At 44.8% G+C, this 576,716-nt stretch overlaps 2 protein-coding genes across 2 annotated transcripts; one reads left to right on the top strand and one right to left on the bottom strand.

The window, feature by feature from the left end:
* Nucleotides 1–111,771: 111,771 nt before the first annotated feature.
* On the top strand, nucleotides 111,772–404,193 carry LOC119456277 (atrial natriuretic peptide receptor 1). The gene is made up of 21 exons (XM_037717955.2): nucleotides 111,772–112,675; nucleotides 239,841–239,952; nucleotides 281,167–281,362; nucleotides 288,790–288,925; nucleotides 289,671–289,762; nucleotides 295,531–295,666; nucleotides 301,853–301,937; nucleotides 302,482–302,605; nucleotides 303,424–303,495; nucleotides 305,264–305,341; nucleotides 333,743–333,847; nucleotides 347,685–347,922; nucleotides 349,945–350,100; nucleotides 355,009–355,177; nucleotides 380,823–380,972; nucleotides 383,911–384,034; nucleotides 388,399–388,467; nucleotides 389,219–389,393; nucleotides 391,807–391,905; nucleotides 396,408–396,499; nucleotides 400,024–404,193. Exons 1-21 carry the CDS (start codon nucleotides 111,895–111,897, stop codon nucleotides 400,141–400,143), a joined length of 3,309 nt encoding a protein of 1,102 aa, XP_037573883.1. The 5' UTR covers nucleotides 111,772–111,894; the 3' UTR covers nucleotides 400,144–404,193.
* A 6,552-nt stretch (nucleotides 404,194–410,745) lies between these two features.
* LOC119456276 (atrial natriuretic peptide receptor 1-like) lies at nucleotides 410,746–574,678 on the bottom strand. Its single transcript, XM_049669661.1, has 23 exons — nucleotides 574,585–574,678; nucleotides 500,989–501,103; nucleotides 497,824–498,016; nucleotides 488,264–488,399; nucleotides 483,923–484,014; nucleotides 481,751–481,889; nucleotides 480,420–480,501; nucleotides 450,527–450,656; nucleotides 448,802–448,873; nucleotides 448,642–448,719; nucleotides 447,162–447,266; nucleotides 446,701–446,772; nucleotides 443,121–443,286; nucleotides 436,262–436,272; nucleotides 433,871–434,012; nucleotides 432,260–432,428; nucleotides 427,945–428,094; nucleotides 427,105–427,228; nucleotides 425,094–425,162; nucleotides 422,886–423,060; nucleotides 419,165–419,263; nucleotides 417,238–417,329; nucleotides 410,746–411,313 (listed from the first exon to the last, which is right to left on the bottom strand). The coding sequence occupies exons 1-23, from the start codon at nucleotides 574,613–574,615 to the stop codon at nucleotides 411,197–411,199; spliced, it is 2,559 nt and encodes an 852-aa protein (XP_049525618.1). The 5' UTR covers nucleotides 574,616–574,678; the 3' UTR covers nucleotides 410,746–411,196.
* Between the last annotated feature and the right edge of the window lie 2,038 nt (nucleotides 574,679–576,716).

Here is a 576,716-nt window from a genome sequence, read left to right as displayed (position 1 = left end):
CTTTTTAGTCAATGTGAAATTGAATTGAATTTTATTTATTACTGCTGAAAAGACTAAAAAACGTTGTGAAGCAACAAGTACATTTATTAAATAGTACAATGTAAGGCGTGCGTTTTTGTAGGAAGAAATTGCGTCAAATTTCTGAGCTTCCTAGTTCCATTTCACGAACACTGGAAAACAATAAAGCACTTTCTGCGAGACCTTTGGTTTAAGCATGGCGGCATTGCCATAAAAAGCACATTTCTCAATATCGTGCAGTACTTTAGGTCTTATTGCTTTTGATTGTTAACGTTGAAACTAAACATTCCCTTCATTATTTACTGCAGCCTTCACTTTATTTCAAATTGAACTCTTAAGTGGATTTACGATTCCCATTTGCCGCCTTTGCTTGATGCGAATAACTTTATTCAAATCTTAGACGACGGCAAACATTCTAGTCAGACAGGGTCGCTCAGACGTACTCCTACTTACTTTTATATGGTGTGGAAGGCGGGAAAGTAAAGAAGTTCGCGCCAATCACATTAGCATATGGAAAGTGAACGGCGCCTAATCTAATATTCACAGAGAAAGTTACCATTTTATGGACTTGTCGCACTGCGTACGGGTGGATGATGTATGAAAGCAAATAATAATAATATATATTACGATTCTACAGAAGGTTATTTTGCTGTATTTAGCGTAGATTTTCTGGCCTCAGCAATTTAGAAAGAGCGGCTACATTTGTCACGCAGAGAAGCTTAGGGCGCGCTTTGATGAGCAAGAACTGCCATAATGTTCAATAGTCATCACCTAAACAAAAATAAGTCGTTATAAGTATGTCTGTCTGGTACCTGCTGAGGCTTTAGCGCTTATGAGAAGCCATGTCTGGCTCAAAATGACAAAAACAAATTGGCTGTGGTACAGACTCCCGGCTGCGCTTAGGCTTCGCTTGTAGTTAGACATGTTGTTATTAAACTTAGTGGTTTCCCATTAGACTAAGAAAGGAGAGACGTTGTGGTCAAGCAACGGGTAAAACCAAAGGCAGGAGCGGTGGCTGCGCGGCGACCGCAACGAGCCGAGTCGCCGGAGAATCGAGGCATGTGGTGTGACTTCACACAGAGGGCGCGGCGAGCGCCCAATGGCAGGAGCGGTGGCCGCATGGCGACCGCGACGAGCCGAGTTGCTGGAGAATCGAGGGCCATGGTGTGACGTCACAGTGCGGCCACGGCTCAAAGTGCGGGGATGGCGAAAAGGCGAAAACCTGGCGTAATGTAGCTGTCGCTAGAAAATTGAACAAGAGCGTAATTAAGTACATATGCTTAGCTGGAGCAGGTGAACACGACAATTAAGACAGAGATGATTGGGTGAATTAAAGACACGCCACTAACTAAAAGAGCACATTTAATGTGGATACGCGAGTACCAATTGTAGACACAGATCGCACAGTGAGAAAGAAGGAGTAAGGAAAATAATCTTAAACATTGAGACACATCCAAAATAGCAAGAAATGGGCCTTAAATACAACCGCCGTAACAACAAATACACGTCACAGCTTACTGATATAAGTAACGAAATATTAGCTTCAGAAACGTGAACCTTGACTCCTCACACATGCCGGCAAGATCTATTGTAAAGGAACTTCTCAATCGTTGAGAAGGACTTACAAATATGAAATAATTTTTAAAAGCTTTAATATGCAATTACCCTGTAGGACTTACCGCGAAAATTGGACCATGATTCAAAAGCACAGATATATGAAAAACTACATTGTCCCCTGAAATACGTTCTATAGTGGAACCTGCAATGTCGAATGGCTTTGAAATAGCCAGTCGCGGTTGCCGCTTAGCCAAGCGCTTGCACTGAGATGGTTTGATGTCACTGACACTTTTTTTCAAGACGTCGACGTTTGAACATATGCATGTACCGGTCCAGGATGTGCTAAAGAAACAACCAGAACGGATTGTTACAAATGAGAGCAAGACAGTGCGCAAATTTGTCGCAATGCCCAACTACTCCGTGCAAAGCTTTTCGGTGTTGCAGTATCGAACTGTTCGTTTTGTGTATTCCATGCATAAAAACTCCAGAGGGCCTAATTAGGTTCATAATGAGGACCGTGAGTACGGCGCCCTGGTCACAGCACAATGAAGACACCAGGCTTCCGTTTGCGCTAAGCTGATGTGACGCCTAGCATTGCAACGTACGCTGATATTGCTGCAAGCCTTGCGCGTGTAGCGATGATCCCAGCTTCCGTGATGCGGTAGCAATGCGACAAATGAAAGTGGCGGTAGTGTTGACAGACAGAAGACGTATAACAACACGCATGGCTAAGAATATAACATTCTGACTGCGAGTTCACGGAAGTATACTTGCTACTACAACTGCGACTTTCGCATATCTTTAGTTTTGGTGGACTTCAAACCTGCTCAGCCTTCCGATGTTTCCATAGTGCAGGCTACCGTAGCGATGGTTAAGGCAAGTTTTTGTTACTTTTTTTCTGTGCACTGAATAACAGCACGTTCGCAAGCCAATAGAGAGGTGACACAATGAGAAAGCTGCAATTCAAAATCACGCCAACCATAGCAAACTCCTCCTGCCCCCCCCCCCCCCACCCCCGTCGCCCCTTCCCTCTCCCACACATTTTTTTTCAATGATTCAATAGCTAAGTTTCAAGGTCATCACGGTAAACTTTTGGGTGTTGTACGTAAAGGGTAGTGATCAGCATGAGTGCTGTCTAGCACTCTGGAAACACTGAGAGCATATGAAAACTTTGAGAGGCACTGAAGCTCGCCTTAGAAAAAAAAAAGAAAAAAGATGAGCTGCTTGAACTTTTTTCGATGTTTTTCCTGTCTTGATATTGCACTTTAGTTTATGGAACGATTACATCCGTTGCTTGCACAGTTTCATTGCAATAGTTATGACCAGTGTTGACCAACAAACTTTCCAGCATGTCATTCGTTAAACGTTTTGAGTATATGTTTCTTTGTACCTACAGGCAAAAAAAATGAAAAAAATAACCACCCAAGTACTTCGTACAGAAGTATACCAGCGAAGCTGAAACGTGCGGCCCCGATGTTTATGACTGGGTTAATCCCGTCGGTTCATTAAAGTATTTCTCAATTATTGGTTACGTCTTTGTGTTTCTTAATGAGGTTGCACACACGTTCGGCTGCGACAGAGAGAACGAGGTCACTGACGTTATGCCTGCAGTCCGCCGTTGTCGCTGGCGTTCGATGTCTCGAGTTTTCTCGGCGGCGTGGTTAGCAGCATTCGCCCCCATTGCCGTTTGCGATTCTGCGAAATTAAATTGTTGAAAATTATATCTGTCTGTTACGTAAGACAATGAATGGCTCATACCCCCTTACGCAATGGCTCATACCCCCGTAGACGCGGCCTTCCCATTACGACCACAAAAGAGAAGTGAAATTCTACGCTGGAATGATGAGCGGCAACGAAGCCAGTGTGGTAGAAGACGACGACGAACGCTGAAGCAGTGACGCGAGCGCGTGCCGAGCACGAGCGCAACCCGAGGGGCGCCAATGAGCCAGTTGTGGAAGAAGACGACGACGCTCGAGCCAATACTGATAGTTTTCTGTACACAGGCGACGGGCAGACGCTTTTTCGTTTCGCCTAGCCATGCAAAGCTTCGCTTTAAAAAGAGACGCGGGCTTCTGGTACATGGAATCCGGAGCCGCTAAGTTAAGGCATACATCAAGCTTACTAGGCACTAGTGATATCAGATTTGCGTATCGCCATGTATCCAGAATGCTCACGCGTTAAGTACGATATAGAGTTCGGCTTAAAGCAGGGTATGGATTATGCTAGTGAAGGTCAGAGGAAGTCATGCAACCTAACTTTCTGACCTATAGACTTTCAGTGGTAGACTACTTCTTTCATTCTCAAATGCCAAATGGCGCGTAGCTTACTGTCGGCACTTGTCACTGTGAATTTTAGGTACATTTTCTTTTTTTTTCAGCAATGTGAACTCAATGTGAAAAGTAAGACACAAGATATGTGGTGCGATCGTAGGAGGTTTCTACAAGAACCTCGTCCATAAAGGAGAGTGAGGTCCAGACGAAAAAAACTTCTAAGGAACGTCATTCTTCGAATATCCCATTCATCTGTCGCTGAATGACAATCGTTATCTCGTAACTTATTTTGATGCAATTAGTCATGAAAACAACCTACTTTGACCAATATACTCAAGGACACAAACAAATGTTTTGGCACGATGCATTTCACGGTGCATTACACTAACAGGCTTCGAAGTGTTGTTTCCAGAAACTATTGTCACTTTCACTTCCTTCCGCGGTATCGACCCCAGCAGTCGCACACTCTTTCCCCACTGCTCTTGCATTTGGGAGTGGAACCAGAAAGCTTTTGCTTTCTCCCTTTCCACTCTACTGCGTGCCTCCTGCTCCTGTCAATGGCTAGGCGTATTTATTTTCCGTTCCACGTTCTGATTCATCTGTGAAGTTCCTTGCACTCTTCGCTGGATTATTTCTATATAATTTTATCATCTTACTATTCTATATTGGTACTCTGTCCCGTAGAATGAATGCACCATTTTCTTGTTTCTTCTTTCGCCCGCATACTCGCAAGCAAGCTTTCTTATCAATCAGAGATTCTCGCGGGAGTGACCCTGTTGCTAGTGGCTTCTTCACCTTTCCCTCTTTTCTCCGCATGCTCAAAACATGCTCTGCGAACTCCATTACAGTACCCTCGTCTAGACTGCCTTGCTTTCTTTTTGTTTGTGGTTTCACTCTAAATTCTTATCCACTTTCTTGGGCAAAAGAAAAGTGAATGAACATACATCACGTCGTTACTCCGTTCGATTTAGCGCTGTGTAGGCGAGTGCATTTTTCATTCCCTGGATCTGAAGCAACGCGTAAAGCAAAGCTTGGTGGATATTTTAAAGTTGGAGAATACAAGAATGATGTAGTTATTACTGAAAGCTGTGCGATTAGGTTACTGTAATGGTGATAGACTCATTTAACGGGGTTCAATGAAGCGCACAAGAAAAACGATATACTTGTCCCGCCCTTCATACGTCGTCAACTCAAGTTCAGTTTCAATTCAATTCAATTTCATTTATTACGTACGGTATATTACAAGTACTTTTAGGTATAAAACATATATAGAAGGAGCTCTCCAAGTCAAAGAGCGTATGAGCGGGATCTATTGTTACTATTCACAAAACGTTTTTTTTTTTTTTGCATTGGAGGGCAAAGTGTTACATTTATTATAAAAATCTGAGCGTAAGATACGCCAGTAAAGAATAAAACATTAATACGGATATATAAAAACTGCAGAAGAATATTACAAACGAATAATAACCGAATCAAGCTTCAACATCTAGAAAGAAGGCATGAAACTCGAATATATATGAACCAATTCCCGAATATTCCTTAACGTTTGAGGGTAAGCTAGGAACTGCATATTCAAATTGTAGCGAAATTGGAAGTAAATGTTTCATGATTAGTTCGTGCTTTAGGCAATCAAAAGTTATTCTGTCAAGCTGGTCTTGTGGAAGCGACGTGTGGGAACTGATTGGCTTTAATCACGGCTATTGGGAGCTTTCTATTAAAGGATTTGCGAAATAACATACCTGAAGAAGTGTTCGTTTTTTGTTATGAAGTGGTAGCATGCTGCGAGCACTGAGCAACAAGTAGTAGCTGTAGGACTGTTCACATATTATTGATTCATATGACCTGATTCTGATTGTGCTGCAGTGAAAAAAATGCACGACATTGTGCACTGTGCTAAGAAGAGATAAATTAAAATTGCATCAATGAATGTATAATTAGGTGATAAAAGTAGCTTAAAATTGAAATACTACTTATCTTTTAAAACATCAAAGCCCTTTCTTAAAGAACGATGGTTGAACGCGAAGCTTTCGCCAAAGCTAACTCAATCTAAGTTCAAAGCCAACCACCACGCAACGACCGCAAGAAATGCTGAGCGACCGGATGCGATGCAAATGTGATTTGATTGCTTGTTTAGGATTGTATTTTAACGTAGACGTTGAATGAATACTTCGTTAAGTGGCATAGCCTCTATTTTAGATCATGTATCCGTTGATTACACGCACACACTCACACCTTCACGGACTGCATGCCATTGCCGATACACGGGATCGGCCTTACGGGCATGATCGCACTCGCGCTTTCGTTAACGTAGCGCAGCCTCTTCTGCTGGGCGCTGCATCCGCGGCCTACCCATGGTGACGGCCGGGAATGCATTGCTTGACGCGTGTAATGCAATGCAGATATACTATACAGTTCATCTAAGTAGCGTGGCGCTGCAGTTCCCATTGTTATCAGTACAACTGCGAATGTAAACCGCAGTGTTCTACGATTGTGTGCGCAGATGCGTATATTGTTCTAATGTGTGCGCAAATGCGCTGATAGTTCCATTGTCTAAGTTGGCTTTCCTGCAGTGCGTTTTTTGCGCTCACGGACGAATGAGTGGCACATAGAAAGCTTCGCTTTAAATATCTAAATGCTACCTTTCGATTTCTTCACTATGGAAGCTATAGGCGCCGTAAGGTTTAGATGCGTCTGTAGTTTTATCCACCAAAATGGTGCATTGTAAGAAGCAAATAATGAGTCATTACTAATATGCGCCGATGTGGTGCCCGGAATGCGCCTATTGTGGGAAGACAAAGTAAATACATTTGACTTTATAGTGTTACACTCTGTACAATACTCCAGCACCAGCTCATTACAATGGCAACATGGCTTTGTTAATTTATATGACAGTTAGTATACATGTACTTACTGTCGCGCTCATTGGCATTACTAAGTTTTTGCCATACAAGTAAGAAAATTGCACATAAGATGTCATTATGACAATTTTTGTTCATTCTCATCTGCATTTCGAGCTGTCAAGACGTTCCACTACAAAGAAACTGCCACTAAATGAATTTTTGACCGTACAAACTCAAAATGCCATAGATGTGATAGTGTTCTTCGCACCCCTAAGAAACTTCAAAATCCTGCACACTACTATGCAACCTGTCGTGGTGGCGTAGTGGATTTGCTGTAGCGCTGCTAATTAAGCCCGAGATTGCGGGATCGAATCCCGGCCGTGGCGGCCACACTTCGATGGGGCGAAATGCAAAAACATCCGTGCACTATGCATTGGGTGCTCGTTAAAGAGCCCCATCATCAATTCGGTGTCTTAGCTCGTAAAACCCCAGAATTTTTTTTTTCACGGCTATGCAGCGTCAAATTGATTGCTGCGCCGATTATGACAGGCAGTCGTGCCAATAGCAATCATCCTGCTGCAGAATATTTCCTAATGTTGAAATAAAAAAATATCGAGATTCTAAGCTTTATATATCTGTATATCTCAGACTAGGCATGTCTTTTTCGTTTGCTTTAAATATTGTTCGCACATGAATCAGCTCAGCCAACCAATGCTTTCTTATTTGAAAACGCTGTTATATTATTAATGAATGCACACACTTCTTTTATTTTTACAAGCAGGAACTTTGCCAATTTTATAGCTATTTTATTCTAATACTTTGCTCAAGGTATTGGTGGAAAACTCAATTTAAACTCTAAGAGTGTAAAGAAAATACTACTTTTACTCTAAAGTCAAGACTGCATACATAAACGCCGAGATTGGTTGCCTATAGCTATTATTCGTGTATGAAGTTACCTTTAGCTCTTGGTTGTAATAGATACCTACAGAAAAATATGAGGGCAAGATTGTCGTGAACGCACTGTTTTTACGAGTGGCCGGCCGTGAGACGACAGAGCGCCGTACACCGAAAACGTTTCCATCTAATTTTGCGACCTCTACAATACCTTCTTAAGCTGCCAAATACCTTAAGAAAGCCGAAAATAGTCTTCGCGCAATTGACGCTCACTTTTTGACCTGGAGGGCGAAAACTCTCCGATTGACTTATCTTCCAAGTTTGACGTATTCTTAATGAAGGGTTCAAACTACAGGGATAAGAGTTAACCAGAATTCGGGCACCTCAGACTTTAAACTCATCTCAAAAACGTTCCAATATTATGTGGCTCGGTGGCTTAGAAGTGGAGCACGAGAACTCGCGAACGAAATAAAGCACAATTTGTTTGGTGGGACGTTCGTTTTTGGTTAAGTCAATAGTTAGCGATAGGCATATTGGTTGGGGTATAGAGCGAGCGTAAAAAGCAAACAAATTGACTGCATATAATATTTGCTCAGAAAATGAACCGGAAATACTGTTTTTTTTTCGTTATGTGAAGAGCAAGAGCAATAATATTCGTGATAGTTGACCTTTCCTGAAAAGGTATTGATCCTTCTTATGATAATTAGGGCGTGGAACAGCACTTCGCAAGATAGAACAGCAATGAAATAACCGAGATTTCATGCTTGCAGAGATCGCTCCGTTCCCTTCTTTCTCTTGAAGTCTGGGTGTCGAGAAATGTTCCTGAGATCGGGCGTTTGCGTAATGTTTAAAAGACAAGACGCATTTAGATGTGAACTGATCTTTTGTAGAACATAGTTATGGTTCGAAATTAACCTGATGCCTTTAATTACCTTAGGCAAGCCTGCGTAATTTTTTTTCATGTCTCGAAGAATAATGGTATAGTTCGCGTTTAATGATAATTTCAGTCTTGAAAATGGTTTATCTTACCGTGCAAGCCTGTCACCCAAAATGAGCTAAATTGATTTTAATGGAAAGCCATGAATAATGGTTTCAGAAAGGCTTAAGGAACAGGAACAGTTTCCAGAGTAAAACAAAAAGAGCGCGCAAATAATAATTACCGAACTTATGAACACGATCGGAACATATTTAATGTAGGGTGGCAATATTATTGGAAAGTAATGTTTAAGAAACAAACCCATGACCTTGAACTTCTGGCTTTCTAAAAGTAGTGTTCAGTCCACGTCCAAACAAACAAACAAAGAAACAGTTTGCAAAAAGCGATCATTCTTAGGAGAATGGTGAATTGGGCCAGTTGGTATTGGCTCATAATTACTACAGCCTATGGTCCTGTCATTTCGTACCTCCCTCTTGTATTCGTTGTTTGCGCTGTAGTAATTACGACCATTCTTCAGCCCTTTTTTTGTTCCTGCTCAGAAATTTGCATGCTCTTTGGAGAAACTTCCTGTGTACTGAAGTGGCTTCTCACCAAGTATCTGTGCCATCGCGGCTGCAACCTGGGCAGAAATTCGCAATTTATTTCTTTGTTCCTCATCCAGATTCACTTCTCCGTGACCCAATTTTCAGACCACCACACGGGAATGTTGCGCTTCGTTTTACTTTTTGGAACTGCGAGCTTTTGTTCGCCACCGCGATGCTATGAATTAAATGCTGGGTTAAGAAGGCTCCTGCAATGTCTTGTAATCCCAAACAGACACGGATGCTTTACAATGTACTAGACTTCTGACGCACGCTTATCTTAGTGCATAACCAGATTTCGTACTTTCGCTAATCCTCTTGACTGTATACTGGAGCAGGAAGAGTACGTTAGAAAGAGAATATGCATATGGTGGCAGCAGTCTTTCGCTGACAGCATTTCATGGTTCGAACAAGGGGCCGACGCAGTCGGCCAAAAGTGCTTCATGGGAACAGACAAACAACGGTTTTCCTGGCTCGTGCTACGAATCTCTCGACGTTAATCTCATTAGGACCTGCCTGCTCCTAAGGTTCTGCTATTCGCTGCTGGTTTCGCGGGCCGTATCTGTGCCTGTATATAACTGTACCTTATGGTGACCCAATTAGATGGGTCGCATGGAAAGCATGAAACCCAATGGGATTGGGCGGAAACGAGGTTCTCTCTTTTCGTAATGAACCTCCAGAGAGAGAGAAAGAGAGAGAGCGCATCTGAAGAAAAAATTCACACGTGTGTAGTAGTGCAATTAGGGCGCCAACAGTTATAAGTGTTGTTTGGACACCTATATTATAGTTCAGCTGTTGAAAGAACACTCGTCCGAATAGAATTGTCGACAAGGAGAGGAAAGGCCAGAAAAATGGCGGGCGTAGTTTTTTCCACAGTTTTTATTTCCCCGTGAACCTAGCTATAAGATATGAACATTTAACACTCATTTTTGGGGTCGAGCTACCTCTTTCTTTTCTGCAGTGAATAGATGGTTAGCTAATGCTTCATGCTAATAATTGATATACAATCAATGTTGTGCCATGCTTTAACTCTTCAGCCACATCAAATACACAGCCTTTTATAGAAGCATGCGGAGCATGCAACAAAGTAATCGTCTACATCCGCACGGATCTTACGCATGTCGCTCACGCGGTAGAGCCACATGACGACAACCAATATGTCTGCCTGCATGTAAAAAAGAAGACTGTCTCATTTACACTTATTGGAGCCTACATATCCCCAGCGGGTCACTTTGATGGCAAAAGGCTCAAGAAAATATTGCAAATGACCAATGGCCCCTGGGTTATCACAGGTGTATTTAATGCGCATCACCAGCTATGGGGAAGCACTAAAATTGATTCCAGAGGCAGGAGTCTTGCCTCCTTTGCTGCCGACCATGATATGTGCTGTGTGAATGGTGGCAGCCCTACATTTCTCTGAGGCACGACCTATAGTAGCTGCTTAGACTTGACTTTGGTGTCACGACGCTTCGCCTCGAGCGTCCAATGGTTTACTGACATAGAGACACATGGAAGCGACCATATTCCAACATACATCAAGATTAGTGGAGTTGGGCAATGCTCCTCTACAGTCTTGCGTACAGTTGAGTGGTCAAGGTTTAAAGAGCATATGGATGACGCATGTCGGGAAGGCCTTTCACACAATATAGAAGACGAAATCGCGGGCTCAATGAAAGCATTCATGTGCTCGCTCACAAGGTCAGCAAGGCGAACACACTTCGACACAGAACTGGAGAGGCTGCGTGCGGAACGCCGACAGGCGGAAAGAAGGTATCGGCGCACGAAATACGTTCTAGACCTGAGGGCTTCACGACGCATACAAACGAAAGTTCAGCGTCGTAGGGATAAATTAGAAGACAAGCGATGGAAATCTTTCTGTCAGACGCTTGATCCCCGAAGATCGCTCTCACACATATGGAGAATGGTTAGGGGTCTTCGCTCATGCCCGCATCAAAGGAAGCCCTTTGCTGCTCTGGCCCTCTACCAACACCGCTCGCAGTTTGAAGTGGCTAAAGAGTTCTGTGTGTGGGTTGCTGGATCCGTGATCATCCCTACTGACGTGGCACTGAATGGCGTCCATGAGGCACGTGTACCAGAAATGAACGTGCCATTTTCACCTGAAGAGCTCGACGCTGCGTTAGCGACCTGCAGGCGTTCTTCGTCACCAGGACCAGATGGCATCACGTACGCTGCCCTATGCCACCTCGGACATGACGCACGTAGTGAGTTGCTCAACTACTACAATGAGTCTTGGCGAAACGGTGTTGTTCATAAACAATGGAAATCGAGCCGCTTGATCCCCATTCTGAAACCTGGAAAGCCCCCGCTTGATTTATCATCATATCGTCCGATTGCACATTCGAGCTGCGTCGGCAAAGTGATGGAAAGAATAATTCTTGCTCGCTTGGAATGGTACCTCGAGCAATTCAACATCTATCCGGATGCCATGGCTGGCTTTCGTCGAGGTCGCTCGTCCATCGAAAATATTATTGACCTCGTTACCTGGGTCCAAGGACAGAAACTCTTCAAGCGCCTACCACTTGCACTTTTTCTCGATGTCAAAGGAGGATACGACAACGTCGCCCATGAGGCCATACTGAACTCACTTGAGGCTGTGGGAGTTGGTGGCCGGATGTATCAATGGATTCGGGACTATTTGACCGAGAGGTGCTTTTTCTTACAGACTGAAGACGGCCCAACTTCGGAACATTACATCTGCCGTGGTGTGCTGCAGGGTGGAGTGCTGAGCCCTATACTATTGAACCTCGTCTTGCTAGGACTTGTGGAGTATTTACCGCGACAGTTTATGTCTCTATATACGCCGAAGACGTTTGCATCTGGGACTCTGCAGTGACTCGGCCTCAGGTGCGGGCCAGGCTTCAGCAGGCGGCAACCATGACGGCGTCTTATCTACGAGAACAAGGCCTCAGTGTGTCTACAGAAAAGTGCGCATTGGTTGGCTTTAGACGCAAAAAATGTCACTGTATCCAGTTTTAATCAGCGGTCAAGCTGTGTCCTATGTTAAGACGCATCGCTTTCTGGGTGTCATCATCGGCCGTAACCTCTCGTGGACCCCTCACTGCGTCTACCTGAAGAAGTTATTTGCTATTGCTCAGGTATTTAAATTTCTCAGCGGGAAAAACTGGGGTGCGCCTGTCTATTCTATGCTGCAGCTGTACAGGGTACTGTTCCTGGGACTCCTTCGTTACAGTCTGCCAGTTTTGTCAAATACATGCAAGACGAACATTCGCGCTCTTGAGAGCATACAAGGTCAAGCCCTACGCGCGTGTTTAGGGCTGCCTCGGTGCACCTCAACAACAGCAACAATAGCCATTGCGAGAGATCATACGATCCAGACACACGTAGCTGCTAACTCCCTCAGAGCACACATTCGTCATCTGTCAAGGATCCCCGACCATCACTTAGCTTCCCTACCAGCGGAGAGACCTCAAGCGACCTTTTCAAAAGTGATTAGCGCCTATCAAGAGTGTATACCGTCATCTTTTACACCGGCGTCGAAGCCTATATCTCCTCTGTGGTGCCTGCGACAGCCTCAAGTGAATTTTTCTATTCCCGGAATCACCAAGAAGGCCAATCATCCATCGCTGGCGCAGAAGCAACTGACGCTCCTATTAATGCACCAGACATATCCTGACTACATACATATATATACCGACGGCTCGACCTCACCTACCAGCTCAACTGCCGAATTCGTCGTTCCAGCCAAGCAAGTTGCAGTTAAATTCAAATTGTATCATGACTACGTCTACGTCGGCAGAACTTGCAGCCCTCCATGCAGCTGTGACCTACGTCACCGAAGAGCCGGCACAGAAATGGGTCATATTCTGTGACTCTAAGGCAGCCCTTCACAGTATCAAGTCAGCCTTACATCACAGAACTTACGAGCAGATGGTATCCGACATCAGGAAAGTACATCACCATGCTCTGGAAACAGGGCACAGCATAGTCTTCCAGTGGATTCCTGCTCACTGTGGCATCATCGGCAACGACATTGCTGACACGGCTGCCCGATCTGCCCCCGAAGACACCCAGATGCGTACAATACCTTTGACGAGGACGGACACTGCCAGGGAACTTCGTCTGCTTGCACGCAAAACGTCACAAGCTTTATGGAGTTCAAGTGCCTTCAATTGCCGATTGTATAAGTTGGACCCCTTGGTACGGCTACAACTGCCATCTAGCCTTTCTCGTGGTGAAGCAACCTTGCTGTGCCGCTTGTGGCTGGGAGTGGCGTTCACGAACGCTTACTCACATCGTATGGGAATGGCCGAGAGCTCGATGTGCGACTCCTGTATGTGCGAGGAAACCATCGAGCACCTATTGTGTACCTGTCCTCGCTTCGACGCACAACGCCTCTCTCTCAGGACAACTTTAAACCGGCTAGACTCGAGACCCTTCTCTGAGTCAAAGATACTCGGACCGTGGCTACACCCGTCATTGCCACAAAAAGCGTTGCGTGCATTAGTACAGTATTTGAAGTGCACCGTTTTAAGAGAACCGCCTATAGAGTCCTTGTACATCGTCCCACGTGTACTCAATGCTCATTCTCTCTCTATCCCTATTTTTCTCTTTCTATTTCCCCTTTCCCTTAGCCCTAGTGCAGGGTAGCAAACCGGATGCTCTTCTGGTTGACCTCCCTGCCTTTCCTCTCCTTGCTTTCTCTCTCTCTATAGAAGGAACATAGAGACTGACACAAAGTCATAGGGAACTGTGAGGGCCTAGGAATGAAGAGTAAATGCGCTTGCATTCGAACAAATATAGAATGATAATTTTCCCGTAAGATATTAGGGCACAGAGCGGCGACGGATCAATACAGAAAGACATATTGAGTGCACAAACGCGTGTAGGTCTTCGAAGTGACATTGAAGTGAACTAGAAGTGAAGTGATGTTATGCCATTCCGGGTCATTACTCATTCATTTTGGTGTAATGCACGCACGTGCACTATTTCTAGTTCTTTTCACCCATGAATGTGCGCTATTGTTTGTTTAGACTACTCAGTACGCTAAAGAACGTATGCTAAATATTGAGATGAAACTTGGAAGCCGAAGAGGTGAAGACATGTTGAAACTAACGTTGGCCAGGTCGTGATCGAGAAAAAGGAGTTGGATAAATTTTGAAGTATTTTTACGTGGTTTACTCGAAAAACTTCGACACTGATATTCACCACTAATATTTGCCTCAAGTCAATGGATTTCCTCATACTCAAAATGCTTTGACACATTTTAGAGTGCACATTTCGGTCGGTTAGCTATGACTAGTTATTTAACCCGCTTTTGGGACAATCGGTGGTCGGAATTTCTCCACCGATACAAAGATGCCGATACAAATAGCACGTACGCTCATGCATTCGAGATACGGGACACGTTCGTTAAAGAACCCCTACTATTAAAACTATTTTGAGACACACATGCTGCTGCGCGATAGATTTGGCCGTCTTTAGGTTTCGGTGCTGCGTTGGAGCGCTCTGGAAAGACAGCCCTCCTCAATCTGCAGCCACGCTCTTACTTTGGGGTGGCTGTGGGAGACGGCTGGATTTGATTCATCATATACGATGTCTGCAGCGGCGCGAGCACCGACGTGAAATACGACTGCCATCATAATCTCCCGCCACAAAAGCAAGCCCTTTCTCTATGTGGCGCTGTCGTCTGCAGCAGATCCATCACGCAGAGTTGTACAACTGCCCAATAGTCGCAAATCCTACACCACATTCGACGGCGCTCCTCAGTAAGAACACGCGGGCAGTGGAAGACGCGCTTTTGTTCAAGTTCTTCCTGCAATGCCTGCCGCAAAGCTCCGCCAATGTTATGACCCAGACCGCTGACATGCCGCTAGGCAAGCTAGTGGATGCGGTAAGCATGGCACATCCCGAACTGCACATCCCGATACCACAGTGCCTATAACGTCTTGCGCATACATAAAACGGTCACAAAATACCGTTTACTGGTACAGCGAGAAGAGCTTGAGAGAAATACCCAACAAAGGTGGAAAGACGGGAATACAGCAGAGCAAGTCCCAGATTGCGAAACCAAGACGCGCTATTTGAGCTTCGCCCAGACCGATGCCGAAACCTCGAAGATCTCAATCTTTCGGTGGCTGCAGATGAGAAGGCAGGGCACGGTTCCCCCGATTGAATAGGACATCATGCGGCTGTGCCCCACTCTGTATGGAGATCGACATAGCGCCGGTGGAATGAAATCGATGCGGGAAGCATGACTTCGAACCTGCTTTTGCGAAGGATGAACGGAGTGAGGAGATGGCACCGTGATCGTGGATGACAATGCGCAGAGGGTGCATGCACAAAACGACGGGGCTGCCGAAAAGTAAATTAAGTGCGTGTCATTTCAGAGAGCTTCTGTATGACACCGCCATACGCACAAATTACTCGCCTATCTACCTCATGGGAGACGCGTCTTACATAGAGGCACGTGAACAGTGATTGCCCCGATTTGGTAAGGCGCATTCACATAGTTTTGTTTCCGCTGTTATAGCATTCCATTTAAGGCAGTTGACTTTTCTTCTCTCTTATTTTTTCCTTTTGTCTTTGCCAATTCCGCACTACAAAACATGAAAGACTTAGAAATTTGATATAGAGGTCGGTGATACCATGACTTTCGGTTCTGATCATGGCCTGTTCAGCCTTAGTACTTGTTTCTCCCCGTTTCTCACAATGTGGCAGGAGGAGAAGTATCTGCTTCTGGAATAAAGAAAGGTCATGATTTAACATTGCTTTTGCTAAGGATAATTGTAATCTGGACAAATTTGTCGCACTTTTTAACGAATGCCGATACAAAAAAAAAAAAGGGGGGGGGGGGATAGCATCGAGTATGGTACAGTGATGACAGCCATACATGACAAAAGAAAGCTGAAATTCTAGCGTGAGATCCAAAGGCTGCGATTGCAAACCCTGCATGAAATGCCGCCGGTTTCTTTCTTTTGTGCCCCCCTTCCGACAAGAAAGTATTGATCAAGTGGTTCAGAGGTCACCATGAATTTCATACTAAACAGTTAAAAAGAACAATGCCCTTGCTTACCTGCGCGTATGACCTGAACCACACGCTTCTCGATGTCATTATCCATGAACGTGATTGCGAGTGCTTCGCACCTGCCTGTATTCTTCTACGGCACTCGACAAATATGCTAATATCATTTCTCACGATATTGCTCTGATAGTGCCTGTGCTGTTTCATACACACAGCACAGCGCTTTAGTTAATGCCAAATTGTATTTCGGAAAGTAAGGATGTAGTAAAACATTTTTTACGCGTTGCCTAAATTTCTGTGTCCACGTGCGTACCCAATGAGCAAGCTTTTAGAAACAAACTTTCTGCACACCATGTTGTCATGCCTCCACGCGATGGCTAGACAGTAGTCTTCTCCGTTGCGCTGCAGGCCGGGTAATTCGGATCGAAGTGCAAGCAGCCATAGACTTTTTTCATAGCAACATGGCCGACTCTACTGCCAGGTTGTATCCCGCCCAGCGAATCAACACAGATACGCGGTAGTCATTGCATCAGAAACCCTCGGTCAATTGCCCTCTTCGAGGCTCTCAGGTTTCCTCCTGCTGTTGTTCCTGCGTTTACTTAGGGTAAAAGAGTTCCGCACTGCCTTATTTGGGAGCGCCTTCCGATGCTTGCTATTGCGCGCCCAGGAAAATAGAGGGGCGAGAGGCACACTGATGGAGAATGCGTAGATGGACCTGGTTGGGCATACGACCCTGCTTGCAGTGTTCGGGTGAGTAGGGAATGCGCGGGTTCCTTGCAACAAACTTGATTGCCTTTGCCCATCGCCTCTGTTCCATTTCCTCTGGTAAGAGGAGAGTGCGAACATTCCTCGGACGTATTCGTCGCCATCAGAGAGAATTACGAGGGCGCTGTGGCGGCAGTAGATTTACCTTCAGTGTTGTCAACTTCAATGTGCACTAGATCAATCAGTACTATAGAAGAAACAAAAAACAGGATATAGGAGGAACATTTTATGGCCTACGGATATATTTGATTCCACTCCGGACACCGAATGACTCAGAGTTATGGTATCCTGACTAAGAAATAATATTGAGAAAGGTGTCACGCATGTTCCATTTACCCTGTCATAAGTTCGTAGCCAATTTTCTCTAAACGACCATCCCTTTGTTCGCTGGAATACTGTTTCAAGGTTAACAGAACTTGCCAATTTTGCCTTTCTCTCTTTTTTTTGTTGGTGCTCTCACAAAGTCATTCAACAAGGAGCCCCAAGAACTTTTGTTCTACGATGGCTCCGTCACATTTGGTACAAGAACTTTGTGGCAAGCAATGTTGGAAGGGGTAATAAAAGGAGAAACAAATGACCGGGGTTATGCACTATAGGGACTATCGCACGGGCAATAAGATAAAAAGGAATTCTCCGCCTCAGGCCAAGAAATTGTGACAGGACATACTAGGAAGCTTTGTTTGCCTTACTCATGATTCCGAATACATGATTGTTCTTTATTGCCGGATGAGGTACTATATCTCACAAACACGTTAGACATGGGAACACTACATATACAGCAAAGGATGACATTGTCTTACATACCCGATCACTATATTTCAATACCCCCCATTCGAAGAAACTTTTTTACGAAGCCCGGGCAAATTATTGCCGTCGCGGGTTGTGGTTGAAGGGGTAGACTATGCATTCGTTTTACAGACTGGTTTAAATTTCTTCTGGCACCTATAACAGGCCTAACATACCAGACTTGCTGCTCTTGCTGGGAACATTCGGTTCACTTTTTGTTATTCAACATAGTCATTGTGAGAGCCTATCACCTTATCTGGAAAGATATATTCAAGTACCCTAACTGGAAATCCTTCATTACAGCGAGCTACAATAGCTACTTTGTCAAGAAAGGCATATTATATTATAGAAACCAAATCGCAAGCAAACAATGCATTTCTGGAAAATTTGAGGACACCAGCAGCAAAAAAATTGCGCACGAAAGGGGCGAAAGGATCTCGAAGTTTCTGCACGAAATTGTGCGCGAAAGTAGGTTCCGTAGTGAGAGCTTTCGAAAGAGGCCAGTAAGGGCAGAGTACGGGGAAATGTAAAAGGCATACATCTGTGGTAAAATTTGGAAGCAGCCAACTGAAATAAAAGGGATGTGGACCAAGTTAAGCTTAACGGCAGGGACCTTAACTTCCTAAGTGTTCCGCTAGCCTCGCCATCAAAGAGAACTGCGCTTTATTGTGTTATTTTGGAACCCAACTAGAATGAGCAGTGCTGGTCACGAAGGTTCCGGCCATAAACAAACAACTGAGTCTTTCTTTTTTTTCCTTCTTTCTGTGTTTCCGTCCTGTCCGCAGACAAAAGAACACGACCGCAGCGAGTCAAAGGAAGACCCACAGAAGCAGCCAACAGGAAGTCATTTTACCGTTCTGTTTGACGAAGGACGGAGGGAGTTTTGGTGAGTGCAATCTTATCCGGCTTCTTGGAAGTCTGAGATTACGAATTAGAACAAGCGTCTGTCAGCGAAGTGCTCTCGTTGAGTGCACATGGTTAAATGCAAAAAAATAAGAAACAGGAGCAAATTCGGTTTTTCCTACACCTTGATTGTGTGCCTGAATTGAACACTTTATTTGAACACTTCATGCTCAAACGGGTCTTCAAAGGCAACATAAGCTCTTTAATTCAAACTGCCTCGGACTTGTTGCATTGCCTTTTGGGCGGCGGCAGGGATAGAAAAGCAATAAGCACATACATGTATATTCTCGACACCTAGGGTTTTCTTCACATGTATTGTCTACCACATCATTTTACGGGCGAAGGGATTTTCGGAAAAGCCTTGTATCTCTGCAGCCTGACAAGGCAGCCTAGTATTCGCATTTCCAGCCTATACTAGTATATGCGAACAACATTATGATGTACGGTTTTACTTGATTACTCTACAGGCTGCTCGGAAATTTAACGCTTTTTTGAGATCCATTGTACGTAAACTTTTGTGGTTGATTGTTCAATTATTTGGCAAATATCACTTAACGACGTGTAAAGAAAGACTTAATTTAGAGACCTGGGGGCAACCTTTAATATACTTCTATGCAGCACTGCAAAATATGTGTAAATGGTTTCCGTAGAAATCATTACTAGGCCTTGGTGCTTTTTGTAGCGTTAAAGGCCTCTGTACAAACAAAAAGTCGCAAAGAAAGCTTGCTAACCAATCTCGACAACAGAAGCTAGCACTTGTGGTTGCAATGAAATGATGAGAATTGCCCCTGAAGAGTGCACTGAAAGCACTTAAATACTTTATTTTTACGCACTTTAGTTACATATGAAAGTAAATTATGGGGTTTTACGTGCCAAAACCACTATCTGATTATGAGGCACTCCGTATAGTGGGGAGACTCCAGCATAATTTGGGCCACTTGGGTCTCTCTAACGTGCACCTAAATCTTAGTACACGGCTGTTTTCTCATTTCTGCCCCATCGACACACACACACACACACGCACGCACGCACGCACGCACACACGCACGCACACACGCACGCACGCACGCACACACGCACACACGCACACACGCACGCACACACACACACACACACACACACACACACACACACACACACACACACGCACACGCACACGCACACGCACACGCACACCACACACACACACACACACACACACACGAAAAGACCCATCTTCAGTTCTGCCTAAGCAGTCACAAAGGCTGGCGCACCTAAGGAGGATCACAGCAGCACATTTGAGTCGTTGTTTATCGCAGACGCCCGGGGCCACGGTCCATGAATGTTTCCTCTTCCGTAAAAGATCTGCACAGAAAAAAAAAGCTTGAGTGAAGGTTGGCCCTCACGAATAATTTCGTCGAAGTTCTTCTTTCTGGGGTTTTACGTGCTAAAGCCAGTTCTCATTATGAGATGCGCCGTAGTAGGGGGCTCCGGATTAATTTTTATCACCTGGGGTTCTTTAACGTGCACTACAACGCATGAAAGAAGCCAGCGAATACTCGCAAAGTGCCTAGAGCGGCCAGTCTGGCGGCAATTGTGCGTCTGTTCGCGGGCTTCTTTTACACTCGGAAAAACACATTTATGTAGCACGTATTGAGCAACAGAAAGCTGTATCGGGAGTTTTTCATGTTGCTCTACAATTTTTATATTGACACTTTGATAATTAGGACAGTACTTCTCGAGTTAGATAAGTAATTACAATTACCTAATTAAATCTCAGTTACGAAAAAATTACTGGCGGCTACTCCCCTGTACTGGAAACAGTACGCACTAGGTTTGCTTTGCGTAACGCCGTTCCTCTTTTTTTAAGTCGTGCTGCGTGATAGCTGGGACACCCTGTATATGCTGTATACAGGGTGTTTCAGCGAACACTTTCAAAATTTATTTAAGGTTGCCTGTGGCAGATAGCCGAATTCTAGTTAATGAGCTGGTCTACTCGAAGAGGCGGACATTACTTGCACAAAAAATTGAGATGCATATTCGAATAATTAACACAAATTTACTAATTAAGTTTTTAACTAATTACCTGATGACCCATATTGCAATTTACAAATTGCAAATTACAATTTACAAACTTACCAAAGGACATAATTGTGCAATCATAGCAAAGCTGTCCACGCGGTTTTGTTAAACGCCATGGCACCTGGATATAAAAATCACATAGAAAACCGCAAGTACAGATATGGCAGGAAGATTATGCAACAAATTTCTGTTTTATTGCGATAGCAATTATATGGACACTCAAAAGCAGATTTCTGCCGTCGGCGTCGCCGTCGTCGTCGCTGTCGCCGTCGTCGTCGCTGTCGCCGTCGCCGTCGCCGTGAGGTTCCGTATGACGTCAATGGAGATGAAATTGTCGCCGCACGCCGAACGCTGTATGTGCGAGAGAAAGGGCGCGAGGGGCGCGCGCTTTCACGGGGAGTGAACACACGGCGGAGAACAAACGCGCGTTCTGCGCCGTGCTCCCTTAAGGGCTGCAGAAGTAGGCGTCTCTTTCCTCCTTTACAATCACCATATATGTAGAGCAAACGCGCCTCTTCCTACGCGCGAAAGGCCATGGGGGAGGGGGGGGGGGGGAGGGAGGCGACGTTTAGCGGCGGCACCAAGTGCCTATTTATATCAGAGGCTCCGGCAACAGTCACCAACGCTGCACGCATTTTGAGCGAACGCGGGCATAACGCCGACGGCGTCAACAACAGTTCTGCGTGTTGCCAGTGCTGCTGCATGTCCAAGTTTATACAGCTGATAAAGCTACTATCATTACTCCGTATAGCTCTCTACAAATTTGCTATCGCAATTGATGCTTCGCCTTTCAGGTGAAACTGCGACAACTTTTTTTTTCTCCCAGTGAAACAATGACGTGAAATTAACCCGACGAGATTTGTAGGGTCGCAATGCAATGCAATGCTGAAACGAGAAAAATTATGTTGGACGAAGAGGGATTGGAAGAAAATTGGAGACAACTGAAAGTAAGCAAGAAAAGTAAATGAACTTCTACTTCTACGTCATTGCGTCGTACATCTAAGGAAATGTCTGTTAAACTATGATTATGACAAAACCTTACTTACTTGCAAGATCGTATACCGTTGTTTTCTTATCTTACTAGGCTGCAATATATTTAACAGCGAAGCTGTTTAAGCCAGCCGTAATGTGTGGTTCGTATCAAGAAACTGCCGCGCCGTACCCATGGCCACCAGGAGGGCGGCGACACCCAGGAAGGCTGCGCGGCGCATGCGCACGCGGCCTCTTCCTCGCCAGCTTCCTCCTTTCCCGACCCCTGCCTCTCTTCTCTCCGCGGCGCGCTGAGCCAGGAGAGAGAGACAGAAAAAATTACTCCATCTCCCGCTAAAGGGAACCATGTGTGGATGCGAAGCAGCGGGGAGATGGTTAGCTTGAGCGGGAGATGGTTTCGCGGCAGCGGTCCGAGCGCTCATCGCGGCGCTGCACAGGAGAGAGAATGAGGCGCGTGCGCTCCGTCATTTTTATACCACGGAACTACCGTGGCGCCCCCAGCGGAGTATGCAGCTTGAGCGGGAGATGGTTTCGCGGCCGCGGCCCGAGCGCTCATCGCGGCGCTGCACAGGAGAGAAAATGAGGCGCGCGCGCTCCGTTATTTTCATACCGCGGAACTACCGTGGCACCCCCAGCGGAGCGTGCAGCTGTCGCACCACCTGTAGAGCGCGCCGCTCCGGATTCCTGGAGGAGAGAAAGGGGGGAGCGTAGGAGAGGAGAGGGAGAACCCACGCGCATGCGCTGTGGGGGTGTGGCACGCAGGCGCCGCTCCGTAGAGTATTCCTAGAGGAGAGAAAGGGGGGAGCGTAGGAGAGGAGAGAGAGGGCGAGGGGACGCGCATGCGCTGTGGGGGTGTGGGACGCGGGCGCCGCTGCGTACAGGATTCCTAGAGGAGAGAAAGGGGGAGCGTAGAAGAGGACAGAGAGAGGGAGAAGACGGGCTGCGCTGTGGGGGTGTGGGACGCGGGACAACAGAGAGAGCCGCCGGCAAGAAATGCTTCGCAGTTAAAAAGGCGAAAGCTTGCACTAGGCCGCGCAAAGCTCAAGACATAGCGAAGCTGGCCGATTGATATCGAGTGGCTAGCCTCCAACGCGTTCGGCGTCGGCAAGCAACAGCATTCTTGGCACTGTGCCAACCTTGGTTATCCTGCCTGCGTTTGTGGCATGCCAGGAACGCTGTCGACGCGTCCAGTGCTAGTCACGCGAAATGTCGCGAAAGGGAAGGTACCTCCGAAAATGATCGCTCGAGAATACCTTCCGTACATGCGTAGTTAAGTTAAACCAAGTTAAGACCTAGCAGCAACCAAGTTAATACCTAGCAGTAGCAGTCAGTAAGTCTCGAGGATCCACAGATTCGCTGTGCCTAAGCTTTGTACGACCGAGTAGAAACTTGCCGTTTTTTAGCATATACCGGCCCTTTAAGTGAACCCTTAAAGGGAATGATTACATGCCCTTCGCACTATTCCTTTGCTTAATTTTGCCACCATAACCCCGCCGTCCGGAGTTGCTTGGAGGTTCTCGCTAGCAACTGCACAGAAAGCAGGATGGCCATCTGCACATGTCGTATCTCATCGCTCAGTCTGAACGGACGCATCCGCGAGCAGAGGCGGAATGCGCTTGGCGACTCGCTTTCACGGTTGGTTGGCTCTCTTGATTGTATGTCACACGCCACTGCCCAATTCTATTGAGATGGAAAAATGTCCGCATAAAAATATTTCCCTTACCATGTTTTGTTAAGAGTTTGTCCATATATGGGGAAGGGTAAGATTATAGAGATAAGTACTTACGTTAGGGCGTATACGTATGCATGCCTGGAAAACAAGCGAAAATTGTTACTCCACATGTAGCAATATACATTGGTGATCATATCAAGGGTTGCCCTTTATCGAAACTGCAAAGAAAGGGTGAATTGAGCTTGACAAAATAAAAGAAATTGCCGTTTCATATTAGCAAGCTATGGCTGTGAACCAACCAAATGTATTTATGGTATTATTTCGAGAACAACATTCGGTATCGCCGTCTTTGTTAACACCATTCAATTCTATGTCGTCCAACCATTAATTTACATGACAAGCCACTATTTTGAGACGGAAATGATGAATAGCATGTTATTGATTTTTGATTGACAGAAATACTCATATGCGGACTAGATTTACGGAAAGGTAGTTCATTATTTTTCTACATAAGTTTGATAATTGTAGAATTTGCATAATACAAAATATATAATGGATTACACGAACTGGCAAATTTCGGCGTGCCTGCATGTATCGGAAATTTCTCGTCATGTATAAAAGCCGATGCGCTTGACCTGCTGGTCAGATTTTCGACAATCGTCGACTTTGCTCGCCACTAATTGTTGTGCTCGAGTGTTACTTGTTTTGCTGGGCACAATTTCGCCCAATAAAGAGTTAAATTTGCAACTAATAGTTTTGACACTGTGTCGTTCTTCTTCCTCATTACAACGTGACAATAGTAAAACAAAAAAAAGAGTGCTTCGTGAATTTTCTTGTTATGCAGCTCCTGTCGTCCACTGCCTTTATATCCGCTCCCTCCATTCATTATGAAATAAACCCAGGTAGCTCAAGCTTAGGCGTAATGACCACCCCTTCGGAGTGGTTCTTCCATGACAGGGCCCCACAAGTCTTGTTGCTCGCACGTGTCCGTGGAAGTTAATTGCTCTTGCCGCTCGCTATAATCAGTGCAGCACAAGATAATTCGAAAGCAGTCATCATGCAAGCCAAGTTACCGCAAAGTAGAATGCCTTTAAGAACTTGTACGATAAATATTTTTTATTAATTGCTTGTCCCACTTCTCACTGCTGATAATAGGCACGTACCGGTTCCACGAAAGTCAAGATTATGTTTTCGATAAACTTAAAGACTCTCTGGGGATTTCATCGAACATTTATCCTTCTTTTTTTCAGTTTTGAGTAGAAGGGACCACGTTCGGTTTTGAAAGCTCACACACCCGAAGAGTAATTAAGATGAATTCTGGGATATAAGACATGGGCACGCAGGACGTAAGTGCTATGATGAGAATGCATGACATGAAAAAAAGCGCAGTCCCTCAGCGAATTTTTGCGAACAATAGTAAGAAACAAAAAGGAAATTACTTTGCCTCCGAGCTGCATCACTGCGTTAGCGATGAACCGCGGTTTTTCAGGGCATCAATCTTCCGTAAATGTCTGCAGCTTCACCGTATGTGTGAGAGAATGACAGTGATAGACTGAGCAAGACCAGAGACTCGTCACTGTAAACCTCACTGCTTCGCCTACGCAACCCACCCATAAATTTCAAGTATAGGTACCTAATTTTTAGGAACTTCAGTGGTGTGTTGCTTTTTTTTTTTTTCTTTTTGCCAGGAAGGGGGGAGCGGCCTTGTCTTAGATGTTGAGAATCGGCTACGCTGGCACTTCTGTGCTGAGACCTAACGGAGGATTAGTAGAACTGAGGGGCTGGATTTTTGGTATCAACAATAAGAAGCACGCGATGTATTGAGCCACTAGAGTCTGGGCCTTCCCTTGTGGACACCGAGGGACTTAAAAATAATTAACTGATGTATAGTAATAATAAACGAGCTCCAGAAAAGGCACGCACAAGACTGAACAACACAAGTGTCCGTGTCCTTTTTCGCGCTTTTTAAATTTTGCAATATATCAAGAACTAACTAGCCCTGCAGCAAGCCTTGTTGGTGACCTGTTAATATGGCATAACATTATTAAAGCCACCAACATGGCGAATGACGCACTTATTTGATTCGCGATCAAATAAGTGCGTGAGAGAGGAAGACGAAGTGATAGGAGAACGCCGCTTTGCCTTCTGTGCTCCTGCAAATCAGTATTAGCCAGCCGTGTCAACTTCTTACTGCTTCGAGGACAACATCAGCTGCGATCACTGATACCGGTGAGCGGCGCGACGACACCAAGCGCTAACGTTCGACTGCCACCGTGGCGGAGGGCAGCAACGGAGATGTGCAAGCGTGGCAAGGGCCGCCATTACCGCAGCATGGCTTCGGAGCCGACGAGCCTGTGAGCCAGCCTGGAGCCGCCAGGGTCTCCTACATTCGACCCCCGACACTCGTCTTGGATGCGACGAGGAAAGCTGAGAGCATGTCGGACGAAGCAAGCAGTGCGAAAAAGGTGAGAGTCGAAGATCAGAACGAGTACATGAATGAGAAAACATCGACGTACTCCCTTCGCGACGAAGAAGAAGAAGATATTGAGATTGAATGTGATGAGGAGGCAGATCCCTTCACTCTTGTGACATATAAGAAGAGAAGGTTCGAGGGTATTCCTGTAGTATTTCAACCAATCGAAGAAACGAAAACGTTCTGGAGAGTAAACCCAAATGTTGTCGCCTCAGAAATCGTTACGCTAGCAAAGGAGAAAGTAAGCTCTTTCCGAGTGAACCAAGACGGAAGCTTCTCAGTGACTGTGAGTTCTCTCGCCTCAGCCAAGAGTTTGTTATCATGTGTGCAAGTAGCTGGCTTACTAGTGAAGCCATTTATTCCGGAGTCATACATACGAAATGTTGGCAAAATCAGACATGTCCCGCTACAATACACAGAAGAACAATTAACAGAATATTTAAGAGAGGCAGGAGTGACATCAGCTAGACGCCAGACCCGTTATATACGCCAAGAAGATGGCACTGTGGAATCGCGCCCAGTGAGAAGTGTGATTCTGCAATTCCGCAATGACCGACCAATTCCAGAGCGAGTGTATCTTGGCTTCACTAGTCATCCAGTCGAGGAATATCTGGGGCCAGCCAGGCGCTGCTATAACTGCCAGAGATTTGGTCACTTAGCGAAAAACTGCCGAGGAACAAGGCGCTGCAAAATATGTGCAGAAGACCACGATCACAAAGACTGCAAATCCATAAGACAGCCTAAGTGTGCGAACTGCAACGGACCCCACACTGCATCATTTTCGGGATGCCCGCAGAATAAAGCAGCAGCTCTTCAACATCAACACGACATCATCTATGGTCGCACCCAACAGCGTGGTGCACCGGAACCAAACAAGAATACAATGAAGCCAGCGCAACCACCTCGGCCACAAGTGCCTAAGCATCAGGACGCCTCTATGACATACGCGAAAGTCGCAAGGGGACCACAAAACCGAGGACAAAGTTTTGGGACATCACCAAGCCAACAGCAAGTTCGGCAAGAACCTCAGGAAGGACCTCGTCAAAAGAACAATCCCGTGACTAACATACGACAGAATACCAGCACACCGCAACCAGTAAGTGTAACGAAACAGGGAACCCCCTCAGCGTCTATTGCTGAACTTGTCATTCCAATGTTGTTTTCTGCTTTAAAAGCCATACTTGTCGCAATTCCACAGGCAAATAACCTACCGGAGGTTAAGGCCGTACTGTCGATGGAACAAGTGATATTACAAAACGCTACGTCAGCCACTGCGCAGACGAGGCATGAATAATTGTTATCAAAATGTCGCCATATTTCAGTGGAATGCGAATAGTCTTCGCTCTAAGTGTGCGGATTTTAGAAAACTGGTGGCTCAGTTCTCCTTTCCAGTGTTATGTATTACAGAGGCCGGTGTAGACAACGCTTTTCGGCTAGCTAACTACGTTGTTTATACATCCTCTCGATCTTCAGGATTGAGCAGAGCGATGATCTGTGTTCGAAGAGACCTGCCGTCAGCGCTATTAAGTGCTACAGCGTCAGACATCCCAGAATACGTAGCATGCGAAGTTCGGTTTGGCCGAGTAAATATCACTATTGTCAGCGTTTATCTACAGCCTTCTACAAATATTTCATTTTCCACATTGACGGGCCTCTTTCAGAAATACACAAAAAATGTAATATTTTGCGGAGATTTCAATGCACACCATGTCATGTGGGGAAGCGCCTACTGCGACCGTCGTGGAAATGAGCTAGAAAAGGCAATTCAGAAGAGTGGTCTGTGTTTGTTGAATGACGGCTCAGTGACCTTCCTACGGGGTTTTAATTACTCCAGCTGCCTCGATCTCACGCTCTGCTCAAACGATATTGCATGTGGAGCAACATGGAGAACAGACATTGAAACAAGGGGCAGTGATCACTTTCCTATCCTAATACAGCATCCTAGACTACGATTTTTGACTTATCGGCGCTCTGCAAAAATAACAAATTGGCAGGCATTTCGATATCACATTACAAGTCAAGCTGATGCTGTCAGTGATACAGACAGTCTATTATCGCTTATAACAGACAAATTAAATCTTTGTTCAAAATTTGTTAAGATTCCTGATGGTTACGCTGGTGTAGACTCTGAATACGAGAGGCTCAGAGCTATACGACGCAGAGCTGAGAGAAAATATCGACGCACAGGCCTTCTTGAAGATTACCGAGAATGCCAAAAGGTGTATGATCGTATGGGTCGGCAGCTGGAGCGACTAGGTACAAAGCGCTGGCAGGAATTCTGCACTTCACTCACTCCCTTTACACCTGAATCAAAATTATGGAATGTTCTGCGCTCTTTAAGTGGACCAGTAACGCACCAACAGCCATTCAGAGCACTAGCTTTAGTCCAGAAAGTACCGGAAACAACTATAGCAAATGAGTTTTGTCAGCTTATTACTCGCCCAAGTGCAGCAGTAAACACATCTGAATACAGTAATTCTGTCGAAGAAGTCAAAGCATCGATCAATTTTTCTATTAGAAGCGATCATCATGACCTAGATCAACCGTTTTCACTAGAAGAATTAAAGAACGCACTTGTATCGTGTCGCCAGAGGACAGCAGCTGGACCTGACGGGGTCACATATGCTGCCCTGAAAAACTTGGGTCCTGTAGCCACAAATACTTTATTAAAATTACTGAATGATGCGTGGATATCGGAATGTCTTCCTCCTTCTTGGAAAATTGCGCGAGTAGTTCCGATACTAAAACCGGGTAAAACTCCTTTATCGTTAGATTCTTTCCGCCCTGTAAGCCTGACAAGTTGCGTTTGTAAACTTATGGAAAAGATGATTGATGCTAGGCTTCAATGGTGGACAGAATGCACCAACGCACTGCCCGAAAATATGGCGGGCTTCCGCAGGCGCCGGTGTACGATGGATGCAATTTTAGATCTTGTTACATACGTAGATCACGAGAGGAGCTGTGGAAGAATCACCATTGCAGTGTTTCTAGACATAAAGCGTGCATTTGACACAGCCAGCCACACTCACGTACTGCATGGGTTAATTCAGTTGGGCATAGTTGGCCGAACACTGAGATGGATTGCGGAATTCTTAAGAGACAGGAAAATCTATATTGAAACTGCTGATGGCAAAAGCACAGAGCATAAAGTGAATCAAGGCGTTCCACAAGGTAGTGTACTCAGTCCATTTTTATTTAACTGTGTTATGGCTGAATTACCCCATATCTTGCCTGCTACCTTGAATTATTCACTATATGCAGACGACTTGTGCATATGGACTTCTGACACGAGTACTCAAGCCGTTCAGCAAACGTTACAAGCTGGCCTAACAGTGATTAATGATTTTTTGAAAAGTAGAGGTATGATTATTTCACTTGAGAAAACTGCTGTACTTCCTTTTACAAGGAAATGCCTCAAGAGATTCCAACTTGTGCTAGACTCTCAGCGTTTGCAACTTGTGCGACAACACAAGTTCTTAGGTATTATTATAGACAGACGGTTATCATGGGCTCCCCAAATAAAAGCATTAGAGGAGAAAGTCAACTCCCTAATCAACATTCTTCGTCGATTTGTTGGAGTGAGATGGGGTAGTTCAACCTCTTCTTTATTACGCATTCACTCGGCGATCATTAGACAAAGAATAGCATACTCTGCTCCTGTACTACATGGAATATCCCGTAATCTAGAGGAAACCATTCAAAGATTAATGGCCAGAGGCCTTCGCATATGTCTTGGTGTTCCCCGTGCATCTGCCAGTGCTTTGGTAATTGCTGAGTCCCGCCAACCAACTTTTCATGCACTAAGATTTACGGAAACTTGTCGTCACTTTTTTCGTTTAGCAACACAACACGCTAATCATCCATTATGCCAAAACCTTCAAGGTAGAACCGCTGCACGCATACATGATGAAATACGGCGGTGCAAAAACTTACTACCTGCTTACGAATACTGGCCTGCATGCGCAACTCATCCCCCATGGCGACTTACAATTCCAGAAATAGTCACTTCAATTCCTGGAGTAGGTCGTAAATGTGATATGCCCGTAGTTGCGATAAAGCAATTAACTTTATCACATCTTTACACTAACTACGTAGATCGCATTCACGTATATACCGATGGATCATGCTGGAAACAAAGCTCTACATCAGCGTTTTATATACCTACATACCAAGAGAAAAGATCTTATAAGCTTTGCCAATTTACAACGTCCACAACGGCAGAACTTTACGCAATACTTTCTGCTTTACGTTACATATGTCAGCATTCAGGACCTCTTCGCTGGGTAATTCTGAGTGATTCGCAACCCTCATTGCTGAGCCTAAATGAAATCAGCTTAAGAAAAAGAAACAGCACATTGGCATATGAAATACAGAAGACATATGCCATAGCGAAAGATCTGCAACATGACATAGCTTTCCAGTGGATTCCAAGTCACTGTGAAATTATAGGAAATGTAACGGCTGATCAAATGGCACGTGAGGCTCATCAAAAGAATGAATTATCACTAGTTCCTCTAACAATGAGTGACGCGCGTTGTTTATTGAACAAACTATGCGGTAAATTGTCCAAGGAAACTTGGTTCATAAATGATGCGCAGAACTCTCGATTATATAATATTGATCCTGGAATAGAATTCAATATTCCGTTTAAAATTAACCGATCGGTTGAAACAACAGTACATAGGCTTCGGCTAGGCACTGCCTATACTAAAAGCTTCCTGTATAGGATAAGAAAAACTAATAGTGCTACATGCTCATGTGGAGAGGCTGAAGAAGACATAGAACACCTTCTTATACACTGTAAAAAACATGACGCTTCCCGTAAGAAGCTTTCAGAAAAACTACGTGGCTTGGACAGACGACCACTATCCATAGGAAAAATTTTGGGTCCATGGCCTACAGAAAAACAACAAAACATCGCTGCGCGCGCCTTGGTACAATTTTTGCAGGAATCAAAAATATCACAAGAATACTGAGTCAGATATTAGTTATTGCTGGTATTGTTATTATTAGCAGGCACTCTTGATTACATGTTTACTGTGTCTTCGTGTTCATGTGGCATTTGTGTCTGCGCACAAGACTGTTGTATTTAGAGCACGGCATTCAAGAGGGACCTAATTCGCAAGTGCCCAACATCATCTTTGTGAACTTGGTTTTGAGAACATTTATGCTTTGTGAACTCATGTGTTGTGTGTGAACACTTCAGTTTTGTGAATATTTATGTTATGTGAACTCTTTTGTAGTGCGAACATTTATTTATATTTCAGTTAGGATTTTCTACGTGAACGTTCGTACATGTGGTTATTAGTCCAGTTTTGTGAGTTTTGACAACATTCTGAGGACAACTATCATGCAAGAGAAGAGGAGTAGCCCGCGCCACATATAGGCACCAACCTCTCCTTAAATACATTTAATTAAAAAAAAATAAGTGCGTCATTCGAGAGCCTAAACCTTCGAAAGAAAACTGCTGGTGAACACAATTTTACGTATAAGTTATTCAATTCTTTAGAGAACGGGAACGGGTTTAACAGGTGATATTTTCCCAAGGGTCACGATAAGAGCAGGAGAATAAGTCAGGCAGTCATGGGTGGGATGATGCGAATGCACGTACTCCAGCGCCGTGTACGCTTCTATACGCCAGAGCCTCGTCACAGCCTGAACTGTACAAGAGCGCGCGATGTAGCTCAGATTACTGTGAAAGCATGATCTCGCTGTCGCCGACACAACCTTTCTTGAACATCTACATTGTTCAGTGAAATATTTTCTGACACATTTACACAATGCCACAATAAATGAGTTCTTCGGGAATCCGTTACGCCGGTGTACACATATTAAAATGCACGGAAACACAATCGCCACAAACCGAGACGAAAAAGCGCATCGTCTTGTAGGTTGTGATGCATTTTTATCGGTGTTGAGCTATATTAAGCCGAAATAAGCAATTGTACTTTACAGACGGTTGCTCAATATTTCTATGGTGAGAAGGACGAAGATCAGCTTTCGTTCTTTGCGCTGTAGAAATAATTAATGAATACTAACTCGCCCATTTTACCGTTCTTCTGAATATGGTTGTATTAAACTGGTAGGGACACTAGTCTTGAAGATGGTTATTCAAAATAAAAAAAAAAGATTCCGTAAAACGCAGCACAGTCACAGCGTAAGCTGGTTGAGCGGCGCAAGACTAGCTCCAATTTCGGCACCACGCACAAGGTCTTCGCGGCAAACTGTCTTGGCCTCCATTTTGACGAGAACGATCTGAACTGTCCGCCCGGCATTGGCGCCGACGGCGAGCTGCGGCTTCTAATGCTCTCTGCACAGCAGTCTGCTGAGGCCGATGATGCCTGGTTGTAGCCGCGCACGTAGTTCTACGATTCGCTTCTTCAGCAGCGGTTCGTACCTTGCGAGGAGACGCCATAACATGTACCGAAGAGGTATCCAGAATACGTGGCGCACATCTAACATCGGGATAGCGTTGATTGCGCGCCTCGTCTAAATCGCATCGCGTCTGAATCGCATCTCGTCGCACGCGGCGGTTGCAGGCACGTTAACTAGACGGCGCCACCATACTGGCGGAGGCTCGGGTTGTCTGCACCTGCGCGCCGGCCTATAGGACGCGTATAAAGGGAATTTTTCTTCTCCCTGATAGCAAGCGCTTGCGTGGCTCAGTGGTAAAGTATCCGACTCTCACGCAGCGGGCCTGGGCTCGATCCCGGTGGAGAGCGGGTACTTCTTTTCGCATTTCCGGCGATAGTGGTTACGGGGAGGCGGCGGCATCATCGCGACCAGAAACGGCTATTGGAATGAGCCCATAACATCTTACGCTGTAGAAAAACAATAAAAGTACCCAACCAAGAAGATCTTCACTGAAGATTATAAGCTATCGGTAAAACGTCTGCCGATAGGGAGCAATAAGCTTTCGGCAGCACTTCAGCTAAGGTCACGAGTTCAACTCATAAGTGAGAAGCACTTTGTACGCACTCCATTCATTCAGCTAAAGTTATGCAACGATTTAATGTCTTCATTTCGAGCTAATGGGACTCGTCAGACCGCCTTAGGAGAACGTTACAGAAATCTGCAGCTTTTTTTCAATGACTTGCGCTTTTTCACACATAAATCCCCATCGTGTGAGCCTTCGCTTCTTGCTATAATTGCAAATTTGGAAAATTCGATAGAGCACCCTGGGTAAAAAAGCGCTCTGTTCATAATACGTAGTCTAGGCTTAAGAAATTGGTGTCAGTTACTAGCTGCGAGAGGGGAGTTCATTGTAACCTCGCATGCTTAATCCAAGCAAGGAAGTCACGTGAGTGGTGCGTGTGGCGAAATCACTTTGGCCAGGATTGCGAAAGCGTGCACTTTCTCAACGTCATACTGTCAATAAGTGGCTATTCGTCAGCCTCAATGCTTGAAGGCAATGAATCTGCTTTTTTCTTCCCGAGACTAATCGTAAGTTCCCCCCACCAATTACCTATGACAAAAGTACAAACGATAACCCTCAAGAGGAAAGGTACAGCCGCTGTTACTAGAACAAACAAGTAGCTCTTTTGTAATCATGTGAATTTGAAGTTTGGGGGGCTTACGTGGCGCCGACTGCTTCTGATCACGAAGAAGACAAAGAACGAAAGCCGAGAATGCACTAAATAACGCTAACTAGTCTATGAGCACAGACTTAACTGCGAGGTTCTGCATGAGAGCAATAGGGTGAATAATAATAAAAAGCGAGAGATATAAGAAACGCAGAGAGGCTAACAGGAAGACAAACATCTGGTTTGCTACCCCGTACTGTACAAGTGTTAAGAGGAGACAGAAAGAGGGAAAGGAAAGCGAAGAAGTGAAAGGCGCGTTCAGATACGAAAAAAAAAACAAAGGAAAGAAAATAAAGCAAGCGTACACAATAGCATAGGGAAGAATGGGGGTACACATTATATCGTCAATGAATTTTTTGTGAACAACAGATTTTGGTCCATAATTACAGAATTCATTAACGAGCCACAATATAGGCAGCTGGCTTTACAGTTCCAGTTACGACAGTCGAAAATTTTATACAAAACAGGCTCTGCAATAAAAGAGGTTTCGACAGAATTATTGAAAATTTCAGCTAGGGAGTATCGCGCAACTTTGATGGCATGGCCGGGGAAGAAAAGTTTATAATATATGTCGAGTTCCAAGTTCTCAAAAAGCGAAGGAAGAGAAACCTTAATAGCTTGGAGCAAAATATGAAGTATAATTCAATTACAAGAACAAGAGAATCACAAACAAGCGGCTAACTTCGTGTAATATATCCACAGCAACAGACGTGGTGCTAGCCTTTTTTTTCATTGCCTTTTATTTGGGCAAGAAAATACAAGGTCTGCTCGCAAGATAAGGCAAAAGGAAGGCGTAAACCTCCTTACTAAGGCCTCCCGAATGGTTCTCCCAACCTTACCGACCAAGAGCGTGTCAGGGCACTGAAGCACTTGAAACAGGTTTTGCCTGGTGGGTTTCAAGAGGACATTTTCCCAGGAAGAACCACATTTCTTCGTGCAAGGACTAACAAAGACTACAGTGCAAAAGTGAACCTTCTGCAACTGTCACCTTTGCAAAACGCTACCATTCCTATCACGCTAATAACCACTCAGGGCTCAGTTGCAAGACAGAGAATAAGTACCCACTGTCCTATTCTGACCATCGCAACTGTCACGTACTTCGAATCGAGAGAAGGCACAAGCCACTCAATTGGGCAGCTTGTGCGTTTCTTGCTTTAAATGTCTAGCAGTGTCTTCCTGTCTGAACATACTTGCTGACCTGGCTGAGAAGGTAGGTAGTCTGAAAGGCTCCTTGCGTTTACTTGCACCAACAAGTGATGAGCATGTTCCACGTGTTTGTTCAAACGTGTTCGCAACTATATCTTTGATCACAATGGGTACCTAAAATTGATAACAGGTACAGGATGCACATAGTGCAGAGGGAGATAAGATATGAGACAGAAAAGAAAGCAGAATAGATAAAAAAATCTGACCCACCCTACGAGGCCCATTTTGCACTATTTTTGCCTCATGATTCGCAATGGGAATGCGCTTGTGTTCTCAATACAGAAGGACTGAAGCAAAGAGCATCGAGGAAGTGAACAACAAAGACGCACGGAGTGGGATGGCGGGAATAGTAAAGAGCAACAAAAGTCGTTTACGAAGCAAAAGAAAAGTACCTTTAAAAAACAAGGATGGACACGCCATATCATGCCCACCAAAGCCCTTCTTTGGACGGTTCTCGAAGTTTTGTTCTTGGAAGTGCGCATTTGCTCCGAGATACCACACCGAAGTGTGCAAGCTCACTCTCTTCCGCAAAAAAAGAAATGGGCAGCGCGTTACGGACACTGCAGCTTGACCTAACGACTGCGCTGTACTAATGGCGCTCTAAATCAAGCTGTGCCAACTCTATATGTGGCTGCTGATGGGACAGCACCTACAGCAACGGCTCAACGACGCCGTCTAGCGATTGTGGACAGGAGACATCGAAAGTGAAAGTGTTTGTTCTGAGCGTGCCGAACTTTTTTCTGATTTACTGGAGGGGCAGATTTCACAGGCCCGTTACATGGCTTTTTATATGTCCCCTAACGGCTCCGTTATCCCAGGCACTCTAACTCTAGAAAGCCGTGCCAATTCTTTCCTTTTCTTTTTTACAGTTCTTGCTTTCTTTTGTTCATGTATTCTTCTACGTAGGGAAACTGCACTCTGTAAAGCAGAGAACAGAGTGCTGGAAATAAGAGCGCATCAGCCTATCACGCAGCACTTTCGTAATAAGAACAATCAATTTGCGATAAAGGTATATGACATAGAAGCCGGAAATATGTTAACTGGAGACAAGTCAAAGTAAAATTCACTGTATGAAACTTTCGACCGTAGCACAGGGGTAAATAGAGACGTACCCGCTGCTGTTCAATGTTGCCAACAGAAAGTAATCCAACGCGAGACTTTACCGCATAATGCAATGCTCAGCTTGTTTGCATTGCTATAGGGGTTGGCTACAGAGTATGAGTGTTTAGAAACAGTGTTATTGTGTTCGGTGAACACAGTGTACCAAAACCCGATACATAATTTAGAGTTGCTGCAAACTACGCCACGTGACATCGCCATCGTCGTTCATCTCTAGTGGTTCAGACTACGAGCCTCCGTTGACACGTTCGCGTCAAGGGCTCTACGCATCAACAGCAGTTATGTTCACCCTTCCCAAACAAACGGCCACAATGCGCCCTGTGGTTGACGCGTGTCAAAGTGAGAACTGCGATTGTTGGCGCTGAACTGCCTAATGGGAAGTAAGAGGTGGAGTTCTCTATACGCGCGTTATGTGAAAGTTATGAATACCGATAACGCAGCAGGCGTGGTAGTTTCTATCCAGTACGTTCGCTTTTGCCCCGTCGAGAACGTTAATAAAACAAAACTCTTCTGTGCCTAAAATAGTGTTCAGTTGCCTGATGCTTGACTTTTGATCCCTGGCTCTTCGGGAATCAGGTATATCCCTAAACTTGGCCTCGAATTTCTTCTAACCTAACTCCAAAATATGCCCCACAAGTTGCGGAATCAGTGCAGTATAGATTCGCAGCTGTTGGCATATCACAAAACCATTTGATGGCAGTATGCGCACTGTCGCCAGCTGAAATTTCATATTTATGGACGACTTACATGAGTCGCGTATGTATAGCTCCTTATAAGCCACACACTCAAAAAGGAGGCGTCCTCTGGAAGCATACGAGCACGCGCTTGCACCTCGTCGTTTCAGTATTCGCAAGATATTCTGCTCCGCGCATAGAACTGCCATGAGTCGTTAACATATATTTATCTACATTTATTTGTAATGTACCCGGAGCCATTTAAGTATGTGGAAGAATGAGCACATCGACAGAGGCAAGGTTAATTTACGATAGAAAGAAAAACGCCGAAGTTGGGGCATACATTTTTACTAGAGGTGCTCGCTAAATTGCTGCATCCGAACAAATTTGTGACACTCGACAGCTATAGGGGATGCTGAGCCGGATTCCAAAATATTGTTTATATGTCAGTGCATATCCGTAAATTGTAAGGGGCCTTTTGCATTGTCTCCCATTTTCGGAGCGTAGATAAAACGGTGTGCGTTGAAAGCAACGTCTGGTACTTGAATTACGATGCGCTTCTGTGCTTACAAGTGGCTTCCTTCTATAGATACTCTATACGCCTCAAATCGTCTTCTGTTTACTTATACTGGGATGCGTTACGGTGCAACGCACTTCCTGGCAGCAAAAAAAAAAAAAAGAAATAACAGCATTTAATGTGGGAATCTGAACAGCCTCCCGGGCTCTATTCCCGCAGATGGGGGAACGGCATTGCCAAACGGCATTTCTTGTACGCGATTTGCTTGCTGTATAGTGCGCTAAAATACACTTTTATTAAAGAGCTGCCATCGCAGGCGATATACTTTCATTTCAAGCATACATTGGGATATATATAGTTTGAAGCACCATACTTTATGTTGTGCTTCCGCAATATGTATTCAATAATGTGAGTACGTTACGCGAACGTCAATAAATAGCCGCCATGACGCGTGAACCGCGTTTTGAGCCTTGTGGGCCTGTGCTCAACTTACAGACCCTGAAGCGCAGGGAAACGTCTCTGCTAGAAGAGAAGCCTCCATGTTCGGCATCGAAAATAAGTTCGTTACTGCCGAGTAGCTACTCTACAAAGGCACGAACACGCATAAATTCACTGGCACGACCGGAAACGCTTAAGACGAGCATACACGCTATAGTAACTTCATTAGGGAATATAACATAGTATTCGTAAAAGAAAGAATATCACTGTATCATCAATACTTTGTCTCTTAGAGTGATGACTTACGAGTTACGTTTGAGAATTTACGGAACGGCCACTACGGCCTGTTCAAAAGCAGTGAATGATTATCTACGTGCCAAAGATAAATTTTCCTTCCAAGTAAATATGCATTTGTACAATAAGCTGGATAGTTTTCTTACCCCCGACAGGACTACCACAACCACTGTTCTTAGCATGACATACCACAAGGAATGCTGTGACGTAACAATTACAACAAAACTCATGGGAGACTGGATATTTTTATGTCAAACTTTATTGAAGATACTCTAAACACGTGGCAAAAGCGCCACCACTGAAAGGTGGTAGCGCGCAGCTGAAAACACGTAAGTGCAAACACGATATTCTTTTCATTTAGAAAAGCTGTTTTTTTTTGCGATGATATTCAAGAGCAGAGGGACAGGGAGAAAATGAAAGTAACATACTTCCGTCTTCTATTGCCCGAGAGACCAACGCCGACGCCTTGACATGTCGACGCGATCCGCCGCTATATCGACCGATTCTCCCTCTATCACCGCTACCTTCGATGATGGGCAGCGCAGCCTGTGGGATGACGCGGAATCGCATTAATCTCCCACGTGTCTGTTCCAGGCTGCTCCCTTCCCACCCCTTGGGAGCTATCACGCAGTCGTCGCCTTTGTCGGCCACACCGACAAAGGTGCTGTCTTTCATTAGGTGCGGAAGATACTGCGTGGCCGTCGCTTAATGCAAAAGTGGGGTGTCGATAGATTGAATAGGAAAACGGAAGTGGGCACTTGCGGACTCCCACACATTAAAACACCGAAAAGTGTTTACTCCACAGTTATTATTTATTTCTGCACTGCTTCAATTGAAGGACAACGAAGAGATGTTTCTTCTTGCGGTCTATGGACTCGCCCTGGCCAGAATGTGATGCAGAGTTTGATCTTATCCTTGAAGGGCTTGGTGGATGTTTGCTGCGGATAACTTATTCAATAGTATACGAGCGCCTAACAACTCTAGACTTCGTGATAAAATAGGAAAAACCAGGATGAAATGTCTCAAAGAGGCTAGCCAGCGTTTTGGTAGGTGGACCTATCTTCCTAAAAGTCGATGTCGCCATCCTTGGCGTGTTAAGTGGTTTAGTCGAGGGGCGTTATTTGGGGGGGGGGGGGGGGGGGGAGTCAATAACAGCCGGTGGCTATCTGCAGTGAATTAAACCAGCATGAGTACTAGTAGACATACTGCTATGCCGACCTTATTGCCCCTTCAATCTCACTCTCTTCCCCTCCTCCTTCTTTGTAATTAATCATCTTAACCCCCCTCACAACAACTATGCCTAGAAACGCAATATGACAGCGCTGATGATCTTTTCAGATTATTTGTTTTCAGATGGCTGCTGCCCCCAAAGACCCCACGTGACGTCACTACACTAACCACTTAAAGCATTCGAAGGATGGCATGGCCATTCTATCGAAACGCCCGCCAGCCTGTTGAATGCAATTCCCTTTGGTTCATCCTATCTTTATCATACTTTGTGTTCCCATCTCTGAGCCTTCATCTTCACCTTGAAAACCAATGACTTTAAGAAGAGCTGGCAGATATTTCTGCTGTTTAAGCCTCATCTTCTATAACTTAGGGAATTCAAGCAAGAAAAAGATATTGTGGCCTTAAGGATAATTATTTGCTTTCACGGACACGAGCAGGGCTTTGTCATTATCATTTAAGTTATTCAGAAAGCCCATCTCGTCGAGCAAAAACATGCTCCTTAACCAGCTACGCAAAAAGCCTGTACATGATAACGTGCAATGGCCCCTAAGTTAACCACGGAAAGGTCACGCGCCAATCCCTCTTCTGGAAAAGTTGTGAACTTACGTACGGTGCGATATAACGCTTTTCCTCATACCAAATTCAATAATACACGTGAATTCCGTTTGCGCAAGAGAGGCCCTCATGAGGACCGCGAATGATCGCTTAGCAATGCAAATGTACCAGGGCTGCTAAAATAGACCAAGACCCGATAATACAATTTGGAGATGGGTGGAATGAAAAAGCGAGCTATCTCTTTCTCAGTATAGGCGTTTGGCAGAAGGCGTTCGTCCGCCGACAAAGCTGATCACACAGGCGAGAAGACGTAGCTTCTTTCGTTCATTCGTAAAAGGTTTGTTAATAACTTTACTAACGCTTACTTGAAAAACGAAAAACGGCAGAGTTTGCGCGTAATCCTGGAGACGTGCATGAACCACACAAAACTGAGCTCTTCTGCCTGTGGCAAAGATATCTTCCACTCCTTTCTTCGTCGAAAATCCACCTCATACGTGCATGTTCCATAGAATTTGAATTTAGCTTGAAGCTTCCTCTATTCCCCATGGCGACATTAATCATTTTTATCGCACTTCTTTAAGCTCATGCCTTTCTCCGTCCCCTATTTTCTCACTTTTGAAGTTAACACTAAGGCAAATGTGAGTAAAATCGTAAGCAATTGCTCTTCTTCCATAAACGAAAGCTTCTGAGTCACATAACTCGGTTGTCAGTGTATGGTGTTGATAGATGAATAAATACGTATTAAGGAAGCCAAAGAGAGAGACAGAGGTAAAGAAAGGGATAAGTGGGGAAGTTAACCAAGGTCATGCCCAATTTGTGATCCAACACGTGGGAAAAGAAAAAAGAGGGAGAGAAAGAAAGAATGAAAATGGAGAAAACTAAAGGACAGCTAGCAAGCTCAATGGCACAATTCGTTTAAAACATTTCTCATAAGTGTAGCTCAAACGGCTCCAATCCATACCATCACGGAACGCTAAGCCAGAGACACTAGCAGCATTCTGACTCTTTATTGGGTGAAATAGAGCCCCGAAAGCAAAGCAACTCTGAAATAACGATGCAGTGAGCACCGGTCAGCGGGCGTTGATCGGGACGAAAATGCTCATTTCCGTGCGCTATTTATAGATGCGTAATCTTACTATCCAGCGCAGTCTGCGGTGCTCGCGTTGATTTGGATACCTACTACATTATTCGTGTCACGAGTATAATGAAATCAGCTAGACAAGTCAGTCTCGCTGTCTAATTGGCGACAACGTTCGCAAAGCTTCAGACACAACAAGCGCGTCCTTCGTGCATGAGGGGCACTCCATCCACGCGAACTCCTCTCTTAGGAGAGTCATGATTCTCAAAAACGTTTTGCTTTGGCGCAATAAATTAAATTATGAGGTTGTAGGTGCCAAAACCATGATCTGATTATGAGGCACGCCATATAGTGGGAGACTCCGGAATAATTTCGACCACCTGGGGTTATTTAACGTGCACCTAAATCTAACTACACGGGTGTTTTCGAATTTCGCCCCCATCGAAATGCGCCCGCCATGGCCTGGATTCAATCCCGCGACCTCGTGCTTAGCATCCCAACACCATAGCTACTAAGCAACCACGGCGGGTTTTGTTTTGGTGCAGCGCTTTAGCGAAGCAATACATGCTCATTGAAAGATTCCTAGCTTTTTCACTTGTAGAGCATACATCGTTGGAGGGAGGTGGAAAAGTAGACGAAGCACTGCCTTGTTAGAATCCGCTTTCTTGGCTGCTATACCTCAATAAATGAAGCTGTGATGCGCTTTTATAATAATGCTAAGCGCAGCTAGGCTAGGTATTGAATCATCTGATTGGGCGCGCTTATACAATTTGCTATTTTTCGTTCCGTTGATCAAGCAACAGTCTTTTTTTTTTTCTGGTAATGAGATCACCGGAAGGAATTGAGTGAAAACACGTGGACAATGTGCTAAGTGACTGGTCCACTTTGTCAGAAAACGCAGACTTTTTTGCAAACCCCCATTAGAACGCGTAGTTTCTTTGAGCGGAATAAGAGCAGGAAGAAATGATGTGGACAGGACAGATGCTTGAGCGTCTGTCCAGTCCACATCGTTTATTCCCGCCCCTTTTCCGCTCAACGACACTACATGATGCATCAACTGGCCCAACAGTCAACGCTTCTCTATTAGAACTCGGGTATTTATGTGCTTAGTCTTTCGAAACATCTGAAACTTGTTCTCGAGTTTCTTTGTCAACCTCCAAGTTTGTGCCCCATATGCTAGTAACGGTAGAATTCAATGGTTGTACACTTTTCTCTTCAGCGACAATGTTCAGCTCCTAGTCAGGATTTGACAATCCCAGCCGTATGCACTCCAACCCAATTTTATTCTCTGTAAATTTCCTTCTCAGCATCAAGGTCACCTGCGAGTAATTGACCAAGATAAATGTACTTCTTTATATACTGTAGAGGCTGACGGGCGATCCTGAATTCTTGTTTCCTTGCCAGGCTTCCCTTGCCGAAGTTTTCTGAGATGTTCGCCGTTGATCCTCACTCCTAAGCATTCCCAGTCTAAGAGCTTCAGTACTTCTAAGCATGCAATGAATATCATTGGAAAGTCCTCTTGCTTGACCCTTTTCTTGATAGGTAATTTTCTGCTTTTCTTGTGGAGAACCAATGTAGCTGTAAAATCTTTGTACATATTTCCCGAGGTATTCACCTTTCCGGGTTAAGAGTACTTAATGCCTTATGTTTAATGTCGACGTTCGTTTCCCACCAAATAGACAAGGTAGGATGATCTTTTTTTCTTTGTTCTTTATTCAAAAGTATGCCTTGCGGCACATAAGGTTTACTGGATCCAAGATATATATATATATATATAAACCATCGGACATACGTGCTTATGTCCGATGAAATCTAACAACGATATATGGTGCGTACCATCGATCCACAGGTGGTATTCAGGTGGGCGGCATTGACAGGCAGTATCGCCTTAATGAGTCCAGTCAGGGGAAATTCCACAAGCGGTGTGGTAGATCTGCGAGGGCAGCTGGACTATGACAGAAGGTACAGGTCGCGCCGAAGGCTGCCCTAAAGCAACACCTACACTTGTCCTTCTTAACACAACCTCCTCGTGGCGGGAGGTAATGGGCCGGAGGTCTGGTTCACACGGAGTTATCAAGGCCCGTGTTGAGCGTCGAAGGACTTCCTTGTTTTGATAACCACGTGCTGCAGGAAGAGCGGGAGTATATATATCACTGGAGGTTGGTGACTGGCTGCGTTTCCCTGAGTGTGTGCTGGTGAAGATGAAGGGAGAGAGCTATTGCTTCAAAAAGGCTAGCGATTATTGACCACTTGAGAACGTATGAGGCAGTATATATTCTCATAATCAACAGTCACTCACTCCTATACGGTTTAAGTAGGGTTGCAGACTGTGAACTTAAAAATATAGACGCAAACAAACTAACAATTAAACCAACAAAAACGCTAGATCTTCGCAACAAGGAACATACCAACAGTTGTCATGTATTCAGCAAGCATGCACAATAAACGAGCACTTGCAATCCTTTTGTTAAGAAATATATAACTGTAAAAAAAAGCTTAATAGATACCTACATGGCGAAAAAGTGGCTTACCAATTTTTAGGAAGTGTCGAATCGCATTATATCCTATGTACGCTCGTAATAGAAAAAGAAAGATAGTGTCTATGGTGGACAAGCAGAACATTTTTCAATGAATGCGCAATGAAGAGCTTGCAATGATTGTCGTTTACAAACTTATTCCAATATCAAGAATTCTTGTTTTTCTAATGCACCGTAGCTCACAATAAAATTCGCGATTGTTACCACATGTACATTTTACACCAGATTGTAATTGCAACGTCAAGATAGCGCAGCATCTACTTTGTAATTTTGTTGCGTATAGGGCCTTAATTTTTAATATTAGAGGTTGTCACTGGTAAATATCATAAACAAAATGTTAAAGGCTAATCAAATCTGCTGTGTTTGCCGAGCAAGACAACGATTTCGTACTGTTTACGTGAGAAACTCGGCAAGTATCTGTTAGTTCACTTGATGATATTGCTTTGCGGACGAGGAACAAAGTAGGCTGGGATGTTGCAAATGGGCCCGCACAAGAGCGTGCAAAGAATGCTTCACTTGTTTGTACTCTCGCAATTTTTTCAACTTTCGCGTTGCTTTTTGTGATTACAAAAACGTATAAGATGCATTCAAGATCGTTGTATGCGCTCGTGTAACGTTCACATAAAAAAAAATATTGCCTGCAACTATGTTTTTTTTTCCATAATAGCCTACGAGAATGAATGAATGAATTCTGGGGTTTTACGTGCCAAAACACAATTTGATTATGAAGCACCCTAGCCTACGAGAGTATTTACCGTTAGGACATTTGAGTGCGCGGGTAATGGTGCAAAGAATAGATTTATTGTGTCCTCTTAAGTGAGAGTAGTACTGCGTGAAATATGCGAGGCGGCTTCTATTAGCAAAAAATTACTTATTTGAAGGAAATGCTATAGGAGGGGAGGCCAAATGATTTCTTTTGAGGCTTGAGGCGACCGCCAACTGGACCAGTTCAGGAACGTTTCTGTTTGAAAATAAACCACCCCATTGATAGAAAAATTTATCACTGGATGAGAACACAGAAATCAATAGGCATAGTCCCTTTCTTGCTTTTGCGAAGTTAGATATAGTAAAGCACGCAGAAAGAAAATATATTCCGTAAAGAAGAGGGTTTGGATCCTGTTCTCCCTACAAGCGTGTTGTTTGTGTGTAGGAGATGTTCTCCTACCGTGGAAGGAGGTTCATTTGCGAAAATAGAATAAATTCCGAAGATGTAAGGGTTACCCCCTTACATCTTCGAAAAGTGCGCTCTACTTCAGGACAGAGGCAAGCCTCGTTACGCGGTCGCTGGTACTCCTATCGTTGCACAGATGTAACCAACCACAGCTGGCAATTTTAGCGTCATCTAGGCTGGTGGAAGTGCAACGCTTTGCGAAACACTCGAGATGCAAAGCCGAGCTCAAATTTTGTTTTATCTATGTTCCTGTACTCTCTGTTGTTGCGCATTTCGAAGCCCAGATTCAAGCCGCACAGTTTATCGACCCGGTCCATTTGGAGATCTGCCTGCTCGAGGATGTAAGACATCGACTCTTGCCAGCTCGTCAGCTTCGAACGAGATATGAGATCCGTGCTTTTGACCTGCAGTTTTAACTTTAGCTTTAAAATTTCGAAACTACAACTTAAAATGAAGCCAAGGCAAGTGTAATAAAAATTAAAAGTTTGTTTTTGAAGGGGAAAATGATAAATATGCTCCAATTTAAGATAACTTTCATATTGCATTTCAATTCAGCAAACTAAAGGGGACACGTAAGTAGAAATAAATATAAAATTTGCCGATAGTGGCAAATACGCCCTATGTACGGGGACGGTCGGCCCTCCCCGTCCACTTTCTAAGTCTTTACGTACACACATATATATCCTGGCCATGAAGGTAATAACCAGCACGACCACCATGGTTTTGTGACATCATGGCGATTTCACCAATGAGAATGGCTTTTTTATGTGATGTTAACCATGAAAATTCTGATAGTAATATCTCCACAAATGGCGGCCATATTGTGTTGATTCGTAGACGTAGGATTCCTTCTGCCGCAATTACGGGGAGATAGATATAGAAGCTTCCATTTGCTGTAGAAAATTGAATGCCTCATTGTAAAACTTAAACTTTTGTGATTGGTGGGTGCTAGTTTTGATTTTTCCGTTAAGCAAAGGTTTATAGTAGGTCCTTAGCGCACAGTTTCGACAGACAGCTGCGAAAAGAGAGTGATAAGTATACCTAAGTATGCGAAAGTTCTCGAATGAATTTTTTCGCAGTCTCGTTCGCAGCGCATGAAACGAGTTATAATGACCCAGGCCAACTACTAGAGCGACTAGCTTGGCATCATTAAAGTGCGCTCTACTTCAGGACAGAGGCAAGCCTCGTTACGCGGTCGCTGGTACTCCTATCGTTGCACAGATGTAACCACAGCAGCTGGCAATTTTAGCGTCATCTAGGCTGGTGGAAGTGCAACGCTTTGCGAAACACTCGAGAGGCAGAGCGAAGGGTCGTTAAGCCTATGAAAAAGAAAAAAAAAAGGCACGCGATGATTCCCCATTTCCCAGCTAGCACGCTGATCTAGAAGTTGGCATCGAGCAGCCACACTCGACACTCTTTAAACCACGTAGATCATACTCATAAAACATTGGGCACTCGTTATGCGATGATGTAAGGGCGCCGTGAGAGTTTTTCTATGCGCCGCTGAAATCATACCATAGAGGGCGTGTAGTGGTTAGAATTCTTTTGTCAATTGTTTTCTTCATCATTTTTATTTTACTTTTTTTGTCTTTTTAGGCGATAATTCGTATGGGGTCACTTTCCCAGTCGGTTTGAGGTCCGCCGCTGGCGAAGCGGTTCCCCGCAGGAATCCCAATGTGCTTTGCGAGAAAGTTTATTAAAAAAGCCAACAAAGAACTAAACAAAATAAGTGAGCAGTGCAACAAGTAGGTTTGTTCTTCGGCCCCACAATTAGGGCGTCGAAGGTTTTATTTCTCAGTCACTCCGTCAATGCTCAGAAATGAGGGAGAGAGAAAGACATTTGCTGAATTTCGGCCCCCTCTCATAGGCTATACTGGGTGTTGGGGTGACGATGAGAAGGGACGGACAGGCTCCTTGGACACAACCGACATCAATGTGGTTAAGCCATGGCCCTTGAGCATCCCTGTTTAGTGCGGTCGCATCGCTTGCTGCTATGACTGACTGACACCATTCTGTGCAGCTTGCTTACAGGCCAGCGCCGAGATGAAAAAATATTTAAGAAATTAGCGTAGCTTGCACTGGAGGCGCAATGCTAAGGAGACAGCGGAGCTGATGGGCACCTAGCTAGTCCTGACTTTTGGGCTTGGCTAAGCACTACCAAGTAATCCCCAGCATTTCCCGCAAATTATTTAATATTGATCAATTATCGATTAGCTATTGATTGGCTATCGATTGGCTATCGCAAGGTATTGGCCACATATTTGGGCTAGGATTAGTACTACCAAGTCTTCCCCAACATTTTCCGGAGTTTACTGATTATTGATCGATTATCGATTAGCTATTGATTGCCTATCAATTGCCTATCGATGACTGACTAAGCTTAAGTAGTCCCAACCATACTTAGCTAGAGAGAAAGAGAATAAACTTTATGCAAAAAAAAGCCAGGCGAGGTGTAGGTAGCTCCTCCGCTCTGCAGTGAGTGGTCCCCTCAGTCCAGGAGTCCAGCGGCCTTAGCTGCCCTTCTCGCTCGGTTGACGAGGTTGAGCTGGTCCGTCTAGTCGGAGCTGGACAGCGCTGCCTTCCTTTGCCGTGTGGTGGGGTGTGTGTGGGTGCGATTAGAATTACTGTATAGGCTACCTTTAGGGAGCCAGAGTTGCGCCAAGGTAAGCCATCTTGGGTTCCAAAGTTGTGCAGTAAAGCCACTCTTCGTACGCATTTCTGTACCCTGGTGCCCATATACCTTCAGCAGCACGCACAAGGCGTTTCACGAACCCCGCTGCGGCTGCGTTTCAGATACAGCCTATCCATTTTTTTTTTTGCGGCAACGTACTCAAGTCCCTGCCATCTCACATCATTTCTCTATCGCGTTAAAGAACCCCAGGTGGTCGAAATTAATGCGGAGTCCCCCACTACAGCGTGCCTCATAATCATATCGTGGTTTTGGCACGTAAAACCCCAGAAATAAATTTTCCCCGACCTATAATCGTCTTTAACCACCAGCAACAGTTGGTCATTCCCTACCTGAATAAATGAATTCATACATTCATTCATGCGCTGAAATATTTCTTCATTCAAACCTACGTTGTTGTGGGACTGCGTTCAATGTGGTGTTCATGAGGAGGAGGAGGGGAGGATAGGGAGGGGTGGGTGACGTAGCAGCTTCTTTATTGATAGCATAATAAAAAATATGTACAGTAATGGTAAGGATTGAGGGAAAGAAAGACTGCAGTGTAGGATAATTTTGTGGTTGCTGTGCAATACTTCTAACATCTAACATGTCTTTGTCTTGAGCAGACTGTCTAGGCAGAGCCTCCTAGTGGGGCAGAGGCTGAAGTTTGAAAATACCCTGAGTAATCCCTCCGACCCTTTACGCCATCCAGATCCGGTGGCTTCTCGTTGGTGAGATCTTCGATGCGGCTTTAACATTTTTCTCAAATCCGTAGGTAGGACAAATCTATCGACATTGCAGGTTGTCGTATCCGTTGTTACTTGTGGCTTCCGTTGCAGTGACGTTGAAGCGCTCATCTCGCGCACAGCGACAGACTATGAAGAAGAAGATCGAACAAAGCTTATCTCACTTGGCTTGTATTCGAGCGCAAAATTGAATAATTAACTTTAACTGCAAACGTCTCCACGTGGTTCTGTTGCAAACGCGTTCATCGACCATTACTAACACTCTTAATTCTTCTGTCATATTAGCAGAAAATGCCGGTCGTAAGACAGAAGGGGGCAGCTCAAAGTTCTTTCTTTCTTTCTTTCTTTCTTTCTTCTTTCTTTCTTTCTTTCTTTCTTCTTTCTTTCTATCTTTCTTTCTTTTAGCCCCCTCCCCCCGAGACATCCTGTCGCTATTCAGGAAACGAGCACTTCCAGGTGCATTTCATACAGGCGCGCTTGCTGTCAGCACTTGTTTCTCCGGCTAATTTGTGTCCGGGGGCCCGAACTGCCTTGAGAGCCGGGCCACTGAACCATGCAAGTTAAGACGGTGTGACGCACTCTAAGCAGGTAGCGTCCTCCACTCAGAGGGAACAAGGTCCACGGTGCTCTGCACATGTGGTAGACGCCTGCTTGTTGACACGATGGCGAACCACTTTTTCCTGAGACAAACCTCTTGTCGACGCTCATTTGGGAGCACGTGCGGTACTTGCAACTGCGGGAACAGCGAAACAGGGAAGAGTACTTAGTGCTTGTCTTTGTTTCGAGCGAGATGCAGGAGGTAAAAATAAAATAAAGGTGGTTCATTACAGATAGCGCACGAACGACAGCGCCCTTCACTTTCTAGCTTTAATAACGCCTTGCCCGCAACTAAGGCGGCCTTTGCGGGACGATGTTATTAGATTATTTTAGCTTGTCAGGAATCATCTCACCATGTGGGGTTTATTGGGTTACCAGAGAGATATACGGCAGTAACAACGCTGGTAGGGACATCATATGACGCGTCGTCTAACTAATGCCATACAAACACGTTTTCATCGAAAAAAAAAATTCGAAGGGCAACGCCGCTCCCGTAAATTTACCCTATAGAAGTGAAGTAGAATAGACTTCGTCAGTGAAATGATAGCTGCAGGTTTGTCCGGTTGGGCTTTGTGCCACCAGGTTGTCCCACCAATGGTGCTCGAGCCAACCGAGCACCAACCAGCCACTCACGTGTACACCTCGGTAACCCGGTAATCCGCAAATGGCAAGACGTTTGCGGAGAAATAAAAAAAATTCTATTGTTAGCAAAAAGGGGCGCAGGGAACGTTTTTCCCCTTTCAGTATTTTCGGTATATGAATGGCACAAATTGCTACCGAGTGTGCATCAATTGCAGAACAAATGCGTGAGTCTTAGGAGAGGAAATATGCGCAGTTATTTGAATTTTCTTGATGCAAAAGCATCAAATGGCCCATTGAGCGGAAACGCTGGCGTGTGAAGCAGGGAAGCGACACCTAAATTTCCATTGGCTGCGACGCCACGTCACGATCGAGCTCGCCTCGATGGTGCACAGCGGCCGAAACGGCACGCCTGCTGTAGCGATAACGCGCCAGGTGTTGTGTGAGGGGAGTGGGTATCGCCTCGACGTGCCTCTCTCTCACCCCACTGGGTTTAGCTGTTGCGCGTGCCGGCCGGCATTGGCGGCCGCTGCTGCTTCCTCTGGCTCTCGTCGCGAAGAACGTCGGTGGCATGCGGCGTTGGCACCGCAGGCTACTGCTGCTTGCTGGTTTGGGCAGCACGTACCGCTATGGGGTCTGCAGCATCTACATTGTCGGCGGCCACAACCTCGGCACCGCTAAACGTGGCCATCCACGCCAGTACACGACAGACGAAGTAAAGAAGCGGAATAACGCAGTAAAACGAGCGAAGAAGCAGAGCGACGTCGAGGGCGATGCTCTCTCCCCTCACCAAACACCTGGCGTACTAAAGAAGCAGCAATTGCTCCGTTTTGCCCACTCTGCTCCGTGGAGGCTTGCACGTGCAGGCCGAGTTGTTCTTCAGGCACCGCACTCAGCCATAGCAGAATGTGTGCATGCGCACTGCCTCTGTGTTGGAATTGGATGCGTTTAAAGTATTCGACCAGGTAGTACGGTGCTAACGTAGAAACTGTAAAAAAAAAAGTTACCTGCACCAATTTAATCGCAAAAGTCGAAAACATAGCACTCAGCAAAGCTTGAAAGCATTACTCGCAGCGCAATACTCGAAGGAGCGTTTATTTGGACATAAATGATTTCGCATTCACAACTCATAAGACGTGCTTAGGTGTCCTCGATTTTTTTTTCAATTTCTCGGATTTTTATCAAGAAAGAATAGAAAAAAACGAAAAGCCGCGATTCCCTTATCGCGCTCTGCCGTTACGCAATCGAAGTTCATTGCTTGCTTGCTTGCTTGCTTACTTGCTCCTTGCATGCATGCAAGGAGCAAGTAAGTTTAAAAAAGCTGGCACTTTAGTAATAGTAGGCTCGCATGCAGGACTACTAAATGCTATACATTATAAATGCTTGAATTTTGTATTTATTGATAAACTGGCAGAGTTAGTAGTGATAGAGTTTCCCAATGTATACAAATCCGGCGCAATGACTCGCTTCAGGAATCACGCTTGAGACACCGCCTATAAGAAGAAAGGACAGCCGATCCTGGGAGCCAATAGACAAGAACAATTTTATGCCGTCTGTCTAAGCTGTTTAAGGTCACAAGAACAACAGCAACAACGACAGCGATCATCACTTGTCCTCTTTTGCCAAATAAACGCCTCTCATACATAGCAACACGAAGCAGAAATCAATAAATATATTCAACGCAAACTACAAGGTCTAGCTTTTTTTAAGTCACGAGTATGGCTAAAGAAACAGCACCCTACCGACGTCCATAGCGGCTTAACGCCATTCGTAATCCCTTTTAGTCGCCATGTCTGTTATAGAGAGAGAAGAGAGCGAAATAGGCAGGAGGGGAGGGGGGGGGGCGGTTTATTGAATCTGAGGAACGTTCGCGAACCGCTCTTTGTAAGACGTATTATATCCAGCTTTTTGTACACATGCAATCAAGTGTGTCCCAAGGACGCCGGGTTTAGCGTAGTCCCCCCATAATTAAACGCTTGGTGGGGTAGAAAACCAGGGTTAGCGGTGTCTCCTCTTTTTCTAGAAAACTAACTTTTCAGCTAGTTGTTCTGACACTGGAAACGCAGTGCTTAAGCGACGTAGACACAGAAAGGCAGGTATACATGGATGGTGTGCAACGTCGGCGTATGTTTTTTTCTATCGGTGTCCGCGTCGCTTCACCACCGTGTTTCCATCATCTTTTCCAGTTGCTTCTCTGTCTGTCTGCTGGGCCACACACAAAAAAAGCACAAAAAAGTTGAAAAATGACGAATCAACGGAGGATAAGTCTCTTTGTCTAAATTCACCTTAGAATTAGAAGGCGGACGGCTCCTTGTCACTCAAAGAATAATTTGAGAAATCATGCTTCTTCAATTGTGTTAGTTATCTGTACTTACTCTTAATTCATCATGATTTGCAGCAGTAAGAACGCTTACGGAAGTAGTCAAACCAGCAGGAATGATGCTGGGAGTAATGATGTGGTACTCGGTCAACCAGCTACACACGTTTTTATTTTAAGTGTACGCACTTACTTTACTCAATATAGCCGGACACCACCACATTATCAGGCATGTTACTCTGAACTGAGTCGTAGGTCCCCGCGCTTCATACCACACCACTTCTAAAAGAACTTCAATGGAAGTGCGCGCAGTAATTCATAGTTGAGTTATGACGCAATATGTTCAAAGGAGTGGCGTACCTGGCGTCAATGCTACTGAAGCTGCCTGAATAGAAATAGGGGGCATGACACCTCATATGAGTATAAAATAAACTTTCGAGTTTGCGCATACACCTGTATCACGGAAACCCAATCCGAAATCCAAAGAGCTTGGCTATCGCTTTTGCTAAAGTTGTTATCACTAAGGACAGCATCTTACTCTGTCTACGTTTTCCAGAAAATAACGCTTTAGATTATGATACATTGTTACAATGCTAAGGAAGACGGAACATTGACACAAAACGCACAAGATGGACACTGAAAAAAAATTACGTTCAAATTTTTAAGTTACCGTTTACCTCCACTCTTTCCTTTACTTTAACTCTTATATTTAAATTCTTCATATTTATGATTTATATATACAGGGTGTTTCACTTTAGCCAAACATTAAAAATATGCAAATGCTACGTAGCTGGACAGAACCAAAGTAAGGCCATTGCGCCATAAATACTGAACAATAATCATATATTTATTCTTTTTTATGCTCGACGTACTAGTCAATTACGCATTATTAATGTGATAGCATTATATGCCTCATTATGCGAAAATCTGTTGGCGTTGGCTTGACCGAAAGATGGTACTAAAGATGGCTGACGCCGCAAAGAGTAAAAACACGTCAGAAATGCTCGGATTGACGTCAGATATCTCAGAATGTTTCCTGTAAACAAAGTAAATAATGGCTTTCAAAAGAAAACTTGGTACATTTAGGTCTGGGCGGGAATCGAACCCGGGGCTCCTCCGGAGTGCAAGACGTATACGCTTCCCCGACGCCACGGCGGTGGCATGGTTCTGGCTGACTAAAGGTGTGGCCTAGTGGGTGCGTCATTACGCATGTGACGGCGCAGGCAATGTGGATAACGTGGCGCCACGTCATGAGTGTATAAAATGAGCGCATTCATGACGCTCCGACGTCTACAAACGGTATAATGCTTCCGCATTCCCACACCTAAGCAGTCTTAAGTCTCTCTGCCGAACTATTTTTTTAAGTTATGGCCAGTTTCTTTGGCATTTTCATTTATTTTTCTTAATAATAATACCGCACATTTCTTGTCCCCAATGTAAGTGTGAGCCATTGTTGCCGGAATCAGCATCATCATCATTGTCATCGTCGTCGTCATCGTCGTCGTCATCGTCATCACCAGTGAATTTCGTGTTAGTGGTCTGCTTGTCTTAACTGCGATACCAAGTCCCTTAATGGCATTAACCAACCCACCAGGTTTCATAAACAGTAACCCATTTGTTTAAATTCACCGCTGCGTTTGTAATTCCAATTTTATCTGGTTGTCTAACCTTCGTCGTTGCGCCGACTAGCCAAGTGATGAAGTCTAGAAATTTTCGGAGTATTTTACAATCTCAAAGCACCCTTCTTTGCACAAGTAACAAATCCAACCTCAAATGTTTCCTCAAACTTTAGATTATGTAACGTATATATAATTTGTGTTTGTGCTTGAGGATGTTCTTTGGGAGTATGACTACGTAATTGTTGCTCTGAGTGATGCCCAGCCATGGTTTCAAAAGTAGGTACTGAGTACGGTGAGTTCTGTCAGTTTTGCGCACGAAAGTACGTCTCCTGTGTATTTTAATACTGATATGGTGATTTGGGAAATGCTTTTGTGACTCTCGAAATATAGTGTGAAAAAGTATTAAACTTTCCATGAATGACCGTGAAAAGGATCACAATAACCTTTCATCCGCTTCTGATGAGTTAAGTTTGCAGTATGGAGGAGGAGGAGGAGGAAAAAGAAGAAAGGAAAGGCAGGGAGGGTAACCAGACGCACGTCCGGTTTGCTACCCTACACGGGGGAAGGGGTTTAAAGGGATAAAAAGAAAGGAGAGAGAGGGAAGAAATTACTCGCAATAGGAACACGTGCGGTTGTCCAAAACTTCACAATCGGTCACTGAGGCCAGTCGACTTCATGAACTGTAACAATGCCCGCGTCGCTTTGTACGCCTGAGACGCATGGGGCCACGGTCCAAGAATCCTTGTCTCTGAAAACGGTCTCCTGTCTAATCGGTTTAACACACTCCGGAGAATGTCGCGTTCGGTCTCATAAAGATGCCAAAAACACATCACGTGTTCCACCGTCTCCTCACAGTTGCACGAGTCACAGATTGGTGTGTCGGACATGCCCAGAAGGAATTCGTACGCTTTCGTAAAAGCCACCCCTAACCAGAGGCGGCAAAGTAAAGTTGCATCACGGCGGGGGAAGTTCGATGGAATTTGTAGCCTCAGTGTAGGATCCAGCCGGTGGAGATGACAGTTCCTAAAAATCAAGCTGCTCCATGACGTTTATGTCTCATTTTGACCGAGTAAAAAATACCCCTTGCAGCCTCTGTCCTTGATAATGGTATAGGAAGAGTCAGGGTTTCTTTATGGGCTGACCGGGCGGCATCATCAGCAAGGTCATTACCGACGATGCCACAGTGCCCCGGCAGCCATTGAAATATGATGTCATGTCCATTCATGAGGGTTTGGTGGAGAACCTCTCTGGTCTCAAACACCAGTTGTTCATGTGTCTTGCGTCGTAATGCTGACTGCAGACTCTGAAGGGCTGCCTTGGAGTCACAAAAAATGATCCACTTTCGAGGTGGTGTTTCTACGATGTAGTTAACAGCAGCACGTAGGGCGGCATGTTCTGTTGCCGTAGAGGTTGTTATGTGGGACACTTTGAACTTCCTTGTGACTTGTAAGGCCGGGATGATAAAAGCGCCTGTGGAGCTGGTGACTGAGACAGATTCATCGATGTAAACCTGCGTTCTTAGTTCATATGCATCGTTGAGCAATGACAATGTCAACTGTCGTAGAGCTACCGTGGAATGACGAAGCTTCTTCGTAATTCCCGGAATCGTGAGGTGTAACGTGAGTCAATAAAACGAATAGCATCTAAAATCCCTACTTTTACAATTCTCTTAGTGCTATTGGAGTGTTCAATCATAGCATTACGGCTATAAATTGTACTGCTTGTGATAATCATTCTGTCTGTTTTAATACTAAATTGCACAGTAATTGTAGTTTTTAGAAACAGTATCTAAAAGTTCAGGTGCCCAATTCTTGGCCAGTACCACATATTGGGTAAGTGCCATGTTTCAAGGACATCATAATCATCATCATCATCATCATCATCATCACGATCATTATTATCGGCCAACATTATTTTGCTTCAGAGTGAGGCTGAGGCGTCACAAAGGAGTACCGATGAGCAGCGCAAATCTAACTGCGAAGATATCGCGTAACAAGAACCGAAACACTTTTATTGTGCTTCGCACGCATAATGTAGACGATAAATTGTCTTACAAGTACGCGAACAGGCAGTGAAGAAGTGATCGCCTATAAGCAACCGGAAAGCAAATGGTGAGGGTGGGAAGGAAACGTGCATACGCAGTATTAATGGTAGCAATAAGGTGACATGTGACATTGAAGGACTCTTGTTTACGTATTGGTACGAGAGAGAATTTTCTCGACTATACAGATAAGAAAAATCAAAGCGATGCAATTCTGGGTTCTTTATAAGTGAAACCAAACGAGATACAAAGTAATAATGGATCGAGCAGTAGAAGTACAGTTCGCCGACATGACGAGATAATGATACGATGAAAAGGGGGGCGAGAAGGCGGCGCGAACGACGATGACAATGACGCGCGCGAGAGAAATCAAAATGCTTCTGGTGCGGCTACAAAACGCGAAAAAAAAAAAGGGAAGCGTGGTGGGAAAGGAGGATGAGGCGTGTGGATTCTGCGATCGATACCAAGAACAGAGCTGAAAAGAAGTGGCAAAATAGAGAAGGGGATGTAGCAGCTCATCACTGGTATGCGGTGTGAAATGAGACAAATAGTTCGCGCTCTTTCACTCCTTGATGAGATTAAAGGTCAGATGGTGCGTCCATGGAAACTAGTTCGCGAAGCGAAGACAAAGCGATGAACATGTCTGGTCGATGGTATCATGCACGGATAAAACTGAATAAAAACTTTGGCAATACACATACGTCCACGTTTTTATTTTCTCTTATGTTCTTTCATCTGCAAATGCTGCGTTGTGCTGTGCTGTGCTGGTTTTTTTTTTTTTTTGCTTTCTGTGTGAGCCATCTAAATATATAAATGCGCCAGTGATGTGCATGCACTCCATATCCACGCGCTTAAAATTTCTGTACAAACGACATTTTGTTGAAACTACATAACGCGAATTGTAACCCTACTACAGGCCTTGTATTCTAAGTGTAAAACTAGTTTCAACGGCAATGGCTCCTCTATGCACCTGATATAGCCCCCCCCCCCCCCCCCCCCCCAAAAAAAAAAAAAAAAAAAAAAAAAACGCTTAACCTTGCACTACGCCGCGCAACGCTTGAAACCACGAAGCTGGGTGATCATAGCCCAGCATTTTCAGGAAATGCGCGCGAACCTTTCATCTTCTTATTCATGATGATGATCATTTCTTCTCGCGCGTCTCGGACTTACGGCCGTCACTGCGCGTTGCATAGCGCACTCTGCAACACCGACACCATGTTCTACCGCGTTCCACAGTGTTGCAATGCTGACAACGCGTTCCAGCAGACCCACTCCGTGAATGCGTTTCTCTCTCTCTTTCTCTCTCTCGGACTTACGGCCGTCACTGCGCGTTGCATAGCGCAGCTTGCAACACCGAAACCGCGTTCCACCGCGTTGTAATCTCGACAACGCGCTCCAGCAGACCCGCTCCGTGAATGCGTCTCTCTCTCTTTTGTCCGTCCGTCCGTCCGTCCGTCCGTCCATCCATCCATCCATCCATCCATCCATCCATCCATCCATCCATCCATCCATCCATCCATCCATCCATCCATCCGTCCATCCATCTTACGATTTGATGGGGGCGAAATGCAAAAATGACCGTGTCTCGTGCATTGGAGCCACGTTAAAGATCCCCACGTGGTCAAAATTAGGCCGGAGTACCGCCATTACGGCGTGCCTCATAAACAGATCGTGGTTTTGGCACGTAAAACCCCAGAATTTAATTTAGTTCGCACGAAGAAGGAGATTGCTGTTTATACAAGACATTGCTTACGAGTCATTGCTTACGTAACATTGCTCTTTATTTAGGCTCATTAATAAATGTATAAAGCATTATACCTTTAAAAAAAATTCGGTGTGTTGCACGGCTGTTAATTCGTTGTTTTACATTATTTTTGCTTTTCGTTGTCTTTCTGTTCGGTTTTTTTTTTCCATTCACAGCTTGTCGCGGCGCTTCCCGCGCACGCTCGAGCTGGGCTCACGCTGGGCTTGAGCGAACATGTGCGATCTCAAAACTTGACTTCGCGACGCGCTAAGTTGCACATTTTGATTACCGAGCTTCTTGGGTAGTTTCCACAGCATTACACGCTAAGTATGAAACAGATTCTAACGACTCACCAAGAATCACATCTACCCGTGCTCACTCGCACACAAACACGCCATAAGCAGACAGACTCCGCCTGACTCTCTCGGACTCACGGGATCATGGACTCACACTCACTCGGGCTCACCTAAACTCACGGATTTACTTAGACTCGCAAAATCATGGGCGTAGACACACCCAAACTGTCGGAATCGTGCATTCAGACTCGCACGTGTGTAAGGTACCTGAACTCAGAATACGCAGCTTACTCAAAGAATATGCGGAGTCAACTTAGATCTCTATTCAGAGCCATATGTACTGCAGAGTGCAGAATGTAAAAAAAAAAAGAAAAAAAACTGGGTGGGTGTGTGGTAAGTAGGTGTAGATGGCGCATTCCGTTAAGTATAACAACAGACATATATTGCTTTGGTAATGCTTTTTAGTTGGATGCAGTCAACGGTCGCTTTTCTGCAATGAAGTGGTGGGCTAGGCGTTCCGAGCCCCACTTACGTAAAGGCTAGTTCTGGTTAATTCGTCTGTCATATTGGATGTTTGATGAGTGCAAAAATGACAAGCATAGACATTAAATACGGCAGCAGACGGTGTTATGTGTCTTCGTTTCATATGTATGTCCTTGTGATTTTAGTGCTGCTCACATTTCCAGTTAGTGTTTGTCTACTGGACTCGCATTTACGCTGGGGAAATAAATGGCGCTCACCTAATAGAAGCAATACGTTGTTTTCCATAAGCGTTTATAACCCTTAGGCATTCATTAATAGGTGTACGAATAGAGCGCGTGACTGAAGACTGGTTACCTGCAAAAGTGTTCGAAATTTTTCATCTCCTGTATGCATTGCATTTAGACAGCCTTACTTCTTTCTGTTCCCGTGACGTCCGGACAGACTTCACAATTTGCAGACTTTCAGCACCTGCTTTCTTCTGGGTCACTGTTGCTCATTTTATTGTTGTAACACACAGCCAAACGTTGATAGTCCTCTTACAAGACTTTATTTCGTCTACAAGTACCCCGCTAAACGTATTTTGAAACGATCACTATAATTATGCTCACCTTCCACAGGAGCACCCAGTACTTTCGATAATTTAGTCTTTCTATGGTAATTCGTGTCAGATCACCTTTACGAGGAATAACCGTCTCCGTCGAGTACTAATGTAAATAAAGGGAGGCGCTACAGTCTAAAATCCCTTGCCTTCCTTTTTTCGCTCCTTTGGCCCCTACATTTTTTCCTATCGCTCAAGGCTTAAGCCGCTAATGGTGCAAACATTAGGATTGTGTTTCTTGCTGAAATAAAACAAAATTAAAAATACAATAAAATTGCAATATCACAGCGCCGAACGAAAATGTAAAAAAAAAAAATCCATGGGAATCACCGTCATGAAAGTCTTCGTATGGATGTAAAAACCCTGTTTTGAGCATCGTGTATATTGTAACGACACTGCCTTGAAGGATTCGGGCAAGACGCCAGCTAGCCAAACAAAGCGATATCGACCAAAATCCTGCGTAGGCAACGCGAAAGGATCGAATGCTGTTACCGTCTTGGGCCGAGGGCGCCATAATCCATCAGGGCCTTTTTGCAGCCTCAGATCCTGGATCTCCTGAACGTTGAATAGAATCGTACCACCGCATTTTATACGGTGTACGACAAGGCAAGAGTAGGCCGGCTTCTGCGGGAGACGACCAAAAAAATAAAGAAAAAACTTCCTGTAGTGTTTGAGCCCATAGCATCCGCCTTACTTTAATACACAGTTTTCGACGGGACTAAGCGGGCAGAGATTATCGAGTAGCTGATGTTACAGAGTACGACCTCTAGTGTGTTTATTCAAAAAATGGGATACACATTTCAAAGTTGGACGCGGGATACAACATGCACGACAGCGAAGATCACAGAATATTTCCCACAGTATTTTCAATTCCTTAACGTTCACTGACATTGACATACGTGTTGTTTATCACCATTGGTTTTTCTTTCTCCTCTCAAGAAAGTATTCTTGCGATGAAAAAAAAAATCGCCGCAGGTTCAACACAGGTTGCTAGAATCTACTTTCAGCGAAGCTTTCTTTAAATTCGTAAAGAGTGCTGCAACCCGTGTTTCGCTGTCATTGCAATGTCAGTGTAAGGTGATACCGAAGGCCCTCGCCCAAACCGCATCTTCCACGTTACAAGCTGTCCAAGCGCAGCCCTTTCGCAATTGCTCGGCTGCGCGCGCATGTGCTCCTGCGCCCCCGTGCTACGCAATGTGACACACGGGGCGATTATATCCAAGTGCTAGTTAGCGTTGGCACAATAAATATATGCCTGCGAGTGTTGCAAATGGTTGGAGCATAGGGCAGCTTTACCGGGCGAGCGACGATTGATCTCACCGTCTGGGACGTAATTAAATAATTTGTTTTTCATTATGAGCTATTCGGCAACACCGGCACCCACCAGCCATGGTCAAAAAAGTTCGGAAGAGTTCGCAAAGAAAGGTTCGCTTTAATCCGCGAAAACATGCGGTAGAAACGACCAGACAGGAAAGGGTGTCAACTTGAGCTGGTTGATACATGATGGTGTTAAATCGAATTACAACTCAAGACACAGGACAAACCGAAGGAAACGGACAAAACCATGTTTCAGCACTTCGTCGGTTTCCTCCTGTCTGCCTCTCTTTTCCGCTGTTATTCGTCTTTACTCGCCACATGACAGGTTTTCTTTCCCTTACATGTTCTCGCTTCTTTTTGACCACAAGAAGTATGAAACAACTCGTTTAGCAACAAAAAGTCAAGAAAGGGCCTTTGTGTAAGTCGTTGACTGCAGCAAGTAACCTTCAAGATTCGTAACGGCATGGCAGCCGAGGCTCCCCGCAACGACACACTTTTTTTTTATACATCCATACTGCAAAAAGACCGCGCCCATAATTTTTCATTCACAAAACGGTAAGCTATTCGCGTCGCAGAGTACCTACATGTAAAAGCTTATTCCTGGTATAGTTGTGATGCTAGTGTGATCGGGGGGGGGGGGGGGGGGGGGGTTGAAATAGTGATGTCGAAGCAGCTGTCGCATTTACTACAATTTGACGCCTTCCCTCACTTCTCGTCACTGCAAGCGTGCTGGTTGCTCCAGGTATGGGCTCAGGGCTTCTCAGGAAAAGCTCACGTTTCTCAGCAAGCAATTATAACATTTTCTTTATTTTCTGTAAATATGACAATACAATAGCAGCACATAGCTTTCTTTTCCATCAGAGAGAATTCTGCAAAGTTTGCGGAATCGTTTACGGATACAAGCGAAAAAAAAGACGAAAAGAAAAGACGCATGCTACCCGTTTGTTCGCTTTCCGACGTACAGCACGATATCGCGCCGAAGTGCACCATACCATTGTGGGTAGTAAGTGTAACGAGGAAGGCCAAGGTAGAGTACAACATACAAGAGCTGATGAGCAAATTCACATAGAATGGTGTTGACACAAGCGTCTATTGGTTGAGCATAGAGACAAACCGCGTTTATCTCTCTCTGCGTACGGAAGAAAAGGGCTGCAAGAAAAGGCCGGCATCGTCGCTCTGGTTACTTTGCCTCGCCTGAGTGGACTGCGGGAAGCTATCGACCGGTTCGGGGCCTGATGCATCGTCCATTGACGAGCGGCGCAACCCGGAGGAATGACAAGCAGTATCGCATAAAATGTCGACACGAGGCCTCTACGAGACGCTGCCCGCACGCCTCGCCGGTGCCGCACATATGGCGCTGTCGTCTGTGCCGCCTCTAACTTTATTAGTGCTCGCCCATCTAGGTCGCAGTTTGCGAGCTCGAACCCCACTACAGATACACTCAGGCTACCACGACATAGTTTGTGGTATTGGCTAGTGTCCTGGTGGGCTTGTAAACGTAATAGCCGGCTCTGTATACTGCGCCATGTTATAAGGCGTCGAGACAAGCTGCTGCGATTGACACAGAGCCAGGTGTTCGTGACACTTGTCGTGTTCGGTCCCAATGCCAAGTGCGTCGTGTGCTGCCGCTGTCACAATACACAGGGTGAGATGGGTTTTCTATTAATGGCGATCATCGGTAAAGCTGCGAGGATGGCCGCACGAGAGTGAAGCAAAAAAAAAAAAAAAGCAGAAGTCAATATGAGCAACAACAACAACAACAACAACAACAACAAAAAGGCAACGTTACATGAAGAATATAATAATAATAGGATAAATTTGTTAGTGTCTTTATACCATAAGGTCAAAAGGGCTTCATTAGGAAGTCCGCGTGGCTACGGTGGTTAGACGTAGCAATGCTATCAGATTGTATGGCATAGCGAACATGGCTTCAACGCCGGGGATTTTAAAGATATGCACCCTGGTCTACCTCAGCGCGTTTTGTGTGTCGGACATCGCGCATTTTCTGCTCCCGTGCCGGATACAACTACAACGAGTTCCTAACCACTTCCTTTATAAAGCAAGTATTCGCTTGTGGAAGATTACCGTGCTTTAAAAATATGTGATTGCTTTTTTTTTTCTTTTCCTTTTCAGCGCTGCAGCTTTCTTTCGTGGATTACCTTGTCGTTTGTCTGGCAACTTAATTCGTTTTTACTTTATTTAGGCTTCACGCGTTTTTAACGCAGATAAGTTATCCATGATATCCCACAACGAACCTGTGTAGAGCAAGATAATTCATTTCAAGGGAGGCAGAGAGGTCCACCTGAGCTAGCATGCTCTAGCCTGCTACTCTGCATAGGACGACGGTTGGAACAGGGACGTAAAGGTATAGGAAAAGAGGTGATGAAGTCATCGAAGAAGGATGCATAACGATGAAGGCCACAGTTCAGCAGTGTATTGACTATCAACAAAGTCCAAAAAGTAATTCGCAAGTGTTATCCTAGAAGACACCAGGTTCAATATCTTGGCTGGGGGGTCACTATAGTTCAATTGTAATTTCACAAAAACATGCAAAGAGGCTAATGGGCGGAATTCTCGTACGTAAGCAGTGCAGGCGGGAAGATAAGACTTTACAGTATGTAAAGAGCTGCGATAACCAGCTATAGATACAGCAAGCACCGGCACGGCGCTTCAAGAGACTGAAGTCTGGAGACCGCAGGGAATCGATCGCATTGATTCTGGGAGTAGCTTCAGCATTCTTTCATCGCTTTCGTTTTATTTCGATAGCAATTATATGGTCAGCTTAAGCGGATTTTTGCCGTCGTTGTCGCCGTCGCCATGAACTTCCGTATAAAGTCCAAGGGCGATAAAATTGTGGCCGCGCCCCATATGTGCGAGCGAAAGGGCGCGGGGGACGCACGCTTTCACTGAGAGCGAAAGCACGGCGGAGAGCAAACGCGATTTCTTCCGTCGCGGGAAAGACCACGGGGGCACGGGAGGGAGCGGGGGGGGGGGGGGGGGGGGCGACGCTGTGCTGCGCCACCAAATGCGTATCTTGCAACCGGGCGCAGGGGAACTGGCGACTCAATCTCTCACGCTAAATGAGGAAAGCGGGAAGGCAGCGTGAGAGAGAGGCAGGGCGGCTTCTACTCTGACATCTGCGAACATTTGTGCCGGTGTGGGCTGTCGCGCTCACCATATCTTGAAAGCCATCTCCACACGGTTCTGACTTTTGTATGCGCTGTGCTTTCGCCGCTCAGTTTCCGTTGAAGCGATAGACCGCACGAACCTTCGCACGCTGCGGCGGCCGCACTTGCTCACGCCAGCGTTTTGACAGTGGTTGTCTGCGGTCATTGAGCGTGATCTATACATGTTTGCTTGTGCGCGCTGACACCACGCTTGTTAATTCAGTTAGTAAGCGAATGTGTCCAAGTTTACGCAGCCGATAAAACTACTATGCCTACACCGTATAGCTCTCTACTAATTTGCTATCGAAATTGATGCTTCGCCTTTCGGGCGAAACTGCGACATTTTTTTCATTTACATCTCCTTCCTTGCCTATAGTGTCGCCGGTTTCACTGGCCCTACCACTCGCTTCTGCACGTAAAGAATCATTATCGCATGGTGTCGTTCCTGTGGGCCTATATAGAGGGCAGCAAAGGTCATTCCGTGTCTATCAGCTGGGGGCGACGAATGTTCCCCTGTGCGCTCGCAGACTGAAGTTATGGCAGGTGTGGTTACTGTCCTCGATTCATGCACAGAGGTACTCGTGTCGCCCGTCCCCCGCTATTCAATTCCGAAGCGGCTGGGTGACGCTATATAATCGTACTTTCACGAGCATTGTTTATTTTAGCCGACAGGTTGAGCAGTCTCTCTACGGGAAGACTTATCTCTTGCAATATTTCGAAGAATACGAAGTTCCTGTGCATATTCGGGCAATCCTTCGGCGTCGCGTCGTGAGAGCCGGGACAGTTGGGACATTTGAAAGAACACACATCACAGCTGGCGGTGTCATGTTTTCCATCGCAAAGCTGGCAGGTCTCTTCATTTCCTCACACAGCACTTACGGGGCTTTTCTTGTAAGTGTGAAAGCAAATATCCATCGCAGCTGGCTTTAATATTATTCGTGATAATGTTGGCGTACTAGGCATGTTTGTATGAGCACTCTTTTGTTTACACGCTAGAACTGCCATGACACGTCCTGAATGTGCTCAACAAGATTACTGATTCTGCGCTCGACTATTTCGGATATAATAAAACATTTATGGTTCGTTTCATTTTAATTAATATCAGGATTCTTAGCCCCCGAGGTTTATAATGAAAAGCGAATGTTATTTGCCGATCTTGCTTCTCTGTACTTTGGTGATAATGCAAGGAACGCCGTTAAACTAATGTGTTTAGACACGCAAACAGTTCCTGCGTGTGTGCAAATTATTTCACTTTTATTTACAGTAATTTAACTGATATACACTTTTCTATTCCTGGCCAAACTTACTAAAACCTTGCGCAATGTCAGGGTAAACAAGGCCACCAAGTTTAAATAGACACGAATGTGTCATTAAAACATAATTTGCGCAAGCCTCCTCCACAATTGAGTAAAAAGCTGTGCAGGGGAAATTATCTCATGAATAAAATATATACACAAAAATTAGCGTACATGTTCTGTTTCGATGTATGGCACTGTGAAACTGAAAGGCATCGCGGAGTAACACTGAATGCAATCAATTATTCAATTATATTTATTTCCACATCGCATACGCAAATGATAGCAAAAAAGCACCCAGTGAAAGCTGTCTCTCGATAGCTTGACAAAGTCGTGGACACTTAAAACAAATGAAACGCTTCGGCGGCATCAGGCAAAATATAAGGTACAATAACATTTGCTTAGAGTATAGCAACAGTAACAATGTAAAGTTCAACATACCATTGGCGAAATACATCAGTTTGAAAAACAAATGCAATAGGTAGGACCGTCAATTGTTTTCAGAATAAAGAAAAGCATTCAAGATGTGATGAAAATATACAAGACCAGCATTATTTATTGAAAAAGCAGTACCCACATCTGTCGTTTTAACACTTGGTACGAGGGCAATCCTAAACATTTAGCTAATAATGCTAAACATCTTCGGAAACAAAACATTCAATAATTTCTTTATAGTTAGCATTTTAAGAATGTTGTTATTCGAAAACAGATTCTTCAAAAGCAGTATTCAATTATTTTCTTGTAACTGCCAGCCATATTGCATCTTATATATTCAAAGAGACAGTTTATCGTTTTGTCGGGTTTCATAGACTTGTTCTAGTTGGGTAGATTGAAAGGTTGTCGGAAAATTAATGTGTTTTTGCTTGTTTCGCATTTCAAGGTAATAGATAGAGGGTAATCATACATTTTTATAACACTAAGTACTTTGTATTTTAGCAATAATGCTTTATAGTGGGGTACACTTTACGGACTTTTGCTACAGTAATCTTTACTTTGTTGCAAAATAAATGTACTTTAGTATCTGGTACTCGTACCAGGCACTAAAACGTACCAGATACTGAAACGCAATTCTTAGCAATAATCTATTCAAAGTGGCCTTAAACGTATGTGTTGGCCTTGAAATTGATTATTTTTAATCCAAAGCTATAAATAGGAAGCTCTTGGCATGGTCACGAAAGATCCTTTGCAATTTTTCAATTGACCTTAAAAATCAGTTTCCCTCTTACAAACCCGGCAAAATATTGCTCCAGTCGCAAGCTACACGTAATAATTTCCATAATATCCAAACGTCGTAATCAATCCAATCAACGCAATCATATAATTAAGTTTAAAATTGAATAAAAAATCCCAATCTTGATTTTGGGAGAAGTGTGAAGTGGTACTCAAGCTTAGGCTCTTGAACATAGCCAATCTGTATTATCTATGTAGCAAGAGTTAAATTACGGTGCGTCACGTGACCAAACGATAATCTCTGTCCCCTTGAGATGCTAGAGTCGCAGCTACCGCGCAGCTACCGCGCAACTGGTGCACACTTGACGCGGATGCGTGCGCTCATGGGTGCAATGATTGCACAACAGGACAGGAGGAAAATAGCAGAGAGCTATACTATACCCGGGCGCTGCTCCACACTGTCCACAGCTGCTCCTGCTCTCGGACTTCAAACATGGCTCTACCAAAAGAAGAGGATTATATGGTTGACACCTCGTACTTGACCCTTCCATAAAAAGGTTCGTCATTTAAGAAAGGAGCCACTATGTAATACTTCGCCGCAGGGTAATTTTCTTTAAAGGGATCCAGAACCACCCCTTGGGCCTGATGAACGAACGCAGTACGCTGATAGCATATATATACGCCGCTGTGAACATCTCAGCCAAATTTGGCAGTCGTGCTCGGCGCGTGGAGCTCGCAAGCGGAGTGCGAAGTCACCTTTTTATTGCGATAGCAATTATATGGATACTCCAAGCGGATTTCGGCCGTCGGCGTTGTCGTCGCCATCGCCGTCGCCGTGAGGTTCCGTCCGAAGTCCAACGGCGATGAAATGGTCGCCGCGCGCCGTATGCTGTATGTGCGAGTGAAAGCGCGCGAGGGACGCGCGCTTTTTTTCAACCACTCTCTTTTCGACAGAAACCTTCTCCTCCTTCTTTTCCCGCTGCTATATTTCGTTGTGTAGCGGCTGCTATTAGCCGATAGCTGATATCAATCAAGAAAAGTGCTTGGATCAGTGTGCGTCTTCTTACGTTTACGGTGTATGTTTATTGACGCAGTTCAGTAAACAGGCTGAAGTGAGCGAAAATATTCTTTCGAATTTCGATAAGAATTACGTACTTCCGGAAGAAGCTGACTATCATCTGCTCACGCTCGGCCGCGGCAACCCGCATCGGAATTAAACTTTGGCCACCCTCCCTACCGGTGTTGCGGCCATCGGGTCTCGCTAATTTTGACTAGTTTTGAACAATCAGCTAGTGTCGAATGACGCGAAACTTAAAGTAAGACCACACAGACGCTCACTCCAGGCTGCTCCTGGCTAGACACCTTGGCAGACTTCGCCTCGTATTGAGCTATTGCGAAACATGAACAAGTTGGATGGGGATACTATTCACCGGTTGAGCTGGTGCAGGATATATAGCTTATGCAAAAGTTGACAGTCACTTTAGCATACGTTAAGGAGGATAAACACGAAAGCCGGCGTGCTCACGAGACATTAATTGAATTACCTTGATATTCTCATTCGAATGCGTTGTTACTTCCTATTACTTATTTTCTCTTTGCTTGTTCTCTTTTTCTCTCGCCTAGACATCACCGCTGGTTCTGCGTGGTTAAAGGCATGTTAGAGTGGTCGTGGCAAGTCTATGAAGACCATGAAGACACATACGCAGGTTCACTGAATGATTTTTTTTTATTTTAACGCTTTCATCGCCGAGGGTAGCTACATGGACTTGTATATATGGTGCCTTCTACTTTCTTGTAGCGCAGAATGAGAGGCACACGGTTAGAAAATTGAGGCAAACAAACAGCGGTAACCTTTAACAGATTATTTCCAATTCTCGCAGACGTACTTATACTCCTCAAAACGTCATAAGACACGTGTATATTGTTCGGCAAACATGAACAAAACCGGGAAGAACACACGCCGACACTTTTGTAGCCGCACTGATTATTTAGAATGGTGCCCGTTCAACGCAAAATGAGATAATCACGCTCTCTTATTCATTAAAATATTGATGGTTTATTGGCGCACGCATGCGCCTAAATTTTGGTACTGAAACGCCGGATGGCCAATTTTACGACCCATGAGTCATCTAAGGCTTTCGCAGTAGTAACAGAAACCTTGTCAATGGATCACGACGACAGAATGCCATGATGGTGGGAGACAATGTGTCGTGGTCGTGAGGTTATAAAGTGCGTACAGCGCATTAGCCTTACGTTTTTTGGAAATTCAGATCCCAATGGGCCGCCCAACAGCAGAGGAGTATCAAGAAAGCTTCTAAAAACTGCTCAGGAGGTTCCTACCCACACACATGTACAAAAAAAGAAGAAAAAAGCATTGCGACATGGCAGCCAGAAATATTAAACGGGCGCACGTTCTTTTTATTCGACAACTTTTTCCCTAATATTTAAGATGCCACATAAAAAAAGTTTTGTGTGTCTCAGAAGCCGCGTTATTTCTGCGTATAACAAAAGGAGATTAAGTGTCCATGCCTGGCACGAACGTTTCTGTTTTATCCAGGCACGTATAGCATGACAATTCAAACGCTCCGTGGATTTGGATGCATCGTTTCTGGTCTTGCCAAACACAGCCACGAAAGTTTTACGCGTTGCTCCTGTTCCTTTGTTCAGGCTTAGGCTATACGGGATGTACCACTCAAAATGCTTCTAGCCTTTAAGCGGTAAAAGTGTGATTGCCACTATACACTCTCGCACTTTGTCGAAAGCTCTTAGAGATTTGGAGAACACAGGCGCTTTTATTTTTGTAAAGATTCTAACTTTTCCCGCGCAAGCTTATGTGTTTTTCGTCGGCGCCGTCTTCGAATGCCGTCATCATTCGACGCTGTTTTGTCATTGTGTATTCTCGTCATGCTCGTGAACGAGTAAGCAGAAGCCATTCATTGCGGATACCCTTTTGTTGTATTCTCAATCTTGAAATGAACATTTGAATTTAAATTTATTTCTGGGGTCTTATGTGTGTATGACCTCGTGCTTAGCAGCTCAATGCCTTAGCCACTAAGTTCACACTTGCCTGCACGGCGGGTGTGAACATTTATTTCATTTGGTCTCGTTGATGTTTGGCCAAAGAAAGGCTTTGTTAAATAACTTGCCGAGAACAGGTTTTCCACATGCCTGTGTGTAAGAAAAAGTAGTTATCGATGGATCGAAGCTCATCTGACGTGGTAAAGCTTTTCTCAATAACTGAAATCGCACTCAGGCGGAAAAATTGCCGCGCAAGGCTGCTAGGCATAATGCCGTCTTTAACATACTATTTAACCAACCTTGACTTTTATTGTGCTAGAAGTCTTAATCTTTTGTACAAAAAATCTTAAGCATATAGGCGCTATTTTTATCGTTTGTGTAGTATGAAGGACTCCATTCTTCGTTGTCAGCTTCTTGACGCGCGCTATGTTGTCATTATTAACAAAAAAAAATGAAAATAGGTAAGTGCCGCATTTTCCATGGAATGGTTGTTCCCAGGAAGCTCTCAAATGCAAAGTCCCTTGGGAAGTTTTGAAGCTGACGGACCTCCGTGTATCACCTCGTTGCGCAGAGTCAACTTATTTGGTCACAAGCATCACGTTGCTCGCAGCAATGAAGCAATGTGTATTGCGACTCGATGTTATCACGAAGTTTCAGTAAAGCCTGTGGAGTTACTGGTGCCAGGTGAGGAAGAACGGAGTAAGTAAGAGAAAATTTATTAGCAATAAACATGTTCTCGCTTTGTTGCTTTGTTGTCGCGTTCCTTGCTTCCCAACTGCGCGTGTCTATACGTTTATGTATTGGATTTTATTCCATGAAGATGAGCCCTTACTAATATCCCATTGGGGTAAATAAAAAAAAGCAACAACGACGAAGAGAAACGTTCGTGTTCAAGAAAGAGAGGCGCGTGAATACCGTTTGCAGAATTAAGTAAAATATGCAGGACCACAAACTATCAATCACGGACAAAATGTGAGAATCATGAGTTGTTTTAGGGTTAAATACCAGATGACATTTCTTTTTTCATACCGCGAATAGTTGCTGCCGCACAACCACAGTATTAGGTACGAATACAGGGGAAAAATGTTCAGTACACTGTAAACCAATTTACACCCTTACGGGTGTAACGGCGAGAGTTTGCACTCTTACGGTGTGATTTGTACCCTTAAAGGCCCTTGAGGGTGCAAATGGTTCACAGTATATGGTTCTCTAATACTGCTTACTCGTCATAGATTAAATGCTGAGATGACGCGATTACAGTTGGCTGACGATTCCGATCCCTGAACGAGGTGAAGTTAAAACCAAGGGTTGGCGACGAGAGAAAACTTTCCAAGCATTTTAGTCAGCCACCGTTCTGATCGTACGTGTTAAGCGTCAAATGAAAGACTGATATACGGCGAAAACAGAGCTAGGCTATAGCCCTAGGTTTGGCGCAAGGTCTATAAATCGCCTTCTGCGCAAAGAAACGCCAAAAACTGGAAATACACGCTCACGAAGAGAGCTCTCGGGTAAAGACGTTGTGCAAGCAAATATCCGGAAAAAGAAATGGAAAAAGAAAAGACCACTTCATTTTGTGATCCATCAAACTGAAGAAAACTCCGCGGGCTTGAAATCCATCACTGTCGAAGCTCGCATAGAACTTAATCAAGAAAGTTGGGCAGTTGAAAAGTACGGAATGACTGAGAATAAGTGCGAAGGGTGCAATCATCAAGAGGGTGTGAGTGTTCATCGTGCCTTACCGCGATTCGTCATTCAGTTCTTTGAGCATGCAGGCATGGAGCGCTCGCATTAAATGGCTGCATCGCAGAGGCCATGACTGTATAGCGAGGTGCCTTTATGATTTGTGTTACTGATAGAATGCAAAAGAGAGGTCAGACATGGCTGCTAGAGAACATAATTTGTTTGCAGTAAGCTGTCATGAATTGCTTTTAGATAGGTCTTATTCCAGTACAAGCCTTGGAGCAACCTTTCATAATGACTGCGCAGAGCTCTGGCGGTGATGGTGGGATGGTTGTTGTTAACCTATGCGGTTGCATTGTGTTATTTTTTGTCATTGCTTAATTCATCTCTTTCTGATACTCCCTGGTATCTAATGTTCAATAATTTTTATACTTTTCAGCAAGTATTTATGATGGCTTAGCACAACTCTTTTCTAGTTGTTTATTTTCTGCCACAGTATGGGAAGTCAGACTGTGAAAGCACACAAAATACCAGTCACATAAGAAAGTCATCGTGACACCCCATTGCGATAAAAATTATATCACACAAATTATTCGCGAAGAACTGATGTTCGCGCACTGGGCTTTCACAGCTACTTTTTATTTATATGGACAAAAACAGGGGCCCTAGCAATTTATTTGCCGATAAGGGACGCCTATTTCTCTGGTGCTCTAGGATGAATCCTCGTTCACCTATGGTTCAGAGACGAAACGGTCAATATTAACAGCGAAGCTGTTCAAGGCAGGCGCAATGTCTGGTTCGTGGTTCGTATCAAGAAACTGCCGCGCCGCAGCGATGTCAACCAGGAGGGCTGCGACACCCAGGAGGGCGGCGCGGCGCTTGCGCACGCGGTCTCCTCCTCGCCAGCTCCCTCCCTTCCCGACCCCCGCCTCTCTTCTCTCCGCGGCGCGCTGATCCAGGAGAAAAAAAAAAGGCGAAAGCTTGCACTAGGCCTCGCAAAGCTCAAGACACAGCGAAGCTGGCCGATTGATACCTAGCGGGTAGCCTACAACGCATTCGGCGTCGGCAAGCACCAGCGTTCTTGGCACTGTGCCAACCTTGGTTAGCCTGCCTACGTTTATGGCATGCCAGGAAGGCTGTCGCTCGTAGGCGCCGACGCGTCCAGCGCTAGCCACGCGAAATGTCGCCAATGCGTTCCGCGTCGGCAAGCAACAGCGTTCCTGGCATGCCACAAACGCATGCAGGCTAACCAAGGTTGGCCCAGTGCCGAGAGTGCTGTTGCTTGCTGACGCCGAACGCATTGAATGCTAGCCGCTCGATATCAATCGGCCAGCTTCGCTGTGTCTTGAGCTTTGCGTGGCCTAGTGAAATTTTTTCCAACCGTGAAAGCTTGGGTTTCTTTTTTCTCCTTCCCTGTTCCACCTTTATTTTGTCTTCACTAACTTCATGCTTAATTAAGCGCTATCACAGGTTGCCTAACGTGGTAGCATTTTTGTCTTCTACAAAGTCGAGTTTGACCTACTAGTTCAGCGGAAACCCGCTAGGTGGAGAGAAGTAATTAAATGAAAAGTTTGACCTTCACAAAATCGTAGCAATTGCTACAAAGGAATCCAATGCGGGTCCCTCGATATAAAAGCCTTGCAGTTGAAGAAAAATACGTCCTGGTCCGGGACTCGAACCCGGGACCACCGCCTTGCCGGGACAGCCGCTCCATCATCTGAGCTAACCAGGCGGCTAGCAGATGGCAGGGCGAAGTCGAATTTATCAACAACTCGAAGCAAAGGCAAGTTTTTGGCGCAATATAATAATGCATTGTGCTGTGATTGCTTAAGTTAAAATTTCATGCTTCCTCGGTTTGCATTGTTTGTTCATTGCTTAGAGCCGTAAATCAATAAAATCAAGGTTGTCAATACCCGTCACTCTTCTCCCTCATTGAAGAGCAAAGGTCTCGACTTTGGCAGCCTTGGTGTCATGAGGGCTGATGCTTATTCTGTGAGGACCATGAGAGATTATTGACTAGCTGCCGGGCTCCTGAGTTCACGTACCACAGAAAGGCTGTGGTCTCAATGATGTCCCACTTCCACTGTCAAGAGCATAGGCGGCGCTTGCTAACACTCCCAGAACTAATCTAGTGCACAAATACGAATGCTCAAGAAAGAAGACGATTGGCGGCTCTTGAGGCAGCCTATTGGCAAAGCACTGCCGATGATGTGGGTTCGGCTCCCACTTGCGGCAAGTTGTTTGTCGTCCACTTTCATTTCCATTTTCATTATTATTTCTTAATTTTATTATAATTATCCTTCATACGCTTCCAAAAGAAACAGCTTTGAGTTCAGCGCTGTGCTTCTTGTTCCCTCTTCTCTGTGCTGCGTCCATGTTTAGAGCTACCGTTCAAATATGCACTTCAACCAACTGGTTAGCTGAAGTATCAATATTATCACAGTTAATTTTCCCAATGCTACTGCCCTGACTTTGTTGTCTGTTTGGTACATACGTAATTCATATAAAACTCACAATGAATTGGACAACTGTAGTGAAATGTACCGTGAATCGCTATGCTAAGCCTCTAAGAAACATTGCCGATCATTGCGCAATGCGCGTAACTAGGTTTTCACATGTTGTGTCAAAACAACTTTACAATTTTATTACCATGTGTGGTTTAAAAAAAAAAAACAGCCAGCAGTTTCTTTGTTCTGTGGGCGCTTTTTCTAAAAGAAATAGACGTAATGCAGCTCAAGGAGCATTATATGCGTCACATGCGTCGTTATACGACAACTACTTTTTTTTTTCAATATAATATTAGAATACACTTTAGAATACACCGTAGTCAACTTTCAAATAATTGCAATTTAGTCTATTGCTGTTACAAAAAGGGGAATAGAGATGTGCCTACTGACAAACTTTTAATGGATCATTGTTGAAGGATACGTGCTGCGAAGATACGCTGTCTGTATCAATGGCATGGCTACAATTCGTGAACGTGGTGTTAATGGAGCACCCATTCTCGCAATAACAACTCTAAAGAAAGGCGCAGGCAGAAGTCAGCTGCGAAAGCAGCAGTACGACAACTGCTTTTTTTTTTTCAAGGTATTATTAGAATAGAGTTTCCCCAGCCAGAAATGAAATAACGAGATTGATGAGTTAACTTCCACTTAAGATCCTGATAAGTTCGCGGAACACCCACGAACCACGTCTGACTTTTTTCTAAATACCAGCAGTAGATTCTGTAATGTAGCTTCTATTGGTCAGCTGTGCCAGTCTTGAAAAAATATTACGAGAACGATGACGCTAGCAGTGTGCCCAAATATCTCGTAAAACATGCATCATGTGATCTGACCATGGCGTGTCAGTGAGACATGCAGTTTTCAGGTGCGCAATTCGGAGACTTCCCCGAGTCAATAGTGCTGCATTCGTCGCTTGGCCCATAATAAAAAGATTAGCGTAGCTTGCACTGGAGGTGCAATACTAAAGAGGCAGTGGAGATGATGGGCACCTAGCAAGTCCTGGTTTTTGGGCTAGGCTAAGCACTACCAAGTCATCCCCAGCATATTTCGGAATTCATTAGTTATTGATCGATTATCGATTAGCTGTTCATTATCTATCAATTGGCTATCGCAAGGTATTGGCCACGTATTCGGGCTTCGCTATTCACTGCCAAGTCATCCCCAGTATTTTCCAGAATTTATTAATTATTGATTGATTATCGATTACATATTGATTGGCTATCGATTGGCTATCGCAAGGTATTGGCCACGTATTTGGGCTAGACTATGCACTACCAAGTCATCCTCTGCATTTTTCGGAATGTATTGATTATTGATTGCTTATCAATTACCTATTCATTTGCTATATATTGCTTATCGATGACTGAATAAGCTTAAGCAATACCAACCATGCTTAGCTAGACTTAGCCAGGCTCAGCTTCGCTAGTTCACAGGGGTACGTGTCAGTGCGCTTGGACCCTTTCTGCGCTGCCGCCATGCAGGATCGGCCCACATTTTTCCCGACGCAACTCGGGCGCCCAGCAGGCCCGCGAATTGGCGGGCCTGCTGACACCTCGACGCCCCCACGTGGGAGACCTAAGGCCTCGTCTGCAAAAGCTCTGCAGGACTATCAATAAAGTTGTTACCGACCAATCACGGATTTACGGCCGGCTTCAACAGATCCGCTGTTAAAAGTTGCAAAACATATTGCAAAACAGTGCCACGATAGCTGCCGCGATATTATGCGCCGTAAAACGTGCACTGTTTCTTACGCTACCTGTAGGAATGAACATTCGCAAGTACGCGAGAGCAATCTCGTTTTGTAGAAGAAAAGTTGTGCATATCCAACAGACTGTGAGATACAATCTTTGAGAAGCATTTGGCACGTAGTTGGCTATTCAGCATCGTTTGGGGTCCCGTGAAGCGTTAGCAGGGCGACCAACATATTTGTGTAAGACGAATAGCTGTGTGTCTGACACGAGTATGTGTGTGACGACAACAATGAGACGACGACGACGACGTTGTTACATCATCGTGACTGTTGGTTTATTCATATAAAGTATAGGTTCTGTACGGGCCCAAGCGAGAGAAACGCATTGTCAAGAAATCAATGACTAAATATTGTACAATAGTACGAACTTACGTCTTTGTCATGTGGTCTAAGGTAAAATGACACAGGCGTTTGTACTCCGCCAAAGAAACGCGAAATCCTGCTCGACCTGAGCCGATCATAAAGGCGGTATAGTGCGTACAGCTGTTACGTGTCATTAGTTGCTGTGCAAGGAGTGGACTGGGGGCCGATCCCGAAGACGGGTGCTTTCTAACACAGCGTCTCAAAGCGCTAGATGTCACGAGGGGAAAATGAGAGAAAATTGGACGTAACGCGCGTCCCAAACACATGGAAAAGCTTGTCAGTTTTGATGCGAGAGGAGTATACATTCGATCATGGCCTAGAGGTTAGAGGTTAGAGCATCTAGCTGTTGTGCTCAAAAACAGAGGTTGCGCCCCAGGACTGGTCACGTGTTTCTTTTAACTAAAGACGACTGAAACGAGGCGAGGCAGGAAGCTATCTGCCTATTGACAAGTGCTTGAAATGATCCAAAGAATGTTTCGCATTCAAAAAAGAAGAAAAAAAAAGTTCGGTCAGTGATGCTATCATTCCGAAGGGGACTTCGCGCATGTAGGTGGTGCTTCCCCTAGTGGTGGAGAAGCGTATAGAGAAGCGACTATCTCTTGTTCCTCTTTCGTATGCTAATTTTCGCTTCTTGCCACTGGCTTCGTTTATGTTCTTTCATCTCGGCACTGGTATGTGGATAGGCTGCAGAGCAGGGCGTCAGCCCGTCACTGTAATGAGCGCAGTCACCGACCAAGCACAGTATTCTTTTCTGCAGCCGCAGCGGAATGTGGCTGAGAGTGCAGTTTGTCGAAAACACAGGTGGCCCATCTATGGCCCACATATTTAAACGCGCACTCAATTCAAGCGACCTTTATAGCAAACGGGCCGTATGTGAGCGTAGTGTACTGCTCAATCACTGAACCGCCTGAGTGGGTCATTTTGACGATTTAGTTAAATTGAAAACATTTTTCTTCCTTACCTTAAGTCTGTAAACGGCTGAGGACATACTAATGCTGAGGATGTTTGTATACTATACCTTCTGTTTTCGTGAAGGACAACGAGGCAATAAAAGATTACGCGTAGTGGCTGAGCGGTAGAATCATTGACTCGCTATTTCGGGATTCGGAGTGCGAAGCCTCGCAGGTAACTGCGAATTCTTATTCTATGTAAAGCTCTGGTAAACACTCTAGGAGTGCAGCGACAGACACTGCTGGATGACACCAGCGGGTATAAAAATAATTAGGGGAGGGAAGCCTAATTATTTATTTATTTATTTATTTATTTATTTATTTTGTAATGAACAAAATGAGCGCACGTGCAGGATCAGCCAAATTGATGATTTGATGCCTGCAGGGCAGCCACTGAGCCAGCCGGATCGCAAGTGCTCGGCATCACTTGAGCGACGCTACCTGTTGAACTGTTACAATTACAATGGGTATTTATTTATTTATACATTTATCCATTTGCATAATTAATTACCTTGAAGGCCTGTATAAAAGGCATTACAGAGGGGAGTGGGTGCAATGTTAATAAATATACTACAACAGCAGCAACAAGACAAACAATACAATATATTCGACAACCACAACAGGAATGATGCAACGGTTATGTATTTATTTACAAACTTGGTTCGTAGCAGCCTTTCTAAAAGCGATAATGTCTGTAATGGTGGCAACACTGTAAAACAGCTAGCTGTGTAATAGAAATTTGTATTTTCAAGAAATGATGAGCACCACTGGAAATTCTCATTATATATATGTAATGGTGAATGCTGTGCGGCCAAGGCACGGCCTGGCTAGAATTTGTGCCATCCGCTAAATGATGTATTTTGACTTCCATTGTAGCCTTGTTGGAAAAGGTGAGACACGAAAAAAAAGCAGTTTCTTTAGAGCATCTTTCTTATATGCGGGCAGCTGCGTTGCATTTGATTATACAATAATTATGTACCACTATTCGCTCTTACAAGCTCATTTTCCTTTTATCCATCAACGGTTCTCCAGCATAAATGGTTTTGTCAGTGTAGGGATGATTGGTTTTACTAACTGGTGCTCGGCCCGTAAGACGAAACAACGTCGTTAGTTTTACACAAGCAGTGACAAAGGAAGAGGGGTTTAAGGTTAAGCGTGCAGGCAGAAACTTCCATACGAATCGTAATGACCCTAACCGACAGATAGAAGCCAGGAGCCCTTATACTACCGTGACGTTCGGTGGCCATTGGTCGTAAAGCCAGACCATTATCTTGGAATGGTCATCCGGATGAGGGCAGTAAAACAGTGAGAGTGAGGAGTCATTCGTTGGGCACGGGCCAGGAGCAAAGACCCTTAGTACCGTATACTACGCCGGTCCTGATCGGCTGTGTTGTTGTTGATTACTCGGGTAATATAGGTAATAATTAATAAAAATATTTACAAGCTGTGGCGCTGACAGAGAATCTAATGATTTCATAAGCTGCTGCGTTACTTATAGGAAAGTTGATATTATTGAACTAAGTGAAAAAGCTGTGGCTGTTTTATTCAGTCGAAGAATGCTGCGCACTTGTCAGGAACAAGTGCTTGGCACGGATATTTGGTACGATATCGTAAATTATGGCGTTTGACCGATGATGGTTAAGTGCAGGGATAACGATACCGCCTCATCTCTAATGATCAAGCACGAGACATTCGAAATCTTTCTTTAATGCACGTAGCTTAAGTCGCTTTTAGGAAAGCTAACTTACTGCTGTGATGACATTGTACAAACTACAAAATTTTCACAATATCAAGAGATGTTGGCACCTGTATATATAGTGAGCAAGGTACTTTTTTTCACGTAATATGAGTTACGTAACAATGATGCGAGATTACTGTTCCTCTGCTATGTTTCAGCGATCGAGTTTCAAAGCTGAATTCAAAGTGTATTGAAAGCTGAGAGGAATGATAGCATTTACAACCTCTCAAACTTTGTTATTCCTTACATTTCAATGTATTCAGGCCAGCAGTTGGGCGAACAAAGAGTTATTACGGTTTACCAAGTTACATATAAAGGTAAACAACGTGACCTAACATATCCCGTAATTACAGGTGCCTGGTGACGTACGCTGGTTAAGCCGTGCAACACAGTACATATATAAATTTTGCGCCATTGCAAATAACAACATTGATAGCCTGAATTTTAATCAGCTTATTATCCATAAGTGTGATAAAAGATGAAGCGGGCCTCCATTGATTGCATCCCTCCATTGATTGTGCCCCAAGCGTAAGTGAAGGCATAGCCCGCGACCTCCGCCTATGCAGATCACTCATGCGCCAAGCCAAAAGCTTCAGCATGAGCTCATGATGGTGAAGGATAAACTACAGAAAGTAAAATTTCTTGGTGTGGAGTATGTCATTCTATGCGCTAATTCTTAGAAAGTAAGTAACTTCGAGAGGTGGTTCAAGCAGCACGAAAATGACGTCAAGAAGCAACAAGTGTTATCCAGCGCACTTGCGGAACATTATGTTTCGTCAGGCCAATATATATAAGAAATATAAGAAATGTAGGCACACTCCTCCATGTAGAGTCGTTTTGCATCCAAAGTATGGCCGAAGCTTTGAAGCGAAAAGATGGTAACTGGCCACATGTATCCGTTATAGGTGTCTCAGCCACGTCATACGATGTTCTTAAGCGATTCTTTTGTCACTTTTCAGCCACATTGTAAACGAATGTCTCATGTGAGAACCGAAACAATAAAAAATGTCACAGTTTAGCCCTAAGGGACGAAGCAATGAATGCGATAGCAACACAGCAATGTCATACGAAGTAAGGTGAGCGGCTTTGGTAGCAATATGAATTGTAGTAAACATGAGCTGATTAAGTAAGCAGGTGTGCTGCGGCGTAAGTAGACCGACATGAAGAGAGACTCGATGACCACGAGAAGGCGCGTGTGAAACGGTAGTGTTGATGAGAAGCGCTTCCCGTGGGCAGCGCGTGCGAAGGGACACACCTGTAGCGCTGCACTGCCGATCCGGGCAGCATTGCATGTGTAGCATGCGTTGGAAAATGTGGCCCGACTATTGCTAACTGAATGAACAAGCGTGGTGTGAGCGCGCACAAACAAACATGAATAGATCACACTGAATGACTGCAGACAACGACTGTCAAAACGCTGGCAGCAAGCGCATACGCCGCAGCGGGCGAAGGTACGTGCGGTCTATCGCTTCAACGGAAACTGAGCGGCGAATGCACAGCGCATAAAGGTCAGAGCCGTGTGGAGATAAGAGACGGTGCGGCGAGCGACGAGCGCGGTTGTTGGCAGAGTAGAAGTGCGCCCCCCCCCCCCCCCTCCGGCGCTGGCTTCCCGCTTCGTTGCGTGCGCGTGGGAGATTGAGTGCGTTCGCTCTCCGTGATAGCGCGCGTCCCTGCACGCTTCCGCTCGGGCATACGGCGCGTGGCGAAGATTTTATCTATACGGAACCTCACGGCGACGGCGACGACGACGGCGACGGCGACAGCAGAAATCCGGTTGAAGTGTCCATATAATTGCTATCGCAATAAAACTAATATAATACTGTCGCCTGCTTTTTCGTATTTCATCCGGTTCCGTCCCGGCCCAGTGCGATTCGTTATAATCGGGATCTCCCTCTAATGCAGAAGTTTCATTTTAAACGCAAGCTGGAGCCGCATTTGGGGCCATCGCCACATGTGCCGCCGGTGTCGGCGTCGTCATGATGTGCTGCTATTGACGACGCATGCACAGCCCATGCGCAGCTCATTAACCTCAAGATTCATATTTCCATTTTTATTGCAATAGCAATTATATGGACACTCATAGAGGATTTCTGCCGTCGCCGTGAGGTTCCGTATGACGTCAACGAAGATGAAATCGTCGCCGCGCGCCGGACGCCGTATGTGCGAGTGAAAGGGCGCGAGGGACGCGCGCTTTCAAGGGGAGCGAACACATACGCGCGTTCTGCGCCATGCTCCCTGAAGGGCTGCAGAATTAAGCGGGTACGGGAGGGAGGGAGGGAGGGAGGGGAGGCGACGTTTAGCTGTGGCACCAAATGCGTATTTATATAAACCTCTGAGCAGCCCCCTGAGGCCCTGGCAACAGTCACCAACGCAGCACTCGTTCGGTGCGAACGCGGGCAAACGCCGACGGCGTCGAAAACAGTTCTGCGCGTTGCTGGTGCTGCTGCATGTCCAAGTTTATACAGCTGACAAAACTACTATCCTTACTCCGCATAGCTCTCTACTAGGTTGCTATCACAATTGATGCTTCGCCTTTCGGGTGAAACTGCCTTTAGGCGCTGACAAACACGGATGGCTTCTTTCAGTCTAGCCTTGTGCACCATTCTGGTGTGACGCCTGCAATGCCACTGGAGACGCTATTTATCACGCCAGCGTTCGGAGACTTCTTCAGCGCAGTGCTATACCTTGCTTTCGCTTTCAATGCGTTGCCTTCGGGTAAAACTGCCAATTTTTTTGCATTGACAAACTAATTCTGAGCCGAATTAAAATGACGTTGCATTTGCTGACTGTCAGCTACCAGGTTCCGCTTGGATGACTGCTTGGATAAATAATTATGAGCTCCGACAAAAAAATGTGGTTGATCCCTCTTATATAGGAATCGGTATAGAACACGAAAGTGAAACGTGTCTTCACAGAAGTAGTGTAATGTTTATTGCACATTGATATATAATGTCTATTGGTGTTTTGTGGCTAAAGCGCCCTTAGGCGTTGATGCACCCACGCTGACGCCTGGTGGCACGTCTCCTCCATCACGACTACCAACGTCGATGACCATGAGCAACCGTCGTGCATATGGAAGCTGCACTACGCTGCACACGCTAGCACAACGCGAAAGACGAAGCACGTAACTGACACACTAATACAACGCGCAAGACAAAGCACGTAACTGAATCGTCACCGAGTCAAATCAGCGCGTACAGCGCGTCGTAATTGCAGCCTCCGCGATAAACTTCAGAAACATTTTCAGAGCTAATTGCGGAGGCCACGCTGCGCTGTGCTGAGTACGGTGAACGCCACTACCAACGCCACCTAGGTGGCGTTGGTAGTGCTTCTTGATGCCAGCGTCCCTTCGAATGCTGGCATCGAGGCGTCGTAGTGCTGAGACCACCGAAGCGTTCACTGTCGGTGCGCGTTAGTGTCATAATGCAGTACTTCTCTTTTCTGCTCGTAGGCGGCGGCACCGCCCCGAGCAAGAGCGCGGGTACACGGAGGAGTGTTAGATATATAAGGCGCGTCTGTGTAGCTCTCTGCAAATGCGTTTGTGGCGCAATGGGTTAAACGCTCAGCGATCTATCGTCGCGGACCGAGAGGTCGTGGGTTCGATTTCGAAATTTTGCGTGTTTGTGGAACTTTTTCTTCTGGTTTCTTTCTTTGTATTATGTTCTATGACGTATTTCCGTGACGGAAATACGTCAGTGAAGTCTTGGTGGACCCCGGCATAAAACACCTTCGTGTTAAAAAAAATTATTGTTTAGAGTATCTGAATTTACTTGTACTGGGGTCAACCTGATTTTCTTGTTTTTTTGCATGGCTTGTTAAGTCAATTTAAAGCCTTATTTCGCTTATTCACGTGCTGTGAGATGACGTCACGTATATTGAAGGCAGCGCTCTGTTTAGGTCGAGCCCAAACTTTTGTAATATTTTTTTTTTGCTTTCATTGTCTCCCAGTATAACGACTTCGTTGTCCTCGCTGCAGCAACTTTTCTAGCAGATCAGTATAAACCACACTTGTAGACTTGCTTTTACCACAGCCGTACCGTTTATATAGTTTAACGATCAATCTTTCGGCCCCCAATAAAAATTGCAGTTTCGCCCGAAAGGCGAAGTATCGATTGCGATAACAAATTAGCAGAGAGCCATACGAATTAAGGATAGTACATTTATCGGCCCTATCCACTCGTAAACGTTCGCTTGCGAACTAAATTACCAAGCACGGTGTTAGCGCGCACAGCAAACATGAACACTTCACACTCGAAGACCGCCGACACTCGCTGTCAAAACGCTGGACTGAGGGAACGTGGCCGCAGTAGCAAGCGACGTGACCTTCGTGCGGTCCATCGCTTCAAGCAAACTGAGCGCCGAGAACGCACAGCACGCAAAAAGCTACGAGCCGTCGACGCACCTTGACTGTGTTCTCAACGCAGATCGCTCTCAAGATACGGCCGCGCGACCGCGCGCAGCCGCCACATACGCAGTTGCAGCCGGAGAAAAACGCCGCCCCCTCCCTACCCTCCCCCTGGTGCCTCGCAACTTTGGGTGCCTCGCACGCAATGGAAAACGGCGCACTACCTGCCCGTTTTCCTCCCTTTTATGTGGGCGAGATGGAGCCGCGATCACCTGCTCACCCTCACAGGCTTTGACTCGCACATACAACATACAGCACGCGACGACGATTTTATCGCCCTTGGACTTTATACGGAACCTCACGGCGACGGTGACGCCGACGACAGAAATGTGTCCATATCGCAATAATACTGCTGTAGTGAAGAAGAGAGACGCTAGAGGATTCAGCGCTGCTGGCTCTAAACGCTAGTGGGTCGAGCGCTCTCGCTCAGCAACGGCTCTCGTGCTGGGAAGCTGTGACTGCCCTGCCCGTCGACGTTGCGCTGCTCCGAGCTCTTCCAAATAAACACCTTTAGAATTGGTGGAGTATGCTGGGTACCCTCAGACAATCATCCTGGAACTCCGGTCCCGCACCCTACCATCTACCATGCCGCAAGACGCCTCCCAGCAAACGCCACCTCCGGCACCCATTGCGTGTCGCGGGGTGCCTCGTCATCGCGACCCTCCTATCTACACTGGAGCGGACGACACTGACGTGGACGAATGGCTCACGGCGTACGACAGGGTAAGCGCCCATAATAAGTGGGACGAAGCGGCCAAACTCAGCCATGTTCTGTTCTACCTCGCTGGACTGGCCAGCCTGTGGTATAACAACCATGAAGGAGAGTTCCAGGTTCACGGCGTACGACAGGGTAAGCGCCCGTAATAAGTGGAACGAAGCGGCCAAACTCAGCCATGTTCGGTTCTACCTCGCTGGACTGGCCAGCCTGTGATATAACAACCATGAAGGAGAGTTCCAGACATGGTCCGAATTTCAGACTTACCTCGCCGATGTATTTGGTCGCCCTGCTATTCGCAAGCTGCGTGCCGAGCAGCGTTTGCGAGAACGAGCTCAACAGCCTAGGAGAAACATTCACCAGTTATATTGAAGATGTCCTGGACCTATGCAGGAAAATCGATTCGACCATGGCGGAGTCTGATTGAATTCGCAACATCCTGAAGGGCATAGAAGACGACGCCTCTAACATGTTGCTGGCCAAAAGTCCTCGCTCTGTGGCCGAAATTATCACACTGTGCCAGAGCTATGAAGAACTCTGCAGGCAGCGATCACTGACCCGTCGATCTTTACCGCGTGACGAACACCTCGCTGGTTTGGCTGCCATGTCCGACCAGACAGCTTTGCTCGCAGAAATGAAGGCGTTCGTCCGCGAGGAACTTGCCCGGCAACTCTCATCCATTGATTTTGCATTAGCCGCAGCCAGTACAGGCGCCAACGCGGAGTTTTGCGCCTCCGCTTCGCCGCGTCATAGCGCAAGAACTGCACGAGGTTTTGCCTGAGTGGTTTTACTCAGTGGCGTACGGCGGACAATCAACCGATATGTTTTGCGTGCGGCTACGCAGGCCACGTCGCACGCCACTGTAGTCGCGTGCAGTCGCCTAGCGCTACACCATATGCGCCAAGTCTTATGGTGGGTTCTCCGCGCCCATATTACGACGACGAACCTCGGGCTGCGTCACCACCATTCCGCCGGTCTGCCAAGATCCGCCGCTCACCTTCTCCACGCCGACGCTCCCCATCACCGATGCGGCCTCGTCCCGGAGCTCGGGATGAGGAAAACTAATCGTCGCAGTCCATGTGGCAAGGGCTGCGACGCAGTCGAAGCGCCAAAGTCCTCCACGTAGCCCAACCAATGTGATAGACGTGTTAGTTGATGGTGTGCGCACATATGCCCTCGTGGATACCGGAGCCGCTGTATCAGTTATGGACGCAAAGCTTTGTCGCTTCCTTCGAAAGGTCACGACGCCCCTTGCCGGGTTCTCCCTCCGCACAGCAGGCGCACAGCGTATTCATCCGCTAGCGGCGTTCACCGCTCGTGTTCTCATCGAGGACGTTGTATACGCCATCGAATTTATCGTGTTTTCTTCCTGTACCCATGAAATTATCCTGGGGTGGGACTTTCTCGCCCACCACAATGCTGTTATTCATTGCGCACGGGCCGAACAAGTACTGTTGCCGATCTCAGATATGACGCCAGCGGATAATGCTTCTTTTGCGAACAAACTGTTTGTCAGGCACGACCCCAGCGTTCTTCCTAACTCGTCAGTGATTGTCTCAATGCATTGCAGCAGCCTCTCTGACGCCGTCACACTACTTTCTCCGTCTGGCCGCTTTTATACTCGAAAAGGTCTGCTGCTACCTTTTGCGACTGTGAACGTCAAACAGGGCTCCACAGCTATTTTCATCTGTAACCCCTACTCATACCCCGTGGTGCTGCTTCAAGGCGAATGTCTTGGCCATGTGGAAGTGATCGACGACGTACAAAATACGGATGTTCCCGAAGCCACGTCCTGCGCCAATTACAACACGCTCGGTTCTCTCTCTCCGTCCGACCCTTTGCCCACAGGTGTGTTCGATTCATCTCTTGCCGATAGCCTCACCCCAGCCCAGCGTTCTCAGCTTCTGCGCATCTTAGAAGAATTGCGTTCTTCTTTAGATGTCGGGCAACCTTCCCTGGGCCGGACGTCTGCTGTCACGCACCATATTGACACTGGCTCCAAACCGCCATTGCGGCAACGCCAATATCGCGTCTCTGCCACAGAACGGCGTGTGATTAATGATCAAGTGGGCGATATGCTTCGCCGCGAAGTAATCCGACCCTCGAACAGTCCATGGGCATCTCCTGTCGTCCTTGTTACGAAAAAGGACGGCTCGGTACGGTTCTGTGTAGACTTTTGGCGCCTGCGAATCGATGACGCTATCGATAGCCTACAAGGAGCAGAATTCTTTTCATCTCTAGATTTACGCTCTGGATATTCGCAAGTACCCATGGCTGACGTCGATAGGCCGAAGACAGCCTTTGTCACACCCGACGGCTTATACGAATTTAACGTCATGTAATGTAACTTTGTAATGCGCCAGCAACCTTTGAACGCATGATGGACACAGTTCTGCGTGGTTTGAAGTGGCACACATGCTTATGTTATCTCAACGACGTTGTTCTTTTTGCCTCTGACTTCACCACGCACCTTCAACGCCTACGGCGTGTTTTGACGCGCGTGGCAAACGCTGGCCTCCAACTGAACCTAAAGAAGTGCCGATTTGCAGCGCGGCAGCTCACTATACTAGGTTACGTCGTCTCGAAGGATGGAATCCTCCCCGATCCAGCCAAACTTTGTGCCGTCACCGAATTCCCTAAACCGACGTCCGTCAAAGAACTGCGCAGTTTCGTAGGCTTGTGTTCCTACTTCAGGCGCTTCATTCGCAATTTTTCCGCCGTCATATTGCCCTTGACGAAGCTCCTTGGAAGCAACGGACCCCTCCATTCGTGGTCGTCTTAGTCCGACGAGGCGTTCATAAGCTCCGTCGTTTGCTGACGTCTCCTCCCATTTTGCGCCACTACGACCCAACGGCACTTATTGAGGTAGACACAGATGCCAGCGGTGCTGGCCTCAGCGCTGTCCTAGCGCAGCACAAAGAAGGGTTTCCTGAACATTTTGTGGCATATGCAAGCCGTATGCTTACTAAAGCTGAGACCAATTACACCGTCACGGAAAAATAATGTCTGACAATCATCTGGGCGCTTACTAAGTTCCGGCCCTATTTGTATGGTCGCCAATTTGATGTCGTAACGGACCACCATGCACTATGCTGGCTGCCGTCATTGAAGGATCCCGCAGGCCGTCTCGCCCGCTGGGCGCTTCGGTTACAGGATTACGATATCCGCGTACTGTACCGCAATGGACGCCAGCATGCCGACGCTGACGCCCTCTCACGTTCTCCCTTGCCTGACGACAATGCCTACTGCTCACTATCCCACCTTGACGTTTCTTCCGTCGACATTGGGACCATCGCTTCCGAGCAGCGCAAGGACCCCTGGATTGCCTCCATCATAGACTTCCTTGCTGACCCGTCATCGCCGCCAACCACACGTGCGTTGCGCTGTCAAGCTCGCCATTTCGCCACTAGCGACGACCTGCTTCACCGACGCAATTACACCTCTGACGGCCGCCAGTGGTTATTAGTAGTACCTCGAAGCCTGCGTTCTGAAATCTGCGCATCGTTCCACTCTGATCCACAGTGTGCACACTCGGGACTTTTCAAAACTTACCAGCCCCTCCGACAACGCTACTACTGGCGAGGAATGTACAACTAGAGAGAGAGAGAATAAACTTTAATCCAAAGAGCACGCGAGCGTAGGTAGCTCCTGCGCTCTGCAGTGGGTGGTCCCCTCAGTCCAGGAGTCCAGCGGCCGTAGCTGCCCTTCTCGCTCGATTGACCAGGTTGAGCTGGTCCGTCGAGTCGGAGCTGGACAGCGCTGCCTCCCATTGCCGTGTGGTGGGGTGTGTTATGGGTGTGAGCTGTGGTGTGTTTGCGCAAGCCCATACCATGTGTTAAAGTGTTGCACATTGATCACAGTGTAGACATTTATAGGAATACAGCGCAGGGGAATGTACAACTACGTTCAAAAGTTCGTTCGCTCATGCCCCGACTATCAGCGCTGGAAATCTTCACCCCAGCTCTCGCCAGCTGGTCTGCAGCCTCTACCCTGCCCTACCCGGGCATTCGGGCGCGTTGGCATCGATTTGTATGGGCCAGTTTCCTTGACGTCGGCTGGCAACCGTTGGGCCATTGTGGCAGTAGATCACCTTACACGATACGCCGAATCTGCCACTCTCCCAGCAGCTACAGCGCACGATGTTGCCTCATTCCTACTTCGCCGATTCATCCTGCGGCATGGTCCACCTCAAGAACTGCTCAGCGATCGCGTCTTCCTGTCGGAAGTAGTGAAGCGATTCTCAAGGAGTACCACGTTGTTCATCGTACGACTACGGCGTACCACCCTCAAACGAATGGCCTCGCGTAACGCGTCAACCGTACACTCGGCGACATGCTTTCAATGTACGTCACCTCCGACCACACGAACTGGGACGCCATTCTGCCCTTCGTGACCTACGCGTGTAATACCGCTACGCAGAGCACCCCTGGATTTTCACCCTAGCTGTTTCTTACTATATGGTCGACACCCTTCGCATACCATCGACACCATTATACCGTACCGGCCGGATGCATCCGTGTGTGTGCCTATTTCTGCCACGGTCAGGCATGCAGAAGAGTGCCGCGACCTAGCACGGGCCTTTACTTCCGATGATCAAGAGCGCCAGAAGAGCACTCACGGTGACGCCACGTCCACGGTCACCTTGGATCCGGCAGCGCTCGTGTGGCTCTCAGTCCCTTTCACTGCCCCTGGCCTCTCATCAAAACTGGTCCCGAAGTATGAAGGCCCATATCGTTTTCCCGAACGCGCATCTCCTGTGAACTACGTAATAGAACCAGTTGAGCCATCTTCAGACATGCGCCGCCGTGGACGAGACATTGTCCATGTCGACCGTCTAAAGCGTTACTTCGACCCGCTCATCTCGACGAGCTGTTAGGTCGCCGCACGGCTCCCTTATCGCTCCCGGGGGTGATTGTAGTGAAGAAGAGAGACGCTAGTAGATTCAGCGCTACTGGCTCTAAACGCTGGTGGGTCGAGCGCTCTCGCTCAGCAAAGGCTCTCGTGCTGGGAAGCTGTGACTGCTCTGCCCGTCGACGTTGCGCTTCTCCGAGCTCTTCCAAATAAACACCTTTAGACTGCATATTTCGGCTACATCACTGACCACTTAATCTTGCATCATAGAACGCAGTAAAGGCGACGAACCTGTCAACGACGTGTTGATTTTCTTTATATTCTGGTAATTTATGGAGTGTCCAAAAGCATTTGCAATTGAAAAGCACCACATTTGCAATTGAGAAGGACCAGTTGGCCACAACTCAGCTTACTTATGATATCTTTCACGCAACAAATTGGCTCATGTGCGTCTTCCAGGAATTTGCTCATGTGGCTCGCAAATTAAATTAGCAGTGGGTGAGCGCAAAGTAATTGTTTGGCGAAGAGGAACTACGTACGCAACAAATCAAAATTTCCCTGCAGCCAGTGCACAATCTTGCATTTTTGGATCGTGAAATAGCATGTCTGCGACGCAATATAGCCTTCAGCGCTGTCAGTAAGTCAAATTATGTGCAGTGCGAAGAGGCAGATCATTTATTATTCCCAAAGCACTGAAGCTCTTCTGAAGTTCCTGTTACTGCACGTGCAATGGATAACGAGGAGCCGGGAATGTAACATCGCGTGCATGTAAGTTCTGCTCGGAAGTTTTCAATTAACAAACCGGCGAATGACATCTTTCATCAACAATGAGGCAACGCGTAGGAGAAGGATGCATACTAATGCTTAAATGGCGCATCATAGCCTTAGTTGCTTTTGTGCCACAAAACCTTACATAACTAACTATCTAACTAACTAACCTAATGCTTAAATGGCAGAGAGCAACTGAAAGGCAAGATATGGCCAGCTACTGTGCCTTAACACTGCAAAATATTGATAGTAGGATTATCAATGTTCAACGTTATCACACTGATTTCTTCAAACAAACTGGCACTCAAATGGCCCTTACTCTTGGTGGTCTATTTGTCACGAAGAAATCGATACCTGAAATGCAAATGCCAGCGTAAATAGCTGGCGACAAACGAGGACGCGTTTACTGCCACTTTATTTTCATGACCACGTAGGTCGCAAGGTCATTCACATGTTCGTCTGCCTTCAATGGGGCAATAACGTCCGCAACTACGTTCTGTCCGGTGAAAGGTTCGTTTTTGTCATGCTGCACTAATAAAACTGCGGAGCAGTTTGTGTAGGTTTGATTTACTGCAGAGCAATTTATTTTTACAATCTGTATAGTCTTGCCACTTGGTTGTTTAGCAAATAAATATCACCATTGTATTCAACATTTAACAAAAAAAATATTACCATGCAGCTTGAAGTCACTGCGCATGTTTTCAGGACTATCGATCCCTGTTTTAGTACTTCCTAGCTGTTTTCGTAGTATTATTGCCAAAATTTATACCAGGTGTTTCTGCGAACACATTCAAAAAATTTTTAAAGGTTGCTTGTGGCAGATATCACAATTCTAGTTCATGAGATTTACTACTCAAAGAGGCGGACATTACTTCCACAAAAAATGTAATGCATAATATACTAATACCAAAAATCACTTATTAATTTTTTACTAATTACCTTATGGGCCGGCCCATATTGCAATTTACAAATTATAGCCGTGGAGTTCGCAAGGCGGATTCATTTGGAACGAACTCTAAGGATAACATCAATTTCGAGATATTGATCCCCGAACTTTGCGGAGAAATGCATTGGCATTCCAGTTAATTTTGTGCTTCAATGCATAAAACGACGTTTTGTTAAGAAAGTAACTGGAAAACCAATGTATTTTTCTGCAAAGTTCGGGAACTAATATCTCGAAATCAGTGTCATCCTGAGAGCTCGTTCCAAGTGGGTCGGCCTTGGGAATTCCGCGGCTAGAATTTGTAAATTGCAATATATGCCATAAGGTAATTAGTTAAAAACTTATTTGGTATTTTTTGTTAATTTGTTGATTATGCATTTAAATTTTTGCGCAAGTAATGTCCACCTCTTCGAGCAGTAAAGCTCGTGACCTAGAATTGTGCTATCTGCCACAGGCAACCTTTAAAAAATTTTTGAAAGTAATCGCTGAAACACGCTGTATATTATCAGCTGTTATTGATACGGTATATTTTCCACTGTCATTGAAAATAAAAGTGTACAATTATTGCATTCTACCGGTGCTAACATATGTGGCAGAAACTTAGATGCTAACAAAGAAGCTCCAGAACAAGTTAAGGACCGCTACAAATAGCAATGGAACAAAAACTGTTAGGCCTATAGCATTAAGAGACAGGAATAAAGCGGTGTACATCAGAGATCAAACGGGGATAGCCGATATTCTAATTGACATTCAGAGAAAAAATGGATGCATGCGTAGGATGCATAACCAGTCGGCCATTAGAGTTACAGAATGAATACCAAGAGAAGGGAAGCGCTGTCGCAGACGGCAGAAACCTAGCTGGGGTGATGAAGTTAGTAAATTGGCAGACGCAAGTTGGAATCAGCTATGCGTCAGACAGGGGTAATTGGAGATCACAGCGAGAGGCCTTCGTCCTGCTGTGGACATAAATATAGACTGATGATGATGGTGATGATGATGATGATGATGATGTTGATATTTTCCTTTCGAGACTGGTGTTTTTATAGATCAGCCCATTCTTACTATCAAGCAATCAGTCAGTCGGAAAACATTATTTTCGTATTGTTACACAGCCATAAAAGGTGATAAAATTTGTCGCAGTTTCACCCGAAAGGCGAAGCACCAATTGCGATAGCAAATTAATAGAGAGCTATACGGAGTAAGGATAGTAGTTTTATCAGCTGTATAAACTTGGACATGCAGCAGCACCAGCAACACGCAGAACTGCTGTTGATGCCGTCGGCTTTTTGCCCGCGTTCGCACCGAACGCGCGCGGCGTTTTTATATAAATACGCATTTGGTGCCGCAGCTAAACGTCGCCTCCCCTCCTTCCTTCCCGCCCCCTCACAGCCTTTCGCGCGACGGAAAAAGTTGCGTTTACTCTCTATATATGGAAAGGAGGAAAGAGACGCTTAATTCTGCAGCCCTTCAGGGAGCACGGCGCGGAACCCGCGTTTGCTCTCCGACGTGCGTTCGCTCCCCGTGAAAGCGCCCGTCCCTCGCGCCCTTTCACTCGCACATACAGCGTCCGGAGCGCGGCGACGATTTCATCGCCGTTGACGTCATACGGAACCTCACGGCGACGGCGACGACGACGGCGACGCCGACGGCAGAAATCTGCTTTGGAGTGTCCATATAATTGCTATCGCAATAAAAAAGGTTTGGCAGATGTTACACACTTGTAACACACGAAGGCGAAATATTGCTGCATATTTAGTAATACATGAAGTTATACAATCAGGGCTAGACTTCTTGCAAGACATAACGAGCCGCAATGGGAAGTACACTTGGGGCACTAAGGCTACCACCCGAATGCCACATATGAACGCTTAACGTAGTACCTAAAGCACAGCATGTTAGTGCACGCAATAGGCATACCTTTAGTCAGCCAGAACCGTGGACCAGATGTCCTGCAAAGGACCTTAAAGAAGGATTTCCCTTTGGGTGCACAGGGAATAAGGTACCTAATGGTTGATAACGAGGATGGTTTTCCATATGATATTACTATGTTAATGGCTCTGCATAGTATTTGGACGTCACGTTTCAAAGCCACTAATTTACTTTGTTTACGGGAACATCCCTGAGAAATGTGACGTGAATCGGAGCATTTCTCGCAGCGTCGGCTACTTTTCGTCACGGCGCAGTTTCGCCAAGGACACGCAAAGGGCACCGCCAAGATAGACACCTGAGGCATTTCGCCTAAAAAACAAGAGCTGCTTTATTGCAGCTTGACCGAACACCAGGCAGTGAGCTCTAGCTTGGCAAAGAGCTTTGATTAAGAATGTAAAGCCGCCCTTGGGCAAAACTTCTTGCTCGAGACGCCTGCTGAACCCACGTGCCGAACGAACCCACCTAAAACCGATACATGCTCTCAATTTGTTGGTTAGATTAGAAACCTTTTAGAAATTAGCATTGCGAAAGATTTCTCGTACATCTTATCTCATGGCTGAGCGCTTGTCTTGTGCGAACCTCTGACCAACCTCTAAACGAATGAGCGGGTGACCCTTCAGTCTACGGCATCCGGCACCGCCAAGCACAACCGGCTTCTGTCGTTCATTAGCCGCTATCCTTGTTATTGTTTTCGAAAGCGTGAGGCACTTCCCGAATAGCATCTTGGCCAGTTCTGTCCAGGTGCCGGAGCTTCTTGAAATAGAATATTATTTTGAAGAAGAAATGTTTGAAAGCAAACAGGCATCGTATAGCCTTTTTGCTGATCGTATAGTGTACAAGTGATATACAGTATGCTCCTCTTGGCCTCATATAGCTGCGATTGACAAGAAATTGAGCCTCTTGGATCTTCTTCTTCTCGTACATTGCATATCGAGGGTCTCAATTCGGGCAGCATTGACGCCTTGTGGTGGCATCAAGGATTAAATGACCCATTGCCACTTTAACGTACTACATGGCGCCTACAGTTAAAATGATGTGCCGCATCCACCACCCCGGATGTAAGTGGCGTTGGACAACAGTCGCAGCACAAGGACAGTGCACAAACACAAATACACAAGAAAGCTTAAACTGGACAATATATCCTCTACCCTAGCTCAGTTGGTAGAGCATCACATGCGTAACTCGCCAACGACGGCAAGTTATGAGGCCAGAACGGCTGCAATGTTATCATGGATCACATAACTATGTAGTCATCGAAATCCTACCTATTTGCCGGACATTTTCTCCCTCTCTTTTTCTCTGGACACACACACACACAAAACACACAAACACACACATATACATATATACTATATATGAACAGCCTACGTAACCCTTTTTACAATTTGGTTTAACCAAAAGCAAACGGAATGAGCCTTTTTTCCGATGAGAAATGATACCGCTCGCTAACCACACCGTTGCTTAAAGCGACTATACCCCCCCCCCCCCCCCCAATCTTGTGTTTTGCTTGTAAGAATAAATCTCCTTTCTCAGCGCTTCAGCACCTGTTCAGCTACAAATGCGCGAGCGCATACCCAGATAATAAGGTAAAAATAATGCCGAACATATGATTAAATGTGAAACTAAATGTGCGAATTAATTAGAAGAGAGCATAGCTGTACAATGAATCCAGTTCAGACAAAGGTTTCTTCATTTTTAACGTTAAGGTACGCATAAAATGATACTAAGAAGCATTATTTCTTCCTATATGGGCATCAATTGTTCAACCAGAGAACTACGCTATCGATCATTCGGTCTTTTGAGATGATAATTTTTTTCTTCATGGAGGTATTTCTCACCATTAAACAAAAAGCCCTAACCAGCCATTCAATGGCACTTCAGTGCTCCATTTCTTATTTTGATCTTACGCACCAATTTACCCCTTGTTTTTTTTTTTGCAGACAGATAAAGAGTAGCAGTTTCCTCTTTGAAACCACCAAGCTGTCGTTATTCATTATGGTCTTGCCACATCACATTAATTATGAACGTACTGTGGCAAGAGCATTATCTTCCTAGGGTCCACACAGCGGAGCTCAGACGGGTATTGTGGAGAAGTCCGTTTCTTGAAAACAAATAGTGCAGTAAAGTAGCACAGTTGTTACATTACTTCACAAAGGCCCTTTTACCACTTACTTCTGCGTTGCAATTTTTAGCCTGAGAAGCTTGGAGAACTAAAACGTGGCCGCTTTCTAGGTGCACGTGAACTCAAGCATGAATGTAGTATTATCAAATCCAAAAAAAAGTATATTTCCTTCTGTTCCTAGTACTTGAGGAACTTATAAGGGTTCAAATGTTGTGGAAGTCACAAATGCTTTGCTCCGAGTTAGTTTTCGATTTTGTTTGTCACTACTTCTAGTTCGCTCAAAGTATGTTGCTCTCATGAATGATGTTCGCTTTTCTTTTTTTAATGAATAAGCACAGACGTCGTGCTCGTGTACCTACAGAATTTGCGGCTAATAAATGCCAATTCACGTTTGGGCACGTTAGTGTATGTTTTTATTACTACCGTGCTTCCTAGTTAAATGAGCGCATTTAACTCCACTGTGGAATGCCAAATGTTTGGAACTGCATTGAGCCTTTCAGCCACAGCACGCGCGTGGGTCTGGCTTTATGTACCGCGTAGGTTATTGCCATAGAAGCAATTAGGCTGCCGTGGGCGTGGTAGTGTGGCTTGGAGAGGCTAGGCCTAGCCTCACCGACACGTCGCAGTCAAGCCATGCCGAGGTCGCTGAGTGGACGCAATGACTGAGGGTTACCGGCCTGGATTGGAATATGTACTGGCGGGCTGACGCTTACGACCTTTTGGTAGAAATATTACTTCGGAGCATAATAATGTAGAGTGTCTCCTGTGAGAGGTCTGCGTGTTCAGCTGAAATGGTGCCCGGTGGCGAAAAACAACAGTGGCAAGCAAGAAAAAAAAGGCACTTTATTCTGTAGCCTGATTATGTCGGCGTACAAGAGGTGAAACAACAAAGGATTGGCGGCGTAGGCTCATCTGTCGCTGAATAATTCCAGGCCTGCACCATGTACGGAGAGTGTGTGTTCAGCACAGTGATAAAGGCTTCCTTTTTTTAGGTTTATTGTAGTTTTTCATGTTTCTAGCCGAATGAGGCATTTACCTTACTTGATTCACCTATCTTGTGCAACAAAGGGCCCTATTTGTTATCAGTCAATGATTTTTCCAGTGCAAGAAAAAAATTATTTTACCTAAGTGCAAGACAGCCTAAAACGCTCGTTTTCATATAGGTATTCACAATTAATAAGTTCACTCGTTCAATTTTTGACGTTTCTTTTCTTCCGCAGTTTATGAGGATCCTGGATGCCAAAGCTACTAAGAAATACTGGTAGGCCTCGCAGCGCACTTAAAGAAAAGTCACAGTTTCGGCCGAAAGGCGCAGCATCGATTGCGATAGCAAATTTTTAGAGAGCTATACGAAGCAAGGACAGTAGTTTGTACAAACCCCTCATATGTGCCGGTTGTCGGCGGTGTGCTCTATGGAATTACACAGTGAAAGAACAAATGGCACCTAAATTTCCTTAATGCAGCAAATATACGTCTTCAAGCGCATAATTCCGATATTAAAGCGGATCGTTCTTGGTCTTACTTGCCGGGGCTGGGCGCGTCGTTTTCGTAAGGTGGACTGGACCTGTAGCAGATTGTTCAAGCGTACCAGAAGAAATAGTGCAAGGCTTACTGCGCATATTATTTCGCCAGCTATTGCGTCTCTGCTTCGCAATATGCGCCCCTAAACAATAAGTTTTCGGTAAAGTGACGTCGTGCACATACTGGTTACCTGTCGCACAGGATGCACTAATTGAATTAAGGTTTCCTTCTTGTACTGTACGTTTTTTTTTTCATTCTCGCAAAATGGTTTTCTTTCATAAGATCAAAGGCGTGACTTCCACCGCATATGCAATTACTTTTTCATATTTTCGTAAATTCTTAACGTTTCTCGCGTGTAATGTATGCGGCCATGAATGGACAGTTGCATTCACTTGCTAACTCGAGTGTTTAGTGCATGAAATTTACGTACGCCACTAAACGAAGCTGCGAGTGCTCATCGAGCGATGCAGCAGAGCAGAATGCAGCATGGTCATGTGAATAAAAGATTTCATCTTATTTCCATACTTCCTGCAAGAACACCGACATTGGTCGTTTCATGGAGCGAAAACTAAAGTATAGACTCAGTCACTGCTCTCGGAGAATTCAAGAATTTAGGACAGACCTTCAAATGACTTCAAGTGTCGATGTATATTTTCACTAACGTGTATTTTACATTGTGCTCCTGCAAGCAACATAGATAATTCCCTCGAGAAAACTTCTTCCGAAAGACGTAATGAGAATGTAGTTAGCTTCTTCTTCATTTTCTTCGAAGAAAATCTTCTTTAGACAACATGGCATTCAGAGGGAGCGCAAATGATGGAATATTAGGAAAGAGCAAACATGTAACGATTACGTAAAAAGGCATTAATTCAAGTACGGCAGCGAATGATAGTCTTTTATATATGCGGCGAGGCGTCAGAATAAAATCATCGCTCTGAGTGTCTATAAAAGCTAAGGTTATTCTTCTTGACCAACGAAATGCTATTTAGTGAAACGTTTCTGAGGCTCTATATATATATTGTGCGGAAGTCTATTGTAACAGACGTAAGAAATGACGTTTACTGAACAATAAAGAAAAAAAAAACAAGTTTAATCTCGCCAGCGCTGATGCGCTAATGCAGGCGCCATGGCGGAATTATTCTTGCGGAGATGATGTATAACAGGTCGCATGAAACGTCAAGCTATTGCGAGCATCGCCAATGAACTGTTTTAGTTTAAGCACACTAGTTACAGCTTTACCGAGCCTGACAGCAACTGCACGATTGTTTTTCTCGATAAGTGCACATTATAAGCAAGCGTGCAACCTGTTCCAAGTGTTTAATCGCGTGCAATATGAGCGTACTTTTAACTGGCAGCCGTATAACTCGAATACGACTCTTAACTTATTCCACATGTGGACGAAACGTCACAGTTCATGCAGAACCTTAATGATAACGCGAGAAATAAATGTGGAATAATATGTTCATTGGCTCAGTGTAATAACAAATAAAGGGGAGCTTCAGACGATTACGTAAACTGTGATCACCTATCACGAACCTAAGCCGGTACCGACATGCGATGCGCGCGCCTTCGCAAGCATTCACATCAACCAACGTTTCAAGTTATGCAGTGCTTAATCTTTTCTGTGTCATTTTGAGGCCTCCAAGACTACACCATCACCAGAATTGCCTGATCTTCACTCATCATTCGAGAAACTGAAACGTAAAAAATGAAATCTTAAAGCGCTGAATAAAACATCAATAATAAATAAAAAGCGCAGGATCAATCTACTGCAGTAAATTTCATACGTTCCTACGTCACACATTTGAGATGACTGCATTCGCGGCTCGCAAGCGGCCACGTCACGTGTTTTCTTGTTCATTCGTATTTTGAGGTACTTCTTTAGGTCGCAGAAAAAAAAAAGGATTACGTACCTAACAAGTACCGTCAGAAGCTGCTGACCTAAACGTTTCCTAGAACAATCTGCAACCTTTTCATTGGAAGTTCTGCCCCAAAGTGTTAATACTTGCGAAGTTGATTTATTGATCTTGACTAATTATGCAATTAAGCGGAATACAAAAAATAGTCGGACGTACTCCATGCAAGAGCCAACAACATGTTTTTGTTGGCGTCCTCCTGGAGTCCTTTGGCATATTTTAACGCTTTACTAAAATTTAGCTGGAACACCCTGTATCAAAAGTCGCTTGTTGCTGTTCAAAGAAACTGCAAATCTATTTACGGAAGTGTTGGGCGACTCTCATGTTTGTGCGAAATAAACCGACGACGAGACTTTATATAAGCGACGTGAATTGAATGCGTTCGCACTCACGAAGTGGTCTTACTCGTATACAGAAAGCGATCGTTGTACAGTTTCGTCAACACGATTTTCTTTCCGGGGAGCAATGTTTGCCATACCTGCTCTTTTACTTCATTTCTTTTCAGAAATACTTGGTTATGTTCCTCTCAAGTGAAACTCCTAAGACTCCGCACGTATGCTGTCTTCTATAGTCACAAATATTGACTTTGCTGGAGTGTACTCACTCTCTAAAAAAAGAAAACATGCGCCAATTTGCACGTATAAACTCCGGAAACTCCTAGTGAAATGGAAATGCCTCTCATCGCACGAATTTTGATGCTGGTTTATATGCAGGATCAACAGAATAGGCCCCGCCTGATTCCAGATTACCGGAAAAGTGTTTCGTACTTGGGATGTGCCCTGATGTGTTCTACGGACGTTTTTTTTTATTTTTTTGCCGAGTGGACCTTTCGTAGCCAGTTTCCCGATGATCGATAACTGGCGGGTCTGTAGAAAGAAGGGTTGCTCTTAAAGTTCAGAGTACCTGGAACACTGAACAAAATTCTATGTTCTGAATATTGTCGAGCAGCGACAGATAGTATCCTCCAACATAAGTACTCTTTTTTGCCTTTCTCATTATGAGGGTTATATTAAAATGGCTTGCAAATGCAAAAAATGCCTAATTTTAGTGTAAACGCAATATTACTGAAGAAAGACGACAAAAGGGGTGCACATTCCTGCACGTCATTTGATTATCACAAAGAACTTTCCCACAATGCTCAGCGGTCCTAACGAGACCATTTTGATTGACGTTACATGTTCAACATTTTTTTTTAAAGTCCACCCATTTTTGGCGATCGCTGGCTGACACCTTATGATTTTTATCAAGCTCGGAAAAGAAAACTTGCACACGAAGTTTGTCTGCTTAGCAAAGGGGAGTTCCACGCACTGACTAAACGGGGCTATGTGCGGCTGACCGCTCATGCAAACAGCCAATTTCATGAACTTCTGCTAAATTACCACTGGAAACACATATCGACACTTGCTGCATATGCAACATGAACTTGGCGGATTACAACAGATAAGTTGACTGTACAACACAGTTAAAAAGTATAGTAGCCGCTACGCGCATGAGGCAGAAGTTGATAACGCGTACACGTGTCTAACTAGAGTCGCACGTCTGTTATTGCACAATGAAGAAGGAAATTGAAAACAAGCAGTATATGCAGTTGTAGAAGCTATAGAGAGAGAGAGAGGGGGGGGGCAGAAGAAAGCAAAGGCAGGTCACTGAAGCGATAGGTTCCTTGGTATTATAGAAAGTGATTCTTTCAGGACCGCAGTAGATCTATCTATCTACCTACCTATTGGTGCTCTCTAAAGCTGAACTTGTAATCCATGTAATGCTTTTAATTTTGCATTTTTGATCTCGGCTATGAAGTGACACAAATTGCTATTTCCTTGGCAACATTCGCTACCCAAATTTGTGCTGACTCTAGCTTACCATAACCAACAGACGTCCATGCACGATTTGTCAAAAGAACTACGATTTATTGCATCGGTAATTAAATCGAGACATATACGCCAGCAATCTGTCAAGATTCGTTCTTTCAAAGGGAAGAAGAGAAGCATCAAACACAGTTAGCCTAAACATCAAAGTACTATGTGTGGGGAAGACGGGAAGGAGGTACCTGTCATCGAAGCGTACGAGAAACGTAGTTATAAAGCGTACACTAAGCAGTTCTTGCAAACATAACAATGAATCAGCTGTGGCAGTATATGTAGATAGTTAAATTAGAGGGTTTTACGTGCCAAAACCATAATCTAATTATGAGGCACGCCGTAGTGGGGGACTCCAGAAATTTGGACCACCTGGGGTTCTTTAACGTGCACCTAAATCTAAGTACACGGGTGCTTTCGCATTTCGCCCCCATCGAAGTTCAGCCGCCGTGGCCGGGATTCGATCACGCGACCTCGTGGTCAGCAGCCCAACACCATAGCCACTAAGCAACCACGGCGGGTATATGTAGATATGAACCGTTAGATTGTACAAGAGGACCAAATGTGGGAAATTTTCTACATACGTTGATAAACTTAAATATAATATCCTGCATTCCAGAAATAAAAGCTTCAAAAGGCAAGGACGATCTTGAATCACATCCATATCAGTTGACAATAGTGTGTGGACTACTGCAATACGCTAACCTCCCATACGCGCATTCGCACGCATCACGAAAACAAACCAGAGAGACGGAAGCAGCTTTAGAAACTACAACAGAAAGACTCAATACAATGTACTATGCGTAAGACATCAAAAACGTCAAATGCCGGCCGCGATGACCGTAAACGACATTACGTTTCTGGATAAACGTTGCGAGAGTCGTACCGACACTACGCACTGAGCTACACGTATTCTGCCACAGAGTAACTGCTGTAGCAACAGAAGAATGTGGTGGAAACAAGCACTCGCGTTGCCGGCATGAGGCAGGAAACTGTGAGAGTGAGGGGCAGAGCGGTTACGAAAGGGGAAGATGCACTCAAAGAGAAAAGCAAAGAAGCTGCTTCATCCGGGCTCTTGCGCTTCTATAAATATTGTGGGCGTCGATGCCCATCGCCTAACTGTGCGGACGGAGGAAACAAATGACCAGGTGGTACGACAGCCGCCTCGTCAATACCACAATGGTTCATTACGCTTGAAGTTGTCCAAGTGCACAGGCTTCACTCAACTTTTATACTTTTCTTCTGTAGTTTCCTTATCATCTGCCTCTCGCAGTCAATGCTGTAGGCACCACACTGACCGCACAATCTCATTCAAGGACAAGACACATTGAAAAACGCGGAAACATTGGCGAGGTACTGCGATCAGCGTGCTTGCTGAAACCTTTTGCATACTTTACTGAAGCGAATAGCGAAGGAGCTTGGAAAACTGGCAAAGTTAGAACCTATTAAGCAGTTAGAACACAAGATGCCGTTTCTCTGCAGCTAATGTAAACAAGAAAATAACCTGTGTCTGAATTAAAAATGTTACCCATTCACCTCATTACCCAGAGATATAAGAAGCATCCCTTTAGTTATCTGACCCTCTTCCATGCCTCATTAAGCCTTGCTACCAAAGACTAAAGAATAAAACGCAGAATAAAAATCGATCGTTTTAAAAATTGACCCACTGAACAAAGTAAGGGTTCGATTAGATGGTTTACCTCAAAAAAGCTTGAATCGAGGAGGCGAAAATGCTGGAAACTACGCAAATAGACTTTGCGAATGAATAGACTTGCACACACTACTCACCGCCGTCATATCAATGACTGCTCAGACATGTTTTGTGCTGGAATCATTATTTATTCAAAGGCTGGTTAAAACAACAAATATTTTCTGAAGTTAAATTATCGATGCCGTCATATCCTTGAACACTAAGAGATCTAGCGTGATGAGGAAAGATCGAAAATGCACTGTATTTTCGAGTTGCTAAATAGGGTCCTGCACAATGTTGATACACTAAACGTCGAGCATGTATGACACCAAATATTCTAAATGCACGAAGTGTCAATTGAAAAAAAAACGAGAATTTATAAAAGGTATTTGTATTGAGTTTTGGCTCCTATAGCAGATCGCGTCCTGTAGTTGCAATAATACTGGGACACTAATGCAAGTAAAATTTCATTCTTTAAGTGTGTGCTGCTTCATTATCTGTACGCTTCATATGGCTGTAATTAAGAAAAATCGGGCAACTTGGTTTCTCCTATGATCATCAGTGCAAAAAGAATGGTAAAGACACTAAGTGCTCTTTAATGTCCTTGTCGATGCAACGATTAATAACAAGGAAAGCTCGCTCACCATCTGTCAAAAAAAAAGAAAACCATCCAACTATTCAGAAATGTCCACAGATATGAAAAAATAATAACTAGATGTGACTTGAGTTTCGCAAAACGTCGCCTGAGTTACTTGAGTTCCTGCAACAGTAAGTATTTCACGTGCATTACGCAGGAAATACCATGTCGCATCAGTGGAATTGTATAGCACGAACATCGGTATACGAATTGAATCACCGATTTCATTCGAAGTACGAATTTTTCATCTTCCAGTCCCACCTGGGTTGCCGTAAGAAAGTGCATTGGGCCTTTTAGTGTTCCTGTTGTTTGTTAATCATATTTTAACGTTGTCAACCTAAATGTTCAAATAACAAATACGACTATTGCACATGATTGCACTTTTTTTAATGAGATCACCTGTACTAGTGAACAAAATGACCTCAATAACAGTCTGAAGAAAATTCTGCATTGGATTAACAATAGGGAATGACGCTAAATCTCCCATATCTCGAAATAAAACATCGCTCTCCTATACATACATGTTAGGTCTCTTCTTCCCTTTAAGAAGTTAACTACAAATATTTAGTTGTCACCCTGTCTGGCAACCCATCCTAGAACTTTCGCGTGAATAATTTATGTGCCTCAGCTTTTCGTAAACTGTGTTTCCTAAAATACAAACTTAAAAAAGGTGCACTAGCAGTTAAACTCTCAGCTTTTATTGCTTAATTCGACCCAAGCTCGAGTACACCTGCACTGCCTGGGACCCCTGCACTCAGTGCCAAATAGTCTTGAACGCATCCACAGCTAAGATGTCCGGTTTGTGTAGAACAAATACCCGACCTTCAACTCTCCAACTCAACTAATTAGATCTAATGACATTATGTCACTAGCGTAGTGTAGTATCTTAATAGCACAGAGAAGAAATACTGCTTGAATTTTATTCCTAACAACTCAATAACAACCTCGAACTCGATCCCTCCGAGTATATACCCGCTAATGCAGAGACCCAAGTCGCCACAATCTTCCAATGATTTAACCCGTATGGTGCCCGAGCTAACATATTTAAATACTTTTCTTTCCGCACTGCATTATTGACTGACATCACTTGGCTTTGTAACAAGTGTATTCACACATTTGTACTTTGTGTTCACATGTTTTGTTCATTGATTTCTTTTGTTTACTTTTGCCCTCTTTGCACATCCATCGGGTCCGCAGTATGTATTGATAAATAATAAATTAATAAGAATCATCAGTAGTATTTCAGTGATAACAAACTCGGTTCCTCATAAAGAACTATATGGTTCCTCAATGTCCATCCGCATAAAGCACTATGAAAAATACTCCTTTTTACACAGAGTAGAGCTGTGAGCAGTAAATGTAGTTTGTGAGCTCTATCCACTTAGGTAAATAATTCGTAGTGAGAGCCCGTGTCAAGTTTAGGTAAACAGTACGAAAACTTCTTGCCTTCGTGCAACTAGTTCAAAATGCTATCGGTCGAGTTGAATGTATCACTGAATTATAGAGTGTACTGGCCACTAGGGAACAGCGCAATTGGACGTTGAGTGGCACAGTGGAGACGCTTACCGACCAAGTTCCAGTTCAGTAGCCACGAACAGGGGCAAGCTTGGGTCACGCCTCGTTCAATAATGCATACAGTGATACGGGCTCTCGCCTGCAACATCCACGTTGCTCTCATTACTAAGTCAGCAATAGGAACTGGTAAAGACACGATTTTCGATGAGTGTGCATCAAGTTCGGGATGACGTTTCGCGTTTTTAGTTTTGTCAATTGCCTCGTTAACGGCTTATTTGCAGTGAGTTGGGAAAAAAAGAAGGTAGCAAAGCAGGCTTCAGGTAAATCCCGCGAATACTAGAGGAGGGGAGCCGCCAGGCTGGCAAGAACATCAACGAAGGCCAGAAGCTCAAACACAGTTCATATTGCTTGGCAGAGGCAAAATTACCCGGCAGTGCTCGTCGTCTTACTTCTTGGAATCCTTGAGTATGCCTTTTCTCCCGTCATTGGAAGCATGCTTCTTTCGCCCTGGTAAACAAAGTGCATGGTCTACGGCTAAGCCTGCCTTTCCTGCTTTGTACTGGTAATAAATGATTCGCTCGGTAGCTGCTCCTTGTTTTAGGAACACTTCTCAGTAATACTTTTCATTCTCAAAGACGTACTTGCCTAAACCCCGATACATATGTGATATATACGATACTCATGGGTATCACAGCCAGCGATGAACATTTTGAATGACTTCTTCGTGCGTCCTGAAGCTCGGCCTGTTGAAAAACCTTCGTTCCCCGAAAATTGGTTTCAGGCGATATGCAGATGACTCTCTCAGCAGTAAATAGTAGTATGACACTGCTCGCGTCTTTGGAAGCTGTTCGAGCTCTGTCTTTTTTTTTTCTCTGCCTTTTTAAGCGTCCTTTCATAGCAGCGAATCCAGATTTCATTGTGGAAGTGCGAATAAAGTTTGTCGTGTGTCGCCGAACTCATCTGCTGCTGCCTTGCGCACGCGCGATGATTGCTCGGGAGGATCAACGAGTTGCAGTGGGTTTCGTTCTTATGCGAAGCTAGCGCAAGGACGTATTTACTACTGTGACGATTGTCGGATCTGGGAATCGTGGTATGCTGGGCTGGCCTGTTTTTCTAAATCTCTCCCTTACGAAAAAGGCTCATATCATCTCTTCGCAAAAAGAGTTGCTGTTACACTAGCACCAGTCTTCCACATATAGGTTTTGTTCAAAGAAAATAAAAACTAAAAATAAAAATTATGCAGCCCTTTCGAGTCAATGGAAGCGACCAGCAAGTTTTACAGAAATCAGCTCAGTACAAGCCATTCCGATTGAGATTACTCTCCTGCAACCTCAACGAATGTTCGTAAGTGTGTCTCTGCGTTCTTTCAGCAAACAGTGTAAAATAGTATAACTACAAGAATAGAGCACACTACCGTGAAGCTCCGGCGTCACAATAGCTTTCACAAAGCCTTGAAGCGTGAACTGGTAGCTGGGCAAAAAGAATTTTTAACGAATAATAGTAGCGAGTTCTTTGTATTCGAAACATAAATTGGTGCGAAGGAATATCGACTCTGTGTTTTTCTTTTTTGTTCGGAAGCCTGTCTTTAAGGCAGCGACGCTTGTTAGCGTGGACTTTTTCGACATAGTAATACGCATAGAAAAATGCGGAAATTGCTATCTAATATAAAGAATGCGGTATTAAACAAAGCATATGGTGTGCTTAATAACAGCCGACCTATACACGTACAGTAATCGTCAGCATACAGCTCCACTACCAAAGTATCACCGCAAACGGTTTTTCTTACTGAAACCTTCAACTGTTGGAACGCTTACCTTTAACTATGAGAGAGAAATATTTAAGGCGCTTACTTCTGATAGACAGTAATGTTTTTCTTTTTCAGCACAAAGACACCCTTGCTTGCACAAAAATTGAGGGAAGGAGGGGGGGGGATGCTGTTCATGGTAAAGAAACACCGAATTCAGCACATTGCAGGTACTGCATACGGTGAACTATTTAAGGTACAGCGACGAACTTCACTAGTAGGAATGATTCAAGGGCTCGCTTATAATAATATAAACTATGGTCTTTTCATTTGCATCCAAATTTTATGACACGCGCTGAGCGGTTGTAAGTTTTTTGAAACGAAAAAAATATACAACTTCCACTCGAACATTCGCCTTGCTTCTGGATAAAATATAGATTGACTTATGGGAAACTCTGTAAGCCTACCTTTTTTTCCCTCACAGAAAGAACTGCAGTGCAGTTTGGTCAAAGAACTGAAACACAAACAAGGGTGCACCTGGAGTGCCGCTCGGCAACGGTATTTCCGATAAATTGTCATGTTCACTCAGACGTACGCGTCAGAGCCAATCGTTCTAGTCTGAAAGGTTGGGATTACGTGCATCCTATTTTCCAGTGGCATCATTAACGCAGTGAATTTTTCTCGATGCGAAATTCTTCTGAATTTTCTGCAATACTTTCTGTTATATGTTCAACCTTGTTTATTTTCTATTATTCCAAAAAGTTCAGCACTTATGTACCCACAGCAACGGTGAGGAACTCTGCGTAGACTGCAGCCTTTACCAAGGCAAGAAAAGCCGTCTATGATTACTCACCCGCTTATTCGAGTGGCAGTCGGTTTGCCATGGCGCCCCCGTGGTAGTCATAAAGAATCAGCCAAAAACTATGCAATGCGATGTAAGCTGCCGTGAGCTCCGTTAGAGTGTGCTTCTCTCTTTTTCTGATGCAGTGGAGTGTCAAATGAAACTTCGGTGACACGTCGAGTCACTGTGCGTTTAAATGACGTGTTGTATGTTGCTCGCATGCCTAAGTTTAACATCGGACGCCTGTCGCTGTCGAAAAACAATGATGGCCTCATTAGGTGGATGAATGATCAAACGAAGGAGGCTGCCCTTGAATCATTCCTACCTAGTGAAGTTCGTCGCTGTACCTTAAGTATTCACCGTATGCAGTACCAGCAATGTGCTGAATTCGGTGTTTCTTTACCATGAACAGCCTCCCCTCCCCCCCCTCCCCACCTCCTTCCCTCAACTTTTGTGCAAGCAAGGGCGGCTTTATGCTGAAAAAGAAACAAAACATTACTGTCTATCAGAAGTAAGCACCTTCAATATTTCTCGCTCGTGGTTAAAGGTAAGCGTTCCAACAGTCACCTTTATATGTGAACAAAATTAGAAAGTGCAGTTTTGTGCAGAACTTGTGACTATTCGGGAAGTGATTCGCCACATATGCGGCGAAAGACTTCAAAAATCTCGGGAAAGAATAAGTGCAAAGTGCGTGGGGTAAGAAAAGTGCGAGATTGTAGTTGGCGCCACAGGATTTCTCTCTGGCGCGTGCTCGACACAGAGAGAGGTGGATACGTTAGGCGTTGGTGTTTGTAATGTGTGCGAATTTCATGGAATGTGATGAGTGTGTCTTTATTGGTGTGTTGGGAGTCATTGGGTTCTAGAGTAAAGCCCACATTTCTGTCCACTCGGTCCGTGAATCCTCGAGCAGGGGCATGAGCCATTTCGTTGCCTTGCAGTCCTTGATGTGCTGGAGTCCAGATAAGAGCGATGTAGTCTATCGGCGGGTGAGCGACAAGTAGAGAGTGCGCGAGGTTGGTAATGTAGCCGCTACTGAAGTTCCGGATAGCAGTCGTCGAGTCACTGATGATGACATCGCAATCAGGTAGCCCCGATGCGAGTGCAATGGCGGCCTCTTCTGCGTCGCGCGCTGAGGTGGTCTTGACTGATGCTGAACGAACAGTGTTGTCCTGCTTATCTACGACCGCTAGAGCATAACGATGTTTAGTGTTATGGGCTGCGGCGTCCACGTAGTAGAATCCTTCCGCCTGTCCATAGCTGCGTTGTAGCGCCTTAGCTCGAAGTTTCCGGCGTTCGACGTGAAATTGGGGGTGCATGTTTCTGAGTAGGGGTTGGATGTGGTATTGGCCGTGTATGTTCGGAGGAAGTTGATGTCGCTTGTTCTTGTTCAAAACAACTAACACGTGAAATAACAGAAGCGTTCCATATCAAAAAGTGTGCTGAAAAATGCATGTCAACCATCGGTTGCAATTACTGACAAAGAATTTGCTTTTTTGAATACTGGTTGAACCTTTTTATCTGTTTTTAATCGGTTTCTGTTTACACTGACGACTCTTGTTGCACGTGCTCAGTGCAGATAGTTGGGGTATTTATGTTCTGTATCTTTCCGAAAATAAACAGTTGTGAGTAAGCGCTCGTGTGTCCCCCTTCACTCTGTCCGTGTCGATTGTGCGCGCTAAATATTTCACTATGAATTCGTACCAACTCGCCCAACTATCAGTTCTGTCGCTTGTTCTCGTTGTGTGGTGGAGCGTAGTGAAGTTGTCTCAGGATCTCACGCCCAGCTTCAGTGGTGGAGAGTCTGTGATATTGCGATGAGAGATGTGCTTCGGTTAATTCTTCAAGGGTAATAATTGTGGCTGTGGCGATCACCATTTCTGTGCATGCTCTAATCGGAACACCAAGAGCGACGTTGTGTATAATGCGGATCAAGCAAGTTACAGTATCCGCTTCCTGCCTAGAGAGTGAGAGATATGGTAGTGCGAAAGTGATTTTGCTTAGGACAAAAGCTTGGATGAGCTGAATTAGCTCCTTCTCTCGAAGCCCTCCGTGTTTATTGGAGATCCTTCCTATGAGGCGTAGCGTGTTATCTACTGCTGTTTGTAGTGCTTGCAAGGTACGCTGATTTGCTCGGTTGCCTTGAAGGTGAAGTCCTAGCAGCCTTATCCTGTCTACCTGGGGTATGGAGTGCCCTTCAACGGTTAGTTGGATATTCGGGGGCGATACCCTGAAGCGTCTCGTGCGGGGCAGAAGGAGAAGCTCTGATTAGGTGGGGGAGCACCTAAAATTCAAGTCGTGACCTACTTGTTTGATCAGGTCAATGGCTGCTTGGAGGGTGTCTTGGATGTGCCCGTCCGAACCTCCGGTCATCCACAGCGTAATATCGTCCACGTACAGCGTGAATCGGAGGTCGGGAATCTTCTTGAGAGTGAACGCTAAAGGTCGAATAGCCAAATTGAAGAGGAGGGGGGAGGGTTTTGCCCCTTGGGGCGTACCAGTACTTCCGAAACGTATTTGACCTGATTGTTCGCTGCCTAATTGGAGCGTTGCAGTGCGCTTCGTGAGGACGCTGCGTATATAGCGGTAGATACGCTCTCCATAGTTTATACTGCATGTAAAGTTCGCATAGAATGGCCAAGTGGGACACATTATTGAAGGCTCCCTTGAGGTTGAGGCGGAGCAACGCTTTTGTGTCACGTGCGACGCTCGGTTCGATTATGTCTTGTTTGAGCCTTAGCGTGACATCCTGGCAAGAAAGTGACTTGCGAAAGCCAGTCATTTCCGAGGGGAACAAGTGATTATCTTCGATGTATTTGGAGAGGCGTAGGTGGATTACGTGCTCCATGATCTTCCTTATGCATGAGGTGAGAGAGATGGGACGTAAGTTATCAATGTGAATTAGCTTATTAGACTTAGGAATGAAGATCACCTTGGCTGCTTTCCATTGTTGGAGTATCTCGCCCTCTTCGAGACAGTGGTTGTAATACTCGGTGAGTTTGCGTAGGGATTGCTCAGCGAGGTTGCGAAGTGTCTTATTTGTCACAGAGTCTGCACTTGGTGCCGTGGTGGTTCGCACTTGGTTGAGGGCATGTCGAACCTCCGCTTCTGTGATGGGGCTGCAAAGTTCCCCATTGGGTTCACCAGTATAGTCGGGCGTGGGGATTCGCGTAGGAGGGGGCATAGGTTTGGAAGCCAGGTTACTGAACATTGTCGGCAGGTCCGCTGCATGTTCATGTAGCAGTTTATTGATCTGGTGGTTATTATGCGTCCTAGACGTGGTGGGGTCGAGCAGGTCTCGAAGCAATTGCTAGGTCTTTTTTGTGCTAAGATGACCATGCGCTCCTTCGCAAACCTGAGTCCATTGCTGTGCTGCCAATTTGATAGCGTATTGTTCAATCTTAGAGTCCAATTTGGCGATTCTGATTCGTAGTTTGTGATTGTAACGGGCTGTTAGCCATTTCCTGAGTAAGGCTTGCTTCGCTTCCCACATGTGTAGGAGCTTCGAATCATTTGTTGCCAAGTGTGTATCTAACGGGAGAGTGGTGGCATAGGCCTCTACATCTGCGTGTAAAGCGTTCGCCCATTGCTCTATGTCGGTAATGTCTTCTTCGTTGTGTTGGAGCGAGATTTTCTGAATTCCGTCCAATTGGTAAGCCTAAGTGGTTTCGTGGCCAGTGGTCTGTGCTTGAAATTTACGCGGTGTTCGAGGATGTAATGGTCGCTTCCTAAGTTGTTTTGGAGGTTTTGCCACGTCGCCTGAGTGATGCGGTGAGTTAGTGTGAGGTCCGGGGATGTATTCCTACTGACGCTATTTCCTAGCCGGGTTGAAAGAGTAAAGTCATTGTGGATGGTGAAACCTTGATTCTGTATGTGCTGCCACAGAGTTCTTCCCTTAGAGGTGGATGCAGAGTACAGTCCTGCTGTGCGCTGGGCTACTGTCACGGCCTCTGAATAACGTGTACGCGACGTTGTAAGCATCTTGAAACATGTCGCTGGCAATGCATCTGCGGGGTGCCGTACTCGGGCCGAACACACGAGCCACAATCACATGGCGCGTCAAGCCTGAAACACTTACAAAAGTTAAATGGCTACCGAAAGCCGGAAGTACTGCGATGGCGCTGGTACTGCTGATCTTCTGAGCCTTCTAGCACGGACGACTGATGATTATGATAGCCATGTGGTGATATGATGATGATAACTAAGACATGCGCATACAGGTCGCCCTAGTTCAAATTAAATAAATTCTGAGGTTTGCATGTCAAAAAGTCACAGGCCTGCGCTGCACAGTCACCTGCACAGTCACCGCGTAGGCTGGTGGAGCGGCTCAAGAGTAGCTCCAATTTGGGCACCACGCACAACAGGGTCTTTGCAGCAGTCTACGCCTCGTTTTGACGAGAACGATCTAACTGCACCCTCCTGACAAAAATCGCTTCAATGACTAGCGTATGGGCCGTCGGACCTTCCCTCAAACGCGGGGCAGACCTTTATGTCCCCTTCACCATGGCGCACACTACTGGCAAGCCTACACTTACATAAAAAAATAGGCGGTTGAGGCCGCTCAAACAGATTATTTTCTTGAATAGCATATGGCCGGCTTACACTAACATACATAATAACATTACTATGATATACCATATATATAGGAGGTCATCGTTTGCCTTGATATCTATATATTATAAGCCTAACATGTGTTGCAGGCGTCCACTATATAGAGGCGCATTCTGCGCTCCTTCAAAGCGGGCACGCGAGGCTCCTTGCGGTGCGTGTTGCCAGTCCAGCTATTCTTGGAATCTCTAGTCTGAAGTAATTTTGAGCTATCGATTGGATCGGTTGTGACCCTCGCCAAAAAACAAAGAGATAGAAATGGGGATGCTGAGGGAGTTCGTGTGAACTCTTTGTACTACGTGCAGCCTCATGTTCCCGAGAGTTGATGTAATCTCCCGATCGCTACTTTGTTGGCATCTTTGTTGGCGGCCTTTGTTTGAAAAGTTGAAAATTATGAAAATTATGAAAATTACTCAGATGTATCCATATCGCCTGTGTTTAACATATATAAACGATGTAAAAGAAAACATAAACTTTCTCTTAGCTTTAGCTTCTTTGTCAAAGAAAAACATTTTATATGATACACGTAGCAGGGAAATTTGGAACGTAGAGACGTGTGAAAATGATGAAAAGAAAACTGCCAGAATTATTGAATCTTTGTCACAGATATGCTATGCAGCTAGAAAGTACATCAAAACAGCATTTAAAATTGTTTTTTTCTTCCTTAGGAGTATTTCCCTGAACATTGTCTATCGTTTGTGTAAATTGGGATGCATATCAGAGATTTCTGTTTGTCTTTCACGTGTTTGAACTTTTTTTAATGAAATTTAGTGATGAATGTTCGCGACAAACCCTTAAGTATATGTTAGTGAGCCGTTGTTGTGTGTGTGGGTGTTTACATATGTCTTCCAGTAGTGACATGTATATATAAAGCAACTATTACAGTTGCATGTTCACTCGTTTGGGAATGTGCATGTTCATATGCCACAAAGATGCTTGTAGTGATAGGTATTATTTTTTTGTACAATCACAAATGTGTTATCACTTCTAGTCGATAGCTGAACTGTCTGCCTTTATGGAATGTAGGTAGGTAGGTAGGAAACTTTATTGATGTCCTGAAGTAGTCACCCCTCGTTTTCATGGAGGGAGGACCGCGGGCTTTATGGAATGTATTTATTTTTCTTTGGGGGGGGGGGGGGGCGGGAACTAGTCAAGCTGTCTGTTTCAGCTTTTTTTCCTTTACCTCCCCCATCACGTTGATGGAAAAAAATACAGGTTATTATTATTATTATCTTTATTATTATTATTATTATTATTATTATTATTATTATTATTATTATTATTATTATTATTATTATTATTATTATTATTATTATTATTATCTCCATAAGTTAACGTGTCACACGGTGTCGTGTTATGGTATCCCGGGTACATGCATCGTTTCAGCGACTGTGACATGAGAATGATGGCCGTTCTCAGTTCCGTGCGTTGCATTTGGCCAATCCTGCAGTTACATCCAGATTCGTTACGTATAATTGGGACCGCATAAGGATCGGCACCTCTAAATCCATATTCTCAAGAAGATCCTGTGCGCCTTTCTTTATATAGTAAATTAAGGAAATGTAGTGTTGCCGCTTCCATAACCGACAAATGACGATAGCTAAACACTATTTTCGATTAATGCTTGGACAGACGCGGATACTCTTCTCGAGGAATATAACCTGATGATTAAATGTTTCCATCCTTCGAGGACACTGATGTTTAGGGAAAATATAGACACTGTGCCTCCATTGCGTCATAGTAGTCGACGTTTGCCAACTGCTGTTCTGGTGAATTATAACCGCCTTGTAGAGGCTGGCAGCGCCTTGTACGTTTAGGCTAGGTTAGCAAGGCTATGTACCGCTAGCAAGGAATGTTAACGGGCAAGGCTAGAGCCGAAGCTTGTATTTGAATTCTATTCTCCCGAAGCAGCCGCACTCGTTAGCTCACTTACATTTTTACCCTCACATTGCATGTGAGTTTCTTAGGGACAATTTGCCGCCCCCTCCTCACTTGCAGGGTAGCAAACTGGACAAAGTCTGGTTAACCTCCCTGCCTTTCCTTCCTCTCTTCACTCCTTATTAAGGAGAAGGGAGCAAGGCGCCACGTAGTCCAGATTGAGATGCTTGTCATGCTAGTAGCGCGCACATCTACACAAAAGCTTAATCATTTAAAATTTTAAATGCTGTATTTTCGCCACCATAAGAGCGCTCAGAAACTTTCTTTTCCATATCTTACAGGGCGAGCCGAAGGTCAGTTTCATATCTCCTATATCTCACTCTTTTTATCAGTTTGCTCATTTTGTCGTCACCAACTTTAAATGCATGGTTGGTCTCGCATACGAACCGTCTTGGACACGTTATGAAGTAAAATTATAATTTGCATTTGAGTTGGCGAAGAACCAAAAGGTCCCTACGAATAAGGAAATCATTTGAAGTAACAGTATGCTGTAATAAAGGAAAGCTGCTAATTACAAGACATTGTCGTTTACATCAAACAAATAAAAGTAACAGATTAAAAGCCGGGAAAAGAAACGATCACCCCTTTTACGTAGGCGAAACCACAGCCTCCTCATGTCGTTTAGCTTTGAGCAGCTTGAGGAATGGCATACCGCCACTATATTTGCGGTGAGAGTGACGATGGTCATCCATTGCTTAACAACAACAACAAAAAAAAAAAGGAAGAAGGCGGAAGGGACTTGTTAGGTTGGGAGCGTTTATTAGAAATTCAAATTATAAAGAAAGAAACAGCGGGGGGAAAAAAGAGTGGCAACACAGCGAGCGCCTTCGAACTTGGGTCAAGCAGAAATCGTGCGAGCCTGGCGCCGGGCCCACGGCGTGGCGCCACTTTCCATACTGCCGCGGCGAGTCCCAAAGCCGGCGCGCGGCTCGATGTTCGAAGCGAGGACTCTGAGGGCCACAACCACGGCTGACAGCAGCCCCGGTGCCGCTGAGCAGTCGCGTCCCGCGCGGCGCTCTTCCGAAGTGCGAAGCATGCCACTCCGCATGGAAATACTTCCGCAGCAGCCGCTTTGCACCTGTGGCTAACGACTGCCTCAAAGGATCATGACGTCGACACCCGGAGCGTCCGTCCGTAGGACGGGGAGCAATGCTCGCGCGCTTCTGCTTCTTGTTATCTCAATCACTTGCCCCAGTGCTTTGTGTCAGGTGCTTCAGCACAGCAAAATTTCTTTGCCCGGAGCTGCGTTAGAAACGAGAGAGGAGGCACTCAAGCTGAAAGGGCCGCACCGTCCGCCCGAGATCTTGGTGCTCGCGCCGGATGACGACATGTTTCCTTACTCGTTGCACAAGGTCGTTCCCGCGGTGATGGTAGCCGTCGACTACCTACAGCACAGCAGAAACCTCACACTCGTGGTAAACTACAACAACACCAACTGTTCGTCATCGCACGGGCCGCTGCTGGCGTTCGACCACTACATCGCCGGTAAGGTGGACGTTTTCCTGGGGCCGACGTGCTCGTACGTGCTCGCGCCGGTGGCCCGCTACAGCGCCGAGTGGGACCTGCCCGTGCTCACGTCGTCCGGCCAGAACGACAACTTCGACATGAAGCACCCGAACTACCGCCTGCTGACTCGCATGAACGGCTCCTTCACCCAAGTGGGGCAGCTTTTCATAGAGACGCTGCGCCGATTCGGCTGGCAGGTGGTCGCGTTCCTCTTCCACGAGTTCCGTGAGCGCACGAAGGGCCACTCGGACTGCTTCTTCAACCTGGCTGCTGTTTTCAACGCTCTAGGAGGTGGGCACATGTTTCATCAGAAGTTTGACGAAGAAGATCCGAGCCTGGATCTCGAAACGCTGATGCAACAGGTGGCACGTAACGCGAGAAGTAAGTTCAAGTTTTTCGTTGTTTTGCTGCTGACTTATACTTTCTTTCTGTGCATGCTGAAGCACTACATAAGGTCGACAATGCGCATAATATTACTGATCGAATCTCACAGGTTTCTAGCATGGTACAGACAGAATAATTCTTTCTGATTATAACGCCCATCAGATTATTGCCATGGGTGGCAGAGGTGCCTTGAATTTGGAAAAGAAGGCTTGCAGAGCCCATTTTCCCTCACTTTCACAGTGCACTAGTGGCTTTAGTGCCTACACCCTTTCCTGGAAGTTTTGGAGTTACCTTTCTTATTCACTGCCTTCTCAGTTTTCGATACATCCTAGCACCACAAATATATGTATACATAAAAAAACTGTGTCACTGACAAAATTACACGGAGAAATGCCGCTTCATACGTTGCATAGTTTGCATGACGACGGCTCCCAACATCAAATGACGTTTATAGTTTCATTTTAAACCGTATTTCTGTTCTTTCATCTGAACGGGCAGGTCTCAAGCGTATTGTTTTGATAACAGCGCAAGGACACCAGAGCGGAAGGAGAGAACAAATGTTCCAACATAATTTTTTACAGAAGTTTGAAAAGGAGATAAGTTACGTCGAGTTATCACAACGTTGACTATTTCTGTATGGTTTTATTTAATTGCGTTCCGCACATGGCTGTTGTGCTTATGTGTGATTATAGTATACTTAGCCCTGCTTTCTGAAAACAAAATAATCTGTTTGAAGTTCAGCGCTCTGTTCGCTCTTGTTTCGCCTCTGGTATCCTTGTGCTGTTGATCAGAACTTTGAGCCATGCTTTACTAACAAGCCCAATCTTACACCATCGTTCAACTTTAAACATTACTGAACTTCTTGCACCCAAGAAACCCGCGATATAGTTAAAAAGAACCGTAGTGACTTTGTATTCTGGAAAATAACTGTTTATTGTTGAAAACATTTTCTACTTTGATTGCTCATTGACTCTTGGGTCTCGTCGACAAAATTCACAGTCATGCTCGTGATGGCTGTGCATTCGGGCTCAGATCTTTTTATTTATCTAGATTTTTCTGAGAGTTTATCAATTATTATTTTTTTCACGTATGACATAGTTTAGTTCCGGCGACCAGGCCGAATAACGCCTTGCTGATTTTTCAATCGTGCCCCTGTATGCAGACTGGTAAAAAACATCTAGGATTAGTGTTCTGCTGGTCTTGCAAGGAAATAAAAATAACCGAAAAACAATAAAAAGATATTTAAACTTTACATGCATGCTTTGTTAAGGAATATTTCAAATCTAGTCACTTGGCGTACGCCGCTTTCTGTGTTTGTTTCTAACATTTATTGGAGACGTGTGAGAGTAAGTCGGCTATCGATACTCAACATGCTGTAAAACTGAACTTGATTAACCAGAACAATATTTAACTTGAAGATATTTATGCCAAACTAGATTTTACTAAACTTATTCAGAAGTAAATGTAAAGGTGTTTTCGTCACCGGCAAGCATTTTTCTTGTTTTAGCGGGTGTCATATGGCGCAAAAGGTGGTGATGTTTAGTATTAGTTAATTTTGTCTTTTCCTTCCATAAAAAATGGTTTTATTGTGCTAGTCATAGACGAAGTCTCTTATTTATTTTGTCAAAGTAGGTAACTAACACTTTTTCATAAACTACCACGATAAAAGAGTGGTGCATAACTTGTCACATTACAAAAGCCAACCCGCTAGAAGTTAAGCCTAAAATGTCAGGGATATTCTCTTAGCTTTTCTGCATTATCGCGAGAACACCAATCAAAGAAAACATCGAGTGTGTTCCGAAAAATTATAAATTTTCTTTCCAGTATGCACGGCATACTTATCCACGAGAAAAAGAAAACAATGCGCTGGACGGCGTACGTATACTGATGGGCATTTGCTAGAATATTACTTATATTTTACAACAGTTTTTGTTTATTGTACCTGATTTTGCAAGATATCCTTTTCGCTTATATTTACCTGTAAGGGATGCTGCTTCTACGCCTTCAATCGCATTTCACCCTATAAATTCTTGTAAAACACGTATCGTCTGAACTAAAAAAAGAAAAGTACTACAAAGTATTTATTACCGTACTTAATCGACCATGTTACATCGACTTGTTTCGCTTAAACGCGACATGCAATAATGGAAAGAGGACGACACAAGGCTCACTACGCTTTCGCGTTATATTCGGGACGAACACGTGTCCCATAAGCGGACTTCGCAGCATGGACCTTCTTGAGCCTAATTTCAGAGAGAAGGTCTCCCACCGCGCGCCGGGCAATTTCGCCTTAGAAACGGGGGGTACGGGTCTTTTATTCTTCACTACCCGTTGAAACTGCGCAGCCTCCGCTCGCAGGGCAGTCTGTACGCCGGGGATTAAGAGCGCCACGACCATATACCGGGCGTTCATGATCATCTACTAAAGCGCTGTAAGGGAACAACAGACATGACTGATGGTATCATGTGGGTATTGAATAAAGTCCTTCTTCTTTTATTGTCACATCTTTGGGCTGCCCTGCTTCGTCGCTGGGGCTGCGGCACACGCTCGGATATTTCGGAACGCGAGCATTAAAGTATAAGTATGCGCTGGATTAACTCGTCCCTGCAAAAGAGCTTCGAGAACGGTTTCCATATAAGCGTAGGCGGGCTTTCGCATATACTACGCCTGCACTTCTCAGCCATTAGGCCAGCTCCGCTCTCCAGGCATACCCGGCTTGGCCGGACCTGTTGGCCAGAGCATGCGAGCGCGTTTCTGGCCCCTACACCGGCGCCGACGGGGAGCTTAATTGCTTTTACGGTAATAATCGGAACAGAACAAAGGACCGTGAACTCTCGAGCCAAGTGGGCTGCAAGGCTGAGAACTTTGGGCTTGGCGATTCTGCTGTGCAGCAGTCAAGCCTTTCTGTTGTGATACTCTTGGCTGCGCGGCTTCCTTTAAATAATAAGCGTGATCGTGTTCAACGAATATGGGGTGTGACTCCGTTGTCCGGCCTATTAACATTGACAAAAAGAAAAGACAGACTTGTGAGTATCAAGTGCAAATCGCGCTTTTTTTTTTTCATTCTGAGACTTACACATAGGAGAAGCTGCTAGCAAGAAGCGTCGTTGACTGTACGAGAACAAACCTTTTTCAAGTGCAAGTGTGTTTCGGCCCCAAAATACCATATTGAATGCAGACTGACGTCCGTCGTATGCGGTGTATTTATCCTACTTTTAAGATGTCGCTGACGCGAGCCTTCGCCTCACGCATTTTGGACTTCTTCGTCATCTTCAGTTTTCATCATCATTTGTAAAAAATTCCAATTGATCGTAAATACTTTATTAATGTGCCTTTGTAAGTATGACACGCACATGGCAGTTTAACACGTACTAAATTTAACTTACAACTCTGAAGCTTTTCAGTTCCAGTGTAGTATTAATCAACCTTTCTTTGCTAATACATCACTAACTGTGGTAACAAGGCCCATGTAAGTGGATAAATTCCGCATAAAATTCTGCTTGGTGCAGTCGGCGATGAAAATAATGGAATGAGCGTGAAGGTCTTATATGAATAAATATTAAATGTTAGCAACTATTTTCCCATAGGCGTCTTTGCAAACAATATATTGTTCGATTGAATTGAATTGAAATAATTATGGGGTTTTACCTGCCAAAACCAGTTTTGATTACGAGGCACGCCGTAGTGGTGGGTTCCTGATTAACTTTTACCACCTGGGGTTCTTTAACGTGCCCTAAAGCGCAAGCACACGGGCATTTTTGGATTTCGCTTCCATCGAAATGCTGCCACCGCGGCCGGGATCTATTGTTGGATAGTCATAGGATGATCACATGAGGTGATATGGAAAACGTTCCGGTAATAAAGTCTTGGCATGGTACTTTGAAAGAGTTCCTTTCAGCTGATTCCAGTCTTTCATATAATTAGCTCAGACGAGTGGAAGATGCAGGTGATGGTTTGGACGCGGCCAGTGGAGAAGGGCAAGAAGACTAGAAAATGAAAAGAACTGTCTCAAAACACAGCTCCTAGACTGATCATGAAGGTAGAGATGACCACACGCCATGGCTCATGATTAGACGATAGTAAAAACTTGAGCAAACGTTATCGTTCGGTTTTCATGTGCTTGAAATCAAGCACCAGAGGAAAGAATAATTTTAAAGTTGATTTTCTGTCCTGCCAGTTACGTAGTGAATCCTCAAAAAACAAGAGTGTTTTGAGAAATATTCGCTTGGTGGAGATATTTAAGTACTTTAAACATTGGGAAAATGTTGGCGCCTTCAAGAAAATCACTTCTATAAACCACAAAATTAAGCAGATACCGATTAAACATTGTTTTGCCATCTAGCTGATGAAATATTTTGACGAGAATCTTGTCTCATGAAAGTGCTAGGCATGGTTTAAAGCCTCGAAAATTATGATACGAGCTTGGCGCCTGTTCATTCTGTATGGTACAGGGTGTTTTGATAATTACTTAAAATACAATAAGATATTACTTAGACCTACCAATGGTCAAGCGAAAAAATAAAAAGAAAGAAATAGTAATGGCCTAATTGTGGTAGCCGGGAGAGTAACGATCGTGAAGGCAAGCTATAATTCAATGCCGCAGACGTAGCTAATGTCAGCAGATTTTTTTTCCATGTTGTAGAGCTATACATCTGGAGAGAAAGCTTTTCTTTCGTAAGTGCTTTCGACATTGCCCGCCCACTTTTTATATTGATATGTCCATTATCTAAATTTGTTGGCATTGGCTCTTAAGAAAAATTCCAACGTAAGAACTTTTTGTCGCATATAGTATACCAGCTTAGTACACAACACACCCCACTTCACACAACATATGCATTCAACTTTCGTGTCTTTCTATCAGGTCCACTTGGCAATGAATCGGCTGTGCATGGTACGCGCCAGTCAAAAATACCATGGCGCCTTTCTTTCGCTTCCGAACGCAATTTGCGAGAGAGGCCAGCAGTATATGTTGGGCTGCTTGCCGTATGTCATGTGTATACTGTGCCCGTCTCCGAGCAGAGGTCTTCCAGGCCGGCAGCTTGTATCAACAAAGGACTATTTCGGGGTGCGCTGAGAATTCCTGAAGAATAACAAGCGCCGCTGCCACAGAACAGCCAAGCCCGGTTGTGCGTGTACGGCTCCACACTGTGCCGCAAAATCAGCAGTGCCTTAATTAGAAGTTCTGATGCTCATCAGAGGCACCACTGACGAACGTAGCTATTGTGTTGTACGTCTATAAGCTAAAGGGTGCGTCAGTACATGAAGATAAGGTTGAAGAATCAACCAAGTTCGAATAATTTGACACAAGCGTAAGCACTATGCGAACCACGGAGTTATCCAGAAACGACAGCAGCGAAAACGAGCAAGAAACAAAAAAGCACCCTAAATACTCCAGTGCATGTACATTTTACCTATGGAAATGGTAGGGTAGCATTTATTTCGCTAAACAAGTAATTGCGTCATTACAGTGGAAATTTTGGGCTAGTTCCTTATTCATTATCATCTATAATAACATCCCGAGAAAGGAGGGCCTATCATAGAGAAACATACTTAGCGGTGACTTCCAACTGGTCTTTGCCAGAGGATGCACACTTATCATCGACGCAGCGCATGAAAAAACGTTTTCACCTTGCACAGAAGTACCTTTTTTCTTGTCGAGAAGAAAGATGGAAATGGTGTTCACACATGTTTTCTTTCTTCTTGACGAGGAAAATGCGCTTCTGGGTTTTAGGTGCCAGAACCGCGATCTGATTACGAGGCATGCCGTAGTGGGGGGGGGGGGGGGGGGGGGCTGCGGAATAATTTAGTTTTCTTTAACATGCAACAAATGCACGGTACAAGAGCGTTTTTTTTTCTATATTCGGACCCCACCAGAAGGCGGTCCCCATGACCGGAATCGAACCCGTCGACCTCGGGCTCAGCAGCTCGACGCCATTACCACTGGGCTACCGCAGTGGGTTATGCGCAAGGTGCAAACTCTTTTCTGTGGGTTACGTCGACACCAAATGGGCTTTCTATGACAAATAAAGACCAGTTGGAAGTTAATTTAGCGCTCTTTGTGTCTTTTCTGCATTCATTCCTCGTTTTCCGTTGGTCATTAGATGATCATTAGTGAGTGCCTGATCAGACAATGGGTGTACTAATATAGTTTATAAAGATAAGGGCATTGTAAGATAACGATTATTTTCCCTTGGTTATTTTCCTTTCTTATCACCCTCCACTCGTAACCAGCTGATCATAGTGATAGCGCAAGTGGACCGGCTGCGAAAATGAAAATACAGTTAAAATAGAATCGTCCCTTAATGCGAGCCTAAGTGCAAAGTTTCTTTTTACTTAATTCTTGCCCTGCGCACCTATTGTAGTCGTTCTTGTTGCGAAAGTAAATTACAGGCTTCAATGATATTTTGTGACAAGTAAATAAGAAAGTTGTTTTATTGCGATAGCAATTATACGAACACTCTAAAGCGGATTTCTGCCGTCGGCGTCGTCGTCGCCGTCGCCGTGAGGTTCCATATGACGTCAACGGCGATGAAATCGTCACTGCGCTCCGGACGCTGTATGTGCGAGTGAAAGGGCGCGAGGGACGCGCGCTTTCACGGGGAGCTAACGCACGTCGGAGAGCAAACGCGCGTTCTGCGCCATGCTCCCTGAAGGGCTGCAGAATTCAGCGTCTCTTTCCTCCTTTACAATCACCATATACAGAGAGCGAACGCGACTTTTTCCGTCGCGCGAAAGGCCGTGGGAGGATGGGATGGAGAGAGGGGAGGTGACGTTTAGTTGCGGCACCAAATGCGTATTTGTATAAAAACATTGCGAGGCGAGAAGGTGGGTAAGATTTTCGACGCAGCACGACGAGTGTCCCATTCTGATCTCGTCGAAAACCTCCGTGCCGCCCCCAGAGGCACCGGCAACAGTCACCAACACAGCGCTCGTTTGGTGCGAACACGGGCAAAATGCCGACAGCGTCGACAACAGTTCTGCGCGTTGCTGGGGCTGCTGCATGTCCAAGTTTCTACAGCTGATAAAACTACTATCCTTACTCCGTATAGCTCTCTACTAATTTGCTATCGCAATTGATGCTTCGCCTTTCGGGTCAAACAGCTACAATTTTTTGTGGTTCCCGTCAGCAAAACATTTCGTTACGCGAAGGTTGCTGCATGCTTCATTGAGCCGGACGTCCGGTTTTGGGTACTTGACTGAGCAAAGCGCACGTAATAATGAAGAATGTCAGTACTTATGCTGTAAACGTGAATCGAACACATGTGTACCCGTGTTAATAAAAAAATTGCCCGCCAATCCACCCTGTGAAGGTGGTTGGAAAGCGAAGCTTTTTACGCCACCCTCACGGTGACTGCGGCGCACTTGATATTTCACACACTACAACTTAACTTTAACCACGGCCTTTATTATTATTTACTTCACAACAATGTTCACTACTGCTTTATGATCGGTGTGATATACACTACTAGACTACCCCATAGTGGGGTAGTCTAGAAAATGAACCGAAGCAGTTACTAGGCTGGAAGGGTTTCGAATCACGTCAACCCTCTTTGAAGCAGCTGCATAAGCTTTGCAACAGCTGCAATCTAATTTTACGGACCGCTCCAAGCCTGTTTCCGTTGTTTGCCCGCACCCCTTATCATCCATCATGTTGGCTCATCACATTGAAGCTTGTTTTTGTGGTTTTTCTTGCGAAAACGAGTGCTTAGTTGTACGCTGAATGCCTGAATTCAAGTAAGCTATACTGCTATACCTGCAATTGTTAGCGGTTCGTCGGGATCGTTTTTTGCTTACAACGACGGACACGACAGAACCCTTGGCTGGTAGAGGTACAAAGCTTCGCTTTAAAAAATATACTGTAGCTTCAATAAATATTTTTTACTCTGCCATGGTCGACAGGAACGACGAGGAATTCGTTCAATATCAACTGCACTTACTCGCCGTAGCGACACTGTCTGCACTCAGAAATATGTAAATGACGTAGCCATACACTTACTGTTTTTGGCAATAAACCTTCGTATATGTCACACGAGCAAAGTGACGTGCACAGAAAAATGCAATGTACATGCAACCGTAATAATTTGTTGCACACTGCAAGGGTATAATGAGAGGCAAAATGCGTGAGTTTTGTTCTTTAGCCCATTTACTAATGACGTTACAGTGCCGGGGTGTAATTTTTGTTGTCCTGGAGCTTTAACCAAATAAACAGCCACACACGTGAATTCAAAAAAAGGTTAAATGTGAAACTTATAGGGCTATAACGACCAATACTTGCTCTACTTGACGCTCTCTTGTGGAGGAGCGCCCCTCTTATTAACAGTTTACGTCACCATTAGGAATTTATTTTGAAAACATCGCCGTTTAATTCAAAAGAAAATCCTCGTCTAGTACGCCAGTTTAAGGAGGGTTTCCAAAGCAGTAAAGTCAGCAACGTATAGTATGCACCACTATATCTGTCATTATAATTACATGAGAAGCGGCTAGAATGTTCTACTTCGGCTGAATTGCTATAGTAATAGATTACCTGCGCCATGTCTGTTAGAGGTAAATAGTGTCGAACGTAATGGCAAATTCGGTGTCCCTTCGACGAAAACGTGCCAGGTAAGGATATTTGTGGTATTGAAGATTGCTCTTCTTAAACTTTGATGCAGATCACTAGCAGAAAGAAAAAAAATGGGAGCATTTCTTCCGAGAAAATGCTAAACTTTCCTTAAAGGCAGGCTGACCACGATAGGGTGGAATTCTCAGCAGAGATATCCCCCGCTCCTGTAGCCGGAGGCGCTTTTCAGCGTTTAAAGAACGAGGTCCTGGAGGCGCGCGCCTTTCAACCGCAGCTGGACATGTCGGTGAATTCCAAATGAGCTCCGAGCTCCTGTGTGCCCGATGGGGAACGAGGCACTCCAGTTTCGCGAGTGTGAGGCACATTTTAAGGATACGGGGGACTAGAACCTGGTTTTCTACATGTAAATTTATGCGAGCATTTAGAGCTGTTCGGCACCTGTATACTTGATCCCGCTGTGCCGCCCACACATGCAGTTTACAAGAATTCGCCTTCCCCCATTCTCATCGCGCGCGTGCGTAAATATAGCCGCTCCTAACAAGCGTCTCCAGTAGTGGTATTTTTTTTTTACGATACGGTGGTAACGGTGGCTTCTCAAAACCTTTGCACTGTAGTACATGCGCTGTAGTTAAATGGTCCGTACTTAGAAGTGCACGCCGCACATCTGAACGGTGATGGACACAGGCGTAGGCAGTGCATGCTTGATAAACCTTCCTCTCAGAACACCTCCGCATTATGACTTCACCGACAAGCTTCTCTGCCTTCCTTAAAGCAATTGAAATGCTGTTGAGAGCGACTTCGACGCATTTCTTAAAAGAACCGTTCCACATATGAATGCGAGGAGGCGCAAAGGCGCCGTGTTTTAACTTGACGCAGTCAGGACCAGAAGGGAGAGAATAACGTCAAAGAGACCGAGTTCATTTGTAAGAGGGCCCATGAGCTCAGTGCCACCAACAGGTTATGAACTTAATTCTTCACGCAGTCAGTGCTCCGTATTTCTTGCGGTAAAGCGTATTTGAAGCAGTACTGCAAGCGCGTCAATGATCGCCTGAGAAAGCGTCAATCATCGTTACAAATAAAAGGGTGCTCTCATCCTAAAGGACGCCGCAGAACATTTTGTTGTTACGTTTGTTCACGGCAACTCAGATTATTCTCATAAACTAGTAGCAACTAACTTCCGAGAGGTCGAATCATATATAGGTAGGACAAAAATGTTTTAAGCGTGGATCTGCCAAACTCAGTCAAACCAAGTTACGTTATATGATAATTGCCTTGTTTGCCGCAATAGAGGGTATACGTTCTTGCCATACATGTAGATTTTTTGTTGTTTGGTCTTTCTCGAAAAACCTTTGAGCTCATTAAAGTCGAGACACGAAGAAGTTGACGCACAACGCAAGCGCCCAAAGCGCAAGCGTTTTCCTGTGTGTCACATTCTTCATATCTGGTCTTTCCTGCGTTCAATGTTTTTTCGGGAGATTGCAATATCAACTAGCCCCTCATTACGTTCTACTATAACGGTCTTTCACACGCATGTGGGTATTTCTCGATGTTTATTTGTATCCCCGGCTTCGGATGTGCGTTCACGGTCGCTTTTTTTTTTCTTCTTTTCTGTGTATGGTTCTGTAGTGCACCAAAAATTCGGTTCACAGTACAAAAAAAAGTTATATTCGAATTCTCGTTGTCTTCGTTTTCTTTTTGTAGCGTTAGCTACACTGGCCTAGCCAAGCCCGTTTCGCGCAAAAGAAAGTTATATTCGAATTTTCGTTGTCTTCGTTTTCTTTTTTTTCTTTTTTTGTAGTACGCCAGCAGTGGAAATGCCCAAATTATTTGTTAATGATGGATGGTAAGAACTTTATTGTTTGTTAATGAGCACACAAAAATTCCTAAACGTCATGATGAACCATAGTCGCACACGGAATGTCGATGGAGCCAGTGTTTCGACAAGTCCCTCGTCAAAGCTTTGGCTCCCGTGGCATTCCTCGTTCGATTGCTGTTCATCACTTCAAACTTCCATCTTCATGTGAGCTTCTCTGAAGGTTGAATCGTAAATGCTTGATGTCACGATCTTTTCTTTTTCTGATGCTGGCGGGCGATCAACATACTTTTTTCTCCAGTGGTATCCGCAGGAAATCTGTAATAAACATCATATGTTTTAACGCCAAAGTGCAAAGTCGATGTCTTGAAGGTGCTGACCATTCACATGTGGCGGTATCAGGGAGAAACATTCTGTCCGATACTAGTTGAAGAAAACCGATCCTTGCTTGCTGGTACAAGAACCATATTTTCTTCAACATTGCCGACACGGACTACTTGCACGAACTCATGTTTTATGCCTCCAGATACGCTTTGTGGCCCCCTCAGGGGCTAACAAGATCTATTCTAAATTTATCTGGGAGCACCTTTGAGCTGCACCGCGTAGTTTGACCTTAGAACAGCGCTGGCAATGCTCTAGGCTAAACGAAGGCTCTAGGAGGAGGAGGAGGAGGAGGAGGAAAAGAACAAAGGGAAGGCAGTGAGGTCAACCAGACGCACGTCCAGTTTGTTACCCTGCACAGGGGAAGGCGTTTAAAAGAATGAAAAGCCTTCCTCGAACACAGGCACTCTAATTACATGTTATTATGTGCGTTTGTTAATGTTGTGAATGAATGAATTCTGGATTGTATGTGCCAAAAGCGTCATTTCATTATGAGGCACGCCGTAGTGGGAGACTCCACATTAATTTTGACCACCAGGGGGTCTTTAATGTGCCCCAAATGCACGGGACACGGGCGTTTTTTTCATTTCGTCTCCATCGAAATGCGGCCGCCGCAGCCGGGATTTGATCCCGCGACGTCGGGCTTAGCAGCGCAACACCATAGCCGCTAAGCCACGTTTGTGAATGTTGTGTACGTCTGTACTATGTATGAACGCGTAATTTATCCTCGTCAACTGGAGTAGCAAGCTACTCAGGCAGACAACTCCGGCATCCAATGAATAATGCTCCCCTTAAAGTGGAGAAAAGCGTTCATATTTTACATTATCAATGAATATACAGCTTCCATCTCTTTCTGTAGATCATTCTTGTGGGTTCACTCACTGCTCTCTTCGCCTCGACTGTTTTTTCTAGTTCTAATTTAATGCAGACGGGTAGACCTTTAATGACTCCCTATAGCACTTATGAGCTCATGAGGTTCGAGCAGCTGACATTCTCTCTTAGCCCACAGAGCCTCAGTTTGAAGGTATCACTATTGTTATACAGTTGCTGTAACGGTGAAATTTGCTTCTTTCTTTGGGCTTTTCAGGTCATGGCTCAGTTGGAAAATTTTTTTATATGGACAAGTCACTGTGCACTATTCAGCACTTCATCATTTTATAATTTTCATTTTATAACTATCATTTGTTTCTTTGATACAGGCACATATAAGGAGCACACAGGTGTAACACTCTTGTTGTTCAATAGCTCACAGAAAAATTAGCTTCCTTTGGCAGTGTTCATTATACCTTAATTTATTTTTCTAGTTTCCTCAAAAAAAAATGTACTACGCATCGCTGCTCAGCCCGCTTACGGGATACTGTAATGCTTTTTTTTTTTTGTTTACTTGTTTAAGTTCTCCGAGGTTCAACAAGTTCGGCTAGAACGGTCAGCTCTCCCTCCTTCCATTTCTGCATACGAGCCATTTGGCAGTTTCGTGCCCAATATGTGCGCATAGATCCACAACCCCGGCCAAAAAGCGAATAGAGCTGCGATGTGATTCGCAAGAAGCCGCAGAAAAATGGGAAATATGAAAATAATATGATAACGGTCGTTTTGTCTGACTCGCTGCAGCCGTCAGATTGCGGCGATGCACGCGGATATTCGAAAACAAAAAAGAAAAAAAAAGGGAAGGCTAAGCAAACTGAACTAAGGGTCGTTCTTCTCGTTTATTAATGCCTTCTCGCGTGCTTCTTTGCTATTCCATTTTTCCTTCTGTTCTCGTGCTGATGGCGTGTACCAAGCCATTTTCGGAAGAGTGCAGAGATAGACAAAAAAGAAAAAAAAATGTACATGTGTGGCTTTGCCTTCTTCGGGGGGCCTCGGCAGGCGAACGGGAGGAAATATCAGAACGACGGTTAACGCGGAAGGGAGCAGCCGTCGCACACGTTTCGCTCGATGTCGGTGTTGTACCGTGCCGACGGTTTCGTCTGTGATGGAAATGACCATTTTATTCCACTGGCTTCCGTCATACCTTACTTTCTTTTTAAGGATTTTCAATCCCTTCTGTCAGCTCTTCATAGAAATGTGGACGTCACAATTTTGCCTTCTGCCTTTCTCCTCTTTGAAATAATTAAATCCTCACTCGTAATCGGGGTGTGCAGCGCGGATTTCTCCAGGCGCTTGAGCTCTCTTGAAGAAGCGGAAACATTCGCTAATGCACTTTGCATATTTAAATTAGTTAAGGAAGAATCTGGGCAATTACTATCGCAAAGACCTATCGTATGAATAACGGAATGCCTGAGTATTTCACCCTTTTTATCCCAGAAGATATATAATTAGATCCGTGTTCGGTCTTTGCACAGGATATAAAGTAACCGAGATTTTTTCTTGTGGATTTTAAAGCTTGCCAGCTACTGCGTGGCCATCATCATGTGCGAAAAGGCAGTTCAGTAATCGGCCAAGATGCTTTCCTAGTCATAGTTTCACTCCACGCTTTGCTGAAATCTCAGTAATTGAAGTTTGCTTATGCTTATAAGTCTTCGCATGCTATTTTGTTGTGGTACTGCCATGTTTACTATGGTGTTACACATACGTTGTTTTGGTAGAAACTGAGGTAGACGGTACTTCTGCAGCTCATTTCAGTGTTTAGCAGCAATAAACAAAGAAATAATTACTACTACTACTACTAACAACAACTTCCACTAATACTAACATTCAGAATAATAAAAAGAAGAAAATAAAAGAAGTTTAAGAAATAGAATAATTAGGATAATCATTATTAGATAACGATAGCACAATGAAGTTCGCTCAGGAGGTAATTTACGTTAACAGAGCTATTACGCATATTTGTCATACTGATAATTTTGTAGGCCCTGTGTCCTTTATAGTTTGCGAGAAGTACTTTCATTTGAAATGTATTTATAAATCGTCTTGAGGCACATTTTAGTGTTTTTTTTTTTTTGAGCAACGCAAATGTCCTACTCTTTTATTTTTCGGTTTCACAATCATGATTGGGACCTGCTGACGCACTCAATAAAACAGTAGTTGAGGAATAGGCGTACGCCAACATAATATTGCGAACTTTCACGTTTACTCTTTTTGAAATGCAATCGTAATGCAGAAAAAGTTTATAAGACGAAGGTCATTGCGTTGCATTAGGAACTTGAACGTTATCGATTCGTTTTGACTTGGGATCAATAAGCGCATTTTCTTCGATTCGACCAGAGTTCCTGCAAAAAAAAAAGCACGTGACTTGCAAGCGTGCAGCCACTGCCGTATTCGCTGAAAAGCTTCTTCAAGTCATGTTCCAAGCTTAGCGCTTATGGGCCACGAAGCTGCCTATACTCTTCCATGTCGAAAGCTGCTTCATCGATTTGAAGTTTTGCCGAAAGTCTAATGCACTACATGCCCTTTTATGCGTAGAGCCTCCGGTGGTGATGTTCTCTTTTCGCTCTCTTTAATAAACGTGAGAACGAATAGAGTCGAAGTTTCCGAAAGATCATTCCATATCTATGACAGACGTAACAGCAATTACATAAACTCTGAACAGGAGTTTTGCAAGCGCACAAGTGCGGAACCTTGAGCAGTGATTCAACTGCATTGCTGTTTCTGTCACTTAGATCCAAGAGAAGCGGTATAATAATTTAACTGTGGTCATGAAATGCAAAGTTCACTTTCACCCGAGAGTATCGTGAATCTGCTAAGTCAGCATTCTCTAACCGTGACGGATGTTCCTCAAACCGTCAAGCTTCTTTTCCTAGAAAACCCATCGGGTTTCCTTCGAAGCTTCCTGCTACATCTGAAGTCAATGACAATTTCTTATTTCTGAGACTTCCTTCACCTTGTCGACTTCTGCAGACCAGATTTATCAACTATGGCCAATTTTCGCGTGGTGCAGACGATTGCTTACAAATATCTGCAACGCTTGTTAATACAAATTTCTGAGCGAGATGACAACAAGAACTTTACTGCTTTTATTCCGAGTGGTTTACGTTTATTGGGGCTTCAACAGGACGAGAAAATAATTTGAGCGCCCCCCCCCCTCCCCTACCCCTCCCCCGACTTCTTCTACAAGATAAAAGGTATAGTTTATGAGTCGAGTGAGGTGGAAAACTGGGTATGACTCAGTTTTATTTGGCGCCAATTTCCTTACCTGTGTGAGTGACATGACTCATTGTCATGGAATACCCTGGCAGTGGCATGAAGCGCAGGACAGCTTCAGTAATCAATCAATCAATCAATCAATCAATCAATCAGTTCTTATTGTATCTGATGCATTAAGGACACGTTATTTTTATACAGGCCGGACACCAGAACTCTTTCAAGGGTTGTGGCAGGGCATCCGTTTTTTTAACATATGTGATTACAAGTGAACTACGAGGCAAAGAATACAAATATTACACTAGCGTTGTTAAAGATGCATGCAATACTTTTTGTTAACATCGTTAATACTGTAGGTTTAGATGATTGCGAACAAATTGCTTATATAGATAAAATGATGAGGATCATGTGTGTGATGCTATGCGGTAAAGTGTTCCACAGTTTCGCAGAAATGTAAGAAAATGAATATAATCTATAGTTAGTCCTTATGTAGGATATGCATAATGGCACAGTTGAGGTAGAACGTTGTGAATATGTGGGTTTTTGATATGTTAACGTTATTGACGGGCATAGAACAGCGTTATGTAAAAGTTTGTAAGCAAGCAGTAAAACACGATAATTAATACAAACTGCCATGGGTTGTGTGTTTAGTCATCTGTAAGCATGCGAAACTGTCTTTTTTTTTTAAAGCGGATCACGTAGTGCTGTGTTCTGTGCTACTTTACGGGGTTTTAGCATCGTCTGCTAGGTTAATACGTAGTTTGGTTTAGCATATGCAATGTGTGAATATATGAAATAATAATATAATGTTACCATAGTAATATCTTCAACGGGAAAGTGTAACGTAACCTGTACAGTATAGGTATTTTCCTATAAATCTTAAGTGTTGTTTCGTGAACATGTATGTACCATGGAAGCTGTGCGTCCAAGTGGACACCGAGAAATGTTGTATTACTGACTCTTTCTAATGGTGTGTCATTCATTACAAGCGAGTTATCAGACGTGAATTGAGTGTAACTAATGACTTTCGATTTCATATAAACTTCTTTTCGCGAATTATTAAGGGTTCGTCCGAATAACGGTAAGCAAGAACTTTTTTTAGAAGCTCAACTATTGACAGTGGCATAAGACTCATTTTTGGTTTTTATTTTTTTTTTGTTATCGGCAACAAATAGAATCACTTCACAGCAATCTATTCGTAACAGAACATAGCAAAAGTATACGTCATGACACGCGGTATACAAGAGAAAAATTCGACTCTACGGAGTGGCAAATAATGGTGGGGATGCGAGCGGGGTGGTTTGTCTTCGTTGATCAATTGATTCGCGCGGGGAGAGCCACTAATTTGATCAGTGCTGCTCGCTGGCAGCGCCCCTGAGAGATGCATACACGTCGAGTTGCGCTGCGACAGCTGTCGTGAGTAAGCTGATTTGCGACCTGACAAGAACGAATGCTGACTCGTTCTAATTTGCGGCTGGCTTGCGGACACGCCGGACCATGCACACTACAGCGACTTTATGCTGGAATTGGTACACAGTGCACGGCTATCAGAGGACGAAACAACGTGAGAGAGAGGTAGAGAAAGAGAGAAAGAGAAAGTGACACGGTGACGTCAAGGTTTGCTGCTATTGCTTTCTTCCTAAACGGCGCGGCCTCACGTCCGTTCATATTGTGCAAGATGAAATCCTATTTAACGTATCGTCGAGAAAGACCACGGATGTTTTAATAAGACACTTATTGATAAATTTCATTTCGACAATCCTTAGATGGTTGCATGTGTAAAAAATGCGGCCCGCTTGACAGTAGCGGTGCCAAGTCTGAAAAAACAGCGGAGCTGGGTGACGTTCCTGAGCAACTAGTTGATGTTGGCTTAACGTGGCTTAACTTGGCTTTTTCTAGGCAAGTTTGGGCTATCAGGGCAAGGCTAGGCTATCATGGCAAGGCTGGGCATTGACGCTGGGCATGATTCTCGCGTTCTCGGTATTCCGGATCGGCTCAGCGGCGTCGCATATCGGCGGCTTTGTTGGTGAGGTAGGCTGCATCGGCACGAAGAAGGCGATCCCTTTCCCGCGTGGCTTGAAGTTGCTTCTCTCGTCGGGCAGCCTCTTCTTCCGGCTTCAAGGTGCGCTTAGTTTGGCGCCGCCGCGCGCGCGCTTTCATTACCGTGGTCACATGTCTCTGCTGAACACATGCCATATCTCGGTAGAGCGGAGAAATCCCCGGGCGCTGGCGCGCGCACGCTTTCATTAGCGCGGTCACATGACTCTGCTGAACTCGTGCTCAGCGCAGCTATGACGTCAATATCTAGGCTAAAACGCTAAAACTATTTGAGCGAGGAGGAGCCACGTTTCTTACGAGCAGAGCGCCCGGCGCGTGCAATCTCGCGAGAGAGGAGGGACGAGGCGCCACGCGCTCCTCCTCGCTCAACCAGTTTTAGCGTTGCACACTACAATTTTGCCAAGCTTAAACAGCTCCGCTGTTAAAAGGCTTTTGTGTGTCACCGTCGTCAGTCCGTGTCCGTTTAACGCGCTTAACAAAGTTAGCCAAAGTGTTAAACGGAGACTTGCACGTTTCATAGAGCACGTCATGAAGAGTAGAAAGCGAATCCAACTATAAACGTGGCCGGCCATCGTGGCACCGGTGACGACATGCAATACAAATATCTGCTAAAGAAACATATCGTGTCTCTACAGCACGCGGTGTCCGCCAAAGATCGGCAGCACGGTTTTCTCGTCGCCATAGTGCTAAATGTCAATCTCTCTGCAATGAACTCTTGCTGTCGACCAGGTTGGCCACAGTTCCGGCCCATCGGGGTGAGCAAAGTTCTCCACAATACTCGCTGTCGACAAGTGACCCAGTTTTTTTCTGATCGTTGGCGACGCGCCATCCCGTCGATGTCATTGACGCTGTGGTGGGTGTATTGTACGTATTGTACGTATTGTACAGCCGTGGCCTAGTGGTAGAGCGCCCGCCTCGGCTGCGGGAGGTTGTGGATTCGATTCCCACCGCCGCCGGGCACCCACTGGTTCGAATGGGTACAAGCGTACCCCGGCCTGGCATTCGGCTTACTTCAGGGGTGATACGCTTGGGAAAGGAGCCTGCGCCCTGAATTCCCGTCGAAACCAACGTGAGCAAGGAAAAAAGGTGATGTCTGGGCCACTCCCATGGCGGTCATTTCCCATGTGGCGCCCCAAGCACATATTGGGTGGGGACGGTGGGGACGCCTTCCGGTAGAGGTCAAACACCCCTTTCAAGCGTTGAGGTCCCATAATGGCCGAGCACCAGGCCGGGAGCACGCTTGTACCTATTTTACCTGTAGGTACCCGGCGGTGTGTTTGCCGATTTGTACATTTAGCAAATGTATACCCACCCTGCTAAAACCCTAAGTTAGGGTGGCAGTATTCATAAATAAAATAAATAAATAAATAAAAATGACGCCGAAACACTGGGTATCCGTTCTAGAGGAAGCCAATCAAGAACGAAAACAGGCCAAATGCACTTGTTTTCGAGGATCTAGTCTGTTGCCCGAGACGAGAACAGTTTCCGTTCCATGGAACCCGGTTTGACGGGAAAGTGAAGGCAAGATGCAGAGCAGGCTGTAAAATCTATAATTGCACCTGTATGCGAATAGCATTTCAGTCGCTGAAAAGGCCATGGTCGCTGTAGCTGTTCCTTGTCACTATCACCAGTGATTCGGCTAATCAAATCCTGTGATACTTGCGTCAAACATTTCAACAGAGTTGATATTACATTTCTTTACCACCATAATAAAACAAACTTGATGTAGTCACGTTTCGTGACGATTAATAGCTGGAAGAACAGAAATAACGAAAACCGACCATATTCAAGGTTCGCCTTGTGCCCCACGTCCGGGGAAATCTCCCGCGAATAGCAATACAGAGAGAAGTTAATAAACATGCATCTGAATAAAATTTTAAACGGTGCTATACGTAATGCGATCCGCAGTGAGAAATTACGTTAGATCAATTTCTGCCTCTCACTGAAATTTACTCAGTACTGAAAACTCAATGTTGGGCGTGAGCGCTACCACTGGAAGCACTGGCGCTGCTGTCGTTTTTTGTGTTTAAAGTTGTACCAAGTGACATCGATTTGACTCGATAGCGCTCGCACGGCTTGTAGTGAGCGGTTGTTTCGCGGAGTTTACGAGACACGCTTTTGTAATTGTTTTTCCGCGAACATTGTCTCTTGTCGTAGACAATGGCTGACTATGGTATCGGCAACAAAAAGCTTGCATTAGAACCATGGCAACGCTACATTCTATATTGTCGAGGGGCTCATCCCCGAGCTCATGGAGTATTCGATCCCCAGTCGCGCGCTTATTTTGATCGGTGCTTCTGTACTTGGTGTAAAAAGACACTGTGCGGCACTGCCTATGTTTGTTCGCTGTCCTGGGCGTGCTAAGCTACAGATTTGTAGTCGCAGTATAGTATGCTAAGTTTTTGTGAGAGACCTGCGTTCAGGATGCGTGAACTGTAATGTTCTTGATGATGGTCGCTATTGCAAAAAAAAAATAAGAACAGCCTTTGGCATGCCTTGTTTTTTTAATGGCTAATCGAATAATAAATAATTCATGCTACGGTGTGGTACCAACACCGTATAATATTATAAGTTTCTTCTATGGCCATTACGCACAGATATAATCAGTGCGCACCCACCACGCACCCATCACATTTGCGAAATATTTACTTCTTTTTTTGATGTTCGGTTTACTTAAAGCAGAAAACTACATTGACATCAACATTGGCATCAACAAGAAACATCAAATGCACTCGATTTCTCGCCGCTGTCTGCTATCTTTGCGCAAGGAATGAATAAGATACTCATGCGGAAAGCTAAAAGAACTTCTCGCAAGGCAAATTTGACCAAAGATTTTTTTTAAATACACATGCAATATTTACAATATTGCCCATTACAATAATTTCGAACTAATCACATTGCGGCTAAGTGATAATTAGACTCTAGATGCTTACATGATATAATTGTGCGGATGTGAAACAGTGTGTAACAGTAAATGATCAAATACGATGACCTAACTGGAGCAAGGTGTAAGAGATGTGTGCTCATGTGGTTAGCAAAAAAAAAAAAAAAATGGGGTACCAGTAAATAGCGTGACTATTTCCCATATAGGTAGAAAACTTGGCTAGTTGGAATTGATTCATATATAAAGTCTTCGAGGAAAACGACTAGAAATAAAAAGAAGGACACTCAAAAAGGGTTATGTTCTTAACACAGCGCTCATTGTGCAGTGTGTCCTTCTTTTCGTGCGACCGTCGATTGCCCCGCGGATTTCAGGTATGAATTCATTTCCGAATCCAGCTACATCACTATTAAGGGCCAAGTCCCGTGGCCGAGGAAGCCACTATGCATTTGAACGAGTGCTAACTTTCAGGAGAAGCTAGAGCATTCGTAAATTTCCGCTGCATGTAGTTGCAGTGTGGGCACTATATAAGGCAATGTTTGATAAAATAACATGGGCAATCATGGGATTTTCTAATGCAGCGTAGAAAACAGAATAAAAAATTGCCCGCCATAGCTGCACTAAAGTAAACACAAAGTCCGGTCACGTAATTATACTAAAATCACGGCACATAAGATAGCATGGATTCGATTTAAAGGAAACTACATGAACCCAGGTACGAATTGACCATAGAGTGAGTTTATCACATGTAAACACTCTTTTCAATAGTTTCCGAGAATATTGCTCGCTTCTAGAAATCTTTGGAGGGCCATTAACGCTCGTCTTTGCAACGAATGTGTTGGCCAAGGACCTAATATCTTCCTGAGGCTGAAGGGCCTGCGGTCTAATGTCTCTAAATAACGTGCTAAACGTTGTCTGTGTGTATCGTGTCGCGGACATTCTAACAGAAGATGCTGCACATCCTCATCCGCGTGGCCACAAGTACATTCCGGACTATCAGCTCTCGAAATTTTTTGGAGAAAATGTTTTGTGTACGCGGTACCGAGCCGCAGACGGTGAATGAGTGTTTCGAAGGCTCTGGTTGTATTTAATGTGGACGGGATTTTGAATTGAAGTGCAGGGTCAATGTGAAATAAATGTGAAGATTTCGAGTTCTGATCAAACCATGTCGCTTTGCAACCACGGACTGAGATCTGTCTTAGTATGTGCCGCAATTCTCCTTGCGTTAGAGGGAGACCGTGTGTGTCGGTATTAATATGCGCTTGTCTAGCAGCCATGTCTGCTGCAACATTCCCTGGGATATTGCAGTGCCCTGGTATCCATTGGAACAGTATTGTGCGGGATTTTTCACTTGCCTTTGTGAGCTCCTTTAGTGTCTCATAAACTAACGTCATGTTTTGGGAATTGCTGATGCCACCATGAAGTGACGACAAAGCTGCTTGTGAGTCACAAAGGATGACCCATTGGTTCCCTTTTTGCGTTGAATTTATGTATCGTAACACAGATAATATAGCAAAAAGCTCTGCTGTAGTTGATGATGTCGTGTGAGAAAGTTTAAACGTCTGTATTCGATTCCATTCTGGAATGACAAAGGCAGCTGTAGAAGAATTTGGTTGACAAGAACCGTCTGTATACGCTTGAATATATCCAGGGTAGCGAAAGTATATCTGGTACAGCGCCAGTTGTTGGGCTGCTAGCATAAACATGTCTCGTTTGCGAATAATTCCGTCAACCGAAAGTTCAATTTTTGGGGCAACAAGTCGCCATGGAGGGTAGGAAATATCTGAGATCCAAAATTCGTTGTGTGGTAGTAGATGTTTTTGCACCTGAATCACAGTATTGATGTTCGCCCTGTCTCTCTCAATAAGTGTAATTGCTAGTGGGTGCCTTTTGTGCTGCACTGAAACACGAAAGTAGTGTCGACAGGTTTCAACCGTCCTCATAATTGGGAATGGAGGATGACGTGCCTCTGCAATTACTAAGGAACTTGAGGTTGCTCGGGGAACACCTAAGCATACTCTAAGGCTCCTAGCTATTAACCGTTGAAGTCGCTCTTCAGATGAACGGGAGATTCCATGCAGAACAGGTGAAGAATAAGCAATTTTTGCTTTATAAGTGCATTATGCACTTTCAGTAGAGAAGAAACCGACCCTCCCCATGTCGTGCCTGCTACGCGGCGAAGAACATTTATTGTTGAGTTTATTTGTTCTTCGAGTGTTTTAATGTGAGCATTCCAAGAAAGTTGTCTGTCTAGTATAACCCCCAGAAATTTGTGTTGTTTTACTATGTCTAAACGTTGCCCCTTAAGGCACAGCTGAAAGTCTTTTAGGCATCCTCTGGTAAATGGTAGCACAGCCGTCTTACTGTAAGACAGCTCCATTCCTCTTTCCATTAAGAATTTGTCCACAATGTTTAGGCCTTCCTGCAAAGTTGATTGAACAAGGCTAGCGCATGAACCAGAGGCCCAAATACAAACATCATCCGCATATATAGAATAATGTAGTGCAGGTGGAAGTCTCCGTGGTAAATCCGCCATTACACAATTAAAGAGAAACGGGCTTAAGACACTGCCTTGTGGGACTCCTTGAATAAGATTATGAGAGGAACTTTTTCCTTCGCTTGTGAAGGTGGTTGGAAAGCGAAGCTTTTTACGCCACCCTCACGGTGACTGCGGCGTACTTTATATTTCACACACTACAACGTAACTTTAACCACGGCCTTTATTATTATTTACTTCACAACAATGTTCCCTACTGCTTTATGATCGGTGTGATATACACTACTAGACTACCCCATAGTGGGGTAGTCTAGAAAATGAACCGAAGCAGTTACTAGGCTGGAAGGGTTTCGAATGACGTCAACCCTCTTTCAAGCAGCTGCATAAGCTTTGCAACAGCTGCAATCTAATCTTACGGACCGCGCCGAGCCTGTTTTCGTTGTTTACCCGCAGCCCTTATCATCCATCATGTTGGCTCATCACTTTGAAGCTTGTTTTTGTGGTTTTTCTTGCGAAAACGAGTGCTTAGTTGTACGCTGACTGCCTGAATTAAAGTAAGCTATACTGCTATACCTGCAATTGTTAGCGGTTCGTCGGGATCGTTTTTTGCCTACAACGACGGACACGACAGAACCCTTGGCTGGTAGAGGTACAAAGCTTCCCTTTAAAATAAATGCCCTTTCGCGTAAGAGTAATCGCTAGAATCGGCCGGTATTGCATGGCCGTGTGATGCAAACGTAGCAGCCGGCGCGCTGACGCAGCTTGAAGCAGCCACTTCGCACGTGATCTAACGTTCCTCGTCACTCGGGCGCTGACGGCAGATGACGCCTCGGTACGTCCCCGAGCCAAATATGCTGTAACGTTCTTTTTTTTTTAAAGCCAACCTTTCTTTGCAAACCCTCCCGGACATTCCTGACCATGGCTACTAGATGATGCTGCAGTTTTTTCGAATAGCTCATACCTAAAAAATAAAAGAAAAATGCGTTATGTGCCTGACGGGGGAATCGAAGCTAGGGCCCCCAGTTCAGCCGCCCGATGTTCTACCCATTAGACAACAATCTTTTTTTTATTCGTTATTCCGAAGTGAACAACCAAGCACAGCAAAAGGTACACTTGGAGCACCAGCCTCTAGAAACTAGCTTTCCATGATCCCGTTGCTTGTTTAACTATACTTCAATTCTTGAGAGCCATTCGGGCTCTGGGTTTGAAACTGGTACACAGCTACACAATTCTACCGATGCTTTTACTTGAGATATAGCCTTATCGGCTTCACGTATACATCAGTGCTCCGAACTGCAATACCTAGATCACCAAATTCTGCGAAGACCCTGGAGCACAGTGAGTGCAAATGGAAGACCATGCTCATTCTCAGCCTGCAAAAATTTTAAGCCAAGAGCGTTCACAAGTAGGTCTTTTTTAAGAGTACGTTGTAAGATATCTCAAAAGAAACGGCCATTCGGCCGCTATCACACGCATGTTTCTATCGTGCCAACGCCAATTAGCTCTTTAGGATGATCTCCACGCATGTGACATTTCGTGGCACTGCTGGTGCTATAGCACGTGTGTGTGAGCCTATTTACTTTAGGCCAAATACACACGAATGGAATGAGCAAATTTATTGCATTTAATTATTCGCTTAACATAGATTTAAAAATTTGCGTTGGATCGGCGTAATTTATTCTTCTTCTTTCATGAGAACGCAGATAATTAAGTGAGGTATCCAAGCCACTGCCTCGCACCACACAAATGAGTGACACATACGCGCAGCCGCAAGGACTGGGAACGTGACACGAATACAGAGTATAGCCACACCAACGGGGCGATTCTGAGCAATTTAGGGAATTAGTTATTAAGTCAATACGATAAAGAAATAATTATTGCAGCCCACAAGAAGGCGCGAACGTGTAAGCAATAAGCAACCCCATCATGCATTTGTTCTTGTGGGGCATGGTAACATCGTAAAACAGGGCAAGACATTGTAAGGCAATGAATGTCAGGCGCGCAAATGTGCCTCTTTCGGGTCTTTACGACGAATATAATTTTTTTTTCGCTTTTGTTGAACCATTTGACTTTGCTAAATCGGGATTATAACCGCACTGATATAACGTAGTATTCTCACGTAAATAAGGTTTTCTGGTTTCTAATGTCATCATTACGAAACACGTTCGCGTTTTAGAGAGATATGCGATATGCAGACTTCTTGTGCTATGGAGACGCCAAAAACTTTTAGGTATAAAAATTCTCATGTCTTGGCATTCCGTATTTGGGCAGGCTGAGCTCGCATCGCTTAACGCAATTTTGAAGCTTCGCGTTTTTTGTCCCAGTTTTTCCGGCAAGGCGTGTTAGTTTCTGCGCAGCTCTGCTACGGTCGCCTATTTGTCTTCATCGTGTATAGGTAACACAAAAATCAGCAGCAGGAGTCACAAAGGTATACTGCAGTTCCTATCCACTCGGCTTTTTGAACACGCTTTTGTGACCCATTAGAATATCTGAAAACACATTTTGTTGTAATCCGAGCGAAAAAAAAAAAGCGAGAAGCAATACAATACATACGCAAGGCGCTCATTATGTCAGTATTTGACCAGATGAATAACATCATTAACAATACCAACAGAAAGAAGAATAAATCCAGTGTTAACATATTTTTAATCTTTATCTTATATAAAGAATTATAGTGACGCAAATAAAATAAGCGAAAGGTATAACTATTAAGGTTGTGGTTCTATTTGAGTGTGTGCACAAAAGCATCATTTGACATGTTCGACATATCGACATGTTTGGCAGGACAATATGCAGCTTGCAAACGACACTGGTTCTTTATAACTACTGGACAACGGCCAGACATACGAATTCCAAATCTCTTGCTGGGTGATATTAACCAGAATATGCGACGTCAATGCAATATATCTCGTTATAATATTTTTTCTTGCTAGACACGATTCATAAGCAAATAATTACACAATTAATTGTATGTTATGCACATCGCGTTGAAAAATAACATTTGCAACAACACTTCTCAGCACCCCGCTGGGTCTCTTCGGTAAACATCGCGTCATATTACCGGGGCGCGCTTAAGTAATGAGCCTTATCTAGAAAACTTACCTAGGAAGCTGTAACTGCCACATTATTCTACATATTCTCCCAGCAAGTCAGTGCACTTTCGATATATGTCCTGCGGCTTCTGAAATCCCTGCAAATAAAATTCTTCCGTCTGCTTGTGTAACTACTTGTTTGCAGCAGATAACAGAATATTATCAATTTGTTCACTCTTAAGCCAGGTCAGGCGACCAAGGTGGATGGGGCGTGAAAGCCTGAGGAGGTCAATTTCGACGTTGTTTGAACTACAGCGTGGGACAAGCATTGTCATGCAACAAGATGACGCCTCTGGAGAGCTTTCCTTGGCGTTTTTCTAACTGTTTTGCCTCAGCTTTGTCAAAAAATCACTGTAATATTCTGAGTTAATGGTTGAACCCTGTTGGAGGTGGTACACCAGCATAAATGTTTTTAAATCCCCCAAAACTCTTGCCATTTGCTTCTGCAGTGAGCTTTGTACTCGTAACTTTTGGGCATGGCGAACCACTGTGTCTTCATTCTTTATACTGTTAATTTGTCTCGGAATCATAACAGCAGGTGCATGTTTCAAAACATCAGACCAGTCTGTCCAGGAAATATGACTCATTTTTTGCAAAATGTTCTAAAACGCCCACCGATGTTTCCACACGTTTCCTGTTTTTTTCTCAAAAATCAAACGTTTTGGGATAAATTATGCTGCAAGCTTTCTCATTTCCAAGTAGCCGTGGATAATGACGCCAACTCTCTCACGGTTGCCCGCTGTAGAACGCGGAAATTCAAGATGATCGACTGGGACGTTTTCCGCAAGATCAGAGCGGAGCGTGCACCGACGGCCGTGACAGATTTAGAAACTTGGTGCAAAAGGATCAGGGATGATGCCGCAGCGGCGGCCAAGGAGGTCGTCACTGACCTCGACGTTGACAAGATGGATAACAGGTTGGCCCACCTGCTGGAAGCCAAGCAAGCTCTCCTTACGAGATGGAAGGACAGAAGCATAACAGGAGGTTTCCGAGGTCAACAGGGAGATCGAAGAGCACTGCAAGAATCTGTGTAAACAACAATGGGAGGAGCTCTGCGAATCTGTCGAGGGGCAGCTCAGATCCGGCAAGAGCTGGGGTCTGCTCAAACACCTTTTCGATGAGGGCAGCACCAGGTCCAGCCAGAGACGATCCCTTGCTCAAGCCATCCACCTCGTTTCAGACTCTACCCCGGACGAGTTGATTGTCGACAGGCTCATAAAGAAGCATCTACCAGTCGCCGATAGCTCTGCCTCCACCCAGTTCCCAGGCTACACGGGGTGTGATGTGCCGGAGTTGGACCAGGATTTCACTGCGGTTGAGATCCGACAGGTCCTCTTCTCACTGAACAGCAAATCCGGCCCTGGCCCAGATGGCGTCACTAATAAGATGCTCAAGAATCTCGAATTCATTAATCCTTTCGGTGAGGAAGTCGATCGACTGATCGACTTCCTCACCGAAAGGATTAATGAAGTCTGGCGCAGTGGACATGTCCCCACACAGTGGAAGACGGCTTGCACGGTCCTCATCCCCAACCCGGTAAAGCACCGGGAAGCGACAATCTGAGACCAATTTCCTTGACGTTCTGTGTAGGTAAAGTCGCAGAGCATGCCCTGCTCAGCCGGCTCACGGTGCACCTCGATACTAATGACACATACACCCACAATATGATTGGTTTCAAAACCGGCCTCTCGACACAGAACGCCATGAAGCTGATAAAGCATTAGATCATCGACCGGAGCACGAGAGATACCAGATCAATCCTTGGAATAGACCTGGAGAAGGCTTTCGACAATACCTCACACGAATTCATTCTCCAGACTATTACCGGCCTCGGGCTTGTAAAGAGGGTCTACGACTTCGTCCGATCATTCCTTAGCCAAGCTCAAGATCGAAGGATACCTCTCGCAAGAAATCACCCTCGGTTCACGCGGCACACCTCAGGGCTCAGTCATCTCGCCAACATTATTCAACATCGCAATGATCGGGCTTTCCGAGGAGCTCGCCAAGATTCAAGCAATCAACCATACCACCTACGCAGATGACATCACCATCTGGTGCGCTGGCGGGAGTGACGGCCAAGTTGAGGACGCCATGCAGAGCGCCATCGATGCGACCGAGCGCTTCCTACGCCCCACTGGGCTCAGATATTCTCCATCCAAGTCTGAGCTACTTCTCTACAAGAAAAGACCCAGAGGTGGTGGCAATCGTGATTGGAAACCGGCGTCCGAAAGCGAAATACGGCTTTTCACTGGTGACGGGTCCCCGGTTCCCAGAGTGGACTCGCTCTGGGAACCGGGGAGTTGTTTGTTGAGCTTGCTCTGAAAGAAAAGTGGTCTTACCATTCCTCTTTCCTGTTACTGTCCCACTCCTCCCCCTTCTTCACTAGCAAAACTATATGAAGTACGCTATACTTGTGTTGGGCTAGTTGGTTTATGACGAACAGTAATGGACGTTTGCGCCAAAAACACGCGCCAGCTAGAAGATCACAAAAAGGTAAGGAAATAAAGACCTGAAGCGCTCACTCTTTCTTTCCGTACCTTTCTGCGATCGTGTTTTGGCGCTACATTCATTACTGTTAGAATATAGATGAAGGCTACGTCAATACTTTTCTCCGCATGTGCACCCACAACAGCAGTCTGCACTGACGCACATGCTTGCGTTATGGCGAAGACCGGCAACACTGCCGCCTACTTCGAGGGCTAAAACCTCACAGAAAAAGTTACTGAAACTGGACGACAATATCAAAAGCGCATTGTCCTCTCCCGCTTTCGCGTGGATATTCTATGTTTTCATACCACCAGGCCCTGCTGCGCGCCGTTTTGAAAGAAATTCCCACCTGACATTTCTTCACCGTATATTGAAAGATATTTTTTGTACATAAGAACTTGTCAAGCAAATTCTGATCCGCCCTTCGGGACTTGACACTGTTTCCGCAACCCAGAAATATAGAGCAAAGGTAATTCGGTCTCGAAAACTGGATTTGAAACAAACTACGGCACCTCTGCAAATGGAAAGCTGTCGAAAAAACCGATAAAGCCATTTCCTGTAACGTGAAATAGAAACGGAATCCGCAACTTACGTACAGGTTTGTAGCAAACTTTGAGGAAAAATGGTCGTGAGCGGTTGGGGGAGGCAGGCCGATGGAGCAATAGCTTCGGCAGCAGCCTCCATAAAGCGCAGGCTCTGGCTTGGCGTGAACGCGGGGATTTGGCGAGCGCCTGACCGGTGCTTTGATTCCCAGCCACCCAGTTTTCTCTTCCTACCTGGACGGAACAAATACGATAACGCGGCCGCCGAACAAGAATTCGATGGCGCTCGGACGTGCGCTCCTGCTTGTTACAGGGGCCATTTTCCTCTTTGGTCGCATCGACATTTCTGTCCACCCCACGGCTTTTCTAGCGGCTACTGTAATATCTTTGAGTTTGTGGCGCACTTGCGACGTTGCGACGGCATTTCGATGTTATGACATGTCTCGACGGCGTAGCGTTGTTTTCAATTGCATAACCCCGTGAAAAGAAAGTATGACAGTCAGCAACTTCTCTATTGAGGTTTTTGTCGTATATAGATGGAATTGGAAGGAGGACGCACTGCATATGCGGATGACTGTTTCTCAAGAAACCCTGGAATTTTATCCAATCATCTAACAAATCTGGGAGAGGTCCGCTCTGTATCTGTCCAGTGTAAATAGGTGGCTACATTGCTTTGCAGTTGCGTGCGTGGCGATCTGTGAGGGCCTGAGTGTACGTAACTTTGTGTTACGTACATGGCGATCGGGGATTGCGTGCTTACGTGCTTTTTGCTTGTTTGTGGCCGAATTTACGTTATTTTTATTTAGATTGTTTGTGGCTTTTGGTACAGACGTAACGCTTATCATGCGGCGACATGTATTGATACACGGCAGCATGTGTAAAAGTATATAAATAGGCGTGCACGGACGCTTAGGAGGAAGTACCGAGCCCGGTTATTTTCTCAATGAGGGGTGTTAGTAACATAAAACATCCTACACCATAAGCTGCCTCTTTCGCAGTTTAGATCGGGGATGCTCTCCTGAGATACATGTTTCGGTGATCCCTCTGCAAACATTTTATCATTTTATAGACTGTAAGTGCGCGCGTGTTTGTTTCTGAGTGCCTGTTGCGTGTGGGGTACATATGTGTTTTGTGTGTGCGCGTGTCCCTTTGCATTAGGTTTATTTACCTCGAAATAAAGCTTTATTGCACCTATGCTCTAAGGCGGCTTTTTTGTTTATATAGACGCGCCGCTTATAACAAAACCTTATGCATTTCTTGTGATTCACTCGAACACACTCAAACAACTCAAACTCACATAATCAATAACGGCGGTAGATATTTCCTTTCCACATACATAGCCACATGTATTATGTTATTTATTCGGTGAGATCTTCCTACCCATTCACTGCCTCTTACGTCAATGTCGAAGCGACCGCTTTTCTATGTCAAAGGCTATAAATCAGTGTAAAATGCTATTTTTATATTTGCAGGATTTTTCATTTGCTTTACTTTTATTTCAGCATAATTTCGCATTTCTCACAATTACATAGTAACTACTATATTCAACCTTTCTTGCATTAACGACGAAAGCTCAACTTTCCATTTTATTCTAAGGTGTTACTCTGCGCTGCACCGAGTAAGATATGTCAAGACCTTCGTCTTGGATAATGCACTATAGTAGACATGCACTGAAATCTTTTGCTTTTGAACAACCATTGTTGTTATACTGACATTCTAGCTGCATTCATGGCGTCGCCGTGCATGTCATCATTGTCGTGGTGTGATGACAAGGAAAGAATAACAAACATATAAAATTTCAAGAAATGAAGGCACGCGACAGCGCTTAAAGCACCCTGAAACATTCCGCTTTGAACGTACACATCCGTCGCACGTTTTCTTGAACTGGTGCTGAGCGTAAAACCGCGAGTCATAAAGTTTTTCCATTCGATTCCATTCCATAACATAAAAAAAGAAACATTGAGCTAATTACAGATGTCTCCGATTCGCAGCTTGGACGTAACTGCAACATTTTTCAACGCACACCGCTTGCGCAATACGTGAATATCGCAGTGGCTGAATTGCCCGCCTCGTTGGTGAGCACGTGCGTCAGAGAATGCCTTCCTTTGCTCATCTTTCTCAGCAGCTTGTCTCCGTTTAGTTAAGCCAGACAAGAACAATTCTGGCGGCATCGCCTTTGCTGCTTCCCATCGCCCCTCCCACGCCCACGTTTCCCTACATCCCTGACGTGCCTCCAGACGTACAGAAAGCCTAACGTGGCGTGCTTCCGTGCCTCGTGGGTCGTGCCTCTGGCGCTTTCTTCTCTTCCGTGCGCCAAGTCCACGGCGAAAGCCCTCTGCTTCAGCTGCCCGCCCCACACACGCTTATACCCCCTCTCTCGTCTCGTCGCATATGGCGCCCCTTTCTACGCTGTTCCTTTTATCCCTCTCAGGCTGCCGCGGACCCAATATCCCTTATTGATTCGGCCAACTTCCGTGGCCGCCCCACTGCTGATGCTGCTGGCCGCCGCCTGACGCGTGTCTGGGGAAGACCTTGGCGCGCATATCGCATTCCGGGTCACAGCCACGCTTTCCGCTCGTGATGACCGGCCCGTTCGACGCGATCCGGCCTAGCGCCGTCGTCGCCTCTGAATATTAGCAGTGTGCGAGTCATATTTTTCTCGCAGGCGCCTTAAGAAACTTTGGCATGCCTTTGTGACTGCGGCCAAGCCACGGTGACAGCGAGCTCAATTAAGTGATGCCTGCGGGTTAAGTGTGTGTGTGTGAGAGAGAGAGAGAGAGGGTGGGTGTGTGTGCGTGTGTCGGGGTGAGGAAGGAGGTGAGAAATGGGTGATGGAAGGGGAGCTTGTCAGCGTACGGATCAGTACTCGCAAGGATATACTAGCTGACCCTTTGGCTGAGAGTTAATTTACAACTTTCTCTATAGTGTCCACTTCTACGGGGTATCATTTATGACGGTTTAGTGTGTTTTCGTTGCTCCAACAACGTCTTTTTGAATCTTACAATGAAGAGCTACAACGACGAATTGAATTAATATTGACTCGATGTACGTAGCTGCTTCAGAATCACTTCTCGTAATTTCTGCTGTAGTAAAGAGCTGTCTTATCACGACTATGTATTAAAAGTATCGGTTGTTTCAACAGTTATGAACTGACGAAGGTGTCGCTTGAAATAACGGCTAAGAATATCTCTAAATTTGACTACAAATATTTTCAAAGTCTGGCATATTATGCTAGCTGCGAAGAAGCGAGCCTATGGCCCACGCTAAGACGACATGATATCAACAGAATTACCTGCACTAAAGGGATTAAACCTATCTGGTCGCGACTAGGGGATATCTGCTCTGTATTAGTTTGACAAAAATTCTGCAGCGGAGGCAGTGCTGCTTCTAAGTAACAAGCATTTCGGTTATTATAGGAAAAATAATTTTTTTCACGTTGCCTTCCTTGAATGTGTTTGAATTAATTATGGTTTGTGGAGATTTCATCATGATTATTTTCTTTTGAAATTTTATCGCCTTTATTCTCTGGTTTAAAACCAACGCGCTTTCGTTACCTTCAGCATCGGGCGCTATTTGTCCTCATTGCAACTCTAATGTTGCAATGAGGGCTTGTTCGTATTTCGTCTTGAAATACTGTAGTGCAGCACGTACAGACGAGACAATTAAAAGCACATGAAGAGCGCCGTGTCAGTGTGCCTTCTCTTTTTCTCCTCTGTATGCTCCACACTAGTATTCTAAAGTCTCTTATGTCGTTGATTATAAATTTAAAACAAAAAATAATTATTGCTACACAGTCCCAGTTAATTACAGTATATTTGCAGCTTGTAATAAAAAAAATTTAACACCCTTCTCCTACCGGGAACACGCACGCGAAGCCTGTCGTACCCTCCAAATTGGGCGTCGCGTTCGCTGGCCTCGGGGTTCGCTTCCCTTCGTTGATGCTGGGATTCGTTAAGACGGCCTTATAACGTGGGATCCGCTGCCTGCCGCTGTAACCGAGCCTGGGCTTGGGCTGTCTTGAACGCAGGAGCCGCACGGCGAGCGCGAGCCTGCTCCCGGCGACGTTGACGGCGTTTCTCGTCGAAAGCGGCCTGTTCCGCCGCCGACCGAACAACGCGCAAAGCCTTCCCATGCACTGAAAAGGAGACCCGACGCAACGCGCCTGAGGCCCATTCCTTCTCTTTCCCTTCTCCCGGCGCGCGCCCGCTCCTGACTGGGTGCTTCCGTCACGTGTTACCGTCTCGCCCATCACGGTGTTCACCAGCGCGAGACGGCTTTTTTACGGTCAACCTACAACGGCACCGACACTTGTGAGGCAATACAAGCTTCGCTTGAAAAATCTAACATATAGACCAAAATGGCATTTAGTTAGCTTGCTTTTATATTCTAACATCAAGCCCTGTCAGGGTCTGAGTGACTATAGAATCAGCGGTAATTTTACTCATGCTACGATCCATGTGGCCGGAATGTAAATAGATAGGCTGAAGTGGCTTCGATTCTTAATATAGGGAACGTGGTAACGGTGACCTGCAGGGCTGGTTTCCGTAAAAGGGAATTAAGCGTGATCGATGGCTCGATTTGCTCTCCGCAGTACATATAGTTTGCCGAAAACTTACGGTGTATTATTAAACATATCTTATGATTATTTATAGAAGCATCTATGAAAGTGAAGCTTCACATAAATTACCTTTGTCACTTAATGGACAGCTTATATAGCTCTCAACGTTGACTGACAGACCATAGTGCCGGTCAGCGCGCGTGTGTTCTGCGTAATGAGACAATACATGTCAACATTGAACTCGTACATATAATGTAGACTAATGGGTATTTATAAAGCACACACACCACTTTATGGAATAGTGCATCATATTCAGTGGCTTCTTTGACTTACTTATACTGCTTATATTGAGTCTACCCCATTCTTGAGCGACTTGGTATATGCCACTAAGTATACTTGCCCATTCTTGGCCAATCCCCGGGAATGGGTATCTGCTACTGTGGAACAATGGGTACAATATCCTTAAATGCATTTAAATATGTGTGTCATTGCTCTGTGCATAGTTCCCTGATGTGGCGTCCTTACATTTGGAACATGTGTACCAAAAGTAAGCTAAATTTTGGTTCGAGATTTGTTCGAGCACAGCCTCGGTGGTAGGATCTGAACGAATGACAGCGGACACATCTTATTTGGAAGTATCTCAATGTTTCCTTTCAAAATCCTGCTCTCAACCATGATTTTGTTTCTTCGTGCACAAATATGCGGTGAATTTTGGTGCTTAAGAAGTAACGAAAGACCAATAAAAATAATTAGCAGACGCTCCAGACATGAAAAACTGCAACAGAAGTTACCGTACATATTGTGCCGTAATTCGCTGCTATAAACACAGGTATGAAATCAGTACGATTGTTCGTTTTCCCAGATGCATATCTGTTGTGATATAACTTTTATTTAGCTTAGGTGATGGAGTCCCTAAACCTAAAATTGACGAACAAATAAACATTATCGGGCCAGTTTATTGCTCATAACTGCGGTTCGCAGTAAAAGAGAGAGAGAGAGAAAATGATTTAATGAAAGGCAGGGAGGTTAGTTCGCAGTAAAAGAACGTTTGTCTGAACCAAGGAGGTACTGTCGCTCAAAATGCTGCTGTATATACACTAACTGAAAACGCGCGCTTCAACGACAATGATGTCTTCGCGAAACGAGAGTTCAAAAGGAAAGTCAAATCTCAGAGTGTGGCCGGAAACCATTTCGACGCGCTGCGTAATGAATGCCGCCATTTCAAACTGTCCGTGAACGAAGATGCCGTAGACACATTGTCAAAAATTCCAAGCCTGTGCATTTCTTTATAAAGTAAAGCAGGAAACAAAATGGCCTAGAGGTCTGCAAGTGACGATGTACTGCATCCATGTAAAATAAAGAAAACAAGTTTTGAGCCCGTAGACTGAGAACGAAGACGCCTTTTTGTCACACTTCTTTTAAGGAAATTTTTACATAAAAAAAACATTCTGTGGCGAAAGTGTGAATTCTCCAATTCAGCGCATTTGGGGAGCGCTTCTCTCAAGATATCCTCCATCCCACACTGGTTAGACAAACAAATGACTGCTTCTTCCAATCTGATTTTCCTCCAAAATTTCAAAGAACCAGTTTTCTTTTGCTGTTTCTTATTTTAGTGTGTAATTCCTATTTTTAAATAAAATCTGTACATGGATCAAGATGACGTTGGTTACTACATCTGAATTATTACCCAACCTTTCGCAAGGCGTTTTTGTCTTATGTGTAAATATGGAAGGCACTTCTCCAGCACGATACTCATCAACAAACAATTATAGTTCACGTTAGTCGCTGTTTCTAAGCCCGTCACAAATGGTTCATATGAACTAGGTCCTCTTAAGAACATTATTATAATTTAGACAATCATGCGTATGCGACAGTATTTGCCGGATTGTGGATGATAGGCTGTTCTTTTCCGATGACTCGTGCAGCTAAGTCTGAAAATGTCCTCCATCATGCGTGCTGTAAAGGACGTGCCCCTGTCCGTGATCACGCATGACGGGGCGCCATGCCGCAGGACGATGTGGTGTACGAAAAACTTTGGGACTTCGGAAGCCGTGCTTGACACATAGGCTTGCGAGAGACTTTCGAGTACTTGGTTGTTGTAGTTTCTCGGGCTAATTAGTGAATCAAGAGCCGTAGGCATTTCTCGTGTTCCATTGTCTTTACCCTACGTGAAGGTGCTTGTGTCGTATGGCTTCCCCGCAATCAGTGACCGGCAAAAAGAATCAACGTCGTTCAAGACGCAACGCACAGAAACTGAGAGACAAAGCGGAACGTTTGAATTCACTTGATGTTTTTTGCATCTCGCTTCCAATGCAGATTCCGCCAAGTTTGAGGCAGATTCCGCCAAGTTCACCTGTATCGATGTCGGGGCAGGAAAAGAAACGAGAACAACGTTGAACGTACTGCATATTTTACAACGAAGCTGTTAGCTTCTAGCTGGTCGGGTTTTTTGGTGGACTCCTTCTGGGCTCACCCAAAAATAGTACGACCACCTAGCGGCCATGGAAGACAGACCTCAAGCGGCAGCTATAGAAAAGAGCTCTGTCTTTGAGTTTCCGCGTAGCAGAATTATGTTTTCTCATATATTCTAATTACAATCCGAAGCTATCATGTCTGCAGCTTGTGTACGAGTCGTACTTTAGGATTTGTGTGTCGCAGTTCACTTTGAAAAATTCAATCATAACAATAAAGTACTTGCGCTTGGCGGAGGGCCTAGCAGAATGAGAGAGAGAGAGAGAGAAACTTGGTGGGAAAGGCAGGGAGGTTAACCGGAAAAGATTCTGGTTTGCTACCCTGCACTGGGGGAAGAGGAAGGGGAAATGAAAGGCGGAAAGAATAAGGAAGAGAAAAAGCAGTCACGAAAAAAAAAGTCAAGGAATAATAAAAAAAAAGAGGAGGTTGGAAACATCTGTGAGAACTATAGTCTGTCAGATAGTTCACTCGATCGCAAAAACTTCAAGAGTGCCTTGACTGACTTGTTGAATAAGGATTATAAACAGGGATAAGGTGCCTCAGAAAGGTTGGCCAACGTTTCGATAGGAGGACCTATCTTCGCCTTTGACGAAGATAGGTCCTCCTATCGAAACGTTGGCCAGCCTTTCTGAGGCACCTTATCCCTGTTTATAATCCTTATTCCTCGTGTGCTACTCCATTAGTCAGCCATCTTTTTTGATTTTGACTGACTTGTTGTGGGATGACTGTATAGGTCGGCGTTCCAGGACTGTCTGCTCCGAAAGCGGCCGGTCGTCAAGACGTGCCAGCGCGGTCGCGAGTGACTGCCTATGTGCGCTGTATTGGGGACAGTGACAAAGTACGTGCTCGATTGTTTCCTCGTCGCCGCAGTGGTCACACGCAGCAATATCCTCCTATCCGATGCGGAAAGCAAACGACTTTGTAAATGCCACACCAAGCCACAATCGGCAAAAGTACCGTTGTTTCGGGCCGGGATAGTCCAGGTGGAGGTCGAAGTCGAAGACTAGGGTCCAGTCGATGCAGACGTGTGTGTTGCAAACCAGGTGTGTTCCACAACGATTGTGTGGCATCGTTTGCAAGCACTCGAAGTTTCGCTGCTGCATCTGTTCTTGACCACGGGATTGGTTCCTGTGCGCCGTCTTCATGAGCAGATCGAGCAGCTTCATCGGCATATTCGTTGCCCATTACGCCACAGTGGCTAGGGCGCCATTGAAAGGTGAAGTCGTGTCCTTGCTCGACGAGGCAATGAAGGAGCTCTCGGATTTCGAGGACTAGTTGTTCGTAGGGTCCTCGGTGTAAGGCGGAAAGCAAGCAATGTAGCGCTGCCTTAGAGTCACTGAAAACACTCCATTTGCTAGGTGGTTCCTCACGAATTATGCGAAGTGCGCTACGAAGAGCAGCAAGCTCCGCGGCTGTCGATGTCGTCTGGTGTGATGTCTTGAATTTCAAGGTGGAGACTTTCGCAGGAAAAAACACTGATTCTGCAGAACCATCCATGGTGGTTGAACCATCAGTGTATAGATGGGTATGATCACTGTAGTTTTCGTAGAGCATGATCAGCGAAAGTTGCTTGAGAGCTGGTGATGAGAGTTCGGCTTTCGTTCGAATTCCAGGCACTGTCAGTCGAACTTGTGGCTGAGCCAAGCACCAAGGAGGAAACTCTCGTTGCAGCTGTGTAACCTGATGGAAGGTATATACGATAAGGCAGTATCGTCTGACAAAAAGAGGCACGTGGTCGGTCTTCTGGCAGTGAGGCTAGATAGTGGGAAAGGGCGCGAGCAAGGTGCCTGACGTGTGCTCTGAGCGCTTCCATAATAATGTGAATCTTGGCTTGGTAGTCATGTGCAATTGCAATGGTTTCTGATGTTGATGTACATCGTGGCAACCCTAGACAGACCCTAAGTGCCTCTGCCTGAGCACTTTCGATTGTACGGATGTTAGTTCTACAGGTATTGGTCAGCACTGCCAAGCTGTACCTCAGATACCCGAGAAACAGCGTCCTGTAGAGTTGCATCATCGCGTGTACTGAAGTACCCCAGGATTTTCCTCCAAGAAGAAACTTGAAGAGATGAGAGATGGCTGTGAGGCGCTTCTTTAGGTTGGTGACATGGGAACTCCAACAAAGGTCACGATCGATGATTACCCCTAAGAACCTGTGTGTTCTGACGTAAGGGATATTTAGCAGAATGAGGATGTATGTTGCACTTGCGGCAACGAGGCAAGGCCTCGAAGTCCCCACATGGGAGACCTGAGCCCGGGTAGTTAAACTTCGCCGGATTTCAATAAAGTTGTTTCCATCCATCCACTTGCGCACATGTGCGCATGACGTAGGTCGCTTGTGGTGGTGGTGCTTGTCTAACGTGGTCTAACGTCGGCTGTGCTTGTCTAAGGTCGGCAACAGCTTCGATGTGCATCCACATTCACAGGATGGAATGGAGGCGGATTTTTTATTTATTAATATGGAACTGCGTGTTTTCCAGAAAGCGATGACTTTTCAGAGCTAAAATATAAGACAGAATAAATAAACGAAAAACATGTTATCAAGATATTGCCACTGCAACATTGTTGGTTTCGAAGTTCTTCTATGTTGAGAATACAAGGCTAAAATAGGGTATGAGAGCGGCCGCACCAGTGAGAACAAGAGTAATTTCAGTCGCCTATTCCTGAACAAGGATCAAGTAGTCAGACCGGGGACGTTTCGCTCTACAGCTTCGTGAAAATGTAGCTGACATAGCCAGAAATAGAACAGACATATCTCTTGCTGAGCGTCAAAATGCCATCGACATAGGCGTATCCACCGTGGGGGGGGGGGGGGGGGGGGGGGCAGGGGGGGCACTTGCCCCTCCCTGTCAAAAGTGGGGGGGGGGGGGCAAAGTATGCCATGTGACCCCCCCCCCCCCTATTTTTGAAAGCCGACACTTTCTAACAAAACAAGCTGAAGCAAAATTGAATTTCTTCTTTTCGGTGACGGAAGCCGATTCCCAATCTATACTCTATTTTTTCGTGATGCTCCGCCAGTGCGCTTGACACCGTGTGCCCTTTGGCTACATCATTGCGGTGCTGTTGTAGGCTTGTTTCTAAGTTCCCAGTTCAGCCTTATAGCAAGCCTGGCAGTCTTGGCACGAATTTTTGTAGAACGATGCCAGGGTAATTTCTTTTTTTGAGGTGGCCTTTGACTCTGACGAATTGCTGCGTTATTTGCTTGTAGAGATGTGGCAGATTCGCACTTCGTAACCTTGAAAATCTTGGAAAATCCTTGAAATGACTCGTTCACCTCTCGTGCCTAAGGAAGTGAGGCACGCTTCCTTGTTGTCCTTGCTCTGACAGGAGGGTTAGCAGCAGGCCTTTTTTCCGTCGTTATAGGCTGGTCGGGATAGCCATTGTCGAGGAAGTCTTCAGCTCAAGTTTTCGTGCGACAGCAGTGGAGTATAAAAGCGGAATGCGAAATATAAAGGCGAAACTGGGAACTTAAAAGGAAAACTACAACAGCGCCGCAATGATGTAACCAAGTGGCACACTGTGTCAAACGCACTTCCAGAGCATCACGAAAAAACAGGACAGGGTATTGATTGGAAATCGACTTTCGTCATCGAAAAGGAGAAGAAATTATCCTTCCGCATGTTCCTTGAATCATTTTGCATATAATCTACGGCACACGATTGACCGCACACGGGGACTCCCCCTGAGCTATACGCAAACGCATTACGTAATTCGGCATGTATATAATAAAGACCGTCAGGGTACCTCGTTCATTGTGAACAAGGCACCCGCATTGGGTGCAAGAACGCCAAAAACATTATCGTTTTTCTTTTTGTTTTTCGGTTGGCGAGTGCTCGTTTTCTTCAACCATCTCGCAATTTTTATGCGTTATACACAGCATTTAGGTGTTTTTTCCCGGTATCCTCGGCAAACTATGCGAGGAACGTTGCTTATATTTCTTCGAAGTATGAAGCAATGTTCTGAGTGAAAAGCGATCAATGTTTATTCTGTCTAGGTTCATTACAGAGTTTGTAGAAAGTTACTCATTCAAGCATTCCAGGGTGCCATACTGCCACAAATGTAAATGTTTTCCAGACTCATAAAACAACTGCACGTTATAAGAACCTGAAATTTTGTCATAATATGTAGAATTTTGAGTGAGATGCGTTGCTGAACATTCATGTTCCTGCTTTAAATGGAATTACTGGAGATAATTACTAAACCCTTATTTTTCCATGTGCTTCTCTTGCATCATATGAGATTCGTAATGTGTTTCACCGGTAGCCTCGGTGAGCTAAACAAGGCATCTTGTTTATATCTGGGGAAATCTAGGGGCATGGTATGGGTAATGTGTAGGGGATGTTTCAAATGAGTAGGTTAAATGCACATTTTCCAGTAAATTACGTATGCAAGTGGTCCATAGCGTTATTAGTGTGTTTTACGAGCGGTGTTAAACTTATACTGCTGCACTGGCATAATTGCAACTAAGGTCTAATTTTGCGAACATAAGGGGAGCAACACGCCAAATTTATGTACGATAGTAAATGTGTGTTGATCAAACACAGTTTTGAAACATCGCAAGCAAGCCTTAGAAAATATCACAGTACTGTTATTGGAGCGATAGCTCTACTACTCCAGGTACAAACCCAGAAAACGCCCGGTTCCGCAAATGTGACCTTCAAGCTCAGCAAAGGTCAAACTGGGACTACCGGCGGCGGCTGCATACTCCGCGCCCATATCTTGAAAGCGATGTGGACAAAGTACGCCGAGTGCTGGTAGCTTCGTATGCGCTGCGCTTTCGACGCTTAGTTCGCGTTGAAGCGAGACGCAGCATGAAGGTAAATTCGCTCGCTGCTGCTGCCGCGCAGAGCAGCGTCTGTGTGTTGTATCGTGGTGAAATTGCAGATGCGGTAGTTGCTGACCGCGCTGAGCAGTGTGGTTTAACTTGGTTTAACCGCGTTGAACCACGGAAAATCTTTACCCAGGTTTCCCAATGTCCCAAGAGAACTCTGCGTTTCAGAAATTTTATACTTTGAAGGAATAAGCAGCATTTTAAATGCAATGTGTCGCGAAGTTCTAACGTTAGTGGCTTATTTATAAGCGTCACGAATAATTCTTGAGCTCTCTTCTTTTTCTTGCGTGATATATTAGGCTCGCCTGGTGTCTTCACTGAACTAATAAAGGCAGCTTCTATATGTTTGGTAACTGTAAGTATCAGGTAATGGGTGATGTGTAGGTAAAGCTTAAAATAGATAGGTAATCAATAAATTTCCTATGCAAGTGCTCTAAAGCGTTATGAGCGTGTCTAAGGAGCGGGGCAGAATTGAGACCGCTACCCTGGCACACTATGGTAAATGTTCTGGCGAAGTACCATGTGTGTTGATGAATTAATGGCCTTTTAAAAATTTACCCCAACACTAAGAGCTCCAAAACATTGCACGTGGGCATGATTTCAAACAGAACAGTCATATATGGGCAACGTTTTCAAGCATGCGATATAACTACAGGAAACTGAAACTTTTATTGCAACTTCTCGAAAGAAACAGCTTCGCTGGAAATGGGTAATAATTCTCCAAGGTCGCACACATCTGCTGTCTTTTTCTCTTGTGAATATTGCAAGTAATTTATGTGCATTCTATTTTGTTGCGTATGACCTCAACAATACTATTACGTTAACTAGCGATACATTCGTGCTGTAGACTTCAACAGCAAGTAGAATTCTTTGTCTAGTTAATGAAATTGTTTGTAGGAAATGTGCTTTTTTATTATTGCGCACCGTACTGCTGCTACAGTGCTGGTTCAGAGACCTCTGTGAGGCACTCATTGCCTTAGTACCTGCATCATCTTGATATTTAGTATAGTTCCGAGAAATAAATGCAAACTAAAATAATTGCTCGGGCCCTCATGGTTCACCATGTGTGATTGAAAAATACGCCATATAAAAATACCTAACAGACGCCTTTTCCGGGCTCTATCAGATTATAAAATAGTAATTCGCAATTATATTATAAATATACATATATATATACATATATATATATATATATAGAGAGAGAGAGAGAGAGAGAGAGAGAGAGCGAGAGAGAGAGAGGGAGAGAGAGGAGCATATGGTTTGCGGTTTGCCCCCCCCACTCGAGAAATAGTTGGTACGCCACTGGCCATCGACCGACCAGACAACCATTAGACTCTTACCGCTAGGGCATGTTCGGATCATTTCATTTCGACTCCCTTTTTTTTTTGCCGAGATAATTCTTATGACAGAAAAAAAAAAAGATTTAGCTTCGCTATCATTCGCTGGTCCTCACCACCTCTCAGACATTCGCTTTCTTGAGATCCGCCTGCTGCCGTCCGCCGGCTCTCCATCGGCCTCTTTTTGAGCGGGCGAACGAAATGAACAGCAAAGAAACGTATCAATGGCAACTGTCCGAGAAAAAATTGAGAAAACGACAGGAGAAACTTGAAATGACTACCCGTCGTGGCTTTCTTGACTTATCTGGTGGGTCGCAAACGAAATAATAGCTTACTCTAAAGTTTTGCTACGGTAAAGCTGCGAAACCAATGTTATAACAGCCTCGCAATCGCATGTCTTCGGGGACGCCCGGTACATTGGACAAGCCGATCTGAAGTCTATCTGTAGTTAAGTGGCAAGATTCTTCGTGCGTGGCTTTGCTTGCTCGAACCATAGTTGTTGCTAGTTTTCGCACTTGACATCGCTCTCTGTAATCTTAGGCAGTGATGGATATCCTCCTAGGCGAAGCTTTCATCGGTTTTGATGGATCATGAGACCGGAACCCATATATTTTTCATCTGCTCATTTGCTTCTGTGCGTAGATGTGTGGGGGTGCGCTTCTTATGCTGCGACTTCACATACTGGCTCTCTGTAACTTCCGAAAAGGACAACTGCTATTGATGCTACGCATATTGTCAGCCGACGCTTTTTGTTGATATTTTTGTTCTGTTTCTTCTGGAATACTTAGTCTTTTGATCAGTCCTACGTGATGGATGATTGAAACGTCTGCTTTGTGCTGTGCTTCTAGACGTTTGTCACACCGTTGAAGCACACAAAGCCGACAAGGTTTTGAGCCGATGCATTTGTCCTTTCATAGATGTAGAGCAGAAAAGTGACACTACGGCACTACAACGGAAATGTTGCATTACACAAACCCCTAAAGAGCTTTTTTAGCGTGTATATATATATACGAATGTAGGCGAATATTTTAGCTGTGGCGTTGTGCAATAAGCAATGACATTTCGGTTAAGCACTTTTATTTACTAGACCATAATATTTCACAGTATCTTCTACGTAAGTTGGCATGAATTACTAGAAAATTTGCCACGAACATCTCGTAAGTGTATTTTATGAGCTGTACGAGATTTCTTATTTTAAACTGGGGCACCCTATTGACACCTTCACCTACCACCCAACAATTTCCTTGCTTTAGTTCAGCAATAAACTCAAGAGATAGAAAATACAAAAGATGAAAGACACAAAGGGTAGCCAAAATAACTGTCTGGTTGGTCCAGGTAAGTGCCCCTAGTAGCACTACACTCAAACAAAGCAATACTGCACGGCTAGAACAAAGAGGCGAGGGCTGCTTTATGTACACAAACAAAAAAGAACGCATCCATAGCGTTCGATGCGCTTGATTTCTTCGAGGACTTCGTTGTTTTCTTTAAATTATCCTTCTTCTCTTGGCTTGGGTAAACGCTGAGAAAGAAACTGTCGGCTCGCATTCCACAGCGTCTACTCGCTGAGTCCCATCGAGAGAAGACCTGATGGCAAATGCAGCCAGGCACCCACGACGGGACGAAAGACGAACGGCCTCTGAGGTCACAAACCCTTACGAGCAATGGCGTCTTTAAGAGCTTCTTGCCGCATCCATCGCCGCCTCGAGCGTTTCCGCATTTATTTATCGCGAGCACTTCGTCTGGCACCCTCTGGGAAGTCAATAACGTCGAAATAGGCTCACCCCGAAAACAGCAGTGATAAAAAGCGCGCCTCAGGTTCCTCCAACTCGTGGCCGAAAGCACGCGAAAACAACGGGGATAAATTGAAGATCGGAAAGGCTGAGAGCAGGCATCCGTGACGAACGGCGTGTGCCATCTCAGACGCGTCAGGAGAATCTGTCAGGACGACGCGTCCCGGTGTAGCGCTGAATTTTTCTTTCTTTTCTGGAGGCGAAAAAGAGGAAATGTACGTTCCCGTGCAACATTCCAAGGATATATATAACGCAGCAATTACACACAAATCTGAATAGATCTTACAATGGCATATTAACAAAATATAAAAAAATCGCGAAAGCTTTGCTTTGCTGCAGAAATTCTTCAATGGTTAAAGTTTGATGCGTGTGTCGAAAAAAAAAAAGCAATCGGAGAGAGGGTTGTGGAGGGAAGACCAAAACTTTCGAGCATCAGTTGCCTCCGACAAAAGCAATGCTTGCCTCATATGTGAAAATCCTCAGCTTGTTTGTGTCTTTGGTGTCTGCGCGTCTGGCTTCACGCCTCGGAAACTTTCTTCGCTGCTGTCCGAACTATGTAATTTTTCTTCTTTTCCGTCACTGGCGATCACTCGGCTTCTGAATATTATGAGACATCTGGAAAAAGGATAAGATAACAAAAAGTAAAATATTACAAAGAGACCTAATGTCAACAAACGCGCATTTCAGAAGTGGAGTTAACCAAAAATTTTGGGAGGGAACTTCGTATCGCTTTACCTAAAACGGAGTTTCTGGGGAACGGAATCAGAAAGTAGAATACTTGAGAATCAATATTTGAGGTGCAGTTTTTTTGTTTTCTTCTTTCAGCCACGCAGTATGGTTCAGTTTATGAAGAAAAAAGAACAGCAATAGATTCTGCTTTGAGTCTCTTACATATTACTTCTCCTTATGTACAGCTCACTACACCTATTCATGTCTGCTAGTCGAACGTACGTCTTGCTAATGCATATACCCTAGTGTGAATTTATGTATTTTTAAGCGTATAATAAGCTCCTAATATGTGAATGTCGAGGGTGACGCGACTCCTTGTGCGCTGTACAATGAAAGAATACCGTATATCCATGAAGTGAATGATGATGAGTGGGTGAAGCACCGGGGGATCATTCGGGCAAAACGCCGGAAGCGTTCTCCGGGAGCCGGAAGCCGGCTTCCGAAACCGGAAGCGGAACCGGAAGTGGAGCCGGAACCAAAAGCCGGAGCTTGGCGTACATATACTATATATATATATATATATATATATATATATATATATATATATATATATATGCATATATATGTGTATACTTATATATACTGTACATGTGTACAGTATATACAGCGCTTATATAGCCCTTGTGCACCGCAGCGCCCCTAGCGGTCTCGATGCAAACCAGAGCTACGGACAACGGACAACGATGGACAAGGCTCGGCCCTAAGGTGCTTCGCCCCTAAAATGTAGCGTCTCCCTCATTTTCAGTCCACCATCTTGTGTACCAAAAATTGCTCTTTTTACACGGCTGCCTGTGAGTTTGTTTCGGTACGCATGTGATTCTCTTTAGTGTGAGTAGCTTTGGTACAATTACTGTGGCCGTTTCCGTACTGGGTAGAAACAGGTGTGTTATGAAAGATATTTATTTACCTACATGTTGATTTATCTTGCGTAATCCAGCATACCAAGCAACGAGAGGATTAGCAAATGCTCCGACCACAAGTTTGAAAAATCTTTATAACCTGCATCACCAGTGACAATCCCATGGAGTTGTTTGAGGTTAGAGGTAAATGCCGAGAACAGCCGCGACAGTAAAAAAATATACGCACGCTCAGTGCGAGCTGCAATATTTTTTAGACGTTACAGCGTTGCCGAATTATAAAATTCAAGTTTCAGACAAAATGGCTTTCTGTATGAGTGACAAAGCTCACCCGTAGCATTCATTCCTCGTTTAAGCTGAGCTCATACTTCTTTTAATTGGTAAGGCAATCCTAGTTTTCCGCTAAGCTCACTAGCCTTCATGCGCGCCAATTGCCCCTCCGTTTTTATCTCTTTCAATTCGCTTGGATCCCCCGGTAATGGAACTCCCATTACACCAGCAGTCTCGACGAGAGCCCGACAGGACGCCCTCATTGCTTGCCCGCTACCGGTCAAGTGTCAGGCGCACCTGGCTACGCGTCCATCGCACTAGTTTCGCTTCCCGCGTCTCCCTGACCGCAGCTATAAAAAGACGCGCACGAAGGGACGGCTTCTGATCCCTTTCCGGGAGAGCGGGAGACGTGATAATCAGACGGAGTGAATCTCTTGCACCTTATGGCTTACACCGAGTGCAGAAAACCACAACCGAGACGGACCAGCGCAATGACGGTGGAACCACCAGCGACGACACTGGCGGCGTGGCAGTGGCCAGGCGTCCAGCGTAGAAAAAAAAAAAGAAAAAAGGGGGGGGGGGGGGCGAGAATTCCGAAGGGGCCTCGTGGCGCACTTATGCGATACAGCTCACCGTTCGCTTCGCCTGGGACGCGCTGCCCATCAAAGGGCGGCCGCCGCATCAGGGAAGCCGGTCGATAGTCTCCCACCGTATACACCGCATGGTTCTCGGCACAGCTGCAGGTCCCACGAGGAATCAAAAGCGGATGGCTGTCTCGCCGGTCCTTTCTTGCAGCGCCCACTTTTTCTACTCCCAGCGTGGGAGTAGGCAGTTTGTCTCGATGCGGAGCCCAGAGATGCGCGCCGACACGTCCCTTGCGTGTTTGCTCATCTGCTCTGGCTGTTGGTTGTCGCCTCTTTGCCTGCTTCGCGAGGCCTTCCTTTGTGTTCGTGCGTTCGTGCGCTTCGGGCCAAGCGAATACAGGGGAGGGCACGACGTAGCCTGAGGGTATTGTCTCCTTGCCCAACCCTTACTTCGCCTGGAGCATGAGTAGCTCTGCTTTCTTTTAACGGCAGCGCTATACGATAGCCTGCCGGAGGAGAAATGCCTGAACATTGCTTCGGTATAGGCCTCAACTCATTCCCTTTAGGGCAATCGAAGCGGCTGGTGTACGCTGATCATATAAATTTTTTTGCTGGCGGTAGGTTGGCCTAAAATTTTACCAAGAAAATTTGACAACCTAACTCATGTAGAGGCACGAATGTTGACTGGGAAACATTGAGTAGCAAACGAAACTAGCCCTACGGTCAGTTCTTCTGGATACAAACATGAGCGCACTGTCGCCGTTTGTTTTGGAGCGCTAGGATGGATGGCGTTGTGCAAGGAGGAGCGGCTGATCAGAATATTTCTTGGAAAAAGTGCGAAACGCCGGTGTCTAAAGGCAACCTATCGAAAATTCATACTTCAGCGAGAAAACTCTGCGAGCTGCGTCTTCGGAAAATGAAGACGGATTCGGTAAAAGTTGGTCGTTGTGCCGAGCATATCGGTGCCTCCCCTCCCATGGCGTCATATGTGCCTGCCCGCGCCGATAGCCCTTGGGGCTGTAGTTTATGACATTCCGTAAGACCTGGGAAACCTTATTACATTATTTTCAACTTTCATGAGCCTGCCCTGAACTTTTCGGATTGCTGATGAGCACAGAAAGAGGTTGATATGGAGAGAGAGAGAGAGAAATACGTTTATTCAGTCATAAAAAAAATAGAAAATTGTACTTGTATGAAAAGGCAACCCCAGTGGTTTTTCCGGTGAGGTGCCTAGATTAAGTTAATGGTTTCGCTTCTTATAAGGTAGGTGAGCAAGCTGTCATATATAGCTTTGCGGTGTTGAGGGGTCCCTCTAGGAAGGATCCAGTCATTGAGAGTGGCGACTGAGCTCTGCAGCCCAGCAAGGCAGATTCTTCGCAGTGATGACAGGCCAGGACATGTCCATAGCAAGTGGTGGGCTGTGGCTGGCGCACCCGTGGTGCAAGTTCCGCAGGTGGGGTCAAGCGACTTGTCGATGTATTGGGCTTTGAACGCAGGCGTGACTGCCGTGCCGGTGCGTAGACGGCGGAGTGCCACGCGTTCCCGGCGTGGAAGCCCAGGAGGGAGAGGGTCATGGCCTTCGGGCAGAAGCGCTTGTAGAGCAAGCTTTCTATGCTGTCGGAGCTGCAGGTGAGCATCGACAGCGTCGACATCTTCTGCCGATCGAGCTGTGACGGAAACGGGGCAAGGAGAATAGGGGGTGGGTAAATATGCTCCCCGCGCGAGCGCGTCCGCTCGCTCATTCCCTCCTGCGCCCATATGACTCGGTGTCCAATAAATGTGCAGCTCAGTTCCCTTGTGCCGCAGAAGTGTTGCTTCTTCGTGGATGGCGGTTGCCAGTGGGTGTGCGTCAATCTTGTTAAGTTCACGTATGGCGTCTTGCGAATCCGTGTAAATGTGTAGAGGGCGGTGATGCTTGAGGCGGCCATAGAAGAAGAAGAGGTTGATATGGAATTGTACAGAATATCTGTCAGTGTATAAGCAAACGCCATGTGAAGCGAGATCTCGGCTGTTTGTCTTTCTCGCTTTTTTTTTCAGAGAGGGTTTCTTCGGCGGATATATATAATATATCTGACTTCTGCTAAGATGGATTACGTAGAAGAGCAATCACAAGACGATGGAACTGGGATCGCCGTTATTACGCCAGCACTTGAGCTCACAAGTACTTAAGTAATTAGAAGCACAAGCGATTAATAAGAAGATAAACAAGAAGCACAAGCGATTAATGATGCGATGAAAAATTTTGAGGTCGCTGAAGTGATCAGGCTAGAAAAGAATTTAGAATACGGACGTTTCTTCTCGTGCAAAAGTGTACTGCGGAAACGGCGAAGAGCTCTACGTCACTGGAATGATAGGAAACCCTGGTATCCTGCTTTCTGTTCTATTTATTGCCTAGAGTACTACTCAACTGAGAGATAGATGTTCTTCAGGAATAAAGATAAATATAGGAAACTTTCGCTACATGAACACCTGAAAAACTAGATATGTACCAGTAGTTGGTCTCCATTAATGTAATATGTTTGAGTCCTACACGAGCGACACAAGAACGTAACCGGACCCTTCGTGCTTTGAGGCAATTTGGAACATTTGAACACATGGCATTTTATCACGTTTTAAACAGAACCTTTTGGATAGTCATGGCAGAACTTGAAATGATCTACAGTGCTTAACGCGCCCAGTTGGTACACTACAGAAAACGTAAATATTTGTCACCAATGATCGATCGCCGTTTACCTAAACATGAATATTTTCCTCTAGTGCGGCTGTCAGGTAGATATGAATAAACTATGATCGGGAAAAGCAGCTATATTGGACAGTCAGGTAGAGTATCTCTGCAAATTGGGACAGAATAAAAAAATTTAGTAGCAATTTTCGGTATATGCGAGAGAATTGCTTTAGCAATACGTCGCTCCTTTTTGATGTTCACATCCATGATGTACACTGTGTTCCCCACATTGCAAACGTTGCACTGAACGTTGTTCAGGTGCTCACTCATTATATATATAGATATATGAACGAAAGAGGAAGAGAAACCGAGGGGCTCGATTTCGTTAATTATGACCATATGACGCCAACAGACAATGAAGCCAAGGAAAGCAACGGGGAAATAATCTCTTTGAAATTGAAATGAAGAAAATAATTAAGAAAAGGGAAATGAAAGTGGACGTAAAGATTACTTGTCGCCGGTGGGAGTTTGTGGGTTTGGCTCCCATTTCATTTTCTTCTTCTTAATTATTTTCTACATTTCAATTTCAAACTGAGATTATTTCCCCGATACTTTCCTCTGCTTCATTGTCTGTTGCCTTTACATGGTCATGATATATATTTACACCTACCTACCTCTACCTTGGGACCGGCCTCCCACACGTTACATACACTTTTTTTCCACTTTGACATAATGCTAACACAATAGAATAATCTACAATACTTCCCTCCAACTTTTTCTTTTATTCTGCCGCTCATTTCAACGTGAGCGATGACTGCCAGACTGTGGAAGTCTACGTGAAGGAAACTCCCGCACATAATATCTGAAACCTTCCTTATATATCCGTCTCAGATGAGCAAGGAACATGGCCCTGGAAAATAAATGTCAGAAGGCACGCCATGACTTTTTAAGCACTTCCTCGAAAGCAATCCATTCATGGTCGGTCGAATGTACTTACTTTTCTAAGGTTAAATGCGAGAGCTGGGAAGCATAGATGTAAGGACGACGTTTCAGATGATGATGTGTAGTCGCCAGTATTCATGTATTCCGACCAGTACGTGCATGTGCCAAGTATGGAGATGATTTTTTGCGTCCCTCTATAGAATATGCCATTTCAATGCCACTCGGGGGGATAAGCACGCGTGCTTTTGTCTTTGCTTTATTTCAGATTACGTTTGTCAGTGTAGCTTAAGAAAGAAAAGAAACAGCGCTTAACGCTTGTTAGGGACATGCAAAGGTCTACCGTTGAATGTACTGTTCAAAGTTTGTGAACGTATAAATCCAATTAAAAAGGCTGCAAGAAAGTTGCACGCTGAAAACAATAAGACTTGATAGTCTTGGTTATAATCTACGACTTTCTTTGGAAAAGAAGTTGAGGCAGTGAAACATGAAAATTTAACCAATAAATTAGGCATTGAGGCAATTTGTAATAAGCTGACCCTCTATATTGCATCAATTTTCATGCGACACTGCGCACTGTGTTACGTTGAAAGTCTCTAATGTGACACTGAGACTATGTGCGACTACGTGACGCCTTGACATAATGCATGACGATGCCAACATTGATACTTTTCTATTGTTACGTAAAAGGACACAAGGCGGGACTATTTACACTGTATTTACAGTATGGGGGAGACACAGTAGCCAAGATGGTGGACAGCCACCAGTACCAGAGAGAACCGTCTTCTTCGTCGTCTGCCCCAGGCTGAATGTCTCTCTCCTAGCATTACCCCCGGCGGTGGAAGCGCCGTCTCGGCGCACTTCACACATTGTCGTTAGGAGGAGGGCGGTAGGCTTTCAGCCTGCTGACGTGAACTATGTCACTGGGAGCGATCGCAGGCGGTAAAGTCGGAGAGACGGGAACAATCTCGTAGGTGACGCCCGTGAACTGGCGGACGATTCGGTAAGGACCCGTGTATTGAGATAACTTTTCGGATAAGCCAACACAACGGAATGGACACCACAGGAGAACTAAGGCACCGGATGAGAAGCGAACGTCGTGATGCCGGCTGTCATAGAGGCGCTTCTGGGTCGCTTGCGAGGCCAACAGCTTAGAGCGGGTGATCTGACGCGCGTGATCGGCACGAGCGATGGTATCACGTGCATATTCGCTAGGCGGCGCGGCAGCAGCCGGTAGTAGGGTGTCCATTGGTAACGTCGGTTCACGGCGAAAGAGCATATAAAAGGGTGAATAACCGGTGGTATCGTGACGCGATGAATTGTACGCGAAGGTCACTTAAGGTAACGCCAGGTCCCAGTCACGGTGGTCAGATGAAACATACATTGAGAGCATGTCCGTGAGGGTGCGATTTAGTCGCTCGTTGAGGCCATTTGTTTGGGGATGGTAGGCAGTGGTCAACTTGTGCTGCGTTGAGGAGGAGCGCAAGAGATCGTCGATTACTCGTGATAAAAATGCGCGGCCTCGTTCTGTGAGCAATTGGCTAGGGGCGCCGTGGTGCAGAATAACATCGTGGAGCAAGAAATCGGCAACGTCAGTAGCAGTGCTGGTGGGGAGCGCTCGAGTGATTGCATACCTGGTCGCATAATCGATAGCAACGGCGACCCACTTGTTGCCGGATCGTGACTCAGGGAAAGGACCGAGAAGGTCCAAACCAACACAGAAGAATTTTTCGGTCGGGATGGAGAGCGGCTGAAGCAGTCCAGCAGAGGGTGCGGCAGGACGTTTCCGACGTTGGCATTTGTCGCAGGAGGTCACGCAATGTCGAACAGACCGGGCGAGACCGCGCCAAAAGAAGCGGCGCCGGACACGGTCGTACGTGCGGTACACAACAAGGTGACCAGCAGTTGGTTCGTCGTGAAGCTCACGCAGTACCGTTGAACGCAGCTGTTTAGGCACAACGAGAAGCAGCTCAGGGCCATCTGATTGGACGTTACGACGGTAAAGTGTGCCATTCACGAGGACGAACATGCGCAGTGAGGCGTCGTTAAGTGCGGATTCAAGCCGATTACTGAGCGATCGCAAAGAAGCATCATGGCGTTGTTCGTCACCAATCTGGAGAAACTGAGACATAGACAAAACGCAGGGGTTAGGTTCGATGTCCGGTCCCTCTGGTTGGTCAACAGGATAGCGGGACAAGCAGTCCGCGTCCAGATGGAGGCGGCACATCTTGTAGGTAACTGAGCAAGAGTACTCCTGAAGGCTCAGCGCCCAACGACCAAGTCGTCCAGTAGGGTCCTTCAGTGAAGAAAGCCAACAGAGAGCGTGATGATCGGTGACAACACGGAAAGGGTGGCCATACAAGTAAGGACGGAATTCCGAAACCGCCCAGACAAGGGCAAGACATTCCCGTTCCGTAATAGAGTAATTGCGGTCAGATTTCGATAGGAGACGACTTGCGTACGCAATAACACGGTCAACGCCTCGTTGGTTTTGGGCTAAAACTGCATCGATGCCATGCCCACTAGCATCTGTGCGCACTTCCGTGGGAGCAGCTGGGTTAAAATGGGCAAGAATTGGTGGAGTCGTTAGGGTGGTGATGAGCTCAGAGAAGGCGTCAGCTTGTAGAGGACCCCAACAAAACGGGACGTCTTGTTTGAGAAGGTCAGTGAGTGGACGTGCGAGCGCCGCAAAGTTTTTCACAAAACGGCGAAAATAGGAACAAAGCCCCACGAAACTAGGAACGTCATGGACAGACCGTGGAACGGGGAAGTTCGTGACAGCGCGTACCTTCGCTGGGTCTGGTCGGACACCAGAAGCGTCAACGAGGTGGCCCACGACAGTAATTTGACGAAGAGCGAAGTGGCACTTCGTGGAATTTAGCTGGAGGCCAGCTCGTCGGAAGATTGCTAGAATGGTCGAAAGCCGCTCAAGGTGTGTTGCGAAAGTGGGGGAGAAAATTATCACGTCGTCCAGGTAACATAAACACGTGGACCATATAAATCCTTGAAGCAGTGTGTCCATAATTCTCTCAAACGTGGCTGGTGCGTTGCAGAGACCGAAAGGCATGACCTTGAATTGGTAAAGGCCGTCAGGGGTCACGAAGGCGGTCTTCTCGCGATCCAGGTCGTCTACAGCGATTTGCCAGTAGCCAGATCGAAGGTCCAGGGATGAAAAGAAGGTGGCACCATGGAGGCAGTCGAGGGCGTCGTCAATACGTGGAAGAGGGTACACGTCCTTCTTGGTGATCTTGTTGAGGTGCCGATAATCAATGCAGAAACGCCAGGAACCGTCTTTCTTCTTTACTAATACGACGGGAGAGGCCCAAGGACTAGATGATGGTTCGATGATGTCCTTCGCAAGCATTTTAGCCACTTCTTTTTGAATCACTTCGCGCTCTGATGCGGACGCACGGTAAGGTCGACGGCGAATGGGCAAAGAGTCGCCAGTGTTGATTCGGTGGGCGACAATCTTAGAGTCGCCAGTGTTGATTCGGTGGGCGACAATCTTAGTCTGGCCCAGGGGTCGATCACGAATGTCGAAAATGTCGCTGTATGAGGCCAAAACCCGGCAAAGAGCGTCGGCCTGGTCAGGCGAAAGGTCTAATCCAATCATGTTGCGAAAAATGCTGTCGTCGGAACTTGGTGATGGGGAAACTGCAGCTTCCTCAGGTGCAGTTATGGCGACAACCTCGACGTCATGGTCTGTTATAGCGGTGAGGTGGGCAAGCGACATCTTGTGGGGCAACACTTGGGGGGTCAGATCAAAGTTTAGTAACGGGAGGAACACACAGTTATCAGCTAATGTGGCAATGGTATGTGGCACAGTAACATTGCGCGTCAGGCGGACGTCTGTAATCGGAGAGACGATATAGTCGCCGTCAGGAACGGGAGGGGTCGATGACAAACACACGTACGTGACGGCTCGCGGCGGTAGGCGAACAAAATCGGTGGGGCTTAAGCGGCTGACGGGCGTTTCGCAGGCATCTGATACAAGAGGAAGATCGAGGCAGAGCGTTTCAGAAGAACAATCAATTAAGGCCGAGTGTGCCGAAAGAAAGTCAAGGCCAAGGATAAGGTCGTGGGGGCAGTGAGCAAGGATGGCAAAAAGGACAACAGTGTGACGACCTGGCAATGCTGACACGGGATGTACACTTGAACACATGTACACTTGAACGGATGTACACTTGAACAGCACCACCATCGGCAACACGTATTGTCTGTGTCGTAGACGGCGTCATAATCTTCTGCAGGCGGCGGCGTAAAGGGGCGCTCATAATAGACAAGTGTGCGCCAGTGTCGATGAGGGCGGTCACAGGAACATTGTCGACTTTGACTTCTAGGAGGCTATGGTGAGTGGGGAGCGTCAGTAGAGGATTTGCAGGGGACGATGGCATTGCAGCTTCACCTCCATAAGCTGGACTATCTAGTTTTCCTGCGGCGATCGTCCAGAGAAGGACGGCGAGGAAAAGCGGCGAGGCTGTGGAGAGCGCGATTGGCGGCGTTGCGGCGACGGGAAGCGGGAGAAGCGACGAACAGGAGCAGTGGCGTCAGAGGGAAGAGGCTCGTGGGAGGACGACGAGTGGTAAGTAGGGGAACCAGCGGCTGGACGTCTGGAAGGAGTAGGGTACATGGAGGTCTGGCGAGATGCGTAGGTCCAACGGCGACGGCAATAACGAGCAATGGGCCCGGCCTGATGACAGGAAAAGCAGATGGGCTGATCGTCGGGCGTTCTCCATTCCGCAGGATTGCGGAAGGAGACGGGAGAGGTGTAGGCGCGTCGAGCGGGTCCAGAGGAATAAGGCCGAGCGTCAGGACGAGTCAGTGGGCACGCTGATGGTAGGCCAAGATTGGCAAACTCCTGCCTGACGACAGCTTGAATGAGGGACACCGATGGCTGCGATGGGTCACTGGCTTGGGTTGTAAACACTGGGGGTTGAATAGGTGCAGGACAGGCGGCTTCAATCTCGCGACGAACAATGCGAGTAACGTGGTCACAGGTGGGCGGCAGGCGAACGGCATCACACGATGAAGTTGCAGCCGTATTGGGCAGCCGGGTGAATCTCTGGGTAATACGGCAGGTCTTCGCGTGTTCAAACCGCCTGCACTCTTTGATGATCGTGTCGACGGTATCAACGTTGGCATAGACGAGCAGGTTAAAAGCATCGTCGGCGATACCTTTGAGCACATGAGAAACCCTCTCGGACTCGGGCATGTGCTCGTCAACCTGGCGGCAAAGAGCGATAACGTCCTGAATGTACGAGACGTATGACTCGGAGGATGTCTGTGCACGAGTCGCAAGTTCATTCCGCGCAGCAAGCTGCCGACCAGTGCTGTCACTGAAAAGGTCGCGGATCTTCTCTTTGAAAGAGTCCCAGCTGGTAATGTCCGCCTCGTGCGTCTCGAACCACACCCTCGGTGGGCCATCGAGGTAAAAAAGCACGTTGGCGAGCATAAGGGTCGGGTCTCACCTGTAGCCAGCGCTGATCCGTTCGTAAAGGTTGAGCCATTTGTCGACGTCAACCCCATCCTGGCCGGAAAATACGCCAGGATCACGAGCAGGAGGCAGAACGATGTAGGTCGGAGCCACGGGAGGGGCAGGGGGTGAAGACGATGTGCCTGCACCGACTGACATGTTCGCAAGCGTGATGAGGCGGCCGTTGCGGAGCTCCGTGATCGAAACAGGGAACTACCCAGCACTTCCACCAAAAAGATGTTACGTAAAAGGACACAAGGCGGGACTATTTACACTCTATTTACAGTATGGGGGAGACACAGTAGCCAAGATGGTGAACAGCCACCAGTACCAGAGAGAACCGTCCTCCTCGTCGTCTGCCCCAGGCTGAATGTCTCTCTCGTAGGCTGAATGTCTCTCTCATTACCTTTCTTAGTGCATTTTTCCTTTGTTGTTTATGATCCGTGTTCCTCCAACACTGTTTAAGGTGACCAAAGGTATATTCTGGCTAACCCGCTTGCCATTATCTCACTTTTTTCTATGTCTTGCATGACTTTTATTGGGCTCACTTTTCAAATTACTGTTTCTTTTTTTCTCTCAGCGTTTACACGTATACTTATTAAAAAAAGCTACTGTCGCAATGCGTACTTCTACTCTCTCTTTACTGGAATGTCCGACACACCCATCTGTGACTAGTACAACTGTGAGGAGACGATCGAGCACGTGTTGTGCTTTTGTAATCTCTGACATCGAAAGCGACACTCTTCGGAGTGTGCTAAACTGATTAGACAGCACACCATTTTCAGAGACACAGATTCTGAGACCATGGCCCCACGCGTCGCAGGCTCAGAAAGCGACGCGGGCATTGCTACAATTCATGAAATTGACTGGCTTCAGTGACCGGTTGTGAAGTGAGGGACACCCGCTCGTGTTCACACGGGATTTTCTTCCCTCTATCTCCTTTCTTTCTTTCATTCCTTTAACTCCTTTCCCCCGTGTAGGGTAGTCAACCGGACGTGCGTTTGGTTGACCTCCCTGCCTTTTCTTTCTTCTTTTCCTCCTCCTCCTATTCCTCCTCTACAACAGATGCACCCAAAAAGGCGTGTCCTGTGTTAAAAAGAAGGTTGGTTCCATTCCGTGCATCTTTTAAAGCAGTTCCCTATACTAATAACTCGTACTAACTTCTATCGTTCTTCAAAGGTTCTAAAAACAATTCGAAATATTAGAAATGTCACCCACAATTTCATTCATACACTAAGCGCCTTTTCTATTTTTGCATGTAAGCGTTAGACCTAAATCACAGATAATGCACTCCTTCCTTTAAAAAATATTGCTAAATACTACGTAAAACACGCGTAGCTGCCTCTCTATAGAGTTTAATAAATAGCAACGCCTTGGTTTCGATACTGAGCAGCATGCACGTTAGTCATTCCTTATCTTTGACATCTGTTGCTTCTCTCTCCCCATCTACGTGTGCTTTTATTTTTTATCTTTCTGGCGCCCCTTTCCCCTTCTCTAATGCAGGGATAGAAACTGCCCGCCGTGGTTGCTTAGTGGCTATGGTGTTGGGCTGCTAAGCACGAGGTTGCGGGATCAAATCCCGGCCGTGGCGGCCGCATTTCGATGGGGGCAAAATGCGAAAACACTCGTGTACTTAGATTTAGGTGCACGTTAAAGAAACCCAGGTGGTCCAAATTATTCCGTAGTCTCCCCCACTACGGCGTGCCTCATAATCAAATCGTGGTTTTGGCACGTCAAACCCCGTAATTTAATGGATAGGAACTGGATATTTATCTTCCGGCTAGCCTTCCCATGTCTCGTATCTGATTTATATCTTTCCCCTTTTAAATTAAACGGCTCTTAAACATTAGGACCCAATCGCTCCGGCCATTTTCTACATCCCCCAGTGCAGGATAGCAAACTGGTTAACCTCCTTGCTTTTTAAGTGAATAGCTTTGTTTGGCGCTTCCGGCCATTTTCATGGTTGGTCGGTGGTAGGTCCGTGGTCAGTGGTACATGACTTGATAACAGAGCTTTACCTCTGTCGTTGGTTCGTTCGTTTGTTCAGGCTGTTTGCTTACACTATATAACGACCATCGTCGATGGTTTCTACACATTTTCCACTTTATTACTTTCTTTTTCTCTTTTGACCTCAACTGCATGGACAAATTTCTATAATTTCTTGCGATCGCTTCTGTTAGGCCGCTTCCTTACTTGTGGCGTAGGCAACGATAGGTGCCCGCAGTTATTTTTTAAGCGGTCTTTTTCGGTACCAGAAGTGGCCTCCTAGCAACAACACGCTGGCTTCGATCTCACCCGTCGTTCTCACTGTGTGATGCAGGAAATTGTTTCACACAAGCAAAAAGTAAAGAAGCACGCATTTCCCTTGAGTCTGACCAACGCATTCGAACAACCGTTTTACGCGCATTCTTAGTGCGTCATCAAAATAAAGTTTTGTCTCTCTCTCTCTCTCTCTCGAGACATTTCAATATACGCGTCAAAAAAAAAAAAACCTCTTGCGAAGAAATACGGCGTTCAAAAGCCCCTAAGCGACTAAAGCTCAATGCCGATGCCATATGGCTTCGCCTGAATACCAGCTGACTGAGCCATCGCACTTCGATTTACCTCTAAGAGCCTCCCGTTGTTGCTGCTCGAACGAGGTCAGCCTATCAGCACGGCGGGCGTCAGCTTGGCGACTGTCAGTGAGATGCAAAAGAAAAAAAAAATAGTACAAAAGGTAAGAATACCAAACCAAGTACTCGATACGATAAACGCAAAGCTTGTTTTCTCGACAAACTTTAGCAGATGCACATCGACCAATGCCAGTTTCTTTTATATCACTTCATCTAAGCGCTCGCCAGAACAAAATCGCACATACAACGAAATCCAATGCACGTATACTAGAAATTCTTTTTGTTCTTCTTGTTTGCGATAGCGCAATTTTTGTTTGCACAAGAGATTTCTTTTGTATTCAACGCGGCTGTGTTTTCCTATTGAAATATTATGTCACGTATACTAGGGTATATAACCAGCCCTTCCCCTGTCGAGAAAATGGAGGTAAACGAAGCTTGTCGTGTGTGTACCTCACCTACTACTTTTCTTTTCCTTTCGTAGTATTTGTCCTTCCCTTTCCATCTACTTTTCCTTCCCATGCGTACAACTTTTCTTCCGTTCCGTTGTACGATTCTGAGCTCGTCGCTGTTGTCGCTTGCGTTCCATGTCTCGAGTTTGCTCGGCGGTGTGGTCAGCAGCATTCGTCTACCATCGCCGCTTTCGAATCTTTGGAAATTAAATTGCTTCAAAATTAGATCTGTCCGTTACGTAAGACAATGAATGGGTCATACCTCCGTAAATGCGGCCTCCCCATTACGACGACAGAAGAGAAGTGAATTTCTACGCTGGATTGACGACCGGCAACGGCGCCAGATGTGGAAGAAGACGATGACGGCGAACGTAGGAGCAGTGGCACAAGCATGAGCGCAACCCGAGGGGCGCCAACGATCCAGCTGCGGAAGAAGACGACGACGCTTCAGCCAATGCCGATGATGATGCCGCATACACCACGTACACCGACCCCGACACAAGTGAGCCTACAAAGCTTCGCTTAATATCACGTCACGTCTATTAGGGTATAGCACTATTCGACTAGTGTTTGACCGAGGGCTCTACAGTAAAAAGAAAAAAAAGAACGCAAAACAAATAAAGCAAGAAATAAAAATAAAACTGAATAAAATAACTTGTTCACTATCTTAACCACGGCGTTGTCCAACCTGCGGTTTTGACGAGCACTTGGATCGCATAATTTGCATTTGTAGTGGCTTTTCAACCTCAAGGGCTGTTTTGGGGAATGTTTTTAACGTGCGACCCGGCACGCGACGTTAGCTGCGGAACTCTCTTGAACCGTGACAAGGTCCGGAATCTCAACTGCGCCACACTAAAATGCTTATAACTCTCCTGAGCGATACAGGCTTTATAGATACTGTAATCTATTTTTGTGTTAGTACATTTAGCGGTGCACCGTATACCGCTATCATGCGGGAAAACATGCTTCGGCGAGAGCGGAAGATTTGTCAATGTCAGACTTAGAGAACAGCAGCTTTCGTTATCAGAGACGAGACCCTTTTTCCTGGGCGCACAATGCCGTGAATGAGGCTGTGCAGATATCTTTGAGGGCACAATGGTGCTTTCACATAACAAACAGCAGCTTTCAAGGGAAGTAATCTAGGCTTACCATATCAGACGGAGAGAAGGTGGCTGTATTAGCCTGCACTCCGTCGCCCTGAGTGACGTTGAGCTTAGGTACCTCATTAGCACGTGTAAATGATGATAACGGAGATACGGCAGTCATGCATTCATGCATGTTTCGGCTGTCACATCTTTTATGTTCTTCAGCTAATGCTGTATGTGTGTATATATGCGAATGTTTTTTAATAAAAAAGATAGTTGTGACTCAGCGCATCTTCAGTGCACTTCTCTTTGTCCCCGCCTTTGTGAGCGCTGCAAAAACCGAAAGATGAGTGCGTACAAACTTGCTCAGTTTACAATTTTAAACCATTATTTTTGCAGCTTTGCGTAATTGAACAGGAACTGTGTTCTGCAGAAGGATTCATAATGCAATGGTGGTAAAGCTTAAGTAAGCACGGGAGCTTAATAGAGACTAAAGCTTAAGAAAACAGTTTAAGGAATGCGCTTCTCATTCATTACCGAGAACCCCGTTTATCATATGCCTATTTTTTCTAAAGCACTAGGCAAGCTCCTCACTTTCCCACAGAGAAAAAAAGTACAGCACTTCTAATAATATTAAACAATGATAGTCTTTTTAGATTAAGCCTCCTTAATCAATAATTAATTTTACAGTTCCGTTATCAACAAAAGTATGTGGAACGTGATGTATTCTGTCGAGAAAAAAAATGTTTGCACCATCCATCGCCTTTAAAAGACAATTTAGCGATCTGTTAATTAATGTTCCAGACACCTTTTTGTTGTCTATTTAATGGCAGGCACCGTCAACGTCAAACTTGCCAGTTGACCCAACGAATGACAACTTAGCTCATTTAGTGTGCGCTCCTCATTTGCCAAATGAAGCGGGAAAAACAATGTTTACGCATGCATCCTTTGCACGCACAGTGCACAAACGATGCATCCATACGCACTTACCCAAACTACGTGCCCGGCACCCACAAATCCGAACGACGAATTCCGGCGGACACAACATGAGAGTCAATAAGCTCAACTCACTCGAAGTGTGTACACAAGGACTCTCGCCACGGAAATCGTGACAGATTTTTCCAATGACGCACAACTAAACAGTGACTTCCGCTTGGCTTTATATATGGCAACCTCCCCCACTTCCGTTTTCTCAGATGAAGGTGTTCACCACGACTCCAAACTCGACGACCGGACAAATATTGACGATGTCTTTCTTTGCGCCTACGTTACTTTTCGGTCACTGTCCACTGAATATACACTTCGAAAATTGCAGACAAAAAATGGTTCTATGGGGCAGAGTTGCTCATAGGCGTTTCGGCATTCCTCTAGCAAGAGAATAAAATCAAATTTTTGTTTCGTTTCGCTTTATGCAGCGCGCTCAATGCATAGGTCGGCGAGGCTAAAGTTGGCGCTGGTTAGCGAGCTTGTTAGCGAGCTGGTTAGCGACATGCCAAGATTAGGCACACTGCAAGTTCTTGGACAGGAGTGCTAACAACATTAGGCACTAGAGCTGGTAGGTAGATGGGTGAACTGACATGTTAATTATTTTTTTCTGTACAAGTAGACATGTGTACATGCACATAAAGTAATCAATGAACGGACGAAAACAAGTTATTACGTTTAGGTCCAACAATTCTCGTTATATCAAGGGAGTCTTTCTACTCACAACCTTCTCTGTTTGATATGTTTTTATGTGTTTGAATATGATATAGTTGCAGGTAAAGGCCAGCTTGTGTTTTCTCCTAAGGCACTATGCATTTCGTGAAATCAGTAGGAAAGCATTGTTATAAAATTATACCTGATTCTCAATGAAAGAGTGCGTATTCAACGCCACCAAAGGAAGCCAAACACTTATAACTTGTTATAACTTACACTGGGATGCAAAATATGTGGCAATGTAGGCAATTTGAAAGTGTACTAGAGTAATAATGCAATACAATACTTTATTTTTCGCCTAATGTATGTACAGTATATAAGAAAACCATGGGAAATGCTATGGCACTTGACCGGCCCCGGCTGTCAACAGCCCCACCATTAGTGAATCTACAATGTCTATATATATATATATATATATTGCTACGATACGGGAGGACGATTGAAAGTGAAGGAAGACGACGTGAGTTCGGACTGTGACATCATCGGTCCCTAGGCCTCTCGCATCCATCATTTCATTAATAAACGCATCTCTCCGTAACAGTATTGGTCGAGGTGCTGGGTAACGAAGAGAAGTCCAGGACGAACGACCACGGAAGCGCAACATCTGAAAATACGCCGAAGCCGCCGCCTGGCCGGACTACCACCGCTTCCAATGGACACGGTTCCTAACGGTGACAACGCGCTGACTTCGTCTGGCGCAACGTGGCAACATCACATGGCGCCACGGACCTTCGCCGGAAAGGTCGGAGAAGACGTTGAAGAGTGGCTGAACCACTACAGTCGGGTGAGTCGATACAACCGTTGGAATTCGGACACCCGGCTGACCAACGTGCCATTGTTTCTAGAAGGCACGGCGCTCGTGTGGTTTGAAAACCACGAAGAAACTCTAGCCACATGGGAAGACTTCGTGGATGAAGTAAAGAGCTGCTTTGGGGACCCATCTTTGAAGAAGAAGCGCTCTGAGCAGACTTTGATGCAGCGTGCTCAAGTGCCAGGCGAGACTTGCACAATTTACATTGAAGAAATCTTGAAATTGTGCAAGTCTGTAGACCCTCGCATGAAAGAAGAAGACAAGGTCGGACATCTTCTGAAAGGGATTGCCGAGGACGTCTACAACTTCCTCATAGGAAAGGACACCTTGGAGTCTGTCGCCGACGTAATCAAACATTGTCGCACGTTTGAGACTCTCAAGGCTAAGCGCATTACACCTAAGTTTGGTAGACTCGCCAACGTCACCACCGTTGCGAGTGTTGACGTCGGTCCTATACCACCCTGCGATCTCGCGTCAACGATACGACAAATCGTACGCGAAGAACTTGATCGACGTGAAGCTGTCGCCGCGACAAGACCACGCGTCAGCGATGCCTATTTGCCTTACGACGCAACGTGTGCGTCCGTTCATGCCACGGGGCATGACGATGCGCCTCGATCACGAGCACCGGAACGACCAACCTACGACTTACATCGTCGTGATGGCCCGCAGCACGCCTTCAACCAACCACGTACCATGGCGTCATCGTGGGACGATCATCACGAATACACAGAGCCTAGTGGAAGGTTTCGTGATTTGCGTGAGGCACCTGTGTGCTTCCAGTGCGGTGTCCGTGGACACGTGGCTCGATTCTGCCCTGAGCGCCGTCGCGGACAACCACGGTTTTACGAGAATCCGCCGGCGTCTCCTCGACGGAACAATCGGCCCGGTAGTGCTCGCTGGACAAGGGACACGTACTTCGGAAATAGTTTCCAGCAGAACTCCCGTGGTGACACGTTCATGGGCAACAACTACCGACAGAACACCCGCAGCGACTCGCCCGCCTCCGTACGAAGCTTGACGCCCCCAACTGCACGCCGGCGCCGTTCTCCATCGCCTGGTCGCCGTGTCACTTCCCCACCGCCGGGAAACTAGGTGGTGCGGCCGATGGAGGTGAGGTCGCCGAACATTTGTCACAACACACACGCATGCCTCCACCAGTTTCGATGATGCAGAACAAGGTTCACGTCCTCGTAGACGGACTTCCGACGATGGCTTTGATAGACACTGGAGCAGCTGTTTCGGTTATGAGTTTAAATTTTAAATCACGGCTAGGACCCAAAGTGATGTTTTGCTGGGACAACTGTGCCACATTCCGTGCAGTGAGTGGGGAGTCGCTGTACCCTGTCGGGATGTGTGTTGCGAGTGTAACTTTAGGCCACAGAGTGTTCAAGGTGGAATTTGCTGTTCTGGCTAGCTCCACGCACGACGTAATCTTGGGGATCGACTTTCTACGAGAGTGCGGCGCCACTGTGGATTGCGGCGCTGGTGAAATTTTGTTATCCGCTTTTACTGAGGGGTCTCCGCGCTGTCATGGTACCCTCGCCGTCACTGACGATATTTGCTTGCCGCCCCAGTCGATCAAGAGAGTGCCCGTTGATACCCCTGCTGTAGACGCTGGGACGTTTGATGTCCTTGTGGAGCCGGTCCCCCTCAACTGCGTCAAGAAAAATGTGCTCGTGCCTCGTTGCGCAATTTCTATTACCGATGGGCGATCCTCATTATGGGTGCTGAATTGTTCTAGTGAGCCTGTCGTGCTACCCAGTAGAATGCGGCTTGCCCTCTTCGAACAAAATGCGAGCAGTCGTTGTATCGCAGCTTTAAGCAACGAAACAGTAGACCACGTGGCTGTCACTCACCCTACAGAGGACAAGTTTCTGGCTATGGTCAACAAGTCGTTGCCGTCAGAGAAGCGCCGAGCCTTGGTCCACGTCCTGGCCAAGCATGCCGCAGTCTTTGATTTTGCGCAGAGCGAGGAACAATTTAATGTGCCAGAGTCACGTACTCGTCACGTGATTGACACGGGATCTGCTCATCCTATCCGGCAGAAACCGTACCGTGTCTCACCTGCAGAGCGCAAAATCATTGCTCAACAGGTGGAAGAAATGCTCAAGAAGAAGGTCATTCAGGAGTCATGCAGCCCTTGGGCTGCACCTGTGATCCTTGTAAGGAAGAAAGACGGTTCTTGGAGATTCTGTGTGGATTACCGACGTCTCAACTCTATCACCAAAAAGGATGTATACCCGCTTCCCAGGATTGATGACGTAATTGACTGCTTGCATTCTGCCTCGTACTTCTCCTCCGTGGATCTAAGGTCCGGTTATTGGCAAATTCCCATGCATTCGGATGACAAGGAGAAAACGGCCTTTGTAACCCCAGATGGTCTGTTTGAATTCAATGTAATGCCGTTTGGCTTGTGTAACGCCCCAGCCACGTTTGAGCGCTTCATGGATACTATTCTGCGTGGACTGAAGTGGGAAATTTGTCTATGTTATCTTGATGACGTTGTAATTTTTGGCCGTACATTTGAGGAGCACAATCGCCGTCTTGACATCGTTCTTACATCTCTTGAGAGAGCTTCACTCACCTTGAATTCTAAGAAGTGTCACTTCGGAAACCGTGAGACTCTGGTTCTTGGTCATCTTGTCGACAAGCACGGCGTTCGGCCTGACCCTCAAAAGGTCGCTGCAGTTAGCAGCTTCAAACAACCGCAGTCACTACGAGAGTTGCGAAGTTTCTTGGGCTTGTGCTCGTACTTCCGTCGCTTCGTGCCTAAATTTGCCGACCTGGCTTACCCCCTGACATGTCTACTCAACAAGGACGTGCCTTTTCAGTGGTCAGCAGAATGCGAGTCATCATTTAAGCAGCTCAAGTTCGTACTGACCTCAGGGCCCTTACTTCGCCACTATGACCCATCTGCTGCAACCGAACTTCACACCGACGCCAGTGGTATAGGCCTCGGGGCCGTCTTGGTTCAACGGCATGACACCATAGAACATGTGGTTGCCTATGCCAGTCGTTGTTTAAGTAAACCTGAGCGCAACTATACGGTGACGGAGCAAGAATGTCTCGCGGTCGTCTTCGCTGTCCACAAGTTTCGCCCGTATATCTACGGACGCCGATTCTCAATTGTCACCGACCATCACTCGTTATGTTGGCTCACCGGACTACGCGACCCATCCGGCCGTCTTGCTCGTTGGGCCATAAGATTACAAGAATATGACTTTGAAGTGTGTTACAAGAGCGGTCGTCGTCACGCTGACGCTGATTGTTTATCAAGGCTTCCCCTTTCGACGACCGAGTGTGACGCAGACAATTTCGATGAATACCTAGCAGTTGTTGACCCTCTATTTCCTGACCTTACCACCTTTCGCACGGAGCAACGCAGCGACACCAGTCTGGCTCCTCTATTTATCTCCGAAGCGAACGGTCAACGCCGTTACGTTGTAAAGGATGGCATTCTTTACAAGCAAAATTATTCTGGCAAGGGTGCCCGTTTGCTTCTAGTCGTGCCGACAAGCTTGCGACGTGATGTGCTACAAGTAATGCACGATGACCCTACATCTGGACATATGGGATTTTCCAGGACGTTTCAGCGCACACAAGAACGTTTCTTCTGGCCAAAGATGCGCCAAAGTGTAGCAGCGTACGTTGCGAGCTGTGAACTGTGTCAACGCTACAAGCGCCCAACTAGCGGCCCTCCCGGACTTCTGCATCCCATCACGCCCCCTGCTTCACCGTTTGAGGTAGTTGGTGTTGACCTGCTCGGCCCTCTGCCGCGATCAACGACAGGCAACCGATGGATTATAGTATGCGTCGATCACCTGACACGCTATGCAGAAAGTGCGGCGATTCGTGTAGCAACGGCCGCTGAAGTTTCACACTTCATGCTCTCATTCGTCATTTTACGCCATGGATCCCCTCGTGTTATTATCAGTGATCGTGGCCGGCAATTTGTTGCCGATGTGGTTGAAGAGCTTCTCCGGCTTTCTACGTCTCATTTTCGTCACGCCACGCCGTACCACCCACAGACTAACGGCTTAACTGAACGGACCAACAGAACTCTCATCAACATGCTTGCGATGTATGTTGATTCCGCTCACAAATCTTGGGACACTGTGTTGCCTTTCATAACTTTCGCCTACAATACCGCAAAACACGAAACCACCGGATACAGCCCATTCTATCTCCTATACGTCCGCCAACCGCGTACAGCTCTCGATTCTATCCTTCCGTTCTCCGAAACCGCCGAAACTTCTCTGGCCGAAACACTTTGCCGCGCAGAAGAGGCCCGGCGCATCGCCCGCCTTCGTACTTTTGCCTCCCAAGAACGCTCTAAAACCCGTTATGACGAGCGCCATCAGCACGTATCGTACGAGAAAGGTGATTTGGTGTGGCTATGGACGCCACTTCGGAAGCGCGGCCTATACCAAAAGTTCTTGGCCCGTTACACCGGCCCCTTTGTCGTTATGGCACGTCTCAGTGATGTCACGTACGTGATTTGTCGACTCTTGTCTACTGGCCGCCGCTCAAGCAAGACCAACGTCGTCCATGTCGCCCGTCTTAAACGTTTTCACCACCGGAACTCCAACTGACTCGGCCGGTGGGCATCGTCTGCAAAGGGGGGAATTGCTACGATACGGGAGGACGATTGAAAGTGAAGGAAGACGACGTGAGTTCGGACTGTGACATCATCGGTCCCTAGGCCTCTCGCATCCATCATTTCATTAATAAACGCATCTCTCCGTAACAATATATATATATATATATATATATACAGGATGTCCCAACAAAGTGCCTCGAGTGGCCAGTCGCGCGCTCCTTTTTTGCCTGTATTCGCGTGCTTCTTTCATGCTCGGAAAAACACTTTTATGCAGCACGTATTGAGCACCAGAAAGTTGTATGGGTAGTTTCTCATGTTGCTCTACAATTGTGTCATTGACACTTTTCATTTAATTATAATATTTTAGAAGTAATTAATTACGCTTTATTATGTAATTAGGCGGAATGCAAAAAATACTATCAGTATCTCCAAGCCACGGCAAACAGAATTACCTTGGTGCTGTCCAGCTACGTGTCATTTGCTTATTTTTAAATCTTGCTGCATGATAGTTGGGACACCCCGTATATCCGACCGTACATCACACAACTGACAATACAATGAGATACAGTCATGTCATAAGAATTGAGTACTCATGTTGTGGAGAATTTATGTTAATAAGACCACATAAAAAGAAATAGGTTAACCGTTCTATACCGTTATTACTACAATATTCTAAAAACAGGGTAATGTAGTTATTATTTCCGACGTTATGAACACTGAGAAGACCGGAGAATGCGAACCTTGACAAACATTTCAGGAACTACAATGCCAAACACGTTCAACTAATGTTGCGTTATTGCGTCTGCAAAGGCGCATGAGGCTGGTTTCATTGTTGCCGTAAAAACGCGTTTCTAAAAACAGTTGTAGGCATCGTGCAGGTTAAATTTCGCTTCCGATCTATACAGCACTGCATGTACTGTCAACATAACGGTGCTAGATACAGGTGAATCTAGCTTTAAAAAATGGATCCGGCAGCTACTTTGGCCGAGCGTCACGTTTTAACCTGTAGGAGATAATTATTCCACAATGTTACATGCGGCGTAAGCATGTGCCTTATCTGTGACACTGTTAAAAGGCATGAACAAAGTGACGAGGACAGCGAAGGTAGGATTTCACCACCATTATGCGATTGTTGCCTAATATCGAGTTCTACTACACGTCACCGCTCGATGGACCAATCAGTCGCTATGATTTTCCTTCGCCTGGTTTGGGGCTGGTTAGGTACATAATGCTCTCTGATAGGTGTGTATCAATAACTTGGTTGGTTGTTTGCATTTAGCTTTATGTACTACTGGCACTTGCAAACTGCGCTTTGTGTGTGCGGTCAGACGAACACATACAAAGAAGGAATGCTAACGATAAAGTAAACGAGAACAGCAGCGTAAATGATTACCAACGTACATGAAATAGACCCGCCTTTGTAACTTTCACTGCATGACACTATGCTGACGTTGCCAGAATTAGACGATGCTGACAGCTTATTATCAATGTAAATAACGAAACCGAGCAATTTAATGTACAGGGTGTTTCAGCGGACACTTTGAAAAATTGTTAAAGGTTGCCTTATTAAGGCCGCTGTGGCCATATTGCAATTTACCTTATGCAATTTACCTTAAATTATCTTATTGCCCCTGCTGCAATTTACATATGTCAGCCGCGGAGTTCGCAAGGCGGATGCCATAGAACGAATTCTTAGAATGGCACCAGCCTCGAGATAATAATTCCCTAACTTTGAGGAGAAACGAATAGGCGTTCCAGTTACTTTCTTAACAAAACGTCGTTTTATGCATTGAAGCACAAAAGTAACACGAACACCAACCAATGCATTTCTCCGCAAAGTTTCAGGAATTAATATCCCGAAACTGGTGTCATCCTGAGAATTCGTTCGAGGTGGATCTGCCTTGCGAACTCCACGGCTAGAATTTGTAAATTGTAATGTGGGCTGTAAGATAACTAGTCAAAAACATAATTAGTGAAGTTTGGTTAATTAGTCGATCATGCATTTCATTTTTTGTGCAAGTAATGTCCGCCTCTTCGAGTAGACCAGCTCATGAACTAGAATTGCGCAATCTGCCACAGGCAACCTTTAAACATTATTCAAAGTGTTAGCTGAAACACCCGCTATGTTCCTGCTTCCGGGTACTTTGCAAGGCTGCCAGATATGCTTCGCTCTTGTCGCAAGTGATGCCTTAAATGAAATGATGCTGAAACTTTCTGATGGCAAACTTACCTTGCGTTTTCCTTTTCAAATCGTCGGCCCTTTTGTCAACACTTAAACTCTTGGAAACACGGTATTACGGTCATTTCGTTTCTTGCTACGGCTTTCAGCCTCATGAAGTCCCTTATCGACAAATTGATTGTATTATCGACTAAGTGCAATTATCCGTCTCACCAAGTATGCAGAAAAATTACTACAGAAATCTATCAGAGTCGAGTATAAGAACATAAGTTTGTTATGGCACAGTCTACATAACGTGATATTTATTATGCTTTTGATCAATAGTGACACGTATACATGTTCATCTTTCACCGGTGGCCGCTTTCCACCGGCTAACAAATGTTAAACGTTATCGCTCGGCGCAGGACGCGCCTGTATCGGAAGTTTCTAGAACGTTATCGATGCTTCTTTCCATTGCCTGTTTTCACCGACGCTTATGTTATCTGATTCCATGACTGACGCGAATTGTCTAGAACTTTCTGGAACACACGCGGGCATCAGGGATTAATCTAGAATCTTCGATAACTCAGGTATAAAAGCCGACGCGTTTCACCGCTGATCAGATTTTCGACGATCGCCGACTGTGTTCGCCGCTATCGTTGTGCTTTGAGTGTACCTTCCTTTTGTGGGCACAGGTTCGCCCAATAAACAACCAGTTTCGTCGTACACAGTTTTACGACTGTTTTCTTCAGCGTCACTACTACGTGACATCTGGTGGAGGTGCTAGTGCGTTCATGCAGCGAACGCCCCCGCAAAGCCGCGATCCAAGCCCGAAACCGGAGGACAACGCCAACGTCACCAAGGACCAGCGAGCTAGCCGTAGGCAGCAAGGACTTCTGCCGGAGTACGGACTTCTTCCCGAGAAGACCACAGCGATCAAGGCCAAGTCAACGACCTCAATGGCAGCCCCAGCGTCCTCCATCCTGCTGCAACAACCTCGGGAGCCCCCGACCTTCCGTGGATCATCGGCTGAAGACTCTGAAACCTGGCTGGAGACATACGAGCGGACCGCGACGTTCAACAAATGGAGCGACGACGACAAGCTACGCCATGTCTATTTTTCGTTGGATGACGCTGCTCGGACCTGGTTTGAGAACAGAGAGACCACCCTGGTTACGTGGGACCTTTTTCGTGAAAACTTCATGAGGACCTTCACGAGTGTCGTACGAAAGGAGAGGGCAGAGGTTCTCTTAGAAACCAGAGTGCAATTGCCGAACGAGAACATCGCGATCTTCACGGAGGAGATGACTCGCCTCTTCCGCCACGCCGACCCCGAGATGTCTGAAGAGAAGAAAGTTCGGTTCTTGATGCGGGGTGTCAAAGAGCAAATATTCGCCGGATTGATGCGCAACCCGCCCAAGAGTGTCGCCGAATTTCTTTCCGAGGCCACAACGATCGAGAAGACGCTTGAAATGCGCGCCAGGCAATATAACCGCCGTGCCCTGACCAACTACGCCGACGCTCAAGCGCTAGGCGCCGACGACCTGCGCGAGACCATCAGAGCAGTCGTTCGCGAGGAGCTGCATAAGCTCTTTCCCAGGTCACAGCCTCACGTGGCATCTATCGTCGACGTTGTCAAAGATGAAGTTCAGCGCTCACTTGGAGTTCCCGATGTGCCGCCACAATCGCCACAACCCCAGCCGGAAGCGCTGACCTACGCCGCCGTGGCCCGTCGTCAAGGCCCCCCTCCGCGCTCGCGCCAGGGCCCCGTAACGCCGCAGTTCCGTCGTCCACCGCCGCCGCCGCCAGCACGCCCGCCCGTCGCCCAGCGCAGCTACCAGAGGAAGACGGACATTTGGCGCGCCCCCGACCACCGTCCGCTCTGCTATCACTGCGGGGAAGCCGGCCATGTCTACCGCCGATGCCCATACCGCGAGATGGGCCTACGAGGGTTCCCCGTCAACGCGCCGCGTCCCGATCGAGGTGAACGACCGCGCGACATCGCCGACTACCTCGCCGGAGCCCAGTGGCAACCACGACGATCCTCACGCTCGCCGTCACCAGGCCGCTACATCTCGCCGCATCGCCGTCAGTACAACGGTCCCACCCGGGGCCGATCTCCCAGCCCTTACCCGGGAAACTAAAAGCAGCAACCGATGGAGGTGCGGTTGCTGTACGACGCAATGCCGAAGATCCTCCGCCGCCGACGACGACGACGACGATTCGCGAATCATCACGACGAGATATCAGCACGCCGCCTAGCAACAGCCTTGACAACACATCGCCGCCGAACGAAGACCTTCCGACGCGACGTAGCAGCAGCAGAGCAAGCCGACGCAGCCGTGATCCGACGCCACGAATTAACCGCAACGCCAGACACCGGTCTACCGATCTAGACGTGCTCATCGATGGCCATAACGTCACCACTCTCGTCGACACTGGAGCCGACTATTCCGTCTTCAGTGGCCCGTTCGCCGCCAAGTTGAAGAAGGTGAAAACAGCCTGGCAAGGACCCGATATCCGGACAGCGGGAGGCCACCTAATAACGCCGACTGGAATCTGCACAGCGCGAGTCACGGTAAACAACCGCACTTACCCGGCGAGCTTCGTAATCCTGCAGCACTGCTCCAGGGATGTCATCCTAGGCATGGACTTTCTAAATCAACACGGTGCAGTCATCGACTTAAGGTCCAAGTCGATAACGCTTTCAACGCACAACGCGATACCACCGGATACAAGCATAAGTTACCATGCCTTGAATGTGCTTGAAGAACAAGTCACCGTTCCGCCTCGCTCCAGCGTAATGATTTCCGTCGGTACCGAAGTGCCTGCAGACATGGAGGGCGTCATCGAGGGAGATCATCACTTACTGCTCGACCGCGAAATTTGCGTCGCTAGAGGCATAGCTGAGCTGCATGCAGGAAAAGCAAGGGTGATGCTCACGAACTTCAGCCCCGAATACAAGCACATTAACAAAGGCACCACGGTCGCCTACATCGACGAAATAGTACAAGCCAGCAGTGCGTTCGCCTTCACGGATTCCAGTGCACCTGCAACGACGGCTATAGTACCTGAACCAACTTTCGACGTCAATCAGAACCTTCCCAGGCACAAGAAAGAACAACTAAAGGCTCTGCTCCTGCAATACGAGGACTGCTACTCGTCGTCGTCCAAAGTTCGACAAACCCCTGTCGCCAAGCACCGCATCATAACCGACGAAAATGTCCGGCCACTCCGTCAGAGCCCGTACCGAGTTTCGGCGCGCGAACGCGAGGCCATAAGGCAGCAAGTCGACGAAATGCTACGCGACGACATCATCCAGCCGTCTAAGAGTCCGTGGGCGTCCCCCGTGGTGTTAGTGAAGAAGAAGGATGGAACCCTACGTTTCTGCGTCGATTATCGTCGCCTCAACAAAATCACGAAGAAGGACGTATACCCCCTCCCACGGATTGACGACGCCTTGGATCGACTCTACAACGCAAAGTATTTTTCGTCGATGGACCTCAAAACCGGCGACTGGCAAATCGAAGTCGACGAAAGGGACCGGGAGAAGACTGCGTTTATAACACCAGACGGACTGTTCGAGTTCAAGGTCATGCCGTTTGGTCTTTGCTCGGCGCCTGCCACTTTCCAACGTGTCATGGATACAGTACTGGCAGGCTTGAAGTGGCAGACTTGCCTCGTCTATTTGGACGACGTCGTTGTGTTTGCCTCAAGCTTCGAGGAACACCTCCGGCGCCTTGAAACAGTTCTTCAAGCAATCAAGACCTCCGGACTCACGCTGAAGCCAGAAAAGTGCCGCTTCGCATATGAGGAGCTCTTGTTTTTGGGCCACGTCATCAACAAGTCTGGAGTGCACCCCGACCCTCAGAAAACTGCGGCCATCTCCAACTTTCCTCCGCCCGCTGACAAGAAGGCAGTGCGTAGATTTCTCGGACTGTGCGCCTATTACAGGCGCTTCGTCAAGAATTTTTCACGGATCGCTGAGCCACTGACGTATCTCACGAAGGCCGACGTCGAGTTCAAGCGGGAGACGCCGCAAGTCGAAGCATTTGAAGAACTGAAGCGACGCCTGCAATCGCCGCCAATACTTGCGCATTTCGACGAAAATGCCGATACCGAAGTCCACACCGACGCAAGCAGCGTAGGACTCGGCGCCGTGCTTGTGCAGAGGACTGGCGGACTAGAAAGGGTTGTAAGTTACGCTAGCCGGTCGCTATCGAAGGCGGAAGCAAATTATTCCACAACAGAAAAGGAGTGCCTCGCCGTCATCTGGGCTACATCAAAGTTTCGCCCCTACCTCTATGGCAGGCCCTTTAAAGTTGTAAGCGACCACCACGCCTTGTGTTGGCTAGCTAACTTGAAGGATCCTTCAGGTCGCCTCGCACGATGGAGCCTGAGACTTCAAGCATTCGACATCACCGTCGTTTACAAATCCGGGCGAAAGCACGCTGACGCCGATTGTTTGTCTCGCGCCCCCGTCGAACCGCCGCCACAAGACGACCAGGATGACGACACTTTCTTGGGACCCATCAGTGCCGACGAATTCGCCGAACAACAGCGAGCTGACCCGGAACTAAGGAGCCTTGTAGAATACTTGGAAGGCAAGACCGTCATTGTGCCGAAGGCGTTCAGGCGAGGATTGGCGTCGTTCTTCTTGCAAAACGATATTCTCCTAAAGAAGAACTTTTCGCCTCTCCGAGCCAACTACCTCCTCGTGGTACCCTCAGCATTGCGTCCAGAGGTTCTGCAAGCTCTCCATGACGACCCAACGGCTGGACATCTCGGTTTTTCCCGCACTCTCGCGAGGATACAAGAAAAATACTACTGGCCTCGCCTCTCTGCTGACGTCGCCCATTACGTAAAGACATGCCGAGACTGTCAGCGACGCAAAACACCGCCGACAAGGCCAGCCGGGCTTCTACAGCCGATCGAGCCACCTCGCCGACCGTTCCAGCAGATCGGGATGGACTTACTGGGGCCTTTTCCGACGTCGACGTCCGGCAATAAATGGATCATCGTAGCTACGGACTACCTCACCCGCTACGCCGAAACAAAAGCCTTGCCCAAAGGCAGTGCCGCCGAGGTAGCCCGATTCTTCGTTGAGAACATCCTCCTGCGTCACGGTGCCCCGGAAGTCCTCATCACCGACAGAGGTACGGCCTTCACGGCAGAGCTAACTCAAGCCATCCTGAGGTACAGCCAGACAAGCCATCGCCGCACCACCGCCTACCACCCGCAGACGAATGGCCTCACCGAGCGCCTAAATAAGACCATCGCCGACATGCTGGCAATTTACGTCGACGTCGAACACAAGACGTGGGATGCCATCCTTCCGTACGTGACCTTCGCATACAACACGGCCGTGCAAGAAACGACGCACATGGCGCCGTTCAACCAGGTCTATGGAAGGAACCCGGCAACGACGCTTGACGCCATGCTATCAGACGTCGCTGACGAAGAAAATCTCGACGTTGCCACCTATTTGCAGCGTGCCGAAGAAGGTCGACAGCTCACCCGCCTGCGCATCAAGAACCAGCAGAGAACCGACAGCCGACACTACAATCTTCGACGACGCTACGTCGAGTACCAGCCCGGAGACCGTGTTTGGGTGTGGACTCCGATACGCCGACGAGGACTTAGCGAGAAACTCTTACGTCGCTATTTCGGACCATATAAGATCATCCGACGTATTGGCGCACTAGACTATGAGGTCGTGCCAGACGGCATTTCGCAATCACAGCGGCGCCGCGCACGACCCGAAGTCATCCATGTGGTGCGTCTTAAGCCTTTCTACGCCCGCTGACGAACTTAGGTACTTTGTTACTTTATTTTTTTTTTCTTTATTACGCGTGGTTTCGTTTTCGCTTTCACATTTGTTTGTAGCATCGGGACGATGCTTTTTAAGGGGAGGGTATTGACACGTATACATGTTCATCTTTCACCGGTGGCCGCTTTCCACCGGCTAACAAATGTTAAACGTTATCGCTCGGCGCAGGACGCGCCTGTATCGGAAGTTTCTAGAACGTTATCGATGCTTCTTTCCATTGCCTGTTTTCACCGACGCTTATGTTATCTGATTCCATGACTGACGCGAATTGTCTAGAACTTTCTGGAACACACGCGGGCATCAGGGATTAATCTAGAATCTTCGATGACTCAGGTATAAAAGCCGACGCGTTTCGCCGCTGATCAGATTTTCGACGATCGCCGACTGTGTTCGCCGCTATCGTTGTGCTTTGAGTGTACCTTCCTTTTGTGGGCACAGGTTCGCCCAATAAACAACCAGTTTCGTCGTACACAGTTTTACGACTGTTTTCTTCAGCGTCACTACTACGTGACAATAGTTTGGAAAACACAGTATCCCATTACAAGCACTTGTAGCCGGGAATTCAAGGCACGTGAAAGTAATTATCACTGCAGAAGCTTCACCTTGCAGACCGTTTGGAGCTGTGTGCCGTGATTTATTAAGAACCAGTGAACACATAGTTGTATCCACTAGCAGCCGTGAAATTCAGGCACTCTGGCTTCCCAGCGAACACACTTTGTTTCGGATCGATGAATATGGCAGCAGAAAAACGGGCCGCAATATTAAAAATGGCTCAAACAAGCCTTCAGACCATGCTCTGATAACCTGGCTTTGTTGTGTGTGACATTTTTGGAGCCCGCCCTCATTTTTTGATGTCGGGCGGACTACAGTTATATTGTGTGTAGATTGTGGCTTTTGTATTCCCGATATGAGCAAGGCTTAATATCGACATAGGTAAAAAAATGAAAATAAAGCCTTGTATCGAGCCGGGTAATCGCGGCGTAATTCCATAAGATCCATGGCGGTAGAGTCGGGCCCATATTCTTCAGCTACTCCAGGATTAACCCGCAAGGCTCTGAGTAATACATCACGAACCGCAATTTCATACGCACCACTGACGGCTGCGGTATTATATATATAAGGTATATACACTTCTTCTTTCGGCCTGTGCTCCTTTATTTTGGCGTTGTGGTGACGAGGAACCACTAAAAGAAGTGGAACCATGCCAGACTGCTGAATCATGACTTTTTTTTTCTTTTCTTTATGCTACAACAGGGGAGCTTTGCGTTCGCTTATGTCTGGGCCCGGCCGGGAGCAATGAACGGATCAGATGAAATCACATGCTCAAGGGAAATCTCATTGTGGAGATTTATGTTCTATGTTGACGAAATGGAAAGACTGCGTCGAGGTTTATTCTGTACTTTATTTGTGATCATGACAGTGGAGAAACGCGTACAAAAATATTATTAAGATAATGCGTGATACTCCGTGAATAAGCTGCACAATGAGTCATAGTAATTAAATGTTTGATCGCACAAAGATCGCTGGTTGTTAATATTTTTTTTTGCTGACCGAACCATTTCCTACCGATTAATCAAAAGAAGTGCCGAACATTATTCTTTAGGTATTGGATTATACTAACTACATATAACTATTATCACGCAGTACGCTGCGATAAACCTTGTTTTCTATTGCTGCTAAGTTTTGTTTTTTCTTGGGAGAGAACTTTCTTCAAAACTTCTTCAGGTTAACGGTTCTATATCCTCCTAAAGTTATAAAAGGGTTAAACCGGTGCCGTGGTTTAGATCTCCGACATAACTGAGATTACTTGGCCCTTATTGCCACTTACAAAAATAACGGCCCTGCAAACTTTAAAAATGTGCCTCTATTGCAATATGTAGTCGTGGACCCTGTAAGTATCGGAAAGTTTTCATTTGTATTTTCTCTACAATACCAGTTGTGAGCATCAGTGCTACTGTTTGTAAACTTTTTCCTGTTTGTGTGCCTCTTCGAGACCTCTTTAGCTGAAATGCAGTCAAGACTCGACTTGATTCTGCTCACACTAGAAAGCAGTCTAAAACGTCGAAGTAACTTCTTTTTTTCAGCGAACAAAGCCTACGCAATCTTCATGTCAGAAATTATCTACCACGTAAAATTAAATATCGGAAACACCGAAAATGGGATATATTTACACTGAGATATTTCAATCGCCATTCTCTCATTCCTACACGCATTGTAAAACGAATACCACGGCGGGTTACACCATTCATTGGAATTCGACACTGCAAAGTACTTTATCCTTTACCAGCTCTGTTTCTAAAAGAAGAAGAGCCTAAGACAAGGATTGCCTTGACAAGGTTACTTATATAGCCCAGTCCCTGTGGTCATTTCTCGAAACTCTATTCAATGTAGCAGGAGAAAGAAAAGGAAGAAATACAGCAGGTCGGGGTGTCACCTGTAAAAGCGACTGGTTGGCTACCCTACGCTGGGGAAGGGGAATAGCGAATATAAAACAGAGAAGGGAGAGAGGGAGGGCGCCAGGAAAGAGGCGGTGAATACGCGCACGCAAGAGGGCACCTCTATGAAATAAAACGCGCTCGCACAGGCCTGTCGTCCTCAAAAGCAGAAAATTGATTTACTATACTTTGTTGGGGCGACGTTTGGCGGGAATTGTGTTCCGGTAATTTCTGTAGCGTCTGTAGGGCAGTGGATGACATATGTCTTACAATATTACCTACACGATCGTGTACTTAGATCTAGGTGTACGTCAAGGAACCCCAGATGGTCAAAATATTTAGGAGTCCGCCACAACGGCGTGCCTAATAACAAGATTATAGTGTTGGTACCTAAAACACTAGAATTGGAATAATTGTAATTTTTACCATATTACCTAGACTAGAGCACTGCACGGGCCGATTTTTTTCAGGCCGGGCCCGGCCCGGGCCCGTGTTTACTTTGGGCAGCCCGCCCGAGCCCGACAAAAAGTTGGTTGTCCATATTAGCTTCGTTTCCACAGACAGGCCATTGCTAACCACAATGTTTCTAAGCGCAATGTTTCAAAGGGGTCAAGTATTGAATTCTATAGAGACACAGATAGCGTATATACTTTGCAAGACAAAAAAAAATATCACCAATAGATTTGAGGCGCGCCTGATCCTCAAGAACGCTTTCTGTAACCTCAGGAAACCGCTCCATATTGCGACATTTTTACTCTTGCGTTCAATAGTTTAACCACTTATAAAACCGCGGGGATTTTTACGCATACATTTCATGCTCTCATGGGCACTATTCTGCCGTGATGCGAGCAGTAGCCCATGCAACCACTGTCTCTTCAAAGATGATTTGCATAAGCCGCTTAGACTGCCTTCCTCTCGGGTCTTCTTCACATACCAAAACCCAAAGAACCTCCTTTATTTCCTTCGTTTGCGTAAAATGCTCACAAAAGGTACAAGAAAACGGCTCATAACTTTCCTGCTCAAATAACTTCCCTTGCGAGCATTCACTGCCGTTGCGTAAAAATATGGCCCAGTGGAGAAAACAGTGAAGATATATTGCATATTCATCCTAAAGAATATAAAAAAAGACGAAGGCGCAGAATACAGCAATTGCGTTTATTTGATTCACTCTGCGCGCAGAAGTGAATAAATGCCGCGACTGTGGTCGGTTATCATTCCAAAATAGAAATTTCGTCCTCTCACCAGTTATTGTAATCGTAGTAGCTAGCCCAGCAAATAAAGCCAACCGTAGTAGAATAGCAAAATAGAAACATGGAATGAAGAAAAGCTGACGTAGATCCCCTACTGCGGCTAAATCAGCCTTGACCTCTTGCGATATAAATTCTTGTATGGAGACATCGTGTCACACTCCTTTCTCAACCTCACGTAGCCAAGGGAGTTGCAAAACTATTCACCTTATTTTTAGTTACCCACCGCGGTAGCAGCGTGGCTATGCCTTTTGGGCTGCCGAGCACGAGGCCGCAGGTCAATATAACTCCTATTTGCTGACCAACAAAGTAGAGCCAGTAAGTGCGCCTGCATTCTGCGTAATAAAAAATAAATTCTTAGAAAATAACGTGACAATATGAAGCCGCCTCATGCGTATCTCTAAAGGACTACCCACCCCTTTATATAATGGTGCAGTCACATCCAACGGATTCGTTGATTGACGTGATTTTCTTTGCTTTAGCCGTTTGGTGACGCACTTTTTGGTGACGCACTTTTTGGTGACGCACGTTTTGTGACTCACGTTTAGCCACTGTGACACAAGAGGGGCGGCAACTTCAAACATAGCTAGATATGTCTTGCGCGTCTCTATGCATGCACCTGTCATTGCCATTACTTCTTCGACCGGGATCCTGCATCGCCTTCTTCCTCGTGAGCATAGACGCCTGACACAGTGCACCCGTTTGATTTGGTGCTTGCATTACGGCATTGCTTGACGGCGGTGTAGTGCACAGACATAAGAATTGCATGACAATAGTGTTGTGAACTTTTTGGTGGATACATATGAACATCGCGCGAGATTTCACGTTGAGTCTGATCGAAGAAAACAAAATTGTATGCATCGTTGTTGGTTGTACAACATTTTTTTAAGAGGAAGCTTTAGCTCGGGCCCGACTCCGATGCCCCCTATTCAGTTACATGTAAAACGCAGAAACGCTTTTCTGAGAAGACCACTGGGCCGGTTTTAATGAAATTAGCTGCATTTGAAGAGAGAAAGTTAAGTTCTAGTGACTGCTGGAAGGGCAATTCTGAGCTTTGGAGTGCAGTTTTTTCATGAAACTTTAAAAAAATTGGCAAGCTTGAAAAAAAATTCAGGCACGAAGTTTACAAATTCGTAGCTGTGCACCCGAAACAGATATCGCAGTTCTGTGAACTGCATCAATTAGGGCATCTAAAACAGACAAATTTGATATGCCAATTTGTATCTTCCGTGAATGTCTTACATTGTTTACAAATTTTGCAAAAGTTGCACTAACACATTGGTGCTCTATTTGAGAGATATGAATTATATATAAATTTTGTCCGCTTTAGATATACTATTAGGTGCAATTTACAAAATTGTGACATCAATTTTATTCTTGAGTTACAGATTTGTAAAATTGATAGTATCGTTTTCTGAACATTGCGATCTTTGTGAATCTTTATTAAAAAGCTTGGCCACCTAAATAAAAAAAATTGCAATCACCGGTCACTAGATTTTAAGCTATACTTTTAAATTCAACAAACTTCATCAAATGTGGTGCAGTGGTTGTCGAGGAAAACGATCTCTCCTTTCGCATGCATTTACCCCGAGCTAAAGCGTCCTCTTAACCACTTCAATAGTGGTTCGCTTCACATAGACTGCGACATGTGCAATTGGATCTGAATATTTATTTTGTGTAGTTTACTAGGTCGATAATGAATAACAACCCTGTAAAATAAATCAGGAGTAGGTATGTTTGTCTACCTGCTTCCAGCTTTAGTCAGCAGTGCGAATCTCGCTCCGCCTTAGAATTATTTATTTTTATTTTTATTTAGTACATACTGCAGACCACATTGTGGTCCTTGCAGGACGGGCAGACATTGAATACAAGACATATACAGTATAATATATACACACACACTCATTATATATATATACACATATATATATATATACATATATATAGACTTTACAATTATATATTGCTCACAGAAACATTTCGTGAAAAGATCAAAAACGCAATACCTTAATCAATCTATGGTGCAATTAACCGAACGATGTAAAAAGAAAAAAAAAAGGCTGGGGTATTGCGCACCAAAGGCAAGGGAGTTTCACAGTCAACGACTTGCCTTGCTCATTCAACAGCAAGGAGAACACATTCTATGCAAAAACAAAACCAAAACAAACAATAAAACAATATAAAAGAACTTACATACAACGCATTCACATGTTGTAAGGGGCGGGCTCTCAAATATTTCTCAATATATCTCTCAAATATTTCAGTTCACATGTTTGTGAACTGAAATAAACGTAATGTTATGTCATTGTCCCAGGTTTGGCCTCAGGAGAGATGCACAGGATAATTTTGTTTTGTCCTTCTAGTGGTCCTCTCGCCTTCTTATTCCTCCAGTATTTGTATGATTTGTTCCAGTCTCTTCCAGCGTGCGTGTTCGGGAGCTCGCGAGAATTTGAAACTAGCGGACGCTCAAATAACACCAAATTTCTGGTTAAGCAAGCCCCTCCGCTGTCTTATATGCGTTTTTATTATTTTGGTGTTTTGCACTTGTCATTTTATTTCGAATTTCCAAAGAAGCCGCTGCTGATATTGGTCAAAAAATATACCTTGCACTCTTTTAACCCGCATCGCACTTCAAACATCCCCAAAAAACGTTCGGTGAAAAAACGTAAGGTGCTTGCTGCCTCAAGAGAAAGAGCCAGGAAAAAAGACCCCAAGAAACTTGCATTTACGTTCAAGAGAAAATTCTAAGGTATCAGAATCGATTAACAATCCTGAACAAAGAACCCCACAGCTTGTCTAGGTGTAGTTGGGGGGAATTTCATACAGTTCATGCTTTTTAACTTACAATTTCATTATGAGCAAGATTGTGATTCACATTGTAAATGTTTTAATTGCGAGGTCTAAAAGGGATGCAGTGTTAGTATAGGAAATATGTGTTAGTAAAGTAGTGTTAGTAAAGTACAATATGTTTTCTCCTGGGAAAGCCACTGCTGACGCAACTAAAGCACGCACCACTCCAATTGATCACGCGTTTTTCTCTCCTTTCTTTTTTCTTTCAGTACACAGCGAATAGTAACACGCTTCCAAGTTTCTGAAATCTTCACCGCTTATGCGTCTTAGCTGAGGTATATATGTTCCGATCAAAATACACCGTGCCAAAAGTACTTTCTTGTTTCTTTGATCTGAAATGCATACAGATTGCTTGCAATTTTTCAAAAAATTAAGAGCTCTATCTTGAACCTATGGGAACTTAAAAACATTAATGCTGCTAGTTAAAGAGAAGCTGCGGAAGTACTAGTATAAGTTCTTCTCTGAACGCCACAGTATGCGTGAAGTACGTAATGTTTTGCCAGCTCTTCGTTTTATTTTTAACGTTCGCAAAACCATTTCCTAGTCCAGTCACCACAGACGCATTGAGTGCTAAACTACTCTGTCGTCCTCGACTTCCTTCCTTTGTTGGAGGAAGTGTGGTTAGAGCCACTTCGGCATTATAGAGAAGATCTCCGAAAGGACAGGATGCAGCTCTTCTGGTTTCGAATGTGCCGCAAGGTTTGTCAAGGGCATTAGGAAGGGTTGTAAAACACTTCTTGTACATTGCGCTGTCAAAATGACTTCTTGCACTTCTCTCGATATCGTAATAGTGCCATTCAGGTGGCCTGTAATTCTGAAGTATTCAATGGCACGGTGGCAGCATTTGCTTACGACCTTCTTTTTTTAATTGAAAGGGGAGGAAAGGCAGTTTTGTTAAAACCAACAGGTGCGTGGCAGTATAAACATTTTTGAAAATACGTAGAATACGTTGGAGTGTGCTCAGAGGCTCAGAGGCTTAGTATTTACGGGCACTTTTGAAGTTAATGATCTAGTAGGTGCATTTTCTGGCGCAATATCTTGAAAATGCTGAAGCTGTACCCTTCCTTGAGCGTTGTGGATTGCTTCGATTTTGTTTTTCTTTTGCACGCCCGGATTCCACATGACATATTAGACTTAAACACATACGTCTAGTTCTTATTCCAAAAGTATGTATGTGGCCTGTGGAGCTTACTGTTTATATTTACCACTCGCTAGCCTGTGGGCTAGTCTGACCGTATCCCTGCACCTCTAACCAGCTTTTTACGTGTGGCATTTGTCCTTGGACAGAACACGTGGCCAGCATCCGCTGTAGACCCAGAGGCACTTTTCACTTCCAGGCTTCCATTTCATTCCACTTTTGGCACTTCCCAGGTTCTTCAGGTGCTACGCCCGAGGCTACGACGTCAGAGATGGTTTAACGCTAGTTTCGACCTGCTGTCCTTCGACAGCGCCACAGTAGGGCATATAAAGTTTCGAAGTCTTGGAAATAACCTTTGGCCTCTCGATTATGAGTCGAGCATCCTTAAAGGCTAAGAACTGAGACGCTAAATTCGCTAGTAAGAGCTAGCTAATGCTTCCTGCAGAACGCGAAGCAAACGTCTCAAGGATGAAAAAAAGAAAAGAAAAAAACTTTTAATATGCAGGACCTAAATAAAGTTTTTCCAGTCCAATAGGCAGTGGTTGAGCAGACAGTGTAATGACAACCTAACCGAAGTACGAATCAGAATACGTAACTAACAAAGATGCATATTTAACCGACAACTAGTATGAACACTAACTACTACATGGTGAGGTGAAAGCATTAGAAAAACAATTCACTAAACGTAGTAATGAAGCAAAGTAAATACTCCACTCGGAATTCGCAAACCCGGCAACTACATCTTTTGGAAAGTTTAGTATGACATGTTTTAGCGAAGATTGTTGAGGTAAAGTTGGCAAGCCGATTAGTGCAGTCGTAAGCAACGAAATCTTTCCTGCTTGCTTCGATTCGAAAGCAGCGTAAATCGCGCACAACCTCAGCAGTTTCTCTCAATTTCTCATCCTGCCGTGACAAATCGGAGATGTGGTTTCCAGGAAAATCACATGCGAGATACAGCTGCTGTATTGCTAACAGCAACTACTTCGAAATGCGAGATACGCGATTCATTTGCTTGTTTCCTTGATTATAATTTTTACTCCATGTCATCGTCTTATTGTTGATCCTGCAAAGGGAATGCATGACTATACCGACAAAGACATTATTAGATTCGGTAAGTTGAACTGCTTGTTTTTCGAACGTCACTTGGATCCAATAATATGTAAATTGAACGACGACCACTGACTCCTTGGGTTCAAGTTTGGTTAGTAAGTTTGCTTAGTAAGCTGCGTTTATTACTCATTTACTACTCCTTTTTTCAATATTGTAATAGAGGCAAGAGAAACAATTCCGAGGATTGCAATATTCCCTAATGCGGAAATTTGAGCGCAGCTGTATACACGTATTTTCATTTCGCGATATATTGAAGCAAATAAATTGAGACCGAAATCACCGCACGGACTGAAAGTGGGCTAGGGCCGTCAGCGCCTGTAGTGTGAGAATTCTGGCATGATGAGCGGCATCGGAGCCAGCTGTGGAAGGAGACGACGAAGAACACGCGAGCACTTTCACAAGCACGTTCGCGCGGTTACGCCGAGGGACGACGACGCTCAACCCAGGAACGGGTGCCTAAGAGCTGAGCTCTAAAAATCTTAGGACACCTAAGCATTTCTTACGAGTTGTGAATGCGAAAGCATTAATGTCCTATTGAACGCCGCTGAGCAGTCGTTCGAGTTGACTCCTCGCGGGCAAGCGAGCGCGTTCAGACGCTTTGCCAACACCTCCTAGATAGCACAAGGCCGGTGCACTTCGATCCGTGATGTCATGCTGCCTTGCGCGACTGCCATAGAATCAAATGGGGACACGGCTGACATCAATCAAATTGATGTCAGCCGGGAGACGCGGGGTCTCCCCTGCGTCTTCTCTGGACCTCAAGAAAGTTATTTGACTCACTCACTCACCGCTTTTGTCACGCCAGGATTGGCAATGAAAAATTTCGGTCCAAATAGCACGTTGTCATAAAGCAAAGTGCACATGCTCTCTGACTAGGAGGCGCTGGTTTAGCTCAGTGGATAATACACTCGGTTTCTGAGCGTGGGGTCGTAGGTTGGAAGTTCGCTACCGCCAACGTTCCTCCTTTCTAATTTTATTCTGTTCTTATACATTAATTTTTTTCATAGCGATTACCGAGGCGAAGTTATAGAACACAGGTGAGATCTTGCGCCGACAACTAACGCGCGGATAACACAGGCTTCCGAAAGCGAGGGTGACGTGGCGTCGCTGCAAAGGCCTCTGCCGCCACGCAACAACTGGCGCGCCAGTGTGGCAGTAGGTGCGCCCTTTCGCCCACTCTGCTCCGTCGAGGCGCACGTACGTGACTTGGCGTCGCAGCCAGTGGGAATTTAGGTGTCGTTTCGCTGCTCCAGACGACAGACGCCGGCTTTTTCGCTCAATGGGCCATTTGATGCTAAATTCCAAGATGCCGCAAAACTGATCAGATACGCAAAAAAAGAGATCAAAGCTGCAATTCCCGTCTGACGGGAAATAATACATTTTGTCATCGTTAGTTCCATGTGCTTAGTTGTCCGACGCACACATTTTTTTTTTCGCTATAGAAAGACACCCTTTCAATGCTTCCCGTGGAAATGCAACTAAATCGTCGTCTGTGGGGTATTTCTTTCTATGTTCCATGTATTGTGTAATACTCATTAATAACAATTTGGGTTATTTTAAAGAGCCATCAGGAATTGTTTTCTTTTATTCTTATTAGCTAATTAAACATATTCTGGCGCTGAAAAAAAATGGTGTTTAGAAAATTCAGTGCACAAAAATTTTCGCTTTAACGGTAATTTACCACGGCTTGGTTCAGCATAAATAACGCGAACAGGTTGAGCTGCAACCACGCTCAAGGAGTGGAAGCTGCGTAGCTTCGATGTTTACTTGTTTTTGGTGACTCTTTCCTTAGGTACTGATCAGCAAAAAAAAAACAAGAAAAAAAACAAGAAAAATCTCTTGCGCGATTGAATAGCCACTGCTGTCCTCGCAAAGTGCGACAACAGAGCTTCGGTAGCAAACTGAACACTTGGGCGAGTTGCTGTTTTCGTCCTGTGAGCGAGCGCCTTTTTTCAAATATGAACCCTGCCTCGTCACGCATACGACTGAGAGAATTTACCCTCACGAACACGAGTCACGTCGAAACGTGGGAGATGGCTTATTGTCAAGCACAGGAGGAGGAGGCAGAGGAGGAGGAGGAGGAGGAGGAGGAGGAGGAGGAGGAGGAGGGGGGGTGGGGTTAGCTACGGGCTGTCAAGCGGAGAACCGCTTCACCAGCGGGCGTTCATTCCTAGCTCTGACAGCGTGATTTTTTTTCCCTACCTACTTTTTATATAGAAGCTCAACTGACCGCAAGAAAAAGGGTTGGTCCCTTTGTTGGTGCTTTTCGACAGCGCGCTTGTAACAGGGTTAGGTAAATGTGAATTGAGTAACGAAGTGGAGCTTCCGGAGCTTGTGGCGCATCGCAATGCGGGACACATACATAGCAGGTTCACACGAAGGGTTAGCCTAAAAGACTCGCGAGTTTCCCGAACTGCATACGTATAGGCAGAAGAGCTCGGCGCTTCGTCAGTGATAGAATGTGCGGCCAGCGGGGGCTTGGGCTGCAATGAGAGTTCAGGACCTTGCAGATTTGGTGTAGCGTCGTTTCAACGCAGTGTGCTGCATCTACAACACGTTGAAAGGGTTAAAGAGAGAAATAGAGAGAGGATGCAGCCACTATCGCAACCTAAATCGATTTTTGTGGTTGTGACACAGGATGAAGCGTGCGTGCCCCACGTGATTGAGTTTGGAGGCCAACAAGGCACAAACTCAAGGTAAATGTGAATTCAACGTATGTTATGAAGGCTGAAGAATCTGTCATGCAAGGATTTGTGATTTCTGCGCAGTCATGTTGGCGCCACGAAGTATACTTGTTAGTTCCTTTTAGCAGGTCAAGCTTTTCCGTTTTCCCACCCACCCAAAAAGTGGATGGGAAAACTGCGCCGCGGCAGTTCAATTGGTAAGAGCATAGCACGCGTAATGCGAAGACGTGGGTTCGTATCTCATCTAATTTAGGGGCGTATCTCATCTAATTTAGGGGAATTTTAGGGGCGAAGCTCCTTATAGCGGCACCCGTTCGTCCCCGTCGTCGTCGTCGTAGTAGTAGTGTGTAACCAGTCTGAGAAAAATGAGAAAAAAAATTCCGAAGTTGTGTCCGTAGCGCGGAATCGAACCAGGGTCCCCTCGCTTCCGAGCGCGCGGCGTTAGCCCACTACGCCACGAAGCGGACATGGACACACGCACCACGATGGCAATAAATACCCAACATTAACGAAAGGCCGCGTTTCTAACGCGTTTGTGCTAGCGCGTTACGGCCCGTGTAAGAAGCGGGTGTAAGACGCTGTGGCCTCTCCGCCTTACCTTCAACGCGTTTCGAACGCGCTGCCCAAAGCGGTGGCAAGTCAAGTTCAAGTCGAGGAGCGTTTATGAATACGGGGGGTATACTCTCTCGGCAGTCATGTGATGGCGTCGGCAAACGCGGTGCACGTTCCGGCATGTGTAAATGGCTGCGTAAGACGCTGTGGCCGCTCCCCCTTACTAGAGAGTACTGCACGTTTCTAACGCGTTTGTGCTAGCGTCCCTTAAGCGGGAGATCCGATGATTCCCTCCGGAGCTTCGCCCAATCATCATCATTCACCCCGTGGATGTGCTGTGAATTTTTTTTTTCATAAAAGTAGACGTGGCTACCTACTACTACGACGACGACTACTACTATTACTACATACTACAGAGGAGGGACAGACCCACACCCTAAGGAGCTTCGCCCCTAAAACGCAATTGTACTTGTTACTTCACCTTCACCGTGGGCTTTGCTGTGCGCTGTTTCACCAAGAATAGTTTCACCAAGGCCGACATTGTGGCAATTTATCTGGATAAAGCAGAACCGATCCGGAAGGCACCGTAGTTATCAAGTCCCTCTCTTCGACGAGGGGCCCATATTTCCTCGTGAATGCGATCAGCAGCTGTCGAATGCCACGGCACTGGACGCAACCTCAGACGAATGCCATTAAGTGGGATGCTATACAAGCGCCACCTTGAGGAGGAAACCTACGTCCCCTCTCACGGCAAACTGCGCAAAGTTTGCAGGCCGCACACAAAACCCACGTCCGAACTAATTTGGCCAGCTGCGCGCTAATGAGCCCCGAGGAACAAGCGCATCACCTGATCCTCCCCGCTTTCTCTTCGGTGGAAAACTTTTAGGCCGCGTTCGCTTGAACATGAGCGCTGCCTTCACTGGCGTCCGACCAAGCGTAAAGCGAGAACTTATGCAAAACATTGTCGCCTAACTCTTTATGCTGTGCTTGATTTGTCAAGTATGCATTTCTTTCTGGTCATTCTAATTTAGCGAGTTTAAAAACATTTACCTTGTTATCAAAGCGTGTACAGTTCACAAACAAAAAAGAAAGAAAAAAAAAGGACCGCGTTTGAGGGCGCCTTGCTTCCCCTTGTAGTTTCAGAAATGAGTTCGCTGTAGCGTAGGCCAAAAAGAGAACTGATGTTTTTATTTTAAACCTGTAACGTACGACTCATTCCATTTATTTTTTATTTGCAGCGTCAGAGGTTGGAAAGTGCCTGCTTGCCTCTGCTATCTCTGCAATTTGCGTTTTGACGCACCAAATAATAACCGTTCACCGCAGCAGAGTTTGTCGTGTTGATAACCTTCCAGCCCGTGATGTGACTATATAGTGCGCGTACAAGCCATATTATTTATATTATGAGCCAGAAAGAAAAAAATAATGAGAACACCTAATACTCGTGGTTCCATCATGTTGCGATGTCGCAGCACTGCGTAGGCCCTCGGTAAAGAAGCTTAGAAACCCTCAACTACAGTAGAATTTTGCATGGCGTTGAAAGAAAAGCAATTGTCGTATTAAAATAGCTACGTAGAAGGCTCAGTGCACTACTTTGCGTTTTAAATGCGAAAGATCGCGTATGAAACAATTTGACGAAATTCGAGTCTTCCGTAGCGAAGCTGGAAAAAGCGCTGTGAGAACAGTTCGCCGGAAGGGGCGTAGAACCAGGACGGTCCATGACCCGAACTGATGAGTTTGCTGGATTCTTCTCAGGCGTATAGCGTACGCTGCGCGCGGCTGCATTTCCAAAGCGTTCTCGGGTATTTTAAGGGCAAAAAAACTACTGGGACAGCTTTCAGCGCACCTAGTGCGATTCTAGTATTGGCGCCATGTCCAGCATATCACGTATACCGATCAGCACACCACTGAGGTGCACTTTTGTGTTCGAAAGGGGCGTTCCTTGGGTAGGTGTTTACATTATGGCGATACCCGAACTGTTTTGATAATATCTACCATATCTGATACAGTGTTGGAAGGAAATAATAATGAGACGGTCTGTTTAGTCCGCAATTTTAATGAACTTCTTCTTCCTCTGTGCCCCCAGCCCCAGTCTCGGTCGTATTCTTCCTTATCTTCAGGGAGGTTCCGCTTCAGGCTCTCCACAAGTGTATTATCGCGGAAACTTTTTTAGATGGACACAGGAAAGGACACACACAAGCGCTAACTTTCAACAGCTGTTGTAAGTTTGCAATTGTGTGCCCTTCCTGTATCCGTGTGAAAATAGGTGCCGCGCTAAAGCACTGTATATCAAAGATGTCGCACCACCAAGGCCAAAAATCAATGCTTGCTAAATCTACCATACGTTTTGAGCGAAATGAGTTAAAATTAATTTTAATTGATGTTGGCCTTTGATCTCTAACGTTCCTTTTAAGCATGAACGCACCTCTTCGGCGCACGTTATTAGCCATGCTCACGATTAGCGGTGATCTCGGTCATTTACGTTTCTTTATTTGTATGTACAGATTAAATAGCTAGCGTGCCGAACCGTCAAACTTCACAGACGGTTCGGATTGAGAAGACTATAATCACTATGCTAGGGTTTTTCGTTTTAAATTAAAGTTAATACTAATCCAAGCCAGTAATTTATTGTAGAGAACAACGCTGCGAATTAAACACTCCTCATAAGCTATTTGTAGGCTCACTGCCGCTGCTAACTTCATGAAAGATTCCTTTCGCATCACCGTCGTCCAAAGTTCATGCCCAAAGTTCATGTCCTTGATATTTTTAGTTCATCTACGAACCTCTCGCACTATATGTATCCAGTTATCTACACAAAAATACCAAGACAATGAAGTAACATGTAAATTTAAATCACTATACGCTTAGAAAAAAGTGAAATGGAGCGAACAAATTGAAAAATCTTACCTGTATTTTATTAAGCCTTGCTACGAGTTCCAAGCGACGATTCAGTTGGAGCCTGTTTTTTTTTAAATGACTCAACTATAATTAGAATAATTCAGTAGCATTAGTATAATTTAATTTGTCGAAATAAAATTACAGGTAGTTTCATTGAGGTAATCATCAGAGCAATACTCTCTATCTTCTTTCATCATTGTTTCCTTCTTCGCTGCATGACATAGGTTTCACTATGTTTGCACGTACTCGCAAGTCAGTCACACAAAACAACATTTGAAAGTACTATTGCTGTGGTGACAGTGACATACATAACATAGGAAGGAGATGGAACTGACAATATTTTGCGCACTACAAAAGGGATAATGAAATGCGCTACTGAACACAACAAGCTGCCCAAATAGACTCAGAAGGGGAAGGTGTGCCTTGTTTACTTTCGTAAAGTAAATACAAAGTGTTGAATACGTTAAAATACAGGGACGCCTGAAGAAGAAAGAAAGAAAGACGACGAAAGAAAATGAGGCTACAAACAATTCCCCGTGCCGTACATAGGGAGTGCGATCCACCGTTTTCGGCAGGTCGCTGTGTACGCGCGAACGCTTCCGTGCGACGTGCATGTGTCTGCGCTGCTGGAAATGTAGGGAGCGCACCGAGGAAAAGAAGGGCATGGGCGCAGAAGGAAAACCGCAACTACCCCTCTCACAAGCAACAAAAACCAGTGAAAAGACGCCGAGTTCCTCGCACTGCCTGCTAGATATATATATGCGAATAAAGAATAAGAGGTGGAGCTCGTAATGGACCCGTTGACGCAAAATAAAACCGACAGAACAGGACGAGAATATGAGAATTCCGCGCCGAACATTCTACGCTTGAGCTGCGCGCGTTCACAGCAACAGTGACTTGGCATCGCTTGCGTGTAAACAACGCAAGTCTCTATTATCCTGCCGTGGTTTCAATACGGGAAATACAGTTTTCTACGCAGCGATGCGACCTTCCGAATGAAGTCGGATTGGATTGTCCGTTCGCTGGAAAATTGCTTAAGAAATGCTTGCAACCCAGGAAGCAATTTCTTGCGAGCGATCGTATCTTTTGTTTGCAGCCACAGGCCATGCTAATACCCGTGCGGCCTGTCTAAATCTAGTCAAAGGGTCGCTGGTTCGTTTAGATACAATGCACCCACTTCAATTCCGCGCAGAGGGTGTACAAGGTAAATTGAAACGCTCGTTGTCGTTTATTGATTTTTGTTCTCGGAGTACGTAAAAATTGCGTTATACGAGAGAGCACAATTTCGATACTTTCTCGTGCCTCAGAAACCCCAAATACAACTGCTACCTCTACGTTTCAGGTTTAGAAGAGTGACAAAATACAACGTTTAACCTCTAATATAAGCAATAACTTTATTACTTTACATATGCTGCGACTGTTATACCCGCCATCGTGTCGAGTTCTAAGAAAGCCTTTGCAGATCTAATTTAACAACACGCATCTAGAGCTATGTGAAGTAAAGCTTTAGTGAAGCGGATAATTACATGTCCTACAAGTAAATGGGAATATGGCAAATTAGTTCTACGGAAGCCCGCAGGGTGGGGGAAAGTTCACGTCGGATGGATGAGAATTTTTCGCTTCCGTCAATTTTGCTCCAGCTTACGGGTCTCCGCAGGACTGATTTGGCATATTTAGCGTTCCAGGGCTTCGCGTTGTCGAATAATTTGTCATCGCTCTGCGATCTGCTAGTTTTCTTGTTAGCTCAGATGGTAGAGAGACCGCCCCGGTAAGGCGGCCCCGGTAAGGGGTAAGGTCCCTGGTTCGAATGCCCGACCAGGATGAATTTTTATTCAACTGCAAAGGCCTTCTTTCTGAGAAACCCGCATGGCCTTTCTTTGCAGTTTCGCGCTACAGTCGGATGAATGGAAATTTTGCCTCCTTTCATGAGCTAAATCCGAAGCGTATAATTGTACTTATGTTAATCCCATGTTACCTGTAAGCTGATGCAACGTTTATGCGCATGCACCACACCACAACTTTATTGTAATAGAATGTTTATGTTTATGCTCTACACCGTTCGCAGGCTATGCTGAAATGCGTATTCCAAATATCGCGGATGCATTGTGTGAGACGCCTACACAGCGCGATGTCGCGGTGACAGGGATGATGCATGATGCTTGTCGAAGGAAGAATGGCGAATGCAGGCGCAAGCAGAGAGAGAGATAGAGTGACTCTTAATTGAAAACTGGAAATATTTGCAGACAAAAAAAGGAGTATCGCTGTAAAGATTCTGGAATCAAAGGGAACTTAGTGCAGGACGCTCACGCGTGTATAGTGGCGCGAGCAGCTACGATGGCGGCTCAACAGTCACGAGTGATTTTCTTCAAATAAACGGGACAATGTCGGACAGTAATTTACATGATGGGTCATGGTTAACCTTTTTTCACGCTATAGCGTTAAGGGCCCCGTGTCGCAGAAAATCTGGCGTCGGCAACGGGCGTGTGATGTCGGCGGGGGGCGGAGAAAATCATCCCCAACCATGCAGGCCCTCCGAATATATTTAGGTATATGCATATGCCACGCCTTCACATATGACGTGCGGTATATGCGGGTTATATTGCCACACCATTCTATCACTAATGTTGCTGATACCTTGTCTCACATTCTTGATAAAGCTATTCCTCGGAATCTTGAGAATGACAATCCACAAACAAATGTCAAGAAACAAAACACCCACAGCGCATGCCTTTTATTTATGTTAAATCTTTTCAGACTGAAATATTAAAAGTGCGAAATAAACACGGGAACCCGAAAAAAATGATGTATTTTTTTTGGCGCGGTTGTGCACTATCTCCGGGATAGGCCCACGCAAGAGGCTGCGTTTCTACCAGAAAGCTCGCCTATGTGCATAGCATTCTCCGCCAGTGTTTGCCTGTAACCATTATGGTTGCATAAGCTGCAGTCGTCGGGAACCGTGAGAAGCAGTCGGGAATCTTTTAATGCTATCGCATTCCACTTTTAAAAGCGAAGCTTAAGCGTCCTTACACTTTTATTTTCGCTTGCTACTGTCTAAGACGTCAACGATGAAGTGGAGCGTACTAAAACAAATACTATTTCTTGTAATACCAAGGAGAGACTCGGGCGTGTTTAGCTGAAAACATGTTGTGACAAGCATAAAGAATTGTTGCCACGAAGAGCATTTTTCCAGCGGGATTTTCAGCACGCAATGACACTATAGTCATTTAGGGCCCGTACCCGGGTTATGAAAATGAATAGCACTTCTTGTGATTTCCATAAAAAATGAACTAAACTTTTAGAATGATGCAGATTCACCTTTTTTGTGGAGACATTTATTTTAATAATCCTTTTGTTCCGAAGGGCTTCGTGGAATCATAGGATGAGATTAATGTAAGGAGGTGGTTTTTTGACGTCATATGAATTGCGTCGGGACTGATATCTCAAGGCAGGTAAAATTGGCAGTCAAGAGTAAAGATGGTAGAGAAGACGTCAGGTTGTTGTTGCCTTGGCAAGTAACAAAATATAGAAATATTTGTGGAGATGTGCTCAATTTTCTGTGTCCTCATATCCCAGGCAGCGGAACACCGCCACAACCCCTCGACTTCTATTATATCCTGCATAGTTTCCAAGGGCCTTATACATCATGTCGCAGCGGAGCGACGAGCAAGGGCTGTACTTTACGTTTTTATCTATCTTAAGTCAAAAAGGCTGGGGTGGCCTGTCAGGGTAGGCTGAATGGTTTTGGTGCAGGTGAAGAAAGCGGCCAGGATTGGTGGCGAATGCAAAATGAAAGCTAGCTGTTCACCATGAAGCTATGCCGCAGCTTGAAATATAAATAAGGATGATTTTTCCTGAACAGACAGATACTTACGCCGTCATTGACGTCCATGTGAAAACAGTGTCCATAGCTTTAGTCATGAAGTTAAGCTTACGCTCTCATCGTTACCGCTTTCCTCCAGTGTACAGGGAGCAATCAGCATTGGAACTGGAGCTTTGTTGCCGTCAGCGTTCTTCGCTCTCCGCCGTTTTTTTTTTTTTTGCAGTGATGATATGTGAGATTTTCTGGCCAGAGCCAGAAATGACCACCAAAGAGTGCCTTTTGTCCAGGTGTTAAGTATGTTGGGCAAGGAGTCGCTCCTTCGCATCGGGTACTGCTCTTTATTTTGGTCGTTTACATTTGCCTTGCCTCGGCGCTATAGTTATTTCTGGGATCCGAGTGGTCCCTTCAGCTTATGTACAGTATTGCAATCACTTAAAAACGCGCGTAAAGGCTCGCTACAAAAATATCGGGTAAAAGTATCTTGATAGGATTCGTTTTGTGATAATTGGTTCGGTGCAATGCATGGTTATCTCGTAAAGTCTTTCCAGAATAGTCTGTGTGGTCACATTAGATACATAATGACATTCGGTGACATCGACGTGATTACGTTTAAGTCACATTTGGAAGCTTGCAGTATTCTCGCATGGCCTGATTAAGAGTCGGCACAGGAAATTATTAGGCCGTTCTTGGATCTCCGAGCGAGACGAATAGTCTTTCGCATTCAACAAGAGCCAGCCCTTATGGTAAAAATAAAGTATAAGGTTTTATGTGCCAAAACCACGATCTGATTAGGAGGCACGCCATAGTGGGACACTGCGGATTAATTTAGACTACCTGAGATTTTTTAATGTGCACCTAAATCTAGGTACATGGGTGTTTCAGCATTTTGCCCCCAACGGAATGCGGCCCCCGTGGCCGCGATTTGATCCCGCGACCTCGTGCTTAGCAGCCCGGCACCATAGCCACTCAGCAACCACGGCGTGCACTGTCTAATTAAAACCTCAGGCGAGTGACGTAGGACATAATTTGGGTTCTTGATACACATTAAAAACTGGTTGCCACGAGGAGAATAATACAGGCGTTTTGAATTGTCATCTGCAAGAAACATTATGCAATAAACCTACGCTTAAGTGTAGATATGTGACTGGACTTCGTGTTTCGGTGTTCTATTAACATTTTTATGCGACATAGTTTTGACGTTTGACTTATATATTTGACTTGTCTTTAAGGTTAAGTGTATGTGCAAGTGGTTGCGTGTGCCAAAGTGGCTTTTTCATATGACTATTTCCTGTTACTTTATTAATTTTAAGGCAATTTTATTTGTCGCATATAAGTAAAATGGAGTAACCGGAGACGTACTGCTTGCAACCTGAAACACTCGATCGAGACGCAAACCCCTCCAGCTCCATAGACTAAGTTGTTTCAATAGTCACCACACCGACGATGACTGTCCGCTGTTCTCCATGGTAATGTTTTTTGGCCCAGCTCCCGGGATGGTTTACGTGCTTTAGGGTACTCACGCGAAGCGCACATTGAAAATCAAAAGACAACCATCCATTTTACACCTTGCATACTTAAAAAACTGCCACACCGTCGAGGGGTGGTGCCTTTCACGCAATAGATACAGTAGCCAACTTCTCGGTCTATCCTTTCCCCTTAACGAAAGTCAAGCACTTAGTTTTATAGCAATCGCAGCGTCCCTATGTCCACCTCTAGAATGTGCGAGACGTGCGAGAAGGAAGCACGCCTGAAGCCTAACAGATATCATGTTCAATGTTATTTGCACACTACTTGAAACGGGGACTAGGAAACGACCGACACGAGCATTTCCTAGTCCCCTTTCAAGTAGTGCGTAAATAACATCTAACATGAATTGTTACCAACTAGCCCAAACCAGAACCCTAACCAAGAGCCAGCTGCGCCTTACCGATGCCAGTCTTGAAACATTGGAGATAGCTCTCGGGACATCAGTGTCGACGGGTGAAGTAGGCAATACTTTTCGCTAGCGCGTCGATTTTCTTTATGCTTGCCAATGGGAGAGGGTTCGAGCTTTCGCTATATACCTTCACGAATGTTGAAGTAAGATCGCGCTGACTTGCAAAGAGAAACAGCCAACACTGTGAAATTGGATTAAACCTTAGGAACGAGCCATCTTTTTCACGTAAGTCAGCCGCTAAGGAAGAATTGCGACACCTGTTGATCCGTATGTATAGAAAAAAAGGAAAATAACTTTTGGGTTTAATGCAACCAGGATTAGCAGTGCCTTAGAGAGGGCAGAGCCCACTGTGTGTAACCAGTGTCTATACGTGCAAATGAATGTGTAGGCGACAGAATAATGGGCTGTCGTTGCCGCCACAGCCCAGGGCGTGCTTTAAGTCACGGAATTTGATGGACCCGCAAATTGCTTTTTTTTCTTTAGATATATGGAGATTCTACCCCACACACAGTATACTACCTTGTCCAAAATTAGGTTTTAAAGAATGAACTTAACCTTGTATACGAATGGAACCCTTAAAACTGTTTCTCAATATTGTTATCAATACAGCTTTCAGTACAAACGTTTTTGTCTATGAAAGCAAGCCTACTTTATCCTCTCGTCTAAAACGCAGCAAAATGCAGAGATCAACGAAAGGGTAGTTCTAGTAATGCTTTCTGAATCGAGGACCAGAGGCGACGCGCGCAGGGCAGACTCAATCCGACGAACCGAACATCTGCAAGTCTTGAGTGATCGAAACGGAGGCGATGGGGTACTTTGCTTGCTCAGTGACCGAAGCGCTCGGATAAGGTAAGAGGAAATGGCCGGGTCTGGGCGTCCAGCCCTATACGAGCCACCCCGTGTCAGGGCTTCTCGCGTGCTCACGCAGGATTAAACGTCGGGCGTAAATGAAGGGCGTGCGGCCGGAAGACCCGAGCTGTTTAGCGCGCTGCTTCGCGTGGCTCGAGCGGTGTCGTCTTCGGCAACCCTTCTGCGTCCCTGCGAGCAGACCGGAAGGAACTGACGACAGCCGCCATTACCGCTGCCGCCGCCGCCGACGCCCTTGCAGGATGAAGCCGCGCCCGAAGATTAGAAGGTCGGGGCATGTACCCTAAGCACTCAACGGCTTGCGCGAGAGCCAAGTAATACAAACGAAAAAAAAAGTCGGGAAGAACGTGAAGCGAACAGGACGTGTCTAGCTTCGTAGCGTGAGGAGCAGAGGCGGCCAGAATCTGCCCCACGCTAAGCTGCGTGTAAGCCGCGACGTGACGGGCGGTAGCGTACGCCGGCACAAGCCAGACAGTATTTATCAAAAGGCCGTATTTCACGCGAGCTTTTATATTCGTTTATTTTCGTTAACCCCGTGGGTCAGCGACGAACTAGGCTTCTTGTATGGTGTGGGGTATCTGGTCAGAAGGCGTCTGGTCAGTAGGCGTGAGTTTACTATAACATGGAGAAGAGGTGCGCCAACCATCTGCAGAAAGACCGTAGAAAGATAGTGAATTTTAGCCATCACTTGCAATGACTCGGACTATACTTACTAGTTTACAGAACAAACCTGCGGCGAGACTTGCGGGAATAAAAATACCAGGCAGCCCCACAATACTAGAATTTAAACAAAACTAAACTTTCCGAACACTGCTTGTTTGACTCTATCCATGGCGCAGTCCCAGTCCATCCGAAAACGTTAGAACAAACCGCTAAACTCCCTTCGTTTGCAGTTCACTCCCTCCCTTTCTCCGTCGTTGCTCTTTTAAACTAAAAAGTTTTGGAGAAATATAGGGCCATTACTAAACAGATGATCGCCCCGGTCGCTGCAATCCCGTCAACTTCGTCTTTTCATAGTAACAATTTTTTTGTACAGTTCACTTGAAGCGGTCTTGTCAAAGCCGTTATCCTACACGACCTCTGAAATTTTGTCTCGCTCTCCAGGCCCGCCAGATGGCTCTCCTCAAAGATGAAAACAGCCAGACAGTGAAGAAATGGAGGGTGATGGGGATAATGGTGCCGTCCGTTTTTTTTCTCAAAGTGTTTTAGGACGAGCGGGCCATTACTGGGCATTTGACAAAGCGTGTTTAACCTCAGCAGTGGTTTCCAGGGCACTCAAGGGGCGTATGAAGCAATGGATTCATATGGGCGACCGTGCGTCGGGTCGCCGATAACGCTGGTGTACTTTCTACAGGTTTAGAAAAAGGAGCTCACTAAAGTGGTTTGCTATTCTTCAACCAGCGTTGATTTAAGTGTTATACCTTAGCAGTAAGAACAAAATATAGTGATAAAAATAGCGGAACAACCAGACCGACTGTTCGAAATGTAGCAGTTCTTTCGCATATGTGTGAGCCTCCAGCTCTTGTGAGTCGCCATGAATAAGGCTTAAACAGAGGGTGTCGTGGTAAAACTCCACAATAACATTAAAATTGAAATGAACTTTGACTTACCATGGTTTATTCAACCTTAAATCAAAATTCCCCACGATATGCAATCGCTTTTCTCTACTTCCACCATGTTTTTCTTTGCATTATATTTCAACAAGGCACAATTAGCTAATTTTAATGCACGTTGAACACAGTAAATTCACGAGCACATTAACTAAAACGATAAAGAAAAAAGGTGCTGCTCAAGCACCTGTGATTATGAGAGCGCAAAGGAGGTTGCAAATCTTGGTCAGGTCCACTTCAGTGTAATACTTCGTTTGAAATATCGACAAAAGATGGAGAGATACGTGGAGTTAATGAAGATGTTCCTTTGAAATTTCAATAACCACACACGGATGTTGAGGCAAGGCTTTGAGACATCCGAATTACAGCTCTAGTGAAGGTCCGCGGCAAAAAAAAAATGTAGCTCCAATCTTGCTCAAATTCTGCGCTTGTGTAGTTCAAATCCAGCGCCAATGCAGCTCCACTAACGTGAAACCTGGGGAAGTGCGAAGCAGTGATGCGCTGGTGTTTCCCTTATTATGTTATTCTTGTGCTATTCTTGCACAAGTGAGGAGGAATCGAGTGCTTTTGGGGTGTAGACGCCCTCTCTTGCACTGTGCTGGTACCAGACTGCCATTTCGGAAGCAATTTTCACGAGTTTCTGCTAATTAATGCGCCTCATGCTTGATTTTTCCTGTCTTTTAAATTATTCTGAATCATGTTAGTTTATTTTGAAACGGTTTTGATCAATTCTTCACTTGTTTTGATCCTGTTCTTGATATCTTGCTTTTGCGCGTGATCACGACGACATCACATTAGAAGCCGACAGCCCGGGCCCCTAAAGTGCTTTGTACTTAAAACAGCATGCTGTGGCACTAGTTTTCGTGTGGTCAATACATTTCTAACCACTGGACACTAAGTAGCTCTTAGCCAAGAGTAATACATTTCAGTGTTATTTTTCTCTCCATCTTACGTTAACTTGTTCACATGTTGTCCCTCGTCGACAATTCTCGAGAGCCAGGTAATTGAAAGATCCAGACATGGCTCTTTTAACGTAATCATCGCTTGAGCTTCGCCTTTTCTTGCAAAGAGAAACCCGCGTTCTCTGTACACTTACCCTGCGTTATACTTCTGCCCCTTAAAACTGTTCATATATACCTTGATATTGACTCACTCGACATCATACTTTGATCTTAGCCGAAAGGAACGGAAGCAGGTAGTTTGTTTTGTGTATGCCGCGTTTCTATGACATGCACTGCGCGTATCATTTCATTTCTTATCTTTTTCACCGGGAGTAGCAGGCTAAACGTGCCACCAGACGTACCTCTCCTGGATTAATTAAACAGCCCTCATTTCTCTTTTCCACTGGGAAGCCTACAATATCTCATAGGCAGCACTTGCCAAAACACTGAGGTGTTTTCCCGTCTGCATTTTGGACACTTTTTAACAGCGGAGCTGTTTAAGCCGGGCGTAATGTGTAAACCGCGAACAGAAAATGTGGGCCGATCCTGGCGGTTGTGCAGAAAGGGTCCAAGCGTAATGGCACATACCCATGTGAACTAGCGAAGCTGAGCCTGGCAGGCTAAGTCTACCTAAGCTTGGTTGGGACTACTTGAGCTTAGTCTGTCATCGATAGACAATCGATAGCCAATCAATAGCTAATCGATAATCGATCAATAATCATTAAATTCCGGAAAATGCTGGGGATGACTTGGCAGTGCTTAGCCTAGCCCAAATACGTGGCCAATACAGCAGCCGTGGCCTAGTGGTAGAGCGCCCACCTCGGCTGCGGGAGGTTGTGGGTTCGATTATAAGCGCCGCCGGGCACCCGCTGGTTCAAATGGGCACAAGCGTACCCCGGCCTGCCGTTCGGCTTCCCTCAGCGGTGATACGCTTGGGAAAGGAGCCTGCGCCCTGAATTCCCGTCGACAGCCTAGTGAGCACACAAAGTGATGTTTGGGCCGCTCCCATCTGAAAGCCTGTACACTACTAATAAGCCTCTACATAGCTATACATAGTTGTACATAGTAAAACATTTGAGCGACGATAACACTTGCCTTCCTTTGTGAAAACTAGTCTTAGCATTTGCCGGACTTTTGTGAAAACTGGGGCTTAACCCTCGCAAAGGTGGCCAAGGGGCTTTGCAGTTGCGTTGCAGAGTGGAAGCTTACTTTAGCTTGTGGGTTGGCATAACATAACTTGGCATAACCTAGTAAAGCTTAGCATAACCTAGCGAAAATTGCAAGAATCCAGGTGATCCCTACCTCCGCTGTGTCTTAAGCCTTGCATGACTTAGTGCAAGCTTCTTCAATTTATTATTATTGGTACTTGATTCAAATGTCAGTGTTGTTCAATCAAGTTAGACGCCCCGTAGTGTTTCCTTCGAAAGTGTGTACTGCATAACATTTTACCAGTGCATGTTCGCAGTTCAATGTTTCGATGGTACCGAAGATGCCCGAAGCAATTCCCGGAGCAGTGCATTACGTAGCACTACAGGTATTGCAACCAATACTGCAGACAGGGGACGCACTACCCACACTCTCCAATGCCTACCACCTCAACAAGAAGTGTTTCGCCAGACTCACAAAGCGTTCGCGTAGAATTTGCTTTATAGTATGCTCACGCTAGTACTTCTCTCCTAAGGACAACTAGTTTTTCACACTGTTACTAAAGTTAAGCACACTGCTTTTTGAGATATTTGAAAAAAGGAAATGCGCTCCTCGTTTCTAGCTTTTTTGCTTTCCAGAAGAAAAAATATGAAAATTCCTCTAATAAGCCGTTGCTCTCCATCGGGTGCGTATAGAAGCATTATAGTCACGTAAATATATACAAACACCTCAAAGAGAGAAAGCGAAGTGCGCTAGCACAGAAAGGATAAAAGTGATAAGAAATAATGCGAAGACACGGTAGCGCATAGCTTCTCCGTCTTAAGCTGATGGGGAATAATGGACAATGAACAATAAACTACGGTCACATGTTGGAAAGTAGTTGCGCTACATAAAAAAAACTATAGTCCAGAACGTGAGCTCTGACATATGTCATATTAAAATTCACAGGCTTCCTACACACAAATGTAGACGCTGCAAATGTTCGCCGGCAAACTATCTAACGTTGAGAAAACATAATATAAGGAAGTAACTTTTAGACTTGGAATATATCTCGCTTTTTTATACCCTAGCCAAAGGCGCAAATATTCCAAATGTATGAAGTGGCTAGCCACTTCCAGTATTATAGACTGAGTAGAGGGCACTTTTAAATTCGCGCATAGGGACATATGGCGTACGGTAAATGTAACACGTGTGTTCGTATAATCGCGCTAGATTAGGGCTACTTGTGGATTCAACTCCGGAGAAATTTTAAGGTAAAACCTGTATTCAGGTGAGTGAGTGAACAATCAAAACAAAGAAGTGAAAATGTCCACCACAAAATATATTTCTTTCCAACTACGCTTTCAACGTGTATCCCAATGATGGGCCTTCATGCGCATAAGGCGACTGGCGCTTACTGTTTTCTTAGAGGAGAAACAGTAAATTAGGGAAGTAATAAAGCGATGCAACTAAAACGCGTAGACAAAAGTCGAAATGAAAGAAAGATAAAAGAACAACAAAGGATAATAAGGAAGACACAATCACATGAAGAATACTGAAAAGGTGAGAAAACGTAAGAACAACGCTGTTGGAGATTAATAGACTCATTCCTCGGCTGTTTAAAGGGTAACAGCCACTTTTCTTTCCTTCATATCTTGACCGCACGCATACGCTTACATATACATACACACATGAAAACTAGGCAGGCAGGAAGGCAGGAAGGCACGGGCGTACAAAAACATACTGTAGAAAAGAAAAGAAGAAAGAAAAGCTTGGAAAGTGTCTGTGATTTTCACTTTTTTTTTCGTCTGCATTTCAATGACTCCAAAACCATTCAGGCCGCCCGCGATTCACACGCTTGCCCGTGACATCAATGGAGCTCTATTTTCGGCGCCGCCGCCAACTCGAGTGGAACCAGCTCGTCGAGAGTCTGAGAACGCTAACGGATTGCGGCGGTTTGCCGGGAACGGCATCTGCATAACGTCGCAGGCGGTTTCGTAGGCGCTTCTCTCGTCGAGCAACGCTTTGAAGGCGCGCCGTATCTGAAAGGCGACGGGATGGAATCGGTCACCAACAAGAAGTAGCGTTCGGCGAAGAACAGCTCATTTAAGATTGAGACCGCGTCTGAAGTTTGGGCGTCGAGCGCGCAGTTTCGCAGCACAGTTCTCTCGCCGCTTCGAGAGAGACCGTGGAGGCAGCAGCTCGAAACTGTCGGACTGGGATGCAAAGCGGCCCCGCTCTTCCGTCTATTGCGGCTCTTCCGTGGCTCTGTCTGTGCCGATGGTATTATCGTCATTTATTTGTTTCTTATAGTTCCTGCGTGAAATACGGCCCCTGTGAAATGGCTCCATTGTCTTGTTTTCTTGCCACTTCTGTGCCCTGTTTTTCATACAGACCACTGAGAACGAAAAAAAAAAAAATATGTCGCAGCCAAAACAAGTATAGGCGTGAAAGACGAGCGCCCTAAATGCGGTAGCCTTCAACTTAAAATGAAGTGTCTCACATTGGGTGAGATGTATTTGCTGTGCCTCGGCCCATTGTTTTACGACCCCCCCCCCCCCCCAAAAAAAAAGACAAATATATATATATTGAGAGCTTGTCGTTTTTGTAAACTTCTCGTACTTTATTTATTGTCCTTAGCGGTTTCGAATACTGAAAGAAATTGGCCAACTGGTCAACACTCAAAATATAGTATACATCGCCTGCGTTTCATGTATGTTGTGTTCTACTGATGACGGTCTTTGTTCACTTAATACGCTACGTTCTAGAACGTAGCAGTTACTTGAAGGGGTGCGTCAAGGACGGAGAGGTTAAGAAAAAAAAAATACTTTACAAACCACGTGCAATGGGAATGAAACTCATGTCACTGCGGCGATACTGAGACGGACCTAGGACGCAATAACAATTATATTTTAAGATATCAACGATACTTTTAAGATATATATATATGCCACCATAAAGGTATTTAGATATTTTTGTGATCACAATTGCGTGCACAACAGCACACGCCGTTCTCAACTGCCGAACGAATAATCAAAACAAAAGCACACACTTTGCAGTTCGTACGTGATTTCGTGAGCACGTGAGGTAGCATCTGGGTATGGTGGCTCATATATGGTGTCTGAGGCAAAAGGGTGTTAGGGTCATATGTCCAAGATACTAGCTGTATTGAAGGTTAACTTCCAAACGCGTCAGTTTGATTATCGTGATATTCTATCCTGGTTTAGTGGAGTACGCCACGCAACTGCTTTTGTGAAGCCACCCATCTCACGTCGGCAATCTTCAAAATGGTGTGGAAGCGGTGTGTGACATACCCCCTCTGTCAGTTTTGTCACGTGTGCAGTAAATTTTCAGCACATCGAAAATAATAAATTCCATAATTTTAGACTTGGCATAAAAGTCAGGTGCTCACCGTGTGTCCAAGATGCTTGCTCTGCTAACAGATATAACATTTTGTACATAGAGCGTTTTGAGCCTTTTTATAAGTCATAAATCGAATTCAGCGTACGTTTTAAGAGACATTGACATTCTCATCTGTTCGCTCTGAAAGATAGTGCTGCATTCTCTGGTAGAGGTGACAGCCTGTGAGGCGCCTAGCAACAAGAATTTCAATCCGTAATGATGATTCGCGGGGAAAAAAGAAAATAATGAGAACCAGTCCACCGTAGATTAAGATTTCATGTCGGTAGGAATCTCAACTTAGCAAGAGCTGAATATATTGAAAAAAAAAAACTACAAACTTTGGCAGCGCAACGTAACATCTAGGGGACGTCATTTAGTCGGCTGGTTTGGGTGAATTGCTGTTGCATTTTGTTTTACTACCTTTGCACCAGAGTGAAAACATTTCTGGCCTCGATTTCACAATGTCCGTGGCATCTTTCCGCAGAAGACAAACTAGGAGATAAATTAAAGAAGAAAAGAGCAAAGCACTATTTCAAAGGAGTTCATCTTTCAGTGATCTAGTTCTTGGAGCAACTTCACTGTGATGAATACCTCGTCGCTGCTCAGTACTTCTCTTCGTCTTATACATATATTTATATTCGTGGTATTTTTTTATTTCTGCGTTATAACCTCGGTCGAGACAGAGTGATTTCCGAGTGGAAGAAAAGTGTTCAGGAACTTTCGCGGTATCTGGTTCAAATTCTCTTCGGACGCTTTCCCGCATTCTGCACATAATCATTCACTCGTAAGTCTCTTGCAGAACTCTTCTTCCGTCATCGCTTTTACTTCAGCAAGATTTTGCAATCGACGTGGAGTTTACTTCAATCCTAGACTCAACTGCAACGAAAAATGGGGCATCATTCTCACAAAGCGTGTTTCCACAGTTATATTGCGCAAAAGCAGGAGCTTTGCTGTAAAACATTGTTTAAGTGGTACACCATTAGCGAGAACGCTATTACTAGGAACTCAGTGTGCCGCCATCTTGATATGTTAGCGTGGAACCTTTCTATGGGCGCTTTGAGCGGAGAACGCTTTTGCCCTGCGCAATATCTAAATGAGACACTCCAATTTATGCGTACCTGAGGGCAAGGAGCCAGACAACTCTAGGAACTTGCGCGCCTAGTCGATCTCGGGCATGGTGACACAGAACCAGCCAAAGATCCCGTGTGCAAGTTTACCTGCACGTACTTAACAAATACTTTGACACAGTTTACATTTAGTCATATGCGCTATTTAACACTAGGGAGTGCCATTTTGGCGCCTGAAGGGTGAAGGGTGTACGTGGTGTAAGCCTACAGTTGAAGATGCACTGATCCCCGAATGAAAAAACGTAAAATATATAGCGTCGTAGCTGCTAATATTTGTTGACAGAGGTGACTTTGAGCTCTTATCAACGGTTTTAGTTTTGAAGAAAACGATTTCGAAGTCTTTAATTAGGAGGAATCGATGCACATTCTACTGTATTATCTATTCTGTCAAGTTTCGACTGTGTGTCAAGAGAAACGCTTTTATTTATTTATCTTTCATAAAAGATTACGACAAGCGCTTCGTGGATTATTCCCCACCATTAAAGCAATCTTTTTTCGAAAAGTGTCCAAGCTGGACATATTGCACCCCGGCATGAAGATGTTTATAGAGCAGTAGCCGCAGTGGCATAGCCACGTATTCCGCCTCAATTCATTATCGAGAAAGCTGAAGTGAATGTTTACGACCACACTCATTTCGAAAGCTGCTGTGACGCAATCTTCTGAGTAGAAAATGAGTAATGAAAAAAATACTGTCTGGATTGCTACTGTCGGTTCGCGCTTCAACGGTAGAACGATCATATAAAGTGTCAAACGGACGATAGATTATGGCTTCCGTTTGCCCCTCTTCTCTATTGCAACAAATAAATGCAGCGTTAGTTTATATTCGAGAAGCAAGTTTCTGATGTGAGCAGAGTATTGAGCCTCCAGCAGGCTTATGTGTTACCCTGGCTTTGGCAAGATCCGCTTTTTTTTAGGATGCTTACCATGTCTCGCTATTTAATAGCGCGAGAAATTCCACTTGGCTTTACAACGTCATATACGTGGTCGTATACCATGAAAAACGCGTTCAAGCCATGCTGCATTAAATATGTGTGTGATAAAAAGACACGAATACGCACAACAACCGCATTTGTCAGACATCTTCCCTCACTCTTCGTATATAACCGTATCGTTGGGGGTGCTAGCATTGCAACACTGAAGTCCTCTTTTTATAGTGCGTTCTGCGTTGGAGTTCCTACAAATTTATTTTGTTTTCGTTCTATTATGCCTTGTTTGAGAATATATTGCAAAAGCACAGTGTACAATCGGCGACATAATGGTGCGCATTTCGGGCATTTCTCGCGACGAAGTAGTTATTGTGACTACATGTGATGGAGAAACTCTGCTCTAAAATGTCTGCATTGATGTCAAAAATATTTATTCATGAAATTCTTGAAAACAGATAATAAAATTTCGAAGCAATATTGGGCTTGTCGAAAACAATGTGCGCGTGAAGTTAGATTGTGCGGAGTAATTAATTAGCGCGTTGTGAGAAATTATCAAAATTGCAATTGCGTTTTGGTGCTTTATGCATGAGGTTATTCAGCAGTGCGTAGTTGCAGAAATTTTTGGCAAATCACAATGAAAAACGATAAAGACAAACTGTGTTGCATAATAAACGCTGTAATGAAAGTGCAAGCCACCGGTATAATGCAGGTGACTTGCAAAATTTCGAAAATGCTGTCTGAGTCTTTAAGCGCTCCTTCAATTAGTGATATATATATATATATATATATATAATAAAATTTTGGCTGGGAACAACACAAGAAAGTAATTCACAGAAGATGGATATGAATGCTTGAAATGGTTAACAATAGTTTGCCTGACAAAGACATGTCCCCTTGTCAAACCTGGCTCCACCAACGTTCCTCGTACGACCACTGTCAATCGCTGTTATAAGCAAGCCGCTCAAAATTTACGCTTTAAAATTTGGCACACGCATGATGAGCTAGCTCTATATGCTTCGAAACAAAAACTGAAATTAATTTTTTCCAAACTCAGTGATAATTAGTAAGCGTTTATTGTGCGTAGTCCGTTCAATGTCGCCAGCGCAGGCACTAGAGCTGTTGCTTGTGGTGACGAGCGCGCAAAGCAGCTGTGGATGAGTACCACAGAAACCGGAATCCCCGGTTGGCTAGGGAAACGCTAGCGCCAGGCCTCGTGGTTTCTTTGTTTCCAACTCTACATCCCTGGTATTTGGGTTGTTGATTGATTGAAGGAACGTCTTATTGCCACTTTTATGCACGTATGTTGGAGCGGTGGTTGTAAAGACTGGGGAAGAGAAAAGGGGGTAAAGGGAAGAACTGTTGTCTTTCTCCACTAACGACAACCCTTCGGTGGTGCCACTGCGAGAGGCGTTGGTGGTGTCACCGGACTTGGACTTTCATTCATTACCCTTACGCCAAGCACCAACAGTGGGAGCTGTTGTGTCATTGAGGAACTCGATGAGTGACCGCCCCAGCTCCCTGGCAGACGCTGGAATAGTGAAGCGCATTAGACAGGTCCACTCACGACATGAAGAAAGCCTGCTGCCTTGCTCAAGTCAGGGAAAAGCTTCAGAATATAATGGGTAGCCCCACAGCACGTGCTGCTTTACGTGGCGCTGCCTACATGTGCCTGTAATTGGGGCCTGTATTACACATATTGAAAGTTAACATTTGTTGAATTGGAGCTTCCATTTACATCTTTAACGTTTGTCGTATTCCTCGCAGGGATACGGCAAGATTGGCCAAATAGGCTGAGAGAGAGGATAGGCAGGGAGGTTAACCAGAGCCGAGTTTCCAGTTTGCTACTCTGCAGTGGGTTGGGGGATATAGGGGTTGAACAGAGCGCAAAGAGCGCGAAAAAAAAAAGAAAAGTGAAGAACAGTCACAGAAAAGGCGTTCCAATCACAGGCATTCACTTAGGCCGGTCGATCTCAAGAAGTGCTTCCACAGCCTTCTGATGTGATGGTAAGTCACGTCGATGTTGCAAAATTATTTATTCCGACAGATGCTGGTCATCCAACTGGTTCAGCATGACGAAAAGCGATTGTCTCTGCCCACCGTACGAGCTTCTTTCTTCATGGCCTAGCGTGTTATTTCTTCTTTGTAGAAGTAAGCTAGCTATCCCCTCTACTTGGTCAACTGAGGGAAAATTGAATTTATTTTTAAATGAGATAGCTGTCTAACCAGGTCTATTATTGAGAAGGTCCGTTGAGCGTGACCACATAGCTCTTCCATAAGATGCAGCGTGGGGCGCTACAAACGTGCGTGGATATGGCGATAATAGGCTAGGATATGATATAATTTCCCATTCATAAAATAGAAACAAAACATTGAAGTTGGAAGTTTATTTGAATGGAATGGAATGAAAAAACTTTATTGAGGTCCAAGTTTATTTGAAGTTTGAAGTTTATTTCTCTCAGCTTATTTGGGCATTCTTCACCATTGCTTCCCTGCCACCACTGGAGATCGAGCTCGTCTCGTTGCAGAAATCTGTCAGTGGTAGTCGCACACTAAGCCATGAGCAGTCGCACAGGTTCCGGCCCCCTTGGCTCACGAGAATTTGTTAGCGTGCGTGTTGCAGACTCGTAGGTTGCTGGCGTCATTGCACGGATTTTGGTGGCAACAGTAGGCACTGCCCTCACGTAGCATGGTTACTGCTCGGGGCCAGCAGTCGTCCGCAACGTCGAAGCTTTGAATGGAACTGTCATTCTCGGCGTTTACTTTCTTCCACTGGAAACAATACCACTGGATATTTGACACCACGGTGGCCGACCACAGTCTCCATAGCCACATTTCTATTGCAGTCAGGGCAACCTCACTGGCTGTGAGCACGCCGTTTTGTTACGAAGACCTGCCTGACCACTTCAGAGATGTTGCTGAGGTCGAACAGGAGATGTATAACAAGAGCGTGAATGGTTCGTTGCAGGTCGCACTCTTTCAAAGAATCGTCATGATCATAATCATGATCATCATGCCCACTGTAGGACGAATGCCTCTCCCAGCGATGCCCAAATCCTTTCCTCTTTGCTCTCTCTCTCCCTTTCTTTCCCTAAATTTCTCTATCGCTCGTTGCGTGGTGATTAACTACTCCCCAAGCTTATTTGTTAACCTACAAGTTTCTACCCCATATGTAGGTACCGGTTTTGAAGAATTTCAGCAATGCAAGAAGGGAAGTGGTGCTTGTGTCCGGACAAGGTGTTCATACACCCAAACACTGAATTTAACTATCGCTTCTCGAAAGGAAACTACAAGCACCCGTGTAATGTTTTCGACTGTCTGTCGTTTTCATCAGGACGTGATCAAGGCGCCTACAAAACACATTTAAAATTACGTTTGCTCGGCTGCTGCCAGTCCATTTATTTACAAGTAGGGCGGAGAAATATCAGACCCTCTTTTCTTTGTTTTTCGGACGATGCACCAAGAGAACCATTACAAAGTTTTCTTGCACCTACAATGTAACTCATACGTGTACGAAGTATTCCTAGAAGTAATGTATGCTTCTTATGAGTGCACAGACCTCATTCATTTCTGTGGGAATTGGAATTTCGTTTATAGAGAACCCTAACTCGAACACAAAAGGAATTTTGATCATAAATATATATAACCGCATAAGCAATATTACACGGCAAATGCGAAGGAGAAAGCCATGGGTATGACGCCAAGTCTTGTGAATTCGTTAACCGCGATGCCGTTGATGCCCTGCGTGATTTCTCTCTAGTTCTTTATGATTTTAAAATCAGTGGTAGCCATGCCGCTTCACAAATTTTCAACTTACCAAAGTGAAATAAAATTCTTCATGGCGCTAGAAATTATGTAGGAGATTAGTTTTTGCCTCTAGAGTATGGGCGTCGCTGGATATCATTTGCCCAGAAAATTATATTACATAAAATATGGAGTCAGAGAGATAGATTGCTCTCTGACTCCATATTGTATCCACTTCATATCCTTCATATCCACTCTGACTACATATGATTTCCACTTCCATGAATGACATGAATGACATGGACGTGGAAAGCTTTCGGTCCACGCCGTAACTGTCCTCTCGAACCACCAGGCTATCCAATTACCACAGCAGCGCACTCTTGCGTACATTCTGTGCATAGTAACACTTGTAGGCGGTACCACACAAAAGATTTCACCTTTACAAGATACAGGAAATACGCTCACCAATGATGTCATGCTATTACCCAAAGAAGAACACATCGGATTGGTACCACCACCAAGCTAAACGATATTATGATGTTATCAACACGGCTGTGAAGACCACGGGCCTAGAAATAATAAGGCTTCGCATTGCCAAAGTTACGCGAGCCCTAAGTATTTAGCACTTTTTCTGAATGATATACGCCTTAACAGTACATCACTAACCAGCTCGGATCGATTCTGCGGCACGTGAATTCGCTTTAGAAAAAAGCAGGCTTCTTCTCCCAAGGGGTCATCTTGAGGCAGAGCACGCTTTACAGGTAAACTAGTTCACACGAAAAGTTGCTGAAAAAAGAAAAGACGGTACGGACTTTAAATGACTCCAGGCATACTGCTGCCGTAAATTTCCATTTAGATGTAGTTTAGTTGAGAAAGAACGCCGACAACAAAATGCAGTTGACCACCAGAATATGTTGCATACGTTAGACGCCCTCCGATTTTAGAGGCGTATCCACAAGTTTTTCTCCCGTACAATTCTACGGTACTGCAGGACAGTTTTGCTCATATAGACGCGACAACAAAAGTATAGTATTAGTACCTTTGTCGCTAAGATCACGTATCGCATGAGAACGTGATCTGGTAGTTCCAAACGTGAACAGGGTGCGTAATAATTAAATCAATGTAAACGAATAACCGTCGTGAAAGCGAAATCTCATTCTGTAGCTTATATTTTCACATGGTTAACGCTGTTCTTAACCAAGCATTTGGGTCACAATACATACCATTGGAAACTTCGGGAAGGGGCGGACACTTCCGAGGAGATGTATGACAGCCTCAACTGCCCTTTTCCGGGGAAAATGACGCATCGCTTAGCCTTGAGCAGAAACTTCAAGCAACAATTCTAAAGGAAGTCTTTCCCTAACTATATTTTCTCTTTAGATTTCAAGCATCAAGCATGCGTTTTCTCTCGCATGCCTCAGGGGAGCCTCAGGCGTAAACCGCGAAGAAACGCACGGCCACGTCAAGCGCCCACACAAACAAGCACAAACGCAAACACACGCGCGCACAATCATGTACTGCTGCGTAGCGTCGAAAATATTTTCGTGGGCGAACATTCCCTTCATTTATGATTTGCTTACATCGCAAGCGCTTGTATCTGAGAGAAAACGGAAGTGCTCCGGTGCGCTTGCTTTCGTTGCGAACTAGGGTTTCCTGACAACCGCAAGCATGACAAGTCAACGAGCGTACACCATTAGAGTACGTCATCTGCAGCAGCTCCTTTACGCACGTGTTCTAATTTCTTGCTGCTGCACCATATTTCCTGCATGCCGTCACTTCCACTACGTCGCTTACAGGTAACAAACTTGTCGAGTGTGTTCTGTAGTGGCAACCAAACCACAGAAGCTGCAGTGACTGCTCCATTAACGAAATGGAGAGTACTTTAGATCGCTAGCGGGCCTTCATCTCACGCACTACTTCGGCGCTGTCTGCTCATTTATCAGGGTGCTGCATTCTTTGTTAAGTGGATTATCAAAAAGTTTATATTGTCTAATTGTCATTGTTTCTGTTCACCTAGTGGCAAGAAACTTATTTTTTCCAGCTTCTTTCGCCGGGAAGAGATAGCGAGAACGAAGAAGGAAGGGAGGTTAACTAAACTTTGTACAATTTCATATCGTACACGTGGAGAGGGGGATGGAAAAGTGAATAGAGAGAAGACAGAAGCTCAGGTCATTCGCACGCACTAGACACGGCGCAAATATATGTAGAAACAGGCGCCGCGGAGGTGACATATTTCACAAAACACTTGCTCGACATTCAGTTAAGAGACACGGAACCTGTTCCCAAGTATGCCCCACTTTTTTTTTTTTTTGTAGACAATTTAAACATCCGATATCACCTAATTTTGCGCAAATGCACCGAACGTGCCGTGCTGCCACTTCCTTTGCCATGTCAACTGTGCCACGGCTCCGAAACTTAGCATATCATGGGAACTCCAACCCTGGGCGCGCAGGCCACCTATCCGCTTGGACGCGTGGACAGATAGGGCTTGATACCATGACATCCAAGGCTGGGCGCACGGGTCGAGCGAGATCGGTGAGTTAAGCCGCGCGGGCGACACGTGAGCAGTCGCACATTTCTAGCACGATGGCGCCAACGGCAAAGGCGAAAACGCGCCTTCAGCGTCCCCATTATTGCAATCGCAATAAAAGGCATCCACACAAAGCGCTACGAGTCAACCAACATGGTTGCCGACCTTGCAAGGTATTATCTTCGCATGCGCATTGCGTTGTGGCTGGCGCCGCTCAGCCCACACTTGCATGGTGCGGTAACAGTAACGCTGGAGAAGTAATCCTTTGATAAAACGATCTAATATATATACCATAATGATATCTTGACTTAACTACTTCTGACAGGCTTGATTTCGCTCTTCCGACATTTTTTTTTCTTATTAAGTAGACGCTATCGACTAAAAATGACGCTTCCTTGTCAGTAGATGGACCAATTTTATCGGTAATATGTTGACATGCTTCAAATTTAGGTGTTAAAATAACACGGCATGAGTCAAGTATTATACTAATTATAATGAACGTTGTTGCTTTGATCTTTCGCCGAATATGGAAGAATGAGAGTCACGCTTAGGTTTTGGAGATAACGCTTATTAATACGCATATAAAATACGATGTACGATGTAGATTAATATGCACACGAGCCAACGACATAAGGTGATTAGGAAAATGCTATCACGCATAGAAGTGCGTTCTGTAATTAGGCACGCCTCACTGTGTATTATCAATTTCGTACGCCGGCACTTTAACAAGGCCGCGATTGCCCCAATTCCTTTCGCTAGCCGCAAATCCCAGAGGGCTTCCAAGAAAATGGTTTCGTCCCAGCGCACTGTTCCGGCAATTTTTCTCCGTTCATTTAAGCTCTCACTTTCGAAGCATAAATGCCCGGTCTCCTTAACACACTTATCACACGTCGCTCCGCTCCTCTGGGAGCTTTGGGGCAATTACCCGTCAGGATTATTTGCTCAGTGCGGATTTTGTTCGCCGCTCATTATAATGACGGCTGCGCTGAGCCAGTGCAGCCGCTGGTTCACACGGGACTGCTCAGCCCCGAGTGGAGCGTGTGCAACGTTTCAGAAACGCGGCCGAGCGCAAAGCAGTTTTTCGCGCACCGGCACAGAGGGTGCGAGCGAGGGTCAGTGCAATAGGCTATTAGCGGACGCGGTCGGCCGTTAAGCGCATGTCGTCCGGCTTGTCAGGTTGCGCCGCTCACCCAAATGCCGGCGTTGTCTGTGAGCTCGCTTTATTCTTGTTTTACATTTTGTCATACCTAGCGGTATACCCCAACATGCAGTTATCGTTTTTGACATCCTTAAGCGATGCTGCCTTCATAAACAAATAGGCGAGCTTTAGAGAACGAGGCCAAGCAAGGCAGCTGAAGAGCCGTGGTCAACAACTGCTCGTCAGAAATGTGTGCTGGCTTCTCTCAACAAGTTTTTGGGTGTCAATGATGTTATGGTTATATACTATAATAAGAACTACATGTGCATTATGGCCTGGGGAAGATGAAATTGTATGTGGATGACAATACACAGAAACCGCATGCGCACTTTTAAATGTCAACTTGTGTATATGTATTGTACATTTAGTACTTGCGTCATTCACAGTCTTTCACTTTATACTGCATTTTTCTCTCTTGCGATATTTATTGTCATTGGAAATTTTATTTTTTATCTTGTGGGATGCATTTTGATCTTACTCAGGTGAAACGGAGTAGCCGGCACCATATGTAGCTTTCAACGTCTCCTTATATCTTTATGTCAAGAATAAAAAAAAAGAGGGGGGGGGGGGGGGCGTTAAGCCTGACATAGTTAAGGAGATTCCGTAGTACTGGGGGCAGCCACGTGAACGTTTTCTGGAGAAAGTGCGTTCAAAGAGACACGCTGGTAAGCAGGCTGTTCACGTTCGGGTTACTTCCCCTCCGTGTTATTTGGAGGTGAAACGCCTGTTCATAATTGTGAAGCTTTCTACTGCCATACGGTATAGTATCGCTTACGTTGAGAGCTGTTGGATGAAAATTCTGTGAAAACGACGATAATTGCATGCCTCCAGCTTACGTGAGAGGTATAGGTACGGAATTCGTTTGGTAAGCTTCCACGACGCCTTGGCAAAAAGATCGCGTCAACAAAGACACCGCGTCCGGCGAGAGGTAGTGCGTACCTGTATGGACGTGCGAGTGACTGTGATGTCATTTATAGCTTTGAGAACTCAAGTAGCACTGAGGTTGGAAGATAGTCGAGCGATTGCCCCAAGAAAGGCGCGATAGGGCCGAGTTCTCGATCTACGTGCTTTCGAAGCGCACATTGAAGTGCTTTCCGCCGAAAGACTGTACCGCAGAGTGGTGCACGACAATCGAGTCTCCTGTGGAGTGAGCCCAGTTTCGACACTTGTCCAGTATCTTGGCGTCAGGTGTCGGTGACGTGTAGTTCGCTCTGTATACTTACTGGAAACTGGGAGTACGCTTACCGAAATCCGCTTTCGAGTCCTTTCAGCAGACTTCATTAGCCGCTGCGACCTAAGGCAGCTTTTGGAGCTAGACTCATGTCAAGGGCGCCGCAACTGTATAGCGCTTAACAAAACCGCTCTACGTGGCGCACACCGAGCCTCTTAGCATGTATGAGAGGTTGAAAGCTTTCAAAAGCTTTGGTGGATGTAATGCCAATGAAGCCTTTTTCAGCTCTCCCGCGACGTCTGAATAACGCGTTGAAGAAGATGTCTCTTAGCAAGCTTCAAGGAAGAATATAATCCGTGATGGCCATGACCGGGAAGTTTGAACGCATATACTTTCAGTCGTATTGGCTCTGTCAGGGGCGAACTTTGCAAGGCATGTCACATGTGTACTTCGAAATTGTGGGCGAAGTCCATCGATTGCTTTAGTTAGAGCTTCTCTCGTGTTGTCTTTCTCTTCTCGTCCGTGTTTAATTGTGCGCTGGAATGCTGTTTCATAATGCTTTTCTTGAAATCCGGTAAAAGCATTAGATGTCCTGTCCTATAATCAGCTGCAATAATTCTGCGTTTCCGTAGATAATTCATCCACCGCTTCAGGAAGTCTGCCCTGTAGCTAGTTTTCGCCAGGGAGCTTGAAGAATGCAGCAGTATTCACTTCAGTAAAATAAGGTATTCTGCAGTTAAATGCAGTGAAATTTGCAAGAATCACTGCATGCCATTCTTGCGAAAATTTCCTAAAACACTTGCCAACCTCTTTTCACTCACAAAATAATGCGATGAGCACAATTCGGGAACTTCACCCACTTTACGGTATGTATGTATGTATGTATGTATGTATGTATGTATGTATGCATGTATGTATGTATGTATGTATGTATGTATGTATGTATGTATGTATGTATGTATGTGTGTATGTATGTATGTATGTATGTATGTATGTATGTATGTATGTATGTATGTATGTATGTATGTATGTATGTATGTATGCATGTATGCATGTATGTATGTATGTATGTATGTATGTATGTATGTATGCAAAAAAAATAAGCTTTTTACAACTACTGCAATAGACTGGAAGAGGCGACCCACTATTCCATGTTAACCTTGCGAACCAAGCGCTGTCAGCCCGCCGAAATTCCTATGCCGGCTTACATGCGTCTACGTCGCTGCCAATTTCCGACTCTACGCACAAAAACAACCACGACAGGCGCACGCATGTAGAGCGTCGAGATCGAGCGACAGGCTGATGATCGTGCGGCGCCGGCGCGTGTAGGAGCGTAGGCCTAAGCAGGCAGGTACTGCCGTGGCTCGGTTGAAGAGACGCGTGTCTAGGTGTGCTTATAGGCCCGCGTTTTCTGCAGTATATATGGTGAGACCACCTCGTTTGTGGTGAGGTCCCGCCTTTTACGCACATATTAAGTTACTCCAGCAGCTGCGCCAAATTGTATACATCACCGCGCCTTTCTTTTCTTGGCATCTTCTTTATTTAGTAGCAGACGATAGTAATAGGGTTGCGCCGAGCGCATGATTATTCGCTCAAAAAATTGAGCGAGCAACGCGCTCCGGTGCCCGTGCAGCTGTTCCAACGCTGATAGCTTGCTGCAAGCGGCAAGTTCTCGCGTCCCCTCTACCCGCTACCGTCAAAAAAAAAAAAAAAAAAAAAACAAGCAAATAAACAAAGAAAAGGTCAAACTAAACAAAATAAACACGAAAACAGGTTGAATTGATTAGTGTGCATGGCGCCTCAAATGTGTGGCGTGGTGAGTGTAACTCATTAAGATAACTGCTCATGCGATTGTGTTCATAAGATTACAAAGGTAATTCTGCTGAAATGTCAAAACGAATGAGTCCTTTACTGCTATATTTCAACTCAAAACGGCAGGGTTAGCGCATGTCTAAGCGAAATCATAACCGTGCCAGTGAAAACACCGACACATTAATATCCTGCTGGCGATACGTCAGATATATCTTCCAGAAATAATTAGTCAAGATATAACATTTCGATAACAGTTCACTTATGCAAAAACTGCTGATAATGAACCAGATCACTACGTAGTAAGTGCGACTCTGGACAATATTTATGAAATACAGGGCCAGGAAAGACGTCCCCCCCCCCCCCCCCCATCCCCACCCTCACCCTTCTTTTTCTTTTTTTCCTTATAGCGCGAAGCTGTTAATGCAACTAGAAGTACCCGTACACGTTATACGCTTGTTCTCATGCTTTACTAAAGAAAATACCTTACGAAGTTTATATTTTTAGGAAATGTGGGAAATGTTAAGGGAAATACGCAGGCAAATTTTGTAGATTAGGTGTTAATCAGGGGTTAAATTATAAATGCTATATCGTAAAAGTACTGAAAGTTGGGCGACATGGGACAACTGTCTGTTACCTTTGCTTTGTGTCCTCGTTTCTTGTGTGCGTGCTGCAGTTTCAAGTTAAATGTTATACCGTCGTTAGTAGGGAACAATGTGTTCAAATGAATATAAACAGGGTGCGCGATCCGACAAAAAATGAAAGAAGTCAACCTTTGAGAAATTTTACGCAATAATACACTTATAACTTACTCATATAATGATTGCAAAGTTCGAATGTTTTCTACCGGAAAAGAAAAACTCTTGCAGCGTACGTCATCGTATCAAGGAGTCTCGACACAGTTTATTTATTGTTGCTGTTGTTGTATAAGCAATACTGAAGATAAACACTAATAAATATAATTTCGCAACGATGACTCATGCCGTGGTAGTGCGAGTCTAAAACATGTGACTGCGCTGAACATTAAGGGCGCTCAATTGTAGTCGGCAGTTAATCATGAAATCAATAGGAAGCTCAGAATTATTAAAAACAAGGTCTAAAAAGTAACAGTGAACCTTCAAACCGCAGGTGTATATAAAGATACATTTTGCCCCACGAAGTGGCTTTTATTTTAATTTCGCGGGACAGGAAACAATTTAGGAGCCCAACGGTAGAAAAAAGTCATTTGCCATCGTAGTACCGGAATGAATGTTGTTTTTTTTATCGGATAAGGCACTGGTCGACATTGAGAGAACGTGACTTTGGCGAATGCTGGGTAACACTTGCAAAAAAAAAAAAGCGACTCATTTTGGAAGACGTAGGCGTGCTTCGATGTATCGAAGCGTAGAGATGTAGCACCGAAGATGAAAACGAAGCGAGAGCACGGTATAATTTGTGTTTAACGAAGGCTAGCGCAGAACCAAGTAAAGTGAAGTGATCCCGGACCTCTGTTTTCCGACATGTGCTAAAATAAAAATAAAATCAAAAACGAAATGAGGTTGTTTTACAATATTGCGCAAATGACAAAAATGGCAAGAGCATGAGCAAATTTATAGCTCTGGGCGGCCGTTTTCCGGAGAAGCATTAAAGCTTAATTGAAACAATGGCTACCGAGCGTGATCCAGTCGACGCAATGGCACGGCGTTCTCGCTTTCTTTTTTTCTTTTACTAATGCTTTAAATAGTTCAACTTCTCGTCAGTACGTGCTTTTGGTGGAGTGAGATTGCTTAGGGTTCTGGTTGTTACTGCCTGGAAAGAAAACCATACAAGAGGGTGCGGCTCACAGCAAGGCTCCATTTCATAAAATTGGTCGGAAGGTCGTTCGCAAAGCGTACTTAATTCAATTTAAGGTCTGCCGCACTCTGAACAGCTTCGTACGTTTCCCTGCAGTCGCAATAAGTTCAAATTTGGGCTTTCATGTTGTTCGAACCAAAAGCCGATTTCAAAGCACATTCTTGCCAACGAATCATACTTTATCCAATAATGGGATGCAGAATAATTTGTGTGTGTGTGTGTGGTTTTTCTGATTTCCACATGGAGAAGATGAGGAACTTATCATTAGACTTTTGAGAGGCAACGTAACTTGGATGATGCCAGTGTGGTTGTAAATTGTGGCGGTAGCGCTACTCGAAATATGGGCCACCTCTTGGTTAGGCAGCCATGCATTGCACGCTGTTTGCTGTCAGTATGCTGCAATGCAGGAGTGTTTGTAATATTTTTATTTATCATTCTCAAATTATATATATATATATATATATATATATATATATATATATATATAACAAGAGATCATTGGTGCCTTTAAGCGATATAAACAATTTCGAGCTTTATTAGTACCCCCAGCAACGAGCATTTGTAGTGGGGGGGGGGGGGGGGGGCAAGTAGTTATAAGCTATGGTGAGATTCGGCTTGTCAATTTCCTGATGTAGTCTTGCAACCAATTTGTCATATAAGAACTAGTGATATAAACGTTTTCAATTTTTGAGCAGCTCGTTCCATAAATTAACACGATGTGAGAAAATACTGGCACACCCTCTTCATGCACTTTTTTAGGGCAGCTGCTTACAGCTGGATGTTTATGAAATACTTGATTAAACACTGAAAAACCATTGAGCAGCCATTCGTGTCCACTGTTGCGCCTATCAGAAAGAACGGAGCTGTGTTGCACTTCACTTCAAAGAGTCATACAAATCACACTTCTCTGCTTACAAGAACTGCCCTCATTCCCAGTCAGGCGAATCAGAGCGCAATGGTATGAAGAAAGAGGGAGATGTCAAGGAAGTCATCTGAGATTCATGCAACGAACGACCATTCCTATACGGACGACTCTCTCTCGTCCATGCTATGCTTATCGCAGAAGTGCTTCTGCTCTTGAAACTTCGAGCCAAACGTGTGCAACCCCGACTGAAGAAGCTTAGATATCGAAATTGGCAAAAAGCCATTCTGACGGAGCTCAGTGATGCGTCTTCGCGAGGGACGTAATACGTGTGCTATGATTAATCAACGGCCATATCGTTCGTAGGCAGCAGTGAACGACAGCGAACGTTGGATGTATATTCGGACGAAAGTGCAGACTCTTAACGCGAATGCGAGCTCCCACGCTTAACGAAGTACCTCAGGCGTGTATCCGAATAAATGGAGCCCACGGGAGGGCAGTGAATGAGGATGTTTCATACTGCTGCTCCTTTTCCGCAATAGTTGCCGCGCTAGGACCAAGGTGAGCGCAAAGGCTACTTTCACGTCAGTACCGCAGTTTTTGCTGTTTAAGAGGCGGCCACATTACAACGAGTTACACCTAGCGGGCGCGCTGTAAAGCTAACAGAGAGAGAAAGCAAGAACTACAATAAAATGTCAGCTGTGAATATTCTGTACGCTCCCGACTTCTCAGGTACGCGCACACACAGAAGCTCACTATAGTCAGTGATATTTTTTGTTGTGTACAAAATAAGTTATTTTGTATACTTTGTTCAGCTTTGAATTGGCAAGACGAGTGCTATACTCACGCGTTAAAAGTATTTATTTTTCACGTTTTTTTATGTATCGACGTTGTTAGTAGAAATATGTAGTTTGATGTAACTAGTATGTAGAATATAACGGTACCCATGCTACTTTTGGATTTCGCAGAAGGGCAAACAGTTAAACGAGGAGTACTGTCCATACGATAACGCTCGTGAATAGCAGCTATAGCTTTAAACGCATGTTCAACAGCTAGGATGGAATCAAAACCTGACTGAGAAGACTACCTTGCTATTTAGTCATATCTGCGTTGGTTTAATGAAAATCAGATTCCACTCTTCCGAAATGCATTTTATAAAGTTAGGCCCAGTATTTTGAGTGATGTTATACCATCACAATATCCGTGAGCGTCTTTTTTTTATATATTAATGCTCACTTGTCTCCCCCGATCAGGATGACACATAGGGTCCTTAAACAGGTATAAGGCATACAACTTGCTCAGTGGTTTCTAAGCATCCGCAAAAAAAAGAAAAAAAAAAGAAAATAAATTTTGTGTGGTAAAATGTGTCCTTCCCATAACAAACAAAGCATGAGCAAAGTTAGAAGTGTATCCCAGCTCCTTCCTGGGGACTTCATCTAACATCAACGTACTTTTAATCACATCGTCTTCATTGCTGAGCAATAAATCATGCACATTCATACTGTATTGAACTCCTCTGATGTCTTTCCCATTCCATTTATCTCTCTCTCTCTCTCACTTTCTAAGGTTGACTTTGAAATAAATTAATTCATTTTACTTTCTGTCTTGCCCATGAAACTTGCAACAAAAAGACGGGGAACTTGGCGAATGTAAGAGTGGAAGAGATGACTTAGTTGTTCAAGTCTAAATCAAGCATGTTTTTTCTACAGCAGCAGAAGAGAATGTGGAGGGACTGACAGCAGAGGAGGTAATCCATATATTTTTTCTATTTACCTTCTCGAACGCGTATCTCTGAACTCAAAACCTCGAATCTAGCTCACATTCTAAATCTCGTACTCATGGCTTGCCGCGCAAAGAGAGTGAAAACACGGCACTCTCGCTTCCAGAGACCGGAAAGCTTTAACGCAGGGCCGTGCCGGCGGGCCGTGCTTGCGTATATACATATGTCTGCTGCGTTGGCCCGCCTCGGGGTCTTGGAAACGCCATTTTTCTCCGGAATGGCGGAAAGGATTGTGTGGGGCACAATCCATCGTCTCCTATTCGGCCGTGCCTTCTTAGCTGACCTTATTACTCGTCTGCATCGCTCCTCCCTTTGCCCTCCATCCTTAAGACCATGTTCTGCGCGCATAGCACGCCCTCCACGGCCGTTGTGCAAGCCGGGATCGGCGTGCTGACCCTTTCGGCCTGCGTACTGGCAAGGCCACCCCAACACTGCGCTCTCCATCCTCTCGCAGCCTGTTTCCCGAATCCTCCACAGCGCAGCTGGCGGACATGCCTCGAGAATGAACGCGACGCCGTCGCCTCACTCAGCCTGTGCCGGTCTCCCTCCCCTCCGCCCCCTTTTGCCGGGCATCATAGTGATGCCCAGGGGTAAGGTTATACAGCAGAACCTGCCTCACGTAAGCTGCACGTTCGAGACCGTTCGATAACCGCTCGCAAACCTTGTTTTCGCATGACGCCACCAGATCGACGTCATAACGTCGGGTGCCTCCAAGATTTGTGGGCCTCGGGGCGCTGCTCTGCATAATAAGCCTCCCCGCTATCCTTGAGGCCAACGGATAGAGTAGCGGAGAACGAGTCAGGTTGGAGGGCGAGTTAGAAAAAGGGTCTAAGGGGAAGTATGACAAGTGTGGCGGAGTAGGGTATGCAGAAAAGATTTGTGAAAGAAATGAAGGTATAAGACGACAATGTAAAATACAGTTCTCGCCGTGAGCTGCTTGCCATTCGAACAAAGAAAGCGGCAGGGTGTTCTTTTTTTTTTGTTAATGCAGCGTATGCTGGAAAGATACTTTATAACCAATGAACTAGAACTACGCCTTGTCACTATTGGTAAGGCACCTAACGCAAGATGGTTACAGGCTAAGCCTTCTTTCTGGAAGTTTTCTTTTGAAGACGATAGTCTTTCTTGGGCTAACTACATGCGGAAAACTTGGTCTGTCTGTTTGTCTGTCTCTCACTCGATTCAACCACCCGGCCGAAACCAAGCGAGCTACTGGCACTGGTGGCACGGGGTCATACACGTCAACATTACACAGCGCAAAGGAAACCTCAGGCCTATTTGAGGCAAAATACATGTACATAACCATGATCCGCAGCGTTCATTTAATCAAGAATGGACATTGAACCGGTTTTCACGTTAGTAAATGAAAAATGAACGCGTCAGAAATGGTGTCGAAGAGGCGCTATGCGTGAAAAACAGGCCGACTGAAGCCATGGCTGTGTAGCCGGCTTTAAGTCAACAGTAATAAAAGGTTCCAACAGACGGCGCGAGAGCACGGCGAACGCGGGAAATTTGAATTGAATTCAGCAAAACCTCCATTGCATCCATCATGGGAGGAGCGAGAGGGGAGGGGAATAGCGTGAGGAGTGGGAGGGAGGAGAAGAGAGGGTGTTACGTATCAGGGCCGGCAGAAGACTGTCGTCATTCGACGTAATTTGCAGCGTAGCAAGCAGATAAGCAGCCAATTTTTAATATGTATTTCACCTACAGCGCATACTATATGTCAAGACGCAGTATATCACTTGCAATTACAAGCTGTGATCTCCTCTCATCGCAGTGTTGTAATGTGTCAAAACTAAAGTTTGCTTAAGCTGCATATGTTTACAAACAGCTTGCACCAAAGATATTGTGGCCAGATTACCCGTTATCTGCTATACTCGCACGTTTCGCTGCGCAATTATCTTTCAGGGTAGCATTAGCTGTAAAATTGTGGCTTAGTAACAGACCGAATCTCCGAGTTGGAGCGCGCGGTTGCCTGAACGATTACAGCCAATCGACTAGCGCCGGAGATCGACGCGATCCAATTAAAATTGCTTGCGGTCACATCTTCTCATTCAGCTTTTTTAGCCGGCTGGCAAACGTGCAACGAACGAACTAATAACGCACCAAGTCAATAACCTGTTCCGACGTATGCTCTTCGAAACCTTCATGCAAGTGATCTCCTTAGGCTGTGCTTCATTGATTCGCGCTGATGCCACAAATTTTTCGATATACGTGTCCGTCAGGTTATTCACTCAGTATTCGCGTGACAGGACCTCATTGGCAATTTAGCGCGCGGACTGAGATAAACCTAGACTTGGGTAATTTAACTGTTCTATTCCTATTTCTTCTCATTTTGGTGCTTCTGCCAGTTGTCTCAACAGCACTCGGCGCACATTATCAGAAAGAACGGCTGGTTACGTGAATGGTGGGCTATAATACAGCAGTAGAATCGAGTGAAAGAAATTAGTTTATATGCGCTAACGGTGCGCTTATTAGGGGATATCCCATCTCATCTACCACATCATAGAAGCGCTTTGAGACTTTCTGTCGGAGATATTGCAGCCCTTCAGTTTGCTTCGCCTCTGCGCCTTGGAGAGGGCCACGTGTTTACAGGTGAAAGTAATCATTCCGTGTCATTTACAAAAAAAAAATTATCTGGGATAAAGAGCGCGAAAACAAATGCTCTGAAACATGGAAAGTAACCATGTGTTTTCTTTTCGCACATAAAAGTCTATCGGCAGCGTTTTACGCTGCCATCAGCACTTTTACCTTGTCAAGTATGCAAACCAAACCACACACACGCACACGCACACACACACACACACACACACACACACACACACACACACACACACACACACACACACACACGCACACACACACGCACACGCACACGCACACGCACGCGCACACGCACGCGCGCGTGCCCACATCAATAAGGCTACCGTTTAATTCCAAAAGAAACACCGTTTTGCTCAATCTGAAATATTTGTTTAAGCATCTTGCCAAACTCAGCACAGCTGTCCCTTGCTCATGGTAGGCATGCAGTTAGCACAGTTACTCAGAGCGTAGACTTCAATTTAGTCCCCTTACGGAAAACAAAATTTTTGGACCGTGGTTATCAGCTCGAGTTGCTCTGAAAGCTTGAGTGTATATTTTTTTTGAAAGCATAGGGACTGATTACAAAACTATAGACGTTGTCAGTTGCCTTCGTTGTGTTTGTGCGAATAGATTTTCTTGATATCGTTTCTTCTTCTCATCTGTTCTGCCCTTATCCTATCAACCAGGGCAGAGTTGCCAAACGCACAGTTAATCTCGTTAACATTTCTGTCTTTCGCCATTCTTTCGCTTCTCTCCCTTCTATTAGTTACTTTTTGTAGAAGAGCTAGATTAAATTTCATGGCTTGCATATTTACCTTGCACGTCATGAAAACAAACGCATGAGAAGCAGTCCACCTCCTATGTTCCCACTTCTGCTTGTAGTCACATCTGGTCACTGTGCCTCCTATGTTGAACAAAGGAAAAATGAAGTAATCTTTCGAGACCCAGTTGCTATTTAATTCGACGAAATTATCTAGCTATACAAATTACAGGTGCAGTTTTCTTTTTCCTTTGTTCTTGATACTGCAGTTTACTTGGTAATTGTGTAACAAGGACTCAATGTATCCATCTGTAAAATATTTGCTCTTTCTGCGGGATAAAAACTCCCTACAGTTTCCTTGCCTTCTTGCCTTAGGTCTGTGGGCGATTCAATCAATAAAATGGCATTTGTCCCGAAAGAAAGGGTTTCAAAGTTTCACCCGAGCAATGCCAAAGTAATCCTTCTCGTGCTTTCAACTGAATCTATATAAAATGTGGCAATCAGGAGAGACAATATGTGCGCCACATGGTGTTGCCATTTCGAAAGAAACTGTGAGTAAGTCGAAAGACCTGTACATACAAAAAGGGAACACCAGAAAACAAGCGCAGCAACCGAGAAAGCGCAGCAAGAAAAAAAAAAGGTGCGGTTCCATATCCGGGGCTTCGTACTTGGTGCCGAAATGTCACGTTCGACAGTAATGCAGGACGGCTCGTATGCTCCGCCAGTAGAGAAGATGAAAGCTATGTATCAAAGAGTCAGTAGGCGTCAGTAGATTAAACGGAAGTGAACAAAAAAGACCTTCTTTGGGGCCAACTAAATTACGAAATAGTGACTGTCATTTGTAAGCCGATGGGCCGCATCTACAGAGCTTAATGCCGCAGCGCAGTATAACCGCTAAAACCTCTATACACAGTTGGTTGCTACTGGCACGGTTACTGCAAGGGTTTGTGAAATCGACTGGCCTCAGTGACCGATTGTAGGCATGATGTGATGAACAACCGCACGTGTTCACATTGATAGTACGTCCCTCCCTCCCTCTGGTTTCTTTATTTACATCCCTGAACCCCCCTCCTTCTGTTTAGGGTAGCAAACCGGACGCACGTCTGATTGAGCTTCAATTTTCTTTCCTTCTTTTTTCTGCTATTCCTCATCCTCCTCTAGTTAAACGAACGCGTCCGCCTGTTGTCCAAAGTTTGTGCTGAAAGTAGTCTCTATGATCAACGGAATATTGCCAGCACAATATTGATAACATAGAAAGGGACGGTAGCGCTTTGTTTTATACTTTTCTGTAAGACACTTGCATGTATTTTATTACGTTTTTGTATTGTCTCTTTTTTTGTAAGTTGAACATTAAGATACGCAGAATTTCTATAAAATGAAAGGCTGTACTTCTTTCATCTGAGTGCGGCCATCATTGTAACAACCTCTTCTCTAAAGTGCAATAATTATAGTTGGGTGTTTTGTCTGGAGCGCAAAGTGATCTATGGAAAGTTCAGGCGTCGGCACTTCTCGACAGCGACACACTGATGGTTTCACGAAACTGCAACTAAGAGAACAGACGTAGCTCTCCAGCTTTCTAATTGGAATTGAATGACATGCCATTTCAGTCCGAGCTTTTCGCTGAAGTAAAGTGAACACAGGGTTAAAGTCACTGCCGCAGTCCTCCTGAATTCAACCAGACCCATTCAACATCTTTTTTTTTTAATTTTTGCTCGTTGTGTAACTCCCTTCAACGTTTAGCTTGGGGACGAAAACTGTCGCTAGGGGCGCAATTACTGATCGAAAGGTGATGGCTGTGCAACCGGGCCTACGAAGGCCATGGGAGGTTTGGTTGAAACCTGGTGTGTCTCTAACAGCATAGTGAACTGCGTATTCGAGTACTCTGGTACAGTAATTCCTTATCTTGAAAAAAAAAAGAAGTGTAAAGAGTTCATTGAAACATTTTTTTTATATGTCGTGAACTTCACTCCGTAATTTCAAGCAACTTCTTCTGCCTCGGGGATGAGAAAAATACAGTGCTATCCACTCTTAAAGAAGCGCCTAATTGCTATCAGAGCATCAATTGCAGTTGAGATGAAGGCCTGCAGATTATTTTTTGTTTAAGGATGGACTAAACGATCTGTCTTCTCATTAGCCGAGCGAAATAGCGTAGTAATAGCAGCGTAACACTGCTCGAAATAGCGTAGTAAGATTCTACATTGGAATTCATTAACAGGGTGCTCTGCCTGTGCTGTTTGAATAGAGTGCTCAAATCTTCAGCTTTTGTATAAGCGCAATCATAGTTTCTTTCTTCACATGTCAGTGCTTGTTATTGTGCGAAATTTTGAATGTGCACTTATGGCATTGAGATGACACCTTACGATATACTATTACAAGTTTTACGAAATAACTGGTGGTTATTCGAGAAATAACGTGGTTGTGGTACCGGTGCTTCAAAGGTAGTCGACTTCTACTCTCGCGCTGCATCACTTCCGTCAATACAAAGGCGTGTTTAATCTTCATTTCAAGACATCACAGAGCGTCGACCGCCACCGGTATCACTCTCTGCACAGGGGTACTTGCTCGTGGATGTGTGTAAATAATTTTTTTTAAAAACTTCGCCTTCAGAGGACGGAATATTTTCTTCATGTGCTTCAGGGCCATAGTGCTGTCACTGTCATCCGCAGGTTCCCCGCTCTTTCATTAATGCCCGTGATGCAGTACTGGCAATGGGCACTCAGGAAGTTGTATGCCACTTAATCAAGTTGTGTTTACCTTTCCGATAAAATATTCCTCTTGCTGATGCCGCTTCATTTTTCTCTCGGCTTGCATGCATAAAGTGTTTCTTGTGGAGTTTTTGTCTCCACTAATCAGGCGAGCCTTCTGCGTCCTTGCTTAATATTCTTGCCGCATTCATGCGCATGCCATAACTTTGCAAACTGTGTCAGCGCAGAGCTAAATTGGGGGTACTTGGTGATTCTGAAAGCTTGGAAAGTATGACCAGTGTGCGTGCTACTTTTTCTCTCCGCTATACGCTTTCTTTCATTTGTTTCTTACCATTACATTGTATGATCGCAATACTTCGAACTCGTATTGATGCTTTAAGTGCCCTATTTTATTACAGTAAGAGCTCATGTCTTTTTTTTGTCATTGGTATAACCATGTCCTTTCTTCTTGCCATGTACTTCGTGAGATTACAGTTTTGAGGCCCAAAATATCATCAGAAGCTACACTATACGCCCGGCGGTGGTTACCTTCAATACGTTTACTGTGATAGTGACGGGAATGTTGCTGGTACGAGAAGTATTGAATCCTTAAAAGAAGTATTCTTGAGCTTGTCGTAGAAAGCTAGCACAGTAGACAGCTTTGGAGACTGCTAACCGGGCCCACACTACTAGACATTGATCTCGTTAAGAATAATTTGTGCAAGAAATGTATCTAGCCTTTGTTACTTGAACAATAATTTGCTGAATATTGTTCTAATCCAAGTACCTCAATTGTTATTTCACTAGTGACGGTAACCAAAAATATTTTTGACAATATGTTATAAAGAAGCCCTGCACAGAGAGCACCAGCTGCAGCACACTTCAGTCTTACTGACATCATGGAAGGTTTTGTTACATTTCCTTAAGACGAACTTGTTCTTCAGTTGGTGCCTGATTTTCATGCTTAGGTTACCTGTTCCCAAGCACTTTTTTTTCTTTACTGAAAAATAGTTCCCAGCATACGGTTTAAGTACGTGCATGGGAAACGTAATAATAAAAATTATGTTTTCTTGCATGATGTAAACAATCGAGCGCTTGGCATAATGTATATTTCCGCCTCTGAATTGTATTTAATCGCGAAAGAAGTGTCAAATTGTGTGCAAGACTGTCAGTATCTAGTCGTTAATATTCTCACTGTCTTTTGAAGTTAACAGTTTGTAGCTTAATTCGCGTGCCGTGTTGTTGTTGAAAGTTCGGTTTACGTAATGACGGAAACATTAGTTGTATAGGACGAATTTGGAAGTTCTGACGCTCAAAGAAGTTATTTAGGGCACTTTTAAGAGAAATGCATTGAATTCTCAGGTTTGACATCTTATCTGTCGTTTCTTCTTTTTCTTTTTGCAGTCGTCGTCATATGCGCTTCGCCCGACACGGTGCGGGAGATTATGCTCACAGCAGACGACCTTGGCATGGACAACGGTGACTTCGTCTTTTTCTCCGTGGAATTATTCACCACGTAAGTCGTCATCCATCATTTATTAGTTTCTTTCAAAAATTCCGGCCTTGAAAGTTTTATATCAGCGGCCAACAAACGATTTCTTTTTTTTTTCTACTCACGTTTGAAATACTAATTTTTCTTCTTTTTAATTCTTTTTTATTTTGTGTGTGTATGGTGTCGGACTATCTCCGATGAGCCAAGACGCGGTTACTTCCACTGCTTGAATGCATATGTATATTAAGCTCATGTGTGAAGGTTTCTGAAATTAGTTTCTTTTTTCAAGCTTCATTTATTTGTTTATTCGATGCATTTCTGTGGTTTCCGTATATACTTTAGTGTAATAAAAGAGGGCCGAATTTGCAAAGCATATTGTTGACCACAAGCCAGCCATTAACCAATCGGGATAGCGAACATAAAACACGTAGGGAAGGTGGCGGACCAATGAGAAATCTTTTTTGGGACCAACAAAGCTTCGTGAATTCGGCCCCTGCATCTTCAAAGAGTGAGCGAGGTTTCATGCTGTCGCAATATCTCTTAGACATTGTGGTCTCTTTTTCTGCAAAATTTTAACGTAGCTTTGATCTTCAACTCACCTTTAATGACGGTAATGTATACCAGATGGGAGCCATATTTCCGCGATGATTAACGAGCAGTGTCGGTGCCCGTATTTTCCCGTTCATGTAGCACTTACGACGCCGCATTTGAAGTAGCTTTGCCGTATAATAAACATTGTTCTCTTTGGACGACTGGCTGTGTACGTTTCTCCGTCTACCGGAATATTTTACGTCTGCAAGGCCCATGGGAATGCGCAGTAGACTTTTGGAAACTTGCAACTTTCCTAGATGAAGACTACGAAACGTCCTTCTTCCTTCTTTGCTGGCTTCTACCAGCACTTTCTTCGTTTGCTTGTCCTGTGATCTAGTCTCCCATATAGAACGTTCCACGTGTTAGTAAGTGCACTAGGGGGAAATGGTTACGACGGTAGTAGCAACATTTAAGGTTAGCAAAACACGGTGAGAGGTTTCCAGTTGACCGGCGAGTCTTGACTCTATAGCGACTCGTATGTGCAATCGACGTTTGATGCAGGTGCGCACTGCACGGTGCTGCTGCAGGTATCGAAAGCCAAGGATTCGATTTTCCTAACCTTGGCTTGCATGAATTCAGAGCAATGACAGCGCAAAATTTGCAGTAAATTGTAGGTTAGCCGTGCTCTGGGCAGAGTACAACGAGAAGAGGCTTGCGGCAACTGTTTTATCCTTTCTTATTCACATTGTTGGAGAAGAATATTGCCTGCTACGAGCGTTCTTTGGGACCCAGCGTAACAGAATGAAATTGCGCATGCCCTCAAAGAATTTTGTACATGAAAGGTGCATAATAGAGCAACCTAAGGAAATATCGGAATGATAAATAAAGGTTGACTGTTATAAACAGCGCACGGCGCGAATCTATAACAGGCGTCGTTCGAAACGTATCAATTCGGGAGGGCTACGCAAAACCTAAGCATTTCTTTTACTCACGATGAAAGGGCGAGGCTGGCGCACAGCTGCAACACCGGCGACTCCTTGTATCACGAAGATGTAACTTTTTTGTTTTATTTTCGCATGTGGTGCGGTACACTGTGATACGCTTGTATATGTAACATATACATATAATGTACTGTACCTATATAACGTGCATATGAAATGAATATATAATCACTGTTTTGGATAGCAGCATAAACAGCACCAACATTACTGAGAAACTCTCAATACAACACTGCGAACAAAACAGCCCTACCGCTTAACGTGTAAAACTCAGAAGGAGAGTAAAATAACATTCTCATATGAACAAGACATTTATCATAAAAGGACCATATGTGTTTATACGTGTATATGCGCTAATAGCGCCGCACTATTCTAAAAAAAATATTTTTATAGCTGTTTGACAGCACTTTTGCTTCGAATTTTTTGGCCAACGCCCAGGTATTTGTTTTTAAAGCTGTATGGTCTCCAATCTAGTACCACTACTGATAAGTCTATGCTTTGGCGTCTCATCAGCATTAGACCGAAGGAGTATTTAGATGTCGGAGTTTCATGAGCAACACTGCTGAGAGAAGCATGGTCGTCTAGACCTGAATATTGGATATGATACTTCTACAACGCTGTCATGCACTTCCCAAAAGAGCTGAGACACCCGAGTAAGAGAGCTGACACGAGAGCTCAGTCACATGTTTTCGTAGCGCGGGATATTAGCGAACGTCGACTTTGCCGTGCACTTAAGGCGCCGCGCCTCCATTGCAGCAGCACCTACTGAGTCTTTCGATCTCATTAATTTTTGACATTCATACGTAGCTGTATAAAACCTCCTGATTTCGAAAAAGAGTGGATTGTTAGCAATCAGCATTCAATGTCTGATTTTGCACAATGTAGTAAGCCACCGAAAATTGCCTGTAGAGAGAAATTGTACAATTATTGTTGATAGAACCTCACGTGACCTGTAGCACATGTGCGCGATATTTAGTCCAAAGGACACTAGTATGCCACGCACATAGTATATGCATTTGTTACGCGACAGTGTGCGCCACCTTCTTGCAGAGTCTTCGTCACGATATCAACACGAGGGACCTTAACTACTGTCTTTTCAACTACTTTCTTTTCGATGATATGCGCTGCTGAGCACCACTTGTGGTAGCCGAGCATTGCGCTATAGCGAGCATTTCTCTCTCACCGCTAGAGTGCTCACAGCCATCGTGGTGCTGCTGTCCCAATCGTTGCATCCCATACTATTTCGTGAAAGAAGCGAGATAAAGATTTCGCCTGCGATATTTTCTTATAAACCATGCGCTACCTTTCTTCTTTCTCCTCTAGCATCGCTATCAGCATGCACGGAAGTGGGTATGCCTGACTACCAAATGACGTGTATCATTTTCTGTGCATCGCTCATGCCTGTACTGTAGTTTCTAGTACGACCTGATTTACTCGCCAGGCCCATAACACTTTTCTTGGCATAGGTTTCTCTTCTATTGCAGCGTTTGCGAACAATCATTACCTCTTGTTCGTCAAAACTGCACTTGAGGCCCTATTATGCAAATGTTTCCTTTCCTTTTTTTATCATCCTTCCGTCTCAACGACCTGTTTAGCCGCCAGTGCGACCGATTGACGATAGACAGAATGAATATAAAATGAAATAAATCGTCGCACAATATAAGCTATATGGGCTCTCAAAAAAGAAACTTGTACTTCTAAAAACTGCCGGCTTTCTAGAAAAAAACAGTCTATTGATACACTTGGCAAAAAAGAAGCTACTCGTATAAAATACGGTCATTTCATCTGCATATTCAAATCGCCTTGTTCCCATACCTTCTAGAGACTCTGGTTGAAAGTTAGTGTCAGCCAAAGCATAAATCCCTTCCAGTACTCGTTCACGCATTCGCATTTAGATTATGCGCTATCTTTCCCGAAGTTTACGCTTCGGGGTAGGTTGTCAAGTGGCATCTGGCCAACGTACCGCTCTCTCTTTGCAATCCATTTTTTGCCCTGATTATGATTAAACTTTCTCTTCTACGTGGCTATCTCTTCCACATTTGACGTAATGCCTCCTGCGAGTGCTTGACCCTCAGTACTAGCTAAGTATCCTGATCTCAAATTTATCAAGACCGCACATATCTCGGGCATGTTTGGTCAAATAATTCAGTAATGTATTTGGAATCAATTTGTTAATATTGACACCAGGAGGCCAAATATACGAAATTTTAATCACAAACTTGTTCTGTTCATAAAGGGACTGAGGCGGTGTGCGATGGGCTGTCGCGTAGATGTTAATATAGTCAAGGTTCAGTATATGATCACGGTTGCCTGTCACAGACACTATTATGAATTCACCAAAATATGAAGTAAAACAATGGAGTATTTTTATATTTACTAGCTCAAGACCCACTAAACCCGCTGCTTGCGTTTGCTAGCTTCGAGTTATTCTACCTATGAAATCCTATCACAATCAAATTGTATCTTTTCCCTTGTTCCTCGCGTATATTGCTTACGATTGACATTTTTGGACACCTGATAGAAATTTTTCGAATTCATTGAAAGTCCCAGTAACTATCGATCGCTTCTTGGAAATGCTTCCGCATGAATTCGGCCATCCTCAATCACGTTCGCTGGCTTGCGTAAACACTTGCGTTTCGGCATTATGCTGTTGTAATGCCTAAACGATGGGAAGCTTATCAGATTTCCCGATACTGGCTATCTGTTGGACCTATAATGGCTGCCTCAGTGCATTTTACATTGACATTTCCGGCAGCGGTAGATGGCTCAAAGCCCTTTTTCTGCACGGTAGCAACGATGGTGGCCGAAACTGACAGAACATTATTTCGAAAGCATGTTGCAGCGGAATAGAAGCTGCGAGGCGTGTTCTTGTGCTCGACAACGCACTCGATACCAAGAAGAGGGGCTCTGTGATATTGACGGGCAGGCGGCGTAAGAACACGCGCATTCGCAGGTTTGTGGCCCTGATTGGTGGACGCCAGCTGTATTTTTCGAAGAAGCGGTGCAATTTTATACACACCATCGAGAAGCCTCCATAAACCTGCTGTTTCAAATGAAAGATGAGATTGATCCATGAGCGATCCCACTGAAATCGCTAGCAACGGTATTTTGAGCAGCATTTCAAGCCTTCTGACAGAAAAAAATGTATTGCGTATTGGATGTCATAGTTTCAACCCTGCAGATCCTATGTCTAAGCTATTTCTTTCTTTCTTTTTTTCTTTTTTTTTTGCTTTGTCTTGTGAGCTCGCACAGTCATCTCTTGATCTCAGGGAGACGTTAAATACACTACCACCCTTAAGGTGTCGCACTATTTGCTTCCCAATTATTTATAGTGTTCGGATCTTCACAGCACAACGACGGCGAGGTCTGATTCGATTTCGCTCATAACATGTGTCGGCACTGTTCTTCAGCAATTTTTTTTCTCCGTCACGTGATTTTTGTATTCTAATAGCGCAGTTCCGCTATGCAAAGGAAAGCGTTCATGGCCGCCTTTCACCTAATGTGCAGGGGAAGGATATTTGCGGTAAAAATGGGATGTGGAATGAAACTGCACGTTTCACTGTTGATGGGAAGCAGCCCTTTATGAATTTTAGATAAAAATGTACTGCAGCTTTCGTATGAGAGAGTTAGTACACGCTGGTTAATATGTCTAACAAAGGCCACACAAATTCGGTTCGTCCTGCTACTTGTTCGAATACTTCATTGTCTAAAAGGACCCCTCGTTATGGAATATATGCCACAGCATCCTAGCACTCTATAATCTCTTTGGGAATCAGGTGTTCGACTCATTGCACCGTTGACTACACGTAATTTGCCGTCAGAAATCTAGTTGGCGCATGTTTGGCTCTCACAATTTTCCTTTATTAGATTGTTTTATTGCGATTTATCCTCTTATACGCGATACGTTATTTAAATAATACAGTCATTGGAAACAGCACCAACAATTTAAGCTCAGGATAGTAGCACAAACAGCCAAAGCACCATTTCTTACCGTAGCCTTTTTACATTACCCCTATTTCATGCAATGATATTGTTTCATCTTAGCCGACAGACCGTTCTCCTAAATACTGTTACACTGGTGCATAAACAAATGTAGACATATTGCATAAAAACCTGCAGGTATTAGCGGCTGTCTCGTGAATATGGTCGCTCGCAGATAGTTCTATGGCAGCAATTTAATCCATAATTACAAAACAAAAATTTGCTTCTGCAGAACGAAGTAATTAAAGTAGAACATCACTCAAGCTTAACTTCAAATGCTGCATATCTTGTCACACAAAACCGCAATGAAATTAATACGAAAACTGCATTAAAAATGACATATCTAAAACAGCAAGTTACTAAAGCAGAAAGATTTCTGCCGCTTTTTCAGCTAACCTGTTTGTAACTTGCGAATACTGTACTCACGGTTAAATACGACAAGCTTGTTTTCTTGTTAAATTTAAATTTACCACCCAATCTGTGATAGCTTTCTGCAAAATGTGCCTATGGTCGCAGTAAAAACCACCAGCGTAATGTCGACGATGTTCTAAAGCAGCAAAATCGGAAGAGAGACAAGCCGTCTTTTGTCTTCCGAAAGTGGAAACAGAATCCCAATGCCTGTGAGACAGGCATCAAAGAAACCCGCCATAGCAGTAGGCGATTTTTTGAGTTACAACAATAGCTGAACAACGGGGCCTCCTTTCTTTCGCGATCTCTTGGAAAGTAATATTATAAAACAAACATGCTTTGAAGTTATCCCCGACTACCCTGCCACGTCTTGCACAGGACGTCTCTTTGATCTCATCTTCGATTCCCCAACATCCGCATTGCCAACGAACTTCCGTGCGGTGGCTTTTGATTTCCGTAGCCGCTGTGTTTTTGTAGCTGCGGATGTGAAGCGGTCCCGAGAGCGCTTTCTAGTATCCTTGGCTTAAATGTCGGGATACGTAGGCTTTCCTTCATGGCCGTGGCATGCTTGACTTTAAGTGCCAGCTCCTCGTTGGCGATGCACATCTGTAGTAGCCTAGCCTCTGAAATCCGTGTGTACCTTGCTTACTTCATGATTATTTGAGTTGCAAGATGTTGTGTCTACCCCCCTCCTCACGGCTATAAGCTTCTAAGAAGCAAAGATCGAATAGTGAACTCTGCAGTGTATCGACATCTAAACAAAAAGCACATGCAAGGACCACCGATCCGGCTGATGCTACGTAGGCACCACGGAAAAAGGGCAAGCGACACGGCTAGTCACTGTTTCAGGGTGGTTACAGAGTTGTGGATGAAGAATGGTTGGCTTCAAAAGACGGGCTCATTGTAAATACCGCAGATTGGACCTCCGTGAGGACAATGAGTCTCAATGGGCGCTATGCAAAATGCAGAAGACACTTCAGAAGGTGCCACAGAAACGTTGGGATGAGTTGTGCAGCTCATTAACGCCGCCTACTCCAGCAGCTAAAGTATCGAACTTTCATCATACTGTGGAGGGGGGGGGGGGGGGGAAGCAACACACTAACCACGACAAGGCGGAAAGACCCAAGAATACACTGCTCTCGCGACACTCGTAACTACTTTATGTCAAAACAAAACACTTCATATTCATATATCTGTGCACCCTTGGACGTCACAGATATGCAAAACAAGATTAAAAGCATTTTTAAAATCATATACCCGCGCACACTTAGGCGCATGGAAAATTGTTATATCTCTTTGCCTGCCAGTATGGCTGCCAGCAGTTAAAAGTACAAGGAATCAGTAAGACGTGCTCAAACGCCAGCATATACAGAAAAGGGTTCAAATCATATTGCCCAATGATTGAGGTGAATTTTCAACTAGGCGTGCTCGTGCATGCGTTGAACACGCCACGTCAACTGATGGCACCTTGTCATGATGGGGACGCATTTATGTTTGTTGTTTTTGTTTGTTTAATAACTGCACACCGATGGGAAGGTACGCTACATAAGAGATGACTATCCGAATGCATTGTAGAGAAACATGCACACACATGTCACAAACACACTAAACATAAGGAGTCTGCAAAGAATAATTGTAAATAAAGGAAAATCAAACTAAAGAACGAAAAGTGACCTATATGTGCCCTCGTTAAGTAAGAGTACACGTACACTGTAAAATAAAAGCGCTACTAGACGCATAACACACGAATGCCATTTTTGAAGTAGTGCATGTGATCAAACAGTAATGTCGCATAGCCTTCATAGACATCTTCAATTCACAGCTTAATAATAAGACAGTTTTCTACCAGAAAAGCTGGTATTGCTGTCAAGGCACATCTCTTTTTTTGCGAGGGCATGACCATGGACCAAGTACTTTCGTAATAGAAAATTCACGTCTGTACAAGTGCCTTGACTTACCTCGAAAATCTACTCCCTGTTCGTCATACTGTGTATACAATGCCTTATCAAATCTTCGCCTCGCAACACAAAAGCTGGACGTAATAAATGTGGCCTGGCAGAACGAACAGTTGCTTCTTTCGAGGAAGTTGTCCAGAGTAGTGCTCCATGGCAATGAGTCATTAAGAACAGTAAGCCTCACAAACTGCAACTGAAAAGTAAGGCAAAAGATTATCAATGACCAAATGCAATTGTTGAATGACACACAAAATTCGCTACCTCAATATTTGTCACTTTTTCGTTCAGGGCGCTGTACCATAAACGTCACTAAGTATCGTGCTCCACTTGTCTAGCACGAGACAACAAGAGAAAATGTCACAGTTGGCATATTTCTGGACATCACATACGACCCGGCTATTCATGCGTACGTATACTCGCAGGCTTAATGCAACTCGGCATTAGAGGAAAACACTTGCCCGATAACTTAGTGTTGCATATTACTAACAAGTATTCCTTGCAAAATCTTAGAACACATAATGTAATCGGGCCTAATTGAACTTTTGGAGAATTCATTTTTTAATAACTCCTAGCATAGATTTGGGGAAAGGTTTGTTGTGAAACATAGGGCTGTTAACGTTTCACAAAAATTTATGTATGGCCACAGATCTCCGCTTCGATATCGACTGCATTTTTCTTGATTTCGATAAGAAATTCGGCTTGGTATCGCATCACATTCTTCTTTTCAAGCTTAGCAAAATTAACATCCATGTTAACTTACTTAACCGAATTAAACACTTTCTCTCTAACGCAACTAAATATGTAACTGCTAACGATCATTCTTCCGTTCTCTCTTTTGATGTATCCCGTGTACCACAAGGGTCGGTACTGGGGCCTTTGTTGTTTCTCTTTTACAATAATGACCTTCCTGACAACATTGCCTTTTCATCCGTTGAACGGTCTGCCGATTATTGCGTAATTATTGCGTAACTCCAAAGGACCTTCGTCCTTACAAGACGACTTTGCACGATACTCTAGTTTGCCATAAACTAAAATGTGCATCCGCCGTCTATAGGACTCTAAATAATTTACCCTCGTCACAGCCCTCTAATCTGTTCAGAATCACGCTGCGTGGTTTATAGTATCAAATAATTTCCATTACTCCTCTCTCCTCTATAAAAAAAAAAACAAGCATACCCAATCTATCTTCCCTCCATAAATGTTCTCGCCTTTGCCTCTTTCACAAACATTATCATCAGAATGAAGCGTTAAGAACCGATCTTCCTTTACGACCCATTTCTTATCATCGCGTATGGATCCCAAATTTAGGGATGCTGACCCATCTTGTCAAACTAACCTGCACAATGACGCTTCCATCTCTATAACATGGACTTTATGAAACCACCTGCCCGCCTCCATTGCTTCCGTTTCAAACACCACCTTCGAAAATGTCATCCAAGATGCTTGTTTTCTTTTTTTTAACAGCATGTAGAAATTACCAAAAGGGCCGCATTTCCAAACAAGCCCAGAGCATCCTCGAAAAACTAGACAATTTTCAAGAACTGTACATTGTCTGGGCCCCGGGACACGAGTCCCTGGCGGTTAATGTAGTGGCTAACGCCGTTGCCCGAGATCACATTCTCCGGGCTATCCCACCGGGTTCACGACCACCGGTAGACCAACATGATAGCGTCCCGAAAAGATACGCCGATATCCTGAGTCATTACAGACTGGGTAGGAAGATCTACCCACCCCCGCATCCCAAGCTGACAAGAGAAGAGGCGGTGATCTTCCGCAAACTTCAGACCGGCACATTCCCGCACGGCACCCTGCTACATGCCATGTATCCTACGAGCTATACTCCCAAATGCGCATTCTGCTCGGCGCCCAATACCATCTACCACATGGTATGGGAATGTCGACAAAACCCATCGACACCACCCATCACCGACCAACCGTCGAGCAGTGGGAGGCCCAGCTGACAAGCCCGAGCCCTGAAGACCAGCATCGCCTGGTGAGCAGGGCCAAGATATCGGCTCAGGCCCACGGCATCCTGGACTAGGGACGCCGCCCACCTCGGACGATTTTAGCGTCTGCTCATTTCCCTAAATAAAGTTTATTCCTCCTCCTTTTAACTTGTATTTTCTGCACACTACTTTATGTATTAACCACCGTTTTCTGTGATGTCCCTGTGTCTTGCAAGTGTTTATACTAAATAAACAAATAAATAAACATAAATAAATAAATGAAAGAATTTGCTTCTCCTCACGCAAGAGATTAGAATTATATAGTTAAGCCATACGCTGAAGCTATACAGCTGGTCTTTATTATTTCACCACTTAGTCGATGTGTCTTGCTTCAGAGTGTAAAAATAAGTGTCTAGCGCTTTCTCTGTGAAGCACTTATTTGTCGCCAAGTAGGTGGCTCCGCTCGCGCTTCCACTTTTCAAACTAGGATTACGTACATCAGTCGACTGGACGAGGATGGTCGACCTCTTTCGTTCCTCCAGTGTGGAGCCGATTGCACTATAGGCTGCTTCTGCAGCACGAAAGGGTCCCTTCTTATTTTTATCTTTTTTTTTTCTCTCGAGAAATCTGACCACCGCAACACACCTTCACCCCGCAACCAACTGACGCCCATTGCGATGTAGCCCGCTCCGCAAACAGACTCTCTATCGAGACAGAAAGACAGGGGCGCAGCGGGAACCTATGGGCGTCTCAGCTGTCTCATCAACCTGTCGAGCTGGAGCCTACGCCCACTAAGTGGGCGCGGGAAGCAATTTGACGTGCGGTGCTGTCACGGAAGGCATAGAGCGCCAGCACACTCATTCGAAAACGGCATCGCTGCTGCGTGCGGCATTAGTGGGCCGGCGCCAAGTTGGAAAACAGTCGCTGATCGACCGTGTGTATAGAAACACATATCGATGTGATACGCGGATTCATAGTGTTATGACGGAAAAGAGTTTATATTCACCTAGACATCAAGATGACGGCCGAATGAAGGGACAAAAGTGCAAACGTTGTCTTCGCTATCAATATTTCCATAACGGGTTTGGTGTTTCATTTGCAAAACAATCCTTTTTCTTTTCTTTTTTTTCAGCAAGAGAGCAGACCTCTCTGACGTGATATAAATTGAACGCTTGAGATGACATTGTCTTCTATCGACTTAAGTGTTTTTAAAGCGTTGGTAACCGCAGTCTGACTTGATTGAAACGCCATCCCTGGTCATGCCGTCTGTATAGCAAAGAGCCATAGACGTAGCATTGTGATAAAAAAATAACGCAGTACCTCCTCTCTCTCTGACAAAGTGCAGCTTTCATCCAGGAATTAAGTACTTCAGTGCAATACATCAATGGGGTTGGCTAAGTTGTGGTACAACGCCTATCGAAGCATTGAGGCTGCTTGTAAGTATGCAATCATATTTTTATTAGCGCATCTTCTCGAAGTTTTGTTGTATGAGATTAACAACGAACACGTATTTACTGTACATGGCAGCGCAGCCCTATTCTAAACATACCTACCCAAACAATTGGCTGAAACAAAACAAACAAAGGACATAAATTCTTAACTATGGAAAATATACGCTAGCTGGTCAGAAGGCAGAAGCTTGCGAGTAAAGCGTTCATTTACCCTCATAAAAATAGCATCACATCCTACCTTAATTATCTCTTTTACAGTTTCGTGTACTGGAAAGAATTTTAACACGTCCCAGAGGCAACACATGAATCCGTATGGATTACGGCTTCATTATTACTAATGTAGTAGAAGATGCAGCCCACAAGGCATTCGTTTTCTATTTTCTTTCCATCATTAAAGAAATGATGGATTTCCATCATGATTAATTTTCTCACCACCATGATGATGGGAAACGTCGGGCTGACGTTCCACGTAAGCATGACGGTTTTGTTGACATCGAGAGCATACTATGTTTCTACGGTTACAATTATTTTTATTAGTTATTTTCCTGACCAAAACGTTACCTTATCCTGCTCATCTCAAACGATTTTTTATTCAGCATTGAAAGCGGCAGTATCTGCATGAACTTCATCAAAATATCTAAGTATGCTTGTGCGATCTCCCATAGTCAAATCGCAAGTAAACAAGTGTCGACGCTGAAATTACTCTAGCCGGTCTGTCTGTACCTGTCAAACGAGGCAGCCTGCACTCAATGGATACCTAAATTGCTTGTTCATAGTTCTTCACAGGAGACGATAATCACGCGTCCTAAGATATAAGTATAATCAAATACAATAATTGTTAAGAGAGACTGCCAGTAAGGCTGTTCGCTGGCAGAGTGTTTCATCGGGACAAATTTGTTACCAGTACAGAGAGAGAGCTGGCTCCTCACCACAATTAAAAAAAAATGTCACAGTTTCGCCCTAAGGGCGAAGCAATGAATGCGATAGCAACACAGCAATGTCATACGAAGTAAGGTGAGCGGCTTTGCTAGCAATATGAATTGTAGTAAACATGAGCTGATTAAGTAAGCAGGTGTGCTGCGGCGTAAGTAGACCGACATGAAGAGAGACTCGATGACCACGAGAAGGCGCGTGTGAAACGGTGGTGTTGATGAGAAGCGCTTCCCGTGGGCAGCGCGTGCGAAGGGACACACCTGTAGCGCTGCACTGCCGATCCGGGCAGCATTGCATGTGTAGCGTGCGTTGGAAAATGTGGCCCGACTATTACTAACTGAATGAAGAAGCGTGGTGTGAGCGCGCACAAACAAACACGAATAGATCACACTGAATGACTCCAGACAACGACTGTCAAAACGCTGGCAGCAAGCATACGCCGCAGCGGGCGAAGGTACGTGCGGTCTATCGCTTCAACGGAAACTGAGCGGCGAATGCACGGCGCACAAAGGTCAGAGCCGTGCGGAGATAAGAGACTGTGCGGACGAGCGACGAGCGCGGTTGTTGGCAGAGTAGAAGTGCCCCCCCCCCCCCCCCCCCCGCTCCCTCCGGCGCTGGCTTCCTGCTTCCTTGCTTGCGCGTGGGAGATGAGTGCGTTCGCTCTCCGTGATAGCACGCGTCCCCGCACGCTTCCGCTCGGGCATACGGCGCGCGGCGAAGATTTTATCTATAGGAAACCTCACGGCGACGGCGACAACGACGGCGACGGCGACGCCGACGGCAGAAATCCGGTTGAAGTGTCCACATAATTGCTATCGCAATAAAATGTGTAGCTTGTACTAGGGGCGCACGGCTAAAGAAACAGCGAAGCTGATCGGAACTTAGCACTACCAAGTCTATCGCGCTTTATACACGGCCTCTTCTTCCGGTGTTCGTTTAGGTCTACCCATGGTGAAGCAAAGGCATAGCACACGCTCCCGATATGACAACTGTCGGTATAGCGCGGCGACACCGAGCTTTATACTATCGCTGACATCACGACTAAGCTCCGCATCCACAAATGTTACCGCATGGCACCCCGGAAGATGTTGCGAAGTGCACGCAAGCCGCGTACTTTGGTTGTTAACAGGCTCGGCTCCCGCCAAGCGGGGCTCCGGTGAGGCGAGTGCAGTGTGCGTGGGCGGATCTTAGCGGAGTGGAGAGCAGGTGGCACGCAATGACGTCGTTGCCAACGTCACATTCCCGCCGCGCGCGCAGTTGCGCGCATTGTCTAGGCAGGTGGGCGGAGCTTGGCGGAGTCGGAGCAGGCGAGGCTTTTTAGATCGACGAGCACGGTTTTACGGATAGCCTAAACAGCTTCGCTGTTGAAAAAGGCAAAGAGGAAAAGGAATCACAAATCATGAGCCATTCCACTCTGTGAAGGTGTATGACCGGCGAAGCTGTTTAGCACACGACACAGAGGCGGCACAGAATGGGGAGGCCGCGTAAAGTCCGGACTCCCGAGGAGCAACGCGCCTACGAAGAGCGACGGCACAAACAGAGACGACATTGCAATCATCTCCGGGAGTGTGCACTGCACGCGGCTTCCCCATTATGACGAGAGAAGTGAAATTCAAAATGGAGAACGGTACTTTATCTTATATACAGGCGCGACTGTGCCACTGCCGCTCGAGAGCGGCAGGAAACTAGGCAGGCAAGCTGTTGGAACGCTGACAAAAAGAGGGCGGTCGCGGTTCGACATTGCCGACGCGGTTCGGCCTTTTGGTCTAAGATCCGATCGTAGCAGTGTTCTTACCCTTGTTCCTGGTGCCTCTTTTGGTCCAAGGTGTGACAAGGGTAGTTCAAGGGCTCGTTACGAGTCCCGGAGCCCAGCACCCGAGTCCACAGGGGTATGTGCCATTGCGCTCGGACCCTTTCTACACTATCACCAGGATCGGCCCACATTTTTGTACACGCACACGAAAACTGCATACAAGCCTAGCCATAAGCAGCTTGCATTTCGCTTCGGGGTGTAGCTTCCTAATCATGTCTAACAGTTCCTACTGCTGCTAGATGGTCGATGACTAAATAATAGGTTGGAGCGTATAGATTGAACGTTGTTGCACGAACAAACAATACCGTGCAACCAAATTCCTCACGTGTGACAAAATGATAAAAAGATATCTGGTGGCTTCACTCGCATTGGTTGTTTCCGGGAAGCAATCTACGACGCACCGCTCTTGCACCGCTGTGGGCTGCGAAACATCCGACTAACATGGTCGCAGGACTCCTCGTACAGTCGTATTCCTTCTGGGATTTGTGGGTTGAAGCTTTTCCTCGCCCTAGAGGCAGCCTGCATAAGATCAAGTTAGGATTCCCTAACGCACTTCCCGAGAACCGAACTACCGTGCGAGTTTTAATGCCTTGGACTACATCGATCGCATCTGGGAAAACAGCTTATCTGCATACAAGAAAATAGTACGGTTCTGATTCGTATTTTTTGTTGTATTCTTGCGGTTTCCATCTTATCAAAAACGTTTGCATAAGGGCGAGGGAAGGACAGGAAAAAATATTCCCCTTACTATTAAATATACCTGAAGTCGCGTGTCCACTAAATATTCCCCTTACTATTAAATTTACCTGAAGTCGCGTGTCCACTAAGTTTACCGGACAATGAAGCGTAATGTACACTTCATACTGACACCCTAATGTTACAGTGCTTAGATAACGTGAAGTGATGGAGCTCTCTGTAATTTCTTTTTTACCTCCGCAAACTGCTCATCTCACGTCAACCTCATGCATCACGCTAAATCATTTCTTGAAAATGTTCTCCCCAAGTAATCGAAACACCGAAGGTATATGACGCTGTCCGTGCAGCTCCTAACTATACTTTTAAAATGAAATCTACGGAAGCAAAGCGCTCTTGTGGCAGTACTGCTGGCAGTAGTCCCGCAATTTCGTTCGCGCTTTTCGAGGCACATTTTCGAAGATAGTCGATGTTTATAGACATCGCATATGTATTGAGTTCTGACTAGTGAGCAACGGCAACCTGCGTCACTGCCCTGAATAACGTCGGCGTCGGTGAGGAAGCGCAAGCGACCGTTGTCGTCAATAGAGTCGACGCAGCATAATTCAGCTGCTTCACTCGTTAGTACACACTCATAGTTGTGATTTCCGTGTGGGTTCAGCGGGCTTCCGCGTAGACTTGCACCTGTTTTGCGTGCTTTGATAGCCATTTGTTGCTGATGTTCGTATTTAGTTCTCAGGAGAGCTGACAGGCATGAGAGCTGACAGGCAGGACAGCAAGTGACGAACTCTCACCAGAAGACCAAGGAGTTCTAAACAAGAAAAATTTCTGACTTTCTTGCAGAAGACACGGATGCCGTTTTGCAACGGCCTTGTGTTAGCGTAAACCCCAGAAGGGGTAAAATGATAAATAAAATAAAATTTTAGTGCCTGACTGGTGAATTTTACGTATTGTTGCCATCTATGTACTGTAAAAACTGAAACAATTATGTTATTTATTTTCCATGTAAGCTATAGTAAAAGAGCTATGCAAGTTCTCAGGAATCGAAACCGAAACTAGTGCCGAACACTCCCGGACTAAATTGCATGCTAATATATGTGCTGTAGCTCTGTCCCCTTAGCCTTCGCTTCATAACCAAGAAAAGTTGTTCGGTATCGTGTACCAGTTTCTAGCCAGTCCCGCCAACACATTGCGCGCATTTGCTTCGATCGAAATATCCATAAGCCGTACCCACATTATTCTATACATCAATATAATCATGCAGCTTATGTTTGTCCATGCGCTGAATATTTTCACATGAATAGGTCTTGCGGCCTTCATACGCAGAAAAAGTGATTGCCTGTCCGAATACAGACTGGCCATTCCATTCACGCCTTCGTATATAATGTACTTGAATAAGTGAACGGTTGCCGACAGCTCTGTGCCAACTGTCCATCTCAGCGCCAATTGTTCCAACTTCGCAATCCTTTTATTTTTCTGCTTGATAAATATGCAGTGGAACTTACGCGCATATTTGCTTACGTTATGCATGAAAGTAGTTTCTTTGATCCTCAATTCTATGTTCCTTTTGTTCTCTCAGAATTGCCAAAGCTCCCTGATATGCCAAATAGAGAGAGAGGGGGGGGGGGAGAAAGAAATGGGGTCGGAAAGGCAGGTAGGTTAACCGGAAGAGATGCTGGTTTGCTGAATTCTATTATTAGATGAGTCACAGACTTTCACTAAATAAAAAATCATCGTTAAATGAGCTGTCGTTTTTCGACGTCGGAATATAAATCAGGGCTTTTAGTCAAAACCGACACGACGTGAAGTTCACGTTTACATTCGTTTGCTGCACAGATGGGAGAAACGGAAGTCCCAATTTCTTTTCAGTATGAAAGCTTAAGTGCTTGAAAAGTGCCTCAGATTGAATACACACGTTGGTATGCGCTTATATTATGTAGGATTATCTCTCGTGGCGAGCTTGCCAATGGGCGAATTGGCGTTGAACTTTCGAGAGCCTTTATTTGACACTAGGCTTAACAGTATATCACGTATTCCTCGCATCAAAAAGAAAAAAATAAAGACCGTTGAAATGAAATTTCGTAAATCCTGTGCGACTGTATACAGCAGAGTTCTCTGCACTCTAAAGCTGCAATTCTTAAGATTTACTTCGCTTCATTTTTGTAGTTTAAGTGAGACACAAGTCCTCGCTCGGGGGTCCTTGCTCAAATATAAATTAAGACAGATGGAGTGGCTGGCATTGTCTAAAAGACACCGATAACTCCTTGCGTACAGTTAATAAAATAAATTCATCTCGAGCAAATGCATATTTGTCTTAATTGCTAGCGCTAAGCTGCATCATTACTTATTCACTGCTAATATAATTTACTTGCAGGAAAATCAGTATGAAAACATGAATGACGCTTTTTTAATAGAATAAACGATATATCGCATTAAGCACATGATATATTTAGATCTGGGCCGGTATTTTGTAGCGATGCCTTATGAATCATGCTATACTAGTCTTATCATTCACCACTCACGGCCGGCAGATCTCGTTGATAACGCGAGCGGACCGTCGCTCTGACCACTGACAAAGCGCGATAAGCGCGAAAAGGTCTTAGCTGCGAAAAGGCATCGCTACAAAACACCGGGCCTGTTTCATGTACTCGACTTCCTTGTAGTTTGCGTGTTGCCATTGCGAAATTGAACCCGTACAGTGGTGAATCTTTCTTTGGTTAACAGAAACCTTAAGACTCGCACCCCCTTCATAATGTTCGTCTCCCAAGATCTGCCAAAGAATATATTTTCGTTCCGGTTGCGACAGTCTAGAACGTCTAAAAAAGACGCTTTGGGAAACAGTTAACACTGGCGGGAAGAACGCGAGCGGCACATCACAGCCGATAGAAAGCGGGCCTGGAAAACAGCCCATCCTCTCCATTTTTCTGTGGCAGAGTGAATGGCCGGATTTCCGATTTGTTTTTGCATCATGCCGCTCGCCGCTGACTGGCGAAACCAGTAAAGGGCGGTAGATCCAACGCTGCGAGGAACATATGCCTCCCTCTCTCGGCATCGCTGATGGCAGTCGCAGTGCATTAAACTTCAGAGCGAATCTACCGAGTGCTTACCGCTGAGACAAAGAATCCCGGAAATGTGGTCCGTGCCAATTTTGGCGCTTTCTGCCACGTGCGGCCTGCCGCGTGTGTTTCTCCCGCTAGTGTGTCCAATGTATTCTGTAGCAACTTCTAAGGACGGAGATGTGAAAGATGGCGCTAGTCTTGGGATTTCGGCTTAAGCAGATATGACTTCTCTAAACTTCTCATCTTTAATTTTGCCACTGCAATATGTGCCCTGTTCAAATGTCATTTAGTAAATACTTCAATTAGTTACAGTGAGATTGTGATCTCACATGAGGATAATGTCTGCCTCTTACAGAAATTAATAAAAAAAAGTGGAACAGTGCAATATGCCAAATGTAATTTTTAAAAGCATACTTGTGCTGAAAAAAAAATCGTTTAACCTTACACTCGGCCGCGCAACGCTTGAAACAGCGAAGCTGGGCGATCGTAGCTCAGCATTTTCCGGAAGTGCGCGCGAACTTTTCATCCGACTACTCATGATGATGATAATTTCTTTTTGCGCGTCTCGGACTTACGGCCGTCGCTGTGTGTTGCATACCGCAGCTTGCAACACCAACACCGCGTTGCAATGCCGAGACCGCATTCCAGGAGACCCGCTCCGCGAATGCGTCTCTCTGTCTTGCTCTCTTAGCATGCAAAACCTCTTCACTTCGCAGAGCACGAGCGTACGAACGCGCCAGCTGTGGACGAAGACGATGACGCTCGAACGCAATCATATGGTTTGCATAAATGCATGCTCTGCAAGCATGGCTGTATAGCCTAGTGGTTATGACGCTCGCTTTGAGACCGGGGTACGCGGGACTCGAATCTCGACTCGGCAAGAAAGCTTACTTTATTTTCTTTCTTGGTAGTTTCTTGATACGCACGACAAATTACGGCTGGCTTAAACAGCTTCCCTGTTAAAAATGCAGTTTCGCCCAAAATACGAAGCATTTGTAGCGATAACGAAGATTAGACAGCTATACTATGTAACGTTCGCAGTTTTATCAGCCGTTTAAATTGTAATAAGCATTCGCTTACCAGTCAAATTAACAAGCATGTGTCAGGCACGCACAGGTAAACGTGAGCAGATATCACTCGGCGACCGCGAATCACTCGCTCTCACTGACGCTGGAATAATGAAGCCTCGGGGATCGAACAATTCACTCCCCTGGCCTCGGGGGGCGAACACGTTTTCTTGCTGCCCTCTCCCTTCAAAGCGTGTCCTAAATTTCAGATTGTGCAACCTCCAACACAACACAAAGACTGTGCACATGCACATGCGAATAGCCATCTGGGTTGAACCCAATATGGCACCTGCAGCATATTACTTCCAAGATTGAGCACGCAAGCTGCGTTTAGGCCCACAACGTACGCAGCCATGGGCAGCCGTGGTCGGGCTGGAGGAGGAGACGCACGCTCACCTGTCCTCCTAGCAGGCGCTTGGTCATGTTACCGCGTTCTCACCCGCCCTCTCCACCCCCCCCCCCTCCTTTGCGCACTTTTATTGAGTGCGCGGAAAGACGGCGCGCATCAAGCAACCATCCTTCTTGGCTCACCCTAGCATGCTTCCCCTCGCACCCACAGCATAACGCGTGCGGTGTGCGATATGACCTTATCGCACTTGGACTTCATGCAGAACGTCCTGGTGACGATTCTGGCGAAAAGACAACAGAAACTACTCTGTAGTGTTCATATGATGACTGTCACAATAAAAGAAACGAAAACAGAAGGTCAATTCTCTAGGTGAATTGTTCCACGGCTCCATCCCAACGACACACTTTTTTTTCTTCATGGCCTTAGCTTTCGTATGACCCACCTTGGAAACAGTGCCCTTATATGGATGTGTGCGTAGATATTGCATACAAAAAATAAAGTTATAGGCACACAAAGCCACACGCAGAGGACCGCCTAAATGCATGCCGAGTATCATTGGCTTAAATAAGTAATCAGCCGTTCGTAAAGCCGTCTGCTGAGGAAAGGCGCCGCCGAGCAGAAAAGTTGTGGGCGCATTTGCTGAGATTGAGCTCCGCTGCTTCCTCGCTTCCGAAGGCTGTCGAAACGCAGAATTTCATGGCGGAGCTGTCAGCGTCGGGGATATTGGTGGGAGGGATCCACTTGTCATTTTTTCACGCCCGCTTCTCGAATGGGCGTTGACATTTCGTTCCCCTTCTTTTCTTTTAGAGAATGAAAGTGCATTTCAAATGCGCTACCCTGAAAACTTGAGAGAAGTTTCAATTCTTCCTCGTTGACGCCGATAGTTCGCATTTTTTTTATTTTGTAGGCATAAGCCAGCAAGAAGCCGAGAGCTAGGCAAGTTCTTGTAAGGGAAGCTGCTGAATATTTAATCAACATAATACCCCTGGGCTGGAACTTTCTTGGGCTCACTTTGTTATTCAGAAACAGATCTTGAAGTGGTCTTACTATTCTGCAGTTAATGTGACGAAAATGTTTATGATAGTGTCTACCATCTCATGAGGTGAGAAATATTTACATAAAACTCGGCCTATAAGACGATTTTATTACTTTACCCCGGCCGTACTGAACATTATCGCGTGTAGTCTATACGGTTGCTTTGCTTATTTACTGCCACTTGCAACGTTCGACAAGTTGTGCTACTGACGTCGCTTACTTTCTTCTCTACATCATTTTGGTGCACGGTGCTCCGCGCCAATTACTGACCGTGGCCGTAGCTTTCTCTCGGCAGTCGTCGAGGACATCCTCCGTTCCTGCTCGACAAAGCACAAGTTCAGCATGTCCTACCACCCACAGACCAACGGCCTCGCGGAGCGCTTCAACCAGACCATCACCGACATGCTGTCGAAGTACGTTGCGGCCGACTACCACGACTGGGATCTTCATTTACCATATGTGACGTTCGCGTATAATTCATCGCTTCCCCACACTGCCGGCTATTCATCATTCTATCTCGTGAACGGGCAACGCGTATTCCGAGAACCCGCGTTGCCCTTGGACACTGTACCGTCCTTGCCCGCACGTTCAGCCACTGAATACGCCCACGACCCGATCGCATACGGTGACCACGCGCGCCAGCTTGCCCGCACCCGTCTCGAGGCCTCACAGGAGCATCAGAGACGCTTCTATGATTGCCACCATCGCGACGAGCACTTTCTCCGGCTTCTCTGGTGCTTCTCTGGTCACCCATCCGCCGTGTGGGCCTTTCCCAAAAGCTGCTGTCACGCTACACTGGCCCGTACCGTGTGGTGCGACAAGTAACCGATGTCACTTATGAGATCATCCCGCCGACCTCTCAGCGTCATCGTCTGCTGCAAGTGACATCGTTCACGTGGCGAGACTAAGGCCATACCACATACCTTTCACCGCGGATGTGTAGCTTAAGCAACGGGCCGGTGCTTCTACTGCCGGGGGTGATGATAGGGAAGAGCCGCCACAGTGTGGCTACACTGAGGAGAAGGAAGACGACGGGTTCCCGCTTGCAATGGCGTCGATATTTTGGCCTCCGTTATCGTCCCTGTAAATAATTTCTATTCCCCGTAAGTGATTCGATTTGTTACAGCGAAGCTGTTTACCTCTAGCTCCCCCCCCCCCCCCCCCCCTCCGTATGCACTCCCCGCATGCGCTCCCAGCGGGGGTCCCCTGGGCGGCTTGCGTCCGTATCGTGGGCAGGAACGCAGCCCATACGATTGGACAGGAATGAAGCCGATTGTTCACGTGGCCGGTGCTTCTGGGGTAATGACGTCACGTGCGTTCGTGGGGAGAGGGGAGATGGGGGAAAGAGTGCGGCGACAGCGCTGCAGCAATGGAGACGGGTCGGGGGAGAGGGTAAATAGTGTGGCGACGGCACCTGTGCACGTGGCCTGCGCTTCTCTGGTTATAACGTCACGCGCGTCGAAGGTGCCGGCGCGGCTTCAGGAGTGGTTGCGGCAGATGCATGGCAGGTGCGCGGACTGCGGCGGCGCTTGTGTCGGCATAGTGAGGTGCCGTATGAAAAAAAATGGGTGGTTTCATAATGTATGCAGACCATGTATGCATCCTAAACAGCTTCGCTGGCAATCCGTCGCCACATGAATGTTGCGGCCCCACGAATTTTGATTTCAAGCTCTCATAGTTGATTTTACTTTGGTACGCTGCAAATAAAATGAATTACAAAAATTTAGTTGTGTTGAAGAAAAAGGTGCAGATTATTTACAAAGGTTACCCCAGTAAGCCTGGCAGCATTTCAACACATGACCTGTTTATAAAATGTGTTGCTACCAGCAAATGAAACATATTTTCTCAAGAGACAGAGAGAGAGAGAAACAAAGACGGAAAGGTAGGGAGGTTAACCAATGACGTGCCCAGTTGACTACCCTACACTTGGGGAGGCGGAAAGGGGAAAAACTTACATACATGATATCTTCTCAAGCTCTTGCTACTCATAAAGAATCTAGAGGTTATACACTTAACATACCTGAGCTGGCTTCATCAAATGCCTACTTGGAAGAGCACCTTTTAGCAGAACACATTACTGGCACAAAGGCCTAAACTATCAAAATCAACACACACACACACACACACACACACACACACACACACACACACACACACACACACACACACACACACACACACACACACACACACACACACACACACACACACACACACATATATATATATATATATATATATATGTATATATATATATTATGAAAGAAATGCTCACACGTTTAACAACAACAAAAATACTATTATTTTACTGACGTTTCGGCCGGTGGTCCGGCCTTCATCGGAGTGAATGAGAATACACAAGACATTCGTTCCCAAGGTGTCGGGAAGTCACCTGGAAAGCACATGTGGCTCCAAACAATGTGTAAGGGAAAAAAAACAAAATAAACAGCAATAATACCCGTTGTTTTAAAACGAGGCACTAACAGATGGAGAGAGCACCACACGTGGATGGCTGTGATGAGTCATGGAGGTGGACGCGTGGTCCTGACCGTCAAAGAAGCGGGGGGGGGGGGGGGGGGGGGAAAGAGAAAAAAAAATTGGTGGCGGAAGGGGGAAAAAGGGAGGAAAACACATGTGGGTGGCTTTGATGAGCCGCCTCTAAGGCAGCGCGTTCCCCAGTCCCGAGGGACCACCATCGTTTAAGATAAGAAGACACTCCACGGCAGACACGCCGTGCGAAGGGGGCATGCGACACAATAACGTCTCCAGAGTGAAAAAGAGAGAGGATATGCGGGACGTGCCAGCACGAAGCAAGACCGTCTTATATGCGTTGCGGTTAGATTACAAGGAATTAACTTTCGGCTATAACCACATTTGTCTAATCAGAAGGCAAGGACGTGAGTTTCCCTTTGCTTTCATTAATACCCGAGGCGGTGGTATTAAACTTATAGATAAGATAGGACTCGCGAATATATATATATATATATATATATATATATATATTAACATTACAGGGAAATAATTTGTGAGCTCTAGTAGTTATTAAAAATATTTTTGAAAAAGAATGCCCTTTACATATAGCCACCTCTCTCTTTATTTTGCTTAAGTTAGGGTAAATTAGGAGTAGGATCACAAGAAAGTATGTAACAGGTGTTTAATATATCTAATAAGTTGACGTAGTGCGTGACGACGAGAGCTAGCACATTTTATTCTGTATAATGATTGGAGTATAGTATTGTCTGTATTGCATTGTATGTGCTGAATAGTTTATCAATATTTTTACTCTTTATGTATTTCAAGGCGCATGGGCTGTTATGCAAGCTTATGACTTACTTTGGCTTCATTATTCATGGAGCTAGAGCATCTATCAGGCTTCATGGATTTTTGCTCTTGGCCCTCTTTCTGTAAGAAAAGAACCCCCAATAGCCTTCAAACATCAAACTCCTAAGCGTAAATGTAACAGGCCGCCTCAAGCTATAACATTGTCACCGCACTTACATGTAAAATGTGGTTTTATGACAGAAAATAAACTGAGGGTTAGCATAGGAATTCCGGATCTTTAAATTTTCGGGACACCGGGCGAATTGCTTTTGCGAACTATCGAACGCAAAACGACTATTTTGCCTGAGAACCAAGTGGTGCTTCTACATTTTGTGCAACTAGTATACCTGTAACACTGTATCGCGCGAACGCGAGGTCTCCGAAAACGCCAATTTCTTACGCATGTCTTCAGGAGAGTACGTACGTCTCCTCTGCACCCTTTCTCCCACTAATATTTCCGCTTGAACTGACGTCACATAAAATGGCGGTGTTCTTGCCGTCTGCATAACGTCCATATATCTTCGTGCTCCCGTCTTGGAATGAAGTCACGCGTAATGACTTTTTTCGGCCTGACGCCTGTTTTGCGAAGGCGAAATTGTAGTGACAGCGAAATTTGACGGTGCCCCTGGCAACGGCTTGCCTGTCAGAAAGTTTGCTGAACGTCTCGGGAGAAAAATTTCGATTAACACTCGCGGCTCAACGGTGGTACCTCCCGTTCCGCGCTTTCAGTAAGCTTCGTCGACGGCTTTATACGACAGCTGGTGGGACTGTGACGTAAATTGGTCCGCTTACCCTTTGTTCTTTTTTTCTTTTTTTGACACTTCTGTCAGTGCTTAAAAAACAACAAAAGCATATTTAACGAGCTTATTGTGAACACTCCATTTTTCTAGCTTCCAAGAGATGGCAATTTAATAATCGAGCGAAAAAAAGTTCGTATCACGATGTTTGGTACAATGGCACGCCCAAGAGACTGCGACAATTGCAAGCGGCTTTTATAATTCGCAAGTTCAAAAGGAAGATAATGATAATTTCTCATTCAATTCGAAACAGTCTAATTGTTATTGCCAGGTATGCCCACCCCAAACTGGTTGGTAGGGCGAGCACGGTTGCAGCGATGAACGGAATATATATAAACAGAGAAAACTAAGACATACCTGGCAAAACAAGAATACGACTTTTGTTTGCCAGGTATGTCAGTCTTACAGGTACAACCGTCTTACAGCAGCGCATTACACATACTAACATGCTACAACATTGAGTACAGCGCCACACATTTTATTTCAAATCGATCATTCATGGAGTGTGCAACAATACCTAGTGCATAACACGTAACTACCACATCAGTAGAGCGGACACCCTAAGGTTATACAAATGAGAAAAATGCATTGCATAGTATAACACAATATAGCACTGAGTACCGCACCTCACAATTCAGTTACCTTTAGTCACATAATATACAAAAAATAAGGGATGAATAATACATAAACTAACACATTAGAAGTGCACGCACATTGAGATTATACAATTTACAATAGCTCATTACTTCGATTAACACAGTTTAGTGCTGACTACAGCGGCACGCAATTTATTTCACATCAGGCACAAAATATTAAAAATAATGGATGTCTGCAACTTTGGGGTAGCTATCTCATGCTGAGTACGTATTCTGGATACAATGTGACGTGGAACCTGTGCAAAATAAACATGTTTACATTATTCACTCGATTTTTACTCTGGGTGAAATAATTTCATACAGCCATTTATTTCAACAAGTCACAGGAAAGCAAACATGAGGCCACAAAAGACTTTCAGCTTTGTTCTTCCTCACGACGCAAAATAAAATGTTTCGATGTTTTCTCGGCAATAACATTTTTGCATGTTTTTTTTTCATATAAATATGTAACTGGAGATACAGCAGATTACAAACTGCAGTATACCGTAGGGCAACATTTGTACCAATGAAAAATACTTCTAAATTTTACAACCTGCAATCGACACTTCTCAGTCTCATAAATTAACACCACCTGGTTGTTCCCTGATGGATAGCTATCTGTACAAATTTCGAGATATTTAACAAACGAAACGGATGTTCTGAGACTGCAAGTGGAACACAGACTTGAAAGAGACAGCAACTTTTTTCTCTGAATTTCAGAGGCAAGCTAACTGATTTTTATATTGTTTGACGTATATTAAGTTACACGCAAACCAGCCAATTTAGCAGTATACAATGTTGTTAAATCTTGCGAAGTAAGGCCGGGACACCTAACTCCGAAGCTTCAAGATAGATGATACAAATGTATGTTTTTTTTTTCTTTTCCTTCTCTAGGAACTTGACATCTGTATCCATAAAATATGCCCTGGGTTAATTAGCACCCAGAGTTTAATGGCATAAATCGTATTTTCCTGACCGAATGGGCCCTCGGCATTCGTGTCGCCTAAAGTGACTATTAGGGCGATATATTTCCTAGCAATATCGCTTAACTGTTATTGCGTGAATAGTTTAAATGTGGTCTTATATAGAATATGCAAACTAGAAGTGCATAAAGACATTCGTCATCGCTGACTTGTTCTCATAACGCAAAGAGGGGCTGCATGTTTGCTTGCTTGCACGGGGTATAGTAGCCGCGCTCATTATGAAAATGACGTGGAAGCACACGCGCTATGAGTTCAGGGGTAAATAAAGCGGACATGGTACAGCTACCCGACAACAGAGACTCGAAGCAGCCGTTGAAATGTGTTCGTAATGAAGTATTTACTTTTTTGTTGACATCGCGGGCTCGCGATATGCAAACAACCTTCTCTTTTTTCTGAGCTTTACACGATAACCTGCTCTTTATTCCAATACCTAAGCTGCTTAGTTTTCGTCCGTAAAGTGTGCACCATATTAATTGTTGAAATTATTCAATTATGCATGCGCATATATTAGTGCTATACAGTTACTCTTAATCATGATACTGTATACAGGCACGTGAAGTGCATCTTGAGACTCTTAGTTACACGCGTGCTAAACTTAGTGCTTCTAAATGCAAAATTATGTTGTTTAATGACCCTAAACTGGCGCAGTGCGTTATCAGGGACACTGCACTGGAAGGCTTCGGATTAAGTTCGACCTCCTGGGTCTCTTTGACGTGCATCTCATGCGCGATACATGAGCGTTTCTTGCGTTCCGCCTCTATCAGAATGCTGTCGCCGCGGCCGGAAACTAACCCACCACTTCGTGCTCAGCAGCGCATGCGCATTAGCCGCTAAGCTAGTGGGGTTGCTTGAAGTGAGTTCGGAATCGAGTGACGTGTGCGCACGTGAGGCTGGACGTTTCGATACTTTGAGAGCAGGGGTAATTCTTGACATGCAAAAATCACAGTCGGTCTTCGACGACTGCAAGTTGGGTGGCCAAATTTGATCTCCTTGCGGCAAGCATCTTAGAAGCGCGAATTTCTTGGCTAGTTGGTTCATATTTTAAGCGAATAAGAAACCAGCAAAAACCAAGACGCAGGACCATACGAAGGCACACACTTCTTGTAAGTAAGCAGTTGTAAGTTAGGCGACTGTGTGTGTGCGCCTTCTTCTGGTCCTGCGTCTTGGTTTTCACTGGTTCCTTTTTCGCTTGCTGCAAGCATCTACGCTGTTGTCCATAAGTAGCAGTTGTGCAGGCTAATACGGGGTACAATTGTGCTTGGTACTATGGTAGTTATTAGAAGAATTTTCGTTTATTGCCTTAGTGTGCATGTAAAACAGCTTTCGCGCTTTTGACATTGCGCAACTGCTTGTGTATATAGTTATTGTAACCTGTGATAGAGGAGGCACATTTTTGCAATGACATCTATACTTCGACAGGAATACTAGGAATAAATGTTTAGCAATAGCAGATGCTGTTAGAGTAATCAGCGACTTAGCGTGGAAGCTGACCTATCGAGAACCTTTTTGCATCAATGGCACCTTAATGCGCTATTTTCGGTGACACTTCTCTCGTCCCGTCGCCAGCTTCGACCGTTCTTAGTATCCGTCTTCAAAAACAATACAAAGAAACGTTTATGCAGAAAAACCATCGAATATGATTCTAAAAAGCGAGACTTACACTGTTTTGCATCATAACTGCGCTGGTGATATTTATTTTATTGTCCTGTCTAGTTGAAACGTCATCATCTCCTGCGGTGGTTATACAATGGCACCTCGTAGTTTAGCACACACGTGAAAGCGAGACGCCTGGCTGTGCGTGAACCTTTTTGCAAACGTGTCACCCTTTTGTTAAGTACAGTGGTTTTACACAACACGTAACGACATGCGCGTCGTTTCATCAACCTGGGCCGATCTCAGGGTAGAATATCGGGCTGCTGCGCTGGGTATACTTTGGTTCAAGTCCTACTATCTAACACGTCTTGTTCTTTTATTTTGCGACAGGTTGCGTAAAACGCGTTCTGACGTCAGCGTGACTCTAAAACACGACGCATTAATGCGTAAACCTTTACCTCAGTTGTCGAGAAGCCCATCAGCACCGAACCATGCCAAACCCGAGAAAGGTAGGCAAAGAAGGATTTGCTTTAATACCGAGGCGCCGGACTATTCACGGAAATGTCCTTCCCATATATGGCTTTCTACACCCATTCCTTGCACACAGTGGAAGTGGAGTCCACTGGTACTCGAATGGGTGGTTCGTACTCATTAGCTTACTCTTGTATCGTAATCATCCGGTATAACAACGAACTTTCTCATCTCCCGTGCTCAGCTGAATTCATTGCAGCCATAGCACCGAAGAATATGTCACTGGGACTCCTCTCGCATTGTTACAGAAGAGTGGAAGTGAAATCGAAATTCTTTTAGGACCACAACTATTGTTCAAAGCGCGCTCCCGATTCATTAGAGTTCGTAGCAGAGTGTCGTAGCTACGCAGCTTCCAGTCTCCATATTGAAAAAACCAGCCTCTTCCGGTGTCTTCCAGTGTGAAACCAGCGCGTTTTTTTGACACTCCATGGTTGGCACTGGCGACGCTGGCGCACGCTGGGAGTCACTGGGAAGTCACTGGGACACCTGGTGAGATTGCTAGATAAGAGCTGGGTCACACTGGACGAGACGCTGGTTTCACTGCTATGAAGCTGGGGCGCACTGGTGGGCGCTGTACACGCGCTGGTTGTCGCTGGACTTCGCTGGCTCGTGCTGGAAACTGCGCTGGTTTAGTTTGTGCCGCACTGCCGGAGTATAGGCGCTGTTGAATATTAAATGTTTGTTACAATTTTATGGGCACGTCCTGTTCATAGAAGAGACTCCTGTCCTTAATAGCGCTATAATTCGGGGTCATAAATGTCTGTTTCGTGTCAGCGGTGCTGCAGCTTGGAATAAAGGTGCGTGAGCTGCCATGCTTATGCGACACTGAAGATCACTTTCGTTTTCTGCATATCCCTTTTGACTAACTTTTGTGCGTCTTGAATACGACGGGCTTGTGCCAACGTCTGTGACTATTAGTGCAATAACACACGTGTCAGCGAACTAACCGCTAATTCCCCTTCTTTCCTTCCCTCCTCTCTCTCTCCCTGTCATCTTTCTGTTCCTCTTTCCCATTTCCCCGGTGTAGGGTAGCCAACCGGACATTATTCTGGTTAACCTCCCTGCCTTCTGCCTTTCTCTTTCCTCCTCCCCCCCCCCCCCCCTTTTGGCTGTGCAGATAGCTGTATCCGTGGACGAAATTACGCAAGCGCAGATAACGCCTCGATTTTTAGTAGTTTGCACGCAACCAATGACTGCGAGTTGTCGCAGTGTTGTGCAGTCGACACGAAACCCAGCAGCCGTTAAGACGCGTTCGAACGGACCTCAAGAAGCCTGCCGCTGATAGATATTATCGCACCGACAACAAAGCTGAGGCGATTCGTGCACTTCCGCTTTCCTTAGCGTACTAACATAATTGTTAAACGGTTCTGAAGCTCAAATACAAACATTTTCGCATTCATCAGGCACCCGCGCCGAGATCGTTTGCTTCCACCCAAGGTTCGACCTACCGTACCCGCTGAGTCCGTCTACATTCTATCGGTCCGTCTGGGCTCAGGAATCAACAAGTCTAAGGAGGATAAATCATTCTGTAGTTCAACTTTCCCATTGGTGTTTTTAAACAGACCATTCTTTCGTGTTTACAGTGTCAGCGCAACAAGCGATGAGAGCCGATGTGACGCGTTATAGACAGACTTATATGTGCTGTCGCCGAAGGCTGCGAGCCGCATAATCGACCGCTCCTCTCTAGATATGTGACTACACAGACGTGTCTATTGAAATACATTGTCGAACTAAGGAAATGTTTCATTTCCCTTGCGCGAAGAACAAGAAACGGCTGTCAAAATCGGCAGTAGCAGCCCCTAGAGTGTCCCGGGTCGGCGGTTTATTTAAGACTTTTTTTGGAGTTAATATACCAATCGCAAAAGCAAATCAGTGTTGCAGCACGTCCAGGCATACTATGCAATGCGGACAACTGTTTCGTTCTGATAGAGGCGTTAGTTTTAGTTGTGGGGCGATAACGCATCTACCATGTCTGTGCGAGACGTGTGCGCAAAACTGCGACAGTTGCAGTGTCTGCGTGTTGACATGGCAAATTGCAGATCGTTAACCACCAATCGGCGTGGCGTAACTTCTTGTCAAAACCTGGTTAGAAGATAGGGGCTGTTTTATGCCGTGGTCTACAAACTGCCGTTTGTGTCCACATGCTGAAACGATTGATCACTGTTTTGTCGATTGTAGGGATGCCGTGTTCTTCTGGGACATTCTTCAAAGAAGACTTAAAAAAGGTTTATACGTCACACCATACACAATTCCTTTCGTACCTTTTAAAGATCCCTGTGCCCTACCATATGACATGTTCATGCTTCTTGGCCTACATAGTCTTTGGCGCAGTAGAATGTGTGACAGGCACGCTGTACCACCGTGAAGCACTCGGTCGTTTTTTCGGGAATACGTTCGTAGTGTGTACACTGCACTAGAAACCGCGCCGGACTGGATGCCTGTATTGGATGCTTGCCACATGCTTGCCTAACTTTTGAATATGTACCTGTCGCGCTTTGTTGTTTCTTGTGTTGCTGAAGATGCTGCTCCCATGTAACGAAGAACCAAAAAAACGGCGTGGCGTAGTGGTAAGATACTGGGATTGGGATCTATAGGTCGCAGGATCGAATCCTAGCTGCTTTATTAACTTTTCTTTCAATTTTTATTGCATTACAACGCTCTCTGTTGTTTTTTGTATTTGTAAAAATATATAAAGTAGTCAGGAATCACGTATTTCTCGCTCTAGAGCTGCATTTCGCACCTGTACCCCGCGCCCAGCGCCTTCTAGTGTGCCGCGCCTTGCCAGTGTCCCAGCATCCAGCCCGCGACACTGGGCCCATAATCAGGCCTGACACTGGATACTGGGTTTTGCAATAGGGCTTGCCGAGATGAAAGCGATCGCTGGAACTGCCTTACGTATTGAGCAGCCTTACACAACTTCGAGATCACGTCGTTCTTTGCCCCTACGTTCAAGATACATGAGAAGTGCATTAGCCGCGATATGTACGCCCTGTCGTGAACTCTACACAGCGAGTAAAAGTCGGTGGTTCACACGCCACTTAGCGCTCCGTTCATCGAGCTACTACGGGAACCATACTAAGCCATTCAGGCTTTTTATGATTTTTTTATTTGTTTAGATGACAAGAAGACCCCTTCCATTATACGGAACGGTATATTAGTAAGGCGTTCTCGGTTTTTCTCGATTCACGCCTAAATGAAAACTATGTAGGCTAACTTTAGTTCAAATACATTAGCTTTGATAAAGATGAGGTAAGTTTATGTGGTAAGCGGTACTTTTTACCGCAATAAGAGCACAATTCCCAAAACATGGCGTTAGTTTATGAGACACTAAAGGAACTCACAAAAGCAAGTGAAAAAACTCGCACAATAATGTTCCAATGGATACCTGGGCACTACAATATCCCTGGGAATGTTGCAGCAGACATGGCTGCTAGACAAGCGCATATTAATACCGACACACACGGTCTCCCTCTAACGCAAGGAGAATTGCGACACATACTAAGACAGATCTCAGTCCGTGGTTGCAAAGCGGCATGCTTTGATCAGAACTCGAAATCTTCAGATTTATTTCACATTGACCCTGCACTTCAATTCAAAATCCCGTCCACGTTAAATACAACCAGAGCCTTCGAAACACTCATTCACCGTCTGCGGCTCGGTACCGCGTACACAAAACATTTTCTACAAAAAATATCAAGAGCTGATAGTCCGGAATGTACTTGTGGCCACGCGGATGAGGATGTGCGACATCTTCTGTTAGAATGTCCGCGACACGATACACACAGACAACGTTTAGCACGTTATTTAGAGACATTAGACAGCAGGCCCTTCAGCCTCAGGAAGATATTAGGTCCTTGGCCAACATATTCGTTGCAAAGACGAGCGTTAATGGCCCTCCAAAGATTTCTAGAAGCGAGCAATATTCTCGGAAACTATTGAAAAGAGTGTTTATCTGTGATAAACTCACTCTATGGTCAATTCGACACCTGGGTTGATGTAGTTTCCTTTGAATCGAATCCATGCTATCTTATGTGCCGTGATTTTAGTATAATTACGTGACCGGACTTTGTGATTAGTGCATTAACCCTAATCACAATGCAGCTATGTGACTGAACTGTGTGCCCTTTTTCTGAGTGGACATTCAGTTTGAGTGTGACATTAGTATACTTATGTGACTGGATTTTGTGTTTAACTTAATGCGCCTTTGTGAACTGAATTTTGTGTTGCTGTGTTTCTGAGTTGACTTTCAGTATTAGTGTGGTATTAGTGCACTTATGTGACTGGACTTTGTGTTATTGTGATTTGGAGCTGAAATTGAATTTTAATGCGTGTAGGTTCATTCTTTTTTTTCTTTCGTACCTCTATGTGAAAAGGAGTAGCCGGCGCCAATTAAAGGCGCCAACATCTCCTAAATACCGTATAAGAAAAAAGCACAAGCAGCACGTCCTTTGGATGATTTGGCAATATTTCGGTAGGTTTCAACGTAGTATTGATATTGTTAAGAACTGGCAGGGCAGTACACACTTTGCTCCCAGGGCACGTACTATGGTATATGTACGGTAATATAACACCTGCCGCCGTAGTTGCATATTGGTGTCTCTGTTGAAATTTACTCCAATAAATGTGAAATTGGGGCCTCCGAATAATTGACGCCTCATATTAGAAATATTTGAGCCCAATAACAATTATTTCAGAATTATTACCACCGTTTAGAGCAAGTTGTACCTGCAACCCTTAAAATGTGTGAAAATGCGCAACTTTATGCAACTAACCACATTGAGAATCTAGTTCCACAGTATTTTCTATGTGAGTTTAGTTTAGTGTTTTTACGCTCCGCTTAGCTGCTGAGCGGAGCGGAAGTCCGAATGCGCATGCGTCCTCCGCTTAGCCGCAAGCGGGCTAGGGGAGCGAGAAACACGGTCGGCTTACAAGCTGCCTAAGCGGAGCGCGGAGCGTTGCTGCCGTCTTTCGCTAGCGAGGGTGGTCGATGCACACGCCCTCTCTCGCGCGTGCATCGAGCCACCTTGCATCGAGGCACTAGTCGTGCGAGCGCGAGTAACTTGTGTATACACCTCCAACTGGGTCTTTAAGGAAATAAAGTGAACAGCACAGCTGACAAAAACGTCGCCAGCACATTGGCGTCAGAAAGTATTGGATTGGATTCGAAATGCAACCTCGCTGGCTATCACCTGGCGTTCACCAAGTCGACGCTTCATTTTCCACTCGATAAAATGGACCGATAAAGCATTACAAGCACCCGTCTAGATACTTCATTAACAAATAAGTTATATACATTCGTCTGACTTTGTAAAGGAGACAACATGTTTTTTTTTTTTATTTTGTTTCAGTGCACTGAATTTGGCCAGAGGTTGCTGCAACCATGCACGAAAGGTCCACTCAGCTACGCTACACGCATAACTGAAACGTGAAAATCGCCTGCCGCTCCGCTGTGGCTTAGCGGGGCAACTCGGAGTGGAGCGGACCGTAATGACGCTCAACTAAAGCACTCTTATCTTGTATACACCTACGCTTCGGGTTTGATGTAGGTGCTCAGCTATTTACTTAATGCTTTATCATATTGCATCCTATTGAGCTCTTATTACAACATACGTTTTGCGCAGCATGAAATCGACATTATTACGATGTGCCAGTGATGAGAGGGAGTACGTTTCAGATACGATCCCAGTCACTTTAACCGCATTATTTCACATGAAACAGTACAAAACTATTCTTTTCGTTTCATCCTTTCAAACTATAATTGTACTGCGAGAATAACTTCAATGGACGCTAACCTAGCTTACCGCCGTAGTCTCCCGTCTTTCGCTATTTCATAACATTTTTCATCATAAAACACTTCACGGCGACCTCATACTCTGGCCGCAGTACATTTCAAACCGCATCGATAACTGTACTAAGGTAACAATTGATTCATGTCACACGATGTCATTTTAGAGCGCAGATCTCAGGCGGCCGTTCCTGCTGTTGAGCGTCGGCGTCCCTCGGCGTAACCGAGCGAATGAGTACAGCGAAGGATGAAAGAGCGAACGCGGAGCGCAGCGGGGTATGAAAGACGACATTAGTGAAGAGATCGCGAGCACGAAAGCGGAGGAGGAAACTATAGTGAAATCATGCCGTGGAAAGTGGCGGAGGAGATTATGGCGAAAGGGTGAGGAGAAAAGCAGAGTGCCGCACAAGACTACCAGATGGCGCCGTAGTAGCGTGCGCCGTAGTGCGCCGTAGTGCGCCGTAATGCGCTGATGAAGTCATTACTAAGGCATGCGGCGAGCGCTGGGCGAGCGCGTCCACCGATACCATATACGAAAACAAAGCACTGACATGTGCTTTGGACCCACATCGCATGCGCTACTTCGCCGGCCCCTTAGGGAATGCGCATCAGAACGCGCTCTGCGCGATACATGTGTTACCGTGTTCGCCCTTTCTTTCTGAACAATGAGCGATGCCACCGGAGGAATTCAAAACACCTGAGAGCTGCGCTCAAGTTTCGCAATAGGAAGCACGGTAATCGTCGGTGAATTTTTTTTTTCAGTAATTCATCCCCCGTACTCACCAGGAATAGAACCACCTTCCCCGAAGTGTCGTAGCCGTCACCAATAACAATATTTTCTCGAAGCATTAGCTAACGTTGCATAATCAAGAGGATATTTCTGTTACTAGAAGTCACTCTAGGTAATTATTTGTTTTTAATTGTTTTGTAACCGCTTCCCTCTTTAATGTCATAGGAACCTGAGAGTGTTTTGAGTAAATATAGGGATTTCGGTGATTCACTTTATACCTAATACTTCAACCACTTAGTAAATGTCGTACCACTTCAATACGCCCCTCTTTCTTTAGGTCTCCTAACTTCATTTAAGTGTAATATGGACACCAACGTCACAGTAATGTCGATCAGCGCGGTGGACTCTTTCCTCTCGGTAATGTTTATTGTGCCTGTGGTAGCGTTACTTTACGAACTGAGAGCTAAGGATCTATTTATTTTGTGCATGAACTCGACAGTTGCTGCAAGCTGCACTGGAGCAATAATGTTAGAAGAAACTGCAAAGAAAACGTCCTATAATGATGTTTATCGAAGGCCTCGATGTATGGACAGGCACCACCTCGAATGTTCTTTAGTAAATATATAACGATTAATACAAGTTGGAACAATTGCTGCTTGCATGGTACATAATATCACCATAACTTTATACTGACATGCACTGTTTCAAAACATTCCTGGCTCTCCCGTAATGGAGAGTAGATGTAAGCAGGAAATGGCTACTGGCAAAGCAAATTGGTGCCGCGACGCAGGCCTGAAAGCTTAATTAGGAGCCGAAATGAACCTGTTTTGAACTGAACGTCGTTGCAAGTCTCGTCTTGGCCAAACTACCATCCGCAGCGCGCCGGACGGTTTGGTCACGCAACGTCACGCTGCATCAACTAGTTTTACTTGCTGACAAAACTTTGTGCAGTGTTTTTGTTAACAATATTTTCTTACTCCTAATTTAGGTTTTTGACACCCTGTGGCTCTGCAAAAAAATGTCGCAGTTTCACCCGAAAGCCGAAGCATCAGTTGCGATAGCAAATTAGTAGAGAGCTGTACGGAGTAAGGATAGTAGTTTTATCAGCGACTTGGACATGCAGCAGCAGCACCAGCAACGCGCAGAACTGTTTTCGACGCCGTCGGCGTTTTGGCTCCGTTCGCACCGAACGCGCGCGGCGTTAGTGACTGTTGCCGGTGCCTCTGAGGGCGGCTCGGAGGTTTTCGACGAGATCAGGACGGGACACTTGTCGAGGAGCGTCGGAAGTCTTTACCAGATTCTCGCCTCGCAGCGTTTTTATATAGATACGCATTTGGTGCCACAGCTAAACTTCGCCTCCCCTACCTCCCTCCCGTCCCCCCACGGCCTTTCGCGCGACGGAAGTCGCGTTTGCTCTCCGCCGTGCGTTCGCTCCTCGTGAAAGCGCGCGTCCCTCGCGCACATACGGCATACGGCGCGCAGCGACAATTTTATCGCCGTTGGACTCTATACGGAACCTCACGGCGACCGCGACGACGACGTTGACAGCAGACATCCGCTTGGAGTGTCCATATAATTGCTATCGCAATAAAAGTTTAACTTTATTGTAGTATATCGTCACCGTCTGAGTTTATTCCCAAGCTCCACTATAGGTGCTGTTGTCCGTTTTTATGCTTCTCGAAAGTTCTTGAAAACTGAGTGCGAATATAGCATTGACTCAGCAAAGCTTTAAGTATTTCTTAAAATTCACTTTGAAAAGTAGTATTCAAACCCCCCGTTGTAGCCCACAAGATAGATAGATAGATAGATAGATAGATAGATGGATAGATAGATAGATAGATAGATAGATAGATAGATAGATAGATAGATAGATAGATAGATAGATAGATAGATAGATAGATAGATAGATGCCATTTGTTGCTCCTGTATAGAACATTTTACGTCGCAGTATAGTATGCTAGAACGAGGGGTTCGAATACTACTTTTCAAAGTGAATTTTCTATATATATATATCTTCTTATCTATAGATATTGCACCACGGTGCTGAGCTCGAGGTTGCGGGTTTGATCCCTGCCGCGGCGGCTGCATTTCGATGAGAGCGAATTAAAAAAAAGTTGGTGTATTTAGATATAGCTGCGCGTTAAAGAATCCAAAGTGGCCAAACCTCACCTGGAGTCCTTCACTACGGCGTGTCTTATGTACAGAACACATTTCAGAACGTGAAACCTCCACAATTAATTAATTTTAAATCAACTCCGGCAGTCAGCAGATCCATATTAGAAATTTAGGATTTTGCGCACTTAAATCGATCTTAAGAAGCCCAGGTGGCAAAATAATTCCGGAGTCATTCACTACGGTGTGTCTCTGTAATTGATCTGCGGCTGTCAGGAGGTCCACATTACAGTAGAGTAGCTATCCAGGTCAGTTGGTACATACATGGCACACACAACGACTTTCCAGTCATTGTGTGTGCCACGTCTCTTCTCTGTCCTTTCTCTTTCGACGGGTTTTTACTATTCAGTAGGTCAACATCAGAGGGTTTCAAATTTTGCGCACCCAAAACGGCTTTGGTACCGAAAGAGACATTCGCGCACCGAAAGCGCCACGGCCTGCTTGCATTCTTTTGTACACTATTTGCTTTCTTTCGTATACCTTTTCGCATTATTTTATTGCGATAGCAACTATATGGACACTACAAGCGAATTTCTGCCGTCGTCGTCGCCGTCGCCGCGAGGTTTCGAACAAAGTCCAAGGGCGATAAAATCGTCAACGCGCGCTGTATGCTGTATGTGCCCGTGAAAGCACGCGAGGGACGCGTGCATTCACGGGGAGTGAATTGCACGGCGGAGAGCAAACGCGACGTCCTCGGTTGCGCGAAAGGCTGTGGGGGGATGGGAGGGAGGCAGGAGGTGGGGCGCCGTTGTGCTGCGGCACCAAATACGTATCTTGTGACCGGGCGCAAGGGGAACTGGAATCTCGCAGGCGGAAGGCGGAAAGCGGGAAGGCAGTGTAGGAGGGAGGAGGTGCGGCTCATGCTCTGCGAGCAACTGCGTACTTGTACTTGTACCCGCCACCGCGGTGGGCGGTTGCGCGTGCCGTATCTTGAAAGTCATCTGCAGCATGGCTCCTACCTTTGTATGCGCTGCGCTTTCACCGCTCAGTTTCCGTTGAAGTGATAGATCGCACGAACCTTCGCTCGCTGCAGCTGGCGCACTTGCTCACGCCGGCGTTTTGACAGCGGTGTGTGTGGTCACCCACTGTGATCTATCCATGTTTGCTTGTGCGCGCTGACACCATGCTTGTTAATTCAGTTAGTAAGCGAATGGGTCCAAGTTTATACAGCCGATAAAACTACAATCCTTACTCCGTATAGCTCTCTACTAATTTGCTATCGCAATTCATGCTTTGCCTGTCGGGCGAACTGCGAGATTTTTTTTTTTCAAATCTGGTGGTTTGCGCCCCAAAACGTTGGGTGCGCAAAATCTAAATCTTCCCCTTAAGCATTAAGCACATGGTGTTGCGGTTTATCCTGCGATCCTATGTAGATGCAGTCATATTTGTTGGTTTTCCTCGGCATGTTATTTCATGTTGTCGTCAGTGATAAGAGCAACACACCCTTGTTCCAGAATTACATGCAGACATAGCGATATATTTAGGCGCCTTAGAAGTGCAAAATTAATTCTTATCCGACGTACATGTTGGAATATATGGGAAGCAAAGCTTTAATCAAGCGGTAAATAAAAATGCTACACAACCTAATTTGATGCGCACAATCGTTTATTTCCATCCAATGCAACATTATGGTTTTATTCAATGTTTGTGGTTTTCTACAGCGCGCATCACAACAATTGAGTGCAATTATATGCACTACGCCACTAGTGGTGTCCATCTTTTATTAGTAATCCCTTTGGTGGTGCGGCACGGAAAGGCACGGTTCTACTGCATATTTTTTTTTCAGTGCCTGGATAACGTTGGAGTGCAACGGCCACATTGGAAAGAGTAAATAGCGTTTTGTCAGGGCTTATTTAGTTTGTCGAAGGGCAAGGCTCACTGCAAACGGTCGTGCGTCAGCAATATTGTCATCGGCATGATCTAATTGAGAGACAAAACACTGCTCAAAAAAGTACACTCTTATGCTTTTGTTATCAAAGTGTAAATTAAAGAATGAATGCGTGGAGCTACGGTTCTTTTTTCATCTACGAAGAAGGAAATTAAAAACATTACGTGAGTTTTTGTCGTAGTAGGATGAAAGCTCTTGGTGATTGTCTCTCATACGCGAGCAAGCACCGAAACTTGCCCCGTGGCACGGAAAAGCCAACGTATGCTGACGTATTAAACGCATCACCGCTGGCGCCTCGGGCGGCTCTCTGGAGACTTCGGAGCTTTCATTCATCTTTTCCCGCTCTGTTGGCGTCGCTGTTGTCGCCTGTAGCCCCAGGTCATACCACTCAGGGGCATTTATCACGCGCAAAAATGCAGACAAGCATGAATTTCGGTGCAGCTAGCTTATTTGAATTCCTCGTTTTAAGTGCTAGCCAGAGGCTGTGAACAATTTTTTCATATCTAAACTAGTTTTTTTTTTTGTTCGCTCGTTTTTCATACGTGTAGCCAGGGCACCAGCAAAAATATCAAGGTATGTTGTGCCGACGTCGTGTGTTTTCCGGACTCAAAACAAGAAAAGGCTGCTGACTGCCTTAACGCTGTAGTGAAATACCCCCCCCCCCCCCCCCCCCTCCCTCTTCGCACCCCTCACATTCCTCTCTTCTTCTAGTAGAGGCTGAGCTGTGGGTATTCCCGTGCATCGGTGGCCTTTGTATTTTAGAGTACGAATAAAAAGCATTGTTTATTGCTTTGACTTCATCATAGCCTTGATTCACAAAACTGCTCTTGCAAACATGTACCTTTGTGGCCACGATAATAACATGACACTCTGGCTGTATGTTCTATAAGGTTTGTAAATATATAAGGGTTTAAACCTAACTAAATTAAATTCTCGGGTTTTACGTGACAGAACCACGATCTGATTGGGAGGCACGTCGTAGTTGGAGACTCTGGATTCCTTTTGACCACCTGGGGCTTTTTAACGTGCACCTAAGTCTAACTACACGAGCGTTTTGGCATTCCGTCCCATCGAAATGCAACCTTGGTGGCCGGGTTCAAACCCATGTCCTCAAGCTCAGCGGCGCAAAGCCATAGCTACTGGGCTACCACGGCAGGCCTATCGTTCTATAATAAAGGGGACGTAAATGCATGGTTGGTCTTGGCCGTACTGACATAGCGTTCACGTGAGTAACGCATTGCATGAGCAGCAAGGGAAGCCCACCGAGAGAATGCGTTTACGCGCTATACGCATTTGGCTCTCTATACAGGAGTTCATGCACGACACAGCATTCAATTAAGTTTATGTTGGCACCAAGCAACAGACGTCATCTGTCTTGCCTGCTTTTTTTGTCTTTTACTCTGCGCTCCCCGTTCTTGTAGGTCACGAACGGATGCGCGTGTGAGCGTGAAATTGCGTTCTTGACAGGAAAGTTGTATAGTATAAGAAGATATACGCGAGGATAGGTGGTGATTATTGTTTGGGGACAAGATGAGCGCCGAAGCGTGTACATATTTTCTTGCTTTTGTTTGTTTTTTAGGGTGTGCTTATAACTTGGATTCCTGGCAGGTCCGACAGTTCTCAGCAGCACCAACATGTTTCGCTTTGCATTTAGCTCCTTTAGCCGCGTTGACCACCACACGGGCGTCGCGTGAGAACCCTTGAACGTAGTTCAGCTTTGTGGTCTTATGCGTCACATTTCAATAAACTGGCGATAGCGCGCTCGGCAGGAATGCAGCGAACCGGAGCTTGAGCTTTGAGGAGAGGTATAAAGTGTAAGATGTACTTTCTGTCCAGCTCGCAGCTCATTTTGACTATGGTAACTTAGCGCCAAGTGGTGGACAGACACAAACAAAAAAGTAAAAAGCTGAGAAGAACCACTGTTTATTGACTGTTTGTTCGCAGGCCTTACACTAATATAGATGTATATATATACTGATATACATTGATATACTATTTTATGCGCATGTGCCCGGTCAGTTCATCGTGTCAATGCTCTATAAAATAATTTGAACCCTTAAAGGAGAATAAAGGATGCAAATCTGTCTATAACTCACGCTCTTAGAGCCAAAAATGGTGTAAGGGTGTGATTTATAGACAGATTTACACCCTTATTTGCTTTTAATGGTGTATAGTATTTTACAGTTTGCAGAAAAGGAACAAGACATACAATTCAAGCCCGATAGAAGCAAATCGTAGCTGTCGATATATAAGGCCGCGCTAGTTACTCTCGAGTCACCGATGTATAATTAAACGCCCCTAGCGCATTCAAATCACTTCCACGCCCACAGCGCGCGCGTAATAAGCACAGAAATGTGAAAACGATAGAGTCCGTTCAACTGCACCTTACGCTATGGAGACGCTACATGGTCCACCCCTGCTGACTGTCGATCTTTTAATACCCGCATATTAAAAATATGAGGGCCCGAAACTCTCCTTGTGACACAATCTTTTCTACGCGCGCTTTGTGTAAGCAGATGCAACGAGCTGGGTTCCGTATGTTTAACACTGGCCTAATGGCTGCCGCCTCTCTCTCCTCTCGCAGGCGCAACACGAGTAACACGCGGCCATGGTACCGGGAGAGCGACACAGCAGAGCGCAACCACCGCGCTCGGAAAGCCTACGAGGCGCTGCTCGTGGTGCAGACGCGAATCCCCGAGACGTCCGAGTTCTCGCACTTCAAGCAGGCGCTGCAGGAGACAGCTCGCAAGGAGTTCGAGTTCGACTACAACACGGACGAGGTGAGGCTGCTCGGTGTTGCCCAGTTCCCTAAACGGTGCCGGTCCGACGAAACTCGCGATCGGCGGCCTTCTCTGCGCCTGCAATTAGGCGCTGACTAACGACAGTAATTAAAGCGAACGCCTGTCGCGCTGGTGAGCCCGGCAAGCCGGCTGCTATGCGCGTAACGGCTGTTGCGCGTCGAGGTTCAATCTCTCTATCGTACTATTTTTCAGTGCAGTTGCCACATGTTGGTGCGCCTTGCTTCCCTGATATGCCCATGGATGCGAAATTGTTGTGCACGTATTTTTAAAGGAGAGAGCTGTGTAGCGTAAAGAAAACATATGCGCCAAGCAGAGCAATGAGTCACCTTTGAAAGCGGTGCCACTGCAGGAAAATACAAACGTCCTAAGAAGATTCCATTCGTTGTCACAGAGAATTAAAGCGTACGTTATAAAAGTGCGTCCTTTATAAGCAAATAGACTTTCTGGCGTGCTTTTCCAAATGTACACTCATTCCAAAGTGTACATTGTAATGACCAGAAAGAATGGCAAGGAAACAACAAAAAAAGACCCGCAGGCACTATTTGTAGAGCGGCATTAACTGCATTTATCAACACTTTCCAGAAAATAAAAGAAGACAGCGCTAAGTGGTACATTCTTGACTGTCGGCACTTTTTCCGCAGCCTAAATCTCGAGAGAGTGATCCTTTTTCTATACGGGTCATTTCTTGTCAAAAGAAAAGTAGATGGGGTGATAGTACAAAAGATGTCATTATCGTAGGATCTCCGAAAACCAGACAGCGCAAGAAAGAATTGAATGATCAAGGAAAGAGACAACAAAAAGCGAAATGAAAGAGAGAACGGGAAACAAGAAACGAGAGCTCGCATATTGTTCGGATCTCTCGTTGGATTGTTGCTCGCCTGCCGATGCTAACAGCTTGACTCGATCTGCCGCTCATCATATTTTTATTTTTTTACCCTTTTTTTCTCTTCCTCGCGCACTCGGCATTTTCACCACGCTCGCTTTCCCGACCCATCTTCTCGGGAGCACAAAAGAGGGATCCGTGTGCGATGGATTTGACGCTGCATACAACTGACAAGTACCGCGGCGAAGCACTCACTGCCTCGTCGTCGCCATTTCTCTTTCCTTTCTGTGCACTTCGTGATATCGATCCCAGCATAAGAACTCTCTCCACCTGTTCTCACCCCATTCTTCCGTGTAGATGGCAGCGGAAGCCTTTCACTTTCCCGTTCGCCCTGTTCTACTTTGTCATCCTCGTTCCCGTCACTGACTCGCCCCCGTTCACCTTCTTCTTCGCCGGTCTCCCTTCACGTTTGTGAACGTCCGTCCATTGTTCAAGGCTTTCCTTATCCGCCTCCTGCTGTTTCCTTTTACTTCTTCATTTTTTTTCGCCTACTCGTTCTTATAATTGTACTGCGCCTCCGTAGAAACGATCCACAATTATCGAGTTCTTCTTTTTTTTTGTTCGACGCTCGCGAAGTGCGTTTTATCTCAATTCTTGCGTTGATCGAGCTTTTCACTGGATTCTCTCTTTCTTGCTGCAGCCAATTGGGCGTCTCCTTCCTTTTGGCATTCTGCTTCCCTATCTTTTCCGAACCTTCGAGTCTCAGTGCTGGTGCCATTCTACTCGGTATCTTCCACAGTCCTCAGAACTTTCTGTCCCGTTCACAGTCTTCTCCTCGGCCTTTGTTAGGAATTTCTATTTTATTTACTCGATGCCAAAAAAGAATGGCCGTCCGGAAGTGTCGCCCTATTGCTGAGCCCTTCTAGTGAAGAGCCTCATGGGAATGTGGTTGGAGTGTTCCAGTTTTGCATTGCTTGATCGTTGGCAAGGAGATCGAGCTGTACCATAAAGAACGGGGACAACCCGAGAAAGCAGTAGGTCGAAGAGGGGTCAGCTATCGAAGGAGCAGTATTACATTTGAGACCAATAATCATAAACACGTTGAAATTAGCGTTCATGCAAAGTGACGGTTATTATGGGCTGGATGAAGTTGGCAGTGCTACTGCGTCGCACAGCAAATGTGAGCGCAGTTTGAACCAGCGCCCGCGACTGAAACTGCACTAGCGCTTGGTGAAGCTGCACTCGACGTGAAATAAGCTAAATTATCATTTGTTTCTGTGCATGTAGATAAAGGTGGCATCTTACATAGAAGCCATAATCGAGAGAAAAGAAATGTAAACTAGGGACAAGCTGGTAGTAATCGTCATTATTATTATCATCATCATCAGCAGCAGTGGCTTAATTTTATGTCCACTGCAAGACAAAGGCCTCTCCTGGTGATGTCCAATCGGCTATCTCTAGCGTTAGCTGATTCCAACTTGTACCTGCAAATTTATTAATTTCATCGCCCCACTTAATTTTTGCCATCCTCGGCTGGGCGTCCCTTCCCTTGCCACCCATTCTGTAACTCTAATGGTTTACCGGTTATCTACCCTACACATTACATGGCCTGACCAGCTCCATTTTCTGTCCTCTTAATGTCAACTATAATATCGGCTATGCCCATTTGCGCTGTGATCCACACCGATTTCTTCCTGTTTCTTACTGTTCTTCCTGTTTCTTTGGGTGGTCCTGAACTTGTCTCGAGCTTCTTTGTTAACGTCCAAGTTTCTGCCCCTTATATTAGCGCCGGTAGAATGCAATGATTGTATACTTTTCTTTTCAACGCCAGTGGTAAGCTCCCAGTCAGGACTTGGTGATGCTTGCCGTATGCACTCCACGCCATCTTTATTCGTCTGTAATTTCCTTCTCATGATCAGGGTCCCCTGTAAGTAAGCCGGTAGTACTTTATACTAAAAACAGCCCAAAGTACGGAAGCGAAAGAAACAGGCAATACTGTTAAGTTCATGTAAAGTGTTATTTTCAAAAACTTCGATTCAAAACTCTAGAAGTGACAATACTTCACATCAATCATCTTTCCATCGTCCTCTCTCACCATCAGATCTTTTTCTTACTTCAGGTATAGACCGAGGACCGAGAACTCTATTCTTTCTTCGATTCTATATTCTCTAGTAGGTTCTTTCCAAGGTAAAAAGTGAATAAAGTGAAGACAGCATTAAATTTATTTGTGTTTATTTATGACGTCCTTAAGTTCAAATTACATTAATTGGGGGGGGGGGGGCTTTTACAACATAACGTTATTACGTAAAGCATAGCCGTGAAAGAAAGCGCCGCTATCGATTATACACAGAATCGTGAGCAAACCAAACTAGAACAGAACACGGGCATAGTGAATGAAGCATTACAAAATCATTCATTGATCATTTCTTAAGGTATCATTTTATCTCGTCATTGCTGGCATCTCCCAAATTTTTCTGAAATGATGTTATGAGTAAGCGCTTCGAAGGCAACCTGAAAAGGCAGAAAGTAGGGGCTGCATTTGGTAAGCAGTTTGTGCAATAGACTTCAGGTAAGAGTTGGCACCGGTTTCGGTGCTTACTACAGTAGTGCGTAACGTTGAGCTTGTTGGTGCTTCATGATTTTTCAAGTGCGAGACGGCGTAGTAAAATGAAGACAGATATGGGAATCGAAGAGAGCGTTTGTCTTCCCTCCTTACCTATCCGGTCACCTTTTGCTGCGTTGTATCGTGCCTCAGAAGCTCAACATATATACTTTTGGAGAAAGTGACCTGAAGCGACAAATAGTTCTTACTTACGGAAAGCTTCGTAAGTGGTACTCCAGGTGTCGAGTACATGATTTGTTTTCTGCAAAAATCTTGGTTACAGCTTCCATCAGTGGCTTTTCCTTGGCAACGAGGTTGCAAAAACACTCATGCGTGTGTGTTTGGGCCAAGAAATGAAAAAAAAACCACCTAAGCGAATACTAAGGAGTGGAATGATGAATGTTTCCATTAGATTCACTTGGATGCTTACAGAAATAGGACAAACCCTAACGTTGAAGTTCTCCGCAAATATTGATTCCGCTGGCGGGTGGTAAGGAATGCCACTTCGGACATTCACCGCTCTCGTATTTGAAATTATAATGTTTGTGTGAAGCTTAGGAATTATGTCTTTAGACTGTAGGAACACCCAGGGTTCTTTGGTTCTGGAAACACAAGGGTAACATTGTGTGGCGCTAATAAATCGTGTTTGCGAAACAAAACTCTTAAAATGAGTTTGTTAGAATGGTTAAAGACCACTGTATAGTGAAACAGGCTGAAAGAACAGCGTTTGTGTACACCATATACTACTCACGCAAGACTGCAGAGTATCTGCAGCCGGAGTAAACAAGTTTGCGAGAACTTAAAGGAACAAGGAATCCCGCAAAATGCTTGCTACGTCAATATTTGCTTCATTTTCACAATTTTTGTCTATAACTGTTTCCGTTTTGAAGTTATGCCACGTTTTTGAGCAGCTGTTTTCTTTTATTTTATTGCATAATTACATAACACGCCCATGCGCCCTGTGCCGGTACACTATACTTTACACTATAAGAACAAATAAAAGCTCCTGCCAATTCAGCAAAACACTTGTTGACACTCAGCTCTTAGCACAATTAAAACGCACATTTGCTCCATAACAAATCTATTATTAAGTTAAAACACGAGCATGGGCACATGCAAATATTTTTGCGAGCTTGCGTGTAACACCGCCGCTCTTCGTTATAAAAGCACAAAAGAGTAATTAAAATACATGGGGTTGACTAAAGTGCACCACACGCCATTTGTTTTCAACGTTTGCGTGTAACAGTGGCTTTAGTAGTATCCCGAGGCGTCATTATGCTCGGAACATGCTTAAATAGCTACAAGCAAAGCGTATACTTTCTAAAAGTGTTTCTGTTACCTATAGGACCACAATTTTGATGAAGATAAGTGGTCCTACATGTGATTTTCTTAATCTCCCATCACTAATTCTTGGTCAGTCTTAGTCGGTCTTAGTCAGTCATCGATAGCCAATCAATAGCTAATTGATAATCAATCAATAATCAATAAATTGCGGAAAATGCTGGGGATGACTTGGTAGTGCTTAGCCTAGCCCAAATACGTGGCCAATACCTTGCGATTGCCAATAGATAGCCAATCAATAGCTAATCGATAATCGATCAATAATCAATGATTTCAAGTACATGCTGGGGATGACTTGGTAGTGCTTAGCCTAGCCCAAAAGCCAGAACTAGCTACGTGCCGATCAGCTCCACTTTCTCTTTAGAATTGCGCCTCCAGTGCAAGCTACGCTAGTTTTTTTTTTTTTTTTTTTTTTTAAGAACGGCAACCCTAGCATTACTTTTCAGGACGAAGTTTATTTGGCTCAGCGATAGAGAAGTCTGCGAATGCAGCCAGTTTGAAGATAATATGAAGCTTATAGTGCTCATTTTTGCATAAAATATCACTTCAAGTAGGAGCCCCGAAAAAGTACAGTAAAATTTCAGTTGAAGCTGGCACCGTTCTTTTATATCAAGTGCTACTTCAACGTCTCATGACGCCTCATCTTTTAATTTGGCATGCAAAGATGAGTAGTTGCAAAGCAACGGATGTTGCTGGAGCCTAATTTTCGATAAGCGCACTTTTCTTCGTCAGGGCAGATCCCTGACGACGACAAGTCTTGTTGTTAGAACTTCGGCTTGATAGTGATGCCGTTTGCAACCACTGTTGGTCACGTGAAGCCTCCATCTTCCTGTGAACCTCTGTTTTAAAATTCAGCATGCACGGAAGGTGGCTCTGTGTATAACACCAAGATTTCAGGCGTGTTGGAGAAAAAAGAAAGTGTTCTCGCTTAGCGCTTTGGTAAACTGACTCCGCTCATATTCTTGCCCACTTTCATGACTGACTGTAATGTCACGAGCCACAGCTATTGCCAGAATCATCGAATTAGAGCAGAAAATGGTGGCAAAGAGATAAAGTCAAAGGAGAAGAACCTTAGTTTAATCTTTCAACCAGCTCATCTACATTTTGTATTTAGTTTTCCTTCAAAGTTTCATTATACATCGGGCTTCACAGCTAGTACCTGCGCTGCATGGTGCCAAATTGTATCATTAGCAGTGTGACCACGAGATTACCGCTCCCGCCTCTAGCTGGGGTCAAAAAGGTCATCTAGTCGGTTTACGATGGCTCCCAGGAACAATGCAGTATACCTGATGTTTGAGACGCTAGAAAATTATTGTGTTGTAAATTTCTTAGGAAAAACACTTTAGATGGAAAGGGGGTTTTCTTCAAACTACGCGCATTGTGGGAGAATTATGCTACGTTTTTCCAAAGCGATTCTTGAAGTTAGAGAACTGAAGAACCCATGAAGATGTACTGAACGGGCAAGAAGCAAGACAAGTCGCTCACTACCAAGCACCCTTATTTGGTTTCCAGACGGCAGGTAATAAGAAAGCATGCAGACGTATGAGTAACGAAGGATATGCGCACACCAAACAGCCGGGGCGTACAGTGTTGCAGTGGAAGCAACGATTCAATTTCATTTCTTGTGTATCATGCGATGTTTCTTTACATCCCTGTGATGTATGTATTAGTGCATATATTACAAAGCAATAGCATGAATTCTGTCAATGAAATATTGTTAACTGTTGTTTCATTCCACTATGAAACAGCTTGATTGCTGCTTGCCAAATGTTCTTTGCAGTGGAAATTTGTATATGTTAGTACGTTGCCTCGGTGATTGCTCAGGCCTGCAAAATGTCTAAAAAAATTATCGCAGCTTGCACTAGTGGTGCAAGGCTGGAGCAAACAGCGGAGCTTGTGATCGACCAAGCTGCAGCCAGAGTCGCTATCCCGATGACGCTGGATACTCAAACGCTGACTCTCGCATTCTCGTTCTGGAAGCTCGGGGATCTTCGACTCGATGACGCCCCTTCTCGGTTGCAGCATCGACACGGTATTCCGGATCGGCTCGCTGCCGCCGACGCGCAGATTCTCGCTTGGCCGCACGACGCGCTTCAAGAAGCGGCCTGGAGAAGCATTCACATGTCTTGGCGAGCGAGGCACACGTGGTTGCTAGGCGACGCGAAGAGACGTCATGGCTAGACGGAGCTGGTGCGCGGTCGTAGCAGCTCGGCGCGGCAGTGCGGAGCGGTGGCGAAGTGAGGCGCAGCTGTCCCAAGTGGTTGCTATGCAACGCACGGTGACGTCATCGCCAGGCGCAGTTTCTGGTCTATGCTAACCACTATTTAAGGTGTCTCTTCAGGTAATATTTTGGAAGGCACGTGGAAAGCATCTAAATTTTTTCAGTCCTTCTTTCCAGGGCTAATATTACTTCTATTTTTATGAATAGAATGCAAACTTTATATGAAGCATTATTACTTTTGCCGCTATATTACAAGTTAAGAAAGAGTGTTACTATATCAATGCAAATCATGTTCAAAGGTGCCTAAAACAATTAGGCACTGCTTTGTTAATATTTCGACCAGTTTCTTTTCCTGCATATTCTTCACTACCTAAGCACCAAAGTGAAGTTGATTTTCTTTTCTTTTCTCATTAACCTAGGTGAACCCTTTTGTCTCCGCGTTCTATGAAGCTGTAATTCTGTACGCCCTGGCCATCAACGAAACCATAATCGACGGCATGCCCATCACGAATGGAAGTTACATTACGCAGAAAATGTGGAACAGGACATTTGAAGGTAGGTACACGCCCATTTTCGCGCGTCCATAACGTTTTTATCGATAAAATGTGTGTAATACGTATATAAAAAAACTCTATTCTCTTGGCGACCACGTCATATTTTATTTTGCTATAACAATAAATTACTTCGCATGGTCAGAGGGACCTTAATTGTTTGCGTTAGCTGAACGTCATGTCCAAAGACAAAAAAGTCTTATCCAATTGCCTGCTATTATTTGATAGTTACCGGAGCTTCAAGGTGTTTTACTTTATTCGTTTCTTCCAACCTAAATGGTATGAATTTTCACCGGAAACTGCAAATGAAAGGATACTGACTACACTTCATATTAAGGACAAATCTTCATAAAAGTGTCAGCACCCAACGACAGAAGTGCATTCGCCTAATTAACTTTCACATGTGAAGCCTTGTATTGGTCTCAGCGTTTCTATCAATGTCTACAAAAATAGGAAGAAAAAAAATAGAACGCTTCAACATGATGAGCTGATCCGCTAGGATCGGACGGGCTTACGTCGATAATTATTTTTCGCCAAATTTGCCAGCTGTCTCGGCAAAGCTTTCCACTGGCCACTCGCACTATTCGTTTCAAACTAATTTGTGATGATTCGGTCTACTCGGCACAGATTATTTTTTTTAATCTGCCAGGCTTAGTCGACGTCCAGGGAAGGAAATTGCGGGCTTTGAAGAAGGTGCGCAAATGAAAAACGGAAAACTCACTGTTGTTTTGTTGCTCGGACTTTCCTAGGAATCACGGGCGCAGTGAGAGTGAACGAGAAGGGAGACCGAGACTTGGACTACTCTATCCTGGACATGAACCCAGAGACAGGCCAATATCAGGTGAGTGCTCACATTGCATATATCAAATAAAATACGATTAGTGCATGTGCAGAAATATGGAAGTGAGTATTGGCACTCTGTAACAAAGGACGTAATTTAAAAAAGAGACGTACACTAATTATTACTTAAGAGAAGACCGAAATACTTCATATGAGGAGCACCATATGCAAATTTTATTTCCAGCAAGGATGCTAAAACAGTTCTGTTATTTGTATTTAGAGAACGGACATTTACATTTCCCTTCTCTATCGGAATGAAGCCATCATGAGAGTGTCGAAACGAAGCAAACACGAGCTAAACTGGACAATAAATGCCATATCCACCAAGACACCACCGATGACCTGAAGAAATCTTCACAGAATAAGTCTGGGATGATAGCAGCAAGACATCGGTTTGCGTGTCATGCAAAAACAAAACAAACATTATACAGATCGGATGCACTGTGCCAATCCGCGTTATGCGAAGCATTTCGCAGGTAGCTAGATATCTAGCATCGTTTGGAATATCTCAGAGTTACCAGATGGACCACTGCGTCTGGACTAGAGCAAATGTGTGGGTGACGCGAGTCTGTGTGCGACAACAGAAGCACCACGACGACTGTAACGATAGTATGATGGCGATGACATGACGACAGTTTTGTTTTTACTCCGCCGAAAAGCATTAAAACATGGGCCGATCCCGAAGGAGGTACAATGTAACACATTGTGTGCGAGAGGAGGGAGGAATGTGAGCCGATGCCGAAGGCGGTGCCGTATAAAGTGTCTGAAAACGCTATATACCTGCCCGGAGGAAAGAATGAGAGAAAGTGACCCGCTTCCAGTCATCGCTCAGAGGAAAGAAAGTGGCAGGTCTGCGGCATAATCGAAACTGGAGCACGACGTCGTGCTCTCGCTCGTGCTTTGTTAGGTGTCGCGCGCGCCTGTCGCCTCAATGAGCTATAGTTCTCTTTGGCACGAGAGACACATGCCTGCGATCAGGACGCCACAAGCAAGTTATAAAGACGAAAGTAATCCGAAGGAACCCAAGCACTTCTTTGAGTTGTGAATGCGAAAGCAATAATGTCCAATTGAACGCCGCTTAGCGGTCGTTCGAGTTATGAACTTTTCGCGGGCAAACGAGCGCTTTGAGACGCTTGGCCAACGCCTCTTAGATAGCACAAGGCCGGTGCACTTCCATCCGTGACGTCATGCTGCCTTGTCCGACTGCCATAGAAACCAATGGGAACGCTCCCAAATGAGCCGCGGGGATTATGACGTCACCGCTTTGAGGCACGGCTTGGCAATGGAAATTTCCGTCCAAGTAGCATGATATCATAAAGCAGAGTGCATAGGCCTGCTATCTGGGAAGTGCTGGTTTAGCGCAGTTCGTAAGACACTCAACCTTTAGGGCCCTTCTTCGTAGGGTCGTAGGTTCAAAACTCACTACCGCCAACGTTTTTCCTTTCGAATTTGTTATGCTTTTATACATTATATTTAATGCTAACTGCACAGTTAGCGCTAACACTAACCTTGCAGTTCATCATTGTCTTCATCTGTATAGACCCATCCACGTAATCATAATTATCTTTTGTCGGGTTGGTGCTCGCTGGCTGCCTCGCGCTGTGTTGAAATACAAGGGATCGGCCTTCGGGGGTTCCGGGCGTCGTCTTAGAAGTGGTGGAGCGTGCGTTGATTTCCTCGTCCTCTTGCTCTACCGGTAATCCCTGGAGCTCCGCTCTGGTCGACGGTTGTGCTCGCCAACACCAGTCATGGCACAAACCGTACACCGTGCTTGAAAGAACATCTCCCAGTGAACTATCGCGTGGCTCCTGTTACCTCGGCTACTGACCGCCGTTGCCGCAGCACCGAAGTCGTTCAGGTCTCTCGCCTGAAGCCGTACCTTCGGCGTTCGTACCGTTTGTGACTCACTGCCTTGCCGACCGCTTTCGAGAAGGGAGGGAGGGAGGGAGGGGGGGGGGGTTGAGTTAGCTTGAGCGTTAACTGTGCAGTTCATCATCGTCTTCATCTGAGTACACCCATCCGCATAATCATCATCATCTTTTGTCGGGTTGATGCTAGCTGGCTGCCTCGCGCTGTGTTGAAATACAAGGGCTCTCCCTTCGTCCCCGGCGTCGTCTTATAATAGTGATCACCGAGGCGAAATTAGAACGCAAGCGAGAGCTTGCACGACCAGTGAACGCGCGGATAACACATGCTTCTGACAGCGGGAGCGATGGTGATGTGGCGCCGCGGCGACACCCACTCTCCTAATGCAACACCTAGCACACTAGCGCAGCACAAGGTGTTCCGTTTCGCCCACTCTATTCCGTCGAGGCGAGCAAGTGGCGTGGCAACGCAGCCATTGGGAATTTAGGTGCCCTTTATCGCTTGCCCAGATGACAGACACCCTATTTTTCGCTCAATGGGCAATTTGGTGCTTTCGCATCAAGAAAATATCATGGCCGAACGATTAGATTATTGACCTGCTGTGCTAGGAGCCGTGTAAAGGTACATCCAGACGAATTCCTTGAGCTGTTAAAGAAGTAGTGGAGAAATAAGTGAATATTGATTCACTTTATGTCGTACGTACATTGGTGTGCATACGCTTTCCGCAGCTCGTTTCTCTAATTCTCCCTTGTTTTTATTATTGAGGCCCGAAACAAGGTGAAAAAGGAACCTACGTACCCACGTACGTACCTACCTACTTACAACAAAGTGCCTGGTATGAACTAACTAAAGGTTTGCATTAAAAATAAGGGTATCTTTGAAAGCGACGTAACTTGCCTGCCGTTGATGCTACACAAAAATGTTCAGTGGCTCTTTCATTTAGACTTCTGCTTCCAAATGTGCGCACAAACGGGGAAAAGCATGATTTTTTCTGCACTGTTTCAAATCATAAAAAGAAAAGAATATTCAGGAGATTCATCTCTAACATTTTCAACGTACTCGAAAGAAAAATAAGTCAATCACCAGACACCAAGAGACATGTCATTTGTTTTAAAACGGTACATTGAAAATATATCAAAGCCTATGCAAGGACAAGTCCGTACTTATTGGTCTATAAAGCAGCACGAAGATTCCTGAGGTCGTCGTTGAAAAACTGCTTGCCGAAGGCTACATGAATATGGCATCAATATTTTGTATGCTAGCTTGAAACCAGAAAGTACCTCAGCACTCTATATTTAACAAGGGTTGAGCAATATCACACTATACGTACAATCAAAAGGACGCGGCAAGAAAGGGAAAGGTAGCAAAATTGACAGGTAAGACCTAGGAAACAGGCGGCATTTTCCCACTATATATGCGTTCCAGCTTGCTGTCTGCGCGCAGTCGTCAGGCAGTTGCTTCTTCATTTTTGACCACAAAAAATTCACTTAAGATGGAGATGTTCCGTCGTGCTGTCTGGAATGCCAAAACCACGAAGCGTTTCTTGTTCTTCAAGGCCTGTCCTGCGCTCATTTTATCGTATAGTTCTGCAATAAGTTATTTTTCGTGGTTCGTGTAGAATTAGATTTCATTTCCCCTTTGACCAAATTTGCAATGTCGTATGTAAGTAGAACAAGGCAACTCGAGTTGCAATTCTGAGTGCGGTTTTGTATCGAATGGTGAATTTGTGACCGTCTGTAAAATGAATACAAATGATCCCGAACAAAAATAAAAGCACGAGTGCAATTATTGTTCATTATTTGTGTGTAAATACGCAGCTTTATTTTCTTTTCAGTACTGCAGTTACAGACTGTCCACAATATTGCGCGAGGCATCCCTATCAATATTTGTGTCTCTCTAGTTATGCGTGCGCGCGCGCGCGTGTGTGTGTGTGTACATCTTTTATTTATCTGCCTTGTGCCACTAATAGTCTTTATCAGCTCTTGCTCTCTTATCAGCCGTTGCATTTCTGTAACGTAGCTCCCCTGTACGTTTTCCACGAGCGTCTATGGTTCCTAATCACCAATTTATTAAATGCTCCCTCCAAGTTACCAAATCCTCTTGGTCCCTTGCCGCTTTACTCTGAATTCCCTGCGAGAATTTCGCATGCAGATTAAAAGAGACGCTGAGTTTGTGACTGCTTTTTCGGGCGTTAATTGTAGTATCTCTGGCGCATTTTTTATCATGGCAGTGCAAACAACATTCGCCTTTCTCCTTCTTTTGTAGTGTGGGTCGCCACGAAGCCACGAACGCAGAGCACAGAAAGTCTTGCTCGTTCTGCAGCCAGGCAACTTCTTCGCTTCGAATGTGATACCCCGGTTGTTCTGTTTTCGTTCTTTCAGAAGGAGAGGCCCCAGTGGGACTGGCACATGCATAATGCATTCTTAATATCCGATCAAATTTAGATTGCCGCGCAGCGCTAGCGAGGAGCGGTGCCGTGTTTTCTCCTTTTTTTCTTTCAAGCTAGGCGCAGGAGCATGTGAACTAGCACTTAAAACAAAGAATGGTTTTGAATACTTGTTCTTGCACATTCTTTTGCAAACTTTAGAAAGGCCTGCCTCGAGGCACGTCATATCTGTGATATTTCTCTGGGCTGAGAAGTGCCACGTTCTAAGTTCTTGGTCGCGCTTTCTGCTTGATTTTGCTTTTAAATCTATATTTCAACGGAAAAAAATGGTGCTTGAAGGAGTCCCGCTCTTTCTGTTTCACTTTATTTTTAATACTTTTTTTCACTGTCAGACATAGCCTCGACAAACTGCAGCACTTGATGAAGTGGAATTTATGACCATTTCACTCAACGGCTACTCAATTACTGACAAGTAGTTTATCAAGCACTCTGCAGTGGTCGTGGCGAGATTGATGATGTCCCCTGAAATGAATCATTTGGGACCGAAGACCGAAAGATAACTTTTCTCTTATCCTGCACTTCCATTTAAGGGTTAATTAAAGTCTTCGCTGAAGTATTTTACAATAGAATAAGGGATTGGACTACACAGTGACAAATTACTAAAACACACGAATAAGGTATTTGCAGCGCTTTTGATCTAGACATATCCAAATGGAATTATATTCTCCAAAACGAAATGTTAGAACTGCAAAATACTAGGCAGGCATCATGAGAATCTGGCACGTAGCGCAAGACCTTGCTATTGCGGCAGAGTCATGATAAATATTCATAAAAACATTACTTTCTTTGTCACATTTATAAAGCTATACTATATGCCCACGCAGATCGTTAGTGAGCTGTGTTTTTTTTTACTTCCAAGACTTCTTTCGTGACAAAAGCCCGCAACAGTTACTCAAATTACCTCACTGCAGATTGCTTATCTGCCCAGGAGGACACATTTATTTATTGAATAAATTTCTTTGGCTTTTCTGGCAAATGATGTTCGCCTGAAAAGGCAATTATTCTGTAGTGGAGGGGTTTTTGTGAGCGTAGTGGGCTTTTAAAAAAAGTGTTTGATGTGAAAAAGAACAGCAACAACACTGCATATCCGCTTAAAAGATTTCATATGAGACCATCTCTGACCTGCTCTTTTGCATACGAACAAGCATGCACCCAAAGATCACCACAAGATAAAAATGTCTGCCCAGAGCCACACACTGCTTCAAAACCAGAATCCTGTGCTTTCCTTGAGCCAAAAGACGGCAGCCAAGGTGCCGAACACTCACCGAAATGCACGACGATAAAGCGATGATGTCACACGCTGTTAGTATTAGGTTTGTGTGCTCAAGAACGATCACAAAGAAGAGACATAATGAACTAGCTGGCAAATGCTAGAAAATGTATCATTATTACCTCCACTTTTGGTATGCGAGATGAAGCGCCATTTGCTTCATGATTTAAGACCAATATTGTCGTAGGTGGTCGCCAACTACTTGGGAATGCGGCACGAGTTCGTGGACGTGCCCAATCGCACCATTCATTGGGCCGGCGGGCGCACCTCGCCTCCTCCCGACGTGCCACGCTGTGGATTCGATGGATCGCAGTGCGCCGACGGTGAGTACTTCTTGAGCACTGGCACGTTGTAACACTCCCCAAAAGGCATCGCGTTTTTTTTATTGTATTACTCGCCGCGGTGGCGTAGCAGCTACGGCGTTTGCTGCTAAGCACAAGGACGAGAGTTCGATTCCCAGCCGCGGCGGCCTAATTTCGATGCAAAGATTCTTGCGTACCGTGTGGTGCGTGCACGTAAAAAAAAAAAAAAAAAAAACACAGGTGTCAAAATTAATCCGAAATCCCCCCTTACGGCGTGCCTAATAATTTAACCGTGGTATTGGCCCGCAAAACACCATAATAGTTATTTTTAATGTAGTAGTGGACAGATCTTTCGTGCTGTTATAAAACGCTTAATTTATCAGGTTGCCTTCGTTTGCTCATCTTGAAGAATGAGTATGTGCCACGGGGACAGAAGAAATTAGGTACACTTAAATGCTAGATTTGTGTCGTCTTTGTGTATACAGCCGTCATCCTCATTCTTTCCTATGCGTCGGGCATCGCGTTCGTCCTCGTGAAATAGCTGCGTAGACGTCTTGGACTGTGGATCCGCCTGATTCGCTGTTTCAATTTGCATGTTGACATAGCTTTGGAGAAGTGTAGTACATAAGCGTAAAGAAAATTGCATGTGAGTAAATTGTGACCTTTGTAGTAGATAAACATTGCTGAAATTGCACGTTGCATACGATGAAATTAAACACAGTTAAACGCATCACCATTAGTTGAATAGCCTTTGTCTCAACATTTTACTAAAAGTTTGCTTCAACGTACATTCCACCGGGTGCGTCATAATCTTATACTTCGTGTTTCGGCGACAACTCCTCGAAAAAAACTATAGAGATTCGAGACGAAATGATAATGTTAATAACCAAGCTTCATGACAGTGTTAGACATGAAGAAGTGCCCCGTAATTGCCAAAAAGAATGTTATAGGTCGAAATTACACTGAAACATTTTTCTAATAAATGACTGTGGAAGTCGTCTTGTAATTACAAAGTCGAAGCCAGCAAGTACTGAAAGCATATCGTTTTTTGTTTTTTTTTTGCTTTAATCTACGTGCCTCGCACCAGTTTTGAGAAATAAGGGCTCGATATCTGTGCAGCAAAACGCAGTTCGGAACCCGTGCACTGCTACATTCAAACGTTTCACTGAGCCTCCGTCCCATATCAAATGATTCCACCAGATGCTTGCGTATCTTCACTTTCCCATTTTGTGCTGTAGAGGAAGAATCCACACATTTTGTGTGAAGGCTTGCCAGTTTATGGCGCTCAAGCATCTAGCGTCGGCAAGTTTATGCTGGAGAACGAATAAGTCGTAGATTGCTTTAACAACGCGTAATTATTAAATAATGTACTATTCTTCAAGGCCATTAACTGCTGCTATGTAGTAAACGTGGTAAAGCAGTCCGCGGACATTTCTTGTTTCCACTGAAGAGGAAGATATTCCATTTGCTTAGCCGTGTCAGGATAGTTCAATGATGAAGCAGGTTTATTACTGTTGTGTAGCAATCTCAGAACTATGAAGTTATCGTGGATGTAGTAATTTCCCCTGGCGTATTCACTTAGGGCGTGTCTGCAATAACAAGAGATGATTGAACAGCACCGAAGAAAAAGTTACGACCTTTGCTTAATCACATTAGTGTAAACATATCTGCATGAAAATACCAAAACAAATGGTAAAGGCCCTGGATAAGTGGAGGATAGGATATTTCATCGGCTCGCTCAGTGGCTTCTCTGTCCAACAAAAACAGTGGCTTCTCATATGCATAGATGACCGGCGCCGCCTCAATCCAAACAATGGCGCTTCCTGACAGTGTGACATGTGCCGTGCCCTTTTGAGGCCTTATTTATCCTTGATAGGACCTCCAACGGTCCCCGAAGCCCTCTTCTGACTGAGGCCTCCCTTATCAAGACGCTCAGAAGCGAGGACACCGAAATTGCCCTGCTTGCCGCAGGCTAATCTCGGATTAACGGAGCACTCGCATGCTTCCATTAGCCTCCTTTCTCCGTTCAAAGTGACAGCTGTCTGCTGAGAAAGGCGTATTCTCGCTAGCTCTCCTTTCGGCGGCCTCGCAAGAGAGAAAGAAGTCCAGTTGTCGGTCTGTCTTAGAACAACGTAGACAGAGTGAGTCAGTTTTAAAGAATTTTGCACTGCTTTTGTTTCTTATCTGCTAGCATAGGCAGCTGTTAAATGAATTTTATTCCTTTTGTGTTATTTCGTTTAAAAACGGGAATATTTTTTTAGTTGATTCTTCTCTCATTTTTCTATAGCAGCGACAGTTTCTCTTCCTTATCGATGTTGTCACATAGTATCTACTGCAATCCGCCTTTGGCGATGCCGATGTAGTTAAGTGAACATCGGTAGCCTTACTGATACTAATGCATCTAGCGGTGGTTTTACGGAAATTAGAAAAAAAAGTATTTGCTCGTAGTGATTTCCTATTCCCCTTACTTTTTAAATAATCATTGAAGAGTACTTCATTTCTAGGTATTAAATCATAAGTTGTGAAATGTACCTTGTAGATTCTGTAGAACACTTGTCTCCGCAACAATATTTGTCATTGCTGTTAACATATGACTTTCGTTAGGAGCGTCCACCATGATTTAGATGTGACAGGGTTCCAATCTTCGTTTGGCGAAATTTGCCACCGAAGTGGAAGCTACGACACGTGTTCTGTCAGCGGAGAAAGAATTCGAAACTGTTTTTGAGCCGAAGCAGCCGAAGCTCTGAAGAGGACGGACACACTGATACACCGTTTTTCAGATTTGACACCACAAAAGCAGAACACTTTCTTCTCCACTATCACGCTAATAATAATCCCGATAACATTGTTGCGGTGGCAGAAAGTGTGGCTGAGAGTTATGTATGTGCAGTAATCATTATTTTAACACGGATCAGGTGTTCCAGCTCTTATATTTGCAGAGGGTTCGTTTCCTTGTCAGCCATTCTGATTTGTAGGTGCAGCCTATAACTTCTACAACAATTGCCGCAATATTACGAAATACGTACGAGGTATTCTACCCAGTGTAGTCCTAATCAAGAACGAGCATGACACAAGTGAAGTAAGAGCTTTGTGCTGTTTTATTTATTTATTATGATTTTTTGCACGTATGTTCCGTTTCAGCCTTCACCATATCCCTGTTGTCGGGCTCCTTGGCGGTCATAATTCACCATAAGCCACCCCGAACACGCGAATACTGCCACACTCTCAGTTTCTCTTTAGATAAACGGGGTACATTGGACAATTTGAGGAAAGGGCATGTTTTCCGCAGCGCAAATTAGTCATATGAAGAGAGATGGTGCTGCCATCTGCCAAACTCTCTCAGCTTCGGATGTTTTCTGCCCTCTTGCTACGTGCGACGTCGTCTGAAATGGTATATTGACCGAGGTGCTGTTTCTTGCAAACATCACAGAATCTCCAGTGACAGGAGAAAGCAAAAGGATTTTCTTTTGTCCTGAATAGGTATATGGTACCACTCCGGCGTAAAAGCATAGCTGCGTTAGGATAAATTTCCCCAGGGAACCTGGCGACCAGCTGTGATTATCCCGTCGCTCCTCCTATAAAGACCTGGAAGCGAGGGGCGAGAAGGGCTTCTTGATTGTCGTGCTGCCGGTCTTTGGTGCAGTTCTATTACACCTCTTGCCACGGAAGTAGCGGTAGAACAAAAAGCATTACAGGAAAAACTTCTTATGGGTGAATTAACCCTATGTTTAAACTTCTGCTTCTTCCGGTTCCTCTTGCAAATGAAAGCGAAATCGCTGTGTTCTTTGAAGACGCTCACTGAGCCGCATTTAGAGCTGCTAGATAGGTCATTAGCTTTTTTTCTGTGTGACCATTGCCTCTTCCCACCAGAAGCTTGTATCAGTGGTGAACAGAACACTAGAATATAAAGGAGGGCTGCGATTGCATAAACGCACGCATGCGCATAGAGAAATAGATGAAAAGAACATTATACTCCTAGATGAATCGCTATAAGCTTATAATGCTATAATTATACAACTTGAATAAAGAACATCTTTATTGCTATATCTTGACGGCAAAAGGACAAACGAGAACGCACTCAAGTGAAGCTGTGAGCTTTGTCTTATTTAAAAATGAAAATAATTGTGGCGTTGCAATTACGATTTGAACGGCGTTTACTGCTTGTTCCTTTATTTCCTTTCAACAAAACGTTATAATGAGGATCATCGATGCAATGCTACTGAGCATGCCGACACGGGCTACCTTGTGGTGCTGCACAACGAAAGAACGGCTTGCTCATTTTGCTAAAGTCCGGCACGTTTCAGAAAGCGTACCACCGCAGGCATTTCATTTCGTAACCTCGCACAGGGGGAGGGATGTAGAACATAAGTATTCTTTTTCCATCTCTTTCACTTCTTTCCCCTCATCCGCTTTGGGTGGCGCCTCGCATTTTCCCCTCAGCTTTCAACGCATTGAATTGTCACCGCATGACGGCTTGCCTTGCGATAGAGGGGGACGAGTTAACGAGCTCTCGGCAAAGCCTGCTAAGAAACGGTGTTGAGCCTCCCCCGACTCCCTTCCCTCTTGAAGGCTCCCTGCTGGTGCAAGCACAAAGCTACATAGTGTTCATTAGGGGAGCAGAATTGTGTGAGCATCGACGGATCACAGAGGGAATGAGGATGCGTAAAGCGGCAATAAGAGCAGTGTGTCTCCATTTCCCTCTCGCATCTCTTGGCAAGGAAAAGAGGATCGGCCAAGCTGCAAGCGCAGCATAAGAAACCCCAGAAACGCCTGGATTTCCTGCATCGCGCCGCTGGCTTCTCGGGGTTAATCTCGTTAAGACCGCCTTGCTGCTTGTGTGGGTGGGGGGGCCTTTGCACACGTGGCGTTGGAGTGCTGAACCCAAGGTCATATATCGTGGAGACTCCCACGGAACGCGACTGGAGTCGTTCTCGCCGAGGTGGCGCGGCCAAGCAGGCTTTGCTCCCTGCGCAGCTTCCTCTCAGATAGAAAGCGCTCCGTGTTCTGTCGCAACATCATTTTGCACGGGCACCTGTTTTTCTGCCTCGTTCATTGGTGTCTACTTCTATCAGAGAAGAATAGAACAGAAAACATCCGCAACAACCCTCTCAACTGTAATTAGTGTTCGATGATACATTTTGCACAGAGTGCGGTTTTTGCGGGAATCAATGGTTTACCAATAGGGAGATAATTCGACACCATTGTGGTGGCAAATATGCAAGTCGTTTCCATGCTTGGGCCTCCGTACCTGTATCTATGTCTGGTGCCCCGACGATCGTAACTACGCCGCCGCGCTGTCAGTATAAATCTTTGAGGTTGTAAAGCAACTTCAGCCAGGTGCCTGGCGACTCGTCATTCATAGAGTGACCTGGTCCCTCTTTCACACAGTGATTTCACAAACACTTAATCTGTAAGATTGATGTCACTTTATGTTAGTAACATTATATATATGATGACAAGAATTCAAGAGCACTGCACAGTGTTCTTCAATTCTTTGTTAAGGTAGTAACACCAGCATTTTAGTAGCGCTCGAATGGGATCTCGTTTGCAGAGCAGCCTAGTATTGCGTGTTATGTTTTGGTAGCTTCGAAACTGTTAAGAAAGCATACGTCTTTCCTTTTCCGAATTGCTTTATGCAAAAATTTTGGCAGAACCGCATTGCACAGCCGTACATTAGCGCACTTGCTCAGTGCTATTCTGAATAATGTGTGACCAGAGCGTATGATTACACTGCGCTTATTCACCTCTCACTAAAACAGGGAAGCCATGATGAACACGTCAGACGCACAGCGTTGCCAGGGGTGGTCAGATGTTATACGTTCCAAAAAATTGTGTCCCAGTGAGGAAATGGTCTATAGAATAGCTTTCTTGCATAAACATTAGAGCAGGTGGTTTCCTGAATTCGTCTTTCAAGATGTTAACGCAACTAGGCACTGGAATTTGCGTTCTTGATCTGCGTTATTGTTCATTTAAAGTAGAACGCAGACTGCAAACTAGTTGTACTCTTCCTTTTGGTTAACACCTACTGCGCATGCACATCAATGTCACTTAGTAAACACGCAGTACGTAAATTTAGAATTTTCGATAACCTCATATTTCCTCAAATTATTTGATTATATGATTGATATGATTTTGATCGTACGATATGATATAGTACCATTGTCTTTCCTCATATGAATGCCCCATGTCCACTCTCATTGCTTTCAGAAAGCCAAGGCAAATACATGATCATCACCTCAGTTCTTGGAACCTTGATGATCATAGTCTGCCTCGCCTCCTTCTTCGTTTATAGGTAATGAGAAAGTGTACTATTGACTTCACTCTTTCGCACAAATTAATTATGCCATTATGATTTGTTTCATGATGCAATTTTTCTGATAACGAAAACTGTAATGACTGGTATGATTTCCGTAATTCCCACCTTCCTTGCAAAATAACAGTGCATAATAATGCACCCTGTCAAGGTGGGCCCAGGCATGCATATTTTTGTGTGCCACAGAATGCTACGAAATGCTATACTACCTTTAGAGATGTAATGTAGATACAATTGTGACATCTTGCAGTGACGTATTAATTTACACCAGGCTATTTATTTTTACTTCTTGTACGTTGCAATGTAGCATATATAGGAACTTTAGTTTTATTCAGAATTCCTACTTCAACTTTCTTGAGGAAAAAAACTCACAATAATTTAGCATTTGGTATAACATCTTTGTTATCTATCAAGCATCGTATACCCTAACTGTAGTCGTTCATATTGTCCAGATCCCTTTGAAGGAAAAACAATTTTGCGTGTATTGTTGCTATCATGTGCGTCTCTTTCTAAAATGATGCAGGCATTTTAAATTAGAAGCGGAGCTTGCATCCATGACATGGAAAATTCGGTGGGAGGACATCAATCAAACACTCTCCAACAAGCACGGTGCCTTCGGATCAAGAATCAGCTTCGGAAAAGCGGGTGTAAGTAGCGTTTAATTAATAAAACAGTAACGCTTTTTTTAATATTATACTGCTCTATTTTCGAACTTATCAGTGCTATTTCCTTTTGAGCATTGTCACAACGGCACACCCCCCATCATTCTCACACTGTAGAGAACAATTTGGGGCTCAGCTTATAGAAGGCCAGCAGCTTCTCTGCCACTGGTCGTGGACGAATATTTAAAATAAAATTGACGCCTATACATTTATTCATTGAGTAATCTCGTTTCATTTTATCGCAGTAGTTTACAGATAATTTCCTTGTATTTTGCCAACTCATGCGCTGCTAGAAGGGTTTGTTAACATTCATTTCCCGGCTTCCTTTTGCTGTAGTCATTTTACCTAGTTTTTAGCATATGAGGGTGTGGAAGCCTGAAGCAGATAAAAAAGTACTGGCCTCCGGAGACTGATAGCTTAAATAACGTAAATTTTGATCGAATTGCATGCTTTATAATTGCAACAGCAATGCCAGATGAGATGATTTGGCGCTTTGCGTGAGCTAAGCCATATTGCTATTTATGTGATGTGAAATGTTTGCGAGTCAGTCTGCATACGTAATTTCTCTCAGTTACGACATGAACGTGTGTCTTTCGTTTAGTCGGGGCATTATGAACGTTTACAACCTCTTGCAATCACATCATTCCTGAAATTAGTATAATAATTATCTCAAGAACTTTGTGGGATTTCATTTTGAGAACAAAACATATGTTCCAAGGAAGAACTGAATTCTATGGACCCAACCTCAGTAACGCTCATGAGCATATGTCATAGCGAAAAACATGAATGTTTATGTTTTGCAGAGCAGCACGTCGTCAGAAACGCTGGCACTGCGAAATGACAGACAGATGTTCATCCGAACTGCCTACTACAAGGTAAGTACCATAATTTTACTGAAGATGCTAATGTTGTAAAATGGGAATGCACATAAAGGCAGCGCGATATAATGATGCTTCGAAGGCGCATCTGTTTAACCCTTTAACCTTAAAACCTGAGTCGTACTCGTCGTGGCGATTTATACCAATACTACCAAGGTCGAGTCCTACACGTTCGCACCATCGTTTGCCCGACGTTTCTCCGTGAAAGATTCGAGCGCGTCTGCTTAAGCAGGTTGTTTCACTTAACATGGGCCAAACTTTAAACATATGCAAATTGCCACGTAGCTGGACTGAACCGATGTAATGTTGTTTGCCGTCGCTTGGAGATGGATGGATGGATGGATGGAAAAACTTTATTTTGGTCCATAGGGTCCAGATACTCAGATTATTTATTGCATTCCGCCCAATTAGATAATTAGTATTACTTAATTATTCAACTTCTCAATTATTGTAATTAGATGAAAAGCGTCAATGAGAAAATTGTAAAGCAACATGAGAAACTCCCGATAAAGCTTGCTGCTGCTCAATACCTGCTTCATAAAGGTTTTTTTCCGATCGTGAAAGAAGCCAGCGAATAAACGCAAAATTGCCGCGCGACTGGCTGCTCGAGACACCTTGCGTGTGTTCGCGGGCATCTATAATATGCACATATGCATTTAATGTTCGGTCCAAGTTAAATGAAACACCCTACATAATTGCCTACTGGGAGTTTGGACACTCGTGCACATTATTTAGTAGTTCACATTTGTTTAGCTGCCATGTGTTAAAGTAGATATATTAAGACTTTTCTGTATTCTGTGACGAACTGTCTATATCAAAACACGGTTTGTTCCTCAATATTTTCATTGCGTACAACTATAGACATATATTTCTTAATGCGCACGGTACGTGCAATACTTCGAGGAATTGAAAGGAAATTTGGCAATTTCATCTCAATTTTCTGTAAGCAATTTGAGAGTAAAAAAAAAACTTAGCGTAGCTTGCACTGGAGGCACAATGCTAAAGAGACAGCGGAGCTGATGGCCACCTAGCTAGTCCTGACTTTTGGGTTAGGCTAAGCACTACCAAGTAATCTCCAGCATTTCCCAGAATTTATTGATTATTGAGCGATTATTGAATAGCTATTGATTGGCTATCGCTTGGCTATCGCAAGGTATTGGCCGCGTATTTGGGCTAGGCTAAGCGCTACCAAGTCATCCTCAGCATTTTCCGGAATTTATTGATTATTGATCGATTATTGATTAGCAATTGATTGGCTATCAATTGCCTATCAATGATTGACTAAGCTTAAGTAGTCCCAACCACGCTTAGCTAGACTTAAGCCAGGATCAGCTTCGCTAGTTCACAGGGGTATGTGCCATTGTGCTTGGACCCTTTCTGGACTACCGCCAGGATCGGCCCACATTTATGGATACAGCAGACACATTACGCCCGGCTTAAACAGCTCCGCTGTTAAAACTTTACGGGCGCATTGTCAAAGCCCACCATTTAATGCTTTGTATTAAATATTATTTTCTAATATATTTGCGTTCCCACCAAACACAGTCAAGATTGCATTAGGTCGGAATCAGTGAAGCAATGCAAATCAATGCACAGAAATGTTATGACTTGGCCACTGTCTACATCTATTTCTTGACAACCGTATCAGTAATACGTGCAGCAAAGTGCGTTAAGTGCTGAAGTAAAAAAAAAAATAGAGCTCATTTGCAATGTACAGCAAGATAACGTCTACGTTGCATGTACTGAAGCCGAATTTTTTTCTCAGGATACCCTCGTGGCAATTAAGCCATTGAACAAGGCAAGGATAGACATCACCAGATCCCTTCTCCTGGAGCTGAAATACGTAAGTATTGGAAGAGGTCTCAGTTAGAAAGCTGCCGTAGAAAACTTTATATTCAATCCGAGGGACGGTGGCTTCCAGCCTACAACTAAAAAATTTTTTATATTTTTTCCTTCTAAGGGAACCCTTAACCATTAAAAGAGCCAGAAGATTTGCAACTGCTGCCTCACTTGCCACTTCCTGTTTCCACTATGCGTGTGGAAGGTCTTCACTTCTTATAAGATTCAATTGCTCAAATCCCAATCTCACTTTATTCAAATGCTAACTGCTGAGAAGATTGAATTGCAATCCACCCCTCTTTAAAGGAAAGAACTAGAGAGAAACGAGCCTGAAGAACTTATTCCGCTCTGCTTTTTCAGATGTGTGGGTGGTTCACACCCAGGTCAAAACTTATGCAGCCGCTTTTACTGCTCGGAAAGGCGAGCTAAGAGCTCCTGCTGCAAAGTTATCTTTCCGTTTCCCGGGAAGCTTGCAGAACGGGCTTTTGTTGCTGCATTTAACTTCGCCGCTCGTTCGCGGCCAACTTGATAACTGAATTGAGCTTTTATGTGAAAGCTGTTCTTGTGTTTTTGAGAAAACCGCCAAGGCTTTTGCTTCGGTTTACGTTCGCTATGCAAATGCTTCTCTGAGACTTCCTTAGCGAAAACAGCAGAGGTTGTATGGTGTTGGCGTTTGCTCGGGTAGTGCGCGAAGTATTTAGTTCTACGACCGGAATCAACAGGAACTTCACTGCCCTTATACTAGGTATAGTTTCCCACCTAGGTATAGGTTTTTTTAACTGCTTCAAACAGCTTGCTCTTATTTGAAGTTCCTCAAAATGTGGACCTCACCGTCTCAATTTATCGTCATCCCACAAGAGGCGCATCTATGGTGCATGGTCGATCATACAAACCGGATGAGCAGAGTGATCTAAAGATTGACTCACACGTTTTATCAACCAAATGTTTTTCCCCTTTTATTGTGCTTCAGCGTGACGGCTCAAAACCCACATTTCCATAGCAGATTATGTTACAAAAACGAGATAAAATCGTATTCTGCAGTACGCTAGTTTCTTTCTTTTTTTTTTTTTTTGCTCGGCCCAAGGTCAGTGAAAGGTTTAACTCTTTCGTTACCGCTAGAAATGTGTGCTTTTTCGATTATTTTATGTTTTAACATTTTATATGCAGACGTAGTAGCCGAAACGCATAGTGCGACACATGAAATACAGCCCGATCATAGTCGTTTTGAATAGATGTATAGCAGTAATAATTACTGAGACATGTTTAATGATTATCATGTAATACTTCTAAAAAACAGCTCAAAGAACACGAATGAAAGTAATATTAGCTATATTGCGCATATCTATTTAGACTAAAGAAATTGAAAAATACAAATATGCACCTAGTTCCCAACTTTTCTAAGTCACATGACACAAACAAATTATTTTGAAGATTTGTTGGCGCCAATACTATGCATAGTGATGCCCAGGCTTTGCGGTAGACCAGTATATGTAGCTTCGCAAATGTGAAAACGGCTGAGTTTCTATTGTACAGGGAGCGTTAGTTTTTGCTTATTGCAGCAGGCACATGGTTTGTTTTTTCCCGCATTCTTTAGGCTCTGGAAGCGATGGTTGTCAGGTCCAGGAGGATGCAGAAGCCTCGTTATACTTGATTATTGCGTTTAATCATGCAGATTTTCTGTGCAATTAAGGTGGCCTAGCATGCGTTCAACTGGCGCTGGAGCCTCTACATGCTTTGTTCAGTTCATCTAAAGTGCTGCACTGTAATGTGGAGTGTTGCACAATACTGTACATTAATGAATAAGGGCACTTGCACCAGCTGTTTTCAAAATTTAAGAGATTAGACAGCTAGTCAAACTTCGGTTGAAGGTCGCTCTGAAATCTACTGAGCGCTCTTGTGTGAGGGAAAACACCACACGACGGGAAGGATTGCGGGTAATAATTTTTACACACGCTGTTGAAGCGCTGATGAATTAGAGCAACCCACGGGGGTTAAATTGCACTTGATATGACCCGAACACAATTATCGAAATAACACACACTCATGAGCCTCTTCTACCATTGTTTGAGATATCGTTTAAATAGCCCATACGTTTTATCGGAAAATCAGCAGCCCGATCAAGAGAAGCTTGTGTGTCTTCACTGCTGCTGTTTAAAATTATGTTGCGAATTTGACCAAAGCGCAAATTTTGCGTCTTTTTATTGAAATGCTGGAGCAATAGTGGCAAGTTTTGATGATGCCCTCCTCTTCAGACTCCCCAGTCTGCCAAAATTTGTCAAATCTGACAAATAACTGAAGGTCAGGCGTTATTTCAGACGGTTCATGATGTTTCTAGCATAAGAATTGGAACGGAAAAGTTTAACAACGGGTAGAAAAACTGTCGATCACATTGATCGATTTCTATAGGTGGGGCAACGAAAGAGCTAAACTTGGAGTGAAATTGGGAGATAAAACAATAGCTTTTAATAATTTGCGCGTCTTATAAGATCAAGCATTACGAGCGCTAGTCATAGACGTCAGTCACGATGAGTTACTGTTAAATGACCCTCTCCTTATAAATGGTGAATAATCACAGTTGTGCTGTCATGAGGCATCGCCGCTACTGTCTCCGTGTATTCTTTTCCGACAGAAAGTAAAGTAGTGCACGAGAGCGCTTCCAGTTTATCCGTTTCGCCTCGCAGACCTTGTCTTTGCATTTGACAACTCGAGGATACATACATTTGACTTTCTAAACACTATGTAAGGCTATTTACAGCTGGGCAACCTTTTCTCAATTAGGTGAAAGCGATCTACCTGTTATCGCACAACTTAACCTGAGAGTATACTCAGCGCTAAGATGAAACGGCTGCGGTGTGTGGTCGACTTGCACAAAGAAAAGACCAAGCACGACGCAATGAGAGGTGCACTGGTGATGGGAAGACGAAACGGCGGGTCCCAGATTGGGAAAGCGACACGCACAGCGCGGTCTTCGATGCGATCGATCGACGCCAAAGGCTCGCGGATCTCAATTTTCGTGCGGCCGCTGAGAGGCGGAGTCCCGCGCGCGTCTTCAGATTGAGTCCGGCGTCTAGCTAGGCGGGCGGGGGCGGCAGGCTCCACTTTGTATGGAGATGGCGTGATGCCATCGGAGGAGGAATGATGCTGAAAGAGGGGTTACGCGTCTCTGTGTGTGGGGCTAGGGCTGGAGCGAAGGCGGGGAAGGTAACAGTCGAACGACGACGACGAAGGTAGACGGCACTGCGAACAAACTACGACCAAAGGAGCACACAGGAAAGCGAGGATCCTTTCAGCAGAGTCAAAGGGCGCGGAGATATCGTTGAGTTCTGTATGGCAGCGCCATAAATGGAAATTACTCGCCTGTCAATCTCACGGAGGGCGCTCGCTTGGATGCCTCCAGAGCGGAGGCATCTGATTGCTCCGGTGTACTGGCTCGGGCCAACCCGCGCCGTTTTGTCTTCGTCGCGGAGCTCATCTTCGATTTACAGGAGCCGGTCACCACTTCGCTCTCGCTCCTTTCGAATCGACGTCTGCATTCCCTTTTTCTGTTATTTTTGCTAAAATTGCGGTCCCCGGGGCACCGAAGCGAAGCCGCAATTGGATATACTGGTTCGAAGAAGTCCTGATTTGTTCTTGTTATCTGATAAGAGCGTGTGTATATTTTTTTTCGATCTAGCGGTATTCTTGGCTGACAAAATAAGCTTTCGATCTTACAAGTACACAGCGGCCGTTGCAGTGCAAAGTGTTCGTTCGTTTGTTTGTTTGTTTGTGTGCGTGTTTGTTTACTGCGCATGGCCGTCTTCAGCAATGAAGAAAGTTTTCACTGATAAATAAAGCTTCAGGAAGGGAACCAGGCAATTACATACAGAGGTTTGCTAAATAAACGCTGTTTATTTCAACGAGCTAAATGCCTCCTTATTATTTTGTCCTATAAGTACCCAATTCTACAAGTGAGAATGATAATCCTTGTTTCTTTCATTTGGGATAATATTATCGCAAATAAATTTGCTACATGTACGAGCCACCAGTGGTCTCAACTTCTGTAGCGGTTACTTCCTGCGACACTTTGTAGACGTTACGGGCACCGCCGAGCCCCCTTCTCTTGCATGCGCGTGCGGATAGTGTTATCTGACTTTTTCTTGACATTTATACCGTTATATTGAATCTCCATATACAGGGTAGCAAACTAAATGGACCTCTCGTTGACCATCCTCATATTTTGGTTTCTGACTTACCGACAGTTCTCCTTAAAAATAATCAAATGCAAACGTCAAATAAATGCGGATTCCATAATATAGAACTGACTGTATTCATCATACCTACCCACGTAGGACATATTGCGGCTGTTGTCTTAATAAATCACAATGAAAATCACAAGTTAGCGGGCAGCAATTTTGTCACTTTTTATATGCATATTTGTTAATAACATACATGTGCTGTCTCCTAGCACTCTTTGCATTGCCTTCTATTCCTACTTTCTATTTACATAGCCATGACAACATTCTAGATCTGCCGGTAACTAAACTTTTTTCTGCTGTTTCCACAGATAAGCAGTCGTGCCTTCGTTCGAAGACCGAATGAAGATACTAAGAAAATAATAGATGCAGGATTTATTACAGCGATGTCTATGTAATATAATCCGACTGGCTTTTTACACGACAGAAATCCGAAACGCTTACTAGTAGGTCAGATGATTAGGATAACTCAGCATAAGTTATTTCTGCTATGCATTTTCTATTACTTTTCATCTTTATTACTGATGAGCTCTCTGCCAATTGCTGATTTTCATATCTGAATGATAGTATTAACAAGACACTTCATGCTTTACTGCAGTCAAGAGTTCCAGCTGCTAACATAGGTATACTGGTGCTCTCGGCTTAGGGTGCTGACTTTCTGAATAGTGAAGGATATCTGCCGTTGTATTGGCTGCTAGCGAAATGGTTAAAACGCAATTGCCTGACTAACACATGTAGCGTTTATTTTAGATTCAAGTTCAAGTGTATTTCTGTCAAGTTAATACAAACTGTGTGCAAACACTGTATGGTCTCTTAGCCAAATACTAGTTGTGGGTTCATTTACAAATATGTAATTGGCAGTTAGTTTGTTAATGAGACAATAATGAACAGAAGAAATATCAGGAAAACAACATTTAGAAAAACAGTATAGATTGAAAGGCACATTTGGTTAGCAAAGTTCCGACGAAACAAAATCTTTTTTCTAACTTAGCATAAAAGACATATTTATATAAAAGTACATACGATTCGTCGCATACATGGTATGAACATATTCAGACAGGTTCCACGGACATTTGCTGAAAATTGTATTTTTTAACCAATGTGATAATTTTTTTTCCTTTGTTTTACCTCAAATGGGAAGTTGTTCGCTATTTTTACTGATAAATTCCACTAATCTCTGGCCATATATATTTCTAGTTGGTGGTATATTGAAGTTGCCAAAAGTTTTATTTCATGTTGGACGAGCTGGCATAAGTAATATTAATACATGAAATGAATGATTGTCTGTTATTGTGCTATGAACTCATTTTTCCATTTTTTTCGCGTAAAGAATCGAACGGCAGTATTAGTAACTTCACAAAAATTGCCTTGTTTCATTTCATTGAGAGAAATTATGGTTCGGATGGCTCGTCGTTGCAGGTGTGGAATATGTTCTAGATACGTTGTGAAAGTCCATGCCCATGACTCAATGCAGTAAATTAAATGAGATTGAATAAATGTAAAATAGAAAATGCGGAGAATGTTTGTTTTAAGATGTCATTGCCAGTTTAGATGGTTGTCAAGAAAAACGCCCAGATAGATAGCTGAGTCGGTGCTTTCCAGTGGAAATCGATTTATGAACAATGCGATAGACTCAATACTGACGATTTTCGAACGTGAATGAAAATGAGCATATTTTGTTCTTTTTTTGGCTTTATTGTAAATTTATTCAGCGTAAACGATTAATAAATATTATAATTCTTCTTCCACTGTGGCAGCACAGACCCTGGGCAATGGTTTTAACAAGGCGTTTCATTCGTTAGTGCTCTTAGCCGTTGACCAACCGCCCTCGCTAATGATATGCCCTGCATAAGGATTAACAGATATTTTCATCTACGAAGAAATCTACCGTAAGAGGTTTTTGTGAACACGGGCCCAGGTATCTAGCGAAATATGTGGTCAAATACCAGATTGCAAGCGTGTATTCAACTCCGGAACTAGCCCAATTGTTCATATTGCTACAATTCAGCAGATGTCGTGGTAATTATCAAATGATGTAGCTGGACTACAATTACTCTCATTGAGAAGAATTGAAACCTGCTTTTAAAATTCTCTTAAAATCTGACTGGGTGCACTCAGTGTTAGAAATATCCCCATTTATGTAAAATACGCTTTCACCTGGTTATAAGCCATGGAGGCGCTGAAGATTGAAAGGGCGTGCATTTACTCCACTGCAGATTTGAAAGCGCAAGCCGTCACCCAAGCCGTCACCCGAGTCTTGTTATGAAGGCAGTTGCTCCATTAGGGATAAAGTAATAATGTGCTATAGCGGTGATGATATACTTAACCAGGCGACATCGAATAGACCATGCAAAATATCGTTACAACTCGCCAAAAACTACGTTCTTTACCTTTTAGGATTTTTAGCAATAATCAAATGTCAAAGGTGAGAGAGAGAGAGAGAGGTGCCCCAATAGAAAAAAAATGTAACGTTCTCAACACTTTGTTCTAGATACCACATCTTAGGCAACATCTTGAAAGCTTTTAGAGTTACCATAATTTTTTTATACTTCTGCCACGCTCTCTGTATCTGCGCACCCTTGTGCCATACTTAGCAATGCTGTTAACAGGCCCTGTCAGGCCTGTTGTACTGCAGGCTCTTGATTTCATGATTTTGAAGCCCGCGTAAAGGGCCCTTCAGCTCGTATTTCTAACTCGCAAGCCAGTTTCTATTTACTACCAGCCGCGGTACATAATCAAGTATTTGCTTGTTAAGGTGGCACGTGATATTCTGTTCACTAGAATGTCAGTTGCCAAATACATACGCCTTATAAAATCATTCCCGACATATTTTAATAATGCAAGTGACATTGCTCTTCGTAACATCCAACGACAAGACGTACAACATAACAATGCGACGAAAGACAGGTAATAGTATCATAGAAAGACAAGGAAATTAACAGCAGAAAATTTTGCATTTCAGTAAGTGAACTAGAGAAACACTATCTTCCTGAATAAAGTGCCTTCATGTCCGTGTTTTCGTGTTATCAGTGCCTCACTCATATATACGTCTACATGCACAATATATATGCATAATTTATTTTGTTGCCATTATCTGCGGACACTAACGATATTCTGCAAGTGCCTCTGCCACCATGCCATTACGTCCTGCTTGTGGAGTATAGTAGGCCAGAGACATCCTCCTCTGGCCAACCTCTCCACTTTATCTCTCATTAAACCTATTCTCTCTCTCTCTCTCTTCATCCTGTTTTCACTGGCTCACACAAGCTCACGTGCCTCATCGCAGACCGCACAACGTTAGCTCCACTAATTTTTATGTTCTTTTGCAGGACTGATAACAGAATAAAAAGAACAAACTGAGATGGTTGGCGTGTGTTTCAGTCATGTTCTCCCCATGTTCTCAATCGCTATTTTCAGGCTCGCGTCGCTTCTTTCCAGTCGTATGAATTCAGTAACACGCGTTCCTTAACACGCGTTAACTCGTTGTAACTTCGAGATAATATCTGTGGCGGCAAAAATTAGGGCCTGCGCCCTGTACCTGCGGTCCTTCTTTCCTGTTGCACTTAGCGCTCCGCCTTGTGCAGAGCGCGCAAAAATTACCTCGCCGCGTAAAACACGGCCTAGTCTGTGGCGGCACTGCCTTACATTTAGTGAATCAAGATAAACACACGGGAATCAGTGCAACGCCAACACAGCGTTGTTACCCCAAGTTATGTTTCCACTCTTCCACCCGTCCTATATTGAGTTGCGGTGACTTGGCATATTGTGCTTTCGACTGGAGTGCCTGGGTCACGGTCAATATTTGTAGGTGTGCTAAAATAATGGAATACGGGGACTTCAATGAAAGACAACATGCAGCTGCATCTGGATCAAAAAGGCACCCCGCTGGGTTTTACAGAGCATGTATGGGTTCGCGATGATGGGCCACTTCGGTGCAGACATCGTGTAACCTGTCCAGCTAGTTTTGTCCATTGCTACTCAGGAATATGTTTATTACACGTTACAGAGGACAGATTGATCATGACCATAACATAAAAAATAGGGTTACCGCAATATGTTATTTCAAGGTATACCAGTTAGGGACTGCTAGACTCTTCAACTGTTGCTAGGAGCCTTCTTTCGTAAGACCTACTTCTTTCGTAAGACCTGTTTGTTTTCTTCTGGTTAGTTCGCTTTAGCTCTAAATTAAGGTGGCTTTACAGGATCATTATGTCATTTCTATGCAGTAAACTGTCGTAGTTCCTTACGGAAACCTGCATTGCAGGTTACGACAGCAGCGTTACATATTCAGGAGCTGGTGAACAAAAAAACAGTTCACAGCATTCTGCAAAGATGGCGCGGACGCAGACGCCAGGAAATCGACTGTGTCATGGTCCATGACATTTCTTCGATTCAGGCCTGAGAAAACTTTTCCGCCTGTCGTTTCCTTTCACTGCCAACTTTTGAATATTAGAAGGAGCCTCCTTTCAATGCACACTTTTGTCGACTGTATTCATGTGCGCCCGCGTGGAAGTACTTGAGTTGCTTTTCTTTTTCTTCAAGGTACGGCTCCTGGAATGGTTCTTTTGAATAGGGTGTCAATGAGGTTTCGAAGTGCGTTGAAGCATATTTTCCTGTAATCTGTTCGGAGCGACAGTTTCGATTTATTCTTACCTGATTTTGGGAAGCTGCTTATGCCTAGTTCCCTTGAAGCAGCAACACTATAATGTCTAGACGGCTGTCTTCACGGTTCCTTTCATCGTTGCTTCCGAAGTAAGTCTGTGGCCTATATTTGCTACTTTATTTTTTATTTACTTCGATTACTGTGCACGATTCAAGCAAAGCGGCTTTCACAGTGGAGTGAGGCTCTGCAATTTTCAGTTTTTATCACCTAGAAAAGTTTGAAGTCGCGTATCCGTCTCGTTGCATTCTTGTTCTTTGTTCACTTGCTTAATAGGTGCAATCACGCGCACACCGATTTGCCAAAAGTGTTACAAGTATGCCTGTTTATTTCATTAGCCTTTGCTGTTTCCTGTGCCAATCCCTGTGCCGTTTTGGTATCCTTATCTGGGAACACTGATTTAAGCATTGGGTGGACGGCATGTTTGGTGCGATAATACCAGCGCAGCGCAGATTATCAGCTGCAAATAGTCTATGCCAACCATCGAAGGCTCTTCAATGCCAAAGTAATCTTGGATTTATGGACGTCTGCTTTCTGCACAATGTTTTCCTTGCATGTGGCACGTTGCATCTTGTTTTGTACAATTACACGGGAATTTTTCTGCACGTAGACATGCAGAAGCGTTGTCATATTGTCTGACTACTGTATCGCACCCTCAAATCTGCCAATCCTATTAAGAAGCAAGAGTTGTTCATATTGCCATAAAACCCATCGAAGTTGCACATTATTGTTGCTAACTATTTTTCCATGCCTTTCCAACATTTCAGGGAATACATATTTATGAATTTATGATAAATGGTACATGCGCACCACTTAAAACGAGGACTAGAAATGTCATAAACAAGCGCAAACAGGACACAATTGAGTTGCGCTTGTGTCTGTCGTTTCTAGTCCTTGTTTCAAGTAGTGCGCAAATATCCTTTATAATGAACTGTTACCAACTAGCCCAAAGCAGAACCTATCTAAGTTATGAATGCACGCCCTCCAGGCGAGGCGTCTAAATGTCTAAATAACTCTGGCACGCACTATTGAAGCAGTCTGATGTCTCACTGAGATGGGTGAGAGAGAGATGATTGGTGGCAACAAGTAGCGAATCCAATAGTGTCAGTACGGTGATCTTCGGCTTTGGCTTTAGTTCAGTATTCCGCATAACCTTCTTTTTGGAAGCACGCTCACGGTAAAAGTGGTCTCAATGCGCGCAATGATTTGCATAATTTTCTGGCAATGACTTCTATTTACATTTTATCTTTCATGCCTTGTTGTTGTGTGTCCATTACACAGAATAACCTACGGCACTTACCTTTTACAGTCCTAACGCAAAATGAAAAGGCAATCAGCTCGAATACACTCCGAGCAGCACGGGAAACATGTTTTGGTTATGAAGGAGCACTTTTGTGCCCCGTGTAATTTATTCATTTCTTGTTTTAAACCTCGCGGAAATTATTATGGCGACCATGAGTAATCATGTGGCTTGTTTTAGAGCAAGATTCGCTACATCTTGCCTTGCATGTACTGTTGCCCATATAAATTCCACAGGTAAGCAGGCAAGATTATAGAGAGCATTACGGTGAATAAATAATAATAAGTTTATGCAATGAATACAGGTCGAAATTACAGTTGGCCTTACAAGGTCGGGAAAGGTTGTAAATATAAATGGCGCTCGAATAAAATTTTTGCTGTAAAACTGGGTTTCATGCACCAAAAGATGGTTTCCTTAATTAGATTGAAATGATTCGTCAGAGACATTAAAAATTAGAAACTTGATCATTTGTAAAAAATGATATAGTCCGTAATTGAGTTTCTGACGTTGTCGAATATGCATATATGTATATATATATATATATATATATATTGTTTACGAAGGTCCAGCTCTTGAAATAGAAATCCACTCGCACAATAAAGACGATGTTAGCGGGTATGTACGTTACCGGGCTTTCTAAGCCTTCTGCGATCGACAAGCGACTCTTTCTCCGCAACATCCGCAGCGTCAACTCAGTGGTTCTCTCTGAGGCTCGGTCACTGAAAGCAGGTCGGCGAGTAGGCAGTGCAGGTTCCTGTCGGCGAACAATTGAGTGCTTGTTTTGCTTGCCCTTGTATAGAGACACGACGTGAGCAAACAGACAAACACAGCCATGGCGCAACAGTCAACTGCAGGCCAATGCCAGGCAGGCAAACAGAAACTCGGTTTAGCGTTAGCGTTGTCCCTGTTTGCCGAAAGAGGAAAGGCCATTTCGTGATTACTGGGGCCAAGTCGGTCTTGTTCGGCCACATGAAAGCCGGAAGGTCTGGAAGTGGAACAACCGTCCGTTGATGTGGTTTTGCTGAATGGTATCGGCTGAAGGTTGCGATGGGCAAACGTAAACCAAGAAAACGCGAAGCAACCAAAGAGAGCTATGTTTTACTCTGGGTGGTAGTATCGGTGCCTGGATGCCCGCTAGTCATGTTGTGCCGTCAGCGTGGTGTAATAGAAAGCAAAGTAAATTACGTGGTGGCCGAATCACAATTAATGCTCGTTTTCCTGTGGTAAATATCTCCTTATTTTCTCTCATTTGTAGAAAGAACGAGAACATCGAATTTTCTGCCGTTGTTATGTACAAGCCTGTTGTTGATCTTAGAGCTTTAATTATGTTTAACTTAGAAACTAAACAGTGCGCAGGATACCTTCTATAATGTTTGGTTTTCTTTAATTTCAGTTAACTGATCATTGTAATTGCTAATTGACAGAAAAAATTTGTACCAACTGTGTTTCATTGTGCAGAGGCGTTTGCAGGCATTCAAAAAAAATATTAGTATTGCAAGAGCCATTTGCAATACATTTCAAACCCTGGAACAGCACAGAGAAATTAACGAGAGCTGGTTATGTTAGGCTAGAGAAATGCTTGATATGGTAATCCAGAGATTAATTTAAAATTATATCGCAGTCTTAGTCGGTGCTGCTGCCATGTAGCCCTACTAGTGGATGTGGCAGACGTGCTCAGTGACCACATACGACACCTGTGCATAGTGAGGAATAAAAATAGTTGAATTACCTGTAAGAGCTTTTCGAAATGCGGCTGCCATGAAAAATTTGCTCAGCTGTTCTTTCATTTACTTCTCCTTTCATTGTTGGTCGGTTCATCGAGTCATTCTTTTGTTGAGGTATAGCATTAGCGTTCAGTCATTACTTAGTGCAATATTCCATTTCTTTATTCGTTGGTTCAATCATTCATTATACGCAAGATCCAATTTACCATTCCGTCTATGGTACTGACCGTTAACTGTGCCACGACAGTCATTTCCAGTGCTTGTTACCACTGGAATATACCACATTCATTTTCAAATCATTATGCACTCTCAATAAATGCGTGAAAGGCGCATGATTTTATTCCTTGGTGTTTCAGAATTATTTGAGAAACGGAAAAGTAGGCATGGTAACATAATCTAATTTTGTGTTTTTAGGGAGTCCTCGTGAAAACACAGTATATAAAAGTTTCGCGTTTCCAGTTTCCAAATTTCGTGTTTTTTCATAAAAAGGTTTCAATTACCGGCTCAAATTCCATGCGCAAGTGAATTACTGGCTGCAGGCGTTACGAAGAAGAAGAAAAAAGAACTGTTCCTTCAATACTGTTTACGGAACACTGGTGCGTCAAAAATTCCTTCAAAGATGGTAAAGCGGCCGTTTGTAGCAGTACTCTGTAGTATGAAGCGAATTGGGTAAGCCGAGGGTTCAATTTCCCTGTAGTCCAAGGTTTAGTTCTTGCCATTATTGGACGGAGCTGCCAGGAACAAGTCACGCACACAAATGTGTACGGAGTGAATGAAGCGGATAAGGAGCGCAGAGAAGGGCCGTCTGCGGCACAATTTGAAAGGCATCGCGATACAAGTTGAACGCCAACCTTTACACAAATGACATTTCTCCTGCTGTGCCTTTGTAGCACCGGAGCGGTGTCACAGGTCAATGTCACAGAGAGCCCGCTCTATTGACTCTTTAACGTGCAACAACCAAAGTGGTTGCTATGAATGCGAAAGCATAAAAGAGTCGTGCGGTAAACCGTGCACACGGGACGAGCAGACGCCAGTCTTCGATTAAGAGTGTTCCTCCTTTTCCTTGCTCGTCTCTTTCTGAGATGTCGTTTCCTATTACTAAGATCCTGCGGTTTCTTTGGTAAGCTGCTCCTGACAGTCTCCTTGGCTTTCTTCCAGTATAGGAGCCTTATTTTCGGCTAAGCTAAACGTTAAATAAGGCGTATGGAAGGTTGCCTAAGGAAGTGCAGAAAACCCTTTTCTGGTCTCGCTATTTGTTTTCTTTTCTTTCCACGTTTATCTCGCTCGTGCTATGTATAGCTATAAGGAACTCTTCGGTCGAGATTAGCTCAAGGAATTCAACTGCTTTACAACTGTCAACCAAGCCGTTTTTTTTTTTTTTTTTTTTGCTTTTGGTAGCCTGCCGCGTTGCTTTACCTGACATCTCAAAGGAATGTTGCTTTCGAAAAAAGATGAGTTAGCGCCAAGGCCACTCGATCGCGTGGCACAATTTCTTAACTATACACAAAACAACTATAGGCGGATATTAGAAAATCTGACAATTCAGTAGCTGTTTCTTCATTCGCCATTGGGTTCGGCTGATAAATTAGGAAATATTTCGTCCTAATACAAGCATTCAATTTTGCCACTCCAGGCTTCCATCTGGAATGTTCCTAAAAAAATGTCATATACAGTGAAAAAAAAAGCTGTACGGTACTGAACGGCCACTTTCAGGTCAGCCTAGCTGCCGCAAGGAACTGCTTTGGGAGACGGGCCTAAAGTGTGCAAGCAAAAAGGCGCTCGCGGAGTATAAGTACATGATTACGATAAATCTATATTATGCAGGATGACCTTTTGTCGAGCGCTAGCTCATTCAGTGATCTTCCGGCGAGCCGAGCTGGTGGGCAGCGAAGAAACAAAAACATTTTTCAGAGATCACGATTGCATAGCTTTGGTATACCTTCTTTTCTTGTCTATTCCTTCTGGTTATTACCTTGCCATTCGAGGCAGGCGAGGCACGCCCATTTTGGAGGCAGCTGTCGGCTTGTCCTTGACTGCTATAATTTTTTTTCAATTCAAAAAATAATAAATATTGTTCTGTAACGTTGAAAGAAGAGGGCATAGATGGTGGCTTTAGAGACGACGAAGATTTTGGCCATCGCTTCTCTATGCATGTTGACATAAATACACGTGCACTTCTTCCTTCCCGTAACACCATTATAGACATATAGTGTTATAGGTGTTGGAGAATGAGTAAATATTGACGGTTTTTCTAACTGTTTCACATACCGCGCACACGTTCGCGCTTGTATTGGCGCTTCATACCGAACCAATCGCCACAAACCAAGCGGATAGTATTAGGTGGCTGTGCACGGCTCAGTGTGGCGGTGGCGTAGCAGATAATGAAGCGTAACACATACGTAGGCTATGCTGTCCCACATTAGAAACGAAAACAACTTTCTGAGAGCAAGATTACAGCCGCCACTGATAAAGACCGAATGGCCCGTCATCAATACGGCACCGACCCAAACAAATAGGCAACTGCCATCGGACAACCATTCAAAGTCTACTTTGCATAGTGGTTCCTTCTCTCTACGAAGGCTGGCAGCGTCTTCCGAATGCTGTACACACAAAATTGTTTTCTGGCGTGGTCCTCTTTATACCATAGCTGGAACGCACCTAAGTCCATTAAAAATTGCGGGCTGCTCGGCATTTTTCTCTGTTCTGCAAGTTTGCAGGCGTGAAGATGTTGAAAGAAAAGTTTTGTAGTCTTTCATTTTAATTATGATCCCCAATTATTCGTGCTTGTGGAACTTTTATGTTGGGCTTAAAGCAGAGGCACGTTTGAATGCTGTTTTAATCAATGTGCAGATTGCCGTACCAACTACCTGAAACTATTATTTAGATGTTTCAAAAATTTCTGATTCGGTGGGAAATCGCTTTATTGCCTAGAATTTAGCTTTTCTTTTGTTTCTTTTTTTGCTTTTTGCTAAAGCTGCAGGTATTACTTTCCTCTCTCTAAAAAATGATTAAATTAGCGGGTTTTACGTGCCAAAACCGAGACCTGATTAGGAGGCACGCCGTAGTGGGGACTCCGGAATAATTTCGACCACTTGGGGATCTTTAGCGTGCCCCTAATCTAAGGTCACAGGTGTTTTCGCAGTTCGCCCCATCAAATTGCGGCTGCCGTCCGAGATTTGACCCCGCGATTCCGTGCTTAGCAGCCCAACACCATAGCTACTAAGCAACCAGGGCGGGCCCACTTTCTTTTATTGCGATAGCAATTATATGGACACTCTAGGCGAATTTCCGCCACCGTCACCGTCGTCGTAGCCGTCGCCGTGAGGTCCCGTATAAAGTCCACGGGCGATAAAATCGTCGCCGCGCGCCGTACGCTGCATGTGTGAGTGAAAGCATGAGACGGTGAGCCGACAATCGCCGTTGTCGTAGCCGTCGCCGTGAGGTTCCGTATAAAGTACATGGGCGATAAAATCGTCGCCGCGCGCCGTACGCTGTGTGTGCGACTGAAAGCATGAGACGGTGAGCCGACAATCGCAGCTCGCGCACACAAGGACGGGAAGCGGGAAGGAAGCGCACTCTTCCAGTCGCGCACAACGCTCCGGAGGGAGGGTGGGCAGGTGGAGGGGCCGCTCTTTACGGCGGCCGCGCGCTTCCACCGGGCCGGAAGGCTTCGGGGAGAGGAAGGGCGAAGGGGCGGCGTTCCGCGCCGTGAGCGACCAGCCCGCGCGGCTGTATCTTGAAAGCCATGTGCGGCGGGGGCAGAGCCCGCCCTCCCTGTGCTTTCGCGGCTAAGATAGGCGTTTGATGCGAGCGCCGGCATGAAGCTCGATTCGCTCGCTGCTGATGCTGCGCTGACTCATTCCAGCGTTTTCACAGAGAAGTTTCCGCGGTCATAGAGTGAGATGCGTTCATGTTTGCTTGTGTTCGCCTGACACCATGCTTGTTAACTCTTTCCCTACCATGGGAAAAATAGGTGTTTTTTGTATGTTGCGGCAGATGTGTTTTCCTGAAAAAACTAGCTGCACTCAATATTTAATGTAATACATAAACAGAAAGAAAAATGGATGCACTTTTCATGCATAAAATATTATTAACGAGATGTATGTCATAAACAAGATATAAATTGTTAAAATCAAGATTGTGCGATAACTTTGAACAATGTTTGTAAAGCACACGCTTGTATCTACTAAGAAAAAAATCTTACAAAAATTAGGAGATATACAAAATGTATTGCGTTCTATTAGGCACTATCTCCGAAAAAATTTTTGGTTGAACAGTTATTTCGCTACAAAAATTTCACTGCAAGCACTACAGTTGGGCATGCGGGCTGTGGCCGCCGATATTTCGGACTGGTTTTCGTCGTCGTCGCTTTCAGACTCAAAGTCCGACGAAAAGTCAGCGTCCTCTGACTCGCTGCTATTATATGTATCAATAAGATATAAGCCGCGGAGGCAGCGGAATCGCTATATCTGCGATCTCCCGAAGCGCGAGTGCCGTTTCCGGAGCCGAACATTTTTGCGTTCTGCTTTGACGATCGCGAAACTTCGGAGCGCTCACCGTTGGGGGGGGGGGGGGGGGGGGAGGGAACTACATAAAAACTAACATATAGTTCACCTCCTTCCCATCCGATAGCGCAGTATGTCCATGAGCGGTGCGTAAGGTCTCCAAAGCAATGTTTCACACCATCGATAGAGAGCTAACCATGCCCAATGGGCGCGGTAAGGAAAGAGTTATTCAGTTATTCAGTTAAACTCGTCAGCCTATGTTGACGAGTTTATACGGCCAAATAAACTCCTATTCTTACTTTGCATAGCTGTCCGCTAATTTGCTATTGCAATCGATGCTTCGCCTTTCGGGCGGAACTGCGACTTTTTCTTTCGTTCTCGCTCTATTTTTGAGATTTTACTATTTTTTCTTGTTTTTTGGACTCGCTGCCGCATTGTTGGCCAATCTCTCGTAGTAGTCAATTGAAGTGCCGTAACGAACAATCAGACAAAATACCTTAAGGCAATACCGACATGGCACTGCACTCACTTGTGACACGGCGCCTTGCAATATAGCTTGTAAGAAACCTTCTTTGCAACCTAGACAATACTGGCTTCACAATGTTTATTGCTTTGCGGCGACTCCCGTCACACAGGATGTGGAAGGTAACATATCGGGATTCATAGGAGTGGGGAAATATACACTTAATTTTCTTGGAGTTCATTCTCCTCGAATGTATCTCGGCCTGCGCATACCATACTAAAAAAGGAATAATGAGAGCGTTTTAAAAGACTTTGTGTAGGCTAGAGGTTCTAAGTATCTGATTTTAGAACAGAATTTGCACAAAAATAAAACAAAATAAGCAGCCTCTGACTTTTAGCAACTGTCTGCAGGCGTTAACATAGGTATAACAGCAATTGTTTGCTGCTGAACACTATAACAAAAAAAGTTGTCGCAGTTTCACCTGAAAGGCGAAGCATCAATTGCGATAGCAAACTTGTAGAGAGCTATACGGAGTAATGATATTAGCTTTATCAGCTGTATAAACTTGGACATGCAGCAGCATCGGCAACACGCAGAACTGTTGTCGACGCCATCCGCGTTTTGCCCGCGTTCGCTCAAAATGCGGGCGGCGTTGGTGACTGTTGCCGGAGCCTCTGATTTAAATAGGCACTGCGTGCCGCAGCTAAACGTCGCCTCCCTTTCCTCCCCCTCCCCCACGGCCTCTCGCTCGTTGGAAGAAGGCGCGTTTGCTCTACATACATGGTGATTGTGAAGGAGAACAGAGACGCCTACTTCTGCAGCCCTTAAGCGAGCACGGCGCAGAACGCGCGTTTGTTCTCCGCCGTGCGTTCACTCCCCGTGAAAGACGCGCCCCTCGCGCCCTTTAACTCGCACATACAGCGTTCGGCGCGCGGCGACGTATTCACCTCCAAATGACGTCATACGGAACCTCACGGCGACGGCGACGGCGACGCCGACGGCAGAAATCTGCTTTTGAGTGTCCATATAAATGCTATCGCAATAAAACCCGCATTTCCCCGAAGGGGAGTATGAGGAAGTGCGAAGCACGGGGTGATGCTATGAGGGGGCGCGCGCGACTAAACTGCAGAGCCGAGCGAAGGAGACGGCAGCGAGAGAGCACGACTGACGCGCCGGCGCCACACACACAACACGTGACGGCGGAGCGAAACACGCCAGGCGGTTGGAGAGGGGGTGAGCGGTGGGGAGAGTACGCACACGAGGGGCTGTTACCGGGCGAGGAGGGAGCTGTCGGCGCGAGGGGAGAGGCGGCGGCCGAGGGTGAGTGCAAACCTAACGGGGGGAGCGGCACACCAGCTGCATGGCGCCGTGACGTCACGGCGCGGAGAGGGTGCGAGGAGCCGGCGCGGCGCGCGCAGCCACGGCGCGGAGGCGCCAGCTGCACAACGCGCCGTGACGTCACGGCGCGGAGAGCGGTGCGGAGCCGGCGCGGGGCGCGCGCAGCCACGGAGCGGAGGGCGGAGCGCGCGCAGTCACGTGGGGCGTGAAGTCGCTGCGCCGTTGCTACAGACGCTCCTCTCCGCTCCTCGCGCCGTTGGTAGGGGAGAGGAGGAGGAGCGCGGATGCCGGCGGAGTTTTCGGGGTCGCTTAAGAAGTGCATTCGCACTTAATAAACATAACAGGCTTAGCGACCGGTCTGTCATCTCGTTTGATGACAAAGTTTGGCACACTTTCTATGCATAAGTAAACACGATCACAACAAAGGGAATGTACTGCTGCTGGAACGCTTCCTTCATCGCGTATTCTCTTTGCGCCACATCGTTAATGTGCCAGTTGTGTAGTTTCATAACGCAAAGCGTTTACCTATAGGTCGACAGATGTGGGTGCCGTATACGCAGAATATTGCGAAAGCCGTAATGCAGGAAAATTGTGTTAGGTTAAAGAGGAGTGATTTCGTAATCATGGTTCCAGTTGACCTTTCTATAGTGATGTTTCTGTCAATACTCTCGATGTTGCTGTCAATCTTCTTATATAAGAGAATGCTGAAAAGCTAATTTCGTATGCGTTATAGCTACCTCTATAGGGTTGCAAAATAATGACAATATTCTTGTAAGTGATGCCTATAGGAACAAAACGTATGTAAACTAGAACTATAGAGCTTGTATAGAAGTGCTATGTGGTTGTAAATTGCTTCGTATTGGTCGGATTTGTTCTATAGGAAACTGCCATTAACGTCCTAGGCAAGCCAGTTAGTGATACACCTGTAGCAGCTCTCGAACCGTTTATATATATATATCTGTATAGCAGCCGCAAACCTTTATATTGTCACGGGTCAACGCGAACAAGAGACCACACGTTGAACAAGACGGCGGAACAGCTTCAGAATCACCAGCACAAAGACATCTTCTTCGTCTTCGAACACCCTGTCCTACTACTCAGTCAGTTAATGCATATACTGTCATCGTCGTTTAAACGTCTATAGATAGAGTACGCGTCAATATATATATATATATATATATATATATCCTAGAAGAAATGTAGAAGCAGGGCCTCTATGAATAAAAATCAGTTTTCGCCATAAGGGCGAAACAATGAATGCGGTATCAGCATGTTAGAATACTGCACGAAGTGTAAGGCTCGTAGCTGTAGTGGCAGTATAAATTGCAGTGAACGTAAGCTGACTAAGTAAACACGCGTGTTGTGGCGTGTGTGGACACATCCACAGAGAAACCTCGATGACCGCGAGCACCATCAGTTAGAAGTACAGGGTCTTGTCGGTGGTGCCGCCTTGTGTTGACCTCGCATTCACGTACTTCGGCATGCTCACGGCGGGCACGATGTGTGCGTCCGCTTCGCCCTTTTGAACTGCAGAGTTTTGTCGTCGTTGTCGCTTAGCCTCGGCCTCCTGTTCCCGCAGCAGCACGTCTGGGCGCCTCCGGCGTTGAGCTGCAGCGTGCGCCCCACACGCAAAATAACATTGTTTCTACATCTGAACTAAGAGAGTTGTCCTTGCGCGTATGCGGGCCCGCCTTGCTTCATGGCGATTAGCGTTTCGTGGGAGCTTCTCTACCGGCCTTCCGGGCGTATTTGTGCCATGTGAGGGACGCGGTGGCTTTACTGCGGAAACCATGCACTGACAGGTGCTATTCAAGCTACCGTACGTTGCCTACTACGTGTGGGAAAACGATGTCTGAAGCCGACAGGGCCTGCATAGTCTGCGTAGGCTGTTTTCCAATTCGTTCCAGCAAGAAAACTTGTCTAATCTGAGGTGTTATAATACAGCTTCTTCTGTGCACCAGTCTCTGCCATTGGAACATGAACACGCCTAGACATCTTTCACCATCCAGCGTTGAAATTCTGACGCAGTGGGAAATCGTACAGTCAATGTGAGTAATGTTATTCAGAAAACATATTTAAGCCTAAATGGATTAGTATGTTTATGTCTAATTTTTGATGGTGGTGATAAATCGTGCTGTGTGTTCATTGAGGATGTTATATTCCATTTACTCAGGCATGCGCCCGCGGCCTAATGGTTAGAGGATGGAAATGTTTTGCTAAGGGTCCTCTGTTTGAATCCTGCCATCGGATAATTTCATTTATGTTTATTTATTAAAGACGGCGTCTTCCTTAGCGGCTTTGCCACCACTTTACCGTATCGGGTATGTTTCAAACCTCTGTCGTTGGCCGATCCCTAAGATAGTGCAGCCTGCCACGCCGATAAAACTACATTACTTACATATTTCGAGCTCGCTGTACGTGTTTTAATATTCGCTCATAATACATTCGAATGGATGTAATATGCTCCCATTTCCAAGAAAGAAGCTGAACATTACTCAATTAGTGCGTCTTTGAATGTGAACACGCTGGACAATGTAGACTCTACCAGCATCGTTGAGACACTGACCATTAAAGTTGTCGTGCATCCACCCAATTAGTCCTACAAAAACAAAACTCTAATAAAGCTGCCCCAGTAACCCAGGTCCTGGGCCAAGTATGTTTACCTCACAACTGACGATTTTCTTATCTCCGCAGAGAACTTATTTCTAGTTTCTTTGCCAATTCGGCCTACGCAAGGGCAAGTACCCCCCCCCCCCCCACCCTTAAAGCTCCTCCAGTAATAGAAGTCCAACAATAATCATGATCAACGTTATCCCGTACGCGAAACTTTCCTAATCTTGCCAGATAATCTGCTTAACTTACGTTTACTACCAGTTGGGGTTTCTTTCCTGTGAGAACATCCATTTGTCGGTATTCTACCACCGGTTTTCCGCTTCTCGCATTGAGATGAACTGCCCAACTCCGCTTGCGGCTTTTAACTTCATCTTAAACATTATTAATTCCCGTTTACACCTTAATCCAAGTTGCCCCCTCGCTGTACAAATTCGTCAACATATTTTTTCTGTCATTGTATCATTTCTAGGTGTCATTATACTATTCTTAGCGTATCTTTCAGGTTTTTGGTCGCACTCCAAGTTTCGGCGTAATGAATAATTAAAATATATTGCATTTTGTTGCAGGAAATTTTTATTACTTGGTCGCTTTCGAGCAGTTGGCAGTTTGCAGAAAGGGCATAATCTAAAAACAAAGAAAAATAAACTTCAATTACACTGAATCTGAACTGACCATTCGGCATATTCATCGCACGAACTCATTATAGCCAGCATTTCACCACCATGAGTAAACACGTGTACCTGGTATAGAAAAAATGCCTTTTATTAAATTTGGGTAATATTATTGCTGAAGCCTGAATTTAATTTTTTTTCTAGTGAGGCCCGCAAATTATGTCTCGGAGTTACTTATCCCGGTAATATAATAAAGTTTCATTTCGTGAGAAACTGCCGCTAGAATTCGCTTAGTACGGATGCATCAATATCTCTGTCGAGGATGGCAGCAAAAGCGCCCAGGTAAAGGAAAAAAATAAAGCCTCCGGCTAAATAACGCCTCACTCTGACTGAGTGGTGATGTAGACCCGCTGTTCGCAGCTCCACAGATGGGAGTAGTAATTAGAAATATGGCAAATTCGGCCACTTTCCCTCCAATATTCTGACTGTGTGAAGAAGGCGTAAGATCGAACGTGGCTGGAGGCATGCCTAGATGACAGACGCAACAAGAAAAAATGGGCTCCGCAGGGCCGCGAGCGTCGGACCCTTTATTGGATGAAATGTTGGCCCATTTTTTTTTTTTTTCATCGGCGCGAGCGCTTTTGGCAAGAAGCTACGTGCGCACAATTTATTCATTGACTTAGTAGCTCGCCTCGTCGTAGTTTTACTTGTCCATTAGGTACTGACGTTGTTCAGGCCGACTTGTTGCTCTTATATCGAGGAAAAATTGCAAGCATAGAAAAGTAAGGTGCGTTTGCTTCTTGTTTTACATTTCCTTAAACAGGGGTGTCCAATATATCAGATTCCACCGTGTCACAACACTGCAATAGCAAAACTCTGTCAATTTGCATAACCTCCCTTCATGAAAATATGTGTCTAATAGTTCAGTGAAATCCACATCTTTCAGATATAATTTGAAACTTGCTAAGTGCTAATCAGCTAGCGTTTTTTTCCTCGTTGGCTGTTGGTATTTTACGTTAACGGCTATTCATTGCGATCGCTGGCTTTTCCCGGCTCTCATAGAATGATGTGAGCAGATGCTCGGCTATCTTACAACTTCATGTCTATCAAGACATGTAGATGAAAAATAATGAATTGACCGTTTAATTTGTAAATAATTGTAATAAAGATTAAGCATTCAAGAGGAAGAAGGGGTGCTGAATTGAGAGTGGCTTGGTCAGAATCGTGAAACACACGCACAAAGGGGTGAAAATCAGCCATTCACTATAGCTTCTTTTTGTGGTCGCCAGTACGTTTTCCAGCAGTTATCTTGATAAAACCGTGGAGTTATTGACGTCGAATTCTTCTAAGAATCAACCTCTCTGAACAGGGATCGACATTGCACTCACAGAGCTCTACGCAAGTTGATTGAAAAGGAATGGCATAGGGATATATGCAAAGCCGAACGGGCCCTTGTCCACAGTGGTAAAGTTGTTATAAACAATCGTTATACAAATCGTACAGGCTTATCGAGCTGGTACACCACGAAATAATATTCTGTGCAATGGAATACATTGGTATGAGTCAGAATTGCCCGGACAAATCCTGCTCGCTTGGAGCTGTGCTTGTCAGTTGATGCATCGTAAAATTAACGGCCAGCATGATACATTATTTGGACCGAAAGGCGTGGCTCGGGTTACGTACGACACACGAAGAACTGTAAATTTCGCCATTATTATTTACCAAGCTCGTTCCTTAATTAGAACCTGCGCATGGTTGTGTGCTTGCCCTATGCCTCCATCACTATTCGGTCGGCGTGGCTTGGAGCTGAACACGCGACCTCGCGCTCAGAATCAGACGACTATCTCGAGCCAGAAATCATACAAGGTATACGCCACCAAATAACACCCCTGTAATTAGGAGTCTACAGTGTAAAATACATATGAGAGACAGCTTGCGTTATTTCATCGTTTATTCGGGGCTACAAATGTGGTAATCACCTGTGCGGGTATTTAAAATATTTCATATGGGACACTTCTGGTCAATCAAGAACCATATGGATACTCTTACAGCAAAAGAACCAAGGCAAATGTACCATGTGTGTTGGATCAGTGTGTTATTCTGTTCTCTGGCGGAGCGCGAGGTCGCGGCTTATACTGCCGGCCACAGCAGCAGCTTTTCAATGGAGACTAAATTCCGACATTAGTGCAGTACAACACTGAGTCGAATGAGAATTCGTCGATCTTGTTTTTGAGAAATACAGATGCTGTTTTTGATGAACGTCGGAAGTGTTTGCCTGGCTCATGGCCGGGCATGCTACTTCAGGTGTTGGGTGAAAGATATGATGTGCATAGTAATCAGACACACGCACAATGACATTATCTATGGACACGCGCACACTCACACTGGTTGTAAAGTCTGCGTAAGGTTACTTATATTACAAAAAAATGTCACAAGCGACATTGTTGCCCGAAGTGCGCCAACAGTGTTTCACCACTGATCGAGAATGTCCCGCAGTTTTAGGCTATAGTCTCGGTGCAAATGCAACGAAGTCATTCGATATTCTCTGTCTGATGAATATCGACTACTGTCACATAAAGACGCTGCAATTAATCAAGAACATAGCACATTTAACACTACGGCGAGTCAAATGCTCGGAGTTTGCATTTAAAGTAGTCGGTGTATGCCAGGTTCAGCGTGATGCGGAGTTCAAAATGCGGCGTGGCCTACGTCATGCTTTTGTCGCAACACTTTGCTACTAGCGATAGGTTGGCTCTCTCAAAAGGAAAAAAATGGTTTGAAAAAAAAAAATACAAGGCAAAACATAATGCGGAAAAAATATCAAAAAGAGAGCGATGAAAATGAAATTAAAAATATTTCCACAAATATAAACTTGCTCTGACAGAAGTAGTTTCTTCTACTAGTCTATACAATTTAGTTAAATATTTTACGTTAGATATTTGCGCCTGCAGCGATAGATAGGGAAAGCCGCAGAACGCTTTCTGTTTCCGTCGGTTTATAGAACCGGTGCACACTTCACTGTCAATGCAAAGGCCGTACTGTTTTTCATTATTATCAATTTTTTTGTCATGTAAAGCAGAGAGGTCGCCGATGTGATCTAGTGCACCATGATGTGCGCTGCGTTCACTGGCAAGATCGACCTATCGCTGGTAAGGTTTGTGCACCTCAGTGAAATATATATATATATATATATATATATATATATATATATATATACAGGGTGTTTCAGCGAACACTTTCAAAAATTCTTAAAAGTTACCTGTGCCAGATAACACAATTCTAGTTCATGAGCTGGTCTACTCGGAGAGGCGGACATTACTTGCACAAGAAATTGAAATTGAAATGCATAATCGAATAATTAGCAAAACTTGACTAATTATGTTTTGAACGAATTATCTGATGGCCCATATTGTAATCTACAAATTGTAGCCGTGGACTTCGGAAGGCGATCGGATCCTCTTGGAACGAATTCTCGGGATGACACCAGTTTCGAGATATTAATTGCGGAACATTGCGGAGAAATGCGTTGGCGTTCCAGTTAGTTTCTTAACAAAACGTCGCTTTATGCATTGAAGGACAAAATTAACTTGAACGCCAATGCATTTCTCCGGAAAGTTTGGGAATTAATAACTGGAAACTGGTGCCATCCTGAGAATTCATTCCAGTTGGATCCACCTTGCGACCTACACGGCGACAATTTGCAAATTGCAATATGGGTCATCAGGTAATTAGTTAAAAAGTGAGTTATGATTTTTTTGATTAGCCGATTATTCATTTCAATTTTTTGTGCAAGTAATGTCCGCCTCTTCGAGTAGACCAGCTCATAAACTAGAATTGGGCTATCTGCCACAGGCATCCTTACCTAAAGTGTGAAAGTGCTCGCTGAAAGACCCTGTATATATATATATATATATATATATATATATATATATATATATATATATATATATATATACGTACAATTTGGCGAACGCTTCTCAAATGTTTCAATACCCATTTGTCCTTTAATTTATGTAGAACAAAGGCCAAAAAAATGCCTATCTATCAACTTACAGCCAATATGAAACAACGAGATAGGTATTTCATCAGCAAGTTCTAAACAAATACGAGAGTGTTCGTAGTGCTTGGGCATCGGGATTACTGAATGGCTCGAAAACCTTACCCTCTCGTCTCTTCCAACGCCCCTTGCACTGCATAGAGTGAGCGTGTACAGTGGAGCTCAGTTCATCCCGAGGCGTGTTTTTTCGGCGGGCCGCCGGAATCTCATACCCCAGCGGACGTATAGCCCATTTTGCTGCGGCTCGCAAGCCCCAGTGCGGAAGATCGCTCGTAAATCTGTGAAAAACACAGCTTGGTCCGATCGTTAAACGGAGATTGGGCCGCAGTGGCGGCGACACTGCTCGGCGGCGCGTCGGTCGGCGGTGAGGTAATGAACGTCGCCCGCAGCTCGTAAACCTGAGCGTCCGTCGCTAATGCTCGCTCGCTGTTGCGTGTTCAACTGTTTCTGTCTATTTCTTTCGCGTGAACACTTTGCTCCAGAGCGGATGAGCTGGCCATGCAGCAGTAATACAGGGCGCTGATGTACTCGACGCACTAATCTCGCAGCGAATTCCAGTCTCCTCTAACGCGGCAGCGGACTTCGCGCTTTGCCATCCCCAGCGTGGTGCAGCTCTGCGTGCTATGGAATGTCATTTCGGTGTTAATTATTTGTGGCCATGCGACATGTGCATCCTAAATTGGGCGTAATGGCCGAGCGGCCCGGTCCAGGTGATTAATCGCTCAGTATTTATCGGCCACGTGGATAACCGGAAAAAAATAAAGTTATTTTTTTTTGCTTTTGTTTACGTTCGCCTTCATTTTTGCGCTAAGTCATATAGAAACAAGATGCAGAACGTCAGAACAAGGCAAAAAGCTGTCGTTCAACGTAATTTTTCACAAAACCTTCTCATGGGAACATTTGCTTGTGTAGAGGCATTGAATATGGTGTTCATGGTATTGTTAAAGAAAATGACCGCATGACTACTGCTACGAGAGCGCAGCTTACAGTTGCTCCTAGATGTACACGATAACTGCGCATTGTCCTGCATTGACACTTCTCAGGGATACACTGAGGCAGTTTGCGCCAAGGAAAAGTAGGAATTGCAGCTGAGAACTTGCAGCAAGGTCAAGGGGGGAATTCTGAGGCCACATTATCTTGTTTAATATTACATTAAATTATTCAAGTAATTATTATTTTGAATTGTTCTTATACTTGCCCTTTATCATTGGCACGTATGATTCCCCTTTCCCCCTCCCCAAGTGTAGGGTAACCAACCGGGCACGTCCTTGGTCAACCTCCCTACCTCTCCCTCTTCGTTTCTCTATCTCTCTCTCTTGGCACGTATGATGTCAAAGATTGCCAGAATGGTCCACTCGACGCAACTAATGATAAAGATGATAGAATCGGAGGTATAGAATTCTTACCAGGCGTGGGAGTGGTGCAAAAAATGAAAACGAAGTCAAGAAAGACAGCACACCCGCCGTTCTTACGTCCTCGAAACTAAACCAACAAGCCCTAAACCAACAATCCTTACAAAAGAAACTCTTTTCAGCTTAAGATTCCATCCTGGGCGGAAAAGTTCGCTTCTTGCTATTGGGAAATTTCTCACCGCAAGACACTTGAGACATCGGTTTACACGGTACAGGCAAATACGCCTTAACATTTTCAAGTAAGAAGTACGTAGGTTCGCATAAGCAAGTGATAAAAGCATTATTGGCAAAATAGCAAGCACACAATAACAGAAACTCGAACAAATTTGCATGATGGTGGGTTTGGTATTTCTTTTGAAGTTTAGGGAAGTATGAATAGTAAGTACTGCGAAGCCTAACAGAACCGTGTAGCTGAGTTAGTTCGTTCAACAATGCACGTATACCGAGAGCACACCTGAGGCGCGACAAAAGGCAGGCACAGGAAAAGCGCTTACCCTATTGCTGCCTACATTTGTCCCGTATAAGGTGTGCACTTGTTGAACCTGTAAGTGTTATGATCTTGCATGGGCTCATACAAGGACATTTCTTCGACATAGTCTGCGATTCGGTGCACTGGGTCACATCATCTACTCATGTCACCAAATGTGTCGCGTTTATCGAGTTCTTTCATCATATGAGCTTCTGGCTAATCCGTACGGCTGTTCATGTCATTTAAAACGAAGACACCTCTTTGAGTAAATGCTCTGTGTGATGTTGCCGCAAGAAAGTGCGAAGGACCACTCATGTAAATATGTCCGGTTAACAAATAAAGGACTGTTAAATGTGATGCAGTATTATTCGTTTTAAGTTAACGGAAATACCAGGTGTATCACTGGTGTCGTAATATCGATTGCTGGAACTGAATTTAGCGGTAAATGTGGAATTGTTACGATTAATTTCTAAATTATGTGTAAACTATCTCGTGATAACGAAAGCTAACTAGCGTTTATATGAGCATCACAGTGTGCATCCCATTTATAATGTTTCTTACTGCCTACGAGAAACGGAAGTCATTCGAGCTAATTAATGTAGTCCTAACGAGAAGCGCAATATTTATTCGCACTTAATGTCGGCAGTTGGTCGACATTATATTTTTGTCAATTCACTTATTTCGCTGTAATAAATGGTACAACTGCTTAAAGAAAGTGTCACAAGTATTTAAATTAAACCTCGGCATATAAGACATATGCCACGATAGATGACAAAGCGAAACTACTTGAAATTTGAAAAACCCACTGTTGAAATAATTGCGCTTCACTCTTAAAATACGAGTAAGTTTCAGTTTTCACTTCCCGATATGTTATAGTACCTTTTGCTTGCCAAACACCGCGCTTAGAATGGTTCGTATGTTGCCTTACCCCGTTTTGTCTTCTGGCTGTCGCAGTTTATTATATAACATAACGGTGCCTGATGCTAGCTCCAATGTCTGCATTCTTGTATGAAACCCTTAGATGAAAGACCTCCAGCACGACCACATCGTTCGGTTCATTGGAGCTTGCATTGATCCACCGCACTGTTGTCTTGTCAAGGAGTACTGCCCGAAAGGAAGCCTGCAGGTGAGTGTTTTTACAGCTTTTCATTGACATATATGTGTCCGTAAAAACACAACCAATGTGTGAGGTCAGCATAAACCCGGTATTTAAGAAATAATAGCCTGTGTGTCAAGTTTTCGAACAACCAGTTTTCTTTTGTGCGGCCGTATATGAAGTTGGAAAATTACCCTTACCAAATTGTTTTACTCCCTTCAAGTTAACCTCAAATTGGCTTCAAATTTTGCTGGCTGTTATGCTTGTAATTGAAAAAACTGTAGACGCGAACAGAAGCGCTCTAATGGTGACAGTGCTGTAATAATGGCCACTAACGTTTACTCAGAATATCAATAAAATGTAATGAATGCAAGTTTCTCGTGAATCTTACCTATGTTTCATTTCCTGCTGAAGAATTGGAGGAAACAACAAGCACCTTGGCATCTTCCTTATAAAAACTGTGACAAAGGCATATTATTGAGTAAAATTGGCTCTGTCTACAAAATAAACTGTAGAAATATTATTTCAAACTTTGTAAAACCTCAAAACTACCATGAAATTTCGAAATCATGGCAACCAGAATGTGCAGCTAGGAAAGCAAATGCAGTTTCAATACGTATGGTTACGGTATGCGACCTTAGCGCAAATATTACCCAACAATTTTTAGATCTCAGTGAAGTGTTATTCATGGCGTACGCCCGGATTTCTCTACAACGAAACATATAACAACAAAAGAACATACTCAACGCCGGTCAAGAAGCAATGTGGCAGAACATTTTTCAAGCACTTCTATCACCTTCTTGTCCGACAAACCACGATGGAGCATCTATATTTAATGTTCTGATAACTTAAAAATATATTATTTAATGTCTATTCCTTCGTACGCGCATTCCTCAAAACGAATATGTCATTACACACATAAATGCTCATGTATGCTGGCACATTATTCCTTATGTTCTGTATATATTGAGGTGAAAACCTGCAGAGCCCTGTTTTAATGCATCCGGCATTGGCGTTGGTGTTGATGTCGGCGTCCATGGCGGAAAAATCATCCGCAACCACCGCATCCGCAAGGTGTTAGTGCAGGAGAAAATCAGGCTGAACCACCCTGCAAGTTGTTAGTGAAAAAAATTAACTTTCTCACAGTCAAATCCGTCAGAAAAATGGTAAAGTACAACTTAAGCACAACCTACAGACATGGTGGCGTCGGACTGTTATTTGAATGTACGAGAAAACATAATTCCGTTATGATGAAACCCAAACACAAACCTCTTTTGCCAGCATTTCTACCATAAGAACACAGGCTCCCTCGGGTAGCCTACTTGCGAAAATCTTATCCAGATGGCGCTGGCATCCTCGGCAGGTCAAACTGGGACTTGCCCTGCCAAATACGTTTGGGATACGTGCGCGCGTCGGGGCAATAGCAAACAATTAATAAAATAATGAATATAAGGTCCTAAGGCCTTCACATTTTATTATAAGCCTACTTATATTGTCCCTGGGAGAACGTCTTCCCAGCAATGCATTTCTGTTTAAAAGTGAAGACGACTTTAAGGGGATCGGTGTAAGCTTGGTCTTTGTAAGCTGGTTTTCCCAAGTTCTGTGTTGCAGTGAATGAAGCTTACTTGCCGGTTGCGAAATGCCTTGCGAACGGGTCCTGATAACGCTATCGCGTTCTATACTTAAAGGCGAAGCTTAAGCATCCTCCAATTTTTCTTATGTCACCTTGCAACTAATCCTTGTGCGTTCCTTACTCAGTAGATTTTGCTCGTCTTGCAGGCTTAACAGCTCCCAATGAAAGAAAGATAGAGACGAAAAAAACAGCGGCATAGAGGGTACCCAGAACAGAAAATTCAGTTTCCTACGCTACACTGCTTAGCGTGGGATGGGGACGTAGGAATATAAGAAAGCAGAGAGAGACAGGGAGGAAAGACAGGCACACTAAGGGATGCAAAATACACTTACGATAGGTACCTCCGAACACAAGTATACATTTTTGCACGCCACTGAAAGCTTGCTGCACAGCGAAAGCATCGCGCCTTGAACAATACGTGGACAGGATGAAGGGTCCAAATATGCGTTCTTGCGGGAAACCCGGGCTTTCTTAATTTTATTGCGATAGCAATTATTAGGACACTCCAAGCGGATTTCTGCCGTTGTCGTCGCCGTCGCCGTGAGGTTCTGTATAAAGTTCAAGGACGACAAAATCGTCGCCACGCGCCGTATGCTGTATGTGCGAGTGAAAGCGCGCGAAGGACGCGCGCTTTCACGGAGAGCGAACGCATGGCGGAGAGCAAGCGCGACGTCTTCCGCCGCGCGAAAGGCCGTGGGCGATGGGAGGAAGGCAGGGGGGTGACGTTGTGCTGCAGCACCAACTGCGTCTTTTGCGACCGGGCGCAAGCGGAACTGGAGACTCAGTCTCGCACGCGAAAGGAGGAAAGCGGGAAGGCAGCGCGGGAATGAGAGGGTGTGGCTTGTGCTCTGCCAGCAATTGCGAACTTGCAGTCCTTGGGCCCCAGGGAGAGGCCCAAGGACTGGAAGAAGGTTGGATGATGCCCAACTCCAACATATGGTTGAATTCCTGTCTTGCCACCACCAGTTTTTCAGGTGACAATCGACGTGGTCGAGCGTGAACCGGTGGTCCAGTTGTCGTGATGTGGTGAAACACGTCGTGTTTTACTGGGGATTCCACTTGGCGCTGGTGTGTCAGGTCAGAAAATTCGCTGAGTATGGAAGTGAAGCGAAGTGGGCCTGCTGGCTTGATCAGCGAAGGGCTGAGCGGCGTATGTCTTGAAGGCTTGCCTTTTACATCGCTTTGTGACACAGTGTCCTTTAGCCTCCGGTTACGCACGTCGACTAACAGTCCAAAGTGGCGCAGAAAATCCGCCCCGAGGATGGCGAATTTCACGTCGGCTAGTATGAAGATCCATTGTAGCGTTCTCTGCCGGCCCAGACTGACGGTTAGGGAGCGGTTTCCATTCGTGGCGATGGCCGTGTTGTTGACTGCTTGCAGAGGCGATGTGTTCGGGCGCTTGCGGTCTGCGGGCGATGCTGGGAGTATGCTTACTTCGGCGCCTGTGTCGACGAGGAAACGGAAGCCGGTGTTGCGGTCGGTTAGGAAAAAGACTGATGAGCGACTTTCTTGCATGGCAGAAGCGCTGGTCGCCCTCAGCGCCTACCCGGGGCGTTTCCCGAGAGCTCGCAGGGTGGTACGCATTTGCGTGCAGCATTGCCGAACTTGCGATGGTACCAACATAGTTTTTGGCGTTTCGTAGGCGATTGCGGAGCACCCTGACTGGTTGACCGTGACGCGGTATGGAGGGCGGCCACGGAATCCATGAGACGCGAGATTTCGTTCTTCATCTCTTGAAGCTGTTCATGTGGAGAAGGTTCGCTTGTGACGGCCGCGACAGATGTGGGAGTTACCGCCATGAGCTTGTCGGGTAACTCGGCCAGTTTGGATAGATCGTTCTCATTTGAGGCAGTCATGACCATTCTGACGTTCGGGGGAATTTTCTGCAGAAATATTTCTCGGAGCAGCAGGCTGTCAAGACCGTCCACTTTGCTGCCCAATAATTGCTGCATGTGACGCAGCAGCTGGCTTGGCGTTCTGTCGCCGAGGTTGGCTTCATAAAGAAGCTGTTGTAGCCGTTGGCTTTCGGAGGGCGTGATCCTGCGAATGAGTGTTGCCTTCAACGCCTCGTTAACGTTGCCTGCTGGTGTAGAAAGCAACAGGTCTATAACTTCGCTAGCGGTTGTTGGGGGCAGACTGCTCACCACATAATGGTATTTCGTGGAATCTGCTGTGATGCGCCGTGCAGCGAATTGTGATTCTACCTGAATGAACCACAATGCAGGATCCGCAGTCCAAAACGGAGGCAGTTTGACGTCGACGCCGGAGAGTGTCGGAGTTTCGGTGCCTTGAGGTGTGTCCATAGCCCTTGCTGCTCGTCCGCGTCACCAATGTTGTGTAGGACGCGAGCGTGGCTGGAAATCAGCAGACAGAAGCGAGTAGTGCGTCCCTGAAGAACAAGCAACAACTGAACTTTATTTTCTAATCGTACAGCCTTTACGGCTCGGTTGCGCACCCTCGCACCACTTGCCTTTCCCGCACACAACCCGATAAGATTTTACCGAGTCAAAGATGGGATAGGGCGTGTGGCTGCTGCTGTGCGACCGTGAGGCCGCCACATACTTTCAAGATACACGCACCGTATCTTGAAAGCGATCTGCACACGGCTCCTATCTTTGTATGCGCTGTGCTTTCGCCGCTAAGTTTCCGTTGAAGTGATAGACCGCACGAACGTTCGATCGCTCCTGCTGCTCCGCTTGCTCACGCCAGCGTTCTTACAGTGGTTGTCTGCGGTCATCGAGTGTAATCTATTCATGCTTGCTTGTGCGCGCATGTTAGTAAGCGAATGTGTCTAAGTTTATACAGCCGATAAAACTACTATCCTTACTCCGTATAGATCTCTACTAATTTGCTATCTCAATTGATACTTCGCCTTTCAGGCAAAATTGCGACTTTTTTTCAGCAAAGCGCATCGTGTATTCAAAATGACATGAATTCCGCTTTGTCTTCCAAAACTGAGTCTTTTATAGAACGTAAAAATAAATTGCGTTGTATCGGCTTGCACGTATATGTAACAATGCTTTCTCAGTCAATAGAAACAGCCGTGTTGACTCTCAGATCGTAAACTTTATTTGCCAACCCTATCGCTCGCGTTTTCATTCATTCACTCATTCGAATTGCCTGTCGCGCGTCCTTTTCTTCGTGACGCTCTCATTTCTTTCTCTTCTTGAGGGCCCTCTTAGTGAAAGGGTGTAGAGACCTGAAAGAGAGTCGTGTATGGAGTGTCGAGAAGTTCTTTCTCGCGCTGCTTTATTTCGCCGAAGACCCTTTGCGGCGCTGTTTGAGGTCCTCATTAGGCTGCGTGTTTACCGTGCAGGATCTCTACATAAAGGCGACCGATTGCAGCGAGAATGTTTTGTGACAGAACTGAAATGACTCCTTCATCTCTTCCTTATTCATTGGGCTTTTTTTTTGTCCGATCTTTCTTTTTCTAAATATAGATCATCATTCTGTGAAAGCGAGTCTGCATTCTATGACATTCCCTATGCAAACGAGATCACTTCTTTTGTGCATTTGAGCCTACAGAAATGATAAAGAACGCACAGAAAAATCGCATTTATTTTTGTATTTGTAGCGGTGGAAAACGTAACAAATTGCGAACTATACGGTGTGACCGAAAAGAAAAGGAAGAAAAGAGTTTTTTTTGTATTTTCTTCATCCGTATTACGATCACATAGTAGTATCTGTGCAATATGATTATATATAGCTTTCTTCCCACTGTTGGTAGCGGTAATATGAAGGCTACACTGTTAGTTGATAGCGGTAAAATGAAGCCTACATTTTGTTTTTAATGTTTGCTTTTATGAAACAGTGTTGACAAAGGTGAATTTGTCGGCGCAACAACTTGGACTTAATTTTTTACTGTTGAGAGACCTAGCCTTGTGATCAAGAAGACTGCTATCGCCAGTAAGAAGGGCTAAGTTGTGTTACTATATTTTCGTATGGCTAAACAATGTATAACAAGTTAATATAATGTAAGTTAGTGTCAGAAAGTTAGTATGTAATAAGTTATAATAATGTATACCATAATATATAATATCGACATGTTAATATTGAGCTGTACGGCTTTTCGATATTCTTTCCAGTTTCAAGAAAAATAAAGACCATCCCGCGTCGCAATCCATTATTTGTTCTTGCTTCGCCAAGTTTAACAGCTGAGAGGATCAAGTTAGGTAAACGGTGGCATATACTGGCGAAATAGAAGTGCTCTGGAAGGTCTCATACTAAAAAACTGTGCAAAATTTTTGTCCTGACCTTTTTTCTTCGTAACGTCATATTATTCGTTTTGTGTCCTTTCCCTTTTCTTACACTACACGTCTTTGTCATTGAGTTTCGTGGGGTCTCACAGAGAACAACAGTGGGTCACTGGAGACGTCAGACTGATTGTGTTACTGCGAGCGCGCGTCGCTACAAAGGGCACGTTGTGCCGGATTCATAATCCAATTGCGCCCTCGGAAACAAGCAAATAGTGTCAATGCCTCTGCCAGCCTGAGCACGAAGGGCTAACAAGTAGGTTGGGGCCTTTCATTCGGTCTCGTGGCGACGACAACATTGATTTTCGAGACTCTTTGCTAGGCGCCGGTCGTTGTTTCCTCGAAAGGGCCCTGCAAGTTTCCACGATTTACTTTTGTTCAATTATTCACGCGGAGTAGTTTTTTGAATCGCATTCATGGGGACACTAACTCCTTGTAGTTGCAGTGCTCTTGCAGGTAAACCGCCGAACTTACAGAAAATAATTTTTAATAAATCAACAGACTTGAGCTATTCTTGCGGCTCTGAGCCTATTACTAGGACAGGTACAGGTCCTCACATTAGACACAATCCCCTCCTCAATAATAACGTCTTATTTAAGAGGCGCACGGTGTCATTTTTATCCACCACATTATAGTCTTCTGTGGCCTCCAGGGGGCATACACAGACAATCTTAATCATGGTACCTGCGTGGCGCTTAAAACACCATAAAATAACTGAATGATAATGTGTCACGGTAGCTGAGTGTTTAACTTATCAGGCTCTTAACTGCGGCGAGGCAACGGGCAACCAAGTGTTGGGCAGATGATGAGGAGATGGCTTGACGACGACGCTGTATCGCAAAGGTTGGACAGATAGACACAGCGAAGCTATAGTTTCGAGCTCCTTACTGATACCACAGTAAAGAAAAAGTAATTGATGATGTTGTGTGATGATTAGTGGCGCAAGGGGCTATATATGACCAGAGAGCGCTATGCAAGAATGTCACAGGCTTGCGCGGCACACGCAGCAGTCACAGACTCCATAGGAGACTGTCTCTGCGTCGTTTTCACGTGAACGAACTGAGCTGTCAGCCCGGCGTCGACGGCGAGCTGCGGCTTGTGCTGCTTTCTTCACAGCGGTCTGCTGAGCCTGACGTTCCCATGGTTGCAGGCGCGCGCGTAGCTCTACGATTCGCTTCTTCAGCAGTGGTTCGTACCTTGCGAGGAGGCGCCATAACGTGTATCGAAGAGCAAACACAGGTATCGAGACTACGCGGCGCACATGTCACATCCCTTGACACCTGGCACGATGCGATGCAACTGCTGCATGGCGTGTCGCCTATTGCAATAATATGCAACTGCAATGAAAAGTTCCCACGTATCGACGCTACGCGGCGTGCATTTCACATCGCGTGTCTCCTCGCGCGCTAGGACGCCTGTATAGGGCATGTTTCTGAAGCAGCTAGCAAGCGCTGGTGTGGGGCTGTGATACAGTACTGACTTCCGCGCAGAGGGCCCGGGTTTGATCCCAGCGGGAACTGGGTATTTTTTTCTTATTCCTGGTGATGGCTATGGCGGACACTCACCGGTGTCGGCGGCGGACAACATCACCAACCGAATTGGCTATTGAATTGAGCCCATAACAGCTTACGATGTAAAAAAAAATTGTTTCTTGGAACTGTGTCATTAGCTGGCACCCTTAGCTTATGTTAAGGTCGCTATCACGTTTCTTTATATAAACAGCTGCACTTCAATGTATACTTCGTAAACACTGCTGTTAGTTCCTTGAAAAAATGAGGAAAGATTTCACGAATGAAGCTTAACGCCGGCTCCAGTGCTTCAGAGGTAAAGTTTAAATCCCGCAGAAATTCTCCCGCATGCGCAGGCGCGTTCCGAATCACATCCGCTGCATGGTCATGTCATAGCACAAGTGGCACTAGCGCTATTAAAAAGCAGTAGCAATGAACTACGAGTGCGAGTGTCTGACGCGACAGACATTAGGATTTCTAAGAAGTAAAATGTCTTGGTAGAACAGGCTGTGACATATGTCACGAAAAATTTGCTCCTTAAAAAACATGGATATCATGTCTTAAATGCGAAGCATTCCTTGGCGAACATTTGCTAATTTGACAGTATCTATCTATCTATCTATCTATCTATCTATCTATCTATCTATATATATATATATATATATATATCTAGCCGCCTACGACACTTTGTGCTCTCATGGTCTTTTCGTTAGCTTGGTATGTACCAAAATTGGCATACTATGACAAGAGTATAGAACGAACTTAAGTGACAGGTCCTGAAATGCGTGTCATGTAGGTCATACAATGACCCCGCGAAAAATATTGACACTCAAAAACCACTGAAATGGGTTCGGACGTGGGTACTAAGTGAACGAAATACTACAGGATGTTGGTAGAAGTCATAGTCATGAGCATGACTCGGCAAAAATGAAAATGAATCAGCGAAAAAAGTGTAGCACTAAAAAGCCACTGAAACGGGTTCTGACGTGGGTACTAAGTGAAGGAAACACTAAAGCATGATGGTAGAAGTCATAGTCATGACCATGACTGAGCAAAAATGACAATGAATCATCGAAAAAGTATACCACTAGAAAGCCACTGAAACGGGTTCTGACGTGGCTGCTAAGTGAAGGAAACACTAAAGCATGAGGGTAGAAGTCATAGTCATAATTATGACTGAGCAAAAATGACAATGAATCAGCTAAAAAGTATAGCACTCAAAAACCACTGGAATTAATGGGTTCTGACGTGGGTACTAAGTGAAGAAAACAATAAAGGATGATGGTAAAAGTCATAGTAATGAGCATGACTCAGAAAAAATGACAATGACTCAGCGCAAAACAATTAACACTCCAAAACCAATGGAATAGGTCCGGGTGGGGTACTAGGTGAAGGAAAAGGCTAACGTTGTTGGTCGAAGTCATAGTCATGGCTGTCACTGAACAAAAATTGCAATGACTCCGGGAAAAAATATTGACGCTCAAAAACCACCGAAATTATTTCGGACATCGGTACTAAGTGAAGGAAACACTAAAGGATGGTGGTAGAAGTCATAGTCATGAGCATGACTCAGAAAAAACGTCATTGACTCAGCGAAAGAACATTAACACTAAAATACCGCTGAAATGGGCTCGGACGTGGGTACATGGTGAAAGAAACACTAAAGGATGGTGGTAGAAGTCCGTCATGATCATGACAAAGGCTTTCGCCTTAAGGTTTCTTAGGAATAGTCAAAGGGACTTCTGAGGACTCATGACATGAATGTCATGGCATGCGTGTCATGTATGTCATGAAAGAGCCGCCTACGTCTTGGTGCTCTCATGGTCATTTCATTAACTTAGTAGGCTGCCGCACACTGCTTCGCATAACATCGATTCCCACAGGGTGTGGGATCTGCCGGCCTTTTCTTTTCTGTTATTTTATTTCTGAACGACACGAAATTAATTTACGTAAAAAGTACCGCGAACTACAAGTGCACCAAATCAGGAAGTTTCCCAGCCAGCCACGAAAATATATTCCTGCTTATTGCTACGCATGTAAGTTTTACATCAAAATTAGCGGAATTGTAGGAAGCATTACCTGCCCTAGGCTATTATAAAGACAAAAGAAAGAAAAAAAAACTTAACGCGTGGGCGAAATCAGGTTTTCGGAACGGACGCAATATGCGGTATGATCTTAATAAAAAAAGAAAAAAAAAAGATCAAGCAATTTTAGGTTGGGTACTGTCAATATGAATGCATGTGTTTTGTTTGCGAGCGAGTGCTCAACTCTGGAACAATGCCAAACACTTGGATACACAGGTATAAAAGAGACGGTGCTGCTCCGTCATTTTTGCCTACTTGTGAGTTCAGGTTAGCAGAAAAAAACGAAAGCATTATCCGGGATAAGAGATAAATAAATAGCCACACAGGTCAATCTCTGAGAACTGGAGTGGAAAGCTATAATGAAGTTCGGCTGCTTTGATAGGAATATTTGGCGCCGACACCACGGCAGGTAGGACATTAGCCATTTTCAAACTTCCGTGAAGAGTTACCATTACTTTCCTTTTTGTTTCATGTGTTTGGAAGGCGGCAGACATCGTTTACAATGCAAGTGTCGCCTCGCATGCATGGTAGCGATGAACGAGAAGAAGGGGAACACAGGGGCCTAATTTCGCTAGTCAAAACCATATGAAGGAAACAGATAATGAAGCCTAGGAAAGCGTAAGGGAAGTTATTTTTAGTTTTACTTAAAGTTCAAAAATGATACGCTAAAGGGATATGAAAGTGGATGAAAAAATCGCGTGCCGCCGGTGGGAGTCGAAACACAACCTTCACATTGTGAGTAGCTTGGGAGGCCACAAAAGCGGACTGTAACAGACGTGCAATGTTCGAACGTTCTCTTTTTTTTTTCTTGTAGTCAGAGAGATGCGCTGCGGCACATTTTTTGAGCGGTCTTTTTGCTGTACACTCCTTAGTAGCTATACCGTGTAGCCATATTGGAGATTGCACGGGGGTTAACTCCAATCGAAAAGTGCTGGGCTCGTATCAATTAATCAGATAGTCTGGGCGTGTTTCCCGGTCGAGGGGATGGGGTCATTGTTGGCTTGAACACTATTTATGGTACTGCATTCTTCCTTTTGTGTCTTTCTGTATTCAGGGCGCAGTACAGGTGGTCCATCATGAACCCAACGAAATCAAACCGCTTGTAACTTCTCCGCGTGGAATGGGTGAATGTTTGCTACTAAGTAAATGACAATATCTGCTGTGGAGCAATCCTTGTTGTCTTCATAAGTTACAACACGGTGAAAAAACAACCACATGTCCCCGCGCGAGAACGACGTCTCTAAATTAAGGGCAGTGGTCATGTGGAATAAATGTTAACCGTCGTCAAGGTCCCAAACTCAAGGCTAATTAAGTGAACCTGATGCTTCATGCGAGTATCTATATACTGATGATAAAAATGTGATGCCTAATGATCTGTAATGAAGTTTGTTGGGCGAGTTTGAATGCGTCTGAAAAGTTCGCAGAGAGTAGAATTCTCTGCCCCCTCCCTTTCATCTGCCTGTTTACATTTATTTTCCTAAGATATCTTTATATCGTCTGAGCATGACGCCCTACTGGTGTACGCAAACGACGCCGGCATAATGAAAATACCACCGGCGTTTACAGCTTAGGTTTTACTCCGGAAGTTTGCTCGCTATAAGGCACGTCCATATAATCAAGCCCGACTAGGCTCATTCAAGAAACGAGTTGCGCTAACTAATGATTCCTACAACCAGAACTGAAAGCGTCAGCCTCGTTCCAGTACCAGCTGTACAAGTTTGGAAAGTTTGAAAGAGACTACTCCACTTGTGAATCAAGACGTTTCTTAAATTTACTTGTAAGCTCTAATAATTAATGAAGGGTTTCCGTATTCTCAATGCCTATGCATCGAGGCGCTCTTTTCTTATTGACTTCAAATTATTCTTCGAAGCTTATCATATCCCAGACCAACGTTTTGCGCGAAATCAACGCTTAAACTCGGTGGTGGCTCTCGTCGCGTCCGTGTCGTTCCACTTTCTTACGCTTATTGCATAGTATTGAGTTGCGTTTGAAAAGCAACAAGAAATATAGAACCGCACGGGTCAGTTTTGATAAGAATGTGGCCCGCTCCTATACAGCTGCATGAAGAGACGAGACTGAACTGTTTGGTATATAGCATAAGCGAACTCGCCAAAGAGTGATGACAAGAGAGCTAGGTGGGAAAAAAGACGTTTTATTAGCAGAGTACTTATGTTTTATCGAATATAATGTTACTAGTCTGTGCCACGGCGGCGGCCGATAGGCCACACACAACGAGTAGGCTGAAACCAAGTGAGCCGTCATTCAGGTGACGTGTCGTCTAGCACCTGTTCCGCTACCGTCTGGTACCCTCTGGCAGCTGTTCAGTGCCGGTGGTAATGAACCACCTTGTTTATTCATTTATAGACATATAAAGAGCTGCAAGCAGCTCAGTAATTTAAACCATCAAGTATACATGACTCCTTAGGTGGCCGACCTTACCACAGCCAAAATAAATGTGCAGCTGTTGAATGAGTATTGCTCACCTCTTTATGTTTCGTATAATGACACCAGCTTAATTTAATGACATCAGCGTACTTAATCAAGTATTGTGACAACGACATCGCGGCCTCCGAGCTTCGTCACTGAGAGCTCCCGGTGGCATGACATGACATGACAAGAACTTTATTTAAGTCCTGAGGAACTGAGATCTAGGCGAGCCGAAGGCTCCCCCAGATTAAGTCAGTGGCTCCGCCCACGATGGGACCGGGAGACCAAGTCCCGTCGCGATGTCGTGGGCCCTCTGGACATCCTGGAGTTGAATTTGAAGATTGCTGCTCTTGAGGGATTCCTCCCATTGCTCTTTCGTGATGAGTGGAGAGGCGTTAAGGGCTGGGCACAACCAGAGCATGCGATCAAAAGAGCATGAGTCATGACCACATTTGGAGCACGACTGCGAATGGTCAGGGTCTATCCTGTTAAGGGACCGGGGAGTGGGATACGAACGGGTTTGCAGAAGTCTGAGTGTGCTAGCCTGAGGTTTGTTCAGTTTGGGGTGGGGGGGTGGAAATGTCCTCCTGCCGAGACGATAATGGGAAACAATTTCGTGGAAGGTACATAATGGATCTTTGTGGATGTTGACCTCGTTCCGAGCCTGGCTACCTCCGACAGCGCGGTACGTGAAATCGAGCGCTATCCGGTGGGCCTGCTCGTTAGGATTACATCCGAGCGGGTTAACTGATGCATCTATATGGGCTGGGAACCACGAGATGTGGTATCCTCCTTCGCTGCTCTCCCGATTTCTTTGAAGTGCTTTGTTCACAATATTGTTCGCCTGTTCAGACACTAGTGCGGCCGAGAAGGATCTAACTGCTGTGCGTGAGTCCGAGAAGATGATAGGGGGAACTTTTGTGCTGTGAAAAGCCAGAGCGATCGCCGCTTCCTCCGCCACACGTGCACACTTAGTATAGACAGAAGCTGCATTAAGCAGGTTGCCCTCCGCGTCTACAACCGAGACGGCGAACTTATCCCCACTGTCATATCTGGCAGCATCGACAAAGAGGGCCCCTAGTTTGTGCTGATTGATCTTTTTAAGGATCGACTTGGCTCTCGCGAATCTTCTGCCCTCGTTATGCACTGGGTGGATGTTTCGCGGTACGGGGTCAACCATGATGCGAGTTCGGGCTTGCTGGGTCAGGCTAATTTCGGTCCCCGGTTCATGTCTGGGTTGGATACCCGCTTCTTCTAAAATCTTGATCCCTGGCTTAGAGGATGACAGTCTCGTTATTTGAGCCACTGTGTGAGCTTCTATTAGCTCATCGATAGTGTTGTGGAGTCCTAGCTCCAGCAGCTTCTCGGTGCTCGTGGACTGCGGAAGGCCGAGCACGCGCTTGATACCGGTTCTATTTAGAGAGTCGAGTTTGGCCTTTTCCGCCTTACCCCAATTAAGGTACGGCGCGATGTAGGTAACATGACTTAAGAAGAATACCTGGTAAGCTCTGAGCAGATTGTCTTCTTTGAGACCGCCTCTTCGATTTGAGATGCGGGCTAAAAGTCTTAAGACATTACTAGCCTGTCCAGTGAGCCTGTTGAGGGCCGTCGAGTTACAGCGCTTATAAAAATTTTGGCAGTAGTGAATCTGGCACTTCCACTTGCGTAAAATGCCATAAGTTGGAAGCACAATTCAGTCAGGCATTTACATGTGATGGCGGGTCTCAGATCAAACTAAGGGCCTAATAAAGTTCGCTTGCCAACATCTATGTACGGGGCCAGAAGGGTTTTGGGGCGCTTGCTGAATGAGTTCAGTTATACAACCTTACATCGCTTCTTTGTAGCGTCTTTTATGCTCGTCAGCTAAAGGAAAAGCTGTGTGTACGCGGTAACATGACCACCGCATTCGGTGAGAATGAGAAAGTCTTGCGTCACATTTTTTCCCCTTTTGGCATCTCACAGGACATCCTGGAAAACGAGGAGATTAAGCTGGACTGGATGTTTCGCTTCTCTCTCATGCACGATCTGGTCAAAGGGATGGCGTACCTGCACAACAGCGAGATACACAGCCACGGAAACCTGAAGTCATCGAATTGCGTGGTAGACAGCCGTTTCGTGCTCAAGATCACAGACTTTGGGCTGCACAACTTGCGTGCCTACGATGAGAACGAAAACGAAGATACCTACGCTTACTGGAGGAGTAAGTCGGATGAACTTATTGTGAATTATGCATGCCGAGGAATAGTAGAAATGTGATAATTATCATAAATTTCTAGTCAGGTACTTGAAGATTAGAATAAAGGCGTACCGTTATTACATGGCTGATAGTCTTGTTGATTATGCTACCGAAAGCCACGCCACATCAATAAGTATCGATTGGACGTTGAGGACTCCAATTTGGTCTAGGAACCCATGGGTACTTATTACAGCGAAGCTGTATATGGCCAGTCGAAACCAAAATCCGCCTGTCCAATGTGCGCAGAAACTATCAGCAGCAGCAATGGTCTCAAAGACCGTAAAAGTGATACTGAAAGCTTTATTGTCACTAAACATAGTCAGCAGGGATAGGTATTCGAAAGACGATTTTACCAAGCTGTTGTCAAAATAATGGCCATAGCTCGCTGATAACCTTTTATAGGTAACGTCATTACGACAACAAAGGCGTTACACTCTGGAGCTCGCCATGTGTTTATGCCTCATCAGTTATCAAAAAATATTCTTCAGCGAGGCAAACCGTGTGGAACTTTATTAAATTCATGTTCCCAAGGCAAACACTCATAACAGAATTGCAGACTTCGAAAAAGCACTCGGCGCTTGTTTATAAAAGCAGAAACACTGTCACAAAGCGGCTTTGGTGCAGCTGTAGCTTATTTATGTCAACATCATCACCTATGTCTCACTTGTACATATCATGTTGGTATATATTGTCGTCTTCTTATTCCTGTTCCCGCTCTCCTCTTCGTCCTAGAGTCTTTCTTTCCACTAACACCTTGCCTATGCAGAGTAGCCTGCAGGAGCCTACATGTACGCCAGCTGAAATCTCTGCATTTCATTAAAGTGCTTTATCTCTCTCTTGTTGAATGAGAACCTTTCTCTTCCAAGTACATCCAGCCAGCTACCGTCTTAACTTTGGAGACTGTACGAGAATTTATCTCAATTATCATAAAAAGTCTGTAAATGTATCATAGTCAAAGTTTGAAAGCAAAGACGTTCTCGTGTGATTTTTTCCGGCGTTTACTCGTACTATTGATTCAGACGAGCTTTTTAGTGCCATAAATACACTCTATAAAAATTGTTGACTCCATAGGGTGTATCTTGTCCCCAAACAATTGTCGCATCTGTCTTGCTTGAGTTTCCTCTCTTGAAAACTCTACGCTCACTACATTCCCGTAGAGAATGTTCTGCCGAGCTTATAACACGCATGCCATTCGTGACCGGGAAGTGCAGGGCGCTCAGCGTTAAAGAAAGTAAACGTACCCAGGATAGACAACGATTACTGTTTGGCGAGAATATAATAAGTCTAAAAGGGTCCAAACATTTGTTAGATCGTATTCCTTATCGTCAATGAAAGTTCGGTTTCTTCCTGAGACTATGGATATGACGTATACACGCTGCAAGTTCACCTTCAAGGCGCAACAATATTTCTGGCCAAGTTAAAAGCGCAGTTTCGGATAGCGTAGATATCGAGGAGCGTCCGAGCTAAATATGATGTTCGAAGTACGAGTTTGTGCGTCGCGAAAGTCATGCGATAGAAGACTTTTTTTGATACGCAAACGGCAAAACAAAGGAACGCCACCATCACCGCTCGCCGGAACTGACGTATGAAAGGAACGTCTGTCTCCTCGGCATGACCTCCGAAATTAGGCACCACGCGTGGCTGACCGCAGTGCCCTGAAAGATTTCCGAGGCGACGTGCTGGGACTTTCGTCATATCCGCTCACCAGAAGTTGAACGTGTCATCTGCTTAGGTACTATTGAAAAGCAGCTAATAACAAAATTAGACAATTACCAGCCCTGCCGCTTTGCCAATTAAGTAGTACATTACCTTTCAGTAGCATACACTTGTCAGTTATTGCCTATTTGCCCTAAGTGAAATTTCATTGCAGTTGGCGTTTAGCGACACTTCTTGCTCATTTCCTGTCGGTGTGGTATACTTAAGTCCTTGTGAGAGATGTGTGCAGTAATGTTGCCCAGTACTTAATGCGTCGTTTCATTTCTACAGGGAAGTTATGGACAGCACCAGAGCTTCTGCGATCCCCGGAAGCCCCCGTTAACGGGACGCAGAAAGGGGACATTTACTCATTTGCAATCATTTCGCATGAGATCGCCGTTCGCCAGGGAGTTTTCTACTTGGGAAATATCGACATGAGCCCGAAAGGTGAGATTAGCAAACATGAGCAAAAGGTTATGCTGCGAGTGTGTAAACTACATTAGCTGCTTAATGAGTGAATTTGAGAAAGTTTTCACGTTCACCCTTATGTCACCCTTTCTTCGCGTCTATTGTTTTGTCATAAAATGACAGGTCGCTAAATGTGCCAGCTTGCGTGTGGTGCTCAAAATAATTGCTCGGCTCTATAATAAGTAGTGATGGTCGAATATGTCGCCTCCAATATATACTGGCTCTTTTTTGTTACTTTTCTTGTAAATTGCAAAAAAAAAAAGAAAATATCAATGGTATCTTTGCCTTACAAGGGTGGCAGTTTGGGCTAGTTGGTATTGAACAGTGTATTACATAGTTGGTATTCTATTGTTTTACCGTGTGGAATATTTGTTTATCCTTAAAATGTGCTATTTCTATTTGATCATTGCTAAAGAAAGAAAAATGGTGCCAATACTTGTCTGCGTTTCTCGGCCTCGACATCCGTACTTTATTTAATCTTACCTAATTACGGAATAGGAATTGCGTAACGAAATTTAATTTCGTCAATTGTGACCGGCTTGGGAATTAAATTTGCCTGGTGGGTTGACGTACACGGGTGTTTTGTTTCAGAAAAGCTGTAACTCACATTATTGTTCTACAACCTTTTAAAAGTAAACTGCTGATTAAAAAAAATACACGATGGCACTTTGCAGTGTATTCAAGAAGCGCGTAAATTTAAAGTGGACGGATGCATCAACCGATCCGCAGTCGAGATAAACAAGAGACGTTTAGAGTGTTGGTGGAATAAAAGCAGGGAAGAGATTGATACGACCGGAACTTGTTACTGACATCGTTAGTGGCACAAGGTATATAGAGAAGTTATGAAGAAGAGAATAAAGATTAAGGGGATGTATACAAAATGCTAGAATAAAAAGCACATACAGCATACATAAGTAACTCAAGCAGGCTCGGTGACTGTTTGTCACTGCCCCATTTCAAAGGGTATGTAAGTAAATCATCGCCATCTTGTGTTGAATCAAGTTTGACGACTAAACATGCGTCAATTGTTTTCAGGCAGCGAATGTAAGCTATACTATGCATGCGGAAGCCAATGAGGAGGCAATTTTCTTCATTGCAGGCGCTTGTACTGTTGCAAGTGATTAATAGGTAAACAATCATTATAGCATTAAACACAGTTCTTCATTTACGGCTTGGAAATTAGCAATGTTTATGCAGTGAACCAATAGCCATCCTGAGCAGTATGCGAATAAATAATCGAAAAAATATTTTGTCGAAGTAAGGTAATCATCATTAATAAAATAAAAATTATAAAAATATTATTGCAATAATTTAGAATGAGTGAATCTGCTGACTCGCACTGGCACCTCTAGATCGCCTGCTGACTGAAAAAAGAACCAGACTTTCTTTGCACTGATAAGAGGCACTTAAACACATGAGCTAATAATCTGGCTCTTTGATGCTATATTTAGTTTATGGTAGCTGGCCCTGCGCCCTTTTCCACACCGTAGGCTTCCCTATTTCAAGCAACAGCGCCTGGCCGATGTTCCTTCTGCTCCTAAAGACAAACACGTACAGACTGTTAAACACACAACGTTGGGAAATCCAACTGCCTAGACGAAACGTGAGACGCGAACCCAGTCAAGTGCGTCTTTCGGTTATCCATTTATTTAGGGCGCGTTCAGCGAAGAAGACCCCTGTTACATACACAATAGTTGCATTGAACGAACGCGAGTGCAAGGGCTCAGAGCAACGGCCCTGTTTTGGGTCCCTGCGGATTCTGGGATGAACGTCCGAACTACATTCGCCATGAATCTGCGGATTCATGGCGAATGAACGTCCGAACTACAAAACTACAGTAGGGGTGGGCTTACGAAGCCGGGACACAATCCTTTATTGCCAGGGTTGCAACCAGATCCCCTATATAGATCTACGATGGCCATGCTTAGCCGGCAGACCCGGCAACGCAATCGTGACAAGGCGAGACGATTGGTGCACAAACTGCGACCGCTTTTCTTCCTGCCGACTATTCGGGAGCTTTGCGACAATCGCTGTAAGCTATGATGCCCTGATATCGAATGCTCGTTTGGCTGCGCATAGCGATCCTATCGCACGGCTTCCATTTAAAGATGACCAGTGCTACTTAACTGACGTGAAAACGGACCTCTTCTCTTAGCACCGTAGAATACATGTGCCGTCTTCTGGGTTATAACGAAAGGAAGGTTGCCACGAAACAGCTTTTCACCTTATCTATTGCTCATCCGTGTCTGTTCGCTTTTATAAAGTGTGTCAGCCGGGACTTATGTGCAAACCTTGCTGCCTGCATCGGTTTGGTGTTAATGAGCAACGCAAGTTAAGGGCTCATTCTTAACACCCATATCTGCCTGTGTATACTCTAATGACTATTTTATTCTCCTTACTACTGGTGCTTCAAAGAATGCAGATGAGAAGGATAGATATTTAAAAAATATGACTGTCTCCTCCAAAAGTGAATGATTTCACCACTAAACGTTTTTTGTGTCCCCTTCCTAGACAGGTAGTATGAAAGCTGCAGCATTTCTAGTACTCGGACAAATCTTGAAGTGGATCATGGATAATAACAACAGTGCACTGAAAACGAAGAAGAAGCAAGGCTAAGGCACATCACAAGCCATGTTTATGTGTTTTGTCTACGCCATCCTTCGTCTTCGTTTTCTGTGCGCTGTTGTATTTAGCTATGAACCAATACCAATTTTCCCAGTTTTCTAACCTCTTCAATCTAATTAGAATTATTCCACAACTTACCTTTAAGTGTGCCGATATCTCAATGGCATTTATCGCGGAGTTTCGCATGTGCAGTCGACTGGAAATTATTCAAACTAGACGTAAATTATGCGAATTTAAAGCAACCTGCAATCTGCTAGCTTCTTCATTGCCTAAAAATATCGAGCGACCGACCCAGAAAGGTGTTAGTTCAATCCATGGACCTCGGGAATCTGCAAAAATCTGCAGACTTCTTTTGTAGGTTCGCGTATTGTTGGGTACATGACAGTTTTCTTTGCTACGAACATTTATCCAGCTTGCGGATTTCCGCAGCACCAATTTGCATAGTGCATACGGCAGGCATTGCCAAATCCGGACTGAAAGCTTATAACTGTTCTTGAAAAGAAAATTTTACAATGATTGCATTCTACCGGTGCTAACATATGGGGCAGAAACTTGGAGGTTAACAAAGAAGCTCGAGAACAAGTTAAGGACCGCACAAAGAGCGCTGGAACGAAAAATGTTAAGCCTAACGTTAAGAGACAGGAAGTGAGCGGTGTGGACCAGAGAGCAAACGGGGATAGCCGATATTCTAATTGACATTAATAGAAAAAAATGGAGCTGCATGGGCAGGCCATGTAATGCGTAGGATGGATAACCGGTGGACCATTAGAGTTACAGAATGGATACCAAGAGAAGGGAAGCGCAGTCGAGGACGGCAGAAAACTAGGTGGGGTGATGAAGTTAGAAAATTTGCAGGCGCAAGCTGGAATCAGATAGCCCAAGACAAGGGTAATTGGAGATCGCTGGGAGAGGCCTTCGTCTTGCAGTGGACATAAATATAGGCTGATGATGATGAGGATGAGGATAATGATGAATTTGCTTAGTTACGCTTGTCACGAATGTTTTTTGAAGCTCATCCATGCAAGCTAGGCCTCTGGGTATTTCTGTAGATTTACTTTTGCCTCCCCAGCGCAGACAGTAACACGGATGGAAATATTTGTGATGAGTTAAGCTTCGAGCACACTTGTCTAGAAAGCGGGAGCTGTTTCCTCAGAAGAGGGTTTGCGCTGTCTCTAGTAGATCACCGGTCTGAGCTAACTTGCTTTGCGCATACATTGCCTAACGTGCTGCTTGCCGCTACTCGTGCTTCTCGCTATGCTTTCACTTCTTTTACTGCTCACCTTTATCAACAGTATCCTCCTTCACACCCGGTAGACACCAGCAGTTAAGCAGGAGTAGAACAAAGACCTGCCCTATAGCTTCGCACGGCCTATCGCGTGCCACAGCGGCTGCCTTCGCACCACGGAGGCAACGCGACTGGGGGTGGTGTCAGTCAAACTGCCACTATGCATCTTTTATCTTGACATCCCCTGCATTTATTTACAGTAGTGTGCTTATGTAGTAAATAAACTTCTGATGTCTATGTCATATGTGGGGACCTTGGCACAACTTGCTGAAAATTCCCTCCACTCATCGACCTACATTAGACGGCGCAAACGCATGCTACCGCACACTCCTCTCCGCGATCGACAAGTCTTTACGTTCATAAGGCTTCAGATGGTACAGCAGCGCCTGTGTTTAAGAGTCAAAATTACGTGATTGTTTATTGCGCCAATAATATAGTAGTGTGATGGCACATGATATCTATCACGTTTGGTCACGTCACTGGTCCTCCTCTTGCCTCTCCAATGTATTAAATTAGCCTTGTGCAGGTGCACTGTTTCGCTCGAGCTTCTACCGAGGAAAGCATGCTTTGTGGGCAGTACTTCACGCGCAAAAATTGATAGTTGTTTTTATCAGAAAATCTAGTCGTGTTTTAGTAATTGAAAAATGCTAAATCAAAGAAGTTCATATTGTTCCTAGGAATTAGAGCCAACTGCATATATGTCTATAAATTATCTGCTGCAAAAAAGAGCGCATATGTATACATTGTTCCAATAGCATACGTGCGCGAGCTACGCCATTATGAGGCCAAAACGTGTTAGAAGAAGCAAGAAGTGCATATATATATATATATATATATATATATATATATATATATATATATATATATACATACATACATACATTAGTAGTCTGCCATAAGTACACATCCAGTACAATATGTTTTGTCTCTCAATTGCCCTCATCTAACTTGCAAAAAAACTATTTCTCTCCCCCCAGAGATCGTGGAACAAGTTATATCTGAATCGAAGCCACTTTTCCGACCTGTGTTCGACGAAGTCGATTGCCCAGACGAAGTTCGACAACTTATCACAAAGTGCTGGGCTGGAGACCCAAATGAGAGACCCGACTTTCAGGCTTTGAAACCGCTTATTAGAAAGCTGAACAAGTAAGTAGAAGCAACCGAGAGAGTTATATTGCGTTTTTGTACTGCCAGTGCATGCACCCTCAGCTCCCTGTGCGGACATTCAGCCCTCAAGCATCTTTTTGCTAACGTAATTGTAAACTTTTTTACGAAAGCAGTAATATTATGAAGCAACAAAAATATGTATTCGAATGCGAGCAACTCATAAGTCAAACACATCACCATCAACAACCTATTTTTATGTCCACTGCAGGACGAAGGCCTATGCCAAAGATCTCTAATAATCCCTGTTCTTGCGCTAGCTGATTCCAACTTGCGCCTGCAAGTTTCCTAATTTCATCACCCCACCTGATTTTCTGCCGTCCTCAACTGCACTTCCCTTCCCTTGGCACTCATTCTGTAACTCAAGTTGTCCACCGGTAGTTATCTACGCTATACGCATTAGGATACACTCTAAAAAAAAAGGGAGTGAGAATGGAGCAACGGGCTCTGTTCCTCCTTCAAGCCAGCGAGTTCCTCCTTCGAGCAAGGTTCACGCGCTGCGCCCTCTTGCGGCAATCGTAAATGGAGGAACTTTCCTCCCTTAGCGCGAGCACCCCGGGACCTGAAAATGAGTTGCGCCGTGATCCCGTGTAGCGCATTGCGATTTCATCGGCTGCGACCGATCGGTTCCATCTCTACGAGCACCATAGGCGATCACTTCACCCACTGATTGTGTTTGAGTGCCTTCAATGTGCTGCGTGGATACTTCATCGCGCAACGATGCGCATGCGATATCATGAACGTCGGTGGAGGAAGGTTGATCGCAAAACAGGCAAGTTATTTTATTCTCGATCATTGGTATGCGCATACGAATTGCTCTCAGCAATAGGCTATATACATTTTAGACGCAGTCCTGTTAGACAGTATTTACTGCACCGAGATGCAAGCAAGACCTTAAAATGTATTGGTAATCTAGATCTTCTTGCTCATGTAGGGGATAATGCTTAAGGATATTTCTTTTCTTTATTCTCGCGGTACATGCGGCTGTCGTGCGATTATTATTAGTGCGAAAGTGCCTATTAAGTTGCGTTAACAAAAAACAAATATGTGGAAACGCGTACGTGTAATGAAAGCTGTGCAGAAAGTGACCGATAGTATCCCGAAATCGATCGCCACTGAAATTTATAGCCGCAGTGGCTATGGTGCTTTATTTCCTTATGGTCGCGGCTTCGACTCCGGTTCCTGTGGCCGATTGCGGTGGGGGCGGAATTTGAAAGCAACTGTAGTCTCTTGTCAAGTTTATATGCAAATTGTAACATATTATTCTACAGCTATTTAACTATATGTTGTTTACGTGGTTCAAAACAAAGGCCAAGTGATCTGATTTGTTTTTTATGCACCATGCTACATCATATTCGGTTTGAAAAAAACTTTGTCCACTTTTTTCAGTGTCATGCGTTACTGCATTTGAGAATGACATTTTCACAATTCAATTTTTTATTCCTTTTAGAATACATGGCTAACTGGAACAAGCACTGGACCTTTATATGTACATCATCGAAGTGGAAGTTCAGCACATCAAAAGACGCGACTTAATTGCTTCTATAGCCTGCATGGCTTCTGAAAATGAATACAGACGCCAGAGCCAACCATAAATGACACAATTGCCGATTTTGTTGTGTTTGCTGCTTTGTTGTGATGTCTTGCAATAATTAATTGTTTCATGAATTTCCATCAATGTTGTTGAATGCCACCAATCTTGACTGCTTAAAAATTACCGAGATTGCTGGCAAAGGTGTGTGATAATAAAGCAATCTTGCCATGCTGTAATAAAGTGTGCATTTATTTACTCTTGCCTCCGTCACTATCTTAATTTAAAATTGCTTTCAAACGAAAGCAAACTTAACGTGTTGTCAGCCAAACTGGCAAGCTTTACAGGTGAGATGTTGCATGTTCAGAGGTCACGAGCATTAGGTGTTATGCATCAAAAATGCTTTCGAATCGTTGTCCTGAATTAGTTTTTAGCTACTCCTTCATGAAATCCCTCTTTCCCACTAGTCCACATAATTATCAGCCTTACTTTGCCGTGCCAGTCCTTAAAAGCCTATACGTAGTTGTGTTATACATCTACTGCTTGTAATAAATTATCAACACACCCAAATTGCCATTTAAGAGTCTGTCACCTTTTACTAGCTAATAACATAATAAATCTGCACAATTCAAAAGTACTGCCATCCAATGATTTTTAAATAATCGCACTACAATGATTAAAAACGAAAGTAATGTAATTAACATATAACAAAAGTAAAAACAAATATACTATGATGAACAAAAGCACACTACCTGAGCAAGAAACTGTTTTAAGACTCTGTGGAAGAAATAAGCAGGTGTCTGCCACAGTTTCATTAAGGCATCACAATAGTCTGATCAAATACATTATGGTTCTTCCAGAAGCAAAAAAACAAAAAAGTACACTTCTACAACATTGTATGCAAAGCCAACTAGTAATACGTACAGTGGCACAGTTGATGTCTGCAAATCAATACATAGCAATTCTTTATTGTAACTTGCCTTACAAATAAAATCGACCGTGGTGACTATTATCCATCTGTAACACTCGAAGATGCAGGCAATATGGCACATAAATAGAAAGCATGCGGCACCAAAAGGGGCCATGACAAACCACAGCCTTCAACAATGCACCACATGCATTTCTATGCGTTCCACCTCGTCAACCCGTGTTCAATGTCACCAGCAGCCATAAGAAAAGATGGGTTTCGGCATGTGTGCATCAAAGCATTGTTGAGAAGTTATATCTTGACAAATAAGCAAAACAGGGGCGAAATAGCCATTTTTTCAATGTGCAGAAACGATGCGAAAGCCAGCCATTGAGCATCCTGAAGGGAAGGTGCCTGTGACATATAAATGCCAACAGAAGTATATGCCGTTAGGATCCGCTTTTAAGTGCCTTTTTGTGCCTACATGAAAGTGAACTTTGAAGAGTGCTGGTTTCTCAGTGGCTTTGGGATGCCTGAATGCCAAGTACACCATGCAATGAGGGTTGCCTTCAGGAATGTACTCTGCATATATTTGGGGAAGCAGCCGAAAGAGGCACCATTTTTGGCTTGCTGATCCCCTAAGGCTTTGCCACTACGAAATGTGTCCCTAATGGCAGGAGGTATGGCCTTTTTGTCATGAAAGCCATACTTGAAGGACAATTTTTTTCCAAGGTCCTGCTTGCGGATCACTCCGTCAGCAACTAAATCTTCCAAAACGTGGGGAAGAACACAGTCAATACCCCCTTCAAGTATGTCATGCATGGCATCAGGAGGTAATTGTTCAGTGACATCAAACTTTTCAAGGCCTTGCAATGGCGATACATTTGTAATGCCGTACAAGGGCCCATTTATAGCTGGGTCAAGTGTGAATGCTTTAAGGTGGCTCTTGTGTGCTGCACTTGTCCTCTCGATACAGTCATCCAAATTATGCAGCATCCGCAATTGTCTGTGCTGAGCTAAGCAGTAATGGCAGACTGTGCCGCTGCTAAAGCAGCACTGGAGACCTGCCAAGAGGTGCATTGAGAGGTTATCTCCAGAGAATGCCACAGTCACAACATTAAAGTGCAGACTGCCAGTGCCCCCTCCATTCTTTTATATTAAATTTAGGTCCTGCACGAGTGGCAGTAGCACTTAGGCCAGGCCATGCCGTAGCATGACACGGTACTCCATAACTAGAAGCAAGTGAATGGCACTGAGTTTTGACCGATGCCGAGGATGCAGATTCAAAATAGAAAAGTTAACTGGTAAAATTTTGTGCCGTCCAGCAGCACCACCTAGAGGGTTTACAAGCTCCAGCTCATCAGTGTACAAAAGCAGAAATACAGTGCTATGACTGGCATCCTGTGCAAGCTGACGGTACTGACTGAATGCATTGCCATCAGCAAAGTCATAGAGCACATCTTGCGATTTTGACACAGACTGTGAAATGCATTCTAGCAAGTCCTCGCATTTCAGGAAATTTGTTGACAGTTTAGAGATAGAAATATAACATGTAAAGTCTTTGTAACTGCCAGTCTGCAGTGGCATCTGAGTAGCTTCAGTGTAAATAAAGTGCTCCGAAATGTATTTTTTTTCTCATGTGAGTACTTGTCAAGTCGGAAAATATATTAACAATATCCGCAGCATTCAGTTGGCATGCCAGGTTTTCTATTGTGCACGGTGCCACATTTTTTCCTCTAGGAGCTTTGCAGTTTTTTTGAACATCCCTTCTATGACATCATGAATGAGGGCTTTCACAAGGGTGAAAATTTCATCTGTGGTACTCAACGGTAGCTGCAACTTTTCCATGATTCTGATGTAGAACATAGCTATCTGCTTCCCTGATTGTCGCAATGAAGTCAAAGTTCGAAGCAGTGTCATCACTGTTTGTATCTGATGAAGTTGAGGCATCAGTAACGATGCATTTTCTCCAGTTATTTCACCACAGCCAAAGTCAGGTGTATGCTCATCAGCGCTAATGCCAGCGGCCTTTGTGTGAAAGCGATACACGTGCTTCTTGTAGGCGAAGTAACGGCGAAATGATGCCACGCAATTCTCTATTCCACATAATACGCAGAAATACGGCTAACAACTGAGGACGTCTTCTGAAACGTTCCACTTCAGTGATATTTAGCTTCTCGCCTTCAGGCACTGAGGACGTGACGGCCGCATTTAAGCGGAAAGTAAAAACGCTTGTATAGTGCATTGGATGCACGTTTAAGAACCTCGAAAATACATTATAGAATTTCTTTCTATGCTAAACTATAATGTACGATATAGATTGTTCAATGGTTCTTTTTGTCTCAACATCTATACGCATGTATGCTGGGACAGTGCCTCCTTTATTTTTAGAAAAATAGAGGAGGCGCTGGCTGGGAGTGACATCGTCGACGCAGCACCGGCAACTAGGAGAGCGCTTTTCAACTGGGTCGTACCATTCGAAAGGTAAGTAATCGTGCTTGCTAACTACACTCGCATTGTGCGTGCTCCTCGTGTGTGCACAGAGTGCGTGAGCGTAGGAAATGGTACTCCCACGACAACAGTAATACCTGTGCTGATGCTTGCTGAGTGCCGGTTGGCAGAATTTAGTTATGCAAGTTTGTTGCCTCAATGCAACATTGAAAATCTTGATAAGCGTCTTCTTCCGATGAGAAATATTACGTTCGGAAATAATCATGATTATCATGTGCACCTGTGCTTTTCTGCTGAAGTTGCATAATAGCGACCCATGTGCTTCACCGATTCTTACTGCAATCCCGTTTCCTCGCTTATAAATGCTTCGACGTCGTAAATAATCTCTGCTTATGAGGTTTTCGGTTTACAAGCAGTTTATGAGAAAAAAATCACAGCTTGCTACTAGTACAGCTTACTTTTTAAGACAAGGCGTGTTGACATAACTTATACGCAACTAAACATGACGCGAAAGTTGCTTATGAAAGAAAAAAGAAATGAATTGTTATGTAAAGAAACATTTGTTTGTGATGTGCTGCTCCTGCATGTGTTGAAAATTTTACTGAGATGAAGGGGCCCTATTATCATGTGCACTGTTGCCACCCTGCACTAGCGCAAACATTGTTTTCGTGACTATTTTTAGGTGCTCCTCGCATGTATTCACCATGTGACAGCTTTAATGGGCTACTGCTATAAGTCAACACATAACAGAGGGGACTCCTTGGCTATGGCCGCCATGGTGCAACGTGTAATCTGGATGGTCGAGTCAGGTATATATGAAGTGTATGTGTTCCAAATAGTAGGATCTCAGTATCATTCGTTGATAAGTTAGTCGACATATTACTCAACACAGCTTACTAAATTGACTAAATATTTATGCAACTTGCTGCTTATTTGTGTTCATAGCTGTTTTGCACACATTATCACGTTCTATAAGAAAACTAGACCCAACATGTTGTGATGAGTATTTTTTTTTCAACAATCGCTTGGCTGCTATTAACATTTCATTTTTGCTAAGTACACAGTGTTTTCATTACTTTTTATTTTGGTTTCATTGTTTTGAAACTGTTTTTCATGCTGTAGCTTTTATTTCCGATTTTCATCTCTTTATGCTACACGCTCGTGCAGTATCTAAGTGTAGTGGGCCAAATTTGTCACAGGTCTAAGCGCACGGCGTGCTTAGCATTGTTTAACATATTTACAATTATTTGTCTTGTTCCCAGAATAAATACCACTGGCAAATGCACATTTGACGAGCTTGGAACTTCTTGAAATGATACATGAAAGCCAGTATTCACTGTGCTGCAGCAACTACACCAGTGAGGTGTTTTCTAGTAAGCTTGCTATTTTATTTTATATTCATGGCAAGCTATTCCGATGCATGCAAGTAGGCATTGTAGCAGTTGCGAGTCTGTCTAGTTACATTGTTTTTCACTTTACGTCAATACAGCATAGACCACAGAGTTAGCTGGTAGATAGTTCAGCGTATTGATACTGTCTCATTAAAGAAACACACTACTTCGCACATAGTGCTTAAATGTCTGCTTGCTCTTATGGCATTTGCTGGTTATTGCCCCCCCCCCCAATGTTGCTCATCAAATGCATTTGATTTCAACATGACCACACAGAACATTCTGATTGACACTAGTGCAATTTTAATAGTGATAATCAACCAGCCAAGGCTTAATTCTACAGCTTTCAAGAATTATTTCTAATACTTTGGGTTCCTTTCCATGTGTTCTGTTTCATCCTTTGTTTCATCAGCACAGTGGGCAGTCCTTTAAAATTATTCATTCTACTTGGCGCTGTTCAGGTAGAAAATGTTAACCAGCAAGTCCAAATTATAATGCTATCAGTAAGACTTCTATTACTGGGTGGATGAATTCAAAGTGCTATATGTAATTGTAAAAGTATTTTTGACAAAAATACCGGTGTCTAGAACAAGCACCATATGCACTGCAACTCTTATAGTGTTAAGTTGGGTAGGCAAGTACCTATGCTAAGTATACTTGTGCATATACTTTCTACATATTAGCTAGTGTTTTAGCTACATGAAAGAGCGTATGTTGTGACTGCTGAAGTCAAATTTATGATTGATGTGCCTGCCTGTTTTTGTTGTGCACTTACTGCTGTGGTGTATTAAGCATTGTAGCCATGTGACAACTGAAGTATTGCAACAATGTGTAAGCTAGCTTGCACCTATATTGCTACAGTATGCCAACAGATACCTATCACCATATTTGTGCGTTTTCTGAGAACCAGCTGTGTTGGCTATGTGCAATTTGTAGTATCCTTATGAGTTTGCCGGTCAGTTCACGTAACTTTTGATGACATAATTTACAGAGAGGGAAGGGAAACAGTACAACATGAATGCTGTTAAAAAGGGACTTTTTATTTTGATGGAAGGATTCAAAATAACAATAAAACTGGATGTGTGCTCATATCTTGTGCAAGTCCTATCAGAGGCAAGGCAGAAGTTGTAATAAAAAGGCATAAAATCACAATAAACAGTATTTGCATTAAAAAAGGTGGATAAGCACAGACTAATTTTGTTCGCTTGTCATCAAGAAAGGTTGCTTTTTCATGCGTTGATAACGGGGCTGGCTTACACGTATCATTTATGTGGCATGCCTCACTGATTTCTCTTGGCACTCTTTCCCCGTTTGTGAAAACAGATGAACAATCTTAATCCGACCTGAAGCCCTATTATGACAATGCACGGCCATGTTGAGCGAGCATACTGGCTTTCGAGTGAAATGTGATGATTTATTTGGCACGTATTTAGATAACAGCCAGTCTGTGCTGTATACATTTGACCACCTGTGAAAGGAATACAGCACACTGCCACGCACACTAGACAAATTTGGTGGTATCCTTAACCAAGCAAACCTCGCTTGCCTGCTCCCCTTTCTCAATTCACTTGTGGACTGTTGTGCATAGCAGCCCACAGGTGAAGTGAGAAAGGCACCCAGGCAAGCGAGGCTTGCTTAGTTAGAGATACCACCAAATTTGTCTTGTGTCCGTCAGTGCAAGTGTGGTCTATTCCTTTGATCATCTGTATATTTGGTCGAATGTACATGGGACAGACTGGCCGGCTGGTGCCTCAACATGCATCCAGGAGAACACGTTAATCATCACATTTCACTCGAAAGGCCAGTATGCTCGCTCGACATGGCCGTGCATTGTCATGATAGGGCTTCAGGCCGGATTAAGATTGTTTATCGGTTTTCAAAAACGGGGAAAGAGTGCCAAGAGAAATCAGTGAGGCATACCACACAAACGAGACGTGTGAGCCAGCCCCGTTATCAATGCATGAAAAAGCACCCTTTCTTGATGACAAGGGAACGAAATTAGTCTGTGCTTATCCACCTTTTTTAATGCAAATGCTGTTTATCGTGATTTTATGCCTTTGTATTACAACTTCCGCCTTCCCTCTGATAGGACTTGCGCAAGATATAAGCACACATCCAGTTTTATTGTTATTTTGAATCCTTCCATCAAAATAAAAAGTCCCTTTTTAACAGCATCCATGTTGTACGGTTTCCCTTCCCTCTCTGTAAATTATGTCATCAAAAGTTACGTGAACTGACCGGCAAACTCATAAGGATACTACAAATTGCACATAGCCAACACAGCTGGTTCTCAGAAAATGCACAAATATGGTGATATGTATCTGTTGGCATACTGTAGCAATAGTAGGTGCAAGCTAGCTTACACATTGTTGCAATACTTCAGTTGTCACATGGCTACAATGCTTAAGACACCACAGCAGTAAGTGCACAACAAAAACAGGCAGGCACATCAATAATAAATTTGACTTCAGCGGTCACAACATACGCTCTTTCATGTAGCTAAAATACCAGCTAATATGTAGAAAGTATATGCGAAAGTATACTTAGCATAGATACTTGCCTACCCAACTTAACACTATAAGAGTTGCAGTGTATATGGTGCTTGTTCTAGACACCAGTATTTTTGTCAAAAATACTTTTACAATTACATATAGCACTTTGTATTCATCCACCCAGTAATAGAAGTCTTACCGATAGCATTATAATTTGGACTTGCTGGTTAACATTTTCTACCTGAACAGCGCCAAGTAGAATGAATAATTTTAAAGGACTGCCCACTGTGCTGATGAAACAAAGGATGAAACAGAACACATGGAAAGGAACCCAAAGTATTAGAAATAATTCTTGAAAGCTGTAGAATTAAGCCTTGGCTGGTTGATTATCACTATTAAAATTGCACTAGTGTCAATCAGAATGTTCTGTGTGGTCATGTTGAAATCAAATGCATTTGATGAGCAACATTGCAATAACCAGCAAATGCCACAAGAGCAAGCAGACATTTAAGCACTATGTGCGAAGTAGTGTGCTTCTTTAATGAGACAGTATCAATACACTGAACTATTTACCAGCTAACTCTGCGGTCTATGCTGTATTGACGTAAAGTGAAAAACAATGTAACTGGACAGACTCGCAACTGCTAGAATGCCTACTTGCATGCATCGGAATAGCTTGCCATGAATATAAAATAAAATAGCAAGCTTACAAGAAAACACCTCACTACTGTAGTAGCTACGCACAGTGAATACTGGCCTTCATGTATCATTTCAAGAAGTTCCAAGCTCGTCGAATGTACATTTCCAGTGGCATTTATTCTGGGAACAAGACCAATAATTGCAAATGTTAAATAATGCTAAGCACGCCGTGTGCTTAGACCTGTGAGAAATTTGGCCCACTACACTTTGAATTCTTACATACGCAGATACTGCACGAGCGTGTAGCATACACAGATGAAAATCGGAAATAAAAGCTACAGCATGAAAAACAGTTTCAGAACAATGAAACCAAAATAAAAAGTAATGAACACACCGTGTACTTAGCAAAAATGAAATGTTAATCGCAGCCAAGTGATTGTTGAAAGAAAAAATACTCATCACAACATGTTGGGTCTAGTTTTCTTATAGAACATGATAATGTGCGCATAACAGCTATGAACACAAATAAGCAGCAAGTTGCATAAATATTTAGTCAATTTAGTAAGCTGTGTTGAGTAATACGTTGACTAACTTATCGACGAATGATACCGAGATCCTATTTGGAACACGTACACTTCATACATACCTGACTCGACCATCCAGATTACACGTTGCACCACGGCAGCCATAGCCAAGGAGTCCCCTCCGTTATGTGGTCACAGCCTCGCCACTACAAAATAAGTTGTGTTAACTTATAGCAGTAGCCCATTAAAGCTGTCACATGGTGAACACATGCGAGGAGCACCTAAAAATAGTCACGAAAACAATGTTTGCACTAGTGCAGGGTGGCAATAGTGCACATGATAATAGGGCCCCTTCATCTCAGTAAAACTTTCAACACACGCAGGAGCAGCACATCACAAACAAATGTTTCTTTACATAACAATTCATTTCTTTTTTCTTTCATAAGCAACTTTCCCATCATGTTTAGTTGCGTATAAGTTATGTCAACACACCTTGTCTTAAAAAGTAAGCTGTACTAGTAGCAAGCTGTGATTTTTTTCTCATAAACTGCTTGTAAACCGAAAACCACATAAGCAGAGATTATTTACGACGTCGAAGCATTTATAAGCGAGGAAACGGGATTGCAGTAAGAATCGGTGAAGCACATGGGTCGCTATTATGCAACTTCAGCAGAAAAGCACAGGTGCACATGATAATCATGATTATTTCCGAACGTAATATTTCTTATCGGAAGAAGACGCTTATCAAGATTTTCAATTTCGCATTGAGGCAATAAACTCGCATAACTAAATTCTGCCAACCGGCACTCAGCAAGCATCAGCACAGGTATTACTGTTGTCGTGGGAGTACCATTTCCTACGCTCACGCACTCTGTGCACACACGAGGAGCACGCACAATGCGAGTGTAGTTAGCAAGCACGATTACTTACCTTTCGAATGGTATGACCTGGTTGAAAAGCGCTCTCCAAGTTGCCGGTGCTGCATCGACGATGTTAGTCCCAGCCAGCGCCTCCTCTATTTTTCTAAAAATAAAGGAGGCGCTGTCGCAGCATACATGCCGCTGCGTAGTGGACGAGCTCAGGCACGCTAATAATTCGCATGCTTTCTTTGCGACATGCTCCCAACTTTCCACAACCATGACACAAAGGCAACGCACTACCCGGTACGAAAATCGTTGGTCCACATTTGCCTGGCGCGCCACGCATAAGGCGAGTTTGCAGCAAGACACAAGCTATCTTCTCGCACTATTATTGAAGCTAACTACGTCACATTTCATTACCGCAAACACAAAAACACACGATCAATCGGATCGTAGCAGCAGCGAAGCAGCTCGCACATCCAACAAGCACGTTGTTGTTGTTGTTGTTGCCTCAAAACACGTTGTAGAGGAGGAATGACAACGGCGCCACCTGCACACTAGTGAGGCTGTGGTGGCCTCCGTGATACATGAATAATAACTAGTCGTGTTGCGCCCAACTATGTTGCGAGTCAAAAAGGTTTAGCGTAGAAATAAATTCTGTAATGTATTTTCGAGGTTCTTAAACGTGCAGCCAATGCACTGTACGAGCGCTTTTACTTTCTGCCTAAAAGCGGCCGTCACGTCCTCGAGCCCAGCAGTAGGGTGGCTAGCGTCGCAACGCGGTAGCCACGGGACTACGTTAAAACCCTGTAATTAAACCGTTCAAAATTCTGCATCTTTATATTAAAAGGTCTGTGTGCATTGCCTGTACCTGTCATAACACCTAATACGTTTAGGTTTGTGTTACCAGCAATTGTTTAACTTAGCAGAAAACTGATTTGCATTCCGGCACAATTGGGGGGTTGCATTTCGTGCCTATATAACATCGTACGCAAGTACACAAAGCATGTAAAAAAAAAAAAGGCGAAACGTGTCGTCATATGTGAATGTGTGCGTGTTGGTTCTGTTCGTGCTCTATGAATTGTTGTGTCAATAAATCTGTTCATGATTACGTCTGTGTGTAAAATACCTATGTATGCTTGTTGATGTGACCATGTGTATTATATAAACGGACTATGTGCGTGTGTAGTTGATTCTCAAGTGTTCTATGAATTGAATGCGTATGTGTACAGTTCAATACTGCTCTAATTGTATATGACAATCGTGTGAGCTCTATTAATTATGTGTGATATTATAATCTATGATAATTAATAAAATGTTATATAAAAATGTGGGTCACAATATTATATACGTTCACACATGTTTGGCGTGTGGGAAAAATCTTTTTGTACATACAATTTTTTTAATTCTTTTATTTCCTGTAGCCTCCGAGACCATTGCTCAGTGCGTGCGAATCTCGAAGCCTTGTATTGGCGCCCCCAGTAGCTTCAATCCTAGTTGTTAAGCCTATAGTCGTGTTGCTGGCTTCACTTGCCTGGAGTCGGCCATGTTGGTTTTGGAAAGGGAGTAACAGTTGCTCCCAGCCATGAGGGAGGAAAGTTCCTCCATTTAAAGACGAACATAGGGGACATCGCCGTTCCTCCTTTAAAGGAGCAAGGGTCACTCCTTTTTTTTTTTAGAGTGTAGATAACCCTAATGCGTATAGCGTATAGGGTGTATCTTTTTCTCCTAATGTCAACTAGGATATCGGCTATCCCCGTTTGCTCTCTGACCCACACCGTTTTGATCGTGGCTCTTAACGCTACGCCTAAAATTTATCGTTCCATCCCTAACTCGTTCTCGAGCTTCTTTGTTGACCTCCAAGTTTCTGCCCCATATGTTAGCACCGGTAGAATGCAATGATTGAACACTTTTCTCTTCAACGACATCAGCAAGCTCCCAGTCAGTATTTGGCAATGCCTGCCGCATGCACTCCAACCCAATTTTATTCTTCTGTAAATTTTCTTCTCATGATCAGGATCCCCTGTGGGTAATTGACCTAGATAAACGTGCTCCTTTACCGACTTTAGAGGCTGACTGGCGATCCTGAATTCTTTGTCCCTTACCAGGCTATTGAACATTACCTTTGTTTTCTGCATATTAATCTTCCACTCCAATCTTACACTTTGTTAAGGTCCTCAATAATTTGTAATTCATCCCCATTGTTGCTGAACAGGACGTCATCTGCAGACCGAAGGTTGGTGAGATATTCGTCGTTGATCCTCACTCCTAAAGCCTTCACAGTCTAATAGCTTGAATACTTCTTCTAAGCATGGAGTGAATAGCATTGGAGAGATTGTCTCTCCTTGCCTGACCTCTTTCTTGATGGGCAATTTTCTGCTTTTCATTGTGAAGAACCAAGGTAGCTGTAGAATCGTTGTAGATATTTCCCAAGATATTAACGTACGCGCATGCCTCCTGTGCTCCTTGATTAGGCAATGCATCCATGGTGGCTGATATCTCTGTTGAATCAAATGCCTTTTTACAACTTATGAAAGCCATATAAAGAGGTTGATTGCGCTCCACAGATTTGGCATTTACCTGATTGATGACATGGATGGGATTCATTGTAAATACCAATTGCTGTAGCCAGCCTTTTCTCTTGGTTGATTGAAATCAAGTGTTGCGCTGATTCTAGTGAAGATTGTTTTGGTGAATATCTTATAAAACACTGAAAGCAAACTAGGGGCCTATGATTGTTCCGTTCTTTCACGTCTCCCTTGTGACAAATAGTATAATCTTGGAATTCTTCCAGCTCTCTGGCGCACTTGGTATACGCAAGTCTTGAGGCATTGCGTAAAATTCCCGCAAGCTTCTCAAGCATAATATCCGCTCCATCGTTTATGAAATCGGCTGTTAATTAAACCATCTCCTCCTGCCGCTTTTCCCCGGGACACGTCTAACACAACGAAGCTTTATTAAGGGACTTCTCGCATCCATAGGCAGACCTAGGGGTCTGGTTTGCCACTACCCGAAATCTACACTAGGCTTGACCCAAATCTACCCAAACGCTTGACCATATCCGATGCAATTTATTCGCTATAGCACAGGTTTTCAGACGCTTTGCTAAATCCGAGCTTAGCACTTCTGTACTCTTTGGTATATCGACACATGTCCCTCTGTACTTCTCTGGTCCTACCAAACCGACGTCCGGTTGCGCGTTCCAGCGACCTGGTTGTCAGCCGCTTTAGGGATGTGGTGATGCCAACCGCGATGATCCCAGGGGAGAGCAAGCTATTACGTGAATGCTGCTCCGGAAAAGGCGCCGGCGATTGTGTCCATCACCCGTTTCGACGCAGCCGTTTTCCACGTGTATATATGCGATAGTGTGGCCTAACCTTTTTATATTTAGCGCAATTGTTATTCACTTTACTTGTTATACATTTTTGGTGACTGATTTTACAGCGAAAGCTGTATATGGCTAGGCAAAACGAAAAACCGTTCGTTCCACGTTTCTCTTAACGTCGCCATTGCCTGCGCCGTCAGTTACGTCGTTCTTTGCGTCGCACCCAAACGTGCGCGCCATTGGCAGCGCCTTTAGTGACGTTGTTCTCTGCGTCGTACCTGCTCTACCGGCTACGCCGGTTCCTCGGCTCGCGGTTGTCGCATGCGTTCGATATCTAGAGTTATACTCCGTTTCATACATCAGGTGCAACGCTGTGGAAGCTACGCAAGAAGTACGTTCACCAAAATGTATCACTCCCCGCGTTCCGTCTATGCTTCAGTGCGCGCCAGCTGCGTTTGTTCACGCCAGCTTGCACGTGAGGCTGCCGCGACGAGCTGCAAAAATAAAGAACAAGGAAAAGCAAATTGATCTAAAACAACGTGTTAGCAGCGGTATAAGTACATGGTTTGTTTGTTTCTAAGGGTAAATTCATTTTTCCATTCAGAACTAAACTTACATAAAGAAAATTTTAACAAAAATCGGTCAATAAACACCGAACTATTTCTAAGGGCGAACGCAGCCACTGAAAAAAGTATCTCTAGCCTCCACAGCGTTGCACCTGATGTATGAAACGGAGTATAGGTCGGCGTCGTGGTTAGCAGCGTCCGCCCGCCACTGGCGCTTGCGTTCCACTTTGCGATTTCAACGTGGACGTTTCGTCGCAGCCGAAGCCAAAGTGCCGCTCGAGAAACTCCCGCCGAAAGTGAGCGTTAACTCCGGCGAGCGCGTTCCCGCCATTGCCACGTTGACGCTGCTCTGCCCGCAACGCCTCCTCCTCGGCTCGATGTTGTCGCATGCGTTCGATATCTCGAGTTAGCACGGCGTCGTGGTTAGCAGCATCCGCCCGCCATTGCCGCTTGCGTTCCACTAAAGACACAAATATGTAACCAATAATTGAGAAACGCTTGAATACATCATCGGGATTAACCCACTGCTAAACACCGGGGCCGAACGTTTCAGCTTGGCTGGTACGGAGTGCTTAGGCGTTGTTTTTATTGCGATAGCAATTATATGGACACTCAAAAGCAGATTTCTGCCGTCGGCGTCGCCGTCGCCGTCGCCGTCGCCGTGAGGTTCCGTATGACGTCATTTGGAGATGAAATCGTCGCCGATGATAAGTGGTTCTTGAGGGAAAGGGAAAGGTTGGCGCTATCTTCTGCAGCCCTTGAGGGAGCACGGCTCAGCGCCGCGCGCCGAACGCTGTATGTGCGAGTGAAAGGGCGCGAGGGGCGCGTCTTTCACGGGGAGTGAACGCACGGCGGAGAACAAACGCGCGTTCTGCGCCGTGCTCGCTTAAGGGCTGCAGAAGTAGGCGTCTCTTTTCTCCTTTACAATCACCATTTATGTAGAGCAAACGCGCCTTCTTCGGACGCGCGAGAGGCCGTGGGGGAGGGGGAGGGAAGGGAGGCGACGTTTAGCTGCGGCACCAAGTGCCTATTTATATCAGAGGCTCCAGCAACAGTCACCAACGCCGCACGCATTTTGAGCAACGCGGGCAAAACGCCGATGGCGTCGACAACAGTTCTGCGTGTTGTTGCTACCAAAGCCGCTCACCTTACTTCGTATGACATTGCTGTGTTGCTATCGCATTCATTGCTTCGCCCTTAGGGCGAAACTGTGACTTTTTTTAACACGAAAGTGTTTTATGCCGGGGTCCACCAAGATTTCACTGACGTATTTCCGGCACGGAAATACGTCAGCTTACAATGTACACGAACATAATACAAAGAAAGAAACCAGAAGAAAAAGTTCCACAAACATGCAAAATTTGGAAATCGAACCCACGACCTCTCGGTCCGCGACGATAGATCGCCGAGCGTTTAACCCATTGCGCCACAAACGCATTTGCAGAGAGCTACACAGACGCGCCTTATATATCTAACACTCCTCCGTGTACCCGCGCTCTTGCTCGGGGCGGTGCCGCCGCCTACGAGCAGAAAAGTTGTCGCAGTTTCACCTGAAAGGTGAAGCATCAATTGCGATAGCAAATTTGTAGAGAGCTATACGGAGTAATGATATTAGCTTTATCAGCTGTATAAACTTGGACATGCAGCAGCACCGGCAACGCGCAGAACTGTTGTCGACGCCGTCGGCGTTTTGCCCGCGTTCGCTCAAATGCGTGCGGCGTTGGTGACTGTTGCCGGAGCCTCTGATATAAATAGGCACTTGGTGCCGCAGCTAAACGTCGCCTCCCTTCCCTCCCCCTTCCTTCCCTCCCCCAGGGCCTCTCGCGCATCGGAAGAAGGCGCGTTTGCTCCACATATATGGTGATTGTAAAGGAGGAAAGAGACGCCTACTTCTGCAGCCCTTAAGCAAGCACGGCGCGGAACGCGCGTTTGTTCTCCGCCGTGCGTTCACTCCCCGTGAAAGAGCGCGCCCCTCGTGCCCTTTCACTCGCACATACAGCGTTCGGCGGCGCGCGGTCACGATTTCATCTCCATTGACGTCATACGGAACCTCACGGCGACGGCGACGGCGACGGCGACGCCGACGGCAGAAATCTTCTTTTGAGTGTCCATATAATTGCTATCGCAATAAAAGAGAAGTACTGCATTATGACACTAACGCGCACCGACAGTGAACGCTTCGGTGGTCTCAGCACTACGACGCCTCGATGCCAGCATTCGAAGGGACGCTGGCATCAAGAAGCACTACCAACGCCACCTAGGTGGCGTTCACCGTACTCAGCACAGCGGAGCGTGGCCTCCGCAATTAGCTCTGAAAATGTTTCTGAAGTTGATCACGGAGGCTGCAATTACGACGCGCTGTACGCGCTGATTTGACTCGGTGACGATTCAGTTACGTGCTTTGTCTTGCGCGTTGTATTAGTGTGTCAGTTACGTGCTTCGTCTTTCGCGTTGTGCTAGCGTGTGCAGCGTAGTGCAGCTTCCATATGCACGACGGTTGCTCATGGTCATCGACGTTGGTAGTCGCGATGGAGGAGACGTGCCACCAGGCGTCAGCGTGGGTGCATCAACGCCTAAGGGCGCTTTAGCCACAAAACACCAATAGACATTATATATCAATGTGCAATAAACATTACACTACTTCTGTGAAGACACGTTTCACTTTCGTGTTCTATACCGATTCCTATATAAGAGGGATCAACCACATTTTTTTTTCTCTCCGCTATTCTTTCCGTCTTTCGTTACCCCTTAGCCTTCCCCTAGTACAGGGTAGCACACCAGAATCTTTTCTTGTTAACCTCGCTGCTTTTCCCACCCCGTTTACCTCTTAATCTCATGTCATTTGGGTATTATCTATGGAGAAAAGGGAGAACAACCTGGGGCATTTACTTTACGAAGCGCATTAGTGCACATTTTATTGGTGATTTAGGACACATGATTTCGGCAGCGTTCCCTCATGGCAGCAGCATTGCAACATGTTACTTGATAGTGTAATTACTGGCGATTCGGATGCGCGTAGTGGCAAGTATGCGAGCGTGTGCTATCACATGGCTATAAGGACTCCTGATGCTTTAGGTATAAGTTCTCTTAGAAACCGAAAGTATACATGTCATCATCATCAGATTTTATTTATGTCCACTGCACGACGAAGGCGTCTCCCTGCGATCTCCAATTACCCCTGTCTTGCATACATGTATACATGTATGCATACAAAAAGTCACAGGTCTGCGCGGCACACGCAGCACAGTCTATGTGTGAAGATATAAGCTGGTGGAGCGGCTCAAGCGTAGCTCTAATTTAGGCACCACGCACAACAGAGTCTTCGCGGAAAAGTCTCTTCGCCTCGTTTTGACGAGAACGATCTTAACTGTCCCCCCGGCGTCGACTGCGAGCTGCGGCTTCTAATGCTCTCTGCACAGCAATCTGCTGAGCCCGATAAAGCCTGGTTGTAGCCGCGCACGTAGCTCTACGATTCGCTTCTTCAGCAGCGAATCGTACCTTGCGAGGAGACGCCATAACGTGTACCGAAGAGGTATCCTGAATACGTGGCGCACATCTCACATCCCTTGACCCGTGGCACCGTACGCTGTTGTTGTTGTGGATGATGATGATCATGATTGTTTATTAGAATCTTCAAAACGGGCTGGTGACAAATAGTCACCTAGCCTGCTTGAGTGAACCAGGTCCAGTGGCATACAGCATGCAATTGCTATTCACCCTTTTCGCGGAGCAGTTTGTTCCAGAGAAACGAGATGGAGCTTACGGCGGCGTGCCATACGTCTCCTCAGCGACCGCGCCCGAATACGAAACCATTACCGCTTCTACCTTGCTTCTGTGCGATCAGCTGTCGGAAATGCAACTGAGTTTTCGCTAACGCACTGTGCTCCATCCATGCTGGTGTGAATCATGTGAACTGAAGACGTGTGCAGTAGTTGGCTGCAAAAATAGTGACTGGCATATTAAGAAATGTAATGAATATGTTGGGCCAAGTTGGGGGACCGCTGCTGCAACTCTCCGTACATGTTTCCGGCACTTCGAGATGCATGGCTTTCCTCGAGGATACACAAATTTGTTCATCTGCCAGCGTTGTATTGCTAACCTTCAAAGAAAAGGCTTCAGCCCCGGTTCGTCTGCAAAAGAGAGTAGCGCTCGTTAAACAATGATAACGGGAGTAGCGCCGCTTCCTGTCATAGTAGGTTTAGCGCACAGCATCATCACACATGATACCCCAACCAGCACGAAAACTTACACCCACTCGTTCGCCAACATGTCGAGAATAACTGAGTGGTCGAACACTTGAATATATGCGCACTATATACGCACAATAAGTGACGGTACTACACCGATAGCGCACGAATGTTCCAAGCTGAATGTTTCGTGACGGTCCCCAAAAGTAAGCGCGTTACTAGAGATAATACACATTTTCGACAAGGTATTACAATGTTCAGAACAGCTACGTGTCAAGCCTTGTGCGCAGCAAGAACAAATATAACGGAACTGAGCACACCCACTAGCGATTAGGCAGAAAATGATCAGATAGTGACCGTACCGAGGAACCTTAACGAGTCAGAAACGTGACGAGCTGCTGCTTCAAAATATTTTCCAAATAAAGAACGGAGACTGAAACATAATAATCCTTATTCAGTTCATGAGCGGAAAGTTTGGATAGCTTTGATTACATATTTAGCCCCGCTTTTAGAGCAAGCAATATTTACGCTGCTCGCGCTGTTTGGACATAGCTTGATCAGCTCCGAAAGCGCTTTTGTAATATTCTCGGAAACTGAGTCCAAAGCTTCGTGTCGTCGACCCAGTCACCGTCTACGATATCTCCCAAAACAGAGGTTTGCTAAGCCGCACCTGCGTCATACACAATCATTGTAAACACGGAGGCAGCTGAAGCAAGCAATGGACGCGTCACCACATGATCAAACATGGCAGCGCCCTCGGGATCGCCGCGAAAAGGGTCAATATGCAACTTACATGTCGGGCACGCTGCGTTTGCAGGCATCTTAACTAGATGGCGCCAACATATTGGCGGAGGCTCGGGCAGCTCGGGATCGCGTTGATTGTGCGTCTCGTCTGAATCGCATCTCGTCATCCGCGCCTGCGCACGCTGCGTTTGCAGGCGCCTTACCTTGATGGCGCCACCATACGGGCAGAAGTAGGGTGCCTCGATGCCCACGCCGCCGTCCAGGGTGGAGACAACCCCGCTGGCGCCGCCATATTGAGTCACACGAGCTGAGACTCAGCTACGCTTGCGTTCATAAATAGTGTTCCTCGCGGCGCACTTCCAAGTGCTTTGCCTTGATGAGGATTTTTTTATCGGTATCGCATCTGCACATCTTTATAACCAATAGCCGTTAACTCGTCGAAGGTCCAAGACGTAAATGAATGGCGCCGGGAACATGCCCCAAGTTGCCTAATTCAATTTACATTTAACATGCCGTGTGTATGTTTGAAATACACACTTTTTTTTGCGCTTCGATGCTTGGTATATAAGGTTTGCGACCCCCTGTGTGTGGAAGTTTTTCTTTTTCGCTGTTGTATTTTGGTTTACACGTCACGCCTCCTTTACCGTAGCCAGCCACTCGCGCACGGTGGTTAGTTTCCCTTGCGTTGCGCGTGCTCTTCGCGTTCGTTGCAATTATTTGACAATATCTACGCGCAATTTTGCTTTTTTTTTTGCCCACAAAACTGTGTGCTGAAAGGATTAAGCTGGTGTAAATATAACTGCGATGTGAAAATAAGGTTTAGTTAGTGCTGTAGAGAAACATGTAACGTAACTTGTCTGTGTCAATCTTGCGTAGTACACACAAGAAACCAAACGATGCACAAAATACATTATCTTATAATGTCTAGTACAATCAATCATGAAAGAGATATGTACATCAAAAAATGTCACAGTTTCGACCTAAGGGCGAAGCAATGAATGCGATAGCAACACAGCAATGTCATACGAAGTAAGGTGAGCGGCTTTGGTAGCAACAACACGCAGAACTGTTGCCGACGCCATCGGCGTTTGCCCGCGTTAGCTCAAAATGCGTGCGGCGTTGGTGACTGTTGCTGGAGCCTCTGATATAAATAGGCACTTGGTGCCGCAGCTAAACGTCGCCTCCCTTCCCTCCCCCTCCCCTACGGCCTCTCGCGCGTCTGAAGAAGGCGCGTTTGCTCTACATATATGGTGATTGTAAAGGAGAAAAGAGACGCCTACTTCTGCAGCCCTTAAGCGAGCACGGCGCAGAACGCGCGTTTGTTCTCCGCCGTGCGTTCACTCCCCGTGAAAGACGCGCCCCTCGCGCCCTTTCACTCGCACATACAGAGTTCGGCGCGCGGCGACGATTTCATCTCCAAATGACGTCATACGGAACCTCACGGCGACGGCGACGGCGACGGCGACGCCGACGGCAGAAATCTGCTTTTGAGTGTCCATACAATTGCTATCGCAATAAAATTATACGTACTGTGTGGCGCCTGAAGGTAATGTGGAAAGACGAGATAAAAAAAAGTCGCAAGGCTGGCTCGACACACAATTCGGGATAGTGAGAGTTTTTTCTTTACTTATTCATTACATGGGGGGGGGGGGGGGTTCAAGTGAGTACATCAACCTTATTACACACAATATAAATCGAAAACAAGAATGCAAACAAGAAAACGCAACCGCGGGTAATATTACTCAAGATATCCAGCCAGGGCTGCGATCTTGTAGCGATGCCTTATGACTTATTTTGGAATAGTCTTATCATCCACCGCTCACGGCCGGCTGATCCCGTTCATAACGCGAGCGGACCGTCGCTCTGACCACTGACAAAGTGCGATAAGCGCGAAGAGGCATTATTACTTTAAAGGCTTCGCTACAAAATACCGGCCCAGAATACATCAGCTACCAGCCAAACACATCGATAACGAGTACAGAACATTTTATAAATAACCATTAGAACATTGATAACTACATTGAAAAAAAAAGTTGTCGCAGTTTCACCTGAAAGGCGAAGCATCAATTGCGATAGCAAATTTGAAGAGAGCTATACGGAGTAATGAAAGCAGCTTTATCAGCTGTATAAACTTGGACATGCAGCAGCACCGGCAACACGCAGAACTGTTGTCGACGCCGTCGGCGTTTTGCCCGCGTTCGCTCAAAATGCGTGCGGCGTTGGTGACTGTTGCCGGAGCCTCTGATATAAATAGGCACTTGGTGCCGCAGCTAAACGTCGCCTCCCTTCCCTCCCCCTCCCCCTCCCCCACGGCCTTTCGCGCGTCGGAAGAAGGTACGTTTACTCTACATATATGGTGATTATAGAGGAGGAAAGAGACGCCTACTTCTGCAGCCCTTAAGGGAGCACAGCGCAGAACGCGCGTTTGTTCTCTGCCGTGCGTTCACTCCCCGTGAAAGCGCGCGTCCCTCGCGCTCTTTCACTCGCACATACAGCGTTCGGCGACGATTTCATCTCCATGGACGTCATACGGAACCTCACGGCGACGGCGACGGCGACGGCGACGGCGACGGCAACGGCGACGGCAACGGCGACGGCAACGGCGACGGCGACGCCGACGGCAGAAATCTGCTTTTGAGTGTCCATATAATTGCTATCGCAATAAAATAAACAACACTGCATACATATCGCGTACAAAAACCGTAAATGAAACTAAGACAGTCAAATACAGATAAGCAATGTTTTTCACTTCGAAAATATAGTCCATGATGATGTAAGGCTGCTGACTTTAACAGACGGCGCCCATCCTGTCGATTTCCCTCGTACTGGTCCTCTTCAAAGTGTTTTTAAGTACAAGTAAAACAACAAAAGTGATTATTGATATGAAAAGTTGCCTTGTAAATACAGCTAGAGAACCCATTACAGTGCTTAAAAATAAATTTTCGCAGAAGTAATGCTGTATTACCTCGCTTCACACGTTTTGAAGAAATGCCCAGGCTACAACAGACACCATGCCAGAAAGCGCCGAAACACTTTGGTCCCATGATGCCCCTTAACTCTACTACACCTGGGCATACCGTGCACAGGCATTTAAAGACCGTCAGAGTACCCACTACGACCGGGAATGAGCACGAATGACCATCGCCTTACGAGCACCACGCTACAAATATATTCGTCTAAGAAATCAGCTATATAACGTAACAACCTGAGATCCGCAAGATATCTGCTGAGAATAGAGAAAATCACAATGCTTCGCTTGCCACGTACACAACAGCCGCTCTCCCCAGAAGAAGCATTGCGTTCTTTAGTCCCAAATAACCAGTAGCGAAAAAAGAAACTGAGGGAAAAAAAAAGAAACAAGAGACACACGATGTGTGCTTCCCGTGAAAAAGTAAAATAGGTGGTTTACATGACGATTTGTAGCTAATGTAAGGCTATTTCGCGGCGAAGCATTTTTGTCAGTTCTTAAAATAAGGGTACTACTCGCATAGACTGCGCTGATCAAAACGGCAAAAGCCTATGCGACGCGCGCTCGCAAACCATAGGCTACTCAGCATCGGTGCAGTGCTTAGTTCGTGAGCGAACGTAGGTACGTGAGCGAGGATCAGAGAATACTTTCTTATTTATGAAAAACACGATGCGATAGTCTAAACTTTCTTGACACTTACCTCGCAAATGTAGGAGCTATCCGTTGCCTTCCAGTGATACCGCTTTACTTGGGCTTCCCATCTCTTCCTTCGCTCTGGGTCCCGGGGGAAGCGTAAACAACGAAGCCCTTTACGCGTCGATCCGGTGCACTTGGGAACACAACAGCCCGTCATGTCGACTCGATGCACTTGACAAGCTTGTCATTCATGCGGCTGAACACTGTCCAGCAAGTAGAAGCGTCAGCGAAGCATCCGCGCGCACTGTGTCTCTAACTAAGCACCGGCACCAAGCACTCGCAACCGCTCGCTGTGACTCAAGATGGCGTCGCAGCGAGAAAGCGGCGGCGCGGGTGCGGTCAAAGGATGGCACCACTCTGAACGGCGGCGCTGGCATCGAGGCACCCTAGGCAGAGGCTCGGGTCGTCAGCGCTTGCGTGCCTGCCTAAGGCGCGTTTATAGGGCATTTTTCCGCTACCGCATAGTAAGCGCTTGCGTCGCTCGGTGGTAAAGTATCCCGACAGAGACCGGGTACTTTTTTCGCATTTCTGGCGATAGCGGTTACGGTCACCAGCGGCGGTAGCGGAGGCGGACACCATCGCGAAATGGAAGGGCTATTGGAATGAGCCCATTACAGCTTGCGCTGTAAAAAAAAAAAAAGCGGCAGTGGCAATTATGCACTTTCTATGCGCAGCTTTTGGTAATGCAACAGTTCTAAAATGCGATTTTGCGTACTTAGGATGGTTGAGATTAAAACTATGTTGTCTTCCGTACATTTCATCATGCAGAAGTTCGCAGAGGCAGCCAAATTTTTACGACACGTGTCTGTTTACACATATGACTTCCGAAGTTCCCACCGTCGTGTTTGTCGATTGCTCAACGGATGATTGAAATGAGCGCCTACGGTTTGCGAGCGGACAGGGAGGGTGCCCTTAGTTAACACAAATCCCCTAAACCACTCGGAACAAGAAAATTTGTTATATAGTGGCAGTTGTGTACTAGTGGACACCACAATTCTTACTTTTTTTCTAAATGATGCTATAATTGCAAAGTTACACGCGTTTGATGAACGACTATGCTGCCACACCAGTTTGGCGCTCGCCTTCGTTAGCCTCACCACGTGTGCTCTCTCCTGCACGCCGCGTACTCTCACCCACTCCATCTCAACAAATCCGGTAAGTGCAGCGAAAGCGACGGGTCGCTTCAGGCAGCAAGAACGGAGAAGCAAAACAAGCGCTGCTTCATTCTCCGCTTGTGATCGCCCTCCGCGCGACGCCCACAGAATGGGAGTCTCATGGAAGGAACAGTGGCGCACAGTGGGTGAGCCTCGCCTCCCTCCTCAGAACACACAGCCTTCTCTCGCCACGTTGGCGCTCTCGTTCACCGATCGAAATAACAACTTTTACCCTAATGTCGCCCAAGGAGGTTTGTGTCGTCTTGGGCATAAAACCTGCTGGCCGAGCGAAGAAGGGGCCGGAAAACCACAAAGAAGCGTGCCAGATTTTATTTCCTTATATGTATTTATTTATTTGGGGCAATACTGCGGTGGGTGGTGCTTCTGTATTCGCCGTAGATTGTCCTTCTGTACCAAAATACGTGTGTTTATCTAAATATGTTCAAAATGTCAGGCGTTGGTTTAGGGGCACTTTAAAACAATTCAGCACCAAAGCTGTTTTTTTTTCTGTTTGTGTGTGTATATGAACACGGTTTTTACTTTCGATGGTATCCGGCAAATTATCCATGGAACTGAACCCACTGTCCGTGCTTTTTATTTTTATATTGCACAGTAACTAAAATTTATTTCATATATGAATTCTTCTATTACAAATTATAATGTTATTACCGAAGTTGTGGCATTAAAGTTTGCAGGTTTTGAATGTCCTTTCCCTAGTGCCCATTTCTTCGGGGTCTATCTAACAGAAGAGTGGACTACTGAAGGGACGAGGCTTGGAAAATAATTCCACTTTATCATATAAAGTGCTGGTGCTGGTGGGGACCAGACCTTGGTCGCGACTAAGCTTTTCGTTGTTGTGCAGCCGGCCTAAAGCAGATTATCTGCGTCAACCAGCCAGTGAAATAGCATCATGGATGCTATTTCATCATATTCATCATATTCATCAAATAGTCATCATATTTTGCGTTATCTGCACCCTTGAATGTTTTGAGGCAATCATTGCCATCTCCTAACTGCGTTTTCTACTCATTTGTGGGCTTTCTGTTACGAATAACTTTTTCATTCATTCCCAGTAATTTCTACACTATTTCTACAAGTTGCAAACGGAAGTTGCATGCAATATATATAAGAGCTACTCAATCTGCCCTAATACGTGAAAGCAATAATCCATATCGGACATATTTTACTACAGAGAATCCGAGAGCGGGAACATCCTGGACAACCTCTTGTCACGGATGGAACAGTACGCCAACAACTTGGAGTCTCTCGTGGAAGAAAGAACGGCAGACTACCTCGAAGAAAAACGAAAAGCCGAAGATCTGCTTTACCAACTCTTGCCAAAGTAAGCGTTGTGGGTTTATATTTATCCATGTGCAAAAGGCACTGTGACGTCTGCTGATTACCAGCAGTATGACTGGTTAATGCCTAAATCATAGAGTAGGAAATAGCATGCCTGTTGCCAAACCTTGCCTGCTTCACTTTAGATCACACTGACCAACTGTGGCAGTATAATCCTTAAACTCTCGAAGAATCTGCCGTGAGAAGCCTTAAATTGTTCATAATTCGTCACACAAGGTCGTATGCTGAGGCTATCTGAATAACTAAAGAAACTTTTGTATTTCTTCTTTTTTTCCTTAAGGAGCGCAATACTAACAAATGTTCCACTTTGTTTTTAAAGCAGTCATATACTAATTAAGCAACATTAAATTTCAAATAGCGGTAAACAATGTCGACAACATCGTGCACAGCCTGGCGCTGGTTCCGGCTTCGAGACTTTTACAAAGGATACGCTACAGAGATTTGTGATCGTATCACTTGTGCTTTGCTTTTGACAAGGAAATTTGTCCCTGTGAATTAGGCGGCACTTGCTGCTCATCCACGTTATCTTCGTGCATTAACATTCGGCTCTATCGGAAACATTACCATTTTTTAAATTTTATTACCTTTACTTTTGAACATTACCTGAATGTGCGGACAGTGAACACAAACGGTCAGAGAAAACTGCACCTGCATTGGTAAGCGCCATTACATGCTCAACACACTTTTATATTTGCACTTCCTGGTATTTAAACTAACGGAAGAGTGGTATTCACACACTTCCGCTAATAGTCAAAAATGTGCTTATTCAATGCTACTGTTCACACCTGACGTATTCATACATTTACATGTTGTCGACATTATTCATAACGTCTCTCTGTTTGGGCACCAAACGATGACATTGCCGCAAATATAAAATCCTGGTATATAATCGTTTTTCTTTAACACCCACTTTATTTAACAACACCAGAAACACAAAACCTTAATTTATTGTCCAGAGCTAGACCGCGGGACTCTAAAACTATTGTGAGCAAGCGAAATTCTTTATAACTTCTCACAAATATGCTGCAGCTTGTATAGCTGCATTGGAGTGCACTGTGCAAAAGAAGTTAGCAGAGTTTGCTTAATACTCATGCTCCTTACTCATTTACTACAAGAGGAGCAGGGTTTCACAGTGAACACCGCTATCTTCTCAAGGACAACTTCCTGTGATGTGCACAGCACAAAATGGCATCCTCACCCGCTACAATATTTCGCCGTTGTGGCCCCCAAAATACACAAACACTGCTAACCACCATGGCGGCTCACTGGCGTTGGTCTGCGCCTGCTGAAGTCACTGGCTAGATTCTCAGCCGCGGCGGCCGCATTGCCAATGAGGCCAAATGCGAAACTACTCATCCGCTGAGTATTAGGTAGTCGTTAAAGAACATCAGCTGGACAAAATAATCCAGAACCTGTCAATGTGGCGCCTTTCCTATAAATAAGTATTTTTAATAAACACGGGTACAGCGCTAAGCAGGACGAAGACAAACACGAAATTCAAGGGTCAGGCGCTGGGCACCAACTGGCTTTACCGCACAAATAACTACATGCAAGAAAGGCACGCTTGCGTCCAAATGTGAGAATGCATAAAATATCACTCAAATCGCCCATCAGTTAGGTGTTAACGGCATTGTGTTCCTTAGCGATGTAACCATGTTTCATAATGCCAGTAACCAGATAGCCCAGCTTTCAGCAATAGCCCTAGTGTCAGTGTTGTGACGCCCAACGTATTACAAGTATGATACCCTTTTTGGGACCTGAAAACTGATTTAGGCACGAAAAATTTAACGATACCCTTTATTAACATTTTTGATATGCTTAAGCGAGTTTTCGGTTGTGGATCGTTTAACAAACTAATTACGATGAATATTTATGATAATAACAATTCAGTTCTAACTCAATAGCATTTCATTGTTTTTATGCAAATGTACTCTACATGGCCACAAATAAGCTGTACGAGTTGTTCTAATTTTCCTCGGTGCGGAGCTGTGTTTGGGCATTACGAGGTTAAGATGCTAAACCTCACGAATAAACCAATCAGCCGCCACTCTCATAATCCCTGTGCATCACGCAGAATTCCTCAGAATCTCCCACCCACTAAAGTTGCATGATGTCACAGTAGTTATTGCGTCCAGCTCCGAAGTGGACATTTGCTCAGTTACATGAGAATGAAGCTGACGACGAGGATGTGGCTTAGCGATGATGATACGATGACGACCAAAACCTGACGATGGCAGTAAGCGTAACGAATAAGACGGATACACGGGCAGAGAAAATCCAGTTTCAATCTAACTGTTCTTATAACTTCTGTCCTCGAACAATTTGCTGTGTACCATAAGCGAGAGCATTACCGGAAACTGGAGAGTGGGTCAAATTATAACACACATTAAATGCTGGCAAGCTCTGGAAAATAACTTTTCCATAATAAACAGCGTTTGGTTAATCAATAATCCAAACTACACGGCTTTTTATACATGGATTTTCATGGGTTTAGCTGGACTCTTTAAATCATCTGACATTATCAGCAGGATAAATGGAAACTTATATGCTATCTACTCTCGCTCTATACTCATATCTTTGCACAGAAAACAACGAACAACTCTTGTCCGCCTTAGTATGGCCAAACGACCCTTACGGGCTCCGAAATGTCTGTGCTTTTTCATGTTGACTCGGTCAGTCACGACTTCTTCATTCTCTATGCATGTTACCTGATCAGAAAAAAATTTTGTCCAACCCTTGACTACAGATTTGTGCATTATTTTTTATGTCACAGCTGCACTTTTATTTCATTTTTCATATTGCAGTTAGAGTTTTCTTGTTGAATCTGTTTTGTTATTGCTCTTGTATATAACTGACTCATCGTCAGCACAAGCAGTCCTTGATATCTCATTAATAACAAGCATTTTTGTTTTTACTTCCAGATCAGTAGCAAGCCAGCTCATTAAGGGTCAGTCAGTCCGTGCTGAATCATACGACATCGTCACTATTTACTTTAGCGACATCGTTGGATTTACATCGCTATCTGCCCAAAGCACTCCTATGCAGGTAATTGTCTATCTTTGCCTTGCCAATGTTTCTGTTTAACGGTAACGATGAAAAAGTGTCATTATTGTGTCCGCTTTATTAAGATGGCTACAAATGCTTCAAATAACTAAATGAACGCTGTAACTTGAGAACTTACCTTGGCCCTTGCGAGTGTAACTGCGTTACCTGGCACTCCTGAACTATCTACTATTTCTTAGTGTTCTTAGAACAGGCGGGGATAAACATTTTGCGAGATCTTCCAGCACGTGCCAAACTGCACGTTTTTGTTCTCTGACGAAGCAAGCGTCTGATGTCGAAAGAACCGCATTGGGCATGCGCGTCCTTTCGTACTCGCGTGCCTGTCGATACGCCCATTTCTGGTCAGCCTGCTGTCGGAATCGCAATGAATATAGCAGATTACGCTAAAAAAGGCGTAATGTCTGTTTATGCCGGCGAAGCATGCGTTGCATCATCGTGAGTCAGCATTGTCAAAACGAACACTATTCTCCTAGTGTAAGGCGCTGCACTCATCGCGCATGCGCAATCTCATGCCTCGACCGAAGGTGTTTGCTTCGCCAGAAGGCGCAAGAATACAGTTTGGCACGAACTCACAGATTCCGAAACCTTTTTTTCGCCATCTTTACTGCAGGAAATCCTGAGCTAGGCGTTTCTGCATTATTGGGGGGAGAGGAGGAGGGAAAGGGGATTGATACGTTGAAAAAATGGCGGTAATACAATGCTGGTGTGTCAAGTAATAAATAAAAGAAGAAAGTATACACTTTTGAAAAGTATACAGAAAGATTTATTCGGAGCCTCTGCTCGACCCTACCTCGAGGCCGATGAGTTGTCGGCCGATGACCCAAATAATGCGAGGGCTCGACATGAAGTGTCACTTCAGAAAGATGTAATAAAATTTGACAAATATTGTGTACAGCATTCAAGTTAAATGTCATCACAATTGTCGGAAAATTATGTCTCATGTCCGCTCAAGTAGGAGGCTTTGATGATTCCATTTTTTCTCTGCGTTGTCATAAAAATGGAACTACTTTAGCTTTTCGGTATTCCTTCTTCGGCGCACATTGTTTTCCCTTATCGTACAGTTGACTTGCGCTATATCAATTGTCATTTCCATTTATTCTCATTACGCACTTGTCATCGTTAAGGGCATGACAGAGCTAATTACTACCCATCTCTGGCTGCAATGTTCCAGAACTCTTGCCTTCACTGTGGTTCTCTCAGCACACTTGCAACATTGCGCTCGTTAAAAGGACACCAAAGAACAATATTAAGTTCATCTGTTTAAGTAAATACCACTTCTGCAATAGAAAAACTGCTACAATTAATTAGAAACGAGATTTTTCAAGCCAAACAATACGCTGTAGCCAAAGATAGGCAGGTACGCCACCCACAAGTTTACACACCTGATTACCGTGGCTTCATGGATTTTGATAGTGCCTACTCGAGCATCCTAACTTTCTGCCAGTGCAGGGGGTCTGAACTGTTATAAAATAACAATATACGCAAGTTATCCAGTTTCAAGAGCTTTACCTCTGAGAAAACGGTTTAGAAATGAGAAAGTACTTTGAAATAATCGTTGAGATTGTCTTGATATAGAGGCACTGATGTTTCGGGGCGAAATCTAAAAGAAGTCTAAACTGAGCTAATGTTGATGTTTAGTGTCCTTTTCAAGCAATCTGGTACTAACGAATGCTAGAACCATAATAATTTGACTGGTAATGAAGCCAGTTAAAGCATAGGGTAGTGTAAGCCAGCACCACTCACGACCTTGTCGGCATATGTGAAATATCCTTTCTGTCATCTGCCAAGCATTACGTGACGCTCACGGTTTAAAGCATGTTCCATATATCCGCAGCCATGATAGTTATTGCCACTAGCTCTCATTGATTCTTCCGGGACCGACGTTTTTCCCTGCGACAATCACCACCATCAGTTTCAAGACGACATCGACGGCTGCGGAACTTGCAACTCTTCGCACTGCATTTCGTCGCGACAGCGAAGAATATGACTGAAGATGGTTCATATTAAGCGATTCGCAGGTGGCGCTATAGTGTTCACTAGTAGCCACACTGCGCACAGTACATGAACTAGTGATCGACATCGGAAGGATAATTCTTACCTTGACTAAGAAAGAGCAACACGTCCCATTTCAGTGGTTTTCAAGCCACTGCGGCATTATAAGAAACGAACATGTAAATAACGCTGCTCTGTTCAATCCTGAAGACACGACACAGGAATCGATACGTTGTGTCGGTCAGATGGAGCTAGAATACGTCGCGGGCTAACACGAGGCATGTATGACTTTCTGCATGTAGAACCTGCGATGTTTTTGGAACAAGTGACTGCACCACCTGGACTCTTCGCTCCTACTTCGCTTTTCATTAGGACTACGCCTAAACGTGGCTACCCTGCTTTGTCGGCTATGGCCAGGAGTAACCTTCACAAACAATTTTGCTACACATACTGGAATCGCTGACAATGCTACTTTAGATGACAGGGGGGGGGGGGGGGGGGGAGGAGGTTTCTCAACACGTTTTGTGTCACTACATGTCCACGATGCAGTGCACAGAGACGATTGCTCCCACCTGGACTAGTTCGTGTTGATGACAGAACATTGTCAAACAACATCATTTAGAAATGCCGTGCTCATAACACGTTGAAGTAGAGGGCTACGAAACTATTGTTACGTTTTATTGTGATAGCAATTACATGGCCACTCCAGGCGCAAACAGCTCCGCGCGCTCAATGCTGTATGTGCGTGTGAAAGCGTGCGAGGGTAAGCCGACGATGTTGGCTCAATCTCGCACGCAAGGGAGGGAAGCGGGGAGGAAGCGCTCCGTTTTCCGTCGCGCGCACGGCACCGGGGGTGAAGAGGGAGGGGCGGGGGCCTTCTACTCTGGCGGCTGCTTCGTACGGCGTGGCCGCGCGGGCCTTATCTTGAAAGCGATCTGCGATGAGTACAGAGTACGTCTCGAGCGCGCCTCGACGAAGTTCCCTTTGGTGCACTAGAATCTAGAATCTAGGTGCACTAGAGTCCAGGTGCACTGAGGGCTAATCGCTTCGCACGCGCTGTGTTTACGCCGCTTAGTTGGTGTTCGAGTGAGAGGCAGCACGAAGATCAATTCGCTCGCTGCTGCCACTGCGCTTCCTCACTCCAGCATTTTGACAGAGTTTCCGTGGTCATCCAGTGAGATGTGTTTGCTTGTGCGCGCGTGACACCATGTTTGTTAATTTAATTAGTAAGCGAATGTTTACAAGTTTATACGACCGATAAAACTACTATTCTTACTTCGCATACGTGTGTACTAGTTTGCTATCGCAATCGATCCTTCGCCTTTAGAGCGAAACTGCGTCTTCTTTTAAGGACAACAAAGCTTCCCAAGCGAGTTCAGCCCTAACTAGTAATAATTGTTTTGCTCTGCGGTGATGTGAATGGCTGAGATCCTGTACATGTGCTCTGGGTGATACTCTATATATTTACTTCTTATCATTCTACTTCTCCTCCAACGTCCCCTAATTTGGGGTAGAGAACCGGATTTTTATTCCTGTTTTCCTGTTATTCCATCCCTGCCGTTTTCCTTTCTTTTGTCTCTCTCTCTCTCTCTCTCCACTCGTTTTTTTTTTTCTAGCGCTTCCTATATACTTCCCGTTGTTGTCAGGATTAGAGCACTGCACGGGCTCGGGCTTACCCGAAAGCCTGGGCCCGGCCCGGCCCACGGGCCGGGCCGGGCCGAGTAGAGGAGTTTTTTCACGGGCTCGGGCCGGGCTCGGGCACGGTGTGTGCTTTTTGACCCGGGCCCGGGCGGGGCTCGGGTTTTTTGACGCGGGCCCGGGCCGGGCTCGGGCTGTCTGCGAGTTATTCTCGGGCTTTTCAACTCTGAAAAACATGTATTTTTCGGTCTCGGGCCGGGTTCGGGCCGGTTTCGAGTCGGGCTCGGGCCGGGCTCGGGCTTAAGGTAAAGGGGTGGCGGGCCGGGCCGGGCGGGTAACGTAGATTATTTCCGGGCCCGGGCCGGGCCCGGGTCTCGCCATAAAAGTTTTGATCGGGCTCGGGCGGGCCGCCCAATGTAAAAACGGGCCCGGGCCGGGCCCGGGCCGCAAAAATCGGCCCGTGCAGTGCTCTAGTCAGGATAACTGAAAGGACTGTGCCATGCGTGACAAAGTTTTGCATTTATGACACGCTTGCTTTTATGGAACTCGATCACGTGTTATTCACATTGCGAGTATAGCAGTCATGTTTCACATTTACACAGTATTACCAATAATTGTAATATTTCTTGTACGTAGGAAAACAGGCTAAATTTATCAAAACATTCTCAGTACTTACACAAGTAATTCGCATGTTTTTGTGACATTCTCTTCTTCAGGTGGTGGATTTGCTCAACGACCTTTACACCTGCTTTGATTCTGTGATTGAAAGCTTCGACGTCTACAAGGTAACAAATTTAAGAATTAATTGCGTGTTAAGTGTATACTAAATTTTCTCTCTGAAATGTGTCGGGCTCAAGAACTTGATGTGATTATTTGTCGGTAACAGTTGGGGCCATACCTGGGCACATCGCAATCACACTCCTCAGTGTAGGGTAGAAAACCAGGTGAAACCTGGTTAACCTTCCTTCCGTCTTTTCTTCCCTCTTTCCATGTTCTGTTCTCATAAACTTGTTACTCTGAAGGACTTGTGAGGCATGTGGAATGCTGTGAATAGTTTATTTTATTGACAGAATGTCCGTAAAATCTGCTTTTTGTAATAATTCTCAGGAGGAATAAAACGAGCATTTATGAGCGCTGCGAAAATCACACTATCAGAGGACGTCATGACGAAACATTTCAGACGCTGCAATTTGAATGCTGCCAACTGACCGAATGTGCCATACTTCTGGAGACTTTTTTATTGCAAGCAGGCCGCCTGGAGTATTCCTGTTGTGCAAATCATTATCTCACACGTTCTTAATCATTTTACGGAAGCCAGGCTTATTGGCATGCCACGTTATAAACTTGGTTAGTCCTCATGGGTGAAAATACTTTAGCTCTTGGGAGCCCGGACTACGCTAATGATAAGCCGAAAAACCTAAAAAATAAGATTACCTCGTCACTTTCGTAACTACACTATAAATATAGTACTTATCAATGGAAGATTCGAATATCTGAATATGCATTGAAATGTTTATTCTATTTATTCATACGCAGGTAGAAACAATAGGTGACGCATACATGGTTGTCTCTGGCTTGCCGGTCAGGAATGGCATCATGAATGCGCGTGAAATTGCCCGGATGTCACTTGCGCTCCTCAAGCAAGTGCTCTCATTCAAGATTCGGCATCGGCCAGGAGAGCAGCTGAACTTACGCATTGGCATTCACACTGGTATGTATTGTTTCGGTACTCAGTAGAAAGCGCGGTGCAGAATAATTTATCTGCTGGCCATGGCATTTATCTGAGCTCTGTCAGGGTCGGTGGCAAGATGCAGAGCACCCATTCGGCGTTTTTCGTCACAGTTTGTTGAAAAAATGCGACTTCGGAATTGAGGTCTACTTTGGGTGAAAGTATTTCTGCGAACCTAGGTTTTTCATGCAGTACGCGCGTTGTATTAGGAGAAACGTCTTTCCGAAAAGAAAGCGCTGTGCTGTGAAATACATCTCAAATTAGCTGCTATGTGAAATTGCTTTAGCAGGCGTATTCTGGTCGAATTATTTGTTGAACTAGTTGGCGTTGCATTGTTATCGAGGAACATTAGCTATTAGTGCAAACAAACAGACAACTCACACAGGAACAAAAGAGGAAGACAAGTATAGCGCTTGTCTTCGTCTTTTCTCCTTGCCTGAGCTGTACTTTTGTTTTGCGCTAATTTTCCTCCTTGTTATTCTGGTTGATTTGCTATTTTTAGAGAAAAAGTAGTACAAATCCACTAATATGTATTGTAATATTAAAGAAAGTGAACAGAAAGCAAAAGCGCCAATGTTTTCGGTGCATGTTTGCTGAGTTTGCATAGAACTGTTAAACGTTTCCACCCAGTGAATTATTTCCACATACATTAACATAATATGCCAATTTCTCGCGTAATTTGCACTGGTTTGTTGTACTCGACGAAAGTAGTGACCAGTACATGTTTTCTGAAAACACGGTAATGGTCGTCAAACGACTTCGTGTGCATCACCAGAACCAGAAGTCTGCATAGGATGGAAGCTATCAAAAGCGCTAAATCTTTCTGGACTTACGAGTGCTTCCTGCAAAGGTGGTCAGCGAATCAATTATCCCGGTAAAGCCCAATGTATCGTATATGCTCCGTTGTGTTTGATGCCTCCAGGGGCTGATTGATGGCCGGGAAATTCGATGCACAGACCAAAGTTGCGTTATTGATATTCTGAATTAACGTTACCGCTGTGGATAGTTTAGTGAACCAATTACTAATCAGCATACTAATTGCGTCAATCAACTATAACTGGAAAACATTCTTTTATTTGTTTTCACACGTGTAGTCTCAATGGCCAGAAAAAAATGTCAGCGATGTGTTCCAATTTTAGTTGACGTGGCACTGTGTTGAACAATTAACGGCTGTACACAATAATGCGGACAACCCTTTTCAATTGAAATGTGTACATATTGAATGCAAGAAGTTTCGTGGTGGTATGTACGTTGGGCGAACTTTGCCCGTTAGTGGTATATCTGTATAAGATATGCAGGGTTAGTAACAGTGGCGCTCCTCCTTATTAGACCAAATGAACAATTGTCCATCCACAAAAAACAAAATTCTTCACTTACATGGACATAAATGTTCTGCTGGGTTACATAAAAAAGATTATAATATGCAACAAATTATGGCTTTGGAACATTCGGATCCCCCTCTTCTTCTCGCACACTGTGCACTGTGTGACGTTGTGTGACGACGTATGTGTAACAACGTATGTCAAGATGTGGTGCCTTGATAGAGTGTGTGGTGTTCTTAATAGTTCATTCATACCTTATTTACTTCTCTTTTTGCCCGTTTCATACTCTTCATTGCTCAGTACAGGGTAGCTAACCACAGATATTCTCCGGTGAAATTCCCTGTCCTAACTTTTATCTCTCTGCCTCTCACTAATAATGGTTCCTTGCAGGAAATTATCAACAAAGGTCATTGCGTAACTCCGCCGATTTAACAGAGAGGGCGCTGCTGGAGGTGCAGTAATTAAGAAAAATGAGCAACCATTAAATATAATACATCTGTGTGTAATCGTATTCAGAACTTTAGTGTAAGGTTTAACTAAGCAAATATATATATAAAACGCACTAGTCGATGCACCTTCCATTGGTGCCGCCGGTTTTGTGGTGGGTAAAGTAATGTCTCCTGTAGCCCTCCTCCCTCTAAATTTTATTCGTGGTTTGCCTGTTACATGCATTGATAAATATTTTTCAAACACTTAAACGTATCATGTAAATGCTGAACCTATTTCCAGGCAGACTTAATCGTGCCCTGTGCAAATACCTCGACTAAGAAAACTGAAAATCACCAGTCATTTCCGTCAAAATTTCATCTTTCAAGTACCCATTTAGATTCCGCTAAAATACACTAAGAAAATTTGGGTGTACTGCATTTGGGACTTTAACCAAGTCCAGCACACAACTGCTCGTTCCTTTTTTTTGCGGGGGGCGGGGCAGCAGCATTTAGACTTGTAACTTTGGCACGACCAACCTCACCGGCGTATTCTTTCCTGTATAAATCCAACATCCAGACATCGTTCGAAGGGCATAAGCTCGGCGCAAATAAATAGCAGCACCTTGTTTATGTTTCTTTCTGCAGGAGCATGTGCAGCGGGTGTCGTTGGATTGAAAATGCCACGGTACTGCCTTTTTGGGGACACAGTGAACACGGCTTCAAGAATGGAATCGAATGGACTGCGTGAGTATTGAGTTAAGCAACTTGTCGCCTCTAAAGCAAGCGTAAAAAATTGAATATTGCGCCAGATAAAGATGAGCAATGAAGAATGTATTCTTTAGTTTATCTGCACATTTCATGCTTCTGTAAAAAGGATGAGAAGACGCGAAGGGACATTTGCGCTCATACTTGCATGAATCGTCATATATTTTGGTTAGATGTTTCAGTAGCACGCCTGACCTACTTAAAAATAACTAAACATAAGCAGCGTAATCTAAGCGCTATTGCCATTTTCCATCCCTAATAAACGCAAATAAGTCGGCGCCTGTGTGTTTTCGTGGACCTTTCTTTTTCTTTTACATTTTACTTGACAAACTAAATACGACAGTAAAATACAACAGAAAAAAATGTTTAGCATGATATTATGCAATATTGAAACAGCGCTGTTCACATTTGCTTGTTCTTTTTTCTATGAGAGTGTTTGTAATAAGCAATGCCTCCTGTATGCAACAAAATAACAAAAAGTGTTGCCTAAAATGAGCAAGAACAGCAAAGGAGGAACAGCAATCCCTCTTCTACACCTGTCGCTACACTTCGAAGAAATTGGAAAACGACTAATATGTGCTGCTTGGCCAGCTGACTCGCAATTCAGACTCAAGAATAGCGCAAAATAAAACATGGACGAGAGGGACAGGAGGAGCGCCAGTCCTATTGGCGCCTGTCCTTTCGTTCTCGTCCGTGTCTTATTTTGCACTATTCTTGAGCTTGAAATTGGAAAGCCTTGTAGTGACATGGTCCTTATTGTATTGTGCCTTTTCAAGAAGAATATTTCAAAATACCGGAAGCAGAAAACGTTTTCTGCTTCACGCTCCCCGCAAAAGTTCTTTGCCATTTGACGACATCACAGAAATTTGGACTTGCAAATTTCGAGCGCCCGCTAGCCTTTAGCCTTTCAGCTTGTTCCGTGAATGTTCTCCCCTACGGTACACTAGCCGCCGTCTTGAATAATATTGAATAATTCGCCCATTACGACTTACACGTAGATCGAACATGCAGCAGTACCGGGTGCACATTTTTTCGATTAAATACGCGTGATGGCAGTAGCCGGGCTCGATGTGCCCTCGTAATGTATTCTAGGAGGAGGCGTGTTTGTCCCATGAAAATTAGTTCCCGAAAACAAATTCTCTGTTTAGCTTATTGGCACCTATACGCATAAAATTGTTTCGTTACCGGTATCATGCAGCATATCTTTGAGGGCACTGCATAGCACGCTGTAATCTAGAATAATACTTCTGGTTCATCTCTCTCAAACGAAATTATTTCAATTTTCTTTGTCTACGCGTTAGTAATACTGCTTCCTCTGTCCCCACGTAGCTGGTAAAAAATTCTCGCACTCACTTTTATATAGAAATGAATCATATACCGTGTAAGAACCGTTTCAAATGTCACTTAGTGGTATTCAAATACGCCACTCAAAGAATAAATAACTTTTTTTTGTTTTTGATCAACCAGTTCTACATTTTTTAATGGCGATTTGTCTTTATGCTGAGCGTACTTTCCGCAAAGATGTAATTTACACGATTGCGTTTTCAAAGTGATTACTGGCTGCACGGCGCCTCTGTATGCAGGTGGTAGTATCTGTGTAAATTTTCAACGTTTCGGGGCGTTTCTATCGTTCCTATATAAAAAAGAAAGCACATGACCTCATAGCGGCACCGGACTTCCATGCCACATGCGCAGGCTTTTCTAATAGCGCGATGCAGCCATGGTGATGTAATGTTGATAGTCGGGACATTGTCGCGCCTCCGCACGTCAAGATTTCTTACGTTCGGACGATATGCCAATTACCTACTATGTAGCAAATAGTCCGTTCACTGAGCTCATATTGAGGCGTCGGAAATGAGCCCTGTGTGCGCACCGTTGTCCGGAAATTGAGTGAAGTTTGCCAGGAAACTGAAGTACCCTACTTTCCTATAGAACTGACCCAAAAAAAACATGTTTGCCTTGAATGCACTACAATGCAAATGGGCTACAAATACAAAATTATTATTTTTATCAGCTAGGCTGATTCCATTAAGAGTGTTTACTCATTTGCCCCTCAGAAAATCTGATCATTTCTCTTAGCTAATCCGTGACATTCAAACCAAGTTAAGGGACGCACAGGGTGTTTCATGAAATACAAGGAAAGTTCCTTAATAATAGACATATATAAATGATTTCCTCTGGATTGTTTTGCTACAGATGCATATACATTTGAAAATCGCTCGAGATAGTAATTAGACAAGTAGACATGTAAATTAGACTAATTAACTTTTCGGCCAAGAGAGCCACACAATTGATCGCAATGGAAGACTTGAAGCTCGTCATTGCTCATAATCGTTTCCAGACACGCAAGATTTAGACGCTGCCAATTTTTGCAGCATGAATTATTCCGGCCGATTACAGACAGATAATTGAAACGGAAGTGCTAATAAGCGCAGCTGTAGCTCCTTTTGTAGATGGCCATGAGTAAAGTGTCTGCGTACGCCTCATTATTGGGCGAAAAAGAAACTTTGGGATTTTACGTGCCATAACCACGATTTAATCACCAGGAAAGCCATAATGCGGGACTCCGGATTAATTTTTACCACCTGGCAAACTTTAACATGCTTCCAATACACGGTACACGAGTGTTTTTTTATATCGCGTCCATCGAAATGCGGCCACCATGGCCGTGATTAAAACTGGGACCTCGTGGTTAGCAATGCATCGCCATAGCCACAAAGCCACCACGACGGGCAACCGTCGGGCAAGCATGAAGCTAGCAAGATTGCGGTTGATGGACGCTCACTTCATAGTCACGAAGATAGAGGTCGTACATTTGGCATGCTCTTTAGTGATTTATTATTTAAACACTCTGCCCACGCACGAACTGTCTACTTAATATTTGTTTCCATAAATCAAGAATGCAAATCACCCGCAATGCTAAAGTTCAAAACAACCCTTATTCATGAGCTTGGGAAATTAATGGTAAATGTAGTTATGGTGCTTACTCGTTTCTTTTTCTAAGATGCCTCTTTCTTTTATTTCATTGCTGCATTGGTTTTATTTTTATCTGCAATATGTCCTTGGGAACCTATTTTCCATATTAAGTGTTCTAGCTGCTTGTGTGTGCACGTACTATCTTAGAATCGTTTAGTTAGTTGTTGCTGTAGCCATCGTTATGAGTTGTGTCTCGTCTTTACCTGTGTAAAGACCTTCGAGATGGTATCTAGGAACTCCGAACAACTGCAATTCATTAATATAGTTGCTCGATCCCCTAGTATAATTATCTTCGTGAATTGCCTGACGTTTACCAATATTATTAGAAAAATATGTGAGCCAGTTTCATGAATGAACAGTACGGAAAACAAAGGAGATATTATAGAAATGCATCGTCCTGTCTCATCCAACGATATGTTCCTCCGCATCTTACAAATACGTGAGGCATTCTATTTTCACCATTCTATGACCTGGATGCTTCTCGAATCATGTTCAAAATAAAGTGGGACACAAAGTGCCCAGACGCCACCGACGCTCGAGTTTAACAGCCATACCAGCTTCGTATGTCAACGTGTCGTTTGCCATCTTCCAGTCTGACAATACCCCATGCACCGGCTTTCATGATAACGCGATGTCGTCATCGTGATATATCGTGAAATTGTGCTGCACGCAACCAATTTTGCAGGAATCAAGTGCTTTAGAAGATACCACTCTCGTGTGGCAAAAGCCACTTTGGTCAAACCGGAAGGTGTCTTAATAATAGGCTGAGAGAACACTACGTGCACGTAGACACAGAAGCGAATGACAGGGTATCTATTTCATCCCTGTCAAAACTTTTAGTGTAGCTGGCTTAGTCACAATGCACGTGTGATATGCACAGATTCGTCTCCGATACATTTATTATGAAAAAGGACGGTAACTGCATTAGCATCGCTTCTCTTGGTATCAGGAAGAAAGAAACAAAATGTATCCGTTAGAGAATCGGCGGAACGCACCTACGCTAATACTGCTGTTTGTTATGTCCTTTGCAGTATTAGCTGTTGGTTACGTTCCTTGGTCGCGGGATCGAATCCCGGCCACGGCGGCCGCATTTCGATGGGGGCGAAGTGCGAAAACACCCGTGTACGTAGATTTAGGTGCACGTGAAAGAACCCCAGGTGGTCCAAATTTCCGGAGTCCCCCACTACGGCGTGCCTCATAATCAGATCGTGGTTTTTGCACGTAAAACCCCATAATTTAATTTTTTGTTATGTTCCTTGCCTAGTGTATCTCTGTGTAATGTAAATGTCAGTTGTATACAGCTAAGAATTTGTCGTGTCTGTGTTTTTTTTTGTTCCGTTTTATTTTTCGCTGGAGACATGAACCACGAATCTAGCAACAAGCTAGCCCGTCTTACAGCATTACTGAACAATTTTTGTAATAATCTGTTATTGTGGTGTTCCACACCAATGAAGTAAAATATTTGCAACGTGTTCCTAACAGATTTATTATTGTTTCTCTTTCAGCACTTAGGATACATGTCAGTTCATCGACAAAAGAAGTTTTAGATACATTCAAAACTTTTCAGCTGGAGCTACGCGGCGAAGTCGAGATGAAGGTAAGCGGTCAAATCTTGATTTGGACGTGTGGTTTATCTATGTAGTTGATAACATTGGATGTTTTGGGAACGTTGGTACTGATTTATGCATAACACTTGCATGTCTAATGAGCTTATACAAAAGTGTCATGAAGAAACGAGCAAGTCAGAACATATGCAAACATACAAACAGTGGCGACAACTTGGCGTCAGCGCGCTTGAATCGATGAGCAATGTAGTTGGCGCAACAGGACGTTTTGTTACCATATGCACATAAGTACTCAGGCAAAAAACAATAAACAAAGAAGTTGAAGGAAACAATGGAGTATAGCAATTATTGAAACACGAATGTTGGGAAGTGTTAATTGAGACACGTGCACAGTGAATACAGACATGGCGATAAGATGCAAGTTATACAAACCGGAAAAGGCTTATATATGAATAAAGGAGCAAGAAAATGGACAAGTAAACGGAAACACGACTTTAAAAACAAAACAAAAAAATTAAATAGGCATATTTTATATACCTATAGCTCATCTAATCATAGCTATATTATAGCTCATCATAGCTCATCATCATCATCATATCATAGCTCATAGCTATATCATAGCTAATCATCATAGCTATATAATAAAGCCACGTAGTTCTTGATTCACTGATTGTTATCTGTCGCAGATACATTTTTTTGCACTTTCAAGTTTATGTGTATTACTTTATAGAGTGCATGCATGCGGAGGCTTGAAAATACATTCTTGCCTCATTTAGACGGAGCTTTAGCTCGGGAGCTCCTGTATAAGTACATGAGAAGCAGAACTCAATTTTTTTTAGTGCCGACTGCATCAATTTAATGAAATAAGTGCATTTAAAAGAGAACGTCAGCCTCTAGTTGCCGTAGGTAGATTTTTATGGAGGCTATCATTTGTCTTACACAAATTGCTGAAATCTGCAAAATTGCTAAAAACTTAGGTTCCAAATTTTACACTAACTCAGTAATAAATAATGATATCACAATTTAAATAACTGACCTAATAACAGATCTAGAGAGGACAAAATTGATCCAATTATACACCGCTGTGAGATATAATACTAATTTGTTATTAAGATTTTGCGAAACCCACGTAAACATTGTAATAATTTTTGTTATAGTGCAGAGTTAAGAATTTGTAAATTTCGTGCTGCATTATTTTTTTAAACATACAAATTTCTGGGCAAGAAATTTCAGGCCCTATATCACAATTCGGCTTGCTACAGCTACTAAAATTTACCTTTGTCTAACAAACGCCACAAAGTTCAATCACTTTGGTGCAACGGTTCTCTCCTTAAAGTACTTTGACGTTTTACATGTACTTGAATAGGTGTCTAAGCCTTATTCACGATTTCAGGACCTGCATAGTACGTTTGGGATTTCCGCCACGACGCAATGAAAACCCAATTAGGTCGCCAAAGAAAATCTCAGGACGCCAGTTTGACAGTGCATGCTTTCTCATGTTAGGGTGGCTGTTCCTAAAAAAAATATCCTCATTTAGTGCGTCAATAGCAAAATTGCACTGTATTTGACATGAACAGTATTCATAGGTATAGGAAAGGACCATGGAGTGGAGAGTAGCCAGCCAATGCACCATAAGCTTTTATATTGCTGCCGCGGCGTCAAAACAAGATAGCTCAGCAAAGATAAGATAAGGCTACCAGTATAGCGTGCCTCTTAGAAAGCAGAATTCACATTTTGTAATAATCAAAGATATGCCCAAAATTGTGTTATTCTGTTTGCAGTAAAATCAGAACGAATGCTAACGGTGACAGTCCAAGTAGTAACTAGAATCAAGAGCTTGATACTCTAAGTAGATTTGGTCTTTTGAATATCAGGTTTGACATTGAAGGATTCAATGCACGAGCGTGGTGTGTGAGACGCCACCTTAACGCCATGATTTAGCATGCGCGAATTTATTGGTCGGTTGCCTGCTCCTAAGCCTGCGTACCACGTTACGGCTATGGTTAAAACGATACTTCACATCTGCCCCCAATTGCCATGTGAAGCACTGGCTAACACTCCCAGGGCGAATCTTTACACATACACGAATACCAGAGAAAGTGAGCACCAAGACGGCCGTCGCTGTGGCTTAATTAGTTAAGCACCGCACACGTAATGCGGAAGATGTGGGCTGGACTCCCACCGGCGGGAAATTGTCGTTTAGTCCTTTTTCATTTCCCTTTTCCGCAGTATTTCTAGATTCAATTACACATATAAAATAACGGCCCCTATGCTTTCCATTTCTGACGTCCTCGACTGCACTTCCCTTCTCTTGGTACCTATTCTGTAACTCTAATCGTCCGCCGGTTATCCATCCTACGTATTACATGACCTGTGCAGCTCCATTTCTTTCTCTTAATGTCAACTAGAATATCCGCTATGCTAGTTTGCTCTCTGATCCACACCGCTCTCTTTCTGTATCTTAACGTTACGCCTAACATTTTTCGTTCCATCACTCTTTTTGCGGTCCTTAACTTGTTCTCGAGCTTCTGTGACCCATATGCTAGCTCCGGCAGAAAACTAGGTGGGGTGCTGAAGTTAGGAAATTTGCAGGCGCAAGGTTGGGATCAGCTAGCTCAAGACGGGGATAATTGGAGATCGCAGGGAGAGGCCCTCGGCCTGCTGCTGCTGCTGCTGCCGCCGCCGCCACCACCGCCGATGATGATGATGATTTCCGTGCCTTCATAGTCTGGTTTATTCCTATAGTTAGAAAGAAGAACTTATTGCAACCATTTGCTGTTTGTACCAACACTGCTTCTATTCGAACTTACCAATCATGTACTGGTGCCTCCCTTTTGTCGAAGTTGTTTCTGTGATTACATGTGGGCGCTGTGTAGGAAGCCGGTTCGCTGTCCGTCGCTTCAGTGTACAGGCGCACTTTACAAACAAAGCTCTGGTAGAATGTCTTTAGGGATGCCTGATAACTCATGTGCAGTTAGAATAGGCTGGTTGGCTAACCTTCAGAACGATGAATGACTATCTCGCTCTATAAATTCAAAACCGCCGTCATCTCGATTAACAGAGCCAGTGTGACTTATAGTTAAAGGCAATGGCGATTAGGGAGACAAACGCACTTTGCTTTGAACTGTGGTACTGGACTATAATCTACCTCGCTAAAATGTCATTGTTCTTACCGTGCCTAAGGGTGCTTGTAAAACAGTGACATAGAGCGTTGACACGGTCGCGAACAATTTAACAGCAAGTAAATCAGTTTATGTGCCACTGGAACAAAAACGCGTTTGGCGATGACAGGGAATTACCTGGTGTGGTGAATTAAGAAATTTTGGAGGCAGTCAGTTGGAGAAACGCAGGTGTAATTGGAAAACGCTGGGCGAGGCCCTTGTTCTGCACTGGACATTAATTCGGATGTGGAAGGTTATGGCTTATTTGTCCTGCGTTTTATTTACGTTTATATCGGAAGAACAGAAGCTAGTAAGGCTAAACTCTTGCTTCTGAACATATCCCATTACGTTTTAGCCTCGATGACTGCGATAAATCAGCGGTGATCTCTTTTCAGGGCAAGGGCAAGATGACGACCTACTGGCTGCTTGGTGAACAAGATAGGGACAACAGCTCCACCGGTCCCCTCACACCTACGGCTCCATCGACAGAAGTGCGCAAGGAGACCAAGATATGACCCCCGAACTGCGTAAAGTTTGATGCGCCAGCGCCACCCGCCGCTCAATCCTGACAGTCACGCGCTGAGCAGTGCACCCACCATCGTGTTCTCTGCGCCGGTACTAGTTTCTAGCTTGACATGGACGCCACTGAGACAGCGGCTTCGGTGATGTTGTGTTGTGCTCACGCAGTTGAAACAGTGAGAAACTCCGTCTCTTTTTCCAAACAGAGTACCGACTTGGGATCTATGACGCTCTCCTCTTGCGGCGCCAAGGACACTGACGTCCCGCGGACGTTGTGTACATTAGTTCCGATGGCCGGCGTGGTTTCCCAGAAACAAAGCAGACCGCCTGTCACCAATCAGAAGTTGTTTGGTAACCGCCATTGGGGTAAGCTGTTTTGCGTAGGCAGCAAATTTGGACTCGTATACCCCCGAGAACACGAGCGACTGAATTATCATGCAAACAGGTGGTACTTGAAGGGTTTCGAGGTAACAACATTTAGCAAGGATGCAGACTGCTGCTATCACAGCCACATTAGTTGCGCAATGGTGACACCTTCGCGATACCCTCGAAGACCGATTGAGAATTGTGCACACACTTCTAGCTGTCTGTTCCATTTGTAGAAAATATCAAACTGTCGTATTGCTACATTTCTAGAAAAAAAAAAAGTGTTGCTTCGAGCTGCGAGCTTAGCGCGCACGTTAGCTTCTCCTTCTGTACGCAACCCGTCCGTCACTAATTATGGAACCTGTAGATGTCATTTTACTCCTGAAAAGCGCAAGCCAACAAATTCTCATTATTCTCTCCGCTGAGTCTAGCGGAGAGAATCATGGCAGACACCATTTATTCCAACCATTCTAATCCCTGATCCCTTTGAATAGTTCAATGACCCCCAAAAAAAGAGTATCGTTCACCACCATCAGTTGGGTACAGTTGGCGTCTTGCGTCTCGTTTACTGGAGCCAGGATATGAAAGAGGGTTACTAGAAACTTTCATGACTGTGCTTTAATAGCATAACATGAAGATTATGAAGCCGAACTTTTGCCTGCAAAAAGAACATTTTATTAATATAAAAAAAGCTTTCAGGTATACATCAAGCAAGCCCTTTTACGTTGAGCACAAACTTGTGTTTGCAAAATTGCATAGCGAAGATAAGCAACTCCACTTTATTGTTCTGTTTAAACAGTATTTATTATTTACTGCTAAAAGAGTTTCTTACAATGCCCTACTACCTGCTGTAGGCGTCGAGAGTTAATTTGAAGTGTAGGAAAAATCCGCCGCGGAAAACGGAGGCGCAACCTAGCTATATGGTGGAGCGCATCGTCAGATCTGTGGCTCCACCTACATTTAGCGCAGAAAAATGCTTGGGAGGAAAGGTGAAGCATGTGTCTAGCGGCAAGCTCAATAAGTCAGATAACTAGTTATCGCTGTGTTGTTTGGGTGTTATGCTATGAAACTGTGTTATACGTCCTTGGGATGGTTACATGAAAGAGGAAACTACTTAGCCCTTCAAACATTGTCATATAGACATGAATGCAGGTGGCCCAGTAAATTTAATGGCCCCGATTTATGATGGCCCTCTTTACCCATACTCATTTTATTAGGTTGAGTTTAATATATTTATATTTGTTTACTCAGCGATAAATAGCATTCGTTCATTTTTTTTTGCCTGTGTGTTTGTTTCAAGAACATCGGCAGTTGCTTGATAACAAATTTGCGTAAAAAAGTGTTTTACTGATCCTTGGTGTCAAGTTCGGAGGTTTTAAACATTTTTAAGTAAACCGGACAGCTTTCGTTTTCTTTATGAACGACGGTTTCATGAGGATAGATGTATTACTGGGATGGATTAGACTGATAGAGAACGAGGCAAGATGCGGTGAACTGCTACTTTTTTTGAAAGCAGCCAAAAGTGGGTCCAAACCCTCGGCTCCATGTCTTCGTCAGTCGCTTTCCCACTCAAGCGTTGAATGCACGGCTGTATCATGTTGCCCATCTGACGTATTAGTTCAGCGGAAACCTGCTGGGCGGAGAGAAGTAATTAAAATCGAAATTGAGTCATCCACCCAATCGTAGCAATTGCTACAAACAATTGCTTTTCTTTCGAGGAACCCGCATGGGTTTCCTTTGTAGCAAATGCTACGATTGGGTGGATGTCGCATTTTCCATTTTAATGTTGTCTACCTGCACCACAGGTCTTGAGGCGGAGTTCCAGAGTTGTGTTTCTGAACAGGCCTGGGTGCCTGGTGGGGCAGCCAGGATATCACATTTCGGTGTAGAGCTCGCAACCAGACGTGACCATTTCAACAATTTACAATTATACGAAGCTTAAATGATTGCAGGTATTCAATGAACCTTTTATACATTATACTACAACGCTGAAACTGTTTGAGTTCATTTAGAAAGGTGCAGAAAGAAAGATAGGAAATGTCAAAATAAAAAGAAAAGATTGAGAGCTCACGCCTGTATGTTGCAGATATTAACTCTTGGTGATATGGGGGTCTCGGATATCAGCATAGATGCTGTTTTGGGGATTTGCTAAAGGGTGGACATGTCATTACTCATAGCTTGTTAATATATAATCATTGTTGAGCCCTGTCGGGTACAAACTGGGCGGAAACAAAGCTGCTGTAGCTGCCGGCACCTAACATGATAATCTTTTTTAAGAATTATGTGACGCATAGTTGTTCTGTAAATTTGTATGTAAATGAATAGATGATGTGCCGTGAAGTTCTTTTTTTAATTTAAATGATGAGTCTTCAGGTCCCGAATATCTGTGTGATGCTTTCGGAAATAAAAAAATATTTGTACTGAAAGATGCCCCAAAACACGTAAATGTAGTTTTAATACCTTAAAAAAATAAACCTCTGCTAAATTATTAAAAACTTGACTGGTCATTATGCGGCTGCATAAATGAAGACGTTTATGAAGATTGTGATCTTCATAGCACTTATCAATTTTCACTACAGATCCAATCAAAATACCGCCACCAGCCAAAGTGTCATGCTGGACAATGTCTCCATCGACCACAATGCATCAATGCGAACAAGTATAACCGTTAGCGTATAAGTCAAAGTTCTAATTATACACTATCAGTATATTTCTCACCGTAGATTACTTTTTACGTTAGTGTGCTGACCTTGAGCACTATAAACTACGTTGTTTGGTACGCTGAGATCCTATACTAATTGCACATGCAACGCTACATGTCTCAAGAAACGCGGTGAGTTAGCTGGTAATGTGCAATCGCCAACTGTAGACACGGGCAAAAACTTCAAGACCACTAAGAGTTTTCTCGTGAGTGCATGCACACTCAAAGCCATAATATGGTTTTACAGATATCCTGTGTTACGACGGCCACAATACAGTTTAAGCACAAAAATGGAAGTATTATGCCTTTCCATTTTATTACGTCTGCATGAATGTACCATACCTGAACCACTCGTTCGAATGCGTGTGAGCGCCAGTCATGTCCTGTTTCTAACATTATTAGGTAGTTCACCGCCCTTTACATGTGACAATTGTCTCCACGGTCCTTTTACAGTGTTCATGGGAAAGAGAAATGCGCTGAAACAATAATTCGGGCTTACTTTATTACAGCTGCCATCATTTTACGGATAGCTTGAGAACCAGAACAACTTGTTAGTAAAAAAGCTTTAAGAAACTCTCAAATAAATAGGAAATGTGCTCGCCATATTTTTTCCCGCTTTTTTTCATGGGAAGCTACTGAGGCCGTATTGGTGGTTTATTTTTCTGACACGCTGCCACGTCATCTTCGGCAGCTAAGTTGGTTAGCACTGTTCTTGTTAGTAATTAAATATGTCCAAATATTAGGCTAATTTAGTTTGTTGGGTTCCCCTTTTGTAATTTTTGACGCTACGGTTTTTCCGGGGAAGGCAAGGTTTTCTCCGGTGTTGTCAATACGTTGCAATCGTACCACGCTTTAATTTCTTTCAATTTCAGTCATTGAATCTGCAAGAAGAGAAGGTTCATTCTTCTCCACTCTAATATAACCATCTTCTGTCTTTCATTCATATTTACAAGCATTGTGTAATAAACGTTTGTTTCCAAACTGGCATCTATCTCTTTCTCGGATTTTCAAACTTGAATGACAACTGAGGCAATATTACCACAATCATGTTACAAATTTAAAAATACTCAACTGAGAAAACTTTCGCGATCTTCTGCTATGGCTACAGAATCTTCCATGATGGCAATTACTGCGTATTGTATGTACTTTTCCTCACTTATAACGCATACTTCTTGGTGGAAAAGTGTGAGCTCACAATATTCTAGATAATCTATTGCCGGTCTTTTTTATTTTATTGCGATAGCAATTATATGGACACTTCAACCGGATTTCTGCCGTCGGCGTCGCCGTCGCCGTCGCCGTGAGGTTCCCTATAGATAAAATCTTCGCCGCGTGCCGTATGCCCGAGCGGAAGCGTGCGGAGACGCGCGCTATCACGGAGAGCCAACGCACTCATTCTCCCACGCGCAAGCAAGGAAGCGGGAAGCCAGCGCCGGAGGGAGCGGGGGGGGGGGGGGGGGGGCGCACGTACACTCTGCCAACAACCGCGCTCGTCGCTCGCTCGCACCGTCTCTTATCTCCACACGGCTCTGACCTTTATGCGCCGTGCATTCGCCGCTCAGTTTCCGTTGAAGCGATAGACCGCACGTACCTTCGCCGCTGCGGCGTATCCGCTTGCTGCCAGAGTTTTGACGGTCGTTGTCTGCAGTCATTCAGTGTGATCTATTCATGTTTGTGCGCGCTCACACCACGCTTGTTAATTCAGTTAGTAATAGTCGGGCCACATTTTCCAACGCACGCTACACATGCAATGCTGCCCGGATCGGCAGTGCAGCGCTACAGGTGTGTCCCTTCGCACGCGCTGCCCACGGGAAGCGCTTCTCATCAACACCACCGTTTCACACGCGCCTTCTCGTGGTCATCGAGTCTCTCTTCATGTCGGTCTACTTACGCCGCAGCACACCTGCTTACTTAATCAGCTCATGTTTACTACAATTCATATTGCTACCAAAGCCGCTCACCTTACTTCGTATGACATTGCTGTGTTGCTATCGCATTCATTGCTTCGCCTTTAGGGCGAAACTGTGACATTTTTTTTCCAGACGGTATATTCTTTTATATAGTGCAATCTGCCTTGTTTTGAAGTCAAAGTTTCTCATTCTATAAGTGACTTACAACAAAACACTGCAAGGGAGAAATGCACACCATTTGTTCGAATTGCATTCTAAATCATCTTTGGCGGGAACTGCTCAGTTTTGGCGTAAAATGAGTTCACTCTACTTTTACAGTACAGCTCTGAATTTCGCTCGTAATCCATGACATCCCGTCCCACTGTTCCCACATCGATGAATGACGTCACACTCTCCAGCGTGCTTTGAGCAGACTATAAGGTCGGCCTTTTGCCGAAGCATAGGTATACTAAGGGCCTGGCTCATGCACCCGGAGAAGTCACAAGAGCTCTTCTTCAATACCTGAAGGCGACAGGTTTCAGTGCCTGACTGTACACTCGCGGGGCATTGCCCAATGTAGGCATATAATTTCAACTCGTCTTCTCTCTCTCTCTCTCACACACACACACTTTCACTCCCCACGAGTAGGGTAGCAAATTAGAAAAGTCTGGTTAACGTCCCTGCATTTCTTTCCTTCCACATCTTTCTCTCTCTCTCTAGTTTGCCCTTCGAGCCTTGTAAAAACAAGCTGTTCACCATGGTTGTATGAGATAATAACAGTCTGCGTAAATGATAAAAATTTGCAGGAGCGCTGGAAGTGCCACTGCATTAATAAAACGCTGCACTAGCTCAGTGAAGGCACTGTGGAAAGCACCGTGGCTGCATGTAAAATATTATGTCTAATATGTCAAGCATAATTTTATTAGTATATTACTTTATCGGTGTTGCTGAAATATACCTGGGACAAGGCTTTCAGGGAGGTCCTCATTTCTCCTCGATAAGTTTCACCACAAGCCGCATGGACATGTTTGGAGGAGAGCTTTGCCTGTCGCAAAGGCTGTGGAACAATAAAGAGCACTGGCCAACCACCTAATGGTGTGATAGCGTTAATACAAGAGCTCTCTTTTTTGACTCCTATTATTATTGTTAGCCTAACGCTATTGTCATCTTTACTAGCAACCACTGTGCTAGGCGGACACCAGATGATTGTAATAATTGCCACTGTTGTACTGGAATGTAAATAACGTTGCAAAGTCACACCATTATCTGATGAAGATTTCAGTCAAAGTTCGCACGGGTACACGTTGGATGTGCATCCACGGTATTCTAGTGTAACAGCGTGACTAGAAACCAAAAAAAATTCGAGCAGTTGTGGCTTGTAAAGTATTTTTAAATTTTTTTAACATGAGCTCAAAACAAGCCACTACTTTCGGCTCAACGATGGTGTCATTATGATATGGAATGTTGATGTCAGGGCCAGTCTTTCCATTTAGATGCGTAAAAAAATCAGATATCCATTAGATTCTGTAAAAATGACTCGCGATAACTTGAAGCAACTGGTAAATATCCCATCATTCTTGAATGGAGTCAATGTCCTGTTGTTCGCGGAATATTTTTCTTTTTTTTGCTTTGAAAGTTCAATATGCCGGTTCTTCACTAAGAAGAACAGCACATATTTATTTATATAATATACCGTATGCAAAACCGTGCCATGCGAAAAATGTGCTGCTCAAGGTTTTCCCGTATGTTTCTGTACGGCTTTTTTTTAATCCGAGGACACCTAATCGCTTCTTACGAGTTGTGAATGCGAATAAAGCATTAATGTGCCATTGAAGGCCGCTGAGGGGTCCTTCGAGTTATGAACACCTCGTGGCAAAAGAGCGCGTTGACACGCTTGGCGCATTTTCATTTGGCCTTACTGAGGTGCACTTAGAAAGGAGGCAACAGCTTGGGACATTGCGGACAAGCAATGCGCGGATAACACAGGCTTCCCAGATCGAAAGCGACGGTGATTTAGCGTCCTGGTGATGCTCTCTCCCCTCACGCAACACCGGGGGCGCTACTGCAGCAGCAGGTGCTGACTTTCGCCCACTCTGCTTCACTGTAGCTCTGCTCCATCGAGGCACGCTCTTCCCGTGACGTCGCAGCCAATGGGAACTCCGTCGATGTGCGCTTGTGACGTGGCGTCGCAGGCAATTATGATTTACGTGGCGCTTCGATGCTACAGACGCGGGACGCCGGTATTTTCGCTTAGTGAGCCATTTGATGCTTTCGCATCAATAAAGATGCGATAAATTTGGATAGTAATACTTCAGTATCCTATAAATTGCTCTGGTCATTTAACACTCACCCGTAGAAATATATTATCTAGACCTTGTTCTTTCTGGAGTTTTACGTGCCAAAACCAGTTCTGATTATGAGGCACGCCGTAGTGTAGGGCTCCGGATTAATTTTCACCACCTGGGGTTCTTTAACGTGCACTACAACGCAAACAGAATGCTGGCAGGCCCATACTGTGAATGCACATACAATGAACAGGTGATTTGCACTTTTATTTTAAACATAGTAAACACCCCGAACAAGATCGGGAAAAAGTAACATCGTTAACAATGACGTGCACTGCCAAGTTTTAGAAAACACTCAGGTGACAGGGAAAAAGAATACACGACCTAATATAATAATAGTCAATAATATATACCATATTTGGGCAACTATAACGAGAATTTTTTTTTCATTTTTTTTATTTCGAAAGTTCGCCCAACGGAATAAACCATTAAATATAGAAATGTAGGCCGGTTTCGGCGATGAACAGCAACAGTGCTCGATGGTTGCTTCCATAGAGCCAAGAATCATAGTCCTGTGGTCGCGTAGGATGAAGGCCCACTGTTTTCAGGTAGCACCGTCGTACCTGGTTTAGACTAGGGCATGTCCACAACAGGTGTTTGATTGTTGCCTTGGACGCTCGAGCTTCCGGCCTCAGAACGTGCCTCGCGTTATAATCGTGTTCGTGACACCTATAATCGTAACATATATTTTTTCCTGTTTCGGAGAGACGGAAAGTGCCTCCTTTCATTACTTTCATGGCTGCTTTATTTACGTCGAAATACGGAATCAGCCAAAGTTTTCAGGACTAAAATGGCAGTCTATTGAGTTTCTATAACCGCGTGCAAGAATTCCCTGCCTTGCATTATTTCGGCAAAATATTTTGGTTGTTCACGCTTTTAGCGGGTTGACTTAATTTCTGTCACTAATAAAAGGGTCCATAGTAACGCTCACGAAATTTCATGCAAGCCCAAAGCCTAATTAGGCTTCGATAAAACATGTGCATTAAATCATTGCGACACACTGTGACACAGTCAGGCACGCCGGCTGCAAATTTAACGGAGAAATAATAAAACAAAAACCAAGTTGTAAATATCATTTCAAAGACAGGATTCTCTTCCCAAAGCCATTTTTTTGACAATGATAAATCCATGAACCGTTATCGAGGTTGACATAAAAGGTGCTTGTAAACCATTCTAGTGAAAGAAGGGCTGAATATAAATTTGTGCTCATATTTCTCCACAGTGGACATCATAACATGCATGCTCCTATTACCGATAAACTTACGGTAAATAAGCCATCAGCAGCGTTTCACTGAAGAGGTCCATTTTTCTCTAGTAATCACTACACAGATTCTTGTGGTAACTTAGTCAGGTGCCATAGAACATTTGTGGATGTGTTACATTTAGTACAAAAATATAGTTGGGTGGCTGCGGTTCACTGACATGCACTACTCAGCAGCAGGATATATTCGGTCAACCGTATTACGCGACTACTCAAGTGGCCCCACCATCACGTTCAATAACGCATTCAAACCTACATTCGCCTATGCCACCAGGCCTATGAATAAACAGGTTTAAATAATTTCATTCGTTTTTCTTTACTTTGCGAATCGAAAGTTTACAAAATTTCTTGTCAAGTATACTACAATGGCCTGGATCTGTGCCAAAAAGCATGCGTTTGACTTGGCGCCAGACACGAGTTGTAGACGAACACGCTCCATCATTTCAAGTAACTCCAAGTCAGTTTTCATGAACACTACAGCAACCCCCTACGTGGACACCAGCCTGTAAAAGAGTGCCGTTTGCGCCTATAGGGAAGCTCAGCTCTTTCCCATGACACTAATGACTCTTACCACTGCGGTGAAGAAGAAACTATCAACCACATTCTGTGTCAGTGCCCGCAGTATTGTTTACAGAGACACCTACTGCTGTGTTCAAAAAGTTCGACGACCAACCACTATCACAAAAGAAAATCTTATAACCCAAATGCGACTGGATATCCCATCAGAAGACTGAAAACATTATTTTGCTTTTTTGATCCACCGAATGCATTGAACGAATATATAGTCCCTAATTTTTTCCCTCTCTCTGCTCCCTTTTTTCTAACCCTCATTTCGCCAACCATCATGTTCAATGCACGATCAGCGTAGCAAACCAGGAATGTTTGTCTGTTTAACTTCCCTTGCCTTTGATCTCTCTCTGCCCCTCTCTTCACGTGAAGTCTAACATGCATTGACCACCAATTATTTCTTACGTGCGCCCATTCTTCAACACACCCTCATCAAAATGGTGCACCAACTTCCTACACACGGTCGTTTTCAAACGTCTTACCTATGGTAGCAGTTTTATAGGTTTCCAAATGTGCCCCTTTCATGTTTAATAAGAACAATATTCAATGTTGTTTGCATGTCAATTTTCCTGCTTTAATGTACAAATGCGTTTGTCAAGGAACGAGCACGAAGCGAAGCCAAATTGAATGACTAGGGGGGCCATAATACATAATTCGTCGTAAGCACTCGTCAACGTGCTGAAATGATCATTACACGATAAACTACTGCGGCTCATTCGACTGCACATCGCTCTCGATAGGATTGCTCGCTAGAGCGTAGGACAAAGTAAAGCTTGTGTGTCTCAAGTATTACTAGCATTTCTATCCAACTTAAAAAGCAGAAGTCAACGCTAACACAGCGGACAATGTATTTTTACAGCATAGGCAACTAGCACCTGGAAGCAGTAATAAAATAATTGTGTTCACCGTTGCTTTTACTGAATGTATATGTGCTCACGGATGCAACTCCTATTTTTTCTCAGTCTCGAGTCGCACCAATGCAATAATATGCACGTATTCTGCGACGATCGCCTCGGCGATACTATCGCCTTCGCGTGACGTAGCGCTGAACCAGCCAATCAGTGCGCGCCTGATGGCGATACTGTCGCCGAGGCGATACTATCGCCGAAAGTGATCGTCGCAGAATACGTCCCATGGATACCACTCCCGACCACCTTCTAAACGGACTTCTCGGCACCTTCTTTAAAATACCGTTGAGTGATAGACGAAGCAAATGGTTCTGCCACCGTCCCGCAGTGCACCACCGCATCTCGGCGGCGTTCCTTGCTCGGTACGTCACTTGGGCCGGTATTTTGTAGCGATGCCTTTCCGGTAATAATGCCGTTTCGCGCTTATCGCGCTTTGTCAGTGGTCAGATCGACGGTCCGCTCGCTTTATCAACGGGATCAGCCGGCCGTGAGCGTTGGATGATAAGACTAGAGTACAATGAGTCATAAGGCATCGCTACAAAATCGCGGCCTTGCTCGTGATCTGTGAGCTGTATGGCGCGCCAATGGTTCGTGCGATGACACTGCACAAGACAACTTTGCTACAGGCTCGGCGCGCCGAGTCACTGAAAAACCCGGATGATAGTGGCCGGCACCGAAGGTCTGCGGTGAGAAGAGGGCTCCGCGCATGTAAGCCTCGTATCTTGTTCATCATTTGTTCTTGAGGAGATAGCGGCTAATTTCTCGGTGGTGGCTGCTGAGATGTGGCAGTGAGGTGAGCCGTTGCCGCCGCGTTCCGTGCATTATGCCGTCGTAGTTCTCGTCTCCACGTTAGAGTGAGGTGCACATCCCACGTCGAGCTGTGCAACGCAAGTTGGTGTACGCGTTGCTTAGCGGTTCCCCGACGTTATCGTGCATAGTCCTGTACCCGAACGTGAGCCACGGTGAGCTACGGTGATGGGTTATCCTATGACAACGCCTACGAGCGGTCATGTCAGACTTTGGTTTCTTTCGGGTGTTCACCGGGGGTCTCCGCAGTCGCCGTCGCCGTCGTGACAACACCGTCTTCGACCTCTTCCACGAGCCAGTAAGTGGTCATCGTCCCTTTGCCCTGCGCAAAACATTTTTTTTAAGTCTTGTGTAATTTCTGTGGAATAGCAAGCGCAATGCGTGGCCCCGTAAATTTGGGCATTGTACGTTTGAAGTCTGAAAAACGAATTACAACTGTTTTCTCGACATGAAGCAGGCATTAGCACCTAGCTATTCTCTAGTGTTCGTATTAGAGATATTTTCCCGGAATGCTACAGCTTGCACATGATCAATTTCATATTTATTTCTATAGGGGGGGGGGGGGGAGGGAGGGATTGCTTTATATTATATTATTGGAACACAAGGTTGGGGGCTGCGTAAGCTCACACTAATGGAGACAAAGAGGAGCCTGGATTTCGCCATCGTGTGATGCACTTGACAGGGTCAACTAATTTTGCGGTTGCGCGTGGTGTTTAGCTTCCCACTTTCTCTTTTTCTTCGCTCGCCTGCTGCTTTCATTGCGCCTTTATCACACTGTTCATTTCTTTGCTAACAATTAGTATGCTGTTATCACTAGATTTCTACCCCACTGTGCGGAAAAACGAGGCAGCAAAAGGCCAAAAGCAAGTATCACGCGCGAAGAGGTACTCGTCTGCCAGATCAACCAATCTAAAATTGCTAAATGTGGCGCCTATAACGTGAAACACGGGTCATGAAGCTGCTCTTTGCTCGTTATCTGCAGCTGCATAAACGCGTTGTGCGCATGCTCACAGCAGCGCTTGAAAGCGTGTGGCGCGTTGCCGACAATGTGGGGAAGTGGGTGATCTGGAGTGCGCGGCTTCTGCTAGATGTGAATGCTAAATTTCTAAGCACCCTATGTTGCTCCACGACACCCTAGAATAGGCAGAATATTCTTCCGACCGCATTCTAACACTGTGATTCCGGCCACACTACATAGCTTCATCAGCCGGCAACCATAAGGTTTCACGTTCAGACCGCGCTATACGCATTCGTTTTGTACAGTCGCAATATTTTTTAGGGTGAACACGGGAACGCGTGGCCTTCTGAGCTCACAGCGCGTTTAGTGGCGGCAACGAGAAGCATTTCTCATGCGTACTGTGTCCGGCGTGCGCAAATTCTCCCGCCGCGCGCATTGCGTCACGCAAGCAAGTGCGTGTCGTCTGCTGCGCGCGTACCGCAATAAGGTAGCCGTACGGTTCGGGATTGGTGACGATGTTGAACTTCTCATTACGCTCGCCACGATGCATCAATAAACTTGAAAATATATGTAATGTTTTGTGATTGTTCTCAAGATCATTGTTGATCTGAAGCCAGGCCACGCATGCTCATGATACTTGTGGGCGTATTTAAAAAGCGGCTTCCGTCTTTGAGGAGCGTATATATATTCTTGCACATTACCGCATCTGTCAGAGGAGCAACTGAATTTCAGCATGGCCTGCGTTCCCGAAGAGAGGTGGAAAATCGTACAATATTCGCTCAAGAGATATTCACAGCGCTCCATCGGTGCTCTCGTGCACAGGCCGCTAAATACCGTCCAGAGGATTATTCAGACATTCAGCAAGGAAGGCCGACTCTGTGATGCCCCACACAGGCGTCGACCAAAGGCAACGACGGAGGATGAAGCTTATGGTAGCTGCTGTCGTCGAGAACCCGTTACAGTCCGCGAGGCAAATGCGGGAGCAGCTAGATGTGGACGCTTCCCTTGCTACGGTCCGGCGACGCCTCCGAAGTGCTGGATTGCGAAATCCTGTAGCTGCACGAAAGCCAGTCGTCACTGCTTCGAACAAGAAGTCACGTCTCCAGTTTGCCGAAGCACACGCCTCATGGATGGCAGATGACTGGGGCCGAGTGATCTTCTCGGATGAGTCGAATTTTACAACTCGCCAAGACCAACGGATGCGAGTTTGGCGAACCAGAGGCACACGGCAAGAAACTTTTCTTAATCCATGTTTGATTTTGCGACGGATGGTCGAAAATACGATTTCCATGCAGTTACGAGCCAGCCAATGGGCAGAGAGTCGCCACGAGTGGCCGAAACTGCGTGAACGTGTGGGGCGTGGTGTCAAGGCAGGGTCTCGGGCCTCTGCATCGCATAGAAGGTGCCCTTACATCGCAGCGATACTGCAGAGAAATTTTGGACAATGTGTTGCTGCCCTACGCCCACAGCGTCTATCCCAATGCCGACTTTATGTTTCAACATGACCTGGCGCCGGTCCACACGCCAAAAGTTGTCAAGGAACATATAGAAAATCGCAGAATCAACATGCTTTCCTGGCCGGCCAAAGGCGCTGACATGAACATCTGCGAAAATATATGGGGGTTCATCAAAGCAGCCATGGTGCGAAAACCTGTCCGCCCGACGACTGGGGACGAGCTGTCGGCAGCCGTTCGACAAGAATGGGAGGACCTTCGAGCGCATCATGACTTTGTGCCAGCGCTGTACGCGTCACTGCCCTCTAGGGTGGCAGCAGTGGTTTTCGCAAAGGGTTGTATGACAAAATACTAACATCATCAAAGAGAAAATTATTCCTGCTTACTAATACTACTTCTACATGGATCAATCTTTTGTTGAACTTGCACCAAATAAAGGTTCCGATGTTTGTGGTCCCTTGCCTGTTCGTTCTATGATAAGAACACAGCAGAAGGAAAACTAAACAAAGTGAAAAGCTGAAGTAATTACAATAACGCCAAGCATAAGAAGCACAACCTTCTGAATTAAAAGCATCAAACTCGTGGTTTCTGTCATAATTTGGATTCTATTGAGGGGAAAACTGCTAGCAGACGACACACGCATGCTACGATGACGTAATGCGCACGAAAGGAGCCTACCCTCCCCGAGCATGCGCGCAGATATTGTGGCTGCCGTCTGACGGCGCTGGTGATATAGAAAGCCACGCGCTCCCGTGTTCACCCTCAAAAAGATTGCGACTGTATTCCTAGGACCGGCCGTCAGACTAGCTTTGGCGGCATACTTACATCTGACATGCATTGTCACGGTACGGCGAGGCGCTAGAGTGCTTCGCGCCGATTGCCCTTTTCTGCTGATCGCCGTTATTCGTGCGCATTCGTGTAGATGTCGTCGTTTTATTTTTTTATTCTACGACTAAAGCCAAGCAAAGCGTTCCGCGAAGGTTCAAGAGTGCCGATCCCTACGAGCACGAAAGGGCAGACGAAGCGCGGCCTCGAACGCACAGTACCGAGTTGCCAGGTGATGTAGCGACGCAAATCGGTCCGCCATCTCACGGTCCGAGAACTTCTGTCCCGGACCACACAGAAATCTTTCGAACGCTTTGTTCGTGTAAGCGAGGGGTACATACCGAACCAGCCTTGTAAATAAACAGTGGGAATGGACCGGTGTCCTTGCTGCAGGCGCGTTCAGAAGTGAGCGACTCGCTGCTCCAGTTTTAGACCATTTTAATTATTTGTTGAAATCCCGACCGTTAAGAGAGGCGAGCTCATTTTTTCTTCTAAACGTACCGATGCCTTACTGCGATTACTTCATGTGCTTCTGTTTCACTGCTTTCACCTGTCGTGGGTGCCGTCAATACGCAGGGCATGTTCGCGTTTTCAGATTACCGACACTTGATGTACCAAAAAGACAAGAATGAAAATGCCAACATAACTTATTTAGCAGCCGCTGCAATGCTTAGAAATACTTCAAATAGACTGATTTCAATAGAATAATGGTGCTCAAGTATGCTGCAGAGGCCGCGTATCAGCGCTATCATGAAACGTCATGGTGCAATTTTGTCAAAAAATGCCTGATAATCGCTGTTGCATGCGCCACTCCATGGTTACTTTCGCCTAGAGTATGTCTTACAGAATCGATGGTACTAAAATTAGTATTTTGTTTCAAAGATTCAGTTACCTGGTATTACAAAACCTAACAGCGATACATTTATTCTGCACTAAAGAAAATTTATTTTGCATGGTCAAGAAACGGAGAGCAATGAGCCTAAATTGACGTCTAACGGCTGTACCCAATCAGAAAACAAGAACGTTAGAACTTCGCTCCTTCAGAAATATCGTCAAACCATAAATCTTTGCATAGCAGCACACATGGAGTTGTCACTGCCTGCCTGCATGGCCAAAAATCTTGCATGTGGTCCGTAGTTGATCAGTCCAAAAACTTTTGAGCTGTTTTTGACCAGCCGCATTAGTCTAAGTTGTGGCCTGCTACGCAGCTCTTCGTTCGCGCTGTTTCCATGAAATTGCTCACAGCAATATTCTCGATCAATGGCAGAAATGACGGCGTAGGTTCATCATGCATCGCTAAACTGCTGGCGTATTGTCACCGTGGTACGACAGTGCGATTACAAGTAATTTCGTCACAGAGCAAGCTTGGGACTGCAGTCCTCATGAGTTCACGTCTTTGGTCTATAATTGTTATCAAATATATTCAACTTTGAGGTATTGCTATACAATATACAATAAATTAGGTATTAAGAATAAATATATATTATAGTAATTTTTTTATCGAGAGCATCAAGAACAAGGCTACCTACAGAGCTGCGATAAGGTAGTGTAGCCTCCGGCCATTGCCGTGAATGCTGAAGTTGCCGAATACTGAAAAAAGCAGCCGTATAAATCTTTGGTGAAACTGGAAGAGTGCAAGAGATGACTAAAAATATGAGACAAAAACAGTGATTCGTACTGGAGACCACTAGTGTGTCACGGGAAATGAACAAGAATTGGATCATTTTCTTGAAATTAGAAACGGTGGCGGGGGGGGGGGGGGGGGTGATTTTATACTGAGCACGATGTAATCGTTAACCTAACAGTGAGATGAGAAGACTACAAATGATGAGCTTATATTCATGGAAACCAATTACTCAAGCAACGGTTTTGGACCGAAGCAGATTCTTTTCAGTTTTGCTGTTCGCACGCTTTCAACTATACCACCACTGCTGTGACTTTTGATTTTCGACAGTATAGTTTTCTCGCGCTGTCACTGTAAAACTACTGGCGTCCGCAAAGTTCACATCAGCAAACTGAAGTCTGGGCACCCTTCAGTTAATTCACTTAATTCATTTCGATAATGTGGAAGTGGCATACAATAAGGACCTCAACTCCGCCTGCTGGAAGTAATAAAATACCGTTATGAGGGTTTAAAGAGTCCTTGCTTCGTGTAAGTCGGAAAGAATTTTTGCGCCCATGGCCGTCTCTCTAAAAACAATGATATATATGTCTAAGAAGAGGATATGCACATTCGGCAGACACTTCGTCGGTCGATAAATGCTGCTAGCAGTCTCTCTGTTTCCACTATTTCCCTGTCACTATATCTGAGCGAGCAGTCTCAATATATCACACGAATGTGCCCCCTAAAACCATGCCATGAGTTGTTTTCGCGGCATTGTCCCGCACATATCGAATCGTCAGAAAAGCAAACAAGCGATAATTATCTTCGTTTACACAAGTTCAACACGTGGGGCATCTTCCTTCCTCCAAAACAAGTCGGAACTTGTGTCCCGCGAGTGTATTTTATCAGTCAGTGCCGAAGATAACCGCCTGAAGTCACCTCTTACCTATCTATTCTCCATATATGTGATATTTCAATGTTTACATGTTCCGCGTGTGAGACGATATACTAAGCTGTCTCTATCTATCCTCTACTGACGCATTGACGTGATTCGCCTTCCTAGCTCATCACGGTCGCTTACGTGAATCCGAAGCACTAGAAATACGAAGCGCCACTATCGCATCCATGTAAACGCGGCTATTGAGTTTCGTCGTCGGAAGAGCTCAAAACTACGGTGGGCATCACGATTGGAAGACTGATCTTGATGCTTCGCTTGTTGCTACCGGTGATGTAGTTTTGTGCTGACAGCCCGTTTCTGTAATATATGCCATCCAGTGCTCAGTGTAACCCCACATTGTGAGTATTTTTTTCCTTCCAAAAGCATCCAAGGACGTGTCCCTGAATTGTGCAGATTACTTTCTTTTCTCTTGATCCGCTATGCAGTTGTAATATGAATTCCAACAAACCTTAAGTTCGACGTCGCCACGTAGCTCCAAGCGGAATGTCTTGAACCTTTCTAGGGCTTCCTTTGTAGCTGGACTTACGTGAATCTTCAGTGCTGGAAATATAAAGAGGAACAGTTGGACAACTCTGGGGACACATTCACATGTGCATAGTGGACCATCAATACTATAGGCGCGACACTAGTCTAGTTCCCATATATTAGACACATATTCGTCCTGATATTTCAAGGGGAAAGGGAGCGATGACATGAAAATGAAACAATTATCTGGCCTTGCGTTACTATTGGGCTTTTTTTTTTTTGAAGCACCATTACCAGAAGTTCAGCCAATAAAGCAGTGTTTGAACTTTTTTTTTTTCTTTGCGACCGTGTACACATGAAAGTTTTGTCAAGCAGTCGAAGGATCATGGTAAGTGATAAAACATATCAGAAGATTCTACTGTAATAAGAGAGCACAGTGCAAACTCGTAATGAACCAGAAAGAATAATCTACAGGTTACTGCGTGTAACTATCATTTTAGGAACGAGGAGTATAGATAAAAACAAGATCACCTTATCGCCTGTGCGCGTACGTGGGTTTGTGCGCACCACCTACTACACGCAAAAAAGCCCAATATCTTAAAAATAGCAGATATGATATTGTCTCTTCATTCAGAAATGGATTGATAGATACAGGTGCGCGTGAATGTGCAATAACACCTGATCAGCTAATAATCAGGCGCTGCTATTAAATAATAAGCTAAGGCACGTGCTGCAATTACAGAAGTGAAGTCAGGCATGCACGCTTACTCGTAATTGTCAGAGTACTTATTTGTCTACCCCTCGTGCCGTTCGGCAGTATAGAGGAGAGGGGGGGGGGATAAAATACTGAAATGTTCACAAAAATAGATTTACTACATGCTCCCTCCTGCGAACATGAATGCAATGCGGCATTTTAAACAACAGAATAGCAGCTTTGAAATATTTACATTGAAACTCTTGTAACAAACACATTTATGTTCCATATAGCTTTGAGTCACAGTGCCCGACATACTCTTAGTACGAAAATAACAGCTTCAACGCTAGTGCAATTCGCCGTAGTTATGGCGGACGGAAGTGATAAATATCTGCTAGTACAGAATTTCCAACTAAGTCGGCATGTCTTGAGCATTGACAGCCACATGCTAAGAATCGATACCTCAAGCTCAGAAACCAACCTCTACATACTTCAGTGACCTACTGTGGTGTCGATGTGCACCTCTGGATGAAGCGGCATCCTCAGTGTTCTCTTATTCCTTTTCCTCTTTTTATCCCCTAAGCCCCTTCCTCCATTGTAGGGTAGGGAACCGGGTGCGCGTTTGGTTGCTTTGCTAGATTTCCATTGTCTCTTCTCTCTGTCTTTCTTCACTGCCGAATTGGACAAAAGCACTAATGTGTACAATGAATCATAGCGTATCACCTGAACTCTTAAGTTCGCACCCTTTGGCGCCTATCGTGCCTACAATCAATAATTGTCATCTCTCTCGCAAGAATTTTCTATCTTTAACGCTGCGTGCCCGGTACTTCCAGGTCATGAACAGAATGCGCGTTAATGGCCTGACATGCAATTTTTAACAAGAAAGTATCAAGCGCGACGCTTTCAAGAAATCGAACGCAGGCAATACACTTGGAGATTATTATTTGGGACAACAAATGATGCAACATATTTAGAGTGTACAGTGTACCAAACACGTTATTTGGTATTAACAGGAACTGTCATGTCGAAAACACAACGCAATGCTGTAGTGTAGTTCTCTATTGTACATACATGTCTGCGCTGTTCACTGTTCTATAGCCTATACGATTATTTGATTCCTGTGAAAGTTCTGGGCTGAGAGCAGTGGGTGCAAATGTCATGGATGTATTTTCTTTTTTTGAATATTGTGTTTTTTAAGACGAGTTGAGGTGCTCACGTAGGCCATTAGATTCCATCCGGGATGCCGTGTTCACTGTGTCTCCGAAGAGGCAGTACCTGGGCATCTTCAGACCCACGATTCCGGCAGCGCAAGGCCCTGAGAATTTCAATATGAGGTGGGACAAAATCATGGCTGTGAATGCACTCATTCCAAAGCAAGACGGCAATTTTTGTAGTAAGCACCAAGAACGTTCAGAGCGGAAGTGCCCAGCACTTATAGTACGTTTCCATATTTATTTTTTAAAAAATCTCGGAAGTCTTAGCGTGGCAACGATCCACAAACTCCAGTTTGTATTCGCTATGCTGGATCAGTAAACAGGAATACACTGCAATATTAATAGCATGGAGAAAAAACTTGAACCGCAGCTTTTGAAAGGAAATTTATTCCTCTAGAATGATTAAACAAACATAGTCGGAACTTGAAGGGCAACGTAGCAACACATTGTTCACTTTGTGACATGCGCGAACACACTATGAGGAAAGGAATTTTATGTCAAGATGAAGGGGAGCATATATGGCTTTTATATGGCGTATCTTGCGATGCAAAAAATATGGATAAAGGAGCATGGGTACACTGCCTCCTTTATTTGTGTAGCATACACAATATAATTTTATTAGTTCGAAATAGTTTAAGTGTGTCGTGTTCTTGCTCAATACCACCGGTTGCCACGGTCGTAAGTGCCTGCTATTTTACTTGTTTCAGAGTCCAAAGCGCAAATAAAGCGTGGGAACACGTAGACTGTACAAACACTTGATTTGGTTTTCTTTCCTTTAACGGCATATTGTTTCTTTTACTCGCATTTCTTTGAGTAAAACCTCCTAGATATTCTAGTATTCACCATGGCTATCGACCGTGGTGGTCCTTCTAGAGGTCCTCCTGCTTTTTCTACGTAAAGCGAGTCGTACACGTCAGATGAAGGTAATAATACTGATGAAACTGTGGCCGCTGCTGAGATGCGCGAAGTGGCACGCTAAAGAGGGAGCAGAATATATAATTACGATCGCGAGTCTTTCCGTCGAACAAGTCAAAGCGTCAACTGCATATTGTTCCTGTTTTGTACTATCTTTTTTTTTTTGCAAGAACTCAGCACTTGTTACCGATTGGGTCCATTCTACACTTTTACGTCCTTGCTTTGCATCATTCAATTGCTTTTTTCACTGACTTCTGCAAAAACAGCACTTTTCAAGATGCACTGGGCTCTGTCATGCCACGCACACGCACACGCACACACACCCACACGCCGTGTATGCATGTATACACATACACACACACACACATATATATATATATATAGTGTGTGTGTGGGTCTGTGTGTGTGCTTGGTAGGGCATCCTTTACAAACATGGAGTGACCCGCCGTGGTGGCTTAACGAGGTCGCGAGATCGCGGGTTGAAATCCCGATCACGGCAGCCGCATTTCGATGGAACGGAAATTGCAGAAACGCCCATGTACTGTGCATTGGGGCCACGTTAAAAAAAACCAGGTGCTCGAAATTAATCCGCAGTCCCCCCCGCTGCGGCATACCTCATAATCAGATCGTTGTTTTGGAACGTACAGCTCCAGAATTTGTGTTTTTTATACAAATGGAAATCTGAGCTTGTATGCATTATGTGTCTTTTTTTTCGTTTCTCTGTCGGTTTTCGAGCTACATCCACTTTGACATAAGCTTTGCGGTAGTGGTGGACGAGACCATCACTATTGCTTTTTTGTCTCTTGCTATGTTGCAGTAGACAAATCCGCATGTGCTGCCAAATATGAATGGCGCGCGAACGCTGCGAGCCTCTGCGGTGAGGACTTAAAACTGTATTTCACCGTTCAAGAATATCTCCTACGCCTTCAGTAGTTGGTTTGCGCTGTGCTGGCAGTTCTTTACGTTTCTCCGCGCGAGCATTCTGCGAATTCTGAGAATTTGCCGACCACAGGAGACGGCGCGTTCTTTGAATGCTCCAACTTTTTTGGCTACCCTACGCGTTCACCGTAGAAATTGGTTCACACTGCGTGTCTGAGCAGCTGAACAAACCTTCTTCCTTTCCCTAAGCGAGTAAACAGTGCATCGCGGTAGCGATGCCCCAGTCTCCCCTGCGACGAACAAAAGAAAAAAAGCAAAGGCGAAGGCAGAGCCCCGTATCTCGTTGCCATTTCTTTTCTGTCTTCCCCGCCACGTATGCGCTTACTTTTGCTTCCCTATCTCTCTCTTCTCACGTGTCCATCATTTCTCCTTCCGCGCTTTTTCAAGCCTCGTAGCTTCGCACTCTCGGCGCAGCACAGCAAAGCTCTATAATCGCAGCGCCCAGTGTAAGAGGCGCCAGCACACACGAAGGTTATAGGGCGACGCGTAAGACGAACGTCGGGAGAGTGCAAGGAAGAAAATATAGAGACGTCGATAGGGAAGACAAGTGGCCCGGGATCTCCGGCTGTCATGCGTTCGGTTGCCGCGCCCAAATGGACACGTCTCAAGGGCGCGGGAGCGTTGACGCGTGTGACGGCTACCGAGAAACCGGAGCGTTGTGAAAAAAGAAGGATGCCGTGTAGCCACTCAACGGCACAATGGATCGACGAAACTGAAAAAAAAAGAGGGGATCCATGAACCTTCCTTTGTGGAAGTTACAGGTGGGGAAAAAGAAAAGTGAACACGTTTTCTTTTATATTTTTTTTGCTTGTACAAGTACAGTCATGCCTGCACCATTTCTTCACGTGCCCTTATTGAAACAAGCGTCTGGCAATAAAGTGCCCTGTGCATGAAATGGGATCAAAGCGAAGGCTTTGGTTAGTCCTTTACGCGAATCACTGGAAGTGTCCGCGGACTCTGTGTCACTGGAGAATCTGAATTACTGCCGCGAAGCGCGAAAAGTAAATGTGTACAGAGTTCTCAGACAGACATTACGGTGAGAATGGTCAATCGTCGATGACGATGCAGTCTGGCAGTCATGGCGCTGCAATCTTGTTCCTTGATAATGCGCTGGCGCCGTAGAACTGTGCAGCACTCGCTCGACAATGCAAGGTCTCCTGCTTTGCCTTTGGACGCACCGCGTACACCGGTAAAGGTTAGAGAAAGAATCGACTTAAAATTGGATTGTCAGCTGCGAGCGGGGAAGTCCTCTTAAAAGAACCAGCGCGCTGCTCTCATCCTTCTCCATACCTTCGTTTCGACATAGGAAGCTCTCGTATTCTTGCACTTTTATTTCTATCCGCACGTATGACTGCGCCTAACGACAATAGCACTCCTTGGTGGTCCAGTATGACAAATGCAAACTCTCTCTTTGATTATAAGCTTTGGTTGTCACGACAGTTTAGAAACGAGGGCCACTGTTACACATGTTCTTTGCCTTTAGAACTGAAACTTATTGTTTAGGTGTGACACGTGCGTTCTTGTGAATAAAATTTCACGGTGGGAAGGTACCCCAGCTTTCCAGTTATTCTGTGCGGAACGACACTAGAATATCATGGGCATTCGCTTCGGGCGAAATAAGCGGCCTTCCCCCACACGCGGGCTCGCGAGAGTGGGTTCGCGTAATCGTGCGAAGGAGAGGAACCACCTTTACGACCGGGAGCACAGAGCAGATCCGATTTGAGGGGCGTCTCATGGAATGCGCGGGCGTCGCAGCGGCGAATAAGCGCGCGCGAAGCGCGGCCGCTGTCTTCTAATGAATGTTGGCGGAGCCGCTGCTAAGCCTGTTGCTCTAGCGGAGAAGGGGAGAGACATGGAGGGCGCTCTCACCTGTGTGAATGCCGATGCGCAGCTTAAGCTGTTCCTGCGGCCGGTGGCGGATGCTGAAAGAGCGCACGGTTCTGAGCAGAGCGAGCGACATGCGCGCAATCTCGCGAGCGTGCAGCATGCCATTGCGCACGGGCAGGCCCGACGCCACCATGTAGGCGTCTCCGATAGTCTCCACCTGCGATGAGCGCGCGGCGCGTCAGGAAACCACACACGTGAAACCACACAAACAAAACGCAGGAGACTAATAGAAGTGTCGAGTAATCTGCCAACGATCGTCATTTGCTCGCAAAAGACGAGGATTCCTGCTGGTGGACAGGAATGCCGGTAATTAACGCGGTGACGAAATCTTAAACACCCCGTCACGCTGAAACGTCATGCCTGGTATATTTCGGGCGTACATACAGTCTAGTTCAAATGAAATGCCCTCAATCAAGTGCTGGAAAGGGGCATTGAAACTAAGACACATATTGTGCACTTTTACTCGATTCTTTGATGCAAGTGGCTGGCAGGTTTGTTGCAGAACGCGTGTTAGCCATTACCGATGACACTTGCATTTCAATCCCTGTTATTTATCACTTATGTGGGCGCCAAAACGACTGCATTAGTTCTGGTTCCGCTCAGAGAGTGCAGTAATAATTAAACAATAGCTACATACGCATCTACATATGGTGACTTTCTGAGGCGTGACTGGAATGCATTGCCGCAATACTTGTAACATGTTTTGTTTGTGCAGCTGCCCTCAAGTATTCAGGCTCATTTAATTAAACTACGGCATACCATCTGGCGATATTAGTTCGTCGAGCGTGGGACTGCTGGGTTTTTCTGAAAACAGTCTGTGAGGACTGCCTTAAGCATAAGTGGATTATTGTAGGCGTACCTTTGTACAAAGTTTACCATTAGAAGGAATGTAGAGCAAGTAATAGCAGTCTTTCCGTGTTCGTCACGTAATGAGGATCAGTTAACGAGGATCACATTGCTGTCATTGTCTTTGTTTATTTTATATTTCTATTTATTTATTTTATTCTTTTTAAAGCGAAGCTTTGTACCTATACCAGCCAAGGGTTCTGTCATGTCCGTCGTTGTAATCAAAAAACGATCCCGACGAACCGCTAACAATTACAGGTATAGCAGTATAGCTTACTTGAAATCAGGCATTCAGCGTACAACTAAGCACTCGTTTTCGCAAGAAAAACCACAAAAACAAGCTTCAAAGTGATGAGCCAACATGATGGATGATAAGGGCTGCGGGCAAACAACGGAAACAGGCTCGGCGCGGTCCGTAAGATTAGATTGCAGCTGTTGCAAAGCTTATGCAGCTGCTTGAAAGAGGGTTGACGTCATTCGAAACCCTTCCAGCCTAGTAACTGCTTCGGTTCATTTTCTAGAGTACCCCACTATGGGGTAGTCTAGTAGTGTATATCACACCGATCATAAAGCAGTAGTGAACATTGTTCTGAAGTAAATAATATTATAGGCCGTGGTTAAAGTTACGTTGTAGTGTGTGAAATATCAAGTGCGCCGCAGTCACCGTGAGGGTGGCGTAATAAGCTTCGCTTTCCAACCACCTTCACAGGGTGGATTGGCGGGCAATTTTTTTTTTTTTTTTGCAAAAGGTACCGAGTACAACTCGTATTGTGCATCCCATTCCTCAACGTGCAGGAGCCTTGCAAGCGTGAAAAATAAGAAATTTTTTGTCTTTTTTTGCGGACAACGTTGTTCTTATAATGTCCTCTATTGGACTGAATGAAAAACTGTGGTCGGTAGTACAATTAACTGTACAGTATAGTACAGTTATCACAGCTAGCTGCTCTGCCTATCATTTTTTTTTATTTTCTCTATGTCTCTCTATTCTTTTCTCTGGTGCAATTAGTTGTGAAACTGCACTGTACTGCAAAGCGCAAAAATACAAAACTGTAGCATTATCAGCCTAGAAAATTTTCTGAACAGAGGCGTGAAGAAAGACGCGCAGGACAGATGAGGCGAATGAATGTTGTAGGATGTATGAATTGCACTCAATATCTTTAAATCATGGTAGTAGGCCTAAAATTACTCTCATTAAATACTGCAGCAACGCAAACACCGTTCTAGGTGCCGCTGAACCTCTCCGAAAACACAAGACTTGGAGGAATCACTGCGATTAAAAATTGAAAACCACTTTAATCTAAACGTCACCGCAGCAGGACGTGATATATGTTTGCCGAGGCTTACCTTGTAAACATCGTAGTTTTCGATGATGGAGTCGAAGCAAGTGTAAAGGTCGTTAAGAAGATCGACCACCTGCCCGTGGAGGGAGGAAAGTGAACGGACAGAAAGATTGTTAGCAACTGTCGCCGCGAACCGACCACATTTCTCAATACTTCTTGGACGCAGAACTGACCGACGCAACGAATAGCAATAACCGGAGCAAAAGATTTAGTTTCAGTTCCCACCCAATAAGAACTTCGCTGCCAGCACATCAAAGGGAGCTCAGCGCTGCAAATACCCTCGGCAGCTCCAACAAAACTGAGCTGCGATGCACTTTTTTGTCTTTTCTTTCTAGCATTTTGCTTCGGAAAGTTTGCTGCGTCGGCTATCGATTATAGCTTACGTTCGCTTGCATTGCCGCTCTAGCCAGTTATTTTCTTATATGTCCCTAATCTCTATGCCCAGACATCAGGACAGAAACAACTCTCTCCTTGATTCTGGCTCTGTGGATTTTCGATTACATGTGATCTTCAAAAATAATTTATAAGGCATTTTGTCACAGCAAGCATACACTATGAACATGTCACATTGAAAAGAACACGACACATGTGAGTCGAAAATTGGTTCATTTTTGTACATAAAGAGCATACACGTTTGCGCGATGTCTGAGCAAACGATATAGTTGGTTTATAAAATCAGTCGCAAAAATTGACCAAGCATTTTACCAAGCTGTTCGCTCACTAAAATATATTACGATAAATTGTTTCCAGTATTCGGAATATATGTTTGTTACTGGCATTGAAGCAGGTATGTGTAGACAGCATGCTACAAAAATTTAGGTCCATAACTTTTACCATTTGTTCAAATACATGGGAGTTCACCGGCACAACTTGTGCTCCCTAAAGTGCCGCCATATATACCAGGTGTTTCAGCGAACACTTTCAAAAATGTTTAAAGGTTGCCTGTGGTATATAGCACAATTCTAGTTCATGAGCTGGTCTACTCGAAGAGGCGGACGTTACTTGCACATAATATGCATAATCGATGATTGGTAAAAGTTCGCTAATTACGTTTTTATCGTTCCAGATACTTTTGGGCTTCAATGCATAAACCGACGTTTTGTTAAGAAAGTAACTGGAACGCCAGTGCACTTCTCTGCAAGGTTTCCGAATTAATATCTCGAAACTGGTGTCATCCTGAGAATTCGTTCCAAGTGGATCCGCCTTGCAAATCCCAGGGCTAGAATTTGTAATTGCAACATGGGCTATAAGGTATTTAGTTAAAAACCGAATTAGTGAATTTTTGTTCATTTCGAGGTTATGCATTTCAATTTTTGTGCAAGTAATGTCCAAATGTTCGAGTAGACCAGTTCATCAACTAGTATTGTGCTATCTGCCACAGGGAACCTTTTAAAAATTTTGAAAGTGTTCGCTGAAACACCCTATATACTCCTGCAGTGCCTCTTGAAATAAATACCGTGTAGTAACTGTGTATATGTACTTTGTATGCTTTGTTTTCCGTTAGTTCAGATATTTCCGTGCAGAGTATAGTTATCCTCAGTCATTGCACCGTAATGTCGCCCCTGTTATGCATGGCCGTTATGTACGACTAATTTATTGTGTGCTGACTATTACAAAAACAATGCAGTTCTCATTTTTCATTTTATATTATACCTTGTTGTATTTTACAATAGAATCGACCTTATATTACTCAGAAAGTGGCATTTACAAGTCAATAAGGTCCTACTATGTTGCTTGTAATGATAAACAGTTGCATTTAAAACAATTACTACGTTACAGTTGCCTTAGTACCGCTTGCTACCTTTTTTCAAGGTAGTAAAATTACCAACGCTACCACTAATAACTGCATGTTACTACTACGGCAGTCAATATTGTGACACAATAAATAACAAATGATTCGCAACTACAACGTCCTTTCGTCTAAGAGCAACATTTACCAGAGATCGGGATGTTGAGCGACAAAAAATGTTCTGAGCGGCATTATGGATAAAATGGCACCAAACTCAAAATCCTACCTGCATTGGAGTACTCTGCGCTGATAAGGAGGTGAAACCCACGATGTCACTGAAGTATATTGTGACGTTATCGTACGACTCTGCTGTCACAGATTGTCCTTTGATGAGCTGGCTGGCCACAGAGCTGTAACAAATTGTTACCAATTTGTTACTCAAAGCCCACTCGAATCCGTGCGGTCTTATTGAGTCAGTCATTATGGTTCAGTTTCTGGCCGGCACCATGCCAAAATTGATAAGCTTCGGCGTTTTCAACACAACACGCGACCGTTACGTCACAGTTTTGCCCGTGTTACTCGGCCAACTCATTATTGCTTTTGTAAATGTAAGTTACCACTCAGCAATCTTGATGGAACTCTATAGAGAAAGTTGGTATTGGTGTTCCAAGAAACTGCTCTTACACGAATACATTTGCTTGTTCTCTAACCGACAGGTTTTCCTTCTGCCTAGGCGTTAGTGTTCACAACTTATGTTCAGGAACCATTCGAAGAGGGCATACTTACTTGTAAACAATTTCGTTGTCATTATAATGTGAGCGATACAAGCCCTTATCACATTGCAATTCATAAAATATATAGAACGAAGCATTCCGCCGAGCTTCTGCATCTCCAAGAATACTGCAGGATGGTCAAAATGAATATGCAAGACTTTTCTACAATCACCCTAAGGTAGAGCGGGACCAAGAACGCCATCCACCATTATTTTTATTGTTTATTTCAGGGTACATTACACAATTAAGTGTGTAATTTCTCATGATACAGTAGCCAAAGTGTGGAGTAAGGAGCCGGCAATCGGAAAACTAAGAGTGAAGTAAAATGCGATGCAACATAGTTACAAACTTACCGAGGTAAAAGCTGGTATAAAAGGTCTTCGGCTTTTCTTTTCTCTTCGAGATAACTTGCTGTGCGCTCTTCAACTAATTTTTCCAAATTGTTGGCGTACTGTTCCATTCGAGATAAAAGATTGTCCAGGATGTTTACCCCTTGCCTCTCCCTAGACGAAAAAAAAAAACATTAAAGGCAGCCCGTAGAATACCGAAGCATCATTTGTATATGGGTTGCCAATATAAAAACCTTCATGTTCACTCAAGCGAGAATTCACGTGGGTGTTGTGTGATAGCAGTAAAAATAGCGTGTGCAATTTTGAGCCTGTTGAGCAGCACTTTTCATGGGTTGAATCATTGGCTTGAGTACTTGGATCGCCTTGAAACAGCATCATTGATCAGTTGTTTGCAGAGTATTTAAACGAACTCCCATTAATCCTGTCAGTGCGTCATATTACTTCTGAGTTAGTGTTAGGTCGATATATAGGAAGACGATAAACAACTATCATAAAAAGCGGATATCTAATCAAAAAGCACACATGTCCGAAAACTATTTGCTTCTAGAGTTGTTGTCTTTGTAAATAATAATACACATACCGCACAAGCTTCACATGCAATAACCTCATCTGATACATGAACACACGGTGACACCATGATACTGTGACATCATCTCACCATAGACATCTACTAAAAAGGTCTACGTGGAAAGCCGCTTTCAGCCGGCGGGCTATAATTTGGTCATGTCCTTATTACAATTTTAAGGACCTTGCGTCCGACAATACGCTGATGTCAAACCATGTTATTACGGGAAATCAATCTCTATGCGACTTAAAAACAAGCGTAGGTGAATGCGCACTAAACATTGCAGCTGGCATGGTTCACTGTCAATATTGGTTTAGGGTATTTCTTCGATACTTGGGATGTGTGAACGCGGAGCAGCACCCGTTTCACTTAACCGACAATCAGAGGAAAGTGTACGGGGGAATAAGGGTATCTCAGAGTTACCTCCTTCGTGAAAAACCCCATCTAAGTCAGTTCAACACCGGCGATCTTACGGCCAGCGTTTCTGAATGCAAACTACCGAAGTTCTGTGAAAAGTTACCGCACTAATGTGTTTTTACTGCATGGAATAAACATTTGAGCTACGAGAGATAGCATAGTGGTAGGTTATGGTTGAGTGCTGGCCACATACAGCCCCTGAGTTGTCGAGGAAACCTCAGCGCGAAAGCATACTCATTCCTTCTGGGCATGTCCGACACACCAATCTGTGACTCGTGCACCTGTGAGGAGACGGTGGAACACGTGTTGTGTTTTTGTCATCTTTATGAGACCGAACGTGACCTTCTCCGGAGTGTGTTAGACCGATTGGACAGCAGACCGTTTTCAGAGACAAAGATTCTTGGACCGTGGCCCCACGCGTCGCAGGCTCACAAAGCGACGCGGGCATTGTTACAGTTCATGAAGTCGACTGGCCTCAGTGACCGATTGTGAAGTGTTGGACAACCGCACGTGTTTATACTGCGAGTGCTTTCTTCCCTCTCTCTCCTTTCTTTTCATCCCTTTAAACCCCTTCCCCCGTGTAGGGTAGCAAACCGGACGTGCTTCTGGTTAACCTCCCTGCCTTTCCTTTTTTTTTCCTCCTCCTCCTCCTCCTCCTCCTCCTCAGCGCGCAGGAAATTTTTCGCTAAGCTGGCATTCAAATATGCTTGGCGAATGCTGCATAATTTGTATTCTCTTGTCTTTTTGTTTATAGTTGCAAAGTTGATGCATTCAAGCGTAATGATTCACTGACGAACAGTCCCAGTTTATCGTTACCGACCCATGCAATATATATATATATATATATATATATATATATATATATATATATATATATATATATACATTAGGAAACGCAATAACGCTCTACACTCGTGCAATATGAAGTACTAAATGGAAGAACAACGCGCATCTATCGATGGTAGCTCCGCCGTTTCAAAACGAGCCAGCCTCTTCATCAGTACGGTTTGCTGTGCGCACTCTTGGCCTCGTATTGCGTACATGACATTTTGGCTGTTTTATCTAGCGCAGAGTGCCGTGGCGTGCTTCGGCTTAACAAAGGCACAAGCAGGCAGAATATACCCGAAAGCAAACTCTGGCATTTGTACTGTTGCAATTATGCGCCCAAACGGCCGCTATCGACCGCGTTGTATGGCCCCTGCGGCGATCACGCAAAAGTATTTGCCCAAACGTCGCGACAGGTGCAGAGTTTCAGTTCCTGAATACCTTTCGCAGCGGGATGTTCTCGTGCGGTTTGCACTTCGAGCATTTGCATGTGACGCCGTTGTTTGTTTCTAACTAGAAGTTTGAATCCCTCATTATATGGGGCTTTGTGGAGGCTGCACGATATCGCCGTCTCTAAAGCCGAGCAATACGCCTCCCAACGCAAGGGGCGTGCTTTTGCATGTCGGCTTGTACTTCGGTGAATACTTTACCAAATGATTTTTTTTCATCTCTGAATAAGGGAATGAATGCTCGCGAACGGCGCGTAAACTATTGCAAACGTTTAGCCGGAAGTACAAAGTATGCAACGACGACTATGAATTTGCCATTCGCATTTTGCTTCAACCTATCGTAAGCGTAATTTGGGTGCATAACAAGATTACTTTGCTTTAGAAAATCAGGAATACTAAACTTGAGGTCTTTCGTCGCATCTCCGGTACCGTAACCAGGAATAATACACTTGATGCGTCCTTAGCAACGATCATGAATCAAGACGTTTCGATGGCGCAGTACTCTAGAACACTCATTTTTAGCTCAGCTCGCCCGCTGAAGTTCTTATAAACGAATAAAATTCTTGCTGACGATATTGCAGCTGAAGAATTCATGAACCGTGAAAAACTGGGCTGACAAATCACATGATATTTTTCCGGCGTCGCTGTTCCTGATCGACGTTACTAAAAGCATCAGCGTCCAAACTATATATTCCTGGAATTTTGAAATAGGGGTAGTTGCAAATAAATAAAATATGAGGACAGTCTTATTGTAGCATGAAATGTCTACCTGTTCCTTAGCACAAACTGTAAAGTTTGTCAGGTACCTGATATTGCACTGTCAGTAAATATTCAAATGCGAATATATCGAGAACGGCTTGAGTGTGTCATTGCGTGTTCAATTTAGCATGTATTAGCAGCATTTACTTCAGTCAGCCTGGTAACGTATATTTGCTTGAAATTACGTCGTAATCTTAGGTGATTACGCATATAGGTGTTCTAATTATTCTCTTCGCATTTCAAATAATGCTAACAGTATCTAGTTGCTTAATCACCTATACTGTTTCATGTTCCGGTATAAAAATAGTTCTCGCGTTCTTGCAGAATCACTCTACAATTGCAATCAGCAGAATCCACTTTTTCACCCGCAGGTTTGTCAATAGTGGTAATGTTCTTACAAAACCATAAGGCTGCAAATAAGATTTTAAAAAACTCACAAAAGCCCATAATTGTTGCGGCACTTCGCTTGAGTAAGAACAGGCTCAGAATAACCATTCTCTTCCTCCTCTTTGTGTCGATAAGATTGTGTAGGAATCATTGACGCAGTATTGCATTCCATCTCATGTATTATCTGTCCTCTCCACTATAACTTATTGGCTGACGTAGTATAGACACTGTTCTCTCTGCTATTTTTACGTGAAATTTGTGGTCATGTTGCCCAAACACGAATTTGCACGGGCACTAATGCAATTCTTGAAGGGTACCTGCCCGAGTGACTGTTGCTAGTCATGCTGTGCATGCTCTTTGGCATGCGCAGTGCTAACTCTCTCCCTCTTTTCTCTTTCTACTCTATTTTTCCCTTACCTCACGTGTAGGGTAGCCAACCAGGTGCTTTTTGGTTGACTCCTTCTTTCAGAACAGTATGCAAGGCCATAAATCAGGCCAACATCTCCTGCATCTCATTGCGTCAGCAACTCTGTCTCTCTATTCCTCTCTATCGCCACAAGGCAGACGAGCCAAAATTAATATCGGCTGTGTATCTTTCATATTGCACCGCTCTGATCCATTCGCGATCATTACTAACAAAGAAACACGCAAAACTTGGGATCCGCCGCGATAGGTAGTTATTGAGCAAAACGAGCTCAGGTGGAGACCACTTTCGAACTTGTCGAACGAAGTGGCAGTTCTCAAGTGAGTATACGCTTAACAAAGGATGGTACTATTTGTTTGATTACAAATAAATGCCCGCGATATTAAAACGATACCTCGCCCCCCCCCCCCCCCAAAAAAAAAAAAAAAAAAAACGCTTCCAGTAGTGTTTCGCTCGCGCACAGCGTTACGGGGAACCGTATGCATAGCTTACTTATTGAGCCTCCGAATGAGTGGTTTCAGCGTATGAAAATCCGGTCGCTCGGCTGGGTCTTCGGCCCAGCACTTCCGGATCATCTGAGCCAGCTCCTCGCTGCAGCAGTCGTCTTCAAGAAGCGGACGGAACGGGACTTTGTGACCCAACTGCACGTTTGCCACAATCTCTGCGATAGAAATATCGAAAGAAAAATAATGTTATGCCTTTTTCTTTCCTAAGTGTTTACACACCTGAAATCGTAATCAAGCTGTCTTCTCTTGTACATCAAGTATGTACGAGTATGCGTAGGGCACAGAGGATTCGGAATAATGTAACTATTTTGTTTCCTATTGTTGTCCTTTTGGCACTTCGTGAGTGGGCCAAGGAATCTCTCTTCCTATATGTTGTCACCAGGATCGGTCCATCCGAAAGCGATGGATAAGACGAGAATAGGATCGAGGCGAAGGAATCCTGTCATTCTGCTTGCCCAGGGGACTTATTCTCTGAAGATCACTTTCGAAGATATCACATTCAGTGTGAGCCGATTGGCTGATTGAGATAAACCACTCGCATCATACACGCGCCATGTACTACGTCACGCCAAAGTAATAGTATCGCCGAACGTGAGTGACTGTTTGAGAAAACGTCCCCAGGTTTGTCACGTGGCAAGCAGCCGGCGAAAGCATCAACGAAAATAAGAAAAATTAGACATGTCAGCGTTTGTTTTTCGACCTGCTGTTGGCTCACATAAGTTTTCGAGCCTTCATCTTACTAAAAGTTAATGTGTTGTTGCCCTTGCCAAATCAGAATTACCAGTGGTCGAGAAAAAGGTGTCGCCGGGTCGAAAGTTTGGACAAGAGGACTTGAACTCGTCAGGACCCTGATCAAGACAAGTCCCCTTCTCGAAACGTTGGCTTCAAGCGACATTCCTTGTTCGACCACTGTTAAAAAATTTTAAGCCTCCCTTTTTTCTGTAATTCTTTCTTGCATAGATCTTCCTAAGGAGTTCCATAAAATAACAAGTCTATTAAAAGATTTGATGTTGCTGTACAAACAAAATATATTTTTCCCACGCCTGGATGCAATGGTGCTTAATAGAGATAAAGAAACTCAAAAGTCACTCAATACAATATTTTTTTCGTTATTGTTTTCTCGGAGTAAATAATAATGAAAAAATCACATCATCTCACCCTACGGGCAACCATGGTGGGATGCGAAAGCATCGCGGGGGGGTGCGCATCGAGTTTCCGTTTCGTTTCACTTGGCAACACAACCCAATGCGTAGTAGGTCTTCTTCCTTCATGCCATGTCTGCGAGTGGCGTCTCGATTGATCATGCGAGCTACGCTGTAGGCAGTTTGTCTTAGTGCGTTTATAGCGTGGTTATTGCGACCACTATCTTGCATGTAGACTCCTAATATGCGGAGTGTTTGGACTCTTCCTCGGTCGGAGGAAATTTGCTTTAGGCGGCGGAATATCTTCATGAAGGCTGCTTTTGACTGTACCTAGTATTAGCACTGAGGTCAACCGCCATCCTCGCAGATTTCATACGAAGCTATTGTTCAGTACGTAAGCGATAAAGTTTTGCCAAGGCGGCACAGCGAAAGCGGACGTTAACTGTATACTATACCTTTAGGGCAGAGTTGAACTGATGGACCCAGGTAGAAAGGTCCCTGCCGGAGCACGATCTCGTGTGCAATGATGGCAAATGAGTAGACATCTCCCTTTTGCGAGCCAGCAGCCAGTGGTTCACAACGTCGTTGCAGTTCAGGCTGCAGTCCACAGCATGCCTGCGCAAAACATAATGCTTAATCGTTGTTCTTGGCAGCGCCGGTGGTCAGCAAATTACGGGAAGGTTCACAATAAAATATAAGCTTTAAAGGGACAGTAAAGCGAAGCACTTAATCAATTTAGCATGAAGAAGCATTCTTTCACCGTGTATGTGGGATATGTGACCACATATTCCGTGTGAAATTGTGAGCAACTGTGCAAACAGTACAAAATTTATTAGGCTGCACTGTGCAGGACAGACAATACATGATGCTGAAAGCAATACTGTTCCAATCATTCCTTCATGATTCTATGAGCAGAAGCGAGAGAAAGTGAGTTGTGGCTCCTAGCCTGTTTTTTTTTAATCTAATGAAGAGCTGTAACATTTCTGGGCTTCGTACAATCTAATAACTCCTAATTATAAAGCCTAATAATATGCCAACTCCAATTTTGACTACTAAATGTTTTTGTACTTAATAGGAGCCGATGTACGGATAGCAATCTCATATATTACATCCTAAGTGCCAAGATTTCACCGCCAGGCCGCGCCACTTTCTGTTTTTTTTTTGAGAGTTTGCCTATTTAAAATTATAATCTCTAATTAAATGGCGAAGGGCGTTCTGAATTTTATCACTGTAATACATGGTCATTTCATTTCCATCAACGTCTCAAAATACATTTTCGCTAGTTGTCAGTCCCTTTAATAAAAAGAAGCCCATGTCAAAATATGCGCCTCTTCATTGCGGAGGAACCTACGCATTGTCTGCAAAAGCTTGTTCATTACCCAACAGTTATAGTTGTCAGGTATACTCCCAGCGTGAATGCGGCATTATCACACATGCTTCAGCCGGATGACTCATGCTCCAGGCAACAGTATAAGCATGTCTAGAATATAGGCCGTTGCTGCAGATGTAGAGCACCTGAGAGGTGTTCTATAAGCATCTGTGCAACCATGCACCAGGCGCATGACGTTCACTCTAATCAGCTTGCGCACCCTCCCTGTTATTTCGATAACAGTTATATGGACACTTCAGGCGCACTGCCGCCGTCGTCGTCACTGTCGGCGTCGCCGTGATGTTCCGTATCAAGTCCAAGTGTGATAACATCGTGGCCACGCTCTGTATGCTGTGGGTGCGAGTGAAAGCTTGTGAGGGTGAGCCGAGTATGGTGGGTCGATCTCGCACGCGCAAGGCAGGAAGGCGGGAAAGAAGCACGTGGTCTTCCATCGCGTGCAAGGCACCACGTAGTGTCAACAGGTGGGCCACCAAGTCGTGACAGTTTTACTCCGGCGGCGGCTACCTATGGCGCGGCTAAGCGCAGCCGCGTGGACCCTATCTTGAAAGCGATCGGCGATTAATAAAAGAGTCTAGGAGCGCTGAAATCTGATAGCTTCGTGTGCGCTGTGTTCTCGCCCCTTAGTACTCGTTGAAGCGAGAGTAGCACGAAGGTTAATTCGATCGCTGCTGCATGGTGCCGCTCTTCCTCACGCCAGCGTTTTGGCAGCGAATGTCCTCGGTGATCGAGTGCGATGTGTTTGTGTTTATAATAGGCATTCGAGTCATCCTGTAATAAAAACACTTTTATCATCGTGATGTTTGCCTGTGCAGACGGGACACCATGCTTGTTAATTTAGTAATTAAGCTAATATTAATGAGTTTATGACAAAACTACTATCCGTATTTCGTATAGCTGTCTAATAATTTGCTATCGCAATCGATGCTTTGCCTTTCGGGTGAAACGGCGACTTTCTGTGCAGCGGCAGTTGGCGTTCCGTGGACCTATCATTCTCCGTGGACCAACAGATGATTATCCAAAATGCTGCGCGCATATAAAGGTCGACTGAGGCGTGAGCTGTTCGAGCACAACTTTATTCGAGCGAACAATAGACGCACCAGCGTGATTTAGTTGCGAGCACGAAACAGCAACTTGAGCGATTAGATGTTACACAAAATATTACCGCCTTCACTTGCGCGAGTCGCGGTTCCGGGAAAAGCTTCGGTTTTCGCGGAGGTATCACCAAATCCGCGAGACGAAGACGTATCCTTTTCCAGCGCCGGATAACGCCGAGGAACCTCGACCCGTTGCACGGGCTTACCGAGGAAGAGGTCTTTATTTGTACGGAGCTCAGATGGGTAATCTAACTGTAGGCCCACGTTCCGTCTCGGAGCTGCCGCGTCGTTCTCTGCCGTTGGCAAAACAAATGAGCATCGGTTGCCCGTGGGAATGCGTATATTGGGACGGCCAAGTGTACGCTCTCCCACACTCCTTCGACAACGACGCCATTTTCCCGCTGTATGCACGTTGCACTTCCGTTCGTGTTCGTCCCTCTGCACCGACATTTTTCTTCTGCTCTTTCTTTCTTTAGTCTAGCCACTGTGGAAGATTTCTCCGGCATCAGAAGGGAGCAACAACGATACGTAGCCTAATGCAAGGTCTTGTTTTTTGCCGTTTCCTCTTCTGTCAGTACCGGCTTACTCCTATTTGTCTTAGTCGCAACGTTATCCTGCTGTTAGAAGGAAAATTCGATTACTAGGTACATTCTAGCTTCGTGCTCAGCTGGCAAATTGATCACTCTGAGATGGCAAAAAAAGGAACGAACTGTGTCGTGATCGCGATCGGCAAGAATTGCAATACGCGAGTAGTGGCCCGAGCGCTCTCAGGGTCGGGCTGATGGGGCTAACATGAGGTGCGCTCGAGATAAACGTGGAGGGTGTGTTGCAGTTCCAGCAATCCTCATAAATTCCGGCGCTTTTCTTTGTCCGCTTTTTTTCGCATGCGTTGTGATTCCATCGCGAAGCGATGGTGCACTAGCCAGTTGAGAAGCACAACTTCTCGTGTGTACAGCGCGGCGTGCTTCGTACTTAATGGCACGGCACCGCTGCTCGACGGGCCAGTGTATCACCGCTTCGCCACGTAGACAATGAGAAGTGTCCCGTCTGGCAAAAGCAGATAGCGGGCGTGCAGGTGTCGATGTGCGTAGCTTGAACTGTAAAAGACTCGACACTCGACACAAGAGCGCCGCGCGTTAGCAACACGGGTTCGACCCTCAGAGTGCTCCGGTGTCAACTCGCATCTTGTAGTGAGAGTAGCGGACAAAATAATAGGACAATCGGAATGAAAGAAAGAAACGTTGTTCATTCGGTCTCTCCTGAACCATGTACTATTACTCTATATCTATCTATATCATGTACTAACAAGCCCCAATTTGCACTCTTTCTCATGTTGTAAGTTATACTGAACGCGATAGTATGTTGGTTTAAGCTATGTTGAGCTAAGAACTATTATACTGCGAGAAAACTGTTTTAGTGTATATTTTGAAGACTTTACCCATCCTCTTTCACAAAGTCCAGAAAATATGAGTTAGGAAAAAGCAACGAAGGCAATCTGCACTAATTTTGTGTGACGTCAAACGAAAGAATTTATACTTCCGGGCTCTCCTAATAAATTATGTTTAACGCAGCTGCATAGGAATGAGCAGACACGCAGACACCTGAGTAAGTGATGAACAGCTATTAATTTATTACCAAGTGGCAGGCAATGTACGCTGCAAACACAAAACCCTAGACGCTATTCATAAGCTTGACAGATTTTTACTGCGCAATGTCTTTTTTTTTCTGGACACTCTTCTATTAGCTGTTAATGTTGAAGTCGGTTCACTTATGCGTCACGCTGTCACATACCTTTTCTGTCCTCTCGCACAGATTTCTTTTCTTGTGCTGTCCTCGACTGCCTTCTCGCGCTGTACGATTTGCATGCGTCAAACAGCAATCCGTCTTCTATACATTTATGCCTTGCTCCTTTGAGTTAGTCGACTGGCTTTACCTGAATGCTTATCGCGATACGTTCCGCCTTCTTGCGAGCTGCCTGTTGCTCGGCGCTGAACACACCCCTATGTTTCAAAACTGCTTCTTTGGTTTCTTGTCACCCTGGTAGTATCGCTTTGCATGCCTGTGCCACTTTACATCGCAAGCTGATTTTGTTAGCCGGAGCCTTAACACTTTTTTTTTTTTCGATTGGTCATGACAGAAACAGTGCGGAGGCAGCTTGAATGGCCATGGAGCGCTGCAGACATAAGCATAATTAAGGTGGGTTGGACGTAATCAAGAATGATGGCTCCAATAGTATTTGTCCTAACCTTTATGAGAGTTCTGTGCCAAAAAAAAAAAAACATGCAGTAACAGGACCACAGAAAGGCAAAACAACACAAGCACTGCATATCGACTGGTGGTTTTTCCATAAGAAGGACTTATATGGCTGGAAGGTATAAAAAAATTACGAGCCCTCCCACTACTCTGAAGACGGAAGCCAGCGAAGCTGCGACTATGGTGGGTCTGCTGTAGTGAATATTGCTGTAGTGAATTTATATATTATCATTATTGATTATATTGAGCGTCTTCGGTATGTCCGTCAACAAGCAAGGACACCGGCGTCTTGTTATCGCCCGGCGCGATGGCCAAGTACTGCGCTTGCTGCGCCAAGTCCGCCCCATCGTCATAGACTAGCATGTGAGCCACAGCGTTCATATCCGCGGAAGACTGCACGGTAGCGTCAGGATCCTGTGAGATCTCTCCCGCTCCTGCTCTCGGCGGCTCATACCCACATATCAAACGCGGGTATGAGCCACTCGTGATTTCTTTCTTACCTTCCTTCTTTCCTTCCTTCCTTCCTTCCGTCCTTCTCTCTTTCTTTCATTCGCTCATTATTTCTTTGCTTCCTTCGTTGCTTCCTTCTATCTTTCTTTCCTTCTTTATTTATTGTCCCTGTTTCATACCCGCATATCCAATGTGCGTATGCGCCACACGTGATTTTATTATCATTAATCGTGACGTAAGTGACGAGCATGTGATATTATCGATGTCATGACCTATCAGTCAGGTTAGTCATCCGTTTTGACACCTATGCTAAGGCACAAATGGCGGGAAGCCGCCACGCACATCGAGGCGGAATGCTGATGATGATCGTTTTTTTTTTCTACACGCGGAAACAATTCTGGGGGAACCACAGCTTTGCTGTAATAGCCAACGTCACATCAAAGTGCGAACAAGTGTGTCACAGCGCGTGTCAACTGTTTGGTGAATGCATATAGCATCTGTGCACCAACATGGCGATCTCTATAAAAATACATATAAAGGATGACGAAACTATCACATATGGGCGTTCTAACGGCCACTTCATCGCCGAATACATGTCTGTCAAATGCAGTATGCATCACCTGCCAACCCACGAGCTACGACAAGGGTCCACGTTTACCCATGTCCTTGCCCAGCCGCACACTGCAATACCCTTAATTGATCCTAAGTACTGTATTTAAGAGGAAGCTTTAGTTTGGGGACCGATGACTCTGATGTCTCTGTTCAAAGACATGTAAAATGCAGAAATGCTTTTATGGGGGGCGACTGCAAGACTGATTTCAATTAAACGTGTTGCACCTAAAGGAGAAAGTTAAATTTTATTGTTTGTAAGAAGCAAATTTTGAATTTAGGGCAGTGATTTTTTTTTTTACTTAAGTTCCCCAAAACTGATAGGTTTCAAAAAACTTCAAGCATAAAGTTTACAAATCCGTAACTATGCATCACAAACAGATATCGCAGTTCTGTAAACTGGGTCTAGTAGGCCATCTCCTGCGAACAAATTTTCTACGATAATTTACAGCTTACACGACATTGTTACTGTGTGTATTAGACTTTTGCAAAAGTCTTACTCACAAATAAGTGGTGCACTTCAAAGCGCTTTATAATACATTAACTTTGTTCGCCTTTATTATAATAATACATGCAGTTTACGGACTTGTGATATCGTTTTTTATCGATGTGTTAAAGAATTAGAAAATTGATAACCTTTTTTTTTTTTCAACTTTGCAATGCTCAACAATTCGTTTTGTAGCGTTAGCTACACTGGCCTAGCCAAGGCCGTTTCGCGCGGCACATCAAGAGCCGTGCTGCGCATGCGCAAGGATCAGTGATGTCACACGGCTTGCGCACCGGAGCCACCGGAGCCGGCACCTCTCGCGCACTCCGCCGCCGCCGCGCGCGACTCACCGCCGCCGGTCTGCGCATTCCAGAGGAGTGACGTCGTAGCCGTGGTAGACGCACTGGCGGCGGCGCGCGCTCGCCGTGCAGTCGCCGTCTGACACTGCGCTGGAGCCGCTGCGCTTCTGACTGGCGTTTGCCAGTGTGGTATAGCCATGGAGAAGGAGAGCGCAAATGCTGCTCAACAGCGCAGAAGAACGGAGAAGCTTGACTCATCGGATCCCGAAGTAGTTGCCTGGCAATTAGCGGTTGAGCGTAGGAGACAACAAGGAAAGCTAAGAATAATCAGCTGAACCTTTGCTAACGCTACGTATATCCTGGCATAGCCGAGCTAAGCCACTGCAACTTTTTTTTATTGGCGGCCTAAATGAAAAATCTCCTTAGTAGACTCCCTTTATTGTAATGTATTTCTTTTCAATGCACCAAACATAATCAAATTTGTTGCAATTGTTGCCGAGAAAAACGATTTATTTGTTGTTATGCATTTACGTAGGAGCCCGCGAGCAAAAGATTCCTCTTAAAGAAAGAGTCTAAATGATGACACGGACAATAAGACAGAGAAAAGGCTCTAAAGAAATTAAGTAAATAAGAAAATTATTCATGTCTAGCTTGCCTAAATTTACCAATCTCACAGAGCTCGTTGTCTCGTCACTGACAACACCGCTATAAGCGTAAATGGATTACGGAGAACCGGACAAGCTATCGTACGCATTTTATCGGTCCACTATCGCAGTGCTTCCTGTCACAGGTGTTGTCGCACTGAAGATTATGAGAGATTGCTTTACCATGCATTTTAATGGATTTCCTCTCTTTCATATTGCTGTTATGTCACTGTTTGTTTTCTTTCCGCATCAATATCAAATTCATCTTTCCTGTAGTTCGTAGTGCTCTGAGACTCCTGCCTAAGCGGGAAGGTTGTGCATCTCATTTTAAGTAACTCTCCTGTAATTTTTTTTAAATTTAGGATTATCAAACATTCAGAACGTTTCCCTGTTTTTTATCCTACAATGTATTCATTAGCCCTTTTAGAAAGAACTGATTATCTTCAAGTAAATTAGGAGACAGACAGTGAACACAGTAATGGTATTCAATAAGGGACAAAGCGGATGATGTCGACAAATAATAAAAAAAATTATTTAATCAATTGAAAAACCAAATCATGTCACTTCAGTAACTTATACCACTATTTACTGCCAGAAAAAAAGTGCATTTGCAGTCTTCTAATGTGCAGTAATGGTTAGAGATGATAAAGCACCGCATGACGGCTTATGAGTGTCGAAAAGGGGCAATGTAATTTCTAGATGAACACTCACTCTAGCTACATATATACATATATATATATATATATATATATATATATATATATATATATGTGTGTGTGTGTGTGTGTGTGTCTGTGTGTTATTTTGGGTATCGCAAAATATGTCGCTGGTCTTTCGATTGCATAACTTAGCATAGATATATGTCATTAACGTTTTCAACATAACACTTTTGTATTGCTGAGTATTCCGCCGTCTCTGGAACCATTACTTGTTTGGGGATCCTATTTGCAGCTCATGTATTGCTGATGACGTGTCGTCCAGAGCTTAGAAATGCTAAAGATATTATAATTTCATGCAGCCGAAATGAGAAAATAAGCTTTATAATGCTCATCGAATGCTTTTATCAAGTAATATTTCCAACACTGATAACTGGTCTGTTTGCTTCTGCAGAGTGGATGGTGTTCTATATTCGCAATTTCTACGCAGCTAAAGGCCGTAATTTTCCACTACATTGTCTTAGGTTTAATGAGTGAACAGGCCATTAAAATTGAGTCTCCCCTGTAATTTATACGCCTATTCATGCAGTGTTTCTCATTGTGACGAAATCGTGCAAAACAGGGATTAATAGAGCCCGCAGTGTATTTTAATGTCGGCTATGGCGTTGTCGTTCGGGTTAAGTTATGCGCCAGAGTGTCTTACTTGTTAACTCTTCTTGTTGAACAGTATAATATCAGAGCAGCCAATGAAAAACGATTAAGGCGAAAGGAGGTGCTGACCATACCGAGCATGGACTAAAATATTCCACGTTTTCTGCTCGTTGTATCTCCGACCATGCGATCAAAACGGCCAAAGTTTAACGTCGCCGTATTCGTTATCACCGCCTCGAAATTACTGCTCCATTTGCCAACAACTTTTTTAATTTTTAGTGATCCTTGCTCAGCTTAATGAGCTCTGCTGACTGCGGTAGTATGCACCTGTATTACCCAAATAAAGATGTTGATGAGGCATGTTTGTGCTTCTATTTCCGGTTTCATGAGGTAATTACCTTAGGTTTCTCAATCGCAGCGCCATTATATTCACGACGCTCAATAAGCACGAAGCTGAAGGAAAATAATAAACCATATCGCATCTGAAACTACAGTTCAGCGTTTATTTGAGTTGCAGGACGTTCAGTCTGAGTTTTTCGCGTTCAGCCACGAACATTGGTTAAGCTTGCCTAGAGCGTCTCCTGCGGCCAGTTTTGTAAAAGCGGCCCAACGTCTGTTAGTCCTTTTAGGGACACGAATTGTAGCATTCTATTGGCGTGAGATGGATAAGAAAATTTTCTTTTACTACGTGACCCTCTGAGATTCTGCGAAAAAATTTACGGTAGTGAAGCGAGGTACTTCTCAAGAATTACAAAACAACCACAACATATTTCATCCAGCCTGTGCTTTTATGCTCGTTCGAAAGCATGGTTTCTAATAGTAACCATGCCGTATAAACTACGATTGTATAGGTTTGTACTAAATTATTCCCCTTTTCTTCTCTTGGAGCGAAACGTTGCACGACCGATTAATGAGCTAAAGTGGTTTATCAACCGCATTGGTTTTTTTCTTCAGCGTGCATTATTGAAGTGACAATATAAGGATGATGCTTGAGAGCAAGGTGTAAAAACACAGGAGAGAATATAAGTTGTTTTAACGTGCACGTGGGTTAAAGTAAAACGTTCTTAGGTAGAAATAGCAGACAGTACATTGACATTTGAACTTTGCGTGGTAGTACGTAGATTGCTCACGATAGCCATTCATATTAATAATTAAACGAAAAGACTACGTACGTCTCCAGTAGGCGTAGGAGTCATGGTTTTCGTTCGAGTCAGACGAACGGAGGCAGTGCAGTCCGAAGTCAGTGATCTTCAACACGAATCGGCTGTCGACCACACAGTTTGACGACTTAAGATTTCCGTGACTGTGGATGACGCTGTTGTGTAAGTAGGCCATGCCCTGGGAATTAAACCACAAAAGGAAAAGGTGGGGAAGGGGCCGGTTGCAACAAAACTTATGATTGTTGCCTCACCATAAACGGTGACGTGGAGCGAGAAACAAAGATGAGTTTAAAAAATACACCCAGAGAAGCATAATATCTCATTGCCTCCTTGTCTACTACGTACTTTGCGTCGTCATTGATAATGTTGGAAGCGGAAACCTACCGTCATTGGACTAGTGTAGAAATCGTTAAAGCGAAGCTTTCTATGTCTCAGTGATTCTTCCGTGAGCGCCGAAAACGCACTGCAGGAAAGCCAACTTACACAGTGGAACTATCTGCGCATCTGCGCACACAATAGATCAACGGCTCATGACATACGTATCGCAGAACACTACAGTTTACAATCGCAGTTGTACCGATAAGAACAATGGAAACTACAACGCCACGCTACCTAGACGAACTGTATATATCTGCATTGCATTACGCGCGTCACGCAATGCATTCGTGGCAGTCACCATGGGTAGGCCGTGGGTGCAGCGCACGGCAGAAGAGGCTGCCCTACGCGAACGTAGGCGCGAGCGCGATCATGCCCGTAAGGCCGATCCCGTGCATCGACAACGGCAGATCCGCTGACCATCTACCACAGCGATCAAGGCAACACTGTGCAAGTGTAGAGTCGTCCGTCAAAGTGTGAGTGTGTGCGTTTAGTCAACGGCTACATGATCTAAAATAAAGGCTGTGCAACTTAACGAAATGTGTCTTCATTCAACTTCAACGTTCAAAAAATACAATCCTAAACTAGCAATCAAATCACATATGAATCGCATCGGGTCGCTCAGCTTTTCTTGGGTTCGTTGCGTGGTCGTTGGCTTCGTACTTTGACTTTGATTCAGTTTGCATGGGAGAAAGATTCGCATTTAACAGTGTTTCTTTAAGAAAGGGGCTTTGATTTTCCTTTCTTCACGAGTACAGCAGTCAAGAAAGCGATCATTTTAAAGGCAGTGACAGGAATAGACTGCGTTGTTTAGATATTTACCGCTTCCCATTCCTACTTCAAATAGATGGTGATGCCTCATTTGTTTTTTGTTCTCCGTCTTGTGTAAATGGCTGGTGAGGCCAGAACGTATTTCTGCCTCTGTGCACATTGTCTTTATCGATGTCTTATGCTCCTTGATATATTCTTGATTCTCGTTCTTATCCCGCAAGATTACTGTGGTAGAAATATGAATATAGTGATATTTCCTTGGTGGAAATCATTAACAATGGAAAAAGAAAGACTCCAAAGAGAGTATTCATTAAGACGGACAGAACTTTAATGAATAAAAACTGGTAATGCTCGCGTTGTAATAATAAATGCCATATTTTCTGCCATTTTCTGTTGTCAGCAACAATTATTACAAATAAAATCAAAGGCAAGACACGAAGGACTCCACAGCACCAGCGCCATCCTGCTTTCTCGTGTTAGTGTTATTCTTTGGTCATCGTTTATTGTTCAACAGGTTAAAACTAGGGGTAGAGTATACAGTACTACGACAATTTTATTGCCATAAATATGTCTTTCGAACAATAGGTCTCTGTTACATGGCCTACATCGTTGAAGAAATAGGCTACTCTATGTGTTACAAGTAGGCGAACATCACCCAAAGTATTTTTTGCAAACTAAAAGGCTGCACTTTTTGGTAAGTTTAAGCGAAAGAACTACCGCCTTATTTCGACCCCTGCTTTACAATCCGACGAGGTTTTGTTGGCAAGCATCAGGCACAAGTACTGAGTCTCCGCCGTGCTTCAACATGCTTGATATTTTTCCCGTGTTAGCTAAAAAGCTGTCACTGACAACTTTCAACTTAAAATATGACAGCTGCCGAAAGGCCAATAGGTTTGTGAGCCAGCCGCCCGGCAGATGTGCTAAGTGTGTGCGATATTGTTGCATTCTTTGAATCAGCGTGGAAAACGACGCGCTGATTTTCACATACAAGACTTTTACATGCATATAAAAGAGGCATGAAGAATACGTTTCGGTGCCGTTTATCTGTTTGTTACCTTGTGAGGCGCAAATGCTTCGCGATTTACTCCATGTTACCTAATGAAATACGCACGCAAATGGCGTCTTTCTTTTTTGTCTGTTTTTTCTTAACTTTACTTGTTATACAGCGCTCGTCCTGCGTCCTTCCTTTTTGTGTTGTCGTTTTTCACGCCGATTCAAAGAATACATCAATTCCAACCTGCTTAGCCTTCCACTTTACTGCGAGATTGTTTGGCGCCTTTTTTTTAACTCGATAGCGTTAAGCGCCCCGTGTCGCAGAAAATCCGGTGTGGGCGTCAGTCAGCGAAAATTTCTGCATATATTTAGGTGTATGTATATGGCACGCCTTTTTAAATGACATGCGGTATATGCGGGTTATATTGCTACACCATTCTACCACTAAAGTTACTGATACCTTGTCTGACATTCTTGACAAAGGTATTCACCGGAATTTTGAGCCTACAAACAAATGTCATGAAACAACGCCGACAGCGCATGCTTTTAGGCTAAATATTCTTGGAATGAAACGTTAAAACCGCGAAACAATAACATAAATCTGAAAATGATGTTTTTTTTTTTTTTCTGGCGCGGCTGTGCACCTCCTTCGGGATCGGCCCGCGCAAGAGGCCCCGTTTCTACCAGAAAGCTCGCTGTCGTGCGTAGCGTTTCCCGCAAGAGTTTCCCGGTTAAGCATGGTTGCATAAGCTGCAGTTGCCGGGAAGCGTGAGAAGCAGTCAGTGATCTTTGAATGCTATCGGATTACACTCTTAAAGGCGAAGCTAAGCGTCCTCCAAGTTTTTTCTTTTCATCTTACCGCAAGTTCTATTACAGTGAAGGAAGAAAAATATAGCTTTAAACGCGTCCTACCTAGTCCACTCATAATTCAGTGGTTATGCGTTACTGCACTGAACCATTCTAAAATATAGACTTGTTGGGCTGTTGTGTGCGACCCTTGACGATTGCGTCATTTCCAAGGGGGTGCTCTGCTCGACGTGACCAGCTAACATTTCTGAAGGACACTGACTTGGCCTCTCGCTTTTAGACATTATTTGTATTTTGTTTTGTTCTGTTGGTGTCTCCTTCATTTATTTCCTCTTTTCTTTCCTCCTATTTTTATTTACTCTATTCCCTCCTCCTGAAAGAGTAGGCAGGCGTTGTGCCCCTCTCTGTGGCAGTTGTCGGCTTGCTCCCTCCCTATTTCCTTCGTGTCCTTGTGTGTATATGTGCACAAACCAAATATAATAATAACATTTTCGTATCGTAAAATGTAGTGCTTGCAAAGAAATTATGTTTTGGTGACCATTACTACGTAAAGGATGAAATGCCCTCTACGCGGCGTCACTACCCCACTTCTCTCGTAGCCTTTACCCTTTGTAGCTGCGACGTCTCCTTTAAAGTATGGGCTTACCTTTACAATGTCGTGCATGAGCGAATAGCGAAACATCCAGTCGAGCTTGATCTCGTCGTTTTCAAGAATGTCCTAAAAAAAGCGCACAATTGTGTGGTAAATACTCACGGCATTTTTATAAATACCGGTAGATTACCTCAAACACATATGTAGCATCATGTAATCCGGGCCTCAAACAGCTGCAGTCATGCAAATGCTACTTGAAAGATACAAATAATTAAACATCTGGTGGCTGTTTCTAACAGATTCGTTTTCCATTTTGTCTCGTTCTACACTTAACAAAAGTAGGTATTGATTGTCTTTATTCTTATTGGAAGATTGAAAGAAAATAGGAAAACAAGATTTTGCTACCCGTAAGCTCCGAAGCAAAAGAAATGAACCATCTGTCCGAATCTAGCCTCCATTGTATTAGAGAGTTACAAGAAGGCCCTCTCGATACCCGGCAGCAAAGAAGTCCCCACCTGTAGACTTCCTCGTGGACAGTATTCCGTGACCAGGCAGCAGTGAGGAGGTTCTTCGCAAATTCCCAGAAAGCGTACGATATGATCGTGCTGCAGATCTTTCATCTGAAAGCCAATATACCGCCCTCATAATTCACGAACGCTTTCCAATTAACGATCAGCGGCATGTGTAAGTCTTGCACCACGGGACGTGCAGCAAAAAAATGCCCCACAAAGCTCAACGTACCATTTTTTATACGCCGCACTTAATATTTCCAAATTCCAATTTAAGCACGGTGCACTTATTAGGTCATATTAGCGTTTTTGGTACACTAGAGAAAGTTTCCAATTGGCGATAGCTCAGCTAACCAATTGAGCACATTTATTAATTACCACACTAAATATTTCACTCAACTTTGATTTCCATGCTTTTTTTGTACGAATGTACTTTACATGGCCCGAAACAAATGTGAACAACTTGTTTTAATTTTCTTTGATGAGGAATGACGCCGATACTTTGTGCGGTTTAAACAACGTGACCGTTGAATTTTAGAGCAGCATGAAATAGTAGAGCAACCTTCGTTTTCTTCGAATGACCATTATATGGCTTGATGTTCGGCGATATCTAGCCCGAAATCTGATCGCCAAGCCATCGTTTCGAAAATTTCATCCGATAGAAAGCCTTAACCCCAACTGATATAAAATGATTGATGCACCCAACCACGCTTTTTCTTGAATTACGATGGTACGCCGTGTATAAAAGTTAGAGATCGGGCGCGAATTTCAGTGTGGTAGATGGGAAAAATTTGTTTTAATAAAAGCGCCATATGATGTTCTTTGCTGCCGCGGTGGCCGCATTTCGATGTGGGAGAAATGTGAGAACGCTCGTGTAAGTAGATTTAGGTGCACGTGAAACAAGCTCAAGTGGTCAAAATCAATCCATAGTCCCCCGCCACGGTCTACTCATAATCATATTGCAGTTCTAGCACGTAAAACTCCCAAATTTTCATTGATTATAATATTGTGTTTTGCCCCCTGGTTACCTCCAACTTCATATATATCATGATGTTGTGAAGGTCTTACATAGTTAAGTTTGTGAAAGCAAGAAGCAAAGAAAAAATTATTCATGCTAATAATCTATGCTATACACACGCCTTTTATATCACAAAAAATTATTATAAGCTTTATTTCCGCAGATATTATTCGCCGTAGCGACGGTCCCTGAGATTCGAGTTTTGATATTTCAACCTGGGCCCAACCTTCTGCTGGCTTCCTGGTTAGCTCAAATGATCGAAAAGAGTGCCCTGGACAGGCATTGGTCCTGGGTATGATCCCCGTACAAGGCCAAATGTTTCTTCAACTACGAATATTTTTTTCTCAAAGGCCCATATGAATTTCTTTTGTATCCTAGGCTACTGTCAGGTGGTTGACGTGTTTTTTTTATTATTATTTAGGATACCGCCCTATATATTCTTGTGGTTAGACCGCAAAGTATACTTACGTTTTTCAGCTCCATTAGCAGTGATCGAGTGATTTCCAGCTTCAACTTGTTGAAAGGTCTTATCGCAACAACTTGGCCCTGGGTATGAGTCAGGGCACAACGGTAAGAGATTTATGAGATCGTAGGAGACACTTGAAAGGTTGTGTCGATGTCCGCTCACCTTGTAGAAGCCAGTGCCGATAAAGAGTTGGCGCCGGCCGCCGAAGAAGATAGCTTCTGAAGAATTCGAGCTCTGTAAAAATCAAATAAGAAAACTTGATATGCAGGCTGTCTTGTTACCCTTATTCCGATGATGAAGTCGACGACATACCTCTGCGTTTTTATTGTGTTCGGGACATACATTCACTTTGTGTCGTGGCATAGAGTTTCAGTGGCTTAGAGCTGATTGTTAATGTCTGTGTGTATAAAAAAAGTCGCAGTTTCCGCCGAAAGGCGAAGCGTCGATTGCGATATCAAATTAGTAGACAGCTATACGAAATACGAATAGTAGTTTCATCGGCCGTATAAACTTGTAAACATTCGCTAACCAACTAAATTAACAAGCATGGTGTCACGCGCGCACAAGCAGACATGAACACATCTCAATCGATGACAGCGGTCACTCGCTGTCAAAACGCTGGAGTGAGGAAGCGCTGCCGCAGCAGCGAGGAAATTGACCTTCGTGCTGCCTCTCGCTTCAAAGCGAACTAAGCGGCGAAAACACAGCACGCGTGAAGCTATCAGCATTCGCCGCACTCTGTCGCGACATCGCAGCTTGCTTTCATGATAGGGCCCACTTGGCCACGCGCGGCAGCGCCATAAGCAGCAGCCGCCGCAATACATAACTTAATCATAGCTAATACATACCTTAATCACAATAATTACTGATTCTCCAAGTTATTGGTATGATCTTGTATTATTCTGACCTTCTAAATATATTTTTCTCAGAAAAGCTCGAAAACAGGATCTAGCTTGGTTGCAGCCATCACTGAGATTCATTTGAAGTGCGTGTTTTTTAAAGAATATGTGACGTCCCTGATTAAACAGCGTAAAGTGGTGAAGCAAACTGTGAACGTTTACAAGGGAATACGTTTCAACACAACCCGCTACTTATTATGTACAGAGAAAGTGAAAGATGAATTCTAGACTGAAAGTTTCATGAAATACGGTTGTAACAAACATAATTTCTTTTATCCAGGAGCGGCGAAGATTGAAACATGACTCGCTCACTCCCTCTTTTGAGCACACTATCATTGTCATAAAAAATCGAATAAATGAAACGACAATTGTACGTATTTCTTTAAATGTATGTCACGACGTTCATCGACAACCTCTGAGTGAGCAAGTTAAATTCTCAAAAGGCATTGTGATCGAAAATTGGTTGCACTCTTGCCACGATCATAGTAACGACAGCAGGGCGTATCCGTTTATTCCGATTTGCTCAGGTAGAAGTTGCTGTCGATGTTGCAAACACGTTCCTTAAAAACACTCGTGATCTACCTGTATTGATGTTACAGCCTCGAGTAACTCTTTTTTGAACCTTCGAATCAGTCATGGTTCAAAGTATTGTTTTTGTTTTGCCGTTGAATTTGGCTTTCTTCGTCAACGTTTCCAACCAGATCCAGTCAATGATTGGAGCAGTCAACACGTACGCCGTATAGAGGAGCACCGGATATTGAGTAAAGACTGCGCCCTCTGGCAAGGACAGCCGTGCGACCAACACCTGGTAACTTTCGTGCTGGAGATTCATATTAGCTGGAACGAGCGAGTTGTCATAGCTGGCGTACTTGAACTGCACTCTCAAAGCGGTCGCGTCGGCTTGCGCAAAGAGCTAATTGGGGCCTCCCGTGGGTCGAGTAATTCAAAGCGGGTCAGGGAGGCAGCACACTCCTCTCGAAGTACTTACAGCGAGGCTGGCTCTCGTCAGGCTCATTCGAGAACCGAATTTCTTGAAGTGGCCCGGTGGTGAGCTGGAGATCTCGTCCCAGCGGATTTTCCATGTCATGGAGGCCAGCTCGGCTTCTAACTTGAAGTGCCTGCGTGTGCAGAGCGCCGGTTACGATTATAGACAAGGGGAATGCCGGATCGTCAGAGGGCTACAGAGCATCTTTCAAAGGCAAGTTATTTTTCTACTACTTTCGTAACACCAGCCATCACCCATTCATTCATTTTTTTATTCATCCATTCATTTTCTTTTTTTTTCACTATGTTCATGCACAGAGTGGTTCAACACATTGGGATAAGAATCACAGGGAAAACTCACTGCGAGGCTCTTGAGCACTTTTCTAGAGACCGTCGCATTTACTCGACAATGGTCTGCGTACTGTGACCTAAGTGTCATGCTTCTCAGTATAAAATTCGGGTTAAATTCATGAGTAACGAATTTTCTTCACCCAGTGTATTGAAGAAACAAACTTGCACCTGTGCAATACTTTGTGTGGGGCAAAAAGAAGACTGGAATTTCCGGTGGAATTCAAGCATGCAGATTCGGCATATGGCTTTCGACCAAAAATATACAGAATAAAATCTAAGGATGGCACCTATCTATGACCTACACGAGTAAACCCATTTCCTGCTTTAATTTACTATTATTATTATTTTGTTGATGGCCTAGTGCAGGTACGTGTGCTGTAGTCACAGCAAGAGCGCTCGCGCAGCACGTGGCGCGTTGCCTGCGGTCCTTCGCAGTGTCGGCAACGTCGCACCATTAAAGCGGAGCATCACAGATCTCAAATACAGTCCCATGGCGACGCTTTTAAATGAAGCCTGAGTGTTGAAACGCGGTTGCGTAAGGGAGCACTTTCCATGTGTCGTCACTATTCCTGTTTGCGCAGGGCTTAAGCAACATTCCTGATAGCATTTGGATTAAGAAATGCTCTTTGTGAGACCGCTGAGCGACAGTCCTAGACGCCTCGCGGTATCCCGATAGAGTCACTGACGGTAATTGCGGTGTATTAGTAATGCTGACTGTGCTAAATTTGGTTCTGGTGGTTTCGCTGCCTGAGTTTGTTGTTTCAATATTCGCTAGCGCTTGTACACTAAGTGTTCAAGAGCGCTATCACACTGTGGAAATACCTATGTAAAAACTACGGAAATAATAGAACTTATATATTCAGAACTTCTTATATTCTCTGAAGTTACAGAGTATAAGTATATAGGTGGTTTGGTCACCAAAAGGTTTAGCGTAGCTTGCACTGGAGGCGCCATGCCAAAGAGACAGCGGAGCTGGTGGGCACCTAGCTAGTCCTGGCTTTTGGGCTAGGCTAAGCACTACCAAGTCATCCCCAGCATTTTCTAAAATTTATTTATTATCGATCGATTATTGATTAGCTATTGATTGGCTATTGATTGGCCATCGCAAAGTATTGGCCACGTATTTCGGCTATATATATGCTAAGCACTACCAAGTCATCCCAAGCATTTCCCGGAATTTATTAATTATTTGTCGAATATCGATTAGCTATTGATTGGCTATCGATGATTTACTAAGCTTAAGTAGTCCCAATCATGGTTATCTAGACTTAGGCAGGCTCAACTTCACTAGTTCACAAGGCTATGTGCATTGTACTTGGACCTTATCTGCACTACCGCCAGGTTCGGCCAACATTTTCTGTTCGCGGTTGACACATTACGCCCGGCTTAAACAGCTCCGCTGTTGAAACGTCAGCTGGACTAAACACATCAATCTTGTTACCAGCAATGCATCCCGTAGGCTGTACTTCCTTCGAAGAGCTCTTAAGCACTCTACACCTCAAGTTCGTCTGCTGGCATACAAGGCAGTTATATTACCAACACTCAATTTTCTGCAATTATTTGGGACCCCTACACAAAAATAAATATTGACCAACTGTAAAGAGTAAATAAAAAGGCAGTTTGTTTTGTTTTTATCAGTTTCGGCCACACATCGATAACTGGTCTATTGTCGAAAGCAGCCAATTACAAGCCTTAAGTAATCGCGTTTGAAGTTTCTCCATTAATTAATTAAAGGTCATTATAACATTGACATGACAGAACTGATTAAATTGTCATCTTGATATGCCACTAGGCAACGAAATGATGTATCAATAACACCGTTCACTACTATTAATAATTGTTTTAAATATTCCTCTCTTCCGAGAACTTTTGCCGAGTGGAATAACGACTAATGATTCTGTGCTATCGCCAACGCTCAAATCATTTGTATATAGTTTAGAGTGACTGCATTACATTTTTTTGTTGCGTTATCAGGTTTACGTGAAACCGGTATTGTTACTGTTTGTGCAAATTTTGTTGACTATTATAATTTGTAAAGCACCCTGCTAAAAACCTCAGAAAGGGGATTTCAATATTAATAAAAAAATAATTTATTTATTTATTTATTTAGTTAGTTATCAAATAATTATATCGAAAAGTTTAAAGGCCTAGTTGGTAGACAGTTCGAATGAATCGAAACCTGTTGTCATGACTGAGCAAACTTCGCCAATGAAGAAGCAAAATAGGTATCGCCGGATACGGTTAACAAAACACGCCTCTGACCGACTACATGTGCCCTCTTCTTTCAGTTTGATGTCATAGATTAAGTTTGGTGTCATAGATTCCAGAATAACTTTGACCACCGGGGGCTTTTAACGTGCACCCAATGCACAGTACACGGAGAATTTTGATTAAAACTCAGTCTAGCGTTGGGGGAATTTAGGCGTGTCCTTTCAGTCACTGCCTGGCATTGAAGGGACAGTAACATGAGTTGGTCAACACAGCTAGTTGAACTAGCGTGTCTGTCCTTCCTTTCGGGCTTGTCTCTTAGGCGCATTCACATGGCTTCAGTAACGGGGTAGGCTACGGAAGAAACGCCCAACCTCTTTGTTGTCGGCGGGCCTCGAAATCAGACAGTTCAGCACACAGTGGCAAAACATGGTTACTGTGCGTAATATCACGAGGACACGAACTGAAATGAAAAGTTGCGGACATCAGTGGACGCGCATCTCGAGACCTTTTTTCGCAAGGCGGTAATCCGTCGCATCTCGTCACCACTTTCGTGAAAGCAGATCAACGTAAGTGAAGCCCACTGGACAAAACTTGGAAAAAACTGGGACCAAAATCGGACAAAACTTCCAGCCCCCATAAATTAAGCGTAAACCTCGAACATGTTTTCTTTCCAGCGACGGTGACCACCCCTACGGCCTACACTGTGAAGAAGGCAGTAGTGTACGCCGCCTACATCTTCTTTATTTCGGTGTACATACGTTGAAGCAGGCTTCTTTTATCCAAGCCTGCGCTTCGTTCTCGAGCATAAAGATATGAAAGCTGCGTTACCTCATGCCAACTTATGTAATTTCTCGCACCTGCCAAACACTGTGCATCTTGGTGAAGCGGATCGAAAAATAACGAAAGGGCATAATTGGAGCTATACTATAGCTCGAGCGCTTCCTCCTCACGACGTACCCACGTTTACCTTTCACAGCTATCCGGAAGAGAGTTAGCGTGGGCTCGTCGACGACGCCTGGTGTGGCTGTCGTGCTCTGTCCCAACTGCCATCTGCCAGTTGCGATTATGCATGCGTGCGGAAAAAATGCCGCACGTCGGATTTCCGATGGCGTCGCTTCGCCGCCGCACGCTAGCCTGTCACGTTCGCCATGCATACGTTTGGCGTGTCTTCTTCATGCAAGGGACGTCGCGTCACGTTGGCGAGCAAAGGAGATGGCTCAAAGGGTGGCGAATCCGACCGGCACAGCGCATTCCTGCGTCGCGGTTTAAGCACGGCACGATAAGTTGAGTTCCGCGTGGCGGAAACAACAGAGCTGCCGATGGGAAAGTCTAGACTTTGCGATTGTTTCGACTTGTATTTGAGTTAGTCGAGAAGCTGTGCAGGTTATGCTTCGGCAACAGAGGCAACCTTCCACGCCTCTGTGGCTTTGAATATACAAGCAATGTCTCCTGCACCAGCATAGTTTCCGTCAGGTAGTATAGAACCATGTTTAAAAGGAAAGTCTTTTTTCCTTTTTTTGTGGTTGGCGTGGGTACCCCCCCCCCCCCCCCTCACCACCACCACCCAACGGGCTTCTCTTGAACCTCGGACGTCAACTTCGTGTGCTGGGCCATTTTAGTAGCCCGCAAGGTAGCATTACAGCAAAGCACCGGTGCCCTACGGCCTCAATACCTTAAAAAGGCACACAATATTGACGCAAGTGATTCGTTGCACTTACTTATTCACTCTATTATCTCATAATTTCATTACAATAAACGTATTCATAATACAAAAATCGTAACATCCGTTAAAAACTGACAACTGTACTCGGCTACATCGGTACTGAAACTGAAGCCTCGGGTATACCTACCAGAATAAAAAAGAAAGAAATCCTTCTCAGATGTATGCCCGTCTCAGTAACTGATACATCAAGGAGAGTGAAACTTTAGATATCGTGTTGCGCTGCTTAGCACGAGGTCGCGGGATCGAATCCCGGCCGCGGCAGCCACATTTCGATGGAGGCAAAGTTCAAGAACGCCCGTGTGCTTGCGTTGTAGTGCATGTGAAAGAACCCCAGGTGGTAAATATTAATCCGGAGCCCTCCACTACGGCGTGCCTCATAATCACAACTGGTTTTGGCACGTAAAATCCACAGAAGAAAAAGCTATACCGATTTCTCATATCCTTCGGGAGTTCTATAGAAATGTTAACTGATGCGAGAAATTGCTCGACATTTCACCGCCGCTACAGTACAAACTCTTGGCTAACCTCCAAAGTCGAGCCGGGAGAGAGCGACGTGAGAAAGAAAAATTACGAATTACTGGTTAAAACGACCACGTATATAATTTTTTCCCGATTTGAATGAGATACACACAAAGTAACTTTTATTTTATGGTCGTTGAATCTAACATCAAAGCGAACTCGGGGTTCCGATGCGCATTGCGGTGCATTTACGTTTGGTATCGATTCACGTCATATAACGATGGTCTTCGCCGCACAAAAATTGTCACAGAAATTTCGTACACAGCGTCATTGTAAAAAAATCCGAGGACACCTAAGCACTTCTTATGAGTTTGGAATGAGAAAGCATTATTGTTAGGGAACCTACATGCAAGCGCTGTTTTAAAACAGCGCTTGCATGTAGGCTCCCTAATTAATGTCCAATTGAACGACGCTGAGCGGTCCTTCGAGTTGTGAACTCCTCGCGGGCAAGCGAGCGCGTTTAAATGGTTGGCGCGTTTTGATCAGGCCTTACGGAGGCGCATTTAGAACGCAGGCGTGAGCTTACACGGGCATGGAACGCGCGGATACCACAAACGTGGCCGCTGGATAAAAAAAAAAAAAGAAATCACCTGCCCTTCCCCTGTGGAGAAAATGGTGGTAATCTGACCTTCGTGGTGATTTTCTTTCTCTCTCTCTCTCTTTATTTCTTTCTCTCTTTCTATAGCACTTTCTTACTTTCTCTCACTTTCTCTCTTTGTTTCTCTGACCTTCGTGGTGATTTTCTTTCTTTCTCTCTTTCTTTCTTTCTCTCTCTTTCTCTATCTATCTTTATATATCTCTCTCTCTCTTTCTTTCTCTCCCTCTCTTTATCTCTTTTGCTTTCTCTTTCTCTCTTCATTTCTCTCTCTTCCATTCTCTCTCTTTCTATTTCTTTTTCTGACCTTCGTGGTGACTTTCTTTATTTCTTTCTCTCTTTTCTCTCTATCAATCTTTCTCTATTTCTCTCTCTATATATATCTATCGTTCTCTCCCTCTCTTTCTCACTCTCTTCTTCTTTTTCTCTCTTTCTTTCTCTTTCGCTCTTTCTTCCTTTCTCTCTCTCTCTACCTCTCTTTCTCTCTCTCTCTCTCTGTCTCTTTTTTCTCCCTGGTAGTATGTGCCGTTGACCTTGGACCTTTTCTGCACTATCGCCAGCATCGGCCCACTTTTCACCGTGACACCGCCACCGCTAACACCACCATCGCCGACACTTGTGAGCCTATAAAGCTTCGCTTGAAATGGTGCGGCCTGCCGCGGCCGACGACGCTACTAGCCATCGGCGAGGGAGCGCGTCGGCTTGCACGCACGACGGCGTTCCCAGCGCGTTCCTGACGCATTTGCTATGCCGATACCCAACAACAACCCCGTTGTGTGGCGCCGCGGCGGATCACACTGTTTTCCATGCATTCCACAGGCCGCACCTTTTAAGCGAAGCTTTATAGGCTCACAAGTTTCGGCGACGGTGGTGGTAGTGTCACGCTGAAAAGTGGGCCGATCCTGGCAATAGTGCCAAAAGGGTTCAAGCTCAATGGGACATACCGGGGACAAAAAAGAAACAGCGAGAAAAGGAGGGAGAGGAAAAGAGAGATAAAGAGAGAGAGATAAAGTGAGAAAGCAAGAAGTACAGAGAAAAAGAGAGGGAGAAAAAAGGAAAATCACCACGAAGGTCAGAGAGAGACAGAAAGAAAGAGAGAAATAAAAGAGAGACAAAGAGAGAGAGAGAGAGAAAGAGAGAGAGAGAAAGAAAGAGAAATAGAAAGATAGAGAGAGAGAGAGACAACAAGAGAGACAAAGAAAGAGAAATAGAAAGATAGAGAGAGACAAAGAGAGAGACAAAGAGAGAGAGAGAAAGTAAGAGAAATAGAAAGATAGATAGATAGAGAGAGAGAGAGAGCTAAAATCACCATGAAGGTCACATACGCACACAAGCTTCGCTTACCCCCATTTTCTCGACAGGGGAAGGGCTGGTGATTTTTTTCATTCAGCGGCCATGGCACAAGTCACTATACTACATCTCTCAAGTAACTTGAAGCACTGCCGAAGGTACGAGGTGGGCATAGGCAATGTCATTGCGCTCCGTAATATAGTTCGGGGCGTAACTGTCCGATTATTGACTGGATTAGAGAGCTTTATTTTTGCTTGGTTCATACTACATTCCAGCTATACGTAAACGTATTCAGCCCTTTGCGCATGCAGTCGTATATGGCGAACTAGCTGTGGCGTTTACCGCCGGTAATCGTAATAGCCGCCCTAACCGTGATTACATATAGCAACATGGCAGTGCCCATAAGCCTAGACTGGCCGCTTCGATCCGAATTCGCACTTGTTGCTGTCTCTCTGCCCTGACAGCAAGAAATAAACGGTAAAATCAGTCATTGCTTAGTGTCATCGCACATTGGCGACAAAGCATTAGGTGTGTTTTGTCGTTAGTATTGAGATCAGATGGTTGTTTTGCCGCTGCTAGGGCTACAGTGGTGGGGCCAAGCCGTAAGTGGTTTCATTTCCAGTTAGCAGACGCAGCCACAGCGTTAGCACTCGTGATGCATTGACGATGCGGAACGCTATAAAGGTTGAATTGTTCACTTCGTCATTAATTTACTACTCTGCTCTAGTATGGTACATGATGACGGTGGCGAGCAAACACCTAATAGACGCCGAGCATCCGACGTGGCGCGGGTGATCATTATAAGGGCGTTTGCATTACTACTGGCTAAGGAGGCTGCGAGTAACTGCTGAGAAAGCATATAGATGAAGCGGGATCGAGTCCCGCTGTCACGTTCAAGTAAACGCAGTACAACGCCAAAACATTTGTTGCGTCAATCCAACAACCACGCATGGAAGAGCAGACGCTGAGCAGACGACACGAAATGTCATCTAGCTTCCACAGTATTGCAGGGAACTATTGAGATAGAGTATAGATAACCGCGTCTGCAGGCGGCGTCGTCGGGGCGCGCTGGGGACGTGGCGTCGCAGCCAATGGCAATTTAGGTGCCGTTTCGCTGCTATACAGACGCCGCCGACTTTATCGCTCAATTGGCCATTTGATAAGTTCGCATCGAAAGAAATGTCGCGTCATTATGATTAGTAGGACACGGAGATATTCATGATCCTCTATCATTGACGTTGCCTCCATCGCTCCGTTTGGTGCCGATAAACACGAGTTGAAAATCTGGCACCCGCATGTAACTTTTCATGTAAGCTGGTGTGAGCACAAAAAATTGAAGGTGCCATCGTGGCTTATAGAACGATTGTGTACACTTAGTCGTGTAACACTGTTACATATTTTGAGAGTGCTTTATGTGCATATCATCGTGATCATATGCATATACTCACCATCATTCTGTAGTCCCCTTCTTCTTCGGGGCTTAATGGAGCAGCTGCGCTAAAAGAAAACATCGCACCGGACGACGTCTTATAGTATGTACGTGCATTGCCTGAATTATGATATGAAAGCGTATGCTTCACAGGGGATCAGTGATCGAGCCCTAATCGAGGTTCTGTCGAAAGCTCAATGTGAGTACAGCTACAACAGGTGTATCCGTATTGCTAGACAAAACAAACGGAAGAAATAACCAATTTATCATGCAAGTAGAAGATAGTACGCATTGAAATTAGCATTCCAAATACTTTTTCTATGTTGTCGACTGACCACTCTCACCTAGCGGCATTTCAGTCGCAACTTTCTGAAGATGTTGCTGACAATAGTAGTAGGTTCTAGACCGCTTTTCAAACCAATCTTCCCGAACTATGTGGATGGACTTTGGCAGTGCCAACAAGTTACTTAAATCAAACAAAAAAAAAACCAGCCCAACTAGAAACACTGCTCATTTTTATTACAGCAGCAGTCAATAGCTAGAAACTCAATTTCTTGTTTCCGCAGGTCATTTCAATGCTCCATCGTGCTATTTTTTTTCTCGAAAGGACTTGCTGCAAGGCATACGCAGAATCGTATTCGTTATTGTTTAGCAGTATTACAGCATATACAAGTCTGGCTGAATAACTTTGATGAGCTATTATTATTTAACGCGCGCGTAGTACGTAATCAAATAGCTTTTTTTTCGTCCGCCGCCGCGTAAAATTGAACCCACGACTTCGTGCTTAGCAAGTGGGCGATATATAACCAATCAGCCACTGCAAGGGTTCTTTGCTTACAGTGGTTAACTCATGAACTTTATAGTTCGCATATTTGCTGCGGCATCATCCTGGAAACCTCCGGTGAGAACCTGCAGCACATTGCGCATAAATGCCAAACTAGTTTTCGTCGTCCCACTCGTGACTTCATATTGTTAAAAAAGATGTCAGTGCTGTGACAGTCAGTTGTTAAATGAATGTACGAGCGCCTCACGAAGTGGCCCTAGCGCTGTGCCTTCCAAATTCGTTCAAGGCATCTTTCGACGGTGAATAGCAGAAGCTCCGCCCTTGCTCTAGAATCACTTTCCCCTATATCTTTCAGCCTGCTTTTACTTTATTTTTTTTTTCGTTTTTTGCATTAATGACATTCTCCCTGCACAGCGCTACTACAGCTTCACCGCTCCACCCCAGAGACTTGCACTGAAGCCTTAACATGTCGCCCGTATCCGTGCGGATGTCCTCGGGACAAATAGTCGTCGGTGGCTTCATCCCTGGAATCAGTTGGGAAAGCAACAAGCGAAGCGCAAATGCAGCTTCCAAAGTTTCGCAATGATAGCGCTGAGCGAAGGTCCTTTGGCGGTAACAATATCTGACACGAAACAAGAAATGTAAATGTCCCAAACTGAGCCAAAACAGAAATACTCGAACTGAAGGAGCAACGGGAATTACAGCTAGCTGGATCTCTATGCAAACCCATTTGCCTGATTTACAGACTGAAGCTAGAATAAGGCTTTGCATGGCGTGATAGTTTTTTTTTTTTTCTTCCCCAATCTTGGTTCTTTTCCGAGCACTCTCGTGTACTTGGTACGAAGCAATGCGCATTAGGAGAGTTTCGAAGCGGGATGGATCTCACTCCGCTTCGTCCGATCGCTGTTGCTACGACAGTCATTGCCTTAATCTCACGAGAACCCCCTGCGGAAAAAGAGGAACAGCAGCGGGCATCAGCTAGAAACGGCGCGATAGCCGGGAAAACAAGATTCCATTAGCGCATTTTTCTCTGAAATTAGAAACCCCTGAGGACGACTAGGCTCCCACGCTTGTAGAGTCGCACTGGCGCGTCGTATTTGTCCAGGCGAAGGAAAGTGCTAAAGGCGATTGCTTTTTTTTTTATTCTTTTGAGGAGGAGGGTGGGATGACTTTTGTTTTTCCTAACTAGCCTTTTCTTATTTCCTTGTTGATGCTGTATGTGTTCGTGGTGCTTCTTCTTTTCTTTTTACCTCTCTCTGCCTTTCCATTACGCGTGCGTATATGAGGAAGCATTTGACCGTGATAAATATTGCATGCGCTCTTGTATCGACCGCCTGTCGGATGCTCTAGCGCGGAAGCGTCACCTGTGGGTATAGGAAATGGTAACGCCAAGCGAATACATACGCGAATACAGGAGCAAACACGGCATGGGTAGTGCCTGATGCATCCGAAGAAGCTGCGTCGCGCCCGTGACAACCTCTGGCAAGACGGTCGCCGTCGTAAATATGAAAGGGACTCTGCGCGCATGCATGAACTGAAGGGCCCGCTGCGCCTAGGAGACTGCATTGGCGCGGGGCTTGCGGCGGCAGCTATATTGGTTCTCAATCCCATTTGGTTTCTGCAGTTCGAAAAAGATTGCTTCACGCGGACGTTACACGTTTTTGCGCTTGCAACAGACTTTGTCTTCACTGCGGCGTTCAGAAAAAAAAAACCATCAAGAAAAACGAGATCAAAGTGTTGCGCACAGTAAAACAGGTTGCTTATTTTGACCGATCGGTGAGCATGAAAGGAAAGATACAGTGAAAGGTGAAATATATGTATATATAAAGGTAAGGCTGCTACGACCAGCCACAACCGACTACGCAGAAACTCGAAACGCGATCTCTCCCTCATGAACGTGCTTAAATTCCTACAAATAGTATCTCCGGTTGATTTCATTCGCCTGCAGCGCTTGGCCCTGACTACAATACCGAAAGTACGCCCGAACGACAAAGTGAGTGTCATCGCGTGACCCCAGTAGAATTTCACAGCCACTTCGACGAAAAATGCCAAAGCGCCTAAAGATAGCTCTAACATGGCGCCGATCCTGTGGAGAGAACTAGCCTAACTTAATTCGACACGGTGAAATATAACAATTCAAAAGCGACTCTTTCTTTAACGCCCACCTTAGAGGATACTCTATGCCAATTATTATTATTACTCTAAGCATAATGATTATTTTGAATCAATTGCAATAGATAGAAAATGCGTGGTTGCTTTCAATTTACCATCACATACCATAACTGGTATTAAGAATAATTACCTTACATACCAGGAAGTTTCTTCCGAATTGTACTTGGAAACATTGATTGAAGCTCTACCACTAGGCCACGTCAAAGATTTAGAAAGTTTCAGACATACAATACAGGTGGGAGGCTCATATAATAGTAATTGAGCATCACTGGAAAAGGCTTTGGTATTGTTGGAAGTCATAGTGATGATAATGATGAGAATTATTTGGATCACATTTGTATACGAGCTTCATTCGACCTTCTTTAGCCGAACATTAAAGACACGCTTTGCTGAATGAATTACAGAATGTTTTTCAGTCGACAAAACGTATGGCTTCGTAGATAATTTGGCTGCTATGTGCGAGAATTTTTACAGCTTCTGCTAATGACTATTGGTGTATACGCTCTGTCAGGACGCGTTATGAAAAAAAAATAGGACTAGAAAAGAGGTCACGTTAACGTTTTGCAATGTGCGAGCGCTGTAACGACATTCCCTACCTGCTATCCAAATATAGAGAAGAAACAAGATGTACTTCGGCACCAGTCTTTGATAGCAGTAAGTTGCCAAATCCGTGCTATGACTGCACGAATAAAAACTGGACAAGAGAGAAAGCACATAAAGTACGCGCAGACTTGCAACTGGTTTATTCTGAGAGGTGCTACAAATAAATAGTTGGCCGAGTTACACGCGTCATCATATCTGAGGTGGAACGAACGAGGAAACAAGGAATTGCTATACGTCAGATAGCAGTGACGTATTTTCCATGTGTCGGCATGCAACGTATCGTGCTACACAGAAACAAAGACTCCTGATTCTGTGAGGGTTATTAACGGCTGGCTTATGCATACCACTTTTAGTTTTCTAATGCAGAAACCGTAAGGAAAGATGGGGATGTAAGTTTTGTCTTTGTGTGCAGAGTTGACCTCTGGTTTCAAATCTACAGAATGACAAAATATTGTTTTCCGTGGATTCGAGCAGCCTAATCAACGACCCCGATGGTTGAATTAAATGTTTTTTTCTCTCTCTCTTTTTCTCACTATTATCGGCTCATTAACCCTTTAACACCAGTTGTCACGCATTCGCGACAATGTTTTCCAGCGTTGACATGTGGTGGTATCTAGGAGCAATATCGAGAGGCTGACAAATATTGTTCGGAGTATCGATCGACCAGGTGCTGAAAGGTCAACTATTTTCTACGGTTTTTTTGTGGACATAAATAATGTCACTTGATGCTTACAAAATTTTCTTCGCATTATTTGCATACCAGATATTACAACGGGTATGTAGCGCGCTTGAGAATATAGTTATTTTTGCATTATTGCTTTTAACTATGGTATGTCGGGAATTCGCGACATTCGGCATTGGCGGCACTCAATGGCTGTAGCAACATGTTGTCTAAAGAGAAGGACAGTACCTTGTTTTTCGGCAGGGAATGGACCTTACGACATTTTACTGTAGAAAGGCTTCGCGCGCGTTTTCCGCCGGAGGATATAAGCGGTGACAGCTGCCTTAAGGGAAGAAATGTCGTGCAAAGTATGCGCCCGTAGGCAGTGGCGAGGCCAGACTTTTTTTCTTTTAGTTCGGTTGTGAAGGTCACGCTTTTGATCGGCGCAGGGGGGCGGGGCAGGCACGTGTTCTCGCACGTCGTTGTGTGTCAAGTATTCGCGCTACGCGGAAATTTCCGCGTGGGGGAGGAAGGCGGAGTCCGAGGACACGTGACTGGTTTGCGCACTTCTCCCACCACCCCTCGCTACGCACCCTGCTTGTATCCTGCGTTAGCACTGACAGCACCAGGCACTGGCCGCAGTCAACAACACGCACCAGCCATGCAAGCGACCAGGGTGCAAGGGCCAGACAGTTCTATGTGTACGCAAAGCTCAATGCGCGCCTCTCTCTGAACAAAAGTGTCAACTGTTATCAGTAATTTCAGAAACCATAGGCTACCAGAAAAAAGTCGTGTCGTCCATTATTTAAGTATGTGGTCATCTTTAGTGCAAGTTAAACAGTCTTGCGCAAGTTATGTCAGGAAGTGCCTCACATTCTTTTCTTTTTCTTGCAATATGTGTGCAACATTTTTCTGGCCTAAGTGCCGGATGTCACGAATTCGCGACATACCATGGAGTTCATAGAAAATTCAGTGTTCGTAATTCAATTACGAGGTCTAAATGAACTTAAATTCTCGTGCAAATTATTGTTCTGCCTTGCCTTCATTAACTCTGGCGCTAAAGGGTTAAAAGGTACCTAAGCATTTCCCTTGAAATAATTCTACTTCCAGGGTGGACGAGGGAGAAGGGGGGGGGGGGAGGAGGAGGATTGGATAAACATTGTGTTGGTGCGAAATCCATTTGGTCGATAGCGATATACGCTTCTTCGGATGGATAATTTCATGACAGATCACTATTTACGTAAAACGGCTCGCTGGTGTATCACACCTTAACATTATGATACTTAATAGAGGTAATTTGCATGAAACACTGAATATAAGAAGGCAGTTGCTACCGCTCGTCAGTTTAGAGAACTGTTTAGACCAGCAGCTGTCTTTTGACACCCCACGAAGCCCTTCTCAAGATCAGGGAACACATATCAATGAGCTGCAATATGTATTGTGGTACGTTTGGAGGAAGGATGCCTCGAAATTGGACCTATAGCCACAGCATTTACAGTGATACAGCGATAACGGGCCATATTCGACTGCTTAGTTTTATGGGGTCCCGGTAAAATTGTAATGTCAAGCTACTTAGTCAAAGTTAGCTAAATCTGCATATTTATTTGTCGTGAAAGTAATGTCAGGCACTAGAAAACAGCAAACCTGCAGAAACACGACTTCGCTGTGTGATGCCAGCGACACACTTTAAATAAGCTTAAATTTAAAGCATTAAAACAGTTGGTACATTGCTGAAACACATGATCACAACTTTTGTTCCGCGTAGAAATGCACCGTAAGGTTGTTGTTTGCCCATCGCCTCATAACCGGATGCTATCAACTATTCCAAAGATACGGGAAGCTATACAATTAAGCGTAGCAAATATAAAGCCTCCTTGAATACATGAGAAGCTTTGCTCGTCGAAAGTTTTCACAAAAGCAAAGGTCGTGCGTTTTCTACCTACCGAAAAGGTATAGCTAGGGCTGCTGCAGACGCAAACCTGGTTTTTCTGAATCCTCGAAGCGTCTATTTGCTCCAAAAGTTTCGGAGATGCTGGTTAGTATGCAGCGTGGCTTGTGTCGGAGGAATTCTGTCAACCTTACAAAAATCGGGCCCACGACGAGGCTTCTGGCGTCGAAGCTGCACACTAAGACAAAAGGTTCTTTTCCATGAAATCCAGCAACACAAATATCGATAGAGGGGTTCATTCAAGTGCGCCGGCGCGTTGCTCTTCAAATTAAATGTTGTTCGTTTCTTCGCTTTCTTTTTTTTTGCAAAAAATAGGGAGAAACTTAGACGAGTTTGGTTTGGTGTGTTTGATTACGTTCGTCACAAATCCCCACTCCCATTCTGCGGCGTAGAGTACTCTAGCTACCAAGCAGTTCATGCCGTAACAGAGCTGGATAACTTTTTTTACAGAGATATTATTTCCATAACCTTTCCAGGAGCACAGAGTGATAGCAGAAAGTGGATTCAATTTTGATCCAAGTGTATGTCTTGCTATGTACACTTTAGTGCAGAAAGACATTGCCGCTTTATGGTAGTGCCTTTTATGTTCTTGCTCGCAATCAACTCGTGGCATAGGCGTTTCTCTATCCCCGTCAACTGTCATTATGTTGATCCCAGCTGCATTAAGGAATGATGGTTATAACGGGCAAACAATAATGACACTGCTGACCGAGAACCCGTCTGTTTATTAATTTTACTTATAAAACAATGAACGCTCTGGTACTGCCTCGCAGCTTGACTATCCTTTATTCACGTCTACGCACTGAGCCTCCACTCCTGATTACGCCCGCCAGCAAGGCGCCAGAGTGTTTAGATATTTATTAAGTTCCGACCCAGGAAACACACCGTCATCCCACTGGCTAGCGGACACAAATTCTGTCTCTCTATTAAGCTCCAGCTCTAGCGTGACACGAGCCAACGACGTCGTTAGGTTAGTAGTAGAAACGTGCCTTAAGCATGGCTTACTGCTGTGGCACATTTCTGTAAAGTTGTAGTTATTGTGTTCATTATTCAACGAGCCTTGCTACACCCATTTAGGCACTCGCTAGTTGGTGACTAGTACGTGTTCTACGGTTACGTTCCGTCCATTTTGTGCCAGTTTGAATTTTACGTTGACAAGCGTGAGTGACCTTTTCCCGACAAGCATCCAGGAACACAATTCGGGTTTTGTGGTATCGCGCGGTTCAACTCAAAATGGTTAATGATGATTTAAGGTGCGCTGTTCCACTTTTGTTTTTGGAACGCGCCTGGTTTGTGAGGATCGTTCGAACAGGGAAGCCTGCTTTTCCCGTAATTTCATTTATGTTTCCACCTTCTTTCAGCACAAGGAATCAGGTAACATGTTGTTCTTATCATCCAAGTACATCTGCTTAACTGTCATTACTTCCCTTCACTACTATGTGATTCTTCGCACCTAGCAATAGCTACTGATAGCCTAAAGCTAAAGATTGAGCAGTATAAATGTCATTTGTGCATGCCACTAATCTGAAGCTTACAACCATAGACACTAAGGACAACTTAGGAGAAATTGCTTGTAATAACTAATTGATTTAAAGAAAATATAAATTAATAGAAATTAAAGTGGCTGAAAAAAAAACAACTTGTCGCAGGTGGGGAACGATCCCACGTCTTCGCATTACGCGTTCGAATGCTCTTACCATTGAGTTACCGCGGCGCCGTTTTCCTATCGACTGTCTGAGGTATTTAAGTTTTACTACTAGAACTAACCTCCGAGGAATGTTAGCCAGCACCACAATACTTTTTCTTCTCGGTAATCTGAAGCTGGTAGCATATGATATACTGCTGATTTGTAATGTTTCCGCCTGTGCATCGTTCAGCTTCGAAATCATTCGAGCAATATGATGTGGAGCGATAGAACACAATTATACCAATAAAAAGAATATGAAATACATTAGTAGTTGAACACATGCAATGGTAATTTTACCGCTTCTTACTTTTTTTAGACCTTATGTATTATGATCAAACACCAAGAACTTTTAATTCTTCGAAAGGTGTCAGCCAGATTCCCCAGGGTTCCGCACGTTATTCCAACTCATTCGATGCTATTGCAGTGCCGAAGTTCAGACTTCTTGCGAATTGACAGACGCATGAAAGATATGTACATATTATCTCGTTATCTTTTTAAGCCGCGGCACTCCCTTCCCTGAAGCTCCAGATTACTATCATAATGTAGATGGGCCTACGGCTAGCAACCACGCTGAGGTCATAATTTGCATGCCTAAAGAGTTCCTTGCCAACACGTGAACTTATTCGTGGCGGTTAAAAACGGCCCAGTCTAATGCCCCCCTACGTTTTCCGAAAGTTTCCCGAGGTGCCTTAAGACACGAGCGAATGAGGAATGAGAGCCTCCTTAGAAAGTCCCTCATTAACGGCCTTTCATGCACCACGCTAAGCTAGTGCCTACCACGCTGGCAGTTCGCTTGAATGTTCGCATAGCGACGTTACCGCATAACCTATTTAAGCTTTAAGAAATAACGAAGAAGATACCAGTGAAGTGCTGTAATGAGCGAATTGCAGCAGAGCTGTTTTTTTTTTTTGCGGTTGTTACAGTAAAAGAATGTTTCAAGAATTGCGAATGTGGGGGAACTTATTTATCACCTCCAAACAGTTACCAATTAGAACTTATCGCAAGCTTTCTTTCTTACAAATATATATCGTTTCGTTTTTGATACTACAGGGTGGCCACCTGAGCCATTCAGGATCAGGTGCATTGTAGCAGTGGTACATGCTAAATCTTGAAATACTATTAAGAAAGCATTCGCCTATTTAAATGCATTTTTCGTCGCTACCACGGTAGCTTTTGCGCTCGGCACTGCTCTCTACTATGTCTCTCGCATGAAAGGCCTAAAGAATCGCGTTTGGTGTCATCCGCCAGGCATGGGATTGCTATCATCGCTGGAGAGCATAGGAGCAGGAGGAGGAGGAGGAGAGAAAGAGAGAAGGAAAGGTGTTAACCAGAAATGCGCCTGGTTGGCTACCGTACTCTGGGAGACATTGGACTTACAATTCAAGAAATATGCCTACATTTGCTGCTTTGGTCTAACTTAAGGACTCTAAACTGCAGCAGTAGCTCTAACTCAAGATGATAAGCGAAATGGCTTCTGCCCTGACAAACACGGACATAGATTAGGGGCATAGGACACACCCAGGCGCAAATGCAGGCTATTTTGAAGGGCGTGGTCTTAATGAGATGGAGATTGATGATGATGACAATGAGTGCACCTATGCTTACTATCAATAATAATATTAATAAATTTATTTGCGTCCCAGTGAGCGTTTTAACTGCACATTTCTTTTTTTAAACAAGAAGCCTTGGCATTCAAGCGCACCGCGTTTTCTGTGCCGGCCATACAAATTTAGGCAGGGGTTCAGGACATCCGGACTTCCTCCCTGGATCCGTGCATCGACATGGCTATCTACAATACCACCAGTACACTTCATTTTTTGTCCGTGTCTTTCAGCGCAGAAACTATTTCGCAATGCATAACCAACTCGCCCATATCACCGCTCTAACTTAACATGATAAACACTTTGAGAGCTCCTTTCACACGTTAGGTCATATTGGTCCACTTGTTTTTCCAGAGCTATGCTCATAAAACTCTGTTCATAATCCCCTCCATGTCTTTCCACAGGGACAGCGGAAATAAAATTATATTTGGTTCATGCATGCTTGCATTGGTGGCAAAATATATGCCTTGAAATAGGCGAAGCGACACAACAATCAAACAGCGTCACAAATTACTCTTGCCTCTTTATCATCTGTGTATCAACCGTAACTCTATGGGGCCTATTTGCGTCATATCGCATGGCATATAGCCGCGAGCTTTTCGCACGGTGCGATAGTAGTTAGCATACGAGAAGATTGTCTTTCTTTGTTTCTTGCTCTTACGGGCTTTTATGATGGTGATTATGTATTTTTCTTCGTGCTATGACTTTCGTCACGCAAACTTCTACTAGCAGCCGAACCCTTGCAGAACAAATGAATGTGAAACCAATTAATTAAATTAATGTTTTCACTTCGCGCAATAGCGTGAGCCTCATCAGGAATGTGCCACACTTGTGCACTCATTACTCTGTCATGAAAACTAGTCCCTATAAAAGTGACGCATACAATAGTAAAGTGTCGCTCGTACGAGAACACAAGGTGCTACCTTGAACCTATTCGTAAAAAAAATTTGGAGGACGCTTAAGCTTCGCCTTTAAAGGTACGTACGTCCACACCAGCGACAAAAAACTTTATGCGTAAGTGTCAAATAACCCATTGAGCAAAATGCAGCTCCACTAACGTGAAACCTAGGGAGGTGCGAAGCAAGCAGTGATGCACCGCTAATGGGCTCATACTGCCTTAAGCAATTGCTCATAACCCCGTAAACGCAGCCTCCCCATTGCGATGACAGAAGAGAAGTGAAATTACACGCTGGAATGATGAGCGGCAACGCAGCCAGTTGTGGAAGACGACGACGAACGCGGGAGTAGTGGCACGAGCGCGTGCCGAACACGAGCATGAGCCGCTTGCTTTAGCGTGACGACGACGACAGGAGAGGCTGACAGCCCGAGCGCAAAGCGCGTGATTGCGCCTCCCATCACGTGATTGCGCGTGATTTACCGTGACGACGACGACGACAAGAGACGTCGACAGCCCTAGCGCATAAGGTGCTTCGCATCTAAAACGCGCAACACGCTCTGCGCAGCGATCGATGCTGTCGCGAACGACACGGTTCACGAAAAGCGGCAGCAACGCGCGACAACTGCCCGAATGGGTGCAAGGACCCATTTTTCGCGGCAGCCGCAAAACAAGCACCAATCGGAAGCGAGCCGCGCAGTTGTGGGGCCACCTGTCTCACAAGCAAATAATAACCTGAGATTGAGCAATGCCACGCACGCTGTAAAACATCAGAGGCCATGTCCAGCCAATGAGGACGTTTTCGTTGAGCCTTCCCATACCGCTGTCAAGACGCCGAGAAAGAAGTGGCTTCGCAATGGAAGCCTTTTTGGAGACAGTCCGCGCGTGTGCCTGTTTGTATGACAAATACAACGTCGATTTCAATGGCAAGGAGTTGCGCGCAGGCGGGGACGCAGGCCTGGCCCTCAGTCTCCCTGTACCACTAGATCGAGCGCACCCGAAACCTTGTGGTCCGCTTTCTGGCACATCGGCTTCGCATAAGTAAAGAACAAATTAGTATTGTAATATTCGCAGTCACCAGTAGCTCCTAGTCCGTATCCGACATGCCTGAGCGCGACCGGCAGTGGTAGAAAGAAACACAGACACCTCCGATGAAAGACGAATTGGGCTGAACGGAACGCGCGTGTTCACGAGAAGTGTCGAATGTAACGTAACAATTCGGCAAGCCAAGCGTCGCTGCCGCGTCCCGCAAAACGCGATTGTAAACTTGCCCTTGCGTGTCTGCCTGCAGACGCAAAAAATTAAATTGTGGGGTTTTACGTGCCAAAACCACGATCCGATTAAGAGGCAAGTCGTAGTGAGGGACACCGGCCGCCGCGCTCGGCGTGTCGCGCGTGTTTTTGTTAGGGAGCCTACATGCAAGCGCTTGCATGTAGGCTCCCTAGTTTTTGTCGCTAGTGCGGACGCGATAGGATTCAAAGATTATTTTTTAAGCAGCGGCCGTGACCGAGAAATGCCGGCGGCGAACGCCATACACGAAGGCTAGCTTTCTGGTAAAAACGTTGCCTTTTGCGGGGGCCGATCCCAGAGGTGTGCTCAGCCGCGCCAAACAAAACAAAAAAAAATATAATTTTTGAGGTTTGTGTTATTGTTTCGCGTTTTTAATATTTCAGTCTGAGAATATTCACCATAAAAGGCATGCGCTGTCTGTGTTTTGTTTCATGACATTTGTTTGTGGGCTGTCATTCTCAAACTTCCGAAGAATAACTTTGACAAGAATGTAAGACAACGTATGAGCAACTTTAGTCATATAATGGTGGTGCAATATAACCTGCATATCCCGCATGTCATATAGCAAGGCATGGCATATGATCATCATCACCATCAGCCTATATGTGTGTCCACTGGAGGACGAAGGCCTCTCCCGGCGATCTCCAATTACCCCTGTATTGCGCTAGCTGATCCCAACTTGGGCCTGCAAATTTTCTAACTTCATCACCCCACCTATTTTTCTGCCGTCCCCGACTGCGCTTCCCTTCTCTTCGCACCCATTCTGTAACTCTAATGGTCCACCGGTTATCTACTCTACGCATTACATGGGCTGCCCAGCTCCATCATTTTCTCTTAATGTCAAGTAGAATATCAGCTATCCCCATTTACTTTCTCATCCACACCGCTCTCTTCCGGTCTCTTAACGTTAGGCATGACATATACATATATCTAAATATATGCGGAAGTTTTCGCTCACGAAAAACACCGCCGACGCCGGTGCCGACGCCGACACCGACACCAGATTTTCTGCGACACGGGGCCCTTAACGCTATTGTGTTAATAACAGAAAGAAAAGGTTATTATGTTATGACGTAACTATTGCATATAACGACGTCTAACACACAGTAGTGCAGAGACGCTGCGCTTTCAATTTCCTGAGGCTATGATACCTTTACTAAAAAAAAGTCGCATGATACTTTTAATAAAAAAAGTCGCAGTATCGCCCGAAAGGCGAAGGATGGATTGTTGTAACAAGTTAGTAGACAGCTATAAGAAGTAAGGATAGTAGTTTTATCGACTGTATAAAGTAGTAAGCATTCGCTTACTAACATTCACCTTCATTCGCTAACTCCCCTGCATCAATGTAGGCATTTTTCCATATTATCAGAACTTGTAAAGCGCTTTTCACCTGCTAGCTGTATTCAATAGGTAGATAACTGGCCCTGCCCCACACGTTGCTTCTATCTGTGGCAGGCTGTGTACAATGTTGTGGTGTGCCTGAGGGCACACTGCAGCGCAGCCCGACGCCGCCAAAGTGTGCGCTTCACAGTGAGCGCCGGAGCTCACAAAAGAGCGCGTAAAGATGTTCAGTGGTTTGCTGTGGGCTAATTGACGAGATGCATGAACGGTAAGCGGTTGTTGTGGCAGTGACGCGACGTCGATAGGAACCGTGAGGCCAGTAACATAGAGAGCGAAAAGTGTGTATTGCCTGCAATCCTTATTTGGAGTGGTTATTAGTGCTCGCATTTTATTTCATATAAGAGAAAATTTAAACTTATATATTTTTCCTTTATAAGAACCAGTAGATCCCACGCAATGTAGGAATCTATGGTAAGCGAAACTTTAGTGCAGTTGGTAACTATGTAAATGCTACGCAAGTGAGTGTGATGCGTACACTTTTCACACAGTGGCACATGTGTCATGCCACATGTCACATTTTACACATGACACTTTTTACACAGTGGCACATGTGACACAGTGGCACAGTGGCATACCCAATATCACACCGGGCCACAGCCGCGGAGAGGGAGGAGGAGAACGCAAAGAGGCAGCCACTGGTCACGTACAAGAACATAGTGGAGTACTAGAGAAACGAGGGGCAGAGCTTCCCCGAGCCACACACCAAGTTAACGAGGGAGCAGCAGACATCCTATAGGCAGATTCATACAGAGTCCTAACCACACCCCCGAATACTAAACCGAATGTACCCGAGCCAGTACGGTCAGGAGTGCCCCGTGTGTCTGGAGCCAGGAACACTCGAACACATGATAGGAAAATGCAGGTTCAGCCACCAACAGCCACCAGTCCTCACCAACCCCAACACCAACATGACTCCCCACCCCTTAGAGAGCGACGGAAGATCTTGCTGTCGAGCGCCGTCCTGGAAGACCAGCTGTGGCTCGTAATCAGAGTTCAGGTGGCGAGAACAGCATGTGGATTCTGTGAAGTAGGGACCACTTCCATCCAGCGCATGCACTGAAAAAGCTCACTAAATAAAGTTTTTCATTCCCTCATTCAAGCCCAATGGCCTAAGAAAATCGGAGTAGCCAAAGAATCCATTGTTTATTAAGAGCTATTTCATTGTAAATTATGAAACCTGCTTGCTTTCTACTGAGCCAAGAGAATATGTGCAGGTTTTATGTCACGTTTGATTGCTCGGTTAGGCAAAACAGATGTGAACTCACTGGCACCACTTTATCGTTGAAATCAATTATACACACAACCCATCACGTCTATGTATATACAACCTGTAACAATGCAACGCACCCCTTCGCATCTGTTTTCCTCTCCAGCGCGACGCAGAAACCATTGTTCCATTGTTTTTTTTTTTGTTTTTGTCCACGTCTACCTGCGGAACACGAACGTTTTCAACGTCGCTTCCGCAAAATGCACCTGCTCTCATAAACGCCAGACGAGCCCCCGCTGCGGTACTTGGACGCCACAACAAAGATACGTAAAATCTGGTGCAAGACGCAAAGAAAGACTTGCTTTATTATGCAGTGGTGTTTAATTTAATTTCATTTATTATACCCTCAAGACCACAAAGGTAGTACAGATACTCGATCGGAAGTTCTGCTCCCTCCTCATCGCAGCCGTGTACCTGTAAAGGGTGCTTTGCCTGCACGACAACGGTGCTCTTTCGTAGAGACAACTCTACAGGGGTTGTATCTACGCCATGACCGACACGTTTGACCGAGCTGGCCTTGCAATTACGTCGGTGTGTAAGTCGCTCAAATGTCTTGCAGACAAAACTCGCAAGAAGGGAGGTGGTCGTTTTGGCTCGAGTTGAATCGACAGCAATCCTACCGGTTGTCCAGTATGTCATTTGGCAGAGTAAAGAAAAGGTTTCAACTGGCTCTATACTTCAATATATGGCAGGAAATATCTATTATGCAAATCATTAGCAGTGTGTGAGGATTGCGCGCGCTTTTCTTTCACAGATTAACATACTTTTCGCATGTCCTCAGTGACTATGCTAGGAATTGATTATGAAGACGAACATCGACTAAACTATTTCTTGAATCTAAGCGTTCACATCCGTTTTACTATAGCACTCAGCTAGAAAGGAACTTCACACGCGTATTTCGCATTCTTGTCGGCATGCATTTTTGCATTCTTGTTGGTATCATTTCTATGGAAGCAAACATTTACTTTCACACATCTGCATCCCCCTTGTGGATTTCCACGGAACTGATTTATTTCACAAGAAGTCGTATTGTTTACAAAGATTGCTTCATCACTAGCTTTCATGCAACACCATCTAATTGAAACGAATTTTAACAATTGAACATATTTCTGGGACGATGTTTATTCTATTTATAAAATGTTCATACAAAACTAAATTCCGAAATGAACTCGCGTGTTCATTGTGCCAAATTGTTATGTTTACGGCATTATCAAGCTGGTTGTTTTGCTATATTTTCATTAAAAAGTGTAGCTATGAAAGTTCTTCACCAGTGGGAAAAAACGGGAGGAGATTTTTAGCAACACACAAACACACACAAAAAAGAGGTAGTTCCAGAGCATGCATGCGGTGCCCCTATCAATGAAATAATCATATTTCCACCAATAATATTTGGAACAGCCATTTTGTAACCTTAACTGCGATGTCAATTTGAATTCCACCTATTTTCAAAGAGGTCCTAGCTGCAAAGATTTAACGCAATATATTTTATTGTAAGGAATGAAAGTTCGAATGCAAGTCAACGTCCTCCTTTGGCACCGCATTCGGAATTCTAAATTTAAACCAAGGTCTATTTTGTCATATATTCAGAATGGTATGTACGTATTATCATATTATGCTAGCGCCCATCTTTCCGCAGCACTTGATTCTAAGAAAGGGGTCGCGTGCAATGCATGGTTCCAACAAAGTGGCATAGGAGGCTTCTAATTCTCGATTCTGAGACGTCGTTCCCTCCTACTCTTACGCCATCTCGGGGTGAGAAGCGGCATGACAGTATCCGGGCCTTTCATTTTCGCTCAGGAAGTCGGCATCGGCACGCCGCTCTTCAGTGAAGAAAAAAGCAACGCGGGGAAATTAACTCTCGTCGTGAATGATCCTCGGGATCTCGAGAAATTGAGGAATAAAAATAAAATAACACGGAGAACTTTCACCCAGCAGTTTAAGTGTTGCTTTTCTCACCCAATTTTCATTTCACTCGCCGCCGTTTCATTGCAGTTTCCTGCCTTTTTTTATCGTTTTTAGCGAAGAAAAAAAAACTTGAGGATGGTTTAAAGAGCTTCGAGTCTTTCTCGAAACGTATACGGGACCAGAATGAAGCGGGGCTGACTTAATGCCAACAATCCAATAACTCGTTTTACTTCTCAGCCCCGGGTAGACGGGAGCAGCACGTTCGTCCGTTCCGCACCTGTCTATTCACAGCCTCTGCGCCCGCGTTCCCTTTGCACTTCTTTATTCGTCCTCATTGAGAACGTGCACGTCGAGATACCGGAAGCTTCGCACGAGGACCGAATTCAAAAAATTTCTCCGCCTTACAGCCTTTCTTCACCTGGCTCTACAAGTTGGCCTTTCGTATTTCTTTTTTTTTTTTTTTGCTGCCTGCCCCGATTTAATGTCGACAATTAAGTGTCTTGCCCTAAAGGCGAACTGCATTCGAAGCAAAGATAGCTTCGTACCATTACACACGCACATATAAAAGGAAATTTGATATGCGTGCCCTGGGTTGATAAAGTTGCTCCCGTGTCTATATTTGGTCTTACCGACTAAAAACAAAGAAGGTTTCCTCATTCTGCGATTATGTTAGCGAAAGCGAGAACGTGGTCCTGACGGAAGTGAATCCTGGTTTAGGTAACTAGACCGGTAGGCGTGGTAATCTACTTTGCTGAATATTCTAGCCCTGATCACCTTGTTATTGCATATCTCAGCGAAATACCTTACTCACGTGAAAACTCTGCCGTGATCCCATAGCTAAGCGTACTCTCCTCACGATACACCTAAAATGGCGTCTTTCTCGCTTCTCTCGCTCTATTTTCGCGCAGAAATGGAGAAATGCAGCGTATTAATATTAAAGTCGCTTTTTGTGCTTCCCCTATATTAGCGCTTATTTCGATTTACACGTACGTGTGGTCGCGCCAGGAGCATAAGTTGGGCGGCAGTGAGTTCACTCTCCTAGTGCAACAACTTGAAAAGCACGCCTATTTGTACACGAAAACAATTTGTTCCCAACAAGACTTGTAGTTATGTTCTACTAACCTGCTGGGAGGCAAAAAAAAAAGACAGTAGCGATTACATGCCCAAACGTAAGCGGTCTATCATACCGCACGCCATATTACCCATGAAATACTTAAGGCAAACCTGTCATAGGCAGCTATGTAGTGATCTCGCAGATTTTTTTTTTGTGATATGTTCTGCTGCGCTGTCAATTGCAGTTTACAATAGTGGGACATATCTAGGTGTTGCGATATACCATTATCGTTTTTTTCTTTATTTTCCTAATATCACTGTTCGCTCTGGTACCTTCAAGTAATGACTCGAGGGTAGAGCTAGTCTACACAATTTTGCGCTTTTATGATTGCAAGCGCAAGTGTCTTATTACGAGGTAAATGCAAAGCTTTGTATTAAGGACACCTAGTATAAGATGTGCAATACAAGAAAAATTGAGTTGAGATTATGGAGTCACAGTTCCACGCAAAACATTTTTTTTTCTTTCACCTTCTCGCGAAATTTGTCATTGCGCAACGACCCGTACAATCCACAGTAAAGTGCTGTGGTATCACAGTACTGTGATACTTTTGTTTGTTTGCCACATCTCTTCTATGAGCCCTTGCGAGGCTACGCCATTCACAAGAAAAGAGGCAGGTGAATGCCGTCACAAGTTGGTTTATTTCTTGCTCCTGAAGGCAAAAGTAGCCTCGGCTGAGGTTTTGTCGTGCGTTTGGATGCACGATTTGACGGGGCACGCTCTCTTGTAGCCTAATAAACTGCTACTTCCTGACAGCGGCGGTACTTCAGCCTTTGCGACGTCGTGGCTTCAGTCCAAATCGTAAAAAAAATCCGAATTCAAGCACCGTGCAAAGAGAGACAAAAAATATGTAAAGAAAATGCCACTGGTTCCTCAAGAAGAGTACATAAAATGTAAGTAGGCCATCAATAGAACGCGTAACATCTGGCAATCGAAAACAGAACTGCCTAGCAATAGGTCATTAGTTAACAAACTAGCATCACAAAGTTATGATGTGGTAATCGCAAGTGCTTCTCGCAGCTAGCTATAGTGATCTAAAAGAAAAATATACAAGAAGTCGAAAATGTGCAATAGCAGGAACCGCGGTCTGATTGAGAGAATGCTCGCTTCATCGCACCCATTGGGCCGCACGCTTGCACCAAACTGAGCAGTCTTTCAAATGATTAATTCACTAATTGTGTTCGGTTTCATAACTGATATTCAGTGACTGCGTTACGCAGGCTGAGTAAATGATGCGAGCTATCGTACACTGGTTTCATGCTAGCCGTTTGTAGAAAATGTTCATCGATAGCCATACGAAGAGGCGCTTGCGAGGTTTGCAGCTATGTAGTGGTAACCAGGGAACAAGTGGATACGTACATAGCTATCAAAGTACGAAAAGTTCACGATTTTTTTATATTGACAACATATTCGAACATGAGCACTGCAGTTCCCTACAGAGATAGGTAGGCACCGATATGACGTATCTCCTGATGTTCGCTCTCAAAAGTAGCAAATCTTTAAACACTCTTAGTATGTATGCGTAAATAATGACGTCAGCCGAAATCTAGATCTCCCCCTCCGCCTCATAAAGGTCCAAGAAATGTTTAAATTGAACGCTTACATGAAGCTTCAGAAGTGATCGCTCAAATCTTCACAACACTGACCCACCGCGGTAATGCCCATGGCATCGCACTGCACTCTTAAGGCCAAACTACACGTATACGCTTGCCGGCGCGCGAGAGCTAGCGCCCACGCACCTCACGCACAGGCAGATGGAGCAGGACAGATCGTACGCTTCGAAGGGCAGCGCCAGCCCAGACATCTTCTCCAGGCAAATATCGGTGCTCTGGCTGCCTGACAAAAATACGAAACGATGTCTACCAAGGCGAAAATAGTAAACCAAGTGGACGCGCGCTGGCGTGCGTCTTGTTGGTTGAAACAGCGATTACTCGATCGCGAAGCGTGGCAAACGCACGCGCGGGGGCGCGAGCTTTCGCGCGCTTGCACGCGTACGTGTAGTTTGGCCTTTAGCATGAGAAGAGGCTAGGTACGACAGAAAAGGCGCGATAAAATAAAAGCGGGTGGCGACGCCACCTTGAGGTTCCCGCACTATCCAGCCACGACGTTTGAATTGTGATGGCTTCCGCTTGGGCCTAGTTAAGTTTTTGTGAATAAAGGTCGACTGCATTGTAGAAACGTTTGGAGAACTTTTACAGCACCGCAACGACCGAAATACGAGAACATAGATTGAAATCCGTGACGTCACACTCACGTGCCGACGCTGAGGTTTTCGGGGCGCGACATTACAAAAATAGAACTTTGACCTTCACTCTTTCTCATAGTTTTTTTTTTTTTACTGCTGCCTCGATATGTCGGGTTTCTTTATTTTCCTTCTCAATAATAGCAGATATTTACAAAGACTTCCTAGATATAAGTAAGTAATCTTCCCACTATCACTGCCTCGCACTCTCGTACATTTGAACAAACTTCCGTGCCACATCGCATTTATGTCGAACCGCGAAACCTTTCGTAATAACCTGAATACGCGCTTTGATAATACTGTACTTTGGTAACCTTTGTTTTGTTACCTTTTTTGATGCTAACATTTTTTTTTGTTCTGTTGAGACTGTGACTCCGCCCCTTAAACAATGTCCTTCAGTGGGCCTGTAAGATATTATAAAAAAGACATAAATATTGGCAACAGTCGAGAGGCAGCCCCCCCCCCTCCCTCCCCCCCCTCCCCGTTTTTCCTAAAGTTCCACAACGATTTTTATTCTAATGCTTTTTATGGCCAAATTAAGAAATAATGCTTTATCAGGTTAAATGGTCACATTATTTCTCTTTCGTGCCCCTTTAGGAAATTCCAGATGGTCAAAATCAATCCGGAGTCCCCATTATGGCGCCCCTCATCAAGCAGATTTCTGCTTTGGCACGTAAAACCCCAAAACTATATTTCAAAGTCCACACAAATTAACTTCTAGATTCTTAGAAAATATTATAGACGCAGCTATTCTCCTGCGTCCGCGCCTACCGCCTTATGTATGCCAATCACCATTGTAATTTTGCAAGTTTGGTCATCTTTTACTATCTTTTCATGGGAGCCCGCCCTTTCTGGCTTTCAACAGCACATGTACTGCTCGATTCCTGCAATGTTTTACCTCAAGCCGTTTTTCAACGCACATGTGACAATTGTGTAAAATGACAGGATCACAGGCGCACTGTGAAGTGACAAACCAGTGAGACGCCAACGATCGCGAATGAGATCTAAACAGATGAAGGTATAAATTGCCGAGAAATGCATTGACACGGTGTGTTTCAAATTGTCATGAAGCCTTCGTTGAACAAAGTGGCAAAAATACTGTAGTATAACGCTGGACTGCTGAACGCCAGATTTCTGCGACATTTATGTGAAAATGTGCAAGGCATGGAAGGGAGTCGGCAGACGCAGGATAGAATTAGCTAATGAAGGGTGAGAAAGGCGTTTATCCTGCCTTGCCTTAAAATAAGGAGATGGCGATGATAATAAAACTGATCCTAGCCTAGGCTTTCTCACTAAGCGGACGAGCCTATAATGTCAACATTTTTTTCATCCTGCACTTGCAACATGATCTCTGAAGTATTCATGAAAATGAATAATTAGTGAAGACTAGATAACTAGCCAATCTGTATTTCCTCGTATGTATACTAATGTAGGCCGCAGGCAATGATGCGCTGCCTAGAAAAACAAGGTCTCTATTTTACTGAGCTGAAAGAACTTGGGCCTCCTTTGAAACTTCTGGTACACAAGGCTTCGATAAACATTTAAATAAGCATAACACTGGCAGTGCGAATGCTTTATAGTTGACAAAAGAAGTTATCTGACAAAAGGAAACGGAAAAAGCTATGAGCGTCAACTTTCACAGTTTTTCGTAATGACCGCTTTATTGTTTATAATAATGCTCACGAAGGACTCGCGAAGAACGCAATAACGAAATAAGCAGTCCACGCGAGAATTCGGTCGACCGCACAGACGCATACTATGACGGCCCGAAGTTTCACGCCGATATAATAATTGCAGTGTTGGTTGAGGAGGAAACGCTCTCTGCCGTTTGCACAGATATAGGGAAAAAAGTGTTTGTTTTAACTTTATATCTCCGTCGTTCAGGAAATGTACCTAGTAAGATTTTGTTTTTATCTAAGGAATATATAGAAACAAGCAGAAGTCAATAAAAAATATATAACAGGCACTCCTGCACTACACCCCTGTGCCACTGAACGTGGTTATTATAACGGTTTGTAAGCAAACACGACCGCGAAAAGCGCAATCGGGGGGCGAGGTTATTGCGTCCAAAAGCAGCATTTGTGAGGTCAGCATCTTTCGGCAGCATTTATGCAATGACCGCGTTAGCAGCCCATCTGCACTGAGGCTACGTGATTGAATCTCGCGACCACACAACTTGCGTATTCCAAGCGTTCTGCGTGCAAATTCTGACCTGTAAATGAAGAAGAAGACGATGCACAGGATGACCACCAAGCCACTCAGGACTCCACTCACGATAGCATACTTGGGAAGCTCTGCAACGCAAGAACACAAACAAACGGCCGTACACAGTCAGTTAGAGAAACCACATTTGCGATGGTGCCTCTTGTCTGAAAAACAAAAAAAACAGAAAAAAAACAGATGTCTGAAAAAACAGCGGGATATTTGGCCAAGGCTGTGACCTGTCATAAGCGCACCTATGCCAGACTGTGCTTCTATAAACCATAGTGCTGAAACAGTCAGCTGATGTACTGCAGTGGGCTGGCTGTTTTCATTGGCGTAATTGTTATGGTAGGCTGTGTATTTGACTCAGGACTCGCCTATTTCCTCCTAGAGCCTAGTGCTTTAGTTATTTATGGGCCCCTAGGAAAATCAGCAGTCTTCGTTATCTCAGCTGGGTTAAAAAGAATACATTAAGAGGAATATCTACTGTTACAATACTGCACCATATCTGTATTGTACACTTGGCGTATAATGCGCGCATAGAGCTTGTGCACGATACGCATCTCGAACAGAAGGGCGCAGGCCTGCTTTCTAATCTGAATATAAACAACCACTTCTCAATACACCGCTCTCTTTTCCCACTGGGAAGCCGGTATCATGTTGTTGATACAATGACTTCAGTAAAACTATGACCTCAGCCAAATTATAACAAGATCAAGAGCTCTGCAGATTCGACTGGGAAATTTTACGTTAATCATAACAAATAGGAAAGCGTATTGTGGGAATTGAAGGGACGTTCTTTCCACGTCCTGTACCACGTACCTACAAAAATGTTAATTTGAAAAGGAAATACCTTTTACTTGCTGGCAAATCGCTGAAGGGAGCTGTGGAATGCAAATAAACTATATCTGTCCTAGTAAGCATAGCATAATTACCGCCTTGATACAAGGCTAAATGCGGGGCATATACATTACAACAACATTCATTACCTGTCTCGTACGTACGCTTATGGAATTGGAATTATATTCTTGCGGACAATATGCAGCGCAACAATGACGCCGAAGTACGCGCCACACCGGCGGCGGGAAAGAAAGGGTGAGGGAGAGAAATATTGACATAACGCTCCCAACAGCCTTTGCGGGTTCGGTGAGGGGTATGTGACTGAGATAACTCAGACGCCGGGGAAGACAATCCGAGGAGCGATCCAAAGAGTGCTTCGCCTTAAAATGGCAGCGATTAAACGGCAGTGTTCAGTTGCTCGGATATGATCTGCTTACTACATGGCCGGTTAAGACGTCCTTGTTAGCGTTTGTAATCGCACTAGATAATGCTTCTACTCACCTTCGTCGGGGCATTTGGAGCCGTCAAAGCCGCACCGTGGCGTGTCCGGTGGAGGAACTCGCTTCCCACCAGGCCAGTGGATCGTACGGCCCGGAACGTCGCTGAAGCTTTTGTTCACCCCGAAATAGTTGGCCACTACCTGCGCGTACATTAAATATTGAACAGGAGGAAGCAGTGCTGCCACTGTGCTTTTCGGCGGTTAGCAAGGGAGGGCATTGGCGAAGGGAATTTTCTTAAATTACAGGTTTACACGACTGGTGAACTGTTGTATGAGGAGCAGTTTGGTTTTACAAGATGTGGATTATTATTATTATTATTATTATTATTATTATTATTATTATTATTATTATTATTATTATTATTTAATTATCCCTGCCTGAAAAAAGCAGTTGTGCAGGGAAGTAACCAAAATTATTTTCGGTGACACGCCGCGTTAACTAAAACTGCTAGCCTTTTCAATCAGTGGCTATAGTAATACGTCAGTAGAGTTTCCCTCTGTTTATTTTTTACTTGCCGGTGTTATGAATATGGCGCTTCTAATGAGCATGTAAATTTTGACCAAGTGGTCCGTTTCAGTCAGTTCGCATAAATGCATGTTCGTACTTTGAAGATGATGGAATACACTTCCCCTGAAAAAGCTGACTTGAAAACACACAAAAAAAAGCTTTTTGTGTAATAGTGAGTAATCCGGCCTCTCGACCAAGTTGATGAAAGTAAAATGACAAACAAAAGCAACCGTTAATTTTATGAGTCTATACGTTAGTAAAAGAGAAAAGTTGCACTGACAGATTTTCTACTGGGGCAATTTGCATCCAGCAATGTAGATATAAAACACTGTCTGTAGTGTGTGACCTAATTATTTTTATGTGAATCGTAGTTTATCGGCATTTTAATTGCCCGTATATTCCGTGACCTGCTCACACCTTCCTTCTTCTTGTGGTGTTATTACCTTAATCCACGGACTTGTTCAGTTAATCTCTTGCAGTTTGTTTAGATACTTCTGACAGTGTTCGGTATTTTCTATTTTTATTGTCTTGCTTAGCATAATTTTTTGATATCCCGCCCTTTTTTTTGTCCGGACATCCTACATTTCCTATTTATTAAGGAAGTATTATTTATTTTATTGGCACTGAAAAAATATTCTATATTGCTGGCATGGCATTTATCCCACGAACGTAAAAAAATCCTGCTATACTTACATATGCAAACCTATAGTTCCGACTATTCTTGCCAAATTAAAAATAACGTAGTCGAGCATATGGAAAAATAAAAAGTAAACACATTTGAGTGGTGACTTCATTGGAACCCAAGGCAGTGGCTAGCATTTATCTGGTACGGCCGTAATTTTTTGCTGCACATAAGTAATGGTTCTCGGAAAATTTCTCATTTCTCTTTGTTTCCCTAATGACGGAGATATAAATAACAATGTTTTTGAAGATGCAAAAAGAGGACGAAATGAAATGTGTATGACGACCTAAGTTTGCCCATTTCGTTTTTTCTTGGCCTCGAAATAAAGTCATTACAGCGGAGAAATAAACCTCACAAAAAGGCCTCCGCGCACCGGATCCAGCCAAGGAGCTAGCTTTTGCGCCATCATTATGTAAGCTAGTGAAGCAGGTCGTTTTATTATGCACGCTTAAAAAGTTTACTACGCGAAACACAGCTTGCTAGAAACCTTTGATTTTTTGTTCATATTGAGGAATTTTATAATTAACACCCCTCGAATAAATTAGCATTTAGAATATAGCGTAGGAGCTTTTTCAACTAAAAGTGCCAACGTTCAATAAAGAATAACACTTATTAATAAGCTACTTCATTCGCATGCAGCCATGGAATAGTTTCCGCGACATATAGTAACGCAGCTATTTCAACAAGGCAACATACTCGTAAAGAGATTCTCTCGGTAACACTTCGATAACACGTTTCCTGCTTGTTATCATGCGCTAACACCATGTTTCTATATATCTGGCGCGTTCCTTGGTATGCACTGCGTAACACTTCATTCTATTCCTACTGTGGTGACATTTCTTTTTTTTTTTTCGTGATGGCCGTCTAGTTCCTCTTTTCACTCTACTGCTTACCTGATCCGGCCATTTCTTTACATGGCGCGTGCGGGGCCGATCTCGTGCCGAAATTCAATTCGGGCCGCACGGCTCCAGAATATTTACTCACTTGGAACTCCTTCGTAACCGGATCCATGTCCAGTATTGAGTAGTCGGCGTCCCTATCTCCGTTCTCATTGATCCGTACAGTTCCTGTGATGCCTACGAGAAGAAGAATGAAGTTATAAAAGCACCGCAAAAAGCCAGAAGCCAACATCAACATCAACAGCCATCGCGGCAGCAGCTCCTTCAAGCACAACTGAGGCAAAGTTGGTCAAAGCGAGGAACACGTGTCTTTGTGGCGCAAACTTAGCGCGAACAAAGTTCCTTTTTTAATTTTCTTTACTCTTTAAAAGTGGGAAAATGAAATTTCGCATAGTAAAACTTCTCATAGCAACAAGACAGCCTTGAAGAGCGAAGCAAACAACACTCGAGGTACTTACTCCCTTTGCGTCACCTGCTCCGTCGGCGCTTTATCTCTTCTTTTGCACAACATCAGGATTCTTTCCTATAGCACGCGCTATCGACTGTAGCACACTCTAAATTGCGTCTTCGGTATTTTCATACAACACAAAAAACCAAGTAAGGCGTGGGACACGTCTGCTTCGGCATGTCACTTCAGCAGAGATGCCACATCGAGCCACCCAATATGCATGGCTCCTTCCCGTGTACGCGGCTCCCTGAATGAACCGCGGTCGATGCAGGTAATAGCTTTTTTTTTCAGTATACACGTTGGGTACGAATCCTTTACAAGGTGGCCACAGGTTCGTGCAGGCTAACATACGGAAATTTGCATTTCAGGGCGTCACGCTTAGTCGAGGTTAATAAAAGAAGCGCTGAGCACAAGAGCTACGTCAGGTTAGGTTAGGTCGCCTGCTATAAGGCTCTCACTATATTTTAGGGGCGAAGCTCCTTATAGCGGCACCCGTTCCATCCCCGTCGTAGTAGTAGTAGTAGTGTGTAACCAGTCTGAGAAAAATGAGAAAAAAAATCCGAAGTTGTGTCCGTAGCGCGGAATCGAACCAGGGACCCCTCGCTTCCGAGCGCGCGGTGTTAGCCCACTACGCCACGAAGCGGACATGGACAAACGCACCACGATGGCTATAAATACCCAACATTAACGAAAGGCCGCGTTTCTAGCGCGTTTCTAACGCGTTTGTGCTAGCGCGTTACGGTCCGTGTAAGAAGCTGGTGTAAGATGCTGTGACCTCTCCACCTTACCTTCAACGCGTTTCGAACGCGCTGCCCAAAGCGGTGGCAAGTCAAGTTCAAGTCGAGGAGCGTTTATGAATACGAGGGTATACTCTCTCAGCAGTCATGTGATGACGTCGGCAAACGCGGTGCACGTTCCGGCATGTGTAAATGGCTGCGTAAGACGCTGTGGCCGCTCCCCCTTACTAGAGAGTACTGCACGTTTCTAACGCGTTTGTGCTAGCGTCCCCTTAAGCGGGAGATCCGATGATTCCCTCCGGAGCTTCGCCCACTCATCATCATTCACCTCGTGGATCTGCTGTCATTTTTTTTGTTTTATTTTTGTTTTCGTTTTGGTTTTCAGTGCGAAAATAGGCACTGATGCCTATACCACGACTGAAACCACTGTTCTGTTTTACTGCACGAAACGTAACCTTCTCACAATACCAGTGGCATACACAGTAACAACTACGCTATAGGAGCAGAGAACGCAAGTGAGCTATCAAAAGCGAAATTCGGCAGATCTCATCAATTTCTCTCGCTCGCTTAATCCAGCAATATTGTCTGATGCCGTTCACTTGTCAAACGGCTCTGCGCGAAGGCGCAGAGCCGTTTGACAAGTGAACGGCAATGTAGGTAATGTAGGAAGTGACAATGTAGGTAACCCACATAAAAAATGGCCTCTAAGAAAAATTGATAAATAACACCGTGTTAAAGATATTGATAAATTTGATGGTGGTTCTACTTTATCATTGTATCTCTTCTGGCATACAGTGCTCCCTTGTTCATGGTTGATGCACACATATTTCTTATGCACAAGAGTACATTACAAATTTATTCACAATTATATTTTCCGCGCAATACTATATTTACAATATAGCGCATGCTGTTCTTTACACGCTTCACTAATGCGACACGGAATTCGCGCGCTCACCAGAGGCTCGACTAACAATACCTTCCTCTGCGGAGACTTGACGAAGTCTGCTACTTCGGTTAACTGTCGACAGACCACCATGTTCATTGATGGACTGACGCCGGCCTGATGGACGCATTCGAAGCTATCACCGGACGTCACCGGACGTCACCGGACGTGTGAAGCATGACCGAAGAACAGGGCTGCTGGCTTAAGTACATTTTCGCATTTCTTGTTCGTGCCTAAAGACTGTCCCAGCAACTGACATTGACGAGCCGCAAATGCCAGATGAGCTGTTAACAGGCAACGTGTCTTCGCAACTGCCCTCGCGTAGGGCCACGGAAGCGTTATATGCGCGGCAGGCAACTTGCGATGCTCTTTCTCGGAGCATTTTCTTTTGTCTGTCAACTTTGGCGGCGCACTAACGTGGGAAGTCAGAATTCACTGATCACGCAGTGGCACTGAACGGCAACAACCCAAGCACGTTCGCTGTAGAAAACAAAGGCTAAAGTTCCTGGAATAAAGCCACGCATCAAGGTAAGCAGCAAACTTTGCATTAGCATTCTCATTCTAGTCAGGTTAACACGAAACATGAACGCTCGTGGACTGATGTAAACAGCGTGTTCAAAGAAAACTCGTCCTATTCGGCTTCGTTAGTAGGGCTACAAAGAAGCAAAATGTAAGGTTCTCTCAGCGGGACAGTGATTTACATCCACTATGCCACCCACGCTGCTGTCATTTGTATCTTCAATTGCCTTTGACGTATGTGCGTGTAATGAGCACCTGCCTCTTCAGATGGCGGTCGGTGCTCAATGGGATGTCTTCGCGACCAGTATAGTGGTGGTTCGGGAAAGCACTCGTCAAACGCACACTGGTAATAAGCGTCTACTTCCTGAAGTCGGGCTAGCTCATCTTGAACCACTCGACGCCCGATCGAGGCGATGTCATCGCAGGCAGCGACGTCCATACTTTCAACTATGGTGACGTTGTCCAAGCGCCCGAACTTCGGTAGGATCCTTCGGGTCTTCAGTGCCTTGAACACGCGACAATGCTGACCTAATTGGGAAGGAGTGTTCAGGTTTTCTTTCGTTATTAGAAAGTTGCAAGCGTCTTCAGCGATGCCCTTTAAGCAGATGTCCTACTTTGTCTTCCTGAGACATATCCGTGTTTACCATGCCGCACTACTTCAATAATTCTTAAATGTACGTTGTACACGTTTCGACGGGCAACTGGACTCTGCGCGAGAGCGTGTGTTCCACTTTCTTCTTTTTGGAATTCGAGTCTCCAAAGCAAGCTTTCAATTCCTGGACAAAGTTTTCCCACGTGGTCAGCACGCGTTCATGATTCTCAAACCAAAGTAGAACTCCATCCGTTACGGCGGCTTACTCTATTCGTAGTGTTTCAGCCAGCCATCCACGTCTTCGCCTAATTTACCTGAGAATATGCGTGGTTCCTGTGTCCACTACACTTGTTACAGATGTAATGGATTTATTTGCAGTCTGAAGGGTGAAAAGGCAGAGATGACATGGTACGATCCGAAACAGCCGATCACCAAAACCTCACGTCGCTCCCTGTTCCTCTTCTACGCTCCTCCTGTGTGGCGTTCCAATATGGTTGCTGATAAAGTAGTTGCTTCATTTCGTCAACTACTGTGTTTTGTCGAGCAAAGCCACTTCATTGTTTTAGTATTTGTACAAATTGTTCGTTGTATGAGTTCTTGAATAGGCGTACAATAGGTTCATCTTCTGCCAACCCTCTTGTATTGGGTAGAGATTATGCGATACATTCTACATTATGTTCGTGTATCTGGGAACAAAGATGTATCTCGCGTTTCTGAGCAGATTCCTTTTCCAGTAATCTAAGTTTATTTCCTGTAAATTTTTCGAAAGGATCAATTTCTTGTTCTCATTGCTCAAACAGCATTCTTGCGTATCTTGTTCATCTGAAATGAAATTATGTACCATAGTGGCAGGCGAACCTCACGATCACATATGTGAACTGATGGAGAGATCTTTACTGATTTTGCAGCATATTTGCCGCTAACAATCCGGACAACCCAGGTAAGCAACGATGCCCGCTGCGTAATTGAACTTTGCTACAAAAAACGTTCAAAATTTGGGAAGTTTCAGTGAATATAACGTAGCAGTAGGTGCAAAATTTTCGTTCTAGTTGGAATATTCTTAGGTTACCGTACAATGCTGTGCAGATATGCCTTAAGATGTAATTACCGTGCCACGACTTGCTTTGCACCGTCAATGTACATAGGCTAATGCTGTTAAGGCGAAGTTGAAAAACAAGAAAACGTACCTGTGAACGTCCGGTTCCACATTCGACGGGTGATCTCTGAGCCGTTTATTATGCTTCCTCCTTCACTAAGCGTTTCGTTCAACGCAATTGAATAGAGGATGACAGCCTCGTGGAAGGCGGCAACAAAGTTGTTTACCTGAAAAGAGATTGGTTCATTTTGATTGACTGATTTATTCATTTATTTATTTATTGAACACCTTACATACAAACTATGAGAGTGTGGTTGAAGGTTAATATGAAACAGACGAAGGCAATGTTCAATAGTGTGACAAGAGAAGAATTGGTGATTGACAGTCATCTGCTAGAATCGGTACAAGAGTACGTTTATCTGTATCAGTTATTCACGACGGACCCCGACCATAAGAAGGAAATTCAGAGAAGAATACAAATGGATTTATTTATTTATTTATTTATTTATTTATTTATTTATTTATTTATTTCAGTACCTTCAGGTCCTGTAGGACGTTACAGAAGAGAGTGGTAACAATAAATAAAAAAATCGCAAAGCAAGCATCATGTCACATATTCAAGCGCATTTTTAGTCACTGGGATCCGCAACAAATACAATTCAGGTGGGCAAGTGGTTCCAATCATTGCAAGTTTGAAGAACAAAAGAATGAAAAAGTTGGTTAGTGTGACAACGAGGAACAAACACTTTATGAAGGTGGTCGATACGAGATGATATGAATGAAGGATGGGAAAGTAATTCTTGCTTAAAACGAGGGTTATGGTAGTAAATGTTATGAAATAAGGAGTGACGTGCTATTTTCTTGCTTGAGGAAAGGGACCTGAGATGTTTCACGCTTCGCTGTTTTCATACACGAAACACTGGAAAGATAGGAGTAGCTAGAAAAAATGAAGAGTGCGCTATGATTTTGTACAGCTTCAGGGGGACTAATTAGACTTTCAATAAATGAATCCCACACAGCTGATGCATATTATAGCTTGGAACAAACGAAAGCTTTATAAAGGAGGTGTTTAAGAGAAGGGGCCATTAAAAAGTTGCGGCGCAGGTACCCAAGCATGCGGTTAGCATTATTAACAACATAATTGATGTGTGGCTGCTAAGACAGGTTATAATTATTGTGGACCCCTAGGAATTGGTAAGTAGTCACTTCTCCGAGAGCGGCACCGTTTATATTATACCTACAAGCGTTAATGGAAAGTTTACTAGAAATTCTCATTAGTTTGCACTTCGTCGCTTTGAGTTTCATTTTCCATGTGTTACACCAATCAAAAATATTGTTAAGGTCAGACCGTAGTAGTGATGTGTCAGTATCAGACGAAATCACGCGGTATACAACACAGTCTTCTGCAAAAAGCCTAATGGAAGAGTTAGTGCAATCAGATAAATCGTTTATGTAAATTAGAAACAGAAGGGGCCCAAGAACAGAACCCTGGCCCGCTCCTGAAAAGACACGACAGAGATTAGAATTGTAGCCATAAGCGGTTACAAATTGTTGTCGGTTTAACAAAAAGTTTTTTATCCAACCAAAAATGTTGGGGTCAAGAGTTAGTTTACTGAGCTTAAGATAAAGGACAATGGTAGACAATGTCAGGCAATGTTATGACAGACAATGTCAAAAGCTTTAAACATTCTAAGAATACACAATGAATATAAAACATCATATCTAGGGCTACTAAGAGTTTATTATTAAATGAAATTATTTGCATTTCACAGGTGAATGTTTTCCTGAAACCATGGTGACACGATGTGAAAAAACAATTAGCTTCAAGAACGTGAACCGGGTAAGAGTAAAGGACATGTTCAAAAATCTTGGAAGAGACACTAGTTAAATATATTTGTCTATAATTTGCCACCACTTTGCCCACCTTCCAATCAGAAGGCAACAAACAAGAATTCAAAGTCTGAGCAAAAAGTTCACAGAAAAAAATGCACGAGTAAGCAACCGTACTTTTAAAAAATTTTCAGTTTACACCATCGACGCCACAAGATGACGAAACCTTTAAATTGTTAATAAGGCTAATGATACCATTGTAATCAATTACTACAGGAACCATTGTAGGAAAGTCCGCGTCACAAAACTCCGGCAGGTAGTCAACACACTCATCTAGAAATGATTAGAAATTATTTTGAAAATACTTCGTTGAACGTGTAACAACATTTAGAACGAGAAACAGTAACGCCACTATCATCAGCTATTGGCAATATGTTTTCGCGTGCACCTTAACAACACTCCAGAACTATTTGGGGTTGTCTTTTAATAAAGCAGGTAGAGTATTGCCAAAAAAGTGTGCTTTGTGTCCTTAATTTCATTTTTATATTTGCGGGTCATCTGCTGATACGCGGTCCAGTCATCATGACGATTCCTGAGCTTTATTTTTCGGGAAAAAAACTTGTTTTTCTGATTTTGAAAGCGTTTATATGTCACATTAAACTAAGGGGACCTTCGCTTGTGACGGATGACCCACAGAGGTATATATTTGATTATTAGACAGTGAACTTTTGTTTTAACATTGACCAGTTTTCCTCAACAGTGCGCTCATAAAAGCTGGATGCCTTCCAAGCAGGCCGCTAATTCCCTATTATTAACTGAAAAATTGGCCTTCCTATAATCTCTGATGGATTTTGGTTCACTGTTGGGACAGTTAACACTTGATTTATTTGAAAAGTTCATAACACAGTGGTCGCTCAGCCCTAGTAAGAAAACGAGGAGGGGGAGGAAACAACTTTATTTTGTTAATTTGGCTTAGTGAGGGGTGGCTACCAGGTGATTCCTTAAAGCCACCTCCTCGGCTCTTTTGATGGCCCGAATTTGAACCTCCAAGTTGGGTTTCCTAAGTATCGCTTCCCGCGCTTCAGGCGAGGGAGCGGCCAGGAGATCGGGGGGGGGGGGGGGGGGTATCTTCTCTGCAATCCCAGAGAATATGATTTAAGGAGGCTATGGACCCACATAATGAGCACTGTGGGTCTGTCAAGTCAGCGTAAAAGTGTGCGAATATTTTTGGCCTGGGAAAGGAGTGCATTTGGAGTCGGCGCCAGGTGACTTCCTGTCCCTTGGTGAGCTTGGGATTAGGTGGGGGTTTTGTCCGTCTTGCGAGGCGGTAGTATTGGGCATTTGGGCAAGTTGGATATGGCGGTCTTTGAGTCGCTGATTATAGTTGTAAATCCGGCTGCTGCAGCGAGGGCAATGGCCGCCTCTTCTGCCTCCGCCGAGTTGAAGACACGGGCAGAACAGGCCGTCCTTATTGGTGTTGCTGGGGGCGTAAATTGGTTGTTGTCATTGTTGTTCATGATCTTGGGGAGGCTAATTACGCTCATTGCGTACCTGTTATGTGGCAAGGAATATTGAGCAGCGTCGACGTATGCTGCTTCGGAGTTGGACCAGTGGGTTTTGTGCAGGGCTTGAGCTCTTGCTTTTCGTCTGCCGTCGTGATGACCTGCCAGCATGTTCTTTGGCAGTGGCTTGATGATGAACCTCTTTATGTTGGGGGGAATGGTGGCAGAATCGTTGTGCGTTGGAGATACTCTGTGCCCGATGCGTTCCAGGATCCCATCTTGCTTCACTGTAGTCGGTGAATGTGCGCCAAGTGGTGTGCTTCTAGAAGCTCTTCCACGGTATTGTGTAACCCCAGGCTTAGGAGGTGTTCGGCAGGGGTGGTACGGATGAGCCCCAGCACAGATTTGTACAGTTTGCGAATGAGGCGGTCCAGTTTTGTTCTTTCAGTTTGGAGTAGATGTAGGTAGGGAAGGGCGTAGGTGAGCCTTGAGATGACAAAGGACTGGATGATTTGGAGTAGCTCTTTCTCCTTCATACCTTGCTTGCGTGCCCTCACTCGGGTGATTAAATGGACCGTCTGATTCACCGCTATGGTGCGACGATCAATGGTGATGTTGTTGTGGTGATTCTTTTGTAGAAAAAGGCCCAGGACCCTCATATGATCCACGTGAGGTATTGCAGTGTTGTTGACGTACACGTTAATGTTGGGTAATGTTGGGTTGAAAACGAGCCAATGCGCGAGATCAGGAGCTGTTGTTTGAATAAGATAAGAAGAAATTAAGAACCGCGCAACGAGCTATCGAACAACAAATGCAACAAATGTTACGCTATAAATAACTAAAGCTTACTTTACAAGTTCGAAATTCAAACTTCTTATAAAAGGCCCATCTACAGAAGAAGATACCGCAGTCTGGCATTACTTTTGACATATCCTGCCTACGCAATGCGCGAGAAATAGTGTGCCGTTACACGTATATTTTTTTCTAAAAAATTTTAAACCTTTCATGACATAAAACGCTGTATGTAAAAAAAAAATGAGGATGGACGTACTTCAAAAATGAAGTGCTATTCACGTATCCATAGTAACTGAATGCACAATGAGGTCTGGCCGCCTAAATAACTGCCACAAACGGCTGACGGCATTCATCTTAAAGTCTAATGAATTAATTTTACTTAATTCGGACGCGTGTTATTGATTACAACTGAATATTCAAGAATTATGGCATTGCTTTTATGACTCTCATTATGATCCGTGATCGCGTGTTGCAATGGCTGAGCAGATCGCACTCTGTTCAATCTTCATGCCTGTCAAGTCAGGACCACTCCAGCTTAGTATTAAAGATATTAATTGTGAATTAAGCTGGCATCTAGGAAGGACCCGATGTCTCATTTCACACAAAAAGAAAGATCACTTATTATAATTCAAAATTAACACGCCAAGAAGATGCAAGTTTTCTTTGCCATTATAAGTTGAGCTATGGGCACTTTCACAGGAAAATCGCGTGATTCGGGAGCTTATTCCAGAAACTCTCTTCTGATGCGATTTTTACTTTCCCCTGTTCTTCTATTGTCATGAGAACAACTAATCATGCAAAAATTATTCAGTTATAATACTGCGAAGTGCAATCATCGCTTATTTCTCAACTAGGTAGTTCCTGTGGCCCGCCTTTTCTAGCAAGTCATTACCGTATAACGGCTGCCCTTGCGTGCTTAATCCAATTTTGGCAAACAAAGCATCGCGGATCAAGGAGAGGTATTAGAATCACTCGCGCTCTATCTGCTTTTAATAAAATAGCGTGCGTATCGCTAATGAACCATCGTCATCTGCCGAGATTTCTCGCATTCCATATAGGGCCCACCGGGGCGGAAGCACCTGCACTGCACCTGCGAACATTCCCGCGTTTGCAATACTATTTCCTTCGCCTATTAAAGGCATCGCTAAAGAAGAAGCATTGACTACCCGGATTAGGGGTCTTCTGAACGTTTGCGTCAGTTATGCATATCGCACTTTGCACACACACACAACGCACACACAGGTATATATATATGAAATGTCCGGAACTTTAGCAATTCCTTTATTCTGCAAGAAAACACTTACACGTTCACGAAGTTAACGAGAGCAAATGCAGTGCTGAATTTACTGTAATGCATGTGACGCAGGGACAGCGTGAAAAGAAGGTCAGGAGAACATAAACGAACATGTAGACGAAGTAACTGTCCCGGCACACAACAGGTGACGCACCCATGCCAGAACGTTCTCGGTTTCTAGGACCACACCGATCATTTCGTGTAAATTGGTGCTAATACTGAGTACATCACAGGTATCCCGTGTTACTGACTTATTACTGTGAGCTCGTAAAGAACACGACAATGGTTATATTTTACGAAAGCTTCCTTGAACACCGTAGCAGAGGCAGCCATGAAGCCCTGAACTTTTTTCCGTTGTATATTAACTCATCTGACTTCTCATGGTTCCAAGAGAGAGAGAGAAGTAGAGGCAGGGAGGCTAACCAGGTTGTACTTGGTTTGCTACACTACGTTGTATTAGACGAAAGAAAATTAAAAAGGAAGTGCATAAGAGCACATGAGAGTGTGTAGACAACGAGTGTTCAGTGGGTATTCAAAGGCGGTCGCAAAGCCCACTCATACTTCGAATACGCAGCGAGGCTGACGATGCAGCCGCATAGGTGACACAACAAGTCTCAGCAAATGGAGGGACCACAACGTAAACCACTGCACTAACGTTCACATCATCTCGCACTGCAACCTGTTATAGTAAGCAGGTGCGCAGTTTCCAGGAATCTTGCTCCTTCTGCAGCCGTACTGCCAAGACAATTTATTAAAGTGGCGAATCAACTCGCAACAGAAACACAAAGCATAGATGCTGGGCAGCACGTCGCTAATCACGCTGAATGAAAATAATGTACACTATGAAGCTACGAGCTCGTAAATAAGACGACAATGGTTATATTTTACGAAAGCTTTCTTGAACACCGTTGCAGAGCCAGCCTTGCAGCCCTCAACGTTTGTCCATTGTACATTTCCTCATCTATGTGTATATAAGAGGTTGGCTCGTATATATTCAATTAATTTGTTTACTCAACCTCGATTGTCCCTATAAGGTTACACGAATGTGAATTGGACGCGGCATTTAATGCCACTGAAAGGGAACACGCACTCTATTCTGGGTATTGTAGCGAGAGGTACATTGGCCGTATTCTCGCCATTTAGCTGTGGCCGGTGGCCGCACCGCGAGCTGAGCCGTCGCCTAGCAACCGCCGCAGCTGGCAGCGCCGCCCGCCGCACCATCTGGCATGACGTCAAGAGGAGGAGCCGGTGAAACCACGTTGCAACAACAGAGGAGGTGGCGTTGCATCGCATATATAGAATGGGCGGCTTGGTGGGATTCGTCGGCAGATATAAAAAGTGAGTCGGAGAGACTGAAAGATACCAGGCTTCGTCGTCGGAACAAAACCAAGAGGAGGCAGCGAGCGGAGGAGACGGCGGAAGAACGAGCCGCACGCCTCGAGAAGCGTCGTAAATACGAAGCGGCCAGGCGCATGGAATCAGATGAGGATAGCACCTGCAACATGTTTAAGTCACTGGACGACAACCCTTTATCCTCCCGCCTCACCGACCATCGGGCCGTCTTCATGGCAATTGAGAAACAACAAGATCAAGACTTTCACTTACACTTTAAAAATGTATAGTCTTTAATGTAAACATAACTTAACGACAGCTATAACAACCAAACTTAAACACTAAGACGTACGAAGCTAAACGAGGACGATGTAACCGTAGAGAAAACCAAGCTAAACACTACAATAAGATTAACCGTACCTCTCCCTACTTACACCCAGGCATAACTGAGTTATGCCACAGCCAGTTTTTATTCAGATTTTTATTGCGATAGCAATTAAATGGGCACTTCAAGCGGATTTCTGCCATTGGCGTCGCCGCCGCCGTTGTCGTGAGGTTACGTATAAAATCCAACGGCGGTAAAATCGTCGTCGCGCGCCGCATGCTGTTTGTGCGAGTGAAAGCGTGCGAGGGACGCGCGCTTTCACGGAGAGCGAACGCACGGCTGAGAGCAAACGCGACCGTTGCGCGAAAGGCCGTGGGAGATGGGAGGGAGAGAGTGGGGGGGGGGGGCACCAACGGCGCAAGGGGTACTATAGCGACTCAGTCTCGCACGGTAAAGAAGGAAATCGGGAAGGCAGCACAGGAGGGATTCTACTCTGCCCGCAACTGCGTACTTGTACTTTGCCCGGCTGCGGCGGTAGCCCGCACCATATCGTGAAAGCGATCTGCAGACGTCTCATAGCTTCGAATGCGCTGTGCGTTCGCCGCTCAGTTTCCGTTGAAGCGATAGACCACTCGAACATTCGCTTGCTGCTGCAGCTGCGCTTGCTCACGCCAGCGTTCTCAAGGTGGTTGTCTGCGGTCGTCGAGTAGGATCTATTCATGTTTGCTTGTGCGTGCTGATACCCTGGTTGTTAATTCAGTTAGTAAGTGAATGTGTCCAAGTTTATACAGCCGATAAAACTACTATCCTTACTCCGTATAGCTCTCTGCTAGTAATTTGCTATAGCAATTGATGCTTCGCCTTTCGGGCGTAACTGCGGTTTTTCTTTATTTTAGTTAATTTTTTTGTATGAAACCTGAAGCAACGGTTAGCCATCTATTTTCTTTGCTCTTTTTGTTTATTTACTCTGTCCTCATGACAGGCATACGTGTAAAGGTCTCCTCTCTTTCTTTTTTACTCATTTATCGCTTGGCGTCATTCCCCGTATTCTAGAATGTCCCTCCACTCAACACTCCATCTCCATTTAAGAAAGTTCATGGCAACGCAGTGCCTCAACAAAAGTGGCACTGCGTTTCGTTGACACTCCGCGTCAACTCTTGAGCAGCGTAACGTCTTCTTAAGTCGAGGAGTCTCTGTACTCAACTCGGTGGAGTGGCGGGAGAACTTCGCGTCGAGGATGGTTTGAGAATACGGGGGATTGTCTGTGCTCCTAAATATAAAGTTTTTTATAATTTTTACGACGAGCACACATTTCATTATAAACACGCTTGATCTTCAAAAGTAACACACCAGTTTTATCAGAAAAAGTGGCGATAAGCAACGCATCATGCTGTCAGCAGATAGTCACTCCTTCTTCGTGTACCGTACTCCTCGGAAATGGTATCAGCGTAAACGGTAAATGATAATACGAGTTCGAACGAAGCGAGCGGCCGAAACAAAAATAATGCGAAATGGCACCAAGTCCATGGCCGGCAAGCATGCAAGTTTCCTTTTTTTTATCGGCTGACAAGAGCTCGCTGTTCCTATTTTCGGAGATATTCGCGCAATGACCCTTGCATTTCAAGGAAGCAGTTTCTACTGCAGCGCCGACTAAACAATCTCAGTGGATGATTCTTGCGGCACTTTAATCGTTCACCTAAACAGACTCACGATCGCCAACGTAACTGCACTCGTGAGCCTTCCCGGCAGTTTTCCTGGCATGGATTCCTTGTACTGTAATGTAACTGGCCACGCCTAGTGCGACTTCTTTCTATACTTCTCGGCATACTTACTGTCACACCGGTGGACCGCCATCGCATTTACGAACTCCTATGCCATTCTAAATGAAGTCACCGGCAGGCTCCCCTGCCACACATTCTGCTGGGAAGAGACATTAACACGCCTCCTTTATGTCTGCCGCCGTTATATATAGTGTCGAGAGGCAAGTGACATGCGCGGTCCGTGATACACTGAACAATTGTCCCCTGTCATAATGGAAAGCTTTAGTACAGTGCGTTTAAACGAACTCCGTGCAAAAAGCTTTGTCTGCGCCGCTGAAGTGCCCGATTTGGAAGGACCTACATAGTAAACTTTGAGAACGGCCCCTGCTACTGCTAGATTACATATGCGCTTTACGTTTTCAGTGCTCTTCTACTCTATCTCTCTTGGTTAACCTCCCGCCTTTCTATACATCCTTTCTCTATATATCTCATGTTTACGAATGGAGAGAGTTCTATGTACAGCCGCCCTCAGAATATTTCGGAACACGGCAAATGAGAATAAGTTAAATTTTCTCACTACTTCACCACAGAGAGTGAAATGTCTGTCAGGAATGTGATGATAGTCCAGAGAAATATCAACGCTGCCTTTCGGTTGAAGGACCTGTGCCTAGGCTGTGATGAAATTTAGATTTTACTCGCATATTGTGTTCCGAAAACTTTTGAGGGAGGGTGTACAAAGATACACACATCATACGCACATACATATTTTATGACGTAAGCTGACGGAATCTTGTAACAGAGTGGAAGACATACCTCTTCGTTTCCAAATGAGAAGTTGAACTTTTCCAGGGCCAGTTTTTTGACCTCCTGGGAGAAGTTGGTGAAGTCGTCCGTCTCGGGCGTCCTCGCGATGACGGTGAGCAGTGCCTCGTAGGCCTTCTGGGCTAAAGCGTTCTTCGCCTCGGGGTCGCCCTTGCGGAACCAGGGCTTGCGGCTGTCGTTGCGGCTAAGGACAGACGCCGAGAATACCCGAGGATTACTTTCAGCAAGCACGTGTAGCGTAACATTGGAAGCCGCTTACGTGCAGGTTCCGCATGAAATAATCTGCAGCGATGTGTCCGCTACACGAGCTCCTTTACGTGAAGCAAGAAAGAAATAGGAAGCTAACCTGTGTAAAGTGTTTCTGTCTCTTTAAGGTTTGCTTTCATTCCTCACTAAATATTCGCATATATTTTATGGTATTATAACGGTTTCAAACGTTTTTCCGTCGCTTTGCTCACATGCCTTTGTCGATTCAGATTTTGCCCAACGTATAGTTAGGAAAAATGAAAACCGAGCATAAGTACAACCTGGGAGAACGTACACATCAAATATTGCGCAGGTGATTATTTGTAGGGTTGAGGAAAAAGAACGCTTGGAAAAGTCCGAATAAAGCACCGTCACCAAGTATCGCATCGTGTTTTTTGCTCAAGTTTAAGCAAAATAGGCACAATTGCGTGCTAGGTAAGAAAGACGCCGGTTGATTTTTCGTTCTCTTTTTTTCTTTCCAGCGCACTTTTACATGAAGGCAGTTATCTGCGCCTTAGAATACTGATCATATTTCCAACAATTCATACTAATGTCACTTTTGATGAATTCAACATTGATAAAGACAAAACTGACTTCACTTCGGATAAATCCAAAATTGAACGGAAGAGTATTTTGTTGAAATCCAGAACACTACGCTGATCCAGTTGAGCTCGAAGCCATTCAGCAAGAGTTGATGAACTCCTAATAAGAGGCGTCTATTCATTATTCGACAAGCTAAAAGAGAGCTACATAAAACCCAAATTTTCTGGCAATTCTCCACGCGCGAACGCAAAACAATTGTAATTCTTTACCTTGCCGGGTGGCAAACAGACAGAAAATTTGGTTTCACTGCAGGGTATGAAAAGACCACGTGGTCTCATTCGAGCCTTTCATCGCATCAGCGCCAGAGGTCTGGTTGTAAATGCGAGCATCACCGTAATATTGACCTTAATAAACGATGACAGTTTGTTTACTTGGTGGCTATCAAACAGATGTCTGATAATACATCACTCCGTCTTTCTTCCGAGCTCGCCACAGCGGTTCCGGGTAATTGCCACTGCTCAAAATTAGGTTATCTGAGCGAGCGACCTTTTCTTTCTTGCGAGTTGGTGCTAAACAGAAGCTACTATTGGCCTCGCCCGTTTGCGCTCTGAGGAGGCATTCAGGAACGCGTTATCCGTGGGCCCTCCGCGAATAGATTCGCGCGGCTCCGAGAAGAGCACCTCATGGCAACCTGGGCAGCCCGGTCACACAGAAAGCCCACTTGTTCTCCATCGGTGTCTTTTTTTTTTTTTTCTGTGGCTGCCGGTTCTTCGAGGCGAGGCGTAGACTAATTTTCTCGGTGCAGTAGAGGCCCGGGCAGCGCTCTGATCAGCGCGAAATGCAATTACGTTATGGCTGTGGCGATCTGAACGATTTGTCGTGGCACCTTGCTTCCCACAGCCCAGCGGCGACGGCCGTGCCGTAATGGGCACTGCACGCGAACAACGGTCGGCTGGAGGTTTGTCGAAAGAGGCGGTCGCTGCCTTAGTCCATGTGGCTAATTGCAACAATAACCGAGTTCCGGAGCGTCCAGTAACAAAAGCTGACTCCTCGGTTTTTCTCCAAACAGTTTGGCATGAATTTAGTACATTTCGTATACTGCCATTGCTATACCCAAAAATAAAGATAAACGTATGTTCCTTTCTTTAATAGGCTTTATTTCTCCTTTCTTTTAATTCAGCAGATGTTCTCGACAGAGCAATTTCAGGGAGAAACGAGTCACACCTCCCCTGAAGCTTCTTAGTGCTGCTGAACGCACAAGCAAGTGGTGACCTTTTCTTTCATGGTTCATAAGCACTTGGAAGGTTGACATACATCCTCTTACGCAAACTGAACAGTGCTTTGATGACTGTTTCATAAACGTTATCTAGTATGCGATGGTCTGATTTTTATAGAGCCATCGATCCTTGTCCAGCATGTTTCTATGAAAGTTTAAGTTAAATGTTATCTGGTAAACTTATAGTTTAAATTGCCTTCTCCTCAATACATATCGACAAGTTTTTCACTTAGAACACTAGACAAATCACTCGTGTAGCAGTGTTACCCTATGTAAGTTGAAGGAAGGTAGTTGAAGCTGCAAATTAGTTTCTACATTATGAAGTCTTGCAACATAGCGTTATGGTACCAGCCACAAAACTGGTTCTGCTCTACCTATAAGTAATCGGGCATGGTGCGACAGCTCTGCCGGCTGCTTTCTATAAGCCTGTAAGAAATACCCAAGGATCGCGTAGTCGAAGTTTGAGCGAAGAGCTTCTTATTTTGTTGCTGGACGTTGACCCAACGCTCTAGAAAGCTGTTCAGTTTTCGCAATTTATTTTACCATTTGCTTAGAACTCGGGTGTCTTTTCAACTAGTACACTTCATCCCACACCCGAACGACTAAAAAATATCAAGTGTTTCTACGACAGGAGCCTTGCCGCCACAACTATTAAGCCCATAAGTGAATAATGAATGGCTTTTAACAACCCAACGCAACGCCATTTCTGTACCGACTATGCCACCCGCATAGGTGGCGAAACGTCCGTTTTTTTTATATTTTATTATTGAGTAAAGCCATTGATAAAGCGTTGAATAAATAAATAAAGGATGCCAGAATAAATTTCACCAGCTGGGGTCATTCAACATGCCTCCAGTGCTCAGTAAGGAGCGTTTTCCTATCGGCATGCCACCGCTCCAACTCCGAATTTACCTACGATCTCGTTCTTAGCCGCACAACGCTTTTAGAAGTTGTACAAAAAAAAAGATCATGTTCAAGACTGACTGCTTTCGCTCCCAAATTGTTTAATCTCCGTCGAATACATGAAAAGAACAGGGACCCAATAGGCTTCGTATACACTTCGTCTCCACTTAATGGTGCATTTTTCTTACCTGCTGAAGAGCTCGACCGAGAAGAAGACGTACTCTCCGCTGCCCACCATGTTGAGTTCGAGAGCGGCCAGCATAATCTCCCTTATTGTGTCCGGTGAGGCACACATCAAGATAACTGCGATAGAAAAAGACGAAAAAAAAAAACTTTAATTTCTCGGTCAAGCTTCACGACAGAAATCAGTCAGTGACGACTTTTCGTCAATCACTGATTAAAAGTTTGATACTCTGTGCGCCCGCCATCCATTCTCACTGTGCTGTTCCGTGCAGGTTTGCGTCGTTATTACATCTTATATAACTTTATTGTGGGAGACGCAAAAATAAACGCCTAACATGGTGACAGATTGAGTTGATATCTTCTATTACTTTGCAATAATTATGCTTTGGCGTGACAAACAATATAAAAGTTCGTGCTTATCTTGTTTTGGCTGGTGAGCTATGGATAAATTGCTAAAATTGCTCAATTTAGGCATAATTTCTTTATCACAATGATCTACACGAGGAGCCACATAAATTCAAAAACGAAAATTGACTAAATTAGCCAGTTCAGTCTACAAGCAATAAATATACTCGAGGTAACGAGGACGGGTGGTAAAAGAACTGTCCAGTATATGTTCACGATTACCCAAAACACCATCGTATATTGGGACTTCAATAATCATCACATGCAACTTACTCATGGCGATTAGGTCGGCTACCGTTAAAAAGACTCAGCTTTCCATCCGACGTTGTTCAACAGTTTCATAAGGCTTCTTTGCCTCCCTTGTGATTATTTCAAATACTGTACCGGATGCACAGGACTATCTTTCTTTTTGTTGCTTCCGCACGTGTAGGCTAGTCAACTCAGCTCATGGTTATCATGATCAACCTATCTGCCTTCACTTTTTATCTCTCTCTTGCCATCTTTCAGAAAAACACACTTTATCATAGTACGGAAGCAGCATAAACGTACAGCATATTATGCCACTTTCACGTCTGTTAGGTTATTTTTTTTTCTTTTATGAAAAGTTTAATGTGCCAAGTGAAAGCATGCACCAACTGAAGCATGCAGAATACGCCGTAAACTCAAAGGTTCGTAATTTGAAGTGGTTTATTTTTTGTTGCGTCACTTATTCACAGAAGCATTGCCTCGTTTCTGCATACGGCTTCGCATCTTGCATTTCGGGAGTCGTTGCGCATTCCCAGAGGTCGCACTTGCAATTCTCCCAACGTGTTTGCTCATTGTTTGTTTTGCTTCTAATATAGAGTATGAACCAAAACGAAGGAGGCGAGCATGGCAAGTGCCCCCCGAAAACCATTTGTCAAATGCCAATACGTGCTCCCTCGCTTCACATTTCGCGTTCAATAGTGGGCGTCGTTTTCGACTGATCACGCTTCCAGGGGGAAAAGAACAGAATTTGCAATCCTACAATGGGCGCAGGCGTTTGACCCGGGCTCTGATTCGGCTGTGAAATGAAGGAGAGAAGGAAAGGAAGAAGTTGAGGAGAGAGAGCTGGAGAGTGTGGTGCGGGTAGCGCTCTCGTCGAAACATCAGTGCAACCCGCGGCTTTCAATCGTTTCTGAGGGACCGAAGAAATATCTATAAAAAATTAAGCTGAAGAGGCTCCGTTCAAATGTATAGGAGACGAAGGGAAACTGCTGACACGGTGGAAGCCACAAAGAATGGGAGTGCTTGCGCGGAAAGAAGCCATTGCTGCTCATGTGACCCCTTCGTCTCCCCAATACTGCGGCCGTAAGAGAACAGTTCACGGCTCGTAAATCCAGCTCCTCCTTCTTCGGGTGCCGCGCAGGTTCGGAACGGCCAAAAAGCAAGAACAAAACCAGCACGTGGCTGCGCCTTAGAGGGCATATGCCCTTTATCCCGTCGTGCCGATTCAAACACTCTCCCTCCCTCCCTCCCTCCCTCCCTCCCTTCCTATACAACCGTAAAACGATTGTCGTCACCAGTGCAACAGTCGACCACGCTATTCCAGACTCCCTCCACCTCTCTTCTTCACCCTCTCATTCGGATTTGTTTCGCGCAACTTGGAACTCTTGTGGGACCCAGCTTTCTTTCGGTGTTTCTACGTGCTTGTGTGGGCCCCTACCTCCACCTCACCACACCACCTCCTCCCCCCCCCCCCTCCCTTCTTTCTCCCTTTCTTCCGTTTTTTGCGTAGGCCTGTTTCTGAATAGATAAGGGGATTCACTAGACGTTCCGTGGGGACAGAGACGGAAGACATGGCGTGAGGGAAGCTGTTAGCCTGATTAAAAAATATGGAGCTACTGAAACACCGGGGCGCTTGCAGGATTACTGTGTTCTCTATAGCCTAAGAGACTGTAACACACCTCAGGCGCTAACCCCATAAGCTCTAGGTATAGCATGGTAAATGTGAAAGTTTTCCAGGAATTGTTCCGTGAAAACACAATAGTTTCTCTGGTTAGAAATGCATGAAGTTCAACGTGAAGAGAATGGCAAAGAGGAATACTGCGCGTACATGTTAATCCAGCTCATTTTAATAGTTAATCCCTGTACATGTTAATGCTATTAGTTAATCCAGTACATCCTAATAGCTTACGCGGAATAGGACCACAAAATCAATATACAATGTTTTAAAAACCAGTCGCAGAGAACGAAGTAACTACAGCTGTTCCTATAGTTAAACAACAGTAAACCGGAAGACGCATTTGGCCTACAGATAGCACCAGTAAATTACACTATTTACATCGTTGCACACTGTCTAACAGACATATTTAACGTTTGTATATTATCTGGCGTTTTTACACGTAACATGCAATCCGCTAGGATTGTTGTAATTTATAAAAAGGGGAGCAAGGATGATATGTCTAATTATCAGACCCTCCTGCCAGTGTTCGCGAAGGGCTTCGAAAAAATAATCCTTAAGCGCATGACATGTTTCTCTGATCATCTCCATATACTAACTCCGTCACAGTATGGTTTGCGGTCAAACATGTTGACTGAACTAGCACTCCTTACTCAGAAAGAATTCATACTAGAAAATTTTAAAAATAAAAATATGGTTCTGGGAGTTTCCCTAGATTTCACAAACGACTTATCTCGCGAATCATCACACCCTTCTTCAGAAACTCGAGCACTACGGTTACCATGCGAAAGTATTGTCTTTAATTTCTTCATAATTAAAACATCGCACACTGTTCGTTGACATTATTCGACATTATTCTTCACTAAAACCGCTAACTTTAGGTGTTCCTCAAGGGAGAATTTTGGACGTCTTCCTTTTCATACTATACAATAATGGACTCGTGAATATTGATAATGCGTTAAAGTACATCATATACGCTGATGACACGAGTTTATTCTTTTCAGGGATTTCGGGTGTCGAGTTGGCTGAAAGAGCCAATAAGACATTAGTCCTAATTATTACGTGGGCTCTCAAAAACGATGTAAGGATCAATGTTCAAAAGAATAAAACTGTAATGTGCCACCCGCGTCAAAAATGTTTCCATCTTCCACCCCTCACGATAACTAACACTCAACTAGAGGTTGTTTGCTCTTTTAAAACGTTCGGAGTATATTTTTCTTAAAGCATGTCAAGGACCGATCACGTCTATTACCTTGTCTGGAAAGTTTCTCGTACGACTGGCTACATGCGCCGTCACTGCTCATTTTTTCCAGTGTCGCGAATTATCTTCTTATATAGTTCTTTATATTTCTCGATAATGAGTTATGACAATCTAGTCTGGTCCACTATAACTCTGGAAAACAGCATACATAGACTCACACATTGCGGAATTATTTCATAAATTCAACGGTCTCAGTGTGAAATCATTGTATTCCTACAGGCTAGCTTGACATTGCAAATCTGACCTATCTAGGCGCACCAGTACGTTAGATAGCTTGGCGGGACTTCCAAGGAAACCATCCTTTATACAATGAACGTAAACCTGAAAAGCGGAAAGTTCATGCATGCCGCACGAACTATAAAAAAATGTTGCAATTTCGCTTGCCATCTTTACTGAATGAATTGTCAAGAGATAAAAATGATATATCAGAAATATCGTTCAAAAGTTTACGCACAAGGTACTTGTGATTTTCGCAAGAGCCTGTAATCTGTTAACGTACACACAATAGTGAATCTGGACAAGGGACTCTTTTTTTGCGTTCCTTATTACCCATATTCATGCATATCCTATATCTTGAGCTGCCTACCTGTATCTTAAGTTACCTATTAAGAAAGGGTCAGGCAAGGAGACACAATCTCTCCAATGCTGTATACTTACAAGAAGTATTCAAGCTCTTAGACTGGGAAGGCTTAGGAGTGTGGATCAACGGCGAATATTTCAGCAACCTTCGGTTATCAGATGGCATTGTCCTATTCAGCAACAATGGAGATGAATTACAACAAATTATTGAGGACTTTAATCGAGAAAGTGTAAGAGTGAGGTTGAAGATTAATATGCAGATGACAAAGGTAATGTTCAATTTCCTGAAAAGGGAGCAAGGAGGAGGAGAGAAAGAGAGAAGGCAGGGTTCTTAATCAGAAATTCGTCTGGTTCGCTACCCATTACAAGGGAACAAAAGTTCAGAATCGCCAGTCAGCCTCTAGAGTTTTTAAAGGAGTAGGTTTATCTAGGTCAATTACTCAAAGGGGGGACCCTTATCATGAGAAGGAAGTTTACAGAAGAATAAAATTAGGTTAGAGTGCATACGGCGGACATTGCCAAATCCTTACAGGGAGCATACCACTCTCGTTGAAAAGAAAAGTGTACCTAAATAAAGTTATTTGACTGCATTCTACCGGTGCTAACATATGGGGCAGAAACTTGGAGGTTAGCAAAGAATATCGAGAACAAACTAAGGACCGCACAAAGAGCGATGGAACGAAAAAAGTCATAGGACTGCGCGGCACACACAGCACAATCACAGAGTAAGCTGTTGGAGCAGCTCAAGAGTAGCTCCAATTTCGGCACCACGCACAACAGGGTCTTCGCGGCAAAGTCTCTTCGCCTCGTACTAGAACAATATGAACTGTCCGCCCGGCGTCGACGGCGCGCTGCGGCTTGTAATGCTCTCTGCACAGTAGTCTGCTGAGCCCGATAAAGCCTTACAACTGCAACTTACATTTCAGGCACGCTGCGTTTGCAGGCACCATAACTAGATGGCACCACCATACTGGCTGAGGCTCCGGCAGCTCGGGATCGCGTTGATTGCGCAACTCGTCTGAATCGCCTCTCGTAGGCTGCGCCTGCGCGCACTGCTTTTTCAGGCGCCTTACCTAGATGGCGCCACCATACTGGTGGAGGCTCGGGTCGTCTGCGCCTGCGCGCCTGCCTAAGGAACGTTTATAGGGCATTTTTCCGCTGCCCGATAGCACGCGCTTGCATGGCTCTGTGGTAGAGTATCTGACTCCCACGCAGCGGGCGCGGGTTTGATCCCAGCGGGAACCTGGTACTTTTTTTTTTCGCATTTCCGGCAAAAGCGGTTACGCGGCGGCGGCGGCGGACACCAACGTGAACTGAAACGGCTATTAATTGGAATGAGCCCATAACGGCTTACGCTGTAAAAAATGGACCTTGACAGGCCATGTAGAGCGTAGGTTGGATAACCGGTGGACCATGAGAGTTACAGAATGGATACCAAGAGAAGTGAGGCGCAGTCGAGGACGGTAGTAAACTAGGTGGTGTGATGAAGTTAGGAAATTTGCAGGCGCAAGTTGGAATCAGCTAGCGCAAGACGGGGGTAATTGGAGATCGCAGGGAGAGGCCTTCGTCCTGCAGTGGACATAAATATAGGCTGATGGTGATATCTTAAGCTACTAACACTGTTTTCTAACTTCATTAGTAAGCTTATTGTTGTTCTTTATGTTTATTCTATGCAACCTGATGTTTGTCATTGCTTACAGATTTCATTATGGTTATAAGTACAGCGAATCTGTAACCCATTTAGTGAGATCGCACGCTCTCTCGCTGTGTGCCATTTGTAGGGGGCACAGACTCAGTCATGCCTGTTGGAGGCTTTTTGGTCGAGTTTCTTAACATTATGTGATGTTTGAATAAAGCTTGTTTTTGTTGTTGTTATTGATGCGATAGTGCCTTTTGATGTGATGTAGTCAGGTAGACTTGGCGTAATGAGTATTTATTGAATTTGTTTTGCAATTAAGGGCACAATTTCCACGACAAGAAAACGACATTTTTCGATGAGTACAAGAGAACTCGAAGCATGCAGACAAATCATAGCAAATCCCTAATAAGTCGATTACTACCTTCATGTATAAAGATCGGATTGAAAATCGCAATGTGCAACATGATTGGCTTATTTCTATGTGACGTGGCGGATGTTATTATCATTTCCGAATGACTGGTGTGATCCACCTAAACCGATCGTACCGATTTTTGAAGCACTGTGGACCTAAGTCAGAGCCATTTTGCGCCCGCCAAACAGCCGGGTGCTTTTGGGAACAGTGAAAGGTACGGCAGCGAAAGCTGAGGGAAGCTTGCGGTAACGCGGCCAGCGCCACCGTCGATGATGGGCCTGCTTGATTGCCTCCAGGCAGCGTATTACTACGTATCGTGCCACAACCACCGTTAAGTCAGACGTTCTTCGGAGAAATTAAGAAAATGCTACACCACAAGGTCACATTTGAATGATCTGGCTGCCTACAGCACCTACGTTCATTGTCCATTCTTCGGATGTGCTTGTGTTTTCTTAGTATATCCTTGCTCTGTGAGCCTTAATATTTTTTTTATTCTGTTCCACCACCTCAACGATATATATATATATATATATATATATATATATATATATATATGTAAGAGAGAAGGGAGAAGGTGAACAATGAACAAAGAAGAGAGAAGGTGAACAATGCGAGCTCGCATGAGGAGGCACAGTAGAGTCCTGCCGTTCACTCTTACTGGTTCACTTTTAAGAACTGTGGCTTTTTATTATTAAAATGAACTGCTCCGTCCACCACGTAGGTAGGTAATGAGGCTAGATTTACATACTTTGTCCGTTACGCGGCGGAAGCCAATGACGTGGTGATCGCCTTACCCTAAACGAACTGGTTTGGTAGTTATCCCGTATTCATTTTCTTTTTTCACCAGCAAGAGACTTAGTTACCTGCTCACGCTGGCGCCCTTCCACTACGAATTTCATAATAAACCAAGCTTCATGGAATGGAGAAAAGAAGCTTAGTTTCGGTGAGCCGACATGTGGCCAACCGCATTAGTCGCTCTTCAAAATGTGCTGTCTCTAGCATAAAAAAGAAGAAAAACGAAAAAAAGAATATGAAGGCCGCCGTATTCATGGCCTGCAGCAAGTAAGCTTTTGCGCGATTGCGCTGGGTGCACGGGTAGGAAGATTGTATTTTAATCTCGATGCCCGCAGGGGCCTGCGAGTTGTGCTCAGATGGAGAGAATTGATCGTGTCCTCTAAGGCATGCTTTTTTTTCGTTTCTGTTTTTAGACAGGAGTTCATAGCCTTGTCCACTTTCACGTGCTCAGTCGTTCATTACTCGATCTTGCTACTCAATAGCCCGCGCATGTATGAACTCATTATGAATTTCTCAGCAATCATCGGTGTCTTTTACCTATCGCCTGTCTGTCAGTGTACAAAAAAGAGACATTCCAACAAATATCGACGTCTTTCTAGTAAATGTGCACTCCCCCCCCCCCCCCCCCCCCCCGCCCGTAGGTCGTATTACTACTTCCGGACGTGCTATTTATAGCCGGGTTCAGCTTTTAAGTGAAGCTCGCACTTCTCAGGCTGTACCGGCAGCTGGACTCGATCGCTAGGCCATCAACCAAGCTGACTCCAGCTTCTCATTGAAGTCGGCATTTCTCTCCGCCAGCCAATCACACTGACAATTTGCGGTCTCTCCCTAAAACCGGTGCTAAATGACTGGCAAATTTTACGCTGTGGCTTTTATTGCTCCTGAGCAAATTTTTGTGATGCGTTGGGCCGATTTTTGTTTCCGTGTTTCTATCTTCACTTGGCCTTCTAGAAGCATAAATTGCGCAAAGCATACACTTCAGAAATTGTAACAGCCATTAGGCTACGCTTATCGTATTTGTGAGTTATTACCTTTCCGACATTCTTAGTGCCAGGTGAGGTATAGATCAGCCTTCTCACTAATAAGTCTAGGTCTAGCATGCCAGCGCTCAGTTCCAGCTCCATTTTAGTGCGCTTATGTTCGAGAAAGTAGGAGCATGTGTCATTTGGTTCGATTGTTCCCTTCTATTGAAGCGTTAATTGTAGGTACGTTCGATTCAATTGTTATATATTGGTGTGGTTGGCGGTTTGATCGCTCTTATGTAACTGTAACTGTAAACTTGTCTATGCGATTTTTACGACAACATCAATAAGAATACCTAATGCCAACTCTTAAAGATATCAGCACAAATACTTTTTTGCAACCCGTTTCAGTTCCAGAAACGGACATAATCTCCCAAAGTTAAAGGGATACGGACACAAAAGTTGGCGGGTGGTTTTTTGCGTCGGAACAAAAGTTGAATTCTTAAAAATGACGAATACAACAAACTGCTTTGAAAAAAAGAATGAGAAACATCTTTTTTGCGATATTCTGTTGCACATTGCCTCCAAGCGGCCACCGGCAGAAGCTGAAATTTGACGTCATAACACCCACCCGCGGCCAAGGTCGGCCACAGCTGTCGCAGTGTTTCCAGGGGTGTCGGTTCCTTGCAGCGTTTGTTTAACCCCTTTCGGCGATCTTCGCACATGGTCTGTCGCACATCTCTGTCGGCGCTCCACGCAGGTGGTGCGTCTTACATGAGGCTCCCCGTGGTCGTCGCTCGGCGCGGCGGAAGGAAATGCCCAGACATTGCTGTTATAACAGCATCGTTGGTCATGACACGCCGTCGCAATCGTTTCCCAGAGGCGAGGAGGTGTGTAAACTTTGGATACCTGCCTATTAGAGAGCTTTACCTTGTCCGGTAATCGGGTAAGCACGGGCGTTGGGGTGTTCGGGCGGAACCGTAAACGTGAGCGGTCTGTATGGTGCTGCCACCTGGTGGCGCAGAGCTCAAACAGACCAAAACAGCTAATATTGCAGTAACCAAGTGTATTTACTTCACTGCTGGTGTGAATCTTCGGCAGCAACACGATTACGCCACTGCCGCAAATTTACACCAGGAAACGACCAATAATTTTTGCATAAGTGTCTGGTGCAAAGCGAAATCTTCGCGCTACGGTTCGTCAAAACCTGACTGGCCCTTCCACGGCCGCCTGCTCTTCTTCGTCGCTTGACTTGGAAGGCTCGTAACCGTAAGCGGTAATATTTCTTGCCAACTTGGAATGGTCCTGGTCTTCAGACGTGTACTCATCGCTGGTAGACGCACCAGAACTCGAATCCATGCTCGCGATATCGGCGTCGGCGCGCTTCGAATGACCGCGGCTGGCCGGCTGGCTATCCGACGAGGGTGTCGTGACGTCATGCCTTCCAATCCCGCGGGTCGGGCGGTGAGGCGCGCGCTCACAATAACGCCAAAAATAAAGCCATCAGGACAAAAATGAGCTATGTGACTACTTCTTTTCGGTGTAATCACACACTGAGGATTCATTTTCACCATTTTCGTAAAATTTTCTGATTTTGTGTTCGTATCCCTTTAAGGTGAATGTTAATATTCTACTTATCTCATTAGCTTCTGCCTCGTTAGTTTTAAATATTGCATTTTTCCCGACCCTTCCCGTCTGTGTTCTTTAGAACATATGATGTGAACAGAAGCGCCTAACTGCGAATGCAATGCCAAAGTGGGAAAATAAATAGAATGGAAGATTTCTGAAGCAGTGTGCGCTAAATCAGGCGCGCCTCAGCACACACGTCACATCTCGGAAAAAGTAATTGGAAAAACAGTTTAAATGTGGAATGCTGCGTGAAAGAGAGGCCGAGATGGCTTGGGCGCCTTCCTCGTCCACTTAATTGAGTTAAAAGCGTTCACCGGAACGTGACATGTTTTCGAAGAGAGTTAGACACAGACCCTGAAAACAAAATATCAGAGTGCTTTCTTTTCTGACACTGTTGGTTGAAGTTGTTCCTAGTCACACCGTCATCACGCTTTGCGACACGAAGGCTTCCGAGAGGCAATTGATTATATTTTCTATGCGAAAGTTGCTACCCAGCTGTTGTTTGTTTCTTTCGGTTTATTTATTTGTCGGGAACTATGCGATTTTGCTACCATCCTGGTTGTGAATTCGGAGGCTTCTCAATTGGTGCAGACGCGGGGAGTCTTTTTAGCTATTCGACGAGATGCAGTTGACTGCTGGTACCTCGCTTATGCTTTGATGCTGCAAGTTTGCGACGTCTTCGTAGTACTGACGGTAATAGTTGCAGGATTCTAAGTATTGTATTCACAGCAAAACTTACGCCCTCTGAGGGTGTAAAAACCGAGTATCAGAGCCAAAGCGTTTCGGCGCACGATTTCTTGTAGCACCGTTTCCCCCGTGGACTGTATTTGGAAGAATTCTTGGGTAATAGAACGGAAATTGTTGTTGGTTTGGTTAGGTTCGGTTGCGTTAGGCTTTTTTTTTTTGGGGGGGGGGGGGGGGCAATTAATGTCATGGCACAAATGAGGGGCAGGGCCGCCTCACATGGTACAAAATGATGTAAATCGGCATGTCGAAAATGTGTTTGGAGGGGAATGTCGTGACCGACTTCAGCGAATGAAGTTGATGTCTGTATTTTTTTAGCTACATGAACGGTGAGTCGGCACATATATTCTCCTCTTGGATAAGTTGTCCTTATACATCATGAGCTCAGAAAGTACGCCCAGAGCGAGTGCATTTCGTAAGTAGGTACTACTTACGAAATTACGCAAGACTGTCGGTGTTTCAAGAAAATAAACGCCTTAGCTTTTTTTTTTTTTTTTTTGTTCTGCGATGAAAGTCGAGAACATTCTTTAGTCGGAGATGCCGCACAATGGCGGCATCTATAAGCGTTATTCCTTTACCATAAAAAGAAGAAATAAATAAAGGCAGCACAGCACACTTGGTCATAAAGAATGTCGATGCAGCTTTCGGTTGCATAGTCGGCTAGAATTGTGTTAATTCTCAAAAAAGGTAATAATAATAAAGTGTTTATTTGACAACGTTGTGCGACCGTATACAAAGCAGGGACGCTCTTTTTGTCTATGTCTTGAATGAAGTAGAACGTGCTGGCTCGTACGTGTCAATTTGAGCTTTCTCTTTTTGTTCGTTTCAATGTTGGGCGCGCCAGATTATTCATGCTTGGCCACTCTTTTTTGTTGTTTGCTTTAGGCAGTTTCCCGTGGCAGTATTTGTCAACTCTTTTATGTCTTCCTTTCTTAGTTGTGTTCATTTTTTTGCATGTCTTGCAGTTTTGACAAACTGCAGATCACAATGCCGACACAGTGTATGTAGAAGTATGTAAAGCTATCACGCATAATCCCAGTTCCTTTTAACGAGGTATCTGTAAACCCTACCGAGAAAAACGCTTTCATGTTTGGCAGTAATCCCTTTCTTACTTTTTACACGATGAGCATGTCGAAGTTTTGGAATAAGCTCTTTTCTTGCTTTTTCTATAGAAGCCCGTCACAGTTGCTGCGAATATTTTTTATTGTCGCGCAGTGCAGTCGCAAGACCAGAATAATTTGAGGTAAAGCGGGAAAGAGCACGGAGCACGACATAATTAAGGAGACGAAGACCCAGAGCTGTTCTTTCAACCAGAATAAATAGCGCCCAAGCATTTGGTGGCTTTTCTTTAATGAAAATAAGAAAACGAAGAAAATAAATTACTCCTAGTTGCTTCATTAAAATGAAAGGATAACCAACAACTAGTGCGTGATTGTTGTGTTTACAGAACGGCGAGGCAATTTGAATACGACAGCCCGAAATTCCAACGCCACGGCTGCTTACAAAAAGAACTTCCCTACCAAGCCACGTAGTCACATCACTCTTTAAATATATGTTAACCGTCGGGTCGGCACCCTGTATAACTTAGTCCAGCGGCATTTCTCGACGCTCAGCTGATAGGGCTGTGTGAGCTGTATTATTGTTGCCCCGACGTTTTTGTCCAGAACGGAATGGTATTAGAGAGCACTTTTGGAGAGCGGGCACCAAAAAGAGCAGTAGCCTAGCTTACTGTAAGGAAGATCGTGCGACAGTGTAAATATACCGCAAGACACGTATTTCGGTGGTCCCTGTTCACAATCGCACGAGCCTCGCAAAAGATTTTTTTAATGCCACAAAATCCATCCAACGGTTTCTTCTCTATGCGCGCTACAACGGCTTTCAAAGCGATCCTCGAGGCCCGAGGCGTCTGACAAGGGCACTCGCCGCTCGCCCAGCAGCGTGTGCCATCAACAGAACGTGTACCGGGCGCCCGGCAATATACCGCCGAGCATGAAAGGTAGCCGTGGTGAAATTGCGGATTTCTGCGGTCTCCCTTTGATCCGGACGACAAGCCTTAGGGCTGCGTCGCGCCTCGCGCGAGAAACGCTTTTCAGGCGCCGCCAACTGCTGCGCAGAAATTTTCAACCCAACCCAGAGATTAGGTGCAGCGCCCTCCGTAGCAGCGAAGTTACGAAGATGAGCACGGCACGCGCAGGGCTGTGTTCGCCACACAAGGCAGGCAGAGAACTCCGAAATGAAGGGTTCGTTCTGATTAACAAATTCCTGCTCTGCGGTGAAAGCGATTCGCTGATCGCGATGCGACTATTTAGACAGCGCGAAATGAGCTCGTCGCGAAGCGATCGGGAAGTGTGTTGATATTCGTGAAAGGAAGCCAGACGTCTAGCCATTCTGTCAAATGTCCTCGTATCGAAAGAAAGGTATAATGTTCATGGATGTTGAGGTCGCAGTTCTCCCGTTGCTTCTATAAAGTTGATGCGGCCGAACTTGTTTCTGCAACATGAATCATCACTTGTGTTCTCGTGCGAGTGCTTATTCTCTGTTAAATGTTTTCCTTTTCGAGTCCCAGAACGGTAGTTCACTTTACACTGCGATGGTTTGCGTCTACAAATAGAAGCCATGATGCAGCGCCTGTAGAAAAAAGAAATGCTACAGAAATTCGGAAAATTGTCTACTACTACGTAAGCATTCTTTTGCTCGGTTGCTACTTCGCTTTTGGTGACTTATTTAACTGGCTTATGCATGTCTACCCATCGCTATACCAGTCATCTGCTATTGCACTACTATAACGATTACATCTGATAACTTGACCAATTGTGGCTTTATTTTGCAGATATATCGCATCCACTGAGCCGAAACACCGTCACAACGGGCTTTTTTTTTTTCGTTTTCTTTTGCCAAATCACAGCTTTTTTTTCCCTTTTTTTATTACGACCTTGACACGGCGACGGCGACGTCACCAGTTTTTTTTAGGTTTTTTTCTAACGCAACCAATCATCTACTATTACACTATTATAACGATTGCATGTGTCAACTTGAACAAATATGCGTTGAATTTGCAAATATAAGGCGGCACGGGACGGATAGATTTTGTTTGGGTGCTCTCCAAAGAATGGCTGCGCATGAATATTTTTTCCGAACAATAACGATTATCTACTATTGCACTACTATAACGATTACATGGGTTAACTTCTTTATTATACTTTTTTTTACGGTCTTGACGCAGCGACGGAAAGGTGAACAGTTCTTTTTTTTCTTACGCTACCAATCATCTACGGTTACACTATATAACGATAACGTGTGCAAACTTGACCAAATATGCATTTATTTTGCAGATATACGGTGTCAGGGGACGGAAATATTTTGCTGGGGTGCTCGCGAGAGGATGTTTACGCATTAAAATAAAAAAGAAAGCTGTGTAACTTGTCCCAGCACCCACGCGTCTGTTCCAGATGATCGCAAAGCATTGAAGTGCAGAAACATAACGTTTTGCCCCAGGCTTTTCGTCTTTAAGCACCCGATGAACTTGTTGCAGCGACTTATGTGAACTGTTTCATCTGCATTGCAATCGGAGAGTGTCCGATGCATTAACACCTTTTGAAAATGTATAGTCATTACTTTTCTCTGACTATGCAGAGCACAGGCTTGGCGACAACTATTCCCAGCAAGTAATCATGATATAGTGTTTCATTTCTCCCTTGATTACAGGTCGCGTAAAAATGACACAAAATTTAGGAAAGTGTTTTTGCAAGTTTTATTTTATTTTAATTTTTTTTCCACGCGCATTGACTTTTGTGGACATCTATAGACTTCTTGTTTGGATTCGATTGAACATCGCAAATGATTTATCCAAAGAACAAGACTGCCTACAGAAAAGAGCACGCAATTACAATGTCGCTGACTGCATTTTATAGGAGTTGATAAATTCATTAGCTGTCAGTCTGCCTGCGGTAAGGGCTTGGGTATTGGAGAAGCACTTTGGGCGCACTGTACGCAAGGAAGGTGCTTTTGTGTTTTGTCAAGGGTAAGAATAAGTAACTATACATTTAAGGTTATTTGAGTCTGGATTGTTCTATTGCGATGCAAGGGCATTCTTTCTTTGTGCGACACTTCACCGTTTGTGGTTCATCTGGAAGAGAATGCTAGACCTCCATCAAACTGCAGGTTGGTGGATAGATTAGTGGCTACGCGGTTGTGTCTCAATTACGAATGTACAGCGCGATATTAGAGAGTTTTATCGTGTCCGGTATTCCGGTAAACACAGGCGGACTGGGCGTTTTACCGGAGGGGCGGAGGCGTAAATGTCAGCGGCCTGCATGGTGCTGCCACCTGGTGGCGAAGAGCTCAGTCAGACAAACACAGAGCTAATATTGGAGTAACCAAGTGTATTTCACTACGCTCTTGGTGTAAATTTGTGGCAGCAACACCATTACGCCGCTGCCGAAAATTTAGACCATCAGCGAGGTAGAATACACCTAGTTATTGCAATATTAACTCTGTGTTTGTCTGACTGAGCTCGGCACCACCAGGTGGCTGCACCATGCAGGTCGCTCACGTATACGCCTCCGCCCCTGTGGTACAACGCCCAGTCCGCCGGCGTTTACCGGAATACAAGACAAGCTAAAATTCTCTATCGGCTACTGGGAATTCGTTCCCGCACCTACTGCGTAAATTTGAGTTGTTATTTATCAAAGCAGCGTCCACAATCTCTGGCTTGTGTGTGATGCGCATTACTAGCTAAGCAAGCAAGCGCATTCGCGTTGAAGTTGCTAGACGTCGGTTCACGTGGGACCAAAAAGCAGCTCCGAACAACAAGCAAGCTGATACGAGAGCGTGTACACTTATGGTGAGAGGTCTTCGCTGAGATGATTTTTAGTACTCTACGCTTCTTTTCGCGTTCGGCGTCTCAAACATCAGTCGCGGCATTCACCTCTGGCCTCCACTATACCAAGCAGTATAACACATTCACTGCATCTAAGGTGAAAATGCGCATTTTTTACGTGACCTCGGGTCACGCCAGCGAAAAACAACCTATAGAAAAAGCAGAACACAAGGAAATGCATCCAAAACAAAGAAACTGAGGAGATGAGCGTGGCTTCTCAATGTGCGCATGCAAAGAACAGTGTATTTCGGTGTAATTTTTCATTCCCCTCCCTTTATTTATTTTTTTTTTTGCCCCGTACGGGGCGGCGACTGCATGAGGCACGTGTGCTTACGCTTTTGAATAAAAAGCCTAAGTGCCGACGAAAGTGCTGTGGCCTGCAGCTTGCAAAGGGATGGAAATTCTTTGAAATCTTTCCATTTCTCTATTTAAATTTGACTCGAGGGATGACGAAAAAGCATCACGGGTGCTGCGCAAGACTAGTTGGCATTGTGGCGTAGGAGAGATCGCTCCCAGACGGCTCACAGCGTATTCTGGTTAAAGGGGTGACAAAAAAAAACATGCTGGCCAGAAGAAGAAGAAAAGGAAACCTAACACGTAAAGCGTGTTACTATCAACACGGTTTTATTTTTTGTTACAGGGAGTGACTGGATTACGCGCTCATGACAGAAGGCGACAGACGGTAACAGTAGCATGAATTTCGCATCTGGGGTCACTTACGGAAAAATGATGCTTCCTGTGTGCTGCCGATTTTGAAGTAAAACACGCACACTGCATGTGCTCGCAACAGCCCACGAGTTGTCGGTATGCGGAAACCAAGAGCTCATATACTTTCCAAAATAAGTGTTTTTCCTGTAAATTCAACGTTTTTTCGGTTTAGTGAGGGGCCAAGCATGTAGCTAACTCCCAGCCGATGCTTATGCGGCGAACTATTTCAGATTTTCGCAGTTCTCGGTGTTTCGAGACATTTCATGTGCAGGAGTATAGGTACACCTACTCACGAGCATCCGTTAACTGTGTCTACGAAACGCTAAAGTTCACACCAGAGCGCCTTTGCGACGCACATCGGAGGCGCCGCTACTTTAAGAATGGGTGATTCTGTTGCCGCTGAGAATACGCTGCGAAATGTTAAGGGTGGCTGTACCCGCGGCCTCTTGCTTATTGAAACCATCCGCTTCTCCCACCTTTTACCGCTTATCAGTGACCATACATTGCTCGAATGAACACTCGGAGATCACCAGGTAATGGAAAGAAGACGGCTCTTATCGACCGCGTTTCTGCTATGTCCCAATGCTGTAAGCGGTTCCATTTCTCGCATCATCATGAAGCTGTTTCTTAAAATTTGTCAGAGCACTGGTATTAGAACCAAGTAAATAGAGAAATACGCGGTTTGAATCCGAAGTAAAGGGTACAAGTCCATGATGCAAGACTAACTGGCTGTGATGTTCTGGCTTAGGATCGGCATCTTACTCGGAGAGCAGACCCACCATGAATCAGCGTCTGGCTGGCAGCGTTCCGTCTGTCACGATAAGTCGTCTTTTACTTAATCTTTGCCTAAAATGCCGCTGTCTTTTTATTATTGAGTAATACTATATATTTACTGAGCCATGAGAACTTCACTCTGAGCGGTACAATTTAATCTAAACAGTTTGTTTCCTCTGTTTTCTGTATCCAACATGTATTCTGTATCCGAGATATGTATTATGGGAAAATAGCAACTTGATCTTTTAATTTATTTCTTAGATAGCTTGATTTGTGCAGAAATGACTATGTTTCAGGCTACGCCACGTTCGAGACAATCCTCGCGCAACCACATACCAGCATTTCCATCGTGGCACAGCGCCCGTTTGGAAACTCGCATGGACTGTGGCACCACATGTGCCTTTCGGTAATAGTGCAAGGAACTTTGTGCTTGTGGTAATGTGCAGCAGTTGCGCAACATTCCCGCTTGGGAATTTGTGCAAGACTTCACGCGCCACGCAAACTGTGGCAGTGGTGGCGCCTGCGCATGCATTCCGAGGGGTGCACAGCATGCAAAAGCCAGATAACAGCTAACAAGTGAGTTATTCGAAGAAGCTTATGTGAAAAAATTTGCAGACAAGAGTGCGAGCACTACTTAAATATCACAATCTGCAAAGGAGCTGGCTTTCTTGAATGGTCACGTACGCGTGTCATCTTTAACGTGATGCCACGCCCCATTTCACATGCGCAAGAGGTCCAAATAAAGATGTGTATTTCTCTCACACAAGACAGGGGTAATTGGAGATCGCAGGGAGAGGCCTTCGTCCTGCAGTGGACATAAAACATAGGCTGATGATGATGATAATGATGATGATGATGATGATGATGATGATGATGATGATGATGATTTCTCTCGTAACAACCAGTTTGAAGTTAACACCATGTGCGGTATTTATTCTGTCTACCCTTGTCTTTCCAGTGCTACATGGCATCCCAGCATGCGATACTCTAGCGGAAGACAGCGACATTGTGCGCATCGCAAGAAAATTGCGCCATTTTTGCAGGAGCAAGTAAGTGAGACAGTGGTTTGCGCTGTGAGATCCTGCTGTTGTCACATGTAGAGAGCTCAGAGTGGCAGGTGTCATACAGGAGTATTCTTATTTTGTTTAGAGAGGGGCACAGATTGCCAGGAAGCATCCCATTTTCGCCTAAATTGTGGGCTGCTGGAACTCAATGTCCGCATTTTGGTTGCTAAATAATGTAGAAGAATTCAGTAGGAAGTGAACACAAACTAGCACGCCTCATCGCATTCTTTGAAGATGTAGTGCCAAATGTGAGACAATTAAATTCTTATACAGACAAATTCTTATAGCAGTTCACGCTATGAACCCAAATACAGAGATTCAGTTCACTTCGCTTTGAGAACAGAAGCACTAACATATGTGAAATAACCTAATTTGCGGACGCTCGAAGCCTTGCCTTGTGGAATCGTCTGATAGAATGATATCGTCATCTGCCTCAAGTAAAACAAAAGGCGTAACAGCATTCACCTTATTTCACCAACGAAATCGTAGCGGCGCACGGCCCCTATCCAGCAAGCTGTTCAAACAGCACCTGAAAGCATTGGCTTCGAATACGAACGGCGGAATTCCGTCATGACCTTATCATGCAAATGAGAAACAGCATGTTTCACGTTACCAGGGTGTCTTCCTCCTTTTCGCATGCAGAGTAGTTCCCCTGATTGTTGCATGATTCTGTGTGTTCGTTCTCTCTGTCCCCCCCCCCCCCCCCCTGTGTTTACATCACGCATGACCGTGTGTTTTTGTGAGTGTTTGTTTTTTGTGTGTGTGTGCGTGTGCGTCATTTCAGCTGACATAGATCAGGGCACCACAAGTGGCCGGCTTTCTGATGCTGTCCTGCTAACACGTTATCGCGTCCAATGACCATGGAATGTTTCAGTGTGCTTTATCACGGCCGAATACGTCTTCTGAATAATTTCACTACCGCAATTCAGAGGCGATTTCTACTACTGAGCATGGCATAACAGGGCCGGTATTTTGTAGCGATGCCTTTAATGTCATAATGCCTTTTCGCGCTTATCGCGCTTTGTCAGTGGTCAGAGCGACGGTCCGCTCGCGTTATCAACGTTGATATCGTGAACGGACCGTCACTCTGACCAATGACAAAGCGCGATAAGCGCGAAAAGTCATTGTTACTTTAAAGGCATCGCTACAAAATAGCGGCCCAGATCGCGGCAGTGGCGGCTGCTACTGGATATTGGTATTAGGCAAAAATGCGCGTTCACCGAGTTTTAGATATTGTGAATTATACCCCAGGTGACGAATATTACAGCACGCTATGAAAATGGCTACTAATGCAGATGACCAGATGCGCATCATTGCGTCAACACATAAGCACTCAGCATCCTGTCCTGCTTGTTTGTTTCCCTTGCGTTTGTTGTATTAAGACGCGGTAATGTTCATCATGTCACACAAACTACGTTCATAAGCATTTATATTTATCATCATCACCCTCATCAAACAGTCTCTCCATACTACTTCTTTCGTTTTTCTCTTTTCTTTTCCTTTTTTTACGCTGCAGAACGAAGCCTTATGCCACAGGTCTGCTGTAACGTCTATCCGGAAGCAGCTGTAGCCATTCGTTTATTACTTTTACCATTTTATTTCTTTTTCTCACAAAATTAAAAACACGTGCCATCCCTAAGCCATTCGTACAGATAATTCTATTGGGCATCCTCGATAAAAGAGAAGTGACAACATGACAGATATGCCTGTAATGACTGTATATGTATCTCGTACCTTGTTTATTTCTTTTTTATTCATACACGAATAATGCGCCTCACTGTATTTTGTTTCTCGACAAAGCATTCTTTACGCTGTAGATTTCTGGTAAAAGCAAAAGTAAGCCTGTCCATAATCGTCTTCTGAAGTGCAGAACTAAATTTGAATGCACTGATGACAATGGGGTGACGCACGTTATCGGCCAGGCTGCATAAGCGACCAGGCATTACCTACCATTCCTTGGTTTCTCACATGAAGTGAAGAAGAAAATTCCGTAACAGATTAATTAATATATGGGGTTTTACGTGCCAAAACCACAATCTGATTCTGAGGCACGCCGTAGTGGGGGACTCCGGAAATTTGGACCACCTGGGGTTCTTTAACGAGCACCTAAATCTATGTACACGGGTGTTTTCGCATTTCGCCCCCATCTACATGTGGCCGCCGTGGCCGGGATTCGATCCCGCGACCTCGTGCTCAGCAGCCCAACACCATAGCCACTGAGCAACCACGGCGGGTATTCCGTAACAGAGAAAAGCAGGAAACATTGACTCGTTGACATGTTTCTCAATATTCTTTCTTCAGTACGTCATTGCATGCAGTGCTATGGATATCGAGTTTTTTTTTTTATCGCTTATGTGCTCACAAAGGTGCTCACATACAAAAAAAAGTATCTCAATAACATTTGTGAATTCAATGAGAAAGACAGAAGATACAACCTCAATAGATTAGAAGCCCGCTGTTTACGAATCTCCGCTCGCCAAGTTCACGGCTTTCGAAGATATCAAAATTAGTTTCCGTATTGATGTACATGTAATCAAAGGAATACGGCCGTGGCCTAACGCGATTTAGAATTCTCGACGAAGCTTAATTGCACATTACGTGCTTCTCTTCTTTTCCAGCCTCCACGCTCGATATTCTCATTGTCGATGCAAGTGACTACTTTCTCGTCCTCTCTTGGCCTTGAGTCGTGCCTTTCTTCTGTGCAACCAGTTTGCTCGTTAAGAGTTTCACTTCAACCAACGTTTTTCCGGCCACCACCATCATTAGGAGACTATAGAGACGGCCAAGAAGCTTGCGCTACTTTTACCAAGAAGCAACTCTAATGAGCCACTGTTAGGTGGTCCCGTTTAAGCATCGCCTGACATTGGTTCACTCTGCGCCTCCTCGCGTTCCGCGTTCGTCACGTTGAACGCTAGTTGTTCTTTGGGCACGTTTCGTCGCCTTACGAATGCAGAACGTTCCTCCTTACGCCTCACGGCGCGTTTTCTAATGTGCATGGTTCTCATAAATGGTTTGCGTTCGTTATTATTTGACTACTCATCAAGTTTACATCGAACTGGTGCAGTCACCATGGCTCCTACTACACTTGTTTCAGTGGAAAATCTTGTAGCGCTGGTTTATATTTTCACTATCGTACCAAAGGTATACTTCATACGAGCGCTACGTGCACTGTAAACCTCTGGAATGCGACTTACCTTCAGTCATAGAGCAATTCTTTGGAGTCATAAAAGTTTCTAACAATGAAGTACATTGATTGAGGTGTATACTAACGAGACTTTCCTTTTGTTTTTCTGAGAAAGGGGGCAGTGCTGCAACTGAATAAGAAATTTAAGTCTCCGGAGGAGGATGCGCACAATAGAACAGTTTCCTTTCTTTGGTGACGAAAATGTTCCTATTTTAAAGCGCTTACAGCTCTTTCAGTGCGTCAGCCCGCTCCTCACAACGCCTTGAGCGTAAACAGGAATGTTGGAAATGTACCTCTAACACTTCCCTTTTGAAGTCAACTACGACTAGTATAGTAAGGCGCTATACTCCCTTACAAAAATGTCGCATTCCTGTGCGATACTCCATAAAAGGCTCCTAATGTAACTATTAACTCTCCCAGGTTGCGCAGAGATTGGAAACGAAAGGTGAACTTCAGTCCACCCTTTGCTGTTTCCATCACTTCTTCTCGCGGTTGATCCCCGTTACTTAAACAGCGTACCCGGTCGCTTGTCATGTTCACGCATTCAAATCTACCAGTCTATCAGATTTATCACAAATGAGAGCTACATCGAATACAGGTACTTGCAAAGAGCTTGCATGCTACGGGATTAGCTCACTGGAAAACATGCATCATGTTAATGTTTCCACAATTATGATATATGCAGGAATACGCCCACTTGAACAATAATTCAGCATACGCTTGAAACAAAGGCATGAGTACTAAGGGTATTCGAATAACGCCTATTATTATTTTTTCAAGTGGATACGAATATTTGAAGAAGAAAAAAAAATAAAGACGACCACAGAATTTCGAGTCGAATATCCGCTGCTTTCTCATTTCTGAAGATACACCAAATAAGAAGTATACGCGGAGTCCATGTGGTAAAAAAAGAAGACATTATCAGGTTTATGTAAATTGACACACGCACATAATATCGTTCACAATTAGAAGTCCGCATAACTGAGTAGCACGCGAATGATAAACAAGTTCCCTCAGTTATCTGAGGCACCACGGCAATGATAGTGATGAAATACGGGAACCGCATATTTGCCGATGCACGTATTATAGTTGCGTCCGCAGAAAGATAGAAGTGTAATACTACAGCACCGCACTATGTTTTAAACAGGTGCATGTATGATGAGAATAGCCAAATAATACATCAGAACAAGTCCCTTTAGAGGCTTCCTAAGAGCGAGCCATTCTTATTGAATGTCTGGGAATTATTGGGCAGATTGTCAGCTAGATCTTTTCCTCTTCTGTGTGAATGTCTCTATGTAAGCAAACCAAATAACAATAATAAAAAATAAGCCGTATGCTCCCTGCGGTTCCTCGAGAACTGCATGTATGTGCATCGGTGCAACAGCTGCAGCTATCCTGCAACAGAATCCTTCTGAACAGTCCTCACATCCATCGTTCTCTCTCCCTCGAGACTTCACCAATAACAGTTTCTATCCATTTAATATCCTACGGAAACAAATATTCGACAGCTTCAAATAGAGAATTCTCAAACCGAACATGAATCGAATATAGAGGAATTATTCGATTCGCATTCGCACTTTCGAATATTCGCGCACACCTAAAGAGTACGCCTTATGAAACAGCGCACTTTATTGTCTTTTACTGCTTACAGCCGTAAAGATCGCCCAGAAGTTGCCTAAATATTCATGCTGAGGGCTAGCATTTTCTTCGTTTCTTCTTTTTCGCATAGTCTAGTCGGGTTTCGGCGGTATTTCCGACTACAAAGTATTCTGACTTTGACTATATGGTACGCAACTTATGAATATATAGTATCTTATTTCAAAACTGACGTATCCTTAGAACAAGGTCCACAAAAATTGATCGTATCCAAGCACACTATCGGCCAACGCAGTGGAACTGTATAGGCTTAAATCCCGTGGTGTCTTTGTGGCAGCTGCCGCTTGCTCTGCTTTGCATGTACTCTTTTAGTTATCACTGTTGTCGCGTCTTCGCGATGGATGAGCGAGGAAATTTCGACCATGCTCAATCCTCACTGCTACGACGCCTGTCGCATAGCAACTGCCTTCCGCGATACTGGTTTGCGAGTCAGTCGCGATTAAGCTGAGCCACGGTACAAGTTTAACGTAAGCCCTGCAACACTGCTTACCGGCAAAACTACTCCGTCATTTTTCGTTTTCTGCTACGAATATTCACTGCGTGTCTGTTTAGGCCTTTTGTTCGTGAGCGGTGCAGAGAATGCAGGATTCCACTCATGATGAGGACGCCGTCGCATTCCTGAACACCCCTCCACTCAACAGTCGACCTCGACTCAAGAAAGTAGATTGCAGCATCACCCCTCGACGAGAGTGGTCACTGTGCTTCGTGGACACTCCACAGCAATTTATGAGAAGCGTAGCGTGTCCTTCAGTCAAGAGGCGGCGTTGTATACACCACTCGCTGAAGTGGAGGAAGAGCTTCGTGTGGAGGATCGTTGGCGAATACGGGAATAAGGTGCGATTGCAACGAGCCTTTTATCCATCTCACTCGTCGATGAACCTATAACTAAGTACTTTGCTTGTTCGGTGTTCAAGTGGCGCAAGCAGCATCATGGACGCTAAAGAAAACACAAGATACGATTACGAACATACAGCGTTATTTGTTTAATATGGTGTGGTCGATGATCAGCACATGCCAATGACGCTCATATTCTGCACTGAGTGAATTCTGTGCATTCCGGTGCTCATGTGCGGGGGTAAGAATGCAAAGAACAAGAACAAAAGACGCAAACAGGTATATATCGTGTTGCAGAGCCGGGGTTTTAATGAGACAGCCAAGTTCCAGTCGCAAGAAGCCTGACTACCGAAGAAAAGCACTGAATGCGTTGTTGCTTCTCACGCTTCTGCCTAGGTTAGACCGCCTCAACGACTGCGCAGCACGCCTTCGGAGCGTGTGCGTTTTTACGTGCTGCCCGGTTAAGTTAGTGTTGCTTATTCTAAAGAACAGTTACTTTCTCCGGCTACGAGGGATTTCCGGAGCGTTAATTACTGCGCGCATTTCAGTAATGAGGTTTTCTCGGGCCGTGGGGAAAAGTGAGCTACCTTTACGAGTGTGTTATGTTTCCCTGAACTCAAGAACGCGTTGCTAAATCCTAATCAGAGGACCGATAGCACGTAATTAAACTAAAGGAGCTATTTCGCTTCGAAGTAGCTCCTTTAGTTCGCTTCGAAGTAGGAAGGAGCTACTTCGCTTCGAGACGTCCTGCATATTCATTTAGAGTCTAGTATCGTTTGCAGAGTCAAGTATCGTTCAGCTGGGCATGGCCGTGTGATACGTAGGATGGATAACCGGTGGGCCATTACAGTTACAGAATGGCTACCAAGAGAAGAAAAGCGCTGTCGAGAATGGCAGAAAACTAGGTGCACGGGCTGATGAAGTTAGGAAATTTTCAGGCGCAAATTGGAATCAGCTAGCCCAAGACAAGGGTAATTAATTGGAGATAGCAGCGAGAGACATTCGTCCTGCAGTGGATATAAATGTAGGCTGATGATGATAGTTTGCAAACGCCTCTTCAGGTCTGAAGCTTTATTATTACCACGCTTTGATGTATGCGAAGTAATAGCTATGAAGAAGGGCCTTATAGGCGATAACTCTAGGCATATAACAATGCTTATGAGAAATAAGTGTGTTGTAGAAAAGCAACAGACTTTGTTCTCGAACGACAATAAAAGACAATCAAATGCGTTGAAAGAAGACTGTCAGAACACAACGTGGTACGCTCTACAAGATGAAAATATGTTGTATAAAGATACACATCCTGATATCCCTAAGATTGAGATGCTTACGAATTTTTGAGATAGGAATATGTACAAGCTACAGATAGATGCGAAGTAAAACTATATTTTTGTATGGCTCACCGCCTCCTATAATGGGATAACCAATTCATAACTTATTGTTCTAGCTTCTGCTTATTTTGTTTGTACATCTATATATCTATATTTTTTGCTGTACTAGTGCAAATTCTTGCTCGGTAACCACCATTACAGGTCGAATTTCGCACTAAGCCTGGCCACCTTTTTTAGCAACTCCCCCTGACAGTCTTTACTTCGGTACTTCTCATTGTACTCTATTCCTGAATTAATGTATAGTTTGAATTAATAAACTTCACCTAATTTAATTTGGAAGTATGGTGCTCACCTGCTTGTGGTGTACTGGCCAGCGAACATCTTCGAGAAAAACGTCCTTTCTTTTGCAAGGTATGTTGCACCAAATATACTTTGAATACAATAACACCACAGTGCTTTGAACACGAGATACATGCATCATTAAATTAAGAAAAATATCGGCATTACTGTTCGAGTATGCGTTTATTCATGAACAGAAAGGTCTTGTTATAAAATCAGTGATATCAACTGTGTGGCACCCCAAATTGATGAAAGTGGTCGATATTAGGATCTAGAACGCAAAGCTAGAAAAACATAAAGTGCGTGTAAGTACAATGACGCAGTACTCCCCCCCCCCCCCCCTCCCCCTCCGCCCGGTTCCTAGACGCAGCTGAATTTCGAAGAACACGTGCCGGAAATTAGCATCTGAAGTCTGTTACCTGATCGAGCGTTAGTCTTATTTTTCAATCTATGAAGAAAATTGCATATATATATATATATATATATATATATATATATATATATATATATACTTGGACAGTTCGGACACTGTCGACAAAGTGCACCTATAGCTCCCCAAAATTACTTGCGAAGAAATAACCGTAGTAAACATTGTAGACGATATGGAAAGCTAACACTTAGAGATTATCTATCTTACTGCTTCCAAAACCGGCGATGCTTCGCAATATACTCCTGCTGTTCCACTTACACATGACCAACAAGCAGTTTTTTAGCAACAAAGTGCACTTTCGAGAAATGGGAAGTTTGCCGCCTAAATGATTTTAGCGCAGCCTGGGCAACAAACTTACTACATTTGTTAAGCGCTAACTACAATTTGTCCTTTAACTATAATCTGACCTTAACTTCGGTATATGTAGGCGTCTGCACGTAGAGAGATGGGAGAAGGACGACAGACCATTGGAAAAGAAAGATGTCATTCGGGGCGAACTAATGTCCAGTAAACATGAAGTAAAGCTGAAACAACAAAGAACAAAACAATAGCGATGAGAGCAATGAGTGATCGTCAGAAAAATAGCGCACGAAAAACACCTTTGTGAGAAAGCGCCTCTTCAGTGTTCAAGCACTTATCGCGGGTTCAATGTGACATAAATGCCTTCAAACTCACGTTTTTGCCTATAGACGCCTGTTCATTGATTCATGGTAGGCATTTTTCTTGCCGTAAGGATAAAGAGTGAGAGAAAGAGATAACAGTACAGAAATTACAGTGATGTTAACGAAAGAGATCACCGGTTGGCTCTCCTGTGCTAGGAAAACGAAAAAGAAAGGTGTGAGAGGTGGTAGAAAAGAAATAAAGAAAAATAATTAACGAGATAGGTCTACCTGCATGGGCACTATCACACAGATTGTCAATATGCCACATTGCCTCACATAGTGTCAATGTCATATATTGAAACATGCCTCACCAATGCACTGTGTTACCCATTGTCATCCAGTCGATGTTTGTCAGTGTCAAGCAGCCTCAACCAGTCACAACAGAGTACGGTTTTTGTTAGGTAAACATAAAGAGAGTCGGCCTAGATAATAGTGATGCATTCTCTCCAGTCTAGAAATGTTCTGACTGAAAGGCCCTGTAAATTTCAGGGCCAGAATTCACGAACCTTCTTGCGCTTGAATTGTTCGTAAGATAAATTTTCAGCCAATCCTGGCGCTGGACATATGATTAGCGAAGGCTGCCGGCCAGTGGAAGGAAGCACTTACGAAAGAAAAGCTTTGTGAATTCGGCCTCAGATTTCCGGCTTTAATTGCAGTTTTTCTACAAAATGTCAGAAACTTCTCGTGCGCTCTAAGAGCGATCCGTCAACCTACCCGCGGCTAGAGCTACGGCAACGTTACAAGAATCTCACACTGCGAGCCCGTTTCGCGCCAGTGATAGCGCAAGAATCCTGGATAGCATTCCGAAAGCGCTACACTGACTCGCAATGCAAAATTAAACAGCACGAAGCCACACGGCGATAGTGTCCACATGTCATAAAACTGCAACCAATCCTATTTTAGTAAGTAAGATGGCGTGAACAGATCCACCGGTGGGGTACTCCTTCTCTTTTATTTCAGATCGTAAAAAGAACGCAAACCCGCGTAGAAGTGTTGTAAGCATAATGAAATATGTGGTTCGATGTACGGAGCGCAAGGAAAGCCACTAAATTCCATACAATTACACGCAAAGCATTTACACGTTTTATGCGCACCTGTAATGTTTTGTCTTCTTGTGGTCCAAGAACTCGTAGTTGTTCTTTTCTTGCTTTTTTTCCCGAAATGTTGCGTAACTGGTACGCCTATAACATTGCAACGTTGTATAAATTCGCCCAAACATTCACGCTTACAAGTCAAGTAGCGATGTGTGCTTTTAGTCATACATCGCGCGTTACGCACCTGACCTGGTTATAGACATACTGCCGTGCCCCTCCGCACGCACTTTCTTTCAAAATAAAGTTGCCCTTCCTTGCACTGCAAAGAAAGATTCAAGGTATATTCAATGCTTTATTGTCGTATACAGACTGACGTCTTAGCTAAAATTTAAGCAATTAGTTTCATCGGTCGACCCGCATTGCTACTTCTGAAGCTGCGGCGATGGCCTGCGCATCCACATTCATCAGCGCAGTTAATAAGGTTACCATAATCTCGAGGTATATTAACGATGACCGCCAGAAAGTCGCAGTGAGCAATATATCCTTGATGCTGCAGGCTTTCAGGGTAGCAGTACGGCGTAGATTCCTCCTCGTACGTAAGTTTTTTGATTATTTACCAATATTATATTTTCTATAGTGTGTGTATTATTTCTGTATGCTGGCGACAGGAATGTACCGGCTAATGATGACAGTGAACATATTAAGGCATGATAGATGGGGACATGACTATGGCTTGAAAATGGTTGCCGGGCAAAGATTGATGATTAAGGCTCCTAAAGTAGAACACATCTTATTTCGTTCGCGCCGAGAATATCTTCAGCTTAACTTTTGTAAGTAAAAATAACTAATGATACTGCCTTTAACCACACGCGATATATCATAACTGGTGGGCTGTTACGTTCCAAACTGTATCTGAAGAGGATGAAAACTTTGAAAGTTTTAAATAATGAATTTGGCCTATCCGTACAGGGCCTCGCATCCTAATTCAGTTCAGGAAGGAGATTGTCCTGAGCGACGAGATATGACAAGACCGATGGTTCGGTACTTTTGTATCTAGGGCACAGAAATTTCTCCATGCGGTTCAGAAATCCCTGCGAACGTGGATGTCCAGCGAAGCTGTTGAAAACCACCACTACAACTGATGAGGAGTGTATGTAATGCTCTATGGCTTTAGAATAATGGTAGTAGCGCTATTTCAGAGTAACGGTAAGAATGGGAGTAACTGTAATTTTGACAGCACGCCGCCGCTCATAGCGGTGCTGCATCAACATTGAAATTGATTGCTAGGCTGGTTATTTTATATACCAAAGGCTAGGGCGTCACTCCCCACGTCGCAAGCTGCCGTCGCCGCGGCAGCTTGTGCAACAGTAAATCCGTTACCGGGAAACGTATGCACGGAGTGCTACGTGCTTCGCATTGCTATCACGGGCGTCTTATCATCAATTATGTTGTTCGGATGGTTATTTCGAGCTTGTTCATTATGGAAACGTATGCTTTTCTGTATGTTGTATGCGTGATTCCAAAGAATGCATGCACTGTTCGCTTCACTTTGCTGAGTGCTTGTAGCCTCTGCCTTACGGGGCTATGAGCCACTGCATGTTTTGCTTTCTTACAGGGGTATGAGCCATTGATGATGATAGTTTTCTGTCTATGGATGCGAAAAACACACCGCGATCCTATGCATAGACAGCTCGCTGTAAAATAACTTGCGCAGGCAAAATCAGGCGAGCCTATATGCACGAAGCACTCTGATTAGCTTTGGTTTTCTATAAGTTGATGACTGTTTAGATAATTATGAGCTGGGAGTTCTTTTGCACGCTATGATTTCTCGTATTTTGTCTTTCTGTACAGTCTTTAGTCAACTTCACTGCCGTTGAGCATATTTTCAGCATCCACGAAAATGGTTGTTTGATATAATCACGAAATATTCCTGTTTGGCACATTACCTGAAATAAAATGTGTTGTAAGGCATAACTTCCCGACCCTTGTTCTGTTTTTATTAGAAAAAAATATCTTGAATCATCTTTACAGCTGCGTCGATTTACGTCGTATAAGGTGCTGATTGCAAAGGGCTGTTGGAGTTTGCTTGCACTAAATCGTCCAATAATGCACTTGTTGAAATAAACGCGATGCAAAGCCTCCCGTCGGCAAAAAACATACTAACTCAACTTGGACGACTTGTAACCTCTCGGGGCTCGTGTTTCCGCAGGAATACACTTTGCGTATTTCAAGAATGGCAGCCTATCTGTAATATATGCACTATATAAATGTCACCGCTGCTCAACATTGACGTGTCTGTTATTTACGGCGTTGTATTCAAATGCACATTTCGTAGATTAGCGCCATCCCATACATTACTGCGCGCTACAACGACGCGTTCTTTTCGACAAAGTTAGACCAGTAAATTTGATTACATATTAAATGGATAATAAAGCGAAGCTTCCTTTACCTCTTCGATCCCCTAATTTTGCGGGTGCTGGTTGCTCCTGTCCTGGTGATTATACACCACATTGGCCCATTGGTATGTGCCACCGGTTTTGAGCCCGAATAGACAACTTAGACGTTTTGGGTATGTGGAAAAACTTGGCCACTGCCCCAGAAAGAGTACATGCCGTCAGGAATGTGATGAAATATACAAGCAGATCGCGAGGCAAGAAGCATAGTCGGCGACAGAAGCAGCCGAGTGTGGGGCAGAGCGTACATTGAGCGAGGAGTGTTGAGCTAGACAGAAGTGAAAAAAAAAACACCGCATATACACGAAGTGAATGATGATGAGTGGGCGAAGCACCGGGGGATCATTCGGGCAAAACGCCGGAAGCGTTCTCCGGAAACCAGAAGCGGAACCGGAAGTGGAACCGGAAGCCGGAGCTATATATATATATATATATATATATATATATATATATATATATATATATATATATATATATATATACATATATACATACATACATAGCTGGTCTCCACGCCAACCAGAGCTACGGACTACGAGGGACAAGGCTCGGCCCAAAGGCGCTTCGCCCCTAAAAGAAGTGAAACCAAGACATTTCAGTAGACATCAAAGAAAACTTCCCCTACAACCGATTCCCACGTATGCCTCTGATCCACCGATTTATTTCGTAATCACTCGACGTTAGTTACGTGCAGTTTACTCTATGCATCTCAACTCTGTGTGTGATGTGGCGTCTTCCGATGTTCCTCTTTTCCTTTTCCTTTTTTTTTTTTATCCTACCTCCTTTCTTTCATTTTTCTCTCTCTACTTTTTTGGTGCGGTGTGCCTTTCAGGAGACAATTGATAACCTGCTTCTTCTCCTGCGTGTGTATCTGTGGTGCTTATGTGTGTTTACAAGTGAATAATATTAGCAGCGGTCTTGAAGAGTAAACAGAGAAAAAGAAAACGAATATAGGGTGCGTTCGGCCGTGAAATTGTACGCTTCCGCCGCAGCAGCAGTGTGGACGACGGAAGAAGGGATAGAAGCGGCGCGCAGTGGGTTGTCGATTACGATTGGCGAGCATGTTTACTACAGGATTATGCTATCCGGCAGGCAGCCAGGCCGGCGGACAAGCCCGGAGTAAGGCGGCTTGGTGCGGCTGCTTCTCAGGCCTACTGCTGCTGCTGCTGTCATCGTCGTCAATTCGCGCTGACCAAATTTCCCCGGGGGTACGACGGGCGGCGCCGGCTCTTAGATGGAGAGGAACTTAAGAACGAGGGTGAGAAAAAGAGTGAACTGGAGAGATAGGAGAGAAAGAGGTGAAGTGGTCCGGATGCGCTGTGCAATGAACGGCAGCCTTCTAAACGGTGGCTGCGGGCCCACCATGGGCTTCCGTCCGTTATGGTTGCCGTTACAAAGCCTTCGGGCGACTAAGGAGCGAATGGCAGCGACAGGGCACTAAGCCGGCTTTGCCCGTGCAACTCCGAAAATAATAGTAAAAAAAAAAAAATCTCGAAAGACGCGTCGGCAAGTGTTTCGCGAACATTATAGCCTCTAGCGTTCAGTCCGCGCGTTAGCGTAAAGCTGCTCTACAATGATTTTGCCACCATTTTAAGCCGCTGAGAAAGTTGGCCCAGCGAAAACTTGTATATGTATGCGTGGTGGAGATACCATCACATTAGTAAACTGCGTTACGCGTTTTTTTAACGAAGTCTCTGGGTCATTAGAGCATGGCTTAAAGCCGTAAGCAGGCAACAAAAGCTGCAAATTCGCTCATTTGAGAACCGCATGGCCTTAGTGGCTTGGTATACTTGAGTAAGCGATGGAGGTGATGTACTAGATAAGCTCAGATGTAAGCGTGGGCCAGTGGAAGTTACGTTGTATAGTCTGAGTATTAGGCTGGTAACGAAGGCCATTTATAGCTCAGGAGTACCCAAGGAATATTTAGGGTTAACCCATTTGGCCAATACTAGAACTCAATAATGCGCTTTATAACAATAACAGGGGAGCATGTATTAACTGCAAAATGGCGGAAATGTTGTGCGGAAAACATGTTTTTGCTATAGGTGCCGATAGCTGCCTGCTACTTCCTACTCACGCCATTTGTTGGTGACATCTAGTGCGTACAGTTGTTCAAATAATTACAACCTATGTCTTGTTTCATTCGAGGTGTATATCAGTACAACTGCACATGTATAGGTTCAGTGGCAGCACCTTTTGATTTCGTTGAGTAATAACATAAGCTATTCGGCCTGTAATCGACCCCTCTGTGAATATTCTACTTCAATTCGTTTGAATGCGAACCTTTCTTCAGCTCATCCTAGGCACCTTGCGGTAGGTAGGTATATAAGTTCCTGTCTCGCATTGTTTCGGGCCGCTTCAAGCGTCCGATGGTAGTATTTAACCTCGCTCCCCTCTCCTCCCTCCCCCTCTCTCCCCTCCCCCTCTCCCCCTCCCCCCCCCCCGCACAACAGCCCGATGCTGCAAAAACATTAGGCAATGACCGCACGCATTCGGGTAAGGCGAGCTAGCTCTTTGAGACGTCTAGCGCGTGCGGCACACTGTATACCACATATAAGAGCAGGTGTGCACGCTCCAGTTTCCATTCGGCCACAGACTCGGGTATGAAACGGGCGAGTAATATAGTCAATATTACCACTGTCGTTCACGTGCGTCACGTCGCAACAAGTTGTCTGTAAAAGCGTGACCATGCCAGCTTCATTCTTCCCCCGTGGTTGCACCACCTTCGGGATTGGCAGAAGTCGTAACAAAACAGGTTGTAACATTTCTCCGCAAGGGTCCATAGGAAATTCATTCGTCAAGCCATCGCCGTCGTACTAACGTCATCGCATGCAGTCGTCGCCATCTTGATGCTGTAGTGGTGCTCAAGAAGAATTGAATTCTGGGTTTTTACGTGCCAAAAAGCATGATTTGATTATGAGGCACGCTGCAGTGGAGGACTCGATCCGGATTAATTTTGACCACCAGGGGATTTTTAACGTGCCCCCAATGCTCGGGACACGGGTGTTCTTGCATTTCGCCCCCATCGATTTGACCGCGCGTCCTCGTGTTTAGCAGCGTAACACCATAGCCGCTAAGCCAACGCGGCGGGTGGTCGCAAGCTCGCGTCACACACAGAATTACTCGACGTGCTAAAAAAAAAAAAAAACATTGATCCATCGTTGCGGAAAAGCTAGCTGCCTACAAAATGCTTTCCCAGGGTATACCACACTTCCCACTCTATAGGCTACACACTCGGGCAACCTCGCGCTACCCAGTGCATTCCCTCTACCGCCTAGACTCGCCGTAGAAGCCCATAAATAGCGCCACCATATTCTCGTAGCTTTCAGTTTCTTGCGGTCTGGTGCAACCAGATGAAAGAAGATGTTGAAGTTGGCAACATAAGTAGCCACATGCGGAGGCCCGTTGCAACGAGTACAACTACGACAGTAGTGTTACGTTGTCATAAAATTGCTTTGACATTTGTGTAAAGATGTAAAGATAAAAAAAGAAATATTCGTTGAACACCGATGCCCAAATATTACTGGGATGCGCAAGAATTGGCTCGAACACATTTCTAAAGCCCGTTAAGGAGATCAATTAATCCACCCGCCAGTCTAATCCTTCATCAAACAGTGTGCAAAGTAGTATAATGATGTAGCTATATCCCCCTGAGACCCGCATACAGCTATGGGACATAATCGCTCTTGAAGGCGGTTTTTATTGTGTACTGTTATGCTATGAAGGTGAAAAAACAATTGTTAAAATTTAAATGTCACGGTTAAATCTCAAAAGATGTGTCTGCATGTACGTGAAAAAATATCTATCTCCATCATCTCCTCATGTGTGCTATATGGTAAAAACTGCATTCCATTGCTTAAATACAGATATGCAGATGGAGCTACGTGTAGTACATTGCCATGTTGCTGCCGCGTCCGGTATTTTCACGCAATCTCAGTGATTTCGAAACACACTTTAAGGTTGCTTCCCGCCGTCTGGGACGACACAGAGGTCTAGATCAATTTAGCGTCAAATTTCTCGAAAGCGGATGGCAAGAATGTGAGTAAACCACTTCTTTACAGTCGCACATGCACTGTACTTCATACCCGGAATGAATACCTTGCGTAATCACTCCCGAGTGAATTTCCAAAAAAAAGAAAAGTTGAAGGCAACGTGCAATGAATTGTACAAGGGGTCTTAGGAGGATATGTACATGATATGGTAATTCCGTCATGTGCGGTATTACACGTTTGTCGCTGCCTGAAATAACCAAAAGTTGGCTCGTTGAAGGTATCCGTTTACATCTACAGTTGCCTAATATGGACTTATCCCAATAGCGCATAAATAGTCGAGGACAGAGTAATCTGAATCGTTTGTCCCAGATGTTTCCTGGTGTTCATTCTGGCATGTCCGCAAGTTATTCTTTCTTTTCTTAGCAGGAACTGTCCATTTCCATGATTTGTTGCTGGACCAAAAATGGTGAACTTATTAGACTCGTCATTTCATGGTAACCTGGCATCTTCTTTAGGGGTTAGACGACAGATGGTGGCGTAGTGCACCTTTACAGTTTTTGGTAATAGAGGGAAGGTGTTCCACCCACCTTGCCGGTCCAAGTGAAACTCCCTTTCACTGTGATCGATGTCTAAACACCGTCATTACTCCGTAATCCGCCGTTCAACCCAGGAGAGAGGAGCTGAGTAAGCCGCGAGATGTCGAGTTGATTCAATTCAATTTCATTTGTAGGAGACGTCATTCACTTTATTAGCCGTATTAACCGAAAATCAGAGGTAATTCGGTCAATACGTTCACCGTATCGGCTTTCCTCTCGTATGTCCTTCATGTCCTCGTGAATCTACAACAGTATTGTGACGTGAAATTTCAGTGCTGAGAGATCTCCATGTTATTGCAGACATTCGAACAAGTGCGAAACAAAATAATGTGGTTTCAAAATATGGCGCTGCTATTTAAGTTGGTCTCGTTGCGAAAAAAAAGAAAGAAAGCTAAGTCAAGCAATGTTATCTTCGCCAGGAAGTGGTGCAAACGAAAATCAAGTCCTCGACTTTTATATCTACAACTATTTAATATTTCCGAACGCTTTCCCCACTCACTTAAAAAAAGAAATGTTGTAAAATGGGTTACGCATATTTCAAGCAAAAAAACCCGCAGGATACGCGATTACCATATTTATCCCGCTGACTAAACTGGCATTCACGAGGCCTTGTAAAATTCTTGCGGGGAAAACGTGCCGTAGATTCAAGAATAACAAGCTTCTGCGGTGCACCAGCCCGCCAAGCTGAAGAAGTCGGCAAAAAATCTAAAAATAAATGACGCCACGTGTGCGTTCTAGTGACAAGGTATGCATGGCTTTGCATAATTCATAGAGCGGAACAATTTGCAATATCGTACGGTTGAGCGAGAAACAGCGTCTAAGGCACTATCAAGAAGGGCAAATACATTTTGTTCCAATAGCTATTTTCTCGCAAGAAACAGATCGACGTATATAATATAAGAAAACAGATGCGAAAGCGAGGAAAATTCAAAAAGCTTAGTTTATTATTACGCATTCGCTGTCTGCTTCGCTTGACGTCCTGTTTCCACAAATACACAATCTTAAAACCCCAAGCCCGCAGCAGAGTCTGTGACGGGACGCTCGCCGCGTTGTTTGCTCTCTCTCTCTCTCTATATATATATATATATATATATATATATATATATATACATCCATACGCCCGAGTTTATGCTGACCCGCCGTGGTCGCGCAATGGCTATGGCATTCAGCCACTGAGCACGCAAGGTTACCTTTCATCAACTATTTTTTTAGTGCGCTGTAGTAGCTGTTATAAATACCTTAAAATGGAGCTAACATGTCAAGGCTTCCGAGCAAAGCCTATCTAAAAAATTGGCCGCATATCTGCTTGCTTCGCTGCAAATGACGTCGAAAGACGATAGTTTTCGGCCACCCCTGATACGTAACACCCTCTCTTCTCCCTCCTCAAACCCCTCACGCTCTTCCCCTCCCCTCTCACTCCCCCCATGATGGATGCAATTGAGGTTTTGCTGAATTCAATTCAAATTTCCCGCAATCGCTCTGCTCTCGCGCCATGAGTTGGGACCTTTTATTACTGTTGGCTTAAAGCCGGCTACAGAGCCGCGGCATCAGTCGGCTTATTTTTAACACGTAGCGTCTCTTCGACACCATTTCTAACGCGTTCATGTTTAATTTACTAACGTAAAAACCAGGTTCATTGTGTATTAACTAAATTAACGCTACAGATTACGGTTATTTACGTATATTTTGCCTCAAATAAGCATGAGGTTTCCTTTGCGCTGTATAATATTGACGTGTATATGACCCCATGCCACCAGTGCTAGTAGCTTGGTTGGTTTTGGCCGGGCGGTTGAATCGGTTTTGGCCGGGCGGCTGAATCGAGTGACAGACAGACAGAAAACATTTTTGCGTTTAGGTAGCCCAAGAAAGACTATCGTCTTTAAAACGTGTAAATGTTACCGGTCTCGTCGTCCTACAACACCAGCACCTTTACGTTCAAATTATATTTGCCATCTTTCAGGGTGGGCATGGTAAACCATAGTTTCGCTTCTAGCGACCGCTTCTGTACAGTAGAGCGTGATTTTGTGTAAGGAGATCACTGTTACATTTGAATCCGCGCTTTATCACGAGGGCTAACAGCCAGACTTGTGCAGCCATCAACAAACAATAAGAAAAAAAAAAAGAAACGTGAGCAAGATGCATGCGCTTTAATGTTGTACCCAGCCCGTCTGCAAATTTCATCACAAGTTTTCATTTCCTGCTTTATCTTTTTCACTAGCTCTTCGACGGTTATCATACTGTATTCCTACGGATCTGTTTAGGGGTTCGCGAAACACAGTCGTTTTTGACTCAAACCCTTGATGTCCAAGTTTAACCTCGGTGGTGGTACCGCCAAAACCATTCATCATACTTTTTTTTTAGTATATAAAGAGTTCATTAGGCTGTCTTCTCTTAACGCTCTGGTCTCTCTCGTATATGTAGTTCTTCTGGTCGACCTTCTTTTCTTCTTTCATTCACTAACCGTGGCACGCTTTTGATGCCCCGAACTTCTCGTGCACCGCGCTTCCATTTAGGCCCTCCCAGCTCTCGACGAAATGAACGTGCTCTTCAACGCCGAGAAGCACCTGCCTGTTTCTGCCGACCACAGTGCACCATAAACCGGACACCACACCGTGGAGTGCCATTTTTAGCAACCGACCCTCGCGCCGCGCCCATGCAATCTGGCGGTCTGGGGCTTACTTGCTTCGCACGAACGGCGAAGGCAGTCTTCTTTGTGCAAGGGGCCCTCTGGCCCTCGTATATGTGTCAAGGGCCTTGAGAATGCTTCGACTGGAACATCCTTGCCCAGTAGGTCGAATTAGCGCGGATGCGGGTGAGCAGTCCTCAAAGAAAACAAAAAATATCCTAAACACACGTATAGCTAAAAAGTTGCTGATATTTGTTAGAAATTAATTGAAGATCGCCAGACTCGGTATTGAAAGTGAGTTTAACAAACTACTTTTTTTTTTGCTGGATAATTTCTTCTCATCACATTTTAGTGTACTCTTTTCGTGTGTGGTCTGATACTAAAGTCATGCATTAAGCACCGTTCACATAGCAAAATCAGTATAGGCAAACGGAGGAACAGCGTCTGAAGTGTGTGCTAAATTGCGAAGTATAAATTCATAAAGGTAGCTTGTAGGCTATAAGTGTGAAATACGTCTCTTCATTTAGTTCCTCGGGTGATTAGCGGTACACGCGCATTATTGCATTGCGCCAGCACAATGAAGATACTAGTCGAGTCAAAAACGCTATGTGTCGCGAAAGTGAATAACTGCCTTAGGCAGGTTTATCGCCGAGGGAACGGTGGGCTGTAGGTAGAGATTGCAACTAAAGTGGATCTGGCAATTCGCGAGACATGACTACAAAATGTACTTTCTAAATTTGCGGCCTATAAGCAACAGGTAAATAATGTTATGGCTGAGAGAACGTTCCCGGGTTCACCCGTTGCCTGGTTCAAAATAATCTTTAAAATGTCAACAGCTTGCAAAAGTCTATGAAGGTACATTATTTAGAAAGCACTGGGTTCATGTAGTCATTCATAAACATAAACCTCTACATTTTTGTGATTGTTAATTATTTCTCTGATATGCATGCTGCTAAAGTTTTCTGAAACTAACTTTGGTGTTTACTTTATAGTGGGCCTTGCCTTTTCTTTATGTAATGAAAGTAGTAATACTAGTGGTTTCCAAAGAACCATTAAACTCACTAACATAATACGAATGTTCAAAAATGTCTGAGCCTTAAGTGAAAGAACGTTTCCTATGGGTCTTGCTGAGAAAAATGTTATAAGAGTGGTGTACGTGACATATTTTATATTTTGCCTTTGTGAAGGCGAGTATTCACACGTTTGCTTTAAAACGAAGTTCATTGTGTCGAAGTACAGCGTTACCGACAGCGAAACTCTTAATATAAGCAATGGCTTAAGCACTCCACCAGACCTGGGAACCGTATTTCTTTGCGTGTTCTTATTTTAAAGATTGGAAGCACCACAGAATGGTCGACGGCTACCCTGGCGGAGCGCGCTGGCATGAATACGGGATTCTGTCGATATATATAGCCGTGTTTCCGCGTTCTAGAGGACGAGACGGAAAACATGGATGCTTTGAACGACGGCGTCACTTTGAGTGTTTTCGAACAAAAGCACCCGTCGGCCATGAGACTGGATGCTTAGCTATTGATCTTTTGTCTGTCAGCGCTCCAACAGAGTGAAATATGGGATCGTGTGATGCTCTGGCAAGGAGGGCTCGCGCGTTTCCAAGAGCAATGACAAAATGTGGTGGCGCGAGGATTCTGTTTTCCTGCCGCCTTGCTATAGTCAGCATCACACAAGCAGCATGCACAGGATGCTTGCAGAAGAATTTCAGCCTGTCATCCAAAACCCGAACGTATCTTAAGTTAAGATTAATCTTTTTGCTCGAGCGATGTGTTTACAGGGGAAAGAATGGAATATTTGATTGCACAGCTGCGACATTACATGCTGTCATCACAAGAAAAGAATCACGTGGTACCCAGACTTTTCGTTCTTACCATATCTCAAAAGCAAAGCATCATTTGTGATATTGAAATTGTGCTTTTTTATTGCAAATTTGTGCAGGCAAGCATCGAGTTGAACCATAGCCTTCATTACAAAAGGAAATGTTTCCGCACTTTTCTGCCGTGATTATAGTAAGTAGAATGCACTTTAAGCACGAATGATCTTGATGAGCTGGGGAAATGAGTTCAGATCAAATGTTATGCTGGAATCTCTATCTCGAAGATGATGCTACCAATCACGTAATCACTTTAGTAACACAAAAGGACCCCTCGTACTGTAGTTATTGTTTCGCAGCGACTCCTAAATAACTCCACCGACTTTCTGTTCAAGGAAACAGGAGGGAAACATCCTTCAAGTAGCTTCGTGGACGCGTTGGGGTCGAGGTACGCCTGTATCCTGTATCCTCTGTCATCTGCAGTGTACTATCGCACTCAGTATGAGCTACAAGGCGAAAGCGCGTGAGAAAGCGGTCCCGTGTTGTAGCTCGTGCTCAGCGCGATAGTACACCAGGGATCAGAATAGTGGATACCGTAACTACGCCACCATATTGTTTTGGTCTGAACTTCCTGACCTTTGTACGGTGCAGTGCCACGGAAAGTACTTTTTAAGTGGTAAGGGGGTAAAATTTATGTCGATCTTAAAACAATTTTTGAATGAACACGCCGTTTGAATGTTGAAGCGTTTGTTGTTGCTGTTGTTGTTGTTGATGTTGTTGTTTTTTTGTTTCTTTTTTGATGTGTGTCAAAGCTTCTCAATAAATATTTGCATGCGTCCGAACCTATATCACGTGCATTTTCGCTTAATAAAATCAGGAAATAATGCTGATGTGCCAAGGTGCTACATAGGGTCTTCGGCTGCGGGCCGAGAAGTTTCTCGGCGTATGTTTAGGTATTATGGTGCCACTGCACACAAATACTGAGGTTGCGCGGAAGATGCTGTTTGTCCGGTTGTGCGAGTATGGTGTTCCTCCGGCTGAAGCGCGACACCAAATACCACGCTCACACGGGAATAGGCTGGATGCATTAGCTGCTGGGATGAGCCACAAGGCAAGAGGCGCCATTCGGACGCCTTGTGGTCAGTACACAAGTGGGTGCGCTTTGGTTCACAAGGACTGCTCTCTTATTCCCATCGATAGAGAGCCACAAAAAAAAAAGATTTAAAAATTCGCAAGAAAACAAGAAAGTAGGAATAGAAATGCTGGTACATTACTCACAAGAGGGAGGTAGGGGGGGGGGGGGGCAAACACGGTTCGAGGTATGCGGAAAGTTTTCCTAGCTTTGTTGACCTAGCGCTCGTTTTGTTCTTGTTGTTGTGGGCAGCGAAGAGACAGATGGTGACCTAGTGCGCCAGCACACTGTTCAATGCAGATCGAAGCTGTGTGTGAGTTGGCGAGCGAGCGAGTTGGCAAGCGGGTGAGTGAGTAATATTAGCATGAGTGTTATTATAAGCTGCACCAAATGCCATAGTTTTGTCTCTGAATTTGTGCTGAACAAACGCACCAGCTCATTTTGCTTTCTTCGCGTAAGTAGGAATAGCAATGTGTTCGGACTTTAAGGGGTTTCCTAAATGGAGTAATTCGCTTTTAAAATGTGAAACTAACCTAATGGTAACCCTCAATGAACTCTTAAGAAATTTGACACTAACTGGCGCTTTAAGTATAGTAAAAGTAATCCTGGGAAAGCATATAGCACGACGTCGTGTAACTAAACTGGACGCTCCAGAAAACGAGCTAAGCTAAAGAATGCTGATTACGTCGCGTTTCTTGGCGACAGCGCATGGCGTTGCGAAACTTGAGCGTAGTTTTCCTTGCAACAAAACATTAAAAACCTATACCTTTTTCCAATTTGCTTTTGTCAACCTTTGGGTTTGGTTTCGCTCGTAACTTCTTCGGATGCACGCCGAAGCATTAACCATGAAACAAGAGTACTTCACCACGCACCGATGCGCCGTGGTTGCGCTGGTAGACACGCTATAGTCATACGAGAAGCTGCTTCTCGGAGAGAAAACAAAAAACAAAGAAGGGACAGAATGTCCTGACAAACGCGTGATACGCGAGCATGAAACCCTATTCGCAAGGCCCAAATTTTACTCTGTGGTGCATAAACAACTGCCTGTAAAATCATTGCGAAAGTACCTCATTTAGCACTGGTACGAAAGCCAGTGTCAGTGCACTCCGTTGGAAGACCATCGGTTGTATTCTTTACGGCCCTTTGTTAGAGCAAAAAAAAAATATCTCGGTGCCTATAAATGTACGAGCGCCCGTGGTGGTGAAAAAACTCTAAGAGACCAGTCACCAGAAAATTGCGCGCATTTGATCGCCGAGGGGGGAGTAACTTCTATTTAAATATGAATAAGAATTGCTTGGCGACGGCGTTTTGACACGAATCATGGGAATTGAAGAGGAACCTCCACAGAAACGTTGCTGACACGTGTGTAGTTGACACTTTTCATGCAGTATGGGCAAGTTCGTTATCATGTGGCCGGCTTGCCAAGTATGCTGAAGTTGATCGTCGATTGTAATTGCGTCATTTTCCCTGCGCGCTCAACAACTTAGAAGCAATAAAGCCAAGAAAGGAAGCTCCTAACATAAATAAATCCGCCATCTCTCAGCAGAACGTGCCAGTGCTGTAGCCAATTCTAGTCAAGGCCAGCTGCATTGTACTCTCCCCCCACCCCCTACCTCCCTGGTTTCTAACATTTCTAACCAATTTATTCAACGAGGCCAGTGCTCCCGAACTTACTCCACGGAGAAAGGTATGTTTGCGCTACTCAAGTTCCTGATGCCTACAGGCCTACATAATAGAATTTGAAAACGCTGCCTGGAACTGCTGGATTGCGTACGTGGTTTACTTCGTTTGTGCTTGTATTGCTTTATGTCCCCTTACGCCCTCCTTTCTATCACATTACCTTCACCTCGTTCAAGGTAGCAAACCAATATAGCTCTGGGCAACCTCCATACGTTCCTATACATCCGTCTTTCTGTTTTAAGAGAGGCTTTCGGCCAGAGGAGAATAAAGATTTCGTGGTCTAAATTCAAGTGAAAGTCCATAAGCGATATTTTTTTTAGTTCAATGCACATTAATACGACTAGGAGCTGAGGGGCACTTTCAAATTGAATCAATGTGTACAAAAAAAGAACAACGCGGTATAAAAACAAATTACATAAAACGCATCTGAGCTTAATTACAGCGAATTGTACTTATTGCTTAAACCTTACAGCCTGAGCTAAATCATTTAAATTACACATTTAGATGACGCCAGAACAATCACAATTATGTTCATGGCATTTTGGGGGCTCCTTACTAAATTTGTTGTCTTGGTACAAAAAAGTGTAGACTCTTTACGAAACGTGGTCATTTCACCAAATCTGTATAGGCTTGCCGTGAAAGACCTAACGGGGCGTCTAGTGCGACAAAACGCCTTTGTGTCCACACGTTTTCTCACTGTAAGGTATTTGACTTCGACCACAATACTTGTCTCAAAGTGGGAGCATGAAGATAGGTAGTGTTGCAGCTATTAATATTGCAACATGTGTACCTGAATTGTCGCAGCTGCTGGAGTTTGTTAGAATGTTCAGGCGTTCTTCGTTCTTTTTTTTAATAAAGCTTAATGTTCAGACCTTGATTTTCTAAGTCATAGATGCTTCCGCGTGAATATGCCTTTGTTGGACAGCTTACACTAAGTGAGAAACCGACTTTTGCTTGCTTAAGAGTAGTCTTCTGACTTGGAAGCTCAGAACCGGCTATGTTGTAAAGTCGCGGCAACAATCTATGAGCCGTTCAGCAAGTGACCGCACATAATTTCCACGGAAAAGAATGCAATTTTTCACTACGGTCCTATAATTACGTAGGCGATATCACAAATTCATAAGCAGAAAACATGCGGGTTCAGCTGCATGCACCTCCAGCAGATGCCTACAGACAAGGTGTTGAGCTTATTGAGAGAATACTGCGTTAATTCTTATTTTGTTGTCCAATATTGACATAAAAATTGGAATATTAAATTGTGGTCGCAGATATTAAAGCATGAAACTTTCATAGCATGCAACGGAAGTTTTCTGCGCACTGGCCTTGTCATGAAAGAAAGCAACCTTGCCGCTTACTCTGCCTTTCCAGATAGTTTCGTTGTACGTTGTATAGCAGTGACGCAAAATACATCGACGTGTTTGTGTTGTCCACTTATATATGGACAAAATTACATGATTGTGCCAGAACAGGGACGGAAAAACAGTTTCCAGCAGGAATTTCATTTACTTGTTTGTTTTTGGGTAGACCTAAATGTCTAGGCTGCCTTTCCTGCTCTTTGATGTCAAGGCGTATAAAAATATCTCGTTCCCAGTAACATACGCAAAATACAATTTTCTTCATCCACTCCAGAATATTGACATGCAATTATGCGACATGTAATGGCTTATTGTGGGCCCTCGATCTTGGCTGAAAGCATTGTCATTATCCGTTTTGATTATAATATGTTCACCACGGAGGTTTGAAGTAAGTTCTAGGTCCTTACTGTGAGTACGGATGGCTTCTCTTTCTTTTCAAAAAAAAGTAAAAGGAAAAAGGACAGTGCTTGAGATCAGGAAAAAAAAAGATCAGTAGCCCCTTACCTGACGAGAAAATGGGGGATAAGCGAAGCTTGTCGTGTGTTTCTTCGGTGTTGCTCCGAACGAATTGCACTGACGAGTACCACGTTGTGATCGAACCACAAGCGGTCACACGCACTGCAGCTAGCTCCGAAGTTACGGTTGAGAAACTTGCGTTGAAACCTGGCCGTCGCACCGGAGAAGTTGGCGCTAGCGTTGCTCAGGCGTGGACCGCCGTTGTCGGGTTCCTGGAGGGCAAGACGACGCTGACGTTTGGCCTCAACATCGCGCTCTCTCAACTCAGGGTCCGCGGCTCTTCGCTGACGTTTCGCCTGAGCTTCGGAAGCCCTCACGCTAGAATCGGCACGTCGACGACGAGCCCTTTCCCGAGCGCGTTCGTTCTGGATGAATTTCCATGAAATTGCTTCAAAATTGAATCCGTCCGTTACGTAAGACAATGAATGGCTCATACCCCCGTATACGCTGCCTTCCCATTACGACGACAGAAGAGAAGTGAAATTCTACGCTGGAATGATTAGCGTCAACGCAGCCAGCTGTGAAAGTAGACGACGACGATGAACGCGGGAGCAGCTAGTGGCACGAGCGCGTGCCGATCGCAAGCACGAGCGCAAACCGTGGGGCGCCAACGAGCCAGCTGCGGAAGAAGACGACGACGCTCGAGCCAATGCTGATAGTGATAGTTTTTGCGTACATGGACGTCACCGAAATCTGTGAGGTATAACAAGCTCGGATTTAAAAAAAAAATGTGACAAACGCCGTAATCTGGCGAGGGCAATTTTATTCACTGCCCACGTGGATTGTCCGGACTCGGAAAACTCCCACTTTCACGGCTCCATCTTAGGGTACACTGGCCTCGCACTGGTGACTTAACGCCGAAATACCATTTGGAGAATTTATTACCGAGCAAAATAATTCTTTGATGCTCGAGTCCTTTCATTGCCACTCCGTGCCGATATGTGCCCTCTTTGCTTTATGACTGCGAGATGACATCAAAGCTTTCCTCAGTAACAGAACCGCCACCATTGGTATAGGAGGCATCAGGACTGACACCTTCAACACGCCCCCAAAGGGAACACCGCAAAGTTCTGTGATATCCCCTATGCTTTTTAACATTGTTATGATCGGCTTAGCGCGGAACCTCGAAAAAATTGAAGGACTCAGGCATGCTATCTACGCAGACGACGTCACAATCTGGGTGACCAGGGGATCCTTAGGAGAAAAACAAGACCTTCTGCAGAGTGCAGCAGATACAGTCCACGCATACACCGCACACTGCGGACTTGCATGCTCCCCGGAGAAATCCGAAGTGCTCAGAGTCTACAGAAGAGGATACAATCTGTAAAACTCCATAGACATCTACATAGGGGGGAAGAAGATTCCGGAGGTATCCCAAGTTAAGATCCTTGGCATGTGGATACGAAGCAACTGTCGTTTAGATCACACAATCCGGCAGCTCGCAAACACCACAGCGCAGGTCACGAGGATGATCGCACGAATCTCAAACAGACGACGAGGTATGAAGGAAGAGGACACATGTAGGCTAGTACAGGCCCTCGTGGTCAGTAGGATTGTATACAGCGTCCCCTATCAAACCCCGCTCGAGCAGGAAAAGGAACAATTAGAGGCCATCCTTAGGAAAGGTTATAAATGCGCTCTCGGACTGCCGGTCAACACCTCGACGGAGAAATTCCTTAAACTGGGCATAAACAACACAGTGCAAGAACACATCGAAGCTCACCTTCTCGCGCAGAAAATGAGACTCATGCAGACGCCAACGGGCAGGAACACGCTGAAGATACTGGGCATGAGGGATGCTTGCAGAGAAATTAGCAGCACGGAAAGCATACCTAAAGATATTCGAGAGATCATTGAGATCAGCCCGATACCGAGAAACATGCATCCTAAAATACACAAGGCCAGAAGAAAGGCAAGATCGGAAGCAGACGAAAGATATTTCGCGGGGAGAAAAGACGTGTTATACGTCGACGCGACCACATACAAGGAACACTCTGGGGCGGTAGTCAGCGTTGTTGATCACCAGCGTAGGGAAATCAATTGCGCTTCGATCAAAGGTAACAACATCCTCGAGGCTGAGGAAGCGGCAATCGCACTCGCCATCACCCATCAGGGCGAAGAGGCCACTACAGAAATACTTACGGATTCGCAAGAAGCGTGCAGAAGGTACAGCAGTGGACGCATATCCACTGTGGTTATCCGCATACTCAAGACGAGAAAAATCACCTTCTCGAGATGCTTCATTACGTGGACACCAGGCCATGAGACTGTGACAGGGAACCAGCATGCCGACGCCAACGCCCAAACATACGCCAACCGGGGGGCGCACCACGACAGGGAACTGGACACAGTCACCAGACGCTATGGAGCAATTTTAGAAAACCGAAGAGCCCTAAGGAGGATCTACCCCCCTCCCCACAAAGACTTTAGTAGAGAGCAGTCGGTCGCCTGGAGACAACTGCAGACTAATACATACCCCAATCTGAGTTTACTCAGCAAAATCTATCCGGCAACATATGACAATAAATGGCCGCTATGCGGGGAACACGCAACGCTTTACCACGTTACATGGGCTTGCCAAAAACCAAATGTAGGGCCAGTACACAAAACACCAACACCGGAGCAGTGGGAGGCTGCGCTATCCTGCTCGAAGCCTGAAGAACAGCTCGAGCTGATCGACAGAGCTCGCAAGATGGCAAAGGCCACAGGGGCGCTGGACTGAGGGCTCCACCTACGCCGGGAAACCTCCTTTGTGAAAATAAACTTTTTCATTCATTCATTCATTTATTCATTCATTCATTCATAACATACATAAATTATCTTTAAAAAAAGTTATATTGCCACAGAAGATCCCGAGATGATTAACAAATGTTCACAGAAAGACATTATTTAATAAATGGATCAGACTGAAAATTACAACTTACGATAACCTCGTCATATTCAGCACTTCTTTGTATAAACTCTGATGTTGGTTTAAACGGCGTAGTGAAGAAGGTATGACTTTTTCTCATCACGTAATTTTTTTCAAGACCCTTTACTGAATAAAATCTGTTGTTTTAACCAAGGCAGCAAGAACTAACCACTCCAGTATGTATCGAGTCCTCCGTCCCATAGTGCCAGTAGTTCAGAACTCTTTGTGCGCAGTTCGCACGGCTTGGCAACTTGCATAGAACCGCGTCCCATCATATAAACTTTGGCACCGGCGCAATCACGAAATGAGTATTGACGTTTCGATGGCCACTGAAGTAAGTCGTAGCGGCATATTTTTTTTCCTTCTCTATGAAAGGAAAGTAAATCTATCTTTCCTCTCGTCGTGCATAAATGAAAGTGCGATCAATAAAATCCGAAGCTGCGCTGATTGTAAGCTTTGCTCCAATAACCTAATGGCGAACACGAATCAAATAGAGGAGTTTATAGAAGCCCTGCACTTCTCGCAGGGAAGTGGTCGTAAAGAAGGCTGCGTAGGAGGCGGAAGTGGTACCCGGAGTATCCAGCAGCGCCAAGAAACACGAGTACAGCACTTTCAGCATGGCAGAGTAAAAGTTTCAAGCAGAGAGTTTTTAAACTATAACGTATCACTTGCACTGCAAGAGATTCAAGAGTCTACAAGGATGACAATGAAGTCATACTAATTATGAGAGTGTATCGAAGGTCGAGCTATTCCGAAGATGGAGCTTTGTAAGTGAAAGAGGAGAAAAACAAAGGAAACGCAGACTTCGGTCCAGGGCAAACGCTTCGATAGCAAGACGCGCCTTTATCTAGGGCGACAACTATAAGAGTGCGATGTCTGTTGATCCATATAGTGTTGCGTTAGCACAAGAGTGCACTCTAAAGCTTGTAATTTTTCTGGTTGCTGGTGCTAAAGAGAGAGAAAATGAAACAAAGGCAGGGAGGTCAACCAGATACACGCCCTGTTTGCTACCTTACGCCGGAATAATGGGGTTGATGGAAGAAATGAAAAGATAGGAGAGAAACAATAAGCGAGTCGCTTCGTCCGAGTTCATGAACTGCAGTGATATGCCATTTGTGGGCCTGAATTTATGGGCAGTGGGCGAACAAGGAATGTCTGGAGCCAACGTTCCGACAAGGAGACTTGTGAAGCATGTGGGCGGTCCAAATATTTGTGTCACCGTGAATGATTTTGAAACCGGATGATCTAACGTGAGTCAGAGTGGAAGGCGTTGGCCGTCAATAAATTTTGCATATTGTATTAGGGTTAGCCGCCTTGTCTAAGCGCGGTTGCCCGATTAAGACGTCTGCTATGGTTCCTTATTTACCTCCCTTTCCACACATCGCCTCCGCCCGTCCAACATATAAGGACGTTCTGCTGCGAGTACAATGTAGTTGATCATCAAAGGTATGTCTCATCCCTTTGTCGTGTCTCTCGTTACCCGACTTAGCTGACAGGTTTTCATCATTAGGACTACTCGACGGATTGGACAATAGAAAGCTTCCCTGGCAATCATGAGCTACCAGACAAAACGACAGAAGGAAATTGAGAGAATTGTCTTTCACCGGACGCATCTTTCAGCCCCCGGCAGAGTTCCCCACCTATAGCAATCTTTCTGCGTTTTTCTTCCTGTTGTTTAGATTAGTATTTCAGTCGTCGGCACGGACACAGTCTTGTGTAACCAAGATATAAGCCCGGGCACCCCATTGCTTTATATTTCTCAATCGTCCTCACCCTTACATTAGCATTTCGCAACGGCGACAGGAAAGCGGATTAGTGGGCCTACTGCAGGCCTGTCACTGCAGTGTCAGGTACTTCGCTTGAGCGCGAGTAGAGGCGAGAACAACGCAGATACCGAAAGAAAAAAAAAGAGCTCATGGAATAGGAATGCCATCAGGGACGTCAAGGAGAAGTGTGACGCGCGCAATCTGGTGCGGATCCAGGTGGAGGAGGGCACGACAGAAGGATACACAGAGGCAGAAGGGCATTATCGAGGAAATACAGCGGCACGCGTGGACATTGATTTGTGGGAAAATGCCGCGACGAAGAGGAAGGCACCGAGCTAGCGCGTGAATCGATCGGCCACCGTGTCTCGCACGCACGCTTCTAGGCGTCCCGCACGGCATCGTCCCAGGCCGCAGCTTTCTGCTGTGGCTTCGTTGCTTCCCTCCTCTCGTATCCAGGCACGTTCCAAGTGGCTCTGTCTTCTCCCGGGTGGCCCGTGCCTTTGGGGCCCCGACCGCGTGTGACTTCGGGCAGCTATACGAGCGCTCCGGAAACGAGTGCGCATTTCTCGCGCTCCCAACGAGTCTCCTCCCTTCATTGCATCTCCCGGTCTCCTCTTCTCACCATTCTTTCTGTCCCTCCTGTTCCACGGTGCAGCTCGTAACGTGTGTGAGAAAACAGCGGCAGGTTGGCACGGTTTCTGGCTGCCATGAGGGCGCCTAGATTTCACCAAGGGAGCCAAAAGTGAGAACGATAATCTGCGGGGCGCTGTGAAATTTCATGGTCGTAACATCGTGGAAGCAGCAATTGAGAGAGAGAGAGGTTAAGCCAAAACAGGGAGGTGAACTAGAACGCAGCAGAAAGCAGCCGCGGAAGAATATGATAAAAAAAAAAGACACAGCAACCAGTGTAGGCGTAGTAACGAGTGGCGGCCGGAGCGATATGACGGGGGGGAAGAGAATGTATCTGTGATGTTCTTGTTTTCTTCTCTATTTCGCGTTAGCGTTTGCGCTCCCATTTTGCCAGCGTGCTTGCTTCACGTCTGAGTCTATGTTGCTTGCATTTATTAATCGTTCCCAAAATGTGCCCTAAAATTGACAACTCCCTCTCACGCTTAAGAATGTGAGCTGGCTTACATTGACCCATAGACTGGGAACATGCCAGATATTGTGCGTACGTTAATCGGATCACGTCAGATATTGCATGTAGGCGTTAATGCGTGCGTCTTCAACGTACGCATTAATTCGCGCTCACTTTTTAATAAAAGGGGCGCCATTAGTGCATTCAAAGTCATTATGTACGCTGACGCAAGCGCGTTCATATATCCTGCTTCAATGTTCTGCGGCTACTTTGCGTTCTTCTTTCACTCATAGCCTAGGCAGCCGTCTTGCACCATTACTCTCTCTTCAAAGGACGGGCTGTTGTGAAAGGCTTTCTCTCTTATGGAGTTGCGAGAAGCTGGACCGAAACCTGAAGTTAAAAGCAATTCCGGTAGAGTCCACAGGCACCCTCACAACTGAGTCCCTGTTTGACGCGATGGGTGATTGCCTCCGAAAGAGAACGTAGCCTCCCCACAGCCGCGGTTAATTAATCGCTGCGTAGTGATCTAATAGTTGGTCGAAGTAATTAAGCGTTGTGTTCGGTTGACGCAAACACACCACTGTCGTGGCGTAAGCGACTAGAGGCCCCTTACCGACAGCGCTCCTCTTTCATAGTCAAGCATCTGGCCACGGGCTTGCGCGCGCTAGTTTGCCTCAATCTTCACCCAATATTTTAATTTGACATTGTTCAGTTGCACTGGTTTCCGTGAGCCCGAAACGTTCAACCCTGAGTTTTCTGATTACTGATTGCGAACTGAAAGTGACTTTTCTTCATGTAACGTACTGCTTAGTACCATCGTTCTCGCGCTCATTCGCTATTATGCAAATTAACAGAACTGAAGCAAGACAAGGACGAGAAGAAGGTAAACGAGGACACGCGCTTGTCCTCGTTTATTTCTTTTCTTCCTTTTTTTGTTGTTGTTGTTCCCACGCTGTACATTTGCTTTATGTGTCATCAACTAGCGATATGTATTACTAGCGATCAAGTTAGGACTATTAAAGGCATGTCCTGAGGAAACACGGCAGAACAAGAATGAAGAATAGTCCATTTATTCAAAGACGGAGGAGATATTATACCTGAAAAGCTTGCGGCCCCTTATACGCAATGCCTCACGGCGCCACGTGTATACCAGAGAGCTGGAAGAATGCCAACATTATACTAATCTATAAGAAGGGAGATGTTAAAGAATTGAAGAATTATAGACCCATTAGCGCGCTTTCAGTATTGCATAAAATATTCAAGGTAACTTTCAATAGAATGAGGGCAGTGCTGTCCTTCAATGAACCAAGATAACTATCTGGCATCAGGAAGGCATATTCTACAATGAATCACGTCCATGTCATCAATCAGGTAATTGAAAAATCTGCGGAGTGGAATCAACTATATGGCATTCATAGATTATGCAAAGACATTTGATTCAGCGAAGATACCAGTAGCGATGGAGGCATTGCTTTATCAAGGAGTTCAGGACGCATACGTGAATATCTTCGTAAATATCTACAAAGGCTCTACAGCTACTTTGCTTATCCACAAGAAAAGTAGAAAATTACCTACCAAGAAAGGGGTCACGCATGGAGGCAATCTATAAAATGCTATTCACTGCATGCTCAAAAGAAATATTCAAGCTATTATTCAGGGAATGTTTAGGAGTGAAGATAAACAGCAAATATCTCAGCAACCTTCGGTTTGCAGATAATATTGTCCTGTTCAGCAAACTGGGGACGAATTACAACAAATAGTTGGAAACCTTAACCGAGAAAGTGTAAGAGTGGGGTTGAAGATTAATATGCAGAAGGCAAAGGTAATGTTCAATAGCCTCGCAAAGGAACAAGAATTTGTGATCGCCAATCAGCCTCTAGAAAATGTGCAGGGGCATGCTTATCTTGGTCAGTTACTCACTGGGGACCCTGATCATGAGACAGAAATTTACAGACGAGTAAAAATGGGTTGGAGTTAATACGGCAGGCATTAACAAATTCTAAATGGGAGCTTATCACTGTCGTTGGAAACAAAAGTGCACAATCATTGCATTCCACCAGTACTAACACATGGGGCAGAAACTTGGAGCTTAACGAAAAAGCACGAGAACAAGTTAAGGAACACGCAAACAGCCATGGAACGAGAAATGTTAGCCGTAAAGTTAAGAGACAGAAAAAAGGCGGTGTGGGTTAGAGTCAAGAGACAGAAAAAGAGCGCTGTGGATCAGTGAGCAAATGGGGTTAGCTGGTATTGTAGTTGACAATAAGAGAAATAAAATGGAGCTGGTCAGGCCACGTAATGCATAGGGCAGATAACCGGTGGACCATTAGAGTTACAGAATGGGAGCCAAAGGGAAAGGAAACGCACTCGAGGCCAACAGAAAATTAGGCTGGGTGGGAAAGTTGCAGTTGGAATCAGCTAGCGCAAGACAGGGGTAATTTGAGGTCGCTGGGAGAGGCCTTGGTCCTGCAGTAGGCATAAAAATAGGCTGCTGATGACTATGACGACGACGACGAAGACGATAATTATGACGATGAAGATGATGACGGTGATCGACTTGTCCGGTCGCATGCTTTGCTACGTCGCTATTAGGGGAAACGGCCTCTGCGTTCCGTTCGAACGAGAAAGCTTTTGTCGAGCAACTGACAATAAAAATATTCCACCAGTGGCAGAAGATTCCCGCTCGTATAAAAAGCAATAAGCCGAGATCACACAACGCTTCAACACATTTACATAAATCACGCGAGTGCCTGCGCTCACTTCCCGTTCAGTAAATTCAAGTCTTGTTCTACGCCGATAGCGACAAGAGTATACGTGCATATTGGTTCGGATTCCTGTATTGACGACAGTGCAAACAGGCAGCGAAAGTTGCCCTCAGGGTGCTTCAATCAACTTCGTACAGACAAGTTCCTGAAGCAGGCGAAATCGGCAGCACCTACGTAACTGAAAAATTCGCCGTGCTCTAAAAACAATGTGCCGCTTGCAAAATGATCTTTGATAAAGTGCGTATATATGTATCCCTGAAATAGTGTGTCCTCAGTGTGAGCCTAAAAAAAAAGTACGTGATATCCCCCCCCCCCCCCCCCCCGCGACTCTTCCAGCTGTTGTGTGCGCGGAATTTTACGAATGGGAAATTTAAAACGTAATGTGTCTTATTTTTTTTACTTACTCTGTGTCTGATTCAAGCAGACATGCAGTACGAACTCACCCAAACGGCCATCATCGCTATGTAATGTTGTGTATTGTTTTTCGAAAACTTTCCCTAATGGCGCCGACCATAGCCTAAGCCGCAAATGCCATCTCCCTCCAGCCACCCTCTCCCGTTTACCCGGTCCTCAGAGAGTGACGTCAGCCATGATGATTGCGCCAGAATGAACCAATGAGTGAGCACGCCGTGCTCCTCCCTCCGACTATATATTCACCGGGCGCCCCACCTTGTAAACCGGTAGCCACAGTAAGCTGTTCGCTCTAAATTGAATGCCTGTAGCCTAACGCACAATAAATTCCGTTGTTTCAGCCGGCCCAAAATGCATTCGTGCGACCAGGAATGCTCCTCTAAGTATAGCACCTGCTCGTCCTGTTGCGAGCATAATCCGCAATCCACGAGAAGCCAGTGGCAATTCAACACACCTCGTTTGTTAAACATAGGGCTAAGAAAAGAAAGCTTTGTACACTGCCGATATTGGGGTTCAGTTCGCAGGTGTACCTGAGTGGTGGGCGCTCTAGTAGCTTAGCCGACGCCAAAGTTGCAGTATTGGAAGCATGAGCAGACGGTGTAATGCGTTTGAGGGAACCTCCGGTACCGGCGTCTTGTCCGCCTGTGTTTCGATGGCAAGAACCATCAGTAAATGCACTACACGTCGTAAAAGGTGTTGATGGGTGGCTATATTATTGCTATCGATACTTGTTTTTGTGCGGAGTACATTGCGCTTCCACGAGGAACACACGACATATACATGGGCTGCTTATTTTCTAAACATGTGGCGTTTCTTCTTATTTTACAATCTATGTATTATTATTATTATTATTATTATTATTATTATTATTATTATTATTATTATTATTATTATTATTATTATTATTATTATTATTATTATTATTATTATTGCGTGAAGCGGATTGTCCGTGACTATCGTAGGGTGACTAAATGAAATTCTTCTTTTTTTGATTCAAAGAAAAATATACCCTACAATATAAGGACCGATATTAAAAACAGGCATCTTTTATTGCTCTAACCATTTTTTCATATAGATAAATGTCCGGTAAATAACATATTAGGTTGACTTTGACTTTATATATGTGTACGAGAGCATGACACCACTTGACATAGCACCTAATGTAGTGTCGTAGACAGCTGAATGCGTGACATGTAGCAGAAATAATGTTCAAAATTTGACTGCTGGGGCTTCAATGCAAATAAAGTTGTGAGACGAACGCATGTGTAAGGTAATGATAAACAATATAGTGCCGATTTAAATATACAGCTGACTCAGCATGATGCACTGCGTACAATGATTGCACTCTGCCTGTGCTAACATATGGGTAAGAAACTTGGAGGTTAGCGACGAAAGTTTAGAAGTTTATGACCACACAACGAGCAATTCTAAAAATAGATGTTAGGCGTAACGTTAAGAGAAAGGAAGAGAGCGGTGGGGATTAGGGGGCAAACACGGGTAGCCAATATTCTAGTTGACAATAAGTAACAAAATTTGTAGTAAGAAAATTTGCAGGTACAACTTGGAGTCAGCTAGCGCAAGACAGCGGTAATTTGATTTCGCTGGGGAGGCTTTCGTCCTGCAATGAACGTAAAAAATGATGATGATGATGATGATGATGATGATTATGTACTGTAGCGCGATCGACGTAACACTAAACGAAGGAAGCACAGAGACGAAGTACTTCATCTGGGCGTTTACTTCGTGTTGTGCCACGTCTACGCGTTACAATACATCATGTTGCATCAGTCAGTACCACCACTCCCAATTTTTGTTTCTGCTAATACACAGTTCACGCTTGCACGTATTATATACACGTTATAACAAGCCACATTTTACCCGAAGAATGATAATATTACTACCACTGCATCAGTGTGTCACCTTCGATATTTGCAGCCAGACTCGTATATGCGGTAACGACCCATCTTCGAGTATACGTGTTCATTCGCGTCAGCTTAAGTCCAATATTTATACTTTCTTTCGGGAAACAAATGTAAAGTTATACTACAGTGCCTAAAATATGTACCAAGTACATATTCTAGACACTGTAGTTATACTCTAGCTATCTAAGTGCCATTATATAACGAATTCCTCATTAAAATATACTGTGATGTCGCGCTAGCGAGTGGGTAACCTAAGCAAGCAGCACAACTTTTACAAGCAATGAACTTTTACATGCCCTCGATAACACAACAGAAAAAATATATAGATGCATCATAATTGGCGTCGAGCGAAGTTTCCTAGTCGCACTGCATAGTAATTTGTACCGCAGCTATCGCCTGAGCAGCTTACATAAGGTTGTCGTTATGTAAGCCGTTTTCCATAACAGGCCGACAAAACCAAGAACCGGTGAAGGTTTCAATGCATTGCCCAGGCTGGAATAAACAGCGGAGCTGGTGATCGACCTATCTTCTTCTAGGTTTTACTTGGGTTGGCTAAGTTTTGCTAGGATATGCTACTACTACTGGTGTCTATTATGCATAAGGAAGAGACGCTTAATTGTGCAGCCCATCAGGGAACACGGCGCAGCGTCGTAGGGAGAGGGGGAGTAGGAGGTAAAAAGGAAAGAGAAGAGAGAAAGTTGCAGGGGTCTCGTCCGCACATGGGTAGGCAGCAGAGGCGGCGGGGAACGGCAAGGGCAGGTACGCTCAGCGGTATGCTGCTATCCCACTCGCCTCCACGAACAAGGCTGTGTAGTGCGTGGAGATGGGAGCGGGAGGGGAACAGCAGGTTGGTGAGTGAGTCAGCAGGAAGTCCCTGCAGTCTATAGGCTCGGATGACCTTCGAACGTTCCTGTGCTAGGGGCGGACAGGCGCAGAGGAGGTGTTCGAGTGTCTCGGGATCGCCGCATCGTCGGCACGAGGGGGAGGCGCTTCGGCCCTTGGCATGAAGCCTGGCTGCTTTCCATATGAAGCCAGTCCGCAGTCGCAGCAGGGTGGCCCTGTCTCACCTGGTGAGGCCAGACTCGGGGAGCAGCTTGGGTCCCTTGCCATTTGCCACCCTCGGGTCGGGGTGGATCGCCAGTAGAAGCTGCTTCAGTCGTGGCCTCGAGTAGTCTGAAGCCGCCACTGCTCGAGTGAATGTGACTCCTGGGTGGTGGACGGCTTTGGCCAGGGTGTCCGCCTCCTCGTTACCAGCTATGCCGCTAGAAAACGCTAAGTGCTGCTAGGCATGGTATTCCGAATCTGCTAGCCGCCGACGCACAGATTCTCGCTTGACCCCACGACGCTCTTCAAGATGTGCGGCTCCTTTTTCGGGCGTCAGGATCTTCTTTGGTCGTGCCATGTCAAGGGTACATGTACTCGCCGGAGAGTCAACGAGAGTTCTGTCACCGTCGCGGCGGCTCCGAGCTTTATCTCCCCGGTGACGTCACGGCCAAGCTGCGCCTCCACACTTGCCGAGGCGTGGCTGGTCGAAACCTGCCGAGCCACCGCCAGAGGTGCCTGCTGCAGTCACGGACAGCGCGCGCGTTCGGCGCGAACGCGGGGAAACGGAGAAACGCGGACGGCGTGGGCAGCAGCTCTGCACGTTGCCTCGTTGGCTACCTGGGCACTGCAACATCACTGGCAATGAATGTGCCGACAAAGCTGCCCGTGAGGCACATGACGAACGTGAAAGAATCTCAGTATCATTGTCAAGAACGGATGCAGCGCGGCACCTCAGCAGTCTTGCCCATATTCAATTAATCAATCAATCAATCAATTAATCAATCAATCAAAATGAACTTTATTTATACAATTCAAAGAATGTGTATAAAAATAGTTCGACCAATAGCCTATGTGGCTAGTACCTGGTCCAATATAGAAATAACATACATAGGTCAACCACGTACATATTTTCTCAGTGCTTACATGAACAAGTATTAATTTGTAAAGGAGGTGTTATTACGTTTGACTAGACAAGAAGAAGCGTTTACATGCAAGGTCAAAGTTCCTGGTTATTTTTACTTCCACAGGCACAGTGTTCCGTGTTATAGCGCCAGAAAACTCAAAAAATCGTTCACGGTAGACACTGCTGCAATACGGAAGGTTTAAGTTAAAGTTAGTTGCTTGTCAGGTGTTTGCACGTGGGAAGTTAAATATGGTGTTCGGTAAGGGGAAGTTGGTGTTTAGTATTTTATGAACTATACAAGTCATCTTATAATTTCTTAAAGCCGTAAGAGAAAGGATACGGAGTCAATAAACAGAATGCTACTAGGGGGATGAAGAGTAGAAATTGTTAATATTCTTAGGGCGCGCTTTCGGAACTGCAGTATAGGTGTTAAGTAAGTTTTATATCGTAGGCCCCATATTTCACAACAATGACCCAGGTGGGTGTGACATAAAGAAAAATATATGCAACGAAGCAAAGCACGAGGAAAATATAGCCGGGCACGGGCCAGGGTATAACAGCTGAAAGCGTGTTTCCTACAGCAAGGTTAATTTGTTCTCTCCAATGCAAGAGACAGTATAAGCAACTCCTATATATTTAAACGTATCAACACAATCCAGAGTTCGGTTCGCTAGAGTCAAATTAAAGGTAATGTAATCTAGTATTTTCCTGTTGGAGTGAGATATGATATATTTAGTTTTATCAGTATTTAGGGCTAATAAGTCTAAGAAATTGGAATACACCAGAGTTTACCAACCGGCACCTATATGCCATGGACCCACAGATGCAATTACAACTTTTACCGGTTTTAAACGACAAGAATAAATATTACTGTGCCACCTGCGAGTAGGAGTTTCTTTTACAAATTCTTATTCATTCCTAATTGGAATGGCGGACAGTGCCAACTGCAGCACATGTGGTGTCGAGGAAACCACCAGACATCTCTTATGTGATTGCCCCGATACGAAGATGAGAGGATTGCCCTTCGGACGGCTTTGGGGCACTTAGACGACAGGTCTTTTACGGAGGAGAAGATCTTGGGCCCGTGGCCTAGTGCGTCTGCTATCAGTGCTATGTGCAGAGCTACAAAGGCGTTGCTGAGTTTTTTGAGGTGCACTGGCCTGTATGACCGCCTGTGATGAAACTCAGCGATGAACGCTTGACTCTGTACATGTGCAGGGTGGGAACTTCTCTCTTCCTTCTCCTCTTTCAATCCCAATTCCCCCTTCCCCAGTGCAGGGTAGCCTACCGGGCTCAGCATGGTTAACCTCCCTGCCTTTCCCTTATGACTTTTCTCTCTCTCTCATTTTTCTGTCTCTCTCCCGGGCATAGCGCGCACCACGCGCATGCTCTCCGTTTCCTCTCTTTAACGTCCCATGTCAAGGCAACATGTGCACGGCACGGAGAGGTGGCGAAGCACTCGCCGCTCCGCGAGGTTGTTGCTAGGCAACGCGCGGTGACGTCATCGCCAGGAGCAGTTTTTGTTCGCATTACGCGGCACAACCAAGAGCTTAAACAGCTCCGCTGTTAAAACCTGGAAGGCGGTGCGAGCTCCAGTTGAAGTCGATCAAATACAATATCTTCCCGAGAATTTTGGGAGTGGTAATTGGGCGGGGTCACTGCGCACAACGTTATCACGTTACCTCTAGCGTGAAAGTAGTATGAGAAGCATCGGACTGCGTCAAATATTTTACTGCAGTATTTTCGGTATCTGCTCACAGCGTTGTATATGATGACGCGTTAATTTTAAATAATTTCTGTGGTTTTACTCGCCAAAACTACGCTCTCATTACTGGGAGGCACGCTGTAGTGGGGGAAAAGTGTCCGTGGCGGAATGATGACAGTATTGAGCTTCTCTGTTAGAGACGCTCTATTTGAATCACACCGCTGGAATTTTTATTCTATCTATTTGTATATTTAAATATGTATGTATGCATGTATGCATGCATGTATTTATGCATGTATGTATGCATGCATGTATTTATGCATGTATGTATGCATGCATATATGCATCCATATACGCATGTATATCCGGAGCATCACGGCTACTAGTGGCCTCAGGGGCACGTACCCGCATACCCAGTTGCACACATATTCCCCAAAAAAGGCTACAAGTCCGGATACGCGATACGAAAAAGTGGGACGGTGTCACTATAAGAAAGACATTGTCCTTAAAAACTGTCGCTTTTATTTTTCTAGCCCATGAATGCGTTTTTCTTCGTGTTTTCGAGGCAGAGGGGACGTTCCACAAAGAGATAAGGCCAGCCACAGCCGGGACCCACAGCCGCAACCACCGGCTTAAAGCTGCCACTTTCTTCACTGAAATTGTCCGCACTTGAGTGACGTGGGGCTCGGGCCACCCCTGCAACCGCCCGCACGACGCTCGAGAGCGACAGCCGCAACCAGTTGCGGTGGCGGCGGCGGGTCTGGGGAAGCGGAGAGAAAGCTCCACTCGGTGCTCCGAAGTGACTTTGACGGCCTAACGGGCGCCTCGCTTAAAAGGATCTCGACGCTCTTTCCATCGTCGTGCGCTCGCCTCTCCGTGCTCGCTGTGGGAAATAAGACACATTGGGGTGGAAACACGAGCAAAGGCGGGCTGGATACTATAAGGCCAACCCCTTTCCTTTCGCCTGCCTTCTCTGCCGTCAAGACTGGGTCGATACGCAGGCGCGAAACAAAAGCGCGCGGCGGTTTGTTGCCACCGTGGCCGCTCGAGAGAAAAGTCGCTGGAGAGACAGTCAGCACGGGCAGGCCATTCTCGCCCAGTTCGATGCAGCACTGAGTAGGCGAGACGTTGAATGGAGTGAGCCTCTGTCCCACAGCGCACTCGGTGCGTAATGCCCAACGCCTCCCGCTCCCTTTGGAACGCCTATCAGGCTTTGTGAAAACAGTGTGTTGTAAAGAATTTAGACCTGTCACGTATTGTTTGCCTTTCTTTTTTTTTTTTGCGACAACTATGTAGGTACATGTGCTCGAGAAACATAGACTATCGGCACAGAACTGATACACGCAACACAAATTTCTGCGCACTCCCTTCCTGAACTTTGCTTGAGTTAAGCGCTCGCGAGAGCAGTTCCCCGGTTTCGTTGCGTTTGTTTTACCTCATTCCTTCTTTACGCACTTTTCGCGAAGCCCCATCGTCACCCCAGTGACCTGCTTTCTCTTGGCTTCGCGTTAATGGCTTCATTGTTAAAGTACTCCAGCGGAAAGCACTGAAAGGGTCGTCGATGCGGAGGCGCGTCACTTGTGTTGTTTCGGGGTGGCCCGTTTACTTGCGTGCTTTACTTTCTTTTTTTTTCTCTCCCGGCACGGCTGGCTTTGTTTCGTTTGGCAGTGCCTTCGTGAAGCGCGCTTCGTAGGTGGACTGTGGGAGATTCGTGGGCTTCAAAGGAAGACTGAGCGGAAAAAAACAGGAAGCGCCAGACCATGGAAGCGCAATATAGCCACCGGCTGGCCGAGTCTCGGTAAGGGATAAACTGCTGCGGCTTCTGTCATTCGAGTTTAGGGGTTGAAAGACGCATGGTGATAAGACAGTGGTGCAAAGCACTCTGAAAGTCTTCGAAACGGTTCTGAGAGACAGCCCTATATATACAGATTAAAAAAAAGAACTAAAGCATACTTATGTCAAAGCGAAAAACTAGTGTGCGAGCTGCGCTTACTTCATTGGTTCTGAACTCAGTTTACCTTAAGTATGCTTACGTATTTGAGAATCATCTCTTTTTGAGCACGCAATCTCTAGTCATTAATGACGACGTAAACCCCCTTATGAACCGTAGTGGGCTGGGTTGAGCTGTGTTACGCATCGCAGGACGTAATCAATGGTGTATAGGATACGAATTTCAGTTCCCCATAGTGGTATGCGCCACATGTTCAATGGGCAGCAACCAAGACAGTTCTGCAGGATACTGTGATCCGTTTCTACCTATATTGCAGTGAGCGATTTACTGAAGCCGCTCGAAGGCAAAAGAAGCCGCTCGAAAGAAGCCGCTTTGTGGCAATTGTTACGATTTGGCGGATGTCTCATTTTCCATTTAATTTCTTCTCTCCAGCAAGCCGGTTTCCGCTGAACTATTACGTCAAGCACTTGCGTTTGCTTTGAGTTGTTGATAAGTTCGACTTCGCCCTGACATCTGCTAGCCGTCTGGTTAGCTCAGATGGTTGAGCGGCTGCCCCGGAAAGGCCGTGGTCCCGGGTTCCAGTCCCGGACCAGGACTAATTTTCTTCAACTGGGAGACTAATCTTTCGAGGAAGCCGTATGGGTTCCTTTGTGGCAATTGCTACGATTGGGTGGCTTCTCATTTTTCATTTAATTTCTTCTCTCCACCTAGCGGGTTTCCGCTGAACTATTACGTCGAAAGATAAGCTGTGGTCTTTATATTAACGCAATCATTGCCAAGTTACGTTAATTGCTGCCGTTGGCGACACAAGCCTAAATGGAGTGGTTATGCTGCGCACTTTTTTGATATAGGGCAGGCACAGATAGTTCACTATCTCAAACAGAGACCCTGTCCTGCTGTAAAATTCGACAGAAAAGCACCGGGGCCACCCAGACAATCGCCGCAGGCGCCACTATAGATAGGACTCCAAGATTACTATACATACCACAGAATTCAGCGCAGCAGTGCCAGCCTTCTGCACAACCTTAGATTCATATTTGCGCTTATATGTCGTTACGAGCACTTCATACGACGCACACAGTATCCCGACTGCGTGTCACGCAGACTGCGAGCTGTACCACGTGCATGATTATGTGAAGCATCTGCTATGTGAGCACTCTCAATACATAGATCTACAGGGGTTGGCTGATTTACTTGCGCGTTTCTACAAACAACCGTGATCAGATGACTGTATACTGGGCCCTTGGTGTGACTGCAAATCTTGTTTTTAGACCATCCAGCCTAAGAACAGGACGGTCTGAAATTCAAAAACGAAAAAGTTACGAAATAGAAAAATGATCTGGAACCTGTAGGTTATTATTAGACCCGCAAGTTACGCGCTTTGCCTCTTTCCTCTGTCATCATCGTCAACCGTTTGTTCGTCTTTTTTTTTTCCTTCTTTCCATTTCCCGACGCAGAGTGGCTGGGGAGAGAAATGTGCCTCAGCCCCACCTCTCTGCGTTTCTTATAATGAAACTTTCCTCTTTTCTCCTCTTGTGGAGCAAATTTAGTCCATTGAGATGCTTATATAAAATTTTACTCCTTCGGCCACAGACGCTGGGTTGGCTCAGTCGCTGTGCCGTCCCATTGCTCAGCACGAGAAATATAGTCCAGGATTGTATTCACTTGGGATGATTGGTACATGCCTTATTCTGAACACTGCGAAGCCGGGACACAGAGAGCAAGGAGCAGACACAACGAAGCGCTCCGTTGTGTCTCTTCTTCTTGGCCTTTGTATCTTATATTAGCCCTATCTTTTAGAAAAAGCTTAGCACGAGGATTCTATTTCAATTCCAGACAGCAGCGACAGTATTCCTATTGGGTCCGGAACCGACAACCCCTAGTGTACTTTCACTTCAACTCGCGCTAAAGAAACCTTGCTACGAATATCTAATCTTGAGCCATCGACTATGGCGCCCCTCGGACCAGCCATAGTTTCAGTGTCACAAAAAGCCATAAATTATTCTGAATCATTTGCACCACTTCTTCTCATGTACTTTTTTTATAAGCGTTTGCTGACAGTTGCCGTAGCCAAGTAAACGAAGTTCTAATTTATTGCACAGATCTTGGTAAACTGCTTCAGAGAGCTCGAGAACACGTACAAACACTCAAGAACATCCCCCCCCCCCCTCCTTTCCCGTACTTCTTTCTTCTTCACGCAAGCCATTACTGTCAACTGTTTATTCGTCACATTGTAAGCCACATATATATACGCAATGGCTGCCTATGCTCGGTTCATCATCAAGACCATCTACTACAGCTTGATATCTTATAGCACGCTGATTAGGACTGGTACTCTAAGAAGATGACCTGTAAAGGAGAACGGGAAGGAGAACAAGCCTGGGAGCTTGAGAGAATAGGTACTGGATCATTTGCGGTGTTTGGCACTGGTCTAGACGGGTTTCGCCACTCGAGGCCTTAAGGGTTCCGTTCAAGTTCTTAAGGGCTTGTGAATTGTGCGAATTACTTTGAAATTTGTAGCGTGTAGTATAGCGTTATTTTGTGAATTGTTCTCACTTTATTTTTTGTTTCTTCTATCGCCTTTTATTGCTTTTAGCCTGTTCCCCAGCACAGAGTAGCCAGCCAGTACTTACACAGGCTAAATTCCCTGTCTTTGCTTCCCTTTCTCTCTCTCTCTCTCTCTCTCTCTTTGCACAGCGCACAAATGGCTTTAGGAAAAATAGTACAGAGGCAAAATAGAAGGCTCACTGATGCACTGGTTCTTATTCTTACTTATAAAATACGTTTCTAGAGTCAAGCGTGCCGTTCTTTTTATGCTTCTTCCGAGAATACGTGTTCCATCAAATAATGGCTGACACTCATCTTAAAAAAAAAAGAAAAAAAAACATGTGCAACAAAATGCGCAAGATTGTCTTCCTTTTTCTTTTGTTTTCGAGCGTGCTCCCTTAATCGGTCATGCAGACACCGCTCAATCTTTCCGATGCAAAACTTCTCTCCCCATAAAAGAATCGGATACACAAACATCATTGAACGTCTTACAGAGGCACTCTCAGGCTTCTTTTGACGGGCGTGCTTTTTGTCAGTGCCACAAATGCGCGCGCCCAATTTTCCAAGTTTCTCCGGGGCTAAAAAAGCCATCGGGACTCGGAGAAACCATTCGCAAGCTCGAAGCAAAAGTTGATCGGGCGATGCAATTGGTCAAGGGAATCACCAACTGGCACGAGGGCATGAAAGAAGCGAGCGTTGTGAGAATCATCCAGGCGTTTGTTATCAGCCAGATCATGTACATGGCGGCATACCACAGATGGTACGCCACAGAAATAAAGAAACTAGACGGCCTGATTAGGAAGGTATATAAACAAGCGATCGGACTCATGCTAAGCACGAGCACGGAGAAACTCCTAGAGCTGGGGCTGCACAACACGCTAGAGGAGCTAATAGAAGCGCAACGTATAGCACAATACGAGCACCTCTTCAAGACCAAGGCTGGTAGACACATCCTAGATAAACTAGGCATCCGCTACCACACACAACACGGAAACAAACAGGACATACCCAAGGAAATAAGGGCCAAACTCACGGTACACCCACTATCCAGCAATATACATCCTGTCCACCGCGAGGGCAGAAGAAGGAGCAGGGCAAAGACCATGGCGACGAACTACGGAAGAGACGAGGACGCGGTCTTTGTAGATGCTGCGCGTTACAAACACAAACATAGCTTTGTCGCAGCAGAAGTTAACCACAATAGACAATGCTGCACGAGCTTGACTATAAACATGATACGCATCGAAACGGCGGAAGAAACGGCTATAGCGTTAGCCATATATCACAAACCAACACATACTCTATAATCCGCTACTCGCAAACGGCAGTACGCACCTTCGCGAACGGCCGGATCTCACCTGAGGCACTAAACATACTCGGAAAAGGCAAAACAACCAGGGAAGACAGATGCATCCAAATCCTATCGATACAAGCCCACACCCCTGACTCAACGGGAGAGGACAACGCTAACGTGGCGGCACACAACGTATACATATAGCTCGAGGACTCACTTTTCGAGCTGCGACTAACGCAGACCCCTCGACACCGAGGTATGGAAATGGGCCAGGTTCGACGACATCACCAACCATTACAAGATGCAAAGATGCACTTATCCACCACCCCATCCAGAACCCAATAGATCGCAAGCGGTCCAGTGGCGACAACTACAAACTAAATCATACAAGAGTCCTATACTAATGCACCCTATTTATCCAGAAATATACACAACAGATAGATGGAAAGTGTGTGGCACCAGAGCCACGCTAGAACACATGCTATGGGAATGCCAGGGACTAATACACGATAATGAAAGCGAGACCTCTACCGACAGCCTCCGCGCGCGATGGCAGGACGCGCTTCTCAGCTCGAACCTGGAAGACCAACTCTGGGCAGTCTAGCGGGCCAACGAAGCCGCCGGGAGACAAGTACTCTTGGCAGTAACCTCGGCGGGTGCCCCAACTCACTAACTCGCCGGACGCGAATCATTCTGATTCGACATAAAATTTTTCTCACTCACTGTGCCTGCCCGCCACATTCGTGACAGTATGGGATACCTGGGGAATATAATGCGCAATTATATTCTCTTGATCATCGAACGATGCGTCGCAGCTCGCTGCCTCTGTGTTCCATGTTCGAATTTTTGGAGAAGTGTCTCGGTGGCAACCGCTGTTAAGACCGACAAATGGAAGCCAGCAGCTAAGAGTCGGCGTACCTGATTGTGAAAGCCAACGTGCATCTGATGGGGACGCGATTTATTCAGCGCGGATTCCAGTAATAAGACGCGACAATTACCTTTACAATCTAAAAATGGGTCGAACCCTACGGTAGAAAGCCCTTCTTTACTCGGGGATGGTAACACCAGCAAAAGTGCACTTAAAATACAAGTAAGCTCGACGTCTGAAAACTGCGGGTAGGCATTGTCAGGTAATTTACAGGTAAAGTTAAGCCCTCGGCTATTTTCCTACATACACTCAAAACAGCAGCAGGGGATGTAAACTCACCATGTTGCTTTAAAGGGGTTAAAATCATCCGTATATATATAAATATCGTTAAAGGTTGCCTCCCTTCAAAAACGTTGTATAAGGCCCTATCAACGTCTGCTCAAAAAATGTCACAAACAGGCGCCGACAACTATACCGGGTACAAATTTCCTGCCTCTACCGAAAAGGCTCCTTGTCAAACACAATAAACGTCATATTTGGACAAACTTCTACAAGCAAATTATGTTTTTTTACTGACACGCCCGTGACGTTCATAAAAGAAACGTCAGCATTGTGCCTACAACATGTCATTGCCGACGGAAGAAGCTTCTAATGCGGTACAGAATAGAAAAGGTCTTCCCCATCCACCAACATAGCGTTACCTATAAACATGGTTACCATGAATGATCTCTCATATTGTAAACAACAGCTTTAAACAGCGCAACACAGGATACAACAAAAGAAAAGCAGGAGGGATTGCTGTATTGTGTGTGTGTGTGTGTGTGTGTGTGTGTGTGTGTGTGTGTGTGTGTGTGTGTGTGTGTGTGTGTGTGTGTGTGTGTGTGTGTGTGTGTGTGTGTGTGTGTGTGTGTGTGTGTGTGTGTGTGTGTGTGTGTGTGTGTGTGTGTTTTGCGGTTTCTTGTTTCGCACTGTTTAAAGTTTTTATTTACAACAGCAATGTAATGACCAGCCCAAATGAACACGCTGTGAACACATATACATCCGTCGAACTTTTCGAACGAATTGGGTCATCGACCTGACCTGAATTGGGTCAGCGGCTTGTCTAAAAGGAACTTTTTTACATTGCATTGTCATGAACACACTCACTGGTAATAGTTCGGAAAGGTAGTACACCCAATTTAAGCTCTTAGAAGTGAAAAATACATTAGGATTGCTACCTTTCATTCTCCCTATTCTTCTGGCCAGCGCCATGAGACCCCCATCCCTGCAGAAGGCGAAAAGCATTCACTTAACACGAACTGTAATCTTTTTTAACAGGGACATAGTTCTTGTTAACCGCCGAGATAGGTTTTTCATTGAAAGTTCGTTGCCGCATGACTATGAATCCGCCCTTTTTGTCACGCCGCTCTAGCTTCAAGTAATTATTTCTGAAAAGAGACACTACGTTTTCCGGTTTCCGATTGCGGCACTTCGCTGTGCCTCGCGGTGCGCATTTGGAGATATAATCGGTACCATGGAGTAGGCATCTGTCACATTCTTGGTTGGTTTTTGCCGACCCGTTTCTGTTAAGTCCAACGAACTCTTGTGTGGGCACTGAGGGTTCAACCACATAACACTTAAGTCCCTTGCGAGCAAGGTGCTCGAGTGTCACACAGGATATTTGTGCTGTCGATCACAACGATGCTCTTACGTTCATAGGTTCTTCTTCTTCACAAGTCCTCCGACAAGCGGATTTAAAAATACTCCTCTAGTTTGCGTCTGTGATATGGGTGACGTAATGTTTTAAATCGAGGAGCATACGAGCCGCTAACGACGCGGGTGACAAAGGGCCGCAGCACGTTTCCAGATTTTAGTCGTCTGCAATGACGGCGTCCGAAACCGCCGCCCGTCTTATAGTCTCTGTACGCCGGTAAGTCTGCCTGCTTTAACTCGATGATATTTCAGATGGCAGAATTACACCGCGGAAATAATTGCGTATCCAACTATCACATCGCTTGAGGGAGGCACCAGCTGTGTTATGAACTCAACATGCTTCTCATGTAGCTGAGTGTGAGCATACCACAATTATATAGCAGTCCAAGCACGCCGATATTGGACAAAAAAAAAGTTGCAGTGGCTTAGCTCGGCTATGCCAGGATATACGTAGCGTTAGCAAATGTTCAGCTGATTATTCTTAGCTTTCCTGGTTGTCTCCTACGCTCAACCGCTAATTGCCAGGCAACTACATCGGGATCCGATGAGTCAAGCTTCTCCGTTCTTCTGCGCTGTTGAGCAGCATTTGCGCTCTCCTTCTCCATGGCTATACCACACTGGCAAACGCCAGTCATAAGCGCAGCGGCTCCAGCGCAGTGTCAGACGGCGACTGCACAGCGAGCGCGCGCCGACGCCAGTGCGTCTACCACGGCTACGACGTCACTCCTCTGGAATGCGCAGACCGGCGGCGGTGAGTCGCGCGCGGCGGCGGCGGAGTGCGCGAGAGGTGCCGGCTCCGGTGGCTCCGGTGCGCAAGCCGTGTGACATCACTGATCCTTGCGCATGCGCAGCACGGCTCTTGATGTGCCGCGCGAAACGGGCTTGGCTAGGCCAGTGTAGCTAACGCTACAAAAGAAGAAGATCGAGCGAGACATTGACGAGTGCGCAGCCCTGTTTCTGTGCACGCTAGCCATATGCTGCTTTCTGTTTTCGTGGCCATGAGTACTCAAAAGCGGATCATTCATGTGCATGAAAAACACACGACGCTAAAACCATTAAGTTGCTTGAACTTTATTACACTTGCCGTAACGGAACAATTACGAAAGTTACGAAGTCTACACGCGCACCAGATCGCTTTCTGCTCACCTTTATTTCGTATCTAAAGCGCAGTTTTAAGTGCGAAGCACTTTAGGGGCCCTGGCTGTCGGCGTGTGATTTGATTTCATGTCGTCGTGGTCACGCGCAAAAACAGGGTCAAAACAAGTGCAGAATTGATCGAAACTGGTTCAAAATAAACTAACATGATTGAGAATGAGCTGAATTATCGATATGAATAAAAAGCATTACTCACATTAATTAGCAGAAACTCGTGAAAATCGTTTCCCACACGCCAGCACTACTCCAGCACCCGATCAGCGCGCGCCTTGTGGCAAGAGAGAAGGAACAGGAACTGTTATAAGCAGTTGGCGCGCTTAGCAACTTCCTTTGTCCATGGACGTCGAGCTGCAGGCGCACATTGAGCGACAACGCTGACGCATCATTGCTTCGCACTTCCCCAAGTTTCATGTTAGTGGAGGTGCATTTGCGCTGAATTTGAACTACACAAGCGCAGGATTTTTTTTTTTTTTTTGCTACGGGTTGACCTCTGTGGGTTTTCCGTCCGGAAAGTGGACCAAGCAGGCCCAAACTAAGGATGCCGAACAGCCATAAACGACACTGTTATCCCGAGCCCGTAGCGTAAGAAAGCAGGACGCACACTATCGCGTAGTTTGCGGCAGAAAAAAGCATACTCTCCCGAGGAAACCAGCTGGGAACGAAGTCTTTTCTGCGTAAAGCCACTACCAATTGTTTTTTTTTTCAGTTGCCGCAGAAAACTGGTGCGGTGAATACACATCTCACAAACAGAAGCTTCTCGCGTCTGCGTGTATGTCGCAGGACCTGTTGCATAAGTAGCGTCCTATTTCCCTGGTTGTTGGTGCAGCCAACGACGGTACAGTGCCACCGGGCGAATATCTTTTGCAGATCCCGCTTCTCAGAATATGCAGAAAACAAGAAGCTAAACAGGTGCAGCAAGAACAGGTCTAAAGAAACCACAACAAGCGAACACGCACCGCAAGTACAGACATTTTGTACCGTCTGTGGCAGTACCCACCAGATAGCAGCACTTGGTGTCCAGAGTAGCGGCGCTGCTTACACGTTCTCAAGGAGGCTATACAAAATTCTGGTCTATAAAGCGTGGCAGTTACTCCATACTGCAAGGACGGCTGCTACGCAGAATTAGCTCCTATTAGTACACTGCTCGCTGGAGTTCCCATAAACGAAAAAAAACCTTTCTTGATTACAAAAATTAACAAATTATAACACTACAAGTAAATATGCTCATTTAATTCACGTGTTTCTGGTGATTACATAATGTGGCATAAAATAGCGACCTCACAAATAGAATGGCTCATTTCAACGTAAATTTAAAAAAAATTCATGAGCCTTTCCGTCTGTGATGGTGGATGACCAGCGAATCTGTTTAGCGCACGACACAGAGGCGACACAGAATTTTTAACAAAGGTACGAACATATTTTTTTGTCCTGATCGGTGGTCATCAAGACGATAAGTACGCACACACATTCGCGTATCAACTATGTTATTAAATCTGTCAGTCACGTAATACAATGAATGACTCATACCCACCTAAGCAGTGGGTCATACCACCGTAAGCGCGGCATCTTCATTACGACGACAGAAGTGAAGTGAAATTCTACACTGGAAGGGTGAGCGGCAACGGAGCCAGCTGCGGAAGAAGACGACGAACGCGTGAGCAGTGGCACGAGCGCGTTCGCACGGTTGCGCTGAATGGAGCCAACCCTTTCCCCTTGGTCGCCTTATCAGGTGCACACTACGTCACGCACTACGTCATACATTCGCAGAGATGCATCGTTTTAGACAGAGGTGGCTGTTAAACCAATCTTCAACGCGAGCGGTGATATGCGTTTGATTTTGTTGGCTCTTTCAATCTCACTTTTTAGGGACAGTTTTTCCGTGCGGACGCAATAAAAACCCAGATCCTAGCCATTGACAGCTTCGCTGCAAAACTAAACCTGGGGTGGAGCATCAGCTTCAGTGCAACTCATGCTTCTTCCTTTCGGAAGTAAGAAAACTCTGCGAACTTTTTACGTGGTCGCATAGCAGAAGTTTGATTCTTGAACAGCACTGCACTGCATGCGTACAACATATTTATTTTTCACGTTGAACAAGGCCGAACCACCTCCACGTTTGGCTCTGTTATGCCCAAGTAGAATATGACGTGATACTCACGCAAACGATCTGTAGAAAAAAGACGCGGCGAAGTTCACGTTCCTACCTCAAAGAAACTAAAAAAACACATCAAGAACACATTCTTACTGTAAAAAAAAGAAAGAGGGGGTTGCTTGGAGATTCCGAATGCAATGACTGATAACGCACTCCACTAAGGTGTGCCGCGTTGGCAAACATCTTTTCAGGACTCGCGTGATGTGAAGTCGAATAACTGAAGACTGGGGTTTGGGGTGCGTGAGCGTGTCTTAACTTACACGAAAAATGCAAGAAAAGAAAGACACACCAGGCAACACACAAACAGCATTAAACTTATAAAAGCAAAGTTTTTAAGACTTGAAGGTGCCAGTGCGCCGTTGAGCAGAGTTGTGCGTGGTATGCATAGGCAAACATATCTAGAGACGTCGTTTAGAAAACGACGTTACTTCGGAGTATTTTCATCCTGGACGACAAAGGTAGAAATGGAACATCAGAAGGAAATGGCAGGATTTCCGTATCGCAAGAACGTGCCCTTGTAGGCGTTATTCAATAGCACGATATTTGTATTCTACCGGTCCCTCTTGGTCCGACTTTCCGCATATATGTGAAATAATCTTGTAACTGCGGAATGGTTCCCGGGTCAAATTCTACGAAGCGTTTCGTGCACCTTAAGGCAACCAGAAGTGCAGCATATGCCACAGAACTAATGGATAGTTTTTAATTTGAGATAACTCTCAATGTTAGAGGCTTTATCAAGAAATCATACATTACGTTATGCATGCTTTATCTCTCTCTGTTCAATAACTTCTCTACTCTTCTCTACATTTATTCATTTTACATTGTCGATTATTCATATTCGGAGATACGTTCATTCCTGTGTACCAAGAAGTCGTGCGCTGCACCTTACTGGACCAATGGGAGTAGTACCCGCTTGCTTAGCCAGTCACCCTTGACTGAAAGTATCGTACACCAAAGCGATTGATTCGAATTAAGGCCCCAGATCTGTTTGTCAACTACAGTTAACGAAATGTTTGTGGCGAATATCACGGCAGATGACGGCGCATAGGTACTTCACTTTAAGCAGACAGCAGTCTCTTCAAATTAGTCTACAGGATACCACGTGTGAATACGCTCATCTCACCTCTCGGGCAAAATGTCATAGACGCGTTCCGACATCAAGATAGTTTTTATTACGGCGTTGCACGTAGGGAGATTTATCAAATAAAGCGGTAAATCACGGATCATTAGGAAGAACGAGCGAGACATTGGTGACGAAGGTGCCACAATGGAAAAATGGTCGTGGAAAGCCGCTCACGGGAAAACGCGCCATCGCTGGCATGACTATATACATGCAGTAGCCAGCATCTCCACCGCAGTGTCAATCACGTTATAACCTAGTTCTCTGCTGGAATCATTGCTGGGGTGGAGTACCACGCGAGTAGTCACGCGGCCCCTTTTCGTGTTAGGCGTTCTTTCGAAATAAGCGTCATTTTCTTCTTCAATAAAATCACTACTACTTAGGCGTTCTTTCAGGCTTTGAAAAAAATTATTTTCTTTTGTTGCACGTATTAAGCAAGAGAAAAGTGTATCGGGAATTTTTCTGGATGGTCTACAATTTTATCATTGACACTTTTTCTCCACATACAATACTTGAAATACTTCATACGGTAATTAATAATAACTGTGCAATTATACACAATACAAAAAAAATCGTCTGGCTTGCCCCAAGGAACAGCAAACAACATTCTCTTGGTTCAGTCCGGTTACGTGACACTTGAATGTATTTTTTTTAAATTTTGGCACAAGTAACATGGGACACATAGTATGTAAACGGCCAAGGAAATGGTAATGCGTGTACAGTATATTCGAAGCGGTAACCGTGGAAGGGGAGAGGCAATGTATATTTAATTCGTTTTACGCCACGCGACGTTCCTTTGGTGGAGAGGCCGAATGGAGACGCTAACGTTATCTGCAGCGTCGAAGTATTTTTCAAATTTCTTCTCGGAAATCTGGCGCATCATCAAAAGTAACGAAAATAACATTATATAAAATAATAACTCACACCATATTAGCTTGGTTCTGTCCGATTACGTGGAATTTGCCTATTTTTAAAATCTGGTTCAAAATGCGTGGGACACCCGGGTTACTGAAGTCTAATTTGCATAAGGGGGTGAGGTTACCTCAAGCCGCATCTGTGCGGCTTCTTTCCCTCATCCACCTCCATTTACCACTCCTCAGTAAGTGTGTGTGTGTGTGTGTGTGTGTGTGTGTGTGTGTGTGTGTGTGTGTGTGTGTGTGTGTGTGTGTGTGTGTGTGTGTGTGTGTGTGTAAATGGAAATCAAATCAAAGCAAACCAATTATTCTATTATATTGCTTACTGTACTTCTACGCCAACCTTTTCCCAATGGATGAGAGCTCTCATTTGAAGTGCACCGCTACCTATTTATTGCGCTTAACTGAACGTGAATTAATTGGTAACTTTCGACGTTTTATACTTACTTTACTCCGGCGTTAGATTTGTAAAAACCATCTTTAGATACAAAGAATAAAATTCGCCAATTATCGTGCTTCATTCTTTGAAAAAAGTGTTTATACTGATCGTTTACTTTTTGTGCGAAGCGCTTCCATAATAATATAGTTCATATGTCAAGTTGCAACAAACAGTTGCGCACAGACTTTTACAATCTTCTGCATTTAAAACATTGTGTTCTGATATTGTCGATCTATAATATTTGTTGGTATTATTGGTCAGCTAATGTCTTATGACATGCTTTATTCGGTATTAAGAAGGCATAAATTGTAGATGCGTCAAAATTCTAACTTACCGTTCTTTTTATCGAATTATACTCGATTCGCTAGAGCGGTACGTGTGTGAATAAAATGTATTAGAACTGTTGATTTTATCTCAGCATTGATTTAACAATGAGCAAGTGACTTATATTACCTTATCAGCGTTGCCGTCCAACGGAAAAAAAGCTGGAACAATTTATCACGTAAAGCGATGTTTTGGCTCTGACCAATCTCTTTTATCGTGTGTGCGCCTCTCGTATCTTAATTTGGTCGTAGTGGACCAGGAGGCCAACGAAACGTTTGATAGCCTTGTTATGAATAGTTCAATTTTACGTAATTTAAAGAATTTGACTGTCGCAAAAATACGCCTCCAATATAGTTCTCATACAGGAAATTCACAAAACTCTAGCTAGCTGAGTACTCTGCACTACAGTGAGGCATTCTACGCGTAAACTTATTAGTTACGTTCACTAATTGCAAATTACAACTAAACTTCTTCTTCGACGCTGCTTTGCGGAGATTGAGTGGCTCATGTGATACAAAGATATCGTCACAGCACACAAAAGTTTGGGAAACACATCCAGATTGATTACTATCCAGCTTTATGAGAAGTGTAATATTGGCAAAGCAGCTCCAATGTTTTTCCTGAAAGACGATACACCCCCAACTAATTTATAACAGGACACCGCATGTTTTACCGTGTTTTACAAGCGACAAAAGCTTCTCCTGTTTCAGCTTCGATGACTGCGTAAAGGCAATCTCCCAGGGAAGCACCACGTGGACGTTCACTGCCGAACTTGATACGCTCTTAGCTTAGCGTTCACGCCATCCTAATTTTGCAATTCAGAATTAAGCGTTAGTCATGTTCCGGTTCAATGAACAAGTTATATCGGATGGACAGTGTTAGGGGATAACGAGAAATTTCTGTTAAGCGTGTCCTTCATTTCCCGGTTTGTACGCGCTATCACTCATTTACGATCGTAACAAATGCAGTGTCCTCTTTTTTATTTGTTTACTTTCGCAAAGCAGTGTACCAAATGCCGAGAAATATTACTGCCCTTTACCACACTTGCATTGTTTCCACACTGTAAGGAGGTGCGCTCAGAAGGAGCAGGGTGTTATGCTTCGGTGTTAGCGCGCTGACCATTACAAATATTTCTGCAAAGCTTCTTTTCGGTTAGTTTTCAGTTTGTGAGAAACAGATTTCATGCTCCCTTCGTGACAGAGAACAGAAAACAGTGCACACTTACTCCGCGCCTTCTGGGAGATCTTTTCGAGCATCGAGCGGATATCGCCGAAGTCCTCGTGCTCGTCGAACGAGTGGTGCGTTGCGTTCTTTCCCAGCGCAGTGAACACCGACGAAAGGGAGAAGTAGCAGTCGGTGTGGCCCTTGGAGTTGTCGCGGTACTGGTGAAACAGTAGCGCAACCACGGTCCAGTCGAACTGGCGCATCACCTCGACGAACACCTGGCCGAGGCTGGAGAAGGAGCCGTTCATGCGAGTGAGCAGTCGGTAGTAAATGGACTTGGTGTCGAAGTGTTCGTTCTGGCCAGCGGCCGTCAGCAAAGGCAGCCCCCACTCGGAGGCGTATCGTATCACCGGGGCCAGCACGTACGGGCACGAGGGCCCGAAGAAGACGTCCACCTGTCCCGAGATGTAGTAGTCAAACACGGACAGCGGGCCGTTGGTCGACGAGCACTTTGTGTCGTAGTAATGCACCACGACGTTAAGCTTGGTCTTGGCGACGGCCACCAGCACAGGCAGGCAGGACCTTCTTCAGGGCGTACGGCTGGTCGTCGTCGTCCGGAGCGAGCACAAGAAATTGCGGGAGGCGGGGCGTCGTCCGACGCAGGCTTTCGGCGCGAATGCGCTCGGCCCTGCCAATCACCACCTCGCGACTGCTCGAGGACGAGCTGTCGCGGGACACGGCCGTTACGACGGTGGCTGCCACCAGTAACGCCATCGCGAGTGACGCAGATTTGTGCAACGAGCTTCTTCGGAGCGCTGTCATGTCATCCGTCGGCCGCGTGCTGTCCCGAGCCGTCGACTGCTTCCCAACTCGGGACGCGCGCTCGGCGAGCGATTGTGCGCACGCCGCGAACTACACCGGCCCGCGGAGAGAGAGTTGCCGCTCTTCGAGCAATCTTCGCACTTTTTTTTTTTATCTCTTGTGCAGTGTTTGTCGCGACCCCTCTTCCCTACGATATTCCTCCGGTGGTTGCGAGATATTCGAGAGGGAGGGAGAGGAAATGAGCAGGCGGCGTGTGATGTTGGGAAAAAGCGCTCTCAAAGCCTCGTACTGCCATCTCGCGGAGGTAGCTGCAAGCGAGAGCTGGACGAAAGACTTTCGACCAGAGAGGGCGCGGGCGTTACCGAATGTTGCCTCGAGAACCTCTCCCACCGCCCAAGGCTCATCTGACGTTGCACCATTCAAGAGGCACTGTTAATAACTAATGCGACAGGGAAGATTCAACGGACTCAGTTGACGAATGCTAGACCGAATGCCGCGAGTGCTTTCCCTTCCATATCCGGCCGTTTCGTGATAGCTGTAATACCATCGTTCGCGGCAGCAGAATCCTTAAATGAAGCTCATGTGCAGCACAGTACTCGCGTAGTCACCTAGCAACGGAAGTTAATTTTCATCACTCGACATCAATGCCGCGCTCAGGGAACACGCCCGCGTAGTTCCGAAAATGTAACGCATACTTTTATCCGCGTTTTTTTTTTCTAAGCATCAGTGTTCTACATGAAATCCAATAAAAACATCAGCTTTGTATGAGGTTAGAACCTGTAGCACACATAAGTTTATATGAGGTACTCAATTCATTACACGAAGTCTTCACTGTACTGCTTTACACTACACAAGACGATGTGTGCACAAAAACGTCTTAAGACGTAAAGTCTATCCATCATGTGTGTGTCGGTCACTGCTACAGTACTGGAGTGTCATGCACAACCTTATTGTTACCAGCCCACAAGGGGATGTTTTACGATATACACGAAGATATTTGTCAAATATAATAATCTTCCACGAAAATCTGCAGCAAAAATACTTTAAACGTAGGGAGCCTATATTTTACTTCCTATAAAGCATGCACTTGGGACAACGTAGCAGCTTCTCAGAAAAAGATCTTCAGATTTCGCGTGGTGCCACGGTTATTTGCCCCAGCCCCTCGTACGTCTTGCTTGTTAGTGAGCTTCCCCTTGTGGCACCATGGTGTAGGCTTTGGCATGTCAAATATTTTTCTTCAAATTTATTCGCTTAGCTCTTCTCGAGAACACCTGGAGCACTAATTCAATGTCGTCTCTTCACGCTCACTATCAAAATGGTAGCAAAATTTGGTCTTCAAATCTCTATGGCAATGTTAGGTCAGCCATGGCC

The sequence above is a fragment of the Dermacentor silvarum genome, chromosome 6 (genome assembly GCF_013339745.2).
Source record: "Dermacentor silvarum isolate Dsil-2018 chromosome 6, BIME_Dsil_1.4, whole genome shotgun sequence".
NCBI classification, from domain to species: Eukaryota; Metazoa; Arthropoda; class Arachnida; order Ixodida; family Ixodidae; genus Dermacentor; species Dermacentor silvarum.
The sequence above is the reverse complement of the archived record's forward strand: the minus strand, read 5'-3'. Positions and strand labels throughout refer to the sequence as shown.

Coding starts and splice junctions, on each gene's coding strand:
- LOC119456276 (XM_049669661.1), bottom strand. CDS start 574,615: ATGCTCGAAAAGATCTCCCAGAAGGCGCGGA. Junction 501,104..574,584: donor GATCTCCCAGAAGGCGCGGA/GTAAGTGTGCAC, acceptor TTTCTATCGCAG/TTATCTTGATGTGTGCCTCA. Junction 423,061..425,093: donor AAAACTACGATGTTTACAAG/GTAAGCCTCGGC, acceptor CGCTCATCGCAG/GTGGAGACTATCGGAGACGC.
- LOC119456277 (XM_037717955.2), top strand. CDS start 111,895: ATGACGTCGACACCCGGAGCGTCCGTCCGTAGGACGGGGAGCAATGCT. Junction 350,101..355,008: donor TATCGACATGAGCCCGAAAG/GTGAGATTAGCA, acceptor CTCTCCCCCCAG/AGATCGTGGAACAAGTTATA. Junction 391,906..396,407: donor AATGGAATCGAATGGACTGC/GTGAGTATTGAG, acceptor TTTCTCTTTCAG/CACTTAGGATACATGTCAGT.